A 519,647-nucleotide genomic window follows, 5' to 3' on the forward strand; every position below is an offset into this window, starting at 1 on the left:
GAACCATCCGCCCACCTTGTTTGATTCCTTCAAACAAGTCATGATGATTAATGCATAATCGACTTGATTTTTTGATGGTGCCAGGGGGTGCGCCAACTCTGTCGGGATGTTAAATTGAGGCTTAAAATGTTGAGCAATGCTCTTTCTTAGGGTCTGGGGACACGGACGTGTATATTTATATCAATCGATTAACAATGCCTCTTCATTCATCGTAAGCAGAAGTAAAGCCATCGGCGGCCATTTTATGTTGCCAGCCGAGTGGGGAAAAAAATGACTTTGACGTCTTTTTCCGTCAATGGGAGTAAATGAGTTTTAAATGCATTGCAGCGTTTTTGCATTGATTTCATCTACATTTCATCTGTAAGAATGCAAATTTTAAATTTGCTGTTAGGTGACATCAGCATCGTGTCGTTACCCGCGAATGGTCTTTGGAATTCGAGAAGGGGTTCACATTACTTCATACAAGGATCGTAGTGCTAAAAAAAAAACACTGATGGGTGTTTGTGCGCTTTGCCAATGGGGTGCTCCAACTCTGTTGGCATGTTGTGGTGTGCGTTAGAGCGGGATGTGGAAGTGGGTGCGCGCCTCTGAATGTTTGAGGCACTCAAAACACAGTTGGTTTAAAAAAAAAAAAAAAACTAAAAAAAAAAAACAATATGGGTCAAAAACCTCCAAAAGGGCGAGTGGGTGAGGAAAACAAAATTGTTTAAATGTGTCAGCCTTTTTTTTTTTTAAAGGGGGGGGCTGTGCTGAGGAGTTGGGCATGCCAACTCTATGTGATGTTAAAAGAGGTGCGTGGCTCCAAAAGTTGGGAAATGGCTGATTTAAAGGCTTAAGCGGCACTGTAATAATTTCATGCTTAGTGCGGCTCACAGGATGTCGTTGAGTCATTCCATCTGAGTCACAGGCGTTATCAACTTGAGTTTAGTGTAAATACGCTTTTGTCCTAAGACCAGTCCGCATCAAATGTACGCCTTTGTAGTATTAAAAAAAAAAAAAACTTTAAAGACACTTGAGGTTGCTTTGAATTTGTCGGCATGTTTTTATGTTGGGCTTGGCGGACAGATTGTTACGAACCTTTCAAATGACGCTGCTTGACTTTGTGATCTGTTCGGAAACGTACTTTTTTTATATAATAATGCAAAGGGAATGGAAGTCAATACTATGAATTCCCCCCCCCCCGTTTCTCCCGAAATATTGTGGCGAATGTCCTTTTTTCTTAAAAGTCATTCACAGCCAGATGAGGTAAAATTTTGACTTGTATATCCGTCAATGGCATTGAATGAGTTGAGATAATTGCCGGGAAGAATTTTCGTGCATTTTCTTTGTTGAATAATGCGTGCCACTTCAAAAGTCCATGAGTGACCTTTTTTTTTTTTTCTTGGAATTTTGGCAGAAGAGGTTCGGAATGGCTTTTAGGAGTGCGTATGCCGACAAAAGGAAGCGTTCCAAATTTGAAGAAATATTGAAGGGGGTGCGTAGAGCGAATAACCAGATTTTCTTTTCAGGTTATGGCTTGGAAAGCGGTGGTGCGCCAAACGCTGGCCATCTTGAGAGTGGTGCACCTTAAAGCAAAGAAGTTCATTTTTCATATTCTTCCAACGAGCCATATCCCATTCACCTTAGCAGACATTTTCCCCTCAGGGATCAGACTACCTCAAGAAGCGTTCCGAGGACTCATCGCTTTCCTTACGCCCTCGCTCTTCCAGCCACCCTTGGCAACAATGTAGCCTCGTGCCCACCCCCCTGCAAAAAAAAAAAAAAAAAATGCTTCGATGCATCAACCCGGTTCATACAGAGCACTCAACTTGGTGTTTTTATGGATGAGCGTCAGTGCAAGTGTGTTTCAAACGGGCCAGCTAACGAGCGTGTTAAACATCACCACATGGTTTCCGAGCGTCTAGACGGAGGGGCAGTGGCGGTGGTGAGTGGCCGTGTGCTGACGACGCCATACTCGGCGCATATAATTCTTCCCCCCGCAAGCTGCGCAATTCAAATAAGATTGCAGCGGCCTTGGTTGTGGTCGCTGAGCCATAATGGATTAATATTATTTACAACACGCCTCACTCACAACCGCCGCAGCCAAACTCCAGGATGTGGCTGCGAAGGCGACTTTTTTTTTTGAACGCCGGGGCCTTCCTGTTAGACTAATTCATCACACTTTCTCCCTTTTTTTTTTTTTTTTTTGACGAACAATTGATCTTCTCAAAAAGTCCCATAAAGGCTGGCACCTTAACGCTTTCGTCCATATTCGTGCTCAACCGCGCGCGAGCGGCTATAAACTTAGTGAGCTCATTAATTTTCGTAATGAACCGGCATAAAGCAAAAGTGTCCAAAAAATACTCAGTCAACACATCCACTGGAAAACTCTTAAAGTGCATCGTGAAGGCAAACTCAATGTTTTGGCTAATTTATAACCTTGTATAATACGGTGAAATCTCTTTCAGGATGCTGCTTGAAGCTTTTTTTTTTTGACGACGTGAGGCACGTCTAGCCCGTTTTTTACAATTAATCCAAGTGGCAATGAAAATTTGACCGATCTCAACATTTTATTCACTAAATGAACTTTTTTTTTTTTTTTTGGGTGCACATGGATGGAGTGTTTTGGTAACCTCACCTCATTGAAGGAAAAAAAAAATACATCTAATTTTAAATGAAAGTGAACCAAAGCATAACAACAATTTATATTTATTTAAAAAAAAAAACTACAGTATTTAGAAAATAAAACATGAACAAGATTTATTCATTTCACTTTTTTCAAGTTCGGCGGGCCGGATTAAAACGTTTAACGCGCCGCATGTGGCCCCCGGGCCGTAGTTTGCCCACGCCTGAGTTAACATATGACATTTCACGTACAATATCTTTGTGCTTTGTATGATAAAAACAGCTCAAGGCATTTAAAAACAAATGATGCCAAACTGTCAGCCCCGCCCCCTAAACTTCTGATTCTAGAGTCGCCCCTGGTGTGTGCTACAGAGAGGGAAACCGCCGTGCGGGGCCGATGACTAGCTCCGGAGGTAGCGTGACCTCCGCGGCGTGGGCAAAACTGGCTCCAGTGCAACCTCAAAGACGCAAGCAAGAAGGCCAAACGGCGTGCAGGACGGTGGGATTGGGAGGAATAACGCGGGGCATCACGCCTCCTCTTGTGTGTGTGTGTGTGTGTGTGTGTGTGCCTCCACATTTGGAAGTTATGACTAATGGATGCCGGAGCACGTGGACAAGAGAAGATCAAGTGGCCGACCGGGGTGAGTTCGAGGCGCTGGGATGAAATATAGAAATATAAAAAAAATAAATGAAAAAAAAACACAGTAAAATGCAATAGATCATGACGTGCTGATGGAAACGCTAATGGAAGACGACTTTCAAGGCCAGAAATCAGAGATGAAATGTCTCAACTACTCGCTGACATCGACACTAAAGCTGAAATGTGATTTTATGGCTTCATAATTCTTCAGATCAGCCGTTCCCCAATGTGGCCCCCTCTTTCAACATCCCCTGGCGCACCCCCCCACCCCTTACGCTTACCCTAAAAAAATGCCAATCTTAAACTTTTGATCTTGCGCAACCCCTTCAACATCTCGACAGATCCCTCCTTCTGAGTCCGCACACGAATAAACGCCCCACCCAACCTGCGCACCACTTACTGCTGATGCCGCGCACCCCTTTCAACATCCCAACAGAGCTTGCGCATCCCCTCTCCTCTTATGCTTACCCTTAAAAAAAATGCCATTTTTCAACTTTTGATGTTGCGCACCCCTTTCAGGAACCCGACAAAGTTAACGCACCACATCCCTTCCTAATCCTTTAAAACTACGCACCTCCTTCAACATCTCGACAGATCCCTCCTTCTGAGTCCACACGCGAATAAACGCCCCACCCAACCTGCGCACCACTTACAACATACCAACAGAATTGAGCGCCCTGAAAAAAAGGACACTTCAAAACTGCCGAAGCCGCGCACCCCTTTCAGCATACACCCAAAGAAAAGTGCTGTTGAGTTGTTTTGGTGAATTTTTACCCAAGTTAGTGTTAAATATTTTGATTAGCAGATTGAGTCGAATATTTTATGTGGTGAAAGCCGAAGAACTCTCAACTTAACTTTATTTCTAGAACACTTCACAACAACCAAAGATTCACAAGAAACTGAAACAATCCCGAGTGTCAGCCTGAATGCAAAGCTGAAGAATAAAAATGTGTCCAAAATTATTCATAAACAATATTTACTTAATTAATATTCAAATATCATCTAATTGCTTAATTGTCACCCCCGCATATTCCGTCAGTGTTTCAAAATCCGAGAAATGTGAACCCGTCAGTGACGGACTGACGGAACTTCCATCGCAAGCGACGGACAGCCCGCCACGGATGCTAAGGCGAGCGTTTTACATTGTGTTGTGCTTTGTGCTATAAATACTCCAGTGTCCATCTCGACTGGCTGCCCTTCCATGCTAAGCGCATCTAAAAAAAAAAAAAAAAAAAAAATGACAGCTGTCAAAAGCATTAGGCAAGATTAAACCCGATTTATGCGTATAGCGTATACATTTCCCCGTAATCTTTGCCGTCGGTTAAAAGTAACAAACAACACCTCAGCACCGGTCGCTCACGGCCCTCGTTGTGAAGTGGTTTCCTTTTGAGCTTGGGGGGGCCGGGGGGGGGGGGGGACGTTCTGCGTGACAGTTTTCACCCAACGGCTGAAAGTTTGAGCCGCTGCTGTTAGTTTGTAGTTCGGATTAAACTCTTAAGCGCTTTAATGGGTTATTCTCTAAAACTATTTTGAAAAAGAAGCCCAAGGGTGATGTTCTGGCAACCGACCGAGTCCTTTTGTCGATATATTTCCGTTCGTGATCGATCGTCGCCGATATCCTCGCGCGGTGTTGACGCGTCGACGTCGGTGGTGTCAGATCAGCAACAATAATTGAAACGGGCAAACGCATTTAGCTTTGCACTTTAGAACAGTTGCAGATTAAGCTCGGTGCATTAATGGATTATGAGCCCGTGTTTTTTTTTTTTTCCCCTCCTATTTATCTGCTGCCGCTCGCTCCACGGTGGCTCGGATGACGCGGTGGGATTATTGCGGCAGCGCGCCGCAACCGCTTTTCTCTAAATACAAGCGACCACATCGCCGCGGGAGTTGGACGACGTACAGTAACGTGCTCCATCGTCAAGGCCCGATTCTGACTTTGGTCGGCCGTTCGAAAGTGTGGTTCACGATATTGCACGCGAAGCAGTACGTACGCAGCCTTTTTCGGGGCGAAAACCGACGGAAAGGCAACTAATTCGACGTCTATATGCAAACACATTGCAAGGAGGGGTGTGTGTGGGGGGGGGGATTGTTCTGCTCATTTGAGACTTGCTTGTAAATTTCCAAAATATCACTTTGAACAAAAGGGTTACGGATTGACCGCCATATTGAATTTTGCTAAACATATAAAAATGGTAACGGCGAGACTATTTGCAGATGTATCTTACTCGTGTGCAACCGACGTCGGCCATTTGGCGAATTTTTCTCTTTATTCCGTTGGGCCGTACTTATTTGTATACCTTACAAAATCTTCTCGAGGGCCGGATTATCCCCACTCGTGGCCCTGATCCGGCCCGCGGACCTAATGTTTGACACCACTCGTGTACAGTCTGCGCAGGATGTCAGATTCTTGGCCTAAGGCCTCTTAGGCACCCCCCCCCCCCCACACACACACACACACCCCACACCCCCGTCCGTGCAAGCGACACAAAGGGAAATATGTGGGCCGAAGTCGCAACAACACAAGAAGGAAGAGGGCAAATATTGAATGTTTGTTCCCGCTTTCCTTTTCGGGTAGGTGGCAACACACATTTACAACAAACAGCAACGAAACGAGCGCGAGGCGCATTCCACATGGTGGTCTTGATGGGAAAAGGCACCGCATGTTACGTCTCTATAAACAGACTCTACATGTAAAATGCATGGAAAGATCCGTCATTTAAAGCTTGCGGCGACGCAATGTGTCGATGGAAAGACGCGACATGTAAATAGTAAGTTTATGGAAAGAAACGTCATATCGAGTCTTATGGAAAGACCGCATTTTGAAGTCTATGGAAAGAAAGTTCTCGTTCCGAGCGCAATCTGCGTGCATGGGTGGAGTTTTCTTTCTTTTGGTAATTGGTGAGACGTCACGCCAGTAGAATAAGGCATAAAGGGGCGTTTGCGCCGTTGTGGGGTGGAAATAAGTCTATTGGCAGACAATCCAAGTGGCGTCTCTCATTTGCATGAAAATCAGGGAGGTTAAAGCACAGCACATCTGAATATGCGGCGCTGGAAATTGCAAAAAGTGATTCTCGATGTGGTCCGTGCATGACCTTGGCCTCCCTGTGATGTCATTTTCAGTCGACACAAAGAGGGAAAAAATGGCCGCCCCCTGGAATGGATTGAAACAAGTGGATTTTGCTGCTTGATTCATATGCAAAATGCTGCATAGAACATATCTTTTTTTTTTTTCATTAACTTAACTTCCCTTTTAAATTTATGAAAATTTTCATCACACACCTTACAAGTAAAGATAAAGTATATGCAAATACACTTCATATAAAGTCTCTGAAAAAGCAATACATGTAAAGCCCAAAGAAAGCCATCCATGTAAAGTCTAACAAAATCAAACTAGTAGCATGTGAACATACTAAAAAAAGCAAATTTGAGTTTTGAATAAAAAAAATGTTTTTTTTACCATTTTTAAAGAATTATATATGCAAGGCCCATCTGTGACATCACACCATATAATTGAATGCACTGACCGACTCCTTCGTTCTACACTTGTATGACTATTAAATGCTTAAACTATACTTTTCAAAAATTGCCTGAGCAGATTTATGATAGTGACTGTTTGACCTTTCACTCATTATTCCTCCACAACGCCATCAGTGTGAATATAAATGTGGACTTTGCTGTGGCTGCATAGCGAGGTAGTTCCGATTGTTGCCACCAGGGGGATACAACACACACAATAAACGTCACCATATCGCAGTGGACAGTGAGAGTTCCCTACCTGCGGGCGTGCGCGTGTGTGCGCGCGAGCGTGTGTGCGTGTCTATGAGAGAGAGCGACTCCCACTTTGAGGGAGAGGGAGTAGGGGGGGGCGATAAGACCACATACATATACACACGCACACACATTTGAAACATGAGTTTTCTTTTCGAATAGGCCCATATACACGCACACACACACACACACACGTGCACGCGCTTGCGCACGCACACACTTGGGGAGAAACCGGCTCCACGAGCGAGGAGCGACTGGTGCGCACAAGTGTGTCGGCTTGAGGCGCGCGTGAGGACGGCGATGCTGCGGCTGCGCGCCCCCTCTCCCGGTCCGCTGCAACTTTTTTGACTTTATTTTATTTATTTATGTTTTTTTCATTTTTAAAAAAAAAATAATTTTAACACAGCACCGTAAAGGAAGTTAGGATCCTTTTCCATTTTTGTGGGGACTTCTTTGCAATAAATATGAGAGGTCGCCTCGCTGTCACTTTCCCACGCCTTTTAATTGGTCAAATGTCTTATTCGGTTTTAAGGGTGGGATAAATTATTCCCCCAAAAAAAAGAAAGGAGAGAGGAAAAAAGGTGTGACAGCATCTTGGCGGACAACTGTGGATCTCTGCGAGTAACTCCTACCGTCCAGAAAGGGGGGGGTGGGGGGATGAGGAGGGGGGGGGCATCGGCCGTACCCCCCTCTCCTTGATTGATTAGTTATTAGTCATCCCTTTGGCTAAATGGGACCCATTGAAAAGGCACCGTGGAACACATACATGAATCAAATATTCCTCGTGTCCCCTCAATGTCTCCACAGTAGTTTTGCTTAAGAAGAGAGGGGGTCGTGGCTTAGCATTATAAAGAGAAGGGGGAAACAGCAAAGCTTTATGAGGTTTATTTGGACACTTTCAACCGCAAAAAAAAGAAGAGGATTCCCAACAGAAGAGGAATTGTGGACTCTATTTTCTAGTTGGGGTTTTTATGTCACATTTGTTGGCATTTCTCATTGTGAAAAAATGAAACTTTGGACGTCTCCCTGGGTGTCCTGCCTGGTGATTCTCATCCTGTGTTTTGGATCAGAGTGCGGGACGGTGGAGCGGCGGAAAGGCAGATCCAAGAGGGACTTGGTGCGCATGAGGGAGGCGAGAGCCACCGTCCCGGGGGCTTGCGCCACGCGTCTGCCCCGGGGCAAGCGCTCTCTGGCCGGCTTGGAACGCCGGGGGCTCCGTCAGCGTCGGCGCTCCTCCTCGCAGCCCGAGGTGAGCTCCCCTGAGCGGGGCAAGGCTGTCTATTTCACCGGCAGGGGCGACCAGCTCCGTCTGAAGCCCGGCGTGGAGATCCCCAGAGGAAACTTCACACTTGAGATGTGGATCAAGCCGGAGGGAGGTCAGCGATCACCCACTGTTATAGCAGGTACGATGTCTTTATTATTATTTATTTATTTATTTGATTGTTTTTTTTTTTTTGCGCAGTTAAGGCCATGTTAATCCGAGCCGCACAAAGACAAATTTGGCATCATTTTGAGACTGAGCATGCAGCTTGCCTCGGATGGAGCAGATTTTAGCGCGTCAGATGGTGTCGCCGCGCGTTCAGACGTATTCCTCCAAAAGCCCGCTTGGCTATTTTAAAACTATGATGTAATGGCCCAAAAAGTTTGGCGGCGCGAGAACGCCAAGAGAAGTTATGTAGCGCATGCCACGCATTTTTTTTGGACCTTATTTCCAAAAATATTGACCACTTTTTATGCGCACTTTTACGCACCGGCCACACTGGTATCCCGTTCAACGCAACCCCAAAAAGATTTTAATGCTGGATAGATAAAGAAGCATCGGGATGACGAGGTGGGCTTTTGTAGAAGATTGGGGCGGAGTTGTCCCTCTCGAATGGGTCGTCCACTCGGGTCTGCAGTCGTGCGTACAAAGTGGCAGCAAAAGTCGAGGTGTTAAACCAATTTACAGTGCTCGACAAGGTGCGCTACCTCGACTCGCCAATAGGGGGCCTTGCGCCACACGTTACCTGCTGCCTTCGCCTTGCTGTGCAGATGGCTGCTTGGCTGCCTTTGAACCGAACTGAACTGGAATGAACCCGGTACCTCTTCGCGCGTACGCATGCGGCACGTTTTTGGTGGGACTTTCACTCAACCATATGAGCAAATTTACTTATTCCTATCTGTGTCTGACTTCACACACAAAGAATCACAGTAGTGTGTGTGCGTGTTGTTTGCAGAGTACACTTTTTTTTTTTTTTAGAGCTGCCAGCTGGCAGGGGGATGCTCTGCAAAAGGGGAGAAAAAAGCATTGTAAGAGTTTGTGGTGGCATTTAATGACGATAATAAGTACACACATGGCCTGGGAGGCAGTGCAGGATACTCTTTATTACATTTAAAGATGCACTGAATGGAATTAGAACATGATTCGAACACAAATGCCCCCCCCTACCCCTTGCATGTCTCTTACTACTTTGTCACCTTCTGCCATGCTGGGGGTGTGGGGGGGGAGAGGGGGTCCCAAAAGAGAGCAAATAAGATGATCAAACATTCCCAATAAAGCCTAATCTTTTAAATCTAATTCAGGCTTCGGCAAATGCCCCATCCTCTTGTTTTGATCCATGGGGCTTGTTTGCAGCAGCTGTTTTCTAGACCGACTTGTTTTGACCATTGCAGTTTTCTCCTTTCCCGTGTCCCTAGCACCCCCCCACCCCCATCCTCCTCCCCCTCCTCCTCCTCCTCCTCCTACTCTCCTTTTCCCTCTCGCTTCCAAAGTTTCTTATTTTTGACCTGTTTACTTATGTTGTTATTTTGCATTTGGAAAAGTTGGGGTGGGGGGGCGGAGTTGGGGGTGGGGGGACGTGCATGACATCAGACAGGCGAGGGGGGGGGGAAGTCACCTCGGTGTATTTGAGAAATTCATTGGATGCCCTGCCTGGATTCATGTGAGGTTTTAAAATCCTAATTATTCGTTTTAGCAATCCGTTTTCGAGAGTTTTATACTTCGAATTTGATGGAAATGATTAGAGCAAGGCCTTATTTTTGTGTTTAAAAAAAAAAAAGAAAAAAAGGCATGCTCGGATGATTTAGGTGTCAAAGATCCGATTTTCTGCTCACTCGCATATCGTGCAGGTGACTCAATTTGTTTTTCCATGAACAGCAAAAAATCAATCAATACATAAATAAATAAATAAATAATAAATACAAAAACACAACTTACAAATCCACGTGGCTTCGACTTTTTTCAACTTCCACTGAGGCTAAACTAGAAAATGTTCGCCTCTCAGCACATCACGTCAACAATACTTCCTTGACGCCAATTACTTTCATTTTAGCCAGGGCTTTGCCACCATGGCTTTACAGAACGAGCCCAGAAATATTCTTGTCGGTTAGGTTTTCCCTGAATAGCTGAGGATAGGTTCCACGAAAACCACGTCATTTGAAGCACTAATGAACAACACCATTTTTACCCAAGAGGCGACAAACCACCACCGCAATGTGGAGACTGTGGAGTCTGACTTCCGTGTCCAGGGAAGACTCGGCAAGCTTACATAAGCACGTAGCTTTAGTTTTTTTTTGTCATTTGTTGACAATGACAAATCGGAGCAATCGGCAAACAGCCGTGCTTTATAAAATTTGGCGGACCAGATGTGCCTTTAAGCGCTTTTTTTGGGGGAGGGGGTATATAAAATAATTATATAATAATAATAATAATAATATAGCTGACATTTTTTTCACCTTTTTTATGGAAAGTGCAACATCCAATACATTTTCTTTAAATTTGAAACCAATGAAATCATTCTCCAGGTTATGGATTATTGGGTTATGGCGGCGGGGGGGGGGGGTCTCGTCAGTCATCATTCCATCATTCCTCCAGTCTCTCGCCGCCAGCCAATCGATGGCGCGAACATACTTACTATGTCTCACTCAGTTGCAGCACAAACACACTCGAGTTTTTAAAAAAAAAAAGAACATTGTCCCATATTGTTTTTATTTCACCAATCACCACGCTGTGTGTCTGCTGTAGTTTATTTATTATTATTATTATTTTTTTTTTTTTGCATGCGTGTGATGAAGTAAGTACATTTCTCGACGCAGATTGCCTGTCGCCGCCGCAGACTGGGTCAGCGTGAAATAATGACAGACTGATGACTAACAGACGGACGTCCCCACCACTTAGCGCTTAGCTTAGCAATCCTTTCGCCGTTTCCAGAGCAGCCGACAAACCAAGTTTGACGTCCTGCCCGAAGCGTATTGGTGACCATAAGGTGCCCCTCGCCAGAGGCTTAGCCTCACTGTGGTTGTTTATTGAGTAGTTTGCGGCATTTAAACCTCTTGTCCTTAATTTGTCACATGTGCTAACTTCTCCCCAAAAAGGGGATATTATTTATCGTACATGAAGGGCTTGTTAAGAGCGTCATTTTCCTTTCTGACTACAGAGCTGGAAAAGTCATCTTTTGGGTCATCCAATACTGTCAATATCATCCGTTAACACTCAACGGATCAAATATCCGGGTACGCCTTGTGCTCTTCTTTAGCGTCGTGCTGCTCCGACTGTTACATGTGGTCAGAATTGATCCCAGCTTTAAAGACAAAAAAAAAAATCCCTGTTACACTCATACAGACAATCAGAACATCAAGTTCTGCATCCAAATGTTATGCAAACTTTGTTGTGGCCTATTAGCCCCGTATCCGGGTCATGTTGCGTTGTCCCGCATCAAGGGAAGAAGAAAATAAATGGTAAAGCAAACCAGGGTTCTCTCCAGGGAGAATTGCATGCAGACGTCGGCTGATATTTGCTGAGATAACAGATGTACAATAACCCGGTGCGCTCGGGTTGTATTCGTGTCTGGTACAAACCAGATGAAGGCAATCATGAGTACATTACCACAAAAACTGTCATACTGGGATGAAAAAAGATGTCCATTGGAGATTTTCAAGTGTCTGTAGCGCATTGTACTCGTGGTTAGTAAGGCTGATTCACAGTTTTGGCTCTGTGGGTTCCAATCTTCATCCTGCATCCATATGAGTTTTTATCCGGGATATTATATATATGAAACTGCGCTTTATTCACGGCCCGAGATGGGGCGAAAGTTGTGGCAGAACAACTCGTGGCTGCTTCATCCACATGTTCACAACTGCTTGAGCATCTGAGACGTCATAGTATTGAATTGACTGTCCTCAGATCTACATGTTTACATGAATGTGTGTGTGTGCATATATATATATATATATATACTTTTAAATATATAAAATAATAATAATAAATAATAATAATATATATAATTATTATTATTTATTATTATTATTTTTTATATATATTTAAAAGTGGCTAAGAAATTGAGTTTTCGCGAAACAGGACCAACATCAGTGTGCAGAGGGCGAAAAAAAAAAATCTGTCGAAAAAATAGATGAAAAAAGAAAAGAAAATTTTGAGATAGAGAGAGAGAGAAACTTTTTGCGATTGAAAAAGGACGACCCCCCCCCCCTCCGAATATGCCCCCTTTCCACCTCCCTCCACTGAAGTAGAAAAATCGAGAAGGGTAAACTGGATAACACAGATTCAACATGACTTAAACGTTGAACTTTCACATTTTTGGAGTTCAACCAAAATACAATGTAGATTCAATGGAGATTTTGAATCACAAACTTCAATGCCGACAAAATGTTGAACCAACGTTGACTGACCTTCAGTCGTCGACTAAGAAAAAAAAATCTGGGAGGAACATCTAACATCAACGTCATTATATCTTAAAAAAATAAAAATAAATAAATAACTAAATAAATAAATAATCTCAATCATCTTCCTTCTGTCCGAGTAAACATCGCAATTGTTGTGAACTTGCCAAAGCAAGAACGGACGAGCTTCATACGAAGAGACGAGTGTGACATCAACGCTTATTACCTCAAACGGAATTCTGATTCGTTACGCCATCGTGCAAACACGAGCGCTTCCAACGACCTTAATGGGATGTCAATGTCCCAATAAAAAGTTACGGTGCAAAAAAAAAAAAAAAAAAAAAATAGCTGTCAGGGTCCAATAACCTGAAACGCTTTTAACTGAATCTTATTGGCAGACTCGCCCGCGCCAAGACTCCAAGAAGTAGTCTCGAAAAATTCAAGCTTGACAGCCTAGTTAAAATGTTTAAAGTCCCAATACGTGATGTCATGACGTTTTTATCATCAATATCTTTTTATTTGTTCATGTTTTGGATTAAATATCGGCGTAATTTTCCATCATCCTTCAGGGAAACTGCGGCTTTCGGACCAAAAGTTATTTCACCTCTCGTAAGGTGACAAAGTCAATCCACTCGTCATTGTTTGTCGAAGTCCAAGCCGACGTGTTTCTTTGTAGCGCGTGTGTGTTTTAATGCCGCTTTCCTTTTTTTGAGCCTTTTGTTTCCTGAGGGTGTTTTTCTTGGACTGAGACCAACGCAAGGCGGCCTTTGGAACCGAGCGCAATTCCCTTTATGTGCGCGGATGCAAATGGATACTATAGCATACGTAACATACAACGGTTGCGCTTGAAGTTCGCCTCCGACGTACTATTTGGAGCTCCACCAGAAAATTTCTCGGCACAAAATTCAAATCATCATAGCTCACCCTGGCCAGACCTCATTTTGGCAAGGACAAAATGATCAAATATGCGTTTTCACTTTTCCTTTGGTTTTAACGCACTTTCAAAGGTATCCAAGTACGTTTGTCCAGCATCTAACCCAGGGGTGTGCAAACCTTTTGATTCGTGGGGCAAAATGGGTCAAATAGATTTAATTTTAAATGATAAATCTTAATATATATATATATATTATTATATCTCACGAATCGCTGCAACAGGCGACATAATCGGTTTCTCAGCTGGAATCGCACAATTTTTTATGAACAAAGCACACTGATGCGGATCTTACGTAATGCGCATTTGAGTCCATCTGTTTCTGCTGTTTGACAAGAAGCACTGAGAGAAGATGTGTGTGTATATATATATATAAATATATATATATATATTTTATATATATCATATATAAAATGTATATTTATATATATTTATATATATATATATATATAAATATATATATTTATATATATATATATATATATATTTATATATATATATATATATATATATAAATATATATATATATATATAAATATATATATTTATATATATATATATATATATATTTATATATATAATATATATATATAAAAAAAAATATATATATATATATGTATATATATATATATATATATATACATATATATATAAATCAAATATTATGTACCTGTATATTGGGTGTGTGAGCCAGGGGAGTCCTGAAAGCAGGCTCTGGAAAAGTGTAGTGTGTTAGATTAATTGAGCATGGCAGAATTATGACAGCTGTTTACACGAGGAGCCCTGCAAGCATTGGAGCACACCTTTTAGCCTTGAGCGCACTAGCTGACAGATGGAGGGCTTTTTCCCTTCCAACCCAGCGAAAAGGCGGCGTACGTCATCCACCTCGGGCCTGACCTTGACGCTGAACCGGGGCCGTCGCGCTGCCTTTTGAACATAAATTCATTGAATTAGCAATTTAATGAATGCATCGTGGAGCCGCTCGTCGCCTAATGAGAACCAGATCAAAGTTAGCGCTCGCCATTAGCCGGAGGCGTGGCTTGATCGATAAGGGAAAAGCGGGTCGAGACCAAGAGGTTTTCATTATTGCGATTATGATCAATATTAACCTTAACATGTTACTTGACGGCATTATTTATGATGATAAAAAAATCATTTTAGACTAACTAGCCCCTCATGGTTGTGACAATCAGGTCATATGCATCGGGTAGTCGATGAGCCACGTGTGAGTTTGCCCGTGACAGTCATCACCTGGCGTCGGCAGCTGTGAAATGACTCAAAATGTGCAATATTGCGTTTCACTTTCCAGAGGTGCCCAAGTCCGGTTCCCCGAGAGCCCCTATGCAGCCTGTTTTACATGTTTCCCTCCGCCAACACACCTGATTCAAATGATCAGGATCGTTATCAGGCTTCTGCAAACCTGGCTGATGAGGTGATAATTTGAATCAGATGTGTTGGAAGAGGGAAACATGTAAAACAAGCTGGATAGGCACTCGCGAGGACCGGATTTGGGCGCCAGACTTGAGTCCAGCCTCTTGAATGCGGAAGCGGAAAGACTCTTGCGCACGGCGACGGATTTGACATTTTATAATCTGAACCGTTCTGGGAGAACAGGAATGATGGTCCCATTTCGACGCGCATGATTTTTCCGACGCGGGCCGCATAAAATGAGGCCGCGGGCCAGATCGGGCCCCCGGGCCTTGAGTTTGACACCAGTGCCTTATCGCGTCTAAAAATGTTCAAAAAAAAAAAAAAAAAGGAAGACAAACCTGAGGAGAAGTATCAAGTCCGAATGGCCTTTTAACATGCCAAGGTGCGTTTTGAATCGTCGCAAAACGTCCTCGCAAGCAGCCCGGGCCATAAACTTGAACCCTTGTGCCCCCAAACTTGCGCGCCGGTCACATACGTACCTCAACAAGCGTTAAACAAACAAACAGTTAGCATTCAGAGATCCCCTAAGAAGTGAAAACACATTACCATGCTCGAGCTGACACACATGGTCCAAGTGAAACAGGAAAAAGGTGTTTTGGTGCCTCTACGAAAACAAGGCCTCAGCAGAGAACCGGCCTTCTCTGGCTACTTAGCAGGCAAGGGACATTTACACTAACAGTAACAACTTTAAATGCACTCAGTGTTCGCGAAAAAAAAAACCCTATACAGAGAGATTTCCATGGAGTTTCCCTTGGCCAAACATGCACTTCAACCCAATTTCCAGGACAACACACCCTCAGATTATAGGAGAGAAAAATAAATCATATTTATGCATCTGCGCTCTGATCTCGACAGCTGGAAATCGAAATGACCAGTCTTACATATTGTCACTTTTTTTTTTTTTTTTTTTTCAAAGTATAGGATTGAGTTGACTTTTATGGATGTTTTTATGGTGTGCCTAAATGTTGTGGTGGGTGATCACATGTTGACTCTGCGGATAGCCTTGCGTGACGGATAAGACAAGACCACAATATCTGACCAAATCCACAGCTCTATTTGGACAAATGCACCCCCCCCCCCACCCCAAATCTGCACGGAATCTCTGCCATGCTTCACGTTTGCCTGCAGAGACATATTTGTACCACGTTTAACTCCCTCCGGCGAACAGACGCCAAATATCGAAAGCTTGAACATGTCAGTCCAGAGCAGCTGCTGTTAGTTTTCTCCACCTGAGTTATTGTCTTTTAACTCTTGGCGATTTGACTTGACTCTCTCATAAGAATAACAGGAAGTTTTGGAGTCTTTTGTCATCGTGACCTCAGATTAACTCCGCACTGGATATGAATGTGTTGCCAGTGGCGGGCTTTCCGTAAAGTCCGACTTAGTCCGACTTGAATGAGTCCCCCTCATTTATGACACCACAGTACTAAATGAGCGATGGACGACCTAGCTTATCTTGAAACGTCCGTCTTGAAAAATGGCAATTAAATTCCATCCTCTGGCCATTTTGGATTAAAAAATATAATATATAATATAATATATTTTATGTTTTCGAACGGTCGCCAGTTACGACTTTCTGGTGTGTTGATTCTGCATAGCCCCGCCCCCTCCATAGTGAGCATCGAATCACAAGACGCGCTGAGCGAGAAGGCCTTCCTGTCACCAAGTCGAGATCTGATTGGCTATCGCAACTGCCTATCGCCTGTAAAAGCCCCCTTGCTCACACAGAAGAGACGCCCGCACAAATAGCGCGCGCTATTAGTATTATGAAATCTGCCCGGCAACACAAGCGAGCGGAATCCTGATTGGATAAAAACTCTCACCTAAAAATACAACGCTAGGATATAATATGATCATTTTTTTTCTTGATTATGTTAGGCCAGCAGAGAAGGCCTTGAAGGCCCGCCCACTTTTCAATGCAACCGCCTCATTGAGTCGCGCGTCGGAAGCGACAAACCGCTCGAACGTATCGACGTTTCAAAACATGCTTTTCTTCTGTTGTCTTCCCAGGCCTTTACGACAAATGTTTCTACGCCTCCAGCGACCGAGGCTGGCTGCTCGGCATCCAGTCGGTCAGCGAACACGGCAACCGAGACCCTCGCTTCTTCTTCTCCCTGAAGACCGATCGAGCTCACAAGGCCACCACCATCCACTCCAACGCACGCTACGTACCAAATCAGTGGGCGCACCTCGCCGTCACCTACGACGGCGTCTACATGAAGCTCTTGGTCAACGGCGCCCAGGTTGGCGTGAGTCGCGAGCAATCGGGTGACGTCTTTAGTCACCTGACCAAAAAGTGCAAAGTGCTCATGATCGGCGGGAACGCGCTGAATCATAACTACCGGGGGGCGGTGGAGAGGCTGGCTCTGTGGCGGCACGCTCGAGGGCAGAGGCAGATTATCAGGGATATGCAGGGCAACGAGGATCCGCAAGATCTACCTCAGCTGGTCATACGGGAAACTTTTGAGCACCCGGGTAGGAAGTGGCTGACTGTGAAAGACGGTAGCTTCCCTCAGCCGGAGCGGAGGGGAAGCGGCCGGTTGGGTTTTCAGGGCGGTGGAGGAAATTCTGATGGATTACTGGACACGACGCTCGAGCCGCCGGCTTGTGGCCAAACCGTATGTGACAATGTCGAGGTCATCAAAAACTACAACCAGCTTTCCAGCTTCCGCCGCCTCAAGAAAGTGCGGTACCGCGTGATCAACGTTTGGGACGATACACGGACCAAGCCGACCGTGTCGGACCACCAAATCAGCTTGCAACACCAGCGGCTTAATGACGCCTTCGGTCCGTACAACATCACCTGGGAGCTCAGCGTTCACAACGTAACCAACTCGTCCCTTCGGAACCGGTTGATTCTCGCAAACTGCGACATCAGCAAAGTGGGCGACGATGTTTGCGACCCGGAATGCAACCATCCGCTCACCGGGTTCGACGCCGGAGACTGCGTGTCGGGCCACCGGAGTCGCTGTCCCGAGAGCAAGCAGGGCAACGGCGTGTGCGACCCGGAATGTAACTGGGAAAATTTCTACTACGACCTTGGTGACTGTTGCAACCCCGATGTGACGGATGTGACCAAGACGTGCTTCAATCGCTCCTCTCCTCACAAGTAAGAACGTCGTCAATCTCCGTAGCCGTTCTTCACGTATATCGCCACAACATTCCTTGGTTGATTTCCTACAAGTCGGGATGAAATACCGGATTTTCCGGACGACAAGACGCTACTTTTTTTTTTATCGATTTTGAACCAATACAATGGTGCGGCTTGCCTGCGGATTTTTCTTTCACCACTCGGGGCGCTCTATAGTTCAGAAAATACGCTAAATAAATCTCGATTTTTTTTTTTTCCCTCTTAATTAATTAGCAAATTTGTCGCCGTGTTAAAAGGCACTGTTTTAACAATATGTTTGTGTACTTTTACCAAATCCAAAATCAAAAAACTCATTTTTTTTCAACATGGGGCTAACAGCGGCTTGGATATCTTTTTTTTTTTTTTCTAAAAAGCAGAACAGCTACGATTTTTACGGGTACGCCTTATAATCCGGAAAATACAGTAAATTAAAAATACTTTGCGACCTTACTTAAGTAGAAATTTTAGGTATCTATGCTTTAGGGGAGTAATATTTTTCAGGCTACTTAGTAGTTTTTTTTTTTTTTTTTTACATTTTTACGCAAATATCTCTACTTTTTACTCCTTACAGACACACAAAAAAAAGCATTTTTACCATTTAAAATCTATTTAAAAAGATTTTCTGCGGCTTATATACGGGTGCGCCTTATCGTCTTGCAAAACCGGTAAATACCGTCGACCAAAATCGACACCTCTCATTTTTGCCGATGAATCCAAAAAGCGCAACTTTCGGTGCGCCCTCCCCGCAAAATCCTCTTGGAAGTCTAGTCCTTCTTCTTCCCAACCATTTGGTTTGAGGCGGAGTTGTAACTCAACTCCCAGCCTGTGTGGCCTGAGAAATCCTCCCGGGGCGGCTCGTCCAATCTTACCTCGGCCTGGTTCAATCAGCGTTCCACACACGAGCGGGGCAAAACAAATGCTACATGATGACTCTCCTGGTAGCAAATACGCAAGCCAGACGGATCTTTTTTTTTTTTTTTTTTTCGTGTGTGTGTGTGTATCCATTTTTCAACAACTCTCCCCCCACGTTTTTCTACTTTGTTTCCTGTAGCCAGTGGTCCTAATTAAGCCGTCTTGATTGGAGGCGGCAGTTGATTCGGAAAGAGTGAGATTGTAAACAGTGTAAAGGCAAATAGAGGTCAGGAAAGAGGGACCAGAATGACTTTCGCTTGTAGCAATGGAAATGATTCTCCAGGAAACCGCACAGACGTGTTTCCTTGGGAGGCAGGTGAGGGTCCCTAAACACGGGAGGCTGAATTTTCCAATGAAAAACAGTGGAGAAACTTGTGTGGATCCATTTTTTTTTTCTTCCAGGTGTACAGCACATGAACCTCGGGATTGTGGTATCTGCTTGACGTAGTCGTTCCTAAATATTTTTTTTTGTAATGTTGTATGGACTTGTCAAAGCTGGAAGAGATCGCCGATATTTGGAATTTGACTGTGCCCGTCGTCCAGCTCCAGCCGTTTTTGCTTCCGGGTATCCAAAGCGACAGTAGCCTTGACTGAGGACATAGCAGGAGGTTGTCATCATTAGCAAAAAGCAGTAAATCTCCGTTGAAATCGTCGTCATGGTGCGAACAGAGTCATGAAGGTGGCTGGTTTCAATCAGGGCCGAAGCTGGAAGCTCTGTCAGTCCGCCTCTTCGCCTTTTTGTTTGAAATGACCGCTAAATAGCAAAATAATGACATTTAATTAACAACACTGGGAGAGTAAAAGCAGGTGGGCTTCACATCCCTTCCAGCTTAGTCATCGGTCAAAGCCCATTCATCAAGCAGCGGAGAATCTGCTTGATTTAGACGTCAACAACTGGCTTCCACTGTCCAAATCGCTCTGGTATTTGACATATGGGCGTGGGGCTTTGACGCATACCAGAAAGAAAGAAAAACAGGAGGGAGATTCTCATTCACAATAATCTGGCTCAATTGACTGTTTGCTATGTTTTTTTTTAAATTATTAATTTAATTATTTATTATTATTATTATTATTATTATGATTATTATTAATTTTATTATTATTATTATTATTAATAATTTTATTATTATTATTATTATTATTATTATCATCATTATTATTATTATTAATCTTATTATTATCATTATTATTATTATTTTTTATTATTATTAATTATGATATGCTCTACAGATTTTTTTTAAGTTCAACTTCTAAATCTAAAATCTTTAGTTACGGCGACGTTCAATTCTTTCTCCCGCGCCCGCCAACATGACCTCCTTCTGCCATCTTTCTCATCTACCGCTTTACGATTTTTATTGATTTATTTATTTTTTGCTGGTATTTGTTGATCTCTCGGTTCCTTTCTTTCTTTTTTTTTCAAAAAATGCCAAACATTCCTTTGTCTGGATTTATCCGGTGTGAATTGATATTACATGAGGGGCCGAGCCAGATAGCGAAGGGCACAGGGAGTCGTTACTGTACTTAGCTTTTCAAAACTAAAGTCCCCCGGCCGTCACTCCCAACCCACGAAAGACAAGTGCGTAAAACTTTTCATTTTGGGAAATGAATTTCTGCCCCGCCGTTGTCAGAGGCTAATAGGTCATCGGTTTTCCCTTGGCCTTTGCCTCTCCTCGTCATGAGTCAATACCTCTCAGCGTGGCAGATTGATGGATGGACCACCCTTTCTCGGCTCCACTCCCTCTCCCCGCTGTATTTAGCTCAGTGGAGGCAGCTAATCTCCCGGGCCCTTGACTTGGGTGTTTTACAGTTGGTCGTCTAAACCATTAAGCCCCGTCCCATAAAACATAATGGAGTGCTTGTTCGTAAATACCAGGACTTTGCACTTCCCCTTTAAAGCCGTAGCGCACTTATAAAAACACCTGTTGTTGAGATTTCACCTGTGCTTTCAGAGAGAGGGGGCGGGGGTGGCTTTTCGGGGAAAAGGGCCTCTTGCAATCGAGGCCATTAGCCTCGTCGGATGGGGATAATGGATTGTCAGATTGTATCGTTTTTGAAAATATACTTCCCCCGGGGTGCTCGCCGCTTTACGCTCCGGATAGATGGCGGTCGTTAAGTCGCGGAAGGCAGCCATGAAGATGTTGCCAAATTTCTGAGAGCGTTCATTCCCGTGCCTGGATATAAGCGACCACTTCAGAGATTTTGGGGGGAGTTTTGGAACGCTCCGTGTTATCGGTGATTGTTTTTTTCATCGATCCCGAGTCTAAATTCTGCGTCTTTTGGAAATTGGAACTTCCAAGCAGAAAGGAGTGGTGGGGGGCTTTGGGTCCAAAGAGGGAGAGCGACAGGGTCGGAGTAAAGCCGGGTAAGGGTCATTGGCGAGGAGCTTAGAAGAAGACGTGAATGGACGGCCACAAAGACCGAGTGAACGGTCCCAACTCTTTGTGCGCTACAAAAACTTCGCCAGGCTCTTTTGGGGAAAGCTCACACAAAAATAAAATAAAATAAAATACTCAGTTCATTTGTATTCAAGAAATGAATAAGTAAATTTGACTTTTACTGTTTTACAGCACAGCAAAAATTAACCCTATACAACAGGGGTGGGAAAACTACGGCCCGGGGGCCACATGCGGCCCGCTAAACGTTTTAATCCTGCCCGCCGAACTTGGGAAAAAAAAAATGAAATGAATAACCCTTGTTAATAATTTTATTTTCTGCGGAAAAAGTCCCATTCGTATTCCGTCGTCTCTTTCTTCCTCGTGCAGTGAGATTTTTGTGACGATATTATCTATTAAATGCCTGTGGCTTCAAACCTTTGCCGAATTGCCAAGAAGGACAATTTTCTCACGGGTTTATTTCCTGCACAACGCTGCCAAACAGCGCTGTTAGCCACTCTTAAATTGCTTCCTCGAGGTGACATTGAACATACGCCGCCAGTCAGCTTGCTTTTTACATTTCGATTTTAATATCTTATGCAGACACTTGCCTCCCTTTTTTTTTTTTTTGTCGAGTTTTTAGAAGAAGTGGAAGCATGCTGGCATGGTTGGCTACATTTTTAGAGCGAAGAATGGAATAAATGATACACAAAGTGTTGTGGTGCAAGAGAATGAAATCAAAATTAAGGTGACAGACAGCGCGACGTTGAATGTAATGAAGAAATTGTTGTAAAAAAATAAAATAAATAAATAATAAAAAATGGTTTCACTCGATACGATACGAAGGTGTACCTCATTACATCCCAATTTTTTTCCCGCCACGATTTTCCTACTTCTCACTTTCATCCGCAAAGATTCCGATACTTCCCCACGGACTTCGAATGTGTAAATGGACAAACACAGACAGCCATTTCAAAAAAACTCGCCAAAGGCGTGCACTTTATTTGTTCCAGCGAGAGATTATGCTGCATTATTTTCACCGCCGAGTTCACATTTAACCAAAGGGTCGGAACCGTTTAGTTGGAAGTACGTTTGTTTCCCAGCTGTAAACTTCCATGTTTTTTTTTTTTTCTATTTCTATTTTGCCTCATTGTTGTCGCACTTAATCTTATGATCCAAGAACACAGAAGTTCTAAACCGAAACACTGGTCGTAGTAGACGGGCGGATCACACAAACTAGGTCAAAACATTCAAAGGGCGTGTAATTTGTGACCATGTTTTGTCCGTTGTGTTTTGAAAGAAAAAAAAACAAAAAAAAAACTTCCAGCAGATGCAACAGATTATTGACACTTTCAAGCGATGGCTGTGCTTGCTGACATTGTCTGCCAGGGCCGGCGGCCAGGATTTAATTTGTGCACAAAAGGAACGACTGCGGTGACGACTTATCGTCGTGCTGCATGATTGCAGTTATCAGTGACGTTTTTTGTTGATTTTTTTTTTCTTTTTTTTTTTACACCCACCCCCCTCCCCAAGGTTCTCGAACCCATCGCCGCACCGCACGCTGAAAGACAATACTCGTCTCTGTGCTCTCAATTAATCGGTGGCTTCGGACCACGGGGAGATGTTGGGAATCAAAATGGCAGCAAATGTTTTATTGAACTGGTTGTCTTCCCAACATAAAACATGTGTCGCCTTGATGTTCACAAGGCATTGCGGCTTGGCTATCACCATCGCTGCACACGAGGGAAATGAAGGCCCTCACTTGCATTTGGGCTTACTGTTGCGCTTCCGAGACAACAACCTCAACATTGTCCAATTTCCTCTCCTCGATTACTCAAGGGGGCAATAGCGAGGATGACAAACGATTGAGGGCGTTTTCAAACTGAAACGGACTTTTTCCGTGTTTTATAAATGAGGTTTGTCTCACTCCGTTTCATTCATGCATTTGTGTAGAGAATTTGTTGCCTAAGTTCCCCAGTCAGGTGTTCCGTCAATTAGAGCACATTTACGCAATCTGTTGCTCTTATCCAGTTGTTGTTTTGTGGGCTGGTGGCTTCCAAAATTAAAAAAAAAAAAAAAAAAAAGCATATATTATTTTAAAAATACTGAAAATGACAACATTATTTTCATATTACAATTACAATTCCGTTCTGAACATTTTTTTTTCACAATAGGGCAACTTTATTTAAAAAAAAAAAAAAAAAACTTTTTGGTAATATTAAAACCCAACTACGTTACAATTTATTTTTTTCATTTTTCCTTCAAGTATTATTATTACTTTTTTTTTTTTTTACATAAAAGTACACATGAGAACAAAAATATTTTTCTTGTAAAAACAGTTTTATTTTCGAATATTACAAATTTATTCTCATGATATTTGGGATTTTTTTCCTCATAAATTAGGGCTATAATCTTGCAAAATTAGATATCATGAATGTTTAAAAAATATATTACAACCTCACTAAATTATATGTCCTTTTTTTTGTGTAATATTAGCTGATTATTGTCAGAAAATAACCACTGTGTCACGAGGATTTACAACTTTATCCCTGGGAAATTCTTTCCAATAATATCCCTTTTATTCTCTTCTTTTTATAACTTTTCCGTAGTTCCAATTTCCTTTTTGCACCAACCAATATAAAACTCTTCCTTTCTCTGTCATTTCCAAGGGCCTATTTGGACGTGAAAGAGCTGAAAGAGATCCTGCGCTTGGACGGCTCCACTCACCTGAACGTTTTCTTTGCCAACTCCTCTGATGAAGATCTAGCCGGGGTTGCCACTTGGCCGTGGGACAAAGAAGCCCTCACGCATTTAGGTTCGATGACACGCCACGCAGGCACGCATGCAAATAACCTGCGCATATTTACATTTCTGGCAGCCCAGACGGTGGATCGGCCGTAATTAAAGTTCACAATCGTCTGTCTTGATCACAGCTCAAACTGTGAGGACGCCCAAGTGGATTGTGAATAATCTCCATATTGATTGTTTGCATTATGCACCGTGAGTGGATATAAAAAGTCTACACACCCCTGTCAATTTTTGTGTTGGTAAAAAAAAAAAAAAAAAAAGATACATGAATGTGTTCTATAACCTGAACAACTCATTTGTTTAAAAAAAAAAAAAAAATGAACATGTGTTCTCAAAAGTGTGCACACCCTTAGAGAACTAGATAACTGATTAACCTCAAATTCTTTTCAGATGTTCTGGTAGGCTTTTCTCATCGTTGTCCGCAGGGAGTCATCACAGAAACGGATCGATTTTATTGGTCAAGGCCGAAAATATAATATTATAAATATAATTTTCTTTTTTTTTTTAAGACCCCGTCACATGATAGAGTGGTGACAGCTCTGGACTGATAAACTGACAGACACTCCATTTCCCTCTCCCAGGCGGAATTGTGCTCAACCCGTCCTTCTACGGTACATTCGGCCACACCGACACGATGGTTCACGAGGTCGGTCACAGTCTGGGCCTCTACCACGTCTTTCGAGGCATCTCGGAGATCGAGTCGTGCAACGACGCCTGTTTGGAGACCGAGCCTTCCATGGAGACCGGCGATCTGTGCGCCGACACCAACCCCACGCCCAAGTACAAAGGTTGCCACGATCCCGAGCCGGGCAACGAAACTTGCGGCTGTCCGCATTTCACGCACACGCCCTTCAACAACTACATGAGTTACGCAGGTGAGGAACGGGGGTACTGCGATTGGTGGTTTTCAGATTACGTTCGCAGCTAATTTTTGATGCGTTGAGATGCGTTTGAGGCTGTTATGAAGTCGGGAATATCCCACTTGACAGCGTTAGAGTACATTCAAGCAGAAAGTTTCATAATAAGATGCTGCCAATTGGGAGCATGTTGTTGGTGCTGCTGATTTGGTTAGCAACAGGGTTCAAAATAGCTCAACAGTGTGGATGATGCTCCACGATGTTGCACAACAATTCTTTTGTTGTATTTGTTTTGGTTATGAAGTCGGCTCTCATTCTATGGGTCGCTGTATTTGGATAAATTTGTGTCTTGGAAAAGTATGATTATTATTGTTTTTTTTTGTTTTTGCTTATAATATGAAAACTTGCCAACTTTCTAATATAATCACATCACGAGGAAGAGGATTTTTTTTTCCCCAAAAAACAAATGTGATTTTTTTTATTGTACTACAATTCTCATTTAATTGCAACAATTGGAAATAATTACCTAATTACCATAATAATTATTTTTAAAAAATGGCTTTTTCAGTAAAATATTTGTTTTTTTTTTCCAGAAAATATTTTTTGTGTATTACCTTGTAATAGTATGTAATAGTGTTTTTTTTGTATTTGAAGGTTACTTTCTTGTAAAATGACAAGAACGGCGTTCAAAAGGCCTCAGGTGTCAAATGAATTGAACATCAACAATCGAAAGTCCGCCCCACCTCCCATCTTCCTGCAAACGACTGCCTTGTCTCCCCCACAGACGATTCCTGTACCGACTCGTTCACCTTGAATCAAGTGGCTCGGATGCACTGCTACTTGGACTTGGTCTACCAAACCTGGCAACCTGCCTCCAAACCACCCCCGGTGCCGATGCCCCCTCAGGTGGTGGAGCAGCATCATAACTCTGTCACCTTGGAATGGTTCCCGCCCATTTCGGGACACTTTTATGACAGGTGAAATGACCGCGATTGCTTGCCTATTAATAACATTTTTTTTTTAGCAGGGGTGGGGGTACGCGAGGCGGCATCCATTGGAATCGGCGCTTGAAGAAATGCGTCACGTGTGGCTTGTATCTAAGTTGCTTGCTGTGCTTGTCTGTTGTGTTTCCTAGAGAATTGGGAACAGTGTGTGATAAATGCACCGAGGGGAGAGTTCTACTGCAGTACGCCTCCAACTCATCGTCGCCCCGACCGTGCGCGCCCTCCGGACACTGGTCTCCACTTGAGGCCGAAGGTACATTTCACGTGCGACTCATTCCCTGTTTGTTGTGTAAGAAAAAACTAAAAATGCAAACAGGAATTGAGGTTTTGCCGTCTTTCTGAGTCAGAGCAACAGGCAAACATTTCGCAGACTGACTCACTTGCGGAACACCCATTAGGTCGACTCCCAACGGATGAAGCTTTAAGGTGCCGGCATTCATGTGGCGTGAGGGCTCAAGCCCACGAACAAAATAAATGAAATTCCCCCATTTAAAAAAATTTTAAAAAAATCACGGGATTTAAGCGCAATAAAAGCTGCCATAAGTGGGATTTCAGATGAGATTTTTTTATTTTTTTTTTTTGGTGCACTGATAGCGAGCCCCCTGAATAAGGACTTTATAGGGATGAGGTATTTATGCTATTAAAATACTTTATGTGTCCCATCTGTGCACCGCTGAATCACTCTGGCAGCACTCATAACAAGCACACTCGTTCTCTTGCTATTATGAAACCAAAATGGCACTCAGAGCGCAGACGTCCGCCCAGTGCCGGACGATCCCAATTTGGAGTTTGTCATCAGGATTACCATCAACGTCAATTTGCAACGTTGACAAAATGATGAAAATATTACGTAAAATAAAATGTTATTTATTCACCGTAATTTCGGGACTATAAAGCGCAGCTGTATATAAGATGCAGCAGCTCATTAAAAAAAAAAAAATCAGATTGTTAAAAAAGTGCCTTTTAACATGGCAACAACTTTGCTAATTAAAACTGAGCAGACCCAAGAAAAAAAAAATAATTTATCTTATTTTCTGATCGATAGAGCGCCCCCTACCAGTGAAAGAAATACCCACAGAAAAGCCGCTTCCTTGTATTAGCCGCGCGATTCAAAATATAGGTAAAGAGTAGCGGCTTATCGTCCGGAAATGATTTCATATTTTTCTTGCTCTTGCTTTGTGCTTTTAATTTCTCACACCAGATGGTTCACATGAATGCATTTTTTTACTTGGCTTTAAGATCACTGAACCAAAAATTTACACATCGTTAAAAAAAAAAAAACTACTTTTGTGGAAATCGGTTAAGTACTGTGGCCGTGATCTGGCGCATTAAAAAAAAATCTAAGGCAGTGTTTCTTAATTTTTTTGTTGAGCAGTTAGAAAACAATTTGCCCCCCCCCTCCACTCCCCACCGCAACTATAAATAATCACATTTTCTTTGCAAAACAAACCGACACCGGAGACTTATTACTTGGGCAAGGAGAACGCCACTGCCAACTAGTGGAGTGGAGGTGCAATTACACTTTATTTTAGTCCAGTGGGGAAAAAAGCATGTTCCCCAGGTTCACACGCCCCCCCCCCCCACCGGGGGGGCCCGCCCTACTATTTGAGAAGCACTTGAATATTTCTATTAACGACAACAGTGATTCCGATCTTATTCATGTTTATAGTATACAATCTGGAAGGCTCGTCCGACCAAGACCTATTAATCACGCGTTATTACACATTTTTAACGACTATTTCAGAGCTTGCCCTCCTCCACATATCACATGAAGTGTACGCGCACGCTCCTTTCCGGCATGTCGCCAAACGGCCCAATTTTATGTGTCGCCTTTATCTCGCGCTATTTGTCCGCTTGAGTTGGCGTGCGTGTGTGCGTGTGTGTGTGTGTGTGTGGGGGTGATCTATAGATTATTTCAAGTCACTGAACCTTGCCTTAACACTCGCCATAATGCGTGTACCAGAGGCAAGTCTGGGCTTGTCCAACATGCTCCGTGTGTAAACTGTACTCAATTTTCTTTCTTGGAAAGCCTCCCTGTTTGTGTCAGCTCCCCATTTCCTCTTAACTCTGCCCGGCCGGCGTCTCGGTGGACTCCCAGCTGCCGTTTTGGGTGAATAAAGTGTCTGCGGTAGTCGAAGTTCTCCTAATGCATCCCCGCTCCTGACTGGGAAACTGACGCATTTGCATGTCAAGTATCGAGTGAGGCTCGTATCTGGAGATAAACGGTGCCGGGTTTGCACTGCATGTGCGTATGCATTCATGAGTTGCGCGTTCATGCATACACATCGCACCTCAAACGGCGGCAGTCCGCGGTCATCCAGGGCCGGAGTACCTCTCGTAAATGTTTACGACGCAATGCCCCTGGCAGGAAAAAAAGAAGGGCCAAAAAAGAAACGGCACACATGGACACGAGTTCGGCAGGAGGTTGTGTGCGGTGGAAAGCGAGCAAAATATTTAAGCGAAATGTGTGTGGTTAGCGTCATTCACAAGAAAAGGATCCTGGCTTGATTGGAAACAGAAGTGTGCATGCGTGTGAGTGAATGTGGTGCAACTTCCTGTATGTATACGTGAGGACGTGCACGGTGTAAAAATGTTAATTGGGTAGAACCGAGGAAGGCTCGGAATCCACCGCAAGTCAGGGATGTCAATGGATTTGCGACATTGGGCTTAGGGGGTCAAATTTCTGACGAAATTCAACAACCAAAACTGGAAAACTCTTTTTGCAACCCCAAGTTTGTGATCATCAAAGCTGCTTTTTTTAATTTATTTATTTATTTTTTTTTAGTTCTCCGATCAGAAGCGGAATGTGATTAATAGACAGGTAACACAAATGCAGCAGTATTTTGGAGCAACTGGAGATGCGAGATGGAGGATGGTCCCACTCCAAAATAAAGTGCTTTTACTAATCCAGCCTAGATGTGAAAAAGTTATGAATTACTCGTCATTTAAAATATTAAATATAGATATTTTATAATATATTTGGTTTAGCATGCAAGCTAACGCACAAACAATAACAGTGCTCCACAATTATAAACATAATTCATGGTTGTCATCTGGAAATGGACCAACTTTGACAGATTAGCCTCTGAATACTCCAATTGCAACACGATGTGACACGGATTTCCCAGCTGTTTAGTCAGTGTCTATTGCCTCCGTCAAGTGTGAGTGCTTGTGTGAGCGTCGTGTGTGTGTGTGTGCGGTGGGATTATCTTGTCTGTCTTGGGAGTGTGTAACAGTGTGTGACAGTGAGTCATTCACCATGGGAGCCAGTTCTTAGAAAGCAGAACGCGTACATGCCTGGGCTTGTCCCATCACACACCCGCCCGCCTCTTTTGGATGGGGGCGGGGGGGGGGGGTCGACCCCAGACGGGTCGTCGGCTCGCCCTCTTTTTTGGGTGTCAACGTAATATTTGAGCATTTTTTTTCCTTCAGCTGTATAGTGTTGTGTTATTACAGTAAATTGGTTGGAGAGCTTCAATGTATCCATCAATAAATTATTATTATTATTATTATTATTATTTATTAACAAGTGGCATGTGATCAAGAGGTTAAGCACATCTGCCTCACAGTTCTGAGGTTGTGGGTTCAACCTCTTATTTTTAGGCACTTTCCTGAGAAATCACAGATATCATGTTCATCTTACAAAGTATACAACAACAGCAAGAGTACATTATATGTAAAAATTGTAGAGATTACTTAAAAAAATTATACATATAGCAGAAAAAAAGGAAACCAAAAACCACGGCACAGAGACTTATTTTACTAAAGAAAATTAATTCAATGATTTATCAAGTGCTGTCACTTCACTATTACCACTACAACTACCGATATTATCACTAATAATCGTAATAATAATAATAATAATTATTATTATAATAATAACAATTCTAAAAATAAGAATTATTATAGAATAACAATAATTCTAATAATAATATTAATAATTCTAAAAATAACAATTATTATAAAATATAATTATAATTCTCATAATAATAAAAATAATAATAATAATAGTTCTAAAAAAAAATAATAATAATAATAAAACTAATAATTGAAAAAAGTAATAATAATTCTAAAATAATAATTCTAAAAATAATAATAATAATAATAATAAAACTAATAATTGAAAAAAGTAATAATAATTCTAAAATAATAATTCTAAAAATAGAGTTCAGTCCGAATGATAAAATTCAAAAATGTCATCTGAAGTATGTTTTGTTGTGCCTAGTGCCAACTGTAAATCATTATTATTTTGACTTGACCTGGAATATTTGGGGGAGAAAAAAATGACCATACTTGCATTTGCATCTCAAAGCCATCCTATTGGCTGATTTTCTCCTTGCAAACAAAACGAAAACGAGGCCTTCGGCTCACGGTAAACCGAACCTCTTTGAGCATTTCAGCAAATACTTCTCTACCAGCCTCACTTTTGTCTTTTTTTTTATTCCACATTCTTTCTTTCATTTACCTCCACTCTGACCACACACGCAGTTACAGTACAATAATAAATGTGTTGAGATAATGTGGCTTGGAAAGCATATTCAGTGTTCACTTGATTAAACAGTGGAATTTTGCACGGTGCCCAGAAATGAGGTTAGCAAATGGCTTCGTCGCTCGCCAGCTTGGAAGTGCACTAAAGGAAATCGGGGGGGAGAACATAGTGTCTGCCGCTCACTGGCTTCTCAAAGTGCTTGATGAATGTTAGCGTACGTCACTTGGGATAATGCGAGTTAGCTGTGTGCCGACTCCAAATATGGAGCGTTTGGGACTGTTCGGGGTTGTAATGACTTTCCTGAACTGAGAGCCCCTCACGGCGGGCCCCCCTCTCTCGCGAGGTACACACCTCGCTCGGCCCGCAAGAACTCACAATGAACTCTCAGTTTCACCTCCACCTTCATGTTCCGAGAGGTGCGCATGCTCGGAAAAAAAAAGGAAAATCCTTAGGGATGCACATTCTTCATCCGTCGGCCCTCGTAAATAAGATCCAAAGCTTTAAACACATACGAGAGAACATTGTGGCATCTTGCAGCACAATGTTCGACGGATGTAAAACGGCGACACGAGGCGATGAGGTGCTATTTTGTGGGGGGGGGAATAAATAAAAATAATTACTAATAACTAATAATTGTGCCACACAAAATTTCAACTCATGGATTCTTTTTTTTTAATGTGGAATTTTTCTTTCATTGAAAAAATGCGCTTGAATTAAAGGTTTAATTTTCCATTTTTTTTCAAATGTATTTTTTTATTTCGGTCCCGTATTGTTGAAAAAAAAAATTTGAATATGTATGTATTTGTTGTTTTTTAATACATCAAGTGAAAGTAAAGAAAAACAACGGGATAGAAAACCTTCCACAGACTGATATTTCCAATCGACACCGAGAGGAATAAGGAGCAGTTCACCAGAAGCAAATTGTGTGCACGTGAACAGCCCAATCGGAAGATTGAAATTTATAACGCCAGACCGCCAGTAAGTCTGCAGCTTTGCGGGCACGTTTTACGAACTTTCGGTGGCTTCCCACTAAAAAAAAAAAAAAGGAACAAATAATCCAATTTATTTAATTAAAAACAAGACGATTTCACACAAAAAAAAACTACAACAAATAATCCAATTTATTTCATTAAAAACAAGACGATTTAAAAAAATAAATAAATAAAAATTCTGATAACTAGTCAGAGAAAATTCCAGTTGGCTTTGGTTGGGCGCCATTTCACACATTTTACCTAAACATGTTGCTAGTCCATCCCACACCAAATCACTTTCTCTTCAAATTTGCGCCAACGGGCAACTTTGAGTCATTGATTCACCTCAGAAGCAAATTTTTAAAAGTACCCGCACAGAACGCGCCATCGCCTGTCGGTGATGTTCCGATAAAGATTTGCAGTTGGATCTCCTGAACACGGGCCAGATATGCAACCACTTTCCCATTTCTGCGTCTTTCACCCTCAGGCCCTCCTGATGTCGAGCAGGCGTGCGAACCGAGCGTGCGCACCTGGAGCCCCAACGCCGGGATCGAGCAGGGCATCGTCGGCCTCTCCGAGTGCCCCCTCCAGGGCTGCATGCTCCAGCTGGAGTTCCCGCATCCGCTGGTGCCGGACTCGCTCACCGTCTGGGTCACGTTCTTCAGCTCGGAAGAAACAGCTCTGCCGGCGATCCACAACATCCTGCTGCTCACCGTCGGTGGCAATAACATCTCGTTGGGGCCCAGCAACGTCTTCTGCGACACGGCGCTCACCCTCAAGCTGGACGTGGACGAGGAAGTCTACGGGGTGCAGTTCTTCACCATGGAGCAGCACCTGGAGATCGACGCCACCCTCTTGGCGTCCAAACCGGACTGCGCTCTGTGCAGGGACTGCCGTCCTCTGCGCTACCGTCTGCTGCGCCAGCCGCCCTTCAGCCACGCGCCGCATGGTCTCATTTTCAACGAACCATCGCGCCGATTTACAGACAGGTGAGCAGAGGCGGGCCGTGCATTTCACACGTAGGCCTTCCGTGAAGTCCGACTTGAATAAATCCCCCCTCATATTCTTGTGGTTTATAAAAAGAAGAATATATTTTAGATTTACAAACGGTCGTCTTTTGGGTGTGTCCATTCCGCATAGCGCTGCCCCCCTCACAAAATCACAAAACATCGCCATCAACGTAAGGCCAGCGAGAAGGCCTTCCTGTCATCAACTCGTGATCTGATTGGCTATCGCAACTGTCTATCAAATCTCAAAGCCCATCGACTTTGACAGAAGAGATGCCCGCACGATTGTATCTGAAGAATAGTGCGTGCTACTGGTATCTTGAAATCTGCCCGGCAACACAAGCTATCTGAATTCTGATTGGATGAAAAAACCCGGACCTAAAAATTCAACGCTCGGTTATAATATGAGATCAATGTGAAGAATATGAGGATGATTTCTTGATTATGTCCGGCCAGCAGAGAAGGCCTTGATGGCCTTTGACCTCCCACCACTGCAGGTGAGTGACCTGACCTGGTAGGTAAATTGCTTTTTTGCGTCGACACTCGTTTTGACGCTTCCTTGGAAAATCCGCGTACTAAAACCTCCAGACGCAACCACGGCCTAACGTTTTGGTACCTGTAAAATTCCTGAAAAGACACCGGCGCCTCGTTACTGTTATGGTTGGAGTATTCCAGGAAAGTCGGCTAACTGGGCTGATTTTTATTTTTTTTTTAAACACTTGCTTTAAAGTGGAAGTGTAACAGTGGGTGGATGTGTGTTTGTTTGTGTGAGCAAACTAAAACTCACAAACACGGTCTCGCAATAGCAGATTTCCTTTTCAGTGCCGCAGAGGAAAATGAGTAAGCCGCCGATTATCTCGGCGTTTCAAACCTGCGGTCGGACGTGTATTTCCAAAGTCGCAGGTCAATCGTTGCCCACATTTGTTCCCCCCCCCTCGTTCCGTGAAGCAAGGGCAAACAGATGGCTTGTTGAAAGTATTATGTGCACACTGTGGTGAGAGTTTAGTGCTGTGCTCTTGCGGAATGCGCTGACTCGCCAAAGATTTGTGCTATACGTGGCACCGACGTGTTTTTGTGCCATCTCGCTATCATGCCGTCAGCGCCGTTCACATGAGAAGGAAAATCGCCCGATAAGATTCGCCGGGGTGAGTCGACGTGTTACGCAAGATGGAGCGACTGTCCTCGTGTCGCATGAAGCGCCCTCACAACATTTTCCTGTTTTTGGGACGGACGGGTGTCTTCCAGACCGAGTACGATGCATTTTATTTGCCGGGGAGGCTTTGGCGCACCTCTTTGAGTATTGACGTAGTGTAGGTAGTTTAAAAGCTGCGGTTTATTTCATGAGCTGCGGTTGCATTCCCGCGGTGGAGGTCAGTGGCACTGGCGGACTGTTTACCTTCCTGAGCGCAAATGGAATGTTGTCGCTGGTCAGAGGGGTTTTGTAGCGTGATTGCGACAAAGAAAACACATGATGACTTGTTTATTTAGAACAGGACACATAAAAGGTTTTCGAAAACGGAAAAAGGGAAAGCGTTTAAGCTGATCGTTGTTTATCACAAAAGCTTCTCCCGTCTTGGGGGAAGGGGGGGGGGGGGGGGGGGGGTTGGCTGTGATTGATCTCGAGTGTCAGACCACTGGCCTTCACCTGAGCTGGGTCAAACCGAGCAGAAGGATCAATTAGATTTTTCTCTGCTTCATTCTTGGGAGGCGGTTTGTTTGGGATGACCCAAGGCTGGAAGGTCGAAGCAGAAGGATGAATTACGGGGCAAAATCAGGACGTGTGAAATGAAGAGGAGATGCGTAAGGTTGAAGGTTGGACTGTTTGGGGTTAAATCGTCAGACGGTGCCGGTAGGTGATAGAGGAGAACATTAGGGGGGGTTGAGAAAGCACGAGTGGGGGTTGGATTTGTTCTGACCCCCATTCAGCCGAGGCACCCAAGTCGATTGGCTAATCCTCTCAGTGATGTGGCTTTCAGAGCTGTCACTGGGTCAAAGGCTATCTCAGAACTGATGTGAGGGGACCTCCCGGAGAAGTAACTCCCAACACCCCTTTTCTCTAATTAGGACATTGACGGCTCTTTCCCATAATATCTCATGACAATCTGGATGGCGTGTTTGTTGAGAGGGCTACTAAACTCAGATCAATCAATGTATACCATCGTTAAAAGTAGATGCAATTAAATCAATTCTTCCAAAGAACACATATATATATATATATATATATATATATATATATATATATATATATATATATATATATATATAATTTTTTATTTTTTTTTAAAAACTGGGCTCCAGAGTGTTTACAAGAATTCCGATATTTTTTCATACAAATCCAACTCGCTTCCGTGTGGACATGATGAATTTCCGAGGCACAAGAGAGGCTGAGTCACCCGCGACTCATTGCCCACACCCTTTTGGTGTTGAACGCAATTGTCTCTGTCCTACACATCACAGCATCTGAATTCACAAAGCTGTGCGAGCGTCAGTGTCCTTCTGCGTCTAATTTTGTCAAAGGCACAAGCCAATAAGCGTTTCATCTCTCCCGTTACCCCTCTGACGTTCCGATTTGCGCGGAAAGTCCTGTGAAATTCGCCTGTGTTTGTGTTACATTGCTAGCTCAGAAAAGACAAAACGTTGTACGATTTGTAATTTGACCAGAATGTAGGGTAAAGTAATAAAAATAGATAGATAGATAGATAGATAGATAGGGTAGCTAACTAGCTCGCTAGCGCGCTAGCTCGCTCGCTAGCTAGCTAGCTATATATTCAGATTGCTAGCAGTAGAGCCTTTAGAGCAGGAGTGGCGAAGTTTGGTCCTCGGAAGCCCCTATTCAGGCTGTTTTTGATGTCTCCCTCGATGTCTCCCTCTTCCAACACACCTGATTCAAATGATCAGGATCGTTATCACGCCTCTCAGAGCGTGCTGAGAGTACCAGTAACCACTGACCACTTCATTGGTTTTACTTGATAGCTTGAGGCTGGAGAAAAGGAATGTTCTCAAAGTGTGAGTCATTCTCTGAGCTATTCAACACTGGTGATGTTTCATGTCGAAAAACAATCGGCGACAAGAGTTGAGGCGTTGCTCTCTTGTGAATGATACACAGTAAAATGTTGAGATGGGATTTTATTATTGGTTCGAGACATGTTTGAGTCTGAACATTCATTTGAATGACAAGTCAGGAGCATATCCAGTCAATGCATCCCATTAAATTCTTAAAAGCATTGAAACCACTGATGAATATCAGCTCCCGTATTGACCAAACGACTCTTGCCTTGTTTGTTGTTGTTGTAGATAGCTTAAAGTTTGTGTGTTTTAGCTATCCGAGATCTCTTTGCAGAGACCAACAAGCGGATACAAGAAACACCTTCACATGAACACGAGAACACACTTTTTAATCTTAGTAACTGGACACTTCCAAACTTTGGAAGTTATAGTTCATCTACCTTGTACTAGACTTGTGGAGGACCTCAAGATAAAATCCCCCCCCCCCCCCCATTCTTTTCCGACAAGCTTCTTGACAGGAATGTCGGGGATCCACAAACGAATGAAATCTTAGCAGTGATAAAGACTTCTTTGCCGGCATGTAAATGGATCACAAGTGTCTTATTTTACCTTTCATCTTTACCTTCCTGTACCCCCCCCCACACACACACACACACACACTCGGCATTAAATACACCAGCTGTGCCCATCTCATTTTTTTTCTACTACACTCCTTCGGCACTGTAAATCTCTTTGACCTACAGTGTATAAATAAACCTGCCATGCATGCTTTCGACATCAACCACAGAAAAGTCGTTTGTAGTGTGAGACACATATATCGAATCACTAAAATAGGAAGTCTTTTATGGCATTCGGAATCAAATGTGCTCTTATATTCGTATCCTGACGGACTCTCAGCACCCAAGATAAAGTCTAATCTTCAAGCGACGGAGCGCGACAAATTCCATCGTGACAATGTTTGCACTTGGACTCGGTCCCATTCCGATCAATTCTATTTGGAATCATTCATTCCAGAGGGAAAACAGTTGTACTTGAATGAGTGATTGAAGCACATCATACACACACACACACACACACACACACACACAAGCACACACAAACGGGGAGAATATGCAAACTCCCTATCGCAAGGCCAGAGCGGAGATTTGAACCCGATACGTCAAAAGTCTGGAAGAATATTTGATGCATTGCAAAGATGTGCAACAGCCGTCATGGAATTTGAACAGAAGTCAGTCTTTCAAATTTATTGTTAATTAGTCGGTCCCACATCCCGACTGGAGCAAATTCTTGATCCCGCAAGCGAGTCGTCGTTTCAATCCAACAGTAGAGAATCCGACGTTGGCTTCAAGTTGACCCGACCGCGTCGACTGCAGCCCTTTGTTTCTGTGTTTGTCTTCCATCAAACTTGCCATTGTCTACACATTGCCAGGACAGGATGTGCTGTGCTCATTTTTTTTTTTTTTTTTTTTTTGTGGGACTCTCATTGAGTCATCAAACCGATCATCATTTTGTGTGCGTGTAAGTGACGCTTTGTTAGCCACAACGGCTATCATTGTGCTGGAGGTGCCCGCTGCCGGAGCAACTGCGGTCGAAGCAGGGATGTGAGTCACGTCTCACGACCCGACCCGGTGGGCATCCGACTTGTTTGATAGTTGGGAAAAGCTTTTGGAGAATTGCAGAAGCTGATCAATGCCAAGATGAAACTTAAACGAAAGACACATTCTACGTAGCATATCCTTATAGTGTATATGTTTTAAAAAAAATTTATTTAATAAAATAAAAATAAATAAATAAAATGTCCAACTTTATTCTGAAACTTATGATGCAATATTTTTTTTTCTCGTATTACGAACTATAGGCAGTCAGACAGGCAGCTTTTGTCCGCCTGGAATGTGTTGAATAAAATGCAACCGAAATGGAAATAAGTTAACGAAGCAGCCGAGGACCATCGCTGGAGATCAATAAAATACCAGCCCATAAATACGTTTTACCCGAAGCCTCGTCGCACGGTAATCAAAATCAGCCTTCGACATCCAAATCTACTGTCTATCCTGCTACACGTTAAAAACGTCGCAGTTTTTTTTTTTTTTTTCTGTAATTCCATAGGATATTTCGGCAAAACTTTTATGTATGAGTCCTATTTGGCCCTAATTTCCCAACGCTTCCTCCCTTACCCCTCGCTATGATTAAACAAAACATACTGTATACATGAATCTCCTGTTACACATTAAACAACACCATATCGGCTTTATTACGCTTAACGAGTAGGAAACTGGGAGATTTTTTTTTTTTTAACTCTTTTATTGTGAACATATTTTAGCAGTCTGTGAATTTTTGCTTTTAGACACTGCACAGGTCGTTTTACAAATATTTCTAGCTCATACAAACATTATCTTTTTTCTAAGAGATATTTGCAGATTTTTTTTATGTATAGGATGGTACACCACAAACAAATAAATGGCAAATGGAACAAAGATGAGAGGATGTTTTTTATTCATTTTTGTTTTTATTTTTATTGTATATTTTATTTATTTTTTAATTTATTTTTATTTTGAATTTTATTTTTGTTTTTGTTTATTTTTATTTTCATTTTCATTTTCATTTTCATTTTCATTTTTATTTTTATTGTATATTTTTATTTATTTTTTAATTTATTTTTATTTTTATTTTTATTTTTATTTTTATTTTTATTTTTATTTTTACTTTTATTTTTATTTATTTTTATTATTATTGTATATTTTTATTTATTTTTTAATTTATTTTTATTTTTATTAATAGGTCTTTAAGTACATACCGTATTTTCTGGACGATAAGCCGCTACTTTTTATCTTCTAGATTTTGAACCATGCAGCTAAATACATCGCTGCGGCTTTTCTGTGAATTTTTCTTTCACCGGTAGGGGGCGCTCAATAGCTCAGAAAATATGCTACCTCAAATTCCATTTTTGACACACACCAACACACTATGTAGAACATTTGAAAGCCAAAAAGCAAAACTTAAATGAGAAATTGTATCCGTGAATAGCGAATCAACTATAAATGATAAAACCAACCATAAGCAAATAAGAAAACTGTAACTGACACCCTTGCAAGGAGCCGTGTTGCATATTATTTTGGAAGAAAAGGACGAACTGCCCATGAGAAAAAGTTGCTTGCACTTTTACAGTTTTCTGCTTCATTTGCTTATGGTTTTCAGTTTCTCATTTATCGTTTGATTATTTTTCCTTTTTTTTTTTCAACCTATTTTTCCCGGGTTCTTTCTAGTTTTAAGTTTTCTCATTTAAGTATTGTTTTTTTCCTTTCAGACCTTTTATTTTCAGCCTTCCTTATCATGCCGACTCAAGAAACCGTCATGGCGACATACATCCGTAAAGTGAGTAGTCCTCAATAATTCCAACCATTCCGCTTGTGTGTTCCTCATGATGGTTCTTTGACTCGCGTCGATGCACAAGCAAAAGGGAGCGTCTGTGGGCATTGTGTGTTTTGGCTCGCGGGTCCGTCGCTGCAAAAAAAAAAAAAAAAAAAAAAAAATGCCGCAAAACACAGCGTCCCGACGCGCAGTTTTCCACCGGGCCGGTCCAAGTGTCTTCGCAGCGTATAATCTTTTAGTAATTGCGGTTCGCGCTGACGTTGCTTGGAGGCTTCCCGTTTTCCTGAAATGCACGGCCGTTTGTGTGACGTTCTCTCTCTGTGTGTTTCTCTATCTCTAGGGATGTGGAGCCGCATGTTGCGTACACCTATCGGGTCCAAACCATGTCCAGCCGGAGCGAAAGCGAGCCTTCCCCACCGCTGGTGCATGAACTTGGGGCGAGTTACTGCGGGGATGGATGGATCCATAGGTGAGCCAAAATCGACCCAATTGGAGCCCGGCCTCTTGCTCCGATACTTCTTGATGAAGTGTGCTTGAACTGGGGGCGGGGGCTTTAGGAGTCCATGTCGTGACACTTTCCACTTGGCTGTGGAACACCTCGTTCTTGCCGCCCTGAGTCACTGGTTGGATAGAACGTGTCTTGTGGAAGACATCGATTTGTATCATGTGAGAGGTCTTAAAACGTGACGAAGGAAAACATTTTTTTTCCACCTCCAATGCATTTTAATTGAATAATAAATTAATCAATAATTAATATTCCCAAGGTGGCTTACTCCTTAATGGATTAGGAATGGTGGGGGTCAACACTATCGTTTTAAGTTGTAATATCACACTTCACCACTAGATGGCGGATATTGCTTGGATGTGCTGGCGCCGAGTCTTATTCTGCGAGTAGGTCCAAAAATCTTTCGCGGCTTTGGAATGACATGCAGGCCAAACATAATATTGCACAATATTAAAAAAATTTAGTTCATTGTTTTTTGGAGTAAAATTGACTAAATTAATTCTTGCACTTAATCCTGGTTTTCTTTTCAAACAGTTTCGTGCCGTCGTTAAATTTTCCTTTTTAAAAAAAAAAAAAAATACAAAAATTACATAAATAAATAATAATAAAAAAAAAAATATATATATATATATATATATATATATATATATATATTTTTTTTTTTTTTAAACACCAAAACTTAAATATGTCACTCACATTGTGTTTATTATTGTTATTCGAGGCTACTGAAGATTTTACCTGCTCATTTCCAGCATTGGATCCTTGCGTAGGTGTGCGACCAGTCAGTGTCCACACGGAGAGTCTCCGTTACTGTATGACGTTTCATTGTATGTTGTTTGGCAAGTGCGAGTGTGGATGTTTCCTTAACCACCACCTGATGTGTTAGTTCCAAAGGAGAGGAGTGTGATGACATGAATTCCATGAATGGTGACGGCTGCTCCAGCCAGTGCAAGAAAGAGCCTTTCTTCAACTGTGTCGGTAAGTCAATTACATTCCTATTTTGTCGCCCTCAAGTCCATCCATACAGTCCGAAATGCTCAAACTCGTTTGCCCTTCTTTTAAAAAGTCTGGAAATCATTACGTTTCCAACGGTTGACTCATCTTATTTTACATTGCTAAATGACTGGCATATCCCACATTCTTTTTTGCCAAGAGATGGATGAGTTTCCTGCCTTGCTCTCCTGTTGGTCACCTCACCTCACCGGAGAAAATAAATATTTAATATTTTAATTTTAAATGAAAGTGAACAAAAAGCATTACAACAATTTAAATGTCTTTGAAAAATATTTAGAAAGTATTTGGAAAATAAAACATTACCAAGGTTTATTCATTTAATTTTCCTCAAGTACAGCGGGCCGGATTAAAACATTTAACGGGCCACATGTGGCCCCCGGGCCGTAGTTTGCGCACACCTGGTGTATAGGGTTCATTTTTGTGGATGTTTTGCAAAACGAGAAAGCAAATCGCCAAAGGAGAATACACTTGGGAAGTAATTTTTTTTTCAATGCTAAACTAAAGTCTTGCAAAACATGTTGGCACGAATGGTTCTCTGTTTTTTGTTTTTTTTGTGCAAATCTTTTGTCTTGAGGATTTCGACTTGGAATGTTCCTTTGTAATTGGTTTGGTTGTGCACGCTTGTTGAAGGTCGTAAATAGATGATTGATGGGGAAAAAAAAAAGGGGCAAGAAAAACACAGAAACCAATGAATCCACACACGAAGCGCTTTATAGAACTTTGCTGTCGCAATACGGACGTCTTGGAAAAAGTCGTCCGTATTTTAGCGGGCACGTTTTTTTTTTTTTGCCGCTTAAGTAACCGATCGATCTCCTGATTACCGCGAGGTCGCTTTTAAAATCCTGTTCCAAATTCAAACTCCTCTTTAGCTTCCTGCTATGTCGCTTTTGCTGTCACCTCCTGAAGCATCTGTGTGCCCCCCCCTCCCCCCTCAGTAGCCCCCCCACAGTTCGCCATCCAGCAGAGCACAGAACTGACTTTCGTTTTTTTGGACCGCACTGGGAACGGCTGGAATTTCGAGATGGAGGCCCCGGCCAACTTGGCACGGGACTCATACGCCCCCCCCCCCCCCCCCCTCACTCGGCTAAATGGAAGGCCATCAGCTAACAGCGCTTTAGCTGTGAGTAGTGAGGCCCTTCTCCTCCAGCCCCCCCCCCACCCTTCCCCCCCATAAGCTTCCACTTCCAGACTTTGAACTCGGTGTGGGATGTCTGGAAAAATGAGTCGCGTCGTTCTATCTTTTTTTTTTTTTTTTTTTTTTACCTCTTGACTTTGCCTAATAGCCCCCCCCCTACCATTTGGCACACTCTCGTCTGTTTCTGGAATTGGTTCGCCTCCTTCAGGTAATCGCGGTTTCGCTCAACTCATTCCATTCGTTTCGTTCCTAAATCTCTCGCAAATGTCGCTTCTTTCTCCGTGTCGGCAGAGACTTTGACGCTCTCTTGTTGTTTTTTTTCCCACCAATTCGCAGAGGAACCCAGCATGTGCTACTATTACGACGGGGATGGCGTTTGCGAGGACTTTGAGAGAGAGACCGGCGTGCGAGACTGCGGCCTCTATACGCCCAGCGGCTTCCTGGACCAGTGGGCATCCACTGTGGATGTTTCCCACGAGAAGAAGCCGTACTGCTCGGGAGAGGTTGCAGCCGGTTATCCCGCTGTTACCAAGGTAGCGCACCGATTTTAAGACTTTTTTTGCCTTTCATTTCCGACCACTCATCCAGTTCTGCGTTATATGTGAAAATGGAGGACAGAGAGAAAGCCTGTGGTGGGCGGTCAAGGCCTGAAAGGTCTTCTCTGCTGGCCTAACATAATCAAGAAATCATGATCATATTCATATTATATCCTGGTGTTGAATTTTTAGATTAGCGGTTTTATCCAATCAGAATTCAGCTAGCTCGTGTTGCCAGGCAGATTTCTTGCTTTTTCTAAACCAAAATGGCCGAAGGAGGGAAAAGAGTGGATTTAATTGCAGATACACTCGCGAGGCCATTTTCAAGACGGATCTTTCAAGAGAAGCTCGGTCGGCCGACACTCGCTCAGTACTGCGAAATTATATTATTTGTCCAGCTGTGGTGTCATAAATGATGCCCCCACCATGCTGACCTCCAATCCTATTCTGATTCGGATTAATACTGACCGACGGTTAACCACATATCGTCGTCTTTTCCGATCTTCCTAATGCGTCATTTTTAATCCGCGGATGACATCATTTTTTTTTTTTTTTTCTTGCCGAACAACTTCTTTTGCCGGTTTGCCAGTTAAGTCATTTTAAAGATTGGGACGTTTAATTAGATTCCCCCCCCCTCGCTCCCCCCGCCCCCCTTGTGGCGGATGCATAAATTTGCCTCTCTCATTAAAGTAATGCTTCCAGAAGACGGGCCACGCGGCCATTGATTCCAGCCGAGCGCGGTGGAAGCATTGATCTGTTGCCGTTGCGACGCGATCGCACAAATCATTAAAGGCGATGCATATATCAAGTAGACACAAAAGCCTCGCCTAGATGGAAGGGCACAACCCTCGAACACCCCTCGGGGCGTCGACATGTGGGACAGAAAACCATCTCCATCCAGTCCTTGTTTATTATTTCTGTTCAGTGTCCAGTTTTTTTTTTTTTTACAGCATTCAAACAAATTCACAATCTTTCCACACTTTCTTTCATGTGAGAGTAATTCTACTATGCATCATTAATGTTCACACCAGGAACCATTTGGGTTTTCCAAAGTCATGCGGACATTGTCGGTGCTGGCTACTGATGATCACTGTAAAAATGTCAGTCCATTCCTGAAGGATTTGAAAATTAATTCCTGATTGTGTCGATGTTACACGTTTTTAAAAGTGAAGAAAATGTGCAAGGAACAGGAAGTTGACGCACATGATTTGCCCTTGGTGGGCCACATAAAATGAGGTCGTGGGCCAGATCTGGCCCTCGGGCCACATGTTTGACAGCAGTGTTTAATGTTATTTTAATAATCAATCTCTGGGAATCCAACACAACTTTCAATTCCGTATCTTTGCAGTCTATACGACGTAAAGTCGTCATTAGGAGAAGGAGACGGCGATAGTTTACTGGTTGCCCTTGGCAACTTCACGTTTACGGAACATGAAGTTGTAATGACTAAGCAGGGAACTCATTTTGTGGTGGATAGACTGTTCTATCAGTTCTTCCAAAAAAAAAAAAAAAATGTTAGTCGCTTGTGTCAGGAACTTTCGATTCGAGTTATAAACAACTACTCATATCCTAACTAAACCCCAATAATTCTCACCCAATCCCACACCAAAATGTGAAAAGAATTCCTCCCTCCGTCTTCTTGGTGCGGCCGGCGAGTAAATGTGGGCCAACGTTGAATGACCGTGCATAAATGAGATTAAGGTTGACCCTTTCTCGGGTGGCTAAACCGCTATTGTGAAAAAGGTTCTTTGGGTTCAGAACTTTGTGCTTTGGCTACACTTCACACTCAATCTGTGTCACTTCCTCGGCTAATCCCTGCGCGGTTGACGTCGTATTAGAAGCAAAATACCCGCTTCAAAAGTCATTTCGATGCCGGACAGGGTTAGTACTCGAGTCCGGGTTTCCCTTTCCCCGTCCGTGTATTATTGCTGTCCTTGTAGTGCTTTTTTTTTTTTTTTTTTTAATTTATTTATTTTATCCCCAGAAAGGGAGGCGAGGCTATAACTAACATGCACCTCAACATCTTAAGTGCTCCTTGGCGTGGATTCTATACATCTTTTTTTTATCCCCAGGATGGATGGACGTCATCTTGTCACACACTTGAAAAAGTGGCTTGCGCGAACGAGCTGTTGTTTTTTTTGTTGTTTTTTTTTTGTTTGTTTTGTAACTAAATCACGTCACCTGTCCTGTTAATAGCTCACTTCATCCCATGTGGATTAATTTCAAAGCGCTTTGATAAAAATCTGGCGAGAGATGTCCTGATAGAGGACGGCACTTTTTTCTTTTTTTTTTTTTTTTTTAGCGCGGCATTGCAAACGGTTGCTTTTTTTTTTTCGATTCTGAATGAGCTCGTTGACGAGAGGACATCATTTCCAGCCGATCTCATAAACAAGTCCTGTGTTGGCTTTTGTGTATCTGTTGCTTTTGATGTCCCACGACAGTTTTGATTCCGTGTGTGTCTCGGAAAAAGCGAGCAGAGCAGCTGCGATAGGAATCTTTACGGATGCAAGAAAGGCAACAACAGCACAAGAAGGCACTTGAGGAGAAAGAGAGATCGTGTCTCTGCACGATATCTTAAGTTCAGCATGTGTGTGTGTGTGTAAAATAAAAAAATGCGCGTGCGTTGAAAACCTTTTACACATAAATCAATGTGTTCGACTTGAAAGCAGCTAAATCGATAAGGACTTGCATGCATATATCATGATTTGACACACGGAGCATGTGCTTGTATTGATTTTTGTTTTGTTTACTGCTTCATTTTAAAATTTCTCATGCAGCGGCCCACATCCGACAGTGAGAATGGCTGTATAATGCAATATAAATAATTTGGTTTGACAATTTATTCCAAGTTTATTATGATTTTATTTGCTCCCTTAATATTGATTTTTATCATTTATCATTTTTTTTTTCCATCGCTGAAATTTGGTCAGAATTTGATTTTTTATTATTATTATTTTTTTTGGATGGGACGTTTTCCCCTCTTCTGTCACTCGTCCAGTCTTCGACTTGTTTTGATCTTGATGGATGAGATAAGAAAGTGATGGAATTTTTTTCCTATCCACTCTTTCACACAATTAGGGATTACAAATTACCAAAGGAGGAATAAAACATCAAAGTGGATGTTTGTATTCATGAAATGAAGTTTGGCGAGACAAAAACGATGCCTTCAGTGCCTCTTGCAATGGCAACCAGTAATGCAGTGCTTCTCAATTATTTTCTGTTGCGCCCCCCCCCTCTAGCAAGAAGAAAAAAATTTGCGCCCCCAACCCACCACCCACTCTCCGCCGCGACTATAAATAATATCATTTTTGTTGCAAAACAAACCTCCACCGTAGAGTTAATAGGCAAGGAGAGCGCCACTGCCAACTACTGGAGTGGAGGTGCAATTACACTTCATTGTAGTACGGCGGAAAAAAACACATGCGCCCCCTCAACATCGCACCGCCCCCCCTTGGGGCCCCGCCCCACTATTTGAGAAGCACTGCAGTACTGTAAGGGGTCAGATACGCTTGCGATGGCTTTCGTAGTCATAAGCGCGATTCGTTTGACCGACAGTCCTCGCCGGAAATGTTGAACAAAAGCAGCAGCCCACCAAAAACGTTTAACGACCCCGTTTCGGACTTCATGTTACTTGATCTTAAAGCCGCCAAACGAGCACACCTTTGCTCTTGAACATCAACACATTGTTCCGTCGTCGTCAAAGCCTTTGACTTGCTTGACTTGAGCGGGATTGAGAGCGACGCACCGTATGTGTGTGTACATGAGTGCCCGTTTGCGTGCATGTCGGATGTTCGCGCACATTTCAATTTCCGATGAAACAGCAAGGCAGGTGATTTCTCCTGAGATATTTGCTGCCCAGGCAATCTCTGATGCAACCCCGCCTCGGGCATCCCTTGAGAACGCCGCCCTTAATTATACATAAGCAACAGAAGGGGATAACATTTGAGTTCTCTCACCCTGCCACAAAGTGTTTCTATATGAAGTTCATCCGTGTTGAGGTGTAAAACAAACGAATAAAGCCAGGAAGGATTAATATGTATTAATAAAAAAAAAATAAAAAAATCCATGCAATTTTTATTGTCATGGAAATTAGGTAATGGTTCCGATTAGTGAATCGTTTTTTAATCGATTTTTCAATCGAATATTTTTATTTGCTATCAAAGTATGTTTCAAAACAGTTTTTCTCATTAATCTTGAAATTATAGTTCTCGGGGGTACACTCACTGGTTCGGTCATGTTTGATTTTGATGAAACACAAAATATCAGAAGTCTACTTCAATGTAAATCGGCGAATAATTTCTGTGGAGATGCTGAAAACAGCTGATTTTGGACAATTTTACGATAAGCCACGGCTCTATCCAAATCCTCGATTATTAAAATAGTTGCTGATTCATTTACCAATCGATTATTTGTCAATTCATTTTTGGCCCCGAGTGAAAACCAACATCCGTGTGGATTTAAGTTCAAATTTGGATCAGAAGCGAACATGTCGGCTTGCCCGACAATTAAAAGAAGTCAACGTTAACGAAACTAATTTCCGAACACGCAAACTTCTTTCTGGGTTTGAAAATGGATGGATAGTTGCTAAGTTGTGGGTACGAGTCAGAATTGTAAAACTTTACCTCCGACTTACCCAAATTGTTCGTTTGCACGCATGCCGAGTTGCTATGTTTATATAAAACAATGGCTTGCGAGACCATCACTAGGTTTCACAAACCTCAACCTTTTTTTTTTTGTGTGATCCCGACAAATGCGGAGAAAGAAAATAGATGGCCCACTTTTGTCTTCACATTCTCCCCCCCCCCCAAAAAAAGAAAAGAAAAGCAATAGGAAGCACTGTGTAAAGGCTACTGTAGAGCATATACTCACATTACAGATGAAAAAAAAACAAAAAACTAACAGTAGCCGTGCTGCCGCTTTCAGCAGGAGAGGAAAGCCAGCTCCTTTTGGCACGGCCTCCCTCGCCAACATTCCCTCAAACCGCACAGACCTCGTCAGGCAGCGTGCCAGTGACATAAGCGTGTGGTAACATTAAAAAGAAACCTCTGGGATGGCGTTCCTTTTTCCCTTTTGCTTTTTCCCGTTTCAATTATTATTGCGGCTCTGCCATGCAAAAACCTCAGTGCGGTCGCCATGCTTTTTTTTTTTCGCGGCACTGTTGACCCCACATAACATTTTCAAGCTGTTAATATGCAAGGTTTTGGCCTTGTTCTGCTCTGCAAAGGGGACCACTGACTGAGGGACATTTATCCTCTCAGCAGACCCATCTGTTTCCAACTTTCCGCCATCGCACGCTCGCCGACTCCTATATGTTAGATTGCGGTCGGCGCTCGCTACCACCCAGTCTTCTCCTGATGAGACGGGCTTAGGTAAACGGCGTAATTGCCCTCGCTCGTTAGCGCTTAACGGCCTCACTCTCAGCGGGCCGCCGACGTCACTGCCATTAGACGTGCACCGATGAAACGGGGAGCCTCCGCCGCGAAGGGTGGGACTGGGTGACAGGACATTACCTCACGCACCAGGCGCTCACCAACATTCCGGTAAACCATGGGATGGCGCTCGGAAAAGTGGCGCTCGTTTCGCTCTCTGTTGCTTGTTCTCTTTCCTTCCACAAATGCCTCGCAGATGCTCACGTCTGCTCGGGCTTCAAATTCATGGCGTGTGTATTTGCCAAGGACCAAAAAAAAAAAAAAAAAAAACATACCTGTGGCAAATATGTTTCGCTGTCATTGCATCAACAGTTTGAAACGTTTCTGCAGTGTTCCAGTGTAAGAAAGAAGGAGGAATTCGGTTTTGTGTGACTACGTTTTGTACAAACCGTATCTCGCTGACTTTTCACATTCCCATTGGGGGGAGCGTCTCAAAAAGAGGGGCGGGGCCCCCTCGAGGGCCGGCACGTGTGACCCTGTGGAACATGCTTTTTTCCCCCCCGCCAATCTACAATAAAGTGTAATTGCACATCCACTCCACTAGTTGGCAGTGGCGCTCTCCTTGCCTATCATGCACAGCGAGTATTACGTCCACGGAGTATTATTTTTTTATTAGTTTTTTTTTTGCAATGAAAATGCTGTTATTTATAATTGCGGCATGAGAGTGGTTGGCGGGGTGGGGGTGCAAATTTTTTTCTTCTTATAAGGGGCGTGTAACAGAAATGACAAGCACTGCATTAAGCGACGGACAGGAATTGTCTTCTTTACCTTTGAAGTGGCCAGACAACTCCATCAAACTTTCATCTTCGGCAGATTCTTGGGCAGCGCATCATTTCTTATGTTCTCTACACTCGACAGCCTCGCCGTGTTCTTCATCTGCCGAATATATATTGCACCTCTTAGTCCATGTTGATTCTACGAGTGATTTGTTAAGCCGTCGGCACCGAAACAGCAAACGGTCTCGTTAATATATCACGGCACGTACCCTAATTATTGACTTTCTTAGGAGTGGCAAAGAATAATACGGAGAGGGCTTGCCAACATGAAACAATCACTTTCGTGTTGCGTCTTTTCGGTGCCAAGTACGGTAAAGATGACTTAAGTGAAAAAAACGACCTCATGCTTGTGTTTATTGATGGGCTTTATTGAGCGCAATCCACCGTCCGAAGGCTTCATAATGAAAGTGAAAGCCGGGCAGGATTTGATCATTTTTCGACTGAAATGTTCATTCTGCCCGGTGAGTCTCTTTCGCAGCGGTGGGCGGTCAAGGCCTGCAAGAACTTCTCTGCTGGCCTGACATAATCAAAAAATCATGATCATATTCTTCGCATTGGTGTCATATTACATCCTAGTGTTGAATTTTTAGGTTAGAGTTTATATCCAATCAGAATTCAGCTAGCTCGTGTTGCCGGGCAGATTTCATGATATAAGAAGCGAGCACTAGTCGTCCGAGGCCTTCAGATACAATCGTGCGGGCGTCTGTTTTGTGTCTCAAGGGGGCTTTTACCGTTGCTAGACAGTTGCGATAGCCAATCAGATCACAAGTTGATGACAGGCCTTCTCGCCGTCCTTACGCTGAAGGTGACGAACGCGTCTTGCGATTGGATACTCAGTCGTGAGGGGGCAGCGCTTTGCGGAATCGTGACTGGCGACCGTTGGAAAATCCAAAATATATTCTTGCCACCGCTCTTTTCGGAGTCCTTCTCATTGCCAGGTTCTTTCTTGACTCCTTACTCGAAGTGTACATTTTCCCGAGCCCGCATATTTTCAGCCGGTTGCCCTCTCTCTCTTTTTCTGCTCGACTTACTCTTCTCTCCATTGCCTCTTGGCTTCACATGAACGCTGCTGTTTGGTAAAGTGGTGTTTAACAAACACCGGCGGGTGCCAACAGATATGGTCAGGCCGGGTCGTTGCCTGACCGGCCAGCTGCAACAAATTAAGACCGCGTGTTTTCCCCGGTGGGGTTTTGTTCCGAGTGGACACCTAGCACCGCGTATTTGATTTGATAATGACGCTTTGTGACATTCTTGAATTTATGACAGGAGGTTATTGGGATTATTTTTCAAGGGATGTGAACTCGACGCAGTGGTTGTTCCTCCTGTGATGACAGGAGGAAAGTTTTCGGAAGATTTACGCTTGTTGATCTCAGAACAGTGGCTGGCTTTCTCTTTGGCATTGCGGCTGGTAGAGGAGGAGAAAAAAACAAAAAAAAAAAACAAGTTCCATGCAGCAATGAGTCACGACGGTTTGTTTAGACGCTTCGAAAACTGGTGACACAATTAAGACGCTCGAAAGTGGCTCGGTGTCGGCAGAAGTGAGGCGCTCGTAGTAAAATGGGCGATAAAACGTTTGCTGACAGTTGGCTGACTGTTGCGTTCATTCATTCATCATTGCGTTGGTAGTGCGGCGGCTCACATTGCTGACTTCCACGCAGCTGGCATGAGATCGATTTGCACTCAATGCCCCATTCACCATCGCACCGCGACTGACTGGCGACAAGTCCAGGGTGTCGTCCTCCAGCTACACCCGTTAAGAATCGGAGGTTAGGGTTCAAGACTGGATCCCTCAGCACGTGTGTGTCAATTTCTTTCCAATATTCACACCGTAAGGAAACGTGTGTGTGCAGGAACACGATGAATAAATGAAATGAAGTCCTTTTGGCATAAGACTGAAAAATCTTAAGCCGGGAGCAAATACCTTGATTGTGAAAGTCTTCCGTACTCAGTTAATCCATTACTCCACAATGAGAGTGCCACTGCCACCTACTGTTGTGGATGTGCAATTACACCTTATATACCCCTATTTGAAAAGGACCGAATTATTCTAAAACATGCCTCTGATATCTGGCTCTAAATGTATCTAATCTAATAATAATATAAATAAATAAATAATAAATAAATCAAATAAAAAATATAAATATAAATAAATAAATAAATATAAATATGAATATAAATATATAAATTTATAAATATATAAATATATAAATATATAAATATATAAATATATAAATATATAAATATATAAATATATAAATATATAAATATATAAATATAAATTAAAATTAAATATAAATATAAGAATGCTGAAAAAATAATCTGTGTTTTATTTATTATTATTTTCATATGTATGTTTATTTAATTATTTAATCGTTAATTAATTTCTGAGATATTTAATTAAATGATTTGTAATATTTCACTGAAGAGGGGAGCTCTCCAATCTCGTTGCGCAATGACAATAAAGCGCATTCTGTTTCTGATTCTAAATATTCCGCGTACGCTCTTCAGTCACCGGTTCCCGCTGTGATATTACCACCGTTTTAATCACGCAATCAATTGAAAGGTCTGCTAGCAGGCGGTGCTTGAAGGAGGGCAAATGTGTGCCGTCATGTTCTTTGCAAAATGTTCTGCTCCAGTTTAGCCTCGTTACGTTCGAGCGCGCTGATTTCGGTGTCGTAGCACTCTTATGCAAACTACTGTGCCGTCTTGCCTGCCACTCAACTCTTGGCCCTGACGACCACATCCTACAAAGATACGGTTACTAATGCCTTTGACAGTTACTTTTGCCTCCAGGGGTGGGCTGACTGGTCAGTACTGATACAGTTTGACTGTGATAGAGCGAAAGGCATCTGGTTTTCATTCCAACCCATGTATTTTTCCCCCAATTTTCTCATTTTTATTCGATTGAGTGAAAGACTCATGGCAAAGTCTTTGCAGGGAGAACCTGCCTCAAATTTGTCAATAATAGCTACATTACTAAGCAGATGTTTGTCCAGTCGTGCAGACTTTGGCTTTTGCAGATGCTAAACCGGTTGAAGTAGCCTTGGAATATTAATCATTGTTTCCATGTGGTTTATTACTCAACCTGTTCGAAGGAGACTTCTATAAATGTCTGCGGGGTTCTGTAGCCCTCCTCCCCCCTCCAAGCATTCATCAACAAATGTTCATTTTTACTGTCCTCCGGGACACATTTTTGGACTTATTATAATACCTGATCATGGCTCAAAGGAGTCCGAGGAATGTTTCCCCGCAGCGTGTTTGAAGGATCCGACATCTTACTATAACACGACAGTATCAAATTAAGCTTCTCAGGTTGACGCTAGGCATGTGCGCGGCGTTTTTGGGCTTTTGCAAAAAAAAAAAAAAAAAAAAAATGTCAGATAAATGGATGCTCGAATTAAATCTTTGTCCAGTGATGATCCAATTCGGAGGGATTGTCCGTAGCGAGTCTCGTGAACTTCATTGCAACTTTCAATTTTTGTTCATGGGAGTAGTTTTTACTTCTTTGCAAACGCTTTTTTTATTTATTTTTTTTTTTATAGCAAGGGCTGTTTCTAATAGAAATGGAGCCTGTGAGTTGCTGCTGACATGACATTCAAACTGTTGGTTTACTTTGGACTGTAACAATGTGCTTTGAAGCAAACTGAGTAAGAGAGCCGTCAGTTTCTGCTTTGTCTCAGAAAATATATACAGTATAGACGGAGCTTGAAAGAAAACTAAACTTTGACTCAAACAAACGCAGGTACTGCTTAACTGGAAAAGACAGTTGAGTGAGCTTAAACCGGAATCTTATAGAAAATAACGCAAGGCCGCAGCTTGGTCACAGATGGGACACAAGTGACCAATCTTTGGGACTGGATGATGGACGGACGGACGGACAAATGAACAGATAGACGTACTGTGTGGCTTTAAGATTACATGAACGGTGTTGACCCATCTTCAGAAAAGCGCACAGTATGGAAGAATGCTTTTGGTGCTCGCCCTTAAAAAGCAAGTCACGCGAACACAGTGGTGGGTTGGCCGTGGTGGGCGGTCAAGGCCTGGTCTGTTGGCCGAACATAATCAAGAAATCAAGATCATATTCTTCACATTGATGTCATATTATATCCTGGTGTTGAATTTTTAGGTTAGCGGTTTTATCCAATCAGAATTCAGCTAGCTCGTGTTGCCGGGCAGATTTCATGATATAAGAAGCGAGCACTGGTCGTCCGAGGCCTTCAGATACAATCGAGCGGGCGTCTGTTTTGTGTCTCAAGGGGGCTTTTAAAGTTGACAGATGGTTGCGATAGCCAATCAGATCGCGAGTTGGTCACAGTAACGCCTTCTCGCTCAGCGCGTCTTCTGATTGGATACTCACTCGTGAGGGGGGCAGCGCTATGCGGAATCAACACAACACAAAAAGTCGTAACTGGCGACCGTTCGTGAATCTAAAATTTATACTTTTTAAACCACAATGGCCGAAGGATGGAATTTAATTGCAGATACGCTTGCGCGACCTTTCAAGAGAAGCTAGGTCGTCCAACACTCGCGCAGTACTGTGTTCATTTCTTTCTGTTTATTGTTTGTCCAGCCGTGGTGTCATAAATGGGGGGGATTCATTTCAAATCGGACTAAGAAGGACTTCACTGAAGGCCGACGTGTGAAATGTTGCTTCCTAATCTTACCTGCGCAATTTTTAAAAGACACCAAAATAGTCCGGTTGCATCACAGTGTCATGGGACAATCCACAAAATGGCTTTTGCATTCTCATAGGAACACTCGTTTCTGCTGCCTCAGCAGCAAGCACAGAGGCCATGTCAACAGATTCAGGGAAGAGATATACGGGCAGATAGGTGGTCGGGGCGCTTTTTCCATGGTGGCAGAATCTTACAGTAGCCGCCGTAGCAAAAATCTCTGGTTACGGGTGTCTCGTTTCACCAGGTCAGGACAGCGGGCGAAATGCCCTCCATTTGCCTTTGTGTTTGCTAATCTTTTCGTTGCTGCGTCCGTTTGTCACCTTTTTTCTCACGGTCACTTTTCTTTCTTTTCCATCGGAGTTGTTTTCTCAATATTTTCTTTGCTTTACGATCCCCCCCTTTCAAAGCATATAATGACACGCGAGACAAGATGGACCCTTTGACCCGTTTGTTTGTGACGTGAGCGTCAGCAAATTCAAAAGTGTCGCAACACTCTATCGCCTTCTAGTGGGCAGGTGTTGCGTGACATTTTAAAGGCAACCTGCGCCACTTGTATGTGAAGCACTATTTTAATGGAGACGCATAAGAACAAATTAAAACAGTTGAAAAAACAATACGTACAACATGTCGTTTATTTATTTCTTTTTTTTTTTTACACATTTTAGGACTTTTGTAAAAAAAAATATATATCAGGCTTTACATTTGAATGACTTCAATTGACTTCACTGGAAGGCTTTTATTCAGTCTCTCACTGCGGCTCAGTGACAAATCGCCCATGGACTGAAACTGCAGAGCATTGGTGTCCAACTCTGGCCCGCGGGCCAAATTTGGCCCGTAGTCTAATTATATTTGGCCCGTGAGACCAAATGACTACTGTACCATTTTACATTCTATATGATAATAGTAATTTTAAAAACTAAACATTGTATTGCATTAATAAAACCGCTTATAATATAAAGTTTTCCAAAAAAAAAAAAAAAAAAATCTGAATTTATATTGTTTTTAAAAAATTAAACGCTGGCCCGCGGCTTTGTTCAAGTTTTACTTTTCGGCCCACTGTGAATTTGAGTTTGAGTCGGCCCTCTTTTTCTTGTCTTACTTTAGACATGTCAGTCCAAGGTGTTTGATCTGTCTGACGGGGTTTCCCAATATGCCTGGTTCCCGTGTCATGACGCCCGCAAGACTCCCTGGGGATACCCAAACTACTGGCTTAAGGTAAAAGCACATGGATCAATCTATCACTTGACACTGATGGTTGAGTCAATCAGAATTTTGATTCAGAGTTATAAATAAAAAAAATACACATAAGGAATACTAACTAGAAATATTTAAATTCAGTGTTTTATCTGTGTGTGCCTCTACTTGTAGTTAATGAACCTCCTGTTGTAGACCAGAAGTTGGTCTAGCACAGGGGTGGGCAAACGTTTTGATTGGCGGGCCTCGATGGGTTCTAAAATTTGACAGAGGGGCCGGACCAGGACCAGATGGATGGAGTGTTTTGGTCACCTCACCTCATCGGCAAAAAAAAAAAAAAATACATAAAATTTGTGAACAAAAGCATGACAACAATATATATGTCTTGTGAAAAACTACAGTATTTAGAAAATTAAACATGAGGTTTATTCATTTCATTTTTTTTCAAGTTGGGCGGGCCGGATTGAAACATTTAACGGGCCGCATGTGGCCCCCGGGCCGTAGTTTGCCCACGCCTGGACTCTACCACATTGTGATGCAGCATAACATCATTTCCTCATAACAGTGGCTACTTTCTTTAGGACATAAAACACAAGCTTAAGCCCCGACACACACCCTGAGTTCATGAAACATGAACTTTTAAGATTTTTGGCCGAGAAGAGGGGACATAAAAAATGTGCCCACATTCCACAGCCACTTGCGTTTACGGTGCAATATAAGCAAAGTGAAAAAAAGCTCAGAGGGAAAAACGCTTCTAGCGAAGTTGGTTTCACTCATCGGCAATCGGTTCTCTTCTTCCCTCATCCAGGCTCACTTCTCTCATCCGATGGTGGCTGCGGCGGTGATCATCCACCTGGCGGCTGATGGGACGGGTTACATCGACCAGACTCAGTGTAACATCACCGTCCAGCTGGTAGACACCAAAGACGGAATCCATAGTCTTGGCAAGAACTTTTTCGTCATCAATGTTCTGTTCATTCATCAAACAACAACAAAAAAACACATTTTATCGCATTGAACCAAAAAAAAAAAAATCCCCAAATATTTCAAAACTATCTTCTCTTGGTCCTCCTCCACAGGCGATTGGCGACTGAGTTGCCGTATGAATCCGTTGGTGATTCCGGTGAGCCACGACTTATCGGTGGCCTTCTACCACACCAAGGCCATCTTGGTCATGTTCGCCTCCCGCTTGGTGGCCATCTCCGGCGTCGGCTTGCGCTCTTTCCAGTCCTTTGACCCCATCACCATCAGCGGTTGCCAGAGCAATGAGATCTACAACCCCACCGGTCAAAGGTGAGTCAACTCAAACAAAAGTCTTCCCGCCATTGTTGATGCCATACAAATCGGAGTCTGACTAAAAATTAGTAAATGTAAAAATGTGTTTATGCCGAATGATGGCGTGCCATACCACAGGAATCAGACATGCTTCATTTACTCCAAATCACTCCGAGACACAATTCCGCGAATGTGCTAAACATTGCCTGTATTCACCGGGAAGTTTATTTATACGGCCCTGACGGACAAATTTCCTCTGACCAGAAATGATTCTCCCAAAAAATCGAGCAAAGCAGATGTCTTGATTTCCCCACAAAAACACACCACTGGAATTGCCGTATGAGTAAAATATATGTGTGTGTGGGGGTGTGTGTGTGTGTGCATCTCTCTCTCACTCTCTCTCCATATATATATATATATATATATATATATTAGTTTTTTGAATATCGTGATCTGTATTATTGCGATATTTATCACGTACCTAGCGAAAAAATAATAATAAAAAAAATGAATAATATTCTAATGAGAGATTTTTTTTTTTCATGCAGCAAAATTAGTAAACTCAATGTATTCTTTGCTAATTAATTGTAATTACCCAAGATTATGTTGAACTATTGGATGGTGATGCGTCTGACTGCAACACTGTGTGTGAGTAAGTTTTGGGAAAACAAACATGTGATGCCGCCAGACACTAAAAATCAAACACAAACATCACCGACAATTGTTGATCTCATTTCTCTGTTTTTTTTTTTTTTATTGGCCCGCCAATGTGATTTAGCAGTAAAATTTGTCCATTCCAAGTTTTGGTACCAAACTTTTTTTTTGGGTGACGAGTCACTTACCACAAATAGCACGACATCTGACCACACGCACAAAGGAACTCGCATTGTTTACCCGATTGCCACACCGTTGTCACGCAGGCGACTGTTCGCGTTGATGATGAATTCAAACACACACACACACACACACACACACACACACAACTTTGCCGCGCCACATGCTGCGAGTAAATATCACAATCCACAAAGGACGACGTTTGTTTGTGAAGGTGTGCGGCCAGCGATAGAGCTGTTTGTGCCATTTGTCATGGACCAAAACCTCCTAAATGGATTTAGGACTTCATTTGCAACACGCGCTCATTTGACCGACTCATATCTGTGAAAAGAATGACATTTATTTGATCGTTTGGTGGAAAGGTCGAATACTATTTTTTGTAGACTTGGAAATAAATTCTTAATTAAAACAGGATAAACAGAAAATAAAACTCCAACATCAAAAGGTCAAAAGCCAAAGAAAAAGCCCAAAAATAAATAAATAAATAAAATAAATAAATAAAAAATTTCTTAGACTTAATGCCGGCTGACCTGAGGTCACATGCGACTTTTCAGGCTTCCTTTTAATCCAATTTCTAATTTTGCGGGCACAGAAGCCAACACCCCCCCCCTCCAACTCTCTTTGCCATCTTCTCCAAGTTTTCCCCCTTTTTATGTGCCTCCAGCTCTGGTGCTGCCTCGCTCACACACATTTCCTGTAACATTCCAAAACACCACATCCCTGCCACAACCCCCTCCCCCTTCTCATTCGCCTCCACTCGGAGTCGTTAACAACAGTAAAAGCTATTAAACGTCACTTTTTGCACCGTTTCAGTCTTTTCGTGCCAGTCTATGGTTAAGTATCGTGTTATACGATGCACTTTTCATTGGGAAAAGCCGAAGGGGAGGCTTAATATTGGGTGGTTAAATTCAAATTTACGACACAATGATTCCAAGTGCCCACTAAAGAATATAGGGAACCTCCAGTTTGCCTCGTATACCTACACTGAAAAAAAAAAAAGAAAGATGAGAGTTGAACTTACTCCATTTTATTTCATGATGAGGATGTTTCATCTGGATGCAAATAAATTTTTAAGCAGAGTAATAAATATATCCGTATCCTGATTGTCTTGTTTCGTGCGACCGGCTGACGAGTTGAGTCGATTCATCAACCCTAATGAGGCATTTTATAGCATGTGAATAACATTTTAATGCGGTGTTGAATTATTTTTATCTTTTTATTAAACTGTATTTATTATTAAAATTCATTTAAATGTAATATATATTCATAGTCACATTTTTATTTTTATTGTATTTATTTATATTAGATTTATTATCATTAGAGATATCTCGCTATATCGATAAATATCGCTATATATATTGATATACCGATATATAGATATAGATATATATTAATTTTATGACTATATTTTGTGTGTCTTTAAATACATTACAATTTATATTATTTTTTTATGTTATCCACTCTTAATTCACCAAGGCCGACCTGCAGGATTCGTATCTTGCCCAAGGAGACTTTGACAGCAGAAAATGGTCGCCGGGATTCGAACCAACCGAGCCACTGCTGCTTCTGACTGTCCAAAACAGACAATGATAGCATCATTATTAGCACCGCGGTGCATATTTAAACATTTTATTTAGCCTAATTCCATTACGAATAACAAATTCTCACGCTTGTCAGGGGCGAGATGGAACCGTCGGGCACCGGCGCGTTCATAAAGTCTACATAGGCAGCCTGTGATTCGGTGAAAGGGGGAACAAAAAAAAAAAAAAACACTTAAACAAGAAAGATTACAGCTACAAGAGCGGCTGTAAAACAAATGGTCAAAGAGATAAAACTCAAGATTGAATTTCAGCGGCACAGACACTAACACTTTCTGTGTGGACCCCAACATGGGAGAAATAAAATAAAATCATGATAATAATAAAAAGTTGCCAGCTTGAGCGTGAAATGCCAAGACCGTCCTTGTATCCTGCCTCTCCTCATTCACACGTCACTCCACAATGTGTCTTCGTCCTCAACCTTCACTCCCCCCCCCCCCCCCCCCCTCAAGCCAAATATGGCTATCGTCTGTCTCCGAGTGGTTTATCGATCCGATATGTAAAGCAGTCATTGATGGATGGGGGTGCTCGCTGACATTTTGCAGTGTGATTTCACCCGTATGTAACTTTTCATTTCACTTCTTTTTTTTTTTTTAATCATTTTAACCCCACTCCCCCTCCCCCCTTTCCCATCACCTTCCCAGTTGCGTACATTATTCGTGCGAAGCCATCGACTGCCAGGAGCCCTTGATCCGCAATGCAGAGCTCAAGTGCAGCAACGCCGGCCGCCACTTCTACAACGGCGACCGCTGCACCATCTCCTGCAACTCGGGATACGTCCTGCAGATCCACCAGGATGATGACATCATCAAGAGCCAGGTGAACACACACACACACACACACACACACAGTCCAGCTGATGTGCAGTACATCGAGCGTATCGGGACATGCGTGCCACTGCGAATGCACACACGATGCAAACTTCAGCACACAAGTGGCCAGAAGAGAGCTTCTGCTTCTGCTTGCCTCTGCACTTATTTTGTCGCCTGCCAGTAGCACAGCCATTCCCCCAGGGTGGGTGAAGCAGGGGGGTGGGGGGGGGGGGGGGATGACATCATCCAGGTAGGCGAAGTGCGACACCGAGGTGCAGGCGAGAAGTCCACCGGGCGCCTCCTCTCCGCACACGTGAGCACCTCCGTCCCCTCTCCGAGAACGCTACGCCATCATCTCAGACAGTCACTTTGTGTGACTGTCGCTCCGCCGGGACCATGACATCATCGCATAGTGTCTGCTCCCCCCCCCTTCTCCCTCTTTCCCGCCCTCCGCCCCTCCCTCCCTGTGCTCGCTCCATCTTGACACGCGCGCACACAGTAAAGCCGCTGTTTAAGTGCAGAGATTTGCTCGCGCGCCGGCACATAAAAGCCACTTGCATGTCGGAACTGACACGTAGACGGGAAATTGCACTCGATGGCGTGCATAAACACCGATGCAGATACACGCACTTGCAAGTAAATAAACAAAACAGGAGAGCGGACACCATGCCGTAAAGCATTTGGATTGGGCTCCACGATCCTGCCAAGGCCAATTGAAGCGCTTGATCCCTCACACTGAAGCCAGACAATCTAAGAAGAAAGCCGATAAGAGAACAAAGTATCCAACGTCGCGTTCATGTTGAATCATTTGAAAAGTGAGCAGACTTGAGTCGGAATGGCGTCCTTTCTAGCTGTCCCTGATGTGTCCTCTGCTCAATGACCCGATCTGCACTGTACATGTGCATAAAGAGCCACATGGGAATAATTACCCGAGCGTGAGTGTGGAGGTGCATTTCCATCCCCAAACACAATAGTTCCCCATTAAGTCTGAGCGTGTCGCTAATTGGATTCGGTTTTGATTGACGGCGCACTTTGTGGCTATTTATCAATGCCAATTCGTTTAGTGATAAATTATGCTTTTTCAGAGTGGCGGGGGCAGGTATGAGCGGGAAAATGTGGAAAGGGGAGGGACAGCGGCAAATAGGGAAGATAGTAAAGTGGGACTTGAATTATACTACAAAGTCGTTTAACTGTGCCGGAAGAGAAGTTTGACGCAGTTTTTGGGCGGGAGCACACGCCTCCTGCTTCATCTTTATCCTGGTGAGGGTCGCGGGCACGCCGTCGCTAGTGACGGGAAATTGAAGCTTCAAATGAACCAGTTGTTGTATTTTTGAGGCCTCTAGATGGCACTGTTGGTTTAAATAAAGGGTTTAAAAAAAATGGCAAGTCAGCCCAATGTCGAACAGAGAGTGCCCTCTACTGGAGTCTAGAAATACTACAACTGGATCATGAAGCCGATTTGAAGCTTCATTTACCCATCACTAGCCGTCGCCTATCACAGCTGTCTTACACTCAAACTGGTGGACAGAGGCCACTTGCGAACAATTTAATAAGAAAAGTTGAACTATTTGTCTGACTTTGACTGTCACGGAACATTCACCCCAAAAAAATTTGAAAATTGATCCTTCATTAACGTCATGGGAACAGTCGTCAAATATTCAACCGAAGTCAGAGTTGCTCTTCGGGCACTAATATGGTTTGCGTCATTTCAGGTAGGATTCGTGTTCCTCCTGACTCTCAAATTTTGTATTTTAAGTAGTCAGAGAGACTACCTTGCGCCAAAAAACATCAACATAAATTCACATTATTTTTAAACGGGCCTCGTGCTGTCACTCGGGGCGCATAAATCACTCCGCAAAGCTCACATGTCGTCAATAATAGAGCTGATGCTGCAAAGTAGTTGTGCTGACAGAATGATGTTTATAATTACTCTATAGAATTTGGCGGGGTTGAATGGGAGGAGGATGTGGTGGTGTTTTTTTTTTTTTTTTTTACGGCCATTTGTCGAAGCACAGGACAAACAAGACAAATGAGAAGGAGATTTAAGGCTAACACTGGCGACGCCCATTTTTACATCCCAATGTCAAAAGCGAGGTCAGTCATGAGCTGATGTTCCTTTGCAAAGTCAAAGGAAGTTAAAAAACATGGAGTTTGAACAAGATCAAATATCAGATGGCCCTCGTTACGACTTGATGATTTGTGATCAAAAGCTAAAATTTGACATTGTTGGGGTAACCCCAAGGAATTTTTGGGGCGGTCAATATTATTGTTAAACCAAATAAATTGCCAATTTGGCCGTTGTAAAGTTTCTTCCGAATACAACCTTACTTGGAGATTTTTTTTCTGATTGCCACAAAATTGAAACCATGTTTATTATTTGGCAACTATTCGAGTTCAAGCATGAGAGCTTGTTGATCGCGTTAATATTCTGCTACTATACTCGTATGACAATAATGTTAAAACATGACTTTGCTTGTATCACATCACGCTGAGAGTTTAGACTCTGGAATATATTATTCAAAATATAATTCAGCTCAATGGGACATTTCTTTTTGAAAGGGAACCAAAAAGTTTGAAGGAATGGATTGCGGTTGCCTTGTTGCTGAAGTTGAAAAGTTCAGCAGGCAGAGACGTCTTATCGCCGTCCATTAGCGTGTGGTATCTTTTTGACATTAAAAAATAAAAAAAAGATCTAGGAACACATTCTTCTCTGGAATAATTCAATCTTAGATCTTCTCGTACCCCCCCCCTCCATCCGTACATTTATGCAAATGTTGTGGCTGTCTTTTTGGGGGGAACTAGATGCTCAGGTCAGGCATGCCATGGAAGGTCCCAGAGGCCTCTTAGCAGCTACGTTGACATTATTTTAAGTGAAATTTGAATGACACATGCTCTTGATGGGAACAACGTGTTCCAGAGACCTGGGACAAAGCAAGTTTCCCCCACATTACAGCAATCTTATCTGTCATACAAGTGTAAAAAAAAAAAAAAAAGTTAACCGCTGTTAAAAGTGAAACAATAACACACGTGAGATTTTATTTTTAGACAAAATGTAATAAAGTTATTTAATGGTTAATGCAGTTTAAAAAAATAATTTATTAAATATTTATGTGTTCTATTTTTGGTCAAATATACTATATATTTATATATATATTTTTTTTTTTTTACATGAATTGTGTTGGATCTGGGCTCACTGCAAACACGGAACTAAAACACTAACTTACATAACTTGATAACAGAAAATAATTATGAAACCAAAACGAATATCCTACCCAACTGTTGTTCCAAGCAAGCTAATAGTCCCTCCTCAAAAGATTCCAAACACTTTGACCCTCATCAAATCTCTGGCCAAGTTGGAACAAGCTATTTAAAAAGTGCAATTCTGGAAAACGTCAATTCCTCAGCTCTGCGTCATCGCCCTTGCCCCCTTTCCAGTATGTCACATTTTTTTTCTAAGTGTTTCCCTTTTTTTTTCTTTTTAAAGCTTGTAAGCAGAATTAACATCCTTAAGACAAAATGAACCTCGAATGTGAACGCTCCAAAGGCCCCTAAAAACACCCAAATAGCAGACAAACATGTTGCTTGTTATTTTATTAAGATTGCAATATTTTATTTATATCTCAAATAGCGGGCACGAAGTGGCGTACTCTTAACAGACTGTGACAATTTCTGGCAACAAGTTTAAAAATTGTTGTTGAAATCTTCTCCCGCAAACGCGAGTTCAACTATTCGTAGTGCTTCAGACAATCAGTAAGCGTTCGCGCAAGACCGTAGCCTAACTCGCCATCTGTTCATATCCCGTATTTACATTTTTGCTAAACTAAATTAACTAAATTGCTCTGATTATTTTGAAGAAGCCAGCAGCCGCATGTAAAGCCGCATATAAACCGTGCTTTGTTTGATTTACCGTGCACCGAGTGCAATTGTTGCTGCGCGCGTTCTCGCTCGTGATTGGTCCGTTTGGTCACATGCTGTGATGACGAGCCGGAAGTGAGGATCCGCAGCTCGTTGCTGCTTCTGCTACGCTAGCTAGCATCGCGACTTGATCCGTATTGCCATACAATTCAAAGACTTATCTTATCACCTAAGTCCCTTTCTTCTTTTTCTATTATTGCTTCTGTCACTTTATTCGATCTTTGGTAAAGCAAAAACGGTGACTGGTAATGGCCATGCCACGAAGAGTCAACTACATTCTGTGGTATCCTAGCAAGTATCGGCTGTAGCGACCTCCCTGGACTGGAGTGAAACTACAGCACGTTTTCAAAAGAAGTCGTGAAGTTGCACCTCGTCGTCAGTCCATACAAACTTCTCTTTTGGTTGCTCTTTTTGCATTCCCCGCCATTGATATTAGCTTGGAATCTGTTCATTTGATATGAGCATCACAAACACATTGGGCAAACCACAGAATGTTTATATCACATCTGTCAAACATTCCCTGTACAGCTTCAAAATTGCGGTCTGCAACATGTTTATAACCTGAAAAGGTTATTATGCGCTTAAATCCGTCAATGATTCTGGTTCCTTCGCTCATTCATTAAGTTACAATGCGAGCTTATATCGTTGCCAGAGTCCAATCCTTATTGGGTTTTGTCACTCAAAAACTCTCTGATTATATTATATTTTTTTCTCCTCAAAAATCGGTTGGCTAGACATCAAGTCAACCTCAGCCAAAATGCCAGCGGGAGTCCTTTTTATTGTACAATACGAGCTTCGAGTCTACACGTGTCCAAATGTACGCTGAAAATGTGTTTCCTTTGCTGTTTCAGTGCATCAAATCGTCCAAATGATGAATGGAATAATGGCATATGGCTGTTTCCATTTAACCATTCCAAATGCGCTCCTCCTATATAGCGCCATTAGAACGTATTAACGAAATACAACTGCGGTATAGGCCGCCGTCATACTTTTCACATGTGCTCATGTGTTTGTGTGCCGCTTGAGGAAAAAGTTCTGGCTCGAATGAAGACGCCGTCGTTCTGTTGGTTCTTGCGTCTAATAGGCTGCCTGGCTTGAATTAGGCAGAGTGGCCAAAGGTTGTTAAAGTGGCTACTGGAGGAGCGCTAGTCAGCTGTAAAGTTTTTAAAGGAGGGAAACTTCCCGCAAATGTACACGCCATGGAGGCACTCACGGCCTTATGCGTCCTATCGCAGCCTACCACAGACGTTTAACAGCACAACATTGTCATCGGATGGCTTCCCTTTGCGTTTGAAGAACCTTGCATGCGTAGTCTTTGTAATCATATTAGCTCTCGGGGGATAAATGACGACCCCGCTCACATGGGACGCATGTGTTGCCTTCTAAGCGTCCAATCTCGCTGGGAGTTTATTTATTTGGAGTGAACCTGATACTGTTATGCGGTGTCATATGCTGGGATCCAGATGAAAGCGTCAAATTAATGACGGCAGAGAAATAAGGGGTTTGTGTTGCAAAAGAAATGTCGGCTAAATTGTGTGACGTTTACAGTTGGACACTCTTTAAAGCAGGGGGAAAAAAAAAAAAAAAAGTGGCGAAATTTATGTTAAAAACACAGATTTTTTTTTCCTTTATTTAGTCTGAGCTGGCGTGGGGATGTCAAAATGATAAAAGTTTCCCAGCTTTGTTGCAAGATTTGTTGGCGTGGTCGTAAATTCGAGCATTCCCGTTGTGTAACATGTTGCTAGTTAATCGGAGAGGATGAAAACACTTGAGGTTTGGACGGCACTCCGCATTTTGCTTTAATCCCTGCGAATACCGCAAGACAACTAATTTACAGGAATCATTGTTATTTCTGTTAGGTGAAATCGGACCATCAGAGATTTCACATTTGAGACATTTTTAAAACATTTTTGTTGATTTTACCGCCCCCCCGCTTACATTTTCTTTTCTTTTTCCATCAACTCATATCTTCCCTATATGGGCATAAACCTTTTAGATTAGCCATTCCTGAATTTCCTGCTTGTTGCCTCTCATTCGACCCCTTCGATTGCTCTCAAAGCAGTAAACTTGAAGTTCTGACGTCATTTTTGATGAGATGATTTAGATTTATGGTTATCTGTCATGTGTCAATCAATAAATCATGCCGCTAAGCTAGCTTAGCTTGGTCGGTCAAAGCTGTGGATGTGCGATTGCGCCATTTTCCTGATATTTCTCACCACAAGACCCCAAAAAAAAAAAAAAAATGATGGTCTCTCTGTCAAAAAACAAATAATTAAATTGAGGCTCAGAAATCGATTGAATTTCTGTTGCAAAACATCCCGCGTGTCTTTGTGTGTGTGTGTGTGTGTGTGTGTGAGTGCTTCCCAGAAATTGACACACCGCCACCTAAGTCCGCCCGGCTTTGTGTTAGCGTTGAGGTATTAGGTGCACTTGTGGGATATCAATTGTCAGAGTGGCACAAGTTGCCCTTACAAATGCTCCTGTTGGTTACTTGAGCTGCGTGCGGCTTACTGACACGCCGTAAGATATGACCAATCGAGTTTTATTCCGCCGCATGCCGATTAAAAAAGCACGGATTTGACATCCGTTGAGTTTTTGCGTTGAAGAGTCAAAAAGCACTAAAAGTAATTTGAATGTTTACGGACTTATATATTTAATATTGGAACCAGATAGCGTTCAAAATGAAAACGGGTTCTCGTCCATGTCAGCTTGGATCACCGGCGACCGATTGGGAACTTCTGCGATTTTTCTTTGAACAGGATCATCATTTTCTGCACGTGATATTTCCAACAGCAAATCGGTTCAGTTGACCGCCGAACTTTACAGAACTCTTTTCCACCGTGACGCAAAAGTGACAATTGTCCATCGACTACTCTGCAGACAGCAGTGAGTCTAGCGTTACCGTCCACAAGCGAACGATTACCGAATGATGCTCTGACTGAAAGAGTGTTGCTCAAATTTTTTCTGTTACGCCCCCCCCCAGTGAGAAGAAAACTATTCCCGCCCCCAACCCCACCCCCACTATAAATAATAGCATTTTTGTAGCAAAACAAACCGACACCGTGGAGTGCATACATAATGGGCAAGAAGAGCGCCACTGCCAACTACTGGTGTGGATGTGCAATTACACTCCCAAAGTTACGTTCCCAAAGAAACTTATTGAAACGAGTAGAACAATTTTTCAAATGATAATTTATCCTCCTTTGCAGTCTGACTCTTTGGTGACCATAACCTGCGCAAACGGCAAGTGGAACAAACAGGCATCCTGCGAGCCCGTCGACTGCGGTCTGCCCGACAAATACCACGTTCACCCGGCCAATTTCAACTTCCCCGAGGGCACCACCTATGGCAAGAAGAGCACGTTCCAGTGTCGCGAACCCGCCCAGCTTGTAGGTGAGCTGCCCCGCCGCACTCGTGCTTGTCTAGATAGTTTGTTTCAGGCTGACCTCAAAATACCTTCGGTAAAAAAAAAAAAAAAATCCCAAGATGGTACAAACCTAAGTGCAATCTATTGCTTCCCTCTCGGGTGAGGCCCGTCTCCTCTCTTACATTGTTTTCATATTTAAATTTTAATGCACATTAGGATCCTGGTAAGTTCTGCATTTTTTAGAGTCGAGTGCCGGGAGGTGCAAAGCAGGATGACATGACATTTAACAACCGCACATTTCATGACTGCTCCTTCAAGCCACGCCTCTTTTTCTTCTCTTTCTGACCTCCTGATCAGGTACCAACAACACTCTGACCTGCCTGGAGGATGGCTTGTGGTCCTTCCCGGAGGCTCTCTGCGAGCTCCGCTGCCCAGCTCCGCCTCCCGTGCCCAACGCCGTGCTACAGACTAAGCGCTGCAACGAGACGGGCCTCAAAGTGGGAACACTGTGCAAGTACAAGTGCAGGCCGGGCTACCACGTGACCAACAAACCAAAGAGGTAACGAGGCAAACAGAACCGGTTGATCACGAATGCATAAGCGGATTATTTAAAAAAAAACCTTCTCAACGCTTCTCTTCAGGCGTGCGTTTAAGCGTCAGTGTACCGAGGACGGCAGTTGGCTGGAGGGGGCGTGCGAACCGGTGACTTGCGACCCCCCACCGGCTATCTTCCACGGGTCGTACCACTGCACCGACGGCTTCCGCTTCGATAGCGTGTGCCGACTCAACTGCTCCGACCCGGCCGGTAATAGTGCTAATGCCGTCACTGGAGGCTCCGCCCACACGGTGAGGCTGCTGCACGCTCCATGCAAGCAGGTCTGTCCATATCTTCCGTCTCTTTCTCTTCTCCACTGTGCCTGTTATGCATGTGTTCTGCCATGACGTGTCATTTGTCGATTAATGAAAACATAACCGTTGATTTGGACTTCTTTTCCTCTTTCTGTTTTGTACCTTTTTGCAAAGAGAGATAAATGGATACATTTTAAGACATAATTAGGTACATAGATTACTAATGACATACTTATTATTTATTTCTTAATTTCGACAATGTTTTATTTTTTTTCTTATTTTTTTTCTTTAATACATCGAGAATTATTTTTTAGAATATATTTGTTAATAACAAAGTGTTCAATCAACCATGATTATTGATATTTTTAGTCATTCAAAGGGGAAGTCAACGCAATTTTTTTATTTGTATTTTTTCAATTATATGTTCTGCGCAGCCCCAACGAGTCTGATTATATTCTATTAAAATATGAACATGAAAATATGAAATAAATAATAACAATAATAAATAAATAAATAAATACAAAATAATAAATACATAAATAAATAAAAAATAATAATAATAAATGAATAAAACAATAATAAAATAAATAATAATAATAAAATAAATAAATAAATAAATAATATGAAAATCCACCTGTTTGTATCAATATTGAGCGGGTGCAACCATTTTCCCCTCTTGCTGTCGACGAAAAATAACTTCTTAGTATCTCAAGGCTCATCTTGCAAACTCATAAAAACAGGTGAGACGTGATCGGTCATGAATTGGCAAAAAAGGCCGTCACCTGAGATGAATAAAAACGGGCCGATCTGCATCTTAATTCATATTCCACAAACGCAATATGAATTGAAAAATATGTCAAAGTAATTTAAATATAAACAGATACATTACATTGTAACTATTTCACCTCATGAATAATTTCAATAATAATAATAACCAAAAAGGACCTATTTTGTGCATGAGATTGGTGTGGAAGAACCGAACCCGAAAACATTTCTTTACCTTTACCCCCAAAACACTTTCAGCTATTCAAGACAACGTAACGTGTTCTAAAAGTACCTGCCAGCTTTTATCAGGTACCGCTACTCCTTACGTTGTTTTCAGGTTCGCCGACTCCCAGAGCACCCCTTAGTTTGATGCCATTCTATTGAGAAGGCTATCGATTTCCACCACAGCCCTGCTTGCCATGGAATTCTGAAATGTATCCACCTCTTAATCTGCTCGGTCGCTCAGGCCTCATGACTTGGATGCCTGATAAAAAGTTGGATTGTATTTCCCCCCCCCACCCTTTTTGCAACGGGATGCCAACATAATGCCCTCGCCCTGCCACGTGGTTGACCGTGTCGGTGTATGCGTTGTTTTTGCAGGGCGCAGGCTCCAACGCGATCCGCTGTCGGAAGGACGGCAACTGGACGGGATCCTTCCGCCTCTGCGCCAACAGCAAAGGCCAGTGTTCTTTACCTCAAAACCTGCATTACAGCCTTCAGTACTCATGCAGGCGAGGACATGGCATAGGTGGGTATGCACGCCGGAATCCGTTTTTTTTTTTCTGATGTCGACTTTTTGGCTATTTTTCTCACATAACTGTTTCTGACCTCATCACTTGAATCCGGTGGGTTTTCTGCAAGTCCTTGCGTGGTAGGGTTGACCTCAGCAAATTAAGATCTTCTTAGACAGCCTACGCAGTACATTTAGCGTGGGGTGGGCTGGGGTTGCGTTTTGAGAATGGGAAGTTGTCGTAATTAAAAAAAGACCAAAGTTGCAACAGATTACCTCGCATTGCCCGACTTGGTTTGCATCCTTCCTTCCAATTAAGTCAGTCGTGGTGGTAAACCATCTAAGGTCTGAGCAAGCCTGAGGATGAGAACCCCCCCCCCTTACAAGCGATTCTTTGAAAATGTCAACAAAAAAATGAAAATCAAAAGCAGGATGTGAACTAAAATTGAAGAGAAACTGTCGTAGCCTTTGCTTCACCCATTCACGAAAGTTTTTTTTTTTTTTTTTTTTTGCTAATAGGCTAAGATCAAACTCATTTAATGAGGAATATAATCACTTGAAATGGGCGTAATGATTACCTGGTTCGGATCGATGGTGTCATGAAACAATTTAAGCAAAAGGGCGCGCACTACTCGACTCCAACCAGCAGAGGCGCTGTTGATTCTGCATTTGCTTGATTGCGACCTGAAGACAACATTCCGTTATTTGGAAAATAGCACTGGAATAAAAAAAAAAAATGGAAAAAAAATACATTCAGCCATCTAAAATTAAAATAATAAAATAAATACATGAACTATAAATTTGATCATGGATCTTCTAGAGGTCAATTACGTGAAAAAAATGCCCTTAAAATGGAGACATTCTAAGACGTGTCAAGTTTGCCGTTGTTTTGTGCAAATATGAGTGTACCTTCCTTGACGTTGACTTCCCGTCACGTGCAGGTGAGGAGTGTGAGCTGTCGTGCAGGGAGAGCAACAACGACGTGGTGATCCTCCCTAGCAACATGACGGTGGAGGGCGTCCTCAAGGAGCACTGGAGGAACCCACACAAGGTCAAGGTACGTCGGAAGATTGTGCCCGCCTCGTCGTTGTGACAGACGCACTTGACAAAAGCCTGCGATCCACGACTCTCCTTTAAGGAATTTCCCATCTGGTGTCGACATCCTCGCTCCGTCGGTGGCAATCCGAAAAAAGGCCCGCGTGCGCCTGCCTTTGATCTTCCGCCGCAACCAAATGTTTTGCTTCGAAACATGGCAACCCCTCAGACATTTTTCAGAACACGGTGTTACCCTCTAGCATATTCCTAACAGTGGTCGGGCCGATTGCTATTTTGGGGACGCTCAGACAAGTCACACCTGTGTAAACGTTTCATCAATTTAGCTTGTGTCTGTCATGCGAGAATAAATGAGACGATAAGAGTCCAAATAGTCTTCTGGAGGGTGGAATGTTTTCAGGGTTGGGTTTGGTTAGGCTTGCGGATTGCAGGGCTCATGATTTGGGTTACTGTCGGGAAAGGTGTTAGGGTGATTATGTGTCGGCTGTGGCTCCGTTGGTAAAGCGTATCTATCTTACGGTGGCCAAAAAGTCTTTGTTTCGATTTCCCGGCGCTGACTGTCTGCTTTTAAATTGTCTTTGGGCAAAACATTGAACCTAAATTACCTCCAAGTTAGGATTGGAAATGAGAAACATTTCAATGACCTTTCCTCAATTATACAAAGATTATTTTTCATAATAAGAGTTTGGGTTAGTAAGGGTTAAAACCTCAACACGCCAATCCGCCGCCACGACAGCTGATGATGGGGTAGAGTGGGTTCAAAGTTCCATTTTCTTTATAAGGGATTTGTAGTTAAGCCGCTACGGTGCCGCTTTTCTGTGATGTTTTCTTTCTTTCACCACTAGGGGCGCTCTATAGTTCAGAAAATACGCAAAATAAATCTTGATTTTTTTTTTTCCTTTGGTCTGTTCTGTTGCTGTGTTAAAAGGCACTGTTTTAACAATTTGTTTATATACCTTTATGTGCATTCCGAGTACAAAATCGTTCTGTACATGCAGAAAACAACCCCCAAAAAATTCAACAGCTTGTATATCGTTTCTTTTTTTTTTTTTCCCTCTTTCAAATAAGATTTGCTATTGCTTATATAACAGATGTGTCTTATAGTCCAAAAATTCTGGTAGTCGTTAGGTGTTCGGTTCATGATTAGGGTTAGGGTCCAAATACATTTTTTTAATATTGGTATGGCTAGATTTAGGTAAGTTACCGTCAATAATAGTCATATGAATCGTTTATAGTGGGGGGTCTCGAACTCAACTTATGTGGGAGCGACTGGAGATAGTCTGGGGGGGTCTGCGCCAAAAAAAAAAGAAAAAAAGTGGAAACATTAAACTTTGATGTCAAATACGGGGCCGTAACATATCATCCTGTGGGCCGCCAAATGGCCCGGGGGCTGCATGTTTGAGCCTCATGGCACTTACTATAGTCGCTTTTTGTAAATGTATTTATTTATTTATTTTTTTGAAAGTAAGCGCAGAGGACACTGATGTGAAACCAATCGCATTGTTTATGTGCTGGTGCACTTTCCCTCCTCCAACCTTTTTTTTTTTTTTTCGTATGCTTTTAGAGTCACGCTGAGTCAGCAGTGGGCCGGGCCACGAGGACATTAAATGATCTGTTTTTCATGGATGTGCGTAATTGATATGATTTGTGCTCAGTGGTAAATTGAGACTCGCGCCTGTGCTGTCGGAGGACGCCGCAATGGTTTGCATCCAAGTCAACCCGCTGGACTGACCCAAGGTTGAGCGTGCCCTGCTAGCAAAAAGCTCAGCATTTGCATTCTTTGTTTCTTTAGCTGCAAGATTTATTTATTCATTGTGTTACTTTTATATACAGTCAGTTGTCCTGAAGTCGTTGAAGTGTGAGTATCTAAACTTCACAAGTGCATTTAGCGGAAAAAGTATAAGAAGCAGGAAATTTTTTGTGAAGTAGGCAAATACGACAGTCATTGCGCTAGTGATGGGTAAATGAAGCTTCAAATCTGCTTCATGAACCAGTTGTAGTATTTCTGGCCTGCAGTAGATGGCACTCTCTGTTCAACATTGGGCTGACTTGCCATTTTTTTTAAACCTTTTATTTAAACCAACAGTGCCATCTAGAGGAGTCAAATAATACAACAACTGGTTCATGAAGCTAATTTGAAGCTTCAATTTCCCATCACTACTTTGCGCTACTCATAGAAAAGTACTAAACTAAAAAGAAAAGAAGAAAAAATTAAACCTTGGATAAAAAAACGCTATGCATCCATTACCCTCACAATGCATATCCGCAAAAAATGCCAATTTCAAACCGGTTCTATTTTCCCAACACTTAGACAAGGGGTGGGCAAACATTTTGATTGGCGGGCCACAATGGGTTCTAAAATTTGACAGAGGGGCAGGAGCAGATGGAGGGAGTGTTTTGGTCACCTCACCTCATTGGAGAAAAAAAAAATACATTTGATTTTAAATAAAAGTGAACAAAAGCATAACAACAAATATGTCTTTGACACCGCAATATTTAGAAAATAAAACATTAACAAGGTTTCTTCATTTCATTTTTTTCAAGTTCGGCGGGCCGGATTAAAACGTTTAAAGGGCCGCATGTGGCCCCCCGGGCCCTCGTTTGCCCACGCCTGACTTCGACGTTAACATTGTCCACCTTAATAAGTGATGATGATTTATCGCTTGAAACCAGTCGGGGTTCAGTTCTCGCGATGACCCACTTAGACATCCCTCCTCTTTCTCTCCCCGTGTAGCTAACGACTCTGCAACAGCACCCGCCTTCCCCTTTATCAGCAAAATTAGCCTGTCGGGCTTCCAGCGGAATTAGTCATTTTCTCGATGACATTACGTCGTCGAAGGTGGCGCTGAGATGGGGATCTATTTTTATGTGGTATCAGCGCCCCGGGAGGCTCGGAGGGAGCGAGGATCACATACATAGTGAGGGGTGAAGCCAGGCAACCATCATGGATTATCATGATTTACGGCCCTGCTGAGAGAGGAGAAAGGCGTGTGTGTGAGAGAGAGAGGGGAGGGGCATGGGTTTCTGGATGACATCATCGCTAAAGCAATGAGAACAAGCGGAAAGTACAGTAGGTGTGAAAAGTTTTGGCTCCCAAAAGAATGAAGGTGCTCTATCTCGAGTGCAGGCCTCGCCTCGTGCTGAACGCGCCTCCTCCTCCATCTTCCATCTTCCTTTATCGCATCGATTTGCTGACAGCGCTGAAATGACAAATAGCTTTCGTTTGCGGCCGCGAAGGAAAACCGTGTCAATTCTCTTAGATAAAGGCACACAGGGGGTGTTATTATTTGGGGGTGTGATTTGAAGTGAGGCCGGTATTTTATCCCGCTGGGATGTGTTGGATTTTTAAGCGGTCTGACCTGCACTGAGAACACAGGATGCGATTTCTTTTGGAACAGTTTGTGTGTTTGTAACAACACTTGAGATCTTAATGGTATTTCCTTTTTCCTTTTTTTGTATTTAGCTTCCATTATGAAACTTTTTTTTTTGTACAAGTATTGAAAGGTTGGGGGGCGTGGTGCGATGCTGAGGGGAGCATATGTGACCCTGGGGAACATGCGTTTTTTTCTGCCGTACTATAATAATAAAGTGTAATTGCACCTCCACCCCGCTAGTTGGCAGTGGCGCTCTCTTGGCCCATTGTGCGCAGCGAGTATCAACTCGACGGCGTCGGGGGCGTGAATTGTTTTCTTTTGATAGGGGGGGCGTAACATAAAATAATTGAGAATCACTGCGTTAACCCGTCGAATAATAATAATATTTTTTTAAAAAAGGGATATGTGGTATTTTCTTACTTTCTCTAAACATTTATGAAGAATGAACTGCGAGCCAAACTCTGCTCGAATTTGTGTTACACTGCTAAAAATAAAATCTTGAGGAAATAATTTGTTTTATTTGTATTTTTTTAATTTATTTTTTTTTTAAAGCTGAAGAGTGCATGCTCTTTCTCCCATTCCCCCCGCACACATACACATTTAGATTCACTTTTGTATTTGTCATTTTACTGCCATGGGACTGATGCAAAAAGATTGTCAGACTCCTTCCTTCCAACACTTGGCAGACACACAAGCACACACTCGCACATTCCACGCTCACCTCCCATGAGCAGCAATTTCAGGACAAGCACAGTGGGAAAGGATTCCACGCATTCTGTGAAGATACTCGATAACATTGTGCTTTTTGCTTTTGCGTGCGTGACCCCCCCCCACCCTGCTGGACGCACCACCCCTATGAATGGTTTGGTTATATTAAAAAACAAACAACTATTGCTAGGTTATTGTGTTCTGATGTAGACACCGTAAATCAACGGTATCAAGGAATAGGAAAAGAGTAGCACCTTTAATAGCACCTTGACGTTGCGTTGTCCAAAAAAAAAAAAAGTGACTATTCTTATTTTTTTTTCTCTGTTCTGACAGAGTATCGTCTGTACAATGGGACTGAAATGGTATCCACAACCAGAATTGCTCCACTGCTTCAAAGGATGTGAGGTAAGACAATATTCTACCCCCCCCCCCAAAAAAGCCTCTTTTATCAGTCTGCACTTAACCAAGATAAGATAACCTTTGTTAGTCCCACAATGGGGAAATTAAAAAAAAAGAATGATATCTCGTGTGGAAAAAAAATTGCTATATTTCATTACATTCCAATATTTTTTAAATAAAATATGCATTTTAAATAACTGATCAACAGCAAGTTTTAATGAGATGTGTCTCTAAACGTATTTTTGACATAGATTCAAGGAAAAAATCATTTTTTTTTAAAAAATTTTTTTTATTTTAGAACACCAAGTTTTTGAGATGCAATATTTTCGGTTTGACCAATAAAATATTGCGCAACACGGATATTACAATACCTTGTAATTTATACCTATGACATTTCAGAAAGAAAATCCACAATTCATAAATTCAATTAAGAAAAAAAAAGTTTCTTGGGGTCCACCAACCACACATTGAAAAACATAGCCTTTGGAATCATTTTTAACATTTCTTTTCTATTTTACCTACTAAGTCCACCTACAGGAATGGACTGTAGTTGACTCAAATCCAGACAGCCATGCAGTCCACTACCTTTTAAAGTCTTTGCTTTAATTGTAGGTCAGACTGAGGTCATCGGATCAAACAGCGGCTGTCATCTGCAAATGTTACGTTCACATGAGAAGGAATTCCCCTCCACTGTATGCAAGAATTATATGATGTGCGCACTTTAGACCAATTGGATATCCTGATTGTTAACTCAAGTGGAAAGGGTCGGGCCAACCCTATAAATCTCCTCGTAGGAGAGATTTTTCTTTCCCCATCTTTTTTTTTATTTTTTATTTGTAGTGAATAGTTTATAGCGCTCTCGGTCAGATTTACGATACTGGTCCACTAAGGGCTAAACAGAAAAAAAAAAATCACATTAAAAGATAAAGGATGTAAAAAAAGGGCCACTACCATAGCACAACGATACTGAAGATGAGTGTAATTTTTATTTATTTATTATTATTTTTTTTTTTAACACAGCCATTCATGGGAGACAACTATTGTGATGCAGTAAACAACCGAGCCTTCTGTAACTACGACGGAGGAGATTGCTGCCAATCCACTGTCAAGACCAAGAAGGTTAGACGCACCATTGTACAGCACATGAACTCAGTTTCCTTTTTTTTAATTTTTTTTTTTTAAGATTACATGTTACCATTGGCAAGCTTTTACCACCGTAAATAATATAAAGTACTTTTGAAAGAAAAATATATTGGAGGCAATATGTTAAATGAGAACTGTTATGCCCATAAATCGTCATCTTGGACTCCCTCTGGAGTCATTTTGCTTTATTGATGGTTGCCAAAACTCATTATCAATACCATACTGGCACTTGAAAAAGCCTCTGAGTTCATACCCCGTCTGCAACAAAAGTTCACTTTCCGTCCCCTGGGTATGGTTTGGAACGGTAAATCCTGACCTCAACTTGTTTCCACCGCAGGGTGTGGAGGCGAGATGACGCTCGTCCCGTCAGCTACCGGCTACGTAAATTTTGTGACATCATAGCAACGAGACACGGCATAACTCGCCGATGAATCCAAGACACTATTTCAGCCACTGTACTTAACATGAGCGGTTATGTTTTTTTTTTTTTTTTTTGTTTTTTTGGGTGGGGGGACTTTTGCAACGTTTGATAACAGAAAATTGCACACTTCCGTTACCTCCAAGCTCAACTACGAATCGTTCCGTTGAGGCCGGTCGAAGTAGCAACCTACTAAAATCATCTGCAACGCTTTAAGGGGCCGAAAAGAAAAACTTGAACAAAGCCGTGGACCAGCATTGAACAAATGAACTTTTTCATATGGAACCAAACGAGATTTGCTTTACCATTGAATATGGAACAAGCAACACTTATTACTCTACAATATATAACTTAAAAGTCCAGATTTGCAAAATTAAATTTTCGAAAAAAAAAATCAATAAAAATTATATAATAATAAATAATGAATTGTTTTATTTTGTTAAAATAAATAAATAAATAAATCAACCCCCCAAATTTTTTACTATTGTCATATAGAATATAAAATGGTATCGTAGTCATTTGGTATCGCCTCGCAGGCCAAAAATAATTACACTGTGGGCCATATTTGGCCCGCAGGCCGGATGTTTGACACCAATGCTTTAAGATTCCTCAATGAGCCGAGCTAACACATTTTGGGAATGTGGAAGGAAGCGACCGTAAGAACGGGGAGGACATTCCAATTCACAAACCATTCACGGTATCTTCCGGTTAATGTTCATGGATTATTTTTTTTTTTCTTCTTCTCATACCAGAAAAAAAGTTGGCAAAAGGTAGCACATGTACGTTGAAATGAGGTCTACTGAACTTTTTTTGCGGCAAATGAATATCACAGCGCCATGGTATCCAATTTGAATCTTCAATCGATAATCCCGAACGTATTTTGAGACCTTGTCGGGTTTTGACTGGTCGCTTTGTTTTTTTAGCTGCGGTTGTCGCATTCAGACCTGTGAACATTCCTTTGCCGTCCACGTTATTACCCACATTCATAAACACTCGACATTTTCTCGACATTTAAGCAGTTGTCAACGTTTTTTTGCGGTTGGCTACATGTGGCAAAGCGCTCGCTTCTTGTGGTAGCAGCACTCTTTAGCGTAGCTTTTTGTCTGGATCTCACTTAGCAGTCGTTTAGCTTCTGCGCTGCAACATCTGCTTCTCTGGTTTGGCCTCTTCTTGTGAATTTGGCAACGGGTCTGTCGTTGTGCTCCTGGCATATCCATCTGTATGTCTGGCGGCATTTAAACAGCAGCCTATGCGTCTCTCCGGATATTTCACTGTGCCTGACTAGGAAGCCTCTTTATTGCCTCTGGTGAGTTAGGATGTACGAGGGAACATCTTGCGCTTTTCCGACGGTGCAAGTGAATATCTCACGTTTGCTTCCTGTCCATTTTCACGTCTCATTTCAGCCATGCGCAATTAAACCGTCATCACAAGCAGTGTATTTTTTTTGGAGCGATTGCTTCTGTCGTTTTTTGGGGGGCAATTGACTGATCAAGACGTTCACTTTCAAGGGATGGAAACAGCAGTGTTCCGACATCTAAGTTGAATGTACGGATAAATAATCGGATCATAAAAAAGACTTTCCTTAAACGTTTGGAGGAAGTACGTGATTGCAGCTTTTCCAAATCGGTAAATTGGTTCGGTGCAAATTGGTGACATCCGTCCACTTTAGATACTGTGGCCGAGTCCGTCAAGGTGAAACATTGTCCAATGCGTCAATGTTCAAGAAATAAAATAATAAAGTGATAAAGTGATAAAATTATAAAATAATAAAGTAATACAATTATAAAATGTTAAAATAATAAAATAAATTTGAAAATTTTAAAATGTAAATAAAATTATAAAATCAAAATAAAATTATAAAATCAAAATAAAATTATAAAATAAAAATAAATAAAAATAAAATAATTAAAAAAAAAAGATGTTGGAAGATGGGGGTTGTTCCGTCTTCATTTTCTTTCAAATTGTAAAATGTTTGCTCAAAGGACGTCTGCAGGCTGCAGTCTGCGAAGCTGTTTGCTTAGCTCTTGCTAAGCCTTTTACTTTCTCTTGCAATCCGAGTGCGACGGGAGCTATAACGTACGGGCTAAATGTCCAGTTTAGAGCTTAGCGCGCTTCGTTTAAAGTCACGCCATTGAAAACGAGCATCATGAAGAAGTTTTCAGACAGAACCGAGCCGCTGGCTCCAAGTGTGCACTTTCGTCCCGATTGCGTCGTAACGTCAAAAATACAGACGTTGCCAGCCGAATCAAAGACTGAAAGTCTGCCAAGTCAAGTATTTTGATGTATATCGCAAGCAGCCATTGCAATATATGTCGATTTACATTTGATTTTTCGCTTAGAGGCAAATTTTTCGAGGACGTGGAAGAAGGCGAGTTGCCTGCAGAAGCATTACAAGAGCACCAACGCCCCCGTAAAGCGATTGGCTGGAAAACTATTGTGTGGCTTAGTCCAAGCCACTTTGTTTGATTTCTTTTTTTTGTTTTTTTGTTTTTTTTTCTCGGGGGGAAGTTTTCTTAAGTCAGCGCACACTCTGTATGGACAGCGAACAGATCATGAGGAAATATTCCGGGATCTGACAAAACATGTATTGGATTACAATCACGGACCCCCCCCCCCCCCCTTTTGAGTTGTGGATGACTGGATGTGTATTATTCCACCCCCGGGAGCTTTGAGGGTGCAAGGTCTAGCTGCATGTAAGGTCACCTCTGGATCGAGCGTTAATAGTTGCAAGCTGTCAGTCGGATTTGGAGAGGATGAGAGTAGGCGAGCGTATGGAGCGTTTTTTTTTTTTCAACCCCCCTCCCTTCACATCCAAATTTTGGATGAAATTCCTCTCTCGGTTGCTTGACGCAGTATAGAGAGGGCAGCAATTATATCGTTCGATGGCTCGGCCTCTCTAAAACAACTTTTGCTAAATGAGACTATATGTTTTTTCTGTCTGCTTTGGTGGTCGGCTCTTGAGCTGCCTCCCAGTCTCTCAGCGCTGTTTACAGCTCTCCGTCTGGCACGGGAACTCTCAATACGCGATTTGTAATGTGTCATGACTGATGTTTGTGTCCAAGCTGATGCTCCGACATTGCCAGCGACTGACCACCTCACTTTTACTCTCGCTCCCGGCGGCAGATTTTAATTGAAACCATTCCGTGCTTCTGAAGTTACAGGCGGCAATGATGATGATGATGATGATGATGATGATGATGATGATATGGGCATTTGAAATATCCCCCCCCCAAAAAAATTAAATAAAAAAAAAAAAAGTTGAGGGCGTTTAAGTAGAACGAGACGTCGGGATCCTGTGAAGCGGGATTGGCTTTTTTTTTAATTTATTTTTTTTCTCCACAGCTGAGCAAAGGTAGTTGCAGACCAGTGAGGACACACTCGCCTCTGTTTGTTTGCGATTTTGGCACTTTGCTCTTGTTAAGTACCGGCACTTATGAAGTCAAATAGAGTTACGTATTTTTTTTTTTTTGTATTTTTTTATTTTTTTTTGTATTTTTTTTTTTTTAAGCATGCCTTTTCTACATTTTAATAAGTTGAAAGATCGCCAATTCTGGAAACTGTTCCTCTATGTCAGTGCTTCTCAAATCGTGGGCCGGGGCCCCTCTGGGGGGCGTGTGTGACCCTGGGGGAACATGCTTTTTTTTTTTTGCGCCATACTACAAAAAAGTGTAATTGCGCATCCACTCCAGTAGATGGCAGTGGCGCTCTCCTTGCCTATTAACTCCATGGTGGATGTTTGTTTTGCAACGAAAATGCTATTTATAGAAAATAATTTTTTTTACGGAAAATAATTGAGAAGCACTGCATTACCAACTTCGGTCCACTTCAAAAGAGTACAGTGAAAGCCATTGGGAATGCCCGTCTGTCAAGATCGGCCTTTTTTTGTTTTGTTGTGCGTGACGTACATTTCCACAATGTGCGCCAACGCTCTTGGACACAATCTCCACACCTGGAAATATATTGTGACTGCGTTCTTTGCTTGTGTTGGATTGTCGCCCTTGACACGACGTCCTCGCATTGCCCTTCACGCAGCATTTGTTTCTGCAAATCTGCAAGCATATCAGTCAGCCGAGTCAAAAGCCACCTTTGAGAAAGTCCAAAACCAAACGAGCCCCCACACTGTGAACCGAAATGAGAGGGACACTGTGTTTTTCTGACCTGGACCAGAGATGGAAGGATGAGGCTCTGACAAGGTCAACAACCACCAGAAGGTCTTTCATGTCGCACTTTCTGGGTGTCCCCCCCCTTCCCCCCCACTCCGCCCCAACCCCCAGGCCTCCCTTTAGCCCTGGGATATGGGGCCCCGGGCCCCACTAGGGCCGCCAGCCACCCTGAAGAGAGACCCTCAAAGTCAGGGCCAGATGTGGCAGCTGGCTCCCGCCACCCTTTGGGTCAAGGTCAAAGGAAAACGGTTCAAATTTGCCACCCGCCATCATTTGATAGTTAAGCTTGGATGGAGGAAAAGCCCACGTTGGAAAGTGAGGAAGTGGGAGCGGGTTGCGAGTACGTACAGAAAGGTAAACCGACGCGAGACGCTAACTAAACTGAAGCCGGGAGCTTTTTGGCCTCATTCAGGAACACACATCACACCGATGACAGCTGTTTCTGATGAGAGTCCGGCCCCCGGTCTTGTGAAAATCATCCCATGCAGGCGGCGTTTTGTGAGGCGGGTCCAGGGCACTGCCCACTCTGTCCACCTGGGCCTCACATGAAGAGCAGCCCGGATGCACAAACAACTTCTTTTATACATCATTTGAAGAAACGCGTCAGCACTTATGATCCAAAATAAGCTCAATTATTACCTGTTGGCTTACCAGGTCATGTCAGTTTGCTCTTTCTTGTGATATTGCGATAAATCTTCCTTCTTCTTCATGATGAGAGAATCTCCTTTAACTTGAGTGACTCAAAAACACCACAAAATCCCTCCTGGCTGACAGCATCTCTATATTTTTCTTCTCTAATGGAAATGTGCCGGTCGAAGCGCTTTTAAGCAATGTCTGCCCTCTAATGGCGATTGGTGTTATTACAACTTAAAACTGATCAGATGGAAGTAGGATTCGGACTCTTTGAATTCTACAATTATTAATCTTCGGGCTAAATTGTTACGTACAATATTTTATTTATTTATTTATTTTTTCAATGAGACTCTTTCATGCTTTGCAATCCAACTTTATTCCATATTTTGAACTCTCTGAAAGGAGCGACCAGTCAACTTTCATTAATGACACCTGAACTAAAAAGCGCCCCGGACTCTGTGGAGTGTCAGGCTGGATTAGTTTTACTTTAACGTCCGCATTGCATACTGGGAACCATTGAACACAAAAAGTTCACAACCACTTCACCTTTAATAAGAAAAAGTGATGCTGGCAGCAGACCCCCCCCCCCCACAGTCTGGGCTGATAAGTCACCATTTTTTTTTATTTATATTTTTCGCAAGGACGTGCGCTCAGTCTCCTGTTTGCCTTTACATGACTCGGACCACATGTATTCCTGGTTTGTCTGAGGAGCACGGGGACACACTTTATATACCCAAACAGCTGAAGCAGCCCCCCCCAGCCCAAGAGGCCAGCAGACAAGGTGGCAGCAGCGGCAGCAGCTGGTGGTGCTGGTGACGCAATCTCAGTGTTTTATCCACGGACGACGAGCGTGGACAGTGACGGCGGCTGATCCTATGATTCTCTTTTAAATCAATCAAAATGTTATCGTAGGACCGTGAGATGGGTAGGCTGGCACCTTTCCCAGCTGATTGACTTAACTGTTTTTGGAATATGGGCGGGAGAAAATATTCTTTTTCTTACCGACTCAGTTGGATTGACACCGTTGTACTCTACAACTGATTTTCCAAAGCAAATATTACCAGGTTCCCCTTTCTGGTAGACTGGTGTTAATTCAACACCTGTAAAGTGTTAACGTTTGTGGTCAAAAGTCATGCTTGATTAAGATGTAAAAAGAATTGTTAGGAAACAATATTCATATATTTGTTTTTTTTTCCCCCCTCCTGCTCAGGTGATTCCTTTCCCCATGTCCTGTAACATACGAAACGAGTGCTCCTGTCGGGATCCGAACGCCACAGAGAACAAAAGAGAAGAGAAGGTCCATTCCCTGGGGTGACCAAACCTACGACTGAAGTGGGCGGCGGCGGTGGAGTGTGAGGGGGATGGCGGAGGTTGAGCGAGGGCCTTTATTCAACGTCCCAAGACCCTTTGCTCCAACGCGACATCCACCGCGCCCGAGGCGCCCCCCCCACGCAGCCGTCTCCGTCTTCATCCTCCATTTTCCTGCACATGCTGCTTTAACAGGCATACCTCTCCATCCTCGCAAGCCCTCTGCCTCCTCATCATGATCAGATTGAGTAAAGACGACGGGGACTCACGGGACGCCACTGAAAAAACTTCATCCCTCAACTAAAAGGAAAGTAGCCTCACAGTATCATTATCATGAAGCAACATGGACAAAATCCCGAAAGATCCATAAAAAGAAAAAAAAAAGGAAACACAATCCTAGGCAGGCCGAGGTACTGTAGCATGCCTTTTATTTAGTGTCTAGTTTAGTCCCCTAGCTCGACAATAACACGATTAAAGCAATTCCAAATGTGCAAGTTTAGTAGGGGGGGGGGCTAGTGGTTGTTGGATCGATAATTATAAATATGGAAGAAATGAAGACACATTTTGAAGGCATGAGGTTTTGGAAGTGCTCAGACATTGTGTATCTGTTTTAATTTCACTCATGTGTTTCTTCATCAGAGGTCGGAACTGGCTCGGTGGGGAACGATAGAGTCTCATTTTTACACTCCGCAGATTGCACACTCAATAATCGAGATGAAAGGAGCAAATAGTCGTGGAAATGATCAAGTCGTTACTCTCCGACCGCAGAAACAATATTCCCATGCAACGTCGTTTTCTTTTGTTGCCGTTTTTGTTGTTGAAGCAAATCTCAGAGCGTGTCATGAAATGGTCGGCGCGGCCTCTGCTACTGCATCTGCTGCTACTCGACATATTTGTATTGTAATATCCTCAAGGGAGGGATCTGCGGTTCGCTCACACGTGCATGTTCACAGAGAATACTTTACAACCTTGTTAAAAAAAAACAAAAAAAAAATTTGCATCGTCCTTTGACCACCACTTAAGGAATGTCACTCAAAACACCTTTGCAAAAGTTGATTTTAATTCTAGGTTGGTTATTTTTTCCCTATCAAAAATCTCCTAACAGCTCAAAAAGATCCTCGTTTTTAGAATTTAGACCACGGATGGGCAACTTAAATGCTTACCAGATGTAGGACCAAAATGCCCAAAAACATTTTTCAACGTGGAAAATACGTGCAAAATACGTGCTCATTTTTGATGATACAAATTTTCAATGAATTTGTAAAAGATTCCAAATTTTCTAGTACAGTCCACAGGCACTATGCTTGTTCTGCAATGTCATTCCAAATCGGCAAGAATTTAGTCGTTCGAAAATAATACGAGGCAATATAACACTCAGTTGAAGCCCAACCAAGACATTTCTGCCATCTAGTGGTGATTGCTGGTATCACAACTTAAGACTACAGTTGATGCCTTTATAATCGCACTTTGGCGCCCGCAGATTCGCTTATTTTTCCACCCCCTTTTTTTCAAGTCTCTTTTCATATTTTGGTGAATAACAAAGAAAATTAATTATTATTATTATTATTTTTTATTTTTATTTTTTGGGTGCATTGGTGATTGATCTGGTCGTCAGTTGCCCATTCCTGATTTAGATTTATGTGATGGAATAACTTATGTAAATGTACATAAATATCGACAATATTTTAAACTTGGAAAAAAAACCTTTCACTTCTGGATGATCTTTTGCTGGGTGTTTTAAGTGCATTTTTTTGTTGTTGTTGTCAAAACATTTTATTTTCACGGAACTCTTTCCCGACCTATTCACCTTTTTGCTAATTCCTGAGCCGTTAATTCTGTCCGTCAAGCTTCCGGAACCAACGCTGCGCTTCCACTGTCCACAGTCACAGTTTTCCAAGAAAAAAAAAAATTCCATCTCATTGGCTTACCTTGCTATTGTGATTACAACACAATCTAATTGTTTTTTTTGTTTGTTTTTTTTTAGCAAAATTTAAAAAAAAATCTACTTCTTAATTACCTTTTAACTTCATGTTCGTTTCTAGGTATACTTAACTCATGCAAAACCAGCCGAATAAAAAAAAAAAAAATAATGGATCTTTGACGTGTTTATCCGTCAATGGGAGTCAATGAGTTAAGTATCCAAACATCTCAGAAATGAAAGAATCTCAACAATTATATCTCATGATGAACTCCATTAACGACTTTTACATTGCAAAACGTGAATGTTCCATTAAAAAAAAAAAATAACAGAACCAAAACTAACCTACGTTCTCGGCCAGGTTTAGCGAAAGGGTGAATTAACCTCATTCAGTTCCGCCGTTTCATTCCACACGCACACAAGCACAAAAAGTGCTGCGGCTGCTCGGCTCATTGGCCCAACATTTTTGCTGCTTTGGTTCGGTTCCGATCACCGCGTGACTACGACGTCTCAATGGACTCGCGAAAGGATGCCATTGCATTCCTCACCGTCGTGATTAGTCAGGAATCATCTTTCACAAACACACACACACACAACAGGCAAGTGGCAATGTTAAGACTGATGCCAGTCGGAGAACGAGTCAGGCACACGGTCGCGAGGTATTATTTTCCACCCAAAAAAAAAAAAAAAAATGTAAATATTACTTCTCAATGGAGGGGAACATTATCTTTTTCATGTATTTGATTTTTACCAAATGTCATATTCAATTAGTGTTTGTAATAATGACCTCAGTTACTGCACTATTTGAGTTGCCATATAAGGAAAAAAAAAGTATGTCTTTCAAAAAAAAAAAAAAAAAAAAAAGAAGAAGCTGCTATCGTCCAAATGGTGATCTGAGACAAACTGTATAATATTTGGTCCGTTTGCTTCCTGTGTGTTGCTTCGACATGACCTTTTACTTTTTTTCTCCTAAATTGCGTATTGCTACCAAGAGCATTAGATATTCCCCCCCCTAAAAAAAAAAAGAAAAAAAAAAGAGGTTCAAATCAAATCCTCTTATGTTTCAAAAATATGAAGGTATTTTTTTTTTCTTTTTTTTTTGCGGTATGGTGCTGAGTAGCCATGTCGAAGACCCTGCTCATAATTGCATCGTAAAGTATTAATTACAGCTTTAGAAAAGCTAAAATGCCCACTTATTAGATTTTTTAAATTTTTTTTTTTTACATAGCCAGCCAATCGATGCTCACTAACCTGAAGACATTTTGAGCAACTTTTTGGTTCGGATGGATGTTGGAGGTTGTACTGTCCCGTTTAAATATTTCAACACATCGCACATTTATTTGTCTTTTTTTTTTTTTTTTTATCGCTGTAAATTTTAGCCGAGAAAAAGAAAAAAAAAGACCTAAAAGAAGAAATATTTACATTTTTTTTTTTTTTTTTGAAAGATTCTACAGATGTTCCAAAAGAGGCGACGTTATCTTTAAAGCTTGCATTTAACACGAGACGTGTATTATCTTGATATTATTCTGATTACCCCGGTTGCCGCTGTTTTACATCGAACTGTAACCGAGCGGGGTTGCGGCGGGACGACCTCCGACAGCTTTACACTCAGCATCCGCCACTCCGCTCCGTTTCTGTCATTTTGAATGTTGTTTGGACTCCCACTGACCCGTCTCCCGAATCCGCGCCTGGCTCCGAAGGCGACAGAATAAGACTGGATTTTCCCTCCCTAGACTTCCCCCCCCCCCTGTAAAGCCATAGTCCACCGAGCGATTCACGCAAGGAAGGAACATCACCTCGATACTGTCGCCATCACAGGATCCCTCACTGTACCTCATGCCTGTAATGTTTGCTGCTTCAATATATAGATATATATTATTTTATTGATTTTTTTTTTTTTTCCTGCTTGTCATATCGATGGTGTACATAGTAGAACTATTTATTGAGAGTGTTATACTTTTTTAAGTTATATTTAATGTCCATGTAAGTTATTTTTGATGTTCATCCATCGTTGGAATCTGGCGAACCCGCTGCCCTCAAACACATATTTTCTTTTTTTTTTTTTTAACCCTTAAATGTTAAAAAAAAAAAAAATAATAACACTGCTTGCATTACGGATTTGGAGAACAGAATGCAATTTGTTTTAAACTCTTTTGTTTGCCTAAGGGGAAAAAATATGTTGTGGTACAACTATCATGTATAAAAATGATGGTACTTTCATCCGACTCAAAACTGATAAAAAAATAAAATTAAAAATCGTAACTCAAGTGTCAACTTTGCTTCATGGCTTAAGCAGAACAACTTTAACCTGATTATTTTAATTGTACATTTTCAAATCGGTCAATTTGACCCATAACGTTCGAGGGTACCCGTCAACATTCGGATAAAGTCCTTTTTTTTTTTTTCGGAGTGTGTGTGGTGGATAAAACGGTGTGCGATGGGGGCGGCTGCTTTTCCTGGCCCGGGCAGCTGTTTGGCCAGGTGTGAAAATGTGTACTCACAGGGCCCGGACCCCCGATGCCCCCACGGCGGGGGTGGCGGCCGGCGTTCAACTGGCAACGCGACACGTAAGCCGCCAGTAAGCCCGTCCGCCTTCCACCAGGTCGCCCCCCCCACCCCCCCCTCCCGATTGCCCCGGCCTCTTCCCCGCCCGCCTCCTACTCCTTTCACACACTGCCTCTTCTGTCACTGTCAGCTCGGAAGGCACAGGGCAACCAGTGTGGAGCGGGGTTCTGCGTTAAGAAAAAAAAAAAAGGCGAGAGGAAGTTTGGGCAGCTTAAAGAGGCGTTTGAAGTGCGGGCTGAAGGAACACACTTCTCCTTTGGCCAAGCGCCTGGCTTATCACGTACACTAATATGTTTGGAGTCGCGCTCGCTCCCCTTGACAGGCTTTGATATCGCTCCATTTATACCAACAGTTGCCACTTTGTTTCTAATTTAACATTTTTTTTTTTTTTGCATGCTCATTAATGGTAAACTACAACAAAGAAGTAGAGGAGCGTTTGACGCCCCTCAGATGATAAAATACTGATGTGCCATCTCGTTGAAGACATTTTTATTTGTGTATTGTAACACATGAAGTACCTCTCACTGGCCTCGGGTTCTAGACTTAGTCCACTTTTTCTCTCCCTCAACAAAGGTGACTTGTCCTATTGTTTATTTTTTTATTTTAAAGTCCACATATATATATATATATGTATATATATATATATATATATATATATATATTAGTGTATTTGCATATTACGTAGATCTAGTGGTATTACTGCAATGTTTCGTACCCGATTGCTCAAATATATTTTAAGATGTAAATAGTAATATTATATGATGATTGTATTTGCAAAAAACAAAACAAAAAAAAAACATATGTACTAACTGTTCGGGGAGTAGCTCTTGGATGGATTTTTATCCTAACTATTATACAAAAGATGTTGTATATTGTGTCAAAAATATCGCCCGCAAAATACAGAGAGAAAGAAACATTAAAAAAAAATAATAATAAAATAAATTAAAAAACAAACAAACAAACAAGATGCTTTGCCACGCCCACTCGCAGTTCGCATTTATTTGTCCTTAATGGCTCCTGTTGTCAGCTTTCTAGACCATGAATTATATCCAGTGAGTCATATTTATTTGTCGTCCAAATGAATGAAACCTCAGTAGCAACTTGGTTGCTTTTTTTTTTTTTTTAAATGAATTATTATGATTATGCATTTAAATGTTTGTTTCCGGCACCAGCCAGTAACTTTTAACAGTTTCTTTGCCCTCACTTTGGACTGGATGAGTCAGATATGCCTTTGGGTCTCCACCAACACTGTAAAGGAAGCCATCGGTCGTCCCATCGTTGGCTTCCTCGCTTTTTGTTTTTTTTTTCTTTTTTTTTTCTTTTTTTTTATTTTACAGTATGCACTTTTTCAGGCACATATACAACCAGTTGGACCTTTTATGTTTTCCGTGGATGTTTATCCTTGTTTGCTTCACAGTTGCAATTATCTCTCATTTTTTGGTGCTCTGGTACATTTATGGCAAGAACATGTCGGGACTGTACTATATTTTCATAAGGAAGAGTCATAGAGATGAGTATCATGTTCATTTTTTTTTTTCGCTGTCATTTATTGTGTAGAAATAAAACACTGGTTAAAGTGAAATGGTTCATGTGGTGTTATTATTTCATATTTTATTTTGTGCTCTAGACCAAAAAAATTCAGTGGGTAAAATGTATGTTTTCTTTTTGGTTTATATTTTTGACCGATATATTTCTTTAATGACACAAATATATTCCATATAGACAGACTTGCCAAACAGAACAATATAATTTATTTATTTTATTTTATTTTAATTATTTTTTGTATTTTATTTTATTTTATTTTAATTTATTATTTTATTTTATTTTATTTTATTTTATTTTAATTCATTATTTTATTTTATTTTATTTTAATAATTTTTTGTATTTTATTTTATTTTATTATTTTATTTTATTTTAATTTATTATTTTATTTTATTTTATTTTATTTAGTTTTTTTATAAAGGGGTGACAGAATCTTTTGAATGTTCCGAACACCTGCTCCCATGCCAGTCTGAGTCTTGAGCAGACGAAAGGATTTGTAATTGTGGAAATCCGCATGGATGTCATTTGGCTCTGATTGACATTTATTGAATATCTCGTTAATTCCTTTCGCATTCATTGGATGAAAAGCATTACTGAAGTGACCAGTTTATAGTTTCCAAATAAAATTTAGCTCGGGGCCCCCCCCAATTTGGTCAGGGCGGTTCGTGAGTAAACAAATACCAATAAAATGTTAACGTGACTTTAAAAATGGACTGTAAAAATTGTAGTGTGTCATGTACGCAAGATAAACCAACAGAGCAATTACTCCACCGCCAATTGTCGCAGCAAAGTTGTCCGTGGCACGCAGCACGGAGCGATTTGCAAATTCTTCTTCTTGTCATTTTGACGGCAGTGAACAACTTGTGGGAAGCGGCACGAGCTTGAGAAAGCTATTTCACGAGATGTTCCGATTGTTCGGGTTGGTCACAATCGTCAATATATAATTTGTTTTTTTTTTTCAATGTGAGTTCACTTTTTTTTTTTTTTTTTTACATATTTCTTTTGCACTTAATCCGAATAAGCCCTCTTTTTTTTCCTGCACATTTTCAATTTTCCTAATAATAATCAGCATGAGAAATGCATTTTATTTTTTAATATTTATGAATTGTGGTTTAGGTTCAACAATAGGTAGAATATTTTTTCGGAAAAATCGTAGCGATAAACGCTTGGTAAAATCCGGATTGCTCAAACTTTTATGGGTCATATCAATATGTCCAAAATCTGCTATGCTAAAAAAGTAAATCCATTTTTGAATTTGTCGTGAAAAACACATTTAGGTACACACAAATCCGTTGCTGATTCAAATTTGCGCTTGTATAAATGCAAGCTAATTGAATTTATTGATTCGGTCAGTCCCCAAACCACGACTCCACGTAAAAACCGCCGCCTTGTGCTGAACTTGCAGAATTTGCGGGTGGTTCCGACAATATCAACGATACAACGGCACGGAAGTGCGAGTGTTGTTCCTGGCGCGCCTCTCAACCAACGTGGCCTAATTCCGTGAGAATGAACATCAAGCTACTGATTTTTAAAAGTGGCCCTTAATGTTGCATGACTGGAAAGAAACGAGATGGGGTGGGACGGGGGGGGGGGGGGGCCTTAAAGGAATCATTTTGCAGAGGGGAGGTGGAAAACCAAACTGCTTTTTCCCGGCAGCTCACGCACACAGGAAGCCATCGCCACCTTTTTGCTTAATGATATCAATTAGAAAGTCCAAGTGGTGTGTTAGTTCAGGAGCAAATGTAAATATTTGCACTATGGATTGTGCTAACTGCAGAGAAATAACTTTATATAACCTTCTTTAATCGTGAGTTGATTAACACCGTGTCCCATTTCTTGACCTCTTAACACGCCATCAAGACCTGCAAGGCTTTCTCTGCTGGCCTAACATAATCAAGAAATCGTGATCATATTCGTCACATTGATGTCATATTATATCCCAGTGTTGAATTTCTAGGTGAGAGTTTTTATCCAATCAGAATTCAGATAGCTCGTGTTGCCAGGCAGATTTCACATTACCAGTAGGACGCACGAGTCAGATCCAATGGTGCGGGCGTCTGTTCTGTGTCTCAAGGGAGCTTTTACAGTTGCTCGACAGTTGCGATAGCCAATCAGATCACGAGTTGATGACACGAAGGCCTTCTCGCTGGCTTTACGTTGAAGGTGAGGAATGCGGCTCGTGATTGGATCGCTTCATAAAAAAAATAAATACATTTTAAAAAATGAGTGTGGCCTAGCCAAAGTCTTGACGAAGCTTGAATCTGATTAAAATGCAGGGGCATGACCTTAAAAAGGTCGTTCATGCTCGAAATTCCTCCAGTGTTGCTGAATATAAACAATTCTGAAAAAGAGATGTGGAAAAACTCATTTACACGTGGTACAGAAAAAGCTTGATTTCAGTTTTTAAGGCTGAGTTTAGCCCAACCACTAATTTTTTTTTTTAACTTTGAAGTGATTTTTTCTTTTCTTTTTTTAATTATTTATTTATTTTTTTTACTTAATAAAAATCTCCATGCATTTTTTGCTTACCGGCACCGGTTTGTAACATTAATTTGCTAACGTTTCTCCGTGCTAAAGCTTACCTTTGATGACATTTTTTTAAAAAACCACCACAATAATCATTATTTTCATGAAAAAAATATGAATAAATGAAAAGAAAATGCCCACGACATAGTGATGATCTTAAAACGAAAATAATTCAAGTACATCCTTTTAACTCATTCACTACCAGCCGAGTAAAAAAAATAAATAAATGGATCTTTGACGCCTTTATCCGTCAATGGCACTCAATGTGCAATTATCTTTCAATTCTCAAGAATGTTGAAAATTTACATTTACACAGACTGGATATCAGTCCTGATCTTTTTCTCGAGAAATGTAAAAAAAAAAATGAGGACTGCATCTTGAACCAGTCAATATTTTCCGTTGCTTCCAAATAACAAGGCAAAAATAAACAAAAGCTAATGAATGCGTCAACAATCGGCAATCGAATGTGACAGACGTTTCGAACGTTTCCAATTGCTCGTTTTCGCTCGTCCTTCGCTGTCATTGGAGAAGTCCGTTGCTCCAGCTCATTGGTTTTGAAGTCTTGAACGCAATTGCTTTTGGATGCGGGTGTTCCAACATGTGTTAGTACTTTTTTGGGAGGCCGAGTATCAACAAGGAGGGCAACACGCCGCAAGACGCAGCGTCGAGGAGCAGCGAGAATTGATGGCTTGAGTTTCAAATAAGGGGACCGTAAAGCTGCGCTATTACGTCGGAAAAAAGGTCCATTCCTTGCTTGGCGACACATTTTGACAAATTTTACACTAATATCGTGATTTCTTTTTTTATCGTATTTGAAATAGACACAATGCTCAATGAGAACTATTCATTATGTATATACATTTTTTTAATATTTCACATTCTTCAGAAAAAAAGACAATAAAATCCACATAATACAGTTTTTTATACAAGTGTACAATGTACAATATAATTTAATTTTATAGTCCGTATAACATAAGATGAACATACCGGAGATGGAAAAGAAGGCAACGTCATGTAAAAAAAATAAAAAAAATAAAAAAGTGGAGAATCAACAACTCTCACTCTTTTTCAATGGACGTTTATGGACTTCTGCTTTGGATGGTTGAAACTTGTAATTTGCTTTTCTGTAGGAAACTGTACAAAAATGTAATAACACCTTCATAACCAGGCTATTTTCCTGCTACAAGAGACAAAACAAACAAACAAACAAGAAAATGGGCATACAATGATATGAACACTCTTGTGATTGGGTTCAATTATTTTCAAAAGAATATTTTCAGGGAAAAAAAATAAATAAAAAAATCTTTTTTCTATTTATTTGCATATGCACAAAAATGATTAATTGGGCTATAAGCAGAAACAATGAGTTGATTGACCTCGTTGTCTCAAATTTTGTCACATCAATAAAATATGAAAACATTATAAAGCATGAACCGAAAACAAAATTTGTTCAGACGGGTCCGTTTACATACGAAGGAACATTTAGCGATCATGATTGGGATGGCATCTTTTAAAAGTGAGGTGCTGCTCTTTTGGTTAGCAAAGACATACAAACTCAAATATTTTTGAGGGATGCAATCAGAGAATAATTGGGCCACTTTTGGTTCTGGAATTTTAAATTATTTTTTTTTTTTTCAATTGCCATGTGCGCGTTTGCACAATTACACAGGAATTTTTTTTGCAAATGACATTTTGATAAGGTGTCAGGATCCAAACTTTGGAAAAAGGGCAATTGACTTATTTTCTCAGTGAAGAAAAAAAAAATATGAATTTCAATGATAATATTTGGAAAATATCTATGAAATTGTTCAAGTGCAGTTGAAATGTAAAAAATTTGCAGCACTTTCAACTTTTTCCAAATAAAAGTAAGCGTGACTACTTTAGTTGCAAAATTACATTTTTTTAATTAAAGAAATAAATAAAATTTTTTTTAAAAAAAGTGTTTTTTGTTATAAATGAAGAAGAAAAAAGTCAAATTTGACAACACGTACTATTTTATTGTTGACTTTTTTTTGGGGGGGGGGGGGTGTAAACTTTTGCACATTTGCATTTTGTTCGTTCACCCAAAAAAATATATTGTTTGCTTTGACACTTTCTGTCTCAGGCCTAAAAGTTATGCTTTTGGTCGTTTTGTTTTTTTATTTTATTATTTTTTTTATTTTTAAAGAATTGGCAATTTGTTTTTTTAGCAAAGCAAATGGCTTTGACATTTCTCCTTTTTAAATTATGATTTTTAAAAAAAAAAAAACTTCTCTTTAGATTTGGACTTCATTTTTTTTCCTCTCTTTTAAGTGCTCGACGTAAAAGCATGAACAAAGCAACTACAATCGTACATTCAACGTATTGAAACAGACAACTGGCTGATTGGCTGAGGATTATCTTCTACCGTCCGTCATCATCTATCTACACGTTCACGTCACTCTTTCTTCTCGTTTTGCTGTCCAACGTGATGTTTTTGGCGTCTTACGGAAGTCGCTGTTTCTCGTCCAGCGGATTTCTTCGCAGAGACACCTTCCGCAGGACGACGTCAGCTGATGCGTCAGTCAGTGACGTCGCAAAACCAAAGCGCCCGGTGCCCGTTCTCGTGTCTCACCGGAGTTTGGTGTTGCTGTACGTATTGCGCTGTACAGAAATGAGCTTCTCCGTGCAGGCGGTGCGGCCTTCGTGCAACGAGGCGCTCCAGGCGCCGCCCGGCATGCGGCCGTCGTCACTGCGGCAGTAGACGTATGCCATGGTATCAGTACGGCTCTGGATGTGCGCGCTGCGCAGGAGGGAACGGCAGTAGTGGCTGATCTTGTCCACCCGTCGGAGTATCAGGTTGGCTTTTCTGTCGGGATGACAAATTGAGCAAAATGTGACTTGTGGCGATCATGCGTTGAATGAATGAATTTTTGTCCTTTAAAAAAAATTTAATAAAATCTTCCCATCCTAAATGGCAATTATGCTGTAAATTTAAATGTATTTATTTTGCAATGAATATAAATCTTTTTTTTATTTTGTCAACTTGCAATTTTCATTCAAAATATAACGCTTTGTTTTGTCTCAGCATTATTTGGAACGGGGCTGCTCGATTATGAAAAAAAATATTAATCAAATTTTTTTTAAGCGAGTTTTTCTTTTTGGTACAAAACCAAAAAAAAAAAAAAAAGTATGAATGGAAACAATATTATGACAAATTAAACGGTGAAAATGTCTAAATTTGAGTTTGAGTTTCTTGTGTAAAAAACAAAACAAAAACATTTTACTTGCTCTATATGAATTGTCCGAGAACTGTTGTAACATTAAAAAAACTATTTCAATACAACGGCCACATTGTGAACTCAAGCATTCTCACTATCGTATTAGACATAAAAAAAGAAATAAATTATAATGTATAATAATAAACACTGTTGTTTATCACTTTTTGCGATTATGCCAACTTTGTAATCGTTGAACGTGATAATCGGAATTAGATTCCGATTAATTGCAAAGCCCGAAAATGCAATAAACATTTTTCACTTTTCTAATCCAAAGTTGTTTTCATCAACGCATTTATTGAACATAAATTGCCAGTTGCTCAAGAACCGTCACTTCTTTCGACTGACATTTCACCGGATGCACAAAAATGAACAACACGTAATATTTGTGGCAGCACAAGTCGCTGATTCCAAACCGCAACAATCTCGTCGTTCGTCAAAACGATCACGTGCAGCTTCGTGTCGGATCGCACCACCGGTGCCATCAGCTCTGCCCGCTCGCCACCGTTTATGACGCAGAAGCCCAACGCAGGAAAGATGCTTGCGATGCAGAAAAACAAGCAAATACACCTACGGTCGGGTTTGAATTCAAGGTTGTTAAGCTAGCGGGGATTCGAAAATGAGGAAAACACACACGGAGAAAGAGGGGAAAAAAGTTCCATTTGTTTTGAAAAGCAGCGTCTGCTGACCATCCACATCTGTCTTGAGTTAAGCAAAAAAAAAAAAGGAGCACAGACATCCTTTTCACTTATTTGCTGAAAATGGGGGAAACATTTTCTCATTTCCCCCCTTGAAAATTCTTGTGTCTGACACAACAGAATACCAAACACATAATCAAGGGAGACTCACAAGCGTGTGAACTGGAGACAAATTCAACATTGATGACACTGGGAAAAAAAAAAAAACATGAGTGGGTAAAAAAAAAACAAAAAAAAAAAACAATTCAAAATCGACTACTTGGCAAAAAAATGGATGTTGGATTTTAAACAAGGACTTGAGTTTGATTACAATCTTTATGAATTGTTGCATTGTGCGTTGGTTGGAGGATTTAGCTAGTGATGGGTAAACAAAGCTTCAAATCTGCTTCGTGAACCAGTTGTAGTATTTCTGGCCTCCAGTAGAGGGCACTCTCTGTTCAACATTGGGCTGACTTGCCATTTTTTAAAGCCTTTATTTAAACCAACGGTGCCATCTAGAGGAGTAAAAAATACTACAACTGGTTCATGAAGCAAATTTGAAGCTTCAATTTCCCATCACTAGCTTCCGCCTTACCGTTTCGGCATCAGCGGCAATGACCGTTAGCTAAATTGCCTGGCCGTTCTCGTTACATGAGATGCTTCAGAATGGGCCAGAGTTGGACACCAATGGTCTAGAACTGTTAGATTACTCAGACGTCCAAGCGGGCCCTGTTTTAAGGCCAAAATCCTCTCACCTGGGGCCCAGCTCGTCCTCGCTGCGCCACACAAAGTCGCCAAACTTCTCATAGAGGGAATTGTAGTGGTGCTGGACTCGGTAGAGCAGCGGCGGAGGGATTTCCATCAAGGTGTTGTACGCCAGCTGCTGTTCCTTGCCACTTGTGTAGCCGTTGTACAGGTTGTACACCTTGTCTGCAATCTCTTGAAAAGTAAAGGTTGGAACACATTCAGCGTGGGAAGATGTGCACTCAAGCGTTCAAAACAGGAATTGAGGAGGTTTCAAAAAAAAAATAAAAATAAAAATCTCAGTCAACAATTCGGAACTTTTGAGGTTAAGTTGGGTCACGTTTGCGTTGCCCCCCCCCACCCTAGTCACTCGGGTAAAAAATCCTCAAGAGTTCAATTCAGCACCCAGGTTGTTTAAGTCAATGCAATGACAGGGAAAACAAGTTTGTTAGTTTATGTCCTTCAGATGTGCTTCTTCCAGTGCAACGGACCAACTTCATTTGATTTATTAGGCGAAATTATAGAAAGAAGAAAAACAAAACCACCCGGCAATGTGGCATTTGAGAAACTGTAATTATATAATCGCTCGATTGTATCATCAGAGTAGATTTTTTGTTGTTGCTATTTTTCTTCTTTTGTGCTAACACAGAAAACACACACACACACACACACACAAATAATAATAAATGGAAGACGGCAACAATTCTGAGAACTTCGGTACCTTCAGCTCGGCTATCGTCAACCATCGGGCAGGACGTCCTTACAGAGACGTAGCTGGAGTCGGAGTGACTACCCCGACTGTCCACTGCGTAGAGCGTGAACCTGGAAACAAGTGTCGGATTAAAACTACAATTGCCGGCATTAATTAACACTTAAAAAGCAAAAAAAAAAAGTTGCAATGTAAACATCTGTGGGATATTTTTATGCAACACCCACACACTCAATTTCATTATTCGAGGGAATCAAATGTTTTGCATTCCCACGCCAGGAAGATACAACTTGACTTTTTATATCAATTGGGACCAGGCTTGTAATATTATTTATTTATTTTTTTTAATTATAGTTCATTTAGATTTTTTTTTTACAGCAGGTTTGTTAGTTTTATTAATTTTGCAAATAATTGTTTTTAATTTAGTTTTTTTATTATTAGTTTTAGTATTTTAGTTTTCTTCTTAAATAGATAGGGTATATATGTTACTGAGCTTCTATTTATTGACAAAGACACAAATGAAGGACATTTTTCATTTCAGTTAGTTTTTTAAAATATTTTTTTGTTTCATAAATGAATTAAATATATATATATATATATTTATTGTAATTTCATTATTTTTCATTAACGATAATAACCTTAATTTGAACATGGCATCGTCTATCCCCAACTTATGCTAACCCAGCAGTAAAGTGCTAATTACAGTAAATAGCTGTGTGAAAGACTTCTAAGTCATAAATTTGTAACGATCAGTGTAAGTATGAAAAGAAATGGACCACTAACATGATGTCAAATGTTCAAAGGATAATATGAAACACTCTACGCTTATGGCAGTGAAACAATCTGTGACTAGTTAGCTAGCATGGAAGCTAACGTAGTGGCGTCCGCCTTAGCTCAGCGGACTCAAATGCAAAACAACAGTGAGAGAAAAATCAAAGACTTTTGCAACAATAATGCGGATGGATTGTGACAATAAGAGTCAAGCCAAAGGCAATGAAACAAAACAGGAAGGAGGATTTCATCAGTTGTTAAACACTTCTAAACATCGGAAATAACAAAACCAATACAAAATGACTCGAGAGTCGTTACATGTTAGATGTCCTTCACAGAGGCCTCTGGTAATGTCGTTGCTCTCTAACCAATGTCAGCTTTTCAGAATGACACGTGGAGGTAATCTGTCGAGGATGCGCAGTTTAGATTGAAGAATTAAATTGAAAAAAAAAAAACAACAGTTGGCCATTCATTATTAAATGTGTACTGATGGGTAAATGACGCTTCAAATCTGCTTCATGAACCAGTTGTAGTATTTCTGGCCTCCAGTAGATGGCACTCTCTGTTCAACATTGGGCTGACTTGCCATTTTTTTAAAGCCTTTATTTAAACCAACAGTGCCATCTAGAGGAGTCAAAAATACATCAACTGGTTCATGAAGCAAATTTGAAGCTTCAATTTCCCATCAATAGAAATGTGTGTGTTTTTTTTAATTTATTTTTGGTCTTCTGTATTGGAATACTCAATTATAATCAATATTTTTTTCAGTATATTTGAATAAAATATTCAAACGCTGCAGCCCTCCTCTATATCAATTAAACTTCAAGGTATTACTTTTTTTTTTTTATTTTGCAAAGGATCGACAGGGTTGAATATATATAGATATATATTTTTTTTATTATGTACAGACAAGAGTAAAAGAGCGTCTGACTCGTCCCCTCATGAACTCGACAAGGCCATCGTTTTCCCCCCTCCGGAAATGTCAAATATTAACTAAAGATTTTTGGGAGGGCTCAGTGAGCAAACTTCAGGACCGCTCAGTTCGGCACGGGAAACGGTTTGAGACGGTCGTAGAGCAGACGCGCAGCGCAGCTCACCTTTAAATGGCCTTTTGAAAATGGCAAGCGAAAAAAAGAAACTACGGGGGAGAAACGGGCGATAGAAATTGCTTGTCCATTCAGTGGCAAAGGAAACGTCACGTTTGCGAGCATAACCATAGAGAGCTTGGCGGTCATTTTCAAATCCACAAAGAATATCAATGTATTTTACGAAGCGTTTTTCAGTTTTATTCGGCTTTCTGCGGGGAAAGAACCGCGACAACTCCCTGAAGTTTCTGTTTGTTTTGTTGCACCTGTGTCACCTCGTAATATCTTATATCCAAGCGCGGGAATGCCAAACCTCAGTCTGGCCGCGTCGTCCAACAACCGGTAGAACTGAAAGCACCTGCAAGGAGCCTCCCATGGAAACTGTTACTGAATGTCTGCTCGTTTATCCCGCGGCTGACTGGGAAGGGCAATCTTGGATTTTCTGACCACTGCGCTCATCGTTGCGCTTCAATATTTGGTGAGAAAAAAAAAATAAAAAATCTGCTGCTCATATTATTCCTCAAAATGATCATCAAACTTTGACACGGCTGTCTTCCCATATTTAATCTCATATGCAAAAAAAAAAAAAAAAAAAATGTTGACGTTAACTTAGCCCAGGTATAATGAATGTACTTTTTGGCGTCTATATCCGTCAATGGCAGTGAATGAGTTATTTTTTAATCTTTATTTTTTTTTCATTATTTACATAACGACCCTACCCCAAAAGTCACTCTGTAGCACCCCTTTAAAAGTTAGAAAAAAAAAAAAATTCCGATCCCATTTTTTGTACGGAGTGACACCAGTGACGTAACATTCACACGGAAGAGGAATAGGGCCAGTGAAGAAATAAAAAAAATCAACGACTTTAAAGTCAGAACTCCGAGAACAAAGTCAGGATTCTGACTTTAAAGTGGGAATTCTGATTTTATTCTGAGAATTCCAACTTTAAAGAGAGAAATCTGACTTTAAAGTGGGAATTCTGAGAATAAAGTCAGAATCCTTCCAACCACTAGTCCTAATCCTCTTCCGTACAACGGAATATTTTTTCATGAAAACTTCCTCAATTAAAAAAAAAAAAAAAAAATCATGTGAAGTTATACAAGTTTGTTCCATTTTATGAAATCCATGGGAAAACACCCACGAGCACGGCAGTGAATGTTTTGAAGGAGCAAATTTATTCTTAAGTGAGAAATGTTTCGACATTTTTATTCAATTAGTCTTTCTTTATAGAATTGCCACTACAAAAACAATTCAGACTACCGCAAAAACACAATGAGACAGAACAATCGAGCCCAAATTCCAAGTATTAATCATGCCTCATGCAAAAATTCACAAAACTTAAGAAACTGACTTCATTTTATTTATTTATTTTTTTTGCGATTCTTCCGAAACCCATTTGCGATGTTTTAAATTATGTCTATGGAGGCACGGTCCAAGTGCGGCTCGGTTTGGTTGTAAAGTGACCTGTTTGGGCATTGCTCGCATAGTTTGTCTGATCTTGTGCTTGGGCAAAAATAGGATGTTTGTTTTAGCGATAGATCGATATGATTTTTTTCAGGGCCGATAACGAGGCCGATAACCGATATTTCAAGCCGATATCCATTCATTCTTTTCAAAATAAAAGCAAATGTTTGCAAAAATCATTTGAAGTTAAGGGATTTAGGCCCATAATCATCTCAAAAGGATTATCCATTAATTTGATACAGAATATTTGTCGACCGATCAAATTTCGGTTCCATCTTCACGCCGATTCAAACGGAATCGAATCGTAACCCGAATGAATCGAACCGAATCGCTCCACCATCGAACCGTCCTTGAATCGAATCGTCCCGCATGGAGGCTGCTGCAAGGAACCGAGCAGATGGTGCTGTGGGCGGGACAATCCGCTTCTGCAGGCAGGGCCACGAGCACACCAGAGAGAGTGAGAGTGTGCTGCAGCGAGCCAAAATAAACCGCCGTTTAATTTATCGGCCTTGAACGTTAAAAAAAGAAGACAGATGCCAAAAATGGGCAAAATGCCAAAAATCGGCGCCGATAATCGGCCTGACCGATTATCGGGCCGGCCGATAATCGCTCTATCACTAATTCACATCCACAATGACCGAAATTGGTATTCATGACCCGTTGCCACATGCACTGCTGCTGCTTATGTTTTCGTTTCTACTTTATTCTAACAAGGGAGACATTTTATCAAGGCAACCCAGCATCTATGTTTGCCAACATTTCATAGCTGCGTTTTAAAAGTTGGCTTCAGTCTACCCCAACGGCAATTACAAGGTTGTTATGCGCAGTTACAAACTGGTTTGTGCCAGGACTTTAAAGCCTCTCAGGGGACTCGACTGCGTAGATGTTTTTATTGTTTGCCGGTTTGAGACAAGAGTGCGATCACCGCTCATTGGGCAAAGACATGAACATACGACGTGCAAATGGAGGGGAAACATTTTTGAGCTTCATTTGCGTATCACTGAAAAGGAACGTTCAACATTCTTAAGATGCATCCAGAGGCGACACAGTGGTGGTGGTGGTGGGGGGGGGGGGGGGGTGACGGGGGGGTCGAATAAACAGGGTGTCCGATGATGATAAAGATCGCCTGGGAGCACAAAGAAGCCAAAACGTGGTCTGGCCCGCCACGAGAATGTCAAACATCAAGTATGAAAATTGGCAAGACACACACAAACCTCCGTGGCCACCCACACTCACTTGAATCGCCCCCCCCCCCCCCCCCCCTCACAACTACACTTTTTGAGGGGCTATGTTACATAGACGTAAACATAATCACAGGCGACTAAAAACGAACTCTAACCTTGACCCCCGAAAGGCAGCCGTTTCCTCAATAACAGCGGACTTTGGCCTTTGTCCCCCATTTAACAAGCTCCCCTACAAACTAGCGGCTCTTTTAGTGCCAAATGTGTCCTTGAAAAAGAGCAAAGTCAGGAAAACACACACGCACACACACTTTTAAAAGGCGGCTTGTATGGCGCAACACTTTCGGTCCCCGCAAACCTGTCAGACCCCACAAGTAAAATTCAATCCATTTCCCCAACACACTTCTGACCTCTCGATGCCACCACACACCAGAAAACCTGCTAGACCCCCACAGGTATAATAATTATAATTCACACACTTATTTCCATAAACTACTAGCCAGGTCCCCACACACAAACACGCGATCACACACACACACACACGCGGCCGCGGCGGTCTGGCATCTGGCTGGTTGTGACCTTGTGCCATAGTTAGGTGAAAGCTTAGCAAGCAACAAGGCAGACAAATGTCGGATTAGCGTGCAAATGCCATTAAAGGGAGCAGTTTCCTCGTAATCGAATGGGACAGTCAAGGTATGTCCGAACAAGAGATGACAGGACAAGAAAGCCCGACAGGAGAGGATGCCTGGCACAAAAGTGACAGCGAGAGAGCGAGATCAATTAGGGCAGTATTTTTGGCACGCGGGTGGACGCCAGGGCAGAAGGAGGGACGACGCCTTTTCCATGACATCAGCAGTTTGGACACACATCAGTCGAGCCAGCCCACAAATCAATCCGAGCTGCGTAGAATTGTTTCTCGCCGCCGCAAGAATTTGTGGCAGCTTAGAATATCTGACTGCTTGGAAATCCTCAAATCTTGCAGATCAGCAGCGGCATCACGGCCCAAAATAGCAGTGACAGCATCTTGAAAAATCAACAGTCGAAAACGGATCGAGCGGATAGCAGACCGCGCCGATCGAGACCAAGACATTATTCAGGCGAGAGGATATCGAGACCAAGATGACATAGAACAAAGAAAAAAAAAATCTAGATGGAATCGTACTTATTAAAGGTGAATTGTCCGAGACGAGAACGAGAGCCGTAAAAACTGGAATGGAGACCGGCCTCAAGATCAAGATCGATCTTTCGAACTATAACAATAGCAGCCAGTAACAGTTGCAATGTGTTCATTTTCTTCAACTACAACCAGAATCGGACTCCATGTTGCAACCAACAAGCAATACCTGCTAACTTTTTCACATGGTTATCCCACTCACTACATTTTGGATAGAGAAGTAGACACTGAAAAAAAAAAAAAAAAAAGGACGCATAAGGAAATGGAAAACAAAAGCAGGTAAGAGGGGAATAAAAAAACGACCATGTATAGTTAGGCTTTTTTTTCTAAAAAAAAAAAAAAAAAGACGACCATGTATAGTAAGACTTTTTCTATAGTTACAGAGGTGCATTATTTTGTAAAGGTATATTTGTTATTGTGAAAAGCAAACCGGAAGTTGTTGCGTGTTACACTTCCTGTTTTGCGACGTTCAGTGACGCTATAAAAGGTCGACTGCAACTTCGTCTTCTGAGTCAAGTATAGCCTGTACGTGTTTATGTTCTAAATATTCTGCGATATTTGTCAGTATTAATGAGTGGGGTTTGCTCATTGTGAATTTACATTCCGCAATTTGTTGAGATATTTTCTCATGATTAGGCTTTAAGCCAGCGATTAGCGCATTAGCTCGTGAACGTTAGCATGCTAACTTAGCCAACTGTTCGTTATGTAGCAGCAAAATGTGGCACGTTGGTTTTTTTGCGTTTTATTCTGGACCAACACTTAAATATTTTCTTTATTTTTTCTTACAGTTTTACACCTTCCTGACTCGCCTCTACTGTGAAAAAAATTGCAAGATTCATCAACAGGTGTGATCATTGAAGGAGTTGTCTGTCTGTCTAGCTGTAGCGGGGACGTGGCAAGGGCAGAACAGGGGGGTACATAATAGACTGTTTTTTCGTATAACATTCTACTCGACTGTTCACAGAACAGGAGTGACCAAAGTCGATACATTAATAGGGTGGAGAAACAAAAGAACGCGAGGGGGTTCATCGCACAGGCCAACAAAAAGATGGATGGGGTGGTAAAGGAATTCCAACAAATGGACTGTCTGGTGTGGAGACACACTTTTGTGGACAATTAGAAGCAGCTGAGCAGTAATCAGGAAGATGTTGGGCAGTTTGCAGGAGATGAGGACATTGTCCAACAATGCATGCAGTCAAAAAACAAACTGGGGAGGTACAAAGCCATCAATCAATGACACATTTTTTGGTGTTGGAATGATTCATGATTCAAGAGGCCATCTGACTTGTGAAAATAATAAACTGCGGGGGCATATAATGAGTTCCTCGGACCGCAGGCGTCGGCCTTGTGTTCATCTTGGTCGTCAACAGAGAAGGATTAGAGAGCCAAATGTATTCGGATTGACTAAATTGAGCACATTCATTCACCAACTGTTTTTCATGGTTTGGAAATGGTTTTCCTGTTGGTAATTACTTTCAGTGTGCATTGCGCAAACCTTTTGTGAGGTTCAGGTTTCAAACTTCCTGTGGGAACTTTGCATTTTATCAACGTTTTGCAACTGTTGAATGTTTTGGCACTTTTTGGAAACGTTTCTCTTCTCCAACAACAAAATTCTAACGTGTGTGTTCTATATTGAAACATTTGTGGTTATATTTAGCGACTCGTTCGACCACTTCAGTGACCATTCTTTCCAAAAAACAGACCAACATTGTTATGGTACTTTCCTGCACGGTTGAGATAAGCGGGGGGGATTTGCCCTGATGATGATTTTAAGAGTCCCTACTCGGAATGGCCAACCTGAGTTAGCGGTCAGCACACTTGAGAGGGGAAAAATGTCCACACTGTCGAGTATTTTTTTTGGGGGGGTGGGAATGGTGATTTAATGTGGTTAAATCACTGGCGTCGGGCCAAAACCTTGTATCTCCAAAATAGTCGCTTTTCAGTAGTGATGGGAAATTGAAGCTTCAAATTTGCTTCATGAACCAGTTGATGTATTTTTGACTCCTCTAGATGGCACTGTTGGTTTAAATAAAGGGTTTAAAAAATGTCAAGTCAGCTCAATGTTGAACAGAGAGTGCCCTCTACTGGAGTCCAGAAATACTACAACTGGTTCATGGAGCAGATTTGAAGCGTCATTTACCCATCACTACTTTTCAGGAGACCCCAAAAATGTCAGGTTTGTTCAACAATTACCATTGCATCGTGAAAGGGAGCTGGCCATTTTCCCGCACTTTAGATCATGGGTGTCAAACTCTGGCCCGCGGGCCAAATTTGGCCTGCGCTGTAATTATGTTTGGCCCGCGAGGCCACAAAGATGTTTGTGAATCCCTGACATGTTTGATTTTTCAGTTTTATAAACAGCCTTATTAAGATTGCCCACAAAACATCATCACAATATTGTATGATACATACAAAAAAAAATAGTAAGACAACTATAATCATTTTTTTCTGAAATCAAATGACTTTAAGAGTCGTGAGGTTATCAGAAACGAGCGCTTTTCAAATGGAAGTCTGATGTTGCGTAGAAAGCCTGCTGCCATAGCAGCCTTGGTAATGATCAAGTCTGACGCCAATTCCAGCGGAGCTTTTATCCGGCTACTTGATTTCGACAAGTGCGTTTTGCTGCAAACACATGTGCCCTCGGACGTAATTTCGACGTAAATTTGGCCCTTATCAGTCCAAAACAACGCTGCGAAGAATGCATAAACAAAGATAACACGGCAACAAAGTTTGAAATTAGCCCCGTTTTGTAAGTTCATGTAAGTAGAGGGCAGATTTCATTAGATTAGCCCAATGGTCATTCCCCAAATATTCCAGTCTCCTGATAACACTTTTGGGAAAGTCATCATTGTAAAGCAAAAAGTGTTGACGGTAATTCCGAAAAGTGTGTTAGTACGCCTGTCAAATAAAAAGCCGTCAGCAGCGCTCCGGAGTTCTGCATAATGACCCTCCGTTGCTTTTTCTGGAATTGAAACAGGTACCTTTATCGTTCAGGTTTAGTGTGCCTGAATGAAGATGTTATTCTTTGAAAGTACCTAGTTTAAGCGAAGAAAAAGTTGGATTCAAACATTGTTGGCATGTGATAGAAGAACATCATAAACACCTTCCAGATTTGTTGGAAAATTTGGATTTGCGCAGCATTGCAAGCAAGTTGATTGTAGCGCTGCCAGGGCCTTGTCAAGATCACCTTGCTACTTTGTCTAATGACATATCACAGTGATGTACAGAAAGAACCGAGGGAATGTCTGCTCGTGATTAAAAAAAAAAAACTTGAGTTGCACCATGAAAATGAGCAAATGTCAAAAATGAAATCCACCAAAAATGGGTTATTACTATCGTTTTTCCAGGAGGACTTGGCCAAAAAAGCATCCGACTTACTTGTAGAGACTGTCAGGCTCCAGGCACTTGAAAACGACAGAATAAAGAAGTGTGTGAGGATGTTCGCCACTCCTTTTACCGGGCACGACGCAGGATGAACCCAAACCCGAGAAGAGATCATCCAGCAAGCTCAACACTTCACCTGGGAGGGGCGATAAAATCAGACAGAAAGGTTAGTGACAAGAAACAGAGCTGCTACTGGTATACGATAAAACATGGGGAGTGATCTTTACTTGAAAAATCCTAGGAACGTTTTTTGTTTTTTTTACTCAGAAATTTTAGTACATTTTACAAGTTCATGAGTTTAAAAAAAAAAAAAAATGGATCTTTGACGTCTTCAGCCGTCAATGGCAGTAAATGATTTTAAAGGTTGAACCCACTTTGCACACTCATTTTATACTGAAGAAAAAAGAGGCCCAACTCTTAGTATATTCTGTATATATTAAAAAAAATAAAACTGTCTGGAAATACTTTGCAACCAAGCAGACTTTTTTTTTTGTGAGCAAACCCACATTGCTATTTTCCAGCGCTCGTGGGGATGATGGAAAGGTGGGAGCTATCAAAAAAAAAAAAAAAAAAGTTGAAAAACTCTGAAAAGATTCGATTTCTACACACAGGCAAAGGGCAGCTTAGTTTGAGTTTATAATATAAGCGCCAACTTGTAAATACAAGACTAATCCGGCTGGCAGGCCACAAAGTAAGAAGAGAAGTTGGAGAAAAGAACGCGATGAATGAGTGATGTGACCTTTCTGGAGAAATAAACGTGAATATACACGAGAATTTCCTAAAATGCATTCCTGTGCTGTTCCTCTTTCAAAGGGTTAACCTTTTCTAATTCGTGTCTCAGACTGCTTGCATTTTATTTTTATTTTGCTGGATTATATTATTGTGAAAAGAAAAAAAGAAAATCACCATTTTCCATCCAGGAAAAAAAAATGCCCAAAGCAAAATATTTTTGAAATGATCAGGCTCCATTTTACGCAGGTAATTAAATTTTCAATCGTTACTTAAAAATTTTTTTTTTAAAAAAAACACCAATTATAGTTTCTTAGCCAGATTATTTAACTCCGGTTTTCCACAAAGGTTAAAAGGAAGGAAATGGAAAGCTCTCTTTTAGAAATTGTGGGGTTAATCAAGACCACCAGTACTAATTTCACCTTTCTCACTGAGTCATCAGTTAAATTTATCACCTTTCTTATATTTCTGATGGCAGATAAAAAAAAAAAAAACAACATAAAACGATAACATTTCATGTTTGGCATGAATAAGCCATGCTAGCAATTCGTGCCGCTGTGCACACGCGTTACAGAGCTGGAGGCGTTTCGTTGGGCAGAGACGCGAGATGTAGGGGGGAGTCGTCAATTGAGGCGATGTTAAAATCTTGATCAGTTTGAAAACAGCATACTTTACCTTTAAGTTTAAAAAAAAAAAATGCCTATTTCATATTGACCCCTCGCTTTTCCAATCCGAAACAAAACGGATAAGCATCCCAATTTCTAGATGCTAATATTAAGCGTGGTTTGAACTCTGTTGCTAACCAAAACAGCAGCTGCAGGGCAAGTAAATAGTCTGTTCAAATGTGGGAATTTACTCAGCTGCCTGCAAACTATTAAATATAATTGAAGATCCAGTAACTTTTCTACATGTGGTTGTGTGGGTTCATGTTGATTTCGAGGAAACTTTTGCTTTAATTTGTGTTGTAATTACGCGCTAATTAATATGAAGCGCTTGTGAAATGCGCTATGTTAAAAAAGTAAAAAAAAAATAAAAATAATAATAATCTGGCACAGAAATGGCTCAATTTTTGAAGAAGAGCCAAGCGGGTTATATTTTTGCATGGTTTCTTTTTGATTCGAACCAAAATCAACCAAACTTTAATGCAAACTATGATCAAATTGTTTCTCTATTTTTTTATTGATTTTTTTTTAACAGCTGCTTATTCTGCTCTCAACTGAATAATCGTCACCACCAAAGCAACGAATACGCCAGCATTTTATGGACCAGTAATTATCCCACTCAGACTGCTTAATTATTCACACACATGACTGCCAACCATCTATTCACTTTTAAAATAATTTGGCTTCACCGCTCCTCTGTTTCAACTCTCACTGTGTGCAAATAATCCCCCAAAAAATAAATAAATAAAAATCAACTGCACGCCAGTTTTCCAAAATAGAGCAAAACAGCTAAATGCATTCTGAACAAAAGGTGAACGGGACAGAAAAAGGAGCGAGAAGAAAGAGTGAATGTTGCCGTTTGATGGATGAATGATATCAATCAGCGTTTCGATAATTAGAGCAATGCCCGTCCGCGTACGCCAGCGCCACTCAGGATGGGCCGAACTGAGTCGACGTCATCGCCGCATACTCTTGACCCATATAAATCCAACCAACTGACTCATGTTCCTCTTGCGTAAGCCCGTCCGTGGCATCTGTTCAATCTGGTTGGAGCAGGATGTCGCTCATTGATGGCTTGGCTTTGCTCGCTCTGCTTTTTATACGCTGTACAGTATCTCATACGTTCGGCGCAAACGCTATGAATTACTCAAAGGAAAGGAAAGTGTTTTCACAAGATTCCCCGTTATCTGTTTAGTATCGCAATTCAATATTTGAACTGCTCATATACTGCTGAGAACAGATAACACTCCACAAAACACTCAAAAACCCAAAGTCACCTTTTCAGCAATAAACGCGTGAAAGTCAAACACTCAGACTTGGTATTTGGTCACCAACGCATGAATTAAACCAGAGGGAGTCAAAGTCATTTTTGTGGACGGGCCACATCGGCGTTGCGATTTCCCTCAGAGGGCCGTTACGACTGTTCAACAATTTTTCAATATATTTTAAAAGAGGGAGGATTGGCAACAAATAAATGGCGATGTCTCATATTTGTTAAATATGATAAAAGGGAAGAAAATGTGCTAAAAACAGGAAGTTGACGCACGTGATTTTCCCTTGACGGGCCGCATAAAATGAGGTCGCGGGCCAGATCTGGCCCCCGGGCCTTGGTTTTTTTTTTGGATTGAACATACAATTAATTGATTGATATGACTAAATTCACGTTTGCTCTTTTAAAAAAGCGTGAAAATAACAATTTGGGATGAAAAGTCCCGAGGAGCTCAGTGACACTTGAGGCGGCTACTGTATTTTCATCCATTTAAGCTTTTTCTGTTTGTTGAGAATCAGAAACTCGTAGTGACAGAACCAAACCAGCGCATTCCACGGTTCAACAGCTAAAGTATCGGATGGACCATCATAACCGCGTGCGCAATGTACTTTTGGCGTTGCGTCAATGCCACTTTGTGAGAAGCTAACCAAAATGAGGATCAACTATGGAATATCATTTTACCTCCCGCCTGAATCCTGCATCCACAAAGTGATCTTGTGACGAGAAGACATCAAATCACATTCATTTATTCCAAAACAAAATACGAAATGGATTTTGTCGAAACTTTATCTTGGCAAAGAATAGTTGCATAATTTAAAGCCATCAAAAAAATGGGTGGACGGTCGTTTTGTATTAGCTCGTCGAAAAATTACAAAGAACGTGCATATAAATTGTCTCACATTATTATGGATGTATATATAAATTTGTCAATAAATAAATGTTAAAAAAATACATGATTAATCGTGATTAATTATGTCAATGTTAGCGATTAATTATTTTAAAAAATTTTAATTGTTTGACAGCACTAAAAAAAAATCCCAGTCTAACTGGACACAAGTGAAGTAACTCATCCAAAAAGTGTCCACTCGGTCGTTTCAAACGGCTCACGTAACTCTCGACAATTAGTCGATAGCCAAATGGGAAAAATGTTTGGCAGAAAAACTAATGAAACGCTACAAAAGCATAAATGATGGTGTGACTTCGGTCAACATTTTCTATCAATACAGAAAAAAAAAAAGGCCAAAACGCAGCACACAGCTGGCAAAAATTACAGCTCCTGAAATTCTATTACGGTAAAAGCCATTCTGCGTGTTCTCCAGCTTACATGGCGATTACAAAAAGCTCATGCCAAGGGATCTTTTTTTTTTGGGGGGGGGGGGGGATATACAAATAATAGCAAATCACAGGGAGGTGCAGAAGGAGAGCATATACGAGGAGGGGGGGGGGGGTGCTCAAATGTATGACGTAATTGCGTTCGATCAAACATATTTGTGTAAGAGCGGCCCGACCCAGACTAACCCAAATGTTGTGAGAAGACAAGGAAACTGCTGGCAAACTGCCAGAACAAAACACAATGTAGCAAAAAAAAAAAATGGATGAGAAGGAAATTGCGAGAAGTCAGCCTCGGTTGGCCAGCATCGTGCGCAGAAGTCAGGAAAGGAACAATTACAAATAATGAGCAGAAAAGCAACACGGCGCATATTTAAACGACGCCTTGCGCCCACTTTCGCTCATCGCATATATTTTGCAGCGAGTCAAACATTCATACACACTTTCGGGTCGCTTAATGGCCGCTTTAATGTTTAGTGATGGAAACGCTTGTGTGTGTTTATATTTATTCAAAAGAAACTATTATTGTTATTCGCATCACTCTGGAATTTGATCTCCTATTTTAGTCTTAGTCATCATCATTTACAAGTTAGGTAGGTTTAGACCAGTGGTTCCCAACCACCGGGCTGCGGCCCGGTACTGGTCCGCGGACCACTTTGGACCGGGCCGCAGCAATTACTCAATTATTTGTTTCCAATGGCCTGCTTCTATAGCAAAATTTACGTAAAAAAAAATACCAGACACACAATGAACAAAAATCTAAAAGCCAAACTTTAGATTTTGCTCACTTTTTTCCCTGACTTGACTGAAAATATTCAAGACTTTTTTTCTTCGTACGCAAAAGGCATTTTGTTTCGACAGTGACCGGTAATATCGCTAACGCTGTGTTGGTGAGCACTAATCCTTCCACTCTACTGGTGTGGCATGATTACTGCACAGGTGTGCCTTAGGCTGCCCACGATGAAAGGCCACACTAAAATGTCGACGGTTGTGTCCATCGAAGATGAAAATTCTGAATATCGAATATTCATTTCTCGACCATAATTTATTTCCCTCACGTCGCGTTGTATGACAACAGAACTTGTCTCAGTGCTCTTTACACATGGATCGGATTAAAGATCACGCTCAAGCAAGCACGTTTTTTTTTTTCTTTCTTTTTTTTTTTATTTAATTTTTTTATTTTTGAGCCACCCGCATCGCTGGCCTAACAATCCGTTAGCATGAGCAAATAATTCCAACACAAGCTGTCAGAAACGATTTCAGGGACAATCATCTGCATGCTCGTCATCCTCATCTGGGTCTTGACCCGACTGCTGTTTGCTGTCATCACCGACTTTGAGTGGACAAATGCGCACATTTGATGGCGTCTGGCACTTTGGGGAGGTGTTCTCTTCACGGATGAGTGGCCCCGTGTCGGCGGCGGGGTTATGCTGTGGGCAGACGTATGGAATGGATGTATTTTGTTGACGCCGTTTTGAATGTACAGAGAGACCGTGAAGAGATCTCGAGACCCATCGTTGGGCAATTCATCCATGCGTGATTATGTTGTGAGGATCTGCTGCGCACAATTCTCGGGAAGATGATAACGTTCTAGCATTGCCAGATTATTCGCAAGGTATGTCACCCACTGAGCATGTTAAGGTTGCTCTGTATTGGCATATTCTACAAATGATATTGATCCATATCATGGATTTAGGAATCTTGGAGCAGCAAGTGGGCGGAGCCAGTTCATGAAAATATTCCGTTTTCTGCATCTGTTTCGAGGGGTTTTCAAAAAATTTTTTTCGTGTGCCATACACTTTAAATTCAGCTCATGCATAATGGGAGGAAAAAGAGAAATGTTGCATTTATTTTCTGGTTCGGGATAGTTGGATTACTCAAACTTCAAATAAATCACTGAAAATAGTGAAAAACTAACCGCCGTCTCCGATAAATAAATCGGCGATAAATTGCGATTTTGCATTTGGAAAATGATTTTTTATTTTTGTCAAAATGTTTTATTAGTGTTTCCTCGCACAGATTTACACATGCGCAATGATGCTTGTGTTGCCGGGCGAAAAATGTTCAATATTTTATGTTAATATTTCCTTGTTGCAAAAAAAAAAATAAAATAGAAATAAGTGAGCGGGACACAACTGAAGAAAAATAATTCTTGGACTATTCTTGGCTCAAACATTTATGTTTATTGTCTGAGCGTGCTGTGTATTATGTAGTGTAAATCTACTACTGATAGGAATTAATTGCTCTTCGAAGGCCGCCAAGCACGTCGTTCCCTTTTTCTTCTTTGGCAGGCGCCACGACAGCTCGATCGCTCAACGGTCTGGTTGTCATTATCATCGGTCTTCGCATCGCTCTGCTTTTAAAAGACTGCTCGCAAATACATATCCCACTCCACTTATCCTCTTGACTGTCTTCTTTTCTTCCCCCTCCAAACATGTGCGCCACTTGTGCTTGTCTGGGTCCCATCATCACATAAATGGGATTATGGAAATTACAATATCAAGAGTGATAATTGTGATTTTGAAAATGCTACAGTTGAGTTTTGGTTTCATGAAGTTATCTAGGCCACTGGGTACATTTGTACCAGTCTTTGGTATCCCGAGCTTGACTGCGCCTCCTATTTTTGTCGAAAGGATACCTCAAAGTTGGACCACGGTGGTGAAACTTTTTGTTCAATCGTCATGGCTGGGCTGATTGCGATCATGCTGACGAAGCTGCAATAAGTTGGGTACACAAATGCGCACTGATGCAAGCGAAAATGGCGTGCACGTGAATATTATCGACATGCGTGCGCACCTGCGCACCACTTCTTTGTATCCCCATTAACAGAATAAACCCTTCTGCGTCAGATGCGTTTCGATGATCATCTCAGACTATCGGGACATGAACACAATAACTCACACTGGACAAAAGTACTTTGATGCCACTGGAGGTGTCAACATCGATTAATCGTCAACTAATCGATCAATTGAAATGCTATTTTAATAATCGAGTAATAATTTGGAGCGATTGTTGAATTTAATTGAGCACAATTTTTTTTAATTACTAAACAATACCAAATCATATCAAGTCTGCGTCTTTGGATATTAACGTATTCATTTTGGTAGTAAGCACTTAAAAAAAAAAAAAAAGTAAATTTCCTACTAAAATGCGGCGCTCAACATCCTCTAATTGAGAGTCTGCACCAGTCTTGTATATCACCGCCATGTCATCATGAAGAAAGTCTTACGACTATTTATGTCCCGAATGGCAAAATGAATTAGACTCGGTGCCCGGCGGAAAAGCGTTCGCTATCGATCAACATAAGTTACGACTCGAATTCATCAAGTTCAAAGATTTTTCTTTCGTCGCTGCTGTTATATCGGGCCCAAAACAAACAGTAATAGATGAAATGTGGAGCTTGTCAAAGTTATATTCTGTCCACTGCATGACTGAGTGAGACAAAAAAAAAAAAAAAAAGCAACACTAACGGCGTGCTTGCGAGGAGGTAAAAATGGGAAAGAATGGGCAGTGGGGGAAAAAAAAAAAGGGAATGCAGAAACCCCTTGGCCCCCTGCCTGCGATCTGCAATCTGCTGATGGCGAGGCTCGTGATGAGGAGGTGCACAGCATCCATTTTTAGCGATGAGGTCATCTTTAATTAACAAAACAAAGAGAGTCAGCTGTGTCACTCCAATCTGTTATCAGCACCCGTGCTCAAGGACGCCGGCTATCTCCATATAATTCAATCTCTTAGAATGAGGGCTTATCGACGCCAATGCGCAATGACGGCGCGCTTACATAAACAAGGGAGCGGGATACCTTGTCGGAAAGCAAAAGAGACCTTCCGAATGTCACGGGCATGTCTGGCTGGAAATGGCGAGAGGAAGGCGCAAAGATCAAATGCTTGCTCGCGTTTTTACACTGCAAAAATTGGGGAGTGTGAGATGATGACATCATCGCTGAGCAACCGCCAGTTCTGTTGCCTCTTTTCTCCTGCCCGTGATTCCCGACGGAGCGCGGCTTGCCTACATTTTCATACAGCCGCTCACAGTCGCTCCGTCCTGGCCGGAGAATCCAAATCAGCTTTCATGCAGATATAAGACGTACGAAATGGACCCGTGAGTTTTTAATTAGCATGAAACACGCGCACGTGTGCGGACATGGCAGAAGTGTGATATAAGGACAACGATTGAGCAGCTGACTAAACAATAGCATCCAGGGAAAGGTGATGATGGAAGCCAGAAGCTCGTCCACGTTCGTCGCGTATGCAAGGCGCCTTCCACTAAAGCGTTTTATGAGATACTTTTCAGAACCATTTTGGCGCCTTCCCCCTTTTTCCTTTTGGGAACTCACCGTGAGAGACAGGAAATACAGACATCTGACGTTACAGACTTAGGTAAGCCGCTAATCATTCCCATGCAGTCAAAACATAACACGCAATTTACTGCAAAACAAACTCCAGGGGCAATAAACCCGTGAGGTGTTTTCCTACGACACCTGAAAGCCGCACAGGCGCTCGGGATTGACCTTCATTTTTTTTTTATTTCAAGGAAAGGACGACAGAAGTTATGGGTGCCTTTTCTGTTGCCGGTCCTACCCTATGGAATGAGCTTCCATTAAATGTGAGGCAAGCCCCGCCCCCACTCTGTTCACTTTCAAAACTCGTTTGAAGCTTTTTCTGATGTTCTTCTGGTATCTATGGTTCATGTCTTTTAATTTGGGTGCTAATTTCCGCACCAGCTGTTGTGAAAGGCGCTAGATAAATAAAGTTGTATTGTATTGTTCGATCAATGCGGCAGGTCAGATTTGGAAATATGATCTGATCACCACTTTGGACTTTTGTCTCAAAGCTGCTTTGGACGTGCCGTTGTGGGCGAGCGCCCGGGCTGACACTAATGCGCCAGATCCACTTCTTTCAAGCGGCGGCTTGGTGAACGCGGCCTCTGACCTGTTGTGCCATCTAGAGGCCGTCCACTTAAGCCCCGCCCCGCCCCCCCAGCGATTCGGGGTTCCTTCCCGAGAGCGATCCCAAAACAGGATACTAAAAATGTTTTTCGAATGCTGCAATCGTGATAAAACGAGAGAAGCGACTGGAGAAAGTGGAAAGTCAATCGCGATCATCAAGGCAATCACTCATTTTTTTTTTTTTCCCCATAAGCGGTCCACAACGCTAACTCCGTCAACAATAAGACCCTGCAACTGATTAAATCCATTCGCATTATTTCCACGGAGAACGAATCGTTTGTTGTGTGATCAGCGTCCTGGAACACACTGTGGTCGACCTTCGTCTCCGCTCGAAGCCAGGCCTCAAATGACTTATCCTCCGTTCGTTCCTTGACACAGGAAGAAACAGGCCGGGGTGACGTTTTTTTTCTTCACTAACTATTCAAACACAGCTCATGTTTGGAGTCTTTTCACTTGTACACAGCCGGCGCACTCGCCGGAGACTGTGAATCAGCGAGTCCCAATTTACATGCCAATGGGGATGAGTTATCAGATTTGAAGACGATAAATGCCATCACAACTCACCTTTACATTTGATTTTATTCCGCACTTGGAATGATCGACTGCCATCTGCGGTGACCTCATCTTCACCTGCACTTAATCTCCGTGAGTCAGTGTTCCTCTCGACACAGTTGTGGGAACAGGTGATCCCTTCTCTGTCTGCTTCAAATCTAACGCCTGGCTCCGGACGTGTTTTTTTGTTACGTCAGGGTCTGTGCATTTTTTTTTTTTTTACGAAATAAATGATCTCAGGAAGACCGCGCTAAGTTTGGAATAAATAAGATGTGACAAATGTTTCTTGTCATCCGGTATATTCCGAGGTTGCTAGGTTCCCCACCCTTGCTCTTTATGCCGTGCCTTTCCACATTCCTGAGCGTCTGTACTTTTGTTTTCCGCCAAACGTCACACCATGTCCTCACCTTCAACTTTGCCGCAAGGATGGGTCGATTTGTTCCGAGCTAAGATAGCCACAGCCTCTCCACGGACCCATCCGTAAAGAGGTGGGGGAGTGGGGCGGGGTGCGTCGGGGATCATCCGGCGCGCAACATTCAAATTTTCTGCGTACGTCGTAATTGTCAGTTAGAAAAAACTGTTAAAATATTCGCCGTACGGTCAATTAGGGTTTTATATCAGCTCAGTGAAATTAGCTTTACATCATTTTTTTTTGGGGATTGGAATCACATTTGTAAAAGCGTCATTTGCATCGATTTGTGTGCCAGCGCCCAAAGGAGGAAGGTCGCGTCGATCATGACAGATGCGCACGGCGCTTAGCGAGCGCGATCCAGCGCAGCCGACAAGATTAGCAGACCGATAAAAATAAATAAATAAATAATTCCCGGAGTCGCTCGGGATCAAACATGAGGTCGTCGCATCGAGCGGCATTTTTGGGATGCCGCCTTTACATTCGCAGGCGAGACACCAAAGGACTCGGATGATTGCTTTCATTCAAAGCAGGAAGCTGTTACAGATGAAAAAACACGAGTTGAAAGAGAGGCTTGTTAAATCGTTTGAATCAGAGTTGGGGGGGCGGGGGGGGGGCATTCAAAACGCCTACACCTAATCAGTCAATCACTGACTTACAACTGTAGGTGTCACTTTGTCACTTGATAGACCTTTGACAGTACGGCACGGACTGGAGGGGGGATCGGGGGGGGGGGTGACGGGGGGGCAGGTGGCATTTCCTCCTACTGTAGTCTAGACAGCTCTGGCATTCAAAATCCGACTTGAGAATCCACCGACACGTTTCCGTGCGCATTCCTTAAATGGTGCACTCTTGACTGCGTGACTCATGCGCTGACATTTTGCACGAATGCGCTTGTGCAGCTGCCTCCAAATCGCCAACGTCTAACCATTTTTGTTTCCTAGCCTCGCTGAGATAGATTCAAATGCATACCACGGACATGAGACCACGACGGGATCAATTCTAGCCAACTGCAAAAAAATAAAGACACAGCCATCAAATGCATCGGCCAAGAAACAATTGATTCCTGCGTGAGGGGGCACACTGCAGCCAAATGGACACTGCGGCATCCGGAGCAATATTTTCTTCCCTTCTTCGTACCTCATTGAAAGTAGGACGGAAATTCTGCTTTTCCACTACAAAGTCAAACTTTGAGTTTTTCTATTTCGAAACGAGAAACAATTGCCGCTTCCGCACTCGCTTCCTTCACGATTTGTTTGCATGTCCCTTTCTGAGGGAACTCACCGAAGAGGGACATGGGCGTCGCTCAAAAAAGTTTGGGCGACTGTCTGATGACGGTAAATTTGTGGGGGAAGACGTTTTGAGCATTGTCGGTGGATTTCATGCGCCCCTATTTTGCATTTGTTGCACGTGAAGAATTTGACGCAAAAAGTGCAAGAATAACTTAAAAGAGTCCGGCCAAACTTAAGTGCACCAAATGAGCCAAACCCAAACATCACACAATTTCTTCCAAGTATGAGCCTTGACTAAAGCTTTGGATCAGGATTTTTCCTTCGGATTGTCAAATATGGTTTTCTGTAAATCAGGCGACTAATCCTTTATTACGTGCGTAGCCGCCCTTTTAGATGTTAGATGTCAGGAAAAGGCCCAACTGCTTGAAATCATCACGCAGACTTGGAAAATATGAACAAGGAAAAAAAACCACAAAAAAAACTAGAAGAACTCCAGAAAACCACCAAGATGCCCCTGAGCAAAAAAAAAATAAATAAAAAAAAAATTCTTAAGAAGGGTTGCTCGTGTTGGAAGGTTGGTTAGCCGAGGAATGTGTGTTTCCTTGTCCGTCAAAGTCCAAATTTTCAATGATTGACGGTGTGAAATTGTTGATTCGCTCTGCGTCCGAAAGGTGGGCGGGGCCGACTGGGTTTCATGAAGCCGTCTTCCATTTTCCTAGGAAGCGCCTTGAAGATTATCGAGAAAGAAAATGCCAAGCAGGAAGATCGGCCAGTACCAATCCAATAATTTCCAAATAAGTCAGTGTAAGTGTGAGAAAATTACACATCTCAACACGCCGCGCCATTATTTGCTGAGTCCGGAGAACAAGATCTCATCATTTTAAGAGGGCCCCTATTATTTCATAAATCTTCCCCCCTTGCGATGCCATCCAAGTATGTATCAGCGAACTGCGTCCCGCTCGCGTCGGAGAACAATGGCGACGTTGCGCCAGCCGCCGCTTTTCAGCGTGGAGGCCACCCGATCGCCGCCGATAAATCGCAACGGGCAAAGCGCATGGGAGGCATTTGCCAAATAAACCGCTCCTCCACGTAAATTCACTCTCATAACCACGCATATTTTATTTATTTTTAAACGCCTCATTACGCTATTTTTCCAAAGCTGTGCACTGTACAATTACGTACAATATAAAGCGAAGAGGAGCGCGTGAAAAATGAAGATAAAGACGTCTAATCTATATTCCATGCTTTGCAACGACATGATTTATAGCGGTGACTGGCACATAGCAGAGTGAGTCACCCGCACCATCTGCCCCTTTCAACCACCTTGCTGGGGCCCGTGCTTCATCAGCACTCCTCCCAGGGCTGATGGATGGCCTGTCCATACTTCTCAATGACTAAAGCCAACTCCTTCCACACCAATATTACTCAAGTCACATCACACCTTCCTCTGACTCACCCATGGCTACTTTTGCAATTCGGCAACACACAGAATTTTTTTTTGTTCTTGGTTTATGATCCAAATTCATGCAAGCCACTCAACTCTGATCACTCTGAATTTTATTTATTTTTTTTTTTTTTACGAGGATGAAATAGAATTCCAGGTGCATGCACACCAAATATGAACATATGGTGCATGTGACTCAACTGCAAAGGGGTGGAGATGCCAATGGCGGGGGGGCGGGGCAGGGGGCGGGATTTATTTGCAAGGCAGTAAATGTATATTAGTAAAACGTCACCCCTCGTCGAGTTCAAAAGAGCGCCGGGCTTTTAGCGGATCGGTCAAAATCCGGTGATGTGGCGGCGGCAACATGATTTCGAAGTAGCAGAGGAGGATTTTTTTTTTTTTTTTTTTGGGCACCATTAACACTTTGCAGACTTGCACTTAAAAGGCTGTGAGTTAGCATGTTTGTCTGTTAGCGGCGCTAACTCTCTCCCTTTATTGCTCTTTTCCACCTTCGTTTAGCATTTAGCGTTTATGTTGCATCACGCGAACCTGTTTTGTTGTTGGTGTGTGCGCCGGTAAACTGTTATACTGTGGTTATAACAGATTTGTTGACTTTCTCTTTGTACACGCTTTGTTCTTATTTCATCATGCTAAATCGTTTCCACTCTCAGTTTTTTAGGCATGATTTTTTCTTTTTATTTATGATGCGACAGACATTTTTTTCCGAGACTTTCAAACAAGTTGATTTGACCTGCAACATAACAGGAGAGTTAATGAACCCAAATTAAGTTATTACTTCCACTTAAATTCTTGATCCAAATGTAAAAAAATCTCTCATCCATTAAAGAACCATAATCCCCACGGTGAAGCGTCAAAATTTCATTTCTAAGACACTCGAAAATGTAGAGTATGTGACATTTTAGGAGTAAGTATTTTGGAGAATGAAATAAATTCCTGGAACCGAAACACTAGACGCACAAAACATTGCAGAGTGATCACGTCACAGTCTTCCAGACTGCTTATCGTCTCGACATAACATAAAGATATCATCTTCAACACTGCGCAGTTGAGAAACATGTGTTATGTCTCCGCACGTTAATTAATCTGACAGCCCGTTTACGCTTCAGATGCTGATGTTTGGTTTAGGAACTGATTTTTGGACTCGGGTCAACTGCCGACTTCTCATACAAGTCCCCAGCTAGAATGATTTAAGCGCAGTATTACTTCATACCTGTGTAGACCTCGGCCTCGGAGGGGTCTTCCACCCGTTTATGCTGGATGATATAGTCTGAAACTTTGCAGCCAATCAGGGGCTCAACGTCCAACCACTCCAGGGCCACCATTGTGCTGGAAGGCTCCAGGTAAGGGGCGAGGCGCAATCTGAAGAAAACGAGCAAATGTGGGAATTAAACACATGATCAATGTGACCGTCTTAAAAACTTAAAGTACATAATTAGTAGAATTGCGGATTTAAATTGTAATCGGTACATAACTTGCAGTCAGTTTTAAGTGTGCCGAAACCGATTTCGGTACCGTTCTGTACTCATGCTTTCTTTCAGGGCCGATTACGATATTGATTATTAGTAGTCATGGAGGCCGATAACCGAAATGTCAAGCTGATATTCATTGGTTGAAAGAAAAATGGTGTCAAAATAAAATAAATAAATAAAAACTCCCAAACTTGACTTAGTTTTATCAAACAACTTTAGTGATTTACAATATGTTAATTCAGATCTTAGAAAATCAAAAACTTGATTTCAAAAGTCTAACAAAAAGTGCAAGGAGCTCCCAGGCTTCTGCAGACAGGGCCACCAGCACAGCAGAGAGAGAAGTGTGCTGCAGCGAGCCAAAATAAACCTTTTAATTTATCGGCCTTGAAAGTGATGCCGATTATCGGCAAAATGCCAAATATTGGCCTGGCCGATAATCGGTCTATCACTTCATTCTGTATGAGATATTTTCTTTTCAACTTCCTGGGTGGGATCGTCAGGACACCTTGAATGAGAGCATGAGCAGGAAAGGGCTGAATGACATCGATCAGAACTTGCGTCCGTAACTCCCTCCAACGGGCGCGTCTGCTGTAGACGGCGCATTCCGTGCATCCAGCCATAAAAATCACTCTCGTACGTGCATGAATTGTGATGTGGCATGGCATCACCTCACACTTACACCGGCTGTCTGAGGGGACTGCAGTTAGGCAGGCCATCTCTGCTGAAGGCACTCAGGTCACAGCGACACCAGTTATCAATGACGTCGCCCTTTCCGGCACACCAGTATGAGCTCATTGTGGCGCTCTTGAAGGCCTGTAAAGGGTAACAGGTGAGAGAAATGCAATTATCTCGGGGAACATGCGCTGCCTGTCCATCTATGTGTACGCCCAACCTGCCCCAGGGTCTGAGCACACACACACACACACAAGCATAAGAATCATTATACTTCTTCCGATATAATCACACTCCTCCAGTCACTTTCTTTTGCATGTTCCCTAAAATGAATAATTTAAGTGGAAATCCTCAAACTAGCGGAAATGTTCTTCAGTGGATAAATATCATCTTTATAAAAAAAAAAAAAAGGTCTAGGACTCAGATGAGGCTCACTAAGATAGTAAGGACAGTTCACTTACGCACACACACTTAGACAGAAGGACCTTTTCAATTCCACAGCTCCCAATTACCGGAAGCGGGGAACATCTCACTAACATCGTCGATCTGACGCTGCGATATCATAGATGTGCTGTGACTTTCATGACGGAGGTGTGAATGAACCGCCCACCCCCACCCCCACCCCCACCCTTGACGTCTATGTTTGTGTGGTCGTCTGTCTACAGTGGCGGTGGGAGGAGCGGGTATGTGAGGAGATGACATCATCTCCTTGCGTCTCCTTGTACTGCTTCATTAACAGCTGAAAGCAAAAAAAAAAAAATCTAAGAAGCTCAGTCATTCTCTAAAAGGCACTGAAATGCCAATGGGAGCGTCAAGGCAGTAAAATATAATGTCAGGGCTTCCCTTTAAGCCACAGGAGCGATTGAGGGGAGTTCAGAGGAGTTCGCAAGCACTCTGGCTCCCCCTGTCACGCAGTTGGATCAATGGAGCGCTCCCTTTATTTATGTGCCCTTAACTTAACTTTGGACAAGTGCTTGATCACAGTCACCAAAATAGGACACCGGAACCACACGGAAAACATTATCGCCGGGTACCAGGCGCCCAAAATAAAATAACAAAGAGGAGCCACTCCTTTGTTCACCATCAGAAAAAAAAAAAGAAGCAAGGAACGCTTCTTGAAGACCACCGCTGTCTGTCGCATGTCCGCAATGCACACACAACAAATTAATTATTGATTTCCACACTTTATTTCATGCATGTGGAGCCACGCCAAGGACGCTTGGGTTAACAGTCCCGAGACCGCAAAGGTAAACATACGAGCAATTTCTTGCCAAGGTGCGCGCAAGAAACATACGTGAAAGTCGCAAGTAAGTCTTAAGTCTGAACTTTAAAAAAAAAAATAAAAATAAATCAAGGAAGTCAAGTCATGACCCCAAATAAATTTGAAATAAGTAATTTCCTGGTTTACACAAGTCCCAAGTCAAATATTGTTACTTGGTCACAAAATATATTTGAGTGATAATTTTTATTTTTATTTTCACTGATTACAGAACAAAAAAAAGTGCATTAAAAAAATTAAACAACTAGTTATATTTATAAAATAAATATATGCAGCGTACACTTATGAAGAATAATGCGTATGTTGTGTTTACGTGAGTGTTTATAGCGATCAATGTTTGCAAAAGTACTACTGTGATGATCAATACTGTGTTGAAATTCACTGTATATGGCACAGGTGTCAAAATTAAGGTCGCCGGGCCAGATCTGTTTATTTATGTAGCACCATCAGCTCAGTAGCTCCACTTTTATTTAGTTCTAAAAAAAAAAAAAAAAAGAAAAAGTGTCTTGCTATCGTTCACAATACATAAAAAAAAAAAAAAAAGTTGGATGATTAACAGGAATTTGGATTTTGGGTCGGTTGGGCCGCCACCAATTTTTGTTACATAAAAAGTGTTAAGTGATAAGACAGACTTGTTGGTAAAAAAAAAAGGGGGGGGGTTGTGATAGTAATGGAATGCAGTGGAAGCGGAGGGAGGTACTGCTACTTGATAACAGGATGATATCTTTGACTTTATTGATTATCCATAGATACATTTCCCAGAACACTAAAGAGACGTAGACTAATGGGAGGATAGGAAGCAAATCCTGATGCATTATACATCATTTTGGAAAAGGAGGCATTTCCACAAAGACGCTACTGGATGTCCACGTTTGCTTTCCGTATCGCTCGCTAACCGTCACTTTCTGCCGCTTCCCAATCGTACCTCCGTCCATCTCCTCATGACTTCATCAATACCCCAAATTAATTGAGTCCACGTGATTGCATTGAAGCAGCCTTGACAATAATACTTGAGAATCAGCGGCGACTCCAGCTGCAATATTCTGAGCCTTGACGTCATGTAGCCCCCAACCCCCCCCTCAGGCAGACACGCCGGCACCGAAATACGATTTGGACATTTCATTTTCATACAAGCCTGATGTGACTTCCAAGAAGGCCACCGTGACCTCTTTAATGTATTAATCAGTTTGTCCACGATAAACGGAGCGTATTACTGTCCGTCTTTAGCGGCTAATACAAGAAAACACTGACCAGCTGGCCCACAGTATTGATTTAGAAAGTGATCACCAGTTGTGGTGAGGAGTCCAGCTCACACAGGAGATTGCCAGCGAGGAGTGTGGCTTTTTGTGCGTGTTGACGTATCAGTCTGAAGTTTCGGAGATGCTTTTTTCCCAATCTCCCCGAAGGGTGCTTCTTACGTCATTCACTACCAGCCGAGTAAAAAAAAAAAAAATCTTTGACGTCTTTTGCCGTCAATGGCACTGAATGAGTTAATGCTCATGCCGCAGGTGCTGTTATTCAAGAATTCCCATCCCAAGTGTGGCTCCTGACAAGTTAAGACCGGGTATAAGCGAGACTTACTTTGAGATCGGATTCAATTAACAAGAGAGCGCCGCATTGCCAAGGAAGTGAGCCGATAATCATAAGGTCTTCATCAACTCCGGTAAAATGACGAGCAAGCATATAAGTTTATGTAGCGTTCCAGCAACCCATAAAGAAGGTGCGACGGCAGATTGCACGGCTCAGGGTTGTCGCCACATGATCCCATTTTTGTTTAATGTGCTCTGTACGGTTTACGCAGAAGTGCCAAGTAGATCATTTGGGACCTGTGTAAAAATAAGGAAAAATCACGCTCATTATTTTATTGAGCAACTGCCAGAGGCGTTAGTGCAGATAAAAATGTTCACCTTAACCTCACCTACACCAACCTCCATAAACAAATCAGATGCGGTGGTTGAAATGTAGTTTGGCACAAAACTAGCAAGACTTTGCCAGAGCGTTAAACTTATTTTATACTCACAGGTAAGAGTAATGCTGCGTACACGCCAAATTTTCGCTTAATTTGCTGGCGTTTCATGGAGGAGGTGTTCACAACGCGAGTCGGCGTCGATTTCGATGAACCCTGGAGGTGATCTTCTTGAACCTTCGGGAGCGTCAATATTCAGCAAACAAAAAGTTCCAGCGAGGAGGCCGACTCCACAGCCGAGTGTGGCCGCATTGGAACGCTCCATTGAGTGGCTGTTTCGTTCCAAAGAATAAAACGATGCGCTGTAGTCGCCTATAGTCAAAAAAAATCCTCATCCAAATAAATGTGCATGTCTACTCATTCCCACTTCAGTCTCTTTAAATACCTCGACCGTGATCAGCGTCCTAACAATATAATCGATGTACCTTTGCTCACTCCCACTGTTTCTCATGCTCATAAAAATCAGCCACACAGATGTTAATCCTTTTGATAAGTTGACGTAGGAATATCCACATGAATTTTGGTGCCAATTAATCACTGTTTTTGGATGTTATAAGCAATGAAAGTACAGTGATTTTCAATGGAGTGTTTGTAATCTGTCCCTTCAATGACTCCGACTGAAACATGGAGAAAGCCGAGGGGGGGCGTGGCCATATTCCTCATGTAAAAGTAGGCGTATTTCAAGTCGTCACTTATTTCCTGATTTCTCCAAAATGAATAAATGAAAAAAAGAAAATTCCTTGTCACGTGACTTGTGTCTTTCTTCCACAATGTAAAACTCCATACAGTTGGCTGACGTCTCAGTTTCCTGCTCATACCGTTATTGGGCGCTGTCAATTATTGCTGGCAGCACTACTGATTGGTAATTGACGTCAATTACAGGATCACTATTGATCCATTGCCAGTTTTTGATTTTCTTTCCAGTCAGACCCATTCGAATCATTTGTCGGGATATAGATGATGCTTTCTTGTTTTGAGGGTCAGATTTGCTTTAAATCATGTTGGAGTCCATTTTTTTTTTTTTATGCCGCACTTAATTTCCCATAACCCCTCTGCATTTTCACTCCTCCTCTTACATCATCCACCTGCCTCTCAGCAGAACAACTACTGTACTCCTCTATTTTTCTTTTTTTTTTTTTGCAGTTAGGCGCCAAAATAAAAATAAATAAATAAAAGAAGAAGAACAAGCTCATCACGGAGAAAGCTTTTGCAACATGGCAGCTGTCTTTCCTGATCGAGGCAGCCAAGTAGAAAGAAGTCTCAAAGGTGTGTGTGTGAAAGCCGCGCACGCATCGGCGCACACACTGAACGAACGGTTGTGTGCCTTTCGATGGCTTTAATTCAATCCATGTTATATGCACCTTTCAGGCGAGCAGTAGCTGCACTTGCAGCCGCCAAGAACTGAAGTGAAAGGAAGTTAAAAAAAAAAAAGAGGTGAATGATGGACTCCTCTCCCTCCCTAGGGGTCGATGACATCAATAAGAAGCTAATAATCCTGCCTGGAGCTACCTCACAAGAGCAATCCACTGCAGTCCAGCCCTCCTCCTCCATATACGTCTCACTGTGTACATCCCCGCAAGACCGTAGCTAAAGATTTGGGAGGGGTGGCGCGTTGGTAGGTTTGGAAATCGAGGGGGTGAAGACATTTTTGCCATCGATGAAGCCCGCGAGGGATTGTCTGCTATTGACAATTTTTTTTCTTTGGGGCTGCGGCGCTTGTTAAGGCAGGCACGCACTTTGCAGAGCTTTGTTTTTGTAGACGTAGACGGACGGAAGCCTTATTTTGTTTGTTAGGTGAGATGATTAGATGCCTGTTTAGGGAATGCATGAACTAGTTGTAAAGACACAGAAGACAGAGACAGGCATTGCGCGATAGCGGCACCGATGCAAAGATGAACGCAGCAAAAAAAAAAAAAAAAATGGGGTAAACTAATTTCAACATGACATCATACCATGCACTCCTTTCTACTTAATTGTCTGTAAAAGCAATCTCCTATGACTGACTTCCACGGTTCAAACATTTGGCCATTCTGCTGATACCCGATTACAAATGGCTGTCAAGGCTCGTTTCGACGTACACAAACGCACATATAGAGACTGTGACTTGTTCACAAAGAGAGAGAACCATGATGTCATCTTTTTTATGTCCTGGGCGCGTTGACTAAAGATTAACCATCCAATGCCCCCTAGAGGTGATGAGAGGCATTGTCAATGATGAACATAAAATACAAGGTCCATTCGACTCCTGAGCTCAACTTTACTTCGAGCGGCGTATTACAGTGAAACAGAAAAATGGCATGACCAAGATTTGCGTCAACCAAATTGTTCTTTCACAGGCCCAGCGTTGACAAAGATTAGCAGCATCCCCTGATCTAACGTCACTTGAATTCAACTTTGCGCCTGGAGGCTCAACTGGCCTGACCACAGTCACGCTGGCAGCTGCAAATTGCTTGGGACGCAAATGCCTACTGACGCAATCCAATCTGGAGCGCACATGAATATTTTCAGCGCACATGTGCACGAGTTGGCATGCAGATTAAAATTAAATTACAATAAATCAAAGAAATGAATTATTCAAAATATAAAATTTAATATTTTTTTTTTAAATAAAATGAAAAAATTAAATACAAAAATAATAATAAATACAATTAAATAAAAAAATGATAATAATAATAAATAAAATAAAAACTAGATTCCTTGGTATCTACTACAAGGGGTGTCAAAGCGCTCAGTTTAGGAGGAGTTGGCTTGGGAACAGTTTCAGGACTTTACTGTACATGTACCAAAATATGCAACTAATGTTAAGACAGAATAAGTTGTTGGTTTTGAGTATGATGCAATGCCATAATAATAACCATAATATGACATGTTATAAGAGTCTCACCTCTTTGGTGGTATTGTCTTGGATCAGGCTGTAGAGGGGCACCACACGGCTGACTTCCAACAGGACGGGGATGGGTGAAGGCGGTTCGCCGCCCCTGCCACGACCCCTCGCCACCAAGCCACCGACTGCCCCGGCCTGGTGGTGGCACAGGTGACAGCTGAGTGGGCAGCTGCCCTTCTCCTCACAACGGATATCCACACCATTGACCGTGTCGTCGGACAGCAGCTGGCTCTTCTGCAACGCAGCCAGGTAGCTAATAAAGGGCACCGATTTCAGCTCATGACGCCCGCCGCCGCCGCCGCCGCCACCAAGCCCTTGCTCTGTTGCCTCTGGAAGAGAAAAAAAAGAACAAGTACATCTGGATTGACTCTCTTGCTGAAAAACAACAACATCTAAATCCACCCGGTCGTCAGCTTTGTAAAGGCCGGATAGCAGGAAGAGGGGGTCCACTTCCCTTGTTTTCCTGCGTAATTCTACGAAACACTCACAGGTGGAAGCTTTCACTTCTTTCTGGTTTGTTTGTGCAAAGCCAAAAGGCCCCGAAAGAGGAGAATTACAACTAAACCCTCATGCATTTCGGGGAAGTGTCCGCAGTTATCGCCATCCTTATTCGCCTTCTGCCTTTTTCACACTTAACCTTTGTCACTCTTCTGCTTATGTGTGTTTGTCTTCTGCGACATTTGTCTGTCGCCGTGCAGGTAGACACACAGACACAGACAAGAAGAATGGTGCCAATTTCCCCAGCCATTGATCTCGCACCAGCTTGTGAATTAAAATGTCGTTGTTGGTTGCGGTATAATTACTCATCTGGGACACAACCCCAGTAGGTGGCTGGGGTTGCGTTGCCCGGGGCAACAACGGACGAGGTGACAAATAACTTCCATAGCAATGCAACACAGATGTTGGGAGATATGGATAATCATTTAAATGCTTGGCTGAGTTGAATATGCCACATATATATGTAAATCATTGCCGTTTCTTTATAATGAATACTAGGAATGACACAAAGTATTCATTTAATTGGTCGAACAAATATATAAATAGCACTATGTAATTAAATTGTAACGCATTTTCTCAGTACAATATACTTACGATTTTATTGTCTTTCAGTAGATCAATAAAATTATACGATTTAATGAAATAAAACAAGAAGCAAGAATAAATATTACCATTTCTTTTTTTTTTTTTTTGCGATTCCGTTACAGCGACACACAGTCCAGTAATATTACCGTACGAGCCAATTCGATTAGAAGACTATTTCTGACACCCAGTGGCTATTCTCTGCAATCACTATCCCGGGTCAAAAATGATGACGTCATTTCAGCGCTCGCTCTCTCAGGGGTCTCCTTTCTGTCCGTCTCACTCACTGACCACTGACACGATTTACTTCCCTACCTGCGAGCTATGTTTTATTAAAATCATTAGCATAATTAAAATTCTATAGAAATAAAGAGGCTACAGAAAAAAAATCTTATAATTCAGGAATATAACTCTTGAATAAAGACATTATCATTGTTTGATTGCATTTTAATTATATGTCATTTAATAATAGTATGAACATTATATATCCATCTATCAATCTACACCACTTAAACGCTACTCTATACACAAAAGCAGCTTTAGCATTGCAGGGTTAATTATGTATATATAAAAAATAAATATAACTTGCATTACACAAAATGTATGATAACAAAAAAGAGTAATAATAATAACTGGCTAATTTATTTAATATACCTAATTTTTAATAAAAAAATAAATTGCGGAAATGCTGTCTTATTTTTTATTATGACACGATGTAAGTTTTGTTTTTCTGTAAAAACTACATCAAATCCAACGGAAGACATCAGACTACAAAACCTGTGCATTTTCTTTTTTAATTTGACCTTTCGGTAACGTACCGCACGTTTGTCACTATAACAAGACTGCGGTGCGTGTTTTGATGGCGGCCATTGCGTTTCCGTGCCCGACAAAGCAGCAGCCAATCACGACAAACGCTTCCCTTCACGCACTCTACGTAAGCGCGTAACCTGGCGTGCATGACGTCACCGCCACTGCAGTCTCTCCAACCAGCCCAGTAGCAGAAACCGTCTCAGCACATCTTTACTCGCTATCAGCCAGCTCGCGAATAAAGGTAATTTATCCCCACAATACCCTGTTAGGAGGGCACATTTTAACAGCACAGTCGCAAAAAAAAAGAAGCCATTTTGTTAACGCAATTACAGTGTCGATTGTTCTCGAGGGAGACGTTTCGTTCGCGTGGCCTGTCTTGTTATTAGCCAAATATTGTGAAGGATGCTAAAAAATTAGCTTTGCTGTGTGTGCACAATGTTTACACGCTTTTTAGGCATGATTACGCCCTGAGATATGGGCTTGTTGACGGACACCTTCCACGTTTGCACACTCTTCACACATTTTATCCTGTTTTGTTTTGTGACTCATTGAACGCTGGCATCAACGGGATTTTCGTTCCAAATAATTGTCTTAATTGATTCTGTGTAGATGCACATTATTTTTTCTCACGGTTTTTGTGGTCCTCGCAAAGTGCAAAATCAGAAGTAACAGCATGCCAAAATAAATGCAATGATTTGCATTTTCTATTTGCTCATAGCTGAATATTCATGCCGATGATTCAGAGGACACAGTGCCTCTGAAATATTGTGTAGCAATAACACAAAAATGTTGCAATGATATCATGGCATTGGCAGAAGAACTGACGTAGTGGCACGCAATCAGAATGCAAACTACTCTTGGTAATTTATGGGGTTTTCCTTTTTTTTTCAGGCAAAAAGCTCTAATGGCAGCAGCATCTTACCCACTTGATCCAGATCTAATGAGGGAGGTCCTTGAATGCCCCATCTGCCTGGAGACCTTCAACGAGGACCAAATGAGACCCAAACTCCTCCAGTGCGGTCACACCGTGTGTCGCCATTGCTTGGAGAGGCTGTTGGCCAATACCATCAATGGCGTGCGCTGCCCCTTCTGCAGCAAGGTCTCGCGCATGAGCAACATCTCACAGCTGGCAGACAATCTCACAGTGCTCAAGATCCTCGACTGCGCCACGTCGTGCGGCGCGGCCGCCGCCGTTCTCATGTGCGGGTCGTGCTGCAGCCGCCTGCCGCGACAGTACTGCCACGACTGCGCCACCGCCCTTTGTGAGCTCTGTAAAGGCGAGGGCCACCTGCACCGCGGACATTCCGTTCAGCCCGTTCGGATGGCTGCCGGGCAACGTCGGAAAGAACTGGGCGGCAAACTGTCCACCCTGCGTGACATCATGGACCAAATCCAGAAGAAAAAGACGGCTATTGAAAACATTACCAAATCGTTACGGGCAAAGTACCGAGCGGTGCAGCAGGATTACACGGCGGCCGAGCTGCAGCGCCAAGAGGAACTGAGCCGCTCTCGGAGGACATTCACAGCGTCAATGGCAGAAGTACAAAAGCTTAATGGGCAGATCCTCGAAGAGCAGACGTACCTCCTTAACATGGCGGAGGTGAAGGTGGTCTCGTGCTGTGACTATTTGACAATGCGGGTGAGGCAGAGCGACATCAGCCTGCTCAGGGACGACGGAGGCGGGTGTGACGACGAGGAGCTCAGCCTCACGAGCGGCTTGCCCACCGTGTTTCAGTTACACGAGCCAGCGCTGATCCAAACGGAACACGCCGAACCGGCAGAAGTGGCGCAATTGACCACCAGCATGTACACGGTCAATACGGACAATTCGGAATGCGCTTTGGACATCACACTCAAGGGTGACGTTGACGGTCTGGATGGGGCTGTTGGCGGCGCAAAGGGGCCTTCGATGGATCTTTACCGGGATGTTGACATGGCCGCAGCGGTAGACGACACTTTAAGTAGCTCGCCTTGCACCTTTAAGTCCAAGTCAATGGATGCCGGCGGGGACTCACGGGGAGGCGCATGTGCAGGCCCCCCGGCGTGCCAGTTTGTGAAGAAGATGGGCTGCAAGGGAGCTCTTCCTGGTTCTTTCAATTTACCAGTTAGCATCTGCGTAACCCAGCAAGGCGAGGTCCTCGTGGCCGACCGCGGCAACTACCGAATCCAAATCTTCAACCGCAAAGGTTTCCAGCGGGAAATCCGCCGAAACGCCAGCAGCATTGACAACTTTGTCCTGAGCTTCCTTGGAGCTGACCTGCCAAACCTCATGCCCTTGTCCATTGCCGTCACACCTCAGGGCCTGATTGGCATCACCGACAACTACGACAACTCGGTCAAAGTGTACACCATGGATGGGCAGTGTGTGGCCTGCCACAAGAACCAGCTCATCAAGCCCTGGGGCATTACCGCGATGCCCTCGGGCCAGTTCGTGGTTTCGGATGTGGAGGGCGGCAAGCTGTGGTGCCTGGCTGTCGACCGCAACCTCGGCGTGGTCAGCTACAGACGATTGTGCTCGGCGGTGCGGCCCAAGTTCGTCACGTGCGATGACGCCGGAACCGTCTACTTCACCCAAGGCCTCGCGCTCAACTTTGAGAAACGCCACAACGAGCCCCACCTGGAGGGCGGCTTCTCAATTAGCTCGGTGGGCGCCGATGGCCAGCTCGGTAAGCAGCTCAGCCATTTCTTCTCCGAGTCGGAGGACTTTTGCTGCATCACCGGCATGTGCGTCGACGCCAACGGGGATCTGCTGGTGACGGACAGTGGCAGGAAGGAAATCTTGCAGTTTCCCAAAGAAGGCGGCTTTAAAATTCTCATCCAGGAGGGACTGAACTGCCCCGTGGGGGTGGCCACCACCCCCAAAGGGCAGCTTTTGGTGCTGGACTGTTGGGACCACTGCGTCAAAGTCTACACGTACATTCAAAGACGGCACTCATCCACCTCCTAGAGCTGCCAACGGCACAAAGCGCCAATTGAAGCGTCGGTACGGTTTGTTTGGTGTTTGCAAAAAGTGTACGCGGAAGAAATATTTTTATTTAGTTGCAACTTATCCTCGCAATAATTTGTTTTGGCTAACATAATTTAGGTTTGTCTCACTTCAAAGTAACACTACCGAGCCATTTTTACTATTACTTAATGATCTTGGAATATTTTATATTTAACTCATTCACTACCAGCCAAGTAAAAAAAAATGGATCATTGACGTATTTTGCCGTCAATGGCAGTAAATGAGTTAAGAAAACAGGCACAGGTTGTCTCATACAAATATGAGTCTCCCTCTCATTGGTTTTGATTTACAATACATGAACAGTGAAGAGAGATTTTGATTGAGCCTATGAAGCACTTTATTGTGGACTCATTGTTTTCATCGCATGTTGACAGCTTTAAAGTTGACCGTGCACTTGGCTTTTAAGTCAATGACTTTGGTTAACTGCACTCAGTCATTTTTCAGGGAGCATGCACATAGTATTCTATGTGGCTCGTTTGCTGTGGAGAAAAAAAAAAACTTGGACGTGGAATATTACACTAGTTTGTGTGGTTTTGTTTTTTTTGTTTTTTTTTTACAATGATACGCCTCCAAATATTCAGTTTTGTTTTTTTTTAAATAAATTTAACTTTGCTAAGGGATTATATTCATTTGTAAATTTATTTCATGACAGGCGTGTTTACATGCCATGATAAGAAGCCGAAAAGAATAATCTAATTCTTTCTGACTCGAAGCAAAAGCTACAGATAATATAAATATTCAGAAGCAAGGTGTCTGATAATTCTATTTTCTACAAAAAAAGTAAGTTCATTTAAGACCCGTACACACTTTTTTTTTTTTTCCAATACAAACGCATAATCTGCACGGAACGCACAAGAGAGCACAGTTGTCATTGCTTCATCTAAACTAAGGAATAGATTAAATTATTATTTAATTCATTATTAATCAACCATGTTTATTATTGTGGTTTTAATTCACAATCGTAGCATTTAATTATTCGAAAGGCCTTTCAAGTATGTCGTTTTCCACAATGGCAAATTTCAACCACAATAATGAACTTTTAAACACGGAGTACGATCATTGTCTTTCCAAAGGAATCTTTTTGTATCCCATAAAAAAAAAATAAAGGGTCAGATATATTTTGATTTTATTTTTTTGTGAGAAAAACGCCACACGTGCTATTCATTCCATCAAAGATGATGAGTCAAAGTAGTTTTCTTTTTTTTTTTTTTTTTTAAATCCCCAAAACCTTAAAACATGCTAGCGAATATGGCACAAACAGTAGCTATAAATATATGAAATATTTTCATTTTTGTTTTTATTTATTTTCAATTTTGGGACCCACAAGCCTGTCCTAAGCACCTTCCAGCCCAGGTTGTGTTCTGAAGAGCCTTAAAGACGACTGCACTTAAATTGCGACAAACACATTTTGACGGTGAAGAAGAGATGAGAATCACTACATCTACGCCGTTGTGTTCTGCATTAATCATAACTTCATTCAGGTGATCACTAGTTGTAGTCAGGAATAAGTTATATAAACATACACAAAAAAATACATTAATGTGCGTCACGTTTTTAAAATCGATATTAAGCAACATTTCATCCTGCTGCTGCTGTTGTTGGACATTTGCATTCGGTCCTTGGACTGAACTCTTCCCATGTCTCTCAGGTGCTCTGGAGCATGTCAATTTTACAATGTGTTGAACACATGGACAAAAAAGAAATTGTGTTATGGTCCAATCTGTGTTTGTATTGTGTATTCCCGAGTGCAATAAAAGTTTATGAATCAAATACACTTTAAACATTGTCGAAACATTATTTTTGTGTTCTTATGAAACAAATGTTTTTTTTTCCCCATAATTGCAAGCATATTTTTGTTCAAATTAAGGAATCAGGCAATTTAACAATGACTTCAAAGTAACCCATCGAGAAGAAATAACTACCGGACGATATATATATATATATATAGAAAAGGTTTGAATCTGATCATGCTTGGATGTGTTAAAACCGGCTGAAAGTTTTCATTTGCCACAGTAAATACCACTGGAGCAACTTTTTTTTTTTTTTTTTTTACACAGGGCCAGGTAGCTTCGATACATGTTTTTTTTTTGTTTTTGTTTTTAATAAATTAAAACGCTGTTTAAAAAATTCTTTTTAGACATAAAAAGCATTTGGGTTCGTTTTGTCTGATATTTCCATTTGTTTAATGATCGTCGTCATTAAAATCGGTTAATTAGGCAAACAGAATATACCATGGGAAGACAGCAAATATTTTTCACGGCACTCGTATAACATCAATAATTGTCTATAAATCACAAAAATAAGTAAGAGCCGAAAAAGAAAAAAACAACACCACACATTACAAATGCTTTGCCTCGTCAATTCGTCCTCCACTTTTGAGTGCTTTGCGTTTCTTTCACCTCACCTTTCTGGTACTGGAGCCAGAGCTGCTGCTGGGCCTTCTTGCTGGGGAAGTTGATGCTGCAGCTAAGCTCGGAGCCGTACAGCGCCTCTGACACGTAGTGGCTGCCATATTGCCTGAGGAACGCCAGCAGCTCCTCACGCGTGCTCTCGCCTGACAGCGTCTTGAGAACCTTGGCGAAACCTAACGGGTCGAAAGTGGAAGAAATGAAAACAACTATTTAACCACTCTTCTGCTGCAAATAATTTCTCGGGAGGGGGGGGGGGGGGTTCATTTAAGCCACTGCAGGAAGGGCTTCACTTCCTCAGTCTCCTTTTTTTTTCTCCGTAAAAACGAGTTGGTTCTCCCAAGTTAAAGAGTGACTGATAATAACGACAACAGATGAAAAGAGGGTTCAATTGGATGCTCTTTGGCAGGCTGACCTGAAGCCAAAGTGATGGAACTGAGCTTGACTTTGTACAGATTGCTGCGCACTCGCCACTGTTGAACCATGGGGTAGCCGGCGGCCTCGTTGAAATTGGCATCGCCTGAAAAATTTGCAAAATATAGGACATCCACATTTTTCAGGTAGCTTGTGCTTACAGTACATGGACAGAAAATAATTAATACAAATATAGAATATATATATAATATGTAATATATTATATATAAATATATATATATAGTTTTTTAATATATACATATAAATATTTTAATATACATATAAATATTTTAATATTATATATATATATATATATATATATAATTTTATTTTGTATTTTTTTATATTTTTGTTTGCCAATGAACACACTCACCTGTGAGGAGATCCAGGTTTGGCAGTGGTTCCGACAACACGCCTCTGCATTGCTCCTCAACTGGCAGAGGAAGAACCATGAGGCCATCGGCTAGCTGGGGGAAGTCCTTGACGAAGTTGTTATCTCTGAAGAAGGAAGATTAACCCACATCAACTTGTGGTGCATAGACATTTACTGAAAAGTGGAGCTTTGGCGAAGTCAAGGGGCTGACAAAACAAATAAATGAAAAAAAAAAAACTCCCCCTAAGGAAGAATCCTTGAACAGACATCTACTTCTAAATTTAAGTAAAAGAATTAACCATGCTGAACAACAAAAAGGGGGAAACAAAATGCAAAAGTGTGTCGGTCAATGTTAGCTTCATGAATGTATAAGAAGCTATTCCAGAAAATAAACAGCCAGACGGGACAGTGCAAGTCTGTATTTGTGTTATACGCTTCACTTTTGTCCAGCGCACAAACTGTTTTGGGCTTTTAATGGCCTAATGAAGCCAGCTCGCTTCCACTTCCTCAACAAAAAGACGAGTTGTCCCGCTGCATCGTGCGAGCGGCAGCAAACTAATAATCCATTTTTATAGAAGTGAGTGCGGGAGCTCAGAACGTGTCCTGTGGCGACTCGGGGGATTGTGCTTCACTCTTCATAGTATCAATTTTTCATCCTCTCTCATTGCCTTTTCCAAACACCAAGCTCTGCAAATCTCACAACCAAGTCATGATTGACTCAAAGGCGAACTCAGCGAGGAGCAAGAAGTGCTTGCAACAGATTACAGTGGCTTAACGCTTACATTTAAAACACTCATTGTAGAAAACGTGGATCATACTGTTGACGGACATGTTTGACAAAAGGTACCGTCGGCAAGTTCACCCCGAAAATTGTTTGGATAGATGTTTTCAACCTTGTATAACCTTCTGTTTAGAAGTGAGCAAACACAGAAATATCCAGCCAGAGTCGGTACACCAGTGGTGGACGGTCAAGGCCTTCTCTGATGGCCAAACATAATCAAGAAAAAAAATGATCATATACTTCACAGTGACTTCATATTATATCCTAGTGTTGAATTTATCTATCTAGGTGGCGAAAAAAAAAATAAAATCTAACGGGCGTCTATTCTGTGTCTCAAGGAGGATTTTTCAGTTGATAGACAGACGCGATAGCCAATCAGATCACGAGTTGATGACAGTACGCTGGCCTGACGTTTGGGGGCAGCGCTAGGCGGAATCAACACACCCGGAAGTCGTAGCTGGTGACCGTTTGAAAATCTAAAATATATTCTTGCTTTTTTTAAACCATAATGGCCGAATGAGGGGAAACGTGTGGATTTAATTCACCAAAAAGTGTCTAGTTCTCATTAAAGCTAACCAGAAAAATGACAATTACAGAATTTATACCTTCATGCCCGATGATAATTAGCAAACGTGATCAACGTTTACACATGCAGGCCGGCTAACATCGGTGTCACATTTCTTCCCTTGACGCAATCTAACAATAGTTTGCTCCACGTTGTCCCCAGCCGCATCACGTTGCTGTCTACACGCTTTATTTAATAATGTCCGCCATCAACAGGTCCGCATGCCTCACGGCATTTCTGTGACAGCTGCATCTCCAGGCAATGAATGGGTCCGCTCAACAATGCCAACACTGAAAGCCATCCAGCATCCACGCGTGGCGAGCACTTTCTCAGACTCGCTAATCCGTCCCACAGTAGCCGAGTACTGAATACAAATCATTAGCGCGGGACACCACAAACAACTCATTGTCAAGTGTCTCGTCTGCTAATTAAGCAGCAATAATTTAATTTGACTGAATGGCATTAACACACGTTCGTGTAGGATGACAAAAATAATACACAACCGTCCATATTTGTTAAAAATGGACATAATGTAAAGAAGAATGACAAAAAAAAATGTATTCCTATGATAATAACAATAATATAAATCAGATATTTATTTAGGTATTTACCAAATATAATTGTAATTTATGTTATTAATTTGCTTTTCAAATGGGAAATACAAATTAAAATTGTTTGCAGCGACAAAAGTGGTACATTTTGTCAAGCATTTACAGTGTAGTAATCATTAAATGCCAACCAAGGAGATGAGGCAATAACACAAATGTCCACTAGAGGTCACTCTTTCTCTGCATCTAAAATAAAGACGCCTGCGTTCAGGAAGTGTATCAGCTTCCAATTTTCTGTGCTTTATAAAAGACTGCAGCACGATCTTGCTTTTTGATGAGAAAGAACCGTTATACGTCAAATTCTAATGTGTTCAGGGAACACAAACACCATCACGTGGTTTGTGGAAATGAAACAGACGCACAAGAATCAGTAAAGCCATTCGTGGAACAGAGCGGGAGTGCAGGAGGTGGAGAGGAAGGTGACGTCACGTGACTCCCAGCCAAGAAGGGAAGAAACAGTCCTGCAAGAAATTGCCACCAAGAGTGAGGAACCACTGTGTTTCCACATTGACAAAACAATGGCAGTATTTTCTAAGTGTGCTGCAGCCGCCACTGAGTGCCAATGCAGTGCAGGTCAGAGGGCGGCTGTGAATAGTGGCGGAAGGAGAGCAAGGGCTGCGGACTCACTGATAAGCTGTATGGATGTTTGACAGAGGAGTGTCTTTGCTCTGGGACTAAACAAACATGCCTCACCATCAAGTCAGCAGTTCTACAAGATGCTGCCAAGCCACTGCTATGCAAGCTCGGACTCTAAATGGAACTACTGCATGCTCAAATAGCGACTGTTATTTTACAGCAAACCCGTGAGCTTAATTGGTCAAAAATAAAAAATTATATATATATATATATATATATATATATATATATACGATATATGTGATTGTACATGTTTTCTCTGATTTTCCTCCCACATTTAAAAAAACAAAAAAAAATGATAAAGTCCCGAATTCGTAAGTGGGTATAAAAACCAGCAGTGTCAACGCAGCCTAAAGCAAACAGTGTCTCCAGATGCTCCATATCTTGCTCCATCTTCTCCGCGCCGTGAAAACAATCCCCGTTCTTCTAAGGATTTGATCGTTTTTAAAAGATAAGCGGTAGACGCGGAAGCTGCGAGCAGATTATCATAATTGTGCTTGTGCATGTCTTGGCGTAAAGAAGTCATCAGCCATCTCGCAATCTTCTCCCCCCCCACACACACACATCCAGTGGCATCGAAAAATAAAATAAAATGAACCACAAAACAGCCACGGCACAGCATGCCGGCAATTTCTGCGGCTGCCTCGCTGTTTGGATTCAACAATGAATGGCATAATTAGCTGGTGTGTCAAAGAAAAGCACACAACAAAATAGAAAGTGATGAAATACACAAAAACGGCAGGCGAAGGGTTCATCGGTTCATGTTGGCGATCACAGAACTTTGCTCATTTGTAAATGTGGATATATTTGTCATGACTAAACTACCTCCCTGCATCCCGCTCTGCCCCTTTGTCGTATGGTGTTCCAAAAGGTTCTGTTTTGGGGCCCTTGCTGTTTTCATGATACTTGCTGCATCTTGCGAAAACTTGAAATTTCCTTCCATTGCTTTGCAGATGACAATCAGCAAAAAAGACGCTTTCTCCTTGAGCCCATTTTTGTCCCGCCAAGAGGAAAATCAAAATCTGGGGATCGTGCCTTTTCTGTTGCCGGTCCTACCCATTGGAATGAGCTTCCATTAACTCATTTAATTCCAGCCATTTTCACTTGAGGAAACCCCTCAATCCCAGCATTTTCCTGGATTTGGACTGATTTTGCGAGGCCAACAGAATATTCTGTTCTAATGCTATACAAACAAAGAGGTATGACACAAAAAAGAAAAAAAAAGACGTATAAATACGTCTTTGGTAGGCGGGGACTACATTTTTGAAATGGTATTGAATGAGTTAAATGTGAGGCAAGCCCCGCCCCCTCTCTGTCTACTTTTGAAGCCCAGTCTACAATTACATTAATTTGACCTGGGTTGGCAGTGAATGAGTTAAGTGAACCGAATAGTTTTGTGCTTTGGAGCCAATGTGTGGCATCTTTTGGAAATCACAAAGCTTCTTAAGAGAGACGTCACTCACTTGGTGTTTTTGATGCGCACATGCAAATGACTGTTTTTTTTTTTGTGGGGACATCATGACACTACAACACAAACAAATCACACCCCCCCCCCCCGAGTTGTGCATACGAATGAAACGCAATGTAAATATGTATTCTTTACACCTCCACATTGGCATCTGCCAGGTTTTTTTTTTTGCACACTGTGGAAATGAACTCCAGTGGCCAGAAGCATCACCATAGAGATTGCGCTTCCTAATGCTGAGTGAGGGAAGGAGGGGAGACGACGAGGATACGAGACAGCTAGCTGTGCAGCTAATTGGGAGATTTTTTTTTTTTTTTTTTTTTTCAGAAATGTTGATGCTTTTTCATGTTGATATTACAAAGAACGCCACGTAAAGTTGAAATCGATCAATCGCCTGGACAGCAAGAATATCAAAACTGCTTCCCCTGAGGGGACAGATGAAGCAGACGTGGTTTGGTTTCTGTTGAAATGGGCCAAAAGTAAGGCGTGACTGCATGGAACCGGGAGATTGGCATGCACACTGCTGAAGCAGCAGTTGGGAATTTAATGCAATGTGTCGATGGACTTTTAAGGACATTCTCAATCTTGATTCCATTCGCGATATAGTGTATTGTCAATATTCCAATATTTTGTTGCTTCTTCATTGCCATAGAGGTGACATTGCACGTCCCTAAAAAGCAGCTTCTCGGACCGCCAAGGTCCTCAGCTTTGGTTGCCGCTTTTCCCCCGACCGCTTTGTAGGCAAAATAAATCAATATGTTAGCATCAATAAAATAAAATAAAAAAAAATCACATAATTAATGTGCAAATATTCTAAAAAAAATGTTTAATATCAAGAAATCATTGTGAAATATTTTGCACAGTTTGTACAAAATGGTTCAACCACAATAGTTGTTTTCCTGTTCAATTTCATGCACGTGTCCTTGAGGCTTTCTGTCAATCTGGTGCTGAAGGCAAATTTATTTGAACTCACCAATGGATGCCTCAGAGTGACTTTGTTGGCCGCCAAAAGGCAATTCATTTTTCGGGAAAATACAAAAGATTCCAATTTGAAAGGCAGGTGTACTACCTGGTGCTTGGGCCCTGACAATAACGATAAAAAAAAAAGAAAATAAATAATAAATTAAAAATAATAATAAAAAATCTATTACTAATACTAACAATTCAAATTTGTCCTAAAAAAATACAGCTAACTAAAATTACTTCTTTAGCTTGTTAAAAAAAAAAATAAATATATATATATATATATAATATAATTTATTTATTTATTTTAATTAGTGAAACCAATATCCCATTCCTCATTTACAACTTTATCGGCATTAAAAAGCCTTCTGGAAGCTTGTTCCCCCCCCCCCCCCCCCCCAGAATCATCAACGAAACATTGTTGTTTGGCCAATCTGTCCCATCAATGAGTAATTAGGAATAGACACGAGGGACATTAAGGTACAATTAGCCGTCATTATGTTATCTGTCAACCTGCCAGTCAATGTCAAACGACTAACCGCGATCATATCGCCAAAAAAGTCATTTGCCATTTCAGCCCCTGCGAAGGTGGATGAATACTAAATGCCGCCAACTTCATATAGTTGGGTGAAAAAGAGAAAAAAACATTATGAATAATGTATGAAAGGTAAATGTTGGAAAAGTAGGATGAAAGGACAGAGATAGATAGCAGACCGGAGGGGGAAGTGAAATTGCAAACACCGCCACTTCGAAGTTCACTGCCTCGCCAGGAGTTCATTAATCAATACTAAAACCATCTCGCTTCTAATTCCCACTTTTTAGCCCAAGTCCAAAAACGGCTCCTCACAGGGCTTTTTTTTCTTCATTAAAAGCTCGCAGGCAGCTGAAGGCATCTATCAATGCCAAGCATTGTTAGCTACCTCCTGTGAGGCAACTCCATCAAACGTTGACGCTTTGATGCCTTATGCTGAATATTCTCATTTGTCAACCCGCGGTCCGTCGCTGGTTCCACTGACAGCTCCGCAAGGTGATTTTAGCTGTGCACACGTCTAGAACGGGCCCAGTTGCAGCTTTTTTCCCCCCGATTGTGTTATTTACAGCCGAAGAATGTTCGGTGAGACGGTAAAAGTGCCAAAAAAAAAGGACTGGAACTTTGCATTCTCACACATTCTTAATTTTATCTCCCGCATAGAAAGACATTTGGCCTGGCGCTTCATACTGTTAGATCGTAACGTTCTGTATTCATTCGGAATCGTCAACAGAGGAGGGCCAAGTAGGTGAAGACAAATACTGTCGCGCAAGGGAGGTCAAATTCATTGTAGCTCAGGGGCCACATGGAGGAAAATATATTCGCAAGTGGACCGGACCGGTAAAAGTATGGCATATAATAAAAAAATTGGCGTCAATAATACACTGATTTATTGCGAATCGTGGGGGGTGAACCGGAAATATATTGTTAAAAAAAATAATAAATCCTCTTTGATCCCCCGCATTTTTCCTTCAATAGCAAGAAATTAATGTCAATTTGATTTTTTTCCCCCATTTATTAAAACACTCAATAGACTTAATTGTAAATAAAGAAATAAATACAATGAAACACTAAAATCCAACAGCAGGAAAAAAGTCCCAATTACAGTATGTGTTTTTCAAGGAATAGATGCAAAGAATTAAATTGAAAACAGTCAAGGGGGTGGCCATCAGGAATTTCGGGAAAATATGTGAATTGTCCCGAACGGCCGTTATATAGATAGATTATGTTTGAGCGCGTGATGGTGCCCAACAAAAGTTTTCAGCGCAAATCCATCCCCGGCGCTAGGACAACATTTTCCACACTAGAACTACTAAAGCAGTCATTTTGACTGTTTTCAAACTTGCAGGTGTTTTCTCTTGGCCTCTTGACTTTTTCTAATTCTTTAAATATTTCATTCCAATTGTGCAACTTTATGATATTAAAAATTAATCCAATTATATAATATAATATAATAATATGAATATTAAAACTAGTTACGAGTCATTATTACTTCAACTACGTCAAGCCTGTCCATTTGACAACTGTGCTTAAATTTCCGCATGTTTCGCTGCCGCCGGGTTTCCATAGCAACCGGCAGCATTGAGATGCGCTGCTGGTCATCATGATCTATAAAATAATGAATAAATAAAAATCTTATGGAGTCGGCCGTACATCAGCTTGAAAATATTGACAAGTCTGACGATGAATTGCTCGGCACACAGCGGGTCTGAGAATCAAAGTTCCGAGCTTGTTGCATGTGTGGTTAGATGAGCTCGTCATGACATCGTGGACATAATTCTCCTCCCCCCATGGAGAGAGAAAAAAAAATAAAAAATGATTCCCAGGGTGCGCGCGAGTTGATTTGTGTTTCCAAAGTCAAGTGCAGCAAAGTCGTTTGCGTCTCCTTTCTTTCAACTTTTCAACTCAACATAAAGACGAGTCACTGCGAATAAAAGTTTGGACCAAAGTGCTTGAGCTTTCAATTCAAGGTCACCAGCATGTCATGTCTGAAAACTTTCTCTGGTACGAGAGTTGCTTTCTTTCAATTCAGGGCAACACCCCCGCAAACATTTTCTGCGCATTCGCAAATAGTTTCTTCTCAAACTTTCCCACTCGTGATCAGGTGTTTTCTTTTTTTTTTTTTTTTTTTTTTAATTCCTGTTTCATTTTCTACAACAGTCTTATCACGGCCTTCTTTTTTTCCCTGCCGGTGAGTTTTCCGTAAGCCTCTTTTGGCAACAGCTGTTATTAAGCCAGGTTTGCTTTCGGCGCCGCCTCGCTTCATACGAGCTGTTGACCGGAGGAAGAACGCCTCGGGAGCAAACACGAGCTCGCGCAAGGACAAACAATCCTGCAAGCATCCTTCACCACCTCCAAATTATCGTCATCCATTAAGGGGCGCTCTCATGAAGACAAACCATCGTGGTTTTCGGATAAATATTTTGATCGATCGACACTTGACTCGAAATGGAGTCGTAAAAATAAAGTCGACTAGTCGACTAGTATGTTCAAGTCCTACTTTCCAAGTTGCAAACTGGACTCGGGCCCACGATTCCTTCCACGTTCTAAAAACATACTAGCTAGCACATTAATTTGTCTATACCGTTTTTAGGAAAACTATCTTTCTGGAGTGTAGACTTTATCCACATTTAATTAACACTTGAGAAGAAGAGAACAAAACGAGAGGGAATGATTTGTTCCGCCGACCTGGGGAAATACAATTTTTTTGGCGTTCATTTAAAAACATTTCCAGATCAAGAAATCTCAAAATTTGAAGGTAAGGTAAAAAAACATTTTTTTTTAAATTACTTTTTACAGCCACACTATTTTTTTTTTAATTAATTTTTTTTTTTTTACCATCACAAATTTCATCCTGAATTTGTATATTTGAGCAAGAATACCATCATGGCAGAAGAAAAGATCTCTCTTGGCGAAGTCCCCGGTCGGCTCTGTGACTTGAACGCCTTGTCATGTGTGACATATTGACAAAATGATTACGGCTCTGGAAAGCGCTTGACGCGAGCTTTAAGATGATGTATGACTTGCCGCGTTTGTTGCACATTGATTTTCAGACGACAAATTTTTAACCTTGGATGCTTCCACTGAAGGCTTTGAGGTGCTTTGGTGCACTACAAATGCACAACATCACATCTCTGTGTCACACCCCAAAAATAGGCGTCCGGCCGGGCTGGAGGGCTGAACCGTTCCGACCCCGGGTCAGACTGCCCAGCTCTGACGATTTGGCTTTATATTCAACTTTAATTGAATTCCACTTTAAACAAAAAGTGGAGATTTATGGTGATCGTTAGCGCGACAACATCCAAACACGGTGTTTTTATTACCTGAAAATGTGTTTGAAAATGGCAACGACAGACACCGCCGGTGTTCGGTCAGCATATTGTCGCATTCCAAGTCTTACTGCCTTCAAGGTGTAATGGAATCGCTCTCAACCAAAACATTTACATTAAACACGTGCGACTTTATCACACCCCCGCGAGAAATGGTAATGTTCTGTAATACCACCACTGCAAAAATTCATTCTCTGCTCGCGCAAAACACCGAAAGAGATCAATTTGAGACAAAATGTATGCAATGGAGTTATAAATCACAGCATTTTTTTTTTTATTACAGTGCACTACCGTATAAGTCATGGGATTCATCTCCGTCATCTAATATTTCACTTTGCATTGCCAAAGGTCTCTCTGCTGATGTGGGGGACGGCAAAAAATTGCAAGTTGAAGTCTGTGGGATATGATGTGCATCTGCATATCAAAGAGGAACAGAAACTCAGGTAGGGGGGGGGAGGGGGAATTAGCTGAATAATTAGCTGCATTTACATATCGCTATAAAAATATATTTGAAAAAAAAAAAAAATGACACCGTGTGCACAGGGAGCAAGTCAGTCATAAGACAAAGCTTTTGTTCCTTGAACAAAAAAGTCGCAGCGGATTTGCTAAACGGCGTAAGTGATTTGGTGAGCTGACACACGGTAATACACATGTTTAATTAGCGGGAAGTGGGTGGTGAGATGATACGTGTGTGCTGCGCTTGTCTGGTGAGACTGGCAGAGCTGGAAAAGACAAAAAAAAAAAACTGTTTCGTACATTTGATGGCCACATCATAAAGAGGTGGACACTCAATGGGATCTCTCTCTCTCTCTCTCACTCTCTCTCTGGCTCACTCTCTCTCTCTATCTCTCTCTCGCAGTCTCTCTCTCTCTCGCTCTCTTTCTATCTCTCTCTCGCCCTCGCGCTCTCTCTCTATCTCTCTCTCGCAATCGCGCTCTCTCACGCTCGCTCTCGCGCTCTCTCTCACACTCGCTCGCTCTCTCTTTCTCTCTCTCTCGCTCTCTTTCTATCTCTCTCTCTCGCCCTCGCGCTCTCTTTCTATCTCTCTCTCGCAATCGCGCTCTCTCACGCTCGCTCTCGCGCTCTCTCTCACACTCGCTCGCTCTCTCTTTCTCTCTCTCTCGCTCTCTTTCTATCTCTCTCTCTCACCCTCGCGCTCTCTCTCTATCTCTCTCTCGCAATCGCGCTCTCTCTCACACTCGCGCTCTCTCTCACACTCGCTCGCTCTCTTGCACTCTCTCTCTTTCTCTCTCTCTCTCGAAGCTGATCCATGCACGTGGCGCATACAGTTGCAATAGGGGACCTTACACATTAAAAAAATAAATTAATTAATTAAAAAAAAAAATGCCCTCCATCTTCCCTTTTACAGGATATTTTTGTTTCGCGTCTCTCCTTGCCAGGACAAGCAGTCTTTAAGATTTAAAGTGAACTCGATATAGATGGCGGAGGCGGCAATCAGAGGCTTCCCTAATTGGCTGCTTAAGAGCGCCGTCGCCCCAGAGGTATCTTGAAGGGTGAGATGCCGACACAATTATGTACCCTTGGCAAGTAAAACTACAGTCTGAATCCAAATGTATTGTTCATATTAAGCGAATAACAATGAAAAAAGTTCAGAGGATCATTGACTGCTTGGATTTGCTCTTCAAATTAGTACAAACTTAAAAAAAAAAAAAAAAAAGGACTTTTACAGCATTGCCAGAGCAAAGGACACTAACATCCAAAAAGGATGGATGTCTTTTTGAACATGTATCCTCACATGTAGTGTGCCGGCTTCTCAGAAAGCTAGTGTGACATGAGAGCCCAAAAATGAATTGAAACAAAACAAGTCAAAACGATTTATGCTTTAAATCAAACCTTCCTGCAGTGTGCTATGAATAATTAAAGAGAGTTCACTCAGGACTTGTTGGAGCACTTGGTACTCGAACACTAAGTACTTGGACACTCAAGTAGGATTTTTTTTTTTTTTTGTTGAATTTATTATCTTTGTACTTGAACAGCTTCACGACATTCATAGAAAAATATTCAGTTGGAAAACCGGTACAAGTTTCCAATCATGCGTAAAAAATTACCGCTGAAGGGTGAACAACGGCCGTCACGTTACATTTGAGGACGACGGGGACCACCACAACCTATCGGCAGTTCGCTTCGCAAAATGAAAATGTATTTATTTATTAAATAAAAGGTTAACATTGAAATTTGACAGCGAATCCAATGATATGCCGGTTGCTGTATTTGCGCCTCGCTAAAATCATGACATTGTCTTAAAAAAAAAATGCTAACACTTCAAAGTGTACATTATTAAAATATTCTCGCACATGTGCAAACATGCACATCTTTTAAAATTTTTTTAATTTATTTATTTATTTTTGATGTAAAAGCATTTCCATGTGAAGACATACCAAAATAAAAATCACTCACCGTCGTGAGCCGTTAGCTTTCAGCTAACTTATTTGGACTCGTCTGCTATTTTATACGGGACGCATTACACCACCAGAGTGACATTTCGACAACGGCAATTATCTCCGTATTTTTGCTCGGTTTCAACTTTGTGGTGTAATGTGAACCATTATTTTTGCATAATCTCTTTTTTTAATTTTTTTTATTAAATATCCGGAACGCCGCATGTTCTGACTGACATTGAGAGATTTGAGTAACAAATTCCAAAAAATAAAAATAAAATAAAAAAAATAGGTTATGTTTTAATCCGTATGAATTATTTTTCATTCATACTGGATTATTTTTCACACAGCAATTTTACGGGTACACGCATAGTTACGAGGTCCAGTAACAAGCGGTCAACATCTGGCAAATCTTCACCAACGGCCCAAATAACGACACCAGAGGACACGGAAACAGCAGAAAACAGAAAAGATGATAATCTGTGATCAAAGCAATTCCACTCAGGTGCTCTCGGTGGCGTTATTGCACATTACAAAGTGGCATCTTAAAGGGGGCAGACTTTGAGAAAATGACTTTTTAATTGATTGGATACAAATGGGTCCATGAAGTTCTCGGCCACCGATTAAGTGTGAAATTACGCAGGCAAGTCAATCAATTGCACTGGAAGCGTCTATGTTCATGAACACGCGGCAAAGACGCACGGCCTTGGACGAATATTGCGCGCTACGTGTATCATGAAATCTGCCTAGCAACACGAGCGGGCTGAATTCTGATTGGATAAAAACTCACCTAAAAATTATAACACTGGGATATAATATGACATCAATGTGAGGAATATGATCATGATTTTTTTGATTATGTTAGGCCAGGGGAGAACGCCTTGAAGGTCTTGACCGCCCACCACGGGTTTGTTCCTTTCTACCAATGTATGACTTTCCTACTAGAAAAAGCTTTGATGCCCTTGTGCTCATTGTGGCGTGTTAAGGAATTTCAGAAAAAGCACCCAAAAAATAAATAAATAAAATAAAATTTAAAATAAAATTAAAAAAAAAACAAAACAGGTGAGGTTTTCATTGAAGAATTGTGAATAAAGTTCCAGAGGAAAATGTCGAAATGAATTTTAGAAAAGTGAACCACAGATACAGAAAAAGTGTGTGTGTGTGTGTGTGCATAAATGTCTCCTTCAGGCCGCTTTATGCATTTGTTAAGACCGTGAACATTTTCGAACACTCCTGAATCATATTGTTACATAATGCACTGACCGGTAAGCTTGAGGGTGTGTTTAGTCGAGCACAACTGTCATGAAGTGGGTGGGTGGGGAGGGGGTTGGCAACCCACTGGTGCTGTGTCCTTGAACAGCATCAGCTAGCATGCATGCAAATGAGTAAATAGAAAGCAGCCAGAGAGAAAGTGCGACACAGGCCGGGCTTACTCCTGCATAGATACGCTTATCACCATCTCGGGCGCGTGCGTGTAAAAGCGTTTCCACCACATGGGACTTATCCGACGGACCGCACCTTGAATGACCAGTTTTACTGGGCGGGGGGAACCGCCAAGAGGGGATAAAGTCTCAATTCTAAGTCATCACAAGTCTATCATCCGCGTGTCACTCAAAGACCCGGTAAATAGTGTGCACACGCGCACGGGGAAACTAAACTCCCCGTGGCGAGCCCTATTGTGAGACGTTGAGCTTCTTCTCTCCCGGCTGCGTCTTTAAAACTGATAAAAGTTGCCGTCACGTCCCGATAACGTCTCTTCAGAGACGTGGAGAATAAACACCAAAGATGTGAAGCAAGGCTCAAGGGAGGAGCGTATATTCAATAGACACGGCCGCTTGAAGCTGACAAAATAATGAGGTGCAGAACGCCACGGGTTCTGCAAAATGGAACTTGGCATGAATGTGCTTATAAAGTCTGTTGACGAACTAATGGCCACTGCACATATTGTAAACAACATAAAAAAAAAAAAAATCAATCATTTTCATGCCTAAGATTTAACTCATTAACTACCATTGACGGCTAAACACGTCAAAGATTTTTTTTTTTTTTTTTTTACTCTGGTAGTGAATGAGTTCATAAAGGTTGCCAGAATTCATCAACGAAAAGCTTAAATAAATAATAAAACTCATCTAGTGTAGCCACTAACAAGACTTGTTTTGACATTTTTTTCCCAATGACTCAATATGTAAATGATATCCGTGTCAGCCAGCGCGCTAATTACCGGAAGGTCATCTGGAAGATCTGTCCCAGGTTGACCTGTTGGCTTTTGTTGTCGAATCCATGCAGCATTTCCCCGAACAAGGTCACGTTGAAGTGGACGGCCTGCCGCGGACATTTCGGACCCTCGCAGTTTTCCGACTGCAGCAAGCACGAGCGCCCGTCCGCCGCCAGTTTGTACTCCTGCACACACCTGAGGAAGCGACGAAGAGAAGAGCTGAGTCAGCGCCACGAACAGTGTGTCATCGAGAGCATGACCATATTTAACAGAAACAAGACTTTTGCTTTGGATATGCCGTTTACGCCGCGATACAATTTTCATACCCTTAGAATGAATTACGTCCAATTTTTTTGTCAAATAGGCAAAACCAATTTGAAATCCCAAGAAAGTCAACGTCGAACACATCCATCTGGTACCAATGTTGGTTGCAATTATTTGTACACAGTCCAATCACTTGGCGGTTGTTTATTCTCACCCGCAGTACATGAGCACGTTGCTGGACCCGGGCTCGTCTTCGAGGGGCACAAGCTGCTGGTGACACAGCTGCTCGCAGCCTCCGTTAAAGCCGTCCGTGCAGTCGATGCCCCTGGAGTAGTCATAGCAACCGGAGCCATCCTTCATTGGCCTCAGACCATTAGGACACTGCACGAGAGACACAAGCCGAGAGGAGGAGAAGGAGAAGGAAGAAGAGGGGTGATAAGGGAGACGGAAGAAGCGAGGAAGGCACGGAGGTCAGCACATGCATTTTAATCAGCCGCCACTGAGGAGGCGCAGGTAGCGGCAGAGATCAGAGTGGAGGAGTGAGCAGCGGATGTCAAGAGAGAGGGGATCAAAGTAGTGAAAAGTAGCAAGCAAAAAAAAAAGAAATAAATGATAAATTAAAATATGCCTCAGCTCGTTCGCCAACTGATGTTTCACTCTTGAAGGCGGCTTTAAATCGTAACAACACACAAACGCGTACCTTTTTTTTTTTGTCAGAGAGGTACTCATCGAATAAAATGGGATTTCGGGATCAAACATTAACTCTTCTTTAATGCAAACATTTGGCTAAGAATAAATTGTCCTCGCAGGGAGAGACCATTGGTGCACACCACGTAATAATCGAGCCACATTTGAAAACGTTTAGATCAAAGTCAACAAATCACCAATTGCCGGCTGTCTGGAAAAGATCTTTTTTTTTAGGGATCAGTCTGGGGAATTTTTTTATCTCAATCTGCTCAGTCAATGGTCTGGGAAAATCATAACTGTTAAACTTGTTTAACTCATTCACTACAAAAAAAAACAAAAAAAAAAACGTCTTTAGCCGTCAATGGCAGTGAATGTAACCACTGCCAATCAGTTATCGGACAAAAAGAGAAAAGCAACTGTTTGTTCTTCATTGTAGTTTTGCGGCAGCAGCCTCGACATCTGGTAGGCGGGTGGAGACACGCAATTGTCGGTGGTTAGAACAAAATACGTGCGACCGCCTCCTCTACGTCGTGTGTGAGGTTTCTCACGTTTTAAAAATACGTTGTCAGGAATCACAAACACCTCGCATTCACTAACAAGTATGAGTTGCCACTGAAACTTCAAAAGACGAAAATAAAACAACGGGGGTTTTGTCGTAGTTTGGGATTTGGTTTCATTTTCACTCATTGATTACATTCAGTCAGGTTGAATAACTTTTGTTAGTTTGATTTTAGTCATGAATTATTATTTTTTTTTAATTTCTTTTTCCATTTGTGACATCAAAATGTCATGCACAAGCACTCATATAAAGCCACTCGTGCAAACTTTTGAAACAAGTCGTGATTGTGTCAGGGTCTTTTAGAAAAATAATAAATAAATAAATAAATAAATTATTAATTAATTAATTAATTAAAAAAATATATATTTAAAAAAAAAAATATATATATATATATATATATATTCTTTTAAAGCGAATGTCAACTTCAGCAGAGCTAAAATGGGAATTTTGCGATTGTCATGTGGGTTTCCGGCAATTATTGTAAGAGGAGTTAAAGTTAGTAATCATCCTCTCTGTTGCACAACATCTTCTACTGACACAAATCCACCAACTGATTTTTATTTCTCCATTTTTTTTTTAAATGTTACATATTCCAGTCTGTTCTCCAGCAGCAACTCAACTTACTCTAAAAAAAAAAAAAATAAAAAAATATTACAACACAGCCATTAACTGAGATGGTATGACTAAAGCTCATGTATAATTCAAGGAGCCTTATAATGGAAAATCGACTTTTAAATGCCCGCAAATCAAGTATGGAATTAAGCAAACAAGCACGGGTGTTAAGTATTTCTAAAAAAAAAAGAAAATCGAGCCGACTCCTTTACGTGAAAGTGGGGCTAATTTACATCACAACTGTGTCTTTGTCCGTGACATGGATAAAGATTGATGAACGCTACTTTCAAGCGGCCGACACGACCACGCAGATTTAGTCCAAATGGCTTACGATGTTGTGAGCTGAAAGCGGGCCAACTTCCTGTTTCCCCTTTTTTTATGTAGCCATTCGTCATCATCGAGCGGTGAGTCGTCTCACTCCATTTTAGTTTTATTATATGAGGATTAACATCTCGTTATACTCGCATGACAGTTCGGAATGTTAGCACACACATTAATATATGTGGAATTTACATGTGATTATAATGGTTTATTTAAAAAAAAGGTATACATATATATTAGTTTCCCTATTAAAAGTTTTCAAATCAACTCCCGTAGACCCTTGAAACCAATTTGGAACGTTGTCATAAAGCAAACTTGGTAAAGTGTTTACTATGAGCATACTCTCTCGCAGGGCAATTACAAATGAGACATTCACTACACCGATAATTACCAGCGAAATGATGTTTCACTCCTGAGTACACTTGAGGGGATTAAAGAAAAAAAAACACACACTAATTAACTTTAGAAAAATGGAGCAATCCAAAGCAAAGCACGCATTAAAGACAACCAAATGCGCATCGCAGGGCCACAGCAACAAAAGTTGCTGCGTATTGTAAACACCGTTAGAGAATTGGGAGAATTCTTGAAGCTCTATTTTTTTTTTTTTTCCGTTCTTAATCAGCCACTAATTCTCAGTTTTAATCGAGAAATGAAGTCAATCTATGGAAAAGTCTGCTAATGAGCTTGTTAACGGAATTTAGTGCCGCTTTGAAGCCATAAAAGATTCTCCAAAGCACAATCGGGGGGCCCGAGTTGATCTCAGAGGTCGGTCGGTCCAGTCGAGCGTATCAAACTCATCCAATAGCCGCGGGGGAACCTCCAAAGCGGGGTCGATCTCAATCGGAAAAAAAAAATAAAAAATTGAAATCTGTTGTTTTGAAACTGTCGTCAATTTTGAAGACGCCGGCGATTTATGCCGGGCCTCGTTTATTTTCCTTTCTCAACAAAATATACGAAGAGACAAAGAACGCTAAGCCGAGCTGAGATTTGAACCGTGAATGAAAGAACGTTGAGGCAAAAGTGCTCATCTCACAATGTTGCCAAATTAATTCTATTTCGATTACCAGCTGCCGGCAAAATTCTTATCAACACGGCACATCTTGTGACTATCGACGATATACAACACAGCGCGTGGTAAAGCATTTCCCAAAAGCCTCCTTTGCGATTCACACGGATTAAAATAAGACACGTCGGCGTTTAGAATCGGGCGAGGGTGCGAGACAGGAAGTCTCGACCCCGGCAGTTGATTGCACAAAATGGTGTGACTTTGTGCTTCTTATTTCAGCGCGGCGTGAAAGCAACTCTTTAAAAGCTCATGGTGATCTTGCTGCCTCAAGGAGAGAGGGATTTTTATCCATTTCCACCCTCTTTGGGGATGACATATTTACGTAAAGCAACGCTTTCATTTTCAATGAGATTTAAAAAAAAAAAAAAAAAAAAAAAAAAAGACAGCACTTTGTCAGCTTTCTCACGGATCTAATAGGCTGACTTCATCATCGTGGGAGTGACAATGCCCACTTGTCAGGCATATATACACGTCTTCGGAGGGGACACGGTAATAAGAACAATCCGCGCATATGTACACTTAGCTAATAGCTCCATTCCGCAGTGCTCCCCCCGCCCCCTCCGCCCCTCCGCCCCCCGCCCCCTCCCCCTCTGCCACCGCTTCGCCGCGCGCCCCGGAGGAGAGCGGCTGTGACTTAAATAACGTCTCGGCTCCACTCCGCTCTCTCCGCTAGTGACAACATAACAAATGAGGACTGAAGGTTGCTTTGTCCCGCAAGTCCATCAGACTGTGTAGCTCAACTTGATGGCTAAAGGTAGTTAAAAGCTGCTCGATACAAAGCAAACAATGAGAGCAAAAGCTGCTTTTTTGTTTTTTTTTTTGTTTTGCTGCGATACTAATTCAAGAAGCTCAATAGAGGTCTTGTGGCTCGACTCGAAAAAGTGCGATTCAACATTAAAATGTATCGTTCACTCACCGGACAAAACATTCGATAAACCTGCACGAGAGATGCAAAAATAAATAAATAAATGTCTTCACAAAAATAATGTGCAGTTTGAATGGCATGAAAATTTTATGTTTGTACGTGTATGAATGACCAATTAGAAAAAAAAAACAAGCAGAATTTCCCGTAATTGGGTAATTAGTGACTGTTGAAATGATGCCTCCAACTCAATTCCAATTTTCATTTCATTCAATCCAATATTAATTTAAGTGGTCCGATGTAGATCCCCTAAGAAGTAGAAATCGCAGGTATGGGTAAATTTGGACCATTTTGAAATGCTAAACCCTGACGTGCAAACAGATGGTATGTCACCTCATTTTTGATTTTTTTTTTTTTTAGCAACAAAACCAATGAAAATGAAAATATGCGCATAATTTACTTGAGCGATTAAATTAACAATTAAAATACAACTCAAAAAGCATAACTCATGTTTTAATGGTTATTTTTTTTTTTATTTAATTATTTAATTTAATGAAATTTAAAAAGAATTTCCTTTGGGAAATTTTAGGAAAAATAAAACATTTGCACAATAATTTTTTTTGTGCATTTGGATTACAAACGATGATGACAGCACTGCATTTAAAGAGTATTAGTAAATAAATAAATAAATAAATAAATAAAAAACTGCACATGAGGCTAGAGCCGCCGCTATCTTGAGTGCACGGACAAAGTTTGCCGGCAAATAGACAGCAAGAATCCAAAATGACCCCAACCCTTCTCCCTACTGCAACCTTAACACTTAACCCAAACTGCCAATCCTTTACCCGAACCCTTTATCCTAAGCTGAAAACTCATCGCCCAAACGATATCCCCTCTTTTTTTTTTTTTTTTAAAACCACAAAACATGTTTTTCAAAAAAAGGTAGCAAAGGAAAAATGAAGTGTGGAGTGCAGCAGAGCAGTTCCAAACATCCTGATGCTGCCAGGGCACAGAGGGATTGTGGGTAATAGGTGATGACCAAACTTCTCACGGGGGGAGGAATTGCGATTTATCCTTCCTGCTGAGTCTTTATGCAAACCGGATGCAGCCAAGCAAATTGTTTTTTTTTTTTGTTTTTTTTTTTTGTTTTTTTTGGGCTCCACACTGTTATCATTGCCGCTCTTTGCGGGGACCTTCCCGTCTTGACTGCACAATTTTGAAATCTGGGGGAGTAGAGAAGCTGACAAATGAGATTGGAGACAGCCAAATTCCCTAAAAAACAGGACACAATGATGGATTGGAATCCACGGCTAAACAACTGTAGCTGAGCTGTCCCGGAAGGTACATAGACTGATAGGGGGGGCACCATTTATATCACACCATCTGCTTCGGCATCTGAATGTTGTAGCGTGAGGACACCGATGACATATGAATTGAGCATAAACAAAAACACGAGGCCAGCTACACTGTGGTGTTTAAATTTTTTTTTTTTTAAATTACAGGTAGTCCACAGAGGCTTGAAAAGTACATGAAGCGTTTTGCTACCATTGGCATAGACAACGATTCCGGGAAATGTTGGCTATGTTAGGGAACATTTTCGTCAAAGATGACTTTCAGTGAGTATAATCAATCCCTCCCCGGGCGGCTAAAACGTTCTGTGGGTTTTAGTTTAAAAAAAACAAAAAAAAAACGAGTAATGAAGGCCAATAAGCAATCATGGTTTTGAAACGCTAAGTTATGGTTTGCAATGAAACAAATAAATCGTCACCTTGGACGTGAATGAAATACCTTGAAAACTTCGGTACTGTCTCAGACGAGAATTTGATTCTCCGCAAATGGCTTCCAAATGTCTTGAGTGCTGCAAAGAGCCTTGAAGGACTGCCCTAATGGATTTGAAGCTCTGCGTGTGCCATATCGCAGCTCTGCTAGCGCCCACTCTGACAAGGGTGGTTGAAATAACACCCACCCAAATGAGTTTGCGGGGGGAAAAAAAGAGAGATGGTAGAAAAAAAATAATGGCGTGTCTGTCTGATTTTCTGAGTTAATCTTTGGAGACCGGAGGGCTTTGTCATTTTTTTATTATTTTTTTTTTATGCGCCTTCCAGACGTGTGCGAGGTTGTTTGGAAGTATTTTAACTTCACTGAACCTTTTCAAACTTTGTGGACTTGAGATTTGAACTCGTGTTCAAGGCTTTTCGTCTATTGCTGAATTAGATTTGCCGAGAGTTTTAAATGTTTCGAACCTGTCACCTCGTGTTTTCCACCTTGTTTAGATGTACTATTATCTCGCTGCTGGTCCTTGAGATCTGGGAATTGGTTGCATATTGACATTGTAGGATTTCACTTTCACTATTTATCCATCGATCCAGTATATTCCGTCTGTAGTTTGTGCCACATTTACCGCACGGGTTACCTCTTATCCCAAGCGATGGCAACTACGACGACCGAGGACGAGTCGCCGGTTAATCAAAGAGCAATTGTGTGAAAGGAAATGATTCCGCGCAGATTTTTAAAAAGTCTGCTAGCTGAATGACGACATCACCATGATGAGAAAGACAACTAGTGTATATTGTTGTTAGCTGCTAGTCAAGCAAACACATCCAGATAATTTATTTAATTTATTTTTGGCGAGACGCTTGTTGCTAGGCAGAGATTTGGGATCGAAATTCTGATTGTCTCAGAAATTTCCCAATGGGGGAACCTGAATCAATCCTTACATTTTTTTATAGTGCTCATCCTTCTTAGCTAGCTAGCTAAGTAGCCGACTGCACCCGGGAATGCTCACTAACCGATAAATTGACAAAAAAAAAATTTTTTTTACATTCACACGAGCCTTCAATTAACACAACTTAAAGTCTATATCCAGTAGCCTCCAAATGGTTAATACCCTAAGAAAGTAAAAAAAAAAAAAAGTTATAAAAAAAAAACATTGTCTGCTTACCATGCAGCCAGATGAGTCCAACTGCCGGTCTGACACACACTTGAAATTCTTCTTGCAGCCACCGTTGTCTTTGGAGCAGTCACGGACAGGCCCGAAAGACGCCAGCAAGTCTTCAACCGTCTCAAAATATGTGGACGTCATGGCTTCGTCCCTGGATTTAAAAATAACATTTTTTTCTTTAAAAAAAAAAGTGCAAAAATGAAGATGCGTTATGTTTTCTAAGCATAAATGACAAATGGAAAGGAATGCTTAAGCAGCTAAACATAATCCGTTGCTGTCTGGAAAGTAGTTTCTTATAACCTTGCAGTTTTTCGTGCAATTAAGATGGGAGTCATTCACCCCCATTGTTTAATGAAAAGGAATGAGTCTTGATTTTTTTTTTTTTTGTGTGTGTGTGTGTGGGGGAGTGAACAAAAATAACACTACAAACACAAGGAAAGAGAAATACAGACGAGTCTACTGTCAGGTCGCGGAACAAACGAATATTAAAATGACAGCACAGCTTTTCCCTTAAGCCATGTCTTTCGTTCATGACGGCAGACAATGTCGTTGACACACTTAAGCATAGATCATTACGACTCAACCAACAAACTTGAACAAAGTCCTCAAAGTTGCTTGGTTAAGTAAAGAATGTGTAACTCGTTGGTAATGCGGACTGCGGTTGTCATTTTATATCAAGTCAATAAATGCGCGCTACGAGAGACCAATCTTATGGCCCAAAATGGTAAAATTCCTGCTAGCATGAGCTAACTGCTGCACTTGGAGTATTTACTACCACAGTTTTATCAAACTGTACAGTCTAGTCGCCTTCCTCTAACTGAGGGGTGGGCAAACCTTTTTGATTGGCGGGCCACAATGGGGTGCAAAAATTTGACAGAGGGGGCGGACGAGGAGCAGATGGATGGAGAGTTTTGGTAACCTCATCGGAGAAAAAAAAATACATTTCATTTTAAATGAAAGCATGACAACAAAAGAGATGTCTTTGAAAAACCACATTATTTAGAAAATAAAACATTAAAGTTTATTGATTTCATATTTTTCAAGTTCGGCGGGCCAGATTAAAACATTTAACGGGCCGCATCTGGCCCCCGGGCCGCAGTTTGCCCACCCCTGCTCTAACTTGTCATAGTTTTGTGAGTGTGGCGTAATCGAGTACGGCAGCTCAAAAGCACATATTCCCACTCAGGGAATACCTGGACTGGAACTCAAGATCTTCTTCTTAAGAGGCTACGTGGCTAATCGCTGGAGCGCTACGCTAGCCAGACGAAACGCTCCAGAAATAAAAGGAAGAATCAATCACATTTATCTGCTTTTTTTTTTGCAGTTTGACAGTGACTGTCAGGCTTCACTTGAGTATTCTCCGCAGCGCTCCCCCGTTGCTGTGAGAGGATGCCGGGAGGGGGAGCGACCTCCGTATGTGATATTTGTAAAGAAACAACAAGTAATAGCACAACGGAGACCACCCGGTGTCCCGAGAGTGACTTGACTCTATAAACAGCCCCAACATCGTAAATGATGGCGAGACGGACATACTGCTGAGTAGGGAGGATTTCATGGTCTTCTCTCATATCTTTTTTTTTTTTTTTTTACTGCTTAATTTGTCCGAAGCAATGAAGTTGTAAAAGGAAATAGCCGGTGATTGTCAACATATTCACTTCATAAGAAGAGTTTGCAAACTACAGTTTGGGGAAAACAAAAGTCGATTGTTTTTTTTTTAAGTATCTGTACTTGAGTATTTTTCCGTCAACATCTCATCTGTTCTTCTTTCGAGTCCTTATTGTGTCACAACACGGCTGATAATTTTTTTTCCCAACCTCCACGGATGAAGGTACGACAAAAACAAGCGATAATTAAAATGACAGGTCAACTACACCGAGGAACATGAACCGGAGGCATTCACGCCAGCTATTCCCATCCATGGTTTTATTTTAGAGACGTTTTGATGTTATCCAAAAAAAAAAAAACTTTTGTACATTTTTTAACTATTACTCAAGTAGAGGACTTATAACAATACTTTTGCTTTTACCAATATTTTTGCTACTGCTATTTAAGTGCAGGGTGTGAGCACCCAACCATGCACGTTTTTTGGAATGTGGGAGGAAACCGGAGTACCCGGAGAAAACCCAGAGACACGGGGAGAACATTCAAACTCCACACAGGAAGGCCGGAGCCGGAATCGAACCCACGACCTCTGTACTGAGAGGCCACGGTGCTAACTCTTCGTCCACCGTGCCGTCCTGAAACTGTAAATAAATACTTATCTCAAAGGTACACTGAGCACGGTAGATTGTGCGCGGCACATACCCACGGGATACGATTGTGCGATGCCAAGAGGACTGATGGCCTCGTCGTTGGCCTTTACCGGTGGAATAAAATGAAAAGACTTGAAAATATCGACAAAGAAACTCTGACTCAACCACAGCTAATAAATAGGTCGACTCCAGGATATGCTGCACCTGCAAAAAAAAAAGAAGACTAAAGAGGCTGTCAAATAACCCTGGACCACCTTAAGCTCAGTCTTATTTTGGTGTTAAATTATGCCAATGGCGCACGTTTGCCTCCAAGGTTATCTTTTTATTTATTTTTTATTTTATTTTATTTTTTTTTTTGGTGCAATAGTCTGTCAATGCAAAAATATTTAGGCTGTGTTCACAGTTTTCTTTTCTCGTTTGGACCGACGCATTCACACCGGTATGTTCATAATCTGGTAACAAGTTGATCCGGTACAGGACCAAAAAAAAAAAAAAAAAAAAAAAAAAAAAAACGTCCGACCTCGACCTGCCAGCATTTGCGTTGTATCGAATATTTATTTTTCTCCTCAATGGCTCTGAAGCCGGAAGCCTTTGGTTGCTTTCTCCGTTTTCCACTTTTTTTTCCCGCCATGGTTCGGACAAGCAGTTTTGAAGCGAAATTAATTCCTCACTTTTCGTAACCACCGAGTCTGCAAAGCAAAGCTTAATTCAATCTCCGACTGCTCTCCAATCTTTTTTTCACCAAGAACATCTCATTACTTTCTGACAAGCAAGTACTCTGTCCACTTCCAAGCTTACTCCGTCTCACGTGCATTCTCCGCTTTTTTGTGCGACTCCACCTCGTCCTTTTTGTTTGCTCTCTCGATACTCGCAAATTCCAAAAGCCAATATGTGACATCAATTCTTTCTGCCAGGACTTCCCACTGCTGACAAATGACTCCTTAATATAGAAGAAAAAAAAAAAGGCAGGGTTGGGAAGGTGCAGCAGGCTGAAAAATAATGACTTTGGTTGCAGCTGTGAGGTGCGTGCTAACCGGATTTCTACATAGTCAGTCGGAGATAGAAACGAGCATTCGGCATCCCTCTTTCACACGCTAAAAATCTCCGCTAGGATTTTCTTTTGTCATCTTATCATAAACACAATTTAAAACTATTCCAATAAATCTGTTTAAGTAAGCACAAAAGCCCTACAATTATTTTTATTTTTTTTCAACTGCAGAGTCCCACCCTGGCTTGGCTCAACTGGGATTTGATTTGATTCTCATTTAAGAGCATGACAGGAAAATTGCAAAAATGCTCCGTGATTTAGTAGCAACCGCACAGAAAGCTCACCTGAGAATTGAAATGATGATCGAGACGGAAGCAATCGCAATTGTGCATTACGCCACCGGATGGCAATGTTTGTCTTAGAGACGACCTTGCACCCTCGATCATACGTTTGCGTGTGAACTAAAAGGGGTGATCAATTGACACCAAAAAGCATGCCGGCTTCTTGGCCGCTGTCGGCCGCCACTTGCCTCCTTTGAGTTGACGCGACTTTAGCGTGGCTAAATGTCCGAAATAGAAGCAGTCGGGGTTCGGGTGCGCATTCTTGTTATCGTCCGCTTCAGCCTGTGGAGGCCATTTTGTATTTTGTACAAACCTATTACTTTATTTTCCAGACTATAAGCCGATGTTTTTTTCCTTGATTTTGAACCATGTGGCTAAAACAGCGGTGCGGCTTTTCTGTGACTTTTCTCTCTCTCACCACTAGGGGCGCTCTATAGTCCAGAAAATTCGCGAAATAAATCTTAATTATTTTTTTCCCCAAAAACTGTTGCTGTGGCTTATATGGCTTATAAAATATGGTGTAGAATTGCCAGTGTTAACGTCAATGAAGCGTCCCTTCAAGCCCGAAACATGCTTATTTTCCATCCATAATCGACTTGATCCCCGTGTCTCTAGTGTTGCCGGAAACAACTTGAAGCTCAAGCGTATCAAACAGACCAAGACTTGGAGAAAGACTTACTCTCGGCGGTGTTTTCAAACAGTGGGCAAAGTGAGATCAATTCCATTGGCGCCGCGTTGACCTCAAAGCGTATTCACTGTGTCCAAACAGTGACTAATGTACTCCTGTTATAAATCTCCGGGCATGCCTCTTGCTTACGCAGATGATGAACGAGCGAGGGATTCTGCCCAAAGTTAGAGCGGTGCGCCGGCATGATTACTGAGTGTGTTATTGGTGTGCCCCCTGCGCTTGATTAATGCCTCTCGCCAATATGCTGACTGGTGTTGAATATTGCACATTTTCCTAAAAAAAAAAAAAAAAAAAACCAAAAAAATCTCATTGGCATTGAGGGTAAAAAGCGGCAGATGAAAAACAGCAGCGAGATTGCAAGTGATAAAATAAACGCGAGCACGTTTTGGAGATCCGGCGGGGAAGATTTATGTATTTGTTTCTGGTGTCACTCACATTGACTAATGGCACATTTTGATGTGTCGCTTGATCGCACTGAGTGAAGTCATTCATCACACCATGCCACTCGGCTTTGGGGCATCTCCTTCAACTGACAAAAATAGATTTGCTCGAGATGTCAAAAACACCTGAATTACCGGAGTGTTTTTTTTTTTTCAAAATGAACGAAATTGATGAGACAGTGAGTGATTGTTATTTTCTGTCATTACATTGGGTGGGGGGAAAAAAAAAAAAAAAAAAAAAGGAAATAACTTTGGTGAGAGCGAGTGGATTAAAATGACAAAACAAACCTTTGAAAGAACATTTGTCACGCTTGACACACCATTAGCAACTTTCACTCGTCGATAGTTTGCCGCCGTTGACTTTAATACTTCTAGTGTTGCAGAAATGACTTGAGAAACTTTAGGAAACGTCCCCCCCCCCCCCCCCGATCCATACAACACGTGCAACTCGACTGCTGATTTTTAAAGATTTTTAACTACCTTGTGCAAACTTCAGCAAAGAACACAAGTCATGTCGCAATTTGCAGAGCTGTAAATAAAAATTTAAATAAATTACCCGACAAACCTTCGGAAAAACGTACACGGTATACAAAAAACAAAATGTTTAAATCACCTTTGGTTACGATCTCGACTGTAATTTAGAGGTGTACTGTTTACAAATAACGTCAAAATATGAAATGTCCCCATTTTTGGAAAAAAAAATACATCCTAGCACATTCAATTATAATAAATTCATCGCATGAGCCAAAGCCTAACAGTTCTTTTTAAGACGACACGACTCACCACTTTTGACATCAACACTCAATCACGTCCAAAATGACATCAGTGAGACTGCGTAAAAAGCTCGGCGAGCTTCAAAATTAAAACTCTCCCACGGGACATCCTTACTTTGGATAATGAGAAACAATTGCATTATTCATGACAGTCTGACAGATCTCCCATGTAACCGGAACTAATCACAAGCCGGTGCTACCTGAAATTCTTTTTTACAAGTCATTGAAAAGCAGAGTAAATGTCCTTGTGTCCCGTATGCAGATTATGAAGCTGTTTCTGAAAAGTGATAAATCCTCCACATTTGTCATCATGTCTCTTATAGAGTCCATATAGTGAAGCAGGTCCCAAAAAAAAAATAAATAAATAAAAATCATAAAATATATTCACTCGCATCGTTCCTGAAAATTGTCTTTCCATGAATATTCCAGATTTAGATTTTTAAGGTTGAAAGAGCACAATTCATCCCATCCAACTTCCCGAGACTAAAGAAATATTCTGGTGATTTTTCCAGCTATTCATCCTACAATGGCAGATTTCAAAACAAAATCCGTATTTATGCCAATTACCGCTCGCAAAGTCCATTGAAGGTCACAATTGAACAGATGCTCAAATCTGTAGAGGGAATTCTGGACTCTGGAGGCAATATTAAACAAGCTTTAACAAGTTTGTATCTATGCAATGAATGGTGCCATATGCTGAGATGAATGCAGCCTCTCGTTGCAAATGCAAACTATTTGCAATGGAAAGGGAATTGTGAAATACTGGACATGAAACGGAAATGTGGCGTGATGACAGGGAAGTTGTGTTCGGCCGGCCGCGCACACGTGAATGCATGAGCATATTTGTGCGGACAAACGCATGTGAGGGATATTGATGATTTTGTTTTAATGCAAATGCTTTCATGTTCACTATTGAGATCTTAAAGGGGTGGTCCCGCCAAATATTTTCTTCGCGAGAATATGTCGCCCCATGAGTTGAAAGACGGCATTCTGATTAATATTGCGTTCGAGCAGAATGAGTTAAGAATTCAAATCGACACCTCAGGGGGCGGCCATTTTGACTAAAATGTCATCACAGTTGCTCAGGCAATAAGCAATCACATCATCCTTTTTCTGAAGGTGAGCCATGATTTTCAGTTGGACTTATTTGTTCACGTAAGCTGTCATCCAAAAGACTTTAATTTGTATGTTGTTATTTTTATGTATACAGTTCAAAGATTATTAAGATGAGCAAAAGACAAAAAAAAATGCAATGACCAACCCTTCAACTAGTGATGGGCAAATGACGCTTCAAAACTGCTTCATGAACCAGTTGTAGTATTTCGGGTCGCCAGTAGATGGCACTCTCTGGTCAACATTGGGCTGAAAAGCACGCTGACTTGCCATTCTTTTTTAAACCAACAGCGCCATCTAGAGGACGAAAAATACACAACAACTGGTTCATGAAGCAAATTTGAAGCTTCAATTTTCCATCACTACATTCAACCCTTCCAAAAATATGTAAGCATGTAATTATTTCTAATGCAACAATTAACAGCAGCAAAATGTTCATAGTCAACTTTTTTCCCCTTTGCAGAATTCAAAAATGAAACAATTAGAAAATTAAATCCAATCCGAACAAAGATGATTGAAGGCATACAACATCTTGTTGATCCGAATAGCAATTTTTCCAACATTTTCCAAAGTACTTGAATACATAATTGTTACGCAATCCAATTCCGACTCACCTGACCTCTCCCGGGTCTTCGGTCACCAGCACGTCCGTCTTACAGCTGGCGATGGGATTGATGGACAGCTCCACCGGCGGCACCACGAAACTCTTACTGACAGGCAGCCACAAGCCTTGGCCCAGACTATAGAGTGATCTGCGTTAGCACAACCACGAGACGTACATTTCAAGCAAAAAAAACAAAAAACAAATACCATGTTTATGTCCAACAAGAAAACGCAGACATTTTACAAAATGGCCGATGACATAAAGTTTGAGGTCAATCTTCAGGAGTCCAACGAGCAGAAGGAAGTAAACAAGATGAGGCCTCACCAAGAGCACGTCGTATGACTCGACTTTTCATCATGTGCTGTTTGATGTCTATTAGCGGGTGGGAGACAAACAATTCGAGAAAAAAAAAAAAAAAAACATTGGCTCAGATGTTCTCATCCAAAACCTTGGAAGATATATTCCATTCAAACTCTCTCAGGTCACAGTCACATGATCACACAGCCTTATCAAAATCCGCAGCATCAAACATGCCCCACTTGCCAAAAATGTCTTCTGAGATGCCAAATCTAGCATCGGAAAAAACTATCTCGCCCGAACAGACTTCTAAATATTTCCTGGTAAATTTTCCACGGTGCTTTTTTTCCCACCCTTATAGCTCATCTCGGGAAGGCGCTGCTGGTTTCTTCCAAAGCTTCCTATCTGTAAAGCCAAATCCCCGCTGAGATTAAACTCTTCTTTTCAATCGCCTTGGAAATGAAGAGCAGGGCGGTCTTCCCCGCCCTCGTCTTTACCCGACATTCACCATACGGACGGAGCCGCCGGTAGGCACTTCTTGATCATTGGCTTCTTCAATCGGGAGTTGCACTAACCACGCCCACTTCTTCCGGAATCGTCAATCCAATTTTTTAGGTTTGGAATTCGGGGGAGAAATGGTAGCTGTCGTTTACAATGTATGAAAAGTGAAAGTGAATATAAAAATGAAATAATAAGGAACACGGTATTATGGAAAATGGGAGGAGCCTGTTGTAGCCTAGCCCAGCTGCCTTAAAAAAAAATAAATAATAATCAAAATAAATAAATATGTATATTTTCTATTTTGAGACTGAACGCATCTACTAATACTTCTTGAAAGATTTCAACGATCCCATCGTCTAGCAAAAAAAAAAAAAAAAAACGGTGGTCAAAACATTTGAATGGACCCACACCAGCGGGCCCGTGGCGAGGGTTCGGAATACATCCCAGCAAGAGTTGCATTATCGTGTCCAGCCAACCGTGTCTGTTCGTCTGCAGGCATCTTTTTTTGCTCCATCACCCTCACAAACACATGCCCAAAAAAAAAAAAACTTACTCGCAAGACGGTCAATGGAGGTCATGCACTCATGGGACGCTCCACAACTTACCTGAAGATTCTCTCCGGAGCTTGTTCGCCCGTAACCAGGTCGTAACCTTTCTCGAGGTTCGTGTACGGCCAAGGCCTTTGCAGAAGGAGGAGGAGGAGTGATGTTAGCATACAACTGCACGATTATGACATGAGTGCAAACTAAATACTGTAGCAGATGGAAAACGCTTCATGGGATCGAAATAAAACAGACGCTTCAAAAAACAGTTTGCATGTGATTAAGATTACCGTCTGTCACCGGCCTTCCGACAAAACGGTGTGAATTGAATCCGTGGCTGGACGAGATCCAGCAGATGACAAGCAGAGGTGAACGGCAATGTCAAACATGAAACATTGAAGTTGCCTGCATGGCTCATTTGACTTTTTTTTTTTTTTTTTTATCCCTCCGCCGGATTCATGCATGCTTTCCAAGATCAGATTTGGGAACTTTTGTAAGTCAACGATTTTTCAGGTGTAGTTTCTATTTTCCCTCACAACAAACAAGTGATACAAATAGATGGCTTGATCATTACCAGAAAAAAAAAGTCACATACTTAAAAAAAAAAAAAAGAATAACTTTAAAAAACTTTTATGTATCTCATATTTTCGGACCAAAAAAGAGAAATTGGATATATATATATATATATATATATATATATATATATATATATTCATGTGCAGGTGGCGCTTACCCTTCATTCTGACCCCAGTCACTGCGAACACAGAGGTGTTTATGGACGAGATCCGGGGAATAGCCGTCGTGACAGCTGCATTCTCCTGAGACGGAAAGAAAAAGAGGCGGCAGATATTTGTTTATTGTCAGCAGCTGAATAAATTACCATTTAGAACAGTAGAACCTAATTTCCCAGCTTTAGTTTTCCATAACAGAAATAATTGTAGGAACTCATTCGATATATACTTCACCGTATTAAGGAGAAATATTTGATATTAGCATATGATGATGTATATAAAGACATCATCTAAAATTATTTTCATCTATGAATTAAATTATCTTAATGAGTGTATTGGCTTAGTTTGTGCACCACTCCGAAGTCATAACAAACAGAGATTAGAGCACATGAAGCACTCCTAAGCTTACATTTGTATCAATACATTATTGATTACTTGGAGTAAAAAAGAAAAAAAAAGCTCCATGCTTTTAGAGGAGCCACAAAAGAAACTACAGCTGGACGGATGGCCCGGAGAGCCAGCTAGATCGATCGATGGATCACAAGCTAGCTAGCTAGATAGATCGATCTAGCTAGCTCTAGCTTGCTAGCTAGATAAATAGATCTCGCTAGCTAGATAAAGACGTTGAGCTAGCGCTATCTAGCTTGCTTGCTAAAGACATCAAGCTTACTAGATCTAGCCAACTAGATAAATAGATCTAGCTAACGAGATCTAGCTAGCTCGATAAATTTAGCTAGCAAGCTAGATCTAGCAAGACATGGATCAATAGCTGTTTATAAGTGGTAGCTAACAATCAACAATTATTTACAGTGATATGAGATAATACATTGACGCATTTTTATAAAAACAATAATAAATTTAGCACAATTTATTAAACTGTTAATATGTGTTATTATTTTATTTATTATTATAATTATCACCCAGGGTGTCTTCCCTCCAACATGCAGGAAATAAGAATGCTGTTGCCATTAGGCTCATGACTGCCATTTTCACTAGCCTGTTATTTTTATATGGACTTCATGAACACTACAATGGACCATCAGATCCCAGGAATGTTTTGGGTTTGGAAAAATGTGTTTTTAAATGCAACATTTTATAAACACTAACTTATTTTTTTTTTATCCAGTCTCAGTATTTGAAAAAAAAAAAAAGAAAATCATTTAATGTCAACAATAATAAAACCAAACATTGTTCCTTTAAATTTGAGGTCATTTACTTTATTTTGCATCGTTTAATACGCAATGAAAACATTGCTATCACGGCTCTTCATATGAAATTTATTTTTGATTCTATTCAATGCTATATATATGGGCTTTTGTTTTACTTCACCCTCCCGCTGAAAAAAAAGCGACACAGGATTCATGATGCCTTTCAGGAAGATGACATTTGTGGAGTCTTAAGTCAGATTTCGCGAAACCCTCGACTGTTCCCGAAATAAATGGTGATAGCCGCACCGGCTCGGCCCGCTTTTGGAGGCACAATGGTGGAAAAATGCGTAATGGCCACGCAGGCAACACCATTCACATTTTATCACCTGCTGTTTAATAATTTACTGGCTGAGTTTATAGGCTCTCCGCTCGCTCAAGGGGAGACGTGGCAGCCATATAGAATGCAGTTAAAGAGCGGCAACAAATATTCTGATTGCCCTTTGTCTGGTAAATGGTGCCTGGCTGGAAAGCAACATAAGCCACAATAAAGTTTGGAGAAGGAAGGATAATAGTTGCACCCAAGACAGCATTCCATCTGATGAATAATAGCTACTGGTTGCAAAGCATTCATCTTATTAATATGATCTGTGGACGGACGATCTAGTCGCGAACTGAAAAATTTACTTCTTTCTTTCATTATAACATTTGAATCATACTATTTGAAAAAAAATAGGTTTGGTGACTTTCATGATTAAAAAAATATTAAAATAATATATAATAAAATAAAAATATAAGACAGATGCAAAGAATACAAATAATTTCATTTCAATTAACTCATTCACTACCAGCCGAGTAAAAAAAAAATTAAAAAAATCTTTGACGTCTTTAGCCGTCAACGGCAGTAAATGACTTTAAAGTTAGCAAATTTATTATTATTTTTTTTTTACCACCATTTTCAATTTCTCAAAATACACCAAAGAACATGAATCGCAACTTTCCAGCCTGTTTTGAGGAAGCAATTTTTCCCTCCGGTTCAGTCGCGAGACATCATTTCTAATTAGGAAAACAACGGAAGCAAGGAGGTTCACGGCTCTTTTTACGAGGACGCTTATGATGATCGATGCGGCAATATATAATTCCTTAGTAGGGCGTTTAACTAAGCGGCGGAATGAATTGGCTAATAATGGGGACAGCTCGTCGTAGTAAAATGATAACTGGAGTCATCACATTATTAATGCGACATCGTCGGCGTAAAGCGCACCGAGGTCTGTATTTAATTGCAAGCACCTGCTCCGGGCTGATTGCGTAATTATGTGTTGACGACATGGTGTATAGACGTGCTGATTTTTTTTCCCGACAATATTATGCTCTTACATATTAACATATTACTGTTTTGCGCAAGTTGCAAGTAAGGAGCGTCGTGACTCGGTTTATTCATTATATGCCATGCTAACTCCCTCGGAGTTCAAACTTTCCAGAGAGAGATTCTCAACGGAAATGAATTGTTCATTTGTAGCACGGTCTTCACAGTAGCCTTTAAACAAGTAGCACTGATGTAATAAAGTGGAACTCCAGTCCTCTACGGAACCCAATCTCACCCCACATCGTTTATTACCATTTAACATTTTCATCATCTGCTCAGATCAAGAGTTGCCCTCGCTTGTGTTGTCTCGAGAAAGGGCCGAGTGTGTTTTTATCGTCTTTTTTTTGCTGTGATTGTGTGGCATGTTACATTGCTGCGCTGGCAGAGGACACTGATGGAAATAGAACGCTCTTGTGAAGAGCAACTTTAATTTTCACTAGCGGACAGATTAGGTCGGTCGCCCCCCCCCCCAAGGAGACTCGACACACTTGAGGGCAATCACTCATCAAATAATCTTGCCTGGGGGAAAAAAAAAAAGGACAGATGAAAGGGGAAGTAAATTGGGAGCGACAAGGAGACCGGGCAAGACAAGGAGCATTAATACAAGGAGAATCTACGAATGCGGCAGGCACTGATAAAGCCAACGACTCCTAAATTGAATTAGAGTGATTACTGCTCTCGGTACACATAAATACATGAGCGAGGAGAATGAAGGTTGGGGGGGGGGGCGAGCCTTAACGCAGTCTAATCCAGAAACTCCATCGTTGGCATCTTGATGCGTCGGGATGGATGTGAGTCGCTGTTGCTCTAATCCATTATGCATCAGCCTTCAACGTGCCCTTGACCACGGTGACATTAATTCACATACATTACAGATGTAATCCATTCTAATGAGCTTAGGCGTGATGTAGTGGGCACGGGAACAACCAGCAGGAGTTACGCCACTCCGGCGACGACATGACACTCTGCACTCGGAGCTTTGCTTAAAGTCTTTTTTAATGTCAGCGCAAATATGCTGAGAAATGTTTGACTTGCAAAAGGGTGTGATGAGGAAGCGTGGAACTTTATTCATGCCCGACAGTGCGGAGGAAGGATTTTTTTTTTTTGTTTCTTTTTCCCGCACCTTGAGGTTGAATTATGGACCCTTAACCATGAACCTTTTATTCATAGCAGAAACCATGCACTCTTTTTTTTAAACACACAAAACCATGGAACTCACTTTCACATTATTTATTTATTTATTTTTAACTCATTCAAGGCCAGCCGAGGGAGAAAAATGGATCTTTGACGTCTTTCGCCGTCAATGGCAGTAAATGAGTTAAATAACTTCTGGGCTACCATAGCTCACGACAGCTCTCGGGAAAAACATAATTCTGGGGTCACCAACTAAAAGGAAAAGCTATTCTGTCTGCCAGTCATGTATTTTTTTCAAAACCTCCCATGAAGAGAAAGGTAGACAACAAGAAGAGTCCATTTAAAAAAATTAAAAAAAACTGACGGAATATTTTTTTTTGTTTGTGTGAGAGCGGATGGTCGTTAGTCTTTGTGTACCCTGCGATTGGCTGGCAACCAGTTCAAGGTGGGCCCCGCCTACTGCAGAAAAGACAGCTGCGATAGGCTCACGCGACCCTTGTGAGGAGAAGCGGAACAGAAAGTTGCGTCGACCGAGAAATCAGATGTCATTATTCAACTCGGTAATTTGCAATTTTGGAATTTTAACGAGAAACAGAGTTTCTTTTGCGGGCCACGTAAAATCGATGTGGTGGGCCAGATCGGGAACACGAGCCTTGGGTTGGACACCTGTGCCCTAAATGATGTATCTCTTTTTTCGCAGCCTAAACCACGGGTGGGTAACAAATTCCAAATCAATAGTTAACAAAGTTAGCTTGTTAGCAATTTTTTTTTCCCGCTGACATTTTGATGCAAGCGCCTGACCGGTTTGTTAAACTAGAAAAACAAGAAAACATTGACTTGTTTTTGGAACTCGATGTCTTAAATATTCTGTTTACTTGCATTTAATGACCTAAATGAATTCACTGCATCAGCCAACGCCCCCGAAATAAAATAAAATAAAATAAAATAAAATAAAATAAAAAATAAAATAAAATAAAATAAAATAAAATAAAATAAAAAATAATAAAATAAAATAAAATAAAACAAATAATAATAAAATAAAATAAAATAAAAATAAATAAAATAAAAAAAATAATAAAATAAAATTAAATTAAATAAAAAAAAAAAAATAAAATAAAATAAAATAAAAAAAATAATAATAAAATAAAATAAAAATAAATAAAATAAAATAAAATAAAATAAAATAGGATACAAAATACGACGCACACACAATGCTGAAAAGCCTCCATGTGAACCTTCGAGCTTCGACTTACCTGTATCCTGGTCACAAATCTGCTCACAGGGGTCAGTCGTCCTCTGTCCGCAGTAGTCTCGAACCCACTGCGTGGAAGAATTGGTCTGATAGTACAGGATGAGCTTGGCTGGGTTGAGCCAGTTGGAAACATCCAGGATACTGCCCACACCCACAACGAAACTACTACCTGCGTAAAAAGGCAATAAAAAGAAACACAAAACCCTCGATTGCAATCTCAAAGAGTTGTTCTACTCATTTACTCTTTATTTTCACGCTGAATTGAAACTCCCTCCCACGTCCGGACCGTATTTAAATGAGAGGCCGATAATGCGTGTATTTATGAGACCTCCTTGATAATTGCACTGGCGAGACGCTGCTCATTGGCACTGAGTTACCTTTCCTTCTTATGGCTCCCGGGCCAATCGTTAAACTCTGATCACTGAACAAGATTATCCTTAATTGATGCCAACGACTTTTACTTTCAATGAGGGCGCTGAGGGGGATCACGGCGAACATAAAGATTCTTTTACAGCGACGTATCGCTGTCGGCGAAGGGAGGTCGACTGGCAAAGGCATTCAGAGGGAGCGCACGTTGCCGCCGAAAGGTCAATTTAAAACCTATTCCGGCACCGCAGTAGGACTCAAAGGAAGCCACGGCATTAACGTTCGCTTTCAAGTCATGAATGGATGAATACAGATAGAAGCACGAAAACAGTCACTTGAATCTAAATGTATTTAAAAAAAAAAATGCGCAAGAAAAGTTCCTGGCTTGTGTTTTTATGTGGCAAACACATTCCGACACGACATAAACAGGCCGGCCGTGTTGCCTTCACCTTTGCTTGTAGCAATTATTCCTCCGCGCTCGCGCAACACTCGGACGTGGGTGAACACTCGTTCTGTACTCCGGAAAATGTAAATAGCACCGCGGAGGGAACATTCTGCCGTGTGAACGCCATCCGTGATATGTGATCTTATATAATTGCAATGCTACTTGACTGTGAACAAGTGGAGTGGAGCATTTTGTGTTTGTTTGTCCGTCCAAATGTTAGTGGACCAGTTTTGTTGAGGTCAAGTCATTGATGGGAATCATTTCAAGCGCAATAATAAATAAACACGGAAAAAAAAAATAGTCATGTTTTTCCTTCCTCCGTGTCTAGCAAGTTACAGCCTGTATTATAATTGTTGCATTTTTTTTGTAACATTTTAGTTCTATGGATGGACAAGGACTAAAAAAATGTGTTTAGCTCGTCATTGTCGTGAAAAAAAAAGGGGCGTTAACGGAATATTTTCGTCATTGTTACCGTTGAAGAAAACAACCTTGCGAGTATAAAAAGAAAATGATCAATATCTTTCATGTCATGTGACTTTAATTTATCATCGATCCAGATTAAACTTTCAATTCAAGTCAATTGAATCTATAAAGAAGCTTGAAAGATCATATTAAAATTTTATTTTTTGCATTATCAACGATAAAGTCATGTTTGTTGCTTTTTGATTGACTGTTTTATGAAGCTGAGCCACGATTGGTTGTGAGCTGGGTGATGTCATCTTCATTGACAGAAGTTACAAAATGGCCGCCGCTGGCTAAAAACGGGAGGAATTTACTTCTTAACTCATATTCCGCAAACGCAACATTAATCAGAATGTCATGTTTTGTCCTGCGGGCTTGCATAGAACATATTCTTGGGAAAACATTTTTGGGGTGGACTGCCCCTTTAAGAAAAAAGACTCCTTTCTCTTCTTCCACTACATTTTTTTTTTTTTTTTTGCTTTTACACCATGACACGATGACACGGTATTTCTTTTGTTCTTTTGTTGTTGTTGCCATTCTCCCGCCTGTGATGCCGTCGCGGTCCATTAGTCAGTCCTGTTGAGGTTTGTTGTTTATACCGATACACATCCTTATCACTTGTAGCCGACCAACCTGCCATCACTCATTATTTCCCCACTATAAAGAATTTCTAGAGGGTGGCTCACATCTTTGGTAGCCGTGGAGCTGCGGTCAAACCGCCCAACCACACGAATGTGCATATTACACCCAAAATCAGTCTGGATTTTTTTTTTTTAGTTTCGCTTGTCTACCTGTCGATTCACTTCCCCAATGACATGCGTAAAGCTTTAAAACTGCTGTTTTGCTCGGCTTGACCTGCATACCAAAAAATATTTGAGGTGAAACATCAACATTAAAAATTGGGAAAATTTGGTTCAAAGCAAATGTAGTTTTTTTTGTGTTTTTCTTTTTTTCAATTACAGTTTTTGTGTTTTTTACCATCTTGAAATCGGAAATCTTAAGAGGAAGGCTGGTTTCAATTGATTTCTATACATTGTGTTATTTTATAGTGTGATTGAATTTTTTTTTTTCATTTTCTGACTAAATCACCCCAAGTACCCTGGAAAATAATTTATTTATTTGATAATTCAATGAGAATTAATCACCATTAACAAGAATGAATTTACTCAATGGCGGTATCAGCGAATGACAAAAGCAATAAATAAATAAATAAATAAATAAATAAAAAAGGGGGGTAGGGGGATAAACAAAATTGAGTTGAAATTGTCACGCTTGTGTTAAAAATACGCCCATTTCCAAAATGGAGCTTTGAATTTTTTATTGATTGAGACGAAGAAGAAGAAGATGCCATTATCAGTTTACCGGGGAAATGACTTAGTGTAAAATGTGGGCCTGCTTAGTTGAACGCAAAGCTTTTTTTTTTTTTCATTTTATGATTCTGTGGAAGGATTGGCAACAGGTCAAGCCGCGGGTTAATTGTACCTTCTGTGAAAGAGCATTTCATTGTCGTGCCTGTCACTAAATGCCGCTGGCACGGATAGATGAAATTTGCGGTAAATAAAATAAATCTGACAGATTAAAGGAAATTGGATCACATCTGAGGATCTCTCGCGACAAACGTGCTGCGACAGTGGTCGGGAATCGCCGCATTGGGTGTGTTTATTCGTAATTTTCCCGTTGAATGCACGTGTTGGACTTACCATCTGCGACAAAGTGCTCAGGCACATGGAGCGTGACCTTGACGGTGAGTGGGCAGGAATCCTGTGTGGCGTAGACAATGGCGACGACACAGGTGCTGATGGTAATCAGCGTCAGGGTCACCTTGTTTAGAGGGCTGTGCGGGTGGCCTGGACGTAAACAAGGTTAAATTGTTTGGGATTAGTCATTTTGCATCCAGTATCGGGGAGCGACACCATTGGAGTTGACAAAAATCAAAAATTAGACTCACGTGACTCTGCCCGACCATTTAACCTTAAGATGGTTTTCACTATTTACAAATTCACTTATTCACGTTTGTTCCGAGGAGCAGCTAATGGTTGAAATACATCGTTGCATTTTTTTTTTCCTTTTTTTTTCGCTGTTTTGAAAATGCCACACCATGCGGCCAAAGTCCTTAATAGGTATTGGTGTCAAGGAAGTATGCTGACGTTACATGACAGTAAAAAAAAGAAAATGTATGTGGGGAGGAGGGGGAGCTAAGTTTAGCCTTATAAAAGCTTTAAATATGTTTAATGGGGGGGTTCAATTAAAAATGTTTTTTAATTTTTTTATTGTGCAAGGATCTTTTTGGAGTCCAATTTGTGCGGAGAAGTCAGTGAGAAGGAGCATTTCGATGAGACCCGTGTTATAAGGGCGAACTGAAAATTGGAAACCTGATGCAGATCAACATCCAATCTGTCTTCTGACATGATGCATATCTAAGTTAATAACCTGGCGCAAAAAAAAAAAAAAATGCAATCGGGTCACTTTTGTTTTCAGAGGTGATTTATGGTCTTATATCCAATGACAACCTTGCAAATTGGTTATTTTAGTTGCCCTTTGGCTCTGTCACACCTCCCATTTCCCAAAGTGGGTTTACGGGGAATGGAATTACCCACCCAACCTCAAACTCTTGGTGTTTGTCAGTGTGCATGATTAAAATAAATAAATAAATCTGGGGGATTGTGGCTTTTAAGTTATCTCTGCAGTTTCAAAAGCATGACAGAAGTTTGAAAAGCGTGCAATACATCAGAAGGTCAAAAAACAAGGGCGCCAGAGTGAGGACAATGAATTACCCTTATTGAATCACGTGTCTTATCACCGTCCCAAGTCTGGGAAGGGGCACAAAGTGTTCAGTCTGCAGGGAGGGAAAGTGCCGGGCCAGCTAATCCCTTTGGGGGTGTGGGTGGTGTCACCGGCCTCGCGAATGGGGTCTCTCAATTACTATAAAAGCCTACTGAGTAGACGAAAGCATGTGCACTCACGCTAGCAAACATTTGCTTTATGGCCGCAAACCCGACACACTTCAGTGTTTGTACACGGCCGCACCGACAGCGAATGTGTGTTCAGGCTTAAGAGCTTGACGTGTGTTTATCTTTAAATTCCTTTTGGCTTGCGCATCTTTTTTTGGGGGATTTTATGGCGACCGCGAGGCGTCTTGCTTTCTCACCTTTGCTGCGTCGTCGTCCTCTGTGCTGCTCCGTGTAAAACTTCATCTGGCTGTCGTCCTCGGGCTCTGACCCTGATTCTCCTTGAGGACCAAACATGCCTGCGGTTGCTGAGAAGATAAGGTGGGGATGGGAGGGCAGGTAGGGAGAAGGAAATTCAACGGGAATCAATCACTTGATGGCTACTTAGAATTTTGAGGCTGTCGTTCAGGAAGTTATGCATTCATATAAGCAGTCCTCAGGCAAAGGCAACATAAACGCGAGGCACGTAATAATATAGTAATAATATGGTAATAATATAGTAATAATACAGTAATGTGTTATATGTAATAATATAGTTTTTATATAAAAATAGTATAGTAATAATATAGTAATAATACAGTACTATAGTAATAAAAATAATAATATAGAAAATGCTGCTACAACAGAAAGACCGCTTATTAAATATTTGCTTGTCCCTATTGGGGTTAAGGTGAGCCAGGGAAGGGCACACATAGACCGAAAAACCGTCACACTCAAATTCGCACCAATGGGCAATTCGGAGTCGTCAATGAAACTAACATTCACGTTTTTGAAATGTGATTTTGGAGTAGACGACCCGCCAGGCAAGCATGGGGGAAAAACATACAAATTCAACACGGGGGATGGCCCGAGCTGAACCCCAAACCTCTCGACTGTGGCGCACGCGTGCAAATTACTCCTCCGGCATTCGGCCCCATGTGTCATTTTAGCAATATAATTTTAATTATGATGTCGGTGTGACTTGAAGCAATGGCAGCGTCATGGATTTCATTATTGGTGCAATTAATTCAGTGCCATTTAGTTTGTGTCTGAGTGGATTGCCATAGAAATCATAATTAAAGAAAAAAAAAGGAAGGAAAAAAAAAAAGTCAATATCGAATAAACTGGTTAAGCGAATCGAGCGAAGCACCTCAGGCAGGCAAAATTAACAAATCAACATTTTTCCCTCAACTTTTGTACCTTTGGAGCAATTCTGATTATATTAGTCGAAAAAGTACACTGGAACGAACGCAAAGAACTTTAGCCTTGAGCCTCCAAACGCACTGAAAAATATTTCATCGGTGATCAACAATCCTGAGCGAGCCGGCATTCTGCACATGCCGATTCAAATGTTAAATAGACTCCATGCAATGTGGATACACTCGATAAACAAACCTTTCTAGGGCCACATATAAAAGTCGTGATGAAACTATACGTGGGAGCAAATAAAATCCAGAGAAAGAGCCATCATGAATTAGCAAGGGGAAGCAATTTCCCCCAGTGCATTAGCAGCTCGCTGAACATCAAAATCAATTTCAGGTTTATTAACAACACAGTCACAACTCCCGGTGCTGTTTCTGTTTGTTATCATAAAGTAGTCAAATATCACATTCCATTTATTGCTCACCCTTTAGGTGTGGAAGTGCTTTTCCTTCGAGCGCAATCATTTTGCTTCGCCCAGCACTATTATACATCATCGCTTTTTATTTTTTTTACATGAAACAAACTAGAAACATGGATGATGCATGCTTTAGTTTGCCGCTGCATAAATTCATAGTTTATGATATTTTAATTAAGAGTACCACAGAAGAACAAGTGCAGCTCTCCCGCGCTTAAGCATAGCCTTGCAAAAGAAATCAAGGAGTGCGCCAGGCCAGGATTTTAAGAGCTGCAAAAGTTGAAAAAAAATATTTTTGCTTTCCGGTGAAAAACATGAATGTCCAGTTATTTTCAGTTATTTATTTATTTTTTTTTTTGTAATTTTCAGGTTAATGGGATGTTGGTAATGCAGAAACCTCATTCACTTAAAAATAAATAAATAATCTGGAAAAATGGACAGCAATGATATATCTCAAATAACATTCTAAACAACTCCTGGTTTGGCATGTTTAAAATAAATAAATAAAAAAATAATACATACAACTGGACCCAGCCATATTAGTATCCTCGTAAAAAAAAAAAAAAAAATAAATACGTAATTCGTATAATGACATTTTATTTTCAACATATGCTAGAAATTCTCATGTCATAATTTCACCATACTTGTCGCGTACTGAAAAAATAAAAACACGGCAACAACTTTGCTAATTAAAACAGAACAGACCCGAGAGAAAAAAAAAAAGATTTATTTAGCGTATTTTCTGAACTCTAGAGCGCCCCTAGTGGTGAAATAAAAATCCACCGTTGTATTCGCCGCATGGTTCAAAATATAGGAAAAAAGTAGCAGCTTATCGTCCGGAAAATACAGTACTTACAATGACAATCCCCAAAAATTTAAAAATAAAATATTACAAATAACATAAAAAAAAAAAAAAAGAGGATTTTGATTCCTCTTAAACCATTGCAATTACTCTTGCCCAGCTGTTTACCAAAATTCCTCATTAAGCCCAATTTTCTATGAAGTGCTGCCATGAATGCCTCCTTGGATTCAACCAAAGCGACACTCGATAATTCCATTTCCCGTAATGTATGCGCCAATCTCTTCCGACGTCGCGTTGCGCAGTTGCGCAACAGTCCCAAAGACAGAGAAAGCAGCAACGTTTTGCCGAATCCTCCTCTCAGCGCCATCAGAATGCAGATGACCTTAAGGTCTTCCATTCGTATTCACGATTGTGAATCGCATTGAGGAGGATTTCAACACATTTGTACGACGCCTTTAAATGGAAGAGGAGGTTTGATTTGACCATTTTGAGGAGAACAACAACTTTGAAAAGAGGTGCCACTCACTTGCTTTTGACAAAACCATGTTGCGCTTCTCATAATGGCGAACTGGCGCATCGTTATTCTTTTCTTGTAATCTCGCGACGAGGACTTTTGTGTTTCGGAAGGCTCGGATAAGATCATTTACGAGTTTCTGCGAAAAGAGAAATATGGTTTGAAAATTCCTGCTTCATTCATGAGACTTCCTTTGTCAGTCGCCGCCTCATCAGCAAGAGCGGCAAGTCCTTCTTCAGGACGAAGTGGACAGCATGTGGAGCAAGATTTGCCAATGTGAGCTTTGCTCCGAGTTTCCAGGCAAAAATAATCTTGAAAGTTGTTCTGAGCTGAAAAGGGAAGGTTGAACTGCAGAAAAAAAAATAAAATAAAAAAAAAAATTCTTTTTTTTGTTTTTCTTTGAAATGGCCCTCTGTCGAACTTAAACTGTTTGCCACCCCAAATCTAGCCCTCTTGTTAATATTCATGTCATCTGATTATTCTTCCTATAATAACCCTAACCAGTGACACTTCCTGCACTGGAGAATAACCCGACTTTTTTTCAAATCCTCCCTTTCCATTACAACGGATAATGGCCATTTAAGGGGGTTGGGTTGATAATATCTGGAGGGTTTGGAGTGTGTGTGTGTGTGTGTGTGTGTGTGTGAGATCTATTGTAGATGACAGGCCAATTGTGCTTGCAGGCTACTGCAGCGGTTTGATAAATATAACACAGTAGCGGCATACATTGGAGATCACACTGAACAAAAATTGTTTTGTACAGTATTTTCCCATCGTCCCTTTTAGCAGCGCTCTCGGAGTTCATTTCCTGACTTTTTTTTTTTTTTGATCTTTCTGACTTCCTATGTGGCGATCTCCTCAAAGCAAGTCTCTTAAAAAGCATCGACTTCAATTGCATGCTGACATGGCGGCGGCGCTATCATTCTTTTCTATTTCTGGATGCGAGAAGTCATATTCGGTTGACCTTTGACCACTATTAATATCAATGCAAGTGTAATATGAATAATGTATGTTAAAACAAAACAAAATGAGTTTGAGTAACAATTTGCATGAGCTGTCAAATGACCCGATGGAGGAGGGAGGATTTTAAAAAAATCTGGCCTAGGGTGCAACATTGCGTCGAGCTGTGTTTGTGTCCACTAGAGGGTGACATTTTTTTTTTTTTTTAGGTCATCCCGCGGGATTCATAATTAGATGAGTAGAGTTAATTTGAATTTTAACGGGATTGGGATGGTATAGGATGAAAAGTTCATAGGAAACGAGGCGAGCGGGATTATCCAATAGGGCAGGTGTGGGCAAACTACGGCCCGGGGGCCACATGCGGCCCGTTAAACGTTTTAATCCGGCCCGCTGAACTTGAAAAAATGAAATGAATAAACCTTGTTCATGTTTTATTTTCTAAATACGGTGGTGCGTCAAAGAAATATTTTGTTGTAATGCTTTTGTTCACTTTCATTTAAAATTAAATGTTTTTTTTTTCTCTCTCCGATGAAGCGAGGTTACCAAAACACTGCATCCGGACCCTCTGTCAAATTTTAGAACGCATTGTAGCCCGCCAATCAAAATGTTTGGGAGTCATGCTGAACGGGAGCAGGACAGCATGGGATTCGTTATCACCGGAACAGGACAGGACAGGACAGGACAAAATTTTATTCTTATTATTTTTCTTTAAATTGTTCCGGGAGTGGGATGGGAGTGAAAAAAAAATCACTTGTCTTGTAGGCGACTATAAAATTATAGATCAATAAAACATGTAAAGGCCTGACTGCTGTAAGATAGAGCAAGTAATTTTTTATTTACATAAACTCAATTTCTATTTTCCTCAGGAGGTTTTATAAATCAGAACGGGCATATAACATTCGCTCTCCTCAGACCAGACAGGTCAGAGTGCAATATTTCTGGAGGACAAATAAACATGATGAGAAGGAAATATTGTGCAACACGGGAGACACAAGCATGGTTCTCGCAACTGCCAGCACGTATATTGCATTTCGATAATCACGCCTTCATAAATACAAAAAAAAAAAAAAGATGCAAAAGTTCGACATGACCTCAGCGACACTTTCAACTTTCTTCCTCCAAACCACAGATGTTGGATTTACGGGACGTAAGCGTCAACTCGAGTCTGTTTCCGCATGCGTTTTAGTCACGCTGAGAGCGAGCGTGCGCGTCAGGGGACGACGCCAGCTAGAAAATGAAAGCGACAGCCGCGGCGGTCCTCACATGGCTGTAATCACATTAAGGCGACGTCTCAGCCTCTCTGACACCAGCTAAATATGTCCCAGTCAAACTCAATGTCGGGCAGCATGTACAATCACACACAAAAAGCCCGCGTATGCACATTAGTCACTCATAATGCAGAACGTGGCATCCGAGAGGTGGCGAAAGCTAATCGGCGGAGTCTGCTTTGTTGAAAAATTGATATAAACGCATCTTGGTCAGTAGGAATCAGCAAAGTTCAATTGCTGTTGTGATTAGTGCATCACTGAAACATCCTTGGGACATTATGTACTGACAGTAGTGCGTGCCATTGGTATTACGAAATCTGCCTGGCAACACGAGCTAGCTGAATTCTGATTGGATAAAAACTCTCACCTAAAAATTCAACACTAGGATATAATATGACAATCAACGTGAAGAATATGATCATGATTTCCTGATTATGTTAGGCCAGCAGAGAAGGCCTTGACCGCCCACCACGTTTTTTTTTTTTTTTTACCCATTGCCATTTTGGCGATGTTGAATGTAGAAACGTGCGGTCAAGGCAGGCAGGGGAGTGAAAAGTAAAATAACATTTTAAGCCATTTTAGTTCTCTGGCTTTACATAGATTTTCTTTTTCAATACCCCCCACACCCCCACCCCAAAAAAAAAATAAAATATATATATATATTAATAAATATTAATAAATAATAAATAATCCACAGGCAAGAAGCGAGAGAGAGACCTAAATTGAAGCAGTTCATGGCGCACGTGCTCACACAATTGACAAACCCGTAGCTGTTTGCATTTATTCCGCCACTATTGATATTTTATCACGCATGTGCCACACATGCTGACGTTCAACAGTTCAATATATTTAATGAGTGCAGAGTATCTTATTTGTCATTTTTGTTGAAGAGCATCTGCTAAGTGTGATATCCAACCCAACCAAATGCTGTTCGGGAGCATTGGAGGGGCTTGCGTTCCACAAAAGGGGATTAAGGGTAGAACCAGTGTTTACTTTTTCCCGCGTGACAGTCCCAGGTGCCTTTTCCACTCTGCATATCTGTGCTTGCGTGATGCCCAAAGGTATGTCACAGCGGTCGCCCACTCGCGATCTCGCTCTGCGGTGGCTGTCAATTATACATTTCCCCCGCTGTTGGTAAAACCAAGTGATGCTGAACATTTGAACAAACATCGCTGGTATATTTCATCATCCACATTTGTGAGTTGTTGCCGCTGATGTGAACAGCTAGAGGGCTGAGCAACCCGCCGCCGTTTGCCACATTTTGTAATTTGCTACACGATTCAAAGTTCCAAATGTGAGGAGCAAAATAGGATGCAAAGAGGGAAAATATTTCTTAAATCGTAAAAGCACATGGTAAGACAGTCATTGGTTTATTTCATGAATAGTCACATGAGATGCAGCAAATCATTTCGATACGATACGAGTGTACAATCACCATCCAGACGAAATAATTACTCTTTCACTGCCGGTCCAGGTAAAATGAAAGGACGTTTTGGCTGCTATTCACGTCAATGGCAGTGAATGAGTTCATTTTTAATTGAGGAAAAGTAAAAATCATAATTAAAGCTATTTATAGCTGAGTGACTGGGAGTTTGGTGACAAGAAAAAAAACACCTTAAAGGATTTGTGGCCAGATCAGATATGGTTTCATTTTTAACTAACATTTTACAAGGAAAATGTGTCGTCACGCACGCACTTTGCAAAATGGCCAGTAGGTGGCGACACACCTCTCGAAAATATAATTTCTGAGTCATTTTCATTTCGACTTATTTGTACTTAAATATCAATCTCTTTACACTGGTGTCACTCAATATCAGTATTGGAAATAATCGATTCATTGCCCTGGCCCAAACGTAGCATCAAGAATACGAACTGCAATGTAGCAGTCCAAGCAAAATATTCCACAAGTCACAGAGGAACCACATGCTGACAAAGGAGTGTGAATTTGTCATCCCAAAGCAAAACGGCAAACCAGTTTTAATAACACTAGACGAAAGGCGGGCTAACACCTGCAGAGCTTAGCTGAGCAGACAAAACTGCTCCCCGACTTACCCCGGCGGAGCGACTGTTGAGACATGCATACATTACACCTGCTTACCTTGGTCCTATGCGATGCAACGGGAATTATATCGTCGTGCGCTTTCAACGGGAAAAAAAAAATTTCCCCCGTTGCAACAGAAATGACGAGCGTGTTCTGCAGACCAAATGAAGGCCATTAGTGACACAATGGCAAGTTTATCGTGTCATTGCGGTTAGTGACCTAGCCTACCTCCCACACACATCATCCTATATGCTTCCTCCGCCCACTCAAATGCCTTTTCTCCTGCACAGATTGCCTCATTATTTGTTTTGGCTTTGTTCCCAGTGACATGCATTAGAAATGTACTGCGATACACAAAACTGGACTTATGAGGACGTAGGTATTTTTCATTTCTGAAAAAAAAAAAATGTTGGTTTGTCCAAAATGACGCATGGCAGTTTCCTTACTGCACGAAATAAATGCAATGGACTTTTTTTTTTTCATGAGTTGCCCCCACCTCTAAAAAGAAAAAAAAATTATAAAAAATAAAATAATTTTGCCACCTCTGCTGTCCCACAGGGTATGCGTCAGAAATGTTGGCCATTATTCCTGAATTTTGGTTAACTTCAAGTCCTACCTCTGGTGTGGCTGGGGACCCTCCGGCGGCTGGTCGACGAGCTGTGGATAACGTGTTGGTAGCGAGAAATGTCTGGCGGGGTTTTGGGAACGCGGAAGCTGTCCTGGAACCGCTGCATCAAATCTTCCACAGCCTCTCTGCCCGGGTCAACGGCTGCGACCGAGGATGACAAAAGTCAAAGCGTCAGTTACGCATCATAACACTTACTCGTGAAAATATGTTTTCGAGAGGAAAGTGTGGCGAAAATAAATTCTTCTGTTGAAAATAACTTGTTTTCGGACATATTTGGGATGGAAGCATCATAGCCGATAACTAAATTGTAGTTTTCAAAGGATTCCATCAATTCAATATTGCCTCATCACTCTCCAGGGCTCCTGTCATCGCTTCCTCTGGTGGCTCGGTCTCAGTCATTCTGATTGATGACTCCAGAACACCTCGCTTTGGGCAAAGTGACTGTATAGTTCAGAGAGGGGGGGGGGTAGGAAAGAAAAAAAAAAGGAGCTCTGCTCACTTCCCTTTAAACTAGAAAAGATAAAAAGGGAGAGTATAAAAGTCAACCGCCATTCCGCAAAGCTCTTCCAAAGAATAATAGCAAAACCTTTGCCACGTCCAAAAAAGCCGGGAATGCTGACGATACTGCGTTTCATGTGATTATTCTTTTATTTTGGCATTTACCGGCCTGACATGGCATGAGAAGTATTCCGAAGATGCGATAAACTCTCAACTGGTGGTCTCGCTAACAGAGGCATTCGCCAAATTAAATAAAAGGTATTAATTCCCTAAAACGAAATACTCAAATTGATGTTCATACGTAGACATTAAAATATTCAAAGCTGAGCCCATTCGAACTCTGTTGCTACCCAAAACAGCAGCAGGTACCAATGCAATGCAATGTGTTGTAAACGGGCTTCCAGCTCAGAGCTAATTGATGCCGTAAGAGATTTTTCTTTTTTTTTGCAGTTTTTCCCGAAATCCAAAAAAAACAAAAAAAAAAACGGAACCAAATACTGATTATGTTATATTTATTCATCATTTTATTTCAGTGATTGAATTAAATGATCTGTTTAACGAAGGACGTCGTCCATTTTACCGGATGTGGCCACCATCCCGAAGAGATGATTAAGACAAAAACAAAAATATGACTGAGGCCATTATTTTAAATTGGGTGATGAATACCGTCTTTATAATGAGACAATGACGTTTCCAGGGATTAGTCTTCCGGTAAGTAAATACACTTTTTCCCCCCAAAAAAAAAAAAATCCAGGTTTTAATCAGATAAACAATATAATTTTACTGTGTAATTTTTTTCATATTTACCAACCACAGATGCACAATTTAATACTGTGTCAAACAGTACGGAAACTTTACAGCTTTTCAATATGCACCACTATGATTATATATTGTTTTTACCTTTTTTTGGGAGAGGCTTAGGGTTTATTGTTATTGTTTTTATTATCATTAATATTTTTTGTTATTTATTAAGTGTTTATTATATGGTCATTTTAAGAGTTAGAATAATAATGACTACAATGATGATTATAACAATAACGATGATGACGATGACAATAAATCTTGCGTGAATGTAAGGTTGATGTCTGAGGATGTGTGCGGTCAGTAAAACAATAAATAAATAAATAAACAAAAGCGTGGCGAAAATAGTCAGTCATAAATTTTTCTTTAATATCCCCATCAGCTGCTTCTCTCAAATCTTCCGCAAATTTGTTCCACCGTCTCGAACCATAAAAAAAAAAAGGCCACTTTTCTGTGAATATTTTGTTCTAATATTAGAAAAAGACTTCTAGACGTCTCGACGAACAACACGGAAGAGCTTTTAAAACCAACCAATAGAAAAATCTTCAAATCAATGCTGAGGCGCACACAGGTGAACGGTGCGGAAATGTTTTGATATCGCCTGCAATGTCAGCGCTCTTCCTTTTTCTGTGTCAGCATTCGTGCAGCGGAGCTCTGAAGTCGCTGAAGGAAGCTCAATACGACAAGCACGGTAATAAAAGCATGAAGAAGTGTCCGTGTCGGCTTTGGCGTGAACTGGATGGATCAAAAATGTACGTTTGAGCCAAAGACCTCTCGTATATTTATCGGATCCTTTCAATTTGTTTCAGACGGATAACTCGTACTTTTGTTTTCTTGGCTGCGTCCATGACTCCAAAGAAACAAATCGAAAGCAGTTTCGTCCGCTGACGATGATGCAGGCCATTTGCGGCACACCTGTTCATTATCTCCAACCCGTTCGGCAAGAGTGGCGGTGACACCATTTTGCATCGCATGAGAAAGGACCACCTGATTTCAATTGAAAAAAAAAATATTTTCAACAATGGAAAATGGTTTTATAGGATTTGGAAAAATATGTTTGAACATTTAGATTTCGATATGCTCCATTAAAAAAAACAACAAAAAAAAACAAACAAACAAGCCCACTTCCATCAAATTTACAGCGTGTGCCGAGTGTTTTACATTTGCACATTCACTCGTCAGCTCTTTGCCAACCCCCCTTGGCTAGCATCAACATTTGTTTTGATCTGTACATCTGACAAAAAAAAAAAAAAAGAAGTGGGGTTCGCTCCAGGAATACTGCCGGTGCAATTTGGATCCCGATCAAGCATCCAAATAGGTGTAAAAAGACAACGCAACGAGAGAGGTAAAGAGGGGAAAATGTCCCACTGGGACGCGGTTAAATAACTGAAATGCCGGCTTCTAATTAAAAGTAGACATTCATTTAAAGGCAATTATTACAATGGCTTCGGACGTATTTCGAGCGAGACAGCACTGGAAATTAATTTTCCTTCAGTCTATCAGGAAATCTCCATAAGAAACATTTATGAGTGCAAATATCAATGGCATCTTGACTTTTGACTTGTTTCTTGGTCTCATTTGCTCAAAAATTGCCATTGGGCCTCATCAACTGTTGCCATAATTTAGATGATGATGATGTCAAGTTTCATAGTCTTTGCATCCAGAAAAATGCTACGGCAGCAAACGCAAATCCTTTGAGCGATTTTATGCACCTTAATATGGTCACTATGGAACTCAACAGATACCACAGATTGTTTTTTTTTTAACTCATTTTGCTAGCTTGTGGGTTGACTATTAGCATAAGGCAAACAAGACAACTAGCATCTTGACATCCGTCAATTACCGCAAGTCCCGGTCCATAGTGGCCCGCGCACCAGTGGTTGGAGACCACTGACACAGGATTTAACAATCATTTCACTTAAATTGAGATAAACACTCAAAAAGTGACTCATGTTGTTTTGCGTTTGACAATTGGCGATTAAAAAAACCCAACAATTAGCAACGCTAAAATTTAGAAGCTACATTTTCATGATCGCGGCATACAAGCCCGAGGTCCGATAAAAGGTACTTCTATTATTTCTTGAGTGAAAAATCAATGTGCAATGTGAGAAAAATCGACGCACTTGGAATGAGGATCCACGGAACATTTCATCAATTGGTTCTGGACGTCTTCACGCGCTGAAGACGTTAATTCACCTTTCTCGCGTCGGACCAAACTGCTAGCGTACAACGGGTGATTATTTACGACAGCATTGACATCCAACCTCCATCCGTATTCGGTCAGGCCTTAAAGCTCGCAGCCAAATCCCCCTCGAAAGATGAAAGTATAACACGAGTTCCACTGAGTCGTGTGCAGCTGTTTATGTTTAGAGCAAAAGTGTGTCTTTCTCCGTTCACTCTATGGGGAGCCGTGTTTCTTTCCCTGGCTTAATGGGAAAGAGAGAACACAAGAAAATGTTTCAGAATATTTTTTTTTTTTTGTGTTGCTTTGATGGCTTGGCAGTGACTTGCTTTTTTTTTGTTTGTTTTGTTCCTGGCGATGCTGTAATCTGAAGTGCAGGTGCACCGGTACCTGTATTACGAGCAAGGGTTAGCCATGTGGCACAGGCCATCATAGGACAAAGTAAGAGTAAGGGTAAGAGAGAGAGAGAGAGAGAGAGAGAGAGAGAGAGAGAGACAAAGAGAGAGAGAGACAGAGAGAGAGAGACAAAGAGAGAAAGAGAGAGAGAGAGAGACAGAGAGACAGAGAGAGAGACAAAGAGAGAGAGAGAGAGCGAGAACGAGCGAGAGAGAAAGAGAGAGAGAGAGTGAGAGAGAGCGAGAGAGCGAAAGAGAGAGAGAGAGAGAGAGAGAGAGATGGAGAGAGAGAGAGAGAGAGAGAGCAACAGTGGGCAAAATCATGGAAGCAATACGAGTGGATGTGTGAAGAAGCAATTGAGAGCCAAAAATAAGCATTTTAAGTGCAAATGAATACAGCCCTTATGGAAAAAGCACTTTGTTACAGCTCCAGCTGTTGTGAAACGTGCTATCATAAATTAAGTTGTATTGTATTGTATTGTATTTTCTGGCCCAAGTATAGATTCCGAGATCAGGCATTTCCACTCATCAAAGCTCCTGAGATCCAACAAGCCCATCGCTGCCAAGAGATGAACTCACGCAAGACATCCATCGTTGTTACTTAGTGTGTGTGAAGGCTGCGTTGAAACGTGTGCTGCGCTGGGTAAAAACTCCTGACCTAAAATAAATAAATAAAAGAGAAAAAAAATAAATAAATAAAAATAGCCACGCTGCTCAGCAATGGGAAGGCTCCCAGCTGATGGGCGCAGGCTAAACGAAGGGCCCTGCGTTTGGCAGCTTATCTACTGCAACGTATATGAGTGCGAAACATAAAGTATAAGATGCTACAAAGCCTTTTGATGCAATCCGTTACTCAGTGCATCCCACCCTGCATTCGTTCGCCGAGAATTTCCACGCTCGCTTCTTCCTTCCAACAGAGTGAAGGATTCCTCAATGGCCTCACATTGCAGAGGTTGTGGGTTGGATTCCGGCTCCGGCCTTCCTGTGCGGAGTTTGCATGTTCTTACCCGTGCCTGCGTGGGTTTTCTCCGGGTATTCCGGTTTCCTCCCACATTCCGAAAACTCACATGGCAGGTTGATTTTTTTTTAATGATTTTTAGCACAGGGACATCAAAGAAGTCTAGCTACATCTGTTTCATCTCTGTTTTCATATTCCCAGAAAAATCATCCACAGCTCCGGGAGGGGTTGTTCTGTTTGATTAAAAAAAAAAAGACAAATGAACAATCTGCCCCCCCAAAAGCGCATAATGAACACGACTCCGACAATGATTCCACTGAATCGCTAATCTAGCCGAAGGGAATTGCAGCCTACAGAAACCCAAACCTTTGACCGTGTCTCTTTCTCTCGCTCACTCCGCACTAATAGTACTTGACCCTTATTTCTCTCCGACTCGGGAAGGAAAATTTCCTCTCCACGGAACGTCAGCGAGACAAAGTAACAATCGGAAGTTCTCCTCGCACCCTCGGGCATGTTGAAGCAGTAAACAATGTGGTGGCGAATGTGGATTACGCGGCTCAGAATTCACAGGTAGACAAAAAAAAAGGAGCGCAGATATCTCCAGGAACACTTTTTGCTTTTTAAATGTTCTTCTGTTAAAATTATACAAGCAAAAAAAAAAAAAAAAAAAAAAACTTGAAGACTTTTATTAGACGGATTTCCGAGAACTGTCCTTATAAAGCAACACATCGGCTTCCGAGCACGCCGATAAACACCGAGAAGAAAGTTGATCAGTGTCACACTGTTCCGTGGATCGAGCGTCGACAAGCTCGGCGAAGAAACATGATGCAATAAAAGTGTCGTTTTTATGCGGAAGAGTGTTATTGAAGCAGAAACTATGATTCGAGCAAAACATGAAATTGATTATCAAAATATTGTATCGTTCACATTAAATTATAAAAAAAAAAAAACAAAAAAAAAACCATGTGCCGTATTAATGTCAGATAATCATAACGATATATTTGCCTTCCAGGAGAAAAAAAAAAAACAGAAAAAAAAACACACTTTTTTGTGTTTTTTATTTTTTTACTCTCGCAGTGGAAACGCTCACTTAAAGTCAGAGTGAACATAAAAGCAAATGTCAGCATGTCATTTCTGCCTGAATGCCAATTTAATGGCAACTCGTCGTGTTCTTATCCATCCTGACTGGCAGCTGAGCGCCATTTGTATTCATGCGAGCGGACGCAGCCACAAGGGAAATGAAGGGAAAGGTTTTCGGAAGATCATTGGGGCTCCTGCTGGTTTAAGGGTAAAAAAAAAAAAAAAAAAAGATAATAAAATAATGATCTGCGAGGCTAGGGAGGCGATAGGTGAGGAACAAACCGGAGAAATTATATCTTCGTGATTTTTTCTTTTTTTTTTTTTAGTATTGCCTGCCTCTCACACATGTACACATTCTAGAGCTCAAGCAAAAGCAATCAAGTTGCATCAGTGTTGCCTTGTTTTTTGTCTTCCCCTTCACGCCTTGGAGAGCAAATGATGGCAGAGCCGATCAATAAGGATGAAATGCGCGGTGTGAGGGGGGGGGGGGGTTGGGGGGGGCTTCCAAACCAAAGCATTTGATTCCCTAGGTGATTTATCCAATGTGCCATTGTTCTAAAAAGAAGACGTGGAGTATTGCAATCTGAGGAAGCATTGACGCCGCCGCTTCCAGACTTGTGACAGCTACATGAAAACGGGCTAAGCGCTGAGACAGGAGCTAAGACAAAGACAAAACTGTTTGGGAAGACAAAGGATGCATGATGAATGGGGAGTGTGGAAACGAGACGGGAGACGAAAGATGAGGGCCAAGCGGTGTCAAGATGAGACGGCGTACGTGTTGGCGCAAGCACGGAAATCCAGTCCGTCGTACAAAATATATGTGGAGTTCTGAATTATTTATCATCCGCCGACGAGTTACTGAGTCCTGTAAAGTAGAGTTTTGAAATAAGCACACTCTTAAAAATTGCGTACACCAGTGCTGCTAAATTATTTTCTGTTACGCCCCCCCAGAAAGAAGAAAAAAAAATTGCACCCCCACCCCATCACACACTCTCCGCCGCAACTATAAATAATTGCATTTTCGCTGAGAACACCGTAGAGTTAATAGGCAAGGAGAGCGCCACTGCCAACTACTGGAGTGGATGTGCAATGACACTTTATTGAAGTACGGCGAAAAAAATAAATAAATCCACAGGATCACACCCAATATGTGCAGTATATGAAACTGTAGATTTGCCTATTATGTCATCGGACCAAATCCAAATCCTTTGTCCAATAATGTTGCCACTATCAGAACCCCTGCGATTTTTTTGGTGGGGTCGGGAGCTCTGAGAAGGGTCGGAAAAGTCGCAAAACATTGCGAAAACATTGCTAAACACTGCAGACTAGACGCAGCTCTCGCTTAGTAGTTTGTACTGGTGATGGGAAATTGAAGCTTCAAATTTGGTTCATGAACCAGTTGTTGTATTTTTGACCCCTCTCGATGGCACTGTGGGTTTAAATAAAGGGTTTAAAAAAATGGCAAGTCAGCCCAATGTTGAACAGAGAGTGCCCTCTACTGGAGGCCAGAAATACTACAACTGGTTCATGAAGCAGATTTGAAGCTTCATTTACCCATCACTAGTTTGTACTGAAGGTAGAAAAGTGGCAACTCATTTACCATTTACAGTCTTCAGTCCTGTTCCTCGAGAACCGGCGTCCTGCCCGTTTTCCATCCCTCCTCTGGCGCAACACACCTGAACGATGGTTATCGTAGCTTTTGCAGACCTTGCTGATTATCTGATCATTTGAATCAGCTGCGTTGCAGCAGGGACAGATGGAAAATCTGCAGGACGCCAGCCTTCGAGGAACAGGATCGAGGACCTCTGAATTACAGTTTCCCGAGAAATTGCAGATGAGAGATACCGTTGGGAGAAAAATTACCAAAAGAAATACGAGTCATACGGTAAATAATATCATCGCAACACGGATCCAGCTAGAAGGAATACGGGAAAAATAGAAGAGGCCAAGGTAGTGCGTCTTTGCTCGAAATAGCTCACCGTCAAACAAAGAAAGAACAGCAGACAGCCTATTCCCAATCATGCCTTCGTACAAAGCAATACCCCTGTCAGGAATTCTCTCACTGACCTCTACGTCTAATATTTTTATGGGTTGTAAACCGGAAAGCGACATGCTCCGAGGCATCCCGGTGCTTTTTGGCGCCACTGGGGAAAAGAAAGAAGATGACGGAGAGGATGTTCTAGACCGTTGATGGCACTCTCTTCCTCTTCTTTTCGAGGCAGACGGCTCGGCCCGCCGCTCCCCGAGGCAACTTTCGCCGTGATGACTGCTCGCACATCACACATCAGAGAGGCGCTGCTTTCAAACGGGACTTTGTGGAGCAGTAAAGGAAATCATCTCGGCATGGAATAATAGACAGCATATTGTGTCTATTCCAACATCTTTGTTTTAAAAAGCAGAGTCCGATTTTGCTGTATCCAACAAATTAAATTTTGACCACAGGATGTGTTTGTATTCTGACTTTGTGCTGTTGTTCCAGTTCCACTTTTTCAAATGAACACAACAGGGTCTCCTTTATTTACTTCTAACATGTGGCTGTTGTCCTCATGAAGGAGACACATTTTACCCAAGAAGAGTACAAGAAAATGAAGTGCTGCAGACTAAACTGCAACTTAAAATCTCACGACGCTTCCAAATATCCAGCACAGAGACAGGAAGGGACCAGTCGTGGTTTAACTCACACATATTGGTTGGACCGATTGATGAGCTTTAGCAAATCTCTTCCATCTGGTTTTGAAAACGGAATATGGACTATGAAGTAACGTGTGGTGTTCCTCAAGGTTCAATGTTAAGCCCTTTATTGTTCAATTGTCAGCTGTAGATCTTCGTCTCAAGATGATACAAGTCTAACGGATGCGCTTTTTTAACGACATTTTAGACATTAAATCCTCTCCATTTCAAGACAGAACTGAGTTTTTCGGTTTTTTATTTTACTGTGAAGCAATTAGAGTTGTACATTGGTATATTAAGAAAAGCAAATAAAACGTGATTGATTGATTGATCAGTGATAAGACATTTAGCCTTTTCCTGGATTTTGAACCATGTGGCTAATACGACGGTGGAGCTTTTCTGTGGATTTTTTTTTCACCACAAGGGGCGCTCTAGAGTACAGAAAATACGCTAAATAAACTATTTATTTTTATTTGTCTTGGGTCTGTTCTGTTTTAATTAGCAAAGTTGCTGCCGTGTTAAAAGGCACTTTTTTGTACCCTGATCTGCATTCACAGTACAAAATCGTTCTGTACATGCGGAAGAATAAAAAAAACAAAACATAATGACCCTTCAAACCTGGGACAACTGGTTATTACTGGTTAGAACTTATTATCCTTTTGCTATTGTCAACATTTTTTTGTTGCGTCTATATCCCGACTATTTCGAGAGCGATTTAAGCACGCCACCTCAAATCTTTGTCATTCCTTCCCGACCGCAAAGCATGCGATTACTGCGTCGCGTCTCAAGTTGACGTGTAGCCTCTGTCTGCCAGCTTGTGCCTCCACTTGGATGTCTTAAGGGTCTCGCGGCTGTTTATGCCACATGGATCCGGAGCTATCTATAGTTCGCATCTCTCGCCACGGGGGCCACAATAAAATATGGATGCGTCCCTTTACACTTAAGGGATGCCGAAGAGAACGAACCCAAATGCTAACCTGCTCCAGACAGGCGGAATGTTCAAAGTGATAAACACAAATTATCATAGCTCATTAGACCCGAAGTGCAACGAAGGCCGATGCGGAACGAGCCACTAGAGGAGCTAACGTTGAAATTATTCAGACAGATGAAGCTAATCATACTAGAGTTCGCCTTCCCTTGTTTATTTCATCGGATTTATGAGTTTAGATCACTTTATTATGTTTGTCTTTTTTTTTTTTTTTATTTCTTGTTTAAGACCAGAAATGTGCCACTCCAATAAATCAGTCTACATCAGGGGTGTCAAACTCAAATACACTGCGGGCCAAAAAGTAAAACTTGAACAAAGCCGCGGGCCAGCATTACATTTTTATAAAAACAATATAAATGCTTATTTATTTATTTATTATTAGAAGTGGTTTTATTAATGCAATACAATATTTAATTTTTAAAATGACTATTATCACTTTGAATGTTACTATTATCATATAATTTATGTAAAATTTGGTCTCGCCTCGCGGGCCAAATATAATTACACCGTGGGCCAAATTTGGCCCGTGGGCCAGAGTTTGACACCTATGGGCTACATGAACATTTAAAGTTTTCTGACAGATATGTAAGTTCCAAGTTTCATGGTAAACAAAACCAAGGTGCACCTGGAGCCCACCCCGGCTGACTTGAGGTAAAGGGTTCGATTTTCGTGAGCGCCGCAAATCGGGAGCGGCGAGTCGCATGTAGCAGAAATCTGCACGGCGATGTGCTACGCCAGTTTTTCGTAGATGCACACAAGCTGGAGTTATTTAAAAAAAAAAAAAAAAAAAGGGTAGTTGGCGCCGTTGTGGGCGTGTACACTGCCAGCGCAATAAAAATGTCTCCTATTGTTCCCTTTAAATTAAGGACGCACGATAATAATCGGACTGATTTGCCATGCATGCGGGATCTTAGGCAGAGTGGCAACAGAAAAGTGGGGAACCAATGAAATACGAGGACGTCCAATCATATGTCAGAGAGGCTCCGAAATTTTCCAAAATCGCGGTAGACCAGCTGGTCCGTTATACAGACGTGGTCCGAGTCGGCGTACCTTTCAATCGACTTTCTGCCACTAAATAGTCGTTCATATCTTCAAGGACACGGCGTCGCAATGCCCGAAGGCCCAGCATGGCGCAGAGAGGTGTGCCAAATTGGCAAAGAGGCACGACGAGCCTTGTGCCTGCGTGGAAATCAGGAGTGCCAACGACACAATGACTGTACTTTTTTTTTTTTTTTTAATTGTAATCAAGGAAGCCTCACGTTGCTGTCCGTTTGAACTTTCGACATGAGCACATGGTGGTATTTATGTAAAAATATGGATAGTATCCCTTTTTAAAACAACCGCCATAAGCTTTAATTTAACTTAGCATTTTCTTTAATGTCACATTATCCCACGTCTGATCAGAGCCCCCGCTGGGATAAGAAAGTTAATCAATTAATAAATGAAAGTCCATCTCGGTCCAGAGGGATCGATTCTGCTGATGCCGACGGTTGAAGGGCAAAGTAGTCGAGCATAAAGCACAAATGTTCAGTCTTGGAGTAAATCGCCATGCAACTTTGATAGCCTTTTTTCAAGTGGCGCCGTGCAATTTTTAAAAGTTAAAGGGTTCAATTTCAAATGGACGCGTGCCGTTCTCACACGTATGCAGACGTCGGCAATATGCCGAGCGCAGGAGGTTTCCGGTGCGTGACGACCAAACACTGCTGAGCTCATTTGAACTCTGTCGGCAGGCAAAACAGCAGCGTGGAGACGCACAAACAATTCAACGGAGAATTACGACGCGTTGTCGACATGTTCCCTGTGGAGTATTAAAGATGATCTTGTGTCGTGTCAGTGTTTCTTGCCTCCTGGGGCGGGGGGCGCGTGTGAACCTGGGGAACATGCTTCTTTTCTGCTGTACTACTATAAAGTGTAATTGCGCATCCCATCCACTAGTTGGCAGTGGCGCTCATTGTGCGCACTGAGTATGAACTCGACGGTGTAGGTTTGATTTACAACGAAACGAAAATGCAATCATTTATAGTTGCGGCGGAGATCGGTTTGGGAGGGCGGGGGGGGGGGTGGCATTTTTTAAAGCGGATTAGCGGTTTCAGTGGACAATGACTCTTCGGAATACAGGTGTGCCGAAATGTGGTTGTTACCTGAGCCCCGAGTAACTGTGATGTCATCCTCAGTCGACAGAAGTGACAAAATGGCCGCCCCCACGGATAAAAACGGGTGGATTTTGCTGCTTAATTCATATAATATAATTCATAATGTTTCTTATTCAACATCAATTGTCACAAAATAGAATAGCATAGAATAAAATATATTGTATTGTCACCATACATTTTACAAAAAGATTAAAATATGCATTTTTACTGACATTAAAATGCTTTTTATTGTATGCCGTTTGTGGTTAGCTTCATTTTTTATTTTTTAACTCTTATTTAAAAGATGAAAACATTACCTGAATAGATAGTATCCACCAAATGTTGATGCATATTTTCCATAAAAATAATTGCTCTGATGTACTTTGAGCTCAATAAAATAATTTAAAATTGCCGAGGGGGGGGGGGGGGGGGGGGGGGAGTTAAGTGAAATATGGCTTGGTGGGCGTTTGAAAGATTCCAAAGTCAACACAAAATGTTGTGAGTGGAGAACCTTCCAGAGCACATTGCAGTGGAAATGGAGCGCGGAGACATTATGCAAATATAATTGCAATACGGTGCCAATTTATTACATACCCAAGATGATTCATCACATCTAGATACAATTAAGTTAATTTAATACACTGCGAGGCAACATCAGTCACCCTGGAATTTGTTATGTTGACCAGTTGCAAGTTGCAAGAAAACAACATTTAGGATTTATCGGCTCAGCAAACTTTATTTTCAAAAATGACGGTGAGGGAGGATGCATGTTGGGAGAAAATTCTCTCTCTCTCTCTCTCTCTCTCCCATATTGATCTGCGGTGAAGCCATTTGTACTGGAAAGGGTTTTTATTTTGGTATTTTTTTGTTTGTCCTGACCAATGTACATCTGATGGTGGCTCGGGTTACTATTAAGTCGTCATTTCTCAGCACTATACCTGAACTTCCTGGCAGCTTGCTCTTGATTGACCCAAATTTATTCCCGTCCTTCCTTCTCCAAATGACCGCATGATATGCACTAGTGTGCTTGAGGGGGTTTGTTAATTGTGTTCTCCGTCACAACTTCCGGAGAAGAATGATGAAACTCATACAACTGGTTTTCGCATTAGAGTGGCCAGCAAAAAAAAAAAAAAAAAAAAAATTATGACAGTCTCCACTTTCCCACCATCAGTCATCTCTGGAATGCATTTCAATTTTTTTTTTAACAGTATTACTGAGTTGTTTTTTTTTTCTGTGTTTCGCAGCCTCCCGCGGTCTTGTTGTGAAGTGTAAAACCATTTTATGGTAATTTGAAAATCAACAGATGTTTGTTTGTTTTTTTTTTTAATTATAGCTGCATGAATAAACATAAGTTGCACATGGCTTGAAGACCTCTAAACCTTTGCTACGTCACTCGCGTTGAATCCCGCTGCTATTGTTAAACCAATTAAGTGACTCCAGGCACGTGCTCAGCGTGAGCGCAGAACGCACGTTTTCTGTGTCGTCGTGGAAACTTGCAGGAATAAGATGGCTGTGAGATGGGTTGTGTGTGATGGCGATGATAACCCTTGTGACTCGTTAACTACCCAAAACATCTTCAATGTCCATTCCCATATCGCATGGATCTCAATCTGGGTGCCATATTTGAGGGTGTTAAAGGGGAAGTCAACCCAATTTTTTTTTTAACAAAAAAATTGTTCTATGTAGGCCCACTAGTCGAAACATGGCATTCTGATTAATATTGTGTTTGTGGAATATGAGCTAAGCAGTAAAATCCACCTCTAATACATTTATTACCATTGACGGCTACAGACGTCAAAAATCCATTTAACGCATTTACTACCATTGACGGATAAAGACGTCAAAGATCCTTTTTTTTTTTTTAACTCGGCTGGTAGTGAATGAGTTAATATAATCCATTACAGGGGGCGGCCATTTTGTTGCTTCTGACGCCTGAAAATGACATCACAGTAGCTCAAGGCTCAGGAAACAATCAAATCATGGCTCACCTGTTTTCTGAAGCTTAGCCATGATTGGTCGTTACCTGGTCAACCGTGATGTCATTTTCAGTCGGCAGAAGTGACAAAATGGCCGACACTGAGATGGCGAGAAAAAAAAGGGAGGATTTTTCTGCTTAACTCATATTCCACAAACACAACATTAATCAGAAATTTGATTACAAAATTTTGGTTGACTTCCCCTTTAAGATAAACTCATAAAAATGAATACATCTAGAGCCAGTGCCTTAATGCTTTAAAAAAAAAAAAACATCAATGGATCCAAAATACCACAGCAGGAAGGCCACGGAAAAAATATTTAAAGGCTTCCGTCTGAGTTGCCTTGCTGTGTAGATCAGCCGCTGGGACACAAGATACACAAATGCCACCTTTAACGCAGAGTGCAGATAGGGAAGCAGAGGCATCAAATTAAAAGCTTTGTGTTCTGACTCCCGGAAAATGCCAAACCGTGCATAGGGGAATTCGAGACATACGTATTTTGAAAGTGTCAGAAAAGTGCGAGTTCACACATAAATTAATGTGAAAAGGAGTAGCACGCTAAATGTTTGATCCGTATCGCCTCAAACCTACGATCAGAGCTACTGTAGTCCTGATCATCTCATACATATTTATTATATTTTAAAAAAAAAATCTATAAGTATGCACTTTCTGATTTGTTTTTTGTTTTTGCATTTTCTGACAGCGCAAGTCCACTTCTGACAGCGATGATGTCACCAACCTACATAAAAAAAGGTTGAAATCAACTGAAACAAATCAGGGTTTGGCGCAAATGTGACTATAAAAAATGTTTTGAATGTTGTCCAATCAAAAATGTCCAATTCTAAATAGACCAGAATGACAAATAATATGAGAAAAACTCCTTGACCCTTAATTGTTGCGACATGAAAAAAAAAACTTCAGAGTTCATGATCAGCTCTTAAATTAAGTTTCATTCTTGTAGAGCTCGGCGTCCTTTTTATTCAACATCCAAAATTCATCAACCCAAAGCTTGAGTTGTTTGGCATTGCGGATTAATTTCTAAAGATTTTTTATTTTTTCATTCATTAAGCTTTGCCCTTACTAATCTTGCAAAGTGTTTAATTCCGCAGCATTTTTGGATCAGGAAGGTCTTTATTTTGAATTGAATTATTTTATTTGTGAATAAAACATTCATTTAACTCCTGTGAATTAGGGTCCAAGACAACCAAATAACTAATAATGCAAACGGACGGCTTTCCATTAATTACGTCGTAATAAGCTCTGCTCAAACTATATGATCAGAATTTAATTACACCATAAAAACTTTTCTTTTCTCTCACATTTTCGAGTTGTATTCCATTGTCCAAATCCGCCAAGGATGTAGCACAGTGGTCACTCTCTTTTTTTTTTTTAGAGGCGGGGCTTTTTCTCTGGCACGCAATTATCTACCGTTGACCCCGCCTCCCTCTACTGCAATGTCGGAAGAGCAAGCGTGTCGCAATGAGGTGAGCGGCTACTTCGACTCATGCAGCCCGAAGTCTGAAGAGATAGAAAAAAAAAAGGGGGGGGTGGCCATTTTGCTATTTCTTGTCGATCTGCTTTTTGAGTTTGGTCATGTGACGTGCCGTGATTGGTCATTACCTCAGCAACTGGGATGTCAATTTCAGTTGAAAGCAAGTGGCAAAATGGCCGCCCGTTAAAATGGATTAAAAACGCGTGGATTTGTCTGTTTCAGTCACAGGTGTCAAACTCAAGGCCCGGGGGCCAGATATGGCCCGCGACCTCATTTTATGCAGCCCCTGCGCATTTTCATCACTTTTAACAATATTGAGATATGAGATATTGCATTTATTTGTTACCAATCCTCCCCTTTTAAAACAAATTGAGGAATTGTTGGACAAACAATTACAGACTGGCTTCTGATTTCAAAATTGGCTTTCCATCAATTTGTTGTGAAACGTAAGACGGTCATAACGGCTCTCTGAGGGAAACCAGAACTACGATATGGCCCGTCCACAAAAAACGAGTTCAACACCGCCGGCTTAATTCATATCCCACAAACTCAATATGAATCAGAATGTCATGTTTTTACAAGTGTGGGTCATGTATTCAGATCAAGCAAATGAGTCACGTCATGATATATGAATCCTATTTCCTCAAACATCAGATTTGATAGCGCTCACGTGACTATGAGGGATGATAAAAAAGGTTACTTCCTAAAGCCGCGCCGATGCATGATTCAGAATGACATAAATAACCCGGGCTCCCTCCAACTCCGTCAGCATACCGTTTCAATTATTCAAGTTGAACCGTGGAGAGAAGTGGCCCACTTTCAACAGGATATCAACAGATGCCACAAACACAGCCCAGCCGCTACAAAAGGCAGACAGGCATTTCCGCCTGCGCTCTTCACAAACCCCTTGATTCAATCTTGCTCGGGTCAAGAAGAAAAAGCAACACGGGCCTTGGTCACTTGACATCCGCACATTCAATTACCGCACACGTGAAAGATGGACTTATTTTATGTGGGTACGTTGTTTTGAGCAATTCGGACCGGTTCTGGTATGTGGCCTTCCCATGCGGGTTTTCTCCGGGTACTCCGGTTTCCTCCCACACTCGAAAAACACTCAAGTTGAATAGACTCTCTCTTTACCAATCAAATTATTTATTTATTTATTTATTTTTTAGACTTGTCCAGTGCACGTGTATTTGATCTGAATTTTTTTATTTACTAACTACAACAAAATGTACATTTATTTCATCCCTATTTTTGATTTATAGTGGCAGGAAGAACAATTAGGTTCTCTTCCACTACATGGCAAAAGATACTTTTGAGCATCTTTTGTCAAACTTTTTGTTTGATCATTTCAAGTGAGATTTCATGGCTCGATTATTACGCCCAATATGCTCAGACAACAAGTAACGACAGCTTTATTACACGCCTGTGACACTAGTGAGAAGATAAGTATTTAAAAAAAAAAAATGAATGGACTGACTTAGTAATAATTAATACTTGTTGGAATACAAATAAGGGGGATCATTTTTAGAAATTGTTTTTATTTTGGGTCTTAAAAATATCTTCTCAGGAACTAAAATGTTTGCCTGCCTTTACTTAAAAATCCAAGTGTGTGCAAGTGTGGTCTGTTGAAATTTCACTGTTCAGTAAATAATTTTGTGAGTGAATTGTGTGTCGCATTAATATTAACTCACTTACTGCCATTGACGGCCAGAGACGTCAAAGATCCATTTTTTTATTTTATTGTAATTTTTTTTACTCGTCTAGTAGTGAATGAGTTCAATAAATATAAAACTCTCCCGCGTGCAAAGCGGATTTCCCAACAGCTTTGTGACTGCGATGTAGGTCGAAGATTTTGGTGCAACCAAGAAAAACTGCCGAGCACCACGTTAGAGTTAATGTAGCTCAAGCGCGAGTAGTTTTCAGTGAGCAGTCGAAGCTAAAGTGTGTGATCGAACGTAAGCAGCACAAGCTGTGCCGGCGGTAAACGGGGGTGGTCTTGAGCGGTGCCAAAGTTAAGCATCCAGGCTGTACCATCTGGGAGCTGGCACCGCTCATGTACAAATCATGCCCACGAAAAAGAGGACAACCACCGCTGAGCCGACATTTTCAAATAAGAATAAAATATTATTTAATGAGCCCAAGGAGGGCTCATATATAATAAAAAGTCATTTCTTTTATTTATGATATATTTTTCGTCTTGCACGTACCTCGTTTGTCAAAAGAATGTGTAAGCTCATCCTCCTTGATGTCAGTGTGTCCTCCGTAGCCAATACCGACGCCGTAGTCCTCCTGGATCGACCCGTCGCTCACTTTGTTGTGCAGCTGGTTGGGGGTGGAGTTCAGCGAACGTCCCACCGGCTCGTCGTCGTCGCAGTCGTAATCGTCCAGGATGGGCGTCTCTCGGATGGGCACGCCGATGACGGAGCTGCCGTGCTGGTGGGCGCTCCGCGAGCCCCGGTAGTTGTCCCGGCCCTGGGGTCCGAGCAGTACCGAAGGGATGTAGTGGATCTCGTGGGTGGCCTCCGTGCTGGCGCTCTTCTGGGGGATCCGGCGACGCTTGCACCATCGGTGGCGGGTGTACAGGACGAGGGTGAAGAGGAGAATGAGCAGGAGCAGGGCGATGAGGCCTCCCTGAGAAACAAGACATGAGAAAACTGTTTTTGCAAGGATTAATAGGCAATGCAAGGCAGTTTTGTTTCTTTCGTACATTTCATATCCAAGGTCACTCAATGTGCTTCACATTTTTCCCGAAACAATATTTAGAGGCAAAATACAACATTTAATTAACTCATTCACTACCAATGGCGGGTATAGACGCCAAAAAAGTACATTCATTTTACCTAGGCTGGCAGTGAATGAGTTTTAAGAGATTTAAAAAAAAAAAAAAAATAAATAAATGTTTTAAAAAATTCTGAAAAATTTGTCATTTCAAAGCAAGATGAATTTTTTATTTACTAAAATTACTCAAATTGCATGCAATGCAAGAGCCTAATTTTGGAAACATTAATTACAGACCATAATCATTGGTATGAGGGAAATAAATATTTTTTTCCACTTTTCTATCAAAACCAGCTAACTTACTTTTACACTTGAATGACACAAGAAAATAATTAAGAAAATTTGATTGCCACTCGCTGTCAAAGTAAAAGGAGCATTACAACTACCTCATTTTTAAACAGGGTTGTCATTTCTCATAAAAAAAAAAAAAAATAGCCATTTGTAAAACATTAAACTGCATGTATATGCTTCATTCCAGTGGGAAAACATTGCCGCGATATACATCAGACTTGTGATTTAGCACCGTGTCCGAATCGAAATATGTTTGCAAAGGCAGTGAAAATGTGGTCTGCGCAGTTTCGCGAGTGCATAAAAGAAGCACGTACGTGCGTTGTACACGAGCACATCCGGAAGCGGATTGTAAATGAAAACCCACAAGGGGAGGTCATTCGTCACAACATTTAAAAAATGGGGGGAAAAAAAACAAAAAACAACTCCCTTCCCACTTCCAACTCATGCACGTGTAAGTGGCCATAAATCACGCCATGCACGATAGGGGAGGCGTCTCTCGGGCGACTGATGGCGAGGACAAACGTGTCCATTAATCTCCTTGTGGATGGCACTTTTGACGAAAAAAAACGCGCAACTCCCCCCTCGGATTCGACACTTCCGTGTGTTTTGAAGAGCAACGGCATACATTTATGTTAGCGTCGCCGTGGCAGGTGCATGCTAATCAAGTTACACAAAAAAAATAAAAATAAAACAGTAAACGCAATTTAAACACATCAAACTAAAATGTGTTTGTTCCACAAGCGGGATTATGAATTGTTGGGCTTTAAGGAAGACGCAGCGCTTGCTAGCAACGGTTTAATTTGAGTTGTCATTCTGTCGGAGAGCGGATGAGTAATGAGCTCGGAGCTTGCTCATAACTTAGTCGCGGCGCAATTTCCTGTTCAGCCTTCAATTCATTTCTTTACTTTGCTTTCATTACTGATGTTCTTCCAAGACAACAGTTTTGTTTGTGCATCTTTGAAAATGGCCGCGCAGTTTTGAAGAGTAATCAGTTGTGATTTTTTATTTTTGCTTGCCTTACGTCTTGAGAAAAAAAAAAAAAAAAAAAGATTGAATATTTTGGTGTATGATCAGCTCTAAGATTAACAACAATGTAGTGTTAACTTTGGGCGAGAGGTGTCCTGGCTGGTCCAGCGATATTAGGGAATACAACTTTCTTGAAACTGTTTCTCAACGAAAGGTTATAATTACATTTATTGAATTATCATACATTTAATTATGTAAATACCGTATTTTGCGGACTATAAGGTGCAAATTTTAGAACCCATTGTGGCCCGCCAATCAAAAAGTTTGCCCACCCCTGATCTAATAAGAAATCATCTCAAGGTGCAGTCTCGTTTGCTCTCGAAATTCACCAAATAATAAATGAAAAAGGACATTAGTCGCACGTTCGCTTTGCGCATTCTCACAAAATTGCATTCAATGTTTCAAAACATTTGGATGGTATAGTCTGTTATTAACCTACGCTAATGCGCTAATCACATAGCGGCCATAACTATCAAATGAAAAAAAACCACTGCGCATGCTAGTTACAAACTTGAATTTTGTGTACCATAGTAAACGGAGGACTGCCGGTCCAAAGAAACAAAAATCGGTCAGCGCTGATTGGGAAGACCGACCAGGACTGCTCTAGCTGCAATATTTCTTGTTTCTTCACGTTGCGTCGCTTCTTATACGCCTCGTGGAGATGAATTTTCTCGCAGCCGCGCTGGCAACTGCAGTCAGCGATCGATGTGTTGATAGAACACCACAAGAGGAAGCAGCAGGACAGCTCCTTGCAAATGCTCTTGTCACACTTTAATTCACACCATGGGACCGCATTGCTTTGTTGCCGAGGAGCTATGAGAAAACAAGCCATGGGAGAGCCACAACGACGGCCGCATTGGGCCAGCTCGGGGTGAGAGAGTAGAAATTTTCCATGAATCAATGTACAATACGGTGGGATGGTGTCGAATAATTTCATATAAATAAAAAAAATTATTCACCGGATTTTACGTACGTGCTTTTATTTAAATTTAACCCTTATATAGTTTATACATAATAGCATTATTATTATTATTATTATTAATCATTATTATTAATAATTATAATTAATTATAAATAATAATTTTGATGATCATAATAATAATAATAATAATAATTTTGATGATAATAATAATAATAATAATAATAATAATAAGGATGTTGCCTTTTATTTAAAAAAATGATGCAATTAGATGCTGATCCAAATTAGGATAATTAAACAGTAGTAGTAAATGCAAGTTTTTTTCTGTTTTGTTTGGTTTTCAACAACAAAACTCTCAAACTCTCCACTGTATAATAGCTTGGACTTTTAATGCTCAAGTATATTGATCTTCCCGTACCCTGCCTCTCGCTTTTATTGACCTTTTCTCAATTATCATTTATGGGAGAAAAACTTGACTTTTATATGCGCCGTCGAGACATTCCCTCATGAAGCCCAAGACTTCTTCTTTATGCCGCAATGCGCGTCAAAACACAACACATGCTCCGTGCTTCGGTCACCATCTGTGCACAATGGAGACTCCCAGCCAGCATCTGCCTTCCTGCTTTAGGAGAAAAAAATTGGACTGGCGTCATTACCTCAACACGCGAGGTTCTGTCTGTTTATTTGTTGTTTTTTTTTTTTTGTTTTTTCTTTATTACACTTTCTGAATCCAAATCTCCGATGACTGCCTCTATTTTCCCGAGGATAACCCAAAAGATAAAAAAAACGTCTTATTGTGCTGTGGACAATGGGATGAAACTGCGACTGATTTGAACAGACTTTGTGAAGGGTCGGAAAATGTGTACAGCCAAAGCGGATTGTCGTCCACTGTTTAAATATGGATGTGCCGTGTGATTGACAGGTGAGCGGCGCAAGATGCAGTTTGCCAAAAAGCCAGCTGGGATATGTTCCAGCATTCCACCAAACAATAAACAGGATCAAGAAAGGATCAAGCAGTCTAAAAAAATGTTCGGATGAACCGGCAACGTGAACTCAAAGAAATGTGAAAGAACTCAAATAATAGAATCTAATTTTTTTCAATGGGTCAAATGTTCAACAATCGAATAGTTCATTCAAAACTAAGATGTCAAATTGTTGACGTAAACATCGACATGAATGAAAACAACTTGTTGAATGAAACAGTCATTTCCTCTTTTGTGTTTGCCTCAAACATTCTGTCCATCACTTCGCTCATGCATTTATTTCTGCATCTGAGAATAGCTTCCCAATTTCATGCCACTCCAACTGAGCACTTGCTTGCTTTTTGTTGTCGTGTCGAATATGTGACGAGAATCCCGCTTACTGCTCGATATGACAATTTCAGTGCATTTATGTTTGTTGTTCTTGAATCTGAATTTTGATCTTATAATACTCAAATTGGAAAGCACGCCAGCTAACGTCTCCTGACATATCAATTATATATATATATATATTTTATATATTTATTTTTGGAGGTGCATAAAATCGGTTCATATAGCTGGCCAAGTGTCAAAAATAAAATGACTGCTCCAAAAACAACGGTTAGGCGATGTCGTTCTGAGCCGTACTAAGTGCAGTACGAAAAGTCCTGAACAATTTTGAGTCACAATACCGGGCATGGGGCTGCCTATTGAGAGCTACTGGCAAAAAAAAAAAAAAAAAAGGCGCGGCATGTTTTGAAATAATCGGGCAGCACTTTAACTGTCTGAAGCTCTATTTCAAAAGCAAAAGGTAAGCAGAGCTGCAATTCGTTTTATTCAAGGGAAAGCATTCATTTATTTTTCAGAAAGGTTGGCGGGCTTCAGTAATGTTTCATTTTCATGACCTGGACGACGCCCTCAAATCAGACTGACTCAGGGCTTATTTCTTGTAAAATAAAGTCACAGGGATGATATAAAACATTTCAAATTCCAGTTGAAATAAACAGAATATATCGCCTTGGAAACATCAGTCAACATTTTAGCAGGCAGGCTGCGCGACAAGTACTTGGCACAGCACCAAAAACGGTCACTCGGGGAAAAAAATGGTCCAATTGTGACCCCCTCAAGCTAAATATGTCACACTGAATATATACACAAGCTTTCCTTCTTTTTTTTTTTTTCAGCTTTCAACCTGATTCTCCGCTAGCTCACAGCAGGATGCTGGAGTGACAGGTGCCTCAGCGTCTGCTCTCTTCTCTGTGTCCAACTGGAATGACAAGCTTTGGCTCTCCGGCGAGTGTTTCCACTCTGCCAAATCACCTTGGGGAAAGCAAGGCTGTCCATCACCTGGACTCAGGGGGGAGGGGGGGGGGGTCTTTGTGGGGGACAGAAAGACCTTTCTGGAACAGGGTCTCGCCATGATTCTATTCGGCCACTTAGTTCAACTGTTAAATTGCCGAATACAAACCCAAAAAAGGTTATTGTACATTGATGTCTCACATCTGTATTTGTTAGCCGATAATCTAATAATAATTTGGCATTTTGCCCATTATCGGCATCGGCCTTTTTTTTTTTTAAACATTCAAGGCCGATAAATTAATCGCTGGTTTATTTTGGCTTGCTGCAGCACACTTCTCTCTCGCTCTCTCTCTCCTGTGCTGGTGGCCCTGCCTGCAGAAGCAGATTGGCTCGGCCACAGCACCGTCTGAATGGTTCCTTGTAGCAGCCAATCAGCAGTAAGTTGCCTGTTTGCTTTTTCCCCTCGAGTCACACACACACTGCGGAACAGGCAACAGATTTTGCCAAAATTTTAAAAAATGTCTACTACAACTCACAACGAATAGAAAACTATTTGCCGTGGTAAACTTCAAAGAGATGTTTGATTTCATTGAACACGCAGCTGAGCCCGAGAGCGCCGTGAATTTTTTGTTAGACTTTTAAAACTGACTTAAAAAAAAAAAACTTTAACATGTTTTAAATCACTAAAGTTGTTGGATAAATATGTACTTAAAGGCATTTCTGGAGTTATTATTTAAAAAAAAAAATTGACAACATTTTACCCCTTTTTTTGTCAACAAATTATAGTGTCAAAAATGTAGTATAATAATAAATTTAAAAAAACTTTATGCAAATCAGAAAAATTGAAATATTTTCCCTCTCGACTGAAAATGAATATCGGCTTCAAATATCGGTTATTGGCCTCCATGACTTCCAATAATCGGTATCGGTAAAAAAAAAAAAAAAAGCATATCAGACTATCACTAGTATTTGTTGTTTCTTGATGGAAGTTAAACGATTTCTCCTGGAGGGATGGATCGCCCGGGCCATGCAAATCACCAGAGAAATTACACAGAAACAAAAAGCCGGCGCCTAATCACAAAATCTGATTACGGCGCAACAGGAAAACTGAATACAAATCTCCCTCTAGCTTAACCGCTCAGCAACGGTTCAACTTTTCTATTTTGTTCCTCCCGCAGAAAGGACCTAATGCACATTTCCATCATCCCTGCCTTCCCACATCTCGCTAAGCCACTATCAGCCATTAATTCATCTTTAACACGCCACGCTGCTCTCTATCGTAACAGTCCAAAGATATAAGGTTAGATAATGCCGTCTCCAAAAATTGGACCGCATCTTTACAAACTGAAATGCTATCGTGATTTCCAGGGGTGTGCCGAGCATTTCACACCGGACAAGTTATTTCCTTTTTTTGTCTGTGTGCATACGTCATTGATTTAACGATTGTAAGACTCCACTTAGATCCAGGTCAAACGGGGATGAGCAGTTTTTGAGGTTTTATTGAGGTAACAGTCGGTCTTTTTTTTTGCAGAAAATGTAATTGCGAGAGGGACGGAGCAACATATTGAGACGCGGCATCAGTGAGAGGAGAGGAAACTATTTGGGGAAGTTATCCATGAAGATAACTCACATTGCCATTGTGTCAAATCCTCATGTTACACTGTATTGATTATATTAGCTAATATATTTTTCATAATGTTTTTAAAATAAAGCTATAATAAAAATATTACGTTTTTGGTTCATTAAAAAAAAAAAATCAAGTAAGCGCTTAATGTGACTAATGTTTTGTTTTGTTTCCAGTTCGTCTATAAACAAAAAAAAAAATCAACTCATACAAATTCATCGAAACAGAGTATAAGTCCTTACAGTGAGAGCAAATGGCTGTTTGTGGATGCCATTCACATTTTCTTATATAAGAAGCCTTGACATTTCAATAATGCCTTTCATTTGTTTGTTTGCCTGTTGTCATGGAGCCGGGCTACATTTCCCGACGATAAAATGGCATTCCGTGATGTTTTCCATTAGCAATACAACGACCGTAATTGCCATATGTCCATGCACTTCCGCATTGAAGTTTGAATTTATTTACAAAAAGGGACAGAGTATATTGATAAGAAAGGTAAATACACATCTGTAATTTCTTTAGCAGCTTGGAATTTATCTTTGCTTGCACATACAAGGCATCTATCGGCATAGAAATGGCAAGTCATTTCTGTAAAAAACAACCAACAGGGGCCCTTGAACGGAACCTTGTGGCACTCCAAGGTTGTTGTAACACACCATGTAGTGTTATGCACTCTGACACAATGAGTCCTAAAAGTAAAGAATCAGTCCATCCAGTTCAGTGAGTTCTCAGAGAAATTGAAGTGTCACTTAACTTATGAGTAGTTTACGAGTGACTGTGCCAAAAGCCTTTCTCAGGTCTACAAATAGAACTCAAATGATACCAGCTGCCGCAAGCCTGGATTTGACATTTTCTCAAGAGATTGTAGACAGCTGTCTCGTTGCGGTGAATGCGAATGTGTTGTACGGCAACAACTTCCTCAGTTATAGTCGACATTGAAGTATGTTAGCGTTTGTTGCTCGGAATTGTTGGGGTATCCTGATTTAAGTATTCTTGTTCATAGATTAAGAGACCTAAATGTATAGAGTCATTAATGATATTTGTTGGAAGAATCATCAAATAAGTCTTCGTAGTTTTAAGAAAAACTGTCATTACCAAATACATGTTTGGCTTTAGAACTTTTAAGGCCACAGAGCATCTTGCTTGTCTGGGGCTGAGACTGCATTTAAGGCTACATTCTCCCATTAGCATTTTAAGTTTCTGGTACACTAAGATGGGAATGAAGACAGAAATACCAAAAAGGCCCAATTCACTGACCGGACAGGCTGACTTCAAATTATCAAAATTGTGTTGCTGTTTTTTTTTCCCCTCGAGACTTACGAATGTCATCGAAATCGGTGAGAGAGATGAAGCATGCTTTAAAATTGAAAATACACCAGCGGATCCAGAATTTTAGCAACATTAAAAGCGATAATTTTGACAGCTAAATCAACCAATCAAATACATGGTGACGTTAGCATCGCCACGTTAGCATCGCCACGTTAGCATCGCTACGTTAGCATCGCTACGTTAGCATCGCTACGTTAGCATCGCTACGTTAGCATCGCTACGTTAGCATCGCTACGTTAGCATCACCACATTAGCATCGCTGGGAGGGGACTACAGCTCCCACAAAACATACGACGCACACTAAATTGTGAGAGCAAATGATTTTGATATGCCGATAACTACCAGGGCGCTCGCCGGCGACATTTCACCGAAAGCTGTGATTAGAAGGGCAAAGTTAATATTTATAGCCGTGTCACAACGGGCCAATGCTCCAGCATGTTGATAACAAGGCAATAAGAAAGCCCGGACAATGAGTGCCTTGGGGTGACTTTGATTGAGAAAAGAAAAGGGCAGCGTTTGTTATTGCAACAATACCAAATCCTCAGAATGAAGGAAACACACTCAACTGAGGAAGGCGTGTGTGTGAAAGCATGTGCGATTAAAAAAATATAATAATAATGTAATCTGTGACGGACCTTCTTAGCGATGACTTGGTGATTCATATAATTGGCTCGGCGTTTTTTTGTTCACGATCCGCAGTTCATTCCGGGTGACGCCACACTGGGCTGACCTTTGAGCGTTCGCGCATCCGTCTAAGGCAGCTGCAACTGCTTGTTATATTCCCCAATGCGAAAGTTGGAAGTTGCTCTGGAAAATATCGCAAAGTTGCCAGCTGCATATGATCAGATCTGATGAAGCAGCATGTGGCTCACCCCAAATCAGTCGCAATATCAGTAAACAATTGTATCGCGTTTTATCTTGACGGCAGTGTACACTCCATTCTGCATCGTTTTCTTTTATTTCTTTGCTGCCCTCAATCTCCTCATAGCTAAAAATTATTTTCACTTGCTGTACAAAAGAGCATAGCACAGTAACTGGATTTCAGTGTCCTTATTTTGAAAACTGACTGAACCAATCGGAGGCAAATAAAGCCAATTAACTACCTTGCAGCAAACAAAACAAACGTACATTTCCGGTCTGTTGGGGATGAGGCGAATAAAATATGACGCTTTTGTTTTGCTCCGTGCAACTGGTTGACACGGGTCGGAATGAAGCCTCCAACCCAAAATGAAAGCGCACAGCTGTTCCCGTTTGGCACTTGACACATAAATGTGTGCTAGTGGAGCACATCTGCCATCGTTAGCACATAGGGGAGGGCAAAACAACACATTATAAATTGACGTTCTTTGCACATTCATGCCAAACTTTTTTTCTTTTTTTTTTAATCACTGCTATGCTAGGGGTGCTTAAATAAAAAAAAAAAAACAGTCATCAAGATGAATTGATGTCAAGGCGCAGTACTGGATTGAAATCGAAAAAGGCTTTGGTGCCTTCCTTTTCCAATATGCATTAAAAAAATAATCAATCAATCAAAGTCAGTTAACGTAGCAGATTTCCCCAGAACGATCCCCGAATATGTTTCCCCGCATATTTTTTTTATGAGAAAAAAAAAAAAAAAAGAAGACGGCACAACAACAAAAGAATTACACAACAAATATATATGCTGAAATAATGATGATGATCTCGTTTTAATTTGCTCAAACATTGACTCACTGTGAAATTTCAGGCCTTGTTAATTGAAGACACACTCAGGGAACTTAAACAATCATTTCCAAGCCAATTAAGTGAAAATGAATCATTTAAAAGTGATGTGCCCTGGCACAGTGGTAGGGAATTATTGCTCTAATAGACATCATAGCCAGTTGCTTTAAAAAAATATATATAAATATAAAACATACAATATAATACAATATACAACTGGAGCTGTAACAAACTGTAACGCTTTCCAAATGGTGTAATAAATTAATTAATAAATAAAATAAATATAAAATAGTCACTTTCCTTTTCTCAAATATGTAAACACAGCTATAAACCATATATATATATATATATATATATATATATAAAATTTAATGATTTTTTTTCATATTTTTTAGTTCATCTAATCAAAACAATTGCCCCTACCAAAGCGTTAATTATATTGTAAACAAATATTAAAAAAAAAAAAATCTTTTGCCACGCAGGGCCAACATATTTAACAATTCTGACGTGGCCGCGCAGCAAGTGCGCAATGTTTATGTGGCAGTCTGGCTCTCTTCTTGCCTTTTCACAACATAATAGTTCGGCTTTATTTGGCAAATAAATGATAATATGCAACTAATATTGCTTCATATTCTACAGTGGAGTGACTAAACACCCCGGGACACTAGTTTTATGTAATGTTAATATATTTTGCAATCACATCTTCACAGAGACCATATTGCATACTGCAATAATTGTTTTGTTTTCATTTGCTTATTGGCGCAATTAAGGGCGCATACACTCTTTATAATGACATCTAATGAAAACAGAGAGAAAATCCAATGTATTTTGCGTTGTGCTGCTAAATAGATGGAAAGCCAATAAAGTTTTAAACAAAGAAACCACTAAACATTTGCATAAGTTATGAAAATGTGCTGATAAGCTTTCTACCCTGCTGAGTAATTGTATTAGAAATGTGAATGCTGCACATACGCAGTCGAGGGCACGCTATGTGCAGAATACTACGGCCAAACTGATCAAATTTGAAAAAAAAATTACAAAGAAGATGTAATGTTAAAAGACAAAATGATGTATGATAGTATAATAGTAAAAAAAATGTATTTGTTAAAATTACTTCTCTAAGTATTTTTATGACACTTTTATTCAATGCTTTTTGGCAATATTTGTTATTGATATATTTATGATTAATGAATGTTAAATATGACAACACATTTGCTCCACGTTCAAAAGACAAATAAAGTTACTGTATATTGCAAAAATGGATGTTGAATTATGAGAATGAGATTTCTTTTCCCAATTTAAACTTTTTTTTAAAATATTAAAAAAAAAAAATGTATTTAATTAAATTTACCTCACAGTCAAGAACAAACAATTTTCAAAGCCGATTTTTAGTGTCTAAAAAGATAACGAATTCATTCATTCAATTGAGATGAAATGGCAAATACTCAAAATATTATTTTGATATATTCCTGCGGACAACAGGATGCATTGTACAAATATTGGAAGGATACACTTTCACAGAGAAACCAAGTGAAAATGGGTCAGGTATTAAATTGGATGTTATTGCTGCAGCATCAGCTTTCCCTGAGGACTGTAAAAGCTTATCCTACATTTTTGAACCCTGAAGTCACAATAGTGCATTCAAGATTTGTTTTTGTTTTTTTTCCTAAACACTTGGCTGAGCTTTCTCGTCACCATTTTCAAAACGTCTACTTCGTTTGACAAAGACGGTGTTGAACCTTTACATCTATAGAGTACTGTTGGTTTCATTCTAAGATTTTTCCCACGTTTCCTTGTCACACGTTCTGGACAGTCGGGTTGCATTTGTATTCTTATTATTTTTCCCTGCTCTACACACAAGAGCAAACAAGGAAGTGTTATTATGCATCCATACGATGATATTGACGCAGCCCGGTTCCTATCAGTCCAGAACTTTTGCGGTCGGCCAAATCGGATTGGGTGCTCACCGCATATTGTGGAGGGCAAGCTTTGAACAAGATCTTTTTTCTAGATTGCGGGTTTAGTATTAGCATAATGCGACTGATAATAATTAGCATCTTGACATGTGTCAAGAGTTCGATAAATAAAATTCCAAATAAAACATTGTAACAAATTAGCTGATCTGTGTTGTTGAAATAACAGTTGTGTTTCGCCGAGCGTTGTGATTTACGAGTTTTGTGAATGCATCACGCGAATCGCCGGAAGGGAGGCATGTGCGAGCGAGAGAAGGAACTGACAGAGAGGGAGAGAGGAACTCGCGCATGACTCTTGACTTGTTGGCGTCGGCTACGGCCCACAATAGTTGTATTGAAATAATAAAAAGAAGATAACTAAATAACTTTGGAAGTCGTTACAATATTTTTCAGCCTCTAATAATAAATAAACAGGAAGTACTGCAAGTTTTTTGTATTTATTAATTATTATGATTATTATTATTATATTATATTTATACTTTCATCATGGCCCGGTCCAAAGGGGCCCACCAGACCGGTGGACAGCGTAAAAGAAATGTGACCTGATTATCGATATGCATGTTCCCAGTTAAGAGTACCGCAGGTAGGAACAGAGTAAAATAAAAAAAAAAATAAAAAAGTGCATCCTTCCAGCCAACACCGGTCCACCTATACTTTCACGGCATATTCTTCATGAGGTTGACATCCTCTTTTATAATTCAAGCAAGCCATCGAAAAAAAAAAAAAAGCGGGGGCGTTACAACGACCTAATAGGTTTAGATTCAGCAAACACAGCGGAAGAAAGTCAAGGACTCAGTTACCACTTCAAAATGTGTCCGTCCTTTCCAGAGTGTAAACACAAATAAAGTAGCACTTAAACTTGGTACCCTAAATAGATCACATCTCCATATGGCAAATTATAAAGTTACTTTTGACACTTAGCGGTCCAGTTTGTCGCGCAGGGTTTAAGACCAGGGGCTTATCTCTCTGTCTATGAATCCGACCCCCCCCCCACACGGGAGCTGAGCCACTGCTACAGCAGCGCAGTCCTTGAAACCACATCAGAGCACCAAACCATGTGATGAGTAGCTTCTCAACTCGGGAATCACAACAGCTGCGAATGGTGAAACGTGGGATGCGTGCCAGGGAGCATCTGCAAGATGTTCCAGTAGTTCCAGCTCCCTCGCCCCCCTGTTTTTCACGGCGACTAGGTGAAGAACCCGAAGAGGAGAAAATGAAGACGATCTGGACACACGGTGTCAGTCCGAGTGAGGTGAACGGTGTTCAGTAACAAGACTAGTGCCCTCCTTGTGGACTAATGAAGGAAATGAGGCTTTTCACTGCAATACTCAGTGGGAGGGAAAATACCTGCGCTGTGAAATGACACAGCTGCCGCGTAGAAAGGCTGCCTCGTTATGATATAAATATTCCAAACAAAGCCTAATTCTCATTCAAAAGTGTTCAACCAAAATGGATGCCAAGTCCCGCAACATAAGACAGCATTCACAAACATGGCGGATATTTCGGACCCGCCGTCAAATAATGATGTGATTCCAATAGCAGAGAGAAAATTGGGCATTGTGAAAGTATGTTCTGTGCCACATTTATTTTTTTTTTTTATAAAAAAAAATAAAAAAAAAAAATTCTATGAAAGTCTGAGAGCAAGGATAAGCTACATTGGAAATGATACACGATAATCAGCAAAACTACGGGGATAATGTACCGAACGTGAACATGAAAAAATGAAAGCATGGCTATTACTCAGATGCGAGGATCTGCAACGAGAGGACAAATCATCTTTTCCCAAATAGCCGCTGCTACTTCCAAGAGGAACCCAAAGAGAAGTCGCTTCTACAATGAGGCACATTTAGTGTCCCGGTAAATGAGAGGGCCACTGTAATGTCACATATTGTGTTGAGGAAAGGAGAGCACACAAAGTGCTGCCTTGCATTAAAGACGACCGAAGAGGTACTTTGATCAATTCATCAGATTTGAGATGTGGCAACTTTGAAAGGACGGCCAGCAAAATAGGAAGTAGTAGAATAAGCCCTTTTTAAGGAGAAATACCTTGAATATGTGTATTTATTTTCCATGTAAAACAGAGATCCTTAATAATAATTAAATTACGGAGGGGTCCGATTGAAAATGGAGTCACATGGTTAATTTCAGCATATGCTACAGGCCACTAAAAAAACAAAAAAAGGAAACAAAACGCATAATATTCAGGCTTCTGAGGAGCCATATATTGTTTATCGGGTTCTAACGTTACAGTTACAGAGGTGCGTTATTTTGTAAATGCATATTTATATTATTGTGAAAAGCAAACCGGATGTTGTTGGGTAATGCACTTCCTGTTTAGCGACATACTGTGATGCTATAAAAGAATGACTGCAGCTTCGTCTTCTTAATCAAGCGCAGCCTGTACGTGTACATGTTGTTAATATTTTGTGATGTATCAGTATTAATTAGTGTTTTTGGTTCATTGTACATTTACATTCCGAAATATGTTGAGATATTTGCTTATGATTAGTCTTTAAACTAGCGATTAGCGCATTAGCTCGCGAACGTTAGCATGCTAATTCTGCCAACTGCTCGTCATACAGCAGCAAAGTGGGGCACGTTTTATTGTGTTTTATGATGGAACAACACTTATGTGTGATGTGGTAGCACATCATTAATGTTAAAAAATAAAGAACTGCATGTTCCAAGTTTCACAAAGCAGCTCCGCATGTCTGACACGACACAGTGACAATTATCACGAGTGGACTACGCACGACCGCTGTGAGTGTTGACGAGAAATCGTCGAGAATCGTGCTAGCTAAGTGAAGGTGACTGCTTTTGGGGCCATCACTCAAGCAAAAAGCCTCCACTGCTAGCGGATGATTAAACCCAATAGCAATTTAACAAGCGCGAGTGAGATTGATGGCATAAACAATAGCGCGTCATCGTCGCAGAGCCTTTACGAGAGCTGCAAAAACTTTAATCGTAACTCATATAACGCTACTTAGGCAGTATAAATAATGAGGCCGTCAGGCCATTAAAAGTAAAAGAGCAGTAGTTCCTATGCATACGACAACCACAAACTACCATTGAAAGATTGCCAAGTCATGACAATTGTACTGAAGTGAAGGTCAAACGCAATCTGTTTGTTGGGGGAGCAAAATAATGGAAAAAGAAACAACATTTTTAAGTGACTTAAGCCTGCACAAATTTACATATTTCTTCCGAAAGTAATCTAAACCGTACGGCCATATGGGGCCGTATTTCTCTTCTGTTCGGAAGGAAGTGTAATAGTGCAGCAGCAAACGTTTTAATCTTGACAGTCTGACAAAGATATTGTTGAATAAAATATTATTTGTCAAAGCTAAAAGCTGCTAATTGACATATTGAGGCGCTGACTTCACCCACTTAACCCTGGCACCTCAAAATTAAAGCTTCCCCCCCAACAAAGCGCAAATTAACATGCCATATTAGAACAATAAGCGCAAATCACGCGTCCAATAATTCTTCCATCGAGAAGCTTTAATGTCAGACTGAAGCAAAGAGGCCGGCGCACACTTTCAATTAAACGTATGGCGCAATAAACTGTGTGTGCAGAGGTGACTGAAACAATTAAAACTGGGCGCAATTAAAAAAGTAGCGCGCCGAACATTCATCTCTTCAGTCCGCCGATTCCAGTTTTCCTCTTCCTCGATGACCGTACGGTCATACATCACCCGTGACTGTTTAATTATAAGAAGGCCATTTCAGCCGTGTCGGACGTGCTTGGCTGAGAATAGACTCTCGTCCTTACATACTGCGCACATTCAGGAGTAAAACACGGCTGCGGGCCTCCGGCCAGCTGGCGGAAATGAGCCGGGATGATTTAAAAACCGATACCCGTCGTCGAGGTTGCTTTTTGTTTCGGGTTGGGCAACTTCAAACACATTGTTAGCTTCATTAGCTTAAGCCAAAGTTTCACTATAGATAGACTCAACGGAGAAAGCCTGAACCAAAAAAAAACACGTGCGGCTGCATATTAAGGCACAGACAAAATACAGACGAGTAAGTCAAATTCCCAGCCCTCTAAAAAGCAATCTTTAAAGAGAAAGTCTGTACCAGTGTGCCAGAATTCCAATGCAGGAACCCATTGAAGAATCACACGGAGGCAGCCGGAATGGAAAAGTGGCTCTGTTTGGCCTCGCACCCCGAAGGTGTCCTCTGGCTATTCGAGTGAACATCATTATGTCTGCTCCTGTCAGTTCAGAGCCAGACAGCAATGTGAGGACTCTCTTCTTCTCGGCAGTCAACTGTCAGTCAAGCAATCTTTCTCCCAATTTCGCTGCCTTCACTCCCACCTTCCTCCTGTTCCTCACACTTTTGTCCCGCCCCCACATGTGCCCGCTACCGGGCCAGCCTGAACATGGGACAAAGTTACAAGATAGCGTGCAAGGTTGTGACAAAGTTGACTTGTGCTGGAAAAGGGTGTCGGCACTACAGTTGATCAGGAATATCAATGTTGCAATGGTTTAGAATTTAATATGAACCTCAGGGTGAAAGGATTTGATATGATGAATTTTTGTATTTTCTGAGATACTGCAGGCCACAGATTTTTTTTAGTTGACTTTGTCTTATTATTATTAGTAGTAGTAAGAGTATCATCAACATTGTCATTAGAATGATCAGAATCATTATGATTATTATGATTTAATTACTTTTAATTAAATTATTATTTTTTATTTTTTTTAATTATGAGTAGTGCAACATTCCTAAAATGTTCGGCTAAATCAGTGCTTCTCAAATAGTGGGGCAGGCACACCTGGGGGGGGGCGCGTGTGAACCTGGGGAAGATGCTTTTTTTCCGCCATACTACAAAAAAAGTGTCATTGCACATCCACTCCAGTAGTTGGCGGTGTCGCTCTTCTTGCCCATTGTGCATAGCGAGTATTAACGCTACAGTGTTGGTTTGTTTTGAAATGAAAATTCTATTAATTATAGTTGCGGTGGAGAGTGTGTGTGTGCGTGTGTGTGTGTGTGGGAGGGACAAATAGTTTTCTTCTTGCTGGGGGGGGGGCGTAACAGAAAATAATTGAGAAGCACTGGTTTAGGCAGTGAAAAAAGGTACATCATTCGGGGCACAGGTGTCCAACCTGTGGCGTGTGTTCCAGATCTGGCCCACCGCATCAATTTTATGTGGCCCGCAAAAGCATTTCCTGTTCAAGTTTTACAAAACATTTAGCACTCAAAAAGCCACATAACAAATGTTATGTTGCATGTTGGTAATTTCCTTCCCTCCGCCCTTATCAAATAAATAACTCCAGTATAAATAATACGTAAACTTTTTCCGACTCACCATCACCGAGATGTGCAACAGATGCATGTGTTCGTGCGTGATGTGCACTGGCTCCCGCGCCGAGGCCTGCGTGGTCTGGGCCACCGCCTCCGACTCCGTCATGGACACGTGGAAATAAAGTGTCCCGTTCTCCAGCCACTGCTGCTTCCAGTGCACCTGGGAAATGTCTTCCCCCGTCCCCGACATCTCTGCATGACGAAAGAGCACATAAAAAAAAAAAGGCGTTTAGAAACTGACATTTTCTTTCGCAGTTCTTGCGATGTGGGTTTTTCTAATGCTACGTTCCAACTCAGAGCTTTCAAATAAGCTAATTTGTCAGAACGCTGCTTCGCGAGGGATTACCCGTCTAGCGTCGTCACCTGCAAAATCTGCAAGTTCTGATGGGATGTATGGAAAACTATGGAACCCCACCCCAAATAATCCTGGACCTTCCAAAAGTTCTATCAGGGTCCAAATAGACAGCGGGTCTCCAAAAAGTCTCAGCTCTGGGCTAAAGTTACTTTTTTATCACTTCAGCCAGATAATAACGCATCACGTGGTCAGATTTATAGCAAATGCAGGATCACTCGCTAATCTCACTTGAACCTCAGGATTCGGGGGAAAAAGGGCAAAGCGGCAAATCGGGCCTTGGGGTGGGAGACACACGACGTGTCGGTGGGCGATGTGGTATTTTGTCATGCGGGTGACAAGGGAGCAGACATCTGTGACATCCATCAGCGGAGCCGGTGGCAAATGACAAACGGCGCTGAATGCGGATGGTTATTAACCTACTGACTCGGGGCGACGTCGTCAGGGGAGGCTAAGCCAAAGCTCTGCCTTTAGGCGCAGGCAAAGTGCATGCTGGGAATTGGTCATGACATGAAATGACCTCGTCCATCTATTAAAATCTAGAAGTCAATTGTGTTTTTTATGAATTGAGGAAAAAAAAAAAAAAAAACGACCCGATATTTGCTGCCTGTATTCAGTACATTGGCGTTGATTTAAAATAAATAAATACAAACTGGGGCTGCATTTAAATCATGTGAACGACTTTTCAGATTTGCAACAACCCAAAGTGCAGCTTGCTCCCAGGTTCAGCAGCAGGTCAACGTTACGTCAATGGAAACTTCCAGAAATACACAGCTCCCTAAAGTTTAACGAAAATATGACTGGCACAATAATAATCTTTCATTATCTTAGTTTTCAATTTAAACAAAAACAAAAACGTGCACAAGCTCATAAGCCATCTCGAAAGTTGCATAAATAAATAAAGCGTTCCCAGAAGTTAACCCGATTTGAAATTGGTTTGAATGTTGAAATCACAAACTCTTCTTATCTTATCCGCACCGTTGAGACAAAATGGAAGAAATGTTGGCTTTTACAAATACGGCTTTATACGAAGCCACCGTGTCATCAAGGATATTATCATCGAGGCGGAAAATCTTCGGGTCCACTCCACAACTTTCATTCCATGTCTGTACCGTTAACACAAAAGAAAAAGAAAAAAAGGAAAATCCCAATTTTAACCGAATCTAAATCAGGCTTTTGATACGACCTCCTTCTTCCATAATCCCAAATTCCGTGCAAGTGTCTCACATGAAACGTGGGGGGAAAAAAAATTGTTTTTACAGCCACAGGTTTTCCTGACAGGTGGCATCTCCGTGACTCGGGAGATTTTATACTCTCCATTCTGAATCTGTCAATTACACAGAATAGCGACACTTGAAAAACCGTCGGCTTTTACGGGGAGTTTAAAACGGCTTTCAGATTCAAGGTGAAAAACATTTTGACTTGAACCTTTTTTTCAGGAGGGCAATTCAGTGACTTACGATACCTCCAAAAAGAGAGAAGTAAACGCTTCAGATAGCTTTCGCATCAAATAAAAACAATATGAGAAGCATTATGGATTTCCAAGACGGTTATTTTAGCATTCAATCACCATTTATTCCCCGTAATGCTCCAAAAGTGCACTTTCTTCCATCGTAATAAACCAGCCAGACCTTTCGCGCTTTTGCTGACGACAGCATATGATAACATTCTGTGGCGTGTGAAGATCTTAAAACCCGAAAAAAAAAAACATTGGCAAAGCTGCTCTTGTCTGCTACGTTCAATTGGCGGGACTGGCGACGCCCACCCAACATTGACTCATTCAATACCATTGACGGCTAAATACGTCAAAATTATTATTATTTTTTTTTAAACTGGGTGAAATGAGTTAAAATAAGGACCTGACTTTGAATTGTCACACACTTGCTCAGCGAGCTTTAAATAACTTGTCACCTTGATACAAATTAAAAATAATTGTGGAAAAAAAAAACATTGAAATGCACCAAATCCAGCGAGCCTAATTTGTAACTGTGTATGTTTATACATGAATATGGTGAAAGGTCAGGAAGAGTGCTATTTAAAGACAAAAATAGGTGTGTGTGTGTCCTTGTATTTCTGAGTCCTGTCACTGGGCTCCTAGCCAGGATAAAAGGTGTGTGTGGCCTCGAGGCTCGCTTGTAATTCATTAGCAAGACCATTATTAATGTGTAGGCGTGTGCGTGCGTGTGTGTGTGTAAACCAGATCGTGTCCAAGGACAAGCCACAGGAATGGATTAGTGAACTTTTCTTGGAATACTTGGTTGCTACGTGGATCATTGACAATTCATGGATTGTCCGAAATGAGATGAGCAGCAAGGTGGATTTGCGTGCCTGCCTAAAAGTCTGGAGATCTGGGTTTGAATCTTCAAGACATTCAAACAAACGTGCTGGATATTTTTACACTACACACTGGCGGTTTTCATTTGTTGAATTGTTATTGCATACATTGAAATGTGAATTGAATCTACAGGAGACGCTTGAAAGTTGAACACCAATCATTACCAAATATTTGTCCAATCTGAAAGAATGAAAATTTATTTTTATTAAAAAAAAAATTAATATATAAATTTAATAATCGTTATGAACTGTACATGGAATGTTTTAATTTTTACTTTTTTTTAACTGCTGAACAAGTGTAAAAATTGTATTTGCAGTAAAGCGCAAAAAAAAAAAATGCCACTTTAATTAAATAGCGATCTTGCTAGCATGCTAGCAGTTGGTCTTATGTTATTTTAATATTTTATATATATATATTTAAATTATTTTACAGGACATCATGTCCTCAAATCATTTTCGTTCTGCTCAAGCTCTTTCTTTCTGGCTTGCCATTTTGCTACGTGTTAGCATTTACAATGCTATCTTAATATTTTATTTAATTCTCATTTTAAATTGTATTTTCATACATTGTATTTTCCTTGTACTCAATCTTGCGCTATATTTATATTTGATCACAAGTTGCATCAAAATAAAAAAAAACTAACATTTTCTGTTTGTTTTTGTAATCGGTTTTCATGATCACAAGACGATGAGGTTGTAAAAAGAAAAAAAGAAAAAAAAAACTCCATTAGGCTCCGAACTTGAAAAAGACTTTGAAAAGAGAAAGAATAAAGAGCGTCGTAAGATGCAGTGAGGGATTATAAGATCATCTTTTCAAATTTTGAGTTATGCTGACAAAATGCGTTTGACTCAGGAATATCTCCAGTGCCCACACTGACGACTTAGCACCACTAAGAAGGCTTTATCAAGGATTGTGTCCAAGCTTTTTACATCTTTTCCTTACTCGCTTTGTTTTAAAGGACAACGCAAGAAGTTGGTGGTTTTTGGATTAGCTGTTTGGGAAAAAAAATGCATGGTGTCATTTTTTAAATTTATTTATTATTTATTATTAATTTATTCATTATTTTTTTATGTTAACATTTATTTTTTTTGCCTTCATTTTTTTCCCCCCCCCCAAAAAAATTAGTGTAGCGTGACTCAAGAGTGCCCCTGTTTGTTCAAGCCGCTTTGCTATTTGCAGTCAATCGGAAAGGAATAACTCAATTGATCAATTCTCAATGAATCCATCCAGATTCCTATCCCGACATTGTGCAGAATGCCTCGGAAAAAAATAGAGAACTCCTCGGGCAACTCTGACAGGTTGCAACTTCAAACCAAGGTCACTTTTCATTAAACCTCGTGGAACGGAGTTGCTCAAGTCTTTTATTTCACATTGACCTTCGTAAGTGCCCTTCTCCTGGTCTCACGAGGATGTGGAGGCTTTCAAATTTAGACCATCTCCCACACATTTCCCCTCGGATGAAAATCAGAGATCAGTCGGGATATGCTGGGCATAATCAGAGGGCATGTCGAGCGTTCTGATCGGGCGCCCGACAAGACTGATCGCTGCGGTTTGCACGCGCGCACGCACGCCCACACGCAAGCTCTCGGATTCCCGGCAGACTGACGTACCTCGGCGTAAAAAGGTGATCATAGCACTGACACGCTCTCGGATTGTTCAAGGCCGACAGCTCCGTGACAGTTTGTCAGCGCGGCAACAAGCCCCGCGTCATCGACGTTTACCAGGATGAAGGCTGGCACCCCGAGGCCGCTCTGTGGCCTGTCATTGCATACGTGGCGTAGCGTCTTTTTTTTTTGCAGGTTGAGACGGCCTATAGCGCTGACTCATGACAGCACAGAAGGCAAGCCGAGCTTTAATAATTCATTTGAAGCGGAGGAGGAGGCGAAGAGTCGGGATTCAAAGCAGGGATGGTGACAGAGGGGTCAGGAAATATTGAAGAATTTCATTCTGGCTTTGTATTGCCAATTGTGAGAACATCGGTCATTTGTGACGGCCTCCTGTTGTTTTCCAAACACAAAGAGTGTTTTCACCGCAGTGGGGTCCCTTCACAGCCAAACCCCGGTTTAAGCGAGCAGCACTGTTTACAGCCACACCAACGAGCGGACTCTTTTTACGACATTTAAATCTCGCATTTGCCAGCCCTGCAAAATCAAACGACTCTGATGTAACGAAAAGAACAGTTTGATTTCCGAAAACCAAAACCCATCTCATTTTACTGCAGTAAAGGTCATCGCTATTTGAGCCAGTGCTTCTCAATTATTTTCTGTTACGCCCCCCCCACCCCGCAAGAAGAAAATTGAAATACTTTGAAATTCGCTTGAAATACAAACACAGAAAATCAATGATTGATATTTAGCACAATTTCCAAATAAGCGACAGACATTTAAAGAGTGTTAAACAAACAATGTCTCTCTTGACTGCGAGAAGCGTTCCAAGTCGTTTTCCACGATATTTGCCGACGTACGGAGATGTCCCGGAAGAACATAAAAAAACGAAATAAAAAATAAAAAAAACTTTGCGACAATTTGCAATTTTTTTTTTACTTCCATGTCACCTTACGGACTCCGTAAGCCTGTCGTTCTGCCAACCCCTTATTTTTTTTTTTTATTTACAACACTTTCCATGTAATTTTATCGTAATTTTATCAACTTGACTCTTTTGGCCGAAAATTATTTCATTTCAGTTGTCTGATTTTCATTTATTCTGTTGTAGTTTATAAAAAGATATCAAAGACTTCTTAAAGCCTCTTAATTGATTAAAGGTGACCCTCCATCATAATAACGCATAAACACAAAAAAAACGTATGTCGACTATTTCAAGTGGCTTCCAAGCTGAGATGTCTGTCGTAGCGCAGAACATAAATGAAAGAATTCCACAGAAATCCCACTCAGCTTTGTGGATTCTTTAATTTCTGCTAAGCACAGGCCCCTCCCGCCTTATCAGCGAGGCCCACACCCGATCCCCGCAGCAGAAGCAGCTGCGGTCAATCGTAGCAGCAGCCGCTCGCCTGCAAAACGAGCACCTCCGACATAAAAGCAATCATATTTTCAGAGACAGTGACTCACCGCTTCACAAAACTCAGACAAGATGTGGCAAGTAACAGTGGGTGGCTTCACACCATTTGCCCGCCACACTTCCCCAAATTCACTAAATTGCAAGAAAAGCGAGCGTCCTATTATAAGTTTTATTAGAAGGGTTAAAAGAGTTTAGCTTCCTTTTCTACTGATCTGTGTGAAATATTCTCTAAAAAAAAAAAAAGAGGTTAACAGGGTAAAAAAAAATAATAATTGGACACATTGACCAAGATAGGAAAATAATCTTTTTTTTGAATTACTGACTGCTGATAGGCTGCAGCACCCCCGCGACCCCCGTGTGAGGATTAGCGGTTTAGATAATGGACGGATGGACTCGAAAATGTTGTGCTATAGTTTGCCCGGACAATGACAGACTATGAAGACAAGTGAGGAAAAAAAAACAAAAAAACAAGCTGTTATTAGAAGCCGTCCTCGGGTAGCATTTCGACTTTACGGCACTCGAGTCTCGTCCGCCATTTTGTCTCCAGCCCCATCGTGTGTAATAAGGGTGAACAATTTTAGGAAAATATTCGTATTGCGATTTTTCTGACAGATATTGCGATTTTGATTTAATATGCATTGTTTACAAACATGACAGAAAATGCCATTTCACCATTAAAAAGAATAAAGCGATGAGTGTAATAATGTAATTACAATGTAATAATGAGGACACTCAAAAGGTTTTGCGAGGGGGGCAGTTTTTTCTCTCAAGTTTTTAAAAACTACTTCCTGTCAAGTATAATTTTGGATTTATTTATTTCGAACTAATGCATGTAATCCCGTAAATCTGATGAAAAGGGAAGTTACTAAACAACACCTCAAATTCTGAACCCGGGTATTGGAAAGACAGACTTGAAAACTCCACAAAAATACAAATGAGTGGTCTGAAGAGCATGTTAAACATAAAAACCCATAAAAACCAAAGGCGAGATCAAGTGTCTATTTAATTACAGAACATAGGCACGAAAGCGCGTCGGGGAGTTTTGAAGATGTCAAGCGAACAAACAAATAGATGCTTGCCTTTGGTCCCGCTGTGCCACAGCGAGACCCGGAATGTCTCTCGTTAGCACGGGAAAACACGCCGCCTTGGAGCTGTTTACGTGCACGTTCTCCCGTTGTTCAAGGTCACTTTGTATCATTTAAATTCCGCACACATTCACGGGCCATAGCTGCCCCTCCGCCCATTATGAAACGTAATTCATTCAAATTATAATACCGGATTACATCAGGTAATGAGCACCATTAAGCAACGCGAGGAAAGTCTGTTATAGAATTATTTATGCACAAATCTATACCCGCGTTGCCTGCTGTGCGTTTGTGGATTAGCAAGGCAACGTGCCAAAAAAAACCCCAAAGCTACTACTCCTAATGTATTTAAAGTGACATATTAACGGGATAAACAATACCCTTATCCGCCGAGTGCGCGGACGCCTTCGGAAACACTACAATCCCATTAACGAGACCTTGTCTGATTCCACATCTTTCTTCGTATGATGTAAAGCTTGTCCGTGAATGAGGGAAGGCGGTCTGACGTCTCCCTGTGCCAGCGTGGGTGGAGACGCTGTAATAAAACACACATTCCGAAAGGCTAAGCCGTTGCTTGTAGTGCCGTGGAATTGTGGCTCATACGAAACACGACGATAATCAATTGAGAACGGGGATGTTTTTGACCGATTAATCGTGGCTGAAATTTTGAAATATCTCTCTCTCGCTCTCGCTCTCTCACTCTCTCTCACTCTCGCTCTCTCTCTCTCACTCTCTCTCTCTCACTCTCTCTCTCTCACTCTCTCTCTCTCACTCTCGCTCTCTCACTCTCTCTCACTCACTCTCACTCACTCTCACTCACTCTCACTCACTCTCACTCACTCTCACTCACTCTCACTCACTCACTCTCACTCTCACTCACTCACTCTCACTCACTCACTCTCACTCACACTCTCACACTCTCACACTCTCACTCTCTCACTCTCACTCACTCTCACTCTCTCCCCCCCTCCATTGCTGGTTGTCAACATCCACTTTGTGTTGTTTTGATTTTGAGAGGAACATTTTTTCTCAGAAATTGCAGCAACGTCGTGATGTTCCTGATGTTCGGATTTTGGAGCAGGCAACCAATGAAAAAGACGACAACGTGACTTCCAGCTCTCCCTGTTAGGGATCGCCACAGCGAGTGAGGAAGGGGCAGAGGGAGCCGGACACACTGAGCTTCAACGGTCGTTGTCATGGTGAAATATTCTTGCTGAACGTATACACTCGCCATTTCCTTTGTTACGCGTTCAAATTAAAAGCTGAGGTGACTCGTGGAACAGAACGGCCGGCACGCCATTCATTTGGCTGGAGAAGCGAACCCTTCGTCAAAAGCACCGGCTACTAACTAACATTTAAAGCTAGGTTATTTTTTCCCTACAGAGGGCCTTTCAGCAGCTTGAAACAAGAAAGACACAACATGTAAACACGTAAGCCGCCACCACAACTTTGCACCTGAAAAGCTTCATGCGCTGCTGTGCATAAAGTCTATTAGATAAACGACGGAAAAAAATGAAACCAATGTGCGCGCTTTATCAAAATGCATTGACACCTAATCCTTATCCGTGACGCGGCACTTTTATACTAAAACGACCTTTTCTGATCAATAACCTGACCTATTCAATCAATTAGCTTGTCACCTGAAACGGTTGGAAATTATCAATTAGCATACGAGTCAAGCAGGCGATGCTTTATGAACAATTTTATACAAAAGTTAAGAACTGGACAAATTGGGCCCTTAGCATTTTGCTTTCTAGTTGCACTCCAACCACGGATTGTTTGATTCTGTTCCAAGCACGACTCCAATCCGCCCCCAATAAATTACGCCTTTTAAATAACGTGACAATGTTGATTTAAAATAATTAATTAATTTCCGGGGGCCATGGCTGCGTCCCCGTCTGATTAATGACGCCGATGCTGCCGGCATGCTGAGTTGGGTCGGCTGTCGCGGGAGATAAATCAGCGGCGCTCTGGAAAGCGTCATGCTCCAGCTGTGTCCAACATGTCCCCCCCCACCCTTTTTTTTTTCTTTTTCTAAATCATGCTCCTGACCAACAAGCGAGGTGAGTCCAGAGGCCAGAGGCTGGCGACAGCCGACCTGCGTGACCTTGAGTTAACTTAGCTGTCACTCACAAGACTGACACAGAATTTTTTTTTTTTAACTTTCTAGGCCAATAAATCAAAAGCTGGTTTTATTTTGGCTCGCTGCAGCGCACTGTTTCTGCTGTGCTTGTGACCCCGCCTGCAGAAGCAGATTGGCCCGCCCACAGCACCATCTCATTGATTACTTGTGCAGCCAATCAGCAGTAAGATGCCTGTTTGCTTTTGACCTCGAGTTGCACGCACTACGGGAGACTTTGCTGAAATGTTAATGTCAGTCTACTACAACAAGATATGTTCTAAGATCTAAAAAAAAAAATGACTAGTAGCTTAATAAACATGTACTTAAAGGCATTCAAACTGAGTCCGTAAACACTTGAAAAGTGTTCCAGGATATCGCAGAGAAGGGGAACCTTGCAGAATGGACTTTGCAAGTTCAGGTCACGACAACAATTTTTCACAAGAGGAGTGTACTTCTTGGAATTGGAAGCAAAACCGATTTGACACCACAGGCGCTTTAACCATTCCTGGCAAGATGCCGAGTTTCACTAGGGACAGCAAACAGTTCCAAGAGAAGCTAGAAAAGTGAAACTTTTCAGACTTCCGGAAGCGCAACACAAACACACGAGGGATCATCCAAACAAGAGCTCAAAAATGTATCCGTCTATTGATTGTTTTCCTTTTTTTTTTTTATATATAATTCTCATCCTGCTACAGATCACAAGGAAACTCGAGCCCATCGCAGCTGACTTTCCGCGAATTGGTTCCCTGCCGTCTTACTTTACGTCTATCCTAACCGACTTTGGCAAGAGGAGAGGCAAACCGCGGATTGATTTGCAGCCAACAAGAAAGCACATATTGACAAAAAAAATAAATAAATAAAAAAAAACTCATTAATTAACCTCCCATGTTATGCATACACTAACGTCCAATTTACGGAATTTAACCAAACATTTCGACTGTGAGAGAAAAGTAGACGAATTAATGTTTAATATAAATAACATAACAAGGATTAAAACTTTCATCCAAGTCTTCAACCATTACAGAAAATGAAAAGTAAAAAACGAGAATGCAATCTGCGGATGTTGTGTAACATATTGTGCGTGAGTTCAAGGTGCTTGGGCAATATTTTCTTTGTCTTCTTCTGAAACTTGCACAAAGACCGACGACTTCTATTTCCCCTCTGGGGATCGATAAGATTATTTTAGGTTATCTCGGCACAGAGCACAAGCGGGGCAAGGTTATTTCAAACCCGATATCATGTTTGTGAAAATGTTTTTACCATTTGTGGCTGTGTGATCAACGTCACGGGGGTTGGAATTTTAAAAAATCAAAAATCAATAAATCAAATTAGATAAGAAGACTTAATCGTTTGCCCCTGAGCAGCGAACAATCGCGAGTGTTTTCGAAGACAGCGAGTGTTGCGTTCACGTCGGGGTTCAGTCAATCTCGCAAAAGTTCGCCGGATGTTTGCCAACAGTTTTAGTCAATTTCCTTCTCACGAGGAAATTTCAAACGTTCAAAATAACCCTCGCGAGAAGAAAAGCCCGTCGACCTTTTGTGACCTTGAACGCACCCTGACATGAAATTTTTTTTTTTCTACCGCTGGATTGGCTTAGGATAGACTTCAAAAGATTTCTAGATTTTGACCATGAAATCTAATAAAGCCTTAATAATTTAAAAAAAAAAAAAAAAACGCCCGATTCCAAGGTCTCCAACCAATGTAAGTGACTAGTCTTCTCTCCTCTAACATTCTTGCCGTGTTTCCGTTTACAAACGTTTACATTCCAACAGCCTTGAGGTACAGGACAGCCCGTCCTGTCCACAGCCATAGATCACAACTTACTCTAAAATATAATGATACGGTTTTATGAAGGAGAGAGGAAAGTTAATAGCCCCATTCGCAATTCCCATCTCAGCAGGCATTTATCTGGCTTGCTGTTTTGTGCACGAGATGAAGTCAACCCGGAATTTGACGAGTCACAGGTGGAGCAGAGCATCACCTGTGTGGGGGGGAAATGGCATGAAACAGCGACTAAGCCCCGCCCCTTTTTTTAACGCAAATGAGATATAATTTGATGTCTCTCAAGCCTTCACAAACCTGTCAATTCCTTTACCAAGATTAATTAAAAAAAAAATAAAAAAAAGGTATTAACTCATAAAACTCCAAAAACCTTAATCCCACTTCCTTGATGCCTCTCTCTTGTTATTCTCCCCATTGTCGCTAAACAATATGAGAGGTTGGGAACGCAAGTCAACTCGGCGTGATCGTGTATTTACCTAAGAGGCTTATCGTCAGTATACAAGCCCAGTTTCACCACCAAAACTACTGTACAGGATAATCCCTCAACCGTAGATTGTGACAACATTGACAATGAAAAGTAAAAGTAGATTAGTGAAAAAAAACTCCGGGAGGACCTTGCGAGATGTTGCGCTTTGTCAAAGTGGCAGAGATTGCACGTGAGGCTGGTTAAAGAATTAAAAAAAAAAAAAAAGGGGGGGGGGGGTTGCTTGCTTCCGAGCACGTTGATGATCAGTTTCGTCAAAATGCGACGCCTTGGATTCCTCTCATGACATTGGCCACAGAACAGATTCACTTGACTTTTTATACAAGATGGCCAATACACAAAATATACAAAGTGAAAGTTTTTGAACACGGGGGGAAAAAAAAAGGACTTTAGTTGACTAGTCAATGATTTTTATTAATCGTGATTTTAATCTCAATCGAAATAATCATGATTAATATTATTTCATAAATCCAGCTGCCATTCTTTCCGAATAAATATCCCAAAAAGTCAAAGTGCGTACATGAAATTAAGACATTTATTTTATTTTTTTTTTTTTTTTTTCATATTACCATACGGGATGGACTGCCCAAAAAAAATAAAATAAAATAAATCAATAAATCTGCGTCCGACCATCGCGCGTGTAAGTAGGATCAATTCCAAGTAATGAGCTTTAATTGACTTGATAATGCCTTTAAATTGTGGGCCAGTCTCCTGCAGAAAAAATAAATAAATAAAACAACATGGAGGAAAATATTAATTAGCTCTGCTAGTGGCCCCAAAAAGACGCCGGCCCACCGGGCATCCGCCCTCTAAGCTCGTAGGCCGGTCCAGCCATGTGCTACACCAAATTGAAAATCAATCCAAAAGATTGCGCAACAATCCGCACGTCATTCTCAACAGCAACCGGTTGCATCACTTTCTGGCGATGCCGTTTTAATTTATCAACAGTGCAGCCGTAAAGTCAATCTTGGCGGTTTACATAGTCTATGAACTACGGCACGGTTGGCATCGCCAGCCAACGACAAGCATTGAATTTAAATTTAGCTTGTACAACAGCAACCGCCATCATTTATATTCATCGAATGCGCTTTTGGAGCAGACAGAAAGTAATGCTTCAAAATCTTATGGTCATTTGATGTCAGCTCGCATTTTTTATTTTTTTTTTTAATAGCCTCAACCTGTCTTTTGCCCAATTTATTGCAACTCGTTAGCCGGCCGAATCGATCATTATTCATCGCGCCCTCAAGTAAGTGAGCATCTATGAAATCCAATTTAGCTTTACGGGGGCGCAAATCGTAATAACACCTGATATGCTATTCCTCAGAGCTTTTATTATTTTTGGCCTTACACTTCATTTTACTGTCCGGTATGAAAAATTATTTTGCATGTAATTCATTGATTTTGTCCATGTTTTTTTTTTTTTTTTTTAACTATCTACACATTCAATGTGGTTCTCCCAAACAGATGATGCACCTGACGTGATTAATTCTGTTTTGGATAAAAGGTTGCCATTTAATAAAAGTAATTTAACACTGCCAAACACTGTAATGAAGATACACTGTTATTAATTTGATAGAACACGAGACAAGATATTTACTTTTGATTTATGTTGTGGACGACAAAATGCAATTTACTGACACCGTCCAAAAATGGAGTTTCTTCCCCGGTGACTTGCCAATTTGTGCCGCCATTTTGAATCGGACGCCGGAAAAAACGCCACCAAGTCGAAGAGCAGCCTTGAGTGTTTCCATGCATCGATTAGCAAGTGTGTCCAAGAGGTCGCAAGGTACGCTAAAGTTCAGCACACGTCCAATTGTTTGCATGCTCACGACAAAACACTAACGGACCAGCGAAGTGCTGCCTGCACGGGTGAAAATACAGCAGACAAGACTAGATAGAAGACTCTGGGTTCCACAAATGGCTGCTCCTTCGCCGGCCATCGTGACAACGAAAGTCATACTTGAATTAATTTGCATGCGACAGGAACAACCTTTTCAAAATAGCTGTGGAGGGCTAAAGTGACGAGGTGTAAAGTGTGCTGTTATTCTTGATCCAAATGCCATGAAACAGCTCGAAAGTGTTTGAAATTAGTAAAAATAATACATCACATCCCCTTTACAGTGAACTGGTCGTTTGATTGCTAGTTTTTCCCGCTCGTTCCTTCTCTAGATGTTAAATAAATCTGTAACTAAATGGACTTTGAAATGATTTCATTCTATTATTGTACTAGAAATGTCAACCATTTGCCCCCTGACAGTACCGTAAATGGAAATGTTGGATTGAGGAAAAAAATTTAAAAAAAAGCAAAGATCACATTTTGCATTTCAGATTCTAATGAGGAAAAATGGAAGTGGGCAAGAAAGACTCTATCTGAGGGAAATGAGTTTCTAAAAATAGACATACGGTAATAGGACATTTCGTAAAGGTGTCAACTTACAGTTTGACCACCAGTGTCCTCGTGCAGCCTGTTCCGAGTTATTATTTTATAACTTCCACAGTCCAGTGACTATTTTTATTATTATTTGAGCTCAATCTCAGAACACAACATATTTTCATCTTTTTTTGGGGGGGGGGGGGCATAAACAACATGATCACAAAAGCGGGCGGAAATACAACCGCCAAAGTCTGAACAGAAATACAGTGCAACCTTCACACTTGATGGTTTATCTGGAAAAATGACAAAAACCTGGTGATAATTTTTTAAAAAGTTTTCAATAAATCACGTGATGGAGGTGGATTTTATTCCGACCCACGAATCGGCCATTGGGCGTGTGCCGTTGTCGCGGCCAAACGACAAAAATTGCCTCTGAACGCATCAAAAGCGCCACAACCAACTATATTATTCTTTCAGTCTATGTTTTCCGTGTGGTCCCTGAAGTGCACACGAAGGTGATTGGCTCAAATTACGAGGTGAGCGAAATGTTACGTCCTTCTACGTGAGACGTGGTTACTTTTCCCCTGATGGGTTTTGACTTTTTCCTTGCGGAGATTATACGAATAAATTTGACTTGACATTTATCACAACATTCGATTTGTTATAGTCATTTATCTATAAAAAAAAATTCCCGGCATGTATCGAATGGTTCAAAGTGAAAAATTGAGATATGAATTGAATGTTAACAGTGTTTCGTTCCAACCCGACTGGTGACACGTCAAATGCAACAACTGTGGCAAGGATCCACTCAGAACAGATGAGATGCATCCCCGTCTCTTCCTCCGACCACATACCGAGGCGTCGCTTTGTGTTAGCACGCCGTCGTGCACTTTCCTAAGCGCCAACAGGGAGCCTCCTGCAGTGAAGCACATATTCAGCGAGCTTCGGCTTTTTTTCCCCCTCTTCCTCGAGTTGTCTCCCCTATTGTGCCGTCTCCTTGTGTTATTTTTTTGAAGCCAAGTGTCCCATGTGCTTTCCCCTCCAATGAGAAGGATCAAGTGGATTTCGCTCTCCATCGCATTCACTTGACTGGTGCATTGATTCGCATTGATGGTATACGGATGAGTACGTTTTGTATTTGCGGGTTCAATAATCAACAACAACAAAAAAAACTATGTGATAAAATGAGACATGAGTGCTCAACGTAGTTTTAATGCCTGATCCATACTCAACTTTTTCAAAAAAACAACAACTTTATAACACTTCCTTGTGTTCGTTTCTCCTTAGAGTGGAAGTAAGTCCCAATTAATGTTTTATTTATTTATTAGATCCAAAATGTGGTGTGAAATTAAATATACAATTACTCTAATCATTTCAAGTATGAGCATTGAGATGAAAAGATAAAAGCCAATTTTCATATCGTCCCTTTTGCTTTTTCTGTAATGCCCAAAAGATGCCACAAGGTAGCGCCATGCCCTGGCAAATAGGAAAGTAGCAATTGGTCTCAAGGAAGTACAGGTCCTCTGGGTTAATGTAAACCGAATTTCCGCATAAATCTGAATTAATGCGTTAATAGCCCGTAAATCTCTTAAGAAATATCCGATGCTTGTCAGCGTCTCGCCATTCTCTCTTTGGCTATCAAAGAGGCGCCAAGTGTAGCCCGGGTTGTTAGCGGAAATTATTGAGGCTTTTTTTTTTTTTTTTTCCAACTATTCATACAAGACATTCTAAAAAAAATTTTAAGACAGGATGTTAATTACGCCTGATTTTTTTTTTGGGCTACAATTTGTGGCAGTCCTCAGTCCCTATGCTCGATGTCTATAACTAATATTATAAACATAAGATGAAATGGATATTGCCGTTTATTCCTCATGGTTGTGACGCAATCCTCCTTAGCAATAATGTTAAATGCATCTAAAGGCAGCCCGCCAAGAGTTAATGGTAAGGACAAGTCTATTAATAATCAAATGCACCTTTCCCATGAATACTCCTAAATTACTATTGCCTAACGCTACCATGCAATCGTTTTCTTTAATGGACTACTCAATTCTATATTTTAGATTCTATTAAACGGAGTTGTCAGACGGTTTTCAGCTCATTTTATGGCACATTACTCCCTTTATTAAAGGCCTCTTTGTCCCTCCCTCCTTAGGAAAATGAAAATGTAATCCGATATATTTCTAAAGGGTGGCAGCAGTAAATTCATTTGAATTTACAATAGTAAAAAAATCTTGAAATGGTGATTCAATGTTTGTGTCATGCTCCGCCCACATTTGATTGCATAGGCTAGAAAAAAATATTCTATATTTTAGATATATATATATATTTTTTTTTTCTTTCACAATTCAGCCAGCCATCCCTCCTCATACCAGATTGTGATTCGGGGGTACATGCCCTGAAATTTCAAACCACTTCCTAGAGTGAGTACCCTATCATGACACATTAAAAAAAAAAAAAAAAGAGCTTTGTGTGACCCCTCGCACAGGTTTTTTTTTTTAGTCCACTTGCCAAGAATGCCATAAAATGTCCGATTCCCCCCCCCCCCAAAGCATTAGCTTGTGAAGGCAATCAAAGACCTTTTTGAAGTCAATAGAGTTCATCTTGGGCGGCATATTTAATTCTAGACTCAAGCAAGAAAAAAAAAATAAAGCAAGGGCTCAATTCTTTTAGCTTTTTGCTTCAGCAAAGAAAAAAGGCCTCTTGAACTCATTAAAAAGTCAAGTGTTAGATTAACATACAAAATGCTCCTCTGGGTGTTTTTTTTTTTTTTTACATTTCGGTAAGTGTTTGAAAGGTACCATCTATCATCTTTAGCGGATATGGGGATTGCGGCAAAACGTATTAAGCTCCCACAGGCTGTGCAAATAGCTGGTTTGACAAAGGGGCAAAAAAAGGAGAATAAGAAGAGTATAATAAACCTTTCTTGTCACAACCTCACAACTCAAAAGTGGTCGGCACTCCACATTGTTAAAATATGCAACAGCCCTCGAGCCATGAGGAAAAAAAATAAAATAAAACTTGACATTGTGAAGGCAGCCGACAGTCTGTTGAGCAGCAATCTCCAATACGCGAGCAAACACAACGAAACCATTTTCGGAAGATTTTGTTCTGGTAGAACCTTTTTTGCCATAATTCCGTTGGACAAAAACAAAATGGTTACCGCCGCGTGTATGCTGGTTGGGTGCTGCGCAAACCGACACATTTAAAAAGGGCGGTTTGCGCCGTTGTGGGCATGACACTACCCCACCCCATTCTTCACCAAACAAAGCGTCTTCCCTCATTTTCTTGAAATGCAGCGCTCTGACAGTCTCGCGTGGATACATCTCTGCAGAAGAGGAAGTAGCGGTCTGGCAGTGAAATCTTTGGGGTCATCATCACGTCAAATGTGACCTTCACGCTGTCTCATCATTTTATGACAATTACGGACCCAAAAGCTTGAGAACGGATCATTGTCCTATTGGTTGAAAACATCGTCCTCCAAAGCTGTAAAAAGGTAACGAACAGCTGCCTTCTGTGGTAATAATTCCAATTAGCCTGATTGGAAAGCGAAAGTCTTATTAAGTTCTTATAATATGCCGAAAATTAAAAATGGGTGGAAGCGGCTGAGCACATGGAGTCAAATTCAAGCTGAAAAACAGAGGATTCCAAATAAGAAAATCAGCTCAGTCAAGGGGAACGGCAATCGTTATTGTATTAAATTGGGGCCATGTATCCAGCCACCGGGGCATTGACTTTTAATTCCGTTTAATTCAAGAGGAGAGCAGAAACAAAAATGCATTGTCAGCTTGTTTCACCGTAATCAGTGGAAAACTTCAAGATGATCGCATCTCTTCCCAAAAATCTTGGTCACTTTTGATGTGCCATCAAAAAAAAAAAAAAAATGCTTGCCAGCCTCATTGAACGTTTATCCGTAAATGCAGTCAACCCCCCCACTCCCCGAGCGGGGGCGCAGTCGCAGCATGAATCAAAAATGTGAAAAGGATTTTTGTTCGCCGTTATTGTGAAGCAATTTCCAGCGAGACCATGTCCGACGTGATGGTGTTCAACGCTCACACAAGCAAGCAAACAGACGTAAAACGTCCCGATCGTGAAGCCCAGGACATTTACAAGCGCCTTCAAATAGGGGCGACCGCGCCTCGCTGACAGCTTATTACACGAGACGAGCCCGATACCCACGGGGAAGAGTCAATAATTGCGCACACAACACATCATTAAGAGGCCGTCTGACCTTAAGCAACGGACGGAGCCTCGGCCCTCACTTGGATGCTGCCCGTCCAAACCAACTGAGCGGCTCATTTTGATTGGAGCACAATAACAGATGCAAAACAAGACGTGGATCAATTCAAATTAGTCTATGGGCAATTATCATGATAATGGTGAGCTGCTGAAAAATGCGCAAATGACGCTTGGGAAATACGACAAATCAATAGTTTTCCCTACTTTCTGCAGTAACGATTGGGGCCGTTTTTTTTAAGGATGTCACTCACTTACTACGGAGTGTTGGACCACCTCTGCTCGCGATAGCTGGCTTCTCTTAAAGAAGGCCTTGCGAGTAGATCTGAAATCAAAGACACACTTTATCCTCCTTCGGCCATTGGGGGTTCCAAAAATAAAAAATATATATCGGATCACAGGACACGTTTGCGACTTCAATGTAAGTCCTGAAAGAAGGCCACCAACTCGTGATCTGATTGGCTATCGCAACTGTCGAGCAACTCTAAGAGCCCGTTCACTCACATAGCACAAACGCTGTATCTGAAGAATATTACATGCCACTCCCACTATGAAATCTGCCTGGCGACACAAGCTTGCTGAATTCTGATTGGATTAAAAACTCTCACCAAAAAAATACAAAACTGGGATATATATAACATGTCATGAATGTCATTATTATTATTGCCATTATTAATAATAATAAGAAATAACAAGTAATAAATAATAATGAGAAATAAATTAAAATTCAAATATATTTAGAGAGACAGAGAATATATTTATGACCGTCAAAAAAAAAAAAAGGGTCAAGTGCCCAGCTCTGAACGTCTGATATCTGCACTTGTTTATCGTTATTTCTAATTGTATAATTCAATTTTTTGTTTTTTTTAAGAATGCAACTCCAACAGTCCAAAAAGGAAGACTGAATCTTGAAACCTTCCAAAGCAACCAGGGTCGACTCATGGCTCTCTGTGAACAAGTCACCAGCATACTCCGATTTCGCAATTTCTATATTGTTTCTCAGTTCAACGGGGAAGACAAGACAGCGCTAAAGCGAAAGCATCCCAATCGTATTTTGTCTGGAAGGTATACAAAAAAAAATCAATGTCCTTAAAATGCGTTTTGTTTTGATCCTCGTATATGAGATGTTGACTTTCTTAAGCCATGTAACCTTTAACAGCCAGCGGATCAATAGGTTGGAAACTAAGAAGCCTTTTCAAATCCACTGACGGATCGCATTAAGTAGTCAAAGCCAGTGCCAAACTTGGAAACAACACAAAACACTTGCGGCATTGCGAGAGGGGAAAAAGAAATAAAAAAAATAAATAAAAAAATATGGCTACATATCAATTAGGTTAAAAGAGGAGAGGGCCAGCCCACAAGCAGATATCATCCATTAAGGGACCGTAATAATGACATATAAATGCAATTAATGTGATTGATGAGTCTCAGCATGCCATCAATCATTTGCCGACTTCATCATCATAGGCAGAGGGGCAAATCCCATCAGATGATCGGTAGGAGTGAGAGTGCAAAGAAATGATTCCGTTCTTGTCAGACAGTTTATTATTGCACATCAGGCTCTGCGCCGTGTCGCCGCTTTTATTTGGTCTTGAGCTTCCCTTACCGTCAAAAGCGACAAGTTCTAGGAATGCAAATGAGGTAGTAAAATGTACTGCAGATTAAGTGAGGCTAAAAAAAAAATAAAAAAAATAGCATCGCCTCGAAAAAGTGGAACTAACCTTAAGGGTTAGCTGAATACTAACATAGCTTGACTGTGGAAAACGGACGTGCGGAAATAAATGTCAACCCCGGGGATTTGTAAGAAATTTGTAGCAATGCCCTCGGAGTGCTTTACTTTTACATCATCTGTAAGTGAACTCACTCGGGGCTAATATTTGTCATTTTGCCGATAATCTGCATCGCCCCCCTTTTTTTTTTTTTTTTTTTTTTTTTACTTTCAAGGCCAATAAATTAAACGCAGTTTATTTTGGCTCTCTGCTGTGCTGGTGACCCTGCCTGCAGAAGCAGATCATCTCACCCACAGCACTATCTGATTGGTTCCTTGTAGCAGCCAATCAGCAGTAAGATGCCTGTTTGGTATCATCATAATCGTGAATTCCGATTATTTGCACAGCCCTAGTCTGGACTGAGATTCTAAAAGTGCGTGCAATATTCTTAACGATAATTCAAATGTGTGTGAAGAGGCTTTTAGAAAATGAAGATGCTTTATAAAGCTGCGCATTAACGTGACGGTGGAGTCATTCAAGTGTGCAACACATTACTAACCAACGCACAAAAGTGAGCTCTGCCAACACTTTCAGGGTCAAACGTAAGAATGGCACCGAGCTTTTGAAATTTCCATCGTCAATTCAGCCGTGATGAAGCGGTTTGCGTTTGAGAGTGGAGGCTATATTTACCAGATTAAAACTTCAACGCCGATTGCTTGAAAGCGCCGCTATGAATGAACCCATTAATAGTGTTTGTTGAGCTGTCTCATTACAGAGTTAATTGCGCATTTGTCCCGATCGCGGTCATGTTACGGAACAGTGATCTCGCAATTGGACTAATGGATGGAAAGGCACACTGCAAACACACACAACTTTATTATCATCTGTTAAGTTTCCTGAAATCATCAAATCAACCGTAACTGGTGGGGATATTTTTTTTCTTTTTGTGTGGCATTAACAGGAGAAAAAAAAAAATCTCTCTCTCTCTCTCTCTCTCTCTCTCTCTCTCTCTCTCTCTCTCTCTCTCTCTCTCTCTCTCTCTCTCTCTCTCCTCTCTCTCTCTCTCTCTCTCTCTCTCTCTCTCTCTCTCTCTCTCTCTCTCTCTCTCTCTCTCTCTCTCTCTCTCTCTCTCTCTCGCTCTCTCTCTCGCTCTCTCTCTCGCTCTCTCTCTCGCTCTCTCTCTCGCTCTCTCTCTCGCTCTCAGGATACTCTACAGAATATGTACGGATAGCGCTACAATAATCTGGATGCTCATTCTTGTTCTGATAAACATTAGCATGCCCCATTTACTTTGTTCATTCCTGATATTTTTCAAGATTTTTTTCTTTGAATAATGCATTGCTACAGCTTTCTGTGAATCCTGGTTTAAAAAGAACCCCCCCCCTAAAAAAAAAAAAGTCTTGTAAACGAAGCTGCTGGCAGCCTCTCCTCTCGGCGGAGGACGACTGCAGGCTGTGAATCACCGCGGCAGCAGCCGCATAACTAAGACGATGCGGGACAGGAGGAGGGACGGATGCTGAGTGATGTCTGTGTTGTTTATTTCCTTTTCAACTCAAATTGCTGTTTTGCTTTCCGGATTATGTTTTATGGCGCTGTGACGCAACTGAGTCGATATCCAATGGCCATCATAAATTGGAAAAAAAAAAGTCACATTGTGAAGGGAGAGGCGTTTGTTTTTTTTGACGGGGACAAAGCATCTATTAGGGACAAGTCCACTATTTGACAAGGGAGCAAAAAGTGTCAATCTGTCAACGACAATTTCAAGCTTTGTAACACGACAATAGAATGGGAGCCCCTGAAGTAAAAACCACCAATTTCCCTTCCAGCTACTTTAACAATCAGATGCAACAAAGCCAACAATATGTGCAGAATGTCCTCGTTTTCTCCACAAATCTCTCATTGTCAAAATCAAATCTCACTTATCCTCTCAAGCCCGTCCCTCAAATATGCATGACCATCTTAAGCGACTGCTCCATAAATACCTGTGGCAACATAATGGGCCGCAAATCCACTGCTCACCTTGGGCCTTTAACCAGTCTAAAGACGGATCAGCGAGCCGCAACCTCGGGGAGGCAACGCTCGGCTGTGTTCTTACTTCTAAGGGTAATTGCTGACAGATCAGAGCTTAATCCACCGCCAGACAAAATACCGAAAAAAAAAAAAAATGCACGTCTTGTGTGTCTTCAAAAGCAAAGAGGGGGGGAGGAGGGGGAAGATGAGGGAGGATACGGCCGTGTCATACCAATGAGCCTGCGTCGTGTGAGGTTGAATCCTCGCTTCGGGCTTTGTGAGAACGCTCGTCTTGCTTGAAAAGATGCGAAGTAGATAAGCGTCGATCATCGTCGTATATATCGCTTGGGCAATTTAGCGTATGAAATGTAGTCTTTGCTTAGTGTCGTCAGGTGTGGAATGGTGAAAAAGAAGATTTCTTCTTGGTATAGCGGCACAATGCAGACATTATGTTTGATTTCTTCTGTAGCTCACCAACCACGCACGGCGGGGAAAATGACGTGGCCGCGAATGGGACTGGATGACTCGTCTGACTAAAAAGAAGACTTACGGCGTGTGTGTCCCTCTGCAGATAAAGCCAACTCGGACAAAGGGGGGTGGGACAAAAATGTTTGTCACAAAAGCAAATGGGAGTCATTGCACAATTCGAAATTGGACGAGGTGTTGGGGGTGCGCAAGAGCTGGAACGCTGGAACGATTCCAGGTTGCAGAGGAAATTCAAGCGGGAATCGAATTTAATGGGTCTTAAACATTATTGTGATCGGCTTACCCGAACAAAGGCGCCCCCCCCCCTTCGTTCCTTTTCATGTCACTCGTCACGTGTGTCATTATGATAGCGATATGATTTTGGTAATTCCTTTAGTCTTGACGACACGGGAGGATTGCCACAATGGCCGGGATGATGCGCCTTCCCTTTTAAGATTATCGTCAGACCTTTTAAATTAAAAGCCTCTGAGCCGAGGACAATTCCGAAAAATAAAACACGTCTCTCTCTCTCTCTCTCTAATATGGATGTTGGCTATGGCGATATCAATATTGCGATATACTTTTTTTTATTCATTTAATTAAAAATTTATTTTTTTTTACGAAAAATATGGAAGTTAATTGTGTTCTCAGCAAATTAATTATAATTTCCCAAGATAACATTCAACTTTTGGGTGGTGATGCACATTTGTTTGTAATCTGACTGAATTTAGACAAATGCATACAATTAATTAATTAAAGTAAAGTTATATATCATAATATATATATATTAGAATATTTGTCATTTTTTATATATATATTGAGGAGCCGTAACACAATGTGTATATGTGGAGAGAGAATTTTTAATTCCTGTAAAGCACTTGGAGTTGCATTTTTATGAATGAAAAGCACCGTACAAAATGAAGTTTTATCGACCGATAGATTGACTGGATTAACAAACATTACCGCCGGTAAGCCAAACTCTTCTCTTCCTAAAAGCCACACTATCCGCGTCAGTCAAACTTACAACGTCCCAAACACGTTGCAGGCCTTCCCCAAAGTTAAAAGATGCATTTCATGTTATTTGCCACTTGGGGTGATGCATTGTGTAGCGGGGACACATTAGATGGTCCGGAGGTGGAAAAAGAGCAACTCAACTGAATTGCCCTTCTAAATCAATGTCACATTATGTATTCAAAGCACGCACACACACACCAGGGACTGGAGACTGTAAATGTAAGTAACTTTTGGAATTTTGATTTGAAGCTTGTGGCGCTAAGATTCCTACACACTTGGATACACATTTTCACCAGTGAAGACAGTTTTTTTTTTCCTTACATCTCTGCAGCTTTTCATCTCCCATCTCTCAAAACAAAAAAGAAATTGCGTTTGTGTTTATATGAATGCAAATAAGCAACGACAGGGGAACGAGAGAGCCAGAAAGATTCCGCTTGACATCCCAGACAAAAGAAAATGCGGGAAATATGATTTCTAAAATATGATGGCTAAAAGGGAACCATCTGCAAGTCAATCTTGTTTTGGAGTCGTAAAGCTCTTGTTCCTTTTTATACAGTTTCTTCCGTGTTTTGCCTGTTCGCTATTCACCGACAAGACTAACAAAAGAATAAAGATCAAAGCAAAGCCTCCTTATCCGAAACTTCGAATGCCGGCGTTGGGGCAATGCCGTCCCAGAGAAGTTGCCGGGACCAAAACGTACCCCCTTGAGCATTCTTTTCATGCAAATTGGGCTACTTGATCGAAACGTCTCCACACGGCTGACGCGGCTCAGTTTTACCCTTGGACGCATCACTTTCATTGTCACTGAAACTTTTACAATGAGGCATAAAGCGAGCGTTTAGCCCTCGTCGTAGTTTTAGCGTAACGGCATTCACAGAGAGAAGGGTCACGGAAGCCTCAATTTCATTTCACATGGCTCGTCGCCATTATTTCCGAGAGCAAGCTTTGTTGAAATTATACGCCGCGGCGGCTTTTTATCGAATGTTGTTCCCTCTGTGTGCAATTATGCGGCACTTAGAGATAAAACAGAAGTCTGGAAAATATGAATCAACACAAACAATGTGCCTAAATGCACCATTTGGGCGCAGCGGTCCAAAGAGACTGAGTGCCTTACATGCATGACAACAAGGAAAGAAGATTGAAAGGCGGGAGGGGGGGAGCCCCATATCTCTCCTCAAACAGAGTTCATCCATTTTCTGCGACACCTGTGGTCATAAATAAAAGCAGAGCAGAGCAGACCACAACAGGAAGAGTACTTGCACTCCCCACCTAACCCTTTTTTCCTTCCTGAAACCTCGATGGTGCCTTCAATAATGGAGGAGCTGCAGGACAAAACTTCTCTTGTGGTTCAGGCAGCAATCGGCTAATAGGCAACAAAGTCAGTGACACAAAATAGCGCAACCTCTTGAAAACTCGATGACATTTCCAACGAGGAAGGTCAACTTCAATGCAACTTCACTTCCAGATGTATGAGAAAAATATTTTTTCGCTGCATATATAAACAACCCACTATCCTAACCCAACAACAAAGTGTTTGAAACAAATAACCACAAAATGACCCCCCCCACCCAGTGTAAAGGGCGGCTCTCTCGCATTAAAATAAAAAATTCAAAATTATTAGGCCTACTCATCTTATAGTAATGTAAGTGCAATTAAGACATGTCTGCCATCTAGTGGCGGTTGGTGATATTACGTATGATTTTTTTTTTTCAGACTTTGGTTTTGTTTTCTCAATTACCCATCTCCTTTATTTGTGGAAATTGTATATTGCATGTTTATCTGCATTTTTCAAAGCTTTTTGGTTGTTTGTTAAAAAAAAGAGAGAGAAAATATTTCTGTACTATCACTATAAATATGTTTTTAATCTCTGTTCCACGGCATTAAAATGGAACCTTGTTGAAACGGAATACTGGGGAGATGAGGTCACCCATGCGAGCCGGTTTTCCGTTAAATTGAATTGGTAGCTAAAAAATGGCCAAAACAGTACTAGATGATTATTTTGTACTTTTTTGTGCCCTACAAATGCCCAATACAGCACAAAATTACTGTACTTTTTTTAAAATATATATTCAATACATCAAATCAAAAATAAATGTAAAAATGTAGATACGACACACTCCTTTTGAGCTACGTGCCGACAACAATGCTAAGATCATGTGCATGCATCGCTTTTGATGGGAAAATCGCCCCTGCCAAAATGGCCGCCATGAGCACAACAAAGGCTGTGGTCATCTGTAAAAACAGCCACTGCGCCTCTGAGTGACTTGTTGCAATTTTGGCCGTAACAAATTTTGAAACTATTGTCCAAAGGGCCGTTTTGAGCGGACTGGACGCTACTTTCTGTCTGTTAAATAATTCTGGCGGCTAGCTATCTAGAAAATTAAAGCTTCATATTTGCTTCATGAACCACTTGTTTTATTTTTGACTCCTCTAGATGGCACTGTTGGTTTAAATAAAGGGTTTAAAAACAAAACAAATGCGCAATAGAATTTGAAATTTTAAGACATAGCATTACTTTTCAGTATTTAGCCACTGATGAATGGAGGGGTTGGAAGCTAATGTAGCAGCTCGAGTTGCAAATTTGCTAGCCGGCTGACCGAGCGCACAGAGAAGCCCCTTTTTTCTCACCAGTCGATGAGAACAGAAAAGTGATTTACTAGCTTAGCGCTCGCAGCCCTTCGCCGTCCTGCCAGCCTTTTTAGCCTCCCAGCAGCAGCTCTGAAGGAAAATTAAGACCAAGGGAAGAGATTAAAATAACACCGGAGGCTAAATATAGCCTTGAAAAAAAAAAAGTCGCATTTTGAAGTCATGGCGTTCTTACAGTAGCCATTATTTATTTGGTGCGCTATTCATTGTGAAATGGTTTCATTGTTTTGTGATTGTGTTGAAATCACACAATTAAAACTAGAAGAGCCAAGGCTAAGGAATTAATTCAGCACCAAGATAAAAATGTTGTGGAAGTTGGAAGAACTTGGGCTTTGCAACCCGAGGGTCACGTAAAAAAGTAAAATGGCAGCTCGATGTTGGAGAGATGGTAGTCTAATTCCTGACTACTGCCGAGGTGCCCTTGAGCAAGGCACAGACCGATGGATGTTAAAGGGGAAGTCAACCCCCAATTCAAATTATTTTTTTTTTTGCACTAAAACCTTCCATGCGCCTTCACTAGTCTAAGCATAAGATTTGGAAAAACTCATTCATTGCCATTGACGACTTAAGACGTCAGATATCCAGTTTTTTTTTTTTTACTCGGCTGGTAGTGAAGGAGTTAATATTGCATGAGTGGAATGTATCATCTCAGAGGGCGGCCATTTTGTCACTTCTGTCAACTGATAATGACATCAAAGTTGCTCAGGTCTCAGGTCATGACCAATCACAGCTGAAACGGAGCCATGATTGGTCATTAGCTGGAACATGAACTTCATTTCCAACAATGCTCACTACCACTCAAACGAAGAAGAATAAACATTGGCGCTTCGGTGAAAGGAAAGAATAAAAAGCGACGAGCTCTTTCAAGCAAAGCTGTTGTTCGGGATCTGAGCTCGCGCCCACAACACTACCAGAACATCTATTAGGATCAACTCAGTGAATCCACACGCACACGCACACACACACACGCAAGATCGTTTTAAAAGTGGAACATTCCCACAACCTGTCAACCGAGCCGTGGGGCACCGTTTATATCCGTTCCCTCATCTCGGCAAGCGTGTGTGTTTTCTCTTCTTGCTTGACAGTGACGCAACCTCGAGCTAAGCATCTTATTGAGTGGAAGTAACACCAGACGGGGTGTGTGTGGGTGTGTGTGTGTACTGGTGTGAGAGTAAAATATCAATTTCATGCATATTTGCAGGACCAAATTGCATCCCTTGATTGGGGCACAGAGAGGGCGAGGGTGTGCATGAAATGTAATCGTATTCCAGCTACAACATGTGGAGAGCGGCACCGAGGGGGAGGGGTGAGATTGTAACTTCAAATGTGTGCAGTGAGGGGAAATCACTTTTCATTGGTTTTGTAGCTGAGGGGGGAAAGAAAAACTTTTGTTTTCTTGGGGTCCAAAAGAACATAAGAGCAAAAAAAGGAGTAGTTTTGTACTTTCTGTGGGGCGGGAACGGGTTACTTTTTTACAAATGGCAAACAAGTCGTCGCACTTTGCCCATTGCTTGATAAAACGCAACATTTCCGGTACGTTATTGTTGGTGTGCCAGCATAAGGATGTCAACACGAGGGAAGAAAAAAAAAAAAAAAGAGAAAATACTAAAAAATAAAGCAAGCTGTCAGAGGGGCTGATAAGAGGCTTACTCAGCATTGTGTCATCTATTTATTTATTTTTTTTGTGGGAGTTTATAAAAAAAAAAAAAAAATTATACACACTGCAGCTTTAATATACAGGAGAGCAAGTCTTGAGGATGGTCTAATATTGGAATATTACAAACTCTTAATATTGCGATTTTATAGTATATTCGCTCTCTTCAGTATAAAAAATACAACTTTTTCCCCCTCACATGATGAAATTGTTCTTGTAACTTAAGAGCATTTTATTAGCAACATCCAAAAATTACCTTTTGATATTCAATGATGATCGCTCATAGTGTCGTCACACACACCAGAGATTACTGCTTCGGACTTATGATAATCATCATCATCATTATTATTATGGCCATTATTATTAACATTAAAAATAATAACTTCAAATGCACTCTTTCTGCAATAGACAACAAAAGAGTGAGATGAATCATAATTGTGGGTTTAAATGTCAACGATCGATGGCTTCATTTATGCAAATGTTAACTCAATAAGTGCATCCAGGTAACACCACCATCACCATCGTGTGTCAATGTGACACTGGCGGTGTTAAAGTGTGTGTGGGGGGGAGGGGGAGTCAACAACAGAGCGGTTCTTACCGAGTGCGAAGTAAGGCAGAGCCGTATTGTCCAGATCATCCATTACGGAAATCCGGCCAGGTAGATCCGTCCTGACGAATAAGAGAAGCCGCGATTCCCCACCACCTCCTCCCGGTCCTCCTGCAGCGGTGCCCCCTGCTCCGACGGAGGCGCCCCCTCCACCCGCTCCTCCTCCGACCGAGCTCCCGGAGGCTCCCACACCGGTAAAGCTAAACTCATTCTCGCGGAGCACGGGAAGCGTGCTGACGGTGACACTCTTGAGCTCGCACGGAGTCCCCGCGGCGTGTCCGTGTCCGTCTCCGCCGGGCGTCCCCTCGTCGGCGGCGCCCGCCGTGGTCGGCGTGAGCCCCGCGAGGAGCACGCGGAAGAGCATCAGCAACGGCGCGGTGCTCGCCATTTGGGGCCCCCCCAGCTCCTTGTGCCGCTTCGAAAGCGCCGAGCCGAGTGGCTGTGCACTTATGAGAGGAAGCAAACAGCCAGCCACAAGCTCGCTTTGCACGCGGCGATGCACGGCCGTCCAGGAGGCGGCAGCACAGGTGAGCTAGAGGCAGGGGGCGGGGGCGGGGGCGGGGGCGGAGGGTGGTGACGGAGATTGGGGGGGGTTGAGTGGCGCTCAGACTTCGAAGTTCCAGCCGCCCCCCCTTCCTCACGTCCAGGGGCCCAATGAAAAGACATTTTTATCTGCGATGGAAAATTTTGATACTGTTTTAACATCAAATTATGACTTTTATTGATATTATAATGTAGGAGGAGTCAGGCCAAGCGGTGATCTAGAAGCAAACTCTTTTATTTATTAGAAACGGTGACTGTTGGCCGTAACCACGCCGAGACGAGTAAGACATCGCTGACGAGTGTCAGCTAAGAGTTAAGTGTCGATCTATCTTCTCTCTTCTTTCCTCCCGTCTTCTACCATCCACCCCCAGTTGCCTTCACGGCCTCTCCGGAGAATAGGAAAACACAGAACCCGTGAACTATATCCAAGGTCGCGACAATATTTTTGACCATTTCTGTATTTGTGAACACAATATGACAGTTACTTCGTTGCATAAGCACCAAAAATATATTAAAATTTATGTAGATTCAAATATTTGATGAAAAAGTAAGATTTTCTATCGCCAAACCACCTTTCTTTCAATAATTGAACATAAAATTCTCATGATTAATTACCAGAAAATTCCAAACAAAAAACCTCTTTCATTAAAATTAAATACAATTATAATCTGTGGAGAAACAAATAAAATCTTTGCGAACGCCACCAAAAACAAAATGGCCTTTTATGATTTATTCTAATGTGAATGTTATCATCTATAGTCCAAGAATCAACAAGCTGTTCCTCCAGAACTTTCCATCACATAAACCACTAACCCACCTTGCCAATAAAAAAAAACTGGGTGTCATATTGATATTTTTATAAAATGAGCATCGAAAATACATTTAAGGACAAATAAAGCCATCGCTGATTGTTGTTCATTTTAATATCTGGTATCAAGTATCAAACCGACATAGAAAAGAAAACATTGAAAGCCTCACAGCACCGCTTTTGGCAATAAATTGCCGTAGCGATTGATTTTAGAATTTGTGAAGTGAGTTTGAGAGTTATCAAGAAAATCTTTGGAAAACGTCTCAATCAGCTCTAATATTACAACTCTTATGAGCTGTAAGAGTTGTCATTAATAGATTGGTCCAAATGTATCTTTATTTGTTGTAGCCATTTCAGATGAACAGCAAACTGAAGAAACAAGCAAAGTTTTATTATTTTCCCCCATGGCTGTGTATAAAAAAAAAAAATTTAAATATATATATTGGCGAGTCTTTGTCGCAGAAAAGCAGAAGTCGTTATTCACTCTCCATTATTAGTCGTCATTCAACCAATTCTACCGTTCACGGAGGACTCCTCCAACTTTTGGGACATGCATGCAAGTTAAATTAATCCCACTGTTGCAACTTGGAATGTTTCACCTGAGAGATCCCAGTTGCAATTACAGAACATTCACTCCACCGCGGAGTAATTCACTCTGGCTGACTGCACCGGTGAATGAGAATGAGACAATCTAGAAGAAGAAGAAGAAAAAAAAAAAAAAAAAAAAAAAAGCAACATCACCGTCATCTCTCTTGGAAGAACGTGGTGCTGTTTGCAGTTTTCGAAACTATTCTCTCATAATTCTTTTTGGGGGTGTTTTTATTTTCACAGCATGGCATTGATAGGTTGGCTACGAACAAACAACCTTTTCCTATACTGGACTTGATATAAGTTGTTGTTTTTTTTTTGTTGTTTGCTTGTTTTTTTTACTTTGTTCTGCCCCCTTTATTTTTCTTTCAAAGAATGAAATGAATAAATAAAAGAAATGAAATGAAAGTGCTAGCTACTTCTTCTGCGTCTTTCACTCTACAGAATAATTGATGCAACAGCTCCCACCAACTGGGAAACGCCAAGAGTCGTCGTTCTAGTTTATGACACGTATGCGAGAGGAGCAGTTTCACACAGCAGACACACGGACAGCTGTACACAAAATCTTGTGATCAACACGGCACACACTTAAAAATTGAGCCGCCACGTACGTAAAAATGCACAACCACATGCTGCTTCATCTAGTCTAATGACGTCACCATTCGACAGCCCGCAGGAACCTGCTCCAGTAAATTGCCACTAAACCAGCTCAAAAATGGAAATTCAGAAACCACCGGTCTGTTGCAGTACCAAGACTAGCCTGTGAGAGGCAGTATGATGCCACACAGCTGCCCGATTGCCAGATAATGGAAAGAAGAACTACAAAGTGGTTGCCAACAGGTAGACATTTAAACTGAACAAATCAAACATGACAAAAAATATATATAATCCATACCCAGACATGCCAAACCCTCATCGTTATCAGAACACATCGGCGAGGAAGCCACTTTTAACACACCCCACACCACAAAATAATCACATTGGATAATCTCTCAGAGAATCTGACGTTTGCTGACTTTGATCATAATGGGGGAAAGAAATACTCGATTTAGGCCGAATTGCGCAAAACTCACGTGCACACACCAACACAATCAAAGACTTGAAATATCACACGCGTTGACATCTTAATGTAGGGGGCAAGGGAGCCTGAGGACAACAATGTCACGGTGGTCTTAAGGGGGATCCGATTTGCATAAAGCCAAAAATCAGTGATGCGATTTAGCTCGGCTTTGTTAGCGCTTCTGGCTTCACTTGTTGGCTGACAATGAGCTCGTTTTTTGTTGTTGTTGTTTCCGTCTGGCACCCAAACCCTTTGAATATGCAAAATTACCAATGGTGGCTAATATTTAATATTTTGCACAAGTTTTAGGATTAAGAAATTGTAATTTGGTCAATTTGTTTAATTTTGTCATCTCCAGACATACAAATAGATGTACAACTCAAAAAAAAAAAAAAGTTCCTGATGCATTTCTGTGAAAATAATGTTTTCAAGACACATCTGACTTGGGATGCACGTTAAATATTTCACCGTAAAAGGCTTCTTTATTCCAACGAAGTTGACGTGACGTGACTTTTTACACAAGTTGGACTGTATTTCCTTTTTCTGACAACACGTAACCCACGCCCCCCACCTGCTACTGGGGCATATCTTTACAAAAGGGGGGGGGGGGGGCGGCAATTCCACAGTTCGAGAGAACAAACGGGAAATCAAAACTTTAACCCACTTCGGTTTGATAAAACACTAACCACCATGATAAACTCATAATATGATAAGCGGATTTTGAATAGTAAATTAGCCTGCTAATGATTTTTATAGGGGTTGTGATATTCCCCCCCCCACACCCGCTCTTGTAATGGTATGCCCCAGTAGCAGGCGGGAAGCGTGGGTCACGTGTTGTCAGAAAAAGGCAATACAAGCACGCTTGAAATCACGCTGCTTTCTCACATAGACGATCTTTAAATAAAACTCTGTTGTTAGAATCTCTCTCGCGGCATTTTTTTTATTTAAATGGTGGGTGGAGTGTAACGTGCTCGGGGCGGGGCCGAAGGGTCGAAGCCGGAACAGAACAAGATAGTGGCCGAAGGTGGGGGAGTGACCAGCAAAAAAGGGTCAAGTGCCCAGCTAGGTAAATGTTAAATAATTCCTTGAATAAATGGTTCTTAAAACTGGTTATTTTCTTTTTTAAGGCGTGATTCTGATTGGTTGAGTGGGTAGTAAAGGGTTAAGTTCTTTGTAATGTAGAAGTTTTGCTGTTTGAAAAGGCTTCAACAGAAATGCACACAGCTCATCGTAATGTTGCCCTCTGCCAGTAAAGTATGTGGTCAGCGTGTTTGCAGCTATCGTCGCCGCTCTAAATCGCCACCCTGACATTTATTTACCTTCCGCGGTGTTTAAAACGCTTCAGCGATTCGCTAATGGAGCAACTAGCTTCAAAGATTAGCCTAAAGGGCAAATGTTTTGCTGCCGTTTCCCGCTTAAAGGTGCGCAGGAAGTGCTGATGCGAGCTCCAGCCTGCAAGCGGATGCCGCAGTTTGGCTGATAGATTTCAATTTCATCGAGCCGCGTTTCTCTCTCGAACGGCCAAACAGTAACAAGACATCATCACGTGGGATCGATGGCTGTCGGCGAGCTGCAACTAAAACAACGACCAAGAGCTGCATTTTTATTAGCTGACTGAGAGCTTTGTAAAAAGGTTCCGCGCTTGGTTATTGGAGATTTATGGCTGTGGAAATTGCTTTGACCTGAACGAGGCGGTGGCGGAGGCTTTCCAAATGTGTCCAAATTGAATTTGACGGACAACAAGCTTCACCTGAGACAGAGATGTTAAACAGATTTGCAGAAGCACAATGACTGAAGGGGATGACCTTTACCTTCCTTTCCGAGTAAAGTCTTATCTAGTGTCATCACAGCGAGTGAAAAATTATCTACTAGCGCCTCACGCTAGCCAAACGCTGATGCCCGTTTGCTCGTTATCCGGTGACTAATAGCTAACTCATGCAACTAAATATATTTTGGATTTTAAATTGAATCAAACTAAAAATAAATATTGAATAGAAGTTATTTTAATGAACTTTCCTTGTTACGTTGAAATTCAAAGTTATATTCAGTTTCAGACATGCACCCGCATCCACCCACACGCATAATAGTTGTGATTTAATGAGATACTGATTATATAACCCAAAGGCACTTTCCTTGGGGTCACTTAAAAGCCGCTATATGAATATAATTTTTTTTTTTTTTTTTTATCATGATGATTTATATCTTGCAGTGTAAGTCATAAAACAAGTAACAAATAGAGGAACGAAGAGAAATGCGGCACACCAAGACTTTTGATTTACTCTATTTAAAGTGATTGATTTTTAATGTATTTTTTTTCTGCAGAAGAATCATATAATATATATATTTTTATTATTATATATATTATTAAATATATTTATTATTATTATTATATATATTTTTATTATATATATATTATTATATATATATTTTATTATATTATATATATATTTTATTATATATATTTTTTATTATATTATATATATATATATATATATATATATATATATATATATATATATATACACATAAAACATTCCCCCAACATCAGCAATACAGTGATTCCTTCTTTTTTAAATGCATTCAAAAACTCTTTGAAATGCTCTACAAAACAGGAAGTGGAACTGCCAAACTGATGACAAATAAATGAATTGTATTCCGTCTTGGGTTCAAGGCAGGCCAGGCTATGGATTTGCGCATCACACGAGCAAAGAAGAAACATGTTTACGGCCGCCGCATCGGAAGCGTGAAGCAGATTTACAGCACGACGGTGTCACGGACTGTTGTCATCCAAGGCCGCGCCGCTCGTCATTGATAGTGACTCTGAGTGGAACAAGATCTACCTCTGGGTGACCCTCTCCTCCCCTCTTCTCGCCCCATCTTCCGTCATCCTCTTGTCAAGCCAGGTTTAGCGTGCACATCCTGGCCCGCTGAGCACGCCATCCGTTAGTGCTGTCGGTGACAGAAGGTAGCGCCGGGATAGCCGGGCAAGGTCAGGTGGATGTGGCCTTCTTCTCATCACTCTGGCCTCGCTTCTCGCCGTTCCGTCCAGGATCCACCCCATCTGACACCACCACACCTCTTGCCATCTGTCACCATCCAAGACAGCCTCAATATATTCCTACTACTACTTTGAAATTTGATTTGGGGGTAGTTTGGGCAGGCTGGATGAAATACAGTGTTTGGTTTTGACTTCATGGAGCCTGATTGTGACTTTTACTTTAAATTCGGGTTGCTTCACAATTAGACGATATTTACAATCAAATGTATCCATCCATTTCTGTTCAAATTGAAAAAATAAATTATTAAAACTGTGGCAAACTCCTCTTTTTTTTCTTGCCCGTTTTCGCATTTTAGAGGTACTAAAACCGCAATTAGTTAACCTTGATTTAATGGTGGGTTTTTTTTGTTGTTTTTTTAAGTGTACATGTCACCTGTTAATATGGCCGCAGGATTCCATTTTACTGCATACTCCGGCTTTTCGTTCAATCATGTTTTAATAGCTCGAGTGGAATTGTGGCCTATAAATGGGATTAATAAAAATAAATAAATGTAAAAAAAAAAAAAAGAAAAGATCCAAAGTGAGTCATTACAATTGCTTCTCCGATTATTGGAAACGTATCGTTTCATCCGGTCACGGTGCACGCCCATCAACCCTCCCCCTTCATCGACCCCCACCACGGCTGCCTCATCAGCGCGACCCGAGCTCTAATTTGCAGCTCCCGTTGACACGGTCCTCCCAAACACTGACTGTCGAACGAAGGCCAACTAATTACATGGACACCGGGTGCAATTAAAGCAACTGATAATGCAGCAACTTAATAAGTCGCCGTCACGTTTATTTTCCTATCGTAGCATCAGATAAACACAATCAGATTATTGTGAAGAGGTATAAAGAAAGCTGACTTCATGAACCCCATTGGCAAGGATTTTATTTATTTTTTTCTTCAAAAGTTGACGGCGGCAAAGACATTCCTCGGAAAACGCAATATTTTGTAACGGTGGGGCATGTTGATTATTCAAAATGTTGTCGTGATTTTGAGTAGTTGAATAAAAAACAAGATTGGAAATCAATTACTTTTGGTTTTCTTTAATCCCGATTATATTTTTTTTTTAGTGCTGTCAAGTGATTATGATTTTTAACTAATTAATCGCAAACCATTCCCACGATTAATTACGATTAATCACATTTTTCAACTCCTATTTTCTGTGAAGCTTGAAACAGATATTTACTTGAAATCTCTCAGTGTTCATCGATTCTTGATTACAATCTAAAAGGCATTTTTTTAAATTTTTTTATTAGAATCAATTTTATATTCTATATTTTAAGATGATTTGCGAAAGATGCACAGCTAATATGGTACAATATTTGCAAAGCAGGCCAATTATTTTTTAGCTAAAACAAACCGAGTTAACTGATTTCAAATATTTAACTGAGTTAAACATTTTTAGATTAATATCCGGAATTAACGCTTTAGTCCTGACAGCCTTCATTTTTTTTTCATCCAGCCCTCACATGAGCGTGTTTCTGACATGTGTGCATTTAAGCTTTAATTTATATTTACAGACTAGTGAATCATTGCGATAATTCCCCTTGTTTATTCTCCCATGGAGATGACTAATCTATTTCTTCCTCATCTTATACGAGCATGCTACTGCAGTAGATGAGAAGCTGGATGGCGGTCTGTGTGGGTCGTTCCGCCTCATTGATTGGTCTCAGTGACACCCCCTCGTATTAGAAAGTCTACCTCCAGGTGACCCCATCCCCTGCTCGTATCCTTCCCTCCATCATTCGGCTGTGATCTGCTGGGTCAGCTGTCACCCGCCGACAGCCTCAGAAAAGCAAAGCAATATTCCGCTTGGCTGCATTCGGCCCGACTGCACAAGCCCTCTTCAAACGCAGACAAGAGCTGTTTTCCCAGCATGAGACTCAGCAGCCACCTCTCTTGGCCATGCTGGGGCAGCTTTTTTTAAACTCGATTCTTCTAAGTCACCAACAGGGGGCAACGTTGTTCCGCAGTTCAAACCGCCACTGCAGGCTGACTCGAGTGGAGCGTGTTTACAAGAGAGGAAGGTCGCTGAACAAAAAGAGAAAATGCAGCAAAACAGGAGAAGATAAGTCATCTGACTCGAGGCGGCTTCATTCGAGCCTGCCAAATTGGACATCATGTTGAAAATGTTCAATCGTTATTATGCCAACAAATAATAGGCGATGTGAAATGTCAGAACGAATGTATTGACACAGGCGCAAGACGCGCTTTTCACTGTTTTTCTTTGACATCACGGACATGAAAATCAGTTCGTTGGACCCTAGCAGAAAGACAAATCTTACCCCTTAAAGAGAACATAAAGTATTTAGAAAAATTGGCATTTTAATGGCTTGTTGAGACATTTTCATGAATACGTGACAAGTACTTCAGAGTGACAAATGGCGGCGGGGTGCGTGTAACCCTGGGAAACATGATGCCTTTTTTCCCGCCGTACTACAATCAAGTGTAATTGCACCTCCACTCCAGCAGTTGGCAGTGGCGCTCTCATTGTCCACATTGTGCGCGGCAAGTATTAATTAACTCGACGGTGAAGGTTTGTTTTGCGACGAAAATGCGAATAATGTTTTCTTGCTTGCTAGGGGTGAACAGATTGACAAATTGAAGGACTGCATAGCTAATTAATTAACTTTTCTCTTGCTCAAATTAATGGCACAGACTCAATGCTGTTAAAATGGCATTAGCTTGTAGGCTAGCCATAATATATATATATTTTTTTAACTTACTCAACCAAATATTTTATAAATGTGAGAAAATGCCTTCCTGGCTACTACTAAGGATGAGAAATGATGGGAACTTAGTCAGTGGCTACGCAGTCTCCCATCGACTGAAGCGTCTTTTGGATTACGCGCTTCGGTGGTTGTACTAAAGTTTCGCGCCTCGCCAAGGCGAAATATCAGATTTGCACGTTTTCAGTCATTTCACATCCGCCGATGGCAGGTGATTTCATTGGCAAACCAAAACAGGAAATATTGAAACGTTTTTTTTTTTTTTTCCCCCAGGGCATCGGAAGCCCTCCGTTGATGAAGACAGGGACGACATGAATAAAAGCCCTCATGCCTTGACAATAGCTTGTACATGACAGGAATAGCGAACAATCAAAGAGTCAAGAGAGAAAGGTTCAGAGTGGAACGACGTTTGCTTTTGAAATTTCTCTCCCTGGACAATTTCTTTGAAAAGAAGAGGACGTAGGGAATACTGGACCATTGCATGTTTGTCTCCCTGGCGGAGGACACTCGTGCTTAGGGCTTTTAATCTATTTGTGGAAGAAACTAAGTTTCTTTTGCACTATTTCAAGAGTAGCCAGGGCTGATTTGCATATGAATGCTCCCTCAGAGAGATGACAAAACAATATGATTTTTGCTCTTTGATACCCACTGAGACACGTGAATATAATTCATTGTCATCTGCTGTAATAATGTCACAATTCAATTGAGATAGATTCCTCTGTTGGGTGAGGGTCACTGACATGTGCATTGATTTCATAAACAATCCACGGCGGGAGAGTAAGGGGGGGGGCGATGGGAGTTAAGGGTTGGCTTTGTGCCACCATTGGGTAATGAAAAGGTTTTATATGACTGCAACATGAACATGACTTAGACGTTACATGGCATAGGCAATAAAGCTAATTTGTCGAGCCAAAACCGTGCACCAAAATTGTCTCTTTTCAGGAGACCTCAAAAATGGCAAGTGCGTTCAAGCATTAGCATCGCATCGTGAAAGAGAGAAAGCCCATTTTCAACACTTGAGATTGGTCAATTGTGTAAAAATAACAGTATAGATTGAAAAAAATGAAACAAATATGAAATTCACACAAATGAGTGTATATATATATATATATATATATATAATTTTAAAAATTATATTTAAATATATATAATTTTTTAGTCTGTTTATTTATTATTATTTATTTCCTTTGACAATTTAATTTTGATAAATAAATAAAATAATAAATAATAATAATAATAATAATGCATCTCAATACTAAAATAAGTATAATTGTTTTTTGAGAAATTATGTAAAGTAAAATTCCATACCTAATTTTAAAAAACTTGTATTTTTTATTAATAAAAATCCTATGGATAAAAGAAAAAAAAAAATATACATATATATATATATATTTGAGGAACCTAGCCATTTGTTGTTGTCCATTGCAAAGCATACAGTCTCGCTCCATGTTTCGTTAGGGTAGTCAATACCGTTCATTGGACATGGACAATAGAAGGAAAGACGATAAAGTTTTATGATGTCATTTATGAGAATGAAATTGTATTTTTTTTGCATCTTGTGAATGCTGTTGCATGCTACAATACTCTATAAAAATTAATTGTGGACCATTGCCTTCTATATTTAAAAAGACCCCCTGAGCCTTTTTTTTTTTTATTATTTTTTTTTTTATTATAATGCCTGCCTTTCCCCCACTGCAGAGTAGAATTCATAAATCTGAGTGTATGGTAAGGTTACTCAATGCATTTCATATTCCTTTTTCATGCGCCGCCTTATCGAAGGCAACAAATGGATTTGAATTGTCTGGGGAAACGCAACAGGTCCATTTTCCATGGCTCTCAACGGTGGCACTCATGGTCAAATTTGGTCAACGTTGTGAAGATTGATAGAGTACAGTTCAGATCAATAGCTCTCTGGGATATTGTGTCCAAAACGGTGTTGCGCTTAGAATAGCAAAAAGGCCCAATGTGGAGGTTCAGGTTGCAGCACTTGGCCTTTGTTGGGATTGCAAGTCCGATGGGGGACCATTGATGTGAATGCAGGGTTTGAGATTGAAATCAGAAATTAGATGGAAATGTTGCCCGTTTTCGATATTGAAAGGAGCGTATTTTGGCTAGCAGCATTTATTTTCAGTATGGTGTCTTTTTTTGGCACGGAATAGAACGAGACACACAGCTGTCCAAGGATTGACTGACGTCCATCGATAATACATTGCCGAGGCAGGCCAAAATGATTCATTTCCTACTCACGGCACCATCAATTATGATGGATGATGTTTATGAATGGTGCAGGAGAAGCAGATTTGTGCAAAGTTATGTCTAGCTGATGTTTATGTTGGCTGCCCATGTTTTATTAAGACGTGCCGGTTTCAATCATTTGAGGTGAAGCGTTTTTTTTTTTGTGGGGGGGGGTGTATAATTGGAGGACGTATCGGTAATTAAATGAGGCAAGTGCAAGCAGAGTTTAAATTTTGTGGATATATAGGATTTTCTAGTCTTTCAGAAAAATATATGGTGCCTATATAATTCACAATATGTTTAACATTACTGACTAACAAAGATAGGCATTCCATACCAAGGACGGAATTGTCCGTCTTTTTGTCCTTTTTGTTAAAGTTTCAAAATAAAACTGCACGATCATCCCTTTTCTGTTGCCGGTCCTACCCTATGGAATGAGCTTCCATTAAATGTTAGGCAAGCAAAAAAATGACCGACACCAAAAATCGACCAAATAGTTGTATAAAGTCTTCACCTTGGCAAAAGGCAGTTGTGCAACAGCCAGTTGAAATATGGGGAACAGGTAGCAGGATGAAGCAGATGGCGCAGATTGCAATGACTTTGTCTTTTGTTCAAGCAAAATTTGTGCTTGACGTCACACTGTGAGACAGATGGCAGGGAGTCACGGTGGTGATTGGCTCAATCACTCGGCGGACTCATTTCAATTGGATATGCATATTAGGTTGAGGCTGATTCATCAGAATAAAAACGACTGAGGAGGAGAGGGGGGGGGTATAATTGGAACAAAACAAGGATGGCCATCGTACATCCTTCATTTCTCCGAGCAACTAAAAAGGTCATTGCGCAGAGAGCCGACAGTCGGTGGGAAGACGGTGGACAATTGTGTTGTGAATGTGGTGGATTATTGACAAATTTGAGAGCAAATGCATTCATCCTAGTAATGACATCTTGGAGCAGATGCTTTGTGCAATCTGTGGCTCATGTAGCATTCTACACCTCAAAATGGAATTGAATCCGAGCTCGTTGTCTACAAGGGAACTCGACAAAAGTTGGGATGGGGTTGTGGCAAGTCATTTGATAAAATTACGCAAGGGTGCAGTTGATAACGTCGGCTAGATAAAGTGGTTAGGGTAGGTGTGGGCAAGCTATGGCCCAGGGGCCACATGCGGCCCGTTCAATGTTTTAATCCGGCCCGCTTGTTATTAAATTATTTGCATAAAAATTATCAGAATTTCTTGAAAAAAAAATTATGAAGTTTAAAAAAAAAAAAAAGGTTGAGGACCATTGCACTACAGCATAACGTGAAGTTGTGGCTGCCCCTAAATAAACACACAAACAAAACTTGGCTTTCGCCGAGGTAGCCAATGCTCGAATGTTTTTTTTTTTTTTTAAGCTTCCACAGTCTGTCCTGTATGTGAGCACTACAAGCACCTCCGCCGCAGCACTTGTGAGAGGTATCGATCGGCATGCCCCCCCCACCCCCCCCCCCATGCCACTCGCAGCATGATTCCAGAACAGTGGCGGAAAATAATCCTCTCCATCTCTGTCAAAAGGTGAGGTGACTTTACCATGCTGCAGGGACCGTTAGCAAAACTCTTCAACCTGGGGAAAGTAAGAATTGGAAGGCACAGGGGTGGTGGGGCATGTGGGCGGATGTGGATGAAAGAGCGATGGTTGCTCTGACGTCAAGGGAAAAACAAACTTAGGAGAGTGCACATGCTCGCTCAAAGCACACCACCATCACTTCATGTGTGACAGCTAGTGATGGGAAATCGAAGCTTCAAATTTGCTTCATGAACCAGTTGTTGTATTTTTCACTCCTCTAGATGGCACTGTTGGTTTAAATAAAGGCTTTAAAAAAAAAAGCAAGTCGGGCCAATGTTGAACAGAGAGTGCCATCTACTGGAGGCCAGAAATACTACAACTGGTTCATGAAGCAAATTTGAAGCTTCATTTACCCATCACTTCATTCAATCCTTCGGATGATTTATGTTCAGCATTCAAACATTTGCTTTTCACATAAAATAAAACATATATATATATATCTATATATATATATATATATATATATAGATAGATATATATATTGTGGAGAAGTGATGCAAATACATATCCTGTATTAAAATTACGATTGGCGATGTAAAAGAGACTAGACGTTACAGGCAGACTGAACATTTCCAACAATTAACCTTGGAGACGGGGCACTAATCTGACAATATGTTAATGCTAAAGTGAGGAACCTGAAATGAATGCTAAGGCTCCCCCATCTGCATGCAGCCAAGTTACATCGCAGGAAAAAAAAAATGCTGATCAAATTAGGCTAATGAGTTGGCAAATTGAGCACAGTTTGTTAGGCTGCATGCTTTTATGTCTGGCGCTGCTCCAAAAATGCCTCACAATATTGCCGATGATTAAAGCAGCGGTATTCCAACAATATTTAGCCTCCGCACTCTTTGTACAATTGATCAACAACGTGGTCCATGGAGGGAAATCCCGAATCAAACAGCCTCGGTTTATGGTTTGCGTTTGTGCTGCTGGTCAGTTTGGAGAATAAGAATGAACCAATGTGAGGGTTTGGAACATCTGGCTTGACCTCTTAAAAAATATGCTTTTGTGTATGCTGGCTATGTTTCAATCCAATTCAAATTGAATTTTATTTCCAGTCGATGGGGGCAATTTGCAAGCTGACTCAGGGTACTTTGCACTTGCAGCAGGTCAAAGGTCACAGCCGTGACTTTGCAATTATTAAAGGATTAAGTGAGGACCAATTACAATTATAATTTGTTTTTTATTGCATAATTTTTTTCTCTCTCTCTCTCTATGAATGAATGCCCTTTATTATCATTTTTTAAATACTTTTTTTGTGTTGATTTTGATTTTTGCGGTCTGAACAACAAATGCTCTCAAAACCAAAAGCCGCAACAACTACCTTTTTGAAACTAAAAAAAAAAAATGTTTTTTAATAAAATAAAAAATAAAATAAAAAAAAAGAAAAACAATATACAAGCCACAGTTGTTTGCTGCATGTACGGAACCATTTTGTACTGTGAATGCACATAAAGGTAGAGAAACAGAATGCTAAAACTGTGCCTTTTAACAAGCCAACAACTTTGCTAATTAAAACAGAACAGAGCCGAGAGAGAAAAAATTTTTTTTTATTTATTTAGCGTATTTTCTGAACGATAGAGCGCCCCTAGTGGTGAAAGTATAATCCACAGAAAAGCCGCAAATATAATATAGTAAAAAGGTAGCGGTTTAGAGTCCGGGAAATACAGTAAAACAAAATTTGGGTTTTTGTGATTTCGATGACTTTTTCTGCGTTCATCTTTCCAAGATAAAATTAAAAATGATCATGAACGCCAACAGCATTGCTTTGCAGTCGATCCAACTTTTATTTTGCTATTTGTCGTAGCGCTTAAATACAAGCGCGCTTCTATTTTACATACAAGATGGATGCACGAGGTTCAACTCTGTCGTTATTCACCAACGGCACCTTTTATGAAGCAATCTCACTTTATTCATAAAGGATAACAGCGTGACTCCATCAAGGTGTCACACTATTTATCTTTCTTATAACCTGCCCGTGGCATTACAAAAAGTGCTTCGACGCACCCCGCGCTCCTCTCCATTCCGTTTGTCCCTTTGCCCTCCTTCACATATAAAATAATTGGAAATACACGGAGGTAATAACAAGGTGGGCAGTTTACTGGCGATAACAAGAAGGCAATGAAAAGGGAAACGCCTTCACTTGTGGACGTGCGAGCAGGCCGCGCGCGCCACTCGAATTAAAAACGGGGTCGGAACGTAGTTATCTTTAATGGGCCGAGGTAAAATGATTAGCCAAGGAGGAAAATTTAGCGCTGGCACGCATCACAGCAATCTCCTGTTTTGGAACTGGAGGTGCACTGAATGTAAAAATTCGGATTCTGGACAGAACAATTTGTGGGGTCCAATCCATGATGATGAAAAAAAAAAAAACGGCGAGAATCCGTCGGCCTCCGTGATGCTCTCAATATGGAATAGATGATAAAAAATGTACTCTGTGATTTATTACTCACTTTCTAAGGAAGACATGTTTTATGAATGTCCGGCTCAGGAGGATTTGATGAACTGCCAGTTTGATCTTTTGCACAGAAGACTGCGTCTGGTATCATCCGAACATGCGTGCCGGGCCCGGAAGGCAGCGCGGCAATCTGGTCATTATTTGCCGATCAACTTGTTTTAGATCTTAACGTATAATAGAAAACGTGGTGTGACTGAAACAAAGGATGAAAAAAGGAGAAGTGGTTCTCTCGCTCTCTCTTTCTCCCTCCCTCCCTCCCTCCCTCTCCCCCTATATATATATATATATATATATATATATATATATATACATACACACGTCTTCGAAATATAATGAGGTTGAATTGTGGTGGGTGACCCCTTGCTCGCTCGCATCATTCAAACGTCTACATGCTACTATAGTTCATGTTCTCATCAAGCGATGATTGGCATTGCTCTTCACCTTTCGCATCGCTCACCTTCGCTGAATATTCCCGGTGCCATTTATAGCCCGCGTTGCCTATTTATTCTGCCTTTAATCTTGCATCTGCTACGCACGACTGGCCTTATTCTCCGCACCATGACCTCTTTTATTTTGCCATATGGGTGCCTGCTCATCACAACTCAAGCCTCTTTTCATGCAGGGTATTTTTTTTTTTTCCTTGTGTGCGTTGTAATCACAGTATTTTTTTGTCTTTATTTGAGTTTAGATTTTTGTCAACAGGAGTTATATTACATTTCAATTTGTCTGAGATTTAGGACATGGGCAGCAGCCAGAAATGTAAAAATGGTATGAAAAAATATATTCCAGCAGAATTCTTTTTCACACAACATTAGAATATTATTTCGGAAATTTAGAGAACATTTATTAGCTATTGCAATTTTGTACACACTCAAAACGCTACTCAGAAAAAAAAATCATTAAGGCCAATCCGGAAAAATTTGTTTCATATTTAAATCATTTTATCACCATGTTCAAAAGATTTTAGCTGTAGACGGTTCAACAAAAGAATAAGAAAAAGCAATTTCTCATTTGAAGTGAAAGAGCTTGCTTGCTACGTAGGTATCAGCGCATATTGTGTGAAAGTCACTTAAAAAAAAAATGAACCTTCATTTTAATGGACTGCCCAAGGAATAATTGTCTTTCACTTCTTTCCTGGAATGCAAGACTTAAGATATCCTAATGTATGTGTTTTTTTTCCTTTCTTTTCTCCACAAAATTACCCTGCAAGCGTTGAAAAACTCAGTGCCCAAAGCCAGTTCCAATTTTGGTTTTATCGAACAGAGCTAGCGCATGTAGTGAATTTTTTTCATTTTTTTCATCAGGGTTCATTAAAAGTTGCAAAGATGTTTGTCAATATTTTTTCTCGAACTTTTCACACTTTTGAACTTAGAAATTTGCAGTAGGCATGACTATCATAAGTAGATCCAAAAGTCGTCTTTCTTTGGTCATTTCCACCAGATCTACAGAAATATGTTCATGCCTTAGATTTTGTCTTATTGCGAAAAAAAATTGAATGACTTATTCATTAAAAGCATTAACTACCTTTCGGCAAAGCTAGAATGCATATTTGACGTCTATAGCCGTCGATGGCAGTGAATGAAGCTAAAAAAAAAAGTGAAAAGTCTACTAGCCACGTTTTTTCATTCAACAAATATCCACAAAAAAATAAAAATAAATAAATAAATAAATCTCATGACTCTCACTTCAAAATTTTAAAAAGGCTCATTAATTGAAGAGTTTCACATTTTGCAGATATCATTTTCCCAATTTAATGAAACATTTTCACCACAAAAATCTAAATTTCATTTCGCATGAGATCCCCAAATAAAAAGACAAATTCTCCTCAAATTCACCATCTCTTGACCAATTCGATCTTCAATTTTTTTTTTTAATTCAGAAAATTGACAATTTTTCATTGTTCACACACATTCGACCTTTCAAATTCACGCTGCAGCATTTGTGTTATTCACCCAATCCCGTTTAATGCGACTAATCTCAGTGATATGTTGTCACATGTCCATTTAAAACCAAGCAAGGCTCACCCTTGACACCTTCCCTCACATCATCCCCTCGAGGACTCCTTGTTTCAGTGACGGTATCAAAGTGGCGTGTACATAAACCCCAGCTCCTTCTTTCTACCTCTCGCCGGTATCTCGTATATTGCTTTTTCATTAAATCCAGCACGTCCGCCTGGCTAAGAGTGGACTGTGATCGAAACAGGTAAAAAAAAAAAAAAAAAAAAATCAGAAGCTCCTCGAGTAAGATGATCAAGCTATGGCTCTTGCGAGGAAATCAGGCGACGCTTTGCCTTCATGTGATGACATTAGTGAGCTGCCTGCGCCTGATCAAGGTTTTATCTGCAGCCGCAGATGCTCAAAAGATCGTAACCGCTTTCCAGAGCAATATTTGAGCTGAGGGAGTTGCATCTTCCAGCTGTCAGCGAGGAGCTATTGAATTGATAACACATGGAAAAAAAAAAAAAAACAATCAAGAAAGCACACCCCACCTCTGTCTGTCGCATGTGCACGCAACGGCGCGTTCCAATAAAGTCGCCTTTACAGCAAAAACATTTCAAAGGACAGACTTCACAGTGCGCTTTGTTCTCACGCTACATTTGTCAGCAGAAGGTCCGTAAATCCCCGATCCCAATGGTCATCCTGACTCAGCGCGTCGAAAAGCAAAAAGGGCTTAACGGCTTTGTAATTATTTTAAAGGTTCATCTCGTGTGATTTGCGTCGACATTGGCAAATTAAAACGGAAGGCCTTCGTCGTATTCCGGGGGGATGACACAATTTGTTGACGCAGCGGAGGAAAGGCTGGATTACAAGAGCTGCGTATGCGTCGCCTCATTAGACAAAGAGGTAACTTTGTGTTTATTATCTAAACCACACGTTGCGATTTTTGTCAAGTGTGAGACCGCACACTTGACGAGGAAATAAATCACGTGTTTTACAATTTAACGATACAGATACCGAGATTAATCCCCGATTACATTCATCTGCTATAGTGATAAACGAAGCTTCAAATCTGCTTCAAGAACAAGTTGTAGTATTTCTGGCCTCCAGTAGATGGCACTCTCTGTTCAACATTGGGCTGAAAGCTCACTGACTTGCCATTTTTTTAAAGCCTTTATTTAAACCAACAGTGCCATCTAGAGGAGTCAAAAATACAACAACTGGTTCATGAAGCAAATTTGAAGCTTCAATTTCACATCAATAGTCTTCCAAATTTTTTTTTGCCATCTTTAATTATGCTCATACCAACTTTTTTTTTTTTTTTTAGGGCGTTTTCCTTTTCATTAACGCTCATTACAAAGTTGATGTCACTATTAATAGAAACGCAGGGTCCATAAAGTACAAAATAATGCGGCATTATTTTTAGAGGTTGATAATTAGAGATGTCCACATACGTTTTGGGTGCGAGTGATGATGTAATCTTTTATTTATTTATTTATTTTTACGTGACTTCTGCTCTAAGTGCCATTCTAACTCAGTATCCTGGGCTATTGTTAGTTACAAATATGTTATAATTATATTTTTTTCTTCAGACATGTTGCCACAATGCCACACTTTGAAATATAATACTATACTACTATATACAATACTAATAGTCACACCATCATATAAAATAATTTCCCCTGCATTTGCTTATTATGATTTTTATGATAAATAATCAATCACCCTTGAACAAAAGTCAGGGAAGATTGTGGCAAGCTTTCTCTGGCGGTCAACCGTTGCCTGACTCCTCAATTGCGACCCAATGCGATCTCTCGCCGTCCTCTGGGTGGCAGCAGAGGTCCATCATGCACATGCAGCTCTGAAGAATGCTTCCAGAGCAAACCACTGCAGCACTCACACAAAAAGTGAGTGAGTCACAGTTGACCACAGAGAAGAGAAACACTACTGTAATGCAAAAAAAAAGACAAAAGGGGGGTAAGAGAGGCGCACTAAAAGACTGGAAGACCTTTTCAGAGAAACTAATATACACTGGGAGCTTTCAACGGATGTTCTCGTCGTCTTTACACCTCCTCCTCCTGCTCGTCATTCTCTTTTACTCTCCCTTATCTTGTGGCCTTTTTCATTGCTCTCACCTCCACGCAATTGAAAGTCAACCTCCTCACTCAAGGCCACATTTATTGAAATGATGCCAGTGCACTTTTCTGCAGGTTTTCGCGGAGAGAGCCACTGCGGCACGCAAGGGTCGGATGGCCCAAAAAGAAGTGACGGTCTTCCCTATGAGAACACTTTTGCACACTTTTGCTAAAAATGGATTTGCTAAAAACAGATTTAATAAATAAATAAATAAATATACATATAAATAAATAAACAAATAATATATATATATATATATATATATATATATATATATATATATATATATATATATATATATATATATATAGTCTCAGTTGGCTGCTAGCAAAACGGACAAAACCAGAATTCAAAGAGAGTACGTTGATGTATTTACATTTTGCCTAAAAGTCACATTTTCTTTTTTAATTTTTTTTTTTTTATAGGAATAACCGACATGAAAACCATTCTGCGCATTATGAGTGGAAAAACAAGCACTAGCTAACTCTCTAGGCTAGCTAGCTGCCTGCTAGCTACCTTTCTACTAGCCAAACCTGTAAAATAGTTGATGAGATAAACTCATTCACTGCCATTGACGGGTATAGAAGCACAAAAAGTGGATTCATTTTACTTGGCCTCGTATTAAAGACAAAAAAATGTGATGATAATCAACACCTGTAACAATGTTTTAAGGTAGTTCAGTGTAATAGTAAAAAAATATATATATACTAAATTGTGGCTGTTTTGGACTCACCGAAGCAGATGCGGCATATTCCCACTGAGCGCTGCAGCCTAATTAAAATCATGGCTGTCACATTTGACTTGACTTTCCAGATTGAGGAAAAAAAAAAAAAAAGCGCGTGGTCCGTGGTAAAAAATTGCATGACAACTTGATGATTAATCCTCATCCCTATTGGCGGAGAGAGGAAGACCTTGCTCGAATCTGAACCACACAGCAATGCTTGTTTCTCTTTCCTCGTATTCCCTTCTGTGTTTGTTGGGAAGCATTTGCGACCTATTTCAACATGAATAACACTTTACTAAATCTAAGTAATTCACAGACGGAGAGGAAAAGCAAAGACATAATTACGAACGTAGACAATGTCGGAATATCATATGTTCGGTATTTTATAATTTACTGACATTTTCCATGCTATGCAATGGCATCAATGCACAAATTCATTTGTTACTTTCTGTGACGCAAATGAGGTTGCGCAAGAATATTACAGCAAAAACCTGTATTGTCGCGTCACAGTCTCTCTTGCTAACTTTTCAAATAATTCCTTTTATTGGCTCCATGTCCTGCTGCCAAAAGCACACAAAAAAAAAAAGGTGATAATTTTCACTCGGCGGGGCTCACAGCTTCCCCATTATGCTACGGGGTTCCCAAAGTTCAGGGTGGCATATTGCAGAGCAAATTGCAGGCAAAAGCATGATGGGAGTGAACGGAATCAATTACAGGGTGTACGACATACATCAAAAGGATGAGGCAAGCACGTTATATTTATTAAAAAAAAAAAAAAACGAGAGAGAGAAATGTCAAATGGAAACTTCCATTTTACCTTCGGGATATTGACACCCCCCGACTTTTTTTTTCTCCAGTTAATCATCCCAGGTGAAAAATGGATGCTACATGTGTCATGTGAATTGAAGGGAAGTTAATTGAATGGGTCATCAAGAAGTGGCCATGTGGCGTGGCGTGAGGGGATTGTATAAAGAAAGGTGACATTTCCAGGGGTCTACATTTTAGAGTACCTGACATTAAATTCGAATGTGCTAGCACATTTCCTCATCTTGTAAAGTAAATTGCCATTTTTTTTTTTTTAGAGGTAAGATGTTTATTAGAGAGGATGATTTTGTCACTTGATACACGCACACGCGCACGCACAGGTGCCTTGAGGTACGAGTTCAATCCAAATGTTGACGGTTGTTTATAGTATAGTTATTTATAGTAATTAAAGACATTTTTTTTAAACGAGGTATACTTAAAGTGGCGTTTAGCCACCTTCGCTGTACATAAACGTTGGTGATGTAACGCATGCTCGCTTTGTGTAAATGTTAGCTGGAAATCACCTGCTAAGTTGTGATTGACTGAGCCTTTCTTTTCTCAACAATAGAGTTAATTGCAAAAAAAAAAAAAAAGCCAGCTTGAAACTGATAGAGGAATGATAGTCCGTATGGAAGAAAAATAATTAGACGATGTTTTTCGGAGTCATTTTTTTTTTTTCACGGGCTCAGCGTGTGAAACATCATGTTGCCGACCAATCAAAAGGATAATGCTTGGTGAGCGGGTAAAAGTACCTTCTGAGAATCAAAAGCAGCAAACAATAACCCGACATAGAAAAGCAGACTTTGTTTGAGCCTCCTGCCGTGCGTGTGCTTTTAATGCAAAAGCAGTACAATAGCAAACTGGCGTCTGATCACAAAAAAAAAAAAAAGCAGAAAATCGCACAACGTGAAAGCGAGCCTCGTTTAGAAAAGAAGGATCACAGTCCGTATTGGCGCTTGTGTACGTTTCCCTCGCACTCAAATGCACTCCAATTGTCTCGGTGGTTTACAGGGAGAAAAAAAAAAAGAAACGTTAACCTCACGGGGGCAGGATAATTTGGCAAACATGGCAGCTGTGCTTGAATGTCAAAAATGTATCTGGAAAGCTTCACGCTGACACTAAATTCACTTGGACTTCTCGCGGCGATGTGTCACCTTCATGACCTGGCAGACAATCGGAAATTAGGGAACTCATGAACAATCTCCTCAACGCAACAATATCCGATGATTGTTTCACGTGCCGCCAAGAGAGAGCGGAGCGAACCACACTTTAAAAATCACAAACATATGACATCTTGGCATGACATGAGTCATGTTTAAAGCTTTGTGAAGACAGAACGGGTCTCCACATAAACATATGGGGTAGGATCAATATTATAAAAAACGAGAGATGCTTTTTCCGGCCCCCAAATAACGCCAAACGCAGCTCTAGTTATTTGTTACAGAATGCACCTGAACTAGTGATGGGAAATTGAAGCCTCAAATTTGCTTCATGAACCAATTGTTGTATTTTTGAGTCCTCTAGATGGCCCTGTTGGTTTAAAAAATGGCAAGTCAATGTGCTTTCAGACCAATGATGACCAGAGAGTGCTCTCTACTGAAGTCCAGAAATACTATAACTGGCTCATGAAGTAGATTTGAAGCGTCATGTTGTCACACGAGGCAAATTCACAGGTGAGCTCGGACTCGGGTCGCACTGTACAGGTGTCTCGTGATCACTTTGCTCAAATAAAACACAACTTAAGATGCTTTATTTGTCTCTTGATTGCTTCTCTACACAGCCACGCTGAGTGATTTTGTGTTTTTTCATACTCTGTCGCACTCTCAGTTAAAGGGCCAGTATACACAGATTCTGCACCGAGTGTAAATATTTCAATGCTATCGGGATGGAAGAAAGCCCTTGATTAGTCCTTAGTCCCAAAAATGGGCGCCGGTCCAGGAAAAACATGATTTGTACTGCTAAAGTATGGCTAGAGTATTGGTAGAGACTTGAAGTAAATGTAGATACGTTAAATTAACCACCACATAGTACCGATTTTTATGTATGAAACAGGCTGAACTGCAATATAAAACACTAAATATGTTTAAGTGCTTCAAGTATTTTGCCATGTTAGTGTCGGGGATGTTTTTTTTGCATTAGTGGGCCGGCTTCCAAGTTTGCCACTGGGCATGCGGTGACACAGCAAGCTGTGCTCCGGAGAGAGCTTGTAATAGATTGCGGCGATTCTTCGTGGACATGCTGGTGAGCAGGTGGCGCCTTAGCTGGCGCAACACACATCGGTGCATTTACCATTTTCTGGCCCACCATCTGACTATAAATCACACAGACTCGAGACACATTTCTAATAACCGGAGATGCAACTAAATGAATTTGGTTCGGTTGCGAGCGACTGTCTTTGCAGGTTATTTTTCTCTGTAAAGTTTCTCTGGAGACTATATATATATATATATATATTTATATATATATATTGAATACAAATATAATATTTCTTAAATACAAAAATATATTTTTTAATTAATTTTTTCAACCATTGATAAAAATCTAAATGTTCACCCTGCGCTGGTTGCCAGCCAATCACAAGGCACACTATTACAGAAAATATATTTGAAAATACCCCCATGTCCGTAAAAGATAAAGACATAATTAAACAAAAATTGAGTGTTAATCCGGTTATAGTGTAGCAGATGGTAAATGTTGCCTCTCTGAACGTCCCATATGCGAAGAGCACGTCATGTTTGGTCCCTGCAGTATTTGTTTGCAGGTAGAAGCGCCTAAAGCGAGAAGCACCTGTTCTCTATTGTCCCGCTAAGTCCCTACCCGCACTGGGTGGTAAATCCCCTTTGGAGCAGAGACGGTCAGCTGCACTGGTCATATTTTCCCAGCCAGTCTGACAGTGAGGCATGGAGGTCTTTAGCTGTGGGAGCTTTGGCCGTATGACGGTAAACCCACAGAAGGTTTAAAACACCTGGACCGTGATTGGAAACTTTAGTCTGCAGCATTCCGAAGAGGTTACACGTCGCTACCTGTTGAAATGAGTCACTCGACATCCTGGAGGCATACCAAGGTCGCTTGATTGCGTATCAAAGCAAGAAGTCATCATGAGTGCGTGATGGTTTTCTTTTTAAACATATTATGGTGTCTTCTCAAAAAAGGACTAAATGGTGTTGACATCTGGAATCAGTTAAGTGACAATTTTTTATTTTTTTTTATTAATTTGACCGATGTACCAGGGCTGTGCAATTAATTAAAATTCAATTACAGTCATAATTATCGTACTCAACGATTGCAAAAATTGGCGAAATCGTAAAAAAAAGAAGAAAAAAAAAACGATTATGATATGACACTGTTAGAATAGTACTTATTTTACAATGTCTAATACTATAGCGTGTATACTTGAGACCAAAATTTGAGCGATCAATTGAAATAGTTCATTTCAATGTTGCGGCAATTTTAAAAAAAATGATTTTAGGATCAAATATCAAATAAATAATCACTTGAATAATCGTGATTTCAATTATTACTAAAATAATCGCGATTCATATTTTTTTTCTCATAATTAAGCAGCCCTACGATGCACGACATTTCACAGTTGAAATAAATACGTAATGTGAAAAAAACGCATGAAGCAGTCTGCGTTGCCGTTAAAAAAAAAAAAAAAAAAACGCAAAACGCAAAAACACAAGCTAGCTATCAATTAAGTCTCGTTTTGAGTGGAAAACAGTCCGAGCTAGCAGCTAGTTAGCTTGGTCAAGTTGACAGTCAAGTCTTGTTTTCTCTGGAAAACAAAAGCTTGTCTAGTACATGATAAATAGAAAAATAATCTACGTTTCATAAATTGGACGCGTCACCGTCTAATGTGAAGCATGTCTGAAGTCGAAACAAACTTTCTGTTAATTGCTCAAGTCAATGTGTCACGTCATGAATAATCCGCATTTCTTTTGTTCATCACCGAGCGACAACAATGCTCCAACACACGAGTTTCAGTTCAAGGGGGGGGGAGTACTTTGGTTCATCTTGGATTCCATCCACCATAATTAGTTCCTGAACGGAGTAGTTGCATCCTCAGGCTTAATGGGGAGCAATCAATGCCAACACAAACAGTGTGTCTGTTTTCCCGCGCGTCGTCGCTATGATTGTTGTCTGTTGGGTGACATTGCTGATTTCTGTATCGTTCCTTATGAAAATATCCAACAGATTGAAAGCTTCTTGCACTTTGACACACACACGCACATACACGCATACACACACAAACCTATTTTGTGATTATGTCACACACACGGTGACAGCAACGGGTAAGATATATTCGGTACAAATATCTATATCCCCCCCCCCCCTCTGTCACTCTCTCCTCTCAAGTCAAAGGCGAGCCGTACAATTTAGCTTACAGCACTTGCACATCTACACAGAAATATTCCACCTACACGTGCTTTGAAAATCTCATTTATTTTCTACGGCCATCCGCAAGCACTCCACAATGAACCCCGTGAACCGGATGAATCATTTTTTTATGTTTTGCTTTCACTTTCGCTATGTAAGGTACGCGTTCCCAAATGAACAAATTTATTAAAACGCGCAATGGCATTAAAACGATGTGCAGGGTGGTTTAAAGTATTCATTGTCAGGGCGATGTTGTGTAGTCGGAGAGGAATACTAATGCCGTGACTTTCAAATGCAAAGGGTTAAACGGTAAATTGATTCACGCTTTGCAAGTCAGTAGTTGAGGCGTTTTTGCCGCATTATTATGGATTCCAACAAAAAAATAAAACACCATTGTTGACCTCCACATGGGAAAAAAAAACAACATTAACATTTAATGTACCTTCATTAGTACCCGCTGAGCAACTTGAACACAATGCAATTACCGCCTGCATATATTGCATTTATATGCAATATATATTTCCATTCCAAATTAAAAGACTCTGGTAAAAGAGGCAAGTAGGCAGACGGGTGTTTAAAAAGCAAAGAATGCTGTGCCTCCAATTCTCTACAATTTGTGGCTACTCTAAAGCAGTGGCGGGCCGTGCATTTCGCACGTAGGCCTTCAGTGAAGTCCTACTTAGTCCGACTTGAATCAATCCGCCTCATATTACCATCATTTATGACACCACGGCTGGAGAAATAATGGACAGAAAGACACTTACGCACTACTGAGCGAGTGTTGGACGACCTAGCTTCTCTTGAAAAGTCCGACTTGAAAATGGCCACGCAAGTGTATCTGCAATTAAATTTCCTCCTTCGGACATCGTGGTTTAAAAAAAAGTAAGAATATATTTTAGATTTTCGTACGGTCGCCAGTTACGATTTACGGGTGTGTTGATTCCGCATAGCGCCGCCCCCTCACGAGTGAGTATCCAATCACAAGCCGCGTTCATCACCTTTAACGTGAGGACAGCGAGAAGGCCTTGCAGTCATCAACTCGTGATCTGATTGGCTATCGCAACTGCCTATCAACTGTAAACACCCCTCACTCACACAGAACAGACGCCCGCTCGATTTTATCTGAAGGCCTCGGACGAATAGTGCGTGCTATTGTTCTTATGAAATCCGCCTGGCAACACGAGCTGGCTGAATTCTGATCGGATAAAAACTCATTATGTTAGGCCGGCAGAGAAGGCCTTGACGGCCTTGACTGCCCGCCACTGCTCAAAAGCCACTTTTGCATTGTGCCGGTTCTGTTCTGTTCATGACCACCTTTTTGTGGTGGAGGCGTTCGGATCAAATGAAACCCTGGTAGGGTTCCCGCTGTAAAACTGGTCCGCGGTCAACCATCCAGTGATTCATTACGCGCTTTAGAATTCCATTAAGTTGAGAGGAGTGGACCGGAACTGTGGGAGGGTCTTGCTTGTAACTTTAAACCCCCCCAGCCCCGCACCTGAGGGTAAACAAACATAAGGTCCAGGAGATGGACCGCCCCATCGTCTGCCAAATCACGTTGTTGTCCTTGAATATTCCCGAATATTCCTTTGAATCTTCTCATGCAATAACTGGCATGTGCTTTTGTAGAGGTAAAAGCTTCAAAGTCCCGTGGTATGTCCCCGTTATGCGGCTCTCCAAACAATCCTGGTCCCTTTTCATAAATCTTGTATAAGCGAACATCTGTTGAACAACGTTGCCGAATTAGACGTTCCTCTCAGCGGGCTATTTGAGGGAGCTTGAGTGTGTATGCCGCCTCCCTTGTTAGAAGAATGCGAACATGCTTACCTTGTTAACCTGCCTTTGTCCCGCTGTCGTGAAGACTGAAGCTATGTTTATAGTTTATTTTTGTTGAATTGGATATTCTTTCTACTCCTAGATGCTCCTGCTGATGTGTTCATGTTAAAATTTATTGCAGGACCCTGAACTGAGCTCTTAGATGTGTTGCACACTGAGCGATTCAGCCAATTTATTTATTTTTTTTTTTTTTTAAATAAAAGGCAAACAAGGAACTGGAATGAAAAATAAAATACAATTTTATTTCTGCCGCGTATTTCACAACAGCTGTAGCTGTAACAAAGCGCGAGAGGGGGCGGGGCTTGCCTAACATTTAATGGGAGCTCATTCCATAGGGTAGGACCGGCAACAGAAAAGGCACGATAATAACTGACGGCTGACGACGGCCCGGCGGAACGCCAACTAGCGATCGACTAATGACGGACTGGCAAAATTGCCAATTTCCTTGGAATTGAAGTTGTGTACACTACAACATTGAACCGCAATTGGATTAAAGCCTCGTAAGCATTAATGCCCAAATTCAAATTTGCACCCGGTAATTCAATTTATAGCCAACTGTTCCTCTACGGCTCGCGGACGTGAGGTGCTGATTACGCTTAATTACGTCTTCAAATGAATCGCAACGAGATAATTCTCTACGGGCGTGCTCAATAATTTGTGTTCCTTTCACAGGGCCAAGTGGGGCCCCGCTTCCAAAGACGTTGGAACTGCCATATTTTCCACACTTGAACACACACCGCTACCCAAGAGTTCCGTGTCGGCTTCATTAAAATGCATGACCGCCCACGCGCTTGCACCTTGTGGATGCGCAAATTAACATGAATGATTTCACTCGGCATTGTCCTCATTAAGGACCTTACATGACTGTAATGTTAACTCACCACTACTACTTTATTTTTTTTTTTTTTCCCCGGGATGTTTTGTGCCAGATGGTTTTGTTCAAGATAAAATATCAGATTTGGTAATGAAATCCATGTGGCGTACAGAAACGGAGTTAAACTTAAGATAGCTGAGAATTCTTTGTCTTCTTTAGTTTTGGAATTGATTCAAGTCTAAAGTTAGCAAGTTAACAAGCGTTTTTATTCTCCTTACAGCGTCGGTAAAACGGGGCTTCGTACTAATTTGCAGGCGCGGTGGAGAAAGATGAGAGAAGAACTTTCATTTTTTTTTTTTTTTAAAATACAGATCTTAGCCGCTTCCGATGCAGCTCATCAGTCACATTTTATTAATCACAGCGGGGACATTTTACGCTCTCTGTTGGACTTGCCGCTGGAAAGACGACCGAGTGGGGACACGGGCCTCGCTTTCAGGGAGGCCAATTTGTCTTCAGAGAATCTTATTTGCATCTGCAGTTAGCGACGACGATGCTTTCATCCGATCTTACTGCTTCCGACATTTGACATTTGGTGTGCTCATTGGTTGTTGTGCAAAACAATCTTTTGATGGACAGTGGAGAACATTTTATGTAGTTTTTTTCTATATTTTCTCCAAGAGTGAAATCCTTGTCCAGTGATTTATCCAATTCTAGAAAAGTAGATTATTACATCACAATTGAAAGTTAACATCTTGCATTTACAGGAAGTAAAAATTCAATTCAATGAAGACTCTGTTCCGACTTTTCTGATTTAAGAGAGTCAGACTTCTGGGCAGAATTTATTAAAAAAATAATAATAATAATAATTTTAAAAATGAGTGTGCACGTTGAAATGTGTGTGCGCGCGTGTAAATTCAAAGCAAGGAATTAATGAATTCAACAGCAACAAAAAAATAAATAATAATTGCAAAACACCCCGTGAACGGTCTGCCGCTTGCCTCAAGTCACGTCAGCCGACGCATTTGCCTTCCAACCACGTCGTGTTGCTCGGTGGGTTTGACCTCACCCTGCAGGAGACGGAGCGTACACACTTTTTATATACCATTAGCACAGCTTGGCGTTTGTCGCCATCAACACGATCACAAATCTGCACACGCAGAAGATCGAGCACACATCCGGTGAAGTCCTTTCGATCTGCACTTGAAATGAGAATCACACATTGTCTCACAACTTCTGACAGCGGGTCACTATCCCAAGAAAGAAGGAAGAGTAAATATTGAACTTGGTTTTTGAGGGCGCCTGTGAGGGCACCGCCCAGCGACATTGACTATTTCCTGAAAATGGGGAAGCTAACGCTTGACTCAAACAAGAAAATATTTTCCTTCAGAGCCCCAACACTCACACAGAACAGACGCCCGCACGATTGTATCTCAAGGCCTCGGACAAATAGTGTGCTACTGGTATCATGAAATCTGCCTGGCAACACGAGCTTGCTGAATTCTGATTGGATAAAAACTCGAACCTAAAAATACAGCACTAGGATATAATATGGCATCAATGTGAAGAATATGATCAGGATTTCTTGATTATGTTAGGCCAGCAGAGAAGGGCTTGACCGCCCGCCACTGGTTTTGAGGGTACCACCCAGTGAATAGTACTTTTAAGTCATGTAGGAATTCTGTCTTACGCAATAAATGAATGAACGACTGTTTATTTGGTCACTCCACAAGTCTAAAAACAATGGTCACGACCGTAAAGCAACAGCATCCGTATCCTGCAGGTACTGCTGAGTAGTTTGCTTTAAACTTTTTTATTTTTTTTTTTGTCAAAATAAATGGATACTAAGGAGTTGTCAAGCGTAGCATTTAGAGAAGGGGCATTGAGATTTAATGGCACGAAAAGCTTTTGAGATGAGGACCCACCATCATTATGCGTCTTCATTAGGCACAGGCCCATGAGGATAAGGGACAGATGGAAATCCCCCCGGGGCTCAGGTACCGGTGGTGGAACGGAGCCAGGCTCCTATGGAAATAAAAGGTGGCTTGCTCCACTGTAGATCTAATAGGAGGAATGATGGACGAACTTGAATGGGAGGGGAAAAAAAAGCCTCAGGGTATTTAACACCGACTGAGAAAACACCGGTCAGCTATTGTGATGCCAGCATTTTCAAATGAAAAGACTTTTCAATACCTGGGCACACATAAATGATGAAGGATCCAAGGCGGGAATTCTCAGGAGAAAGACGGCAGTGAAGTTACCCCAGTTATTCAAATAAGACACAGAAGCCCCTCTCAATATTAGCATGGGCAAAAGGCATTCGGCGCACTCTCTCAAGGTTTCCATACGTCCCCTCTCCTGTAAATGTGCTTTCATCGTACTTCAACCAAAATGGTCCACTGACAGCCGAAATCGGTAAATTGATAAAGGATGAGCTCTGGCTGGCGTTTCTTAACTCATTCACTGCCATTGAGGGATTTAGAAGTAAATTCATTCGACCTGAGTTAAAAAAAGAAACGGGGAAAAAAAAAAAAAAAAAAGCCAAGCTAAGCATTGCAGCTAAAATCAAAACACGTCAACGTAAATAATTCATTCTGGCTAACATTGTTCCAGCTGGATAAAAGGCTTTGAAAAGAAGAAGAAACATTGGCGTGTGCATTTTTGTTTGTCGCGTTGTTGTCCTCACGATTCAGGTGGTGCATTCCGCTGAGCTCGCATTTCTCCACTTGAACAATTGAGCGGCCTATTTAAGCTGTCACAGTCCCCCCCCGCTCCCTTTTTTCTGCCGCTGCTTTCTTTTGAGTGTCGGAAGATTAAATTTACACGCTACCCTTAGATTCAGCTATTGGCTCGAGAATGAAACATGTGTTAATTGGCGTCTTAGATTATGCTTTACAGTGGCATTATCGCACCAAATTATACTTGGCCGGGAAAATATCACAAGATGCAGTTTTGTGCCGCGATCAAAATGAGGACTCACGTTTGTAAGTTTTCTTCCCCATTTATCATTTTTATGAAATATACTAGAGGAAAGTTCACGAGGACACCGCCGCATTTAGACGTTTGAGGCATTTTTGAGTCGAACCCAAATTGTACCACTTTTTCGGGCATTCCACTTTGGGAACTTTCACAGCATACTAAATTACAAACTGAGTCAAGTATTTTTCTTTTTTTTGACGCCATTTGACAGCATCGTTAAATTTATGACATCATTAGTCTTTTGAGTGGCTAAAAGGACCCACCCACCGGGATAGGCAACGCAGGACAGAGAAAGCGCTGCCGCATCCTCCAAATAGTTCCCGATGATGGACGATACGCTCATATCTAAACATCACATTAATTCTCCGGCCCCGGCGCGATGACGGCCCCAAGGACGCCCCAAGCACAGGATTAAAAAAAAATAATAATAATAATTAAATAAATAAATAAAAATAAAAAAAACAGGGACAGATCTTGAAGAGGAGGACACAACAGTTACTAAACCAGATTGGCTGGTGTAGCTCCAGGAAATGAAGAGCCGAGAGCTGAAGAGGGAGGCAGAGGAGGCCAGTGGAGCGAGAAGAGCACGAGAGGACGGGCATTAAGGAGAGCCGGGGGGGGGGGGGGGGGGGGGGGGGACAAACCTGAGAAACAGGGCTGCTGGAGAAAAAATAAAATAAACATGATTCGCAGAGTGGATCAAGAGGGAACTGACAGGAGGAACTTTTTGGGGGGTGTTTTTACGTAAATGAAAGTAATTTTAAGCCTTTAGCTTCTTATATTAAGTATAAAATGATCCCAAACTTTAGTCATAGTTTGTCTTATTATACTCTGTATTTTTTTTTTTAACTTGTTGCGGGCATCAAATTCAAAATGGGAGAATAGGACATCTTGACGTTGCATTTACAAATCATTGAAATTTGTTTTCACTTACGTATTCCATATCGAGTTGGAATTAGGGGTCGTACAATAACGCACTAAAAAAATAAATAAATAAATAAAAGTGAAGCAAGAGATGACTGCATATAAACATTGCACTTGCACCACTGCTGCTCCATTCCCGCGCCCGCATTTCCCAAATTTCCAACTTGCCCATTTTCCGCACTGCAGCATCCATTAAAAATAAACACAAATAGTTTTATACCCCATCACCTGCTTATTTTGAAAGCCATTACACAAATAAATGTATTTATTACCAGATCATTGACTTCACCGTGCCCTCTCCCCGTTGCAGCTGTTACATATTTCACGCGGGCAACATGATGATTATGTATAGTCATAACAGCACCTGCAGTTTTTTTTTGTATTTATTTTTATTTATTTTTTTAGTGCATCACATGGCTCATTTACCTGCCATGTACCCCTCGCTGAGGCATGTGATTGTGACGTAGAGATTGCCGATTTTTTTTTAGGGGGGGTGGACTCTCTTATACAAGTTCAATTTTACCAAAAAAAAAACAAAAAAACGAAATTACGTATTGTCGATCCAACTTGTGACAAAAATCTGCAAACATGCACATTGGTTTGTTTCCGCAAACACATGGTTAAACGCGTACCGAAATCCGTAAGCGCGTGTTCTGTAAACACTGGGGCCTCTCGATTGGCTGCGTTCTTACATGTGACTTTTACTACAATCCTTCCGTGGACGACTCACAAATGCGTATCTGGACACTCGCGTGTGTGTGTGTGTCTCCGTCGCTACACATTCAGACCACAAGGGGGCACCCCTGGCCACATTGTAGTTTGTCACGGCTCTCTCATGGATAGCGTGCTGATTTGCATGTCGATGTTATGATCAAATCCAGTTCACGATGAACTTTCCTCCCTTTTTTATTGTGTTTAAATAAAGTTGACAAAATCGTCATCAAGATTTCAAAACTAGACGCCATTTTCCCAATCGAGTCATTGCTCCTGATCAGGCAGATGCTATGTCACATTGACGCTAACATACGCCGGCAGTCCTATACTGAAAAAAATAAATAAATGAAAAAATTAAAAATCAATTCAATGCTATTTAATTAAAGGCCAAAGCTTGTATTACGTCAAGCTGGTCTCCATGTGTGCTGCAAGCCTTATGCGTGGAGTCGAGTGTTTACGTATGGGGGAATTCTTTGGCATTGTTGGCCTTTATTTGGACGAGTGACCTTTTTAACATGCTTGCAATCGGAAGCCATCGTGTTTCCTGAAAAGAAAAAAAAAAAAGGAAAAGGTTTTGTGAAAATGCCACACAGCGGCACCGTATAATGAGAGCGTAATAGGGGAGTCATTAGCCATGTCTCCAAAAGAATGATGTGGAGGTGCAAAGAAACTAGAAGGCGCCAACCACTGACGGGAATTTCAAATATAACGTATGTCATAAGATTTTAATTGAATTCATTCATTTATCAACGTATTTTGACAAGTATTCACAAATATTAATAGGACGCAATTAAATGAATAACGGAAGATAAAGCAATATTTAAAATGTGGTAATATTGCATTTACAGTAAAAAAAAAATAATTTCCTTTCTCCAGTTAAACGTCCATGTTTGTATTGTCTGCCCCCCCCCACACTCCCGCTTGATGAATGTTAATGCTCAAGATTTATCGATTAGCTTTGATTGATAATCTGTGGAATTCCCGACTTCTGCCTGCATCTTCAATTGTTAAGATTCTACATAAAGCGTTCTAAATCTCAATACGCCTTTAGTTTTTAATTTGCTGCCTTTTATCGTCTTTTTTCGCTTCGGCTCGTGACGATCGCTCATGCCACTTGCAGTAAAAGCCCATAAGCGGCATAAATGTTCGTTGTTGGTTAACGAGCCTAAAAAAAAAATTAAAAAAAAAAATTGCAATTACTTTTTAGGGTGATATACTGCTTTTCTTGGAGCAAACTTTTTTTTGTGATTCAGCTGAATTTGCATAAACACGCCACTCAATCCATTTATAGTTTGGTTGGGAAAAGAAAAAAAAAGGCCTCTGGCATTGTGATTGTGGGTGTGACTGAGCGAAAGGTTACTTGAGGACTCTGTTAAATGACTTACAAAAAAAATACAAATAATTCAGGAAGGTAGAAATGAAAATATGTGTTAGGTCAAATTAAAATGGCAAAATTGCAACACTGAACTGAGTTGTGCTCATTCATGTGTTTGCTGATGTGACTTTCCACCCTCTGGCCTTTCTTCCAGCACTGACTCATTCCCATAAATTCTCTTTTTTTTTTTTTTTTTTTAATGGAAATTGGGTGTTGACAAGAGACACCCAGAGGTGCCCCGTATCTGCCACTCTCCTCTCAAGAGTCTCATAAGTGTAAAAAATCCCATTACCCACTTTCAATCCATCTTTGTGCATTTGTCCAATCAATATTGCAAAGCCAACACCTCTTCTGCAACAACCACACCAGCACCATCATCAGAAAACCGACGGTGCTACTTACTGAGGTGTTTTTTTTTTGTGTGTGTGTGTTGCTGCGCTTGCAAAGAGAGCAACAAAAGCCACGGTTCCCTTTTTTGATAGTTGTTTCTCTCTGCGATCAGATGCTTGCTTTTAGGCAAAGAACAATTATTATTATTATTCTATTTAATCACAGTTGCAATTTTTGTATTGGGAAAGTTTAGGAAAATATAATATACTTAATATAAATAATACGCACATCGAAACACGGCGAATACGTCAATGTTGCCGTGCTGATTTTATTTTATTTTTTTGTTTGGCATTTTGTAAAGCTGGATGACATGTCCTTAAAATAATAGCCAGTGTACGTTTTTTTTATAAATAAGGGCTGAGTACGCTGCGGTAGCCTAGCACATGGGACGGTCTCGCTAAACCTAGCTTATGTCGCTTCATCTCAACAAAAATCCATCTCCAAGCTCCGTTGGTTGGGGAATTTCTTCAAAATGTATCTGTATTTTTTTTTTTATCTTGCTTTCTGTGCATGTGCAGTAACATTCTGCCCAGCGCCAAACCATGCCGATCTTCTTTCCACTGCTGCTCACCTCCACGCTTCTTTTGTATACGTGGGCGTCGAGCACGTACACCTTCGTCGTTTATTTCCTACTTCACATTTTCCGTATTCTTTGGGAGGTCACCCAGCAATGTTGCATTTAAATGTTATTTTCCACTGTCCTCTACCATATATCATAACATTCGAAATGCACTTTATGTCACGGCCAAAGTTATTCCGTCTCAAAGCCCATCTGTTGTAATCATAAATTAATGAAGTCATATACAATGCTGCCTGCATTTGTTATTTATGCCATTTCTCCTCGCTATATTTCAATGACAGTTTAGCTTGTTGAGCCAAGCTCTGTTTATTCATTGATCCTTAATGCGCTGCAAGGCTTCTGTTGCGCTATTTATTAGAATACGGCTCCGTAAAGAACCAGAAAGTCACACGAGTCCTTACAGGTACATGCCAACTATTTCTGACGAAAAACAATAGTTCAATTAGTTTGGCATGACAAGTTATCCTATGAGGCACTTGCCGTTGATCAAAAGCCTTTCACGAGCTGGACAATATTAATCTGAGATGTGAAGGTAGAATCTTCACAAATCACACATTTTAAGCGTGCAGTAAAGTGAGCTTAAAAAAAAGCTTTTTTTTTTTTTTTTACATGTCTGTTTACGAGGTATAATTGTTGCTTCTAATATTCATACGGACCTAAAAAAAAGGACTGTTAATGCTCTAATGTAGAAGCCAATCCATTATTTGATGTCATTTGCAAATTTTCCGTTGTATCAGTGTTATCGTCAGTGTTGCCAATTCTTGAAGCTAGAGAACACTTAGGCAACAGCACAAAATATATATTTTCGTTACCTTACACAAACTCAACATAGTGACAATTTGAAAACATGAATCTCTCTGGTCGAAATGTGATATATCTAAATGTATATGAGACGTGAATGCAAATTGTGAAGTCCCAAGGATGCTGGAAACACTGGAGTTCCTCTTCCTTATACGTTCGACGACCAATTGAAAGAAAGATTTCGATGAACCAACCAAACAATTTTTATGAATAAGGTTGGAAGTTCAAGGCCGGAAGGCTACCAAGATCGCGGCCGGAGGGCGAGGGACTGACTGTCAAAAAAGGGTCAAGTGCCCAGCTCTGGTTATTTTCAATTTGGGTATTAAGTCCAGTTCCAGTTTTGCATTAACTACACCTGAGGTGAGAACTGTCAAATATGATGAAACGTCATCGGTGGAGCTCGCCTTCAATTTCATTCGCCGCTCTGATTTTCTCCCAGTCATACGGCAGTTGAATAATAGGAAATTCCATCAACACGTTGCCATACTCGCTGTGAGCTCGAGGTACGACGTCGCGCTTAATTCGTATATAGGCTCAAGACGACATTACTTTAACATTATGCTAGACAACCCGCGGATTTATGGATACTTTATATCCGGAGGGACTCATTCGAATATTTTTATTCTCAAGGTGGACTGGATTGCCGAAAGGGAGATTCTCTTGTGCATTTCATGTGTGAAAATAATCCCTATAGAGAGCGATAACACAAATATCAGAATCGAAAAAACTCTAAACAGGATTTAATGGATGCAAAAAAAAAAAAAAAGAAAAAAGGAAATCAACTTTGAATGTTGTCTGTCAGGTAGCCCATCTTGAAGGCTGCACTTTTTAGATGTAAAAAAAAAAAAAAAAAAATTTCCATCCCTTGTGGCTACAATTGATGTGCATTTATTTATTTTTTTCCAGAAAAAAAAAAAAAGCAATTAGCTCCATCCAGACGAGTTACAACCCCTTTGATGAAATAAAGTTTGTGTGGATTAATTAATTCTCTCTCTCTCTGTCTCTGGCTGCCTGACACTGGCTCGATATAGGTATGCTTTGGAGGTACCGCGAGGTAATCCTTCACCAGCCAGGGCAAATAAAATCAAACGCTAAGCAGCACTCAAAGCTAAAGTAAAAAGTCTAGTGCTACTTAGATGTTTTTGGCCAGAGGTGGCATATTTAATCCTGACAATGGCTTCTCAGTTACCACAATAAATAAATAAAATTGCCGTCTGGAAAAGTCAATCAGGATTACACTTCAGGACACAGATTTTGCATTGTGTTTCCCTCCCAACAAGTGCAAACATGATTATGCGGCACAAGATGACTTAATTCCCCGTGATTGGCACTGAATTTAAGGCAAGAGTCGCAGCGACATCCTTTACAAATGTTCACTTTATATGCATTGTTGTCGCACCCGGTGGGATGCGTTTCTGTCGAGACCAACAGCGTTCTAGACCCTTTTTTGGATGAATTTCACAACACGTCAGTTCCATAAGTAAATTATGCACACCCACATGTAGGGTACAAACGTGGCAAATTGGCTCCGTCGCATCTTTGTAATTAAATTTGCGCTGGGATTTGTCAAATCAGAGCAACTTGCCAACAAGCAGCTTATTAAATTCAGTCAGTGGGTATGCAAATGAGGTCGTATAGACCCTTTGTTAGGGATTTCACAATCATCATATACCGTAGTATAAATATGGGAGGGGGGAAAAAAAAGTATATACATTGATTATGCTTATGCAGCATCAAGTTTGTGGCGACACGTCCAAATCGAATAATCTTCCAAACGAAATGGAGAAGTAAAGTCAGACCCAAGCAAAAATGTTTTGAACCCTGGTTGAAAAAAAAATAAAATTCCCCATGCCTTTGATTCAGGGATTTTTTTTCCCTTTTAGCATTTTTTTTTAGAAACCAAGTCTACTTTCATGATCTGCTTCAATGTTGTTGATGCACATTCTAGTATTTTTTGGAGGCTACTTTTGTTTTGTCTGCTTTGCTTCCAAATGTCTTTAACTGTTGTCTTTTTATAAATGCTTGTTGTGTCTTTACTGGAATAAAATACATTGAGCTCCCTTGTGTATGAAAATTGCTATACAAATACGAACCTGTAATGTAAATAACACTGACAGTCTGTACGCCGGAGCACCGGAGAACTGAGAACAGATGAGGTCAAATATCAGCCTCAAAGGTTTTGCGAAAAGTGAGCTCAGATACTTCTCATTATGACCCTTGGAGGTGCATTTAATCTACTTTCTGCTCCTACAAGGTGAAGAAGTATTGATCTTCGGACACGGCGTGTGTGTTGAATGGGCAGTAATGAAAGAAGGAGAGAGGGCTCAGGCTGTGTATTGTATCAAGACTTTGTCTGCACACCGCTATAAAGTGCATTGTTTTAAACAAAAGGCTAATTAAAGAGCCCCAAACCTTGTTTTATTTCTGCTGCCATGGTCATTTTTTTTTACTTGTTACATCTTTGGTCTTTAATTAGCAGACTGCTCAACTGCACACATTTTGCAGAAATGTTTCTTTTTCTTCTCCCGAACACAATCTGGCTAATTATCTTGAAATATGAAATGATATAAGCAGTACAGACAATGGATGGATGGATAACAACATCGCTTGCTAGCTCGCGCTTGCTAGCTCGCGCTTGCTAGCTCGCGCTTGCTAGCTCGCGCTTGCTAGCTCGCGCTTGCTAGCTCGCGCTTGCTAGCTCGCGCTTGCTAGCTCGCGCTTGCTAGCTCGCGCTTGCTAGCTCGCGCTTGCTAGCTCGCGCTTGCTAGCTCGCGCTTGCTAGCTCGCGCATGCTAGCTCGCGCATGCTAGCTCGCGCATGCTAGCTCGCGCATGCTAGCTCGCGCATGCTAGCTCGCGCATGCTAGCTCGCGCATGCTAGCTCGCGCATGCTAGCTCGCGCATGCTAGCTCGCGCATGCTAGCTCGCGCATGCTAGCTCGCGCATGCTAGCTCGCGCATGCTAGCTCGCGCATGCTAGCTCGCGCATGCTAGCTCGCGCATGCTAGCTCGCGCATGCTAGCTCGCGCATGCTAGCTCGCGCATGCTAGCTCGCGCTTGATCTGGGTAATAACATATCATCTGTCACATTATTGCCATTTCTGTAACTATTATAATGCTTTCCCATAAATTCTGTAAATGCACACGTAGCAAGTTTAGCTCTTTGTACTCAAGCGCCTGCGCCATCTTTCACTAAACTGCATCAGAGGACACTGAAGATTTGCAACAAATCTTTATAACATTCAATTGATGCGCTTAACACCTTGATGTCGCACGTTGCCGCCTCAATGGAATACCAGATGTTGGACTAATCCAGCTAATTGTTACGAGCTCGGAAGCATCGGCGGTAAATAGGATGCTCAATTTGTGGGGTGAAGTTGGAGGAAGCTGGAGAAATGGTGCATTGGATGCCTTTAGATGTAAATTATTTTCAGCCCAGCATCAGCCAGATGTCCCGTCTGACGATGTCATCAATCAAAAGTGTGACTTTATGGCATGAAGAAGCTGGGCTGCCATCTTGGGAAAATAACTTAGCATGTGTTGATTACTCATGCCGCCATCTTATAGCATTTTTTTTTAAACATAAAAACAATTTTATGTTCTTTCTGGCTCCTGCTTTTTGGTACTTTTGGTAAGATTGGGCAAGGCTTCTTTTTTTTTTTCTTCATAATTTTAAACCATGCTGTTTTGGACTTGGCTTTTTTTTTAGGTACACCTTTTGCCTCCACATCACAAAATCACAACAGTTCTGATCTCATTCTCTGTTTATCCCTGACAAATCCGCCTTACATTCCTCCTTGAACAACACAAGAGAAAGTTTCTAATTCCAACACGGCCAGCCCTTCTGAGAAGTCAAATGAGGTTACTGATTTCTCAACACAGTGCGGTCACTTTCGCTCGCCGCCGATGAAAAACGACGGCCTGCAAACGAATGACGCCGGCTAATCTCGACCTTGGCGCACGTAAAACGCTGGCTATGTCTCGTCATTAAGCTTGTCATTTAACTCCACCATCGCTCGCCTGATGGCTTGCGACTGCTCAGCTAAACAAGGTTACACCTGAACAATTTAACTCCCCTGTAAAAAGAATTTTAAAAAACATATTCACAGTTATTTTATGGTGAAGGTTCATCAAATGACAGCTTGTGGAAGTTTGTGCTTTATCTCTCCCCCCTAGAGATATTTCTGGCTCCAAAAAGAAAAAAAAAAAAAAAAAAAAAAACAGGCTCGAAAATTAAAGTTTAAGGCATAAGATAAATGAGTAATTTTGCTGCCAAAAATTAGAGCCAACAAACACTGCTGCTGTGCTGCAATAACCGCTCGGCTCCGAAACAATGCGCGTTGCCCTTGGCGTAGCAATCTCACAAATTACCTCTTCAAATGAGAAAACGCCGCCACTCCATGTTTATGTGTGAGAATGTGGCCGCTGTTGCGTTTGAGGTCGCTAAAAAGCGCACCGAGAACATATTGAACGCCGGACAGAATGCGCCTTGAAACAACACACAATGGCGAGGAAAATTACAGCGGCTGCATCACCTTCTTGACAAGCGCAATAAATATTTAATATCATTTCCACCCTCTGTGCGATGGAACTAAAATTAGTTTGGATCCTCAGAGTTTTTCTTGTTTTTTTTTTTTTTTTTGGGAGGGGGGGCGCTGATTAATCTCAAGGATCTAAATTATACACTTGGTTCCAGCGATTCCTCCAAAAGTTTTAAAACTTATGACAGCTTTGTAAATTAACAATACATGATTATTTAAGCAGCTGTTCCTGGAAAAATTCTGCAATTCTAAAAAGTGGTTTTAAATCATAGAAGAAAGTAATAACGGTTGTGTAGTAATTGTTCTGTGCGTCACTCCCTATAGTTGTGATGTGGGAATTAAAAAGCAACTCGACTTAAATCTGCGTAAATAGCGGCAGCAAGAAGTCACTACCATTTCACATTCTTATCTGATGTCGAGAGATGCCACTAGCGTTGCGCAGCGCAGATGAACAACAGCGGATGTGATATAAGTCCTTTCCCTTCCATTTGTAACGTTGTTCGATTTCAATCGGTAATAAAACAATCACCGCCTAAATGGCTTGCCCCTTCCACCTTTATTAACAATCTCAGAGGAGTGAAGAAAGACCGTTAGGATTAAGGTGACAATGCACATTACGGTTTTATGTCTCTTATGACCCATAAGAGCAGTTTATTGAAAAATAATTCCTGAATCATGTCCCCCCCCCTCATCAATCAATAATACATGGGTCTTGTGACATAATGGCAGAGGAAAAATAACTGTTACAATAGTACTTAACTCATTTACTGCCATTGACGGATAAAGACGTCAAAGATCCATTTTTTTTATTATTTATTTTATTTTATTTTTTTACTTGGCTGGTAGTGTACTCAAAACCTGAAGAAATCTAAAAAAAAAAAAACAACCTTAAACAACCCAAATGCTAAATCTAAGCGCTAGCCCTCACCAAGCCTAACTCCCGATTAAAATGTTTTTTGTTTTTTTTTCTCCATGATGTCAAAGTGTTTCCATTTACGTCCCTTGTATGATCCTGTGATGAGTGCAGCGCCCACCGTGGTCATAAACAAGCCCAACTAAGCATCCAACAAGCCCGCCAGCAGATCTGTGGGGCCGCGCTTAGGCACAGCGTTCATTTATTGCATTCCTCAGGGGAACCGCGGGTATCTGGACTCATTGGCGTAGGCCATCTATCTCATCTATGGGAAGATAGTTCAATCGTTAGCGAAAGGGTCTACAGACTCAAATGACAGACCGGCCATGCCTTTCAAATATAAATAAAAGTGAAATGTCAATTCCAATGGAGGTTTGTGTTGAGAGCGCCCAACAAATTGTTGGAAAGCCAGTTTTGAAATCAGAAGCCAGTAATTGTTTGTTCTTCAATTTATTTTAAAAGGGCAGGATTGGTAAAAAAAAAAAAAAGAAATGGCAATATCTCATATCCAAATGTTAAAAGTGAAGAAATTGTGCGAAAAACAGGAAGTTGACGCACATGATTGGCCCTTTGCCAGCCACATAAAATGAGATTGCGGGCCATTTCTGACCCCCGGGCCTTGAGTTTGACACCACGGCCAAGAGAGTCAAACATTGGTTCCAATGTTATATTCTTTTGTATTAGCGCTCATTTTTTTCCCCAATCAAATCATAGATGCGTGTCAGCACTTCCATTTGAGTTTTCAAAAGATTCGAGATTGTTAGCAGTCAAAAATCTGCAAACACAACATTTGCTAACGGCTATATAAGTTCAATTTATTTAGGAATTAAATGGCAATGTTTATGCTAGCATGGTGCTAAATGTTAAGTAGCTAGTAGCTAACGACTTGTCATCTATCCGTCAGTGGGGCAATGTTGTCAAGGTTTACTGTTAACAAGCCACCAAACCATTAACAACAACGATGAGGAGGCCCGTCCTTGCCGCACCTGTTTCGCATTTGTCAACTTTTAGTGTGTGTGCGTGTGTGTGCGTGTGCGCGTCTGTGTGTGTGTGTCCTGATTCACAGCAGCTGCCCCTCCAGCACAATAACAAGAGAACTCTTTGTGTAAATTGGAATACAATCAAATCTGGGAGCCAAAGCCCATTACTTTTTTTTTTTTTTCATTTTTCACTCCTGACAATACTTGTTCCAAATCACGTTAATTTGATTAGCATAAATCATTTTCTCTTTGAATTTAAATGTTGTTTGTTCTTAAAATGACATTCAGCGAAAGAGGCTTGTGATAAAATTCCCTTTATTAAACGGATGTCCAGTGCATCTCAATGGCATTTCGTTACACATTTCCCAAAAGCAAGACAGCGCAGGTCTCGAGACCGCTGAGCACAAGTGTTAAAATACCGGTCCACGGTGACGGGAATTGGTACGAGTCTCTCCGATTCAGCGTTCATCCGGAGAGAATATGCTTCACAAAGGATGTGTAGTTGATGCACCCGTTGGCGTCCTCCTGTCCAGCCATGAGTCTGTCCACTTCGTCTTCCGTCATCCTCTCCCCGAGCGTCGCCAGGACGTGGCGCAGCTCGGCGCCCATGATGGTGCCGTTGCCTTCCTTGTCGAAGACTCGGAGGCCCTCCACGAAGTCTTCGAAGTTGCCTTGGTCTTTGGCGCGAGAAATGTGCTGCAGCATAGGCAGGAAGGTCTCAAAGTCCACCATCTTGGAGCTCATCTCCTCCGGCCGCGGCTTCCCGAGCACCTTGAGCACATCGGCGTTGGTGGGGTTCTGGCCGAGGGCCCGCATCACGTCTCCGCACTGGGCGTACGTGATCTTCATCTCGCCCTTCTGCGTTCTGTCGAACAAAGTGAACGCCTCCTTGAAGTCCTCGATCTGATCGGCGGTGAACTCGAGGGTGATGCTCTTGGGATCGAAGTCGGGTTCCTTGGGAGGCTCTGGTCGCTCGGCGGTGTGAGCCAGCTTTGAGCCCACGGAGGCCTTGGGCTCCGGCTTTTTGAGCTCGGGTTTTTTCGGTTCTATCTTCTTGGGTGCCATGTTTTACAGGGACGGAGAGGTGAACTGTGAAACGAGAAGGTCTGACGGGATTGGCAGGGTCGAGGGAGCACACAAGCCCTCCCCCCGCCTCGGCACTCTTTTATATGCGTCTCTTCCAGGGGAACCTCGCTGCAATTTTTACCAGTGCACTATAAAAGGAAGAAACCCAAAATAGATCCCTATAGCAAGTGATGTCAACATTAAGTATTGTTCTCAGCTGTTGTCATCTGGCCGGCGCTGCTATTTGCTGTCATTAGCCAGGGTCCAGTTGCATTAGGCCAAAAATGTTCTGTCTCTCCGACGGACAAAGGGATCAGAGTACGGATAATATATCACGCCACCAGGGAGAGCGACTAAAATAGCTCTTCTCGGCAACTGTTAAAAGTCTGGGAATCTGTGCATTCTGTGGGAATTTTTTTTTTTTTTTTTAACTTCTGCGGCCTCACGTTTATGTGACACAGTTGGAACATGATCTACTGTTATTACTCAACTTAAGTAAACTTCTGTTTACTAGTGTGAGATTTTTAACTCATTCAAAAAGTACATTCAATTACCTAGATCAGGGGTGGGCAAACTTTTGGATTGGTGGTCTACAATGGGTTCTAAAATTTGACCAGGAGCAGATGGATGGAGAGTTTTGGTCACCTCACCTCATCAGAGAAAAAAAAAAGATTTAATTTTCAATGGAAGTGAACAAAAGCATTACAACAATATATGTATTTGGAAAATCACAGTAAAATAAAACATGAACAAGGTTTATTCGTTTCATTTTTTTCAAGTTCGGCATGTGGCCCCCCAGGCCGTTGTTTGCCCACACCTGACCTTGACTGACATTTAACGAGTTAATTGTTGAAATAAATTATTTTTTTCAAAAGTAAATTTATTTTCTAAAAAATGCAAAGAAATTAAAACAAGAATTCAAAATCTTGAAATTATATATTTGGAAATAAATCTTTGGGTTCTCATTACGGGGTCTTTAGAATATGTTTTTTGTTATTAAAGTAAAAAGCAATATAAAAATTGCTTTTTTTTTCTTTTTTTTTAATATTTATTCCAAATGTGAAATAATGTACTGTGCCGCATGTTTTCTAGGTTGTCGTAAAGTCATTGACAGTCATAGAAAAAATAAATTCCCTTGAAGGAAAATCGGCAGCATCTTTTATAAGGTTCCACGTTTAATAATTCAAGTGGACGGCACATAACGTCAGTTCAAGAGGCGGCCCCTCGTTCTCTACCCCACAAAACACACCAAAACAATTACCATAAACACCCTTTTTACGGAGATCTCCAACCGGGAATAAAACTTTCCTACGTGGTTCGTCATCATTCTGCTCACTTATTTTATCATTGTTACAACCGCAAACAGATCAACCCAGCGTAATGGCTTCATGAGATGCCACTTACTGACACATCGGAATTAAGTAGTCCATTAAATAGCATTTCTGACACACAAACACAGCTCGTCCCCGTTGACAGACCAACACAGTCGCCGACCCCGCTGGAGGAAACCCAAGATTTGTCCTAGAATGGCCCGAGTATGCTCCCCGCTACATCAGTTGCCCGGCAACAGCCTCGCTCTCATCATGTATGCCCAACCTGACGCGGTGATTTGTGGCAGACCTGCAAATGCGACATTTGCGGTCAACAGGCAGCACGGGGCTGCGACTTCTTTCTTTTTAGCGGCTAGCATATTCCAGAGATGAAATGTGGCAAATTACAATTTGATAGCCTTGCAGAAAAATCAGAATGCGGATGATTTGAACAGGGAGCGTTAATTAAATGAGGCTGCCTGAGGCGGTTTTATTCCTCTCCGGCATCATTGGGTGCAGGTCAACAAATGCAAGTGCATTTTCACCGCGAGAAGTTTTACCCGGAACGAGGAACTTTTGGATAAGTGTTTGGTTTGTGGGATCTGTTATACATGTAAATTCGTGCTGGGGTATTTTATTGTTGTAAAAATAAGGAGAATGATGCCTCAGAGAGTTCCAGGAACCTTTGACAAGGAATCTGCTGCACTGAAATGTAATTGGAACCTTTTAGCGTAATAAATTGCAAATACTAGGGATAGACCGATTATCAGCCGGGCCGATTATCGGGGCAAATTTTTGGCATTTTGGCGATTTTAGGCATCTGACTTTTTTTTATTTAATTTTATTTTTCAAGCTGGTTTATTTTGGCTCGCTGCAGCACACATCTCTGTCTCGCTCTCTCTCTCTCTCTCTCTCTCTGCTGTGCTCGTGGCCCTGCCTGCAGAAGCAGATTCAATTGGTTCCCTGTAGCAACAACATCTAAAAAAGCTTTAATATGTTGTAAATCACTAAAGTTGTTTAATAAATATGTGCTTAAAGGCCTTTAAACTAAGTTTTGGAGTTTTTATTTTTCCAAATTTTGAAACCATTTTAACCCTTTTTTCATCAAATGAATATCGGCTTCAAATATCGGTCATCAACCTCCATGACTACTAATAATCGGCATCGGTCCCGAAAAAAAAATCACTAACAAATACCAAGACAACTTGTTGACGCATTTTTTTCCCTTGGCACAATCGAAACAAAAAGAACACTAAGTGAATTGGAATATTCTTGAGTTCAAGTGCGTTCTAGCACAAAGCCCAAAACTGGTCAAGGCAAATTATGACCCAGTTCTCATCCAGTTTTTTTATTTACAAGCATCATTCTTTTGTTAGATCCTTGTTTAAACAAAAGGAGGCATTTCCGAGACTTACGCCTTGCACTGGATTAAACCGGCAGTCGAGAGCAGATGCAAAAGTTTTGTCTGCATTCTCCCGGCTAGAAAAGGGCCTCCGAAGACATGTTTGGTCCACTTTCTCTGGGATTAAGTGTCTGAATTAAACATAGTGGCATTCCAGCTGAGAAAATCACCTGGTAAGCTCCAAGGAAAACATCTTCTAAGCCTTTGTGCTGCTGGGATAAACAGGTAAAAGCCATTCGGAGACACGCGCCAAAACAGCATCACAGACGCATCAGAAATAGACCGGTCCGGCTGAGCAGGAGAGGATTGGACCACCAAGCCAAGTACTCCAAAGAGAATCGAGGAGTATGAATAGCCTGGAAACTTCTCTAATCTCCCTGTCAGAATTCCAAGTCGAGCTCGGGAGAAACGGGCATAGTGCTCATTCGTAGCCCGGGAGATGAGGCAATTGTGCTGTGTGATCTCGCGGCTATTGTCTGACTCACGACTACCTCAAAGAAGTGATGCCAAACGAGAACAGCCAAAAAAAAAAAAAAGTTGATGGTGCGCAAAGGATCATAACATTCATTTTGGCAAGCAGCCGCTGTGTACTTTCTCTTTGTATCCAGAAGAGCAATTGGAACTCAATAGGATGGAATCAAAGACGCATTTTTAGAACAACAACTCTGATCATTTTTGTTTGGGGAGATGCACCGTATCAATCACAACGATGGGGGTCACGGCGGGCATCTAAAAGAGCGCACTAGTGATGGGACATTATTTTCAAGGAATGTTGCTGTCAAGTGAGTGAGTATATTTTTGTAACCGATTAATCGCCAAAAAATGTCCATAATTAATTATGATTAATCACATTTTTTAACTACTATTTTTTGTCAAGCTTATATTTGAATAAAATCTTGGAATTAATGCAAAATCACCATAAATGAATTACATTTAATTCAATAATATATATATATATATATATATATATTCATTTATATTATTTATATCTATTCATTTATTTATTTATTCATTTATTTATGTCATTATTATTATTATTATTATTATTTCTGCAGTGCATGATCATTCTGCATTTTTTGCAAATGGGCAATGTAAAATTAAGTGCCATGTTTTTAACATTTAGCCGACATTTTTCCAAGACGTTTGCACGTACTTTACAAATTTGTTCAAAGTTGTAGACTAATAGTGCTCAGCTAATACGCAAGGTGACAGAATCCCACAAACTCGTTGTGCAGCTGCAGCACAAACACGGGAATGAGAATGGCTACTTGCACACTTTTTAAAGTTTTTAAACTTAACTAAATATGCAAATAAATAAATCTAGAGTTGGTGTTGAGTAAACGGAGACTTGCTAGTTTGACAGCCCACTTCCGCCGCAACTATTGTCTTTCCTTTCCTTTTTTTTTTAAATTCATTTCTTCTTGCTTGTCTTCACTTGTGCGTGAAGCGCATTTTACTGTTTTCTCGCAGCGGGGGAGAGATGACAGAGAGAAGCCGGTGAGGGCAAAGAGAAGGGACCAGAAAAGCTGAATGTCTGCTGTAATTAAGCAAGTGAAGTATTGGAACAGACAGTGCCTTCGCCAGCTCTAATTCTTCAAACATGGTCTTGATTAAACTGTTTACACAGTTGTGTGTGCAAACGGCTTCCTGGAAGAGTCATCCCATTATAACAATTCAACAGCATTACCGTTTTGTTAGCCCGTTTCGTTTTTGGTTCATTTAAACGTTTGTCCTCGTTATCAAGTTCTATGCTGATGCTGATGTCGAGGAACCGCTCACCTCCAAGTTGACATTTTTTCAGTGATAATTGACGGACGGTATTGAGGAAAATAAAAACTTTTTGAGTTTTAATCTTTTCCCTGTTTTTATGTCGGCAAGAAAACTAGCATTTGTGATATTAATATGTCGCAACACAGTTGACTTCCAATTTGGAGGGATTTTGGGAAATGAGGGATAGGAAATGAAATTCATCCAAAACAGTAAAATTATAACCATTGTCGTTCATATCTGTCATTCAGGTTTAGAATTAATATAAACAAAATTTCAATGGGAAATGCTTAAGATGACGTTTTGCATTAATTTTTATTTAATGACATTTTTTTTCTCTGCTGTATAATATTTTCCTGAAATCTTGCACCTTATATGAAGGGATTGCACATGTAAAATAACTTCCAGAGTAACACTACGATGTAAATCATATTATATTTGTGATTTATGTCATTCCCGGAAGGTCCCTACTGAAGGAATTAAATAGCAAAAACTAGTTGTTAATAAAATTATAAAAAATATATATATAATTATGATTAATTTGATGCTCATTGAAATGAGGTTTCGACTGAGGTCATTTTAATGTCATCATATTGTGCTGCTTGCAATTGAATTTTATTTATTTATTTATTTATTTTGTAAGACCAAGTTGGCGGGAGAAAGTGGCGGAGGCTTTGACTGGCGTTTGGACATTTAACGCCTCCCTGTCAAAAAAAGAATAAATTGAGTCTTGATGGCTGACCTTTAAGGTCCTTTCAATTTGATTTACAAGTACGCACCGTTGCCATGATATTTGGGTTCCTATTTTAGAAGGTTACCTAAAGTCAGACCCGGTCCAGATGCATCAGTGAAATACAACCGCCGTCTCAGTAGCTAACCCGTGTCGGCTCGGACAGACCGATGGGCCGCCTGCAGTCATTCCCGGTGTTATCTGCCGGATTAAAGTCTGGCCCTCTGTCCGCCTCGTCACACCGATATAAAAACAAACACACGGCAAAGATCTCCACAAAACATCCTCGCATCCAGCCATGCGTGGACTGGTGGAAGCCGGCCACTCGCTGGAGTCCAAAGGGAATGACAGACATCAGTTGGAGATTTAGTGGTGGGATTTGAAGGCCCCGCCCCCCGCTCGCCTTCAAATACTGAACACCTCAGAATAGCACAGAATGCAGACAGCTATACAAAGTGCAAATAAAAACTGATCGGAAAAAAAAAAAATACTTCCAACAGTTTCGCTGGATTGTCAGGAAAGTAGTTTCACACTGTGCGACCCTCGGTGGTGTACACACTCCAATTTACACCTGCATACCCTATTTAGAATCACACTGAGGAAGTAGATTATAAAACACCTCGCCTAATTTAGGCTTTTTTTTATGAAAAATCATGAAAAATATATTTCTAATGCAACAGTGGACAATATGAAGAGAAGTGGAAAAAAAAAAGCGATTGTTTGGATTGTTTGGATGTAAAATATCCTTAAATTTATTTTCGACGCCGTTTGTCCTCTGGAGGTCACGGCCCCCGGGCGAGCTGGAGCCAGTCCGTGCTAAATGAGTGCCATTTGTAAACCTGTGACAATTCAGAGTCTTCCATTAACCTAATTTGCATGTTTGTACAAATCCAGAGATTGTACTTTAGCACCTAAAATAGGACACGGTACATCTTTTTGTTTATTTGTCTTTTTTTTTTTCTAGGTTTGATGAGAATTGTGTAAGACTTTGAGAGGTAGTTTTTCATCTAAGATCAGATACAATTTACGTGTCATAACAAAAAGCCAAACAGGAGGATTTTCGACACACAAACACACTTAAAGGGATCATATTGCACCCCCCCCCCAGCCCCACCCCCCGTTGGTCCGTTTTTTTAATAACAGGCTCAATTCACTCATTCACTACCAGCAGAGTAAAATAAATGGATCTTTGACGTCTTTAGCCGTCAATGGCGGTAAAAGAGTTCATGTAATTTTTTTTTTAATGAATTTTAAAAAATTATATTAGGTTGCATTTTCAATTGTATTTAGTTTCGGACAATCAATACAAAACAAAGAAGTTTAAAAACGCCCTCTCCCTCCATGTTCTGCCTGGAGTCACGTCAGGGACCGGTAACAATTTGTCTGTTCAAAGTCCGCTGTAAATAACGACGGTTATAACATCAAAATAACGGGACACACAAAATAGATGTGAACATATCTACTTTTGCAATGCTTCAACCTCTAATAACATCATAAATAAATTAGCCTTATGGCTAACTTAAAAGTGAATGAGCATATTACGTACGGTTTCTGTTTTCTTAAATAAGTCACCAAGCACTCTTCTACTTTATTTTACCTTCCCCACTATGAAGTGAAGGAAGCCCGGATATTTATATTTATTTTTATGTTGAAGTGAATAATGATCGTCTATCCTTCACAGGCTTTACCTTATAAAGCTTTTTAGTCGCCTTTTTGAGCGATCCAGACGTTCAAAGAGACATTTACCACTTCAAGCAAGGTCGCAAAGAAAACATCCAGTGGAATTTTAGAAATAAGAACGCTGTCAATATGATTAAGTGGAACGGACACACGGCAACGGCAGACCTGAAGAAAAGCGGAAACGCGCGGCTTTACGATCATATTTAAATGAATACTGATGAGTTAGGTGATTATTTCAAAAATAATTTTCGAGCTACTTTAAAAACTCTGTTTTAAAAAAAAAAAAAAGGATTATACAGTATGACCGTATTCCTTCATTGTGTCTTTGCGCATCGCAAAGTGTAGCGACTTAGCTATCAGTTTTGCTAACCATGTGACCTAAACAGAAGGGGGAGATATTGATCTTAAATTAAGGTCAAACGCTCTCACTCTTCAATTACACTGTCCAAGGACTTGGAGCTTGTTTGAGATTGACAGATCCGAGAAGACTAGATTAAGATTGGAAAAAAAGATTATCAAGATGACAGATGCCAAAAGCCCTGGCAGGGATTGATAAACATTGAAAGTGTTTTTTTTTTTGGTTTTTTTTTTGCGTGTGTGTGTGTGTCTTTTGTTGACTTGGCGACATGCAATAAACGCACACATTTTGAGTGTGAAAATAAACAGGTCCCGTCGCCAAGCAATTACATGGCAAGTCAGTGATAGAGTGGGGGAAAAATTAAGTGTGATTGAAGTTAGTCACATAAATATCCGTAAAGATAAATATATTAGACGCAAAAAAGCAAGTCAAATAAGCAAGGGGAAAAAAACTAGCCAAGGACAATTAATTCACCACCGGCCGAGCAAAAAAAAAAAAAAAAAAAATTATCTTTAACGTCTTTAGCCGTTAATGGTAGTAAATAAGTTAATTTAATGCGAAATTAGAATTGGTACAATTAAGCAATTATAACAAATGAGGGTGACATCCCAACAGCGAGTCGATATGGCCATATGTATACGTTTAGTTTACTGTGCGTCTGACCTTGCAAGTCGGGACGAATATAAAAGTGAATATCTGAATCCATGCAAGAGGCCACCGTGGCCTTTTTTCCCATTATCAAACTGTCAGGATGTCACGGTGGGATAGCGGTGCCGTTAAAGAAGAAGAGGCGAGTGTCATATGAAAGGAAGTCAATCTGTAGAGCAAAACAACGGGAGTCGCTGGACCTTGAAAATAGTACTCTCTTCCAATTCATATGTGTGACTGCTTTGCAGTTGTATTAAAAAAAAAAAAGTACTTTTGATGCAACATAAAAAAGGTAGGCAAGGCTAACGTTTATGCTGTTTAGCAGGAAGAGATTTTGAGCAAGCCAATCAAGTTAAAACACCCAAATTAACTAATTACCGTAAAAAAATATATAAAAAACTGATTGCGGCATACCCCAAGGTTCAATTCTGGGTCCCTTTTTTTTTTTCTTTTCCCGCTCGGGTCCATCCTCCATATATTCACAGGCTACAATGTGCTACTCAAGTACTTAAAAGAGGTCAAAGCATGGATGACTTTTACCTTCTTTAGTCAGTCAAGGATTTTGCCTCGGGCGTCACCAGACCTCTGCACGCCACCGTAGCATGATTCACGCGTGACGGCGCAAGTGCCCTCGTGTCATTCTTCTTTATTTCGCAGCAACCCGTGCGACGCTACAGTCAAGAGCTACAACAGAGATGACTTTTTTTTTTTTTTAGGCCCCGCACTCAAGTAGAGCTTGGGTGTTTGAGGTTTATATAGGGGATGGTGGGAATTGGCGGGGGTGTGTGTGTGTGTGGGGGGGGGGTCATTATAGTCCGTCAGCCGTCAGAGTGTGGGTCTCCATCTTGCTGAGTGATTGAGCGATAAGGCAGTCACAAGCCATGCAGGCGAGTCGTACATCAAGCAAATACAAGCCACCTCCGCTAGCACCGCCCCCCCCACCACATCCCCAAGGTGATATTGACTGGGGCTGGAAAAAGAAGCGGCGAGAAAGAAATGTCTACACTCAGCATGCTAACGTCATACTTGAATTAATCGAAAGCATGTTGGAGGCCCTTTTTGTGTGCGGCTGCTCACAATTAAAAAGGACCGTCACTAGTCGGCTTGGCACATGCAAGATATTTTAAAATGCTTTGTAATGGTTTGGATGCTGAGAGGCTTTTTTTATTCATAATGTAAAAATACTAGACTTAGTATTTTTGATTGTTGCAATTATATTTTTTTTGTTTTGTTTTTCCTCTTTACGATTTTACGGTTTCTTTTGCACGTCATTGTGCCTATTAAAGTTTTGTTGTTGCTTTTTCATCAGGGTAATTTGTGAGCAATCAATTTCTTTTGTGATTCATTGTGCCTGGTCAACTATTGATTTTTTTTTGGTTTGTTGTCAGAAATATTTTTCTTAAGACAAACTAACAGCAATGTCATTTTGAGAACATTTATTGTGTGGACCTCCAAAGTCAAAATCGGGACTATATTGTGAAAACAAACCGAAACCTAAAACGAAGATGTGACGGCCTGATGGAATTATGGCGGTGACATCCAAATGCGATGTGAAATACAAATCATAATTTCATCACAGATAACACACACATGACCAGTGGTGGTTTTGATTGACATGATAATAAATGCACCGATAAGTTTGATTGTGGTTTAAACTTATAAGCAACAACGATAACGACACAGTAATATTTAGCTTGCATGACGACACTCCGGGAACTGCTGCAAGTTGGAGATGGAATAGTTGCAAGAATTACGAGGGATCTGTAAGCCTATGAACGCCCTTATGCTCACGCGCAGCAACACTCAAGTCGAGGGTTTTGGGTTATCTACCATCAAGTCAGACCACTTTTTCTTTTTCCAACTGTCCTTCTATCAAACCGACCGCTTTCGCTCCAGCGGTGACCTCCTGCCATTTGTCGCATTTTCTTTTGTCCGTGGTTGCCGCCGAGGCCGTCCAACAATATCGCCTTTCTTGCCGTCACCTCGCCAAGAACAACCTCGATTTTGCCTTTCTTCTATTTCGTTTCACACGCCACCAGGAGTCACGCTTCACGTGGCTCATTTATATTCATGAGTTGCTTTGCATAGGCGGAAGTGACCTAGGAGCCGACGCGCTAACGTGACGGTAACGCAGTTATTTGGTTTTATTTTTTATTTAGCGGATCAAAATACGCAAATAGAACAGCCAGGGGTGAAAACAAACACAGAGGCAAAGAAATATATTTGAAAAATACGTGTTTAAAGCGTGACGTCATTAGCAAGCGCGCAGCCTCCGAAGGACCCCGACCACATCGAGCAACCCGTTCACATCTAGTACCGACAACAATACACTTTTATTAAGAGGACACAGTTTGGTAAGAACCACAAAAGCCAAGTGCAGCGTGTATAAGCATCTCCGACTTTTGCTAGAGCTCTTGTGCTGAATTGTATTCGATTTTGCTAGTGCACTTGGAAAAAAAAATCCACAGAGCATACTTAAACACCACAGAAAATATTGATATTACAATTCGAATCTTTTATCAGCCAGAGAAGTCAGATGGTGTGCGCAAATGTGTGTGCGTGAGGTCAGAGGTTAATTCCCGCATGATTGCCAATTTTACCCGTCCAGACTCCCTGCTAAAAAATAAACTAATAAATAAAAAAAATAAAAAAACGGGCAGGTGTGGGTCAGTTCATCGAGCAGGTTGCCCATGGACCGAAGAATCGGCCGTTCGAAACAACAAAACCATGCTGGTCTATGTCACTATTTATTTATTTATTTTTTTTGCTGGGCTCTCGGAATCCTAGCGAGCCGAGCGCTGTCCGAGACTTTGCCGCTGTGTTTGTTCGCCCCTAATTGCCTGCTGTCAAAATGTCTTGAGTGAGACGATAGCAGGAAATAGGACAGGGCGATGCGTGAACCTCATTAACCCGTCACTCAGTGCCGCAGATGTGGCAAACTGAAACACAGAGTTACACGAGAAGATATTAGCCGCGTCACTCGCGGGTTTTGATGCAAGGTTGAGATCTTGATAATTGTTTATTTTGTCAAAGGGAATTGGCTGAGGGGGAAGAAAAAAAAAAATCACAGGGCACTTTGATTAAGGGACAGGCTACTTGGAAAAGTATTAATTAAGGCCAAGTTTACATCTCAATGGCAGGGATTTATTTATTTATTTTTTATTTTTTTTGCACAGCAGCCACAGTGACTTGCGGTTTCACCGAATTATGAACCACTCCGCATTTTTTGCCCTTTGGCAGAAGACAATAACAATGAGACTCAAGCAATATTAAGTGTGTACACATAATTTTGCTTTCCACAAAATGTCTTCTGGGCCTACCAAAAATGAACATAATTTGAGGCTTTGGTTGTGTATAAATAAATGATATATTAACCTCTGAAATTAGCCATAAAGAAAACTAAATTTGAGCAAGTAGGTGATTTTTTTTTTTTCTTATGAGTTAACGAGGCAATCACATTTTTTTCTTCATGAATAGTCTAGCAATTGATTTAGCGAAATGCTGAATAGTTGATATTAAATCCCATTAAAAAGAAAAAAAAGTATTTTGTCTCACCCTTTACTGCGTAATCGATAGGTTGGATCTGACTCTCTCATCCAAGTTCCATAAAAGAGGTTGCACTTTTTCCACCTCAATGAAATTGCAAAGATCAGACCAATCCTCACAGTGAAAATGAACAGACTAATTCATTCTTTTGTGACTTCTCGATTGGATTATTGCGATGTTCTTTTATCCGGTTGACCCCGCCCCCCCAATCCATCCCAAAAAAAAAAAAAAAATTAAATTTTTGGAAGTCTGCAGCTTGTCCAAAATGCAGCAGCTCAGATTTTAGCTGGTCCGTCTGAACATATTACCCAAGCATTGGCCGGATGTTAAATGTTTTAGCGCCAGTATTCTTGAATGAATTTGTGAATATTTAACGTTCCCTCATGGTCTCCGCGCTCCGAGGGGAGCGGTTGTCTAGTCATTCCAGAACATAGGAAGAAACGGCTTGGTGAACGAGCGTTTTCCATTCAAGCCACAACTCGGCGGATAAAAAGCGCAGTTGAGATTTAAAGAAGGAAAAAAAAGACTTAAAAAAAACTTTTTTTTTTTTTTTTTTTTACGGCAGCATTTGTTGTGTATACATTCCAACAAAGTGACTCCAAGTATGGCACATCAATGCACACGAGATTGTTTTGGGTTTCGAATACCTAATAATCTGACTTTACACCTTGTAACCATCCCGCAGAGGAGCACTTGGACCACTTAAACACCGATTTCCTCTCTTCAACTTAGCCCCAAAGAAATGAAAGAATTTAAAGGTGGGAAAGTTCGGTTTCACCTCATCACCCAAAAGTCCAAAGTCAGCCGTCAAATTTGAAACCCTGGAGCCCGCAGTACCAATTTACGGAGTCGCTGTTATGGCCATGTCGGAATGTGAAATGGGGAATCGTGCAGCCTAAATGAGTCCGAGCGAGAAAATGAGATTCTTGGAGAGAGCATTAAAAATACAAAGAATATACAGCGAAGGAACCCAGAGGGTGCATATCACTGAGATGTGGGCTATACATAATGCACAAGGCTGAAGATGCCATCTCAAATATGATAATAAGACACTGGAACGGGGAGGGGAAGGCGAGCTAATGGTTCAGCACATTAAGTACACTTCGGCGAGATGAAGCGGCATAAAATAAGAGGGTAAATTTGCTGGATTGTTAATGTCGCCAGACTGAGCTATTTGAATTATGCTTTCATTATTCATCAGAAATCTCTTCATCTAAGTCACAAAAGTCAGGGGAGTTTAATTTACAGTCACTAATTACGTACCTACGTACGTAGCATAAAAACCTGGGAATTATAAACGAGACCCAATTGAACAATAAGTCACGCGTAAAACTAAAAGTACGTAGCATGAGACGCCAAACAACAAAAACAAACTCTCTCCCCCCACTCCATATATATATATATATATATATATTTATATATATTTATTTATAATTTCTTTTTAAAAAATTTTTTCCTAGTTTTTTGTAATAATATCTTTTAACTTCCAAATATTTCAAGAGATATGACTAATGGAGTTCCAAAGTTTAATTAAACCGGAGATTGATGGCACAAGCACTCAATTTTAAGTCTTTGGCTGCAAAAAAAAAAAAAAAAAAAAAAGAAATATTTCACATGCTGTACAGCAATTAAATTAAAAAAAAAATGTTCACGACCACTATTCTTCTGCATCAAGTTGACTATTTAACAGCACTTTACATTTTGCCATTTCTCACATACCTAAATTTGCATAGTCAAAATATTACAACCGCTGGATCGCAATAAATTGTGCTGGTGTATATGCATGAAGGGAAAAAATTGCATATTCAGGTGACTTTCCGTTTGTCAAACAAACAGACTGCAGATGCTTCTAACACCTTCATTATCTCAGGAGGAGTATTAAAAAAGCATCATAACGAGTTCAAATGCGGCTGATAATTAACACGTTTACAATGCAAGCACTGCCGCTAAGAAAGGATGGGCTTTTGTCAAAGCAGAAAATCAATATGCTCTTCCGTTTCACAAATCCCTTCTCACCTTTCCTGAGCAGATGGCTTACTTGAGAGAGGGAGAGAGCAAAAAAAAAAGAAAAAAATGGGAGATGCCAACCAGTAATCATATGTGCAATAAATGGTGCTGGTTATGTTCCTGTGGAGTGACGACAGATGGCGTGGTGATGGTCCTGCCTCGGAGTGTGTATGCTCATTTTAGAGACACCCTCGCGCTGCCCCTGATGGGGACGTGTTAAGCACAGTGGTTGTCACCACCTATCGCCAAGGCAACCATCCAACGGAGCCATAAATCACGCTGAAAGTGTCTTTCATTGACATCTCATTTTCTTAGCGTGCACGATGCTATCGAGTGAGAGTTAAAGCCAGTTAGAAATGAACGTAAACAACGTCGACCTCGGAATTAGTTTGGCGTTTACTCCCAACGATTTGTAGCTGTTCGGGGATTAGAATTGATCATGTGAGGGATGCAAGCGCAAGAAGCTTCAAGTGGTCCCATTTGGCTCATTTTTGAAAATATAGTTGAACAATTATCCTATAATGAAGTCAAAGTCAGTCTCGTAATGAGATTTTCAATCATTTTAATTATCGCCAAACACAAAAGAGTGAAGATGAGTGTTAAAAATGTGAACAGACAAATATATTCTCAGTTTATACTCAAAAGTCATGATGGAAGAGTCCACCCCACCTCAGAATTCAAATGGTAGAGTCCTTTCAGTCTCATTTTAATGCATCCGAAAAATGAATTACTAATCATCCGCCAATGTAAATTAACCTTTGTTGGGTTGTAGTTATTATTACATAAATTGTAGTTTCATTTTTTTGTACAAAGGCTAAAATTCTCATACCTTGACAGTTTTGTCAGAACAGTCATCACTTCCCAACTAGTGCGCTGTCCAAGGTAGGAGAATTTCTCTCTCAGTCAGTGTGCTTTCAGCCCAATGTTGAACAGAGACTGCCATCTACTGGAGTCCAGAAATACTACAACTGGTTCATGAAGCAGATTTGAAGCTTCATACAGATGGGATCGGCTCCAGCACGGCCCGCGACCCTCGTGAGGAGAAGCGGTACAGATAATGGATGGATGGATATGATTCTAAAATAATAATATGACTTTTTAATGTAAAATGTTTATAATTTCATTTTTGGTTTCATTTCTAGCCCAGTGCAAATGAAACCTGACACCCACACATTTTTTTGTCCTGTTGTTTGAATGCAAATTTGAGTCTCGTGACTCCTGGCCTTGAGTTGGATCCATATCTGATTCATTTCTAGCCACCGGCCTGATATACGTGATATGATCATAGCAATCCTTGAAACATAGAATGGCGGATAAGTTGAGCACATCCATTAGCTGATTGGCATCAGCAGTTCCATTCAAGGCTCAAAATCAGCGGCGCATTGTGTAGTCGCTTGGCCATGAGCGAGTAATCATCAGTCCTACCTGTAGCACTGCTATGCCACTTTCACAAACAGAACGCAGCACGTTTTAATACCAGACAAAAGCTTCTTGCCATGATTAAATAGCCTCTCTTCTGACACGTTACATTGTGTTGCCTGCCAGCCAAATCTGTGGCCCAAAGGAATCGGGACTCAAGTCGTGTTGATCGCATATGCTTCACCCACGTTTTTTGTTTTTCATGTGGATCACACGTCCAACTGTGTGCAAACATATGGGAGTGCTTGTTGTGTCTCAGATTGCGTGAAGTCTGCCTTCATTGTTTCTTCCGCTTGACTCAAATGAAAATCTACCAGAACATCTAATAAATGTTTAATACAAAACCTTCTGCTTATGTAAATAAATTCAAATGAAAACTTTTCTCAGGATGAATTTACACCCATGCGGACGGCATGTGCATCTGGCAATTTGGTGATTTTAGATGGAGTAAAAACTGGTCTAAATTGTGGTGCAACGCCATCATTTTCATTTTAAGCATTATCATCTTAAAAATGAAATACAAATTTAAAATAAAATCAAATAAAATAAAAATGAAATTATAGCACTTCCCTGACCGTGCGGCACCACTATGGGTGGTGATGGTCTGGGGGCGCTCGTGGGATTGTCGCAGGAACCCACAATCGCAAAAATAGTTGAATGTCGGATTTACACTTTTGAGGTTAGCATTCTAGCTTGCTCCTCGATAATGTTGCATTTTCACCCACCCTTGGCCGAACCGAAAATCCAGATGATATTGTTCACTAAAAAAATAAAATGGCGATTTCTGCACAGACATTTTTGGTCGCCGTACCAAAGAAGTTTCAACTACGTCAACCTGTACAACAGGATGCCATTGGCCAAACGTTCCTACTCTCCAATCTCAGCCCGAGTGTGGATCGATCGCCGATCGATGCGCTGCGGGTAATTTGACAAGTGCTTTCATCTGGATGCGGCCCAGCCTTCTGCTTTGTGTCGTCATTACCGATTAAGTCGATGCCCCAAGAAGCTGACCCGCACTGGAAGGATTCAATGACAGCCTGAACTACAGACAATTCCCCTATTATCTCCTAATCTCTTCCCCGTCTTACCGCTAGTCCATGTCCCTAACTGATTCATCATTTTTCTCCGCTTCAGCTCCGGGGCCTTTCATTTTCATTTGAAATGTCCACTTTTATGAACTGAAGATGATCCGGTGTCCAAGGTGTGGCTCACAATACGATTACAATTATATGTAGCACATTTTGACGCGTATCGTTCCTCAACTCATGTCAGAATGTCAAACTATAATAAGACATTTAAGTTTAGTTTTTTCTTTTTTTTTTTGAAGGTTGCGTTTGATTGACTAACTCTCAAACAGCTTCCGTCTGCATTGCAGCAACACGTCCCTGGCACAGGCTATCCACCTTCCATCCTCCACAGCAGCTCGTTCACTATTCTTTGCATGTCCTTAGAGAAAACACTTCTGCCTGCTCCAAGGTCAAGGCTGAAAACTTGCAGTGACCAAGCATTTATATTGCTGTTTCTAAACGTTTCATAACAAAAGGTTATTCCGGCTCCTTGTTGCTTGCCGTGGCCTTTTCTTGATCTTTTGCATTTGTTCAGAACAACTTTAAAAAAAATAAAAGAAAAAAAAAAATCCTCGCCTGTGAATGATAAGTGAACATTTTTGTGAACTTTGTGAACACATGATATGCTTTATTTCAAAATCTGGAGTAATAAAGATAAAAAAAAAAATTAAGCATAATTAAGTCATTCCATGCATGTCAATTTATGCATTATTATTTTCCAAAATCGACTAGAACTGTTTCTCCAGTCACAAATCCTAACAGAGAATACATTCATAATTTATATAACACGTTCATTATACAATATATGCAACATTGCGTGTGTTTTTATTCTGTTTGCATTTTGGAGCCTTGAACAGGAATTGAATTGAAACTCACTTTCATTTTTCTCTCGGTTTATTCTTCCCCCGACTTAATATTTAGTGTCCCTGGTGTGCTCAGTTCTCATTTTATTTTTTTTCCCTTCTCATTCCGGTCGAACAGCAACTAACAATGCTAATGTCGTCTTATGTAAATCATAGCGATTAACATTCCTGAAAATATTTTATTTGTTAGGTATATTTGTTTTGCATAAAAGTTTGTGTTTTCTAGTCCAATTTAAAAAAAAAAATTGCTGCACAATACGAATTTGTAAAAAAAAAAAATGCAGAAATTTTGAGTTTTGCCATTACATTAATTAAATATATGAAGTAAAAAAAAGAGATTTTGTAAAATAAATAAATCATTTCTTTTCATTTTCACGTAAAACAGGGTATGCTTAACGTAACTCGTAAACTAACTTGTAGTCTAATTGAATCGCATTTAAAATCAAGTCATTTTTTGACGCCAGTCATTTGTAAAGGAACTGAATGACTGGATCAAGGTCACCGTGGCAACGCTGTTGGCAAAATCCAACATGTCTAAGAATATGACATGAAAGAAGCTTTCTTCGTATCTGCATCATCGCATGGACGCCCTCCAAGTCATTAACTCAAAGTTTGCTCCGTAAGTTACAAATAAGAATTTTTCCGGTCGCCCATCTGTCAGTCCATGTTGTGTCTGTCAAAGCCTTTTGTCTCTTGCTCGACTGGCTCTCTGCGAGACCGTCTGCCTGCATGACACAGTCTGTCAGCCGGTCACTTGCCTTAATGGCGGCTCCTGTCAGATCAGTCCCAGTGTACGTTGTCGGGCTCCTCTCCCATCTGTCAGCCGTGTCCTCGTCCGACTAATTCCGTCTCCTTATGAGCGTAACAAGAGCATCTGATGATGATGGGGTTCCCAAATGTGCTGTTAACCCAAATCGTGCGGGAAGAAGAAAGTCATCTTCTATGCGCAAGTTAATGCAATGAGTTTTAAAAATACGCTTGTTCTACGGGGCCCTCATCTTGGCACTTTTCAGTAGAGCACTGCTAATATAGTTAAAAAAAAAAGGCTTCATGTTTAATACCTACAAAATCCCCCAGTTTTTGCGTTGGTCGATCATACACGCCATTGGTGTTCTGTGCTGTGATTAGCATTCACTCTTTTATCATATTAGTCAGCCAACGTTAATATTGAACACTAGTGATGGGTAAATGGAGCTTCAAATCTGCTTCATGAACCAGTTGTAGTATTTCTGGCCTCCAGTAGATGGCACTCTCCGTTCAACATTGGTCGGAAAGCACACTTTTAAACGCTTTATTTAAACCAACAGTGCCATCTAGAGGCGTCAGGAATACAACAACTGGTTCATGAAGCAAATTTGAATCGTCAATTTCCCATCATGACTGCACACGTATTCTTCCTTTCTGCTCCCCAAGTGCACATCTTCACAAATATACGTGGTGAGGACATGCTTAAGTACACCTTATTGTCTACATCCTCTCAAGTTTGCGACATCGTAAATACACAAGGGCGAAGGACAAAAACTCTCAACTGTACTTCTTGACAAGCTCAGACTGTGGCAAGGACAATTTCACAACATACACAATATAAAAGGAAAAATTCGACGACTGTTGTCACAAAAGACATATTTCAAACCCAAACAACAGATTATGAGTTTTCCTTTTCAATGTCATCATCCTGGAGTATAAACCGGAACTGTGACCACAGCTCTTTACATTCATTGGAGACTTGCTCAGGAGAATCATCGCCCCTGATGAGTCATGTATCTCCGAGTACGACCCGAAGACAAAACACCAAAGCCTTTAAGTGAAAGCGCCCCACATCGCCAAGGTCAAAGAAAGCAAGACATTTGAAGTCCAAAGTTAGTTGAATGCATTCTTTCCTTCAAGGGGCATCTTCCACTGTGAATTCTTGCCACAGGGCCAGACAATCAAACAGCGTGTCTACAAAGATATCCTGCGGCGTCTGCTTTGAGTGTGGAGGAAAAAAAAAAGAAGAAAAAAACACGCGAGAGTCGTGACAGGAAAAGTTGTGGTTGCTGTTCGATGACAGCGCATCTGCCGACAGTTTGGGGCCAAGAACAACGTCACCGCGCTGGGGCAACCTCCATCCTCACCTCATTTTGGATCAATGTGAATACTTTGAGATCAATTTTTATACTTGAGCGCTACTGCGTGATGTATATGGAACCCGATTAAAGTGGAAATGTTTATTTATGCAATCAAGTGCATGGTAATCATAATGCACAGTTACCTGAAATCCTGTTTGATTTTGCGCATACCAGAAAAGAAAAATTTGTTTTCTTAAAGGGGAAGTCAAGTCAATCACGACTCACCTGTTTTCTGAAGCCGAGCTATAATTGGGTGTTGCCGGAGCCTTGAGCGATTGTGATGTCATTTTTAGTCGATAGAAGTGACAAAATGGCCGCCCGCTGAGACGCACTAAAAACAGGTTGATTTTACTACTTAACTCGGATACCAAATACACAATATTAATCAGAATGCCGTGTTTCAACTAGTGGGCCTGCATAGAATAAATTCTGAAAACAAATGTTTGGGTTTGACTTCCCCTTTATTTTCCATTCCGCTCTTGTAATTGGACATAGTTGCAGATTTTAGTCCGAAAAAGCAAACCATGTCCGTAATCTTGTGAATTTGTGAAATTATTCACTGTGACAAAGCTCATTGGGAAGTTAACCATGGTCTTTACCGTGCTCAGCTCACCTTTCCTCCTTGTAAACAACCCTGTCCTTCTTCTCTTCTGTGACCATTTTTCTATTTTATGCCGTTGCCTGTGGATGGCATTACAAAGCATCTAATTATGCTTCTCTTGAATTATGAGCCCGGCGCAGAACCGTAAAGCATGCACCTGCCGAGTAAGTCGACGTGCTAAATCATTAGTGCAAATGCAAAGTGCGGTGCATTCTGCGGCTGTGAGTTAAAGAAGAATGGGGGGGGGGGCGTCATTTTTGAAAGGCTTTGCCATCCTCATCATCACCTCAGAGGGAAATGAATTTTGTCAGCGTGACAGCATATCACCTCCGCTCGCAATTCAACGGAATAATAATGTCATATTGTTATAACATGCTGCCGTTATTATGACCTTGGTCAATTTACTACAGGAACATTGTGAGGCGAAAAATCAATGCAAATGTTCATAACTAAATATACATTTGAAATCTAAACATTTCCAAAATATTAGACTCTAATCGAGAACAATAATTTACTAATCCTGCACAAACACAATTTTAAAAATATATTGAAAAATAAGACCGTAGTAATAACACAGTAACAACATTTTTGCAGTACTTCAGAATTAAAATTCATGAACAATAGTTTGTTGAAAAACAGGAGACATCAATTACTATCTTGCTGTCAGAAAATTAAGACAGCTAAAAGCCCATAGAGCTAAAATAAATACATGAAAACTGCAAGTCAAACCGAAATAATTTCCACAATATATTGAGTCGGGGAATGTAATGGTGGCGTGAATCTGGATAAACATACAAACATGTAAACAGAGCAGCAGAGATCAAGAAACAGGAAGAAAGATTATTATTCATCATCCCAATGCGCAAAAGATGAGTAGGAGAAATCATGGTTACGTCTGGAAAAATTCCATGCCGAACATGTCAATCGCTCAATAAAACGGAAATAAAACTACGGCATATTGCGCGGCTTCTTTATTAAAGTGTAAATCATGTCATAGGTGGGTGCTAGGAAACAGGATGCAGGCGCGGCAGCTGTCGTGAGAAATGGAATTTGAGGGGGGAAAAAAAAAATTGATCAGAATTGGGAAAATGCTCATACACTTGAACGCGGTTTCGAACAAGCAACTTTAAATTTTTACGCACTTTACCATGAGAATAATTATACTGGTCAACAGGAAATTCTTTTCAGAGATGGCTGTTTATGTCCCGAAATAAATATTTAACGCTGATTAAAAAAAAAAATTGTGTAATTGTGTAATTATTAGTAATTATTATGAAGTGTAGGCCATAGCAGTGGTTCTCAAATTCTGTTCAATAATTAATAAGAGACAGACAGAAATTTTCATTTTAACCCATGTTGACTTCCCAAGTCCACAAAATCAAAACTTTAACAAAATATTATTATTATTCTTTTGGATATTATCCATTCACTACATATGTGTAAAGCCTCGTCCCTTTAAAATAGTCTGAGCAAAAAAAAAAAAAAAATGTCTCTGTATCAAAAATAAAGAATTCTGACCTATTCCGCTGAAAAGCGAAAATTATTATCTCTATAGAGGAAGCGGTTATTGAATCGGTCGGCATTATATTGAACATAATGGAAGAGATTTGGTTGGGAACAATTGTATCAGTTGCAGCCTTGATGGCCGCGAAAAGCCTTTAGTGAGCAAGGGTTGCGGCATCCTTTCTGTGTCTGACGCTTCTTTTCTTCAATGTCGGTGGAAATGTGCTTCAAGGAAACAAATTTCAATTCATAAGGAACCCAAGGACCGGGGGCAAATATAAAAGCAATAAAAGATATCCAGGAGATAGGTCCTATCTCCAGTCATCACAGTGCAAAGCATGCATCACGCTTTTGTCCTTGAGACATTTTCCTCCCGCTATGCGTCCTCCTTCTAATACTTACCCCCATGATATGAAAAATGTGATTAAACTGTTCACTGCTGGGGAAAAAAAAAAAAAAAAAAAAAAAAGGGGGACGGTGATTTTCTCAGAGTCATTATTTCAGAAGCTGCCCATGTAGCGGCCAAGCTATCTTTCGCCCTTACCAGTACCTTATTTTATTTGGCTTCCTGTATCCCATTTTCAGGGACGCTTTCAAAGCCGCGGATAATAATACAGACATGAAAGATGATTTGTGATTAAATTTACACATCTTACGTATTATAACCCGGACGGTGGGTATAAAGCTCCAAACTAAAAATATGGATTGGACAGCAGTCGTCTTGCCGGTTTCACTCCCAGTGAAGCTATTTGTGAGACTTACGGATGCTACAGTTACAAATCGCCATTTTGGGGTTCAAATTCGAAGTTCCGATCTTCCTATATGGAGTTTGGACGTTTTCCGTCGGTGCTCCAGCTTCACTCAACTCGAATTTATTTAAAGAGCACTTTAAACCAACCAACAGCTGCATCCAAAGTGCTGGAGAAAGTAAGAATCAAAGAAAGTTGCATGTGTTTGAATTCTACAGGATTTCTGACGTCTTTAGCCGTCAATGGCAGTGAATGAGTTAAAAAAAAACAATGTCAGAGATTTTAACAACAAAAAAAGGCGAGATTATTTTTTTGGGTCCATTTGGAGGAGTATTGACAACCCTACAGATATTGACAGCGCCAAAAGTTACGAAGTGGCAGCCATTTTGTCACTTCTGTCGACTGAAAATGACATCACTGTTGCTCAGGACTCAGGTATCGACGAATCACGGCTCACCTGTTTTCTTAAGCCGAGCCATGATTGGTCGCTATCAGAGCCCTGAGCAATTGTAATGTCATTTTTTAGTCGACAAAAGTGACAAAATGGCCGCCTGCTGAGATATACAAAAACGGGTCGATTTTACTACTTAACTCGTCAACCACGAACGCAATATTAATCAAAATGCTGCGTTTCGACTAGTGGGGGTGCATAGAAGATATTCTTGTGAAGAAATTTTGGGGGTTGACCTCCCCTTTAATACAGTTATTTAAAAAAATGCCTCTATTTAGGCAGATGACGCACAAAATCATTTCCTTGTAACACAAACGATAATCTGTATTGCATTCTCGGTCACCTTCCTTTTTTTTTTTTTAATTTTCCAAAGATATATAGGAAGTGGACAGACGGATGAGGAGGAGAAAAAATTGGATTAAGGTTACAGTTCAGGGATTTGAGAAAGAGTGATCGAGCCAAGGGAAAAGGACAACAAAAACGCTTGAAAGAAAGGATGGATGAAGGAAGGAGTGGAAGGAGGATAATGCAAGAGCGAGAGATGAATGCGACGGTGAGGTCGGCTTTCCTCGCTTGGAGCGCTTATGATGGATGACGTGTTTTTCTCCTCGGTGCTCGCTTCAGTATGTCACTGCTGGCTGGTGTTAAGGCACCACTCCGGGACGAGGCAGCGAGCGTGTAGGTGGTTACGGGAGAAGATGATCGATTGGAAGTGCCGGATTTTATGTACTTGCATTTCTGACTTTTAGTTTGGTGGGGAAAAAAATTATTTATTTATATATTTATATTATTTATTTATTTATTTTTAGAGCGACTGCGGCTTATATAAAGATGCACTTTATAGTCCGGAAATTGAAAAAATATCTTTGTATGGAAACAGGATGACATCAAAACTAGACTGACCTTGTTAAAAAAAAAAAAAAGGGAAAAATAAGAGAAAATTCTGACTCCAGGTGTTTTTGCTTGGTGGCGAAATTGCATTCAATCTACTTAACCAGCGAGGATCTCCATCAAGGACAAATTGATAAAAGGGATAGTTCACATATGCATGCTAAAAATGTTGACAAAACTTTCAAACTTTGTGATAGGCAAGTTGTTAACAATAGTGAACAAAAAGAATTGTAAAGCACTGCATTGTGTTATTGATCCTTAAGCACAAATGGAAAAAAAAAAAAAAAATACTCAAAACAACATCGGTACTTAAATGAAAATCCTTACTCGTACCGATAACGTCTTAATGCTTTACAAAATGCTAACCTCGGCAAAGTATTGACTCTGTCACTTAGGGGGTAATTGAGAAATTTGCCTGTCATGTTAGCTGATGTTACAAAGTGGATTATCGCCACCCCCCATGAGGGGAAAATCCGATTTAAGTCACTATCTATTTATAGACGGCGATAGTGCCGAGGTTCAGCCAACGGGGGAGCGAGTCAAAGTCAAATTTGCCAAGGTCATTGTCAAAAGTAAGCATTTTTAATTGCAAATAACGCCATGGGAATCCCATCGCGTAGACTTGCAAATGTTACGCAGCCAGGTTAAGATTAATCACCGACAAACGGAGCTGTCGTATTTATTTTGCGGTGATACCGAATGCGCTCTTACACATCTCGTGCTATATATTGTAAAAGTAATGATGAGATGCCATACTCATCATCGGGAAAAAAAAGGATGCCCAGTTTGTATTCACATCAGCCTCACACGGCGCCTCTTTTATATGCATATCATGCCTCACTCATACTCAATTATACACCTGCTGCTTCTACTTATTCACCCGTAAGAAGGTGCCATTAATGAGCCCGGCTCCCACTTTCTGACCATTTGGATTAGGTCTCACACAGCACACACTTATCTTTATCAATAATTGACGAGATTCTACATTTTAACATCTACAAAGTACAAGCAAAAAGAGTCTTGTATGAGAGAGACTCCAAGCTTAAAGGTATAGTGAACTTTGGCACATCTATATTATAATAGGCAGTGGTGAGCGGTCAAGGCCTTCAAGGCTGGTCTAACACAATCATGAAATCACGATCATGTTCTTCACATTGATGGTATATTATATCCTAGTGTTGTATTTTTAGTGAGCGTTTTCATCCAATCAGAATTCAGCTAGCTCGTGTTGCCGGGCAGATTTCATGATACCAGTAGCATGCACTATTTGTCGGAGGCCTTCAGATACAAACGTCTGGCGTCTGTTCTGCGTCTCAAGGGAGCTTTTACAGGTGATAGACAGTTGCGATAGCCAATCAGATCACGAGTTGGTTACAGTGAGCCTTCTCGCCGGTCTTCCGCTGAAGGTGATGAACGTGTTTTGTGATTGGATACTCACTCGTGAGGGGGCAGCGCTATGCGGCATCAACACACCTGAAAGTCGTAACTGGCGACTGTTGGAAAATGGCCGATTATTTCTCTGTGTTAGAACAAAATGATTGAATCTCCTTAATGAAAAACACATTGCACCCTTTTTGAGCAAAGCTGGAACAGATTAATGGCGCTTCCATTCATTTCAATAATGAAATATGATTTGGAATTAGAGTCTTTTGACTTACAAGAATGCTCACAGAAGAAATTAACCTCTTACTTCAAGGCATCACTCTATATCACTGGTGTCAAACTCTAGGCCCGGGGCCCAGATCTGGGCCGCGACCTCATTTTATGTGGCCCGCGCAGGGTAAATCATGTGCGTCGACGAGCACATTTTCTTCACTTTTAACAACATTTGGATATGAGATTTTGCCATTTATTTGTTACCAATCCTCCCCTTTAAAAATAAATTAATGAATTGAACAAACAATTACTTACTGGCTTCGGATTTCGAAACTGTCTTTCAATCAATTTGTTGTTGTTCATAACGGCCCTCTGAGGGAAACCAGAACTACGATGTGGCCCGTCCACAAAAATGAGTTGGACACCTCTGCTGTATATGGTTAAAAGAAAGACCGGAACAAATCAATACAGATAAAACATACATGTTTTGTCCTGCAGCATACAAGTTTTATTACTCGGTGCGCGAGTACGGTGGACCCGCCTTCTCTGAACAGACCAAAAACAAGCAAACAAATAAAACGAAAAAAAAATCAAACACAGACTTTTGAATTTTTCATTATGTGAAGCGAAACCCCATCACATCCGGAAAGGTTGTCAAACAAAGACAGACGGAAACATAAAGGCAAGAATTTGAGCAGCAGACTTCTCAACCATCCTGCCCGCAAGGTAAGCAAGCTCCCAAGACAAGCCAAAGAACTGACGATGTGCACCAGGTCCATCACATATTTCCCAACTTGCCAGTGACCTGCAAATTAGTTTCCGGTTAACTTCACAACATCGTAAACCAAACTGAATTTACTACTCAACCATCGTCCAAAAGATCGGTTCTAAATTGTTGTTCAAGGCTCTTTCCTAATGCAGATGGTCCTGACTTTGGAGACAATGCCCACTCCGTAGCGAAATCGTGAACAAGGCCGGCAACATCGATTTTATGTCCATCAGAAATATGCACCTTGTCAGCTCATAGCCGCAATAATGGATGTAGCAATTACTCCCCGAGCGGCACGTCGCAAGAACAAGTGTAAATTGTCTTAATTAGACACATTTTAAGGAGACCGAGACTATTAGTAAGTCATCCGCATAAATGGTCACCGCTAGTCCGTCTTCCCATTTGCCAAGAAAGTTACGATTGGCGTTGGCATTCATGGCGTTGTTGTGTTAAGAAGATACAGCGTATCGAATACTCAAGTGGAGCATGTGACGAAAAGGACGGGAAGCGTTGCGGTCTTGCCACTATCTTGTCCAGGGGTGGGCAAACTACGGCCCGGGGGCCACATGCGGCCCGTTAAACGTTTTAATCCGGCCCGCCGAAGTTGAAAAAATTTAACGTGGAAGAATGTCAATGACTCTTGCATCCTTCAATTTTTCTTAATGCTGCCTTCGGAGGAAAAACGTTTGGATAACCCTGCCTGAGGTGATATCTGACTGAAGCATGACCCGAGATTGGATGATACACTTTCTTATACAGCGCGTAAAGGACTTCTTGTGTTTGTTCGCAGTCCAGAGAACGCTTGAATCTTCGTCTTTAAGTTCAAGCACAAAAACACAGCTGGTGTTTGCGTTCCGATTGAGTAACGACTTGCAAATTGTTAATGACAGATAAGGAGACGTCCAGGGAGTTCTGTTCACTTTCTTCCTGAGACAGCTTTTAAGAAAAGCGTCGAGAAAATGCGAGTTTGATTATGAGACGGTATGATGCTGATCAAGGCGCGTCCGTCGCTTTCACGTCACACCGTGTGCATCAGCGAGGGGAAGAATCCGACTTGCTCGGTATACTAAACAGGCCTGTCACCTTTCAAACCGCCAATTGTGACATCAAGGTATTGTCAGGGCTTTCATTTTTCTTCCTTTTTACACATCTCAGGGCTTTATTTGTCTGCCCTTTTGACGTAATGTGGGTTTTATCGTCTGAGTCCTTTCCCCCTATTAGGCTCTAAGTTGGAAATGACGGCTTTAAGAGACAGGAAATTAGTGCCAACCTGTCCTGTGATAAGACAAGGCTCGAAGGAAAATCCTTTCAGTGACATTTTACTTGGTGTTTGAGGAAGTCATGTTCAGACCGAAGCAGAGCATGTTATGAGAAGGGGACAAGAAAAAAAAAAAATCTTTGCGAGATACTGATTCAGTGGAAGTGAAAATAACACAACAGAAAGTGTTTCTTTCTTTCTTTTACAGACTGCCTGAAAATGCAAATGATTACTCCAGAAGGTCAATTATGGAGAATTATGTTGTCAGTTTCCATGGAAACAGCAAAAATATTCTGGAGTGAAAACGTAGGACGTGAGATATTGTGGTAAGTATTCCGCTTTTAATTTCGGTATGCAGTAATAAAAATAAAAATTTCGGAACATTGCGTTGAGCCTCGGTGAATGTTAACGCAGAAACTTCCATGAAGGTTATTCAAAAGCAGTGGCGGGCCGTCAAGGTCGTCTCTCCTGTCCTAACAATCAAGAAATCATCATCATATTCTTTACATTGATGTCATATTATATCCTAGTGTTGAATTTTTAGGTTCGAGTTTTTATCCAATCAGAATTCAGATAGCTCGTGTTGCCAGGCAGATTTCACGAGACCAGTAGCACGCAATATTCTTCCAACGTCTTCAGATACAAACGTCTGGCGTCTGTTCTCCGTCTCAAAGGGTCTTTTACAGAATCAACACACCCAAAAGTCGTAACTGGCGACCGTTCAAAAATCTAAAATATATAGATTTTTTTTTTTTTTTTAAACCACAATGGCCGATGGAAGGAATAGTGTGGATTTAATTGCAGATACGCTTGCAGCGTCATTTTCAAGTCTGACTATTTAAGAGAAGCTAGGTCGTCCAACACTCACTGAGTACTGTGTAAGTGTCTTTCTGTATATTATTTGTCCAGCCGTGGTGTCATAAATCATGGTAATATGAGGGGGATTTATTCAAGTCGGACTAACTAGAACTTCACTGAAGGCCTACGTATGAAATGCACAGCCTGCCACTGTTCAAAAGTCTTGAAAGACGTCCCCCCCCCCACAAAAAATGAATTCTGGTTAACCCCACAGGGTTTATGCTTGTAACTAAATCTTTGATTTTCTCCATGCAAACACACGTGTGGTCCACGCATGCAAAGTCCAACGATCCGAAAGCGCGCCGTGTCAGATTGCCTCAAACATCCTCGGCCGAAGGAGGCAAATTGTGTTTCTGTGGAGGTTAAGCCCACCGGCTTCAGAATCAATCTAATTGAGAGAAAAGGCCTTTGCTTGTCAAGCCCCCGGGGGCTCTTTTAAACATCGCTCCAGTGCCAGCATTAAGCAGGCTGCCTCCCTTTCGCCTTCCCTGCGACCGATCTTCGGACAAATCCCTAAGTTGTGCCAATGATCTCCATGCATGGGGGGGCTTTGCAACGAAAGGTCACGGTATTCTCAGACCAGCCGAGAGGTACGGCACGGTCACGGTTGAATTATGAGGTGACACGAAGCAGGGCAAGGCAAAATTGCATGGCAGGCCGGGAGATGCCTTTATTGTTGGAGAGTTCCACCTTTAAAATCGCATCAAAAGCAACCGCTACGAGGATATCACGGCACCTTATCGTTATGTTGGTGATACGGTCACATACGTGAGCCAGCGGCAGTTACGGGGGAAGATTAGCAACATGATCCAGAAATCCAAAGCCTCTATTCGAGAACCCCCGGCCGGCTCTTCCACGAGAGTATATCATGAGAACATTCGATGAAACGGCCGTGCTAATTGCAAATCTTGTTACTAAATAATCAATCTTGCTTGCAAAAGGATAATCCTTTGCAGGGCTTTGGAAAATCTACAAACGGTCGAGTATGTGCCAGCAAAAAAAATAAATAAATAAATGAATAAAAAAATGGATCAAATTTCCTTCCTCACACAAATAAATGTGAAAGTTGACGCGTAAACCAAGCGTAAACCAAATGAACAAAATTATATCATCATAAATCACATTGGGGATTCCAGGAAGATTATATGCAAATAGATGAATAGAGCATGCGCACTATTATTCATCAAACCACTGTTGAAATGTGATACCACTTTTTTTTTTAACTAAATCCGAAATGCGTTGTCACAGGTCACAAGAAGGAGTCCTGCATTCTTAAAAAAAAAAAAAAAAGACAAAACTGCGTTTTCTTGCCTCTGAGTCATTTCACTGCACTGTGGCAATTAATGCTGGCCAAAGCAGTTTTTCAGTATGAAACAGGATGTCGTAATATATGCAGTTCACACTGCACTGAGGGAAAGTTAAATAAAAAATAAATAAATAAATAAAGGCTTTTCTGCATTTGGTGTCTTGCCCCAAATTATTGGAGCAATTCCCCCCCCCCCCCCAATAACCTTTCGCTTCTGCTTCTAAACACTTCCAAGTCCATCACTTCAAGCTTTATTTTGCATTTGTGAACACTCACCGTCTCGCTGTTTGTTCATCTTTCCAATGACATTATGAGAATATAAACTTTCTGACATTTTTAATTATTTTATTCGCTAAAAAATTATTTAGCGAATTATTTCTATAGATCAACAAGTTCAAGTGTCCGCAATACTATTTGCACTCAAAAGTCAATAACACGTGCACATGTCAAGTGCCATAAAAGGATGAACGGCTGACCAATCACGGTACAGTCAGACTATGCAGGAGGGCGTGACTTTTGGGGAAGTGACTTTTTTTTTTTATTCAAAAGGGACTAAAATGAACTCTTAGTTGATGTTTCGTAGACGTTCTAAAAATTGGGGATGTAAGATGATGCTGGGTAATCCTAAAACTGTGCACTTCATTTTTATTATATGGCGTTTCAAAGTTTATTGATGCATTAGTTTAGCAATTATGTGTTTTCTTCTGCAACAATAAGCTTTAATTACTGCAGCAGAAACCGTCAACTTCATGACAGTAGCTTGAGGGGAAAGAGCCGAGCAGATTAAAAAAAATGAAAAACCAGAGGAACCACAAATTAGAGCATCATTTTGTTATATATTGGTCTTAGTTTAAAGGTTAGGAGAAAGATAGCTGCTGGACAAATTGCAACGTGCATGCGCTTGCACAGCAGTGAGCAGCAGCTGCATGAGCGGACAAAAAAAAAAAAAAGAAGAAAATGCAAATTACAAATGTTGCTTTGCTGTGATGCTCTTGATAAAAACTTCTCATCCTCCATCCCACGGACGGATTATTCCGTCCTTGTGATGAAATGCCCAGCTCTGGACTACAATACAACTGTCAAGTAAGTAGTGAAAGGGTAAATGAAACTTCAAATCTGCTTCATGAACCAGTTTTAGTATTTCTGGACTCCAGGAAATAGCACTTTCTGTTGAACAATGGGCTGACAGCATACTGACTTGCCATTTTTTAAACCCTTTATCTAAACCAACAGTGCCATCTAGAGGAGTCAAAAATACAACAACTGCTTCATAAAGCAAATTTGAAGCTTCAATTTCCCATCACTATTAAGCAGTGCGCTTTTATTTTCGTAAGACTGCAATAATCTTACATCTCACAAAAAAAAGGCTCAACTCTTTGAACGAGGACGACGGGAAAATTTAATTCTGGCCCACTAGAAATCTTTTTCTTCTTCCATTTTTCCGCAACGAGGTAGTACTACCCTTCAAGCGCCTTCACCTTCACTGACACTTGTAGTAACGACAATGTATTCGGCAAACTTTTGCGATGAAAAAAAAAATATATATATATATATTCTTGACCCCTGTGATCTAAAGTACGAATAATACAAAGCCCAATATCAGAAATGTCATTGGCTCCAGGATTGGAGCCTCTGGAGGAGAACACACAACAGATTCACAAGTACTCTCTTCGGCACTGAATGTGCAAGCATTTACGTTTTTTTTTCTTCTTGTTGTTTCTGCTCACATGCTATGGAGGGTTTGTTGTTGCCACGCCTTTCTTAGTAGCACTCTAAAATAATATTCATTGGGTTCGTCAGTAAAACTTAAAATAAGGACTTTCTATGCAGAAACACATCTACAGTTAAAAATAATTCATTCCATTCCATATATTATTATTATTATTATTGTGGTTGGGTGGTAAATGCACCGAGCGTCACTTTCGGAGGAGACTTAGCAATAAGTGCATTTTTGCAGTGCATCTGGCTGCCATTCAGACAAACAAACAGCAGCGTCGTCGTCAAGGCAAAACCTAATGCACTTAAGCGAGGACGTCAGGAAGACATTCTATTTTATTAATGTGGTCAATACAGTCCATTAGGCCACGGATTTAGCTGGCACAAAGCTCCGCTCCTCCATTAATATCGTCCTACTCCAACTCATGCTAATCTTCTTGTTTTGGGTGGGAGTGAAGAAGCATGAGCTATATCTCAATAGAGTATGAGATAAAATATATATATATATATATATATATATATATATATATATGTATATATATATATAAATAAAAGAATGTCCTGATGACAGTACTCAACACGGAGTGGTATTTCCAAGCCAAAATACACATTAACGCAACAAAAGGTACAGTCTGCGGCATAGTGATTGGCAGATGAAGCTTCAAATCTGCTTCATGAACCAGTTGTAGTACTTTTGGGCTCCAGTAGAGGGCACTCTCAGTTCAACATTGGGCTGACTTGCCATTTTTTAAAGCCGTTATTTAAACCAACAGTGCCATCTAGTGGAGTCAAAAATACAATAACTGGTTCATGAAGCAAATTTGAAGCTTCAATATCCCATCACTACTGCGGCATGCCTAAAGAGGCTTTACGCGGCGCCTGTCATCATCGAGTGAACTCGTAGAAGGGGGCTGAAGGCTGACCATACCGAGCACGGACTGAAGAAGAAAGAACGAAGAGAAAATCATTTTTGGCTATGGCAGCGGTTGATACACTCGACAACACTTTCTCTCCAAAAAAATGAAGACGTCAAAAACAAAACTGACACGGCTGACCTGCCTCCGTGTCCTTACGCCATTATTGCGTAACTGCGCAGATCCACAATAGAGCCAAGGTTGTGGAGGCATTTCTCAGACATTTGCCTATGACGCCAATGACTCTTTAATAGCTCAGCACAAGTGTATTTCCTTCGCCGCATGACAAGGTCAAGGACATAAAATAGTTGTGTAGCGCGGGCGTAACAACACCACTCTCTATCTCTTTCAAAAAAAAAAAAAAAGCGCAATTTCAGGTGATCCCGAACATCACGGCAGCCGCCATCCCCGGAATATAGTGCGTGTGTGTTTTGCAGACAAGTGAATGGGTTCATTTCAAACTGAAATGCACTGTTAGGTCAGGTTTTGTCCGCCAGACGTCCGCCAGCTTTTTTTGTGCTGAATTCTTTTGTGCATTCAGGTAAACACTTAGTTCATGGACAAAAAGTGTATTGAGACACACCTCTTCATTTAGCACAAAGGCAAAGAAAATAGACCTTGGTTCCGTCCAGAATCTCAATTCTTCTTAGTGAGACATTTTCATCATCGTCAGAATTGTCGGATTTGAGGAATTACAGCAAATAGAAAAATAAATAACTCAGAACACATTCCAAATTATGGTCACAAGTCCGAATATGGTAGTAATACATTTAAATACAATCCTATGGTGTAATATAATATCAGATATGTTATAATTAAGTGAAAAAAAATAATAGAGAAAAGAAGTCAAATGCTTTAAAGAATATTTAAAAAAATAAAATCATAATTTGGGGTGAAAAAAAAGGTTTTAACATTGAAAGAATAAATTCCAAAAATGTCAAATTAAATCAGAACGTTACTAGAAATAAATGTGAGCATTATGACAATAATGAAAGTCCAAATGTACAACAATGAAGTCATAAATAATCAAGGATAAGTCTAAATTTGCAAAAATAAAGCTTTACTTGTCTGGAGAAAAAAAAAGCCAAAATATTACAAGGACATAATCCAAGTATGAAATTAAATCTGAAATATTCATTAAATAAAGTCAAAATAATACAACAATAAAATTGTCATTTTAACCCTTCATTTAAATGAGTGTATTATTAAAATAAAATAAAATTTTACAAGGAAAATGTTTTAATTAAAATGTATCCAAATATAGTTTAAATAAAATGAAAATCTAATTTTCCTAATAAGCTTTTCGGCTCAGCCTGAATTTGCCTTTGTGGTGTAGTTAGTCGCGAAAGCGCTCACTGGTGATGTAAGAGCGTGATGTTATTGCCACCTTTTGAAAACCACTGACCTCATGCCTGGCAGCATCGAGGAAGAGATCTCTGGAGATCGGCGCCGAAGCAGGACTTTTCCAATGACAGCTTGGCCGCAGAGGAAGTCAATATTAGGACTGGAGAGACATTGGATTGAAACAGAGAGAGAGAAATATAGAAAGCTTGTGATTGTGTTTAACGACTTTGGGACCAAACAAGAACGATTGTCCAGGACCAGGGCGCTTGACATCTATATCACAATGACCCCACAAGGGAAATAACGGAATGAACAACTTTTTTTTTTTTTTTTTTTTTTTTTTGACTTACCTGAACTGTAGTGAGAACAGACTCTTGATTGTTGACTTCCGAGAAAGGAGGTCGGAATTGTAAACCATGGCCAAGCTGGGCAACCGGCGAGGCTACAAACTGGCAGCCAAACTGGCCGGGGTTCATCTGGGAGATCTCGAGGACGGGAACAGCCAAGTTGAGAGCTTTCGGCTAGGGGAAATGGCGTTGGAGGAGAAGATTTGGCATTAATTATAGAGACTACCGCTTTGACTTAATTGTGCGTGAGTTACTTTCTTGCAGCTCATTTCGTCCTTTTGTCAATGGCTGCTCAGTCTGCTTGGTCTTCGGTGGCCTGAACAGAATCACATGGAATGATGATTTAAAGAATCGTGTGAGAAGAACAATACTAGATTGGGGAGGACTGAAAGTGAAGTTGGGAGGGAGCTTACACAGAAGTAAAACCTCAATATGATAAATATTTGTATGAACAAATCTTATAGGCGGTAAATAGCAAACAAAAGAAAAACAGTACGTATGTTTGTAACGGAGCGTGATTTATTGCATCACATGATACGAACCTGCACAAACTATTTTATGATATATTGTACAAAAACATTTTTCGGCATTTCCCGGCAAAAAAAAGTCAATCTTATGTTGTTGTTGGTTCGCTCTGAATCTGAGCTCATCTTTTCTCCGAACTTGTGTGAATTTCAGAATCAGAATCAGAATGCCCTTTATTGTCATTGTACTCTGTACAACGACATTTCTTCTGTTATGTTTTTCCAGAATCTCTGGAAAAGGGTCGGGACTCTTAAAGCGCACACACAGAAAATGAAATTTAACAAAGATGTTTATTTTACAAAAAATATAATTCATACGCGAGATCGACAAAGTGCAACAAATGACACCAGTGGAAAACACTCCAGGAAAATAACGACGGGAACGAAAAATGGCTTGCCGCTGAAGGACAAGGAAAACCAATTCGCGAAAGAGCACAAACGAGATGATCAATAAACAAAGAAATCACTTACAAACGAATAAGGACATAAATCATGGATGGCAAAAACGAGACGTCTAGTAATTCAGCTTGGTATCATGAGCAAGAGGAATATTCCGACTCTGAGTTGTCGGCATGGCGTCTTCAAAATCAAATAGTGCCGCAATCAAGAACGTGACGAGTGACAGGTGCGTGGCTGGTGGGCGGGACTCTCCAGCCATGACCCCATGACCCGGAAGAAGCGCTGGAAGGAAACGCCCCCATTCCACCTGGACAAAAACAAGCATAAAAGTGACAGGACACAACGGACCATGACATCTTCAGCGCAATATAACAAATAATTTAATTAAATGTAACAATTAAATTCGTTAAGGTTTATTGTATATTTTTGTGTTAATTTTATTAATAAAAGTAAAGTAAAATTAACCTATTCAGTGCAATATAACAAATAATTTAATTAAATCTATCAATTAAAGTAAAACGTTTTAAAAATATTTTTTTATCAAATTAATTAATTAAAGTAAAGTAAAATTAACCAATTTGGCATAATATAACAAATAATTTAAATAAATACATCCATTTAAATAAAGTTTTTTTTAAACATTTTTATTAATTAAAGTCAAATTAAATAAATAAATAAATAATTCCTCCTGGCACTCCAGCTTTCTCGCACATTCCAAAAACAGCAGTCATCCTAAACCCTAAATTGTTCATCGGAGCTTATGCTAATGAAGAAAAGCTTGGTACAAAATTGATTATATTTATACATGACATTGTTAAATATGAGTCTGAAATATGCATACTCCTGAGATCAAATGTGAGATTTTGCAGTGAGAGGACAAAGCGAACTGGCCCATTGCTGCATGTTCCTTGTGGACGTCTTGACTTCTAGACAATATTATAAGAATTTCAACAATCCAATTATCAAATACATATTTGTGTCACATGAGATAAGCAAAAGTGGTTACCAGGATGCGAAACAAGAGCCAGAGCAGGAGGCAGGCAACGTTCCAAGATGCGGTAACCTTGATGACACCCTTCATTATGGGTGTGCCGGCTGACATCCTGACAGCGGCGCGCAGCACCAGATGGAGGGGAGGGACACGTACAACCGTTCCCATCCTTTCGCCTGACTCGCCCTTTACAAAGAGCCCGCGGGTCGGAAACGAAGCGGTAGGGTTGTATCGGCGGCTCGTCTTTTTGACTGGCTCAGGTCCGCAAGGCCGCCCTCGCCCTTGCGCCTGGGCGGCGGGCGGCCTCGTCCGCTGCTCGACCTTGCCGTATCAAAACCCTAAGCTTGCTCTGCGTGAAAGAACGTGGACCCTCCATCCAACAGCTTCTGAACACACCCCGCAGAGACGTCAACTTTGGTAGGCTTCATCATAAATGTAAATTGTCGCTGTGGGGAGAAAAGGGTGCTCGTTGAAGATTGACAGGAAGCGCAAAAAGCTCTTTTCAAGGGAGCCCGTTTAATGATGGTCAAACTTTAGGGAGCCTAAGAATAAAAAATTGTGCCCATAAAAGAAGTGACTTTAAGAGAAAAGAAATAAGTCACAGTTGAATGGTAGTTGCAATACGGTCGGTTGAGAATAAAATCAGAATATTACCAAATCAGAAAATGTGTAATTGAATGAGAATACAGTTTTCTAAAAATAAAGACTTAAAGTCAAATTTTAATGGGGGCAAGGAGTGGATAATGTGAACAACTATATAAAAATCTGAATCACAATGCCTTGATTGGAATGACCATGCGATCATTTTTTTAATTTTTTTTATGGGCTTCAAAAGCTTTTAAGAAAAGCTTTGTGTTTCATTTTTTTTTTCCAGATTCCCTTGGTAAGGTAAAAAAGAAAAGAACACTTATCTGATTGAAAGAACAGGGGCTGCATACAAAAACCAAATTAAAATCAAACAAAAGCCTTTTTTTTGTTGCTCAGTGACTTCACCGGGTTACGTCACCTAACACGAACGCCTCGTAAGTTTGACGTGAAGAACTTCACTACAGAAGGATTCCTTTCAAAACTCTCACGTTTCATCCAAAAAGTAACCAAGATGCTTTCGATGCCCACATTGCAGAAATGCTAAAGTATCGCTCAGTCCGTCATTCCCGACAGTGGCGCGGTGCTGCGGGAAATAAAGTCATGGCGGACTGATCAAAGGTGGCATTGCCAGTTAAGTCCCTTTTTGAGGGCATTTGCGGCTCGCAAAAAGGGGGCTGCCAAGCTTCTTTGTCTCCCTGGCAGACACTTTGATGGAAGCCCCCCTGAGGTGGTTCACTCTTACTTACATGAGTGAAGAATCACATCAGAGCGAATTGAAAGAGGGTTTGAGGGACGGCCAGAGCAAGAAAAATTTTAGAATTAAAAGGAAATGCAGTGTTAGGAAGATGACAGCTGCATTATATTCTCACTGTCCTGTGAAAAACACACATTTTTTTCCCCATATTTTTTATTTTTATGTGAATTATGGACATCCCATTAAAGGAGTGCTTCTCAATTATTTTCCGTTACGCCTCCCCCAGCAAGAAGAAAACAATTCCCACCACCAACACCACCCACTCTCCTCCGCAACTATAAATAATAGCATTTTCGTTGCAAAACAAACTGACAGTTAATTCTCACCAAGCACAATGAGCAACGAGAGCGCCACCGCCATCTACTGGAGAGGATGAGCAATTACACTTTATTGTAGTACGGCACAAAAAAACCAAGTCACATGGGCCCCTCTGCATTAATTTTTTCTTTAAAAAAAGGGCTTGATCAAACAAGGCCGGAGGTGGATTTTTGTCTGCGAGGTGGCCAAAAGTTCATCTCAACCTACTGAGCGAAATGGGCAAACGACAAAAATGGCCTCAGAACGCGTCACTACCAACACTGCGTACTTACTTGCATTGGTCACGTTCGTGTAGAAGAAGATAAAGATAAAGATGTCCTTTATTAGTCCCACAATGGGGAAATTTGAAGTGTTACAGCAGCAAAGATATAGATCACACAGAGTCGGCGGCGAGAAAGAAGAAGAATGCGATAAAGAAGAAGATCAATGAATCAAATGATCTCTTATGACCAGCGAAAAAGGGTCAAGTGCCCAGCTCTGCTAATTTCATGTCAGAAAAATCTGATACAGTGTATTTCATGTCGAACACACGCAGCCTAGTCAGCATTTTTTATTTGATTATTAATTTTTTTTTATTTCACTGACTGGCAGTGGTGTCGTTTCCTGCCTGTTGGCGCCAACAGCGAGGGGCTCACATTAAACCTGCTCAATTTTGGTGGCAGATGGCAAAACCGCGTGCGCTCCCAAGGGGGGTCAGCAGCCAGCCTGGCCCCTCTGAAGACGGCCAACTGGAAAGTTACTGCTGCTCCTGCGTGCACGTGACGTCACACGTCACATTCAAATGGACATGGAGCAATGGGAGAGATTCGTTTTTTCAGCGGCTGTTAGGGTTTCAAATCTGGGCTTCAAGCCTGTTTTATGGTTTCACATTTTATTTCATTTCATTTATTATTTTATTTATTTTTTATTTTTTATTTTTTATTTTTTATTTTTTATTTTATTTTTTTTTTAATTTTATTTTATTTTATTTTATTTTATTTATTTTTTATTTTTTATTTTTTATTTTATTTTTTTTTTAATTTTATTTTATTTTATTTTATTATTTCACATTTTTTCTTCTCGCTAGGGGGGGTGTAACACTAAATAATTGAGAAGCACTGGGTTAGAGTTTCAAGCTTGGGTTACTTTCTCAAGACAATGATTCGCATTTCAATCCAGAGTTAGGATTTAAAAGTAGGATTTCAAGCCAAGGTTGTACGTTCATTCAAGATAAAAAAAATGATATTGTGTCCCACCACTATTAATCCTGGATGGTTATCTCCAACTAACAGGCCCGAGCATCTTTTGCGCCGCATCTAAAATAAGGCCAAGCTCATCGATTAACGTCGGCTGAACCGAGCACCTTTTGACAACGAAGCCAGCGTGCCGTCCCGTTAAATTCCTTAATTACCTTTCGCCATTCGGGAATCACTTAAAAATGCCAAAATGTGCCTGGGCCACATGAGGTTAATTGGGCATTTAGCGCCGAGAGAGCTCGCCTCAACCCCCAAGGACGAGCTCGTCCCTGAAACAGACACAAGTCCTTATTACTAAAAAGTAGCACACTGACCCTTTCCAATATGAAATAACTACTTTCTTGTCTTTGGCCGCCGCCTCCTCGCCTGCTTCCTTCCGTTCCACATAGTCGTAAACGGATAAATGCCTCGGCGTAATCCTATTCCGCCCTGCTACTGTCCTTTGGAGGAGATGGGAGGGATAGGACACAAAGGTGTTCCTCTTTTAATGGGAAGTCAATTTGATGGAGGGCAAAAAAAAAAAAACAACAGTCATATTGTTAGTTTGGCTAAACTCAAACCACTTTTCCCTTCAAACCTTGCAGAGAGAACGACCCATCACATACATTGATCTTTTCACCCCCATCTCCGAATTTAAAATGAAAACGGTAACGGCCGCAAATTCATCAATTAAAATTCATGAAATCTATGAAAGATTTTGTATAATTACAAGACAACGAGTCGGGAAGAACAAAACCATAAACTGATTAGCAGTGATGGGAAATTGAAGCTTCAAATTTGCTTCATGAACCAGTTGTTGTATTTTTGCCTCCTCTAGATGGCACTGTTGGTTTAAATAAAGGGTTTAAAAAAATGGCATGTCAACCCAATGTTGAACAGAGAGTGCCCTCTACTGGAGTCCAGAAATACTACAACTGGTTCATGAAGCAGATTTGAAGCTTCATTTACCCATCACGACTGATTAGTGACGAATGACCAGGGAAAAGAAAGCCAACACCTCCTCAATCGACCTCAACCAGAATTAATAGCTAAGATTAGCAGTGTACCATCCGAAAACCCCGAAAGTCAACCGTGGGAGGATCTCTGAGGATGAAATCGCCAGCGCCATTAAAAATGATGAAGGTTGGAAGAGCACCACGAGCAGACAACATCCCCCTTGATAGTCTGAAAGCAGATCCCAAAGTGAGCAGAGCTTCTATAAAATCTCCTCAACAAGATCTGGGATACCGATGCGATCCCAACAGAACGGTCAACATGTTTAATGGCCGCCGTTCGAGGAAATCGAGGAAATTTCAGCGATGGCGCAACCCGAGAGGCATACAGATTATCCGGGATAGAAAAACTCGCACCGTGATTCTGCAATCAATTTAGAAAAGAGAAAACTGGTTTTAGGGAGGATAAGTCACGCACAGACATGAGATTTATCAAGTAATGTCTTTATGGGGTACCATAGCTCAGGCTCAGTAAAAAAAAAAATAATAATTTGCAATTGGTCGCTGGGTTTGTCATTCATTTCGGACAAATAAACACCCCCCTCAGATAGAATCCTTCCTTCTTCCCATCAGTATTCATGAAAGCAAAATGGGGCAACTGTGATTATCGCACAGATGTTTCGAGACAGAATTGTTTACGCGCAGGCATTAAGACGCTAACTTCTGAGCCCATTTCAACTTCCTTCCTAATAAAAGCAGCAGCATCGTAAATAGTCTCTTAGATGAATTAGAGTATACAGGATTAAATATTTAAAGAGGATCTTACATAATGTGGAGTTGGCATCGTTCGTGAAGTCCGACGTGGTTGCTCCACAAATTACCTTCCACTTTCACGTGATATTAACTCATTAATACCAATGACGGCTAAAGACGTCAAAGATCCTTTTTTTTTTTTTTTTTTTTTTACTCGGCTTGTTATTCCCAAAATGCATGCAAATGAAGACTTCCCTGCGTAAAAGATTTCAAGGATTTTGATGTTTTGGACAATCCCGACAGAAGCTTTTCTGACGAGGTAAGCACTGACAGTTTTTCCAAAGTTCCCAGCCAATAAAATTGAAAGCTTCCATTATGATCCATCTTAATGTCCGCTAAGGTCGGCCCTCTCTTTCTTCCTCCTTCCCCGAAATGCGATCCGACAATACAGCTGGCGAGGCTGAGCACATAAAACAAAAACCACACAATGGCGAATCCAATAACGTTAAAAGTCCTGACACCGTTATACAATGTGTGCACAGCTGTCGGCACAACCTTAGTTGACTTTCGCTGGAAATAAAAGACATTGACTGTCTTGATGCAAAAGTATTGGAAATACAGTCTGAAAAAATAAAATTAATAAAATAAATAAATCAAAATAATAAAATAAATAAATAAAAAAATCAAAATAATGAAATAAATAAATAAATAAATAAAATAAATTTTATATATATATATATATATATATTTATATTTATATATATTAGGGCAGTTATCTCTGAAGATTATGAGATAAAATTATTGTTAAAAAATGTATAAATAAAGTTTTGTAGAGTTGAGAAATCATCAATTTTGTATTTAATTTATTTATTAATCTGCAGATTCCGAAGCAAAATTTAACAAAATGTTTTGAGCGCCTTTCCATGCACTCTCATGACTTTTTTTGTTGTTGTCACCTTCTTCACGCTAGCCAATTTTGACACTATTTAAATCAAATCAATTCTAATAAATTGACCCTAACCGCCATATTTGGTCGACATCATATCGACCGCACACAGCCTTTTATCGCCTTACATTTTGGCTTTCTTTATAGTTGTTGGACCCATTTTGAGCCAGCACAACACGCACAACACACACGAGACAATTCCAACATAATGCTGCCACTTTTCTGTGTTTTTTCTTTTCAATTACATCGACAGAAGAAAAACAAAGACTCACCATTAAAAAAAGAAAGCTCAGCAGAAAAATCGTTCAGCGAAAGTCGTTGCTCTGAGATTGAACAATAATGACGCCAAGTTTTCCCAAATTGCCACACTCGCCTTCATATTGTGCAACTTTGCATTTTTTTTTTTTTTTAATGTGATACCAAATTTACAGCCTCCTTTCACAAACGGCTTAGTTTGCTCTTTGCTCCAAAAAAGCACGTCTTGCTCTTGCTCAAACAAAACAAGTTTCCCGAGAAAGTAGCCTGACACTCGAAGGCATTTTGCATCCAACGTACCTTTAAATGCTACATGCCATGTTATTCTTGTCATAAAAGCGGCTCTTGTGGCTGTCATCCTAATTCATTAAACAAGAACAACAGCCTTAAGGTGTTTGTGTTGCGCGTCTTCAATTATCAGGAGAGCTGACAGCCAGCTTGTGTGCGATTCAAGACAAATGCTAACTAACGAGCGTGTCATCCCAGGTAAGTGCACCTACTAACTGTTCGCCTCAACCGTTTCACACGGATGCCCCTTATTTACTTATATGTCTGCCCCCCCGCCCCCACACACACACACACTTTCAAGAGGGATGTGTCATAATTGTCCCACTTTTTTTTCTCTCTCCACCCGACCGCCTCACAATCGCCTGGAGGCTTTCGGGTTTTCAAAAAGAACTTGTGCTCTAAAATGTTGTCAAACAAAACAAGTATTTGCCGAGCAGACGCCGACTGAATGGTTGTAGACAAAACAATTAGGAAACGGAAGCCGGCCGTGCGGAAGCAATGAGATAAAACAGGAGCTCAGAAACACAACCTCAACGGCAGTGATGGGTAAATGAAGCTTCAAATCTGCTTCATGAACCAGTTGTAGTATTTCTGGCCTCCAGTAGAGGGCACTCTCTGTTCAACATTGGGCTGACTTGCTTTTTTTTTTAAACCCTTTATTTAAACCAACAGTGCCATCTAGAGGCGTCAAAAATACAACAACTGGTTCATGAAGCAAATTTGAAGCGTCAATTTCTCATCACTACTCAACGTATCGTATTCCTTGAGGGACGATTTGCTGGAATGAAAGGTGTGATATCAATAAAGGTTTGACTGATTGACGGACAGCTGTTTGAATTGCACAGATTAATCAAAATAATTGTGATTATTATTTTTTTCACACATTCATTTGAACAGATTAAATGGATGACTCACCCGGCGACAAATGGGGCCACAGGGGAAGCATGGAAAGCGACATTTAACCCAACTACCTATTTATTTTTATTTTTTTGGTCTGATGTAGAACACACTGGCATCTATTTGAGGGAGGTATTTATTTATCCAGAGCGGATGACGCACTTGACAATTAACTCATTCACTGCCAGCCCAGGTAAAACAAATGTACTTTTTGGCGTCTATATCCGTCAATGGCAGTGAATGAGTCAATGGAGGACCATTTTTTTTCCAGATATAAAAAAAGCCAAGCATCTATTTGAAGGAGACGTTCAGCATAAGCAGATGACGCAGCCGATGACTAATTGGGTCAAAGCGTCTTTTTAAGGGATTGCATGAAGACAGGAATTAGAACCAACTACCATCTTTTTTTAACCAAAGTGGCAAAGAAAGGCGATTATTTGAGGGACATATTTCCTTATCTTAAGCGGATGAAGCGACTAACCGAGCCATGGGTTGTCGACTGCACCAACGGGAGAAGAAAAGGGAGCGATTGATTAAAGCTCACTTGAGGTGCTTGGATAACAATAGCGAGTCAATTAGCTCGGTTGGAGAGTTGGACTGAAAAGGCACAGCGGGAAACCTCATGTGTGTTGTTCATTTCCTGTTGACTGATGAAAGTAAAGAAAAAAAAAAAGCAAATGCAACAGAATACGACTTTTTCCAACAAATAAGCCTTCCAGATGTCGGCCAATCAAATTGAATACTTCCTTTGGCGTTAAAACGCTTTCAGGGGGGAGTGGGGCGTAAAAGGACATTTCAGACACAGGCTGGACTGATGGCTTGCATAAAAGGCCGGAGCTTTTCCTCTAACTCAAGTGGAGTGCTCAAATGCTTGAGGACAATAGTTTGCCTTTAAAGGCACTTTTCGCACTTTCTCATCCTTCCAGCGACAGGTTGAACTGCGTCCCCCCGTGAAGTGGGCCATAAAGGAATTTAAGCAGCCTTTTACAAAAAAAAAAAAAAACAGAGATCAACGGAGCTCTCCCACCTGGTCACTAAAGAATTCCCAAAGAAACAATTTGAGAAATGAAGAAATCTTAAAGAAATGCTCTTCAATGTTCATTTAAACAACATGATTGATGACACGATGTGCCAACTCAGGTGCTCAGGATGCAGAGTCCTCCGTAGCAGCGACGGCGACGACGACCTCACTTAGCTCCCTCTTAACATGAGAGGGGACGAGAGAAGAGAAGTGGCAGTAAGACGGGCCAAATTCAGATGTCAGCGGGTGAAACATCGACGGAATACGACTAAGTGTGATTGAACCAAAGGTCAAAGTGTAAAAAAAAAAAGTCAAACATTTCTACGGAGGTACTTGCACCAATTTCTGTGGACAGGAAATGATCAATATCCAAATAGAGAATGCTCCAGAACCGAGTGAGTCCTTTTTAGCTTTCCGAGGCACAACACCACCAGAACATTGTGGGCAAAATGTAACATAAGGTACCTCCAAGTCAAAAATGGGATGCTGTGAATCCAAGGAAGATTTTATGGGTTAGGTTTAAATCCTGAAAAGCACATCTGAGCAGGACCAGGAGTGATATTTTCAAATGTTGTAATCTGGGTCACGAGCCTTGCTGCAGCAAAACTGTAAACTTGTAATACTACACAAGGAAGGACCAGAAAACAAATTACAATAAGGGGAGGTGTTACGGGTCAGATTTGGGAATGCAGCTCGAGTTATTGTCTGAATCCGTTAAAAGGAGAGGGTTGACGTAAAAAAAAAAAAAAAAAAGCTCTAATATTTTTTGGGCTGCGTCACTTTAGGAACGCTTTTATCAAACGAGTGGAGTGTTTTAACAGGTACCTGTGATCATCAGGACCAATAACCAGCATCGTAAATAAATGTGTTAAGAAGCAAACATTTTTTGGAGCATGTCTATGTTAAAGGAATTTTTTAGGTTGTAAAGATACATATTGTGACAAAGCATTGATCACCGAATACAGATCCCTGCGGAACTCCACGGGTATCATGACAACATTCATATTGCACATGACTCACAAGTCACATTGCCATGATGTTTCCTGCCAGACAGATGAGATTTAAAACAAAGAGTTTCACCATAAACTGAAAAAATAACATTTTGTCATATTCAGTCCAAAAATCAATTTTGTTTGACTGCAGACAAAACGAAAAAAAAAACCAGACATTACTCACATCCATCCCTTTTCCGGAACGCTGGTCTTCATTTGCGTTACGGGTGAGCTGAAGACAATCCCAGGAAAAACAAGGAAGATTAAAAAAAATAAAACAAGCATGCCAAATATTATTAAATATAGCCTTTTAATGAGAAATAGATTATAATTCGAAACATTCATCGAAAGAAGCTGATATCATGACCTCAACAAAACAGGAAAGAAAATTTTACATTGGCAAGGTATTAGGTGTGAAATTCTTCTTCGGACACATTGAATGGATACATGTAAGCAACACTACATAGCATGAGGCGGGACTGTTAAATTTGTTCTAGTGTGTACATCGCAAGTCGCGGAACATTCGCAAACTCTTCTTGCCTGGGCGCAAAATTGAAAAATACGTATCGGGTGGATTCGGATGAACTAGTGATGGGTAAATGACGCTTCAAATTTGCTTCATGAACCAGTTGTAGTATTTCTGGCCTCCAGTAGAGGGCACTCTCTGTTCAACATTGGGCTGACTTGCCATCTTTTTAAACCCTTTATTTAAATCAACATTGCCATCTAGTGGAGACAAAAATACAACAACTGGTTCATGAAGCAAATTTGAAGCGTCAATTTCCCATCACTAGGATGAACCCCTTCATATTCTTTCAATTTCACTCGCCTTAAATGGGCTCCAGAAATGTGATTTTTTTTTTTGTTTAACGCAAGCGACTGTGATTCCACCCTTCTAAAAATGGTTTCACGTTGTCAGATGCTAATCTGTAAAACAAAATCAACATCATAAACGAATGTTTGTTTTATGGACCGTGCAGTGGTTCAGCGACAAACAATCGCTCGTAATGATGGGAAAAACAGCCTCATATTGTGACAAACCTGGTGAGAACCACCCAATAATTTGGACTAATACACTGACCGAATTACGTTACTACAACAGGGGATAGTACTTTCAAATATAGAATCGGGGACAAAATTGAATGTTTGCTCTTTTTTTTTAAACAGCAAAATCTCCTCAAGAGGAGACGATTGACTTATTGAGACTTTTTTGACCAGCTCTAAACGTATTAAAGGGATAGATAATAGGCACTTATATAATTCTAACGACGCAATTAAAATACAAGAATTATATGGTAGAATTTCCTAGGGATTGTCCAATCAGGTTTCAATAAATCCGGGACTCTTGAGCGCATCTTTTACAAGTCGAGACTTGTGTGGCTTTCTGCTTTGACGTCCACGAACGGGACGCATTCATTCAGGCACAGTTTTAGCAGAAGGACACGCGAAAGTATTCGCGAGCTTTGCAAAAAAAAAATAAAAAATTGAAGTAAGATAAAAGAGAAAATCAACTTGAACTGATATACAATATAAAAGACGACAATTGTTAGCCTGCAAACGCTGCACTCGGGATGTCACACCACGTTCTACCATGTCAACATTAGCATGCTAGTAAGCTGACAATTCGGAGCTGAGTGGAATGAACACATATGATGAGTTGAAATGTTAAGGGTTTGATTTTTGGGGGTGGATTCTTTTTCAAAACTTTCAATTAAAAAAAAAAAAAGAAAATTTTCCCAAGTCTACCACTTTTAATTAGTCCCACATAAATGGAGTTTGGATCAGTGGTAGAGTGACCATCCGTCTTCCAACCCAGAGGTTGTGGGTTTGATCCCCGGACCTTGTGATCATGTTGAAGTGTATGTGTGCGAAAAGCTCTTTGAAAATGAATGAATGGCTGAACAACTGACAATGAGTTTGGTTCATCTTGAAAAAAAACAGACAGGATGGGTGCCCAGGCCACTGACGAATGACGGACCAGAAAAAAAAAAATTGTAAATTGAACACGTCTCGGAAATGATGGCTCAACACGAAGCCTATCTACCAAGTCATGGGTGGTGAAAATCGGTGTTGAATATTTTGCAAATTCAGCAAAAAAAAAAAAAAAGAAAAAACTGAAAAAAGAAAAATCTCGCTCACAGACACATTTTAGAAAGAGATGGCTCACAAAATGACTTACGTGGTTGTGTAATTTCACACTTAACAGGTGGACAAAAACACCAGAGACCCAACTGTGTGTGTACAAACAATTAAAAAAAAAAAAATAAAATCCCATGTTATGTCCACTTTGAGTCCCGCGAGTCACAAATTGAAAAATAAAAAAAAACCTTTTGATTAAAATCTGCAAATCCAGGTGGAATATGTGCCTCTGCAATGTCCACAAGACTTGGCGTCACACGCAACAGTAAAGCAGCAATATATAGCAAGAGAACTAAAATACCCCCCCCCCCAAAAAAAATAAATAAAAAATCTGCAACTGGGATCTAATACATTTCTTTTTTTTTGTGTGTGTGTGCCAATAGAATAATAAAGACACTAGGTCAACAATGCTGATATCATTTCCATGTTCAACAAACGGGATTATTTACATAGTCATCTGGGATAACTCAGAAAAACAAAAAAAACAAAAAAAAAAGGTTGTGGCGAAAGAATTCCAGATTAAAATATGTTAAAATTTTACATTTGAATATATCTTTTTTTTTTTTTGCGGCACAACACAGAAATCCAGCGTCTCACCAACATACCGTTTGCTGTGCTTTTGTCTCAAATCAAGTGAGAGAGAAGCAAATGTTCTAGCGCGTGTAAAATGAAATGGCATCGAACTCTATTCTATTTTGGAGGGGGGGGGGTCGTCTATGGCTTTTAGTCAACGTGACTGATCGATGAACGCTAAGATTTTGGTGCCCAAGAAAAAGCTCCACAAACCAGCAGTCACAACATTTGTACAATTTTTTTTTTTTTTTTAAACGCAAAGCAGTACAAAATTCGCAGTTTACTGTTAAATCCACGACAATGATGCAGTCACGCGGCGGGAAAGTTACTTTCTTGTGAAACTACAAAAACAAAAACAAAAAAAAAAACAGAAAACACGCAAGAAGTACTCTGCATTGACAAAAAATGGACACATTCATTTATCAAGCCCCCCCAAAAAAAAAAAAAAGTAAAAAATGTATACGTGGACACACACTCATACACACACACACACATCCACTGTATATGTATATATATAAACAGCTGGCTTTTCGTTATTTGACATGACGATCCATTCTCGGCCTGCTGCGTGTGCCTTACATGTCAGAAGAGTGACCGAGTGCTTCATAACTCACCGACTCGACGAGGGTTGGAAAAGTAATAAAGACTCTATAATAAATGTGTTGACTACCTTACACGCTATAGAGCTCTTTTTAAATCCTTAGGGTGTATATAAACATTTTTATTTTGCATGTGAGCAGAAAGAAAAGCATATCTGGTCTGCCTGCTTTCCTTTTTTTTTGTTGTTTATTTAAAAAAAAAAAAGAAAAAAATAAGTTTTTTGTTCTTTTGAATTTCCCAGGTAAAGAAGAATGGCAGTTTCAGATACAAACCTTATAATCAAGGCGTCTTTATCACGAGTATTTTTTTATTTTTTTTAATCTCTCTCACTGACATTAACGTTCTTTGGAGAAATGACAGACATGCTTTGACAGGTATGTTACAGTCCGATTAACGTCTTCCTTTCCGATGATGTTTTACCCCCCCCCCCTTTTTTACGAAGTCTGCTTACAAAGTTTGAGTTACATCAAAAAGGCAGAAAAGGTCCAAGAAAAAAAAAAAAAAAGGAGAAAAAAGGCAAAAGAAGTAAATTCGCGAGGGCGTTTCCGTGTCGTTCTCCGTACGTCCGAATTTGAAAGCGATCAACACAGTTTTGCAGTCAGATGATCCGATTGTTTTAGAATCTCTGTGCTGTACATGTCCAAGGCATGATTGACGCGGATCATCTCACTGTTGTTGAGCTTGAGCCGATGCTTCAGCATACAGGAAAAGAGGTCCAGCTGGGGCTTGCCGGGCGCAGACGGCGGGGCCAGTCGGTTAATCCGATCCCGTATGTCCAGTAAGAGGAGCATGACGGACGACGACGAGTAGAACTGGCTTCCCTGCGTGTACGACTGGTTCACCTGTTGCACGGCGCTACGGAGCAGGTCGGCGTTGAAGCGCAGGCTGTAGCCGAACACTTGGATGTCGGATATTTTGATGTAGATCTGCCGCTTGTTGGGGTCCGCCAGATCGACGGGGCCCGTGTCGTTCCGGAGCCCGGTGGGGATCTTGGCGCGGCTCCTCAGGTAGATGTGCACGGTCTCGAAGAAGGTCTTCCAGCGGTTGCCCAGCAACAAGGTCCAGTTGAAGCACTGGCTGTTCTGCAGGCGCACCTTTTCCCAGCGGGGGTAGCCGTGCTCGCCGAAGGGCATGCTCCAGCCTTCCGAGTGGCTCCCGCTGAACGGGTTGACGTAGACGAAGAACATGGGGTCGATGCTGCTGTTGCGCATCTGGCAGATCTTCATGGACAGGCCGATGATCATGTGGAGATAGTCCATGCGGTTCTTGTTACTTTTCAGCGTCAGGGACATGCGCTTGCGCCACCGCGGGTCGAAGAAAGTCTCCAGGCGGATCTCGTTGCTGATGAACGTCGTGTGGATGTACAGTCGCGAGTCCATTTTCTGCAGCAGGTACTTCAGTTCCAGGTCCTGAAAGTCCAGGTCCGTTTCGAAGCTGATGAATTGCTCGCTCCGCTCCGAGTCCACATTTTGGGGCTCGCAGCGGCCGCGGTACAACTTGTAGCCCTTGTTGCACGAGCCGCACTGCGAGATGTTGGCCAGGCTGCACATGGCGCAGCTGTTGTTGCCGCCGATGACGCAAGGGATGGGCCGCTGGCACAGGGTGACGCCCGTGTGGCACACGCACGTGCGCTGGCTTTCCAGGAAGGTTCCCCAGAAGCCGTTCTCGTTGCAGTAGAGGAACGACTGGACCCGGTTGAGCCACTGCATCACCGACCTGATTGGAAAAGACGAGCATGAGTCATTGAAGTAAACCAGTGCTTCTCAATTCATTTCTGCGACGCCCCCCCTAGTGAGAAGAAAACAATTCTGCACCACAATTATGAAAATTTGCATTTTGGTTGCAAAACAAACCGACACTGTAGAGTCTCTACTCGCGGCGCACAATGGGCAAGGAGAACGCCACTGCCACCTACTGGAATGGATGTGCAATTACACTTTATTGTAGTACAGCGGAAAAAAGGCATGTTACCCAGGGTCACAGGTGCCCCCCTCAGCATCGCCAAGGGGGGCACCACTATTTGAGAAGCACTGAAATAAACCAACAATTTGTCGGTTTCCAACCTAGTTTCGAAAGTGTCAGGGGCTGCGAGTGTAAAATTTTTTTACACTACAATTTTATTAACCAAGTCCCACTACGGCAAGATCTACCATTATGCCTCCGATGCGCCAATTTGCTCAACTTGTCGGGAAGGCACTGTGAAAGTGGCTGTCGAAATGATTTCCTTCATACTTGATGATAATCTGCTCATGATGTCTCGTCAGGATAAGCCGAACCCCCTTTCACATGCGAATTGCTGAGCGGAACGGAACCGAGCAGCAGATACAGCGCCTGGGGGGGTCTTCGGTATACGACCATCCTGACAGAGGCGGTTAGGAGGTTACAAACGGGGCGCAATGAATTTGCATGATGACATAAGACGACGGCAAGGACCAGCAAAATGACATTTTATTGGGTCACGGCGTGGCCTCCGTAAACCAAGGCCGGCCTGTAGTCAAAAGCCGTAACAAGGGTATGAAGTTTAACACCCGAGACTCATTTCTCACGCCCCGTTGGGTTTAAAGCTGCCATCCGATAGTTCTTTCATAAGTCACGCCAGCCTCTTGCTAGGCCTCCCTAAAGGCCAAAACACTGCCATTAAGTTGAAAGTCAAAACAAGGAAATTAAATACGATAACGTTGATATAATAAAAATAATTTTAAAAAAACAATTAAATAAATAAAAACATTATATATATATATATATATATATATATAATATTATATTATAATAAAATATTAAATTATAAAATAAATAATATATAAATTAATAATAAATTAAATAAATTCTAATATATATATTCTAATATCTCTCTCTATATATATATATTGTAATATATATATATATATATTCTAATATATATACATATTCTAATATAGATATTCTAATATATATATATATATATATATATATATATTAGTTGCCTTTTCTGTGCCAATTCATGTTTATTCATTTTCAATGCCAAAACCGGCAGTGATCTGACTCCATACGCAGGGCAATAAATGCTGTCAAATGTGATTCTAATTCCTAAACAATACAAGACACTCCGTCTGTTACCTTTTTTAGAGCGCGCTAAATCGGAAAACACTGCGCATTTAATGAATAGACTTAATTATTCATGGGGTGGATCATGGAGAGGCTGATGATTGTTGTCGTGGCTGCAAAAGGCCAAAACAACTCAGACCTTGGACAAATCTCGTCTCCGAGGCGGCAAAAAACTCGAACGTGAACGAGGTGAGAGAATAGTTTGGTTATTTCCCTCAGGTGAAAGGTATCACTTGCTATTCTTAGCTCGTCGCCGCTTCCCCGCAGGCATCTTTCCGTGTCATCTTGACAGTATTGGAACTTTGTTTCTGACTATAGGAAATGAATAGTGAGTCTTTTTTTTTCCTGGAGAGGAGAGTTGGTCAAGGTTAGCGTGACATGTTAATGAACCCGAGGACTAATTATGATGGATGACATTGCATTGTGAGCAGACCACAAATCCCACCCCGGGCCCCGAGCTATACGCCTAAATGAGTTTGAACGTGTCACTGATGGAGGACAATGGAAGCACAATGAGTCAGCGAACTTTAGATCCGTGACGTATCGGGTTTAGGAAGCACGGAAATCTGAAGCTGCGTTCAAGACGACTAGGAAATTTCCAAAGTCTGACGACGATGAGGAAAATCGCATTTTGACACTGATTGAAGTCAGAAATGCAATTTTTTTTTTTTAAACCCGGACTTTGTCTAGATGCAATTATGTGAACGTTTTTATATTTGAAAGCAACAAACAAGTAACTTGAATTTTTTTCTTCTTTCGTGTGATATTTTATGACATGCCATTTAATCGTTTTGTGGACATCCAACATTTCACTTGTGATATTGATTTAATGCAGTGCTTCTCAATTATTTTCTGTTACGCCCCCCCCTAACAAAAAGAAAATAATTCGCACCCCCACCCCAGCACCATTTTAGCATTTTCGCTGCGCATAATGGGCAATGAGAGCGCCACTGCCAACTACTGGACTGGATGTGCAATTACACTTTATTGTAGTATGGTGGGGAAAAAAGCATGTTCACCGGGTTCACACGCACCCCCCTGAGCATCGCACCGCCCCCCCCTTCACTTATTGCATTCAAACCTACAAATCTGATCTTTTGATGCATATAATGTCAACATTCACAAGAACGATCCCCTTCTGCTATCTTAAGCCATAATATCCATCATCAAAAAGGAAAAAACGTTTTGGAAAATCAAACTCAAAGGGAATTATTTTGTAACACGTTCTTATCACAGGAGCTGTATTTATTGTATTTTACCTTTCTTCCTCTTGGCACAGCTGAATTTTACAGGGTCAATTTGAATAATAATAGTGTTTTGGCCTGTGATTTTTTTTTTTTTTTTTTTTGGCTTCTTTGCTCTGTTGGTTTTTACTTTGGCCTGTCCTTGGAGTCGGCTCAAAGCGCCTTCAAATCAGCGCTGTGAAAATGCGTTGCCTTGGAAAATGTTCATATTATCATATCCACATCATTATCATTTTGGGTCTGGGCAGACTAAAACTCTCACGGCGCTTGCCCTGGCCGTATGTTTATCTGTAATTACGGTGGGGGGGGGGGGGTGGAGGTTAACATCAAGATCCTGCCAGTACTTTGGCCAAAACCACACAGTTGTTGTGCCAGGTATCTGGCGTTGACAGATAGAGTGGGAGTGTTGGAATAGATTGTCTTGAAGCGTTAATAATGTCGCTCTCATTCGACCGGCAGTCACGTACTCCTTTTTAACCACACGCTTGTTGATTTGTATCAGAAACAACAGCCCCCGCCCACCCCCCCAAAAAATTAAAAATGCTAATTAGCAGGCAGCAGGTTGAATATTCACATAAGCATGAATGTTTCTTTCTGTTTTCTATTCTAATTGTGCATTTGCATGAAACTCTTAAGCAGCTGATTTGCATAATGGTGCCATGACGGGGCACAGCATCGCTCCAATTAGTGACTGGAGTTGAGAGTGATACTTGCTATTCTACGTTCACCGCGTGCGGCTCTTGCGAATGACAGACCGTCATTCGTTACGATAACGACTTTAGGAAGCTCGGAACCAGCACGAGTGGTGCTGGAGAAACGCTGGACTCGTCACGAACATCTAATGGAAGGCGCTCGGATGACATCATTGGAGAGGAGTACAAAAAATACAACAAGTTTTGGGTTTGTTTATGAGTCAGTTTTTGATCAGAGCAGATGACATTGAAATAATTCCGATGCAACTTTTCAATACCTTTTCAACCGGCAATAATTAAAATGAAATGTGAAAATTGGGGCTGTCAAAATTGAAGCGTTAACTCGAGATTAAAAAAATTGACACAATTAAGTGTTTTGACTCAGTTTTATTTATTTCAAAAATAATTTGCCGCGCTCAAGTTACCAGCGGGCCTTGCAAACCAACACCGCTGGAGTGTGGTGCTTGTCGGGAGGAGAACGAAAAGAAAAATCCTCGACTCTGTTTAGAGCACATTCACAGATCAAAGAAAGCAATTAGAGCAGTCTTTGATTTAAAATACACTTCACACTTCATATTATTTAGATTTTATATTATATAATGATAATATATATAATAATAAATATTATATTTTATATATTTACATTAATTACAAGCTATTATTCAAGTAAATATCTGCTACAAACTTCACAAAAAAATAGTTGAAAAATGTGACTAATCGCAATTAACTCATTCACTACCAGCCGAGTGCAAAAAAAATTATCCTGGACGTCTTTAGCCGTCAATGGCAGTCAATGATTGAATTACCGTTATTTTTTTGCGATTAATTCGTTAAAAAAATTGAATCGCTTGAAAGCACTCATAAAAATACAACAAATACATGCGGAGTCAGTAAGCCAATATTTGTCAATATTATGAGCATAAAATATGTGATCAAAGGAGGGGGGGGGGGAAGTATGATTTGAAAGAATTTTATCAGTTTAACAGTCTGTAATTTACACCAATAAAGAGTTTTATTTCAAAGCAGATTACCCCACGGGAACTGACACACATTAACTAATGGACATATGAAAGGCATATAAATTTGTTTGTATTTTTGGGGGTTTTGAAATCATTTCATCTCATTATTAGGTTGAAATACTTGGATAAATTGTTTTCACCGTGTCGTCTGGCTGGCTAAGATTTGTCGTAGGAAATCAAAAAACAATCAAGTGGAATAGACGTTGTTTATTTCCGCAGAGAATACTAAGCGTCTGAGCGGAGCTTCAAAGTTAAATGAGCTCAGATTAAATGCGTCGTAAATTCCTCCCAAAGAGAGCCGAGTCAGATCAGCAGAAAAAAAAAACATCATCATTTTACAGTTATTATTTTAACAGCAGACATTTTATTTATATATGTATATATATATGCATATATAATATTTAATAATAATAATAATAAATTAAATATATTTTACATTTTTTTCTATATTTAATAATAATAATAATAAAAATATATGTAATAGGAAATCCAACGTGTGTAAGAAAATACTGAACGATACATAAATAAATCTAGTAATATGGTCCATAAATATAATACATAATTCCAACACAAAGAACGAGTCAATTCTTATTATTATGAAATCATTTGACAATTTTCAGTGCGTATTCATCTCAGGCGAAGGTGACCACGACCTGAGCAACAGTGTCAGAGCAATTAGAGGACCGACTCATTATCACTTACTGAATGGATTCTAATTCTATGCAGGCTTCATTCCAATTCCATACATGTCAGATTTGGAACATGAATAAGTAACGCTGATGTGTAGATGAATGTCTTGCGAGCAACCAGACCAGGTAGCTATTAATAGTTTACACTCGATAGACGAAAAATTCATGCCGGTCGAAAGCAGACGTGATACGAATGACCAAAAATAAATTATGGACCTGCATAATAATAATCAATTCATTCATCATTAAGAATATGTTTGATATGGAATTGATTGCCAATAATTGGTGTCTTCAAGATATTGAGACAAACCGGAAACAATTTTTGGAAGCGACCAGCAGAGGTGCAAAAGGAATCCGATATTTGCATACATCTGCTTTTACGAACACTAATCGACATTTTTCCGATTTTCTGATGTTACAGACCAAACGAGCAACTCAATCATAATCAATTTTCATTTCTGCGTTCCCTGCTCAGTCAACTTGAAATCATTTCCTGTTTTTGAATTAAAAAAAGTTTCAAATTAAAAAAAAATCTGATTCATGGATTAATCGAAAAAGTCATCGACTGACGACTCGATGACCATCAGAATTATTCGTCGCAGCTCTACATGACAGTGAAAATTGGCTCCACCTTTGCCGCGCTCGGAGGATTGTGTCGGAATCGGCGGGAGGCGCCACGGAACAGAATTCTCACAGCGAGCGACACTCCGAGTGAGTGCACGTAACAACAGCGGTGCCCACCGCGGGCTCTGATGCATGTATGGCGGCGCTCCCACACTCGCCATGCGCCTGTTGTCGGCCTGGCAACATGCTTTCACATCGGCATCATCATCAGCTGCCGCCTGCCTTACGTGTCGGAGACATGTTACAAGGTCTCCCTGAGGAGGTGACGTGGCGGCGGTGGGCACACACCTCCGAACCATTTTAGCGGTCTTGAGTTTTGCTGCGATTCCCTCATCCACTGAAAATTGTGTCTTACGTTATCAAATATATGCAAAAGGTAATGATCTGAAAGCAAGTGACGAAACCCCGCCCCCAAAAAGGTTGAGCTTTAACTATAGATGCCACAAGATGGCGGCCAACCACTACTTCTGGAGCTTCTCAACTCACTTGGACGTAGTTCCGTAAAAGCAACATGGCACAAGAAGGAGACAAAATACTACTTTTGTCGAAATGAAGCTCCTCACTTTAACATAGTTCCAACTATTTATATTTTAAGAGACTTTCAGAAATCTACCAAATGTAGGTGAGGGGACTGTAAGAAAATTATTGTGTTGATCGGGTCAGCTATTCAGACGTTTTCATGATTATTTGCTGGAGAATATCAGCGTAGGAAACTTTTGTCCGTCCACTTTTTTATATATATATATTTGAACTTTTGAAAATGGGTCAAATTAATTTTTTTTTCCCTTAGGTCATTCAAAAAAAAATTTCAATGTTGTCTTCAATGAATCCAAAATGAATAAAGCCAAAAATAAAATTAGAACAAATAAAATGAAATAAAATAAAATAAAAATTAAATAAACATAAAATCAAATAAAATAAAATAAAAAATAAAATAAAGATAAAATAAAAATAAAATAAAATAAAATAAAATAAAATAAAATAAAATAAAATAAAATAAAATAAAATAAAAATAAAATAAAGATAAAATAAAGATAAAATAAAAATAAAATAAATAAAACCGGCTCTCTGAAGGGGAGGCGGCGTACTCACAAGCCAACTCTTCCTTGCAGCCAAGGTACCAGTGACAGTCTTTAAGTGCTCGTTTTCCGAGCGCTTAAATGAATATTTAACCACTTTCAAAATGTATGGTGACGCCCTCATCACAGAACACCGTTTCATATTTCGGGTTATTTGCTGTCATGTCAGGCGGTGGCGCACCCCCGCGCAGTCGAGGCTCTCAGCCTGCAAGAGGATGGGAGGTGGTGGCAGATGTGTGCAATGACCTTTAGACAACACTCCCGGTGCTGCATTTGCTTTTATAGACGACGACGTGGAACTACATGAGTGAGGTAGGCATGTGCAACCCTCAGCACTAAGCCGACGTGATGGACACAAACATCGCAGCAATCCGCTTGTTATCTATAATGGATGACGTCCTTTTAAAGTGCGCACGCTCGGATCAGCGGCGATCAAAATAATTTTTTTTTTTTTTCCTGCCTCGTCACATCCTTGGGTTTTTGGAGCGTGAAAAGTTGAGCGCGTTGTGTCAAGATTGTATTTCGACCCACCTCTCCCTGGGCATCTGGTGGTTGGGATTGTGGTGACAGCGGATGCTGAGACCAAAGAGCTTGCGGGCAGTGCGCTGGATCTTGAGCCGCTGCACCTCGAGGGAGCTCTGGAGCAGCCTGTAGCGAGCCTGCAGGTCCCAGTCGCTGCCCCACAGCAAGTGCACGCTGTTGATGGGCAGGAAGTGAGTGGCGGGCAGCCTCTTCAGGAAGGACTTGAACTCATCTGCAAAAGCACAGAGCGGCGCCGGGAAAAAGCTGTGTCGGTTTATTGAGCTCTCTTGGTTGAGTAGTACATTTGTGACAATGGAAGCCAGCAAGGAAACCAATCTTCAATTTGATGAAGAAATACATTTAATATATTTTTGCTTTGTGGAGTGAGCAAATGTTTTAGGTGAATATTTATTGGAAATGGAGTCAGTCAGAACGAGGATTGAGAGGGGACAGACATTATTGAAGTCAAAGTTGGACTGGACAGTATATATTAACTGGAAAGGCGGATGTGAATCAACTGCAGGAACAGGACAGGACAAGTTAGGGCAAGAGAGGACAGGACAAGATGTGACAGTTTGTTACGTTGTATTATTGCTCATGTTTAATGCTGCTGTCAAAGCGCAATAAAAATCTATTTGAGTTGAGCCCACAGAAAAAGACAGGACAGGACAGGACAAGATAGGCTAAGAGCGGACAGGACAAGATGCGACAGTTTGTTACGTTTGCATCATTATTTATGTTTAAAGCTGCTGTGAAAGCCCAATAAAAATCAATTAGAGTTGAGCCTGCGGAACAAGATTGGATAGGACAAGATAGGATAGGTCCAGAGAGGATCGGACAAGATGTGACAGTTTGTAACGTTTGTATTTTTGTTAATGTTTAATGCTGCTGTGAAAGCGCAATAAAAATAAATTTGAGTTTGAGCCTACAGAACAAGACTGGACAGGACAGGACAGGACAGGGCAGGATAGGGCAAGAGAGGACAGGACAATATGTGACAGTTTGTTACATTTGTATTAATGTTAATGTTTAATGTTGATGTAAAAACGCAATAAAAATCAATTTGAGTTTGAGCGTACAAAATAAAAATGGACAGCGCAGGACAGGACAAGATTGGGCAAGAGAGAACAGGACAAAATGTGACAGTTTGTTACGTTTGTATCATTACTAATGTTTAATGCTGCTGTGAAAGCACAATAAAAATCAATTTGAGTTGAGCGTACAGAACAAGACTGGACAGGACAGGACAGGGCAAGAGAGGACAGGACAAGATGTGATCGTTTGTTACCTCTGTATTATTGTCAAAAATTGCTAAAGTTAAACTACTGAAATTAGAAAAAAAATATACAAAGTAGATTTTATCTTTCGGGAATATCACATTCTGCCTTCAGTTCTGTCTGGATCACCAATATACTCTTTGAAAATGTTGAAAACGGCACCTTAGGTTGCATTCTGAGGATTTTAGATGGATTTTTCACAATTTAAACGAGGTCCCGGGTGAGTTCTGAAAATGCCTGTGAAATATTACTAATGAGGACACGCGCTACAGAATATGGATTAGATACGTGCCATTTTCACCCCTAGACAAAAGCTACATAGTTTTGCATGTTACGTGAAATAAACAGCACATAAACTGCAAATCGCCCAAAAAAATCCAACATGACCTTCCGTGAACTATGATAATCGAGCAAGCTGAAGGGATCCAAAGGCCAATTTATAATATGGCGGTACGCTCCACACTCGACTCCCCTCCACACTTCAAGACAGCCGAACAGCTTTTTTTTCTTTCCCCCAGCCTCGGCGAAGACATTTCTCGGAGTTTTCTCCTCGTCCTCCCGAGGATTGTCAGATCTGCTTTGCTCGTTTGCTTCAGAGACACCGGAGTCCTTCTCCTCCTCCTCCACCGTTTCTCCTCCACCCACTGTTCACAGATGTCACACGCCTCCCCTCAACTTTTTTTTTTTTTTTGCTCCAAAAGCCACCGCGGGGATGTCAGCTCACGATTAAGAGTCATCTGAATCCAAGGCCCTAAAAAAGACCATTAGCGTGTCATCCCCCTCCTACCGGGTTGGCAGCTGCCACGTCACGTATGCCCGGGAAACAAAATGGATGTGCTCCTTCATACGAATTCCTGGAAAAGTACTAAAATTAGGGATGGTTTATCAAAATGAAAACACTTAATGTCCAAAAATGACGACACGTTTTCCCTGAAGTGCCTCATTTGAGTAGAACAAGTGGATCCGTCCCTACAGGACCAGATGTGCTCAGATTATAATGACTTGCACGTTGGCCTGCAGAGGTCGTGGGTTCCATTCCGACTCCGCCCTTCCTGTGTGGAGTTTGCATGTTCTCCCCGTGCCTCCCGCATTACAAAAACATGCATGGCCGGTTGATTGGATGCTGGAATGACAGGTGTCAAACTCAAGGCTCGGGGGCCAGCTTTGGCCCGCCACATCATTTTTTGTGACCCGCGAAGGCAAATCATGCACGACTAGTGATGGGTAAATGAAGCTTCAAATCTGCTTCATGAACCAGTTGTAGTACTTCTGGCCTCCAGTAGATGGCAGTCTCTGTTCAACATTGGCCTGAAAGCACACTGACCAGAGGAGTAAAAAAAATACAACAACCGGTTCACGAAGCAAATTTGAAGCTTCAGTTTCCCATCACTATGCACGACTTCATGTTTTTTTGCTAAAAAAAAAAAATTGCAAATTGTCGTGAATTTTAAAAATGTTCACAAAATGCCAGCATTTCTTTCTTTGTTACCAGTCACACTTTTTCACTTTTGGACACACTAAATTGCGCTCAGGCATGAGTGTGAGCGCAGATGGTTGTTTGTCTATGTGTGCACTCTTGATTGGCTGGCAACCAGTTCAGGGTGTAGCCCGCCTACTGGATCGGCTCCAGTTTAAAAAGTACAGCATTCATTTTTTGATCGATAATTCCAGGAACATCTAAGGCACATCAATCCGTGCTAAGATGGCACGCTCTGTTGGTCGAACACGACCTCACATGACAAACCCACTATTAGGATCTCTAATCCACCCCAAATCAATTTTTCAAACAAAAGTAACCATGACTACTCACCGGAGTTCTCAAAGTCTTTGTAGGAGGACGCCCATGACTCGGCCATGCCCAGCATGGTGTTCTCCATGATCTGGATGTCGGTGATGGGACAGTTGCACTGCGGATACTCGTCTGCACACTGGCAAATGCACTGGTTGTTGCGACACAGGTACTCTCCTTCGCCGTTACACATAATGTAGCTCAGAGCCGACTGGACGAACTTCTCCTGCAGGTACTCCGGGAAAATGACCTGAAGACCTGAGAAACATCAACATATGTCCGTTAAAGCCTAATATGGTGGTGATTCCAGATTCAAATTTGTCGTCAGTGTTCCAGATGGCGATTTACGGGGGGAAATAAACGGCAGAGCGTCCTGGCAGGGTTGTTTTGTGTGAGGGGGTACTCGTTTATTTGTGTAAGGGATGTGCTTCAAAGCCTTCCAGTGTTCAACATGAGCTGTCACGTTTTGTGCCGGCTCACTCGCAGCATGACAGCCTTCCGTTGCGAGTGATGCCTCCCGTCGAGTGTACTGTCGGCTTATTTAGCACACAATCGTTGCGACCCAAATACGCAATTTTCAGATGGTGTGTGTATGTGTCACACAATTAGCCAACTAAAGACTGACCACTTGCATGTGGTAAAATTGCAGTGAGGATTTCTTGTTTGACTAACAGGATTCTTAGATTTTGAAACTTCAGGCGAATGCAGAAGTACGTATCGGAGATTTCAACCTCAATTTTTAAAATTTTCATGTATTGTATCAGTAGTGTTTATGGTATGGATACACAGAAGCTCACACTGATGTTGCAAAGTGTCATTATGGCTTATAGCAGGGGTGTCAAACTCATTTTTGCGGACGGGCCATATTGTCGTTATTTTAAAAGGGGAGGATTGGCGACAAATAAATGGCAATATCTCATATCTGTTAAATATGGGAAGAAAATGTGCGAGAAACAGGACGTTGACATGATTTGCCCTTTGCGGGCCACATAAAGTGAGGTCGCGGGCCAGATCTGGCCCCCGGGCCTTGAGTTTGACACCTGTGGCTTATAAATATGATATATATAGACGAATAAAAATATTACCGTATTTTCCGGATGATAAGCCGCTGCTTTTTTTATCGATTTTGCTAATACAACGGTGCGGCTTTCCTGTGGATTTTTCTTTCACCACTAGGGGCGCTCTATACTTGAAAAAATACGCTGAATAAATCTTGATTTTTTTTTTTATCTTGGGTCTGTTCTGTTTTAATTAGCAAAGTTGCTGCCGTCGTTCTGTACATGCAGTAAACAACTCATTTTTTTCAACCTAGAAAATTGCGGCTTATATACGGGTGCGTCTTATAGTTCGGAAAATGCGGTGCATTACATCATATTATGCTTAACGGGATTTTTTTTTGTTTTGTTTTTGGTGAGCCACACCTTCTTCGCTTGTATTGTGATCTATTTGTCTTCCAAAAGTGATATACGGCGGCATTATCGTTATCTACTGAAACATATAGACGAACTAATATACTATTACAGTACTGTAATAAAGTACAGCTGAACTTTATTCCCTCTCATACTGTGGAGGTGCTGATCCATGAAGTGTCATTCTCGTTTGGTATATAAACTAAAGGTGAACAAATGGAAGCAGAAGTGCATTCCGACCCATCTTCCTGTCTCTCAACGTATCATTTCTGGACTCTGGGCCAATTGATATCTCTCAGGAGATCTCATAGAAATGAAGGTTCGGCCGCAGTAAAGCCTTTTTCTTCAATCCGGGGCCTGGAAAATAAATCCTCAGCTCTTCAAGCCAGTGGACTGGAAAAGAACTAAATCGTTTTTTTTCTTTTTTTTTTTTTCGTGCCCTTTTTGTGCGGAAAGTAATATATATATATATATATATTTTTTTTTTTTTTTTTAATCGGTTTTACTTGAGCACAAACGTTGCCTCAGCAGAAAATATGCATGCACGGAAACACAACATAACATCATGCTGAATGATGAATGTTTTTCTCCATTTTCCAGTCGCGTGTTATTTTCACCCAAAGGTGAGAAAATTGATCAATTTATGCGGAATCAATGAAATGTACCTGAAATGAAAGAGGGAAGCAAGGGCATTATTATACATTGCACACATGAATAACTTGCTGAAATACTGTCCAAAGGTGTCTCTGTGGTGTGCACACTTCAATTAAAGCTGCTTATTTTCACTCGCTAAAAAAAAATTGCTAATGGAAAAACTCTGGCACTGAAAAGTTAATTAAGATGCTTATATATGACAATATTAGCATACACTGCATAGTTTTGTATGCTGAATTGAACAATTAAAATTCTGAAAAACTGCTCAAGGACACCCAAAAAAATTAAATGGGGGATACGATATGTGGCTAACGTACACATATGCAATAAATCATTATTAATCAATCGCTTTTAGGGGGAAAAAACGTATTGCGATTTTTCTGACAGCGACTGCGATTTTTATTTTATTTGCGATTTTCTTTCAAATGTACAGTGACATTTATAAACTTGACAAAAAAAAGCCTTTAAACCAGGGGTGGGCAAAACTTTTGATATGTGGGCCACAATGGGTTTGAAAATTTGACAGAAGGGCCGGACCGGGAGCAGATGGATGGAGTGTTTTGGTAACATCACCTCATCGGACAAAAAAAAAAAAAGAATACATTTAGTATTTTGAGAAAAGATGCTTTCATTTTAAATGAAAATGAACAAAAGCAATACAACAAAAGATGTGTCTTAGACTGTGCCCCCTTGTGGTAATACATCAGAATTACAGGGTGAATAAAACATTAACATGGTTTGTGTATTTAATTTTTTCAAGTTCGGCGGGCCGGATTAAAACATTTAAAGGGCCGCATGTGGCCCCCGTGCCGTAGATTGCCCCTGCCTGCTTTAAACTAATAAATCACTAAATGCGATTACTGTAGTAACGCAGAGACACTTTTTGACAAAATGTAAAAAAAAAAATAAAAAAAAAAATCATGTTACAGCAGGATATGATCGGATGAGAATTACAGCAATAACAGGATGTTATGGAAATAATAATTATGAACTTTATGTAAGAAATGTTTTCATTTGGATTTTGGCTACCTATCGCGACTCGGTAACACTTTACAGTGTTACTGGTGAGAACGGCCATGATATAAGAACAGAGCCAAAATCCGAAGGGCTTGCTTCAAGTTACATTTTCTGACAATAGCAGCTCACAAAAGCTTTACTTGCTTGTTTAATTTCACACTTGATGGCTGGGAAGGATCTCCCGGGAGCCAACTTTTGTATACTCCTAATTAAAAAGTACCGTGAAACATTTCTGATTCTGAATTAAGGTTTGATGATGACGAGCATTTAATGCTATTTTAATTATTTCCTACCAAAAAAAAAACATGTTGATAAAATAGGAACACGTCTTGGTCGAATCCCGGAATGAGATTCTATTGTAATCTAGTTTGTTCTTGATACAGTAAAAGCCGCTTCCCTCAACCGCACAGTGATCGTTGCCGGTCAGTCGGACGAGTGGGAGGCGGGTTTGCGGAAGGGGCAAAGTGGATGGATGGCTCACGGTGTGACCGCACAAGACTCGGGTTGCACGGGCCTTTTTTTTTTCTCTCTCTCTCATCAGGCCTGTCTGTGGCCCCCAGATCCAATATTCATTTAGCTTGACGTATTCCTGGACTTGAAACTTTAATGTGATTTGTGGGACAATCCAGATGGCAAGTTCACGGATCAACGCCGCTCACTAGCGGAGGCGGGTGCCAGCGGGGCCCGTTGCACAATAACAGAGAGTGCCTCCAATTCGCCTTCCTCCGAGCATACTTCGCAAGCGGCGAGCCTCGCGTCAACATCCGTCACTTCAACTGCTGTCCACTCCTTTTTCTGTTCGCCGACTTTGTCTCTCTCCTCTTTGCACCTCTGTCCGACTTCATTACGCTCACTTTTGCTCCCGTCTCGCACCTTGGGTTCACTCCATCACTCACTCCTGTTTCTTCACCTCTCGCACTCTCCCCAAGTACACTCAATCACGGTGCATCGACTCACTTACTGGAAATGTGATGTCTTGTCCTCGTGTCCCCCTGCTACGAGAATCCCTCAGCAGCCCTTGTTGCTGCAGCATGACACATGGCCAGACCTTCGCTAAGCCGTACACATTTGTCATCACTATCACCTTTATTGTCATTGCAGCGGGAAAGGAAAAAAAAATACCCCCCCCCCCTCAAAAAAAAAAAGACTAATATTCTTATGTATCTCCAGAAACAATGCCCGCACTCTCACACATGAACGGTGAACATTTATTTTATTTTATTTATTTTTTTATTTTCTTCATTTCTTTATTTAATTTTATTAATTAATTAATTAATTAATTAATTAATTTATTTATTTTATTACTTTATTTTAATTATTTATTTTATTTATTTATTTTTTCCAAAACCATGGCATTGTGCCCTACTACGAGCATGACAGTCGAGAGTTATTTGTATGCCATTTAGTAGTAGTAGTGGTCGTCTTTAGTCGTGTGCGTGCATGCGTGTGATGCATTTGTGCATGCGCGTACATGTATGTAAATCCCCCCCCTACTTTGTAAATTTAAAAGTCTATCATATTTTCTCTCTTTTGTGACACTCATTGTCGTGATCAATCACAAGTTGTTTGTAACGGTCACATTACCAACGTTTAAGTGTCATATAATGTCAACGTTTGCCGATCATTTCCAGGCTTTGCATTTAAAAGTGGGTGTTGATTGCTCGCTCGTCACTTTGCCAATTTTAATTTCTATTATTTCCACTAGGAAAATTTTGACCTTGGAGGCACTACAGTAAAAAACATTGAAGTCAATGAAGAGGCTTAATTTTATCCATGGAATGATGACAATGGCCATGAACTCCACGGCGACTTTGCCTTTCTATTATGTCCCCTTATGGCGTGCACTATTTTTAAATGCTGATAGATGGGGGTGAGAGAGGCGGGAGAAAGGGGACGGGGGGGGGCAGCTCTTGTAACTGCAAAGCAGTTGCCTACTTATTGTAATGCCACGCTTCGCCTCATAAGTCAGCGTTTCATTACAGATTAATTGACCATTGTGTGGCCCCGCAATTTTGCAAAATAATCATTACTTAATCCACTGGCGCAATAAAGTGCATTTATTTGAATGGGAAGGTGAGGTGGGAGGTGGGAGGGGGGAGGGGGGGGGTGAGAGGGCCATTAAATGAAGATTGGAGGTTATCGTTATCAAACCTAAAGACCTCTGATGTGGATTAGTGCTTCTTGTATTTTTCTAGGTTGGAGAACGGGCACTGTGGTCTGCCAGGGAAGGCTTTAACCAGAGGGGGCATACCATCGGGAAGATTTGCTGTGTCGGCCCATTTTGCACACATCTGTGCAGCCAAAGCTGCTATTTATCCACTTTTCATTTCTATTCCGTAAGACTCGCTATTGGAGCTTGGAAAAGCACTTTTGGAGAACTTTCACATTCTCAGCACTTAGCATGCAAATGGCGCGCAGGTATGCGGAGTAGATTATGGAAGATTTTCAGAAATGTTCTCAGCGAGCATCTTGTATTGTCAAACGGGAACATCATCGACCCCGTCATGATCTTAACCTAGGAGAGCAAGAAAAGCGCCGGACAGCTTTGCAACTATTTCTCCCTTTCATTTGTAGCACGAACATTTGAAGTGGACGTACTTTGAGCGGATGGTAATGAGCTGTGTCGGGGAAATGATTATACAGATAAGACCAAAAAATTTATTTGCACTTAAAAGAGCAAGCAATAGTGGAAAATTTATTTCTGACTATTATTTATTTGGTTCAAAGCATTTTTTAAGCCAGCCCATGTTCTTGTCTTGCTCGTTAATTTTATATAAATATATATTTGATAAATATTATATATATATATATATTTGATAAATATTATACATATATATATATGATAAATATTATATATATATATATATATATATATATATATATATATATATATATATATATATAAAATCAAGATTTATTTAGCCTATTTTCTGAAGTATAGAGCGCCCCTAGTGGTGAAAGGAAAATCCACAGAAAAGCCGCACCGTTGTATTAGCCTTCCGATAATTGACTGATTACCAGGCAAAGTTGGTGACATTTATACGACGACGTTATTCCTGTCTGGTGACTTGTACATGGCAGCACCGTAAAAACGGGCTAATTTCAGCAAGACAGTAGTTGTGTTCGGGAGCTCTATAATTCTTCATCCTGGTGCTATTTTTAGGGAAGCACGTCATATGTGAGGCACACACCTGGGAACTGATTTAAATTGTAGACAGGGCAATGCAGAACATGTTGAGGGAGCATTGCAGTATCCAAGTGGAAAATCCAATTTTCAACCAAACTGAAGACGCAAACATCACCATGTGGTGTGTGGAACAACAATGCGTGGTCGCCATACAATGTGCACAAACTAGTGTTTACCCCTGCCCACCTTTTGCGCACACACACACACACACAAGCAAACACTCGCCAACATAGTTGGAAGTTGGGCGAAATTGCTTGTTAAAGCAATTGTGAGATGGACGAGGGCAGGCCTGTCTGAGGTGCTAGATGAGCTCTCGGCGCAGCTGACACACGACTCGCACAAGCGCGCAGTAAACGTGAAATAGTGAGGCCGCCTCTCGCCCTCATTCGACGTGCACCATCTCAGCTGGCGATAGGAGTCGGTGTCATTTTTCTCGAAAGGAACGCAACAACATTGGGGCGCCATAAAAGGCGTATTAAAGCCGCATTACAGTGATAAAGTCATCGTGTTATGCTTTGCCCACAAAAAAAATGAATTGGCGATTTAACAAAATTGGAAAAAAATACACAGTAAAAAAATGGCATCATCAGGATAAGGAATTTTTGAGCTCACAAAAGTAATGGCATAAATTATGGGAGCTGCAAGTATTGGAATTTTGGCAGTAAAGTGTTCTTCAACATCCTCCAGCTTCCTCCCAAATATAAAAAAAAAAAAGCAGAGTAGGCAGTGGCAGTTTCTGGTACGTGAAATGCGTTATTTAATGCTCATTGAATTTTCAAGACATTTTAAGGCATCATGAAAAATTTGGGCAATTGCAAGAATAAATTTGTAGTTTAACAAGAATAAAATGATAAATTTACAAAAATAATCAAACCGCATTTTGATGAGAATAAAGCAGCAATATTACAGAATAAAAAGAAAAAAAAGAAAAACGGTAGTAGCTTTTACATTAAATTGGTAGTATTACAAGAAAAATATTGTACAGGACTCAAATTGTATATTTTAAAATAATTTTCCACACAATTTTCCAAATTTGTAAATAAAATGATAAATCTGTATTATAAAATTAGAGAGCAAAACAAGACTCAGCACACACAAACCGTCCCTCGTCAGAAATCACCCGCCTTATAAGGACCCTCGAGAACGGGGGCTGGCTTGTCCAATGACAAGCTTTGACGTTTCTGTCGCGCCTCTTTAAAGATACGACTGCTCTCAAAGTGTCAAGATTACGCTGGCAGATCAAAACACTTCCGTCGGCCGCAGACATTTATTGGAGGAACTCAACATCCGACGCGTTCCAGCGCACAAATCATTTTGCACGCTGAGACGCGCTCACAGCTGTTGCTAAATCATCGGATGTGATGTACAAATGACAGTTAATAAAGAAGTAGATTTGCTCATTTAGACATTCTGGCAGGCTTGATGATGACAGGACAAAAAAAGAATTGGGGAAAATGTCATCCGTTATGTCCATTTAAATTAAAACTACTTCTATTATGATATCAAAGTTGTCTTGAATGGTCATTTAGTTCCTTTAGTTTTTGGTGGTCAGCTAAAAAAAAAAAATTAAAAAAATAAGGAAAAAGTACAATTTGGTGCACAGTCTTGTGGATTTTTCTAATGAAAAAAAATTATTATTTTTTAAACAGATTTCAATGGGATAAAAAAAAAAAACAACAACTTTGTCTTGAGTTCAATTGGTGTCAAAATGTCTTCCGCTTCCCTTTCAACTGGCACTGCAATGATAATTTGCTGTGGCGCGTTAATGTGCTCTTTGTTTATTCCTCCCGACTCCAACTTGGCACTTGAGAAGCATTTTCAATATTAGCTGGAGTGGAATTGAAATTTCTCCAGAGACCGAAAGGTGAAATGATTCGCGCGATTCTCAAATGGAATTTCCATGTAGTTACGCAGTCAGGATTTTAATTGTTTACAAATCATCTGCTGTGTTGCTCAGAAAGAAATGACATTTATCATTTTTAACGGCTATGGAAAGTGCGGAGTACGTTGCTATACGGTGTTTGTGATATTTTAGCTAACGATACGACCGAGATGCAGCAATTCGCAGATGCAGGAATTTTTTGGTTCAGTTAGTTTGCAAATATATTAACCCCCCTCATACTACCATCATTTATGACACCACGGCTGCAGAAATAATGAACAGAAAGACACTTACGCACTATTGAGCGAGTGTTGGACGACCTAGCTACTCTTGAAAAGTCCGACTTGAAAATGGCCTTGCAAGTGTATCTGCAATTAAATTTCCTCCTTCGGACATTGTGGTTTAAAAAAAGCAAGAATATTTTTCAGATCTTCGAACGGTCGCCAGTTATGACTTCCGGGTGTGTTGATTCCGCATAGCGCTGCCCCCTCGCGAGTGAGTAGCCAATCACAAGCCACGTTCATCACCTTCAACGTAAGGCCCGCGAGAAGGCTCGTGATCTGATTGGCTATCGCAACGGCCTATCAACGGAAAAATCTCCCGTGAGACACACAACAGATGCCCAAACGATTGTATCTCAAGGCCTCGGACGAATAGTGTGTGACTGGTATCATGAAATCTGCCTGGCAACACGAGCTTGCTGAATTCTTATTGGATAAAAACTCGAACCTAAAAATTCAACACTAGGATATATATGACATCAATGCGAAGAATATGATCAGGATTTCTCGATTATGTTAGGCTAGCAGAGAAGGACTTGAAGGCCTTGACCCCCCCCCCGCCACTGTCTTTTAGGGGCTCTCGAGGACTGGACTGATTAAGAGTCTTCAATTGATGTGGGAGAAAAACCCAAGCAAATTCAATCCCCGGACCTCTCGACTGTGAACCAGATCGGCTAGCCACTAGGTCACCATGCTGCTCTGGGGTAAAAAAAAAAAAAAAAGTGTGCCAACAAAATCAAAGGGGCATTAGAAAGGTAAAAAGCCATTAGCCGTGAAGAACCTAATCACCGTCAATAAAGCCGTCATAAATTACAAGCAAAACAAAAGCAGCGTAGTTTGTCTTGCCTGACACACGCTTTCTCTCAGCCGTCTCTTCTCCGCGTTTTCTCAAGAGTCTATCTCGGAAGAGCCATGAGCCTATCGCGCAAGATTTATGAATATGTTCCAATAGCCTGAGCCAACAGTTTTCAAAGTGGTGAAGTGAAAATAAATTAAAGTGGCCCTGTAGGCTAGTCGTGAGCGGCGTGATGAATTAGATACTCATCGCGCTGTCGCTCCATCGCCGTCCCTCCTTTTTTTTTTTTTTTCCGTCAGGAAGAATGCTGCAAACATTACAGCAAACACAAACATCCAAATTAATTCCTTTTCCAGCGGACGTGTTGAGAAATTGAGTTGTAGGCTTACTCCGTGTCAACAGCATCCTTTGCAGAAACTAATTAGCCAATTGTTTTCTCTTCTTGGAATTGTTCATTCCATGAAACCAATTGCACGGGATTGCGTTATTCCGTCCACAAATGAGCACGTCCGGGAAAATCTTGAGCGGCACTGAAGCGTCTCGTGAAGTGCTCCGTGAAACCGAACCAGCGTTTCAATTTCCTTTATTAAAAACACGCGACCCTTTGCAAGCACAACTGATAAAAAAAAAAAAAAAAACGGATCATATTCAAGATGGATGGCTTCACACGGTTTTCGGCTTTAAACACGGGGAAAATCCCGCGTCAGTACCTGATGAAATCTTCACTGACTGACCCGCAGGTCAGCCTTCGATTGGATGTGGTCAATCAAGGCAACGTTTCCATTCGGGCTGGCACGGTCATAAATCTCCTCCTGGCTCGCTCTTGCCCACTGCAGGCTTTGTGTCATTTGGTGTGTAACCGCTACCTCACTCGCGTATCACAGAGTGATGTAACCTATTCCTGGTGCAAGGTCACGTCTTCTTTTATTTGGTTGGGATTTTAGAAAGGCACTTGTGAAATGTGTTTGTCACACTGGAAATCGAACTTTGATAAGGAGTTCGATTGATGACAACTTTGTGGCAGGGTTTCCATCGGATGTGACTGTGGTTAGTTTAAAAAAAAAAAAGAAAAAAGACTATTTTTTTGCAAACGTGACACAATTTAATGAGTTTTTGGAAAAATTGTGATTATTTCAATAATTTCCCCCTGAAAAAATTGTCCTTATATAAATGTCCTAATTTTAATTATTTTTTTTAATAAAATGCAATTTCTCCTGATGAGATTTGTGAGGTTTAAAAAAAAAAAAATTGAGGCATTTTTGCCACATTTGTTAAAATGAAAGTATAAACCTTCCAGAAGTAATTAAACGATCTGGGAAAAAAATACACAGGCCACATTTTTTTACATTAATTTTGATTTTTAAGAAACCTGAGGAAAAACAACCAGAGACCTTCGATGTGACCGATGGGGTGTGAATAATTTTCCGTGCACTCGCTCCCACAAAATTGTTTAAAAAGACATCTTCCTACAGGCTTTTCCATGTTTATATGCATCTACAGTATGGATGTATTCCCACAAAATTGCAATTTAAACAAATAACTTTCTTATCTTAATTTTTAAAATTTATTATTTTTTTTTAATTCACTAAACATTTTTTTACAACAGCCCACTGGAATTTGGGTGCTTCTAACCATTCCTTTTTTTCATAAAAGCCAAAATGCAAACCTTGTTTTTTTTAATAAATATTTTGACAAGTGTCAAATACTTAACAAATATCTCCAAAGAAAATTAACACAATTTCCTTTTGCGTTCAAGAAAAAAAAAAAAAAATTAAATAGATCACTTACGTGTAAAATGAAAGAAGTCTTTTTTTTTTTTATGTTGAGTGATCACAGCCACGGAAAAGTGATAATTCATTCTTGTGACCTATAGCGAAGCAGCGATAAGTTCTCAAAATAGTTTCCGCATAATAACATGCTCTAATGACCGCCTGCGTTGTCGTTACTGAATGTCGAACAAGCCCGAATATGAAAGAAACTTTTTTTAACGGCCACATTAAGTTGACACCAATAAAAGTCTCGGGCTTGATTGATCAAAGCCGCATGAAATGTAGTGTGTGGAAAAAAAAAAAAAAAGACACACTTGCAGCGCCATCCTTAATTTGGATGATTTATCTGAGAAAAAAAAAAAAAAAGGGAAACACAAGCTGTTGGTTTAATATGCCAGCTATTTTAAATCTGCAGAGGGAAGTACGAGGACAGTGTTTCGGCTTTGATAGGCGGCTCCGTTTATGTTGAAGTCCAAGAGCATATTTTCATCTATATCTAAGTGAAAGCAGGAGGCACATCCAGGGAGTGTCATATCCGCATTGTGTTATCAGTGGCTCGCAGCCTAGCCTGCTCACAAAAGACCACAGGGACCACCGGGGTGGGAGGAAAAACACATTTTCCTTTTGAATATTCCAACGCTTTGTATACGATGTTCGTCTGAAACGACTAAAAAGTCATTTTCTTCACCGTGTTTGATTTGCATCTTAAATCTGACCTTGTATGCAGCGTGAATGTTAGGTGATGGCGTTGGCATTGTACGTATTATCTGACTTGCCGTCGTGCCGTTCGGCAAACAAATGTCAGGTTTGATGGTGAATATGTATTTGAAAAGCATTTTAGGAGTTGTCATCGCTGTTCTTTAAATGAGACTAAAACTAAAACGTTCCATAAATGAATGCAATCCTTTGTTAAGGTTTCAAGATTTCATTCTGATGGCCTAACCTTTCTCCCCCATTCAAAGCACGGACCATCCTTTCACACTGTTTATTTGACGCAAATGTTTTTCTGTCCGATGAAATAACCAACATTATGTACATGAGAAGTACGGGTTTCGTGGGGCTTTCATATCCTCATCCTGAAAACATAATATAGCGGTCCGCAAAATGAAAATGTCACTTACGAGCCTCCATTTCTAATAGCACAGGGTCAGGCTAACCTTTATGTTCGCATTTCAATTCAGACAATTTGTCTGTTGTGTGTTTTCAGAAGTGTTTTGTCCAGTCCACATGCTGCTTGCTAAAATGATTCAATAACGAAAAAAAAAAATCAAAAATATGTTCATAATCATCCGAATCACGCATTAACACAAAACTGTTCTGCCCTCCACCTCTGTGCATAAGTTGGGGGGGGGGGTCAATGGGCTCACTTAAGGGGCACCCCCAATGCTATTAATGAAGACGTGAAAGTCTTGTTTTTGGTTTGTCTCCCACGTTCCACCATCCAAGTTCATCGTGTGAGGCGATGACTTGAAGATGGCTAACCTTTTAGGGGCTACCACTGATGCTCTGAGTGTAACGTCTGGACTCCAAAACAATTATTTTTATGTTGCGACGTGCGCAAAATAATGACTACCTGTGCCCGAAAATGAATGGAATTTATGGGTCACATGAATGTTACTACAGTAAATACCCTACTATTCGAGAGGGATAAGGAATACACCCTATAGATAGCTAGCTAGCTACAGATAGCTAGCTAGCCAGAGATAGCGGGCTAGTTAGAGATAGCTAGCTAGCCAGAGATAGACAGCTAGCTAGCTAGTGATAGCTAGCTAGCTAGAGATAGCTAGCTAGCCAGAGATAGCTAGCTAGCTAGCTAGTGATAGCTAGCTGGCTAGAGATAGCTAGCTAGCTAAAGATAGCTTGCTAGCCAGCGATAGCTAGCTAGCCAGAGATAGAGAGAGAGATATAGAGATAGAGAGACACATTGAGAGAGAGGGAGGGAGGGAGAAGAAGTGTTGCCGTCGGCTGTGTGAGAGCCAATTAATTAATTTATTTATTTTGAGCAGAAGGATGAAGTGCAATTAATACAGCCATCTCTAAAAGTGCAATCCGTGTCCTAGCTCAACTCTGAATTTGCCTCATGATAGCAACGAGTTGCGCAGGTATATTTACGGACGTATGGATGACAAGTGATGAGTTTGTGATTGGGTAAATACATATGAGCTTGTGATTGGCTTAAGTGGATCAAGAGGCCCATGGTGCTTGCCGGTTTTGCAACGATACTTTCAATGCCGTAAAGTTTTAGTTGTCTGGTTTTCCAAGGTTAAGAATTAAACCTTGAAACGAAGCCGTCAGTCCGCCGGTAGACGTGGCTTTATTCTCGTCTAAATGACGCTTGGCGGCTTTTCTGTTTGAGCTCAAATGCTACGGAAAATGGACGGATGTATTATTTTTTCGATTTCCATATTAGGACTGAAATTGGAGATGCCTTGAAAGACATTGCGAGGCGGTAGTGGTGCTTAGAGCAGCCCAGTGTCAATAGTTTTTCCTTTGGTTACTTTCCTTTCCTTTATGTTGTCAAAAAAAAAAAAAAAAAATGATGCCTTTGAGAGCTTTTCTCGGGGAGGAGCATTAACTATAAAGACCAGCAACTCATTTTTCCTCAAAGAAAGGTAAAAAAAAAGATGCAGTGGAACCGCTTTAGGGGGTTCAAAAGTTAGTCCAGATGGCCAAAGCTTCCACTTGGATTTTTTTTTCTTCCCAGCCAAAGTAATAAAGCATCTGTCACTTTTAGTTAGATTAATCAACTTCTATTCCAAATTGTACTTCGAGCGCTGTCCAAGTGGAGGCTTGTAACCTTTCCTTTCAAAGTGTTCATTATGCACATGCACACTTTTGGTATTTTTGTCAAAGCCCTTCTGACATACTTGGTGGCAATGCGAAGATCAAGTCTGACAATTTCTTCCACGGAGTGGCCTCATGCATGCTGGATATGAATCAGTCATAAGTCGTGTCGTAACATTGTTTTTTTTTTTTTCCCACAGCCTATAAAATTAAAGGAAAATTACTGGACCATTGTCTTCATGTGTCGCTTAAATTGGGTTTCAAATGAAAAAAAATGTCAAAAGATGACCCGAAATACAAAGGGACTGTTCATCTCGACGTCATGACCTTTTTTATACTCAAAGCTGTCCAATACAAGGTTGGGAGGCTCAACAGGAAATAAGTGCTTAATGCATTTAACAAAATAAAAACTACCAAAAAAATTCCTATAATAGTAGCAAAAATGTCCTTGGTCCATAACTAAAATATTTTATGAATTTTCACAGAGGAATTTTGCTATGATCGCAAAATTCCGAACGAACTGGCGAGGCTGCCCGGCTCACCATGGCTGGCCATCGGGGCCGGGAGGCGGCGCAGGCGACGCAGAGAGAGGAAGCAGAAGCGAGGCTGCAGGTCCGGTGTCTTGCAACGGCTGCGACGGCAGCCCCATAGGCAACCACTACCGAGTCTGCACCTCACCAACGCCAGATCCGTGGTCCACAAAATCGACGACCTGGGATTACAAATCCTGGGAAACCGCTATGTGCGCGATAGCAGTGTGATCGTCGTCACGGAAACCTGGCTGCACGCAGACGTCCCCGACGCTAGCATCCAGCTGGCCGGGCGCTCGCTACATCGCGCGGATCGGACGAGGGACACCGGTAAGAGGAGGGGCGGGGGGCTCTGTGTTTACGTGCATGAGAACTGGTGCGGCGATAGCACGATCGTCGAGAAGCACTCTTCCCCCGACATCGAGTTCATGTCCGTTAAATGCCGGCCTTATTTTCTCCCGAGGGAGCTAACGGTAGTGATTGTCACAGCTGTTTACATCCCTCCCGACGCTAGCGCTAGCACGGCGCTCTCGCTACTCGCGTGCGTCATCAATAAACATCAGCGGGCCCACCCTGATGGCGTTCACGTAGTAGCGGGAGACTTTAATAAGGCCAATTTAAAGACTGTACTCCCAGAGTTTCACCAGCATGTCAAGTGCCCAACGAGGGGAGACAACACTCTCGACCATGTGTACTCGAACATCAAGCACGCATACAGAGCCCTCCCACTCGCCCCTCTCGGCCAGTCAGACCACCTGTCCTTGCAGCTCGCACCTGCGTACACCCCTCTCAGGCGCAGATTCAGGCCTACCACAAAGACTGTGAAAACCTGGCGTGACGACGCCATGAGTGAATTACAGGACTGCTTTCATGACACAAACTGGGACCTCTTTGATCATCAGGACCTTGATGTCTACACGCATTGTGTACTGGACTACATCAAGTTCTGCATGGAAACTGTGTCCCAACATAAGACTATACGGACCTTTCCAAATGCGAAGCCCTGGATGTCCAGCAGGGTTCGCTCTCTCCTCAAGGCCCGTGACGCTGCCTTCAGGTCAGGCGACAAAGCCCAGTACAGGGTGGCTCGTAATGACCTGAGCAAAGGCATCAAGCTAGCCAAGGCAACCTACAAGGGGAGGCTGGAGGCCCACCTTGCCAGTAACAGGCCACGGGAGGTGTGGCAGGGTCTACGGAGCATCACCAACTTCCGTGGCAGCAGCACGACCTCTGTAGACCCGAGTGCATCGCTGGCAGAGGAGCTTAACTGCTTCTTCGCTCGCTTTGACTCGCCCCAACCGTCACACCCCCGCACTTCAAGCTCCAACTCCCCCCCACTCATCGTAGAGGAACACGATGTGAGGCGCGCGCTCCTGGCGGTCAACCCCAGGAAAGCTACTGGACCCGACGGAATACCAGGCAAGGTCCTCAAAGCATGTGCCCACCAACTGTCACATGTTTTCTGCAGGATCTTCAACCGCTCCCTGGCTCAGGCAGTCATCCCCTCCTGCTTGAAAACTTCCACCATTATTCCTGTCCCCAAAAAGTCACCAGCCGTCCACCTGAATGACTACCGTCCTGTTGCTCTCACACCAGTCATTATGAAGTGCTTCGAGAGGCTGGTTCTCCAGCACATCAGGGACTGCCTTCCTCCCACTCTGGACCCCTACCAGTTTGCATACCGGGCTAACAGATCCACTGAGGACGCCATCGACACTGCTCTGCATGTTGTGCTGGGCCACCTGGAACGACAGCAGAGCTATGCAAGGATGCTCTTTGTGGACTACAGCTCGGCATTCAACACGATCATCCCAGACATCCTCGTCGCCAAACTGGACACTCTCGGCCTCCCTGCCCTCACACGCATCTGGATTAAGGACTTTCTGACCAACAGACCCCAGACTGTGTTGCTCGGCCCCTACACGTCCTCCACCCTCATGCTGAGCACCGGTTCCCCCCAAGGATGCGTGCTGAGCCCTCTCCTGTACGCCCTCTACACCTACGACTGCAGCCCGGCCCACGGCAACAACACCATCGTCAAGTTTGCTGACGACACGACAGTGGTCGGTCTGATCTCGGAAGGTGACGAGACAGCCTACAGAGAGGAGGTAAAGAGACTGACAACTTGGTGCAAGGACAACAGACTGCACCTTAACTCTGCTAAAACAAAGGAGATTGTCGTCGACTTCAGGAGGAACAAGACGCTGCCGCCCCCCCTCTGCATCGAAGGCGTGTGTGTGGAGAGGGTCCACACGTTCAAGTTCCTGGGAGTACAGATCTCCGATGACCTTTCTTGGAGTCACAACACCACAGCAGTGGTAAAGAAGGTCCGCCAACGTCTGCACTTCCTGAGAGTCCTCAGGAAATTCAACCTGGACAGGAAGCTGCTGCTGGCCTTCTACCACTCGTCCATCGAGAGCCTGCTGACGTACTGTGTCTCCACCTGGTACAGCGGCTGCACTGAGGCCGACAGAGTGAGGCTCCAGAGGACAGTCAAAACAGCGCAAAGGATTATTGGCTGCCCTCTCCCCCCACTGACGGACATCTACACCGCCCGGTGCCTCAGAAGGGCTCTCAACATCGTCAATGACAATACCCACCCAAACTCACACCTGTTCGACCTGTTGCCCTCTGGCAGGCGCTACAGATGCATCAAATCAAGGACCAATAGACTGAGAAACAGTTTCTTTCCGAGAGCCATCTCCATACTGAACTCTCACACACACACGAGACCACCCTAACCTCGCAAAACAGCATTGTGATGTGTTTCTATATGCCCTATTCAGTACTGAATTCCATTGCACTGTCTTCTTTATTTATCTAATTTATATATCTATCTGTATTATTGTTGTATTGCACTGGAGAGGGGAGCCCTCTAATCTCGTTGCACACTTGAGTACAATGACAATAAAGGGATTTCTATTCTATTCTATTCTAAAATAGCAATTTCTTTAAAAATGAAAACTAATTCTAAAACTAAATGTTTTTGAAAAAACTAATAAAAACTAACAAAGCTGCCTTGAAAACAAATTAAAACTACGTTTAAAAAAAAATAAAAAATTCAAAACGGAATATAAACTAACTATAATTAATATCCCAAAACAATAATAACCCTGTTCAAGAGACGGTCAAGTGATAAAAAAAATGAAATTAAAAATGTAAAAGTGTAATAAGAAAAGCAATCTAAAATATCAAAGTTTGTATGTCATACCATCCACAGATAAATTTCCCCTAAAATAATACATTTGTTTATTATTTCTGGGACCAAATGTATTTATTAATATTAAGTTAAATATATTGGTTGTGTCTTTTCCCCATCATTATACTTAAATGAATAAGCCCTCAGCTGCCGGGCGTTTTTTTTTTTTTTACATATTGGCTGTTAGCGAGCGAATCGGTGCGCGAGACAAAAAACAGAATTAGAAAAATCAAACAAAGAGATATGCATTATTTAGTAACTCAAGCTTTGATCAACATCGCTCTTAGATCCCCCCCCCTGCTTGTATGAACCATAAAGCAGTTTGAGTCTCCATTTCTATGAGTGTTCTGATCAGTGCCACCATGCAATCTGGTGGCACAGTAGACATCTTACCACTTTGTTGAGTGCAATTTAATGAAGACGGGAATAAAACTGTATGATCAAAACCTGAGAGTGCTGCTCTATTCTCGTTTTCCATGGGCTGAGGCAAAGCGTCTTCCTTCTGAACTCATCCAGCCGAGTAAAAAAAAAATAAAAATAAATGAATTTTTGACGTATTTAGCCGTCAATGGTAGTTAACATGTTGTCTTCCTCAAACATTATACATCCATCCTATAGTGCGGAATACAAAATAAAGAGTCTGCCAAACCCGGTGGGTTGAATCAAAACATCAGAAATGACACAGCCATTATTAAACGAATCCATCCAACAAATGCTTGGTTCAAAGAAGGGCACGAAAATTGTCAGTCACCTCTCAGTAAGGTCAGAATAACGACAGCAATATACTGTCCCAAAGCTTTGATCGGATCAACATGCGTTTAGGTCAGGCCAGAATCAAACTGAATTGTGGGAAGTGAGCAAATGAAAAGATTTTTAAGCTTTGCAGATTTTATGTTCCCAGGAGAAGAATTTGCTGAGGGGTGCACGTGGCCGGCTTGGCGAGACACGCAAACAATATATATCGTCGGGATAAAAGAAGACTAATTGCTACACGAACACTCGCGCCTATGACAAAATGGGCGAATTAAATAAGTGGATGTCATTATTTCAGCGCCGCATACCTTCAAAGTACTCCGCTGGGAATGGGCCTCTCTTTATGAGCTGTGCAAAGTGCCATCGCTTTGAAAACCACTGCCATGCTTGTTGATAAAGTTAAACCATCCACTCCTAATTAAGACGGCCTAAAGCGAAATTTCACTGCTTTAAAAAAAAAAAAAAAAAAAAGGAAGCTTTTTTGAGTGAAGTGAACGCTCAATAGCTTGAATCTCGTCAAATTCAATGAGATTCACAAAAATGTGCAAAGTCAGCGGGTCAACGTAAACCGCATTCCAGTGCAGAGAATATTTGAGCAGCGAGATCACACAACTCAACAATAAATATTGATTAACTCATTTACTACTAGCTGAGTAAAAAAAAATAAAAAAATGGATCTTTGACGTCTTTAGCCGTCAATGGTATTAAATGAGTTAACTCTTTTTTGTTTGTTTTTTTTAACTCGGCTGGTAGTGAATTAACTAATTTACTACCATTGACGGCTAAAGATGTCAAAGATCTTTTTTTTTTAACTCGGCTGGTAGTGAATGATTCAAACTGTGGATTTGAAAAACAGTACCGTCAAGTCTGTCATCAAAAGCCGGATAAACAATGGCTACAAAGAACAAGGCTCGCCGCTTTAGATGCCATTGAACAACTTAAATCGTTCTTTTGACAAAACCACTCAGTTCTGTGATTTTTTTTTAGAGGACGAATAACGATCTCTGTGTTACGAGGAGAGGGGGGGGCATCGCGGGCGTCGGAATGAAGAAAACGCGCCTTTTGAAACTCTCCGGCTGCTCGTAATCATCTCGGTAAACTCGGATGAATCAAAAGAAGCAATCACGCTGTTCAAATACTTGACCGCAGATTACGCGGCGCGCCATCGTTGACTTCAATTGTATTTGTCGGCCCCGATAATTACTCGCCATGTTGTTTAAGGGCTTCAAAGACGAAAATTGCTGGAGCGTTAAAATAATTTATTTAGATTCGATGTCAAAAGAAATACCACAAATGTCGCTCTTTGGTGTTGCATGGCCTTGAAGTTGATTATTATTATTTTTTTTTTTTTGGGGGGGGGGGGTATTGAATGCAGTGAATCCCACGGTTTATTACAGGGACCTGTAAAATGTAAATATTCACTCAGAGAGGCCATATAATAGCTCTTTCTGACATGTTTTTTTTTTTCATTCACTGCCATTGACGGACATAGAAGTAAAAAATTACATTCAATTTAATTCGGGTTGGCAGTGAATGAGTTCAAATGAATAAATAAATAAATAAAAATTCGACTAGAGATGAATCACAACATAGCGGGGGGGAATACTGCAATACCTTCAAGATGATGAAGGTTTACGCAAACTGCGTCACTATCCGCCAATTTAAAACAAAAAACAAAATGGAGTTTGCCCAGGCGTGACACCGTGTCACACGGCTTCCACGACGGTTAATACAGACACGCCGGCTTTTTTGTTTACCTTGCAGATGAAGCTTGCTCTCGGGGCTCTGCAGCAAGACGGAGCTGACCGAGTCCAGATTGTCGTAGCTGCTGCATCCCAATGGGCCCGTGCGTGTTTCGGTCACCTATCACGAGACAATGAGATTGAAAAATAATTTGTATTGACGCGTGTCGGTTTTCGTCCAAGTATTTTTATAACACGTCACACAATGTGGTAGAAATTGAAGAAATAATACATCCGCCCATCCGTTTGTTCAAATGAAACACAACTGAAGATGCTAATTTTTGGCTCTCAATTGCTTCTTCACATCACTCTATCTCTCTCTCTCTCTCTCTCTCTCTCTCTCTCTCTCTCTAAACCACGATGTTTAATGGCTTTCCATGTTCACAAAAGTCTACAATGAGAAAAACATCGTTACACCTTAAAGCCACCATTTAAGCGTCATTCCCACTAGATTTGAGAAAGATGAACACATTGTTGGACATTAAACTGCTGGCCACGCGCCCTAACTTGCCACTAAAGATGGGTTTAAAACATTTTATATATATATATATATATCAAGCCAAGACGTATGACTATGGCTCCCAATGCCTGACCCCGAACTGCCATCAAGAAAGAATTAGAGGAAATAACGGCGCTCTTCCGATGTGAAGCGGCTGCTGACGATGTACAATGTTCAGGTTTTTGGGAGAAGGGTGTACTAAAATCAAATGGGAGGGAATATGAAGTGAAAGGCTCCTGTCTATTGAGTAGTCCCAAATCACACCTTTGAAAGGTTAGAAGGGAAATTAAGCGGGAAAAAAAAAATGCATTGCACTGACTGGGGAGTGCCATCTCAACAACATACGTTGTTTCGCGTCGTCCGCCATTTTAGGTTCATACTGCAGGCAAATGTGACCCAGATCGGATTTTTTTTTTTTTTTTGACCCAGCATTTGAAAATGTATTTTGAGTGACAGATTTGACTTTGTATTTGACTTTAATTTAATCCCACTTAAAACATAAAGCTAAAATTGGACATTTAGTAGCACGTTAGCTATTTAATGTGAAGAATGTTATCTTATTTTTATTTTTTTTTATAAAATGCATGTACTGTTCAAATCTATCATTTTCATTAAATTGACCGCAATGCAAATGTTTCACTGTAATAATAAAGAAAAATGAGATTACGTCAGATTTTTCTGTTGTCTTTCATGTCGATCCTGCGCCAGATGGTGTGCTGACATGCAAGAAATTAGACAGATGCATTTCTTAGCCGCCGCATCAGGTCGTTACACACACAAAAAAAAAAAATTCTGATTGGGGTGAGCATAAATAAAGACTGCATTTGGGCATTTCCGCCCATCGTTAAGAAAGGATAGCGTTGTAATATTTCATGACTTTTACTGGTACGGGAACGTCTGAACACATTGCAGTAAACGGGACGGATGGCTCATCTCAGGGAGCTCGATTGGCAGCAGTTTAAAAAACGCGGCGGTAATTGAACACCTGTCTGTTGTTGCTTTGTGCCATCAAAGCACCACCGACTTTCCCACCTCGCTGTGCGTTTTACCGCCATCCAAACTCGCAATCATAAAAATAGACCAACTGAAACCTACACATTCAATCAAACGTATAGCCACAATTTTTTTTTTTTTAAATCACATTACTTCCAGTAGTACTCCAAGTAGAATGTCAGCATCCAACCCTTAAAACAATCAAGGAGCAAAAGCGTGTGGGAAGTGTATTTTGCTTCAATAAAAACCTTAATGTTTACATCGTGCAAAGGTTAATGTGACACAAAATAGGCCATTAAAGCTAAACAAGCGACAAATGGTTGGTGAAATTGCATTTTTCCATAAAGCCCGTTGCTATATTACAAGCGACATCTTATCTGACCACAAACAAAGGAAAATGGAAAAACAGTTTAAAAAATTCAATCTGAAGATTCTTCAGTCCAACCCTTTATGATATGACACTGTCTTTAATTTCACAAAATGCCACCCCACTACTCCATCTTTCCTCCTTGGTGCGATATTTGTTATCTGATTTATATTTGGCACACCATCGCTACTCTAGTACAATTTTTCTGTTGTGACACGATCTCTTCATGATACGTTCATAGAAGGGCCATCAGCGTCTGCACTTCCTGAGGGCCCTCAGGAAATTCAACCTGGACAGGAAGCGTCCATCGAGAGCCTTTCTGTGTCTCTACCTGGGACGGCAGCTGCACTGAGGAAGACAGAGTGAAGCTCCAGAGGACGGTCAAAACAGCGCAGAGGATTATTGGCTTCCCTCTCCCCTCCCTGTCGGACATCGACACCACCCCGGTGCCTCAGCAGAGCTCAAAAGGTCTTTAAGGACATTATTCACCCGAGCTTACAACTCCTCGACCTGTTGCCTTTCTGGCAGGTGTTACAGGTGCGTCAAATTAAAGACTAACAGAAAAACAGTTTCTCCCTGAGAGCCAACTCCTTGTAGAAATGCAACATAATGTGTTTCATTTAATTATTTAATTATTTAATGCAATCATTTATTGCAATTATTTATTCCAATCATTTATTGCAATCATTTATTGCAATCATTTATTGCAATCATTTATTGCAATCATTTATTGCAATCATTTAATGTATAATTAATTTAATTGATAAATTTAATTAAATTATTTATTCCATTTGAACTGAATAACAATAAAGGCCATTCTGATTCTGCTTATGTCTTTTAAAAAGTAATGTAGCGTGGTACGACATGTATTTATTTGCCCCTCGCCTTTCCACTCGTGGGCTGAGACATGTTTACATTCATTGTCACATGCACACACATGCAGCGCTAATACACGTGCATAAACATGAGCACCGTCATACACAGCTTTATGGATTAAAGTGCGGCCCTGATAATCTGCGGGACTTTTAGGAGGGCTCCAGTACGCGCCTCAATTCCTCTCTGAGCACACACCAGCAGATTATGAAAATGTGGAGTCTAACGTAATAAAAAAAAAATACAAGGAGCAATCAAACGACTGAAGTGGGCCTTAGGGGGGACAGCGGCGGATTTGGATTATTAAGCGGAACACAACAGCGGAATCCCGCTGGGACGCCGCCACCCCGCCACCCACCCGGCGATATCAAAGCCCACCGTTAGACAGAAAGCAGAGTTCTGGAACAGCCTGGATAATTGTCATCTGTCATCATGAAAATGATCTTCACGCTGTAAATAAAACGATGCACAGGAGATCCAAAGTTTGCTCTGCAGTGAAGCGGCAAGATAAATAGCGCATGTCGTATTCCCAACTCGACAAATGATGAGTGCGAAATTAATTCCAGCAAATATTCTCAAGACTTGATAAGATGTGCTATTGTCTTTAGCTGTCCTATAGTGACCCTGTGAACGGAGATTTTCAGTTTATTCAAAGCAGAACTATCATAAAACCTGAAATCGATTTCTGAACTAGAGCGCCCCTAGTGGTCAAAGCAAAATCCACAGAAAAACCGCACCGTTGTATTCGCCGCATGGTTCAAAATCGAAACGCAAATGAGTTTCACAATTTGATAAGAGTTGGCCTATTTCGACCCACGTAATGAGCGCACAACATGCGCCGTATCTACAAACTGATGTCAACGCTTTTCAATAGTTTTTTTTTTTTCCTCTCTCCGCACACTGGCCTATTCACTCATACGCTCGACCTTTTCCTGCGCGCATACTTTTAATTAGACACCAATTAAAAATCTCATTAGGGCTTCAGCCGCTTGACAGTAAATAGCGAATTGGACACGTTCGGTGGGGCAAACTCCAGCCTCACGTCAGATGGCAACAAAAGCAAAGGTTTGCGCAAACTCGACTCTCGCCGGCGACGCAACATTGTTTTGACGAGCAAACTCCACGGCGTAGTCCGGAAAATACGGTAATACGATACCATGCAACGCAACACAATTCAATACAAAATATAACACCAGTTTGTACATCTTTTCTCTGAATCAATGTTTGACATTCCAGTTTCTCGACCACCATAGGCAAGACTAAAGAGCCGCAAAAAGATGTCGATAGCAGGAATGCAGTCAAGAACACAAACTATGCGTAAAAAGCATCAGTAAAAGTCTTGATGCCAAGGTCAATATCGACGCTATTATTTGGACGTGGAGGACGCAGCGGAGCGCAATCGACGATTTAGCCCGGACTGAGAATGCTCACGAGATGTGAAGGGAACCGCCTCAAAGTGTGCAGCGGGAGGTGTTCATGATCTGAAGACATTCAGGACCGCAGTCACCAAGGAAACAGTTGCTAACGCGCGATCTCGCGGTGCCTTCAAGGTGCTCCACCGCTCAAGAAGCAACACCAAAGGCCCGTTTTAAGTTTGCCGAGGGAACATCCAAATGACTCAAGACAAGACTACCTGATTTTTTTTCCCCTCCCACTGTATAACACGCTCCTTGTTTGCGTGGCTTTGAATATTTTCGCCAAGCATTTCCAATTTCATTTAAAAACAATAAAAGAATAAAACGCCAACGGTCTGGTGGGAGTGTCTTCATTTTCAAACCGACTCTACAGAGGCCTCCTAATCTGCCCGTCATTTGCCGTTCTCGACTAATGACTTGCTATTTTTGGCCAACGTAGAAATGAAGAGACATGCTGCGAGGTGATATTCCACGCAAGGTGATGTTTCACATCTCTGAGGACTTTTCTCATAAATTGATCTTGGAGACACTTTTAGTGGAGAATAAACCTGCGATTGAGGAAAGTGTCGTTCCTGGGAGTCTTTCGGGTGACTTTGATTTAACATGAACCATATTGTGTCAAAATCTCTCTCTCTCTCTCTCTCTCTCCCTCCCTCCCCCTCTCTCCGTCTTCCTCACACTCTCTCCCTCCCTCCCTCACCCTCCTTCTCTCTCTCTCTCTCATACCCCTCCCTCTCTCTCTCTCTCTCATTACCCCCTCCCTCTCTCACTCTCTCTCTCTCTCTCTCTCAGACCCCTCCCTCTCTCCCTCTCTCTCTCATACCCGCTCCCTCTCTCTCTCTCACTCTCTCTCTCTCATGCCCCTCCCTCTCTCCCTCTCTCTCCCTCTCTCTCTCTCTCACTCTCTCTCTCTCATACCCTCCCTCTCTCCCTCTCTCTCTCTCTCATACCCCCTCCCTCTCCCTCGCTCTCTCTCTCATTGCCCCCTCCCTCTCTCCCTCTCATACCCCCTCCCTCTGCCTCTCTCTCTCTCTCTCTCTCTCTCTAGTACCTGACATTTGAACAGAGTTGTGTCCACTTTTTAGAGATCCACTGTTTCGATCTACCTACTGTACCCTTTTTCCATTTTCTCCACTTTATTTATTTATTTGTGCTAATTGCTAAAAGCAGCTGTTAAAGGCACACACGCTCACGTTGTTACCACTCGTCACCACCCACACAACAGGAGCACTAGGAGGGACGGGGGAAAAAAAAAATGCATATTGAGCAGTGGTGTAAATCAATCCGTGGAAGCTGTGTGCATAGGTGACCTTGTGAGCGATGCAGTCAACGCGCTGCCTGGCAGCCATGCGCAAACCTCACGCCCGAATGCATTAACGACACACATTCACAGGGTTTTGCCACGTGTCCTCTCTGCCGTGATAACGTGCGAGTGAGTGGGAGCCTCCACATTATTCTTGATGCACTTCCTGCGCAGAGAGACACTTGAAAATGCAAAAAGTGGAATTTGCTTTTCATTAAAATACTCGGCTGGGTGTCTTATTGTTGCCGCTAAATGATCGTCCCTCGCAACTGGGGGCCTGGGCGGCGTAGCCACCCAAACACAAACAACTTGGCGTCATTTATTTCTATCAGCGAGAAATGATATTGGTCACAGTATGAAGTGGTAAAGCGTTATTTTAATGATGTCACTATCACTGGGCAAACTTTTACCGTTATAAACCATCTTGTACTGTACTATACGAATAAACCAAAAATTTCACAATGTTGAAGAAGCCATTTTAATTTGTTGTGAATATGTTGCGCTTATTAGTTTTGTTTTGTTTTTTTTAATTAAATGCAGTTACTCTCAATTATTTTTTTGTGGTGATTTTCATGGTGGTGTCTATTCTAGAAGGCATTAAATTGCAGTTTTATATGCATTGATACATGCTGACTATTATCATTAAAATCTTTTTTTTATTTCATTCTCAGCTTTACAGATGCTACGTCTGCAGGTTCTATTTGTTTCTTTTAAGAGCTTTTTTTTTTTTTTTAAATTGATCCTATTTATACTTACAGTTGGCAACAGGATTTATTGAGGCACTCATTTGTGTTAATGATATGACAAATTATTTAGCCCTAAAACGCAAGTCTAATGGTTTTTTTTTTGGTGTTTTTGGGGGGGATTTATGCGAGAAAAATAAGTGTCTATTTGAGGTACGCCTCTTATTTTTTATTATTATTTTATTTTTATTATATGTTTATATTTATATATATTTATATACTATTTATATTTATATATTTTTATTATCTTATTTTATTATTTTTTTGGGGAAAGGTAAAATCCGATAAATTTATTTTTTCTTACTAAAATCCACTCACAGCTTTACATATGCCCCATTTACTCTGCAAATATTAGCAAGCAGCTAAAAATTATCCGAGAAACATTTATCGACTAAAGGGAGTACCGAGCATCTATTTGGTGGATTGGCCTTTTGTTTGTTTCTTTTTCGGACCGTGTCAAATCATTTAGCAGCTTTTACTCCAAAAATCGGCTCATTAAACTTCAGTGTGAACTTTACAGCTCGGCAGAAGCCACGTCTGCTGCGCAAGCTGTGTACTAGTTCGACGCTCCACCACGCGCCATGAGCGACATCAGTCCTAGTCGTCATTCAAGTATGTCATATTTGAGACGGCGTGGTAGCACTGTGTTCATATATTCATGATTTCAGAGTTGTGCCATGCAGCCCATATTGAGTCCGTTTCCAGTCAATGCAAAAGCTCGAGTTACACGAACGGAGTCACACGATCAGAAGGAAATGCCCATCCTGCACCATCTCATTATCTCCTAACCCCAGGCTAGCTTGCTCGCGCATTGTCGGTTTACTGCGTACGTCTCGGCGGAATCACATCTGCCTCCTTGTTGCCAACGATGGACACAAGCTGACACAGGTGAGAAAAAAAAAACAAACAAAAAAAATAAATAAAAAAATTCACAGTTTTTTTTTTTCTCAGCCCTGATGGGAGTAATTTGTTTTTCAGGCCATATAGCGGTGGAGCTGTGAATGTTTAAACGAGTGACGTGCGTTCAGACTGCGGTAAACAAACGTAGCACCTGCAGCGAGCGTGGAGATGTACACATTGATTCATGTGACGATTGATATGCCAAGAAGGACAGCGAGAGACGATCGATGCATTCAGGCAGTCTCTATCACTTCACACTTTTAGTGGCGAGCAATTAGATAAGGTTGACACACACACACGCACCCACACACACACACACGCCCGGAGGCTGGTCAGATTTGCCACGAGAGGGTTTCACTTCATAAACGCTTCTCACATTTTCATTCAACTTTCTAATATCCTGTAATGACCGGCGGTATTCAAACAATTGCGGCGAGCACACGGCAGCGGCAATAACAATCCAAAAGTATCGTTTGTATTTTTCCACCGGAAGAGAACGCACCTGCACAGATGTCCGCTAATAAGTGACTGATTGTTCTGTCCTGCGGGCCGTCCTCGTCCTTTGTCATGCCGCGTCATTACCTTGCCTCATTTCCAATTTTTATAATGACACGATTCTTGACACCGATTGATCGCCGGGAAAAATCAATCAACTAATCAACTGATTGATATTTTGCAATGGCAGTATTGTATAGAGCAGGATGATTCGAACCACGGATTATCGTCGCACAGGACACACATTTCCACTTGATTTTTTTTTCCCCATCTTAATTATTACAATACACCAGTGATTCTCAATTATTTTATGTTACACCCCCGCTCCCCCCCACCACCCACTCTCCACCGCAACTATAAATAGCATTTTCGTTGCAAAAGAAACCTACACCGTAGAGTTCATACTCGCTGCGCGCAATGAGCAAGGAGAGCGCCACTGCCACCTACTGGAGAGGATGTGCAATTACACTTTAATCTAGAACAGCGGAAAAAAAGCATTTTCCCCCAGGGTCACACGCGCCCCCCACAGCATCCGTGACGCAAATGAACAAATCAATGACAACTTGCCACCACCAAACTCGCTATTTTTTATTTTTTTTTTAAAAGGTTAATCAAGAGCGTTCCTCCGTGTCGCAAGCCAATTAGCATTCGATTTCGCCGCGACTGATTAAATAGGTGGGAAATTGATAATTAATTGCACACAATTGACTAAATTCTTACGGATGAGTTCATCACTTCCTATGCTCAAGTCTATATCTGGTAATAATCAGTGGTGTGATTTTTACGACGATAAAAAAAGTTACACACTCTTGTCACGCATGTTTTATTTCCTGAGCAATGTGGTCAATACGCGACACTTCGGTTCTAAGATGGAGCATCGATCCATCATCAGACACACTTCTGCATTCGTAGGCTGACAGCCAACAGCAAAGCTGGCAGGCAAACCATCAGTGACCATCTTGCTCAAGTGGGCTTGTGCAATCACCAGCTTGCGTCCGACCATTGGCGGGAATGCGCATTCATTTCCAAATGAGAGCATCTGCTGTCTTCAACATCAGATGCGAAGAGTTGATGAATTTACAGCAGCTTCTGTGTTTGGCCCAATTTTATTGGACAACACTCTTGAAACATTTGGAATTTTCGGGATATATTTCTTCTGTTCTATGTTCGGTCAGACCAAAACATTTTGATGACGGGTCATGAAATATTAAGTTTATAATCCAAGGTTGTTCACACTTGAAACAAAGTGTTAGCTTTTGTCTTGATGGTATTTACTCATCCGCCCCCCCCCAAAAAAAATTTTAAAAAAATATTTCTGTACTACCATTTAATGACGTGATCGTAAATTGACATTTAGGTTTTGTCTAATTCAAAATTGAACAGCAAGTGCGCCATTTAGGTTTGAAAACGCCGTTTCGGTTGAATTCCGGGAATTGAACTTTGCCAAACACTTAACAGGGAAGTTGCCCAAATGAGAAACAATAAGACGCACACTAAACCGCTAAAAAAATGAAATAAAAATGTTGGTGGGCGTCGTCATCTAATGTGGGCGGGGCATGGTGCCAGACTTTTGATGACCAATTCCTGCCAGTTTTCAGCCGGCATGAGGATGTCAATATGGTTTTAGTGAGTCAAAGTGGTTAAATAGCAGAGTGGACTTTTGAGCAAATAGGTTCCCACCCCCCCAAAAAATAATGCTTAAAGCATCGCTTTGTGAACGGACGCCATCCCAGCGGAACAAAAAAAATCGACTTGTTTCAAACCTGCTTCCGCGCCGACAGGAAAACGTCTCAAACATTTCGTCCGTATTGACACATGCTTTTCATCCTGATTGTAAGTTTGCACTGCAAAGCAGCACACACAGCCACACTGAATCAATATTGGAGGAGCAAAGCCCTTGTTCCCTGTGTTTATAGATCCAGTGGCTGGACTTCTGCTTCCCCGGCACATTCGCATCACTTTCGCTCTCGTCTTCGACGTGAGCGGAAAACAGCTATTTCTGTCGCCGTTATTCATAGTCAAGGGCTTTTATAAGGTGCATAAACCGAGATTAAATTTGGGTTATGTTATGCCTGCAATAATACAGTTGGCTATGCATGTTTTATATTCCTGCAGCGCTTGCTCACCGTGATTTGATGCGAAGTGTCTTTTGGGCTTTTTTGGTTTTAAAGACAATTTATCTACGATTCATAGGCCCTCGCCCCATTTACTTGCGTTTAAAACACAGATTTGATTGTATTGTATTACATCGAGGGGTTTTGATGTGTGGCGCATGAGAACCGTCCACAAACGCACGTTTCAAAAGTCAGTTTTTTTTTTTTCCCCAGAGTGGTGCTAAATTCACAGTTCTTGTTTCCAGGCGGACATTGCTTATTTTACCTTTATTATTTATATTTATTTTTATTTATTTATTTATTTATTTTTAATAGGATGCAAGTAAATGTTTCAAAATCTTTTTTTTTTTTTTGGGGGGGAGTTGATTGCAAATATGTCCTATTTTTTTTCACGACCACATTAGGTTTTCAAAATGATAATGAAAATAATATACTGTGATTTTAATTTTTTTATTTTTATTTTATTATTATTATATTATATATTTTTATTTTATTTAATTTTTATTTAATTTTATTTTTTTGTTTTTATTAAATTTAAATGATTTTTTCATTATTATGTATACATTCACTTCCATTTTCTTTTATCAAAACAAAACAGAAGTAAAAATGCAACATTTACTCAAGAGATAAAAATCTGTACTCTGATTATTAATAGTTGGTAAATTCTCTGCAGAAGTCTTATCATGCCCAAATAAATTTGAGCTCAATAAATTATTTATATCCTCCTACACAACGCTTGACCAGACTTAAAAACGGGCCCAATTTCAAAAGGAGTCAGCCTTTAAACGAAGCTTCACACTTTATCCTCCGCGTTTGTCTCTCATGGCGAACACGCCGAAAATATTCGCCAATCTCAAAGGCACGTCTCATTAAAACAGACTCAACCGTGTATTCTGCCAACCGCTCCGATGTGTGCTCCTGCCGCTCTCTCTGGAGTTCTAGTAGAAGACAAAACCCACCATAAGGAGCCGCTGTGATCTGCACACAGCTGGGTTTTGTCGATCTGCACAGAAAAATCGGCCTCGCTGCTCCATTAGCCTGTTCGAAGAGCGAGCGATATCCAGCACGAGCTACAAATGACTCATTACGTCGCAGCAGATGTGACGATATCCGGGATCCCGACGCGTCGGAGACTAAACCGGAGCTCTACGCCCTCGAGCAGTTCTTCCTAAAAAAAATAAAAAAATCAGACGAGCCATTCCTCGTGACATACGCCGCACGTCGATCACACTTGACAGGCAAACACGCTGCCCATTCCACGTCTTGTCTCCGAGCCATCCCAGCCTCCCTTTGACACCGCTCCCAGTCTTGAAACTGACTCAGCAGCCACTGTCAGGTTTGCTTAATTTCGCCACGCTAGACGCGTCGCTACCTGCACTCTCATCTGCCACCGCGCCGTAATCCTCTTGTCACTCACCCCCCCCCAAAAAAAATAGATAAGGACCTGAATGAAGGGCCGGGATGAGGACTTGAGGAGGAAGGTTGCAGACTAAACTACTAATGGCATAATAAAGTCTTCTTCCGGGAAATAGTCATGAGAAAAACGAGACAGTTCAAGTCTCGGTGTCGCGAACACAGTCCGAAGTGCACTCCTACTTTTTTTGACAAGGTCACATTCATTAATAGCAAGCTTTTCCACAGGCTGCCATTGTGGTGTGGTGGTTTGCAAAGGAGCAAATTCCATGAACAGAATTTTCACCGATAGAAAGTTTAAGTTCAACCTTTTCCGGCATTTAAACACTCAATTTTTTTTTTTTACATTTCTGCTTAACGCCGTACGGCAAACACAGACAGTTCTAAGCACAACTGAAAGTGACCATCTAGAATATGGGTGTCCAACTCTGGCCCGGGGGCCAAATTTGGCCCGCAGTCTAATTATATTTGGCCCGCGAAATACCATTTTACATTCTTTATGATAATTGTAACATTCGAAAATGATAATAGTCATTTTAAAAAACTGAACATTGCATTGCATTAATAAAATCACTTACATTTTTTTCAATTAAAAAAAATTAATCTGAATTTATATCGTTTTTAAAAAATTAAATGCTGGCTCACGGCTTTGTTCAAGTTTTACTTTTCGGCCCGGTGTGTATTTGAGTTTGACACCCCTGTTCTGGCATCACGAAAGGCTTTAATGCGGACTTTAATTCCTGTGTGCTCTTGTCGCTTTTGCCATTCCGAATGAGTGATTTCAAGCTGATGCTCGCTTGTTTGTTCGATAGCGCCCCTTTTGGCTCAGCGTTGGCGATCGAAACATTTCAAGTGATTTGCATTCACAGAGGGCGATTACAAGTAGCGAGGAGAGCGACATTTAATTTTCTCTGCGGTTTGGTCTATTTCTACTTTCATTCCATCAAAGAATTGCGTGACTGCGGGACTTTGGAAAAGCCAAATAAGTCGAAATAATTTGGAGCGCCGGGGCTTGAAATAAACAGCTTGTTGTTCAGCGTTTGTGTAGGTCATGTAATTCCATCTAGCACTGATTGCTTTCTCTTTAAAAACAAAGGAAAATGGGCGCTTGTGTGAGTTTGTTTTTTTTCCCCCCACAAAATATACTATCATCGATAAAACAAATTCATTTCTTGAATAAAAGTGAATTTGTACATGGAGAATGCTGTGAAAATATTGACCAACGTGACAATTGCTTGTGGTCAAAGAAACACCGGTAGCCACGCTCCCAGAATAATTCATCGTGCTGCAGTGACACAAGGAACTTTAATCCTCATGGTATTGCTTTTCAAAAAAAAAAATAAATAAATAAATAACTAATGTACGTGCCGGCAAGGTCATTGGAGAGAGACGGCCTGTTGTTCTGCAGCCGTGGGCATCATTATTTATTCAACATACAGCTGCATGCATTGCATTAGAGCATTTTTCTCACACTCGCGCTCGGCTTCTACCGGTAAAAAGTGGATTCGGCATGTGTGGCATGATATGGTCCATGCCGGGTGCAATGAATCACAACGTGTTATTTGTTCCATCCTGCCTTTAGATTGAGACATCGTGCAACGAGTACCGCGGTTTCATATTAGAATATGAAAACCAACAGCAAATGCTTTCAATAATAATAATAATAATAATAATAATAATAAAAATATTTGACATATTCTATTAATGTAAAGCACAGGTGTCAAACATAAGGCCCGGGGGCCAGATCTGGTCCACGACCTCATTTTATGTGGCCTGCGAAGGGAAAATCACACGCGTCAAACTTCCGGTTTCGAGCACATTTTCTTCCGCCCACAAAAATGAGTCCCCATTCAACCAACCTTGATGGCATTGGTGGAGATCTGGATCTCGTGCAGCTTCCTCATCGTGCCGTCGCGGTCGATGAAGTAGGAGGAGGCCAGCTGGTGGAGGGCTTCCACATTTTGAGTGGCGTTGACAAGCTTTCTGTCCAGCTTGTTTTTGGCCAGGTACATCGTCAGTGCCTCCTCCCCTAAAATAAATGAAATATTATGTGTAACATCAGCTGTATTATTAACAGGCATGTGGATTTTTACATGACATGGTTCAAGCGGCACAAATTATCCTATTTTCCAGACGATAAGACGCGACTTTTCTTCCTCGATTTTGAAGCATGCGGCTAATACAGCGGTGCGGCTTTTCTGTGGATTTTTCTTTCACCACTAGGGGCGCTCTACAGTTCGGAAAATACGCGAAATAAATCTCAATTTTTGTTTTCTCTTGGGTCTGTTCTGTTTTAATTAGCAAAGTTGTCGCCGTGTTAAAAGGCACTGTTTCAACAATCTGTTTATGGACCTTTATGTGCAATCGCAGTAGATAACTCATATTTTTCTACGTAGAAAGCCTGGTGTGGCATGTATATCGTTATTTTTTTATTTTTTTCCTCAAAAGAGTTGCTGCGGCTTATGTACAGGCGCTTCTCATAGTCCATGAAGTGCATTAAAAAAAAAAAAAAAGTACAGGATCCAGTTTGTAAATGTGCCATTTAAGCTTTGGGGTAAATAAAAAAAATTATTTAAAAAAAAAAAAAAGAAAAGCTGTAATGGAATCGCACAGCCTTCCATCCATCCATTTTCTATCGCTTAGGGGAGCTGGAGCATTTCCCAACAGACTTCAGGTGAAGAGCAGACCATACCTTAGACTGGTTGACACGCAAACACAGAACAGAATGTTCCGACATTGCTTATTGGCTCTTGTCAATTTTCTGACTCGAAAACTGAAAGCCGATGGAACAATTCCGTAATCTCTTATAATCATGCTTCGCCATTAAGACAAAAAAAAAAAAAAAAAGACAACCTATAGCCGGAGAAACCAGATGCCCCACTTTTTCAGGAACAAACTCCACACATTTGCCGCTTTATCCTCAGTTGGCATGGACACAATTGCACAGAAAGGGCCCAGCTTTTCTCTGTTGGGATGGAATTACTCCCGTGAAAGGGATGGCGTCGACACAGGAAGGCCTCGTACGCATGTGCGAGGACAATGCTATGACAGAAATAGCAAGCCAACTCAATGCATACCGACCACGTTCGAATCACTTAAAAAAAAAAGAGTATCGAACGCAAGGAACATGCGCCGCCTGACACGCTTGTTTGGCCGATGCATTGTGTGCGTTGCAGACAATGTACCGGCATTACCATCGCGCCACGAGTTTGGGTTTATGCCGGCACCACGGGGGTGGGAGAGATTCAGCACATGCTTCTCGCCAAGATGCTTCTTTAATACTTAACGAGTCCAAGGTTAGATTAATCTCGCTGCCATTATGAAAAAAGGGATTTCATATCAGGTTAGCGGACCAATTTGTCATCACTTTGATGAAGGAAAAAAAATAATAATAATAAAATCAAGTGAAGCTTTTTCTTCCAGCTTGTTGGCGCTTTGCCTGCGTCTAGCCGAATTGGAGCAAACGACTAATGAGCGTCTTAATTGATATTAGCTGGACATCTTTAGCACAAAACACCTTGCTCAAGTGACCACTGGGACTTGCACACCAACACTGCTGGCGTGTCGTGAAAGTTTTGAGAATTGTTTCCAAGAAAAATGTCAACTGTAAAGATGACTCCGTTGAGATCGTATTCAAGGATCAAATAAAGCCAGTCTTGGAATTTAAATCTACTTATATATATATTTTCACATTCATTCAGAGATATTATTCAGGTAAATGTGTTGCAAGTTTAGCCAAAAATTTTTTTTATAAAAAATAAATAAATTTTTAAAAATATATATATTTAAATATATATATATATATTTTTTTTATTTTATTTTATTCATTTATTTATTTATATTTTGTTATGCAGTGGTGATCTTACAGTTACAGTACAGACTTAACATTAATTGAGGCATTCAACTTTTTATTATTACGTTGTTAGCCTCTTTTTACATTTCCACTACATGACTTGTGTGACAGTAATGAAAGAATGTGAAATAAAACGGTTTTTTTTATTTTATTTTATGAACAGTTGTTAGCGCCTTTAACCACAGCATCAGCACACATGCACACGCAAATAAAAGCCCAGAGGAATTGTTATAAAATGCCCAAATCCATTCCGCACATTCTCATAATATACAATAATAAACATTTGTTCTCGTTTTCCACAAAATTTACGATGGCCATTGGGGGACTGTATTTAAACCGAATAGGAAAAAGGCTGTAAAGCAACGACATCTCAAACACGGGTGAGGGGGGAAATGTGAATGCACTGAGCCGTAACACGTCCAAATATTTACCCGCCGCGCGGCAATCGCTGGTGATTTGCATGTCATACATTTGTTTGTTGACACATTCTCAAAAGGTTTGCGCTTTGCTCATTCTATAAAACATCATGTTTATCCACATCTCATTCTGACGAGCGCGAGGAGCAAACAAGCAAACAGCCCCGCTTCAAAATCCCACAGGCTCACGTGACCTCGCCTTTCCAAGATTGCGGTTCAACCAAAAGGCAAATGCGCTCGCCCGTGACCAGGTTGGAGAGTGTCACACATGCTCACATCGGCGGCGCTCGCCGATGCTTTATTCGTCCCTGAGCGATACCGGTGGATTGGTCACTTAACTTGTGGTGACCGAGACTAGCAGTCCGGTGCCTGGTTGGACTATAAAATCTCCTTTCCCGCCCCTCGGGGAAATTGCTAAACTACCGAAGTGCGGTGCACACAGACTGACAATTGGGCCAAATTTGAGCTTTTCTTGCAATCAAAGTCATCAAAGGCCTGTCTCGAAAAGATTTATTTTCTTAACCATACTCCCGATTTTTGAGCATTGAGGCCCTGTGGGCATTTCGCCGGACCAAGTGTGTTTTCTTTTACACGCCCCTGGCGCACCTGACAATTGGGTGAGGAAAAAGTACCCTAGACTTTAGACCGGGTGAAAACAGGTCTAAGTTGTGGTGCAGGTGGTGGAACACGATTTTGGTGGACGGGCAGACAAATGATCCGCTTTGCTGATATGCATGGTGGATGTCATCAGATTTTATTCGGAAATATGACATCAGCTTAAAAATCATGATTAAAATCATAATAATTATTATTGTTCTATTTAATAATTTTTCAAGTATCCCCTTAACACGCACAATAGTGTGTGTATGTTTGGGGGTGTTTTTTATTTTATTTTTTTTTAAGGGGTTTGATGCAGATAGATGTAATCGGAGAAAAAAAATAATAAAGAACGTTTTTTTTGTTTTTTTTTATGACTAGCCAATTTACCATTTTACAGGCAAATTCGGAGTCCGTCATTGGGACGTGAAACAAGAGCTCTGAAGGTCGAGCAACTGATTGTGTTGAGTGCTCATAAAATATATATTACAAGTCCTTTACCTCAAGCAAAATAAGTAAATGTGACAAGATACGCAAATAGTGAGCCTAACTTGCGCTATTTCTTTGTCTTTTTTAATTACCGGTAGCCTGAATGTTACTTGGCGCCTCTCACAGGTCAGTCTTGGTACTACATGGGAGATGAGACGTATGAATATCAGTGGAAGTATTCGCTTTATTGGTTAAAAATGTGCGCAAACCGCTTCAATCGTACTGCTGCGGACGACAAATATTTCCAAATTAAATACGACCGTTGCAGGACACTTCATAAATATTTGTGCTCATTGCCTCTACCCTAGCAATAAATTACCACTACAGCCCACCCCGCTTTCCCCGTAATCACAATTAATGGGTCGGGGTGAACCTTTTGTTTAAGCCGTTTAAAAACAATGTAGTGCATCACCTTGAAAACCCCCCCACCAAGTAACTACGTGCATATTTTTGTAAACGGACGAGTTGCATAAGGCTCTCGCTCTTTTTCTTCATGCGGGCATCACTTTATTGAGAAGCTTTCAATTATACGACGATGAAACGTATGGCATTGGCCAATGTAGTGGAGAGGTGCTAATGGATCCCTTTTTCCATTCAGTCCAAGAATAAAAAAAATAAATCATGTTTTGATGTATGAAAGGCACATTGATAAAGAAGTGGGTGTTAGGAAACATGCAAAAATAATTCAGCAGAATGTGGAAAATGAGGACACTCTAAAAGCAAGCATTACAAACAATATTCCTGATTTCATCGAAGAAAGGCCCACTGATGTTGGAAGTGTAAGTCTTGAACCAATAAGATATTTTCGGGTATTTATTTTGCAGGAATGAAGAAGCCCAAAGTGAAACTTGTGCTCCGGACTAATGCCGAGTTGTTGAAAATTCAACGTTATGGTGAGAACACATAGTTTTACCCCTGCCATACAAAAAAACAAAAAAAAAAAAAGTGATCTAGTGGGGGCGCCAGAATCGCGATATAGCACGGAAACAGTGGAAGACTTCTCATTCATTTACGGCAATATTTCATTGAAAAAATACTTATGCTGATATTTTAACCCATAAAAAGACCATATAACTACTTTCCTAAAACAAGCTAAAATGAGTTAAAACTCATTTCACAACAAAATGTAATGGCCACTGTGACTTCCACTAACAACCCAGGCTAAAGTCGACCGCAACATATTCATTGGCTCTGAGCTACGATGCATCACTTCAATAATACTTCCTTGACACCAATGATTTTTTTCCTATTAGCGAGGCCGTTTCCCATCTTGTGGCATCTTCATGCATTTTACAAAGACCACAAAAAGGAACACACAAGAGCATAGTTTCCACACAAAACAAGTCCAAAAAGTCCAACGATGTCCTGAGCATTTCAAGTTGACTGCGGAAAAACACAAAAGAGCTGAAAGCGGTGGGGGACGTGACCCAAAATAGCAGCGAGGACCGCTTTCACATCCCGACAAGATCGGGTCCAACACGTTCGCGCAAAACAATCCTCCCCAGACGCCCCGGCCGAGTCATTTCAATAAAGCGTGCCGCTGAGCGCAGAGGACCGTCGCAACGAAAACACCTCGGATTCCCATCACAGGTTGTGCGTTTACGAGAGGGAAGTGGAATGAGCTCTCGCTCTCGCTCGCTCGCTTTCCTTTCAGCCGAAATCTATATTGTGCTGCTTGTTGACGCTAAAGGAGTAATCTACTTGACAACCCGCTCGTTCTGTTCAACAGGTTCGGCGCTCTGAATCAATCACTTGCGTTTAAGTTCTACTGTGCGACTTGTCAGATAAAGCCCCCCCCCTCCCTCCCTCGACCCCGCCCCTTTATTCAAAGCAGCTCTTATATCGGAGAAAATGCAATATTCCTTGTGGAGTCGAAAATATGACAGAGAAACATCAAGAGAACAACATTGTGGAGCAACCGCACATCAGAAGAGGGATGTTGCCATTTTAGTTGGCGACACAATTCAAGCCGCCTCGGCTCTTAATGTGAGGTCATTATTGTTTTATTGCTGAAAGTCCAATAGTCCAAATTGAGTTTGGCGAAAGAGGCGTTTAAAACCAAATAAAATGGACTTCTGTGCAGAAATGCAGCGGACTGAAGTTACAAAACGCGAGCATGGACACAACATTGGGGAGCCGTTGAAGAGCTTTGCTAAATTTTTTTTAAATATAACCTGCGAAAATGTCAACAAAGCTTCAAGAAAATTGTGCGGCGTTGATGTGCCTTTCAGGCGCTGCTGTTTTGGTTAGCAACAGAGTTGAACTCAGCTCTTTCGCCAGAATCTAAAAATTCAGACAAAAAAAAAAAAATGATGTCGCTTTTAGTGGAAAAGTTCATCTGAGGAAATGTGTTTGTAAAAATAAAGGCGTATAAATCGGAGCGAAACAGCAAGACAACACAGACAGGACAGGACAGGACATAAATATGACCAGACACAACATTGTGGAGCGGCCACGTCAGTGAAAAGTTAAAATCTAAAAACGCTGTCTCCATGAAGCATAAAATTATTTTGAATACAGCTTGGGGAACTCAACACAACTCCTCACTTCAATTCATTGGCGAGAATGTTCACGTAATTCACTGCCGCTGTTTTGGTTTGCAACGGTCTTTGCAATGAACTATTTTTAGATCGTGTTAGACTCGCTGGGCGACGATTTGATGAAATATGGTGCATCTGAAACAGCTTTAGCACGATAGTCGCTCCGCCCTGCGCGCTAAATTTGATGGCAGTAGCAGCCCCTAGCATTTATATACCGGCCCAAATCCCTCGCAATCCAAAAATGTGTGTGTGTGTGTGTGTGTTAGGAGGACAGGAAATGAGCGCTGTAAAGTACACACCGCGAGTTTGTGGTCTGAGCCGCAAAAGGGGTCCAAACCAGAAAGTGTGGAACGTTTACGTCGGAGCGCTTTCATACGTTTGTCAGTTATGACTTCCCGTTTTTTGTTGAAGGGTCTGAAATTCTTTCAAGTTCTGCCCCATCTCAGAGCAGCCGTCATCTTCTCCCTTTGAAGCATCCGCACCAGATTGAACCTTTCGCTTCGGGTCAGATGAAGTCCAAATGGACCAATGACGGAGGGAAACGGAGGAATTCATGAGTATTTGACCAAAGTCATTCATCCTTTGCAGTGGGAGCTGACTTTGGAATTTCATTTGTTCCCGCAGCAAACTCCGGAATCAACTCACCCCATTGAAATGAATTAATCTGATCTAACAATGCTTAAAAAAAAACACACAAAAAAATAAAAAATAAATCCTGATTTTAGTACTTAAAATGTAGAATAAATGCATTCCCAAAAAGTGAGAGAAAATAAAATTCCTTAGAAAGGTTTCCATTTTGCACTTTGGTTGGCTTTTTGTGGGGTGTTTTGACCCGCAGATATTCCAGTATGCGGAACGCCATCACTGGTCAAATCTCACGAGAAATCTGCGTTTGTCTAAAATGATTAAGTGAACGGCTTAGCTTTTCTTTTGGCATTTTAAAATGTCTTTGAGAGTCGATAAATCGTCCAAGTTACGCGTTTTATGTAGTCAAGATAACTCATTTTAAAAATGTATGTGATAATCCGCAATGACAATAAATTAAATACAGTTTTAAAACTTTAAAACATTTAAAAATTAATAAAATTAGAAAAACATTTAAAAAATTAAGAAAATTAAAAAAAATAAATAAAAATTTAAAAATTAATAAAGACGCAAATTTCATCTTTGAATGAATAAAAAGGAGCTGCCTGAAGGTGTGAAAACACAACCCATGCTGTGCTGCAGTTTTTACGGACTCATATTCTAAAACTCCGGGCTTGAAAACAACAACAAAGTGAAAGGGATAGAATAAAGTAAAAAAAAAAAAAGTGCACTGGAAAATAGATCTTAACTCGTTTACTACCAGTCGTCAAAGATCTGTTTTTATCTTTTTTAACTCAACTAGTTGTGAATGAGTTCAGTGACAAAAGAAAAAAAATGTAAATGTCACATTTTGTACAGAACAAGTAATGTCTATCTCGAAAGGAGGAGGGGGGGGTGAGAATAAACACCCAAGAGCCATTTGACGGATAGAACAGATCATTAAGTAAATACGTCGCATATGCCCCCAAGAATGTCAACGTATTCTCCAGTTCTTCGCTTTCGATTTGGTTCCATATTACACGGAAATGGGCCAACCGCTAATGGCACACTTTACACTTGACCAGTGAAATTTAAGTTGCCTGTGAAAATTCACTTCTTCCCTCCCCGGGTGTATAATGACTCTTGAGAGCATAAAAAGTGTAGGTGGTCACACGGAGAATTAGCCTCTTCTTCTTGATTACTAGCCTGCTGAGCACCTTTATTGTCCTCTATAACTGTGTTCTTTAATGGGCAATCCCGAGAGGGAGATTGGAACAAGTGTATTGACCTGCTACTTGAGATAAAAGGGCTTCAAGGTTAAAAGACATTGTTTGGATGGTTTAGAAGGACCCAAAAATGTGAATGAAGCCCATATGGACAATCCGCATTTTTTATGGTGAAGATGATTATGGTGCAAAAAAAATATAAAATACAATTTAAATGAGGGTGTGAATAATTGTGTGTATAATTATGCACTACTTTATAAAAAAAATCGTGACTTCAAATGTGTGGCATTGGATTCTCCCTCAAAAACAAAATTATTTTTTTTTATTTTATATCTATACTGCATTTTTAAATGTGTTAGTTTTTGTATTTCAGATGTCTGATTTTTTTTGCCCTTGTTTTAAAGAAATCATTTTACATAAAAAAAAGGTGGTTGGGATGAAGCAAAAAAAAAAAAAACTAAACTAAAAAGATGACACAAATACAAATAAGCTTTACCGCTTCAAATGTAATGTTTAAAAAAAATAAATAAAAAAGTTCCCGCCTTTGATTTCCTTTGGTCATGTTGCAAGTTAGTAGTTGAGCCATCAGTGATGACAGCCCAGGAATTAATTTTTTTTCTCTTCCAGGACTAATGAAGTGCTTGACAAATGCATAGCGGAGCTGAGTAGATAAATTGGAAAAAAATATTTTAGAGAAGCAAATAAAATTCTGCAGACCTGAACAGGGGCTACGCACATTCCTGAAGGTGTTTTTTTTTTTGCTTTCCCCTCAACCATTTTCCATAGCAGTGAAGCTGCCTTACCTCCCAGCGTGGCCGAGATGAGAATGTGAGTCCCATATTTTTTAATGATGGTGTGGATAAACTGCTGGGTGGTCGGTCTACGGCCCAGCAGGCGGACGCTGCGCTGGAACTCGGGCATGAGCGGCACGGGGTTCCGGATCAGGTCCCGCCTCTCGATCGCTGTATTCCTCACCTTCCAACGTGCAAATTCCCTGAAAGTGACACAAAGAAAACATTTGCATCAGCAAATAACACTCCATGGCCTTGGTGAAACCGGAAGTTGAAGCACATGATTTGCCCTTGGCGGGCCACTTGGAATTTGGTTGCGGGCCAGATCTGTCCCCCGGGCCTTGAGTTTGACACCAGTGTATAAGACGATAGAAAAAAAAAATCACCAATACACGATTCCGCAAATGGTGAAGACAGAATAGTTGACCGAATTACTTCCAAATTAAAAGCTTTGACAACCTCGCACTTGATGCGCTCGTCTCGTTCAACAAGTCAAATCATTCAAAACATCCGACAGTTCCGCATCGATTACCACAGGTCAAAACAGTACATCAGACGTTTTATATCGTCTTTGGTAAGTTTATAAAATGTTCCACTTTCACCAGCACCATTTGCTGAACTTTCCCTTAAGCTGACAACAATCACATTTGACAGGAGTGAAAAACATACAAATGTATCTGCCAGATTGAGCTTGCAACATATTTGCGTGGGAGCTTTCGCGGCGTTGACTCAAGAGACCGCCGAGACGCACGTCAAGAAACAAGAGATAGAGAAATCTCCGTTACTCCGTGGCAGAGCACCTATACTCCGTGGCAGAGCACCTATAAGCCCGAGGATAAAAGTGCCAGGTTTTCTACAGCTGTCTGCCACGCTGAAGCGCTAAAGCAAGACGCACTGTCATTGAGTCAATAGCTCGCTTAGCATATTCAGGAAGGAAAACGTCGAAGCATGATTAGGCATTCAGGTAAGGAGCTGCCATTGGATTGGAACATTATCTGTCGGCAGAATGTGTGAAATGACGCACAAAAACACACAAAAGTCAGCTTTGGTGTTTCTCTCAGAGTTGGGTGTCATTCAAAACAAATGTGCGAATCCATCAATACGGTGAGAGTGCAAAGGCGGCGCACTCTCACCGATTTCAAGTTTATGCTAAATGAAAACAATGAGTGCATTTCGACCAAGTTTTACGACAGGTGGAGTGGAAAACAGGTTCATCGTAGTTTTTTTTTTTAATATTTAGAATCGCTCTCTGAGTGTTCTGAGCTCTCTCTCTCTCTCTCTCTCTCTCTCTCTCTCTCTCTCTCTCTCTCTCTCTCTCTCTCTCTCTCTCTCTCTCTCTCTCTCTCTCTCTCTCTCCTCTCTCTCTCTCTCTCTCTCTCTCTCTCCTCTCTCTCTCTCTCTCTCTCTCTCTCTCTCTCTCTCGCTCTCCTCTCTCTCTCTCTCTCTCTCTCTCTCTCTCCTCTCTCTCTCTCTCTCTCTCTCTCTCTCTCTCTCTCTCTCTCTCTCTCTCTCTCTCTCTCTCTCTCTCTCTCTCTCTCTCTCTCTCTCTCTCTCTCTCTCTTCTCCTCTCTCTCTCTCTCTCCTCGCTCTCTCATCTCCTCTCTCTCTCTCTCTCTCTCTCTCTCTCTCTCTCTCTCTCGTTCTCTCGTCTCTCTCGTACTCTCTCTCTCTCTCTCTCTCTCATCCTCCCCAACTGTTTTAAAAGTCCACAGTATTTTACAAGTTTGGAGGCATTTTCCCCCTCAAGAATGTCAGTAAAATTCCAATTTTGGGACTATTCCTCTTTGCCAAAAAGAGTCAAAGACAACTCTTGCCAAGGGCTCTCTTTTTGTGAATGGTGCAGCTACGCTCAAATAAAAACTGACATATCGTAATTTTTATGATGTCGCAAGCGCTAGTTTGGGATTTCGGTTCATCTCTCTGCACCATTCGGAGTATTCCAGCATTCAAAAAGGCCAAACCACTAGTACACCTGTAAAAAGGTGAAACAAACAGTTTTTTGTTTTTTTTTCCACCACATCTAGCTCACTGGCATCAGATTCATTTCCAGCCAATCCCGCTGGCTGCCAGTTGTTATATAAAACCTTAAACGGCGGCCATATGCACTCCAGCCCTTGTGCCCCAGATTAAGCATGCCAGCAGATGGAATGGGGAGACATGATTCAGTGCTTTACTTTGCAGCTCCAAGACCACTTTAATGACCTATCACAGCACGTAAAAAAGAGGAGACGAATGGCACGGCAGGCTGCATAGGCGGGGAGGAAATTGGAACATTGGTGATTATTACTTTATGAGGTTTACATTGCATGGCATGGTGTGTGTGTGACGGAGATTTTACAAGATGACAAGTGTAAATAAATGTTCGAATTGAATCATGCTTAAATGTCACTGACAACCTATTTTTGTCAAGCAATTTAATGGCAACGCCTTTCGCGCTTGGCTTTCAGGTGCTTTCCCAAACGCAAGAATAAGATCCGAGATCCGTAATCATGTGCTTCTATTCTAGCCGACAGACAAAAAAAAAAAAACAGGCGACAGGAAGTATCGATGTGTATTGTCGTCACGCGCGGCCGTTTAGCTCACTTTACTTGTTTCAAAATATCTATGGCACGCCCCAAAAAAAAAAACGGAACGGATGAGTCCTCGAAGTCAGAAGAAGAGGAAACTGATTAGCAAGGAAGTTTGGGGCATGAAATATTGATGCGGAAGAGCGCAGCGTCTCATGTCTTTGAGCTACGTCTGCGCTCGTTAGCGACACGCTAGTCAACATCTTCCGAATGTGTACTTACAATTAGACAAATGCAATAACGACTAAAAAAAGATTTTGGGAAAAAAAATTTGGTCTGCATTATAGATGGGCATTTGATCGTTTTTTTTTTTATGTTCGCATTTTGGATAATGAGCCAGCAACCAGATAAACCGGAGAAAACCTGCGCAAGCTCGGGGAGAACATGCAAATTACACACTGGTAGCAATCAACCATTGTTATTTTATTATTTATTGTTATTATTATTATTTATTATTATCTAGTATTATTATTTATTATTTATTATTATTTATTTATTATTATTTATTATTTATTATTTATTATTTATTATTTATTATTTATTATTTATTATTTATTATTTATTATTTATTATTTATTATTGTTGCATTGCAGCTCTAGAAATGTCAGTTAGTTTTCAGGGCGTGTTTGTTAGTTTTAGTGTTTTCAAAAACACTTTGGTTTAGTTTAGTTTTAGTGAGCTTTAGTTTTATTTTATTATTATTTATTTATTTTAAAGAAATGTTTTACGTTTTATGTGACCAATATTTAAAAAAAAAACGACTATGGTCAATGAGCAAAAAATGTGAATGATTGTCACCAAAATCTATGTGGCCATTTATAAAAATGTGCATCTGAAAAAACAAAACAATATTTGGGAGGATAGTCCCGTTGGAAGCGTTAATATACAAAGAGAATGGATATTAATGAGGCGGCGCTTTTGACTGAATTATATCGAAAATGAATTTCACAAACTGTCTAAAGCATATCGCTTGCCATGACGTCCACTATCCAGAGACTGAGCTGCATTGTGTTTGTTGACAGAGGCGGTAACAATTTCGTTCCCTTCCCTAATTAGGTCAGTCCACAAAAAAAAAATCTGATTAGTCTGTACCATTACAAATCTATCGCGACACGATCAAAATCATTTTTTATCCTTTAATCACTTATGCTCATCCTTTTCCGAAGCAAAGCTTCGTTAACACCATCCAGATTTGCTGCATGTGTATTTATACTCGCACTGAGTTGAAAACATCTTTCATTTTGTGGAATATTTTTTTTGTGCGCAACTCCTTTTTAACTCATCCTTTCTAAAAACGCAGACGGTGACACCGGCGCCCTTTATGACGACGTCTTGTCGGCTTCAAATGAAAGTCGCTGGAGTTCTGATAACCCTCACATGTTTATTGTGGCATGTCACATTTTTGTTTGCTTTGTTTCATCATAAACGCTTGTTGTTTTCCTCGAGTGAAAATGTTGTTTTTCCAGTGCTCAGTCTAATGAAGCCCAGGTTGGAACTGTCCAAAATAAGCACTTTGATATTTTTCATTATAGCGAGTATGATGATTTTTTATTTTTTTTTTCCTAGCCTCCCCGCAAAGGCTCTTGACTCCTTTTTCTGATGTCTGCTTTTGGGCTTCCAGAAACATGTTGTCTTTGAATCCTGCTGAGCCATTTTTCCTTTTTAATTGGTTGGAGATTTTCTTGCAGTTAAATTGTTAAAATGGTTGTCACGCTCATGCTTGGAATTGATGTTGATGTCTTCAAGAGGGGATTGTGTTAGGTGTTTGCATTTAACTTTATACTTCCAGTAGCATTCGTTCCTTCAAAGTTTAGTCTAGCTTCCATTATTAATTTTAATGGGTTTAATTTGCAAAGGAAAAAAATAAATAAATAAGAATAAGAATTAATACTACTAATAATAAATACTACTACTACTGCTGACAAATAAATAATAAATAATAAATAATAAATAATAAATAATAAATAATAAATAATAAATAATAAATAATAAATAATAAATAATAAATAATAAATAATAAATAATAAATAAATAAATAAATAATATAAATATGAATATGCTGCATCACCTCTGTTCGCAAAATAATAATAATAATAATAATAATAATAATAATAATTATAGCACAGGCAAAAAAAAAAAAAAGCTGCATATATTTGTTTTGCATCGCGGACATGGAAGACAAAATGCGGAATTCACTTAAGCAAAGCGTAATGAAACGAAAACCCTAATAGAATTGGCCTTGTGCTGTCTGGGCTTGTGCGTGCGTGTTGAAAACGTCGACTCCTCCTGTCGCAAACAAGACAGCATCGGGTTTCATGCTTTGATGAGGGATGAACCTTTCATTTTCAGCCATTTGTTCCACTACCCATTTGTTCAGGATGACTTGACTAATACTTCAAATGCCGCGAGAGGCGGACACAATAACGAGGAAGTCGGCTCGAGATGTCGCCTCGCATGCAAAAAATTTAAAAAATAAAAAAAGTGTACTGTCACGTTGACAAAACGCCTATGTCAGAGAAAAACAATTTCCGACATGCCAAGCAAAGAAGCATTAAGTACAGTATGGATGTCGGATTTGCATGAATACATCGGAGATAATTAGCCAGTATCAACAGTCTCATCACTTGTCATACTATTTTTACATGAAAAGGTTATTTTAATGGGCCGTCTGATTAGTACAAAGAGTGAATGCAAAAAGACGACGTTGTCCATCTAAAATAATGCAAAAGAAGGCTTTTTCTTTTTTTTTTCCTTTTTGTGGCTTTTTTTTTTCATGACACAAAACTTGACCGAACTGCGAATGTTTTGCATTTGCGGCTTTTCAGGACATTTAATTAAAATAAAGTAAAAACCTATTTTACAGATGTTCTCAAAATTAATTTTTATTCACTTTTTTTAAATTTAATTTATACGGCACATTCCACAAATACAAGAGCATAACATATAAATAAAATTATTCTGATATAACTAACTAACATTTTCTTTCTTTTTCAGACTATAAAGAATTGTAGCCTTCGCAGATTGCTCCCCTATTAAAAAAAAAAAAAAAAAGTGCAGCTCTGACTCATTTTACAGCGGCTGTGGAACTGATCCAGTTGCCGAGTCAAATGTGACAATAAGGCAAGCGCCTCGCAGCCTAACAAATGTTTGAGTAATCTGCATTATACATCTCTTTTGTCTCGCTAAATAACATCAGATGAAGCAAGCCAACATCTGGCGCTTTCTCTTTTCGCTTTTTTTCCCCAACGTTGCATTATTATACTTTATACAGCGATTTTCTGCGTTAGCATTCCCTGGAGGGCAGTAATAACGGGTATTGCTTAGGAAGAGACCGCCGTAATCGTCGACCTCTCGAACTCGAGTTCCTGTCGAGATATTATGCGGCAGCCACAGGGGGGCGGGGGGGGGGAAGATTTTTTTTTTTTCATGTTAATAAAGGAGGCAAAGTCCAGCCATAAATCACACCGACAGAGACGCAATTGAAATGCCTTTGTGAAAAGCCTCCGTGAAATTCATCTGGCAAGAAGTGTTCCAAATATTATAGAATGCATCTTAATCACACGCTACAGTGCGCAGGGGGGAAACAATTGGAAGACACACACAGACAGAGCGAGAGAGGTCGGCTGGTTTTTTTTTTCGCTTGACCTGAGCCGTTTGCTTGGGCTTGATTTATATATTTTTACTTGGGTTCTGTCATCCTCCCAAAAAAATAAAAATAAAAAAACATGCAGGAATGGAGTTTTTAGTCATTTATTTTTATGGTAAAGGTGTTGGAAACGAAGCGCGAGATAGCATCAGTAAACATCTGCAGCAGGCAGTCAGAGTGACAGGCAATATTGCGAGTGGCCGCACATCTGTCGACACACCGGCGAGATGCGTCTCGTTACTTAAAAGTTCAAAGAAGCAATGCTGTAAGAATTTGAAATGGAAATGTTTTGGAAAAATATAGGATGATAATTGTGTTGTCACTCGGGGACATTTGGAAGAGTGACTTTTTAATCCTTTGAATACAAACAGTATCCAGATGTGCCTGTCCACTAATCAACAATGAAATATAACCAGCAAGTCTTTTTTTTTTTTTTAGACTATTTTAGAAAAATGTCGATAATTAGCACCTCAGTAGTTATAATCCAGAGCCACTCTCATGCCCACATGCAGTGTTTAAACTAGTGAGAGACCGATTATCTTCCGGATGATTATCGGGGCCGATATTTGTCATTTTGCCGCTTATTAGAATCTGCCTTTTTTTTTTTTTTTTTTTTAAACTTTCAAGGCCAATAAATTAAAAGGAGGTTTATTTTTGGCTCACTGCAACTCTCTCTGCTGTGCTGGTAGCCCTGCCTGCAGAAGCAGATTGACCCGCCTTGATGGAATACGACTGTGTAAAAGTCATGTTAAGGTGCTCGGCGATTGTGATGAAGCTCCGGGATGAAAATGTATCCAATCAAAACAATCTTTCCATTCATGTTTTGAAACTTTGTAAAATACTACCCTGCTTGTTAATCATGATTTCACCTGTTTGTCACTGAAAAACACACTTATTTTGTGGGCGGGGGGGTTTTTTGGTGATTTTTTTTTTTTTGTAAAACCCGGTCAAAATAGTACATCGGTATCAAGGAAGTATATTGAAATGATACATCTCAACCAAGAGACAAGCTTTGTATGTCAAGGAGTTCCCAAGTTGAGCCTGGGTTGTAAGGGGAGAAATGGAGAGTCTTTTAAGATGCATTATCTTTTCAAAATTAAATTATTTTTTTTAAAAATAACATTGCAGATATGTTTGATGCGATCTGAATGTTTGGAATCATAATAATTTAAACTAATAAAAAACGATTAAAAAAAAAAAATTATAAACCTTGTCACAAAGGGACTGATATGCACCAGAGTGGTTATCATAATCCTTTCGCTGTTCCATATCATGTTGGTTTTATCATCAAGGACACATCACGGGCGTTAATGTACAATATCGCAACGGCATCACAGCCTCCACTTTTGAAAACGAGATACATGTCGGATCTTGTTCGAGCCACTTAGCGGGTCTCGGCTGTGCCAGCCCCCGGAGATCAAAACAAATGCCGGCAAGATATCAGACTGCGTGTCCTCTTCGGCTTGATAAAAACGCTTTTTATATACAACATATACTTTCTTGAGGGGGGAAAAAAAAATAAAAAAAATCGAATCTAAATTATTCAGTTGCTTTGCTTTTCTTTCTCAAAAGTTAGAAGCTCCCGAGAAATGCATCTTTGGCCAGTTTGACCTTAATGTGGTTTTATGAGACACAGCAGGTCGACAATTTTTTTTTTTCTATGCGCATTCAATTGCTAACATCCTCTGCCTTCATGAATATAAATGGGCCCAACGTTAGAACATTAAAAACACATTTTGGGGTCTCAAAGTCACTGTAGAGAGGATTCTGGATACACATTATGCCCTCTCCGACGATTCTGGGATACATTTAAGCACGACTGTTAGCCAAACGTTCATAATTTCAATGCTTTTGTTTTATGCATGTTGGCATTATTCGGAGTTAAAAAATTCAAGCGTGGGTCTCATGACGCACATGGAAATTAACACTGACGGAGCACATCCTCTTTCAAGGATTCACATTCACAAAAAAAAAAAATACAAAAAAATTTTAAAAAAACTTTCCAACAAGACAAGAAATATAACGACTTTATAAAACCCCTGGAAATTTGACTTTTTAATTATTTAATTTTAATTTCTGGAGCTTTTTGAAGTTATATTGTGAAAATAAATAAATAAATAACAGTCATTTTTTTAAGGTTTACAGTATAGCTAAAGTTTTGAAAAGTATAACACCTACTAATTACTGACTTATAAATTGAAATACTGAGCATTTTTGGGCTGCACTTGTTTTTTTTTTTGTTTTTTTAATGTAGCCACCTGCCAATTTGCCTTGTTGCTGTTATTCTACGACTGATACAAAGAGTAAAAAAATGAATAAATAAAAGTTTCTATTCTGAGCCTCCTCCGGAACATCTGACTCACTTGTAATGTCGGCAGAAAGCGTGAAAATGGCGGACATTGTTCTGCCGGCTGCTTTAAGTTAGAAATACAGAGCGTGGCAGGTTGCCTCGTGCTGTAAACACAACGTTGACTTTCATGCGTGATCAAGATGAATGCGTGTACCAGCTGCCGCGTCGAGCTGACGGAAGCGCGGCCAGCTTTTTGTTACCTTACGGGCCAGAATTTCTCCTGGAAGAGGAAAAGGTCATGAAAATTAAAAACGTGTTGAACGGGAAATAAATATTAATAGTTGTGTTGATGGTGTGGCACATGCAGCAGACACTCAAATAATTGTGATTATATATGAATATTCACTTTGATATTGACGTTTGAACAACACTCCACCATTGTCCATAGTTTCTCAAGTTTAAAAAAACAAAACAAAATAAAGAGCATCTGACATTACTCATAGGCATACATTCTCTTCTTACGTGTTTGTAGAATGTAAAACCCCCCTTTTTTTTTTTTTTTAAATCAATAACAATGACGTACGATTTTTCCATGCACACAAAGAAAATTCTAACGCCGGGCTGAAAATATCCTCCAATTAATTGTCTCCATCAAATTAGCAACTACAGAGATACTTTGTACTTGAAATGCCTCTCAGACATTACAAAAAAGATTTTTAATCTTTTAGCAATGATTTTTTTTTTTTTTTTACTTTGTTTGTTTCGGACCACTTTTTGAAGAGAAGCGTGAACAAACAAAGCAATGTCCTATTTGTCCTTTTTTCCTGCCGTCTTGGAGGTCTGCCACGTTCCCTTTCGTATGTCTGTCTGCCGTGTGCAGGTTGAAAGATAAACGTGTTGGAGCTGGGCCCCAGCTGCAGACAATCATGATCATCTTGGACTGCCGTCGACAGTTTGGTACTCCACCGTGGAACCAAATCGATTTACACCGTCACTGAGTCTTAAAGTACTCTCACCGTGACTCAAACATGGATTCTATTTACAGTATATTCCTTTCGCTGTTACGACACATTTATGGCATGGAGAGTTGGTTTCAAGATATTGAGCAAAATATTGATCAATTTAATAAGTCGTCAGAAAAGAAAATTATACAGGAAAAAGGACCAAAACATTATTTTACAGCGTACATCAGCCGGGAGGTGTGGCCAAGAATATTTTTAAGTGTACAGTAGATTGTATATTTATGATATTACTGATATATATATATGATCTTTAGTATTATCATTATTATAATATCCATAACAGTCCTGTGTTTTGACTGACTTTTGACATTTGCATTACAGTACATCCCTTTTTTCATTTATTTATTTATTTATTTTTTAACATACCATACAGCCAATTCAGAAATATTTCCTAAAGGTATAATTTAGTTGAGTTCGTTTACATTTATTAACAATTTAAATTGAAGTAATATTTTTTTATAAATATGAAAAGAGAAAAACAATTGTTAATTTGTTATGTTGTCATATTTCTTTTTTTATTTTTATTTTTAGTGAGGATTTCTGAAATATGCAACAGGAAAACAAAAATAAACTTAAGAAAAAAAAATGTCATATTTCTTATTTTTAATAAAATCCAATAAGATCCATGGAATTAAACTGCAAAAAAAAATGGTCATTGATTCGCAAAAATGAATTTATTTCAAGCCTTGACTGGATTTAACACAAAACCTCCAACAAGGATTTAACAAACTCATAATGTCACATATATCCTTTAAATATGGAAATGTAAACGGGGAATGGCGGAATTCAATGGGCGACTTTCATGGCTTCGGATTAAATGTCAGAGCATGACACATAAACTCCATTAACTTCATGGCAAGTGCGACAGCTTTTTAAAAATATTATTACATGTACTTTTCATATGTTCTCTCACTATATTAGACAGATTAAGCGGCTAATGTGAGACGACGGCGAGACCGACGTCTCCTCCTCTGAGTGCTCCGTTGCTCTTGTGGAGATTGCCACAGTCTCGCGGGAGGGTGGCAGCAACCCACGCGGTGAATTAGTCGCCGCTTAACCCTGGCACTTCCCTGCTCGCCTCCCCGTTTCCTCGCTAATTAGCTGCCCCTTTTCCTTGCTGACGATTAGTCGGCCTACAGCTGGAGCTTTTTGCCCACAAAAGCGAAGTGGCTTGGATTGCACAGCAGATTAGGGCAAAAAAAGATGTGTTGATTCACCAAAGAATAAAAATACGGAATAAAAACAGAATGAAAAAACATTAAAAAAAAAATTGTGGAAAAAAGATAAATCTGAGGCTATGCGACTCAGTGGGTAAGAGTATGTGGAGGCCAATTTGTTTTGAGTTGTAATGTCACCATTCACCACTAGACGGCAGCTATATCCCAGTTGCACTTATATTGGGGCCTTCTATTATAGCACGTCTCCAATTTTCTCTCACTTTCTGGTCCATTGAAGATCTAAATCAGGGGTGGGCGAACTTTTTGATTGGCGGGCCACAATGGGTTCTAAAATTTGACAGGGGGGGGCGGACCAAGAGCAGATGGACGGAGTGTTTTGGTGACATCACCTCATCGGAGGAAAAAAAAAAAACATTTAATTTTAAATGAAAGTGAACAAAAAAATGACAACAAAATATCTTGTCTTTGACACACCGCAGTATTTAGAAAATAAAACAAACAAGGTTTATCCATTTCATTTTTTTCAAGTTCGGCGAGCCGGATTAAAACGTTGAACGGGCCACATGTGGCCCCCGGGCCATAGTTTGCCCACACCCAATCTAAATTGTTGCTAGTTATGAACATTGAGCATTAATAATTAATCATCGATATAAGCCCTGTAATTGGCCGAGCGACCAGTCCAGGCTGTCGGCTGCCTCTCGCCCAACTCCAGATCAACTCCATCTCACCCACAAGCCGAAATGACCAGAAGCAATAATCGAAAATGGATACATGTGTCTTTTAACAATTTCTCCTAAGAATCTCGACTGGCTGAGTGACTCCAGTTCACCTTCGTAGCTGAAAACAGCCATTATCGCTTCATCTGCTAAAAATACTCCCATGTGCGCTTGTCCAAAAATGACTCAACTCGTTACACAAGCCAGCAAATGTGATCGTCTAAACAAAGCGTTGATGAAATGACAGCCTTATTTAAAAAATAAAAACGGTGTGTGAGTCAACGGAGCGTCTCCTCCCTCACACCGACCTAAACGGCACAAATGCTTTCATGTCTCAATCACTTACTGTACTGTTCCACCACCTACACGACCCCCCCCCCCGCCTTCCTGTCCCGTCCCCTAATGGCCTCGTCCGACACACGCCCCCCCCGCCACTGCCCCCTTTTGTGTTCCTCTATTCCTCAGTCTGTTTCATCCATCCTGACTTCCTGTCACCTCGCCGCTTTTCTGTGTCGCTTTCTCTTCCCGCGGCGACCGCGGTAGCACACCTGCTGAATTAAACATGGCCGCGGCAAAATTGCAGACTCCATCAAATCAGCTTTCCAATTACAGTCCGCTCATCCCAGCTAGTGCGAGACGCACTGTCAAGACAAATGCTGCACCTTGTTGTAGTGCCACGAAAAAAAAAAAAAATATATATATATACAAGCATGAAAAGGAGTTTAATGTTGATAGAAAAAGTTGAATTTATAGAAGAGGCCGAAAGATGATAGGTTTTCATATGCAAATGATAAGTACGGATAATTAATTCAAGGCTCATCTGCAGACTGATTAGGCATAATTAACAATGCAGAGGAAATGTTCTGTTCGCGCGATGCATAATGCGCTTGTATAACGACATATGTCACAACATATTGAATCGAGCACCCGGGACGAGGGAGGCGCCTTTCAAACGCATGCGTTTGTGACGGAGACATTCCGAAAAGCTTCGGGACTCCATTGTGAGAGCCATTTCCCACAACGGAGAAAACACGGAACAGTCGTGACCCTTCCCAGAAGTGGCCGGCCTATGGAAATCACTCCGAAAGCACAGCGACGACTCATCCGGGAGGCCACAAAGAAACCCATGATAGCATCTGAAGAACTGCGGGACGAACTCACCTCAGTTCAGGTCAGTATTCATGACTCCGCAAAATGGCTGGAGTTCCATGGCTAAATCTATTTCTGAACAAAAAGAACATAAATATTGCCAAAACTTTTGGGAGAATATTCATTTCTCGTGAAATCTGCCATCAATGTAACTCACTTAACAAAAAGTCACTTTTTTTCCCCAGCAGATCAAGTTATTTCCCCTCCAGATAAGCAAAATTCCTCTGAGCTGCAGCACGAAGAGTTGATTACGATTGGACTCATCTACAGCTAGGTGGCAACTTCGCGCCGTCTCAATTGAGACAATGGGATGAGAGGTGCGTGTAGCTCCCAACAGGTGAAAAGACAACAAAAAATGGCAGGCAGGACGCTTGTTGGTGATGATTTTTAATAAGGCGTATGTCGCAAATGGAGACATCGACGTGACTAAGAAGCAATCCAAAAAAATGTCGACAGTATTCAGTCTTTTATTGCAAATAAAATGATGGAATAAAGCGCTGTTTTGTTGGCAAAATATTTTGGACAAAATATTAACATCAGGGGTGCTTCTAATTGCGGCACAAAATAATTATTTCTTCATGTGGGAATAAATAAATGTACTTAAAATAAAAGTCGCAGTTTCCTCTATTTTTTTTATTTTGGTCTTATTTTATTCAGAAAAAATATTTTAGAAGTTAAAGCACAATAAAACAAAATACGAGACTGTACTGCCATCTACTCTTCATAAGACTAATTCTATTCCACGATAGGATGCATATCGAAAAGATTTTTAAAAAAATCGACATCATCCAAGCGCAGAAAGTACCAGAAGTGGCCAATTTGTGTAGACTAGCATCTTGGTGACGTGTCAACGGCCATAAAGTCGCGCACAGCGACTCACCCGGAGCCAACGATGTGCAAATGAGCAGCTTAACACTTTGACCGACGATTTATGCTAATTAGGCGCCACTGGCTTTGGGTTTTTGATTGTCACTGTGATCCAGTAATTAAGTCGGCGGAAGTCAGTTGCTTAAGGCATAGTTTGGAGTATCTTCACCATCAGCTTCATCACATTATTTGATACGATTGTTTGCAAATGTTGATGTCTTTGCACAGCCGATCGCTCCGATGCGGAGTTCGCATAAGTTAGCGTTCTTTCAAAAATTCTGAATCAAGCTTGACAAGAGATGCAAAAGCAGACATACTGTAAAGTTTGGTGGCATTTTTTATTTATTTTTTTGCTGCGACCAAACTTGAAACAAGCTATTGTGCCTTTAAGGGGGCGTGGCCTTGCCAGTCACATCAGGGGCTCGACTCGTAATTTAAAGTATCTTGAAAAAAAATCAATAAATAAATCGACCTAAGCATGGCTTGAATTAAAAAATGTCATACTCAAAATATCACTGAATTATTCGGTGCCTTAAAACTTGCATCTCAAACAAAGAGGTTTTCCCAATTTCCCAATTCTAATCTAGTCTTGCTTGCATGTTTTTTTTAATCAAAACATTCGCATCGCTTTTCAGACCCACTCTGCTCAAGCGCAGCACCTCAATAAATCCTTCGTATCACTCTGTGCCATTTCTACTCGAGTCATTCTTCCGGTTCGATTGCGAGCTTTGTTTTCTCACATATCTGTCAGAGTTCTATTAACGACTAACTGAATTGAAGACCGCGTGTTTTTAATTTGGCAAATGAGAGGCTAAATGTTCTCGCTTCAAGCTGTAGCTTTGTCATAAATGTTCATCTGAGCTACTTTCAAAACCGCATCACCGCTATAATCATTAGCCTAGCATAAATGTGCTAGCTTAATGATCACATCCCATGGGATTTGAACCCAAACAAATATTTTTTTTAGCATAAACACAATCGTAACGCAGACAAATAGAACAATCGGAACTCTTGGAGTTTGAAGCTTCTGATAGTCTTGACATGACGCAACGCTTCCTGTCACATTAGCGCCATTGCTAAGGTCAGGGGTGCACCTGAGAGGAAGCAGGACATTCTGGCTAAACCAAAACCAGTAAGCTGAATTTTACGGGACTTAGTCTTGACTTTTGATAAACAGCAACGTGATTTGTCTCTCCCGACGGGAAGCTCTCTCTCCGCCGCATGCGTACCGCAGCTTGATTCAGTTAGCGGTTCAATCGCAACGGCGTGTTTGGCTGAGACTAGCGTGGCTCATTCTCTCGCTTGTACTCCATTATGGGCTACCAATGTGTTTCGTATGATGCTCTTTGTTTGTTCCGTCTCAGGTTCTCGCATGCCCCACGCCAAAAAAAAAAATCCAATATAAATGCAAATCCGGCGGCCATTAATGCATTCTGAAGGCCTCCATTCGGCATTGTACTGTAATCAAAGACGCGAGGTAGAGGATATTATTTAGACATGAAAAATATTTATGAAAATGCACACTTGTGATTGATTGCTCTTTTTGAAGCGCGTCCCGTCCAATCTGCTAAATATGCGAGCGGCGTAATGACCTGCGGAGAAGTATAAAAGATATCAGATATCAAATAAAGCAACCAATCTTTCACTTTATTTAAAGGCGCACTGTTTTCAAAGATACCGTAAAGGAGGAGGAATATTATTCTACTGGGATGAAAAAGCTGATTTAAAATGGAAAAGTGGGCCAATGCATATTTTACTGCACCATTTTCAGACACTTGCAAATCCCTCCTTATCGTATTAATCAGCGCGCCGGTAAATTATAGAATGAAAATTGCCAGCACATTTGCAACTGCGGTTATGTTCAAAGTTATTATAGGCGATGATTTTTATTGTGATTTCAGCACTCCGTAATTAGCGTCATGCACGGTATCGTGTCAAATGTCAACCAGAAACATGCAAGTCATGATCCATTTTAGTTCTAAGACAAACATTTTTGACCCACCAAAACTGAACCCGGTAGACAATTTTGACGCCAACACAGAAGGAAGTGAGTGGTGTCGAAGAGAAGAACATGATTGGCCCGGAAATTACACTCATTCCAGCTTGTCGGGTTATAAGGCGCACCTGTGTATAAGCTGCAACAACCCCCCCCCAAAAATGATATACAAGCCGCACCAGACTATAAATCGCAGTTTTCTATGTTAAAAAAGAGTGCCTTTTAACACGGCAACAACTTGGCTAATTAAAACAGAACAGACCTGAGAGGGGAAAAAAAAAAAAAGAAAGATTTTTTTAGCGTATTTTCTGAACTATAGAGCGCCCCTAGTGGTGAAAGAAAAATCCACAGAAAAGCCGCAACATTGTATTAGCCGCCTGGTTCAAAATCGAGGAAAAAAGTAGCGGCGGCTTGTAGTCGGCAAAATACGGGACTCAGAATACCACCAAATTTTGGCGCAAATTTAGGAACCATTCACCATTTCGTTTTGAATTTGCCATTCTTTCGTGTTCACGACTATTTCACAACTGGATTAACCAAATGGATGAAATGTAAACCAGTAACCCCACAGGATCTTCCTTTTTATTTTGACTTTTGAATTTTTTGTTGAACACGAAAATTTTTTGCTACCGGGACTGTAAGCATTGAAGTAGGAATGGAACTTGGAACGAGAAATGCACTTCACTCTTTTGCGGTTGCGTTGTGCAAAAAGTGGCAATAAACAAACATCCATAATAAAATATTTTCTTGACATTTTTTGTGGTGGCCCTATCAAATTCTTCAGCTGGACCATGTGCGACCCTCAAGCTTTATGTTGCCGACCTCTACTTTCCACCAGATTTGCTCAGCATTTTAAAGATTAACAGCGTGATTTTTTTTTTCTTTGTTTTTTTTTTAGACTCTTAAGTGCAGGAGGGAGCGAGTAATTGGCGCCTCGTGTCTCCTCGTCCTCCCCATTCTCACGGCCACTGACCTTTTCAGAAAACGAGACAAGAAGCTGGCATCTCCTTATGCTGTGTTTATCTTCGGAATTAGGCGCCGCGCCCATGTTATTAGAGATGGCCCAGATTTGTTTGTCGCTGATCAGGTTGGCATTGTCCGTGCACTGTTCCTCGAGGGTAATCGCTTGTGATATGAGACACCAAGGAAGAAAAAAAAGAAAAAAAAGAAGAGGAGGATGGGTGTTTTTTTTTTTTTGTCGCTCTGCAAATCTGATTCGACCACATTCCACCCCCAAATCGCTAAGGCCGACAGAGTCTCCGGGGAAATTTACAAAGCTATTCAGTGCTCATTGGCGCTTAGAAGGGAGCGCGTTAGGGGCGAGCTTTGTGGTCCAGGCTTCATTCCGACAAAACACTCCAGCAGCTGATGTTGCTTCCCCATCGCTGCTTGAAGATGCACTGATCTGCGACTCCGACGCACAAGCAGCGCCACGAGTCAATTTGTGCCGGTGGGTTGGCAAGTTCGGAGCACTCACTGCAATTTGCCTCCGTGGTGGTTGCGTGCATGCTGACAGCGGACACGCTGAGGAACAGCGTGGGAGACACATTCGATCTTGTCTTGCCCATGATGAGGTTTAGGTCGGGGTTGTTAAATAATTCCAAGTTAGTCAGACAGATTGCCCGATAGACTGCTGGCTCAATTGCAAGACTGGCTTTAGGTACCATAATGAGGACGAGCCTGAGCTTCCTGATAAGTGTGGCGTTGTGGTCGTGATAGGCCGATAACGATTATTAGAAATCATGGAGGCCGATGACCGATATTTGAAACCGATATTTATTTATTGAAAAAAAAAAAAAAAAGGGGGATAAAATGGTGTCAAAATTTTAAAAGAAAAAAAAAAATCCCAAACTTGACTTAGTTTAAATGCAACTTTCTGCTGATTAGCAATCTGCTTCTGCAGGCAGGGCTACCAGCACACCAGAGAGAGAGAGTGAGAAGTGTGTTGCAGTGAGCCAAAATAAACCAGCTTTTGCCTACGAACTTGTCAAAAGTGCCACCACCAAATGTCGAGGCCGGAAGAGCACTGAGCTCGCGGCCGTAGGCCGAGGGACTGACCAGCAAAAAAAAAAAAAAAAAAGGGTCAAGTGCCCAGCTCTGCTGTTAACTAATATAAATAAATAAAGTGTATGACAGTTTCTTTCAATTCAATCAATTTGTTTATTTAATTGATTTAACCTGATAAATTGCGAGTTCTACTCCAGATTCCACAAAAGATCCATTACATAACCCTCCATTCACTTTAAAATGACCTGGAATGAATCTTTCTTTCACATTTAGTGGAGGATTTCTTTTTTTATTCCATGTTTGCTCTTGAGAATCAAGCATTGTATAGTTCTGTATTATGTCATTCTCCGCAAACAAGGAAGTCGCCTACCAGACGGATAACGAAAAATAAATCCCACAATTGCGCTTTCACATTGGTGACAGGAAATTGAAGCTTCAAAATTGCTTCGTGAACCAGTTGCTGTATTTTTGACTCCTCTAGATGGCACTGTTGGTTTAAATAAAGCATTTAAAAAAATGTCAAGTCAGCCCAATGTTGAACTGAGAGTGCCCTCTACTGGAGCCCAGAAGTACTACAACTGGTTCATGAAGCAGATTTGAAGCTTCATTTACCCATCACTCCCAGGAAGTAGAAAACCAACAAATAAACGGACAGACAATCGGAATACATCACGTTCATTCAAAGTTCATGTTCAACCTTCATAATAGAGTCCAATTTTACGTATCTGCAAGGACAAACAAACAAAACATTTTTTATTAGCACGACCATCATTGGTGGAGCTACAGCATCTCTTGGCTTACAAAGCCAATTCCAAAGCATAATCACAGTTTCTGCTTTGATCGATAAGTCCTCTAACCTTTTACGGCTAAAGATTAAACAATACATTGCTTTGACAGATGAGAAAATCCGCCAAATCTTTTTCATTTAATTGTCTCGCGAACGGGGGAATTCATAGCCTACACTGATGGCTGAATTTAAAACTATAAATGGTTTGTCAGGAGGGGAGAGACGACACCGCGGCGTAGCAACCCCCCCCCCAGCGTCTCCCTCCGTGCAAACACAGTCTGTGTTTTAATAAACCCATGCAGCACTCTGCACCCCGTCTGCCGAACGTCGGCTCAGAAGTCTCGCCTCTGAGAATCGCATCCCGGGTGAAACAATCCCCCGCTCGAGTCGAGAAACATATTATGCAAATGTCTTGTTTGCTGTTACATGTGACAATATCAGCAGTACGAAAACCCAAAGGGGAGCAAGGCAGGCGCTGTGGCGACTTTCCAAGAGACGAGCCGAAATGGAACAAACCCGGGAGGTGAACAGTCAAAAGCAACGTGAGCCGACGGAGTTGAATTGGATACGCCGTCTCGGGTTTTTCTGCAGTTCCGAGTTGGAAAGCAGCAGGAGGATGCAAGGAAATCGTAAAATGTACGTGCACAGCATTGGACGAATAAAGTAAACAACAAATCATTTGGTTATAGCCTAAAATTTAAAATGTAGCAAAAGTAGCAAAGTCATGATGGAATAAATTATAAAGTCTACAAAACCATTTTGTCTGGCAATTTACCGAAAAATTTTACTGTATTTTGCGGGCTATAAACCGCTACTTTTTTATTGATTTTGACCATGCAGCTAATACTACGGTGCAGCTTTTCTGTGGATTTTTTTTCACCACTAGGGGCGCTCTAGAGTTCGGAAAATATGCAAAATATATATATATTTTTTTAAATGTATATATATATATATATATATATACAAATATATTAATTTTTAAATATATTAAAAAAGTGTTTGTTTGTTTTATGTGGCCCCAATAATTATTCATAGCTGACTTTGTATAGCCTTGTGTGTGAATGCTCATCTCTAATCAAAACACGACATCTAAATGAAAGCAGCTGTTGTTCCTTTCGCAAGGGCCGGTCGGCTCTGGAGGTCAGCGTGACCGTCTCATAATTGCAAAGTTATGCTTCCTGCGACACAGCCCGAGTGTCCTTGTGCAAGACTTGAGACCCTTAAGAGCGCCTGACGAGCTGCTTTGCACCTTGCCGTCATCGCCGGCGTGTGGCTGTGGGTGTGAGTGGGTTGCATAAGAGGCTAGGCAATGAAATGCCGCGAGGCGCTTTTTGGACTTAAGGGCTATAAAAAAAAAAAATCAAGCTATAAATGCCCTCTATTTATGGAGGGTGGTAAAGTCGGGCTACTCTGCGAATTGTTATTCCGGTCGTCAGAAAAAAAAAATATTTTTGTGCATTCAAAGTAAGCAAGGAAAGGGCCTCATCCATATCTAATAAGGCGCGACAACACGCTCCGATAAAAAATGCATAGTTAGTAGGTTAAAAATGTACATGCAGCTTTTTGCGAGTGCCATCTGAAAATAGTGCGCGGCGTCAGCGAACACTCACCTATAAATTTTATATCTGGTCGTGAATCCTTGCCGGAATCTATCCACAAAGGACAGATAACTGCGTGAGTGGTGGAACGGTCCGCGGTCGGAGATGAGCCAGTCATACTGCTTGGCAACATGTTGCTCAGTGGCCAACGGGTCCTGGCGGGAAGACTCGACTGTTATATGGTCCCATATAAACAGGAAGCAGATGACCTCAATAAACCTCCAGTTCATGCTTTTTTTTCAGCCGCTCTCTGTTCATTCTCGCTCCATTATGTGGAGACCTGATGGGGAGAGAAAAGAATAAAGGAAAGAAGGGGAGGGAGTGAGAAGAGAAACACAGTCATTAGTCGACAATTTTTTGCCAAATACCGGATGAGGTTATTTGTCGTGATGGCTTCAAATTTGCTTCATGAACCAGTTGTTGTATTTTTGACTCCTCTAGATGGCACCGTTGGTTGAAATAAAGGGTTTAAAAAATGGCAAGTCAGCCCAATGTTGAACAGAGAGTGCCCTCTACTGGAGGCCAGAAATACTACAACTGGTTTGTGAAGCAGATTTGAAGCTTCATTTACCCATCACGAATGCTAATTATTTTCTTCTTGTCGGGGGTGGCGTAGCAGAAAATTTGGGGAAAATTGAATTGAAGGCATGCCGTTATCAGAAAACATGCTAACAACTTGGGTCCCCCACAATTATCTTCGCAGTCATGCTAGAAAACCATCGAGTTATTTGGACCAACCAACCACTAGGTTTTATGCTAGGAAATTAAACTGCAAACTTTAGAAAATCTGTTAAAATACACGTCATTATAAAAAAAATGCCAATTTAAACCGCATTTGTGAGCCCCTGTTAATAGAAATGAGCAAAAAAAAAAAAAAAAAAAAAATTCACAAGACAGCCAGCATATCTGCATTCATGATCATACCAAACATGAGCATGTTTGTATCAATTATTTAAGGCAAGACCGTCGGGCCTGTCCTCAACTCACTTAAAATCTACACATGGCAACATAAAGGTTTGCGCCTTCACTTTTATTCAAGAGTATCACGACCACAGGAGAGTCGAGATAATTCCTTAGTGTGTTCAATCTAGACTGCGATGTAAAATCTCACCAGCTGTGAATAAGGATAAAACCGGAACAGGAATGTTCAAAAAATCTTACATTAAAATACGACACATTCCCATTGTGTAAACTTTCTGCGTTAATATTCTCTCGTAAGCTAAATGAAGCCACTTAGTTAACGATAAAAGAAATTACCAAAAAAAAAAAAGAAAAGAAAAGGAAAATTGTAATTGCGCTGAAAGAGCCATGCCCCTTGGCCGTGGGGGGGATGGCCGACGGAGCGCTATCAAGTGTGACTGTGTGAAATCTTTCCTATTTCATGCTTTATTAGACAATAACATTGTAAAAGAGCAGACTAAACGTAATGGGCCTAATCTTTTCCCACTAAATAGATGATGAACAACTCGATAGCTCACGTTAAATATCGCTGGCGCAAATAAAACGGGCTGGTGCATCACTCTTAATGCTACTAGTAATACGATTCCAAAATAAATTCCCCCTTATCGCAAGTAGAAAGTGAATTTTATTTATATATTCTTTGCGAGTAGTAAAGTGGTTATAAAAGCCATTATTTGGGGGGATTTATTCAATTAGGACCAAGTAGGACTTCACCGAAGGCCCAGGTGTAAAATGCACGGCCCGCTACTGGTATTGACCAACGTGATCAGAAAAGATATATCGAGCTAAAGCAAGTAATGGCCCAGGATTAAAAACTGTGATCTCAGCTCTCCGCACCCATTGAACCTCATGAAAAAAAACGAGCAGAGTAAGCGATGATGAGACCAATGAGATCAGACTTGCTCGAGAGAGTGATCACTGATAATGAGCCATGAATTTTCAAGTACGACCCACAGACCGAACGGCAGAGCAATCTGACATCTACAAATTCAAGAAGCAATGCAGTCAAAGTCCAAAGGTACGGTCATCGGATTCTTCCAAATATGGGGCATGGTCCTCTAAAAATTCTTGCCAACCAACACGTCTATGGAAATCCTGCTTGAGTTTGTTCCGTTCAGTGTGTGTAAAGAAGAAAATTTTGCTGACGAGCATCAGGCAGTTCCTGGCAGAGAATAACACGGCCATGCTGGAGCATTGCAAATACGTTCATTTTGGTTTGCGCAACCACGAATAACCGATTCGAAAGCTGTACTCTGGTCCACCTGGAGGCTTTGAAATTTCCGCTACATAGCGCGTCACTTCGCTGTTGAATCCTCAAACATCCTGCTGGGAGTACATTTACATTCATATGGTCACAGGATGAGAATAAATCCGCCGTCTTATTTGCACAGACACGATTCCGTCGATGCATTAAGATCCTTAAACCTCCCGCTGCCGTGAAATGGTGTTCATCCCATGCCGGGTTTTCTGAAGATAGTTGTACAGCGTGACTTCTTAAACCTTGCTGCACTGGTAAAAATGGATGCCAATTCAGCTAATAGCGCCACTAAAAAAAAATGGTTTGTAGCTAGCTAGCCAGTGCGATAGGATTCTTTTTTTGGTGTATTTTTAAGATTAAAAGCGGCGGACATGTTTCGAGACAATTGATTCTGTATGCCGACGAACACGATGTGCGCTTTCTTCAAGGGTAGCAATAGCCATGTTAGCATTAGGGAACATAATAATTAGCTAGCTAGCTGTGTTCATGATTAGCCTCAATTTAGGACAGCAGTAAGACACACTGACATTCCCAAATCATCGCTAGCTAGCCTCAGTGGTCAAAGTATTAACAGGCGGGTGAGACGGTGTGTTAGCACTAGCAATTAGCGGGATATAATAGGATTAGCATCAACCAATAAACAACATTTTAGCCTTTTAACACACCTTGAACGCCAACATAACATGGGAAGGTAACCCTTTGTTTTGAAAAGTAAAATAATTAAATGCTGTGTTTTTTTTATATGTTTTTTCAAAGGATTCAATTGGTAAATTACCAACCAGTAGATTGTTTAAACATCCAGGGAAAAATATTGCAAGTTTGACATTCCTCAAAATGTTCTACATTACATGTGTAGGCAAAAAAAAAAAAACGTTTCCAAACTGGGGCTCCTTTGAATTCTCTTGAAGGAGTTCAAAGCACGGGCATGATAATTTGCTGAAATGGCTACTTAAAAACCAGAATATCTGACTTGGGTTCAGTGCTATGCATGGGTCCTTGATCCTTTTTCAAATCTAAAATAATATTGAGCGGTGAAACTGGTGTCACGGAGTGGTCCATCAAGACATGTGAGCTTTCTTAGAATGAGAATATACGCAGCGATTCCAAGAGCTCAAACTATGTCGTGTTCTTCATGGAGGTTTTAAGAATCAAATAGTTATCTCAATTTTCAAATGGTGACGCAGTGACACAGCAAGGGCGCACATCCAGCAGGAAGTACGCCACCCTGGTTTCCCAAATAGTGCTTTCTTTGCTCCTTTGAGGACTGTCGTCAGATGTAGGCAGGGCCTTTCAATGCCATCCAGAGGACGACCAAATCAGTTAGCTCACTGAAAACCGCATCCTCAGATCAAAGCCGAATAGAATGGGGGCTGCAGGATGGCACATCAGACTACAGATAAATCTATACACACATAGGGGGGGGTGCGTGTGTGTGTGTGTGTGTGTGTGTGTGTGTGTGTGTGAAATGTCTGCCCCCTCACGAGTGAGTATCCAATCACAAGACGTGTTCATTGCCTTGAACGTAAGGCCAGCGAGAAGTCATCAACTCGTGATCTGATTGGCTATCGCAACTGTCTATCAATGTAAAATGCAATGCTACTGGTATTGTGAAATCTGCCTAGCAACACGTGCTAGCTGAATTCTGATTGGATAAACACAACAGGTGGCTGAGAATTTGTTAACAATTTTTTTTATTTTTTTATGTGCTCTCAAGCATTCGCACAAACGAATTTAAAATCTGCTCTATCCACTCATTGATAAATGAAGCCCCTGGACTCTATTTTGCCTTAATCAGCAATTAGTTCCACACAATTAACCATACTCTTAATTATCAACGGCCAACACACATTTAAAAAAAAAATTCTCGCACAAAGTTTCCAACTTTCTTCATTTTCACTTTTGCAAAAAAAAAAAACATGTTTGAAGACATAAAACAGCCGACTCAATCAAGCACGGCGCGGTAAATATTGATCCATCGATTCGGCGTGTTTGCCGTTTTCTTTTCTCCCCATTTACATCCCGAGGCCAGATTTGATATGCGTTTCACAAAACAGCCCGGCGGCATGTTGTAAATAATGGCCATCTTGTGCTGTTTGGAGATTACATCTTTTTATTTTTTGCAGAGTGGATTAGCAAAGACGAGAGGAGACGGCGAGCGAAAAAAAGTGGAAGCTGCACGGAGTGGATCGCGTTGAATAAGAAATAAAGGAGGGAGGATGTCTGCTGCAGGAAATCAAGCAGACAGGACAAGCGAGGGCTTGTTTTCCCCGTTGCCTGTCTGAAAGCGGCCCTATTCATGCGGCAGCTCCGCCTCCATTCAGGTTCATTCAAGGGGATTCAATTTCCATTCTGGTCCCGTCACTCGCTTTGTCAATCAATTCCCATCTTCTCCCCCCTGTGTGCCCGCCAATAAAAGTGTCCCTCTTCATTTCCAAAAAGTTCATAAGAATCGGGAGTCTTGTTCTCCCTATTTGAATTTGGAATCGCAGGCACGACAAAGATGAATGGAGAGTGAAGTCTTTGGGGGGGGGGCAGGTACACACCAGGGATGCTGCACAAACTATCTTTGCGGGTTTTACACCGCAAATGATCTGCATTTTTTGCAGCGCTCTTTTTAGGCCAAATGAGTCACCGTTCTGAGAGACAGAAATGACCAAAACACTAACCTCGCAGAGATTTTGCAGGTTTACGTCAGGTTGTGACAGAGGGTGTGAGACAATTTAAGCCAAACTATTAAAAAAATAAATAAATAAATAAATAAATAAAATAAAAAATCAATAAATAAATAAATTAATTAAATAATTAAATAAATAAATAAAATATGATTATATATTATTATTTTTATTTTATTTTATTTATTTATTTAAAATGGAGTTTCAAATCTGATTTAACGTGACATTTGGTAGCCAATTCTGTCATAATTGGGCTCACAAAGTGTCAAGAATCCACGCTCAAAAAGAGTTGCCATTTTGGTTTGAAGCGACCATTTTGCAAGCATTTTTGCCTTTTCCAGAGGCCCATCAAAAACTGACTAATTGAAACTTAATTGGCAACAAATATAATTCTGTCATTTCTGGCGGGTGGAATATGGATGATTCGTCATGGAACACAAAAAAAAAAAAAAAAAAAGTCATGTGTGTGATGAAGCCCTCAACCCGAAGAGACTCTTCGGTGCCTCCTACTGCCATAACTGCAAAGATTAATTAGCTCCAATTCCTTGAGACAAATCATCCATCTGGCACACCGTCCAACTTTTGCAGCAGTGCGAGAACCCGTTCATCACTGCTAGCCTAAAATTAATACATTGATTTATTTATTTGATTATCCCGTCCCGACAAACACTCACAATTGACGGACACGCTCGAGTCGCCAGAGAACAGTCTCAATGCTGCTGCCTGGTGGAAATGCGTCTTGAGAAACAAAAAAAACATGAGCTACTCGGTGAAGGCAATCACCTCGATGCATCACCTCTCATGGGTCCGGTTAAGCGAATAACCCAAATGCAAATCTGAATTCCGAGAATGATGATCGGCCTTGTGCGGAAAGGCGTCGTAATGGTCTGCCACTTGCAATTGCCGGGAAGTAACACAAGAACTCGACGACCAGCCGTGACTAACTTCATTTGTACTGGATTCCATATTCCGCCATCCCATCCCCCTGACATCACAGTCTCTTGACATGGTTGCTACTTACAAAAAAAAAAAAATGGCTGCAGTGGCACCCTGACCTTCAGCAAAGCGTGGCTGAGTAAGCAGCACGCTTGATAATTAAATTCTCCTGGCTGGTCAGCAACCAATCAGCACAGCTCGCAGATCAATGGGCGATTTTAAAGAGCAAACTCATTCACTGATGGTCACAGTTATTCCAATTCACCTGACGGGCGGCTGAATTATCGCAAAAAGGGAGGAGGACAGGAGAGGGAGCCTCTGTTAGGTTTCTGCCATGAATGCGACACCGTAAGAATTATACGATTGTTGTTCCCGTATTAGCAGCGGCGGTTTATGAGATGCTTCTCAAAGCAAAGAACGGCTCTGTCATAAAGCAAACTAATGAATAAGATTTCAGAGACCGCTCGAGATCAGTCGCTACGGATGCGCCAAGGCTGTGTGTTTTTTGTTTTGTTTTTTTTCCCCACATAAATTGGCCACCAGAAAGGGACTCAAAATAAGTCATGGAATAAAAAAAAAATAATAATAATTTGCTCCGTTTGGGAACTGGCAGCGGGGGAAATAAAAAACATTGCCAGGCTTTAATTATTTTCAACGCTATTACTTGAAACCAGCGCTCGTGAATGGAACAAAGACTCTGCATTACCGTTGTTTTGAGGTGACAATCAAAAAAAAAAAAGGGAAGGTCAAAGGATGCAGCGACTGCAAAGTTTATAGAGTGACTATCGACTGTGGAGCTTATACGGCATTAAGCGAGCTCATACGGCGACTTTGGACTCTGGCCCTTATTCATCAGCCATCGTCGAGTGAGCGTGTAACCGCTGGAAAATCTATAAATCAAATACGGACGTTATACAGCAACGACGGAACTTATACAAAGACGACAGACTTTATTACATAGTAATAAATGAACTGTGGAACTGAGCAGCGACAACGCGAGAACAGTGACTGGACTATGACTCGTGTGCAGCATAGCAACTCGGCAATTTGCATAGCAACGATGGAACTTATATAGTACAACATTTATACGAACACATTTCCGTCATTTGGACCCGCAAATCTGTCATCTTCAGTCCATCATCCAGAGAAATCGCTTCCATTCGTGTTTTAAAGTTAGGGAGCTAATACATCAATATCAATACGCTTATGCACTATGAAGCGAACACCTTAAAGGGGAAGTCGACCCCCAAATTATTTTTCCAATATTATGTTCCATGCAGCCGCACAACATCCTAATTGAAATTATGTTTGTGGAATATGAGTTAAATTGTCAAATCTACTCAGGGGGGGTAGCCATTTTGCCACTTTCCATCCACTGAAAATGACACCTCAGTCGTGCGGGGCTCAGGTAACGACCAATCACGGCTCACTTGTTTTCTGAAGCTGAGCCTTGATTGGCTGTTTACTTTGAATTCCGAAGCTCATCGACAGCGTCGACGGGGCTCATTTCTGCGGCGGTTTCTTGGTATGAGCGATTTGTTAGCAAATTTGTCTCTGTTGTTGCTTCACGCCATCGTGGCTGCCTCACAGATGAAGATTGATCATTTGTCAAGTCACAAATTGGCTTTCAAGTGCTTCCTCTAATTACCCTGTGGTTTTATTGATGAGAAACCGCTGACTGTTTTCCTTGGATTTACCTCAGCGGGCACAGGCTTTTTTTTGTTTGTTTGTTTTCGCCCCCGTTTGTTTTGAACACGTCGTCTCTCGCCAAAAACACATTAAGGGGAGGGACATTAAAACGAGCCTCCCTGACAGATTGCACTCATCAGTTCTGCTGGAATAATATATGATGAGAACGCGTGCGAGCAGATTCCCTTCCCTTACCGGCATCCCATAATGCACCGAGAAGAGCCCCCGACACGATTCCAAGCAACTCCAAGGATGTCGATGACAGGTGCTCGCCGTGTTGCTCCTGCGTGCTCGCGCATGTAAATGTCAAGCGGCGTTATCTACTGTAAGCTAACCCGCTGACCCAAAAGGTGTCCGCCGAGGGAAAGCATGAGCACAAAGATGTTATCTCACAAAGAGAGCATTTCAATGAACTAAAAAAATAAAATAAAACATGACATTTAAGAAAAAAAAATAAACAAGAAGAGTTACAAAAAAAGAGGAATATGACTTCATTTAAGCAAGTTGAAGTGAAGCAGCCTCCGAACCAATGTCAGAAAATATTAATACTACCGACTCCTCGAGAATTATTTTATTGACCTGATTTAGATTTTATGCATTACCAGTAATGAAATCGCAACAACAAATAATGGCTTTTAAAGAAAAACAAATGCATTCTGATTGTTGCGTGAATTAATTTTTTCTTTCTTTTTCTTTTGTTATTACATTATCATGATTATTATTATGGAAACCTGATCAGATTTGGAGTCAGTAAAAAACAAACAAAAAAAAAACAACTACAAAAGTTTTCTTGGCTCGGATTTAAAAAAATAAATGAGTAAAATCGTTGCATGAATTTTTTTTTGCACACTTACATAATCCATTATTGTTATTACATAATCATTATTATGAAAACCTGATCAGATTTGGAATCAGCGGGAAAAAAAAAGTTTTCTCGACTCTGATTTAAAAAAAAAAAATTATAATAAAATTGTTGCGTGAATTATTTTTTTATTTTTTTTTGCACACTTACATAATCCATTATTGTTATTACATAATTATTATGAAAACCTGATCAGATTGGGAATCATCAAAAAAAAATAACTGAAAAGTTTTCTTGGCTGTGATGTAAAAAAAAAAATATATATATATATATATATATATATATATATATATATATATATATATATAAAATAAAATTCCTGATCAGCCTAATCAGTATATCCAAGTTTGATCGGAAGGGTGTGAAAAATTTCTCAAATTCAGCCTGCTTGTCAGCATGCGTGCGCCACGAATCAACTTTGGAAGTTTGAGCACCGTGGCGGAACTCCTCAAAACAGGAGTTCAGAACATTCAGAAGAAGACTATTGTACTATTGTTCTGCATCAGATAAATACCTCCGGCATGTATTTAACGGGCCCCTGTGGAGTCTCGGCTCACCTCAACCTCCATTAACACTTTATCATGGTTATTATCCGACGAATTAGACAACGTTTCCAAGGTATCTCCCCACAGCGACTGATCTGTCACCCTTCGTTCGTGTCATAATGTATTCATGTCTCAGCGCCGGCGTCGCCTCGTTGACGGTGATGAAAGCGTTGCGAGGCGACTGGAAATTGCTGTTGCAGTGAGGAAAGATTTTTTAAAAAAAAGGAAAAGAAAATAGAAAAAAAAAAAAAAAAACGATCAGCACCTTATCAGGCCGAGGCCATGTTTTGCTCGTCCTACGCCGGTAACCGAGAGAGGGAATAAATACAAGTCGTTTTCCCATTCCGGGGGTTTTATCGGAAAATGACGCTTGAACGGAATCATGTCTTTGCCCCCGCCGACTCATCTCTTCCCGCTTTTACCGACAGATGTTCATATATCACGAGGAAATATACGTAATGGGGAAAAAAGGAGAAGAAAATGGAGAACAGCTGCTGCCTTCTCGAGGGGAAGCGACGAGTCGCATAATGCACAGAGAGACTATTTTGTCCAGCTGCAGCGAGTTTATTTTTGCACTTGCTCTGATGAGGTGCCATCCCTGAATCTAGCGACCTCATTTCTTCCCAATTTGCTGTTTACTTTCCAATTCGCCCGCCTGACGAATTACTAATGAGCAGGCTTGAAGGGCCGACGGTTTCCCGGGCGAGCGGAGGAAATGAAGTGTTAAGCCGTTGTCCTGCCAGCTCCCACTGTTTCCTACATTCAAAGTCGTGTATTTTGCGGAAATGAGAGGGAGTCAGAAGAACAAGCGGGGAGACTCGGAGGGTTCCATAAATCGGGTTAAATCTGCCCAGACGCGTGGCAGATGGCTCCTTCCAAGTGACTCGCGTCTCGATTTCTTTCAGATTAAAAATTGCAAAGTGAAAACGGCAACGTATTACCAGCGCCTTGTGTCCCCGATGCGAATATCGTTCAAAACGCTTTTGGACTGTGCCGGACTCGATCCAAGTCGCAGAAGGCAACAAATTATCCTACGTCATCCGGAGTGCAAATGCCAAGTTTGGAATCACGTCGATGTGCCGCGTCAGCGCTGTGAAATACCGTGATACTTTGTCACCCCCCCCCCCTCTCCCTCCTACCCCCACCCGGTGACTTCAACCAGAAAAAGGACACGCAGTAAACAAATAATAGAGGACATCCAACATTCACGATTAGGGATGCCAATTTTTTTTATCTCAAACATTCCAGGGCACCACGGTGGCCGACTGGTGAGCACGATGGCCTCACAGTGCAGAGGTCATGTGATCGATTGCCTGCGTGGCTTTTCTCCGGGTACTCGAATTTCCTTCCACATTCCAAAAATCTTTTGACAGCTTATCCTTCGAGACATCTGACAAGACACCAGAATTCCCCCCAATCCTGCCAATTCAACGTCCGTAAATACGCCGTCCAAAAAAAGATATTTCAATGACATGATGTATGAATTGATCTCGCCGCCCGCCCCGACAACGGCACACTCTCCATTTAAAAGCTTTGCATAAATGGGAGGAAGGAGCCGCCTCGTAATGAGAGTGCCGCGGCGGCCTAATTATAAATACAGGTCATGTTTTTCCCCCGCTCACGATTTTTCGATGAAATGGCCCCGAGCGGTGAACGGAACAGAATTACAAAACTAAATTGTCTGTCAGGACATTTGGCGACTCAGACTGAAGGCTCACCTTTTATTCAAGTGAACACACACTGGCGAGAGAATACAGGAACAATATTTGAGGCGTCTTGCCAAGATTCCAAATTGAGGAGGGTAGAGTCGCCAAAAATTGGACTAATGATAGTGCTGGTTTATAATTTTATGACTAAAGTAAAAATGGAAAGTAAACAATTACAGGAGTAAGACTAACTTCTGATTTATAAATTATTGATGACACTAAAAGAAAAAAAGCTTAAAGCATAGGTGTCAAACTCTGGCCCGTGGGCCAAATTTGGCCCGCAGTGTAATTATATTTGTATTGTATTAATAGTAATATTCAAAATTATAATAGTAGTAATTTTCAAAACTAAACATTGTATTCCATTAATAAACCACTTATAATAAAAATTAATAATAAAAAAAAAAATCAGAATTTATCGTTTTTAAAAAATTTTGCTTGGAAAAAAAAAATCTGCTTGTATTGATGGAACAACTTCAAAAAAGAGAATTAGCTTGAAATTTATTGATTGTGGCCTCTGTATCATTTTTTATTTTTATTTATTTTAAAAAAATTTTTTTAGAAAGTTTAATTGCCAGTTCTATTGGAACTCGAGCACAGCAGTACGGATTGTTCCAGCTACAAAGATTTGTCCACATATAACAAGAGACGCTGACTCATTGCAAGTAGTTTACTCCTCTACTTGACTTCAAATCGATGTGATAGACGTAACCAAAGCTTTTTTTTTTTTTTTTTCCCCCCGAGCTGCTTCCATTGTCTCATTCCCCAGATGGTAACGCAAACAAACCATCTGGCGCGTCACTCTACATGAGCCGCGCAAATGTGCACTCCATTGAGTCTTTGAGAAGTTGCACAAGCCGCGTCGCTCTCGCTTGCGTAGCATCGCATTGGAGAAATCCCTAATTTCTGCACCCTATTCCGCCTGAGCTTATCCTCAGCAGGAAACGCCCTCTTGATACAGGTTAGAGCAGCCATTCCGAGTGTTAAGATTGGAAATAGAGTGCTCTTGACCTCTCTCACCGCCATCATACCCACCCCGTTCCTCGAGCTCTGCCATTTTATTTATTTATTTATTTTTTTTGCAGCTCAGAGCTGGCGGTTTCATTTCGCACCTCCTTTCTTCCCAAAATGGACGGGCTAGCAAGTGCTAGCTGCCACGCCGCCGCAAACGGTATCGTGTCAAAGACGTGTGATTTCTTGAAATTTTCCAACCTGCCTGACTAAAAAGGTTGAGCAGTTTTACTCTATCGCATACATTAATTTGGATTTGAACAATGTTAAAATGTTTTGTTCATCAAACTTTAGTTGTTAGCTGTTGGGAAGGGGGTTGCACATTTTTGCATTTTTTTTCTTCAAATTTTTACAGATTTGTGAACAGCCCTATTTGCTAATAAACTCACCTAGTTGCATTTTTTTGGTTCTCTTTTAATAACACTGTAGAATGCCAAAGCCCTGACTAATGAGAAAGTTGTAATTGGTGTCAAGGAAGTACATTGAAGTGATACATGACCGAATTCTTTGCATGAGATGAAATTTTGCCCAAATTTTTCATGAAAGTTACAGCGGGACATCACGGCACATAATTTTTTTTTTTCCCCACAAAATCAAATAATCTATTAGTCGTTCATTTTTAAGGGTAATATTACGATTACTCACATTTTTTTTTCCTGTGGCAGCGCCGTGTATAGTCATCGTTTACTTCCATCTGTTTCTTACAACGAACAGAAAAAAATCATCTCATAAACACACCGCATTTTCCGTGATCTTAAATTGCAAGACCCAAGATTCCTCCGCAACCCGTCCGCTCTGAACATTCCTGTAATTCAGCAAACCTCGTCCTGCCTGGATTTATTTTTAGCCCTAACATGATCAAGATTGTTGTACAGCAAACTGTGCATTTTTTTTTTCTGCTAACGACGGCTCAAATGTGCTGTGTTGCCTTTTCTGCGCCCTACATGGGAGACGTGGCGGCATGCTGAGTGTGCACGTTGCGAGAACACGATACAGCACGACTAAGCTTCACCTGGACCGCTTGCCGCTTTCTCTCTGTCATTACCACTAACAACAGTGGCTCCATCAGCACTCGCAGCATCTCTGGGAATATAATGCTCTCCACTTCCTCGTCGGCTCACGGCAATGTGCACTGGACGCCCTTTCAAAAAATCGATCGGATGGAATCTTGTTCACAATATGTGCACATCCATATTAGAGGAGTGACGAAACATGCGTTTGACACAAATTCCAATTTCAAAAGCGACTAAAATAATCAAAATACTGTCAACAAATCGTTGGGTGTTCATTTACACGACCGTGAAAGTGTCGATTGGGAGCAGAGGCCTTTATTTCACTGCTAAATTACTGCTAAATAAAAAGGAGCATTATGGACAAGTCCAACGAGGAAAAAAATAAAAAATAAAATAATAAATTAATAAATAAAAAAATAACCAAATAAATAAAAATTAAAAATTTTAAAAATAAATAAACAATTAGTGATGCAATCCCCCAGAACATAAACATGGAAGCTCAAAACATGAGAACATGCTAATCAATCAGTTAAAGACGTATCAATTGGTAAAGATATGCACACAATAGCGTGAAATCAATTTCAGGACATTTAAAAAAAAGCAAAACAATAAAACGGGAAATGTCGATTGAATCATTGAAACGAGCAAAATAATGACATGTTAGCTTCTGCGTTTTCAAGTGCACATCAATACCATGTCAGCAGTCAAACTGAAATCTCACAGAGATGCCGCGCAGGGTTTGTGTGCTAAAACGACATTTTTATTTAAAAAAAAAAAAATAGAGGGTTGATTTGTGTTTCTTTATTCATAGTTCTGACAATACGAATCTATCCGTCAGTCTCGTCTTTTCTCCGAGGAACAAACAACATATAAGATGATTGAAACGGCTGCGCTTGTGTTATATGCTAAATTTAGGAGAAGAAGACTGGCAGGGTGCGCTTGAGGTTCTGTTCATAGTCAACAACTTAGATTCGAATTTTTTTTTTTTTTATGTGCTGAAAAATGCTCAAGTTTCTCTGCTAGTTGTAATCAAAAGGGATATTGGAACACACACTCCAGTCTTGAATTCATCGCCATCGGTTGATTTGCGCAAATATCCCAAAACAATTCATTTTTGTCTTGATTGTGTTTTATTATTGTTCAAAGTCAGCCCATGGGGTGAAACATGAAAGCCTTGCAATTTTGCGTGGGGGGGGTGGATGTTGCATGTAACGGCGCAAGGATGAGGCACTTTTGGAGCAATATTGAACAATCTTAGCAGGATATTACAGTTTATGTCGAGCCAAACACGAGCTAGCTGAATTCTGATTGGATAAAAACTCTCCCTAAAATACAACACTAGGATATAATATGACAATGTGAAGAATACGATCATGATTTCTTCATTTTTTTAGGCCACAGAGAAGGCCGTGAAGACCGCCCACTACTGGTTTACATGTTATGGTAGGTGCTGCTGATTTGGTTAGCAATGTTCACAGCCGTTAACGCTCTCAGGAGATAATTTAAAGTTTTTAAGAGTTGGGGTTTTTTTTTGCTTCAATTTGTCACTTATTTGTCGAGGTCCCATATGTTCCCCTGAGAGAAAAAAAAAAAATTAAAAAATCAATGCACAGAACCGTCAACACGAGCTAGCTGGATTCTGATTGGATAAAAACTCTCACCTAAAAATTCAACACTAGGATATAATACGACATCAATGTGAAGAATATGAGCATTTTTTTTCTCAATTATGGTAGGCCAGCGGAGAACGCCTTGAAGGCCTTGAACGCTCACCACCGGTTTACATGTTATGGGAGGTGCTGCTGATTTGGTTAGCAATGTCCACATGAGCTCAGCATTTAATGTATGTTTCATATGTTCCCCTTAAAAAAAAAAAAACGGTGAGGTTTGGAAGTCATAATTGCACTCAACTTTTACCCTTTGTCAACTCCCAGTTCTCCTCCAGGCTCATGTACCCCCCCCCCCAACACTCTCCATCTGTGTCACCCCAATTTCCCCTGCAATCCAATTCAAACACTTTGGACTTGTACTAGGCGTGCTACATGATGACCACGTGTCAAGATTAAATAATGGCTCGTCCCCTTCCTGACGGGGGGAGAAAATAGCATTCCCGTAATTACTGATAAAACCAGCACACTTCCGCTTTCCTCCCTGTCCGCCTGGCCTCCGTGTCAATGTGCAGGGTTGAGTGATTTTTTAAGCCGAAAACGGCCCGAGCCGGCTGCTTCCTCGCCGGCGCTGATATTTCACTTTAGTTGGGGGAATTCAGGACCAATTGACCGCCTTTTATTCACCTTTCCAATTGGCGACTCTTTTCAAGTGAGACCGCGCCGTCCCCGAGCCGGGCCGCCTCTCAACCAAAAGGGAGCTCGCTCCGCAACAAATCTCGCTGATAGCACACGCCTCTGAACGTTCAGCACAGCTCCAGCCTCGACATTCCGACTGTTGTATAACCCGCGGTGGCTGCACAACAAAGCACAGCAGGTCCTTTACGCTGAGTGCAACACCCGTGCCGTGCTTTGCCAAGAACGAACCGCTGCGATTGTTTTTTTTTTTTTTTCGTAGCCTCAACAGCCCCCCAGATGAAACCCCGTTGCGATTGGTGTCCGACCACATGAGGCGGTCTGTGCTTGCACCGCAACAAATCCAATTTTCGAGAGGCCTTCAACATTGACGCATACTAAGCTAGCTATTGTGCGGCTTTTTATTCATTCGCTGTTTAGGTTCTGATGGACAACACCTGGGGCAGCGCAGTGGCATAGTGGTTCACGGTTCAAATGCCAGCTCAGGACTTCCTGGATGGAGCTTGTGTGAGTCTTCAGTATTTCGCTGTTGCAGCTTCCGCACCCAAATTCGAAAATTAAATAATGGGGTTATGGAAGTTTGTATTTCCGTAGGTGTGAATTTTTCTTGGTCTATACGTGTCCTGAATCTTAGAATGCAACTATTGCATTAATTAAATTAAATTAAATTAAAATTTAATTCAAAGTAAAGTATCACAAAAACAGAAATGCTAGAAGAAGAAAAATAATTGATTTAAAAAAAAATCATTAATTAAAAAATAAATGAAAAAATCTGTGTCAAAAATACATTTCGAGACGCATTTTCCGGTTTACCTGCGTATTTAAAGAAGGCGTACGCTTTCCTCCCCCAATTAAAAACAGTTCCAAGGTTTGTCACGAACATGGCTGGGATATACTTTTGTCGGCATACCCAACAAATCCAAGCGTTGCAGCACACCTAACACTTGATTTTGTTGGTCGTGCTGAAATCCTAAATAAAAAATGAGACGGCAGCACTTCACAATCTGAGAAATGTAATGACATTTATCTATTAGTGTAGCGGGTCAACAACTGTTCGCTAATGCTAATCTGTGTTAGCACCGTAGCGCTATTCAGCTTTTGTCTTTTGAGAGATTGGTGGCATTATTTAAATTATGTAGAGAGATTAATTCTAGATACCGACGTACATCTTTGCTGCAGCGTGCCTAAAAATGTTCTTTAAGAAGTAACTCGGGTAGACTCGAGCGTGCCTCCATTGTTCCGATGCGATGCCTTCAATGTGGCGTGGGTTTCACAGTTTCTTATCACGACGGTGAACCGTGGCTTTTTGCTATTCACAAATTCGCTTGTTTGCATTTTCTTCTGTGGATCCGACCGTTAGCTATTTGCATTTTTGCACTTTTTGTCGCATTCCAAGATGACTCAGGATTCTGGTGGCTGTCAAAATAACGCAAGCTAACAAGTGACAGGGGTCCCTTTTTTTTTTTTTTTTTTTTTTTACACGTTACGAAAACGTCACATACTCCGGTGCATGTTCTCAAAAATCAAAATGTAAGCCATTTATTCTATTCTAATAATTTTCTGCTACGCCACCCTCGCCCCACTATTTGAGAAGCACTGGGCTAATGTGAGGTGAATGCGAAATGATTAAATGTTTTTGGGATTATAGTTTGTGCTATAGTTGCAGTTGAAACTATTTATACAGGTATATATAAACTTTGAAGTATTTTTATTTCTGCTGCACATAGCAGGGCAAATTGCAGGGGTTTATTTGACTTTGAAGTGAAACGAAGGCGAGCAGTCAAGTACAGCTGGCATTCGCATGATAATGTCGACTTCATCTTTCTTCCGCTTTGTAGTTTCAACTCGCTGATCCAACACCGCCGTGCTCGGAGCTTTTGTTGAACCGTGTTCGAGAGTTGTTGTTGTTTTTCTTTCTTTTTCCTCACACTTCCCTAAGAGCCTCGGCAAACGCATGACTCTGCATTTTTCCAATTACGCCGGCTATTTTTGTGTCACTTTATCCTGGATAGAGCCGGCTGCACTTAGTCTCCGCTCGTTGCGTGCCGGAACATGGAAACAAAAGATGACTGCAATTTCTTGTACCAATGCTCAAATAACAACAACATGCAATGATACGTAATAGATGATAGATATTAACACTTCCAGCACCTTAAGTGCATGTGGGAATAAATAAATAAATAAATAAATAAAAATAAATTCAAAAAATCAAATAAAAAATAAATTAAATTCAAAATTAAATAAAATTAAATAAAAATGAATAAAAATAAATCAAATAAAAAATGTAATTAAATAAAAATTAAATAAAATAAAATAAAAATAAATTAAATTAAATTAAAACCTCAGTGAGGATGGTAGCAGCCATCAGAAATCATATTCCCAGTGTCACTAACTGTGGCGCCAAAAATGTTAAAAAAAAAAAAAAAAAAAAAAAAAAGAAGTTCAGCAGGGGGTCGTTTTAAATTAAAGGCTCAGAGCGACTTAAAAATGTTCTCATAATCTTGCATTAAGTCCTAAACCTGTCTCGTAAATTTGCCGCACCACATTTATAATTCATCGCATTCCGCGTTTTCTCCATCTCCGGCCTCAAGTTCTCGAGCTAAATATTCAATACCACAATCCTTTTTTTTTTTTTTTGCAGAAACCATGCCGACAGCTGACCTCAGCCAACTTTTATTGGTCCGTTTTAAATTATGTACGTGGCACACATATTGCTTGTCGTCATTCGGGTCACGCGTGAGCTGGAGTCTATCCCAGCTGAATTTAGGCAAAAGGCGGGGTGGATCGTTGACTCGTTTCTAGCCTGGCGCATAGACAAACAAGAATTCACGTTCGCAATTTACAGTTTTCAGTTTGCGTAACATGTTTTTAGCATGTGGGAGGAAGACTCAACTTGCACACTATGAAAGGCAGGAGAGCAAACGCGGCCACTTTACAATGTTAACAACGACAGGTGTTTTTTGGGGGTTTTTTAAGTTGAGGATGGCTGACAGACTGCATCTTTTTTTGTCACTATTGCTGAATTCAACATGTCAAAAATTTTGGGTGAGATGCTTGTCTCATTAGATTTACTGATTCTTTTATTTTTATAATTTTTTTTTTATTTATCCCATTGGTGATATATTTTTTCATGAATTCACCACAAGAACGTCACAAATCTATATTTATTTTTAGATGGTATCAGAAAATCATTTTAGCCCTCAAATACTTTTAATTATAGTAAAGGCAAGGTTAAATCAACAAAAATAAATGAACAGCTGAATAATGATAATTTTCTCTCTTTTAATAACATTCCTCACCCTGAGGCGAATCTTGTTTAAATGCAATAATGCCAGAGCCCTCGGGTGACGTTTGCCTTCCAAACATGAGCATTTTTATTGACAAGCAAAATAATGAAAAAAATAAATAAAAATACATCAGAGGATCCAAATGAGCATGACAGACGGGTCGTCATGGTTTTTTGTTTTTTTTTTGCATCATGTATTCTGAAAAGACAGATTTTCACCGAATGATAAAATTGAAATTAAGGCGAGGTGTGTGTTACCATAGCAACAAGCCAGGAAGTAACATCCTCTAACCACAAATGTGCATTAATTGCTCTCCAATCAATGTTCCCCACAAGTTGGATGTGACAAGCTTGTGGTTCGTGAGCGCCAAAGTTCAAAAGAAATGCTCACAAAAAAAAAAAAACAGACAGATCATCATCTCCGTTGTCATTTAATATGCGCTGCGGCAGATTTTTCACCACTCAACATGACAAACGCTCGCGCTACAAGATTGAGGCAACTCATATTACATCATATCAGGCGACTGTATAGAGTCCGCCGACCCTCGAAGGAAGAGCTGACTTCTCGTCTCTCGTCAGCGCCTCTTCAGGCGGACAATAAATCCTCTCCCGTTCCCTTTTCTGTCTCCCAAGTCGTTCGTTTGGTGCTCACCTGCGCACGAGCCGTGACATATAATGATTTATCTGTGGCACACGAAAAAGCATTTTGGTCCTCGACCTCTCAAAATCTCGTTTAATTTAACAACCGGATCGTATTATTTATTTTTTTATTTTTTTTTTTTTAGCTGTGGGGAGTTCCGAGAGATTGCGCGAGATACGGTATTAACACGTAGATACTTAAAGCAGCGAAGGGCGGCTCCCATGAAAAATCAGGATATTTATCTGGCGAGAAAGTCGGATATCATCACGGTAATTCATTTCAAGCTCACCTGGAAAATCACAGCTCCCCAAAGTAAGAATTTAAATAACCACACACCTCTGTGTAAATGTTTCATTAAAAAGGGGAGGGAAAAAAATGATTAAAAGCCTAATGACGGCAGGATTAATGGCATTATTTTTACATCCCTAATTAATTGCCAAGTGAGGTGATATCACTGAATCATCAGCATAATCAAGGCCAAATTAAAACCTCCTTCGACTTTCTACATTTGAAATTTTGATTGCAACTACGTGCGTTACATAAAAGCCAAAATCCTATCATTAACACGTAAAAGGCTCAACCTAATACCGAAAGTCTTGTGATCTATATCAAGTATTATCATTCGTCTTTCATTGGCTGGCTAATTCCGCATAATTAAAAAGAAAAATGGGGTGTTGCAAAAGTACGCAATACGTCATGATTCAATTTAAAATTAGATTATATCCATGTTATATTATCAAGACTGTACCGTTCAAAGCATCGCACCCATTTTGCATCCGCTATCGTGTCTGTTGCTCAGCTTTGACATCAAGACTCTTGTGTAAACAACAAAATGGCTTTCGAACTGCTGCACACTCTCGAGGCTGATAGGCAATTTCGACATCAGGACTCACGCGGCTTTTGAATCAATGCGCACTGTAGTGGTTTGACATCATAACTCATGCGGAGTGGCCAATCCTGGCGTGTGCGACATGTGCGGCCTCGCGGGGCGCATAGCTTGAGGGTTTGGGGGGGGAGTGGCAACGTGCCCCTCCCACACTAGAAAAAAAAAGGATTAGCCACTAGAAGTGGTTCTGAAATGCAGTGGTCCCCTACCACTGGCCCGCGGACTTATTTTGGACCGAGGTGCGGCGGACCGCACAGATGGAAAAAAATAAATAAATAATAAAATTGTTGTCTCGGTCACATTATGCTCGTGATGGCTAAATGAAGCTTCAAATCTGCTTCATGAACCAGTTGTTGTATTTCTGGACTCCAGTAGATGGCACTCTCTGTTCAACATTGGGCTGAAAGCACACTGACTTGCCATTTTTTTTAAACCAACAGTGCCATCTAGAGGAGTCAAAAATACAACAACTGGTTCATGAAGCAAATTAGAAGCTTCAATTTCTGATCACAAAATGAGTCACGATAGCATGTACGAAGCCCGCTTGTCACACCACGCGGCCCGCACCAAAAAAAATGGGCACGCTAATGCTAACCTTACACACAGTGCAAACAAAATGACGCCACGGCGCAATTTCAACCAGGAACAAAAAAAAAACACATGCACAACTAAAACAATTGCTTTGGGGAACAACAAACAATAAATGTTACACATAAACATTTATACGCAAATAATTACATGTAATTACATGTTTATTAATGTTTTTGCAGTGCAGTATTTGATAGCTGTTCTATTTACTCGTAGGATATCACTTTGATGTCAATCTTGCTAACATGAAATGTAGTTATCATACAAGGGATGCATGAATTGCAATCAGGTACGTTTGAGTTTATTTTGGTATATGTATGTTTGTTGCCTCAATTCTAATGCTGCTGTATTAGAATTTCTTAAATGTAATACATTTGACAATTTCAAGGTCTGCTCCAAAGTGTTTTTCATCAGAATGCGTGTTTGTGTGTGTGGGCCGGGTAGGTGCCAAAAAAAAAGGGGAGGGGTGGGGGGCTCACACAGAGCAGCATTCAATCCGAGAACATTACTGTTGATGCATTTAGAAGGAAAAACTGTTTTTGGATCGATGCCTTTTGTAGTAGGACGTCACAAAGTGCAACTATTTCTCTCGCCATTTCAGTGTTCATTTCGGGCTTTGGGAGGCAGCCGTAACGAATGCAAATGCTGCTCTCGGAGAGGTGTTGCCTACTTTGAAGGGAGGATGAACAAGGGTGTCACTGCACAAAGTGAAAGCCAGAAAGAGAACGAGGGACCGGATCTGACTCTTCAGAGGAGCAATTGCACACTGTGGAAGTCTGAAAAATTTATAAAAATAAAACGTCTCTATTGTGATAATTTCCTTCGCCTGCCTGCGCTCCCAAAAGGCTCGGCACAGACTTCAGTTTTCAAACCGCCTTTTTAACTTGAATGGCACGCAAGCTGCAATTAACGACCAGACTGAGATTCTTCACGCACTAAAATTATTCCTAGGCTGGCCAAATTTGCAGTTCAAGTGAGGTTTTGGTGTCATACCCTCTTGCTGGCGACATGAGAATGGACGCAAACGTTTCCGGAATAAAACCTTTGCCCCTAATGGGTGCCATTTTACTCGTGATGGGTAAATGAAGCTTCAAATCTGCTTCATGAGCCAGTTGTAGTATTTCTGGCCTCCAGTAGAGGGCACTCTCTGGTCAACATTGGGCTGACTTGCCATTTTTTAAACTCTTTATTTAAACCAACAGTGCCATCGAGGGGAGTCAAAAATACAACAAATGGTTCATGAAGCAAATTTGAAGCTTCAATTTCTCATCACTAGATTTTACAGTTCAACCTTAAAATCCTCCGGCCAACATGTCATCAATCTTTTATTCTCGCAAGGTTCGCGGGCATGCTGGCGCTGTTTCGGGCGAGGTACACTCTGAACTAGTTGCTAGCCAATCGCAAAGCACACACAGACGAAAAATCATTCTTGCTCACTCTCAAACCTCAGGGCAATTTAGAGAGTCCAATCAATCTACTAGGCATGTTTTTGAAATGTGGGAGGAAGACCCAAACGTCACACAGGAAGTCCGGAGCGGGAATCGAACCCTGCACCGATGCACTGTGAAGCGGACGTGGTAACCAGTCAACCAATAATATATCACAACTTTATCAAGCAGGGATTTGGCATCCTAGAGTGTAATAGAAAGAGGACGGAAAAATGCAAATAGGTGAGTTTATTAGCAAACTTTGGTGTTATAGAGTTTCATTGAATTTTTATTTTCTTATATTTAGCCGCACGGTAAATGTTCAAACTGAGCATAACGTTACACTGTGTGCTTTCGTCAAGAACCGATACCAATGAACTCAGACCCTGCTACAAAAAAAAATAAATAAATTAAAAAAAAATCACCTCTGACCAGCTAAGGCAAAATTCCTTGAAAGAAACAAATCAACACTTGGTCATCTAAAAGCCACGCTCCAAATACAGCTTGAAGCTAATGTCGGCATTTCCGTGACACGACGATCCTCGTGAACACAATCGCGGCAGTTTGCAAACGAAAAGGCCGCCAAACCGAACGAAGCATTGCGACTAGAAGGCACCGAGTTGTCATCTTGGAGAGAGGCCAAACAATCACAGAATGTATTTACGCTGCTGTAAATATAACGCCGTCTCATGCGACATGAAAAAGAAGGTGGGGGGGGGGGGCAGCAACCCAAGTCTGGAATCGCTCCGGGGACCCTTTCTTTTTTTTTTTCCCCTCTCCAGCAGAAGCCGATTCTGTGGAGTTGATATCGAAGGATCATTAGCAGCCTTCTCGCCTTGGGCCACAAGCATGACACCTTTAGTGGAAAAGAGCATGAGCTCCCCTCGCAGTGAGCCGGTGGAACAGCACGATCGAGGGAAACTTTGGGGTGAGACAACTTTCAAGTGACAGGCTGGTTCTTTTTTTTTCTGTTTGTATTATTTCTAAAATAATATCTGGGGGGGGAAAAAGGATGAGTTTGTTTTGGGGTGGATTTAATTTATGCATTTATCTTAATGGAAAACCAGCAGAACTTTAACCCCTCATCCTGAAGTAGGAGATGCGTATTGATCCAAAATGTCCTTGGTCTGTTTTGTGTGCACGATGAGTCGTTTAGAAATTTGCCGCGTGCTCACATGACTATAAAAACGAGAACACACACACACACACACTGACAGCACTATGTAGCAACACATATTTGTGTCTAAATACATAACCAACCGGCAGATAGGCTTCCACCTAATTTCTAACATGACATGCATGGCTTACAGGAAGCATACTTTCGCCATAGCCAACAACAAAGATGCGGTACACGTGTGATGAATTAAAATCTGCCCTAGAAACATGGATACACTCAAGTCATTTGCATCAAATGTCTCCAAAAAAGAAGAAAAAAAAAAACAAATCAGCGCTTGCTGCACTCCACAATAACAATGCTGACCATGCACGTACGCATGCATACGAGGAGCGTGCACGCACTCACCTAAATCAGACGCACCCCTCCGAGTCTCGTCCCCCCCGTGTGACTTGCGCGGCCAACAACTTCTGCTGGAGCATCCGGTGCTCGGCGACGGCGACGCTTCGGCTTGCTGCTGATGCTGGATTGCGGCTAATTGGGCAATCCTTTTCATGCTCGGGGGGGAATAGGGGGGGGGAGGAAATCCAGGCTCGGTGGCTATAGTGCGCACAGAATGAGAAGAAGAAGAAGAAGAAAGTCCGTCAGGAAGGAGCTCTCTGTGTGCGTGCGTGTGCGTGCTACTTGCTGGGTCTATATCGTTCCTGTGGCTTCCTGTCACACAGCGGCGGGCTTTGCGGTTGGAGAAGGTGTGTGTGCGTGTGATGTGGAGGGTGGGAGGGAGAGGAGGCTGTGATGCTCAGACTGGAGGCGAGAAAAAAGGGGGAGGGTCCATGCAGACGGCAAAGGAGGAGGAGTGGGGGGGGGTGCGGACCGGATGAGGTAACCAAAGGGAGGGGTGGGTGCTTACTGCTTAGGGTGGATGAGGACAAGAACCTTATGGTATATGGTTGGGAATGTTGACCGGGTTAAAAAAAAAAAATGATAAAAATTCTTATTGGTAAATCAGTAATAATTAGAATAATCTGTGTTACAAATAGGTTGGACATTCCACTATCAACATTGTCGTAGATGTAGGAAGAAAAAACAAAAAAAAAACAGAAAATGAATCACTCATCTTATGTAAAAACATCACAAATACCTTATTACACGTAAAAAAAAATATCTTTTAATCACAAGTCATGAGCATATGCTAGCAAAGCAGTCTCAGTACATCTTTTACTTTCTCATCAAACGGCACTAACATACGGCGGCAAAAGCCAGTCAAACGAAATACAAATCAAAGTCCGATCATGCTAACTAGCTAGCAGCTCGCACAAAAAAAAAAAAACCTGAGAGTAGCAGTCTGGATGCTCACACGGCGCTCCCTCGTGATAAAACAGAACAAAGCGATGGACTCAAGTCATAGAAGTACTTTGTTTGCAAAATAACAGAGCAATACACAATCTGGTTTGAGAGTTCAGAAAAGTTAGCTAGCAGCTACCGCAAGAAGCTAGAAGGAACACTCGGGGCTTCGTCAAACGGATGAAGAGCCAAGAAAGAATTCCGATTAGTGTACAAGTCTGTTGTCCGCAACAACAACAACAAAAAAAGTTGGTCATTAAGAGCTCTGGCTGAGTGCTATCAAGCTAACGAGCTACTACTAGGACCGCATAAAAAAATGTTCCTCCGGGTCCAGATGAAAATTCTGTCAATTTATTTATCAAACTGCACAAACACGTGGAATTGAATGCACAGAAGGTCCAAATGAATGCGATGAAAATAAGTTGACTCGAATCAGATTGCATTACATTATGTCTAGCGAGGTGTGCTAGCACACCAAATCCTCATCGTCGAAAATTTTGGCTCAACTCCCGCGAACTCGACTCACTTCAAGACGTCAGAGTTAGCGCGACGTGGATCACTAATTAGAGATCCAGAAAGCAGAAGGTGTGAGAAGTTGAAGAGGCGGGTAGGAGTCACACTGCTGTGACACGCGTGGGCTGTGTGGACTTTTGCAGCAACACGAGCGAGAACGTCTGAACATGACTTGCTTTAACAAGCCACGTACTGAGTAGGAAGTCAAGAGGCAGTGAAAGGAAAATAAAAAAATTGTGGTTGCTGTCCTTGGTGCTGAAGTCAACTTTCAAGTGTTGCGGAGTTTATAAGACACGCACGCACGCACGCACACACACGCGCACACGCACACAATTTCTTAAAGGTGTACTAAATGGCATCACCTCCACTCGGTTTGTTAAGCACCGTAATGTCACCGAATTTCCCGAGGTTTATAACTTGACAGAACACCTCTCTGAGCAATCAAATTAGCGCAGAATTTCTTCTCATCTTTGACACCACTGCGCAAAAAAAAAAAAAAAAAAATAAAGAAATATAATAAATCAATGAGACACGCGACTAACTGGAATTCACAGCTTCAGTTAATGGTGGTACCCGTGACTGACATTCATTTAAAGTTTTATCCGGTCCAACCCCGCCACCAGATCAGAACCAATCTCACAAACTGGCGGCTTTTTTTTTTTTCACATTTGAAATTCAAGCTTATGAGAATTTAACAGCATATTGCTGAACATGCAGAGATGTGAATTTCTGCAAAGTGATTTATGAGCAGCATATTCATCATTAATTAGCTGCTTAATGGTTATGCATGCGACTAGCTTTTAAATGTAGCTTATTAGTCTTCCAAAAAAAAAAAATGTAGCCTTGGATGTTAAGCTCGGATGGTCAAAATGTATTTTTCATTAATTGATGTTACGAGTTCACTCGTGAAGGCATGCATTCATTAATTCATAACTCAGTGGCAACATTCATATTCATAATACTATCCAAATCGGGATATGGAGACAAAATAGATGTGCAGATGCAAGCAATATTTATTTGACCCAGAAATTGGAATTTAAGAAAAATACCAGAGCATAAAACAGTAGTTAAATCAGATTGTGTATATTGATCAATACATTATTAAAAAAAAAAAATAAAAAATCAATAAAAAAAAGAAAGCACTTTGATTATTTATTTGGATAATTTGATGCATAATTAAAAATATATTTAATAAATACAATTTATTTTATATTAGCATTACATAATATATATTATAATTAAAAAATAAATAAACGCTAAATTATAAATGATAAATAAATCATTTGAATACAAATGTTGATTGGTACCAGTTCAATTCAACCCATCGCTTTCATCAAATTCAGGCAAATATTTATTTGAGGATTGGAGGCGGATGTTTAATTATTTGTGATTTTCTTTTTTTTTTTTTTTATCCAAAAGCAGAAATACTGCACTGAAGGGTTGACTTTTTGTCTATCCAGTGGGAGAGGGAAAAAAAAAAAAAAAAACTTGATGGTACAGAAAATCCATTCAGATGGTCACCACCAATTTAAAGCGATACTACGCTTTTTTTTGTCCCATATCATATTGTTGAAAGAGTGAGTCATTCAAATTAATGAGAAAGATGCTATTCTTAATTCTTAAAATGGAACCGTGCCAGATTCGGATGCCTTTTCTCACGGTGTCATCTACACAAGGCAAAAAAGAAATTTGATTTTGAGGAGGTAGTGAAGAGCAGATACAGCACACAGTTTATAAGGTCCTTCTGATGAACTCATTGAGCCGCCTCATCTCCATAAACATACAATTGTTTATAGCGACGGAAAAAAACAAAAAAAAAATTCTCTTCACCAAGTCCAAAGACAAATTGATCAGCCGATCACAGCCAACTGGGGTTCAAATTTCATCCCATTTGCATTCTGATTTGCAATCCCGTTTTGGCCCTTTGACGAGCATCACCCACACAGCCGAGCGACCACTCAAAGTGGAAATGGCGAGCATGTTTGCAGTTTGCTGCCGTTGTTTGACTTCCGCACGCACTGCTGCGCCAAAGCTCACGAATCAAAACGCCTACTTCTTCCTCCGCAAGACAAGTTCACTTCTTTGGGATTTTTTTTCCCCAAACATGACATAACGTGCATTCATTTCCATACAAATGCATTCTAAAATGTAATAAGACTCCCAAAAAGGGCGGAGCAAGCGCAAGTCGTTTCCCATCACTTTTATATCCGGCACGCGGCGTCCAAGCGTTACGTTCCTGTGTTTATCCTCCACCTTTAAATGGCCAAGTTTACTTTTAATGACGCCATCTTTAAGGTGATGGATGCGGTCATTTGTAAACGCTTTTCTCGACGATGCCGACCATCTGTTCCGGCTGACGGAGTAGATGGCAGGAGAACATTCCAAAGCCTTTGATAAGTCTTTAAATTAAAAAAATAAATAAATCAATAAATAAATGAATGATGCAGGCCTTTTCAAACACTGAATTCATTTTTAATCATTGCTCTACTGGCGGAATGGAAGCATTAAAAAAATGGCAATATATTTATTATGTATTTAGAGGGAGGTGCGCATTCAAAGTGATATCACGTTAAAAAGCATTTAGCGGATTGAAATATGATTTATGGATTCGTTAAAAAGAAGATACTGGTGATGTTTAATGTACAAGTGTGACATCAATCATTTGTTATTTTGCATTTGCTTTTTAATTGGGGATGTGAAGTTGTTGATTGGCATCTGTTTAAAGTTGACAACTTTTTCCTATCACGGTGGAACCTGAAAATGGACTCATGAGTCAAGTCCACATTTTATAATGCAAATTATTTTTTCAAAAAGTGTTTTTTTTTTTTTTATTTTCATTTCAATATTGGTATAATTTCAGCACTAAAAGAATGAATTTATGGCTTAATTATATGTATATGTATTTATTTAGATATTGGTTACATTTTAAATTAATAATTGATTGGTTGATTGAATGAATGATTGATTGGTCACATCAAAAATAAAAATCTACTCTACTATATTTTCAAAAATATTTTTCATTATGCGCTCTGCATTTGTTCATGAACTGTATATCAAATTTAAAAGGCAACATTAAAAGAACAATCATGAAATAATTCAAATATTCAGCCATCTAATTTATTATTATTCATTATTATTTTTATTATTTTTATTTTTATTATTACTATTATTATTATTACTATTATTATTTTTTATTATTATTATTATTATTATTATTATTATTACTATTATTATTTTTATTATTATTATTACTAATCTCATTACTATTATTAATATTATTATAAAGCTTTTTATTCCTCATATTTTTATGCTTATAGATTTATTAAGACACCATTGATAAAACCCATTTTTAATTCAACAATACAAAAATCATAAAAAGCCTTTTCCAATGAGAGCATTGACTCGAGTAAGTTAAGCTCAATGGTCCACTTGTGCGACCCTGGCAGAGGAAGGCGGCGAGTCCGGCGCCGCATTAAAGCCAATGAGGCTAACTGGACAAATGGTGTCATTACCGAGTCATTCGAGCTCGGGAGACAGAAGCGACACGTGACAATTTGCCTTTGCTTATCGCCCACGTCAAATATTGCAGCCATCTCGGTGTTTCATATTAGTCGATCGCTCATGCATATTCATACGTCGCGCCCGTGTGGAGCCAATATTCGATGATACTTCATCATCATCGGATTCACATTAGAAGGAGCGGCGGCGTTGACGACATTCGATAGGATTGGGTTTTAATTTTGCTGCTGAAAAAAGACGTGAAGAATTCAGAGCATATAGTTGAGGTTGGAAGGGCGCGTAAACATGTTGATGCTCTCAAAAACCAACCATCAATCACGACTGAAGGCGGTACCAATGCCTGTCAAAGTGGGGATGGGGATTTTGACACTTAAAAAAAGGTTCTGTTTGGGCGCTCAGGATGGAACACGCGTTTGAAAATGAGAGGCGAGGAAGAACAATGTTGTTTTCGGGGGGCGGGGCCTAGAGGTGGAGCTTGTTGGCGAGCGGCTGGGTAGTGATGGCAGATCGAAACTTCAAATTTGCTTCATGAACCAGTTGTTGCATTTTTGACTCCTCTCGATGGCACTGTTGGTTTAAATAAAGAGTTTAAAAAAGGGCAAGTCAGCCCAATGTTGAACAGATAGTGCCCTCTACTGGAGGCCAGAAGTACTACAACTGGTTCATGAAGCAGATTTGAAGCTTCATTTACTCATCACTCCAGCTGGGGGCTTGGACGGCACCCACTGGGCCTGGATGGGCGCGGCCCAAAGAGGAAATGTGGGTCCCCCCTTTACTGGCCCCTCCCTTTTTTTTGAGGGGGGGGGGCTTGCCTATGGGAGATTTTGTTGAGAGACTTGAAGTGGGGGACATACGCCTACAAATGGCATCTAATCAGACTTTTGAGACATGAAAGTATATTTCAGGCATTTTTGAGGACACAAATATTCAAAATTTAGATCAACAATATAACTCTGAAGTCATTTTTTAAAAAGTGGATTTTGTACTTATGTAGTTTGTTACATCTTGACTGATTTCCAATATTTTCCTTCAAACTTGAGCCATGCCTAATCTATAATTCCAGTTGCTCGTCATCTTTTGCACACAGCAACGCTTCTCTGCCCTAAGCAGAAAATCACAACTTTATTTGACCGATGACTTTGGCATAAACTTTGGAGCACACTAAGATTTTTATTTTTTTATTTTTTATTTTTTAATGACAGAGCATCATGGTTGCCAAGTCTTATGTGCACTGCAAAGCATGCAAAGTAACTTACATCAAATTCCCTCATCATTTCTTGTTAGGTGAATTAATGAGCCATACGCTCAGTCATTCCTAATTTAAATTACGCACGTTTGTGAACGCAAATTTTGAGGTATTAAAATCGATTAAATATGAACATATGACATCTGACAACAGCCGCGTCGCTAAAAAAATGATCCAGGTGTAATTATCTCGGCGTTAGAGCTTCACGCTAAGTTTGGCTTCATGTTTTTAGACATCAAGCCAGCTGTTTGGATCCACGTTGAAAGATTCTCGTCAAAAGTTTTAGAAGTAAATGAGCGTTCTTTTGACGCCAAGAGATTTCTTTCTCTCGTCAGTTGATGGGTTTTAAACATTGCTTCGGTTTCTTTTCGAGTGGGAGGAAATTCAAGTAAACCAAAAAGAAAAGACAGCACAAGTGGTACACTCCACTTTGGGATACCAAATTGACAGAATTCTGACCAACAAATTGACGGGTTTGGCATGCTACTTTTCTCAAACAGAATACAACTTCACTCTTTTTTTTTTTAACTTTTTTTAGACAGGAAACGGGAGAAGTGGTGCCGGCCATGCTACGTGTTCCATTTTGTCTCAGTTACTTCAAAACACGATTCATCGTCAACCGACTCCAAAGAATTGACAAAATTCCTAATTACTTAATTCCATATTTTCCGGACTAAGGCGCTACTCGTTTCCTAGATTTTGAACCATGCGGCTGTGGATTTTACTTTCACCGCTAGGGGGCGCTCTATAGTTCTGAAAACACGCTAAATAAATCTCGTTTTTCTTTTTTCTTGGGGGAATTAGTTTTTGTGCCTTAAAAGCATGCGCGTCTTATAGTCCGGAAAACTTTTCTTTTTCTTTTCTTTTTTTTTTTAAGGTGACCTGCTGAAAAAAAACTGACAAAAAAAAAAAGACTAAAATAACTTTTTTTCCCAATATTGGTACGCTCCTGAATAACTTTTGCCCTGTAAAATTAATAACATTTCCGCTATTGGAAAAAAAAGACCCAGCCTTACTGTGAATCACAGAACTTGAGTACATTATAAATTGAACAACCGGGCCAAAGCGCCATACAATTCCACAGGCTAAATCAATCTGTAATGATCACACCTTCACCTGAAGGCAATTCTTCCAGCCAGCAGCCCGCAGTGCTAGAAAGCCTCTCGCTAGATTGACAGCCGCTAATGTCCGATCTCCGAGGCCCAGGCCATGGAGGTGCGGCTACCTGGTGTTAATACATGTTGTCGCGGGAAGCCCGTGACATTGTCGCCGGACCTTTTGCTGCCGTGGCGACGAGGGAGAAGACAGATGTCCAAATAGCCCGAAGGTTCATCACTCACAAGGATTTGTTTGGCGCGCAGGGGTCGAGGAGGGGCGAAGCGCGGATGAGTAAAGATGGCACCGTTCGAGCCTCTCTGCGCCTCTAATGAAAAACAAACTCATTCGAGGGGGGCTGGTGAGTAATGGCGGCCAACAGCCCGATCTTAAACTTTTTTGAAGTATTACCTTACTTTGGAGGTTGATCCGAAGTTTTGTCAATGTCAAGCGTATCGTTGCATTAACACTAAAAAATGTTAAATTTCATCATTGCCAAGACGAAACTTTACGTCCAAATACGGACAGTTTAATATTTTTTTTTAAAAATTGACACTATTCGTCTGTCCCAGCTTTGTTTTTTATTTGTATAAAATATATAAAGTGATCTTAGCGTTCCAATAGACTCTGACTTATGGTTGCTTTCCAATTTTGTGCCACTCTTTTTGTTTCGCACACTTTAGCAAGACATAAATTGTAACGAACCGGTAATATGGTTAAAGATTTTGCATAAAGATCAACAAATATTTTGGGGGTTCTGACTTGTTAAATTTTTCATTTCTTTAGTTTATCAAATGATATATGAATGTAGAAAAAAAAATTAAAAATTAAAAAGAAAATAAAAATGTTAGGATTTACTGATTCCCCCCCCCCCATTTTCACAAAAAAAGCCAAAAATAAAATTAAGAAAACTGAATGAGCAGTTACAGAATGAAAAAAAAATGTTTTGCATAACAACAAGCGTATTTTAATGAGGAAAAAAAATTATGTTTCCTACTGAGCACGGTTCAGTAAGCATAACGTGTGGTCATACGATTACAATTTGCATAGCAAACCGCCAAATGCATCAATTAAAAGTGAGTTTGCTTTATCTCGCGCCCACTTTCAAATTTCCATTATGACTGCCGGAATCACCTGAATGTTTTGCTGTTCTATGACATCCCCCATTTACAAATCTTTTAATTACATCACTTCCATTTTGGCACTTATCTAAAAAGGCTTTTTCATGCAGTGCAGCTCAAAAAAAAAAATAAACAAAAAAATGGATACCAAAAAAACTAAAACAAAAGGCGACTTTTCATTTCAATCACGTTTGCTCGCTTCCTGCAAGCTATATTTTCTACCTAATTGTCCGATGGCCAGATGCACGCCTCGAGCTCATTTGTAAACAGCTTTCGTCATGAGCGCCACTCGCTCATGCCGCTCACGTCTACCAAAGTGACATAACTCATGCTAAATGCAAAAGCGCCCTGGCGGAATACCAGCAACGAGCAGGTGTGAAGAAAGGAGCAGACTGGAGGTTTGGCGCACGAACGGGAGGTCGGTTCGCGAACCGAAGAGCTGCTATCGACAGTCGACGGACATCGGAGATAGATGACGCACGCCAATCGCAAACAAGCCATCGAAGGCCGCACTTTACAGATGAGACGAATCCCCACGGACGCGGCGGTTTGAGGCGGAACGGCACAAACGGCTTATGTTAATGTTTTCGTCGTTATCGGCGATTATCTGCTCAAGATACCGTGTGTGTTGACCGCGGACCCGCCTGCTGTCAGGGGAGATAAAACCGTGATTATTTCTCACGCGCCGTCATGTTTAAATGAAGTTGACGCTGAATTAAATAGGGTCCTTCATTGTTTTGTGGTGGGCGGTCAAGGCCTTCAAGGATGGCCTAACATAATCAAGAAATCGTGATCATATTCTTCACATTGATGTCATATTATATCCTAGTGTTGAATTTTTAGGTTTGAGTTTTTATCCAATCAGAATACAGCTGGCTTGTGTTGCCAGGCAGATTTCACAATACCAGAAGCACGCACAATTTGTCCGAGGCCTTCAGATACAATCGTGCGGGCGTCTGTTCTGTGTCTCAAGGGAGCTTTCAGAGTTGATTGACAGTTGCGATAGCCAATCAGATCACAAATTGGTTACAGTGAACCTTCTCGCTGGCCTCACGAAGATGATGAATGCGTCTGGTGATTGGATACTCACTTGTGAGGGCGCAACAAAACACCCCGAAGTTGTAACTGGCGACCGTTTAAAAAAGCAAGAATATATTTTACATTTTCAAACTACAATGGCGTGAAACAGAACAATAGCCAACTACGAAAAATAGTACTCCTCACTGTTCCGCCCCATCCTGTTCTAAACAGTCGTATCTATTTTTTTGCATGCTTTCCTCCAAGGCATACCTTTTCCATTCCCCACAATTGTGTTGTGAGGACTTTCTAGTGTATTATTTGCAAAATAATAAATAGTGGAAAGATTCTCTAGAGCAGATGCACAACGCAAACTTGGTAGTTGCTGTTGCACTTATGCAAAACACAAAGAGCGTCATGATCAAAAACAAACAATCGTTTACATTGTTGGCGTCCAAGAATAACCCTGGACAATACGCCGTATGCCGATCTGCCTAGTCCAAAGACAAAAGACATAATCTGGTTACATGTAGCCTGTTCTTGTAAATTTCCATCACAAGCATACATTCACATGCATTGTTGGCGGGAGTTTTCGCTACCTGGAAGTTTTATAATTTTGTTATCAAATTATTATTATTATTATTATTATAAAGTTAAATAAGAATTGTTTTTATTATTTATTATTATTATTATAATTATCTTAATTATAAAATGAATAACGTTTACTATATTATTAATATTATCATCATCATCATTCTTATTATTAATATAATAATAATGATTATTATTTTAATAATGCAGTCTTATTGGATCAGCTGTGTCTTAATAGAAAGCCGCCAGACAGCAACATATTGGACCAAGCCATTTTAAAACGGCAACATTCCAGACGTCTGCAAATGCAAATGCAAAGTTTTACTTTCATTTTCTGCAAGTAATCTCTCAGCATGTGACCATGTTGCACCCAGCGCTCAGTTACCATTTTTTTTTTTTTTTAATTGCCCATCTGGCACAAAAGGTAGCACAGCGCGAGAGCATGTCACGTAACATCATTGAGCCGAGCACTTGCATATAAAAAATTGAAAGGCTCCTCGGGAACATTCGAGCACCGGCTGAGACTCGCTGAAAAGTTTTTCTAATAACTTTGCAAAAAAAAAAAAAAAAACAATGGAGTGGCTACTTGACTCGAGTGTTGTCTGCGCCGGTGGTAATATTGGCAGCTTCGTTCACGGTGGAAAACGTAATTTTTGGCAACAAATTTTATGAAGGGAAGTGATAGTCAGCTGCCTGCGTAAGGGCTGAAAAAGGAGTATTAGTCGGTAAATCTTTGGCAGGTATCGAGAGAAAGCCAGCAGGTGCTTGGCTCAGACAGAAGCTTTACCTGTGTGGGAACATTTTGAAATTCACTTTTTTTTTTTATCCGGAGGAAAATACGCCAAGTACATTTTACTCGAAAGACTAAGACTTCTTTTTTTTTTTTGCACGCATAATCTTACAATTTAAGATAACATATGCAACTTTTTATTCTGAAAAATGTGCAAATTTTTCTTTTTGTAAGTGTGCGGATAAAATAAGTTCCCATTATCTCAAAAAATTGAACCATTAAGGTAATGATTTTAAAAGTTCAATAATAGAACACTTAACTTTTTTTTTTTTTGTCTCCACAGAAAATAATCACCAGATATTGATAAAGAAAGCCCATGAGCAATTATTTAGTTGGGGGAGAAAAAAAAAAAAATTCGGTGATGCGGAAGCAGTGGCTGAAGACGACAAGATGGCTGCCTTCATTACACCGAGATTCCATTGTTTGTTAGAAATGCTTCAAATTGATTTATTATGGCTCGTGTCGATCACCTTCCATAAAATTATCCACTCTCTTTGTTCTCGTTGTGGGAAGTGTGTTCGGATCTTTTGTAATCATTATTTCATGAGCTTTTTTTTTTTTTTTGAAGAGTTCACCGTTTTCTCAGCTTTGGGCACTTTGCGAAACATATTCCACTTGTGTTGTGTTTCCCTGCACCTTCATGATCATTTATCCTTTTGACAGTGAATTCTATTTGTGATGCTCTGTAAGTTTATGTATGCGGAGCATCCATGTTTCATAAGTCAACACCAACTAATGAGGGCGTGATTTAAGTTTGTGATATTTTAATGACTCGCTGTAAGAAAGGGGCATGGGGAGATGTATGACAAAGGCAGGAATTGAGTGTACAGCATAATTCATAACATGGCCTCGAGTATAGTTTCATTAATTATTAAATTTTTTTTTTTTAAAAAGTTCATTTTTCTTTACATCTTTGTATCACTGATATTCCTTTAATCCTTTGAGGCATAAATAATGAGCTCATATTTAAAAAAAAAAAAATGTTGCATTTTCACTTGGATTCACGTGGTTGGTGGCACTGGAGAGAAATTTAATTACTTTTATTGGCAAGGTTTGATTTCCTCCTGAGTTGTGTGAGGCGTTGCCATAATTTGTGTGGCCGGCCCAACTGAGTCAGCACGCGGCCAAACAAGGCGACCCCCAAAAAAAAAAAAAAAAAAAAAAAAAAAAAAATCAGTGCACACTCAAAGCCATGCCCAAAAAAATTAGTCGAGGGAATAGGTTATGAAAAACGTCTAAAAAAAAAAAAAAAAAATTCCAATTAACCAACAAACTGCGTTGAATGGATGCCGACATTCGGGACGCACGTCAAGTCACAAAAAAAAAAAAAAAAAAAAAATCTGAGGTGAACCCATTTAGAATTATCATGATCATTTCTAGGATTCATTTGACTCCGCAGCCTGAGTGTTCCACTTTATTCCGTCACAATAAGCTCCAGTTCTTGTTCCATTGTTCAAAGACTAAAAAAGACAAAAAAAAAAACAAAAAAAAAAACACCCGCAGCAAGTATGTCATCAATATTGACATAGCATTGTGACAGCTGCAAACGGCAAGTTTCCTCGACGTACTCCATCCAACAACACTTCGTCCCCCCTGAAGCAGACAAATAAACACACAAACACACACACGCGCAGGCAAACAAATAGAAGAAGCCGTTGAAAGGGTGTACAGTGGTGAGAGCAACATTCAACTCAAAATAGTCAATGTCACAAAGAGACGTTTGAGTTGCAGCTGACAGCGTGGAACGCAGGAAAAACACAATGTAGTCATAAACCTCAACAACCCACATGCCGCATGAACACACACACACACAAAAATAAATAAATAAATAAATCCTGGAGGGTAACGGCAGAGAGCTGGCTAACAATATGAAGCAGCTGACATTCTAACAAGTGACCGGGCTACAGTCGGTCGGACTCACTAAAATCGTTCAAGTCAAGTCAAGGCTCAACTCTTATCGCCATTGACGGCTAAAGACGTCAAAAAAAAAATTTTAAATTTTTTTTTTTTTTTTACTCGGCTGGTAGTGTATGAGTTGACTAATTTATTGCCATTGACGGCTAAAAACGTCCCAAAAATTATTATTTTTTTTTTTAACTCTGCTGGCAGTGAATGAGTTAAGAGCAAGAAACATCGCGTTTGTCATACTGCATATCAGTCTGTCCATTCACATACAGCCTTCAAGACTTCAAAGACTCCATATGAAGGTACCGCCATTACGGCGGGACCCTGGGGTTCAGTACTCAGCCGATTTCGCTGTTTAGGGCAGGGTTGGACTCCTTTGATCTATTGGTTGTGGCTCTCCGGGACTTTGGAAAATAAGGAGTTATTAATCAGGGCCTGAGCAGCGACCTATTGTGTTTTTTTTCTTTAGTTTTTTTTTTTTTTTTTAGAAATTATTATTAGAAATTATTCAAGCTTGAGGGTTTTAATATGAAGGAAAACCCACAAAACATCGCACAAATACCAAGCTTGGTGAAAATGGGATATTTGTAACGTCAATAAAGTCACTCTTTGGTGTCCGAGAAGAATACACACCCCCAAAAAATTTAATTAATAAATAAATATATATATATATATATATATAAAAAAAAGGCTCCCTCAATACCTTTGAACTAGGGCTATGAAAATTGGGAGGTCCAGAGACAAAAAATAAATAAAATAAAAATTTAAAAAAATACAGTATCCATCTCGCAAAATGCACAGGAAGTTAGTTATGAATATTAGAAAAATCTTTTTATTCCACATTTACAGGGGTCATACATTATCAAGATCTGGGACAATTATTTTTTTTTTAGTCCTTTCAGGGCGGGCCACCGTAGACCTCGAGGTTGCACTTTACAGAATGAAAAATGAACACTTAAATATGTGCCATTGTGTTCATAAGAGGAAAATTGTTTGTTCTTTTGTTGTTTTATTTTGCTCGAGGCGCTCCTAATCAGAGTTGCTTCGTAAACTCATCACCTCGTTCCCTCAGCATTCCTTTCTGAGGTCTCCCCGATAGAGACGGCGGGGGCAGTATCCTAAACATGAGTGATGCCTCGGACGACAGCTCAATCTCATAAACGACCATGCACGGCTTTAAGTTATTGAGCTCGGTCGGCGGGATCGCCAACGGCCAAACCACTTCATCACACGGGCCAATCTTCCTCCAGCTCTAATGTAATTAGTGTGGATCTCCTCAGCCCGGCTTTGCTCTGGTGCTGTTTGCTAAATGTAATTAGAATAAACAAGCATTCAAATTAAAAGAAAAATGGAGGTCGAAAAAAATGTGACAAGAATGGCTTCGTTATTACCAGAGTGGCTGAAGAAACATGCACACTCCAATTACCCTTGACGGGAGGTTATATTAGCCGGGGCTTTTCAGGTGATGCTGCCAACGTCTTTAGAAAATGTCCATGATTAGAACACTAAGATGATTTTTTATTTATTTATTTATTTTTTTTTAAATCACAGCCATCTGTTGTTAAAAAAAAAAAAAAGTGTTCACGCAGTACAGCTGCACTGTGTCTACCATTTGATTGAGGGCAGGTTTGAAAGCTGCAACAACATATTGAAAGGAGGCAGCGGGGCTAAATCACGCGGCGAAGCTATATGTGGCAATTTGTAAAACATACAGTCGCTTCAACCTCAAACAGATTGAACCGCCGGGATAATTCATTCTACCGATCGTTGGAGCAAAGCTGAGCGAGACTGTTGGCAAAAGAGTAAATAAGAGTCGGGCCCGTCGTCAAAACGTGATATAGTCGGTGGTCGGGCACAGTAACGGGAACAATGATGATGGGTATGCTAAGAACAATTGCGAAAGTTGTTCTTGGAAAGTGAAATGATGTAGCTCAGTGACAAAATAAAAAAAAATAAAAAAAAAATAGAGTGATTATCTGCGTGCTAATAACTTTTAGTCAAATGCGTAGCCTTGATAAAGACTACTCAAGTGATTCCAACGCTTCTCTGACTCCATCCGTACTCATCCCTTCAGAGGTTGGTGTTGTTTACCACATCTGAAACACCCCCATAGCTGCCGCCTCCATTACCTGAAAAGCTGATTGGTGCACTCGTTTTTTTTTTCTTTTAACTGCCCACAAATGTATCAGCTGGCACCACGGCAAAATAGATTTAGAGGGCATGCAGTACATACCCACGTAGATCCCTCCACCTCACAAGGTCAAGACTTTTGCATCATCCGTAGCATATTTAAGGGCAATCAATACGCGTTACGAACGGCCGAGGAAGATTGGCAGTCGTCAAAACGTGTGAAGGGGAGTGCGTGAAAAGTGTGGTGTCAAACTGTTTTGCATGAGAGGCTAGCGGGAATTCTTGTGGCATGATGCTGGAGGGAGCGACACGAGCGTTGTGTAAGCTATTAGTCACTTCATAAATTATACACGCGCAAACGCAAACTCACTAATGGATGAAAAATGTAACGCTTGGGTATACATTGAGTGAATTAGCTTATTTATTTATTTTTTTGTCCTAGGAGGCAGTGTACTCGGGGAAACAAGATGCAATTGATACATTAACTCAGGGGTGGGCGAACTTTTGGATTGGCGGGCCACAATGGGTTCTAAAATTTGACAAAAGGGCCGGACCAGGAGCAGATGGATGGAGTGTTTTGGTCACCTCACCTCATCAGAAAAAAAATACATTTAATTTTAAATGAAAGTGAACAAAAGTATTACAACAATATATATGTCTTTGAAAACCCACAATATTTAGAAATAAAATATTAACGTTTATTCATTTGTATTTATTTCAAATTCGGCAGGCCGGATTAAAACGTTTAACGGGCCGCATATGGCCCCCAAGCCATAGTTTGCCCACGCCTGTGTTAGAGAGACTGACAATTTTGCATTTTATACTAGTGGTGCGCGACATCCCGTGCATATTTCGGTCTCGATCCGTGATCAAACCACCAGCGGAGGAGACGAAAAGGGGCGAGTCCGGCGACCGCACGATTGCCTGTTTGGAGAAACCGCGGCAATGCATTCGAAAGCGAAACTGAAACGACTCGATTGATCTCAACGCGTAAATCCAATCCAATATTGATACTGGCTTGGTATTGATATTCGGATCGATCCGCCCAACGCTCGTCCAAACCAGCAATCAGGGCGAAGCTAGTTTAGCACAGGCAAAATGAAAGGTTGCGCGTGCGTGTGTGCGTGCGTGTGAATCTCACTTTGCAGTTACAAAAGTAAACACCGTTCGGGTAGAACGTTCCGCGGGGAAATGCACACAATTTACACGGCCTAACAAGCACCGATTACTTTTGGGACTGTCACCTATTTGACTTTCCATCTTTTTCCATTTCCAACAGAAAAAAAAAAAGTGTCGAATCAGTTCAACCGAGTCATCTTTTCGGCTTTTTGTGCACGTCATACCTGTTGATGAAACACGTCTCACGAGAAACGCCTTCAATTGTGGCCAAAATAATGAACAGAACAAACAAAAGGCTACATCTGCCACAAGTGGCGATCTTTCCAGTCGCCATTAAAAAATTGCACTTCCAAGTCCATGAAAGAGAACCTCAAAGGAAATCAATGAATGACTACGGCATTTTTCTCCCTTACAGGACCAACAGAGGAGCAAGGTCTTTAAAGATGCAAAGATATGTCACATTAAATAAATGCGACAAATTACTATTTGCTGATATTAAAAGCACGCTTGATTGATGTCAACATTGGCTCAGTACTAACGAAAAAAAAAAAGATGAATGATTTAAGAGGTTTTCTTTGTGATGAGATTTACGACAAATTGCCACGCCCTCTTTTAAAACTCGTCTTATTTATATTTTTTTTTTTCGGTTTCAGCGTTTACGTCAGAGCGGGAAGGCAAGCGGGGTAATATTGCTGAATATAATATATATAATATATGTGGTGGCGTCCAACTAAAATGACGCCACGGCAAGCTAAGACGAGGGGAGTTGAAACATCGATGAGGCGCATCCCAACTATTGCATCATCGCTATCTTGACTGGGCGCATCCATATCGTAAGAAAATGACAGAGCACTTACTTCATTTGCCATTCAAGGTCGCTCTCTAGGACTGATCAGCTCTCTCTCCGCAACACGATTTGGCCGACGTTCGACGTTTTGTTTCACTCACAAGTCCATTACACGTGCGCTCACAGTTGCTTTCCTTTTTTTTTTTTTTTTTTTTTTTTTTACAATGTTTTACGCTGATTTTTACGGTCAGCAAAAAGTTTCTTCCCCATGCTCACCCCACCACACGAGCCAAACAAAACCATGATTACCCACAGGTGTGTGCACCTACTAAGAAAGACCACTCCCCCAATCACTGTGAAAGTGTTGTGTGTGCACGCACAAGCATGCATGGCAACTAAGGAAAAAAAAACTATATGGCTCCTACAATATATAATATATTATATAATATAATATTGAATTGTCAGACCGGTTGTCAAAAACGGCGACCGATCGCCACCAAAATGCATATGCGCATGACTACACTTCGCCCTGTGAAAGTAGAATAGCGTCCTGCACGATAGTTTGGACATATTGACATTAAACGCGGGCTCATGTGATCAACTCCAAAAAATAAATAAATAAATAATGAAAAATACTGTGCCGATCGATTCTGCACTAACACAGGCTGAAGCAGACAAGAGCAAAAATGCGCACACGAACCCCGACTGGTTATATTTTGGACATTTAGCTACGCAAAAAATACACTCAACACTAATCCACTCGACAGCCCTAAGAAGAAAATATTTCTTGAAAATCCTCCACCCATTAAGAGATCCATTAGTTTTACCTTCATTCAAATGGCCATCCCGATAAAATATTTTGGCTAAGTTAGTTTGCAGCACTCGATCAAGATGTGCAGTCAGTCCTAAAAGCACTGCCGCATAATTTAACGTCGGTTCCAATTTAATTTCACCCGTGTCATCCGGACGATCCTGTTGAAATACAATCCGGAGCAATAACTATTGTGTCTTTGCTTCTCGTCGTGAGGCTTGATCTCAGCTGACTGGAGCGTTCCAGCCGGGATGCGACACTTAACACCGTCTGACCCAAACAATTTGCAGCTGTCCTCCAGTCCACGCTGGACCCCCCCCCCCCCACACACACCCCCCCTGCCACCAAGCCGCTTTTGCGGTATCAATCGATTTTTATGATCCATCCTTCCCGCACGCCTCCCTGCACAATCAGTCTTCATCACGGGCGAGGTGCACGTTGCGGCTCTGCGCTTGACAGATTAAACCTGGCACACTCAGCGGAGAGTGCGCCTCCCCCGCCTCGCATCATGTAGAGACGGGGGAGGCGAGGGGTTGGGGGGGGGGGCATTACGAGAGTGATTTACGAGGCAACATAACTGTTACTGCATTAGTTGAATCAGACGTCGCATCGCTTCATTCGAATGGCGGAATGGAAATCATCTGCACTCGGCTTGGATTTGATCCCCGTCAGCTCGCCAGGTTTGCTCCAAGAGTGTATTCAGTGGCGATGTTGAGCTGTGTTACACGCAAGTACTAATAATCGGGAAAAATTTGACTACCCACACCACTGTAGCGTTATACATAAAAAAAAGAAATATTACATGAAGGGAATTTGATCTTACACAAGTCTGGTTATACGTACAAGAAAACAGGAGCACTTTTTTCTTGATTTTCGCCATGTTTATACTGCCTGATTCAGCGACTGATGTATGTGGTGTCTTTTAAGAAAAAAAAAAAAAAAGAGAGAGAATGCAGGTTGACAGTTGTGAGAGGGTTTCAGCACCATCAACTCTCTGGAGAACTCGGATGCTTTCGAGCCCGGAGAGCACGCTGCCGCATTTTTAAGAGAAACATCTGTCATGAGCTTTATAACTCACAGAAAAGCACCAAAGCTTGATCTGCGGCCTCTTGTTCTCCTCTCCTCGCCAGCCCATGCGTTTCTTCACACTCATGGATGATCCTGCCTTCATGGCAACTCACACGGCCACAGTGGAATGCCTCTGGCAGGAGGCGCCTGGGCTTCTGGGAATACTTAAGTTTTTTTTTTTTTTTTTAATTTTCTTGGACTGTAAATGCAAATATCACAGTTACACAATAGAATGGAATAAACCCTTATTAGTCCTGTGATGTGGGAAGCTGCAGTGTTTCAACAGCAACACTCGTAGGACCAAAGAATAATAAAAATGAAAGATCAAACAAAGATCTATGTACATATTTAAATCAGACAAAGACATTGATAAGAATGAGCATGGCCCGTGTATGTGGCAACGGCACGATACATGAATAATAAATCATATTCTCTAGCGGACGATGTGAAAGGCAAACAAAACCTCATCAGCAACGAGAGGAGTCAACAGAAGGGGTAAAAGTATCGATTCGTCCTACCTATCTCGCGGTTCAATATCAATTCAGCAAATCGTCTGAATCACAAATGGAATCGAATGGTCGCGTTCCTATCGTGAGCGGTACACAGGTGGGTGCCCCCCCCCCCAAAAAAAAAATATTACAATATAGACGGAAAGTGACATGGCAACACACCCATGTAATTAAGAGCTCGTTAGACCATTACAATGGATCAGTTTCAAAAGCACTTGTTGCCTATAAAGTGGCAGAATGTCAATGCAACATAACACCGATTAATCGAGTCCCACACTGTCTGTAATGTGAGAATACGGCACCAGAAAAGGTGACGAGAGGCGGGTTTGTGTAAGAAATGTAACACGGCTATTGTTTCATCGTTCAGAACATTTTTTTTTACATATAATGTTTTGAAACTGAAAATTGACAGTGTAAACATTTTTTAAAAATATTTATATATTTATTAATGTATTTATTATTTTTTATTTATTTATTATTTTTTATTTTATTTTTATTTAATTTTTCTTAATTTGAGCAGTTTGATTTTATTGATGTACAATGCCCTTGGGGGTGTTGAAAGGCACTTGCAAATTGAATGTATTATTATTATTATTATTATTATTATTATTATTAAAGGTGAAAAGCTTCAGGAATAGTCAGCAGTGTTGTATTTTTAAAATCCAGCAGACATATACCAATTAAAAAAAAATAGCACTGGAGTGATTACAATATATGACAAAAAAAATAATACATGAACGGAATGTGAATGTTTACAAAAAGCAACAAGAATAGGAGTGACTGTTGAGACAAATACAAAAAGAATGGTGTCATTGCTTGAAGCATTTTCACATTTGCCATTTTCAAACTCTTTGGTTGGAATTTATAACGTTGCACATTGCGTTATGGATAATTGCAAGGCGTGCCCTTTAGATAATGCGGGATGCCCTTTAGTAACCAGTGTCGTGGGTAATCCTACCAATCAAACGTTTAAATCAAACAGGTGCGCAGCTGATAAAGCCCACTTATAGCTTTAAGGGCGCCGGCAATTTGCAGATAGGCATCAGAAAATTATTTTTTTTTTTTTTACATTAGTGCCCAAAACTAGAAATATGTTTTGGCGGAGTGAAAACTCACTGCGCTTCATATTGTGATTTTTTTTTTTTTTTACATATAATTGAAAGGGAACTAGCATTTAATTAACAATTGACCGGAAGGAAATGAGTTTTATTGACTTGTTTGCGAAGGGACAACAGTCATCTGTGCCGGTGCGCCTCACCGCTTCACTACTGCGAGGCGACTGGTTGGTTATCGGCAAATATTGCACATGGTAATCGATGCCGTCGGTCAATACGCGGACTTCTTCAGGGGAAGGGAATGAGCGGAGGCAATAATGAGCCCAAATTACAAAACTGAAAATTGTGTACTTAACTTGGTGACATCGCAGAAACAAATGTCTGTCAACTGCATGCTAATGATTAAAGACGTCATTTTCTAGTTGGATTCCTTCATAACAAAAGCTCCATCAGGCAGAAACTGGCTGTCTTCACCCCAATTACTGACCAAAATCACGTTTCACTCACTGCACCAATATTTAAGTTGACTGTCGCTAACAAATTGTCAGGTGAGCCAAGCGTGTGTCAAAAGAAACGGTCAGAGGTGGGCAATTTACAAAATTTTGCCAGTCTGCCATTTGTCAGCGGCCTGGCAGTCCGTCATCATTTCAAGTGAATCGTCAATCCGTAAAATATAAAAAAGATGGAGACAGAGAGCGAGAGAGAGAGAGTGAGAGAGAGAGACAGACAGAGAAAGAAAGAGAGAGAGAGAGAGAGAGAGACAGAGAAAGAAAGAGAGAGAAAGAGAAAGAGAGAGAGAAAGAGAGAGTGAGAGAGACAGAGAGAGAGACAGACAGAGAGAGAGAGACAGAGAAAGAAAGAGAGAGAAAGAGAAAGAGAGAGAGAGAGAGAGAAAGAGAGAGACAGACAGAGAAAGAGAGAGAGAGAAAGAGAGAGTGAGAGAGAGAGAGAGAGAGAGAGACAGACAGAGAAAGAAAGAGAGAGAGAGAGAGAAAGAGAAAGAAAGAGAGAGAGAGAAAGACAGAAAGAAAGAGAGTGAGAGAGAGAGAGATCAAGTGAGAGAGAGCGAGAGAGAGAGAGATTTTGAAATAGTGGCTGGTAGCTCTTCAGCAGTGCAAAGATTTAATCTAAAATGGTCTTTGGTCCGATATTCTTCAATAGAAATCTTACTCAAACAACCCAAAACCAAATCTATCGGGTTCATCCCTCAAGTAGCCGACTTTGAATCACGGACCTTGGTCGGTCGTTCTGCCTTCCTCGCATGTGCGATGTCAGCTAATAAAAGCTAGCGTGCGCTGCCACACGTCAAAAGAAAAATCCGAGGCACCCAAACACAAGTGAAAGACCCTGAGTGCTGCCAATTGACTGTTTTTCGGTATCTTGGAAAAAAGAAAATGAGAGCGCAGCAGGCAGGGGGGAAAAAAAAGAAACATTGTATCGCATTTCTTGCAGACAGGAGAAGAAGAAAATCGCTTTTTGATTGCCGTTGTTGGACAAAAAAACAAGTCGCGAGTGCTGCTGCTGCTGCTGCTGCTGATGCAGCCGCAAGGTGGGCGGTCGGTGGACTTTTTGCTCGCTTGCAGAAGTGTGCGTGGGTGGGGCGCAGCCAAGGTTGGAGCTCACAAGAGTGTAAACACACACACCCACACACACACGCCCACACGTATATATGGATGTAATTTTACTCACACAAATTCCTCCTCCACAATTCCGACTACCCTCAAGCAATTACAATTAACATTTTCAAATTTCTTGTCGCTTCATCTCTCTTCATAATTCAGACTAAAAAAAAATAAAAATACTGACAGGCTACAGATGATTGTCAGACACACACCAAAAAAAATAATTGTACAAGTTCACTCGATCGACTTTAAAATGTTACGTTTAACAGCATTTAAGCTTCTTTTACAAAATCCGATTGCTTTGTGAATCCAACGGACTTGAAATTTCTCCCAGAAAATTCCACTTCAGTCCTCTATAAACTAAATCCTTACAAATTCTACAAGCTTGATGATTAGCACGGCACTCAGTGAATAAAAAAAAAAAAAAAAAAATGACTTAAAACTTCTCTGAATGTCCCCATGGAAAAATTACACCAGATTAATCCTGAAAGTCACCAAATTCGACAAGCCCGGCCAGTCGCTCCATAAATCCGACTGACTTGAAATTTCTGAAACAAAACAAACGGAGAATTTCGTGATTCGTAGCATTGTAATTAAAAATAATCACGTCGTTTTGCCTTGGCTGTCTAGCGTTCATTCCGCAACCGTGATAAAGAAAAAACATGATTTGGCAATAACCTCCCAAAAATTGAAAGGGATGCGCCTCCTTAATAGTCCCAATGACTTCCATTTGTCTTTTTACAACCTCCACTGTCTGCATTTTCAATTGCATATTCAAGTGAATAAGTAGTGGTTGTCATAGCAATAGTTGTGATGAATCTATTTTAAAAATATATATATATTTTGTCAATGCAGGCCAGATGTGGGCCAAGCAGGCAGAAACAAATGTGAAAATAAAAGTGAAGAGTTAATTAAACTAATTCCCCACAGAGGAAAATAAACAGAGCAATTAATGGGTTATTTGCTTGATAGACAATTAATCTACAATTATAGCGATACATGACTTGAGAGAATTAAGCGGATGTGTGAAAAGGCTCTTGTTTCTTGAAGCCCAATAATTGAGAATGGGAAGTAACACTCAGTGTGGTTGAGTCAGTAATTAAAAAACCAAAAAAAAAAAACACGCGAGGCGAGCTCAAATGCATTTTATGTAACGGCTATTAGCCCCAGACAGGAAGCAGTTTTAGCTTCCCTATTTCGCACTTCGCTGCCCGTCAGTGTTGCCAAATCGTGGCAGGGTTTGAGCAATCTAGCCGAGGCAGGCCGCCGTCGCATTACGGTGATAAAAGGATCCAGCGTGTCCGGGAAACACGCGCGCAAGCAGCATGCAACTTTGTAATCCTTTTCAGTTGAACCGTGGTGGTAATTAACAGCATTTTCACAGCCAATTAATACGATTAGAATTCACCTGAAACAGAGGACGTGTCCACTGAAACATGAAAATGCGTTTGGTCTTCTCATCCAAATGCATTTGGGGTAATTAAAATAGAATTTGGGAAGTGATAAGGGGGGAACCGACTTCTCTCGCTTGTTTTATTATTTAACAGTGGAACCTCGAAAGCAGGGATGTACAACTCAAATACGCAGTGGGCCGAAAAGTAAAACGTGAACAAAACCGCGGGCCAGCATTTAATTTTTTAAAAACAATATAAATGCACATTATTTTTTAATGATTTTTTTTTTATTGTAAGTGATTTTATCAATGCAATGCAATGTTTATTTTTTTTTAAATTACTATCATCATTTTGAATGTTACTATTATCATATAGAATGTAAAATGGTATAGTCGTCATTTGTTAGCGCCTCGCGGGCCAAATATAATTGCACTGCGGGCTAAAATTGGCCCGCGGGCCAGAGTTTTGACACCCATCCTCTAAAGTCAACCGCTGCACTTTCTGGGATGATGGACAACCTGTGATTTGTTAATATTTGTGAATATTTTTACCATTAGAAATGGCAATTAGTTTATTTAATAATTCATCCATTTTGTATATCGTCATGTCATATTGGCTTCCGGTTGAGCAGAATCATGTATTAAATTCATAATTCATTGCCAAAGATGAAAATGAAGCACATTTTCTCCACAATTTAAATGCAAAATGTAGTTTAAAAAAAAAAAAAAAAAAAAAAAAAGTTATTTTATTTTGTTAACAAAAATCTTTTTTTTTTTTATTTTAGTTTTCGTTATTCGTCACTTTAAATCATCTTGAGCCAGAACTTCTGAAAAGCACAAAGATGCAAGAGTATGATGTCAAGAAGAAATAGAAGAAGCTAGGCTAACTGTTAGCTTGTCTGACGTCATTGTGGTTGCAAACTCAGCAAAATCTTTGAGACATAGCCACCAATTTTCATTCTCAGGTCATAAATTGCTGATTAAAAAAGAAATCTATATCAAAAACGCTTCAGGACTGATGCCAGACATGTTCAGAAAAGCCAAATGTCATTTCTTCTTCTATAAGACAGCTTTCTAAAAACCCCACAAAACAACAAGGACACCATTTATCGACGTTGTGCAAGGTTCCTATTTTGCTGCGACTCTTTCCCAAAGCAGGTGTTTGCCACCACCGAAAGCAAACTGAGGGCGCCATATGCGCTTGGCAACGCTTCTACACCAGCCGCGGGTCAATGTGAACAAATTCACCGCAAACGCCGACAAACAGACTTTCGAGAGTGTTGAATGAGTGGCGGCGCATCTCGTGGCCCCTTCTCCAGCTTGAGGAGACGGTAGAAGAGGAGCTCAAGGATGCGTGCCAGATGGACAGTAGGCAGGCAGAGTTCGCTTGGAGCTGTTGTGATTAAGTTGCGTAATTGCACAGATAATGAATCAGTGTGCCTTGGAGTCAAAACAGTCCATGGCACACAGCAGGGAGTCCCCCCCCCCCACCACCTACAAAAAAAAAAATAAAAAATCCGGCGAGCTGGTTGATGCAACGCCATAAAACACATCCATGATGACTTGAATTCAGCTTGGTGTTATATCAGAGAACATAAAGCATCGTGAACACCGCCGCCTTTAATAGGATGCAGGGCAGCCAGGCGGCGTAAAACCTCTTTTATGGACACTTACTACACGATAAAAAGGAAAGGAAAAAAAAACGCATTATTGTCAATATTGGAATTAAAAAAAAAAAAATTTAAATATAAAATAAATGAGAGTTGACTGTGGATTTGTGGAGAACAAATAACAAGTCACAAATTGTATTTATTAACTCAGTGAACTTGCAAATAGTAACAAAAGTGCACCGTAAAGGCCAAATTTAGTTAAAAATGCTGAACACGGACTTTGATATATAAATATATATATATTTTTTTTTTTTTGTATTCATCTTGCCTTGCCTCCCTGCCTACAATGTTATAAATGACTCAAGTTGTTTGTTGTTTGACATTTAAACTAAGTCACGTTTTTATTTTTCCAAATTCTGTCACCATTTTACCCCGTTTTTCAACAAATGGATATCGGCTTCGAATATCGGTTATCGGACTCCATGACGACTGATAATCGGCAACATGAACACACAAATTTTCCTCATCGGATATGAAACAGTAAACAATATTGCCGAAGGCTTGCATATTTAAAACAAATAAATAAATAAATAAATATAAAAAAAAAAAAATGAGAAATGAGGCATTAAAATAAATAAAATAAACAAACAAGCACCAATAAAATCTGACACAAAGAAATGTTGACTCCAACGCTCGTCTTAAGGGTACCCGCTGAAAACGCAGGTGAACCAGTTGAAAACACACACACACACACACACACGCACACACCCCCGCACTCACGCACACTCGTACTCACACTCGGAAAGACACTCCAAAAGCAGATAAAAGACATCCAAGGAGAGAGAAGGAAAAACATTTATATGCATGGTCATGAATCATGTTGCAAGTTAACCTTGTTTATCTATTCAGTGTTTTTTTTTTTTTTTTTTTTTTTTTTTTAGCCTTTCTCACATTCTATTAGTCGAAATGACGAACGTCCAAATTTGTGTTGAGATTTGTCCTGGTCGCAAATCCAACAAAGTTGTTTCATGTTGATATAAGAAAAATCTGACCTTTTGGCATGTGGCTAGCTTTAAATCAGTCTTTTTATATTTCAATTTTTTTATTATTTTTTTATTTATTTATTTATTTATTATATCAAATATTGTATCAAAACGGACAACATTTTGCGACTTTTTAAGTCCTAACTTGTTTTTCCTCACGAGACCAGCACGTCATGACAAACACACCTTGAGTGCGTTCTGCGTGATTAAAACACGAATTCCAATGTTGCGCGACGCATGTCCGACCTTTTAAATCGAAGTGACGGACACCGGTTCACTTTTCGCATATAGGAATTAATCTTCGCGATAGCGAGACAAATAACTAACATGTTCGCTTGTCATTGGCCCTTAACTGTCACAGTGCTGGCACCTTTATTGCATTTATTTGACTTTTCACTTTGCCATTTTACGAGCGTCTCACCCACAACACGGTGAAGAGGTGATGAAAGCGATAAAAGTGCAGTGGAGCTCCCTTCGGTTCACTTTGGACGAGATCCAAATGAGTAACGGCAATTGAAGGAGGGTACACACGCATCGTGATTTTCAACATCTTAACTGAATTTTAAAATGTGACAGATCTGACACTTGAGAATAAAAATGCACCTATCATAGCACCAATAAATGAGATCTGCAAGGTGCCACGAAGCATCGAGATTTCCAGAAAATTCATAGCACAAGAAAAGCAGAAAAAGCTCGGCTAACGCTTTGCTTTTCTAGTCGTGTAGTGTAGTGATAGACCGATATCCTTTTTTAAGGGGCCGATACCGATTATTAGTCATGGATGTCGATAACCGACATTTGAAGCTGATATTCATTTGTTGAAAAAAAAAAAAAAAAGTGATAATATGGTGTCAACATTTTGAAAAATGAAAACTCCAAAACTTGCCTTAGTTTAAATGCCTTTACCACATGCATGCTTTTTTTTTTAGATTTAAAAAAAGAGACAACTTGGTTTTAAAAGTCAAACAAAAAAGTACAAAGAGCTCCCAGGCTCAGCTGCATATTTTCTAGTTCAATGAAAACAAACAGGCAGCATACTGCTGATTGGCTGCTACACGGAACCAATACGATCTGCTTCTGCAGGCAGGGCCACCAGCACAGCAGAGAGAGAGCGAGACAAGTGTGCTGCAGTGAGCCAAAATACACCAGCTTTTTATTTATTGGCCTTGAAAGTTTAAAAAGAAAAAAAGGCTGATGCAGATAATCGGCAACATGACAAATATCGGCGCGGATAATCGGCCCTCTTCACAATATAATTACACTCATTAACGGGCTACCTTCTTAAAAGAAGGACTAGTTAGCTTGTGAGTTATTAATGCTCATCGGCATGAGTCATATTTTAATATTATGGGAATGAAACACGCACACACACACACACGCACACCCCCCCCACGCACACACACACATATATACTTATACCTACATACATATACATATATAGACATCGAACGTCAGTAAACGACCTTTGTGTCACCTTTCCTGACAGAGTGACACAGTTACTTATTTGCCGACATAATTAAGCCGGCATAACAAAAGCAAGATCATGCAAATGTGCTTATTAGTTGATGAACCTGCAGAGGGATCTCATGCTTCAAAAACTGTCTGATGATAACCGCATTTGAAAAAAAAAAAAAATTAATGGAATTTTGCCACCCAAAAGGCACAATGAGACGTATCTTTTAATTTGGCTAGACCTACACAAAGCGTATTAAATGATAAGAGGACCGATAGCGGGAGTCACATATCCTGCAAAGCTCTCAGAGGACTCAAGCCGCGATTGTGACGTCTGCTCCCAGATGAAGCACTTGACGACTAATACTTGTGAAGCACGGAAGCATTGTGCTGTGAAATCTAAGCTCCCCTTAAAACGAAACAGTGTTTTGCTCACAACAAAAAAAAGGGAACTACGTCCTAAGAAAGAAAGACGGTAATTGCCTCAAGGATATGAACAATGTCCAACTGCAGGACATGACTGCATATTGCTTTATTTTATTTTTTTATGTAACTACAGAAACAATATGACATCCTGAGTATAATTAGAATTTAACACGGGAAACTTTTTTTTAAAGGAGACATGCATTTTTTTTTTAAACAGTGTTTTAACAACACAACAAAATGATCAAGAATTATACCAGATGTTAAGCACTCTATTTTTCTCAGCCCATCTGTCGAACTCCATCCAATCTTCTTTTAAGAAGTCCGGCGATCGTTACCATGACGATCAGGGCCAGAACATGAGCATTGCTACTACGTTTTTTTTTTTTTTTTAATGCTAGCAGTTAACCAATGCTAATCCGTGCAGCCAACAAAAACTCAATGCAGGTTTGCTTACTAGCTTTGACGTGATGGCAAAGGCGTCATACACCGAAACAACCGTCGCTTGAAAGTGACGGTGGATCCCAACCATGCTGATGGGCACATTGTCAGAAATAGACAAGATTTCTATTTGACAATTCATGGGTGGTCAAGCTCCGTAATTGCGTCAACTTATAAATAACGACAAACATTCCGATAGGACACCATTGAGGGCAAAAACGACAAAATCATTCCAATTATTGTTACTTTTCCTCTTGTTGATTGTCAGTGACGTTAAAATTCGACACGATTCGTGCACTATAATCCCCTTGAAGGGTACGTTTTCATCACGGTTTGTTTGGGGTATTACCATGACCTGAACGAATATTATGAGGATGGGTGAAGTACAAAAAAAAATAAATAAATAAATAATAGAAAAGTGTGAGTATCAAGTAGAGCTTTGGTGAGAAAAGTCGCTTTGAAGTGGCCTACTCCCTGGGAAACTCATTTCCAGTCTGAGGAACCCCATTCTTAACATTATTAGCCTTCCCTCTGGTACCACGCCTGTAGCTTTAAAGACGGCGCCGGCAAGGCAGGAGGTCATTCCAGAGGGAAGGACCGGCAACAGAAAAGGCACGATCCACGCAGACCTGAGGCAACAGGCAGGTAGCTTGGAGAGGTATTTGAAGACAAACAGAAGTATCTGAAAGCAAAGTCTAAAGTGCACCTGGAGCCAGTGAAGAGAGGCCAAGATTGGGGTTGTGTGATCCGTCTCCCGAGACCCAGTTAAAAGTCGAGCAGCAGCATGTTGCACCAGTTGGAGGTAGTGATGGGAAATTGAAGCTTCAAAATTGCTTCATGAACCAGTTGGTGTATTTTTGACTCCTCTAGATGCCGCTGTTGGTTTAAATAAAGGCTTTTACAAAAAAAAAAGCAAGTCAGCCCAATGTTGAACAGAGACTGCCATCTACTGGAGGCCAGAAATACTACAACTGGTTCATGAAGCAGATTTGAAGCTTCATTTAGCCATCACTAGTTGGAGGCGCTTGAGGGAGGGCTGGCTGACTCCAAAGTAACGTCGTCATTCCGTGCTACTTCACACTGAGCGAGTGCAGTGTGAAAAAGGGCTTCAGAGTGGACCCACCTGCGGAGGCCACCAGGGTTGGCTACTCGGCCCTTTATTGTTCAGTATGTGTATGCTGACGCTTTGATAAATCATATCCAAAGACATCAAATTGGTTTCCAGTGTGATACTCAACTATAGTACAAGACTCCAGAAATAGCGCAAAGAAACTTTGATGCAGTTTATTGGTCTTGCCAGAAGTAGTCACCTGTTTAAGGCCATCACTGAGTTGTGATAAAAGTGCTCTTACCCTGACTAAGCAAAAAATGCGGAATTATATTTGACTTAAGTCACTCCCTTCAACTGCAAACAAAGAATGCGACCAGAACAACATTTATTTTCCATCTTTGGAGTTGAGTTGTCATATTGCGGATGACTTTGCAGATTTTTAAGTGGTACATATCAAATTCAAGATTTAGATTTTGATTTTGATTTAGATTTAGAATTTTGTTTTATCACAGGATTTTGCCGTGATAATTCTTCCATACAAACCAATGTTACTACAGACTTTCCAAACATTGGGGTTATTTCACACTTACAAAAAGCGGATAAAGTTTGATTTGTGTTATTTTGAACAACTCAAATCTTAGAAAAAGGCTCATAGACGAACGAGTTACTCAAGCACAGGTAAGCGAATGTCCGTGATATCTTTTTTTTGCAGTCAAAAATGATACATGGAACCCCGGAACTTGGCACGGCGCCTGGCTAGAAGTCTAAAGCGATAGTACAGGTTAGACACTATGCGAGAAAAATCCATCGGGGAACATTTTCAAGTTTGCCGCATCGACTCTTCATGAACTGACTTTAGTGGCTACAAGAGTGTCTGACGCAAAAGTAAAGGGATGAAAAAAAAAAAAAAAAGACGGTAGCTTTTTCTTTTCTTTTTTTTACCCCCCACCTGAAGGAACATTTGAGTGTACTAAAGAAAGGCGCAATGTAAAAAGACAGATAAACATCACGGGTGGCGGCGCCGCGCGCATCCCTGCAGCCAGTCGCGCTGTCATAACACTGATTAATGTCGCCGTTTGCACGTGACAAAGTGAGCGGCTGAAACAAATGATAAAAGTCACGCAGAAATCTGTGTGGAAGAGGCTGTCTGGGACTGTCACGCTCGCAAATTTGTCGTTGCCAGCTGAAGGATTGTGAAGGGTAAATACGGCGCGGCGCCGACGACTCAAGATAGGAAGGACGTGAGTGACAAAAGCCCCGCAAGAAAAGGAAAAGCAACACATTTATCTCGGGTTGGTAGGAAACAAACAAACGGCGTTGGAAGTGAAATAAGCAGTGGAACTTAAACAAATAAATAAAATTAAAAAAAAAAAGAAAAAAACAAGAAATCTGGAAGGTCATTACAACAGCTCGTCTCACCTAGCTTAGCATCGCTTAAGGATGACGAATAACGTTTATTTATTAAAAAGAAGAGTGGAGGGGGGTAAAAAAAAATAGAAAAAGCCAATTTAGCAGGAGTTTAGTGGCAGAAGACTCAATTTAATCTCCCAGAGGAGGCTACTTCATGTCCGGCATTGAAGCATGTCAGAGTTCAGGGCTTTAAGGGATTGCGGCACAAGCTTAGCGTGTCTGGACAGGGACAGTTATTGAGTGAGCTCGTCCTTGGGGGTCGGACAAGGACTTACGTGATGGTGACGAGAGCAACGCTGGCAGATGTCCCTGATTGTGTCCTATAGGGTGTCGCGTGGCAAAAACAAAATGGCGGCCTTGAGAAAGGTGCTAGTTGACTTTTACAGCTTGGGAAGAGAACAGGACCGTTTAAAACGAATCAGGAGTTTTTGGTGTACGTTAGAGTACCATTGGCCCTTCGGAGTCTTCTCGGATTTAATGAAGGAACAATGAAAATGAATTTGTAAATCAAATAACAAATAAGGTGAAAATATAGCTTGCCTCTTGGCACAAATTGCCGATTAGCAAAATGATCAGATCCCAAAAATTTTGTGATAAAAACTAACGAGTTGTAAAAAATGTAGCTCAAACATTCACTTGACTGAATTTAAACGTTTCAAGTTTGCACCTTCAAGCAAACTATGTCCAAAATTGTAGAATTAACAAACTTTAGCATTTTTTTGGGGGGGGGTGATACCCTTTACCACAGGGAAGCCAATCGTCCGTAACGATGACGAAAATATTGGAAAAAGGAAATCACAAGTAAGTACGTCCAAAATGTGAATCAACTAGTGCTGTGACGCAATACATTTAATTTAATATGGTTTGAATTTGGCTTTGCAAGATATGCAAATTAATTTTTGAAGTAAATAAACCTGGGATTTTTTTTTTAAATTCATCTCAAATTGACGCTTTAATTTAGATTTATTTTTATACATATTTAGAGTTGTAAACGATGAATATAGGCAATTGTTAACATTTTTAGCGAACAATTTTCATTTCAATTTTAATGATTTGTGGCTTTTCACTATATGCAGAAGGAGTCAAAACGTTTCATTTTAAGCAGTAGTAACTCTCTTTCATAACTTTCACATTAATCAAACATATTTGTATTAATGTGGCCCACTTTCAGATCATGTTCTATTTCACATACTGGACTGAGTTCTTACTTGGCTGACACTGCAGCTGCTGTGATTCCATCAAATTATTATGATTATTTTTTTTTTTTACTTAGAACAACTGTTACGCTACACCTGTTTTGTTTCATTTTAGGCCCCTTTACCACAAACAGCCTGTTTTCTTTTTTCTTTTTTTTTTTCTTTCACTCTTCACAGCAGCGTGGATGTGACGGACAACAGAAGTGCTGTTCTGGTGCCATCAAAACTTCACTGATGTCAGTCCATGTGCTTCAAGCATGCGCGGACGGCGGCCTCCATATGCTCACCTGTACCAGCTCATGAAGACTGACTAATGAATGCTGACAATCGTGCTTCTGTTTTTTTGGGGGGTTTTTTGCCGTTGGAGATGAACACAAATCTATTTTGCAGCTAACGCCGACTTTTCATGTACTTTTTCCGACTCCGTTTTTTTTTTTTTCCATTTATATTTGAACATTTGCAACTGAATTGAAAGTCTTGCTAGCAGTCAGCTGGAACAGCACGGCGTCATGCTGCCAGGCCAAATTTATGGGGCTGGAGCTACCACAAAAAAAAAAAAAATGGCTCATGCCACCCACGTCCGCTAGTTTTAATGATGAACTAAACGCTAAAACAACACTACAAGGACAATGAGGCACATTTATTTTATTCCTTGTTTTCTTGCTAAAGCTATTGGGCCACTCAATATTCTTCTCGGATCCTCGTGGGAGTTTGTTTGTTTTTTGGAGGGGGGGGGAGTGGGGTGGCAATACGAGACAAACATTTTTATTTTTGCAATCAAAGCAAAAGTCTACCGAATGGCTTGGACTTTTTGTTGCTAGGCAGACTTTGTTGGGTTAGCGCTGTATGAAAGGTCACCCATTTGGATGTTTGAATGATCACGTAGGAGATAACGCTACAGAATGAGACATTTTTATTTGTTGTATACAATAATTGAAGGACCGCTCAGTACATACTTCCCCGCCCCAGTTGTCAAAAAAAAAAAAATATTCTAAAAGTTATCTCCTAAAATTTCTTTTTATATTATTAATTTGAAAACAGCATGCTTCTAATTGGCGCGTGGTGTGCTGCGGCGGGAGCCGTGTGTGGCAGCCAAATAAGCAAGACGATGATTTATTTTAAATGACAAACGCAAAACAAGTAGCAAGTCAACCAAAATGATGTCAGCATAGAAGCAAAAGTTATTCCAGCAACGGACACATTATTCAATTATTCTACTCCCCTCATGCCGTCGTATTAATGTGCAGCCAAGAAATAAATATCTCATCAAACAAATCATGAATCTAATCATTTTATGCGGGAGCGGGAGGAAATTAAAGCTGCCTGGAGATAATTAACAGAAGCTGAACAGGTCAGCGGGCTATCGCGGCGCCATTAAATATACCTGACAGATAAATAAAAACATTTACACAAGCTCTCTCTTCCTTTTATGTCCTTCCAGGAAATGATTCAGCCGTTCACACTTCACTCAAATGTTTGCTCTTGTGAGGAATCATTAAATTTCTTGCTGTGTCCAGTAGTTTAATCTGCGATGCACACATGCTGCCGCTAATGTCAGTGTTGAAATTCATTGTTTGTGTCCGGAAGCGGGAAAAAAGGCGGCTTCTCCAGGGAATTTTCCAAAGCAACGAAGGTGGTGGTGTGATTTTTTTTTTTTTTGCTGGCTCTGCACTTTGCCCACGGTCATGAGTGAGCGGTTTTCCTCGGATCAATAATCCAGGCGGGCAAGGACAACGAGAGATCCTCGGATCTCGGCGCGAAAATCCCACTCCAAACGAAGACTCGGTTGAACGTCAGGTGGGCTGCGCCGTCACGATCGAGCGTTGGTCCAGGAGAAGATGGGTAAACAAGTCCTCATTAGTCGCGCCGATACCCCGGTAGGGCTAATCCGCCAGGAGCGCCTCCGGCTCTCTTTGCACATGCTTGGAATATTTTCCCAAACCTGTCAAGACCTTCAAACCGTGAAATTTATTGGACTTTGCTTTGATTTAATGACGTGACTATTGCACGGAATAATCATCGGTATAGCTGGGAATCGGAGTATTGAGTAACGATATCATGATACAACCTGCGAGATGATGCAAATAAAATATTGCGATATTTTGACAGTGACATATGATAAAGATTATGAGACGATTGTGGAACGCAATCGTAGAGTGATTTATTTTTACATCGTTAAACCCAACAATGATATCGCGATAGTGATACCGATAATAAACCGTTCAAGTGATGAAAGAAAATTCACTACATGATGTGAGCGTGGGGGGGAATCGGAGAATAATTAACAAGAACAAAAATTATGGGTTGGAATTGCAGATTGGTAAAAATAATATTCTGCGGGCAATAAAAATATATGCAAAAATTGTTTTGTCAGAATTTGCATAATTTAATGCTCAGGGGGGTGCGTGACCCTGGGGAACATGCTTTTTTTCCCGCCGTACTACAATAAAGTGTAATTGCACATTCAATCCAGTAGGTGGCAGTGGCGCTTTCGTTTCTCATTGTGCGCAACGAGTTTTAACTCAACAGTGTCGGTTTGTTTTGCCAAGAAAATGATTTTATTTATAGTTGCGGCGGAGAGTGGGTGGTGGGGTGGGGGGTGTGAATTGTTTTATTCTTGCTAGGGGGGGGGGGGGGGGGCGTAAAAGAAAATAATTGAGGAGCACTGGGTAAAACAAAGTAAGACTTGCTCTCCGTCTTCAAAATGGTGGAAACGTAATAAAACGGGTTTTTCATTGGTCATTAAGAAAGTCATTAAGTGACAACAGTGCATCGACCGACTTGGTCTGTACATTAGTGACAATATTTGACATTTGCGTCGCGCTCAAGGGCTAATACGCGCTCAATCCCTGAAAAAAAAGGAGCCAAGCCTTACATGTTTATTTCTCCCCGCCGTCGAGCGTGGAGCGCGTTATGTATTACCAAACAGTGTGTGCGCCTCCTCATTTATCTGTTCATCCCTAGCTATTACCGTAATTAGCTTTTTGAACCAGGAGCCGCATCAGTCGTCATAAAGCGGCCCATGAAACAGCGAGCGAGGACACAACGATGGCAAATTGGAGGGAAGCGAAATGTGAGTCGTGCGGGGCGACCCGTCTCGCAGGAGGGATAAGTCAGGTCCCTGCCAGTTGCCCATGTTGTAATTGCTCCCTTCAAAAGAGCTCCAGCCTGGCCGGAACACAATAGACTGACCTTTTTTTTTTTTTTTTTTTTTTTAGTTTTTATTCATTATTTCTCGCGTTTGCTTGTGATTGTAAACCTCTATTAGCGCTGCACCGCTTGGTCAAAAGCTGTGACCTTCTAGCTCGGGCTGGCTTGGCAAATATTCTAATGATGTCATTCAAGATGTTTGAGGCTTGCCATTTCACGACTGTTTTTGACAAATGCCATGAATTCTCCTGGATGTAACAATGTGAAAAAAGTGGAGCTGAAAATAAAACCACATTCTTCAGATGATCCACTAGCTTAACGGTAGCATCTGCTTTTGTTGTCATGGCGACAAAAAAAAATTTTAAAAGTCCGCGCTATAGCATGTCTATTGTTAGAGCGGACGAGCCAGGACACCGGGCGCATGCCAACTTTGACATCACGATAGCGGTGGTAATTTAGTTGAAATAAAAGCCATGAAAATCAGGCAGCTAAGAAGTAATTGAAGGAAGCAATCATGTCTAATGTCGTCATGCTGACTGCAGATCAGGACACACCGCATGGTATGTCCGCTTTGTCGGCGGTAGGCAATATCAAGTGGCTAAGAATTAAAACTCATTCACTGCCATTGACGTGTATAGAAGTCAAAAAAAAAAAAAATACACATTCAATTTTCCTGGTCTGGTAGTGAATGAGTGTAAGAAGAATAGGTAGCTAAGAAGTAACAGGAAGAGTGATGATATTATCTACTGACACGCCCTAATTTTGACCTAGAAAGGACCAGCCGTTCGGCAATCTCCCGAAATTCCCCATGGCCACCACGCCACTGGGCATAGTCGTCTTAAAGGAACCACATATCATACGACTTTAACATATCTGAAAAATGGGCGGACCAGCCAGGGGGCACCTCATTGGGTGATAGCTTGGTTGCTAGAAGGATGTTCAAATGTGCGGTTCAAATGAAAGACAAGATATCGCCTACTGTGGTATCTGGTGTTGTTATTGAGACCACATATGTGCACTAGCTTCTAAAGGACTATAGTGGTGGTAAAACTCTTCTAATTAAAGACACAATATCGGGAAGTCAAACTGAAGGCCCGGGGGCCAGATCTAATTATTTTATTTTACTTAAGTCGTTTTTTTTTTATACGTTTCTACATACTTGCTTTATTTTACTTGAGTATTTCTGTTCAGAAGAAACATTACTTTAACTGTTGAAAAATCCATGATGCGGTGAAGGCACAAAAAGCCAGTCGTCCCGACGGTATACAGTGACTCCAAAGTCACTTGTTATTGTGACGCTTCAAATGTTATATTGTCAGCTTGTGAAGATTGGCGAGTCTGACACAATCCTGGATTAACTTTTTTCCTTTTCACTGTTTGAATGCTGGCAGTGGTCAAAAGACATTTCATCCCCGCCCTGCTGCACTTTGTATGCATCATTGTTGCCACCACGCAAATCGGCCGGTGGATTTCCTCCGCAAAACACAGTCAGTCAGCCCCATCTGTTTTTTGTGGAGGCTACGTGAGAAGCATTGCTGTAGCATCCTCAAGACGCATGCCCGGACTTTCTAATTCAGGAGCTACGCAACGAGCATTTTTAATTTGCGCACCACAATTAAAATCCCTTCAATTGTTTTGTGGTGAACACATGAAGACACGACCGATTGCCCCTTCGGCCCAGTGGCGGATGCACGGCTTCTTAGTAGCGGCTAATGATGCTAATGAGATGCGACAGGATAGTTGTGTTGCCCGTTTTGGGGAAACTTAACTTGCACGACGGCTTCATTTCGTCGCTTTTGGAGATGACGACGCACAAATTTTGGTGGGTTACAATCAATAGTTTCATCTTGGGAAGTCACGGCTGCGCGAATCGGTCATTGTTTACAGCTTGACGTTCCGTTGTAGTGCACAATTGACAAAACAAAGTAGAGGAGGAAAAGCTGGACTCTGATTGGTTACCGTCTCGTACATTTGCGTCAGGTGTAGAGTTGTTAAAATCTGCCTAGCAACAAATGACGACTCAATTACTTACAGCTTGTTCAAAATGGAGAGGGTGCGATCCAAACACTTTTGTATTTTTTTTTTTTATTAAACATTGGGCATTATTTACTGCCTAACATGTCAGCAGCTGTAAGTCTTAAAGTGACTCTTAGCTACAACACAAGTCAGCTCGCTCGTTTACTCGGCAGTTGACTACAAGCAAATTGTTTCGGCTTTACAGTGGGTTTAATTACACGGATGCTAATTTCAAGTTAGTATCGCCTAATGGAAGCCTTAATTACAGTCTTTTCTCCCACAATTACTCTTGGTGTAGACTAAGATTGTGTGCGTGTGTGTGTGTGTGTGTGTGTGCGTTTAAAAAAAGAAGAAAAAAAAAACCCTGGATATCCTATTTGCCATTTGCCTTTGCCCACAGCACACCTTCAGCTAGTCTCTCGTCATTGTCACAAGATGAAACGCTCATTTTGATCCCCCCCATGCCATTTCAGTCTCACCCTTTTACTTGATGCATCTCTTCGTCTGTTTGACTGCCCCCCCCACCTCTTCACCCCCCCCCCGCTAACCTTCATCTTGGAACAAGCGGAGACGCAGCCAGCGACTGTTCAAACAAAATGCTAATGCATGCCTAATGGATCCGTGCTTTCCTGATATCTATATAATGTACACATTGGATTTCTCCGGCACGGGCGGTTCTCCGCACTTAAAAGAGACAAAGACTTATCCTTATGACAGCACACTTTCATGTAACGTTTTTTTTTTCTTCCCCGGGTTATTATATCAGCACAAGGACTAGGTTGAAACACGTTCGCACAGATTTATTGGAGAAACAGACTTTTAATATGTGTTTATGGGATTGCATAGAAGAAGTTGCAGTTAGGACAGGTGTGTGGAGCGCAGGTGCCACCGAAAACTGTTTTCTGCTGAAACGGGGTAGAACCAAGCCCCAGTAGAATCAGTAAAGCAATATGACATCCCTGTTTCAGAGAAGTTTACCGTTATGTTGGACATGGCACATATAACGGCTGTCGGTTCACCCCTGACTAGTTCGGAGTTGAGGATAACGACGAGAACATGAACGAGGTAAAACCGTGTGCCAAGCTCGCATGTTCGTTTCAAAGTCGAATAAAGTTGCTGGTCGCAAATGACCTTTTTGACCACGATTTGGGGTGGGGGGGGGGGGGGGGTGAGCTTTTTCACAAATGTACATTTTTAATCAGAAGAAGTATCTTGGTTGAATGTGAGCAAATACTTCACGCATAAAGACGTTTGTGTGCTTATTGTACACCATGTGACGTGCTCCGGGTGGTCAGAAATATTCCAATTTTGTTCGCAGAGCGTGAAAAATGAGAGTGCAAAGCCGCAGTCAATGAAAAGGTCATCCTGAGCCGACACGTCAAAATGCAAATGGGTTAAAAAAAAAAAGAAAAAGGTAATTCTTAAGTTAAGATGTCAAGTGTAGGAGTCCAGGTATAGCAAGACTTGATTAACGGGTGGAAAATGCATCAGCATGGAGGCTCGGGTTGAGAAGCAAACGAAGAAGCCCCCCTTGTGAAAGTGGGCACTTCGTCTCCTCCTCCTCCTCTGAAAAGCATTTCTCAGCATTATCGATTCATTCCCTGCTCGCCCAACTGAATTACATTCGATCCAATTTAGTCTCCCCCACCTTTTTTTTTCTGCAGGACAGGAGAATGATTTGCATTAAAAGGGAGAACCCGCAATTGTAATCCAATACATTTTCTCAGCAACTCTTGTACAGAGTCGAGGAAGTAAAAAAAATGCTTTGTAAGAAAAAAGTTCAAAAGTAGGGGACAAGCAATACTAATCCAGCAATGCAACATTGTTTGATTCAAAAACTACAGCCGGGAGTCCTATTAAGCTAACGACATGCTAGCAGCTAGATTGGGAAGCTAATGTAGCAGTTTACAACACCACTTAATGTCAAACATCACAAACAAAATAAACTCAAATTGCACAACACCAGGTACAAATTAACATACTTTTTCCGCACAATTTTGGTCAATACCAGCTGCGCTTGAGAATTACAGCAAGTTAGCTAGCTAGCATGAGCAATATACCACCACTCAATGCTCAGTCTGTCAAACAGCAAAAATAAGTAGACTGAAATGCACAACATTTATCACGAGTGAGCCAAACCTAAGTTGAATGTTTACAAAAAGTTGGTTGAAAAGTTAGTCGTCACGAGTGCAACAACCTAACATGTACCATTCAAAATCTCACTCAGGACCACCATGTGCCCTTGATGACAGATTGCTGTCTCGGTAACGTCAAGCAAAACCTTTAAATTGGATGTTTTTCGCTGCGGTGGCATGCTATCTGTCATCCTTAAAAAGGTCACATATCTGACTAATGGAAAGTGAAAAAAAAAGAATGACAGTTAGCGCATTTCTCTTAAACTAAACTTGAGCCGGAAGAGCTCATAATGACATGGCGGAACACATAAGCCTACCCGTTTTGTCGTCGTGCTTCGTCGCCGAGCTCCCTTTGAAGTTCGCCGCGTAACTGAACGTATGTTCCTAAACTCGACGTGTGAACATTTAAAATGTTCCTCTCTGTGTGTTGGGGACTTAAAGGAAGTTGTGCTTCACTGCGGCGCACCCCTTTTAATGGTTTTGTCCATCTATGTACGTCAGGTCTGCCGTTTTCCGGGCGGTGTGTATTCCTTCGTGCCGCCGCCATTGCGCGCCGTCCGCGGCCGTAGTCGGACATTAATAATTGTCGCAAAGTCGATGCGTGTCGCATTTGGCATTTGAGTAGTTAGCGCATGCAGAGTACGTTTTACAGCCGTTTGTAGCCGTTAATCAGTGACTATTGTGTACACACGTTTTTTTTATGTGTGTGCTGTTTTTTTTCTCAAAATAAAAAAAAAAAACACTTCATACTCGCATTTTATATTAATTCTAACCTTCTATATTAATTCTAATTCTCCTTTTCGGGGTACCCAATATCTGCTTTAATTGCAGAAAAAAAAACGTCACCTACAACTCTAGTGAAATGTAAGGATCGATACTTGAATAAAATTGTCCAATCTAGCAAATGCTTTAAGTGCTCTACAAGATATCTAATGATTGATAAGTTGTTTTGTCTTAATAACGTCAGCTCACGTTATGCCCCAAATCATTTGGCGTTTCTGGAAAAAAGCATGAACATTAACGCTTTAAATGTGCAAATTGTACTTACAGAGTTTCCTCATCACATTAAATCCCACTGTAATTTGTTGCCGCGATTATTCCAACCCCTTTGATGTGAATGTCGCCGTCGTTATGTCCTCAGGGATCCCGCGAGGAGCCGTCATCCAATTAAGGCGAGATTTGATTCTGCTAAAAGGCCGCCATCATTTACCTCGCTCTTTGAGTGAAGAATCACAAAGAAATGTATCGACGCTGATACGAGCTGTGTTTTGGGTTAATTTACGTGGCTGTTCGTGCCTTGCTTCTGGATCTCTGAAAGGCACTTGGACGCTTCTCAATCACGTCAACTCAAAGCATACCCGACGGTTACTTCAGTGGCTTTGAGATGAGGCCGTACGATCATTGAGCGAAGAAAAACAATTTGAATAACGAGAGAATGTTTCTTTGACTTTTGGGGAATTATATTGCAAAGCCTGAATAACCCAAAAATTAAATGTGCATTCATATATCCTCAGAAAAGTATCATAATGTCAAGTAAATGCAACATAATGTCAAAGATATCAAAGATACTGCGAGCGACAATGTGTTTTAATACTTGACAGAATAGCAAAAGAAATCACATCATCACAAATCATATCGCACGCTTTTATTGCACGCTTTACGGCAATGTCGCCTCGCTCTGACAGAAATTGGAAAAAAGACTTTTGGCCTCAGTCTGGGAATCTCATGGCGAATGACTTCAAGCTGCTTTTCATGTTTTTTTCAATCTAAATTGAAAAACATGGAAGCCGAATCCATAGAATGTCAATGTTTTAGCTTGGCTACTTGAACAATTTATTCTTTGCCATGACTCATAGTTTGTGTTTTTGCTGCTGCCAGTTCTCGAATGAAAAAGAGCTTCCGAAATCTCAATGAGACCAAATAAAATGAAATAAACCTTAGATTTTGGTGCAGAATAATTATCATAGATATGTAGATGCACTAAACGTACATGAATAAAAATGGGAAATAAGTCCTCAACAAAGACCATTTTTTTTTTGCACTCAATTCATACTGTGAAATTTTCTATTTTAACAATTTAATTAAAAATTCAAATAATTGAGGGCGGGACACAATGCCATAGAGGCATCAATACCCAAAAATATTTTTAAAAAATGTAAATTCAAAACTATGTACTACTAATAATAATTAAAAGTAAACTACTACTTATAATAATAATAATAATAATAATAATAGTGATAACAACAATAATAATAATAATAATAATAATAATAATAAATTATATTTAATATTTTTGGGCCACTCTTGTCGAGTCTTTCGAGGTTCCACGTCTTTGTATTTGCAGAGGTCAGAATCCTTGACACCCTCGGCGATAATTAGCCAATTCACAACGTGCATCCAGACACCAACAGCTGGCACAGACGAGTGAACGGTTTAAAAATAAGCTTTGTGTAAGACGAATGGGCCTTCTGCTGTAAACAAACACCTGCCAAAACCTCGGACTTACGCCCTCGTACGTTAGGAGCTCTTGATGAGCGCTGCCATCTTTGATTTACGGCAGCGCCAACTTATCCTCTTTTTAACTGGACTGGCTCCCCTCCATCAAGCTTCAAGCCACGATTCTGCTTTTTTGAAAATGACTCGAGTCATTCACTGCACTTGTAAGTTCTTATTAGACGCTGCTTAGGCCATTGCTGTTTGAGTTTTTTTTTTTTTTGGGGGGGGACCACAAAGATCCTGTTAAGTCACTTAATCCGTTTCAGTAGAACAGAGGAATCTATTAATTCTGAAAAGGGCCTCCCGAAAAAGTATTCTTGTGCAGGAAAAGGTCAGCGAGAAGGGTAACCTGTCGGAGATGGTGTCAAGATATCACATCCAACGCACCCTTTGTATACGTTTGTATCCCGGGGGATGGTCACGATAAGCTGCCGAGGTCTGGCTTCGGTTCATTTGAAGGATTTATGATATGGATTAGGTTGAGACTGATTCTGATATTTGGTCGAGTGAAATTCCAATAACCGATTCATCGGATGATGATTCAATCAAAAATCAACTCATCTGGGTTACCTTAATATTTACAATGGAAAATAGATGATTACAGGCAAAATATTTAATTGTTTCACAATTCTTGGTCCTTTCGTATTAAGATTTGCCGATTTATATTTTTTACTTTTTGGGGGCGGCTGGAATGTTTGAATGTAATTATCTTCGTCTTATGTTATAGCAACAGCGCTGTAGAAAATAGATGGAAGGATATTTTTTGTTTTGAGGGGGGGGGGGCTTGTTTCGGCAAATATCATATTCTAAATACTAAATCCGATGCAAAATAGTGCTTTTATAGCAAAACAACCTGAATTCCAACCGTCATTCTCAATTAACCATGACAGCTTCGGCTTTCAACTTTCCATGTACGAATGTGTGGCTAAGACCTAGTCCAAAACGTTGTTTACAATTCTGTTCAACTCCTTCACCGGTGCTTTTTCCTTTTCAAAGGTAATAGCTTTTTGCTTTTCTCCAATTGTTGAGTTTAGGAGTGTTAGTTTATCGCGTGGTATTTTGTTTGGGTCTGAGACAGGAGCTTTTAAAAACAGCCAAGTGTGTTCAGAGTTGGGGAAGGTACATTAGAAAAGCCTTCTTTCGATTGTCGGTAGTTTGCCAAACTTTGGGTGGTATTTTTGGATCACTTCCAGAGCGACAGTAGCCATGTGTGGCATAACAATCACTAATATAAAAAAAAATCTCATCTTATACAGTACATACAGAACATGTTATATATATATATATATATATATATATATATTTTTTTTTTTTTTTTTTGTGCAAGATATATATTCAAACATAGAGGGCAAATCAATGCTACGACAGAGACGCTTGTACTGCCCTTTTTTGTAACAAAATAACAGCATTGCAGTATCTTCCCTTGCTTCTGGTCTTTGCAACATCGCTAAGCCTTAAACTGCAAGCGGCCACGTTTCATGTCTTATCTCCAAACAATGAGTGTGAGAGAGCGAAAGAGAGCGAGAGAGAGCAAACACAAACACCCTCGCTTCTTCTAACCTTTTGGCTCTTTAGGCTAACAGCGAGGCGCACCGGCCAAACGCACGCCCCCACCCCCGAGTCCCCTTAGCGATTGGGATGACTTTGATATTCCCTGGGCACAGGAAGCAAGGTGGCGGGATTAAAAGGCTTTTATTCATCATGACCTTTCACCGGGCCATCTTCCCCCAGAGAAATCCCCCTCCCACACCGCCGACCCCCCCCAGTCCATGTCTTTTCACACCATGACAGGCCATTCCCTCCAAAAATAAAAGGCCAAGTGGGTCGTCTGACACAAAGTCAATACGGGCCTCATGGTCGGCGTTTGGAAACATAAACTCTGTGCTGTTGTTGTTGTTGTTTGCATGGTGAAAATTACGGCAAGGTGTTTGAAGAGGAAGTGTTGATTTAATAACGGATGTTCGATTAAATCTTATTAAAAGTAAATATGGACTTGTATTTTTAGTTTTTTTATCGCACAATTAATTACATATTTCTATTTTATAGGTCATGTTTTTTATTCTACATTTTATTATATATTTTAAATCTATATTTTATCATATTTTAACCAGGTAAGAGCATGTAATCACTAGTAATGGGAAATCGAAGCTTCAAATTTGCTTCATGAACCAGTTGTTGTATTTATGACTCCTCTAGATGGCACTGTTGGTTTAAATAAAGGGTTAAAAAATGACAAGTCAGTGAGCTTTGAGTCCAATGTCGAACAGAGACTGCCATCTACTGGAGGCCAGAAATACTACAACTGGTTCATGAAGCAGATTTGAAGCTTCATTTACCCATCACTAGAAATCACTGTCCTGTGAAAAACATACCTCCAATTATGTTCTTTTTTTAAATGTCCACATAAATGGGATGTCTGTAATGCAGAAACCCCATTAAATGTAAAAAATAAAAAAATGGACTTAAGAGTTTTTCACAGGACACTGACAATATGCGGATTTACATCATCGGTGTGGTACAGTCCTGTTCCCAATCCTGTCTCCAAATGTTTGTTTTTTTTCTGCAAGGAACTATTGTCTTTTTTTTTTGCTGTTGAATCCATCTTTCCATTATCTGTACAGCTTGCTGAACGCTTTTCACTGCCGTCTGCCTCCTCGCGCTTGTCAGAGCACACAGTCGCAGAAACGGTCACACATCTTGCTTCATCTTTTATTGTAGTCGACTTGAAAGAGCGTTATCTTCTTTGCCTTTCTAATTGCCCACTTGGTCACTAGTATATTTATCTGTCCAGCCCAGCTCTCTCAATCCACCGTGACCAATCTACCTCCAGCATCCACAAAGATTCTCACCCCCCACACACCCCCCCCCCCCTCTCACCCGACCCCCCATCGCCCTATCATTCATTTTCATTCAGCCAACTGCAGCGAAATAGCGGCAGCTTTGTTTACTAGGTGACCTCAGCATTCCGTGCAGGGAGCCGCCTTCGACTTTGCAGCCAGTCGCTGGTTTATCTCAAGCCGCACTTACTGCTTTCTTCATTTACATGTGTGCGTGCATTTGGGCGCGTGTGCTCGTGTTGCATCCGCGACTTATTTTCATATCTGTATTCGCACAGGAGGAGAAGGCGTATCAGTCACATTGACTTGAAAAATGCAACACTATTCAAAGTCCATGCAATGAAACGAACAGGCACACAGCAAAAGCGATGATTGCGATTTGGGTGAGCAACTTGTGGTCCATGGGCCCAGGGCCTGCCCGAGAAAACGTGGCGCTCCCCCCATTTCATCGACAATTCTCATATTCTTACAAAAGAAGTCCAATTTTTATCACTGCCTATTATTCATAAGATGACATCAGAAAATTTAAAATAGAAAATGGAATTTGTCTGCTTCATGATCCAGTTGTAGTATTTCTGGACTCCAGTAGATGGCACTCTCTGTTCAACATTGGGCTGAGAGCACACTGACTTGCCATTTTTTAAACGCTTTATTTTAAACCAACAGTGCCATCGAGAGGAATCAAAAATACAACAACTGGTTCATGAAGCAAATTTGAAGCTTCAATCTCCCATCACTATCCATCACTAGTGAACAGAGATCTTCATTCGGAATCATTTCAATCAGAATGACAAAAAAAAAGTCTCCATGTTAACCCGGACTGACTTTCGGTGGGCACGAATGAAGCGGTTGTATCCAAAAATCCGCGCGGTGAAACTTCAGCGAATTAAACAAAGCAGAACCCTCAAACGGATTCGGCGTAAAGTTAGCAAGAGGCATATACCCGCCAATGTCAGCTTGTTTTAGATGTTAATTGAGGAAATTCGTAATATTTGAATTTATCATCGACAAACGCTCGTTTTTCCCCCTTTCATATCCCATAATAACTGTATGTAATCAAGATGTAATCTAGCGCAGATAGACATCTCTTAAATGTGCCAAAAGGTTAGCATCCTTGCTAACTTTAGTTCACCTGAAGGGCTAGTAATGTCTGCGGCTTACCTTTCATATGAATCGAGAGTTGGTCTTCTTTCTTGCATAGTTTGTGGCGGCCAAGCGAGGATTTGGTCCAGGTTTTATCCAAAGTTTGTATTTTTCGTTTAACAGCCAACCTTCATGAAACTGGCAACCTCCCCTCAAGATGAACCAAACTGGACCACTGTCCTCTAGAGGGCGACGTTGAGCTGCATGACAGTGCCGTATGTTCCACATAAAGGCTCGTGACAATTAAAGTGAAGCTTTCATTTGGAAGGAAACTTAGTTATTGTTTTGCATTTTATAATTATCTTAAAAATATATAATTTCGACTTCGTATAAAATGATGACATTTTATTCATGAAGTCATAATCACTTTATTCATGTAATTTTCATTAAAAAAAAATGTGTATTTCTTCACAGACAACATCATATACGGTCCATGGACTAAAATCTCAACAAATGGGCACTTTTTTTTTTTTCAGATGAATAGTGACTTTTAAGCAAATAACTTTACAAAAAAAAACATTGTCTATTTGGTCAGTGCCTTCATTGAGAGTTGGTCCCAAATCTTCAAAATGGAGGGAGAAAATAGTTATCATACAGTTGTACATTAAAAAAAAAAGATATAGACAGTACATACAATGGTTGGGAATATGGTGACGATATATTGATCCTGCGATTCTTCTATAATACATATTGATACAGGATGTGATGATTCATCAGCAGCACAATTTAGCTTTGTATAAACAATTTAAAGGAAGACTGGAAATCAAACAGTTTGATTTTAAAACATTAAAAACAAAAGGGACGACATTGCGTCGTCGCCCCTCCAAATATTGCACAAATACTCAAGTGGTGATTTGTACTGGCCCTTTCTGATCCATATTCACACAAAAACACAGAGAAGCACAAAATCACAAAACTAAGAGGGGGCGGAGCCTCACAGCTCACATTTCAGTGAAGAGGATTATTCAACCAATCAACACTGTCCAATGAAAAAAATTGCAAAAATCGAAAAATGTTTCAAAATGGACATATGGAACTTTGTTTTTCAATGAGAAAATAACGGCATGAATTTGGCTTGAAAACCAACTTCTTTGTCTCTTGACTTGCTTTTTGAGAAAAATTAATGCTAATTTTGTTTTTAGACAAACAAATGTGACTTTTCGTTTTAGCTGGAAAAGCAACAAATATGATGGGTTTTTTTGTTTTCCCCCCAGAAACAAACAATTGGACTTTTGTTTGTTTTTCGGGGGGGGGGGGGTATAAAGCGTATAACTTATTTTTAAAAGAAACAATTTTCTGCATGGAAGATAAGAAATTTGATTTGTTTCAGAAAAAAAATGACTGAAAATAATTTTGTCAAAACAACACACTTTTCTTTCTTTCCGAAATGACTTCCGCATGACTCTTAATTGGGGTCATGGGGGGTAATCAAATTAATTTGCTGCTTTTGAGTAAAACAAAAGTCACTGATCATATAAATTAGGGAGACGGAATTGTTGAAAGAAACCAGCGGGACCATCTCATATATGAATATAATACATTAAAATCACGTTATGGCGGGAACAGTAAGAGGCAAACTTGTAGTAACAGGAATTGTGGTTGGAGAAAAAAAAAAAAAAAAAAGAGGTTTAACATGGATTAACACCGATTGGATTTGCAGATTCTGTCCAGCAGCTGACTTTGAGGCAACATCAATGTTCTGTCCTCGCTGGGACAAAGTTGTGCTAACTTACAAATGCTACATTTCCGAACGTTGTCGATCAGATTGCTACTTTCGGAGCATCCAGAATCCTTCAGCGGGTGGTTCTTGATCCCTTTTTCAGCAAAAAAGTGAAAAGCTGTTTGAGGTGGCGATGGGAAATATGGAGAGAATTCTCTCTCTTGAGGGAATATTTTTAGCAGGGCTAATTGACGTTTCGCTAACTGTTTGGATGCAGTTAGATTAGGGTTTTTTACGTCTGCCTTTGCGCCTCATTTCCCGTCTCCCATAAGGCTGAGCTGTTAGCAGTTAGCATCAAGTTTGTCATAAAGGGAAACAGAAAATATAGACACGCGTTTTTCAGGAAGTGTTTTAGAGTTTTCGCTAACAGTTGGAACACAGCTTGCAGAACGACACTTTTGTTTGTCCAGCTCAGACTTTTCGCTTTGTAACTCGTTTCTAAAATAAGACCTATTAGTTATTAACATCAATTTGGTCAAAAATAATAATAATAAGATAAGCTAATAAAAGAGCTGTTCGCCATTGGTGTCAAATTCATTCAAAAGCAAAGGTTTTGCCAAATTATTGGACACAGCTAGCTAGATTTTTTTTTCTCATCATTAGCTAATATAAAAGCAGTTTGTGTTGAAAATCAAATTTGACAAAGAATTGGAACCATAAACACCTTTCAGGTAGTGTTGAGGAGCTTTTGCTAACCGTTTAGATGCAGCCAGCTTGTTTCTTTTTTCCATGTTTGACTTTTTGCATCATTTGCTACCAAACAAGCTAACACAAAATCTGTTAGCGACGTTGCAGCAAGTCGAAATACCTGTACATTTTTTTTTCCATGTTGGTCATTTCACTTCGTCTCCCATCGAGGAGCAGTTTGTTGTTGTTAACAGTGAATATGTCGTCGAGCACAAGCGAAAATCTGGAGACAGCTTCTCGTTTCAGGGTTTCGCTAACCGTTGGTACGCAGGCAGCTAGCCTTTTTCCACGTCTGTCGTTTGCTTCGTCTCCCGTCGTCCCAACTTTGATTGCGACGGCGATCGCAACCGTCACAATTGGCGGAGGAATGCGGTGAATTTCCTGCTGGCTCTCGGAGGGGGGGTGGAGTGGACAGAGTTTGTTTTTCCTGTTGCTGGGAGCCAATTTGTTTTTCTTTTCCTCTTGCCCTCTTTAACTTCCTGTCTGGAAGCCGCACTTTAAAGGGTGACCGTAGAGGTGAGCGTCACACGCCATCCATTAGGCACCGCCTCCAGCCGACAATACAAACAGCGCGATTGCATCAATTCCAGGCTTGTATGTCAAAGATGACGAGTTTAAAAAGAAAAGAAAAAGGGATTGGGGTGTCTTAATTGGGAGAGGAGGAAAAAAAAAACTAAACTTTAAGAGGGGCGGGCGATTCTGTCTCTGCTGGTGGTAGCGGTCCGCTCGCCCTAATCTCATGCCATGCTGCTAGTCGGCGTGCTCTGAGTGCTTCCGATGCTCGCGTTGGCGCTGCTGTTCTCCGAGGCGGAAGGGTTTGACGATGCGGGCTGCTGCTTGGCTCCCGAGCAGGGACAGCTGGAAGATAGGGAAGAGCCCATGTCCAGTCCGGTCGGGTAGCCTGAATGAGAAGGACAGAACGTTATCGAGAACAAGAATTTGTCATTCACTCCAAACTTTCTCAATTAAGGTTTTCAGCTGCTAATTGTCCTACTTGCAGCTTTGTAGTCTTTTATAGTTTTTTTTCTCCATGTATATGTGGCTCCAGAGTATAAGATGCAGGACCAGCCAAACTCATGAAAAAGGTTATAGTCCGAAAAAACGACGATTATATTTGTTTTTTTGAAACTAGTTACTTCAAGGAAACAAGATTTTTTTTTCTTGCCATTTTGACTGAAAATACAATTTTGATTTACGTTTGGGTTAAACAACAAATATAACAAATTTTCAGCTGCATCTTCCTTTTTGGAAAAAATCATTGTCAACAAATCCTTTGAGTGGAAAAATAACAATAGAATTAGATTTATTTCCAAGAAATAAATATATATGACTTTTCTTTGGTATTTAGAACTTTCCAGTAGGTAGAAAAAAAATATCCTTGTTTTTTTTCCATAAAGAAAAAAAATAGAGCAATTACGACATGTATTTTCTGGTGTTAAAAAAAAAATGCAGATTTCAATATAAAAAAAACCTGCAGTACCATAGAAAAGGTTCAGGTTGATTTTCAGTCGCTAACCAAAGGGCGAACAAACGAATACTCGCTCAACGAGTCAAACTATTTATGAAAGCACTTAGTAGCATCGTTAAGCTTAGTGGCCTACCTGTTTTAATCTTGATGAACCACAGCGCTCCAATTAGTAACACTCCTATCAGGAAGCCTCCGAAGGCGATACCCAGGATGGCGGGGAGGCCAAAATCAAAGCAGGGAGTGTCTGAAACATACAGAAAAAAAAGATATGATGCAACCTTTCAACATCAACGACAGCACTGAACCTTTTCCAAACGTCTTCAGCTCTATTGGTACACACACACACACACACACACACACACACCAGTATACTATGTTGACAGTCACAGTGAACACCCTGGAGGCAAAATGTGGCAAACGTGATGTCAGGCTGCCAAAGTGAGTTTTATTCCAGCTGCTTCAATGCAGCTCAATGGATTCACACAGCTGAACAATTCAAAACTGGAAACATCAGACTCAGTTAGCGCCGACGCAATGCAGATGCAATTTTGTGACAGAGAGCCAATTATATTTGAAGTAAAATGTTCTATGCGTCTTTGCTTAACTGAACATGGCATTCTAAAATCCAACCCTTTTTTTTTATCCATCACAGGGGGTGGCCCTGAGCAACCGTGATGTCATTTTCAGTCGACAGCAAGTGGCAAAATGGCCGCCCCATCACATGGATAAAAACGGGTGGATTATTCTGCTTAACTGAAATTCCTCAAACACAATATCAATCAGAATTGTGTTTAAAATAGTGGGGTTGCATAAAACATATTTCAGTGAAGACATTTTTGGTGCGGACTTCCCCTTTAAGATTAAAAAAATATAAATATATATATATATATAAATAAATATATGACTTTTTTTCAATGAAATATGTCAGTGGAAAAAATATTTTGCCTCTCTCTATTCTCTATTATTGCCTTCATTGTCTTTCTGACAAAATAAGAGGGAAATGGTTTCAGAAACTTAAAACAATTTTTGATTATTTGTGTGGGGGAAAAAAAAGGATATTTTTGACGATGAAATTTATAGGTCATGCTCATTAAAACCACACTGCAGGACATTTGTGCCGAGTTTGCAAAATTAACATAGACTCGACACAACAGTTGTTGGCTGCTATTGTGCCTTCTTGTGGATGCTTGGTGTTACTGCACCCAGAGAGACCAGTCAGGAGAAAGGAAATCAGACTAAATAAGGCCACAGTGACATCAATCGTCTGTAAATTTATGGCGGTGTCAGTTGGTGCGCTTTGACGGCAAAGCTGAACAAACAGCAGCAGGAAGCAGGAGCAGGTGGAAAAGGATGACATGACAGCGGGCCAGCACTGTGACGCTAACTCCTCAATTTCTTTTGGGTGTTTTTCTTCGTTTTATGTGCGAGTGTGAGAAACAAAATACTTTGGGGATTGCTCATTTTTTGGGGGGGGTGGAAAACAACAAATACATTATAACTTTCCAAAGTTGATTTTAAAAGCTATTTATGAACTTTTAAGCCATTACAAAATATATAAAATTTTACAACAGCAACAATTCGAAAACATTTGTTTTTAACCTTTGAGGACAAAAATAACTCTTGCTTTTGGGGGAAAAAGAGCTAAAGGATCGCTTTGCACTTCCATTCTTTGAAAAAAATAGCCATGACTTTTAAAAAATGTTTTAACCAAAAAAAGCTCTGGGGAAAAAAAAAAAAAAAACGGAAAAAATTTTGCAGTTCATAATAAAAAAACAGATGAGATGTTTTTGAAAAAGAATTAAAAAATAAATAAATAAATAAAATAATTTTAAAAAAATTATGTTTTCTTCGTTTTTTTTTTTTTTTTTACAAAATAGTACCAAATCCTTAAGTAATATGTATGACCCGAAGGAAAAGACAAAGTGGGAAGTGGCCCAAAAATTACAGCTTGCCCTCTTTTAATCAGCCTCCACTTCCTCGCGTGATTCCACCGCTGGAATCATCTAAGTGTTTGTGTGTGCTTGAGTAATGGCCGTCCAGTCGGCCGACAATAGCTGGAGGCCCAGCGCCCGTGTTTGGACAGCGGCATGGTCAAAACCCCCCCGTGGAAAACACAAAGGGCTCCGGGACGCGTCCCCTGAGAGTCGTTACTTGTGATTGTGGCCACAAGGTCAGGCTGCAGTCCTTCCTAGAGGACGACCGCCCCCCCCCCCAACCACCTCCACTCGTCCCCTCTCGGCTCCGCACCCACTTGCAAGGCGGCATCCTGAGTTCACTGCTATGACGACCGCCTGCACGCAGTTTCTGGTGCACTCAAAGAAACAATAGCCACCCAAACTGCAGCCAATATTGAGGACACAGAGAGAGAAAGCCCCACTGGCACAAGTTTTCCTAATGTACAACTGCAAGAATAATAATTAAAAGTAGTGCATTTGCAGCGTTTCAAGTGTAAACAACAAACACAAAAAAAAGATGAAAAATAATAACATCCAAATGGAAAAAAAAATATTGAAAATATGGAAAAAAATAAATAAATCTTTAAAAGAATGAAAACTAATATATAAACAATAATAAAATAAAGTAAAATAATGTTTCTTTTGGAAAAAAATTAAATATGTGTAAGCTTCAAAAGCAGACCTTAAATGGATAAGATTATTTTTCGAAAATTAAAATAAAAATAAATAAAAAACAAACATTTTAAGTAAATTCACAGCTTAAAAATAATCAGAATAGTAATACTGGCTTTGCAGCAGTCCTATAAAAATAAACTATGATAAAAAAAAACTCTTGGCCGTGTAAAATGACAACATGTAAAATAAACAATACAAGTACACATTTTTCATTTTAAGTAAATACATTTTTTCTTTTTTTAAAGAAAACTATCAGGAGAAATGTATCCCCGCAACATAAATACACGTGGTCGGCCACATGTCTCGCGGAACGCTAACTGACACGCAATATCATCGTTAATAAGGGTGTAATGAAAGCAGCGAGTAGAACAAATGTTGGAGATTAAGCTGAACTCACTGAGTGTTTGTTGACAAGGCTGGGTGACCTCCAAGTTCCTTTTCACTCGTCCTCCATCGCCACATTTCTAGTGAGCAGCAAAAGAAAAACAGTTGACGGAATCGCGAGCCCAAATCCAGCCCTGGCATCCGCCACGTTGCTCATTTCATACAAGAGATTTAAGAAGCGCTCACGTCTTTTGCCGTGATCGCGCTTTTTAAAAACGTCGAGCGTCTTTTTGAGTCGTTACCTCGTTGTAGCACAACTTGACAGAACATTCCAGATCCCAAGTGGCGGAGCTGAGCTCCTGCAGCTGATCCAAGGAGAAGCTCAATCGTGTGCTGTTGGGGCATACGTTGGAGGAGCAGAACTCTGGTATGAAGCGGAGCTCCTGGACTACGGGGCAGGAGCCCTTGGAGCGCACAAAGCAGCTCATCACTTTGATGGTCAGGACAATGTCTCCCAGCATGTGGCCCGAAATCTGACAAAATAGCAAAAAAAAAAAAAAAAAAAAGACCATTATGACATAAACTCATTTACTACCATTGACGGATAAAGACGTCAAATTTTTTTTTTTTTTTTTTTTTACTCGGCTGGGAGTGAATGGCATTAAACAGGGGGGAAATAAATAATGAATTGCATATTTCAGACTCATTAAAGTGCCAATGAAATAATTGGTTCGTTTAGTTAATTCTTAAGTTAGTGAGCTAGAAAGTTTGTTTGTTAGGGAGACAAGGAAAAAAAAACTACCCAGCTTTGTAAATTCCCCCCCGCCCAAAAAAAAAACAAGGTGACAAGCCACAACATTCTCGTCAAGATCAATCAAAGCACGGCCTTGGCAGAGGTCCGCACTCCTCTAGGTGCCTTTGCAGCTCTTATTGCAAACTACAACTTCATTTCGACGGTCCGGGACTTGTTGTTAGTCCTACCTCGGCATAGATTTTCTTGTCGCACTGCACCGTGGCATCGGGGTCCAGTGGCGAGCGGTAATCAGGCGAGGTGTAGAGTTGCATCAGCAGAGGCATGGAATGAGGCTCCGCCGTCGTTGACAGCACAGCTTCAGTTACTGTTTCTGTCGCTGAGGCGCAGACACAGCGTGTATTACGCGATATTCAGCTACAGGAACAAATTTTGGTCGTTTTTCCTTTGGATAGGCACACAGTTGTAGTTACTTCAGCCTATCAAGTACCAGCCGCGTAATTGACAGATTTGAGTCGGCGGGCGAACGGGCACAGCCGGAAACGTCTTTTTCTGACGTATACACAAGAGCGTTCGTGGTCCTATAAGAATTGAGGTCCATCAGAACGGAGGTTGATCGATTTTCCTTACCTGCCGGGCTGTCTCGACCAAGCACCAGCAACAACTGGGAGCCCTCGGGCTTTATTTCCGTGTAGCTGGTGAAGGTGTCAGCCGTAAAATAATCCAGAGCCTTCCGCTGCACGTCCTCGGCCTGGTCGCTGCTCAGCTCAAACAAGGGCTGAATTCTGTGGGCCATGGCAGGCAGCACAATCTCATTGTTGGACTGGAGAGGTGCGGAGGCAGGCTCAGTGAATTAGTCATGACACAAGTAGCGTCAATACATAATGCAAGAGGGGGGGGCTGAGACTTACGCAGAATTTGGTGTGCTGCGGGTTGAGGAAGGTCCACGTGGTGCCACGAGGCCCCCTCAGGAGCACGCTGGACTTCTTTGTGTCCACGCGAACTGACACGTTGCTGAAAAGCCCAAAATGAAAGATTGAAGACGTTTCCACTTGGGGAGGCGCAGAGCAATCTATTATTTCGCTGCCTACCGAATATTGGCATCCTCAGGGATATTGATGATGTGAAGCTCCGCCGCGGCGTCCTCGTCGTTGGCAGTGGGGCCGCGTCGCTGCTGTTTCTCCGGCTCCCGTGGCGGCGAGCAGGACTTGAATGAAGCCGTCAGGGATGCGGTTTCAATCATCATGAAGTGCTTCTCGGATGGATCTTCGCTGCGGAGCACGCATTCCCGGGAACCGCCTTTTGTGCCTGCACAAGTTGCTTGTTTTGAAATTCAGGTGCGCTTATTAACATTGCGGCAAAATAAAAACACGCACTGCTTGGACAATTCTTGATGTCATAGAAGAGAGATAAAAAAGTTGTCATTGATGAGTCAACGAGGACGAAAATATTTCATTAACACCTCCTTTTTTTTTAATGACGATAACGAGACCATGACGCGCGACGTGAACGAATTTTCAGAGACGAGACGGGACGAAATTGTTAGCGTGTGGTCCGTCGGCTCTTCACATTTTTTTTTTACGTCCCTTATTGTGCATGTAATCTATCTTTCAAAAAATTGCGATCATTCGTTTGGCCACGCCCACCACGCGTTGCACACACCCGCACACCAAAACACGAACACGTCTGCGCTCATTCGTCTCAACTCACAAACATTTTCCTTTGACAGACGATGGCCTAACAGACTAAAACATTTCAGGTTTTCATCAACAATTTACGAAAAATAATTTTTAATTTAATTTTTTGTGGGAGTTTCTGTCAACTAAAATTAGACTTAAACCTTTTTGTGTTTTCGTTGACTAAATCTATCACCAATCGGAATAACTTAATGTGACGAAAACTAATGAGCATTTTCATCCAAAAAACTAAGACTAAATCTAAAACGTCTTGCAAAAACAACACCGGTTTGCAACAAACTCATGAAACCATGTTATCGTTAACTTAATACGTATTATGCTGCGTAAACAATTTTTTTAAACTTTTTGCAAGAAAATCATTTTTGCAAACACAAATGCGGACATATTAAAAAAGCTTTTAACAGCAACTTCAGTCTTAAGGAGGCGAGCGTGTCAGCGACTCCAAAGATCCCAATCATCACTTACACCTCCTTTATTATTCCGTCTGACTGTCTCGGAACGGAGACACCGAGAATCTTAAAGCCCACCGCTGCTTAATATGTATTTTCCTGTTGATACCATGCGCGGCGTGAATTCCGAATCTCGCTCTCGCTCTCTCTGGGGGAACTTGAATTTCCTACTCGGCTCTACCCAGCATTCAAATCCACACGCAGACACACAAGGAAAAAGACCAACAACTCCCAGCACAGGTCATGGTACATTAGAAACAGTCCCTGCTGCTTGACTTTCCCCAAATCCTTCTGGAATATAAATCAATAACACCACAAAAAGTTGAGCGACGATTTCACTGGACTGCCTCAAACTTTTTAATGAACGTATTTAATCAAAAAGCTAAAGTTATCAAATTCATTGTGGACAAAATCTCAAAGGTTAACATGGAAAAAAAAAAAATATGAACAGAATGCGTCAATGTAGTAGTGAGGATGTTTGTTCTTATTATTTTTTTTTTGTTTACTTTGGAAAACAATGACCAAAAATTGTTTATCATTTTTTTTTACTTGTGAAAAAACAAACCAGGAACTGAATCATGATATTTTATTTTTTTTTTTTGCACGGTCAATCTAACAAAGTCTATTTTTGAATAAGGATGTGGAAATTAAAACGTGTTTTTTTTTTTATCCGATTCATCGATAATTGACAAAATGATTGTCAAAATAATTGATAGATTAATCCAAATAATTAGCAGCAGGCATAGTTTTGAGTTTAGAATTAAAAGTGGTAACTCATTCACTCCCATTGACGGCAAAATACGTCAAAGATTTTTTTTTTTTTTTTTTTTTACTCGGCTGGTAGTGAATGAGTTAAAAAGGAAAATTATATGACACTTTTTCCCCCAAGAGAGGTTTTCGCACGGCATAATCTATTACTTGCAAGGAATATCTACACTATTAACGCCGGCATAAATCACCCAATTGAAGGCTCATATTCATCGCCGTGTTTAAATCCAGGTGGGGACTCATGTAACACGATCCCTGCAGATAAACACCAATATAATGGAGAGGAAAAAAAAATGAAAGTGGATGAAAAAGCATCCGCCAGCATCGCCAGCATCCACCTGAATCCGTGTCGGAGCTCTTCTGTGGCTCAGTTCGTCTTAAGGAGGATTTGTTGGGGAAATGATTGTGTTCGCACGGGCGAGGGCAACCCACTCCTCGACGCTTTTCATTCACCTTGCTGTCACGGGAAAACAACACGTACGACGAGGAATGGCATCCTCACCTTCTGTGGGTCTGGAGCGCAGCTCTTTAAGATTTTCCACCGTGGTGAAGGAGGTGACACCGCCGAATTTACGGGTGGCCCACCTCACCAGCTCCTCGTGCTCAACGGGGAAGTCGACGGCATGGATGTTGCTGCTGCGATTTGCGTTGGTGTGCAGGCCCAGTGTCGAGCCGTTACTTTTCTATAAGGTGGAGAAAATAAACGAATGAATAAATATACAAGGATACAAATATTAGCTGGTCGACGTGTCTGGCAGCAAGACACTTTGCTACGTGCTCTCAATGGACCTCATTTACGAACCGTAATTAAAAAGTTAAATGAAAAAGAAAAATAAGATTGGGGTTAATCTATGAATTTTTTTCTTGTAATATTACGGACTTCTGCGATTGGCTGGGAACCGGTCCAGGGTGTACACCGCCTACTACCCGAAGGCGGTCGCGATACGCTCTAGCACATCCGCGACCCTTGTGAGGATCATCTGATCGGATTATGGATGGATTACTGACGGTTCTGAACAAATCATCACAACCGATCAATTTATCGGTCACTATGCCCATTCATTATTATGGAAAGATCATGTCATGGACAAACTGTTCGTGTTTTGATGAAAAAAACAAAAAACAAAAAAAAAAACAATAGCAAGCATGCTGAGGTCATAGTCGAAAGCCAAAAAACGGGCAGTGGAGTGTCACCATTGTTTCTATTTCTATTCGCCTGCTGCATTCCCAGCCTTTTTTTTTTCCATATCAAACATGTTTGTCTGCCCCACTCTCTCGTTTTTCCTCATTCACTTATTCCTCGCCTCCGCCCGGCTCTCCTTCGAGTTCTATTCTCCCCTTAGAAAAGAAATGTTTATTATGGTTAAGCGTCCACGGGCCCCGTTGCACAACCCCCTTTGGAGCCAAAGTCTTTCCTTCGCTTCCTGACTGGGGCCAGGAAATGGGACCTTTTTTAGCTTTGTGCGTCACCATCGTCGGCTGGAATCTGGCTCCATACAAGGTATAAATATATACATCCACACGGCGGACAAGACACTGCCGCTTCCGCGTCTGACCCCATGGGAAATAATGGTCTTTATTTCTACATGAACTTGTAAGCAAAAAATAATTTTTTTTTAAATAAATAAATAATATATTGAGCATTAATATCCATTTGGGCTTCAATACTCATTCTCATTTTATTTAACTAATTATTCAATTCATAATATTAAATTTATTACAAAACGCAACCCATTCGACATGCCGTCTAAAATCATCAATTTTGTAAAAAGCCCCCAAAATATAAGAAACAAATGTTTATATTTAATTTAATATTATTTAATGTTCATGTACTGTAATCAACATTTGCTCAATCACATTTTTTTTTCATCAATTTTGTACGGTCCTCAGAGGATTAATTTAAAAAAAAAAAAAAAAAAAAAAAAGCTCCCCGCCTCAACAAGTTCGCTGTGGTATTACAACGTTATAATCGTAAATTTGACCTATCTACATTTGTAATAAATCAGTTGTTAAAATGAAGTTTTTGTCAACATCAGCACCTACTCGCAAAAAGTCTTTTTTGTAATTCAAGACTTGTCATCAAAATCATCAATTATTTTCAAACGGTGACAAATTGTCATTGGTGCATTCACCACTTTCACTTTATTGTTACGGCTCTTTTTTCTTTTTCTTTTTTTTTTTTTTTAAAGTCACAATGTGACTTTTCTTTGTTTTTTTGGATTGAGGACAGACAGAGCACAAATGATAACAAGGTCAGCATTTGATCCTGAAAGAAGGAAAAGTGCTGAGTCTCCCAAATGACTTATCTTTTTGGGGCTTTTGTGTCAGCGTAAGTCGCAGAGGTCGCACGTATACGGTATGCTCGCACACAGTCGCTTATTCGAGTGTAGCGCACCGAAAAAGAAAGAGCGCTGAAAGGCGAGCCGGCCTGCAGGGAGTCATTGCTTCTTGTATGACTCTTTCACTGATACACAAACCCAAAATAGCACGTATGACGGGAAATCGCCCAAAAATAAAAACGGGGGAACTCCAGTCATGTTGCAATTTGAAAGAAGTGAATGTTTTCAGCAGCGGATTTCAACCTTTGATTTGAGTCAGTGTCATTTTAAGTCGCAAGTTGAACTTCAAAGAGATTTTTCTTAACTCATTTACTGCCATTGACGGCTAACGACGTCTTTTTTTTTTTTCCACTTGGCGAGTAGTGAATGAGTTAAATTATATTAAACCCAGAGGAATACAACTTCATTAAAATTTCCCCAACCCCAAAATAACTTATATAATATACAATAACGTTAATCTAAAAAAAATTACTGCAATCGGCATGATTTCAGATATTTTTCTTTAAATAAATTAAAAAAAAAAAAAAAAAAAAAAGCTTATTCTTGAGTAATAGATTTTTATTATCGTATTTTTATCCTTCCCTGCGGGGGATGATCGCCAGCCCAAATTAGTCCCGGATAAGCAATCAATCTAAAAAAATCAATCTATTGCGCAATTAATTTACCAAATAAATTGTTAACCGTCTCACAGAATTTCAACTAATTCCACAAATGTATTGTCATTAATTATCTGCCCTATTCCATGTAGCTTTCTTTTATGCCCACAACATGAATTTGAAAGCATGAGCAACACCAATCGGTGTTACACATTCAGCATTTGTGTGCATTTGCCGCTGGCTGCGACCAAAAGTGCGGTGTTAACGTCCCGCCCGGCGTGAGCTGCGAGGGTGACCCTGAGCCAATCTGTCACAGACGTGACGCATTTCCGCTGATGCAGAGCAGCTGCTGTTTTCTGTGACACTGCACTTAAACACTATTATCCCCCGGTGATGCGGCTCATCCCTCAAAACAAAGCCAAAAATTCAACAAAACATCCTACGGTGCCAGGGATACGTTGTCCAGACCCTCAGTCCGGCATGATAACCGTCGCGCTATCGCAAGACTGTCAGCATATTTGCCGGACTTGACATTTCTTGCAGCATACGCAACCGATCTCGATAGTGAGCTGCTTGTGTAATGTAAAAATAAATACGACGATATTCCTCATGAGAATTGTGGGTCATATTTTAAACAGTCGCTTTAAATGAGATTTCAAATAGAAAAAAAAAAAACGATCAAAAACACATGGTAGATAATTTCGATGGATGTTTTACAACACGGAAAAGAGGTGGAATCTCATATGTCAGATGATGTAATGCGTCGCCGCTTACTGATGGACAGCAAGCGATAGCGGCCGTGTTCTAGAGGAACAAGGACAGTGCGACACAAATAATCCAACAATGCACAGACTTCAACTTTATTTATACAGGTGTGGGCAAACTACGGCCCAGGGGCCACATGCGGCCCGTTAAACGTTTTAATCCGGCCTGCCTAACTTGAAAAAAATTACATGAATAAACCTTGTTAATGTTTTATTTTCTAAATACGGTGGTTTTTCAAAGACAAATATTTTGTTGTAATGCATTTGTTCACTTCCATTTAAAATGAAATGTATTTTTTTTCTCCGATAAGGTGAGGTGACCAAAACACTCCATGCATCTGCTCTTAGTCCGGCCCCTCTGTCAAATTTTAGAACCCATTGTGGCCCGCCAATCAAAACGTTTGCCCACCCCTGATCTAGAATAACAAACGGCAAACCCAGTGTGCCGTTACCGTCATAAAACTTGTTGGAACAGTTTGTTGAAGCTTATCTAGAAAGGAAGTGATATTTTAAAATCATTTCTTTTTTTTAATTTCGCCCCTGAAAACATATCTTCACAAGAAAAGGTTTGGGGACTGCTGTCTTTGTTGAAAAAAAAAAGTGCTTTTTAAAGAAATAACGATGTCCAAAATTCTAGATTTTTACCAAATATTTATGTATGTTTATTCTTGTAATATATTAATGTACTTTGGTTGGACAATATCACATTTTTCCGTAACTAAAAATTAATTAAAAAAAATAAAATTCAGAGAAACTTTAGACTTAAAATTAAAACTTTATTCTCCTAAATTATTTTTAACTTTTTTTCATATATATATATTCATATATATTCTCTCATCATTCATCTTTGGACCTTAAATCGAAACAAACTGTGCCAATCCTTTCGAGGTGTCGACATGATCTTGTGCCTATTTAAAACAGTCGCTAATGTTTCTGCATTCTCAAGAGCTTCAAATCTAAATCCAGCTTCCAGGCTACGTCTTTGATCGGGACCGACACCAGTAGCGGGATACGAGGTGGCAAAAAGCACATTTGTCAATCAAGAAAACACTTTGCAGTGCAGACAAAGTTCAGGCCTACAAAAGAAAAGTGCTTGGTGTGCAAAAGTGGAGGAAGGTACAACAGTGTGACATGACAGCACAGGGACTTAGAGCTGCTTCGCGGGCCAACAAACTCCAAAAAAAAAAGAAAAAACGCATCGCAATGAACAGATGGGCCAGGAAACGGGGGCCTCGTTTATCAAGCGTGTATGCGCATAAGTGTGCGTAAGGTACGGGATTTATCAATTTGGACTCCAAACACACGCACGCACAAAATGCAAAAATTAGTTCTTGTCACACCGTTGCTTTTTTTCCTTTTTTTTTTTTTTTGTAGAATTTAGAACCTGTTCTATAATTTTTTATATTGTCGAGTTGGAATGGTACGATAACGCACCTTTTTCCCCCTAGAAAATATGAAAATATTACATTGTCATAAAATGAGAAATTTACACTCCTAAAATAAGTTTTGTTGGTCCAAATATGACTAAAAAAGTTGTAGGGAAAAAAGTTAAGAAAGTAGATTTTTAAGAGCAGATTAATGTACGCTTTTCAAGAAAACTAGCCTAACATAACTTTTTCATTAAAAAAAAAAAAAAAAATCTGACGATGTTCCATTGAAACAATTTTTTTTTTTTTTATGATTGCAATTTGCGCCCAAGAGCATTTTGTCGCTTAATGGGATGACTGTAACGCAAAAAATGCTTTCACGTAAAAATAAAAAATATTTTTAAAAAAATAATAATTTTTTTTTTTTCACAGGACAGCAACGATACAGAGAAGAAAAGTGTCCTGAAGTGTAAATGCAGAACTTACTCAATGTCGTTACAGTCTGCTTGCACTGGGGACGAGTGAGGCAGTGACCCACCAAATGCTTTATAAATGACGGGCCCGTGTGTGTGCTCACCAAAACGAAAACGCTACTCACATAAATGTTAACGCCAGCGTTGATCTTGATGAGACCGTAGGCCACGTCCTGCGACGTGATGATCAGATTCATGGGTTTGGCGTCGGCCATATCCAGAGAGAACATCTTGGCGTCCTGACAGAAAATTAAAACAACACGGTTAACATTAACAGGGGGGGGTAGAAAAAAAGCCATTGTGCATGTTATTGCATCACTATGAATAATTAAGTCGAGCAATGCGTCACTTTTATATGCAAATGTTCCACTGCTTAAGCATAAGAATGTGATAATAACCCGTAATGCTTAGACGAGAGCTTCATAATACGGTGCTAACGGTCCTGTTGCGGGGGAGGTTTGGCACGAGATGAAAAGGCGGCCTGTGATTAGGGGAAGACGCTCCAGCGAAGCGGCATAAATATCCTCCCCCACCCGCGCTGTCAAAGCGTCCCGGTGAGAGTTACGGAGGAGCCAAGTAATGAGGCTCGCCGAGTGCACGCCGTGTTGCACAAACAAAGCACAACCTTGTGGGATGGCACAACATCTTTGGCGGGATCAATACGATGAATGGAGTGGAGAAACATACAGTGGTGATGTGATGTTAAAGGACACTTCTTGACACATTTCCATTCAAAGCAAATAGCGTTTCTCAAGCAAACGCCGCCTCCGTTCCCCAATCAGGACAAACTGTAATGACATCAGCTCATAAATGCGATCGCTGAAACGATGTTCAAGAGTCGCTGAGCTCCCTTTCCAATCGAAACAGCAACACGAACCAAAGCACGCCTAGCAGAATGGGCAAGGAGAGCGCCACTGCCAACTACTGGAGTGGATGTGCAATTACACTTTAATGTAGTACGGCGGGGGGAAAAAGCACGTTCCCCACCTCAGCATCAAAATATAAAACAAAATTAATTGAAAAAAAATATATAAAAAATTAATGCCATTGCTCCTATTGCCAGTTATTCATGATCAACACCACCATGCATAACTGAAATAAAAAAAAAAACTCCAATTAGGAAACCCCCAAAAAAAAACATCATTCACGCACAGTGATATACATAATAATAGGATTGCTGTGACGCTACGAAAACATCCGTCTGACCTTGTTAATGTACCAGGACTTGCCAACGATGCTCATTCATTGCGCAAGGGATCCACATTGCAATCGAGCCATTTCCCTCCTCTCCTCTCGCATCCTGACAGCGTCGACTCAATTAGCAAGGCTTCTAATTGGCTTGGAGGAGCGAGACGTTTGTTTGAAGTGTTAAAAATAACTTCCAGCTGCAGTCGAATTTGACTTAAACTTCTTAGCCGATGACGTAATCAGCCGAGGGTGCGACAGCTAGGCCGTGTCAACGCGTCTCCGAAACGCACGGCGTGCCAGTCACTTTCTCGGCGCGGATGCTAACGAGGGGGGAAAAAAATGGGCTCGCTATTTTTAACATTGTTGTACCGTGCGGAAAATGTCAAAGACAAATGAGAACTGGTGAGCTGCGTTATATGCTACACTTTCGGACTGCAGAGTTTGGCAACGTTGACATAATGACCGAAAACATGTTTTCCCATTTTTTTCCGCCCTAAAAGGCCGTTTTTCTCTGATTAGTGTCTGGGGTTGTTTTATTTTGCACGACATGAATGAAACTTTATTGCTAGGGTGTCAAACTCAAGGCCCGGGGGCCAGATCTGGCCCGTGACCTCATTTTATGTGGCCCGCGAAGGCAACTTTCTGTTTCTAGCACTTTTTATTTCCACTTTGAACAACTTTGAGATGTGAGATATTGCCATTTATTTGTTAGCAATCATTCCACTTTTAAGATAAATTGAAAAATTGTTGAACAAACAATTACTGACTCATAACAGCCCTCTGAGAGAAAACAGAACTACGATGTGGTCCGGCCACAAAAATGAGTTTGACAGCCCTGCTTTATTTTATCATTTTAAAACGGGTCAAAATACACACAAAGAACAATTGGTAGGGCTCGAAAAGTTCTTGACTTTATCCGACTTCGTTTTGAACATGCAAGCTGTGATAAACATTGTTGTCTTCTCTTCTTTGAAATATTGTTCTTCCTGAGAAATTATTTTCTGCTATCGGTTTATATGCTCAATAGACAAACAAGTTTAATCGCACTAGCAAGTGTGTCCAAACTTTTCAATTACACAAACGCAGCACACGAACGTCCCGTCCCTCCAATGAGGATTTAATGTTCATAGAAACTCATTTAGGATTTTTCTTTTTTTTTTTTTGGGGAGAGAGTAAGATTGTTTTCTGGGCTGCGTCCAACAGGGACACGATGTGCAGGTCTAACGCTAAATTAATTTTCTTTCCGCCCGATTTTGAGCAGGATCCAAGAGAATAGTGATGAGCCTGGCCGGGAAGCCAAGGAAAATTTGCAGACACTGTGCTGAACAAATTAAGTCCAAGGAGACCTCCAAAACTAATTGTCTAGCAGCATAATCGCAGATGCTTCATATATACAACAAAAATATATTAAACGTTTAAAGTATGGCTTCTTCTAAACAATAAAGAAGAGATTTTGCACAACGCCTGGCAAATATTGAATTATTCCGACCCTCGGTCAAACGACCGCCATCCTAAAATGATCAAGTATACAAGCAATGTTTCAAGCAAAATATTTTGCATTCATTGATGGTTATTAGCACATTTTGAATCTGGTTCAAACTACAGCTGTGATAAAACCTTGATCAGCTATCCAGATAATGTTTTAAGTCACATTCGAAATGGGCATATAAATTTAAAAAGCAATTCAACTATTTTTAATTTCCATTTTGTATGTCAGCACATTTTTAATCCATTCCTGAGTAAAAATACCATGGCCATTATAAAACCTTAATCAAGTGTATAGGCAATTCTTGAACCCATTGACTACCAACTGAAAAAAAAAAAATTATAGATGGTTATAAGAGTGTAAAAACAAGTTAATCGCTATCATTTGTATTTCCTGCTCTATGGTAACCATCACAGGAATTCCGTTTGAACTGTATTGAGGACATCCAGGAATTTGGTGTTTTATTCATTAAAAAAAAAAAAAAAAAAGTCAAGTTGAAATGGACGCCACTCATCATGACTTTTCAAAACTGACTCCCTTCCGCATTTGGGAAGGATGATTACTAAACGTGGTTTCCAGTTATTCTTTTGTTTCACACCCTGAAAAGAAATTGGCAAAGTTGGTCTCATCCGTGCTTGATGCCAACAAGCCTGACTCAACCAGCCCACGTGGGACAGCAGGCAACCTCCTCCCAGTGAATTCTTCCTGTCTTTGCATCACCACCACAAAAAAAAAAAAGAAAAATCAATTCTTGCCAAAGGGTGGGGTGTAAATCATTGTGGAAAACAAAGGGGGTGAAAATGTGGAGGACAAAGACCTCCCGTCTGAATGGACAGCACGCAAGGGATGAAGTCAGTCCACTTTCTCGTCCAAGGCCGAACCGGTAACTCGTAATTTGTGTTCTCCGTTCGTCTGTCCATATGCGAGCGCCACACAAAAATTCATGTTGGTTTGCGGTATTTCGTCAGACAACTTGCACAAACCAGCCTGCCTTGCTGCTACCTCCAAGATGAAATCTTTCTCCAAGTTGACCGATTGACGACAGCAAGACGCCTGCGTTATCGTAATGATGAACATACGAGAAGGACGCGAGAAACAGAGAAGTTTAGAAGAGAGCAAACAGAAGAAGAGTGAGCACTGAGCACGAGCATGCTGATAAGGTCGTGACAAATGCGGACGGCATCGGTGAAATATGGGGTGCGAAATTGCGATAAGAAAGTGTTCGAGATTCCGGAGCTCCTTTTCCTGCGAAGCGAGACTCAGTTTCTCCAAAGACAAAAGGCAAACGATTTGATTGCAGAGTGCACGCTCAGGATAACGTATCGATGCACATGGATAGGACAGGATTTCAAAAACAAAAACAAAAAAAAAAAAAATCGAGGAATTTTTAACACAGTATTGTGAACATCCAATCCTCATCGCATATTGGTAGCGATGATTGACTAATTTTACATGAAACTTTTAAATATGTAAAACATTGTTTCGTCACGAGGAATAACACGAAAACAACCCAAAAAATGATATATAGTGTTTTGCAGAACAGCCGGGAATCGGAGTGGGTACCGATTTCATTCATTTTGAGGGATCGCGATTGGCTGAAAAAAAAAAAAAAAAAACAACGATCTTATCTCTCCGAACAAATCTGAAAGAGTCAGCTTTGTCCTCTTTGGCTGTGAGATGACTAATAAGGTTTTCATTTTTATTTAAGATAACATTTTCTACAGTTATAAATATTTTCTGACATGTTTGTGAATAGCAGATTCCATTAAAGTAGAAGATATGGATATGAAAAATTTATGTCAATGACAACAGCCATCCCTCCCTCGACTCATTTAAAGGGAAAAGCCAGCCTTGACGTACTGTATTGTCCTGTCAACCGAAGATAATCATCAGGCAGTGATGTCGGATGTGTGACATCACGCCGTGCAATGGATATAAATCTCAAATAAGCAACGTTTGACATCTTGACACTCGCTAGTGAGCTTGCACAACTTGCAGCCGCACTTTTACAAACGGTAAACTGCAATTGAGGGAGTCTATGATGACATACGCGACAAACAACGCTTGAAAAAGAAAGCAACAATCACCACATTAGGATCGGCTCAACATTCTTACCGTGGTTGCAAAGTTGAGCTTGAGGATGTGGACCTCAGCCTTGTCCGGTCCCACAAAGCTGGTCCAGCAGCCGATTTGCATCTCCCTCACGTGGATCCAGGAATTATTGCTTACCTCCACGGGATCGCACATCTGGCGTGAGGCTGAAAGACACGGCAAAGTGCAAACGGTTGATAAGTGCCATGTTGAAAATTGCCACGTGGACTTCTAGGCGGTTGTAGGTCAGGAACACGACGGGTTTCTTGGTTTGTTAGTTTTGCTCTCAAATTCCTACCCAAGTCATTCATTTATGTGGCATAAATTCAACAAGAACAAATACTTTCATTTATAAATGCTGCAATAAAATTAACTTTTTCACTGCCGGCCCAGGTAAAGTGAGGGAACATTTTGACGTCTATACACGTCAATGGCAGTGAATGAGTTCATAAAAATCGAAAACCAGTGTTTCCCTATTGATCTTGAGCTGGACCTAAACATTTAGAACAAGTGTGGGCAAACTATGGCCCGGGGGCCAAATGCGGTCCGTTAAACGTTTTAATCCGGCCTGCCGAATTTGAAAAAAATTAAATGAATAAACCTTGTTAATGTTTTATTTTCTAAATACTGCAGACATATATAGTGTAGTAATGCCTTTGTTCACTTCCATTTCAAATTAAATGGGTTTTTTTTCTCCGATGAGGTGCGGTTACCAAAACACTCCATCCATCCACTCAGAATCCGGCCCCTTTGTCAAATTTTAGAACCCATTGTGGCCCGCCCCCTGATTTAGAACCTCCCATATTCTTTAAGAATTTCTAATTTCATTGCTGGCACATTCTCAAGCGATAAATTGAGTCCAGGTATCAGAGACACGGTCCAAAAGGGTTTGAACTTATACTGTAGTCACTATGGGACCCGTACGCTGCTGTTTAAAAACGAATCGTCCGAGACGCGTTTATCAAACGTGTCAGGCTAAGCAGCCGCAGTCATCCATCAGTCCACTGCTACGGGCAGCTGTTTAACCCCCGGGGTGGGGAGGTGAGACCCGTGTCTCTGGAGGAGGAATCAATGTGGACTGACCTGTCTGGTCATGGGAGGGTTAAATGAAAGCTGTAACCGGGGCAACGTGTGTCCACACTATTACATTACACTGTCAACAAGCTCTCCCCTGACCAGCGGCAGGAGTGATAAAATATCCCCGAGAGAACTTCCCGTTTCCTCGAAACCAATAGCATTGACAGAAAGCGGTCAAAAGGTCACATGAGATTTTCAGGTCAATCCTGATCAGTGATTCGTTGATGACCCAGGTCCTACGAGAAGGGTATGAATCAGTAATTAGTGAACTACCGTCACTCCGATAACCTCTCGCGGACACAAAACACCACAGCCGTGATAAAGAAGGGCCATCAGCGTCTGCACTTCCTGAGGGTCCTCAGGAAATTCAACCTGGACAGAAAGCTACTGCTGGCCTTCTACCAATCGTCCATCGAGAGCCTTTCTGTGTCTCTACCTGAGACGGCAGCTGCACTGAGGCAGACAGAGTGAAGCTCCAGAGGACGGTCAAAACAGCGCAGAGGATTATGGGCTGCCCTTTCCCCTCCCTGTCGGACATCGACACCACCCCGGTGCCTCAGCAGAGCTCACACCTCTTCGACCGGTTGTCCTCTGTGAGGCGCTACAGGTGCATCATAACAAAGACTAACAGACTGAAAAACTGTTTCCATCTCCATGCTGGACTCTCGCACGCAACTACCCTTACCTTGTAGAACTGCAACATATTTGCTTCTTTTTTTTGTTTCATTATTTAAGCTTTAATTAATTGAATTGATACTTGATTAAATTATTTGTTATATAGATATAGAATGACCATATAGGGCATTCTGATTCTGATTGTTCTGGATGACTACTTCCGTCTACAATGACACCAAAGACAATGAGATGGTGATGGTTGCGTCGACGCTTCCAAGTTTAAAGCTTGTCATAAACTACCGTCGCTAGCTGCTTTGATCGGGATGGAAAGCGGCGGTTGTGTCTTTCGTGCAACGACTTCTTCGCCCCTTCCCGGTCTGCACTGCAGCTTGTCTTTGTCCATCCCCATCACGGCAGAGGTCAAGGCCGGCATCCTGTTATTCTCCCTTTCTGCATTCAAGTCTCTCGCTCAATAGCCACCACCACCATCAAGGCATTTTTCTCTTGTTCTGCTGTGACGGAATCAACTTTCCATGACAGTCACCCCAAGAGGTCTCGCTCATAAATCGTGTTGATTGCAGATTGCATTTCCAAGTGTGTGTGTGGGCATGTGTCGCATTTTTACAAGGCACCATAGGATATGAACAACATTCATTTTGCCCTTGTGACCTAGGAAATGCCAATGGCCTCGCTAAGCGGTTTGCTGGTAAATGAGGTATGGAGGACTATTCCATTCCGTGTCCTCTTTATCCACTTATCTCAGTCGCCTCCATTTCCCATTTCATGAGAGAGAGAGAGAGGAGGAGGGGGGGGGGCGGGTGTTTACGGCTGCTTGCTGATTTCCAGTTTGATGTTTTGGCCATAACGGCTGGGAAAGATGCGGGGAGAACAGACCGTAAATTAACCCAATTCATGTCTCGGCGTATCAGCGATACGGACAAGTGAGCGAATGCTTTGAGGGGTGATTGCGGTGTTTTTAAAACCAGTTCTGCAAAACAGCTGTTTAAGTAAGCTCATGGGGGAAAAAAAATAAATAAATAAATCGGTCTTCAGCGTAGCTATCACGATGAAAGGATGCCAAGATCGAGAGATAAATCTTTGCGTTCACGTCATACTTCTTTAACACGTGTTACGACCAGAGACAAATCTTTGTGCTCATGACACACTTCGCTCAGGCACAGGTTAGAGCAGCGCTTCTCGAACAGTGTCGGGGGGGGGCGAAGGGGGGGGGCTAACCACATTGTTTCCACTCGCCAACACCTCTCAGAACAACAGTTACTTGCGAATAGTTATTCACTCAAGGTGTGCGAGTTTGATTGGCAGTTGTCTAAAAAGTTCCCTGCTGACTCTTCAGTTTAGGGACCAATGAGTGGCCGTTGCAAACATTGCAAAGTCGGGCATCATTTTTTTTTTTTTTATTAATTTTGTGAGGGGCAACATAAACACCAGCCACTGCTTTAGATTTCCCAACAACAACATCCATAAATAATGTTTCTCCAGAACCTCGCTGGAGCTCCCACTCATTTTCAACACTTCTTGCAACAACTCACCTCCCACCAGATTTCACAGTGCAACTTCTGCTTGAGCGAGGCTTTTCCATTTGACAGATTTATTCGGGAAAGCATCCCTGCGGAGACAGACTTGCATCTGACAAGATAAAACATCGCTGCGTGTCGGCGGCACAAAAAAACAAAAAACCGCTGTTCACGGGAATGCAGACAAATGCCCCCATTGCAGCGGTTGCCAGCGTTTTTCACACCACGTTGGACTGACGTGGCCCCGTGGTGCTTTCAAAATACAAGAGTTGGTTCATTTGCTATATTTGCTGCAAGGTATCTTTGGTTTCTCATTATTTATCATTGACTCGCGTTCAGATTATTCCTCAGATCAGGTGAACCCATCTGCACGCTTCAATGGATCGTCAAAGGGAACGACTGAAGTGTAAAACTGAAAAAGCCGCAAGGTTCGGCTCACACTGTACCTTCAGATTGTTGCAGTTCCGTTTCAAACCGTGGCTAGGCTAGTGATGGGTAAATGACGCTTCAAATCTGCTTCATGAACCAGTTGTAGTATTTCTGGACGCCACTAGAGGGCACTCTCTGTTTAACATTGGGCAGAAAGCACACTGACTTGCCATTTTTTAAACCAACAGTGCCATCTAGAGGAGTCAAAAATACAACAACTGGTTCATGAAGCAAATTTGAAGCTTCAATTTGCCATCGCTACCCCACACGGCCAACGACAGCCAAGAACCTGAAATCGTCCGAGGTTCAGATGGCGAATCAGAGTTTGAATGGGCTTCGTTTGCACAGCGGTGAACGCCGTAACCCTCGTAAAGATATGTCACGATCACATATTGAGATCATCAATGTGTATCGAATCGACCAATTCATTTTTCCCACTGGCAAAGCCGAGTCAAAACATCATGAAAAAATAAAAATAATAATTAATAAATTAAAAAATTAAAATTAAAAAGTAACAAATAAATAAATAAAGCAACTCATTTTTTGGGGGGGGCTCTCACCTCCATCATATGCGCACAATGTTGTGTATTCATATGATGCATCAAGATAGAAAATAGTTATAAATGATCAAATAAATTAAATTTGAAAAAAATTAATTCAAGGCGTAACTTTTGAGAATTTCCATTTATCATGGGGGGGTGGGGTGGGGGGTTCCTCGAATGTCCCCCGCAACAAAACTCGCAATGTCACAACAGTTTGCAAAATATCACGCCAATATTTGGATGGAGACTATGCACCGCGGGAGTTCAGTTCAACATTTGTTTCTTTAACAACGTAAAGACGAGCAAGGCAACATCATTATCTTCCCCGTAATGGACTGTCCACGGGAGTCTTATTCCCTCCGAGAGCATTCCTCTCATTTGTTTCCAGGATGAAATGAAAACACTCTTATTATTCCGAATGGCGAGCCGGGCCTCCTTAAATGAAAGCTCACCGTCCGTGTACGACCGCTATAATTATGCGGAGTGCACTCGAGCCGCATTAAGGGCGACCGGTGACTGTGTTTGGGCGGACCTGGAGACTTTGAGGTGATTTATCTTCTTGGAGGATCAATGCCGCCCAACACAGAGCTGGCTGGCATCCTGGAGTTCTACTTCTTCTCTTTTGTTCCACAGAAGCGGCTAAATCCCCGACAGCATGCGTCTTGGCTTGTTTCCACCAATTTGGCATACATGCGGCACACAACGGGAAGAAAAGATGTATACCAGCAAGATGGACACAATTACGGGATTATTTTAAGAAAAATTGTTTTTAAGCAGCGCTGTCAAAGTCGGTGATGCGACGCAGAGCGTACTGTATCAGGGACGGGTATTATTCTAACTGGCCATAATCCTCCCGTCAGAGTAACACTTTGCTCCACGCTCCGTTAAACGTCAATGCGATAAGGGAAATTTTATCTGACGAGGTTCAACCTGATTGAAGGCAACTGAAGGGAGTTTTTTTTTTTTTTTTTTTTTTTTGTGGTTGAGGAGTGAAAGTGATGAAGCAATTCACCAATGTTTACAAATTCATCTTTGAAGTTGAAGTCACATTTTGGTGCGCGAATAAAGATGATGATAGAAATGACAATTTGTTTCGTAGGTCACCAGTCTAATAATTAATAACTCATTTTTATTATTCATAGTTGTGGGGGGAAAAAGATCAGCTTTATCTTGGTTGCATTTTGTCACTTTAGTGCATAGACTTTTTTTAATATATATATTATATATATTTGGATTATTTTCTGGACTATGTGTATTTTTTAATTTGAATTACTCCCACATTTATATTTATTTTCATCTGTTAATTTCCTATTTTTTTCATATTTATATTTCTTTTTTTTTAGGTCGACAATGTGCATTTTTTTTTTTTTTTTGCAAACGTGTATTTTGTCCTCCGCCGCCTTAATTATCAAATCCCAAATGTATGGACAAGATTTACTGAGGCCTCTGTCTCATTGTAAGAATAAAGTCCTTGTGTCTGGGGAAGGAATCACAATGAGGAAGGGGCGGGGCCAAAGTTCCTTGAGTAGTTAGCTCTGGCGGGGCAAGCGTCAAGGCTACAACACACGCACATGAACACACACATATACAGTCAACGTCATGCACAGGCACACGCATGTGTGCACGCACAAACACACACGCACACGCGCACACACACACACACACACACACATACACTTATTGTCCCGGCGTTTCCGCAACTGCAGATTGAGGCCTGACCATCCACAGGAAGGTAAACAAGGTCTTATCAGTACTCTGCAGGGGCATGCACTGTCCCATGGCCTCTCACCCCTGATCTGGCTACACACCACCACAGAAGTTTCCTGAGCATCTTGTTTCCTCATCCACCTGAAATGCTATCCAATAAAAAAATGTTTTTAAAAAAGGTGCACTCACAACACGATGATTACTGGTGTCAAATTTTTTGACAGCGTAAAAAGGCGGCGAGCCAAACGGGTGCTCCGGCCAGGCCGCGCTTGGAAAGGAAGCCAGGACGTAATCGGCGAGCCTGGAGACAGCCTGTCTTCACACTAGCGCTGTTTACACCTCGGGGAGCCATTCGTCCGTCGCCTCGTCGTTGTCGGAAGCCGGCGGAACAGCGATGGCGTATGGAAGGTCTATGGCTCACTTCCTCTGTGCTCACTTTATGCCCGTAATGCGACATTCCGTATACACGCAGGCACGTTGGCTGCGACGCTATCTTTTGTCGCGTCATAAACGAGAGCATACGCGATCACTTTCGCGCTCATGTATGCCGTACCGTAAATCAAGGCCGGGGCGGGGGGGTTAATTTCTCAAGGACTTCATCATCCATATTGCAGAGACCATACGATCAAAGTTGCGCTAAAGAATTTTGTTTTGTTAAACAGTATGATTCGGTTGGCATCGTCAAAAACATGTCATGTTCAAGAAAGGTTTGCGTTTTTTAACGATATTCATCCTCAAACTAAAACATATTTTCATCAAATCAAAATAAAAAAGGATGATCGAGTCGAAATACGGGCAGCTCTGTGGTCGATTGGTTATGTCTGACTCCAAATTTTAATTCACATAAGTTGACTTAGACTTGAATGATATGGCTAGACAAAGCATTTTGTTTTATAGTTGGACTTTTTTATTTGAACCCAGTTTCCTTTTTTTTAGGAATAATCAAACAAAAGAAATCAAAAAGCCACAAAAACAGCTAAGCTAGCAATAGCAAGTTTTGAACCATGAACTCATTCGCTGCCATTGACGGATATAGACGCCAAAAATAACATTTATTTTACCTGGGCTGGCAATGAATGAGTTAAAGACGGTGTGATTTTGAACATGCATGTACAGCTAAGGAACGCAGCGAAAAAAATTGCTCGAGTGGTTCGTTCCCAATGTCGCGGTTCAATTCGCATCGTAAAACGAAACACCGGGAATCAATACCTGCATTAGAGGTGCTTAATTGAGACTTGGCTTCGATTGGAATGAAGTCCGAAATGTGTGGGGCAAGGCGGTACTCGTTCCCTGGTATCGCAAAAGAGTGATTGTGTAACATAATCATTCATCTGCGTGTTAGATGAACACAAAGACTAAATGAAAAAGTTCCATGCTAATTAAGCGCAAGCGAAAGCAAGAGACAAATGCCGCGGTGTCTGTTTCCAATCGCTGGAGATTGATGTGGCTCCGCAACAACCGATGCATCATCCACAAGATTAGCTTGTTTGTTTGTTTTTTTTTCATTTTTGACGGATTCGTTCCAGCGGATATGGACGACTTCCAAATATGAAGGCTGGAGCGCAACGAAGGCTCCGATATTTGAATAAAGACGCAAGCCAAGTGGAAACAACAAGGGGAAATGCACCGCGCTTATGAGACCAGAGAGGTTATCACTCTCAGATAGCTCGTTTAATACTCCCGCAACACATTACGAGCTAATTAAAATGTTGCAGCAGTTAGGAGTTTGACTTCCAGTGATGAGGAAAAGTTGGAAATGTTAACGACGTCAAGGTTTCCGTATCAGCAGAATCTTAAACGGATTTGGGAGGCAGCTTTTAACTCTGGTGCAAACGCAAAATGCGTCAAAGGTTGCTTGAGTCGAAACCAAAAAGAGTTCAAATTGCCATCATGAGAGAAGTCAAGAAGAACGACTCAAGTTCAGGCAGATGGTCATTGTCCCAATTCAGGACCTGAAAAAATATTTGACGTCTGGGTTCAGTCAGGGGAGGACGGGCCCCATCGTAGTTATGGTTTCCCCTCAGGGGGCTGTTATGGCCCCTGAACCCATAAAAATGTATGGAAAGCCAGTTTTCAAATCAGTAGCCAGTAAGTAATTGTTTAATATTTTTTCAATTATTTTTCAAAAGGAGAGGATTGCTAACAAATAAATGGCGGTATCTTATTAATCAATGTTGTTAAAAGTGAAGAAAATACGCTAGAAACAGAAAGTTGACGCATACGATTTGCCCTTTGCGGGCCACAGATAATGAGGTTGCGGGCCAGATCTGGCCCCCGGGCCTTGAGTTTGACACCTCTGCATTAAGTGGCCCAGACTAACAGACGTCCAGCAAAATGCATTTTGATGATCATGTTAATTGAATAAATGAAAATTTACAGTCGCTGTAATATTCTTTTTTTTTCTAAGGCTAATTGAGCAGCAAACTGATGATGAAGTGCTGCTTCCATGAGTGAAAATACAACACTATCTATCTGAGTGTTCGCACCGTTCATTTGCTGCCTGGACGCGAACATCTTCGAGCCTCCAGAAGTCTACAATCAGACCACAAAAGGGTGTCGTCGTTTCGGAATCTAGTTGCTAAATATAGCGGCAAAGTCTCGAAAACGCAGCCCTGGCTTTGTCGACAATGAAGTCAACGACGCCGATCGTCATGGTAACGAAAGACGTACGCTACATGTGGATGACAGAGTGATTCAAAGTATGACGTCACAACTGTTATGACATTTTTCATCTTTTGGGCATTTTGACGGACAAAATTCTGAGATATTTTATAAACACACGTGAGAACTTTTCTTTTTTTTTTTTAACTCCATAATATGTAAACAAGGTTTGCCCTGATAATAAAAAAAATCTCAATGTTTTCCTGGGACATTTGTTTCAATCCACTCAGGATTTTCTGATTGCGTCAACGCACGCACGCACATTGTCACACACCGCCATGAAGATGCGATAGAGATCTCAAGTCTATAAATACCGATTGAGCGGCGTGGCACCTGAATCAACAGGAAGACTACCCGCCCAGTGCTCGAATCAAGAGGCTCGCAAACACCTCGTTGGGAATGAGTTTGTTCTCAGTGTCTCACAGCCATTTTTTTTTTTCATTCTAGGATTATTAACGAAATCTAACAGAACTCAATTCAGCATAGAAGTTGAAATTTTAGGCTGGCTAGTAGAGTAATACAAATGTAAAAAAAAAAAAAAAAAAATGTATTTTTTTTTTTTATTTTACAATTGATATTTTTTCCACTTAGTGCCCAAAAATCATGAGCAATCGCAAAAACACCCACATTTTATACGGTATTCCTGATGTAATGTTTATTTGGCGAACGGGGCCAAGCGTATCAAAAATCGGGGAACGGCGAATTTGTGCCGAGATCATTTTTTTTTTTTTCGGGACTAATCTGTCGGGTGCAATTAAAGCGCTTACGCTCCCCCGCAAAACGTTATCCTCATTAATTCACGTCTCGAGTGAATGATTGAGTGAAATTAAGATAAGGCTCAGCCTTAACGACAAATGAGCTTTTGCCTTCAACTCTTTTCGAGTACGTCAGGTCATCGGTGGGTCGTGAGACGACCCATGACTTTGCACCCTCACCGATCCGAACCGAATATCGGTGCTTCCTGCGAGAGCCTTCGGGTCCGCCTGCGGGCGCAAACGGTCGAGAGATAACGGCGTACATAATGCTCGGGCTTATCAGCGTAGACAGCAGGCATGTTGACATGGGCACAAGTGGTCGCCATGCTGACGAGGCATTTATCTCCACGACGACTAATGAGCCGTTCACGGAAAACTGCGGAATAAGAGCACTGGGCCGGACATCACAGTGAGGACCAACGGTTGTATTATTTGGAATCATATGTGTGTGTGTGTGTGTGCACCATGTGCATGTTGGAATGAAGGTGCTATGGTAAAAAAAAAAAATATTCGCACAAAAACTTGCCGTTGAACATACCTCACAAGAGCTAAATGTTGAACGTGTTCAACAGCCAATCAGGAAGCTTGTGTTGAGGAGCAACTAGTTGAGCAGCACAGGCTTCGTACGTGATATTATTACTCATTTCGTTAGCTTGAGGGTTGCATATTAGCGTAATAAAACAAAATCAATCAGCATCTACCGCAAGTTTTTATGTTTTGTTTTGTTTTTTTCTTTCATCCGCACAGCCCAGTCCAATGTGACCCACCAACCGGTACCGGGCCGCGGACTGGTGGTTGATGACCACTGATCTGGCGAACTCCACACACAGGCACTAAAACTGGATTTTTTTTTTCTATTTCATTCTTAATTTAATTTAATTTAATTTATTTAAATAATTCTGTCGGACCACAAAAATAAAGCAATATCTGATGTTTATCGGATCTTTTTTTTTTTTCAATTATTACTATTTATGTCTAATAACTTTTTTCCCTTTCAAGGTACGGTAGTGACCTTTTTGGCTTTTTCTTTCCTTAACAGGATGATAGCAAAAAAAAAAAAAAAGTCAATTCTGTCCAGCCAAGGGTTAGCAATTATACATGAGGAATAAAAGGAGATTGTCACTGGAGCCTTCGTTGCGGTGCATTGGGGAGTTGAAAGGGAGGAAAAGCAAGGCAGGCAGAAATGGATTGTTATTTGGGAGGGGCATAACACTGAAGGAGATTGAAATCGGTCTGGGCCAGCCAGCGACAAGTGGTCGCGTCTGTCTCCCTGCCACCCAGTCTGACGGCCGCCCGGGGCTGGCTCACGCCGCATTAAAACACAGGAAGTGGCCTGTTATGACTCGCCACGCCGCTTTTTCGCATGACATCGGCCTCCTTTCGTCTGAGGAAACCCTCTCGCGCCTCATCGCCGCCGCATTTGAAAGTTCCACTTTGGAATACGTAACCGCTTCACTTTCAATGCAGTCACATTTACAGTCTGCAAAAAAAAAAAAAGGGAACCCTCGACTTCCCGTATGTCTTATGATTATAGTTATCGCTCTTTCCCTTTAAAAGAGCTTTGACCACCCCTCCCTTTTTCTCCCGGCGCTGGCAAATCCGCTTTTGTACTTTTCCTCCAGCCCGTGGAGGGACACTCCAGGGTGGGCACAACCACAGCAGGGGGTCCACAACATCTAAATGGGACATTAGCGACGATACAAAAAAGCAGATTCCCTTCAGACAAAAAAAATGCGACTCAGTCCTCAATAAAAGGCATATTTTCGAATCAATAAGTCAATTGGGTGCAGAGACAACGATGTAAATGAACGCTTGAAAGAGCCAGTCGGAGCTTTGCGTCAATAGGAAGGAGAAAATTCAGTTGATTGTGCGGAATGGATTGTCGAAACGCGTTTTGAGGCAATCGATGCAAAAATGGGGGCGCCGAGTTTGCTGCCAACCCAATTTGACTTGTTATTAATGGAGCTTGTGTAAAGTTGAAATTTAAAAGTCAAAGCTTTTCAGAAAAATTAATGAGAATAGAAGACAACAATTTTTATTATTTACTTGAAAGATTATGAGGGGAGGAAAAAAATCATTGCGATAAAGTTGTTTAAAAAAAACACAACGACGGTAACATCGTTTAGGATTATTTTACGAATTCCACCCAGCGCAGCATTGCGACAGCACTGTTGTTGACGCTCGACCGCTGCAGTGAACTATGACCAGATATCTTTAGGCATGCCTGTTGGACTTAGCAAAAAGGCGGAGAAATCAAGACCTTATACGGTTCTTGGAGCGCCATCTACGACCATTGACGGCTAAAGACGTCAAAGATCCATTTTTTTATTTTTTACTCGGCTGGTAGTGAATGAGTTAAGGGCACCCGCCCTTGAATTGTTCAATTACAAAGTTTACAGAAAGCTCCACAAATTTAACTCATGAAATTGAAACCTGATCAAACTTGACCCTCGTGTTTCATTTACATGTTTAAAATAGCTAACTAATTGATGCAGATTTGTGATTTAAATAAACAGTTTTACGGTATATTTTAATGAGGGCAGATTATTAAATCCAGCAATGTTTTGTACAAATATGTAAAGCTCACCTCATCAATGGATATCTTTGGCTTTTAATAGATAGGACTGATGCAATTTTAAAATGTTGCAAGTACTCATTTAGTGCATTTAAAGATAGAATGATATTAAATCAAGTGGCGCCAACGTAATGATGTAACATGTTTCAATTATGATCATTCACTACTCTGATTGGTTGATGGATGGGCAGTATATTTTAATGGCAGTAGCATATTACAGCTAGTGACTCAAACGGAACGTTTTAGAATATTTGATATTACCATCGTTGATATATTCCTCTGTGTTGAAGAATGGGATTTTGCAAGCTTGTAGTTAAAATATAATGAAGAATTACAGCATATTTTAATGAAGAAAGGGCATTACGTGTTTTATTTGTTTTAAACATTTAAAGTTACAGTCACTGACTGACTGCTACAGGTTGATGGATGGGATTGACAGGATTTTATAAGTTGTAGTTAAAATATACTGCACATAGATATTTGCGGTATATTTTACTGACGATATGATATTAAATCAAGTGACTCACCTGAGACAACCATAGTGAGGCAAAGAAGAAAACCGAGCAACTCCATGATTGACTCCAGCTGACGGTTTGAGGGATGTAGAGGTGGAATTTCAGGAGGTCTACCAGAGATGGATGCGTCGTTCAATTTAACTCTCAGGGACTGGAAAAGATGACTTTGGATGGGAATTGGGAAGGGAAAAGTAAAAACAATGGGATTTATATGACAGCAGTATTCCGAGAGAATTCAGGAACAAAGAAATCCATATTTTTATAACATAGTGAGTCAATTACATAACACAGATCTCAGGATTTTGACATCTCCCCCCCCCCCCCCCCCCCGGCTTCCTTGATGCGCAATCGGAAACTGGAAGTTTATCGTCTGGGTTGTGTACTGGGAATGTTTCAGGAAGCGCTTATACTTCAATGCTTTTTGCTTTAAATAAAATCACAATGCGGGATCAGATAAGGAGCAGGAGGTTAACTTCTGTTATGTGATTCACATTGTCTTTGTAAATTTTAAAATTAAAACTCATGGGCGACGACCATCCCCGTAAAAATTGGATTGAGGGGTGAAGGCAAAGTTGCGAAAGTGTTGATGAAGTTGCGAGCGACACGAGTCCAAGAAGATTCGTGTGTATTAATACTTCGCGTTTATATCAAATAACTTTGAAAGACATGTCATTTCATTCAAATGTATTAAGTTGTAAAGTTATTGTGTGAGTAAAGGTGTAAATGAAATGCTGGTGTTAAATCTGAAATTTATTAAATGTGGCGAAAGTGGCGATTGGTCGATGAGTAACAAGGAGCCCCAAAATGGCTCATGTTTACGAATATAAAAAAAAAACAGTCAATTCGGTAAAAAGGACTCATTCAAAAAGTTAACAAAGATAAAACGGTGGCGTAAAAACTTACCTTTACAAAGCGACGGGCGGTGAGTTAAAGGGAAGCTAGAGGGTTTTTTTTTAGTCCACGCGTGAAGGATGCGACTTCGCGGCTTTGCGGGTTCACTCGGCGGTGTGAGCGAGTCAGACTTGACCAAAAGTTTGGCGGCTCATTTGGGCGGCGCACTTGGACGTTGCTACGCCCCCCCCTCAATGAAGCCCACCCCTGGCCGCCTCATAAAAACTCGAATGTGGTCCTCCGTTTTGTTGTCACTCCGCACAAAAGAGAAACTCCGTTGCATTACAAAAACATTTATTTCAAATTTGCAAGTATTTTTGTTACAGTAATCCCCTTTAAAAAATGAAAGCTATTTGAAAAAACAGTTTGCATTAAATCTCTGATTTCAAATTTTGTTAATAATGAATTAGTTGTGTATATGGAACATGAGACGATCATACATTTGGGTTCACTGTCATAATGGCCCTCCAAAGGAAACCATAAGTACGATATGTGCCCACAACAAAAATTAGTTTGACACCCCTGTATTAAAATAATGCATATACTAACCAATATATACAAACAGTGATTTTTTTTAAGTATACAGAAATTGGAGGGAACTCAATGATAAATTGTTTTATCTAATCCCATGCATGTCTTTGGAATGTGGGAAGAAACTGGAGTACCCGAAGAAAACCCACACAGGCACGGCAAAGAACATGCAAACTCCACACGGGAATCCCACGACCTCTCCACTGTGAGGCCATCGTGCTCACCAGTCGTCCACCGTGTCGCCAGGTGTAAACATTTGAAGCAAAAAAAATGTTTTTTTTTCACTTCCCAACCACACTTTTGTCGATGGATTTAGTGTGTCGGGGAGGATGACTTGTCTTATTCTGTTCAGTCCAGAAAGGATGTTGTGTCTACTTACAGTCTATTTCCCCCTCACCAGTGTGTATTAGTTTAATGTTGAATGCCATTGTAATGGAAATGTACCAGATTTGGCAACCAAGTGTGATCAGATAATGTCTTGGTGAAGCAATATGTGGTTTATTGTTCAAGGTCATTCTCGTACACTCTGTTCCAAATAACCACAAACAATTGTATGTTCGTGATTATGACGCGACTCCAGAAAAGCGTATATACCTCAATTATGCGATATCCGCTTTAATTAAGATGGAAATCAACACTGACCGACTGGAAGACTTCTGCTTGTAAGCACAAACGTACGGTGGATTGCTCAGACTGCTTCCATTCTCTTGCCAGCCCCCCACCCCCAGCCTACGCCAATAATTCAATAACAGGAAACAATCGGCCGACATCTTTCATCGCGGCTTGACGTCGGTTCCCGCATGGTGCCACCGGGTCTCTGTGGTGCCAGTCGGCCCGCCACCACTCCACAGGGCATCGAAGGTGAGAGGGGGATTGGGGGGGCTGGGAATCTGTGAGACTATGAGCCAGCTGACTTGTTTCATTGTGGTCCTCTGAGAGAATATCTGACACATGCTAGGCTTGACTGCACATTCTAATGACAACCAATACAAAATGTCTGTTTTTACAGAGGCAATAAAATCAGATTTCTGTGATGTCTTCACCTCTATGCCTTACAACCACCAAAAAGTTGTTTCATATGCAGGGTTTCATAATGAATGCAAAGTGATATTCGCATTACAAAGCTAATTAGGTTTACAAAAAGTATAGTATAGTATTATATTAAAATGACATTTATATGAAAGTAAAAAAAATAGTCTTACTTCAACTTGTCATTGCATATATATATTTTTAAATAAATTCTGTCAAGGTGATAAATTCGTTTTGCGTCAGATTATCTATTAATATTACATTGAAAATTAAAATCCTTTTTTTTTAAAACAATGTACAAGGTTAATTTAAAACAATATTAAAGTGTCTTATTTGAAGGTGGAAAAAAATAATTTTATACAAAGATAATATATTGAAAATAAAAAGACAAATATTGATTCCATATTATGTATTTTTTATATTATTCAAAAATAATTCTTAAAAATGTATAACATGAAAATATTCTATATATATTTATTTTAGTTATGTGTGCTTATCTATCAATTTTATATTTTGGTCGCTCTCCGAGGTCATTTTCTGTCATGCGGCCACAAGGGGGCGTTAAAGTAAGGATGCAGTTGTAGCGGACTGCATTCCCAAATTAACACTAGTCTCCATTTCAGTTGAATTTGCATGTCTGGAATGCCCCCGGTGTGTCACCCACGTGCTCCAACTTCCTGCTCCATTGTCCATCTTAGAGGCGTACGTGATTTATCGCATGGCCTCCTCGTCTTTTGTGTCCACTGCCCTTTTTTTAAAGCTACATTCCATGCGTGACTTTGGTTGCTTAAGTGCTTACGGTCGCCTTTTCTTGTCGGGACTTTCCGACAAGGATGCATCCTGTGTAACAACCTCCACGACACTTCTTCTTCCTCATCACCACTACAGCCTCCTTGGAGGATAGTCCGGATACCTGGTGGAAGATTGTGTGCGTGTGCGCGTGTGTGTGTTATAAGCGGTTGATTTGATGGCAAAGTTGCAGTAACGAGCGCAAAGTGTGATTTCCGACATCCTGTTTTGTCTCTGATATTCCTTTACAGAAGTACTTCCTGTTCCCCTAGGTCACGTGAATATTTGCTATCTCGAGGAATCATGATTTTTTTTTTTTTTTATGTTTGAGATCTAAAAATAATCTGGCCATAAATAAGAAATGTAACGGAAAAGGGCGAAAGGGGTCTGGAATAAAACTTTCAAATTCTACCGCCCATCGTCACCAAATATTGGAAATGACGTCATCTACTGATCTGATTGTGTGCTGCCACGTGTTGACAGTTCGCTGGTTTCTGTGTAATCTAGAGCAGGTGTGTCAAATTTACAGCCCGGGCGCCATTTACAAGGCCACCATCTGTTTTCACCATCGAAATTAACAAATTGACACAGCCTGTATCGTCTGCCTGAATTGCACTACTTCTTTTCTACACTAGGTGGCAAACCATTCAGCACCAAAAAGTAGTTTTTCATTTTCAAAAAGGTTGCTGACCTATTTTTTAAATAAAAATCAAATGCAGTCCCAAAACACTCTTTTCATAGCATCCAGGTTAATTAAGTTGATTCAGTGAGAGCAGCAAATCAAGTAAAAATAGTGATGATTTGCTCTACTTTCTGCACCGTGTCAAGGTCATGTTGGTTCGGATTGCCTGTTTTGGATCTGAATGTGAGATGATTCTGCTGCTGCTCTGTACAAAGGGGATGATATATTCCAATTTAGTCTATTTCTAATTATTTCGCTCCTAGTACGGGGATCATCAAACGGCAGCCCTCAAACACACTCTGTGTGGCCCCTTGATTGTTTTTAGTATTGGGAGAAAAAAAACTTGAAAACTTGGAAAAAAATGGGAAATTACCAATAAATAAATAAAATAAATGGAGGGGTGCAAATATGTGAATCCGTGCGTGCCAAAGCAAATATTCTGCTGCAGCTTGAAGACTTTTGAAAACTTTTTTTTACCACTAGATGGCGTCCATGGAATATTTTTGCTGACCCTATAGCTACAACTGCTTTTTTTTCAGAATTGAAATTGAATTAAGTTTGGATACCCCTAATTTAGTCTCTTCAATGAACCCAACATGCATGTTTTTGGGGATGTGGGAGGAAGCCAGAGTAACCAAAAAAAAAACATGCAAGCTGGTGTCAAACATTCAAAATTCAAACCAAAAAAAAAAAATTGTTGGGTATGAGCAGAGGTCACAAGAAACTCAACGCAGCAAACAAACAAACAAGAGTGTTGTCATTTTTTTTTTTTTTTTACTACAGTGCATCAATAGCTTTGGCAACTTGGCTGAAGACCTCCTCCACTGGAAGTTCAGAGTCCACCTAGGCAGGGCGAGATGATGATGTCAGCAGATACAGCCATAATAAGATTTGATGATAAGATATCAAAAATGAGCTTTTTCTTTGTATGCATCTATCACATCTTTTATTTTTTTTCCATAACTTGAACACAAAATAAAAGTTGGGGTTACTCATAAGCCAAGGCCACCGTGCGGTTTTGGTGATGTTGCTCACCTTCTTGACGATGCCGCGCTTCTCGTAGAAGGCGATGACGGGCTCGGTGGCCTTGTAGTAGAGGTCCAGTCGCTTCTTGATGGTCTCCTCGTTGTCGTCCGAGCGGCCGCTGGTCTCGCCGCGCTTCAGAAGTCTCTTGACCATGGTCTCGGATTTGGCGTCCACGTACAGCAGCAGGCACGGTTTGCCAATCTGGGACCGCAGAGACGTCAGGAGGTTTGTGTGTTGCTAGGATTATTCATCCAAAAAAAAAAAGAAATGTCCACTTTCTACCTTCTTCTCAAACTCCTCGCCCTGCTTCAGCTCGCGGGGGTACCCGTCGATGAGGAAGCCCTTGGATACGTCGGCCTTGGCGATCATGGCGTCCTTAATCATGTCCAGCACTGTGTCCTGAACACACAAAAGCAGGCTCGACAAGTTTCAATTTTGATGCTGATTTTTTTTTTTTTTTAAATGTCTCTTTGTTTATTTATTATTTATAGCTATGGCAGTTCCGAAAACAAATACCATATATTGTTGAACATAATCCTTAATTCATAAATATTAATTTATTATATTATTATTTTGAAAACCTGATGTACTCGAGAAAAAAAAGGGTCAGACAAGGAATAACTTTTTTTTTTTTTTTTTTAAACTTTACTTGCCTCTCTGATTAAAAAAATTGTAAAAATGTCTTGACCAGTGATTATCTAGTTTGTAGTATATTAATACTTTTTGGAACATTTTAGAATATTAAGAATTTGAGTTCCTCGGACCAAGAACGATAAAGTCGAAAGTTGTGTGATGCATAGAACGCATGCTCCTCTCCTCTCACCAGTGGCACCAGCTCTCCCCTCTGCATGATGGCGTGAAGCTGCTTGCCTCTCTCGGAGCCCGAGTCCACCTCGGCGCGGAGCAGGTCCCCGGATGACAAATGGGTGAAGCCGTACTTTTTCACCACCATCGCGCACTGGGTGCCTTTGCCCGACCCGGGCCCGCCTGGAAAAGATGACGTGTTAAAATGGGGGTGAGCAACTTTGCAGGTGAGCCAAAATTCACACTTGTGTATTCTACTCACCAACCACAAAGATGATTTTAGCGTCTTTGATCTTGTCTGGAAATAGAGAAAAGGGTGTTTACTAAAAAGGACCGTTGTGATTGGCAACATTTTTATCACAAAAAAAAGGAAAAAAAACTAATAATAATCCACACTTAGAAAGAAAAAACATTACAGGTGCATAAATGTAATACATAATCAAATGGGTGTGTTAGGGGGATATTTAAAAATAATAAATAAATAAATACTTTTTTTCATAACTGAAAAAAATAAGCTACTATCGGCTCAATTATCTCAAATAGTTTATTAATGTTATTTTAAGTGTTTCGCGAATGAAAAAAATACCCGTGCATGCTCTAAACCACGATGGGAGAATGCTAAAAAAAAATCTTATGAATGTAACTTTTCAGGGAAAAAAAAGTAAAAAAAAAAAAAACACCAAAAAGGCTGTTCGCTGGCGCTTGAAAATGTAATGAATAAAGTGGATGCTACAGACCATGTCGATAGGAAAAGTCTTGCGAGGTGCATAAATTCCCCATGTCTGCACTTTTTGACGCTTACGATTGTGTTGTCTTGGTTACCATGTCAACGGCTGGTCGTAATGTAGAACTTATCAGGTAGTAGATCTTTTTTTTTTTTTACAACCCACATAAATTGTGGTAGATTTTGGCTGTATTTATCTATGAGTGTAATATTAATTTCCGATTTTTTTTTAAATGAGCTTTTTACGATACTCGCTCACAGTATTCTCCAAAATGGCCACAAGATGGCAGCAGATGTCAAGAAAGCAAGCAAGGCGGCCGGTGCTTTCCACTCGACTCCATATAAGGGCAACAACAACACGTCCACGCGCCTTAAACAGTGACGACAAAATGCTGTCATGTAAGAGACACGTCTCGGGCGTCACTTACCCGCCATTGTGTTGCGTTCGCTCTCAGCTCCCTTTCAACTGAAACAAAGAAGAACATGTTGGTGACATCAGCCAAGTTGAGTAGAAATCGTGCACGCAGTCTGGCGTGTTCTAATGTGTCGGGATTTCAAATCCTCAAAATGCAAAAGGAAAACTGAAACAATTGCATTTGAACAGGCACTCCACTTCATTTGCGTCGATCCAAATGAATGGAGAGAGGTCTTAAAAAGTCATTGTGACTCGTTCTGCTGGCTTCAAACAACCCCCTGAAGAAGACTTAAAAAGAATGAGGAAGGAGGAGGACCAGCAAGCGTTTTGATTGACAAGTCCAATCTTGCCCAATGAGCATGTTTTTAAATTTTTTCTAAAATAAAAAAAAATACATAAAAAGGGTGGGGGATTCCGGTAAGAACTGTTTTCAGTGTTTGCAAGGAAATTACAAAAAAATATTTTTTTTCCATATTTTTTAATTTACACTAGGAGAGAGTCTTAAAGCGGCCATTATGGCAGTCCATTATTTTTCTAAAACATAGATTTTTTTTATTTTTTTTAAATTTGCATTTTGCAATCAGTAGTGGATCTATTTTTCTAAAGGTTTCTAAGCATAAACACAAATGAAAGAAAAAAAATACAAATTCAAAACTTGAGTTAGCTTTCATCAGGTTCAATCCAGATTCGTTTACCTGCCCCAAATTTATTTGTAATACTTCTTTCATTTTAAAAAACCTGATGCACCTCCAATCCACAATCGCTTTTCATTTAAAAAAAAAAAACAATCAAACTAGAAATATGACCACTGCAATGTACAGGGCGAATAACGGCAAAGGTTAGCTTGTCGCCAGTTATACTCCTCAATTGTATAAGGTCTCCATTTTTATGCCCGTTGACCCCGTGGCGCCGGTAAAGGTTACTCGGCGGGCTGCATCTGAGTCAGCACTTTACCTATTTGGGAACCGGACCTTTTACGGCAGGTCAGACATGATCATGTTTGATGCTGACAGCAAAAAAAATAAATACATTAAAAAATAAATAAATAAAAAATAATTACGTTTTTAAATCAAAGTGCATCTTTGGCTAAATCTACTTGCATGTTCAAATGCAACGAGCACCTTGAAGTCACCTCAATAGTGTCCTAAACCTATTTTTTAACGTGCTAAAAAAAGAGCACGTCGCAGCTGTTAAGTGAAGGGATAGTGTGTCAGGCGAGCGAGGCCTTCATTGACTCCCAAGGCGTGTAAAAGGCAAGTGGCACATTCCACGTTTGGTTGCTGTGGAGGCGCTCTTGTGAGTCAATGGGACCAAGCGCTTGCTGGCCCTTTAAGGAAGGCAGGCGGCATGGAGGACCCTTTGACGTCAGTGCAGTGGGCGATGTTCGCTGGTGGAGATCATGTCAGTGCACGCAGACTGGCTTCCACAAAAGCCACTCGCGTCAATCGATTTGCTGCTGCTGCTTCAATTATAACAGATTGCTGGAAAATGGACGCTAATGGATGCAGATGGCAAACATGTTGAAATGAAAGTCAATCCTGCCTTCACGTTAGTCTTTTCTGGAATTTGTCTGCAATCACTGATTTAAAAAAAAAAAATTCATGCCTGCACCTCTTTTTCTCTGACAAGTGTTGAAGTCAATCATGTATTCTTGTACTCTGACTTTCAACATTGCCTTCACTTTTGTCCTCCCCAAGACCTCTTTGAGCCTTCTTTCTCATGTGTCTACCTTCCTGAGTAGAAGTTCAAGTCTCACATGCCTCCTCCTTGCGTGCACCTCCCCTATGACACAAAATGGAAGTCAACCCTGACTTCACTTTTGCCCTTCGGGAACGCCATATTGAACAACGGAAGATCTGAATTCTTCAACATTGCCTTCAGTTTTGTACTTCTTGGACCTCATCTTTAATCGCAAAAGATAATTAAGTCCCCAAACTTTCTCCTGAGCAATTGAAGTCACCACTGACTTCACCTTCAATGCTAAAAGTCAAAAATATTTTCTGCTTTGAATTCTTTCCTTCCTGACCTCAACATCCATGACAGCAATTGAGGTACTCCCCAGGCTTACTTCTTGCAATGGATTTCTTCACCTCCTCCCTGTGACCAAAGCAGAAGTCCCTCGTGCCTTCTTGACTGTACATCCTATGTAGGACTAAGCTGAAGTCATTTCTTTGATAACAAGATGAAGAACTCCCTAGGTCTCCTTCTCCTTCTTATGCCTTTTTTATGTGACGAGCGTTGGCAGTCCATCCTGCCTTTCCTGCCTGCACCGCCGCTCTGACAAAAAAATTGAAGTCAACTCTGCCTTTATTTTGGGCCTTCCTGTCCTTCACCAGAATGGCGAAACAACTCTTGAAGTCAATCCGGCTTTCTTCCTACCTGTACATATTCTCTGTGACATCATGAAGTCAACCCAGCCTTCAATTTGATCCTTGGCAGACCTAAACTCCAAACAGAAATTGAAGTCAACCCTTCAAGCCTTTTTTTCCCTCCCCACTGCACCTCCTCTGCATGATGTCATCAACCCTGTGAATTTGTTTTTCTCCCATCCGTACCGCTTGTGACGGAACTTCAAATCAATCGTGACATTAGTTTCGCCCGCACTCTCTTAATTTTCCTGCCTTCAACGCCACCGTGGCCCACGTCGAAATCAACCCTGCCTTCTTGTTGATCTTGCATGCATCTCCAACGAGTCAAAGATGTCAAGCGGGCTGCATCTCCTCAGTGTGACATTCGGATGAAATCTACCCTCCCCTTCCCGTTTGACAAAGATGACGTCACTGCCTCTGCCTTCTCATTCTCCTTCATTGTGTGCATCCTTCATACTAACCTGTCCTGCGTTTCTTGCCTCCTGATCTTGCGGTGCGAGGGGCTGGCCGCCGAGCCTGTGGATTTCCCCACCAGCGAGTGAGCTTGCACGGTTCCTGCTGAACGGCAGCCCTCCCGCCCCCAAGCGACGCCTTTTTATAGCACGGCTGAGCCTGCGCTGTCTGCCTGCACTGCATTCTGGGTAAGAGGGCAGTGGGAAAGATAAGGAGGGGAGGGGGGAGAATGAGGGAATGGTAGGGGGAGGCAGGGGTGAAATTACATCGGGGAAGGCTGAATGTGACAGACCACTTTTACACCGTCTGGAAATGATGAACGAATTAGTTTACCTGATTTGGATGTTCAAATCCACAAATTAAATCTGAAAGTCGGCTGTTGAAGCAGATCTTGTTCGCTTCATTTCAAATCCATCGTGGTGGTGTTGAAAGCCAAAAAGATGACAATTGTGTTCATTTTCCAATATTTCAAGACCTCATTGTGTTTTATCTGACAAATAAAATTAGACAACAACAAAAAAAAATGAGTCCATCATAGATGGATGTAATAGAGTCGCCGGTCACTTTTCAAAATAAAACATTTTTCAGCTTTGAATAAATAAACATTAAGTACTGCAGGGTTTTTTTCCTGTTCAAAGTGGCCCGCGGCCCGGTGGTTGGGGACCACTGTTTTTTTTTTTTTTTAAATAAAATTTTCTGATTGAGGGGAGGCTGTGACTGTGTAAGAGTGTGCACGGTTGCGCAATTCCCCTTTTCTTCCGACTAGATCTGTGTAAAAGGTAAAGGCCGATAAATGCTGATGCAGCGATTTTGGGTAAACAAAAACAATGGGGCTGAATTAAAATCGTTTGCGCGAACTGTTCACATTCCAAACACAATGAAGCAGGCCTCGTGTGCTTCCTTCCAGCAAACATTGTGAAATGCTAACGAGTCAATGCAATGTCTTGACATTTTCCTCATCTTGCAATCACAATTTCATAAGCAGAACTTAAGTGTACACAGCAAGCACAGAGCCACAATAAACCTCAGCAACATTTTATTAAAAGCACAGCGGACTTACTCACGTCGCCCAAATGGAACATAAATACAAAATATATTTAGATACTGTATATACAAATTATGGCAGTGACCAATGGAAGCGTACCGGGTATGTGGAATCACGGAAACTACAGCTCCCAATATTTATCGACTTTTATCTCGTCCTACTTTGAGGTACAAAAATGA

The 519,647-nt window shown here is 40.9% G+C and overlaps 7 protein-coding genes across 14 annotated transcripts; 2 read left to right on the top strand and 5 right to left on the bottom strand.

Moving 5' to 3' along the window:
• The first annotated feature begins 7,251 nt into the window (after positions 1 to 7,251).
• On the top strand, positions 7,252 to 83,087 carry pappaa (pregnancy-associated plasma protein A, pappalysin 1a). Of its 2 annotated transcripts, none has more exons than XM_088281915.1 (22): positions 7,252 to 8,415; positions 17,040 to 18,138; positions 24,113 to 24,258; positions 24,833 to 25,126; positions 25,893 to 26,085; positions 26,244 to 26,365; positions 32,060 to 32,561; positions 39,295 to 39,423; positions 40,346 to 40,437; positions 41,945 to 42,141; positions 54,130 to 54,240; positions 55,028 to 55,163; positions 55,299 to 55,512; positions 58,571 to 58,745; positions 65,863 to 66,046; positions 66,378 to 66,579; positions 66,662 to 66,896; positions 68,235 to 68,382; positions 69,306 to 69,421; positions 73,833 to 73,904; positions 74,919 to 75,017; positions 81,466 to 83,087. In XM_088281915.1, the coding sequence occupies exons 1-22, from the start codon at positions 7,890 to 7,892 to the stop codon at positions 81,568 to 81,570; spliced, it is 5,097 nt and encodes a 1,698-aa protein (XP_088138041.1). In that variant the 5' UTR covers positions 7,252 to 7,889; the 3' UTR covers positions 81,571 to 83,087. The 2 variants fall into 2 exon arrangements, with proteins under 2 accessions (XP_088138041.1, XP_088138042.1); XM_088281916.1 differs by having other exon boundaries at positions 66,662 to 66,866.
• Positions 83,088 to 90,961: 7,874 nt separating this feature from the next.
• On the bottom strand, positions 90,962 to 318,979 carry astn2 (astrotactin 2). 5 transcript variants are annotated; one of them, XM_088280727.1, is made up of 24 exons: positions 318,930 to 318,979; positions 318,641 to 318,739; positions 214,884 to 215,071; positions 197,881 to 198,304; positions 180,484 to 180,636; positions 172,886 to 172,993; positions 171,438 to 171,584; positions 168,466 to 168,633; positions 163,570 to 163,654; positions 162,900 to 162,974; positions 161,507 to 161,644; positions 154,298 to 154,448; positions 147,464 to 147,630; positions 146,992 to 147,180; positions 133,496 to 133,620; positions 133,124 to 133,228; positions 132,705 to 132,884; positions 125,404 to 125,732; positions 119,282 to 119,415; positions 118,344 to 118,492; positions 104,534 to 104,675; positions 95,493 to 95,593; positions 94,783 to 94,966; positions 90,962 to 92,941 (listed from the first exon to the last, which is right to left on the bottom strand). In XM_088280727.1, the coding sequence occupies exons 3-24, from the start codon at positions 215,067 to 215,069 to the stop codon at positions 92,704 to 92,706; spliced, it is 3,678 nt and encodes a 1,225-aa protein (XP_088136853.1). In that variant the 5' UTR covers positions 215,070 to 215,071; positions 318,641 to 318,739; positions 318,930 to 318,979; the 3' UTR covers positions 90,962 to 92,703. The 5 variants fall into 5 exon arrangements, with proteins under 5 accessions (XP_088136853.1, XP_088136851.1, XP_088136850.1 ...); XM_088280725.1 differs by lacking the exons at positions 318,641 to 318,739; positions 318,930 to 318,979 and adding an exon at positions 242,758 to 243,255 and having other exon boundaries at positions 161,507 to 161,632; XM_088280724.1 differs by lacking the exons at positions 318,641 to 318,739; positions 318,930 to 318,979 and adding an exon at positions 242,758 to 243,255.
• Positions 127,431 to 131,225, top strand: trim32 (tripartite motif containing 32). The gene is made up of 2 exons (XM_088280729.1): positions 127,431 to 127,534; positions 128,185 to 131,225. The coding sequence occupies exon 2, from the start codon at positions 128,198 to 128,200 to the stop codon at positions 130,238 to 130,240; it is 2,043 nt and encodes a 680-aa protein (XP_088136855.1). The 5' UTR covers positions 127,431 to 127,534; positions 128,185 to 128,197; the 3' UTR covers positions 130,241 to 131,225.
• LOC148319113 (myosin light polypeptide 6) lies at positions 284,952 to 318,976 on the bottom strand. Its single transcript, XM_088280730.1, has 3 exons — positions 318,930 to 318,976; positions 318,641 to 318,739; positions 284,952 to 285,867 (listed from the first exon to the last, which is right to left on the bottom strand). The coding sequence occupies exon 3, from the start codon at positions 285,716 to 285,718 to the stop codon at positions 285,119 to 285,121; it is 600 nt and encodes a 199-aa protein (XP_088136856.1). The 5' UTR covers positions 285,719 to 285,867; positions 318,641 to 318,739; positions 318,930 to 318,976; the 3' UTR covers positions 284,952 to 285,118.
• Positions 318,980 to 333,420: 14,441 nt separating the features above from the next.
• brinp1 (BMP/retinoic acid inducible neural specific 1) lies at positions 333,421 to 446,994 on the bottom strand. 2 transcript variants are annotated; one of them, XM_088281660.1, is made up of 9 exons: positions 446,711 to 446,994; positions 429,872 to 430,063; positions 406,580 to 406,847; positions 386,757 to 386,947; positions 378,128 to 378,297; positions 365,169 to 365,274; positions 345,172 to 345,408; positions 342,094 to 342,316; positions 333,421 to 334,847 (listed from the first exon to the last, which is right to left on the bottom strand). In XM_088281660.1, the coding sequence occupies exons 3-9, from the start codon at positions 406,795 to 406,797 to the stop codon at positions 333,713 to 333,715; spliced, it is 2,280 nt and encodes a 759-aa protein (XP_088137786.1). In that variant the 5' UTR covers positions 406,798 to 406,847; positions 429,872 to 430,063; positions 446,711 to 446,994; the 3' UTR covers positions 333,421 to 333,712. The 2 variants fall into 2 exon arrangements, with proteins under 2 accessions (XP_088137786.1, XP_088137785.1); XM_088281659.1 differs by lacking the exon at positions 429,872 to 430,063.
• Positions 446,995 to 475,881: 28,887 nt separating this feature from the next.
• On the bottom strand, positions 475,882 to 509,758 carry eng (endoglin). Its single transcript, XM_088282059.1, has 13 exons — positions 509,614 to 509,758; positions 508,723 to 508,874; positions 496,324 to 496,466; positions 491,660 to 491,773; positions 486,498 to 486,678; positions 484,173 to 484,389; positions 483,993 to 484,095; positions 483,712 to 483,904; positions 483,312 to 483,460; positions 482,633 to 482,863; positions 482,404 to 482,470; positions 479,510 to 479,620; positions 475,882 to 478,809 (listed from the first exon to the last, which is right to left on the bottom strand). The coding sequence occupies exons 2-13, from the start codon at positions 508,766 to 508,768 to the stop codon at positions 478,646 to 478,648; spliced, it is 1,719 nt and encodes a 572-aa protein (XP_088138185.1). The 5' UTR covers positions 508,769 to 508,874; positions 509,614 to 509,758; the 3' UTR covers positions 475,882 to 478,645.
• Positions 509,759 to 513,310: 3,552 nt separating this feature from the next.
• On the bottom strand, positions 513,311 to 518,607 carry ak1 (adenylate kinase 1). Of its 2 annotated transcripts, none has more exons than XM_088281066.1 (7): positions 518,432 to 518,607; positions 515,615 to 515,652; positions 514,725 to 514,760; positions 514,482 to 514,645; positions 513,941 to 514,057; positions 513,668 to 513,859; positions 513,311 to 513,475 (listed from the first exon to the last, which is right to left on the bottom strand). In XM_088281066.1, exons 2-7 carry the CDS (start codon positions 515,619 to 515,621, stop codon positions 513,410 to 513,412), a joined length of 582 nt encoding a protein of 193 aa, XP_088137192.1. In that variant the 5' UTR covers positions 515,622 to 515,652; positions 518,432 to 518,607; the 3' UTR covers positions 513,311 to 513,409. The 2 variants fall into 2 exon arrangements, with proteins under 2 accessions (XP_088137192.1, XP_088137193.1); XM_088281067.1 differs by lacking the exon at positions 518,432 to 518,607 and adding an exon at positions 515,781 to 515,934.
• Positions 518,608 to 519,647: the final 1,040 nt, after the last annotated feature.

The sequence above is a fragment of the Idiotropiscis lumnitzeri genome, chromosome 18, assembly GCF_059441095.1.
Source record: "Idiotropiscis lumnitzeri isolate Australia: NSW breed Sydney's pygmy pipehorse chromosome 18, RoL_Ilum_1.0, whole genome shotgun sequence".
NCBI classification, from domain to species: domain Eukaryota; kingdom Metazoa; phylum Chordata; class Actinopteri; order Syngnathiformes; family Syngnathidae; genus Idiotropiscis; species Idiotropiscis lumnitzeri.

Coding starts and splice junctions, on each gene's coding strand:
- trim32 (XM_088280729.1), top strand. CDS start 128,198: ATGGCAGCAGCATCTTACCCACTTGATCCAGATCTAATGAGGGAGGTC.
- pappaa (XM_088281915.1), top strand. CDS start 7,890: ATGAGGTTTATTTGGACACTTTCAACCGCAAAAAAAAGAAGAGGATTC. Junction 18,139..24,112: donor AATCGCTCCTCTCCTCACAA/GTAAGAACGTCG, acceptor GTCATTTCCAAG/GGCCTATTTGGACGTGAAAG. Junction 42,142..54,129: donor GTTATCCCGCTGTTACCAAG/GTAGCGCACCGA, acceptor GTCTTACTTTAG/ACATGTCAGTCCAAGGTGTT.
- eng (XM_088282059.1), bottom strand. CDS start 508,768: ATGGAGTTGCTCGGTTTTCTTCTTTGCCTCACTATGGTTGTCTCAG. Junction 491,774..496,323: donor AGCTCAACTTTGCAACCACG/GTAAGAATGTTG, acceptor ATTTTCTGTCAG/GACGCCAAGATGTTCTCTCT. Junction 484,390..486,497: donor GCGCTCCAGACCCACAGAAG/GTGAGGATGCCA, acceptor CAACTTGTGCAG/GCACAAAAGGCGGTTCCCGG.
- ak1 (XM_088281066.1), bottom strand. Junction 514,646..514,724: donor TAAAATCATCTTTGTGGTTG/GTGAGTAGAATA, acceptor CATCTTTTCCAG/GCGGGCCCGGGTCGGGCAAA. Junction 513,476..513,667: donor AGCGCGGCATCGTCAAGAAG/GTGAGCAACATC, acceptor CGCCCTGCCTAG/GTGGACTCTGAACTTCCAGT.
- LOC148319113 (XM_088280730.1), bottom strand. CDS start 285,718: ATGGCACCCAAGAAGATAGAACCGAAAAAACCCGAGCTCAAAAAGCCG.
- astn2 (XM_088280724.1), bottom strand. CDS start 243,154: ATGGCGAGCACCGCGCCGTTGCTGATGCTCTTCCGCGTGCTCCTCGCG. Junction 147,181..147,463: donor AACGTGCTCATGTACTGCGG/GTGAGAATAAAC, acceptor TCGCTTCCTCAG/GTGTGTGCAGGAGTACAAAC. Junction 92,942..94,782: donor GAGGACGAGCTGGGCCCCAG/GTGAGAGGATTT, acceptor TCATCCCGACAG/AAAAGCCAACCTGATACTCC.
- brinp1 (XM_088281659.1), bottom strand. CDS start 406,797: ATGAACTGGAGGTTTATTGAGGTCATCTGCTTCCTGTTTATATGGGAC. Junction 378,298..386,756: donor CATCTCGGCCACGCTGGGAG/GTAAGGCAGCTT, acceptor CATTTATTTTAG/GGGAGGAGGCACTGACGATG. Junction 365,275..378,127: donor TCTCCACCAATGCCATCAAG/GTTGGTTGAATG, acceptor GTCTCGTGATAG/GTGACCGAAACACGCACGGG.